The sequence below is a fragment of the Cricetulus griseus genome, chromosome 3 (genome assembly GCF_003668045.3).
Source record: "Cricetulus griseus strain 17A/GY chromosome 3, alternate assembly CriGri-PICRH-1.0, whole genome shotgun sequence".
Taxonomy (NCBI): domain Eukaryota; kingdom Metazoa; phylum Chordata; class Mammalia; order Rodentia; family Cricetidae; genus Cricetulus; species Cricetulus griseus.
In genome coordinates, this window is record NC_048596.1 from 37,753,485 (window position 1) to 38,330,200 (window position 576,716).

At 41.7% G+C, this 576,716-nt stretch overlaps 5 protein-coding genes, 5 long non-coding RNA genes and 1 pseudogene across 40 annotated transcripts in view; 6 read left to right on the forward strand and 5 right to left on the reverse strand.

Moving 5' to 3' along the window:
• Positions 1-34,404: 34,404 nt before the first annotated feature.
• On the reverse strand, positions 34,405-44,841 carry LOC118237990. The gene is made up of 3 exons (XR_004769015.1): positions 43,238-44,841; positions 35,301-35,578; positions 34,405-34,667 (listed from the first exon to the last, which is right to left on the reverse strand). It is a non-coding gene; the product is annotated as an uncharacterized LOC118237990 (long non-coding RNA).
• Positions 44,842-48,117: 3,276 nt separating this feature from the next.
• LOC118237989 lies at positions 48,118-60,783 on the reverse strand. Its single transcript, XR_004769016.1, has 3 exons — positions 60,090-60,783; positions 51,567-51,660; positions 48,118-48,371 (listed from the first exon to the last, which is right to left on the reverse strand). It is a non-coding gene; the product is annotated as an uncharacterized LOC118237989 (long non-coding RNA).
• On the forward strand, positions 54,555-58,395 carry LOC118238534. The gene is made up of 2 exons (XR_004769017.1): positions 54,555-55,435; positions 55,547-58,395. It is a non-coding gene; the product is annotated as an uncharacterized LOC118238534 (long non-coding RNA).
• Positions 60,784-66,418: 5,635 nt separating the features above from the next.
• LOC107977412 lies at positions 66,419-84,955 on the forward strand. 2 transcript variants are annotated; one of them, XR_004769019.1, is made up of 4 exons: positions 66,419-66,766; positions 71,488-71,581; positions 79,980-80,174; positions 84,846-84,955. It is a non-coding gene; the product is annotated as an uncharacterized LOC107977412 (long non-coding RNA). The 2 variants fall into 2 exon arrangements; XR_004769018.1 differs by lacking the exons at positions 79,980-80,174; positions 84,846-84,955 and adding an exon at positions 73,911-74,342.
• A 4,181-nt stretch (positions 84,956-89,136) lies between these two features.
• Mamdc2 (MAM domain containing 2) lies at positions 89,137-258,978 on the forward strand. The gene is made up of 14 exons (XM_027406513.2): positions 89,137-89,528; positions 89,870-89,983; positions 155,128-155,399; positions 157,426-157,510; positions 160,828-160,965; positions 180,350-180,606; positions 185,524-185,617; positions 192,370-192,513; positions 195,251-195,516; positions 225,626-225,719; positions 228,148-228,300; positions 250,346-250,605; positions 257,747-257,831; positions 257,958-258,978. Exons 1-14 carry the CDS (start codon positions 89,495-89,497, stop codon positions 258,020-258,022), a joined length of 2,061 nt encoding a protein of 686 aa, XP_027262314.1. The 5' UTR covers positions 89,137-89,494; the 3' UTR covers positions 258,023-258,978.
• Positions 93,334-100,489, forward strand: LOC107977422 (annotated as a pseudogene).
• On the reverse strand, positions 205,632-268,117 carry LOC107977240. 2 transcript variants are annotated; one of them, XR_003483537.2, is made up of 3 exons: positions 268,056-268,117; positions 251,697-251,815; positions 205,632-206,793 (listed from the first exon to the last, which is right to left on the reverse strand). It is a non-coding gene; the product is annotated as an uncharacterized LOC107977240 (long non-coding RNA). The 2 variants fall into 2 exon arrangements; XR_003483538.2 differs by lacking the exon at positions 268,056-268,117 and adding an exon at positions 253,820-255,388.
• A 5,143-nt stretch (positions 268,118-273,260) lies between these two features.
• Smc5 (structural maintenance of chromosomes 5) lies at positions 273,261-338,443 on the forward strand. Of its 5 annotated transcripts, none has more exons than XM_027406514.2 (25): positions 273,261-273,508; positions 277,913-278,054; positions 281,197-281,249; positions 282,460-282,622; positions 284,917-285,051; positions 286,701-286,841; positions 289,329-289,490; positions 291,822-291,893; positions 303,037-303,292; positions 304,847-305,001; positions 307,872-307,985; positions 309,825-309,919; positions 311,652-311,784; positions 312,969-313,142; positions 313,235-313,404; positions 315,619-315,742; positions 316,146-316,268; positions 327,206-327,331; positions 329,907-329,990; positions 330,404-330,499; positions 331,006-331,110; positions 331,307-331,426; positions 334,941-335,120; positions 335,204-335,299; positions 336,322-338,443. In XM_027406514.2, the coding sequence occupies exons 1-25, from the start codon at positions 273,324-273,326 to the stop codon at positions 336,463-336,465; spliced, it is 3,348 nt and encodes a 1,115-aa protein (XP_027262315.1). In that variant the 5' UTR covers positions 273,261-273,323; the 3' UTR covers positions 336,466-338,443. The 5 variants fall into 5 exon arrangements, with proteins under 5 accessions (XP_027262315.1, XP_027262319.1, XP_027262316.1 ...); XM_027406515.2 differs by having other exon boundaries at positions 273,262-273,508; positions 329,916-329,990; XM_027406516.2 differs by having other exon boundaries at positions 273,262-273,508; positions 329,942-329,986.
• Positions 338,444-381,872: 43,429 nt separating this feature from the next.
• On the reverse strand, positions 381,873-408,620 carry Klf9 (Kruppel like factor 9). The gene is made up of 2 exons (XM_027406519.2): positions 408,090-408,620; positions 381,873-385,335 (listed from the first exon to the last, which is right to left on the reverse strand). The coding sequence occupies exons 1-2, from the start codon at positions 408,592-408,594 to the stop codon at positions 385,106-385,108; spliced, it is 735 nt and encodes a 244-aa protein (XP_027262320.1). The 5' UTR covers positions 408,595-408,620; the 3' UTR covers positions 381,873-385,105.
• On the forward strand, positions 408,556-412,087 carry LOC103164358 (serine/arginine repetitive matrix protein 3-like). Of its 3 annotated transcripts, none has more exons than XM_027406521.2 (2): positions 408,556-409,990; positions 410,094-412,087. In XM_027406521.2, exon 1 carries the CDS (start codon positions 408,593-408,595, stop codon positions 409,286-409,288), a length of 696 nt encoding a protein of 231 aa, XP_027262322.1. In that variant the 5' UTR covers positions 408,556-408,592; the 3' UTR covers positions 409,289-409,990; positions 410,094-412,087. The 3 variants fall into 3 exon arrangements, with proteins under 3 accessions (XP_027262322.1, XP_027262321.1, XP_027262323.1); XM_027406520.2 differs by having other exon boundaries at positions 408,556-409,604; positions 409,815-412,087; XM_027406522.2 differs by having other exon boundaries at positions 408,556-409,604.
• A 142,869-nt stretch (positions 412,088-554,956) lies between these two features.
• The window catches only part of LOC100770216 (transient receptor potential cation channel subfamily M member 3), an 809,714-nt gene continuing 787,954 nt past the window's right edge, over positions 554,957-576,716 (reverse strand). For 19 of the 23 annotated variants that reach the window (XM_027406525.2, XM_035441916.1, XM_035441910.1 and 16 more), the window contains 4 exons: positions 567,090-567,240; positions 566,777-566,976; positions 562,295-562,427; positions 557,160-558,612 (listed from right to left, as the gene is read on the reverse strand). In XM_027406525.2, coding sequence (XP_027262326.2) covers positions 557,160-558,612; positions 562,295-562,427; positions 566,777-566,976; positions 567,090-567,240 — 1,937 coding nt within the window. Of the gene's footprint in view, positions 558,613-562,294; positions 562,428-566,776; positions 566,977-567,089; positions 567,241-576,716 lie in introns of all 23 variants that reach the window. The other 4 variants (XM_035441905.1, XM_035441926.1, XM_035441928.1 and 1 more) reach the window with 2 other exon arrangements.

A 576,716-nucleotide genomic window follows, 5' to 3' on the forward strand; every position in this document is an offset into this window, starting at 1 on the left:
TTGCTTAAGCACAAATGTCTCTATGATATCTGCATATTCTGTCTTCACATGTCAGCTTTGCTTATTATTTCTGAAAAGCTGAATCATTTATCTTTCTTTAGAATAATTTTAATTACAACATCTTCTTTAACTGTAGCTTGAGGCTTTGTGTTCTGAGGAGTTCCCTACTACAGCTAATCTTGATCCTCATGGTTCCTAGTACTTTTCTATTCAGTCAAGATTTATTACATGTCAGTTGTTTTCAAGGAACTGTGCCAATCCTAAGGGTGTTAAATAATGATGGGCCCATCACAGCTAATGTTAGCGATCTTTTCTCTACTGTCAATGGGAAATTTGATATCTAGGGCCTATGCAAGATTCATATCTCTGGCAGCTAAGATTGTTTCATTCACATCCAACATCCTCAGAACCTTTCCAGTGGCTGGCAGATGAATATGTATAGCATGTTTGTTGAAAAATAAAAAAGTTGTTATCCAGTAACATTAATCAATTATATATGCAAATAGCATGCCATTGTAACTGATTGAATTACAGCTTAGAATATCTTTGGATTGCTAGAGATTGGTTCACCTTTTTCAGAACAATGGTAGCTTTATGGAGGTTGACCAGATGACCCATAGCTTGACAACAGCTCAGGAGCATGTTTTCCTATTCAGACATCAGTCAACAGGATGAGTTACAGCTGGGGAGAAATCCTTTCTTCCTCAGAAATGTTATTGCACCACTCGCTCACACACCCCCTCCCAGCTCTGTGAGCTGGTTCTTTATTTTGTATGCCTTGGTTAGAAACTCCTATTTCTTCTTTTTGTTGTCCTATTTCAAAAATAAACCAACATCAGGGTTTGTTACAACATCTCACACACAGAGTAATTTATTAGGCATGATATCAAGTTATCAGGTAATGATAAGTTCTTTGGCTGTTCATTTTCCCTCATTGTGGATGGAAAGAGAAAGTATGATGTGTCTTGTTGCCATGGATACCAGTCATTTTAGCTAGTAAGATCTAGTTTAGTTAGATGACTTTTCTCTTGAATGCTCTATCTACCCAGAAAACTTTTTAATAGAATAAATTATAAGTCACATTAGAAGTCATTATTTACATTCTCAACTTTTTCCTGCAGCTTTACATTACTTAAATCTCCTTCATCCATCTTACACCCAAAAGAGATGAAATGAAGAAATAAACCACGTCTGTTTTTCTTCCTATCAAAGTAGGAAACCAACACAGTTAATTCTACACAGTTTTATGTAAAGGTCACAACAGGTTTGGCCCAATTGTGATAATTGCCTTTTTTAAAAAAAACTTCAAAACCATACTTAATTATAAAAAGCCATATAACCACCTTTTCAGCATTCCATGGGCTCATTAGGAGCATCTTTAAAGTGTATGAAAAGGAACAAAGCACTAAGCAAATTGGTTGTTATATAGTGAAAGGAATCACAGAGGCTTCAAAAGGAAACCCAAAAGATGTACAAGGATAGAAGAAATATATGTCCCCATGTGTGAAAGCAGTTAAGTTCTTCCTAAAAAATACACATTTTCAAAGTTTAAAATTCTAGCTAATCTTTACCTATAGATTGTAGATGAATGATTTTAATGAATTTGTAACAACAGAACTGGACAATGGGTCAGTGAGATGGCTCAATAAGTTAGGTTGTAGCCTCCAAGCCTAACAAGCTGAGTTCAATCCCTGGAACCTACACAGTAGAAGGAGAAAATTGATTTGGGCAAAGTTTCTCTTGACTTCCACATGTACACAATGGCATGGACTTAACACACACACACACACACACACACACACACACACACACACACACACACACTATTTGAAACTCTTGCTTTGGTCCCTCAGTCCTATTCAAACTTATTAGTATTAAAAAAGGGATCAGGTTCACTGAACAAATTGGAAATTCTGCCCAATAAACATTTTCTGGTCAGTTTCTCTGGAGGCTGCCATGTTGGAGATGAAAGGGGCAGCTTATGTGTCACCATAACTGGATTTTAGCCACAGCTGTGCCTCCAGCTGTGTGGCTTCTGATGAATTGCTTAACCTCTGTGGTTTTCATTTCATCATCTGAAATTAGAGGTCAGACTATATTATTCTCTAAAGCTCCTGACATCTTCAAATATCTACACCGCTTTGAAATGTATACACATCTCCATTTTTATCCAGTTGATACCCAGCACCAAGGCTGGAAACTATTCTTAAATAGGCGTACTAAGTTCAAAACCAAATTCAAAAAAATAAGTTTCAGAAGTACAAGCCTGCCAGCAACTTTATTTCCATCTTGCACAGCATTTAAAATCCTTTTTAAATTTACAGTGGAAAATAGGAATTAGCCCACACTGAGGAGGATGGCTTCAAAACATCCAGTATCCATGATGCTTTCCCCAGCTGTGAAGTATGGCATCATAATCCTGGGTAATAATAGCCTTTATCATTTCTTAGGGCATGCCAGATCCTTACTAAGTGTTTCATGTGGTTCAGGTCACCAGCCCTCACAGTGAGCTTTGAATCGGGTTTTATCCTGTCGGTTTCACAGGTGAAAATGGGCACCATAAGAACAGAGGGTAGTCTCTGTCCTAAGGTATCCAGCTAGTGCATGGCAGAGTCAGAATTTGATTTCCTGCTGGTGCTTTTTTCCAAAGCATAGAAACACTACCCTGCATAGTTTCCAGTCTTCTGCGTTTAAGTGGAAACCCCTGTCTCTCATGTACTCTCCACCCCAGCAGCCCTCTTGTCTGTCTGACCTCATCCTCAGTGAAGGACATCAGAAAACTGGAAACTATGACTGTCAGTTCCCTTTCCCTCGTCACCCACCTTGCCAGCCCCTCTCACTAAGTTCCATCAACACAGTGCATTTAATAACTACAAATGGGTGTGTGGCCAGAGTCCCATGGCAAGCCTGGATGATTATCAGGTACTTAGATGAAGGTGTGAGAAAATCAAGATAGGCTGCAGAAACCACTGGAAGACTGAGGGACTAACAACAGTAAATGCTGATAACTTCTGCTTCTGTGATAGGTTAAAGTATCACACACACACACACACACACACACACACACACACACACACACACACACACACACACACACACATGCACGTGCACGTGCACATGTACACTGATATATTGTGGTCCTAACACCCAATGTCTTGCCATATAACCTTGTTTGGAGACAGCCTCTTTCCAGAGCTAACTAAGCTAAAATGAAATCTTGAATGCAAACCTAAGTCCATACTGACTGGTGTCTTTTTGAACAGGGAAAGTTTGACACACAAGATGGGGAGAAACCTGTGTGAACTCAGAGGCAGAGAGCTGAATGGTGCTGTAAGACAAGGAACTCCAGATGTCCAAGGGCATCCAGAAACTGGACCATTTGGAGCCGAATTTTTCTGAAAGCCTTGAGAACCAACCTGGCATGTTCATCTCAGCCTCTGATACCTTGAGACGCTATAGTTCTGGTATTAGAGCCACTCGGGATGCTTCAGTCTGAAAGTGCTGGGATTCCAGGAGGCAAGCAAGAGCTATGGCTGTGGCAGAGGGACCACATTCCATGAGGCTCGGACCAGGGAATATATTTCTGAGCCTTTTCATAGGCTGTTTGCTTACTTTGAATAATAGAATTTATATGGGAAAACTGCAATACATGCTTGATTGATTTTCTTTGCTGACTAGTTTCCAGAATAATGGGTGGTTTTACTAATAACTTGCTTTTTGATATGTGATCAAGCATGTTTTGATGTTTTAACATACTTAATGTATTACATCTATTGTATGCTATTTTGGTGGGTTTTTTTTATAACACTAATAACTACTAGAGACAAGATCAGCTTAGAAGAGGAAGTGTTTACTTGTGAGTTTTGATGGTTTTAGTCCATGTCAGTTGACCTGCTATTTTGGGAACTATGCAGAGACTGTGTCATGCAAGAACATGTGTTAGAGAACTCTCTCATCTCACAGGGGCCAGGAAGCAAAGATGATGAAGGTGCTGAGATCCTCACATCCCCTTTTAGGACACATACTCAGGGACCTAATGCCCTCCTGCTAGACACCACCTATTAACGTTTCTACCACTTTCCAAAAGTACTGGGACCAACCCTTGAACACATGGGTCTTTCTGGGACATTTATCCAAACCATGGCAAGGCATTGCCATGTTTTTACTTAAATTATCTCTGGCTTGGACCCAAAGTGTCTCTTCTGATTACATATATGTGTGTGTGTGTGTGTGTGTGTGTGTGTGTGTGTGTGTGTGTGTGTGTGTGTGTGATCTTCACATGACCTAGAGCAGCGGTTCTCAACCCGTGGGTTGTAACCTCTTTGTGGGGGTCACATATCAGATATTTACATTATAATTCATAACTAATAGAGTTATAGTGATGAAGTAGCAATAAAATAATTTTATGACTGGGATTCACCACAGCCTGAGGAACTGTATAAAGAGTCACAGCATTAGGAAGGTTTTCTGAAAACATTCTCTCACCAGGAGGGCAAAATGCCTAAGCTCATCTTGGACATTTCTCATCCTGGACCTGAGCCTCGTCAATTCCAAGGAGTTCTAGCTTGGTTTTGTTTTCTTGTTTCGGGTTTTTTTGTTTGTTTGTTTCTTCAGGAAATGACAGTGAATACAGAATGGGCATTGTCTTCATCCCTAGAAAGAGGATATTACCTTTTTAGATGACACCTGGTGGCAGGGTGATGGAGATGAGATTTTTCTCTGTGAATTTGAAGGATATGCTATCTTGCTTCTGCTATCAGGCACCTGGATTGTTGTCATAGCCATGCTTTTCCTTAATAGGACCACTGCGCTAAGTCAGAAAAAACAGAGGTCCCTTTGATTACTTCAGGTATGAATCTTTTAGTAAGGAAAGGCCCTGTGTAGAATTCCATAACCCCCATTCAAATATTAAAGCTCTCACTCTCCAGTGTGAAGCATTTGGGAGTCAAGGCCTTTGTAAGGTGGTTTGTTTTACATAAAGTCATAAAGAGGGTTCTCGTGGTAGAATTAGCACCTTAAGAAGAGACAAAAGCTCTGGATATCCTCCCTTGTCCCCCCACCAGCACACACTGAGAAAAAGTCACTTAATATTTTGAAGACATCTGTCTGAAAGAAAAGAGGATACCCTTGCCATAACAGAATTACCTAGTACTTTATATTAAGTGTGGCTCAGTTGGAGATATGTCTTGGAGGTGCAAAAGGTAAAAAGGGAGCAGCAGGAGATTTTACATGTTCAAGGACATATATTCTTTCATAGTGACATGAAGTGATACAAACTTTGTACATGTGAATGAAGCAAGTGTTCTATAGCGAAAATGGAAGAAGAAACAGCATGGGGTGTAATCTGTCGAATGGGATGGGTGGGGGCAAGGCCTTTGGAGAAGAAACTCCCCCTCTCTTCTCTTCCACCCAAATGTAACTCCAGAGATTCAGGAGTGGGATATGAGCTAGAGCTATCTTTTATTTAGAGTTTTTTTTTTTCATAAAATGACCCTTTTCATCTCAGATGATTTCTGTAATAACAGCTGTAACTGCAAACCAAAAATCTTTACATGTGGCTATCAAAAAGCTCTGTGTCAGTTTACTGCATAAGATATGGGTCTTACTCTGTAAAAATTCAGACTTGGATTCTGCTCTACCAGTGGACCAATGCTGCTGCCTCCAAGCAATGAGAAGGCCCTTGAGATAGGAGTAAACCTGGTGAGTTCAAATTGTAGAAGGAAGACTGAAGCATCATTGAGATGAACGAAAATGAGAGACAGAATCAGAGGCTTAGGTGGATGATAATAATACGGAAGCCATTTTAGGCCACTGTAAAAAGTGTGGATTTACTCTAGGTGCAGTGAACTCTCTGGTGAAGCAGGAGAGCCCTGGAACCTATTTTCCACTTAGCAAACACTTCTCTGGCTGTCATTTGGAGAAGAGGAAAAGAAAAACCTCTATTCAGGAGGTCATCACAGCTTGTCCAAGGAATTTTAGGGTTCCCAAGGATTCAGTGGGGTAGATGAAGAGAAACAGTTGGACAAGGGATGCCCTTTTGAAATAGTATAAGGTTTCCCAATGGGTCAGAAACGGGGTTGGGGAAAGGGAGAACATAAATGAAGATATCTTCCTAGCTCTGGAAGCAATGCAGAGATGGTGGTAGCTTTCAGATGGGGGAGGCTAAGGAAGTAACATCCGGTAGGGGAAAATGAAGAGTTTTCTTGATTTGTATGATATCCAAGTGGAAATATTTGTCATGGCTTTGCCTGGAATCTCTGTTCCAGTCCTGAATCCAACTACCTTCCCCCATTCTCTTCCACAAGTTTTCCTTGGTCCTACTAACCTTTCTAAAGCTTGGCTGAGGTCATGCAACCTAAAAATACTCAGCATATCCTTATTGTCTCCAGACCCACAAACAAATCTTAACTTGTTTTTCAATTATTACAACTGGGGTCCAGGCATTCCCTTTCTGCACTGCCTCATGTAACTGCCATGTGTCTACTATGTTTCCTGGTCAACTGGGTGACTTTCTAGGCACTAAACATACCTTTGGCCTTTGCTCAGGTTTCCCTCATTTGGGAATCTCTTTCCCATCAATTTGGATGATTGCTTATTTTTCAAAATATAATTTGATTGATGGCAGCTGTCACTAGATTTTAGGAACTCCAGTAGTCAAGTGAGATCACATTTTCTATCCTTTTACAATGTGTTGTTAAGATTATATGTGTGTACTAGGATTCCACTGGGCTCTAAAGCTACTAACATATTCATTTTTCACACAATTTAATAGAAAACTCCATGATATGTCTCAGTGTTTAGCTGTGGGTGCCTGTTTCTGCTTCAGTCAGCGACTGGATGAAGGCTCTAGGAATGGTAACCAAGGTCCAGTTGCAGAGAGGGAGAAGGGATGAGCAAAGGAGCCAAGATGGTGCTGGAGAAACCCACAGACACAGTGACCTTGTAAGAGCACGGAGACCCTAGTTGTAAAGCTGGGGAACTAGAATTGGACTGAACCAAGCCCTTGGAATGTAGGTGCCAGCTAGGAGGCCAAGACAGTCTATGGGACCTCTAAGAGTGGAGCTAGTATTTTTCCCTAGAGCACAAATGGTCTGTGGGAGCCCATTCCCTATGGAGGGATACTATTGCAGCCCAGATACAGGAAGGAGGGCCTGGGCCCTCCCCCAAATGATGTGATGGACTTTGATGGTCCCCCATGGAGGGCCTCACTATCCCTAGGGAGGGGGAGTGGGTTGGGAGGGAGCATGGGAGAATGCAAGGGAATGGTGGGATGGATATGTAAACAAGAGTGCTTCTAAAATAAAAAAAATAATAATAAAGAAAACTCCATGTTAAAAGCAAATGTGCTTTCTTTTTCCCTGTGAATTTTGACATGTCTTTGAGACTTATAAAATAAAATTCTAAATTAATATTCAGTGGTCAAGCGTAGTGCGCACACCTGCAGTTGTAGCACTTGGTAAGCTAAGGCAGAAGGATCACTGAAGTGAAGAGTTTGGGACCAGCCTGAGCAACATTGCAAGTCCCTCCTCAATGATAATAACATTTTAAAAAACTGAAAAATCAAATTATCTTTTGAGTCAATAATAGATGTGTATAGCAAGCAAATAGCTCTACCCAGAAGATCTACCAGTTACATAATTTTAGGCTTGTAAGATCAGAAAGACATTTACAGGCCAATGATAAGAAAATATTTTGAAATCTCCCAAGTTGAAGATTAATGTCATTAAAATGAGTCACACAGATGAAGACTTGGGATCAAAAAATCCAGCTGTCGCCTATCTGAAATGCCTATCCTAACTGCTCCCAATAGTTTTAGAATAGACTGTTCACTCCCCTGTGAATTCTGTTAGGCCTAACAATAAATAATTTTCTTTGCTAAGAAATGTTTTCCCCTTAAAAGTGAAAACCTGTGCCCTGATTACTTTTGATGGTAAGTCTGTTGCTCCTACTACTTAGCAATCATTCCCAACAGTTAATGATGAAAGGGGCTGTTATGGTATCTCTCACATTCTGTGGAGTGACCAGGGTAGCTTCCTCAGCTCCATGGTATCAGCTATAGCTGCTGTCATATGGAGCTTTGTCTGGACTCAGCCACCATATACTTAGAGGGTCAACACTGACTTAATGGGAGCTCTGGAGGGGATGTCAAACAGTGTTTCCTGAGGCTCTTTCCCACATTAGCTCTACTTGGTTCTAGAGGTTAAGGTGGCTATTTCACTCAATTTCCACTACCCTTGGAGCAGTTTGGATGGCATTTCATGTTATCATCAATGGTCAAAGATGCCTGAAGCCTTGATGTATTAACCAAAGGAACATATATCTAACTTTATATGGAATGAATGCCTCTTGATTAGAAAATAGAAAACAAATAGGAAAGATCCAACTGTACCCCCATTGTTCCAGAACAATGTTTCCGGAGCAGAGGTTATAAGGTAGTCCCAGGGCCATAGAGACTTGGTTAAAAATATATATAGCACAAACCTAGAGCAAATCACTTGAGTTTGAAAGACTGTGTTTTTATTAGAAACCAGGCTATAATGGTTGTTGGTTGCAGAAGAGTGACTGAGATAATAGATGCGATTGCACAACACAGAATGCCTGTTACATAACAAAATGCCTAAGACAATTTTAAAATCTTAATTTCATAGTCCTATTACTATTGTTACCATTAGTAGTGTAAAGAATTGTATTCTTTTTAAAAAGTTAATTTCACAACATTTTTCACTTGGGGCATCTAGAATTAATTTTATTAGTTATTTTATATCATATTATGTACCTGTGGTTGGGATAAACACAATATACCTCATACATCATTCGAAAACTAGTCATAATAAAGGCTAGATGTGGTGGCTTATGCCTATAATCTCAGCCCTTGGGAGGTTGAGGCAGGAGAATTTTATGAGTTTGAGGAGCCAACCTGAGCTATAAACTAAGTTCCAGGCCAGCCTGGGCTACTGTCTCAATAGAAAGTTGGTCTTAATGCATGCAAAGTGACTGGGAGCACCAGCATTCAACAGACAACAGTGTTGCTGTAACAGGGTAGTGAGCAAGAATTCAAACCCAGAACTTCTGATATATGTTCTATTGTTTCTTTTTCCATGACCTCATTCACAGAAAAATTTCCTCCACAATTTTGACCCCATTCCCCCTATGTACTCTAGTTACCCTTCTCAATGAATGTGCAAACTGGAAAATAAATTCTCCAATCCCTGAAACATTAAGGTTATTTTTTAATGATCATAATGATGAGACATTGTAAGATGGCATTTTTCAAAATATGTTAAGGTTCTGGTTTATAAATAAAGGAAAAATTTCAAGAGAATAAACAAAGATTAAATGGAACATTTGTAATCAATTAGGTCTTGGTGCAGTCAGAAATTCTGAGGGACTGATTCTGGGTCCTTATGGGTGCTGGAATAAGAGGGACACAAACTGAAGCTTTAGTGACTCTCCCTAAGTGCCCACAGTCTTTCTGGAATTTAAGATGTATTTATAGTTTCAAATGCTCATTAATAAATAAGCCATGCCAATGCTGTGGCCAATACAATCAAGAAAACTTATGAAGGTTCATAAATGCATAGAACAAGGAATCTATCTCATTAAACTTTAGGAATCACAAAAGCAGAACACACTACTTACAGGTTTTTTTTTTAGTTTTAAAATCACATCATTTATTTATTCATTCATTCATTTACTGTATTTGTATGAATGTATGTGTGTACATGCCTTGGCACACCTTGGTGGTCAGAGGACAAATTCTAAGACTCAGTTCTTTCTTTCCAGCAGGTGGTTTCTAGGGATGGAACTCAGGCAGTCAGGCTTAGAGGCAAGTGCCTTTACTACCTGAGCCTCCTCACCACCCTGACTACTCAGATATTTTAAAGAATGCCTTGTATATGAGTCTAGGGAATTCAAAGAGAGAGTGGGATTTTAATAGTAACATCATTGAATAATGACAGAGAAAAGGACATGTCAGGTATAACTCTGAGTTGTACAAGAACAAGTTTTTAATTTTTTTTGTGTGTTTCTGGAAGGTATAAAAGTTCCCCATTCGACGAACTCCTATCCCACTGTTACTATTTTAGAGATCCATGGGTTCACCTTCCCCACTTTATCATATTATCTGAATAGATGTGTGTGACATCTGCATGCCAACGCTCCCTGCAGAGTTCTTGGTAGAGGAGAACTGGTCTCCAACTTGGAAGCAGACCAACGCCCTGGATGAGCATAGTTTAAACCCTTATCCCTGCATCTGAGAAACCAGGGTTTGCTCATGTATCTAAAATGATCTGTGTTTTGTGTGCTCGGCAATTCAAGGAGTTGTCTTTTTCTTCCTTCATATATTCTACTTTTCTAGTTGAGGTTAGGCTCAGAGCTCCTTTAGTTCTGGGCCTGGGAGTCTGCCTGGCAATTGCAACCCCAGAGCCACTGTTTTCTCACAAAGGTGCCTTTGTAACAGGGCTCCTTGATGGCAGAGAAACCCACTGGAACTGTCTTTCATCAGCTCTTGGGAGCTGTGACAAGGCTTCTGGGAACTTACACCAGGCATTCTGATTGTCCAGTAAGGTTTCTATGGCTACATGGTCCACACTTTCCAATACTGACTTTGGAACACTTGGGGAAAGCTCCAAGAAATAATAACTGTTCTCATGAGAGAAATGTCATTTCAGAAATTACTGTAAATCACTTATATCTGAGAACTCAGTGAAATGTCTCATGTCACAGAGAGAGTTCCTGACTTAGATGGGAGGTGCCACATGGCCAGGGTTTACACTCGCTGATGAAATGGTCTGGGGATAGGTGATGCCCACCACATCAGAGTTTCCAAATAAAATCATCCCAATATAGTCAGAGGGCCAAAGGCAGGGGCCAAGCCTACCTGAAGTATAAGATCTAGTCCTTAAAAGTTTGAAAGGGGCTGCAGAGACAGCTTAGTGGTTAACATAACTTAGTGCTCTTCAAGATGATCCATGGTTGGTTTCAGGAACCCACATTTAGCAGCCAAAACCGCCTGTAACTTCAGCTCCAGGGGATCCAATGCCCTCTTCTGGCATCTGTGGGCATCTGCACATACATGGCAGAGAGAGAGGGAGAGAGAGAGAGAGAGAGAGAGAGAGAGAGAGAGAGAGAGAGAGAGAGAGAGAGAGAGAGAGAGACAAAAATGGTTTGAAGAGCTAGTAAGGGTTAAAGCACAGAAACTCAACAGTGTATGCTGGGTGTCGACACCTTAAGCTCAGAGTAATAAGCTCCTGCCTTGAGCACACAGGGAAGTAAACCTCTGGTTGGAACTTGGAGCTATTCCTTAAGACTGGGAAGTATAAACCTGTGAGCTTAGAAGCCCAGCTTATGAGCCTCAGGGCTATCAACACAAAGGAAGCTGCTCTGTGTCTACCAGGAACTTGTACCTGGATAGCTCAGAAGAGTCCTCAGCAAGCAGTTTGTTCACAACTTGAGTTGTACTTCTGGTGACATGGGATGATCTTTCTGTATGTTGTGAATATGTATTCCTCTCATTGGTTAGTAATAAAGGCTGATGACCAATGGCCAAGCAGGATAAGGTTAGGCAGAACAATCAAATTGAAATTTCAGATGAGAAGAGGGAGAGTTGAGAGAGATGCCAGCCAGCCAGCCACTGAACAAGCAGGACATGTTGAAAATGAGGTAAAAAGCCCTGAGACACATGGCAAAACATAGAAACATGGATTAATTTAAATGTAAGAGTTGGCTAGTAATAAGCCTGAGCTATTGGTTGAGCATTAATAATTAATGTAAGCCTCTGGGTGATTATTTGGAAGCAGCTATGGGATGGGCCAGGACAGAGAAACCTCCGTTTACACTCTTGTCTGCAGTTTCCATCCTCAGGTGCAAGGTAGGGAGTCTGTTTGCTGTCCCTGGTAATAGTGTCACATCAACCACTAGCTTTCTTCCACCTACATTTCTGTTTCACTCACTCTGGAAGTTAGACTAGAATAATTGACTTCTGGGCTATGGAGGACCCTGCCTTCAGCATTTAGTGACTCAATGTTCTAAAAGAGGTCAGGCCCTAGGAAGAATTCGGAAAAAGAAAACGTGACCTGACACACACTGATCTACCTTCCAGTCAGGTGACCACAAGAACATTTGTTTCACTTCCTGAGCCATAGATCAAGTCTCTGTGGGACCTCAGCCTCAACAGAACTGCAGTTCCTCACACTGGACTTGTTTCCTCAGAATGCCTCCTCTCTGGTTCACCTTCAGACAACCTTTGTCTTCCAGAAACAAGGGGATCGCATGCATTACCATTTCTAACCAGATAAGATATTGACCGTGCTTGTACCTCCTAGCAGGTTGGTGTCAATACTCCCATTTACTAAACCTCCCTTTTTCCAGATTGTTTGAATTGATTTTCGTGTTTCACTGGTTTGTACATTAATAAGTTATTGTTCCACACATGTTAGTCTTGCACTGTTTGAAAGAATTTAATACTTTAAACTTTTTGAATGATTATATTTAAGTTGAAGACTCTAGGGTTTTTTTGTGAAGGGGAATTGTGCCTGTGATGTTCCTGTTAAAGGGTTGTCAAGCTCACTGGGAACTAATCAAACCACTAGGGCTACACAGGCAACTTTCAAATGTTCCATCTTTGAGTAGAGTGGTTTTATCCCCTTCAGAACACACAAGAGTGCTGCGTGCTGCCGCTTTAGAGGTGAGACGAAACAGCAAATAGCTTTGAATGTGGAGAAAGGGCTTGGGGTTGTGCCAGAAACCTCAAATAATACAGTACAAACTCAATGAAATCTGTGTCCTCAATGGCCAGGCTTGGAAGAAGACCCCCTTTGCAGAGGCCAAGGGGTAGGACCTCATTACTCTGATCCTTGTCTTCCCCGCCATCTCTCTCCTTCAAGAATGTTCTATTATTTCCTGCCATGACCACCATTCTGCTGGAGTCCCTTTGATCTACTCAGATTTTAGTATTTCTTCTTGAGAACACATGATTTCCTGGACATTTTCACAGTTCTGGCTAGGTGTTAAAGCTGCTGAGATGGTACTAGATGTCAGAGAATAATGGAGTTCACAAAATATGGCCTCCCTCATGAGCCCTTGAGGGACCGGGCTTTCCATTCATCTTTGCTTTGTATTTCTTCTGTCCTTGGGTTCACAGTGCTGGAGATCATGATGGTCGTGTGTAAAAAAATCTCTGTGAACCTGCTGCAGATGCTGTCATTAGGCAATGTGGAGACAGCTTGTCGCCTGAAATGGCAGTATATAGATAGGACCCTACCCCTCCCACATGGATTCTGCCATCGAGTGTGCTGTTTCTTCAATTTTTCTGTGAACACCTCAGCTATGTCGTTAGCTGCTGTAATAAACACACAGACTTTGGCTTGAAGCAACACAGGTTTATTATCTCACTCTTCAGGAGGTCAGAATCCAGCATGGTTCTCCCTGGCAAAAACTCACAGATTCCCAAGGCTCTGGGAGAAAATACAAATTCAGTCCTTTTCTGAATCTTAAGGGCTGCCCACATTTCTTGTTTCTCTCTCTTGCATCCTCAAAGCTACTGATGCTGTTCCTTGTCCTCTTAACTGCAGTCACATCTCCCCCGACCATAGCTGGAAAATATTGTACTAATGTCAGTGAGTGGGGTTCACCTTGGGTGAACAGCTCATCCTGGATTCTTGAATCACATCTGAAATGTCCCTTTTGTCATATGAGGTAACATTGATAGGTTCTGGAGATCAGGGTATAGATATCTTTGGAAGGCCATTCTACTTACTATAGTCTGCTAATCCTGAGACTCAACAGAGAAAGACTAATTCCACCACTTTGAGTCAAATTTGAAGTGAGCTTTATTTAAATACTAAATACAGACCAAAATGAACTTTGGTCAGAACCACTCCTTGGAACTCCCAGCCTAGTGGACTGAGTGTTGTAAGAGCTTATAAACACAAACCCATAGGCCACTGTACATTTCTACAAGGCTTTGCTTTGTTTTAAGAACTACAACTCCCAGCATTCCAGGAAGTTACCTGGTCCTTGGGCAGATGGGGCTTACAGGTTAATTTTTGGTCTTAGGAGGCATGCAAACTGTATTTGAAAGGAAGAAAAATTCTACCTAAAATATGAAATGACTTCTGCCCTCCAGGGATATTATATAACTTTGTTTTCAGAGTGGGGCTTCTTGTTTTGTTTTAATTTTCTTAGGAAAACACTGTGTTGTTTTTATTCAGTCATTTGTTCTTACTATGGGTTTAAATATGATTGGAAAGTGTCAGAAAAGAAGAAAGGTGTTCCAGATAACTGTACCTAAGAACATACGTGAAATGTCTCTCACAATCCTTGGCAACTCATTTACACATTGAGGTTTTCTTCTCTCTCCTTGTTAACAGGGTCTCACTATGTACCCTTGCCTGGCCTGAAGCTCACTGTGTAGAACAGACTGGCTTCAAATTCAAAGGGATTCGCCTGCCTCTGCCTCAAGTACTCAAGCCACTACACCTAGCTTTACATGCTGAATATTTAAACCCTCTAATTTAAGCTTTCCAATGTGACTGAAATTCCACAATCATTCTTTCTTTGTGACTATTTAATGTGGGTGTACGTGCATGCTCGCACGTGCTCTCGTGTGTGTGTGTGTGTGTGTGTGTGTGTGTGTGTGTGTGTGTGTGTGTGTGTGTGTATTGTATTATTTCTTTTTGGTATGTTGCCATTAGTATATAAGAAAGCTCCTACATTTTTGGTTAATTTTCAGCCTGCCACATTGCTGAAAACATTTATCAGCTCTAAACCTTTAATGGTGGCGTCATTAGCGTTTCCTACACACCGAATCAAATCGTTTACAATTAAGGATATTTTGGCTTCTTTTCCTGTTTTTAGCCTTTTATTTTCTTCCCTTTTCTTACAACTAAGACTCCAAGCTCTCTATTGACTAGAAGTGGAGAGAGCAGATACCCTTTATCTGGTTTTGTATCCGTAAATACAATACTTCATAAGAATAGTTTAGCAGTTTTCCTCCTTTGTCTATTTTATGGAATAAATTGGGTATTTTCAGTGTTAATTCCTTGAAGGTCTGGTAGAATTCTAGAGTGAGTCCATCCGGTCTCCTACCCCTTTGAGGTAGGAGACTTTATTAAATACTTAGTGCTATTGCTGCTTATAAAACTATTTAAATTACTCATTTAATCATTTCGCCTTCTGTTAATTTTGGTATTTCATATGTATCTAGAAATTCATCCACTTCTTTTAAGTTTTCCAACATAGTGGAGTTTAAGTTTTCAAGGTATGTTCTTATTATTTTCTGGATTTTATTGTTACCTTTTGTAATGTCTTCCCTTTCTCCTATAATTTTATTAATGTGAGTCTTCTCTCTCTTTGTTTTGGTTAATTTGCCCAATGTTTATCAATCTTCTTTATTGTCATTGTTATTTAGCTTTTTCTATTGTGACCAAATGGAATACAAAATATTATTTCAATTTTCCTGTATAGTATGACACTTTATTTCTGTCCTCATATGTGACCAGTTTTGAAGAAAGTTCCATGGACTGCTGATAATATATATTCTGAACTGTTTGGGTGGAATAATATGTAAATATCCATGAGATATATTTAATTTATAGTATCATTTAACTTCAATGTTCCTATGTTTAATTTTGTCCAGCTGACCTGTCTATTGATGAGAGTGGGGCATTGAAGTTATCCACTATCGCTGATTTGGGATTAATCTGTGCCTTTACATATTGTAATATTTCTTTTATGAAGTTAATCATACCCATGTTTGATGGGAATATTTACTATACTCTCTTCTTGGTGTGTTGTTCTTGTAATCAGTATGGAGAGAACTTCCTTATCTCTTCTAACTAATTTTGGTTTGAAATACAATTTGTTAGACATTAGGATAGCTATGCTTGCTTGTTTCTTAGTTACATTTGCTTAGAATAACTTTTTCCAATACTCTTACTCTACCATGGTTTCTATCTTTGATGGTGAAATGTGTTTCTTGGTGGCAGCAAGAAGATTGACCCATTTTCTAATCCAAACTGTTCATCAGTCTTTTATTGGAGAACTGAGATCATCAATATTAAAATTTTTAGTTATCCTGTCATTTTGTTCCTCTTTTGATGTTTTCTTGGACCTCTTTTGATTAACTGATCTGCTATTGCTTATTAATCCCCCATGTTGTCTTTGGTATATTTATCTTTCTCTTTAGTCATATTTCTTTGATTCCTCTTTAGAGTATATAAATTCCTTTAGTCTGTTTCTATCATGTACATTTTAAATTTTCATTTAATTATAATAGATATAGTTTTGCTTGGTATAATAGTCTATGAGCTTGGAGTGATTTTTTTCCAAGTCCTTTTGGCTTTAAATGCTGTTCAATGTTTTCGGGTGGGCCTGTCTTTATAAGTGACTTGATACTTTTCTCATGCAGTTTTTGATACATTTCACTATTCTGTGTTTCTGTTATCTTAACTATAAAATGATATGGGGAGTGTCTTCTGTTGTCTTTTATAATTGGTGTTCTATAGATTTGTTGCTTCTGGATGGGCATCTCCTTCTTCAGGTTTGGTGACATTTTCTTCTATAATTTTATTGAAAATATTTTCTATGTCTTTAGTGTGATTCTCATTTCCCTCTCCTATGCCCAGAAGTAGAAGATTTGGTCCTTTCACACACATTACACACACTGTGTAATTCAATTTCTTTTTCTTGTTTTAAAGCTTTGATATTATTTTAAACATTCCCCCATTCTATTGGTGAAGCCTATACTAAGGTTAATTGAGTAATGCTGCTTCCAGCATCATTTTAGTTTGGCTTCTCTTCAATAAATCTATCTCTATATTGAGTTTTGTTTTCATATCTTAAATTGTCATCCTCCATTCATTCAGCTCTTTGATTTTGTTTTCTTGAGTACATTTATATCTTCTTTGAGTTGTCAAACATAGAATAATGCTTCTAAAGTCTTTGTCTGGTGTTGTGGAATTTTTTTTTAATAAGGAATACTTTATTTAATCTTTCAATGATGCATTCCCATTTTTTATTTTTTTATTAGTTCAAATTAGGAACAAGCTTGTTTCACATATCAATCCCTTCTCCCCATCCACCCTCCACTCCCCAGGCATGTAGGGCCCTCAACAGGGCCTCCCCAAAGTCCACCACATCATCCTAGTCTGGACCTAAGCCCTTCCCCATGTGTCCAGGCCAAGAGTGCATCCCTTCACATGGGATGGGCTCTTAAAGTCCCTTCTTACACCAGGGAAAAATACTAATGCACTACCAGAGGCCCCCTAGAGTGCAGAGGCCTCCTTATTGACATCCATGTTCAGGGATGTGGATCAGTCCTGTACTGGCCTCCCAGGCAGTATCTGGGGTCGATGTGTTCCCCCTTGTTCAGGCCAGCTATTTCTGTGGGTTTCACCAGCCTGGTACTGACCCCTTGGCTCTTCATTCCTCCCTCTCTGCAACTAAGTTCCAGAGTTCAGTTCAGTGTATATCTGTGGATGTCTGCCTCTGCTTCCATCAGTCACTGGATGAGGGCTCTAGGATGGCATAAAAAGTAGTCATCAATCTCATTTTAGGGGAAGGGCGTTTAGGTTATCCTCTCCACCATTGCCTGGATTGTCACTTCGTGTCATCCTTGAAGATCTCTGGAAATCTCCCTGGTTCCAGATCTCTCCTTGGACCTATAATGGCTCCCTCTAATATGGTATCTCTCATCCTGCTCTCCTCTATTCTTCCCTCAACTCAATATTTCTGCTCCTCCATTTCCTCCTCTCCTCTCCTCTCCTCCTCCTCTCATTCTGACAGCTTCCTCTCCCCTACCTTCATGCTCCCAATTAGCTCAGGAGTTCCTGCCCCTTCCCATTCCTGGGGTCCATGCATTTTTCCCTTAGAGTCCTTCATGTTTCCTGGTTTCTTTGGTGAAGAGGATTGTAGGCTGGTAATCCCTTGCTCTGTGGAATATTATTTTAACTAGGTAAAGATGTGTTACATTTGTTTATGCTGTAGAATATTATTTTAACTGTGTAAAGGTGTGTTACTTTTGTTTTTGATGCATTTGTTTAATCATGTAAGGATGTGTGTTTAATTACATAAAGATGTGTTGCATCTGTTTCACCTTGCCTGCCTAAGGTGTCTGATTAGTCTAATAAAAAGCTGAATGGCCAATAGCTAGGCAGAAGAGGGATAGTCAAGGATGCCACGCAGAAAGAATAAGTAGGAAGAAAAGCTCTACAGAAGGAAGAATGAGAGAGAAGAAGGAGAAGAGAGTGTGGGAGATGCGTAGGGCCAGAAGCCAAGCAGACATAGGGACAGCAAGAAAAAAGAAAAGGTTAAAAATCCCCAAGGCAAAAGTAAATTAAAAGAGCTAGCCAGAAATGTGCCTAATCTAGGCTGAGCATTCAAAACTAAAAAGTCTCTATGTTATGATTTTTGAGCTGGTTGGTGGCCCCAAAGAAAGAGCCTGCTACAGTCTGGAAGTTCTCCCAGGTCATTCTTCTTGGGAGCTATAGAATTAGTAACTCTTGGAGGAGTTGCATTGTTTGCTATTTTGCTATTTTCTATTTTGTTTCTGCACCAGAACTTGTGTGTTTAGAAGTGGCTTGTTAGTTGAGTCTTTCTTTTATTTTTCTTTCTTCATTTCAGTCATGTCAGCTTTCTTCTTTCAGTGAAAACATTTACAGTGTTCAAAAGAAGACTCAATGGTGGAACTGGTATGCTGGGCTTCAGGTTCTATCCCTAGTGGTCTCCTGAAAGTCAGCTGCTGACTGCACTAACAGTTGCTATCCAGGGGTCAGAACGCTCCTACATGGTTTCTGCTTCTGCTGCTGTCTGGGGTGGCTCTCCAAACCTGAATGCCCTGCTTTGCTTTAACTTTGACCCAATCCTCGTTTCCATAGCCACTACATGCAGTGTGTAATTCTGGGTACTATATGCTTTACTGGGCCATATCCTATATACCTCCCTGAGTCCACAGCTTCCAGTGTGAGTTGTGAAACTTGCCTGGACATGTATTGTTTTCCCTGGGTCTCCCCTTATATCTATAACTCCATTCACAAGGGCTCCATCCTTAGGACCTAATAGCTTCTCAAAGATCCTGCCTTTTTCTTTTCTTTTTTTCTTTTTTCTTTTTTTTTCTCTGTGTAGCTTTGGAGCCTATCCTGGCACTCGATCTGGAGACCAGGCTGACTTTGAACTCACAGAGATCCGCCTGCCTCTGCCTCCCGAGTGCTGGGATTAAAGGCCACCAACACCTGGCAGATCCTGCCTTTTTAATGTTGTCATATTGGGGATTAGGGTTCAACACATAGATCAGTGGCCATCAATTTTCAGTCTATAATGAAATGTTACTTATTCTCATCTCTGGGTTGTCATGTGATTTAATTAATGCTAGGCACATGCCCCTGAAAGCTTTGGAAAACAGAAGTTCATATCATGGGGCTGTTTCTGGGCAAACATGGTAGGCAGATGTCTGAGCTCTTTGTAGCAATTGCAGCTGTGGGCTCTGGTGGCTTTGTGGGTGACAAGAAGAAGGATGTAGAACACCACTTTCACAGACAGCAGCAGAGGTAGAGGGTGGATTTCTGATTGTAGCGAAGCTATGAAGTGTGGCTCTAGAAGCTGACCCTGAAAACTCAGCGTAGGGCCTAATTCTAAGAGAGAAGGAAGGATCATGGGTCACATGGCAAAACATACATACATATAATATATATATATCCACCCTCTGGAAATAGTCATAGCCAAAACTATAAGAATGTTCAATGATTTTGTTCCTTGCTACATGGGAATATTCACAAAGACAGCCTTATGTCAATACAGACAGCTACATAGATTGGAATTGATGCAGACAACGCAAGTCATACAATGATCCCTACTATCCATGAGGTCCTATGGCACATATTATTTTCCCTACTTTTAATAGACACCAGGCTTTTGATCTTGACCACGGACCCCCCCCCTTTTGCTTAGACACTTTGAATGCAAAGTGGATATTTGCCAGTAGCTGGTGGATGGTTTCTTTAAATCAGATTAGAACATGATCCTAGAGAAATAAATACTGAGGCATAAACTTTAAATAATTAGTTCATTTGGTATAGTTTCCCCTCTCACATAATCAATCTATAGTTACTGATTTTTGTCATGTATATCTTGGGGTAAGGTCAAACTTAAGGCTATATGGTAACTTCTGCTCTGACCCACAGCCACAACTTCCTTCTATCAATCTTTCAATACTGTGAAATCAACTTAAGCTAGCGGCCTGCAGTTGGCGGGTCAGAAATACATTAAAAGTAGCAGTTCTAGAGATGGGAACACTTGGTCTTTGCTGGTGAGGGTACAAACTGGTACAGCCACTGTAGAAATCAGTATGGAGGTTCCTCAAAAGCTGAAAATATATAGCAAAAATGCAGCTATAGTACTCCTGGGCATATATCCAAAGAACTCTATATCTCATAGAGTATGAAAAGGAGTATTTTCTCATCCATGTCCACTGATCCATAATAGCCAGAAATTCTAATAGTACCCCCAATGTCATTTTCATGTCCACCACTGGGTGGCAGCCAGCTGCCAGGTGTCAGGTTGACTCGGCTGGACAATTTTCTTGGGGCTGTAATTGGCTTCCCCATGCATCACTTTCTAGGAGTCAGCTTTCTCCATCACATTCTTGCTGAAAGCCCGACTTAGGGGCTCATGTTTGACCATGTGACCTCTTCTTTCTCAGGCACTTTTGCTCTTCAAATCCTTTCTTTTGTACTTTGAGGACTCAGTCGCTCACGAACCAGTGGCTTGCTAGATTTGTTCTCCAAAAAGTAAAGTGACAAAGAAACCACACAATTGGTCATGAGGACTGGAGTCCAAGTGGCCAAAGCACAAGTCACCAAAGGAGAAAAAGAGGGATTTGACTCCACTGAAACTAAAAATGTCTATCAAGGTACACTACCAAAAAAGTAAAAGACAACCTTAGAGTAGAAAGTAAATTTGCAAATCTCATATAAGGTGGGGTCAAGAGTAAGGGATTTTTATGGTGCAACAACAAATAGGCTTGAATGAATTAGAATATCTAATTTAAATATGAGGAGAGGGTCTAACAAGGCCTTTATCCATAAAAGTTGGCAGGGAGCATGAAGTCAGCATTGAGTAGTATCTGTAGCTGCGTATTTTGAATGAGTGTCTGCTGAAGGCTTGCTATGTGCGTCAGGCATTAAGGACACATAGAACTGTAGGACATAGCTCCTCCTTCACAGTGGGGCAAGAAACTGGCTTGGGTTACACAGGCAGAGAGAAATTTGAGAGGTAGAGATGTGGCTTGTGCCTGGAGAGGTGCATACTCTAGTGGGGAAAGGTTGTGAAATAAATAAACACAAACAGGACATTGTATGTAAACAGAAACTGAGTTGAAATAAAGGTGGGTTTTTATGCAAGTGATGACTATTGAGCCAAGTCTGTTTGATGGAAAAGCTGAGAACTGCACAGATGACGAAGCCCTCTGGATATAGCAGGACCAATTCTAGATGAGGGCTCGGGGCACTGCAGTTCTCACACCTGCCTAGTCTATAGCAATAGGCTGACTGCCTATTTATATTTCTCTAGGCCTCTGTTTCCCTAGTTTTAGAGATGAGGAGACCAATTGGATCATCTCTGAAGCTATTTAAGATTTTTTGCAAGTTGCTTTTCTTACTGTCATGGAAGATAGAATTTATTAAAGCAAGGTAGGAAAGTCATGGGGGAAAGAATACAAATTAAGTTTCTATCTGATTTGGAGCCATTATTAGCATCTGAAAAGGTGTGTCTCACAGACTTATCTTTAGGGGGGTTGTATGACTAACAGGATTTTATTGAGCAGTCGAGACAGAAGGAGGGAGATGCAACTCCACATATTACTGATCTGACTAACTAATTGCACTGTCTAACTCCTTGGTGTTCAGACAGCTGTGACTCAGTCTGAATAGCAGGAGTCACCTGAGGTCATACAACATATCCATTGTTTGTTTTGAGACAGGGTCTTATATGTAGCTTGGGAAGATCTCCATCCCCAAACTTTTTGCCTCAGCTTGAATGCTGAGAGAGACCACAGGCCCTACCATGCCTTGCTGACATACCCTGAAGAACACCAGCCAATTCTCCTTACTGTAGTACACACACAGGCAAGACACAGGGGAAGATGATAATGCCTTTAGATGGCCAAAGCTCTGTAGAGAGACACTGTAACCTCCTAAGGGCTGGCTACACGTGTGCTTGACCACCTGTGGGCGTGGTCAAGGGGAGGTCAGGATAGGTTCTTAAAGGGCTGCAGACACATGGGGGCCCCTTCTCTCTGGCCATGCTAGCTTGCGACCTGTGGGCACGCTCTGGCTTGCTCTTGGCTGGTATTTATCTGAATAAAGGTATCTTGAATCTACAAGCCTTCTCCGTCTCCAACAAAGCTTAGCATCCTCCAGTCATACACTGTCCTCTTTACCTCTTTAGTCCTTTTTCCTGCGCTCACTTTCTCACTGATAGCAAAAGATCAAAAACACAATGCATATATGAAGGTTCAACTGGAAGTAAGAAAAATGAGTTTTAAGACAAGAGACTGAAAAGCTTAAGGAAGGCATGGCTTTACAGCTGTTAGCAATGCCCTCAATAACCTGGGTTCTTTTTCTCCCCCTTCCACAATGTCAGATTGTCAAATGAGCTCTTCTTATGGTCTCAAGATGGCTGCAAGCCCTGATCTGTTGGCTCCCTGTCCACCTCTATAGCCTAGAGAAATTTCATCCCAATATCGCCCTTAGGAGTCCTGAGATTACTCTGCAAATCTCACTGGGGTCGAAAGCTCATTGTTAATCTTCTTGAAGCGACTGTGAGGTGAAAGCAAGCTCCACAGCCATGGCCACATGCTGCATGCCAACGGATGGAATGGATTTTTCATTTCTGAAATCATATAACTCTCCTAAATTAAATCAGAGGTCTGCCTTTCACTCATATATTTCTAAGAACAGCAAATTGTTTCAGGCACACCTTAGGTTTATCTCCGGCTGTTATACCAATTTTTCTAAGCCTAAGCACTCCTACTTATGTCAGAGTATTAGCTACAAAAAAAGAACCATGTGGAAGAGTCCGGAACTGTGTGGAAGCATGTGGTCAGAGATGCATGGACACAGAGAAGTGGGCAGTGGTAAAGACTGCTTTTTTCTGTAATAGTGATGAGGTGATGTCACAATTCCAACTTGCCAACCATCTGTTGGGAGGCTCCTGTTGCTAAAAGTGGAATAGCTGATTAGAGGACAAAGATCTCAGAGTCTCCACTCACTTCTAACCAAAAGGGAAAGCCAGTTGGTGCCACAGAAGGTATGGTGACCATGGGAGGAAGTGACTGAATCATCTCGGAATTCATAATGTCAGGGAAGAGGAACAAATGGGCATGTTGAGACACACCCACTGGCTTGTCTTTTTTTAATCTGAGAACAGCAAAATGAGCTGTAGTGTGTTTCTAAAAGGGACCCTCATTTAAGAAGAATGTATAGCTTAAAAAAAAAATTCTTACTTTGTAATCTTGGGTTATCCTAATGAGAAGGATACAGGGACTACCCACTTAGAACCATTCAAAGAAGATTTAGGAATTATAGAAACAGAAATTTGAAGGAGGGGAACACAGTCAAGGCTGAGCATGAGACCCTGGCCACAGATTTTGTACCAGTGAAACACACTAAAAGGTCAGCTGGGAATAAGTTGAAACTTGAAAAAATATTAAGATGAAAGAGGCTCCTTCCTACCTTTTTTTTTAAGTGAGAAGATGAACAAAGAGAAGAAAGGTTATCAGAACAGGCAGGGTCAAGTTAGAGGACATAAAGAAGTAGAACTATTTTGCTGCTGCTTTGCTTGTCTCAGTAAAGTAGATTAACACCAGAATCAAGCATATACAAAGCATTCGTTATCTCCAAACATGGTGATTCCGGTTTTAAAGTTATTAGGCTTATTCTGGAGGACATATCTGTATCAAGCAAATAAAAGACTCAAAAAGGCTTTTGATAAAATTCCCAATGATAGTAATTTTCAGACAAGACAAACAAATGTAGACCAAGTCATGAAAAATTTAGAGAGATTCATAGTTGACTGAACAGATGTACCATGGTATATTGATTACTGGATCAGAGCCATGTGGAAAAACAAAGGCAAAAGGCAGAGCAGTCTTCTCTGCTATCCTTCATCATAATATTCACGGCTCTGTAAAGTGTATCCTTACTACATGGGTGGCTCTGTAAATTACATCCCTTTTCCATTTTGTGGAGAAAAACAGTGTTAAAACTGTGACTGAAAAGAGTTTGTATTCAAAAGGTCTTCCTAGATTAGCAAAAGTGAACAGAAGCTAAACGTGGCATAGAAAGGGAATGAGTGTAAACCCTGGCATTGGATTTAAACGTTGGGAAAGTAGAGCACAGACAATGTAAGGAGACCTGGAATGGCAAGGACTCTTATCTCAGAGCCACAGATGGTGATCTGAGTTGATGAATGGAATTTAGGAAGAATATTATCAAATTACAGCTTCATCACAATGGCAGTTTGGGAAGCTATGCCCTGGACTCACTGCTACTGGAGGAAGTATCGGGTTTTGCTTGTCACATAAAGCAGAATGTAATGTGAAGAAGGTTCTGAAGAAATAAGTATGTAGAGTATGTGCTTGGGTTAAAGAGAACACCTTGGCCATTATGGAGGTCTGTCCGACTGCAGAAGTGAGAAGAACCACAGCTACAGTGACTAGGCTCCTCAAGCCTAAGCCTGAAGTGTGAGTCTCATCTTGATAACACAGGTATGTTATATTTGAATAGATAATGTTTTCAGATAGGCCCAAGATTATTCTCAATGTGTATTCGCCAGAAGATAGCAATATGGAGCGGCTGTAGAAATTGAGGCAGTAGGACTGAACTGAAGGAAGCAGGTCCCTGGCCAGTTCCTGTTATTCTCCTCCTGTTTGCTGTCCACTACAGTGTAAACAGCTGTTGTTGTAAAATATTACTTTAAGATGTCTTTCATTTATTTATGCTGTGGAACATTTGTTTTAATGAGGCAACAATGTGTTGCATTTGTTTAACTCTGTGAAGCTGTGTTACTTTGCCTGTCTAAAACACCTGATTGGTCTAAAAAAGAGCTGAACAGCCAAGAGTGAGGCAGGAAAAAGGATAGGTGGGGTTGGCAGGTAGATAGAATAAATAGAAGAAGAAATCTGGGAGGAGAGGGGAAAGAGCAAGAGAACAAGGAGCGGAGGATGCTGGGCGCTAGCCACTTAGCCACACAGCCAGCCAAGGACTAAGAGTGAAAGTAAGATTACAGAAGTTAGAAAAGGATAAAGCCCTAAAGGTAGATGGGATAAATTAAGAAAAGATGGCTAGAAACAAGCCAAGCAAAGGCCTGTCACTTATAAGAAAGAATATGACTCCATGTCTGTTTTATTTGGGAGCTGAGTGGCGAGAACCCCCCAAAAAGCCAAAAGACTGAAACAACCAACAACAAACTGTCCTCCATCACCCCAGCATACCTCTGTCATGTTCCTCCACAGCACATGGGACCAAGCAGCTAAGGCACGAACCCTATGAAACGATGAGCCCAAATATATCATTCTCCCTTCAAGCGGTTCTGGGTCACAGTGACAAAAAGTAAATAATCAAGAGTCTAAGTACTAAAAAGTAGAAGAGGGTAGGTGGAGTTCTATTTCTGAGGTCAGACCTGATTTATTAACACACTTGATGGACAGGTGCTCAGGGTCTACAATCGAGAACAGATGATAGAAGGCCGGTCTTCAATTTCCTTGTGTCTACCTATGGGCAGAATTCTGTACATCTCTGTCCTTTTCCTCATCTTTAAAATGTACCAAAGGACAGTATCTACATATACAATTATTAGAGGAATTAAGATATATGAAGTGCATACAGTTGTTCCTGGCCTGCAGCGGATCTGAGCAAACACTCGCAAGTAGCTATTGTTAGTCAAACTTTGTGTGAATGGGCTATAAGAAGTCAGAAAGGAAGAAAGAGTCACACAGAGCACAACAGAGGCAAAAAAAAAAAAAAAAAAAAATCTAGGGGCTGTGCATCTGAACTCTAACTGACTGCTGCTCTTGGTCATTCTGAAGCATGCCAACCTTTGCTCCTGCCATGGCAGCAGGATGGAGTCTACAAGGTCCTCATTGTCTGAAGCCTCCCCCCTTCACAAAGGCCCTGAGTGGTGCTCACAACATTTGGCTTTTACATTCCATTTTCTTAACTATTTTCTCATCTCACTGCATCAAGTTTAGGTGCTGTTTTATAGATGAATTTCTATCTCCTATAACATCTGGCAGAGATGCATAATACAGGTAGGCTATTCCAAGCTCAATACAGCTCTCCAGGATGCATAGAAGACTGTTTTCAGGGCTTCCCCTCCCCCATGGTGTCAAACTGCAGACGTTCAAGTCCCTTTTATATAATAGTATAGTGCTTGCAATTAACCCATACACACCCCTCCCCTAAACTTTAAATCATTTTGACGTTACTTACAAAACGTTTTACAATTAAAATAAATAGCCACTATTCTGTATTGTTTAAGAAACAAAAGAAACCTGTTCATTCAGGTTCAGTTCAGACACTAGTTTACCTCCCATATTTTTGATCTTCAGTTGGCTGAATCCTTAGAAAGTAAAGGCTACACAACTGAAAGAAGGCTAAGCTAATGATTTGGAGTTTTGTAGCTTGTCTTGGGGAAAGTGGTGGCACCTGTAATGATGGCAGATATATACATAAAGGGGAGGTTACTTTGACTCAGAAGTTTATGAGTTCCAATTTGGGGTACAGTGAGTTCATAACTTACTTTGGCTTAAGTTTTTAAAAGCATTAAGGCAGAACTCTATTCTTTGGTTACTTTTGTCAGTCTCTCTTACGTCAGGCACAGATGAAAGTATTCAATATATTACAAAAATATTCCCCATGAAGAAATTATGTTTTCTGACCATATGGGGAGGTAGTGGAGCCATTTGTAGTTTTCCAAAGAGAGTACTGTGAAATTATTAAAACCCTCAATGCTCATGGTTGGGTTGGCATATGACTATCTGGCATCTAGTCAGATATGTGCACTGAATTTCGACATGACATTTAATGCTTGTGGTTCCCTGCAGTGCTGTTTTTCTTTTCATGGTGATAACCTTGAAGTCACCTTTGGGAGACATGCCCATCAGTGGGCAATTATGAATACATGGAACTGTCTTTTATTACATCTGGTTTTGAAGACAGCTCAGGAGGAGAAGGCAGCGTGAGCTCTCATACTCTTCTCAATTCCCCCTTTGCCCATAATGATTTGTGTACCATCTCAAGCACCCACACAGGGAGAGAAAAAGAATATGATGGAGTGCTCTTTATTATTTCGGTAAATATGGACTACTCAACCAACCACCAGACTTGCAGACAGGGTGAAAAGAGGACCATCAGTCCCACACACAGTGTGCAATTATCGTAGCTACAAATCAGGAGACATTCTAAAAACATCAGTTTGCTTTGGGAGAGAAAGGTGGAAACCAAAATGCAGTGTTTCACTTTTCTAGACTTAAGAGATAGTTTTCATGACTCTGATGTGTGTAGAAGCCAGCAACTGAAGGAAATAACCAAGCAGGTAGAAAATGTAAGTCTCGTCACAGGAACAAACTGACCATGTGGAAACAGTCAACAGACTGATGGCTGATAGAAAGGAGCCATGAGCAGAGCTCAGAGAGGAATGCCATGGGGCCGTCACCTCAAATGCCTGAGCCAGGCCTCCTTGTTTTGTTGACACTGGTGTTGAGGAAAAAGGAGATCACGAATCTGATTATCATTCCTCCTAATATCAAACATCTGCCCAAATGTAACCTATTTAGTTCCTGGCTGACATTCAGCTTGTGTGGCTCTTTCCTTCATAGTGATTATGAAGCATCCCTACTGGTGACTGGGACTCACTAATGTCACAGAACAGTAGTTTGGAGGCTAGTTTCCAATTCTTTAATGACAGGTCCCCTTCACTGCCATGAGGATCTAGATATTGACACTCCAAGAGGGTGGCCAGGCAAGCCCATGTTCCTTGTGGAAGTCTCCCAAATGAGACCTGTTTTGAAAACTGTTTTTAGAATATTAGAATGAAGAGTTGAACAAAAGGGTACAAGGCTAAGGTTAAATACCTCTGGCTGAGAGGGAAAGGGGACTGAAGGTTGTTTTTTCAGGAATCATGGTCCCACTAATGCACCACAGCTGTTCAAACAGAGGTGCTAACCTCAACCAGCTTAACCAGAAGTGGGTGAAAAATAATGTTTTAAAGAAGTGACAAGGTGCTATCTTTAAATTTGAAGGAGTGTGTAATGAAGGCAGATTAGATTAGCAGGAGATCCTCAAAGACACTCCTTAAACCATAGCTATTTTGCTTAAAATTTGACTTTCCTTTGATTTGTTGCTCATAATGGGTTTTCCCCATCTGAGTCTGTGAGATCAATTGTGCATTGCATAGCTAGTTCTAGGGAGATTCTAAGAGATTTGGGGGCAAATCCACAATTAACCAGACTCTCGGTTTTATCTTTTGCCTAAAACTGGACTGATCCTTAAACCATTCAACAAAAGGGAAGCATTCACTCTGGTCAGCTCTGTTTCCACAACCACAAACAACGGCCCTGTGAAGGTTGGTTACAGTTATCTCTTAATTTGCATGTGTGCTTGTTCATGTGTGTAGATGTATGCTATATGTAATCACAAAGATAACCTTGGATGTGATTCTCAGGACTAACACCCACAGTCTTTGACACACGGTTTTGGCAACCCTGAGCTCACAAATTACACTAGACTGACTGGCCAGTGAGCCCTGAGGATCATCCTGTCTCTTCCTCTTCAGCACTGGGATTACAAGCTCATATCACACAACCACACTCAGCTTTGTTCATGGCTGCTGGGGATTGAGGTCCTCATGCATGTGAGACTAGCACTGTACTGACTGAATTATCTCCATAGTCCTTGGTGGGGTCGCTTGCTGCCCAGTCCTCAGGACAGGGATGCATTTGGTTTGCCTCTTTATCAGACAATATTTTCCTATCTTCCCTAACTTTTTTAAGGATCAGTGTTCTACTGGCAGCATCTTGAGGACTGAGTCTCTGGCATCTGTCTTAATGTTTTCTCCATCCTTACCTTTTCTGTTGTGGTATTCGGTTCACAAACATTTATAGGTTCTTAGCAGAAGTAAGAGGGCGTGGAGTGATGGGCTTCGGTCTCTCACTTACAAAATGAATGCTCTGCTATATTAGGGTTTACATTGCATCACTTTAAATGTTTTTTTTCTTTTCTACTTGATCTTGAGCAATGTATTTTTCCTTTTCACCTCTTCCTCCCTCAGATGCAAGATGTGTTACAAGCAGTTAAGAGTTTAGTGCCCCTGTAGCAGGCAGCAGTAGATCACAGTGAGCTACTTCTATACACAAAAGTCCAGTCATTCCCTTTGTCTGAGGTGGAAAACTGTGCTGTGGAGGTAAGGGAAGGACATCCATCTCAAGCTTGTTTGATTGGCAAGTTTGTTCTAGAAAGAACAGTTTCAGTGATGCAGCTAGACTCAGGGAAGTTTGTCATTCTCTCTTGCTTCACAGGGGCCACTAGAACACACTTAAGATCCAGGAAATAGAACAAAAGAGTCCCCCTGCTTGTATTTCTGGCTCCTTTAGAGCTTGTACCATGTTAAAGTAGCATTAATCATCTTAGGCTAATGATAATGTTGCTGGCAACTTACTATCAATGGAGGAGATGTTTGGGCAGGAACTTGAAGAGGGACTGTCACTGAGGGTTTGCAGAGCAAGTGTAGAAAGAAATGGGTAAATAAATGCACACAGATGTAAGATCAGTAATTACACACTCATCTCTCTGAGTCCAAGACCACCCTTAGCTACCAGAGAGTGAATCAGAGCTCACGCCTTTAATCCCAGGATTTGAGAGGTATAAAAGGTAGAGGCACTCATTCTCTAGAGATTGAGGATAGGGCAGCATTCTGAGAATTAGTCTCCATCCATGTTGAGGAAAGCATAGCAGTCTGAGGATCACCCCTTTGGTTTGAGCTGAGGTAGAGGTAAGAGCTAGTTGCTGTCTACTTTGCTTTTCTGATCTTCAGCTTGAAGCTTGTACCCCAATATCAAACTCTGAGTCTTTATTTTTTGTGTTACAAGCTCCTACTCTGGGAAGATCTAGTATTTACCTGCTCATGCTTGCATGTTCTAACATATGACATTTGTTTCCCAGTTGGGTTCATCTGGGAATAAACCAAAGTAAAAACTTTTAAACATCATCCCAGTCATCATCTTGTTGATCCTCAAACCTGGACCATCACTTTGTGGTTGAGCCTGCTTTATTGACTAAAGCCTGACACTGAATATCAAAGATGAGGAATCTCTTGAGAAAGAGGAAATACCAAAAAGCCAGATGTATAAACAGGGGCCTGATTTTAATTGATTTATTCTTGTTGGAGGCAATAATACATGAGCATTGTACTGAAAGTCCTGTGAATGGGACTGATGCTTTAATCATCACTCCTAACTTGGCCTCTTCACTTCAATATTCCCATCTAAATTACCAGGAGAAGAAATATGATTGGTCCACCATAGTTATGTGTCTAAGGTCCCACTTACTCCTCTTAATGAAGGAAAAGTGTTTTCTTCGGGGATAGAGAAGGGAAGCTGTGTGTCTATATGTCCTTTAGTTGGAACTTTTGGAAGAAGAGTTTGATCTCCTTGTGTTGGAGGCTCATGGTCTCTGGAGTGTGATGTCCTGGGATAGCACAGAGAGACAATGATCAACTGAAACCTGTCTGCTGCTGCACCTGACTCTCAAGCTCACAATGTTTATACAACTTCTATGGGGCACCACACAATTCAAATACTGCAGCCCTGGATTTTGGACAAGAATCTGTATTTAGACACGCAGATGGAAGCTAGCCTCCTGGATATGGGCATAAGAAGCTGGTTCAATTCTAGACCTGTTCCTGAGTGGCATCTATCTATGCAGCCAGAAGACAGAGAATGCTGGGGTCTCAGCATAAGTGATGGTTGGGTTGGTCTCTCAGCACTCTAGCTTTGGGGGCTGTGTTCTTCTGGCATGATGTTTTCCTTTACCCTAGTCAACTCATTCTGAAGCAGCTCTCCAGCCCCCAACCCACCTCTCTAGGCAGAGTAACTGTATTCCAAATCATGGGTCTCTATCAAATAAGCCTTCTTATTGTCTGTGATGTCAAGGACTCCCTCTTGTGCAACCCATTCACAGCCTGTTTCTAGAAAAGATTGTGAGATACTCATTTACACAAAGAATAAGGAGTAACTAATGTCTGTAAAAACATGTTCTAAGAGTTGGAATAATCACGTCCACTTCATCTCTGTGCAACTCACCATCTTCCTCTCTACTCCAGGAGAGTGAGTTCTCTGATCTGTATCAATGGGCTCCTTTGCCACTGGTTTCTACTTGACTTTCACTGATGGCAGGCACTGGCAGTACTAAGAGGAGGACATGCCCCCCATCCCTACTGCATGACCCTTTCTTCAATGATAGCTGCAGCTCTCTTTACAATTCCTCTCCTTTTCTGCAGATGTAAAACTGATAAAAAAAAGACAAGGCCCCCTGCCTTGTCCTGCCTCATTATGCTTCTGCATGTCTTGCTGGTGTCCCTTAACCCTGAGCACATCTTGGTAAATAGTTCCTAAATGAGCTCTTTCAATTGCATTTGAATGCAATATCCATTTGGTAAGCACCCTCCCTTGACAGCTTAGTGTTACTGATCCTACTTTATAGATGAGAAGGTACGGCCCAACAGCTCGATGAAATTCAGTGTTAACCCAGATACCCATTTACAGAACTCAGACTTTATGAACCTAGGCTATTCACTGTCTTGGTGTTGAACATCAGCCTCAGCTTTGTCCCCAGCTTCTCAGGCATTAAGTCATATGTAAGGATGTGGTATTGAAAGAGCAGCCTCTTCTGATCCCACAAAGTAAAGTTCCAACTTTGTCCTCCCAAACACAATCTGGGTCTTCATTATTGCTTCTTGAAGAACATTTTCTTCTATTGTTAAAAAGAATTGCCCCGAATCCCTTCTTCATTCAGGAATAGCTCCTGAGATTTCAATATCTGAGATCCTATTAGGCAGAGCTCTTAAATGTAATTATAGGAAAACAACTTTAATAAAATCTAACTCAAGGCAAGTCCTGAAATACCAGATAGTAGAGGAATCTAATTAGCTATTTCACTCTCTCCCCCATACCACAAAGCACGCTGGAGTGTGAATAGCCTCATAGATTATCCAGGCTCTTAACCTCATTTTGGGTAACACAGACCCTCTTAAAATGTAAGTCTTTGGATCTTTTCCAAAGACAATTTCAGAATTGTCTCCTTCTTTCTTTTTTAGGCACACACACAGACACACAGGCACACAGACACAGACACACAGACACACAGACACACACACACACACACACACACACACACACACACACACACACAATCTATAACTATTAACTATTTGTTTTCTATCACTGTCTTTCTAGGCCCCTAAGTTAATGTTCCTCATTTCCATTCTAAGCTAGTGTCTTAGGTTTGCTTGCAAAACAAATGACTTACCTAGAGTCACACAACTTATTTATTGGCAGATTGATCTGATTTGGCTAAATTTTTTTCTGTCGTAATGAGGTTTCTCTTTCCATGCATGTGGTCTCCACTGTGGGTTAGTTTAGGGCTCTACTCTATGCCATTTTATCCAGTAATGTAGGGTCTGACACCACCTATAACCATGAAAGGAGAGCTGGAAAACCCAGTGCTGGTTTTTTAAAGGTGACTCCTCAATGATGGTCATACTCCATTGGCTAGAGCAAATCATATGGCCATGCCTAACTCCCAAGCTGGAGGAGAAGCCATGGCAGAGTATAAGACATGATATCAGGGGTTGGAGGAAGAGGGATTTAAGCTTTTATCCCATGTGTTTCACTATTCCCTGGATACCATACCAAACTAATTCATCTGGATATAGCTCCCAAAATTTTTTGATTACGATGCCTAAATTTCCCCTACAAAATTGAGCACAATAATTGTCATATAGTGCCAGAAAGTGATGCTCAGTCTTCTGGGGGAGAAAATTTATCAACAAATTCAATCAGTTGTGAACCCTACAAGCTATAATCCCAACCCGCCAGGTAGGATGGGCCCACTGATGCAATAGTGGCATGACTGCTACGGGGACAACCAATCATTTTCTGATTGGATTTCAAGTCCTCTTCACAGGAAGCGTTGGTGCCTGGTGCTATAACCGTGGTTAAAAGCTCATGGCTGGGGAGTTCATCAACCCTGAAAGGGAAACCCACTACTGTTACTTTACCACTGTGGATATAGTATCAAACTTTCTTCTCAATACTTAGCTTATACCCACAGATTGACTCTGTTTTGAGCCTTTATCAGAGAAGCTTTCATTTGCAGTGGGCAGTGGTTAATGCAGTGACTCATAACTCATCAAAGTGCTAAGTGACAGCTAAGTGCTTAGCTCTAAACAGAGAGCTATATCATCCCTCAGGCTCAGAGAACATCATAGAAGAGGCAGCAGAAAGAATGTAAGAGCCAGAGCATGGGAAGAAGTATTGTGAAACACTGTCTTCTGGACATGACATGATTATTGCACACACGAATTCATATCTGTGTGGTTACCTCCATAAGATCTGCACAAGATCAGGCCTACCTACCCATATTCCATTCTGGATGGGGGAGGGGATATAGGAGATAAGAGGGTAGTGGTTGTGGGGCATATGATCAAAGTACTTTGTACATGTGCATGGCATTTTGAAAGAATAAATATTAATTGGAAAAACATAAAGCAACAATAAAAATTGAGCCTAGCTTGAGGCTTTAGTTTATCTTCCTTGCAATGCTGCTTTTCTGGCACATTTCTTTCCATGTATACCATAACAAAGAAGGCCTGTTTCATAAAAAAAAAAAAAAAAAAAAAAACACTGATTTTTATTGTTGCCTATGATCTGAACTGCCCTTATGTTTCTAGTACTCATTTATCGTTCCTATTCCTCTGTAGTTTTGAACCTAAGGTGTTAGCAAAGCAGGTACTAGGGTGTCTCTGGGCTTTTCTTATGATTGGTCATAATGACAGCTCTTGTTTTTCTCTCTGGTTGTTCATTCATTCCACAATTTACTGAATAGCTATTTTGTTCTGAGGGTTCTAATAAGGACTAAATTAGGATGTGTGTGTGTGTGTGTGTACGTGTTTATTTTTAAGTATTGAAATTAAAAACACAGGTTGGGTCAGCATCTTGATTCCACTACTTACTATAATATCATAAGCTCTGGGGCTATTTTAATATCCATGTACATCACTTTTCTCATCTGTTAGGTAGGGAATATGGATACTATAAAACTTTTTTTTCCATTATTAAAACTGAAACAATATATGCAAAAACATCTACCATAATACACGGCTTATGGAAAGTGTTTAATATAGTTACAATTCTTTTTGTTTCCAGAATGCTTATTGGAGAACAGCAGTGTTGTTTGCCTACTAGACAGTGTGGCGAAGAGGAACTAGCCCAGGCTTTGTAATCCAGTAGACTTGTGTTGAAATCTCAGCCCAGTCATGGTGAGAATTTGCACCAGTCACTGCTCTGGAGAGCTTTAGTTTCCCAGCATCCTTGTCTTGCAGGGTCCTTGGGGATGCCCCTGTAGGGATACAATACGGCAATGTCTCATGCATCGAGGTGTGCTGGAGACAAGGAATGAACAATGGTTCCTCTGGACACTGTGAGGCATATGAAGGCGAACAAAGGAAGTCGTCCTCTCCCTAGCCTTCCTAGAGATCTCATTGTGGAGATCAGACATGCTCACATACAATGACTGATAACGCTATTTGGTGACTGCCATGAAAGAGTTGTAGCACTCTTTCCACAGGTGTGGAAATTTGCATGAAGTAAGTAGTTTAAGCTGGGAAAAAAAGGGGAGGGGTGTTTTTTTACTAAAAAGAGATTGTAATTTACAAGCCAATTTCTGTCAGCTCTTTCTTCCATCAGTTCCTTCTTCGCTCCCAAACCCGAGGATACCCTATCAGGAAAAGCTTATGTAGAAAGCAGAGATCTACCACCCTCCCTCCCTCCCTCCCTCCCTCCCTCAAGAGTTTGCTGATGTGCGCTCTGTTTCTGCTCCTGGTATTCACAGCAGCTGAGTTATGATTCAGCTTTGCAGCCTTATTTTTCATTTGCTACCTGAGATTCAATGCCCTGGCATCCACCTGGAACCACTGCCATAAAGACTGACTTAACATTCAGAATCGATGAGCAAACCCGAGAAACATTTTACCTGAGGCAGGCGCAAGTGATGAGGGTCTGAGCTCTGATTCTTAGCAGGAGTTTAATCCACTCTGCTGAGCTTTCTGTGGCCCTCCTCCACCTCATTACCACATAAGATGCCTCAGAGGTATGGGGACCTGGGCTTCCTTTCCAGGATATGTTAGAGCCCAGGATCTCTGGGTGTCGTTATTATTTCCCTTTAATTGTGGCCTCTGGACTTAACTCGTTGTGGGAGCTCATTTGTTTTCTTTTCCATTTCCTTTCCATGGGTCTCTTCTGGGACTTGCCCTATGAAACAAAAGACTTGTCTAAAAGATCTCACAGCTAGCAGGTCTTTTCTTTGCCTCATTATCTGTAGATTCGAGCTGCTGATTAATGTATACTTGTACTCTTGAGTTTCCCATAAATCCTGCTTCTTAACTCCGTGAGATTGATCAGCACAGGTGCAGTGGTTGGGAGCTCCCCCATCCCGTTTGTTTTCAACTCTCTGGAGTGCCTTGCTGTTTACTGTGGGTCCAGGCAGACACCTTCTTACCCTTTCCTTTTCCAGTTCTTCTACTGAGTGGTAGAAGCCTTTGGTGGTTCTGACTGCTTCAGTTGCTGCCCCTCCCACCCCTTATCAAAATCACTGTGAAGTGAGCAGCCATTTTATAGATCTTCATACGCATTCCTGACTGCCTTTCATGGGTGCATTGCAATGTAACAGCCAAGTCCATGTGGATCTCTTCGCTGAGATTTGGAATTTGGGACTAAAAGATTTAGGCTAGACCACTCAGGGGTACTGGAGCTAGATAGGACGTTGGGGAGACTGGATGATAGTTTTCTTCTGTGTGATAACAGTGTGCAGTGAGAGAAAAAGGGAACAGCAGCATACAGAAAGGAGACAGAGAGGGGAAAAGGGGGTGGGTGTCTTAAAGGTACCCAGAACCTTTCTTCCTCTGGGGGTGAACTCTTCACTGAGTACCAGAGGTGCCCTCAAACCTTTTCCAATAAAGTGTTTTGGCTCAGAATAGTGCAAGTTGATTTCTGTTTCAGATAATCAAAAGCTGCTACTTAGTACAGTATTTTTACTGTTGTTGTTTGTTTCGTTTTGTTTTTAAGTGAGTTGCCAGTTTGTGGTTTTGAATAGCTTATAAGGAGAAAAGTTAGGTTATTAGTTGTCACCCTTCTAACAGTATAGGAAAATGCTAAAATTTTTTTTAATGTACTCAAGTTACCAATTAAATTCAAAAGAATTGAAAATATGGTCTTGACACCCATGTTCGTACACTGTTATAACCAAAAGAGAGAAGTAATCCAAGCGCCCACTGAAAGCTCAAAGTGTGGGGTGAATATTTGATGAAATACTACACAGCTTTAAAATGGAATATCCCAACAGAGGAGAGCAAGAAAGAGCCCAGAGCATGAGAAGCTTTCCCAGTACAAGTCTACATAATGAGTTCTGGGCCAGCCAGAGATTCAAAACCAAAACCAAAACCAAACAAGCCAAAAACAAAAGATGGGAAAAAAAAAAAAAAAAAAAAGGACTTTCTCAGGAGGAATTCAACTAAACTTTTATTTGCTGATGGCTACACCACATGGGTGATCTAATGTGGCCCTCACCCCAGACACTGGAAGGTCATGGAGGTCTACTGAACACAGAGAAAATATTCATATTGCCAGGATAATCCGAAGACAGCACAGCTATCAATGAACACTGAGGACATTATGCTAAGTAAAATAAGCCAGTCACAAAGATACAAACACTATGGGGATGTCTTTATGTGAGGTATCTGGGGCAAACACATCTAATGCACGCTGAGAGCGTGATGGTGGTTAGTGGGCAAAGGATGCTGTGAGAGAGGGTCATTATCCAATGAGTATGCAGCTTTAGTGTGGACATGGGGCGGGTCATTGTCCAATGAGTCCAATGAGTACACAGCTTTAGTGTGGACACGGGGCAGGTCATTGTCCAAAGAGTATGCAGCTTTAGTGTGGACACAGGGCGGGTCATTGTCCAATGAGTATGCAGCTTTAGTGTGGACACGGGGCGGGTCATTGTCCAATGAGTATGCAGCTTTAGTGTGGACACGGGGCGGGTCATTGTCCAATGAGTACACAGCTTTAGTGTGGACACGGGAAAGGGGTTCTCAAGATCAGCTGTACAACAGAGCAGATGTACTCCACACTACTGAACTGCATGTTTACGAATCATTCTGATGGCTAAGTTCATTCTGCATATTTTACCATAATTTTAAAACCATCAGCAAATGCCATGAATAACGGTCTGATGTATGGGATATAGTAAAAACAAACAAACAAACAAACAAACAAACAAACAAAAGACCACCTTTATTATGAGGGAATGAGGGAAAGGCCTAAATCATATTTGTGGCTTGGAACTCTTGTTTTTGTTCAGTTTCTGAACATATGCCTCCCAGGATGGCCTTAAATTCATGACATTCCCACCTGAGCTTCCCAAGTAGATAGAGGGGTTTGCTTTTGTGTTGTTTATTGGTTGCTTGGTGGCTACATGGAGGATCAAACCTAGAGCAATGATCAAGTGCTCTACCACTGAATTACTCCCCAAAACCTGACTTTGAATTCAAGGGAGTATGACTTGTCCCTGATCCTTTAACTTCTTTTAGCATTACTTCACTCCTGAGTTGCTTGCATTAACTCACACAACTACCTGCTGAGAGTTTCATGTCCCATGCAAGCATCTGGGATCACCAAGGGGAATAAGAGACGGGTTGTTGATAAGCCTGATCACAGCATCCATTGTTGTGGAATATTATTTTAACTGGGCAAAGCTGTGTTCCATTTGTTTAGACTGGGCAAACAAACCTTCTCTGGCTTTTTATTCCAGCTGTTGTGCTCACCAGTTGAGCTTGGCTTACTTGGGAGACATTATCCTGTGTGACACTAGTAGGCCGAACAAAAGACTCCTTTGGTGTGTTGTTTTCTTGTTTGTCTCTAGGTAGGACAGTAACTGGTAACTTGAAAGTAGCAATAGGTGTGGCTGGGTAGCACTGATGGCAGAGGCAGCAGAAAGTTGGTGGCAGCTGAGAGGCAAAGCCACAAGACTGTCGAGTGACGGTAGCTGCTCGTCCTCTATGGTGACAACTCTTACACCAGCCTTGGCAAGAGTCCATTGAGCAGTTCAAGTGACAGCCAAAGCACAAATTAGGGGGTAGTGAAGAAGAGATAGGATGGAGAGCTGAAATCAAAGATAGATCAGGAGCCATAAAGAGCTAGATAAGAGAAACTGAAGTTCCTGGTCACTGGAAGAGACTTGTCAAATCTGTGGGGCCAAGAGGCTCAGATCTCTCAGGCCTAGGAGCTCTAACACCGGTCTCTGGCATAGGCTCGGCAGAGGCTGTAACACTTGTAAAGCTAAGGTCTGCTACATAATACCTGCAGGAGCTGTTACAGTGGAGAGCTTCAGTGGGGCTGCTCACACCTGCCTGTTGCTACTGTTTGCTGCTGCCAAATGCCAAGGGATATGAAAGATGCTGTCTATATCTATATCGTTGATATCTGTTTTTATACCATCCAAATCTATATCATCCATACCATCTACATCTCTGCCATCTGTGTCTATACCATCTATATCTATCTTTATCTCTTTATATATACATATATATATGTATATATATGCATGTATAAGTGTGTATATATATATATATAGATAGATAGATAGAGAGAGAGAGAGAGAGAGAGAGAGAGAGAGAGAGAGAGAGAGATGGGGGGCTTATTAGATTGGCATATACAGGCTGAGGTCCAGTAGCTGAACGATGGCTTTCTGCAACAGAAAGGCCAAGAATCCAGAGCTGTTCAGTCCATGAAACTGAATATCTCAGTAGCCTCAATCTTTTGCTAAAGTACTGGGTGATTCCAGAGGAACTGTTGATATAGAGTATAACTTGGAATCACAAAGTTCTAATCCAATCAAAGGAATACTTCAGCAACAGGATACATAAACTAGTGAGAGTAAGGTCAAGCAGGCAGAAAGCAAAGGCTTCCTTCCTCCCTGTCCTTTTATGGGGGCTGCCACCAGAAGGTGTGGCCCAGTTTAGGGTCGTTCTTCTCATTTCAAATTACCAGATCAAGAAAATCCCTCATAGGCATACCCAGCAGTCTGGGTTTTAATTGACTACAGATGTAGTCAAATTGACAACCATGATAAGCCATCTCAGCTACCAAAGATCAGAACAGGAACTGGTTTTTACCTACTGATGATTTCTAGCTGGGAGAACAAAGGGACCCAGTTACTGATTGGCAACATTGAGGTGGAGGGGTGTGTGTGTGTGGGGGGGGGCGTGCTAAATGTCCAAAAGAATGGAAGAGTATTCCATGGGAGTCAGAAGGCCAGAGGCAGAACCCTAGCCTATCATGTGCAAGGCTCTGAGTTAAATCCTCAGCACTGAAAAACAAAGAAAAACAAAAGAAAACATAAGAATGAAGAAAGCATCATGGGAGTCAGAAGAACTTGGGGAAGGGTAGTGAGACTGAAAGGGATTTGATTGAACAGAGGGCACTTGGCCTGAGAAGACAGGATTAGAAGAAGCAGACTAAACAGCTAGGATATTGATGCGCTTGTAATTTTAATCATGTAATTATATAGTCACATAGTGTGAGCACAAATCTATTCTTGACTAACTTGCAGCAATGTCCACCTACTGTGCATCCAAACAATAGCTATTGACCCATTCAGGAAGATAGGTGTTCTACATGTTAGGAAGACAGCAATCAAGTCTCTGCATTCATCAAACTCAAATTCTAGAGGCTGCTTTTTGTAATTGTCAAGAACACAAAGAAATGGCTCAGTGGTTTAGAACACTAGGTCTTCCAGAAGTACTGAGTTCAATTGCCAGCAACCAATAATGAGATCTGGTGCCTCTTCTTCTTGTCTGTATGGATACATGCAGGCAGAACACTGGACACATAATAAATAAATCTTTTAAAAAATATGTGAGATAGGATCCTATCTTTAATGTGTGAATATGTAGTCCTACACATTATTAAAATGAGACTTGTGTACATAGTTATAAACGAAGGGAAAGTGAGAGAATTCCCCAGTAATTTTGAGAAAGTAGGTATAGTAGTATCAGCAGTGATTGGATGGCAGCAGTGGGTAAGCTTTACTTTGTCATCTGTATTTTCTGTACCATGGGGGGCTGTAAACTTGAGCTTTATTGTACCATTTAAAAGTTGTGTATAATGTACACAGCCAAGCTACTGCACACTAAAAGTAAAAAAAAAAAAAATGCTCTCACCTGTTTTCTCTCTTCCCATCTCCTAAAATAGTTTTCACGTTTCTAACTCAAAGCCTCTTGATGTTCCACACTCCCCACACAGCTGCTATCACCCCCTTGTTTGTGGTCCATAAATCCTTTATTTGATCAAATAATGTCTTCAGCTTGAGAGTAGTGCTTTTCCTAAATAACACTGTACCAGAAATCTGAGGCTTGGGGCTTTGATAAGGCACAATATGTTGCAACTGCAAATGCTCACTGTTTCTGTTTGCTATGTAGGCTGTTCTGAGTATAGAAAATGTTCAAATAAAGCGGGCTAGAAAGTAGCTCATTGATTTTTATAGTGGAAACAAAAGAACCACAGAATTTAGAATCCCTTCCTGTGACTACCTTCATTACAAGAATGGTCCAGCCTTAAGTGTTGTATCTTTCCCAGGCCCCAAAGTGCTACTGGCCATGATTTCCTAGTATGTTCTAGGCCTAGGAGGTTCAAGGCTAAGTTTGTTTGCCATGGCATCGCTTCTGTCAAACACAGATGTATCTTTTCCACCAAGGCCCCAGTTTGCTGGCAGGACCTGCCTTACCTGGCATGGCTTGTCAGCAGTGGTTGGCTTTCCAAAGTTGTGCCTGCTGTCAAAAGCCAGGGTGTGGTGATTTTAACAGCCAGGGTTTTGAATGTGATTTTGTCAATGACTTTCACTTATTTGCCTTTCTGTTTCCTAGTCTAACCATTGCTGTGCTTCCTCTAAATTTGAATTGGGAACGTTTTAATGGGAATTTTTCAGTGCATGCATTTTATTGACAACTCCCCTGCTTTTTGTGCCCCAGTGGGTAACTTGTAATTGTGGATCCTGCTGTCATTTTGAGTTAAAACTCAAACAATTTGCTTGTGACATGTTTTAAAAGGTGGAAGTAACTATAACTTGAAAAATGATTTACATAAATTGTGGACAAATGAGAGTAAGAAATTTAAATATAAAAATGAGAGTACATAGTTAACATTATGGCAATAGGGAGAATCCCAAGGTTTAAATAAAAACAGATTCCTCATCAAACATCCACTTATGTGATTGCTTTGTTGGTGGCTTAGAATTCCTTGAAGTTTTCTGTTGCTCTTAGGACTGAGTTCAAGTGCATAGGGTCAGCCTATAGTCATTCCATCCCTTGCCTCCTCTTCCATTCTAATTGCAGGATAACCTGTCCTCTTCATTTCCTCCCGTGCCTGAAGGGAGGCAAGAATTTGGAATTCTTGCCTATTCCCCTCCATCTGTATAGCTTTCACTTGTTTGTCAGGACCCAGCTCCTAAGCAGTTTTCTCTGAGGAGCCTTCCAAAATTTCAGTCTAGGCCAAGATCCTCTGTGTTATGTCATCATAAGCATCTCATGTTGTGTGCAGATTTCCTCCATTAGCCAGTCAAAGGAGGAGAGACTGTGTCTGTTACCATTGCAGCCTAGTAACTGAGAGTTACTTAGCTTGTACACAATAAATATTTCTCTCTTTTGGGTGATTTTTTTAATTGTGAGTGTGTGGATGTGTATGTGTGAGTGTGTGTGTGTGTGTGTGTGTGTGTGTGTGTGTGTGTGTGTGTGTGTTAGTGTGTGTTCACAGGAAGTCAGGAAAGGGTGTAGGATTTTTTAGAGCTGGAGTTAGAGGTGGTTGTGAACATCCAATGTGGATGCCTTGAACCCAAGTTGGGTCCTCTGCAAAAGCAACATTCACTCTTAACCTGGAGTCATCTCTTTAGCACTAAATACATATTTCTTAACTAAATGGGTACATGGGAACATTTGCCAAGAAAAAGGAATCACAATTAACTTTAAGGGTCCATGCTGTCAGTAGGTTGAGTACTTAGGTTATCCAATCAATGCAGATGGGCAAATGTTGAACACCAGAATGTGCCCATACCATCATTGCTCTTGATGTTCTCTTACACTGTTTCATAACTGGTGGCACTAGGGCTCAGTGAGCATGGACAAAACATACAGAACTCTGAGCTACAGCGGCCTCACTTATTGCTCTCCATTCTATAGCAAGGTGCAACTGCTTCTAATTTGATGCTGTTTTCACAACCATCTTCTAGACTCTCCTGTTGGAGCAGGTGAGCCCTTGGATTGCCTCTATAAGAAGGAAGTCAAAGGCAGACACTGGAGTGCATTCCTAGAAAGGAGAGAAGAGAGTAGGGAGAAAACTCTGATCTAGGAATCCAGACATCTGGGTTTGTCTCCCTTTTGTTACTACCTGGCTATTTTCACACTGGACAAGTCACCTAGACTCCCAGGACCTTAGCTTTCTCCGCAACTCACTGAATGAAAATGACTGGATAATTTCTTAGCACGGCTTCAGCTTTAAATTCTACAATGTTAATCTTAATTGGTATGTGGCTTTGGGATGGTGTAGTGATTATTGTTCTTCGGCCCAGAAGGACCACATGAGATAGCTCATCTCTCAGGGGCTCACCTGAAGTTGCATATTGGATGAAGACAACAAACATAATTTCATACCACCCACTTATTGACATTTGTGTGCATGCACAGGTAACTAAATTAGAACCATGAGCTGGGAAGGATTAAATAAGAATGGCACATAGGGAACATGCCACCTCTCCACGACATGTCTGCTGTTACCCTTTCGATGAGCCCCAAGGGAATATCCCCTCTCCTGCACACCCTTCTAGAGTCGCACGGCCCACTCTTTCTAATGGATACTTACTTTCAGAAAAATGTTTGTAGTTCTGCCTCTCTTGAAATTTCTTCATATATTTAAGCAATTAGCAATCAGCTCTAGCATCTTATTGCTGCACGTGCAAATCTGAAACATAAAAATGCAAATTGTGGGGAATGAAAATAGATTTGAGATTGTTTGCACATCACCGATCTTCATGAACAATTAAAACTTAGCAGATTTGTAATGATCTTTGAAGGTACTAAAGTAAATAAAATAATTATATTACCTATGTGAGAATTTAGTGAAAGGAGAGGAAAATTATCATTCTGAGTTTTTTAAAAAATAGCCAAGTTCAGCTTGGATGATGTGACTAAAGAAACACTACCAGGTAAAAGTTTAAATATGCATAGCTTTCAAACTTGGGCTTTCTAACAGATCTTATATTAGTGACTTCTTCAACATGCCCTGAAACACCCTAAATTGTGAAGGAAAAAACAGAAAAGAATTTAAAGTGAACAAGCAGTTTGAACTTGAGAGTTTGTTTGGAGCTAAAATGGCAGGCATTGCCAAATGATAGAAAATGACATAGAAATGAGAATATTTATTTTTACCCTGTTTACTTTCTGTGTGTGAACTTGAAACTGCATCACTAGTTAAGAAATTCATTTTTTTCTGTCACCATCTGCCTCTGCTGATTTAAGTAAGTCACTTTAAGCCCTCCAGAGAGAATCGTTGATATGCATGGCATTATTATTTTATAGAAGGGAGACTAAAAACTTTAGGGAAAACGGGAGAATATGCCGTCAAGGATGACACTGTAATTTACAGTCTTATTGCAAATTAAATAGATTCTGGAAGTGGGTATCCACATTTTATAGGAAAACAAATGATTTGGTTTCTTTCTGTATTGGATCAGCTTCCTGTATTGAAATGGGATATCTGTTCTGGAAAGGGCTTGATCACTGACCCTGAATGGTAGGTATAAGTTCCAGACCATGGGTGGGAAAATTCCTGAGGATGGTGGTCAGTGAAGTGTAGAAAGAACCTTTCTTTCTAAGTGCTGAGTCAAAGCTGCCAACGTAGTGGGTCACCTCCTGGAAATTTTCTCCCCCTCTTCCCAGAATGATGTACAACAGTTACATTTTAGAATTCTAAGTACCTTTCCCCAGAGAATTTAATTTCCCGGGAACAATTGTAATTTCTTTATCATAAAACCTTGTGTTTGATTTGTCTCCATAACAATATAAAAGTATGTGCCACCTGTTGACTAGAGAATTTACATCAGCTGTGAAACTCAGATTATTGCAAGGAATGTGGGAGTTTCCATGTTAATTAGAGAGAGGAATCTGACTTGGGTTTAAAAGCATCCCTACCACAGTTTAGGAAGTAGGGTTAGGCCTTGTTTGGAGACTGAGCACTGTTCTGGCCTGAATGACCTTGCTCCCCACCAATGAGTAGGTTGAGCCCCTAGTCCCCAAAGTGACAATCCTAGAAGAGATAGGGCTCTTGGAGAATTGATAAGTCACAGAGGTGTCATCCTTAAGAAGGACAAAAGCCAATACCAAACTGTTTTCATTACTGTAGCTCTATAGTAGAGCTTGAAGTCAGGGATAGTGATGCCTCTGGAAGTTCCTTTATTGTACAGGATTGTTTTGGCTATCCAGAATTTTTTTTCCACATAAAGTTGAATATTTTTCTTTCAAGTTCTGTGAAGAATTGTGCTGGGATTTTGATGGGGGTTGCATTGAATCTGTAGATTGCTTTTGGTAGATGGCCATTTTTACTATGTTGATCCTACCTATCCAAGAGCATGGGAGATCTTTCCTTCATCCAGTAACTGAAGGAAACAGAAGCAAGGATTCACAGCTAAGCACTGAGCCAAACTCCTGGAATCTAGTTGTAGAGAGGGAAGAGTGATGAGCAAAGGGGTCAAGACCATGCTGGGAAACCCACTGACCATGGTCAGAAACAGCTGATCATAACAAGTGGGAGCTCATGGACCATAGTCTGACAGCTGGGGAATCAGTGTAAGACCAAACCAGGCCCCCTGAACTTGGGTGTCAGTTGGGAGGCTTGGACAGTCTACAGGGCCTCTGGCAGCAGAATCAGTATTTATCCCTAATGCATGAATGGGCTTTGGGAGCCCATTACCTATAGAGAGATACTCTCTCTCTGCCTAGATACATGGGGGAGGGCCTAGGTCCTGCCACAAATAATGTGACAGACTTTAATGATCCCCCATGGGAGGCTTCACCCTGCCTGAGGAGTGGATGGGGGTGGGGAGGTTGGTGAGGGGAATGGAAGGATGGGAGGGGGAGGAAACTGGGATTGGTATGTAAAATAAGATTTTCTAATTTAAATAAAAAATAGTTTTAAAAGGGACATAGCACATAAGGAAGCCACATAGCACACTTGTCCCCCTGTCCACTAAATCTGCAGGTGCCCAGACTCTGAGCTTGCTGTCCCCCAGAACCAAGGAAGAGATTTTTTGTTTTTGGTATATTAGAAGCTTGCCCAGCCTGTGGTCTTTTTTTATAGCAACCAAAATTGGCTAATGCAAGCTAAGAATAGATAATCAAAGGTGAATTTTCTGGAACTCCAGGCCGAGCTAGAGGGAGCAACTGAAACCTAGGGAGGAGAGAGAGAGAAATAATCCATAAGGTGAAGGGTTTGTTAAATGCAGGAGGGGCTGGCACTGGGGGCTGATTGACAAGGCAGAAGGAGGAGTGTGTACCGGAAGTTGTGCATAGTATGAAGGTCACAAGGAAGGCTACTGTGGTGGGAAATGTGAGGGCAGAGTGGGAGGGGCCAACAAAAGTCAGGGTGCTGGCTATTAGTGGGTACACTCGATTGGATACCAGAAGGACATTCCTGAAATGCTGTGTGAAAACTGACTTGCCCCAAACTACAAGCATGTTTAGTGGTATGTCAAAGAAAGGGATGTCTCTCGGGGAAAGGGCACTCGGGTAACTCAAATTCTAGTTCTCTGAATTAGTTCTTTTGCTACTCCAGATTTATGTTTCTGTAGATTTTCTGAGGGCCATGGACAACTGAATAAAACTGTTGGAAGAAAACCATTTAATTGTTTTAGTTTGGGGTGTAGCAGCAGTGAAGTACAGACTGCTCCCAACTGAAGGAGGCCCTGGCCTTTACATCCAACTCCTCGTCTTCCAAATGGGAAAAACAGAGAAAGTGTTCAAGAGTAAGTGGCTCCTGACTGTTAACTGAAGGCCTCTGCTCTGCTCACCCCAGAACTGACTGGGCATCAAGAGGTGGGACCCTGCAGTCCTCCCTTCCACTCAAAGCTCTCTCTGCATGGGCTTCACACTGGCTGGTGTGTGGTGTGCGGAGACACAAGTACACCACACAGCTCCAAAGGCCTGTAATGGTGCATTGGCCCTGCAACTCCTGCTTCCTGAGACTTGCCTAAAAGAATTCACTGTAAGACTCCGAGACAGAGGGGGAAAAAAAGTAACTGTTATTGGCTCACCAATAGCCAGGGACTGCAGTCATATATCTTACAGAAGGAGACAGATAATGCTAAGAGAAAAAAATCCATCTTCCAGAAAGCAATAAAGCTTTAAAAGTGAGTGTAGGAAAAAACACCACAGTCCAGTTTCTCTGCCGTTCTTACAGAATTTGTCAAGAATGACACCTTAAACTGATCCAAGTTTCATAGACCCTGGGAAACCACAAGTATGATGTGTTTGAAGATGCTGCATTCTCTAACAACGTGTCACTTTGCTCTGGCTTTCTCTTCTCTGCACACCATCTAACTTTGCTACTTGTCATTTCTCTTCAGTGATCCCACATGTATCTCTTGTGTGCTAGAAATGAGCGATATAACTGCAGAAAATGCATCAGGGGGAGAACAGAGAAGAAGGCAGAGGCAGGTGGATCTATGTGAGTTCGAGGCCAGCCTGATCTACAGAGTGAGTGATAGGACAGGAAAAAAAAAACTGGTTTTATTTTTTTACAAGATAAATTTTCTTTCTTTTTTAATTGAAAATATATTTTTCATACTCTTAATTCTGACTACAGTTTCCCCTCCCCCTACTTCTCCCAGTCGCCACTTTTACCCCCTCATCTGGACCCACACTCTTTCTGTCTCTCTTTAGAAAACAAACAGGCATCTAAGGGATAATAATAAAATTAAATAAGATAAAACAAAAACAAACAAATTGGAATAGGAAGAACAAACAGAAGAGGCAAAGAAAAAGCACATGAAACAGAGATAGATAGATAGATAGATAGATAGATAGATAGATAGGCACACATTCACACACACAAGAATCCCACAAAAACACAAAACTGAAAAGCATATAGTTACATAGCAAGGAGAGAAAGAAAGAAGGGAAGAGAGGAAGGAAGGGAGGGAGGAAGAGAGAAAGAAAATATGAAAGAAAAAAGGAAGAGAGAAATAGAGAAAGAAAGAAAGAAAGAAAGAAAGAAAGAAAGAAAGAAAGAAAGAAAGAAAGAAAAAGAAAGAAAGATACCCTGACTCAACATTATGAGACAAAGACCCTACAAAGATTCCTTTGAATTTGTTTTCTGTTGGCCATCTTCTCCTGGGCATTTGGCCTACCTTGAAGAGTTGTTTGTTTCCCCAGTGAGATTCCCTTGAAGAAAACTGATTTTTGATTTGTAAATGGTTATCAATTGGAGATTGCTTCAGGGTTAGGTACTAGAACTTCTTTCAGTTCTAGTACCTCATCTGGTGCAGAACTATGCAGGCCCTGGGCAAGCTGCCTCAGTCTCTGCAAGTTCATATGTGTGTTGGTCCTCGTGATTTAAAGGTCCTTGTTTCCTTGGTGTTGTGGGAAATTACTAATACGGAGTCAGGTAGAAATATAAGGGTATTTAATAGGGAATAGCCTTACTTACAGAGTGACCCAGCCAGCTGGCGTGGTAGAGGTCTGTACAGCAAGAAGCAAAGAGAAACCAAAACCGAAAACGCAGTCCCACTACGTCACTCTGACCACGCCCTCACAAGCCTGGTCAGGCACACCTGTAGCCAGCCTCTAAGAAGGCATGGCTACAGCTTTCCCTACACCTTGGTGTTATCCATCTCTCCCCTCATCCATAGGCTACCCTATGAGAGGGAATCTGTCTGTCTGTCCGCCATCCATCCATTGGTCCATCCGTCCGTCCATCCATCCTTCCATCCATCCATTTGTGCCTGTGTGCCAAAATATAAGGATGGAGGTCAGAACACAATGAGTAGGTTATCTCCAACCTGTGGGTTCCAAGAATCAAACTCAGGTTGTCAGGCTTGGCAATAGGCATCCTTACCTTGCTTTTCAGCCCACTCTTTCCTATTTTTCCTTCTTTTCTGCTTTAAATAGGTTCTCACAAACTATCTCAAACTGGGCTCAAATGTAGCAACCCTCCTGCCTCAGCCTCCAGAGTGCTAAGATTATTGGAGAACATTACAACATCTAGTTTTGTTTTCTTTAAAAAAATGTTAAGACTCTAATTTGTTTTTGAATAATGAACTTAATCCTTCTAAGGCTTAGAGATATGTTTGGAGAGATTTGAGGTTCCAGTGGATGACCTGGAAGTACATCAACAGCTCTAGACTGTGAGAGCTACAGAAATTGTTCAGTTTACCCCCAAGTCATTCTTTGCTTGACCTAAAGAAATTTCACCTTGTTATAACAGTACAAGACCTTGCTCTGCTTGCTATGCAATGGAAGGAAATTATTTGAAAGGCAATGTTCTGGTTGGAAGATGGTGAACCACAGAGCTGATCTGTGGTGATATTGATTTAGGAGTGGATTCTATAGGAGATGATTGATTGCACTCTAGTGAGTGCTGTCTGGAAGGTAAAGACTTGTGTTCAAATGATGTGCATTTGATCTCAACCACTTAGTCACAAGATGTGGTTTCATGTTCTTCAAATATTGAGGAGGAGGGTCATTATTTCCTCAGTCTATTCTTGTCCTTGTTTACTTTGACCATGTGCAGTTTCTGATGTATCATTTTACAATGAACAGGCTAGGGTGGGTGGATGTCCAGAGGCCCTGTTGCTGCCCAACAAACTCATGATAAGGAAGCAAACAGACCACACCTGGAGATTGTGAAAGACAAAGGTCTCCTGAAATTCAGCCAGGAGCTAGGCAGAAGATGAGCTCTTAACACATTTCCTACCGCACATGACCTTTCTCATGTTTTAAGAGCCATCTGTTAAGGACCACTCATGAGTTTTCTTGTGTTTTGAACACCAAGATACACTTAAAGAATTGTTCAACATCCCCACCCATTAAGGAAATACAAATCAAAATGACTGAGATACCATCTTACATCTATCAGAACAGCTAAGAACAAAAACACTAATGACAGCTTAATGTTGGAGGGGATGTAGAGTAAGGGGAACACTCCTGCACTTCTGGTGGGAGTGCAAGCTTGTACAGCCATTTTGGAAATTGATATGGCAGTTTCTCAGAAAATTGGAATCAATCTACCTCAAGACCCAGCTATACCAGTCTTGGGCATACACCCAAAGGATGTTCAATCATACCACAAGGACACTTGCTCAACTATGTTCATACCAGTGTTGTTCATAATAGCCAGAACATGGAAACAACCTAGATGTCTTTAAACCAATGAGTGGATAAAGAAAATGTGGTACATTTACACAATGCAGTATTACTCAGTTTTTTTTTTTTAAATAACATCATGAAATTTGCAGACAAATGGATGGAACTAGATAAAAATCATTCTGAATGATGTAACCTAGAACCAGAAAGACAAACATGGTAGTACGTACTTACTCATAAGTGGATATTGGGTATAAAGTAAAGGATAACCATGCTATAATCCACAGCCCCTGAGAGGCTAGGTAAAAAAAGAAGGCCCAAAGAGGGACACATGGATTTCTCTGTGAAGGAAAAATAGAAGAGCTCTCCTGGGTAAACTGGGGACTGGGGGTTGGGGTAGGATAGAGGGAGAAAGAGAGTAATGAAAGATGTCTTGATGGCAGAAGAGGGAGCATTTCAGGGTTAGGGAGAAACTTGGTACCAGGGAAACTCCCAAGAATCCACAAGGATAGCACCATCTATATCTGCAATGTGGAGATATACATGCTGAAAGGAAGAAATTGCAAGAAACTGTTCTTTAGTCCTTGGACCCTGTCTTGACCTAAGGTACCATATTTACCAGGATAATTACAATGCTACTTCTACTGCTGAATTGTTGCTACAAAACACAACTAATGTCTGTGGGGCTATTAGGGAGAGTAGAGGTTTACCACCAAATTTGAAAATGAAAACATCAAGAATGAAGAAAGGTGACATAGTAATTGCCAGAAAAGGTGATATTCTTCTCTTAGCATGGAAAGACAAGTGGGTTGTCCAAATGATGTCAACGATCGATGACACTTCTGTCTTGACAACAGGGGAAAAATAGAAAAATGGGAGAGAATATTGTAAAACTACCTGCATCAAGGAATGCAATGCCCACATGAAAGGTGTTGTGGATCAATTTCTTTTCTGTTGTTCCATTCAAAGGAAAATGATGGCATGAACAAAAAAGGTAGTGCTGTACCTTATGAACTGTGGAGTTTTCAATTCATTTAGAGTGTACAACATCCTCAATCCACAAGCAAAAAATGGAGTGTAAACAGTTTCTGCTTTTGGTAACAAAAGACTAACAACAAATGACAATAATTAAGGCTCTCTGGAACCATAGACAAGTCTGTCCAGTCCTTCCCCTGGGAATGCAAGTAGAGCACTCTAAAGATCCACCCAAAATGTTGTCAGGTGATACAAAAGCAGCAAGAACCTACGTGTATTCCAGTGAGTGGAAAGAAAAACTTTGCTAGGAGAGCCTACAGAGTTTGTGCCACCCATGGATAAAGGAGTGAATCTAGATACTTATGTAATTTTTGGTCCCTCTTCCTAGAGAGGAAAATGTTTTAATCAGTGCCATACATTTTAAATGTACCAGGAACTTTAATTGTTTAATTAGTCATTTCATTGTTCAACTGTTTTTATAAGTAAAAAAGTTATTGAAAAACAAATTCAAAATGCATTATGATATGCAATTATGATGATTTAAATAACATTCAGTTTGCCCCAAAACATGTGATTCCTGGCATATGTCTTAGAGATTTCTACACAGTATGAAATGTGTTATCACTCGGCTTCACTATGAACTCCAGGCTTAGGATTAGCTGTGACTCAAAATGAACTTTGAACCAGTATCTGGAGTTCTGTTTCTTACTTATAGATTCCAGATACCTTTGTCTCCATGAATTTTCCTCCCTGTCTCTTTAGCTCAGGAATTCTCCTATAGTCTTCTAAGGAGTTTCTTCCCTACAGAACTTCCCACTAATGAACTCCACAGCTAGAGTCAATGCAGCCCTAACACTCACCTCCCTTGTCTCCTTTTCATCCAATAGCATCCCACTGACCAGTGTTTAGAATGAGGTACTGAGCATATCTCCCCCGCAGCAGCCCATGGGCCCCCTGTAAGACAGATCATAGTCTAGGTCTCAGAGAAAGACTTAATAAATACGAAACAATTGAAACAATTTCTTAGCTCTTATCAGATCACAGTTGAATAAAACTAGAAATCAATAATAAGAGAAATCACAAAAGCTACACAAACACTTGGCGTCTGAACAGTATGCTGCTGAAAGACTGGTTGTACATCAGTAAAGAAACTGGGAGGGAATTATAAAATTATAAACGAAAATGAATGCATAGCCTACCAGGACATATGAGATACATCTAAGGCAGCTCTAAGAGGAAAGTTTGTAACTGTGAGTGCTTGTGTTAAAATGTTAGTGATAGATCCAATAAATAACCCACTGTGCACCTCAAAGTCTAGGGGAAAAATACACAGAAGATAAACCCCAAAGCAGTTGATAGTAAGAAATAACAAAGATCAGATCAAATCACCACAGAAATCAATGAAATAAAAGCGAAAAGAACAATGCATAGATCCATCAAAGCATTAGTTCTTTGAAAAACTAAACAAGGCTTTCAAGCACCTGCCCAATATAACCAAAAAAAAGTAAAGTTTAATATGACAAGGGGAGGGTGTCACAACAGGTTGCCACAGAATTCAGAGGGTCACTAAGGAATACTTTGGAAACTCATACTTTAAAAACCTGGAGAATAAAGACAAAATGGAGGCATTCCAAGACACTTAAAACTTCCTTTACGATTCCACCTGGCCCCAGTCAGAATGGCTGGGAAAGCAAATACTGGCCAAAAGATGAAGAAAGAAATGTATAAACTGTCATCAGGGTGTCAACTAGTCTATCCAGTCTAGAAGTCAGTTTGGGGGTCCTCCCAAAGCTATAGACAGAGATAACCTGTGACCCAGTTACACCACTCCTAGCTTTATACTCCAAGGATTCTAAGTCAGCATCCCACAGAGACACGTGTGTGTGTGTGTGGGGGGGGTAAAAATAGAAAAGGGACCATAGAAAAGGAAGAAGAGTAAAGAAGGAGAGACAGGGGACCGAAGGGGAGGATGGAACATGAACGCACAAGGTGGGACTATGGAGGGTCAGGAAGGGACCAGGGAGACAGGAGAGGTGAATGGGAGAGGTGTAACAAGAACACAGCATAGTAATTTGAGTATGGCAATGTGACAGTGAAACACATGTCATTGCACGCTAACCAAAAACTTAATAAAATAAAACGAAAATAAGCCACGTAGTCAGAATATTTTGTCAAGCTAAAAGTCATGGTGAGAATATATGTTTATTATTATAACAGTCCAATCACTTGTTGCAGCAGGCAGCAGAATTTCCAACTTTAGATGTTTTACAATTGTGCAATCTTTCCCCAGTTGTGGTTGAGAGCTTATTTTAGCTATGAGCCACAGCCACCGATAAGTGCTGAGAAGTGTGGGCAGGCGAGGCCCTGTCTGGGTCCCTCACTATAGAGCAACAGAGCATGCAAACACATGAATTTATTGGGAGCACATGGGCAGGGGTGCCTCTTGGCTGAGAGCTGAAACTCAACACTGACTCAGCAGGACCCAGAACCAAAACACATGCTTGTGACTTCCACCGTCCAGCCCCAGTGGATGTGTCTCTTTATCTCTTGCCTTGTACTCGTGAGTCAGAATGCTGCAAACCATCTTAGTCTGAATGCTGGAAGATTTTGGGTGATGATTGCAGACAGATACTACTTTGAAGTGTTGGGAGTATTTGAACATTAGAAGTAGTGAGAAAATACAAGACAAATTAATTAGCTTGCCAAATTCTTCCTGTCAAGGGTCTGGGATATAAAAAACTTTTACTGATCATTAATCATTTATCAATAGCATAGAAAATTACTTTATTTTTAATTTAGTTTTTATGTGTATGCATTTTGCCTGCATTCGTGTATGTATGTGTGATGGGGAATGTACTGTGTATGTTTATCTTATTGATTGTTAAATAAAGTTCTGTTTGGCCAATGAAATAGCAAGTTAGACAGTACTAGGAGTCAAAGAGGATTCTGGGAAATGTAGATCAGTGATCCAGGCAGGAAGTGACATAGTAAGGAGACTCATATCTAAGCGAGGAAACAGGAAGTGTCCCCTTTTTCCCGTTTGCCTCCTCCAGCGGAAGAATGTGAGCCACCGACAAGGAGGGACGCCAATAAGGCATCCGATAAGATAAGTCTTATAACATATATAGATTTATGATAATTAAGACTGAGCTAGCAAATGAGAATCCTAGTCATTGGCCAAGCAGCATTATACCTAATATGTCTCTGTATTATGTTGTCCATCCACACGGCGGGCAGAACTCGGGCGGCTGGCAGAGACTGCCCACATGGCAGTGGGGCTCGGGCAGCCTTTGGTGGAAAGATTTATCATAACGTGTGTGTGTGTGTGTGTGTGTGTGTGTGTGTGTGTGTGTGTGTGGTAAAAAGAAGGCATTGAATCCCCTGGAACTGTAGTTACCAGTTGTGAGTCACCATATGTGTGCTTGGAACTGAACTAGGGTCCTCTGCAAGAGCAGCAAGTGCTCTTAACTGCCAACCCATCTCTCCAGCCCTAAATGTTTATTTTCTTGCTTCTCTTGTTTCAATTTGTTTTCCCTAAGGTACCTATAAAATTACTATAGTGTTTGCAATAGTCAGCATAGCAACTGAAGAATGCTTGGGGATATTTTAATAATTGTGTTTGTGTGCATGCAGAAGTAGCCATAGCATGAATATAAAGCCATGTTCCCTTTACCTCACCAGTAAGACAGATGCTGAGTCTTAGAGTTATAAGTAGGCTAGAGTTAAAAGTATTTGTCTATTTTATAAGACAATGAACTTATATAAAGGCAAATTGTTATAATTCCAGAATCATTTCAACACTTTAATATTTTATATTGATAAATTATATGTATACTTACTTAATTTCAATATATAATTTTAATATCTCTGAAAAATAAAATTTCAGAAACATGAAGAATAATTTAGTTTTAAAGTTTAATTTTACTAGATATATCCAGATCTGTATACACTGAATGTTGTTTTAATATTTTTTAATCATTTGTAACTGATACAGATTGAAACAATGATAAATATAGAAAATAAGAAAGTGTAGTCTGTGTGCATGTATGCATTTGTGTATGTGTATTGTGTATGTGTACCGTGAATGTGTATCTGTGTGTTTTGTGTAAATCTGTATGTGTGTGTACACATTTGTGTTTGTGTATCTGTGTGTGCACGTTTTGAGTACATGTATCTGAGTGTGTATATGTACATATTTGTGTGTGTGTGTGTGTGTGTGTTGCTGGGGGCTGAGCCCAGGGCCTCCTACATGCTGAGCAAGTTTTGTACTTCAAAGCTGGATCTCCAGCCATCATTTTACTGGTTTTTTTTGAGATAAGGTCACAGTAAGTTGCCCTGCCTACCTTTAAATTCACTGTGTAGCAAGTTGGCCTTGAATCTTTGATCCACTTGCCTTGACCTCCTGAATAAGTAAAATACAGCCCTACGAGCCTAGCAGTATCTCTGATGGGGAAAACATGAATATCATGATGAAGATGCAAATCTGTCAAGACAGGAATATTTGTCAAGGAGAATTGCCCTGATTTGTGACTGAAACTGAAACAATTTCAAAGGATCGACTTGGTTTTGGCTCACAGTTTCAGAGGCATCAGTCTATGGTCAGCTCAGCCATTTCTAGTGCCATGCTAAAGCAGAGCATCATCCCATGGTAGAGCTGCTCACATCAGGACAGCTAGGAAGGAGAGGGAGAAGAAAGGAAGGAGGGAGGAAGAGAAAGACAGAAGACAAGGTATGTTTTTTTTTTTTTTCCTAGCTGTGACCCAGTGTCTGGTTATGCACCTCCTCAGGCCCCAGCTCCCAATAATACTAAGATGATATATCATGTTATGTACCCACTCAGGTCGGAGTCCTCAGGAGCAAATCACTTGTCAATGATTGGATTTACCAGATAAGGACCAAGCTGCTAACATCGCCTTTGGAGATATACTTTATATACAAGCCATAACTGTTTCTATGCAACTGTCTCTATTGTAACTATGTGTTCTCATATTGGGCAAAGTGGGGACTATAGAAGGACTGATTGAGGTTGCTTATTTCCTGGCCTGCTAATTATTCTTCTGCAAGAGGGCTTCCTTTTATGCACCAACCATCCTGTGGCAGGGGCTGAAGGCAAGTAGGCTTGACTTTGAGACGGGACTCCAGCCAACAAAAGACTTAGCCCCAGCAGGGCCACTGAGACAGACATCTATCCCTACATGGATGCCAGAGTCTGTCATGAGGTGGGTTGGGTTATGAGTGTGGTGGGAGGAAAAACAGGTATGATTCACCTGTCCTATTTCCTGCCCAAGGGCCTCTGGGCTACACCCACAACAAGCTTGTATGCTGACTCCCCAGAGCTGCTTGTAGCCACTCTTAGCATATTTCCCACACAGGCTCAGATTGACCCAAGTTCAGAGCTAGTGGAAAACATCATTGACTCCTGCTTAACAGGGTAGGAGACAAAAAGTAATCGGGATATTTTTATCTGCCCCATGTGATTAAGAATAGTCTTCATCCGCAGTGATGTTTTGTAAACAGTTTAGTCATAAGCACCTCACTAGGCATGTCTGCCAGGGCAAAATTTATGGTCTGCCTATGATCGGTTTTGCTGTGTTACTTCGGCTGAACCAAGATTTATGTGGTGTTGTCTTCATGCCAATCGCCAAACTAGGCGCTGGGCAAAATTTAGGAAGGAGACTCTGGCTATGAGTTTTTAATGGACTGCTTTCAGCTGTGTGAGGAAATTGTGTATGTGAAGAACAGCTACAGAAACAAATCAGAGAAGCAGACAAGGAGCCGGGGTCATTCATTTAGCTAGCGGAGAGTGCCTCTCTCTTACCTAAGCAATCATCCCAGTGAACCTCAAGCTGATTACTGTCTGTTCCACAATGAAATGTTGATGCTGGGTACAAGTGATCGAAGGACCCTGGACTACAGGAAGGATGAACTGTGCTGCATGCTGCGTTCTTGTACCCTCCCCCAGCCTCTAGGCCAGTGATTGCACCTTGGCTGTCCAGCACCAACACTAGGACAGCTCTTAACAATATTGTTGCCCGAATCCACTGGAGCCCAGTAAGTGACATTGTCTTGGACACTGAATGCTGGCACATTCTCATTGTTAAAGCTTCCCAGATGATTGCAATGTGTAGCCAAGGCTGGCATTTGCTAAGCTGGCTAGCAAGCTATTGGTTGCATGGTAATTGCTCAGCAAACATTCAGTAAACTGAACTTGGGAACAATTAATTTTTTCGCAGGTGCCACTCCAAAAGAAAAACAATGAGGAGCGAGCTACCCCCCTTATAATTGTTGAGCTGCAGACAGAACCATTTGTCTAGCACTGCAGCCCCTCTGCTATGAAATGGTATGTGTTTGGAGCAGAGCAGTGGCCAGTATTCATCTCTGCTGGGAAGCAGTGAGGCTGCAGTGTGGCTAAGGCTTTTTTTTCCAGCTTTGAGTCCAGCTTTGAAATCACTGCTGTTTTAAAGTTGTACTGCATTATTGCCTTTTGCAGAACAAATAGCCCCAGTTCAGATTCTCCCATTTGTCTACGATAGAAGCAGCTTCCTTTGGTACCTGGGGGAAAGTTTGGCTGTTTGGCCCTGGCAAAGGAATAAGAAAGGTTGTTCTCGGTAGATAAATGCACTCTAGGTCACTCAGTTCTTGTACTTTACATTTTTGCCAAAATATGGGTCTAGAGTTAAGGTTAAAATATAAATGAGTTAGATAAGCTGCATTATCAAAATAATTACAGTGAGTAAAAAAACAGATGGATAGATAGGTGAATGACCAAGTAATAACTTAGACCCCTGTAGTTGCCCCATTGGCTCTGTAATGCCAAACTGATGCAAGGTGCAGCCTAGTATACAAGTGACAGGGTCAAAGACGCTAACACCAAGGTTCCAGGGAAAAGGCAAGAAGGCCAGACAGTGAGGGGTAGCATTGGAGTCACTGAAAGAGACCCGGAGGGGCTGAATTGTAAAGTGGTGATGGCGAAATCTAAGTTTCAGTAGAGACCCCAGGATTGAGGAAAGCTACAGGCCCTGAGTGGAACTGGTCCCACAGAAAGGCCACATGTGACACAAATGACTGACATATGGAAGCAGGTTACACAAATGTTGTAGAGCCAATGACGCCACTATGTTTGCCAGATGCTGGATGAGGAGTTAAAGGTTTGGTGTTCGCCTTGCTGAGTTTCAGCCTTGCTTTGGCACAGTTTTTCCTTCCTGTTTTTCTCTTCCTTCCTTTGGGAGTGAGAGTGTGTATGTCACTATGAATTGGAAGCTTGTAACTTAAAAAGGATTTCACAGGGGTTCACAGTGAAAAGGCTGAATTAAAACTTTGGTCTCTTGATCAATGTTGGGACTGTTAAAATTTTAGGGCTCTTAAATTGGAACTGAATGTATTTTCTTTATGAGGAACCTGTGAGACTATGAAGGCCACAGGTAGAATGTTATGGTTGGAGTGTAAAGTATCTCCCATGGGCTCATGTGTCTGAACATTTGGTTCCCAGCTAATGACCCTGCTTGAGAAGGTTACGAAACCTTTAGGACATGGTACACAACTGATAGATGTTGATATCAGTAGTGTTCCTTGGGGATTTTAGTGATGCCCAAGGACTCTTCTTCCTGATCAGTGCTATGTGAGAAGCCACCACTGCAAGTTTCCACCATGCAAATTCCCACCACTGCAGGCTCCCACCACTGCAAGCTCTCACCATATAAACTCCCTCCACTGCAAGCTCCTGCCATGCAAATTCCCACAACTGCAAGTTCCTACAAATCAACCCAATCTAGTTGCTATACGGTTCCAGGCATGGTTATCTGAATCCTCTGAAACTATAAATCAAAGTAAATACTACTCATTAAAGAGATTTGGGAGACCTGGGTGGGTGGGAATAAGAAGACAGGGAGAGGGAGAGTAACTGACTGTCTTTGTTAAGTGTGACATTCCCCGTTGCTGTTGAGAATATCATTCCCCAAATTTCTAGTCACCATCAGGATTTCCATAGATTGGGTTCCAGGTCATTGGGATTAATTAAGATCTGAGTTTACAGTAGGTAGTCCCACATTATGGATCACAGAGCCAGCTCAGGATGCCTAAAGCCTTAAATTTTTAAGACAAAATAGTCATGGTGCTAACATGTATTCCAAGAATGTCTCCTAGACCAGAATAGAAAGATCCCATGGTTCAGGAGTCAGGAAGCCAGTAGAAAGAGCTCTCCATCCCCTACCTGTGCTCTGAAATGTTCAAATCACTGGGTCAACAACAGGGAGGTCCCTTAGCTACCTATTTGCTCCTCTGGTAGTAACTTTGGTTTCTTTGTATGACATAAGCTTTCTGGTAACCACTTAGTTTATTATAGCACCTGCCATTCTCCACAGCCAATGGAGACTGTTTTCAGTGGGTGGGAGACTAAACATGTATTGAATAGGTTCGTGATGGATATAAGAATGGAGTGTTAGCGGATGACTTGGGAAAGCAGATGACACACTTGAGAATTAACTACAGCAGGAGAAGGGCATTGGGAACATAAAAATGGAAGAGCATTAGAAAGGACAGCGAACACTGTATTAAAACAACATAACAGGGCTGTGAAGGAAAAGAGAGACTTCCCTTCAGAGCTTGAGAAAGAATTTCATTAAAAGGGGCAGCTTAAAGAACGAAAGAGCTGCAGGATGGGATGGGGAAAAAGCAGGGGTCAGGTACCAGGATGGGCCATAGTTCCAGGCTATAAAACCACAGCACAGAACTTCCTAACTCTCTGTCCCAGGAAGGAAGTGAAGAGGACATGGCTTGATTTCTCCAAGCTGTGAAATACAACCTCTTAGAGTAACCAGCATTGAAAGGGGACAGGCCTATAATATATCCATTTGAATTTGGTGTCTTAGTCTGCTTTTTCAATTCATTTTTTTTTCAGAATTTCCCATTGGACAGTGTGCCAATTCTTAAATTGTGTATACTTGGGAAACCCATCAGCTGGTCTTAGCCTAGTAAGAACTAATCTCATTGAATTTCTTGCCCTTCTTCATCTGAGAGGAGAGGAGGAAAGAAGCCAGAGGGCAAGGAAGATATTAGCAAACCATGTTTATTTCATGGCTGTGTTTAAAGCTGTTGCCACCAGATTCCACTGGAAAGGAAACAGGTTCACTGTTAGCTACAGATAACTCATGAGCAAGTTTACTAGAAAATTTTACTAGTCCCCTGGTGGTGGCACATGCCTTTAATTCCAGTATTCAGCCAGCAGAAGCAGGTGGATCTCTGTGAGTTTGAAAGCCAGCCTGGTCTACCAAGTGAGTTACAGGACAGCCAGAGATACACACAGAGAAACCCCTGTCTTGAAAAACAAAACAAAACAAAAATTTTAGAACAAGCTGAAACCTCTATTTTGATAAAGGTTTCTTTACCTGAAAACATTTACCTCCTCCACTCTTCTCTCCCTCTATGGCTCATCATACTGCAAAGTTGCTCACTCACGATTATAGCCAGGCATCTTCAGCTACATGTCTTCATTTCCATGGTGCATCATTTCATGCACCATCAGGCCTTCAGGCAACATACCCAGTGCATGACCTTGCTTGTGGGAAATAGGAAGAAGAAGTGCTCTGAGTCATACTTTTCTAAGCTGTTTCTGACTACAAAATGGGGAAAATTCCTTTCCCAAGCTTCCAGGCAGAGTCTCCACACATCTTCAGCCAGAGGAAATGTGTGTCATCCTAGCAGCCAGGAGCCCTGGGGAAGGCAAGACCCTGAAGGCCGTGGAGCAAAGTCATGAACCACTTGGAACTGAGAAGATACAGGGCAAAGGATTCTTAGCCCTAAATGACCCTAAATCCCAGCTCCATTCATTCCAGGCTGATGTTCTTGGGGAAAGTCTCTCCCCTCCCCAGCTTCACTCTTGGCCTGTAGAACAGTCTCCACCAGCTGCTCCACATCTCAGTTAAAGGTGTTAGTTTCTGCATTACGGGCATAGTTCCGCATCCCGTAATTTTTCTGAAACTATGGCCCTGTGAGTGATTTAGACACCATTATCATGTGCACTTCTGTGATGATAAAACCACAGAGGCTAGCTATGGTCTGATACCAACTTTGCTTGCTGAGTCATTGGGAAGTCCAACTATTGTGGTGTATGTGGAAGGGCTTGGAAACTAGTGATTTAAAGATGACAACAGAGGAAATTGACAACCTCAGGATTTCAGAGTCAGACAGGACTGGCTGCGTGGCTGGTGGTGGAGAGCTTGGAAAGATGCTTCCCTGAGCTTCAGTTAACCTCCTTTGGGAGCAGACAAGATCATGGTATCTCCTTCCTGGTGTGGTAATACGAAGAAGGATCAATTCTTTTCTTGACACTCTCAGCATAGTAGCAGTATTTCATCTGCACGTATGTGGGCCATTCCTCATGACAGGAGCATGATTTTGAGGCAGGGTAAAAAGACAGGGAACATTGAGGCATGCCAGGAAAGGAAAATTGCCCATTGTTTCTGGGCCTAGCTTGCCTGTCCAACTGATGGTGTCAGGAAACTGATAAAGTCAACATTATCTACTGAGGAACCCATGTTTGTCTAGAGACATCTCCAAGAGTGATTCTGAATGTGGCAAGTAAAGTGTTGTCTGTGGGCTCCCCCCTCTCTTGGCTAAGTCTAAACAATGCCCTTCATAAGTCCACTTTACAAATTTATTTATTAAAGAAGATTCTTTAACTTTTTTCTTTCTTTTTTTAATTAATTCTTATTTTACATATCAATCCAAGTTCCTTCTCCCTCCCATCCTCCCATAAACTACATTTTGGGGCTGGTGTTAAAATAAAAGAGAGGCTTCTTAGCAACCTTTACAGATGTAACTTGAAGGCCACCAAACTCCTATCTGTATCTGTTGTAAAGAAGCCTAACTGTGACTCTCCCTGGAGAAACCCATCCCACCGTTGGGTGTGTCTACTATTCCTTCCCTGGTGTCTTTTTCTTTTTAACCTGCTTAGATTTACACTAAAACATCTCTCTCTAACTCTGCTGCATAATGGCTAAGCTTGCAATGCTAACCTCCTCCTCTTGACACCATGAATACTGGTTTTGACTGAGCAGAGAAAGGCCTCTAAAAAGGAAAAGTACTCTTTCAGAATATTGTGAGGGATGGGTTAAGGCTGCACCTCTCTCTGTGTCATGGCTGACAATTTTAAGGTATTGATCACAAAGTAGTTTCTTCTCAGGCATTTCCTTCCATGCCCTAGTCACTCCTTATTCCTGTTTATGTGTAAAATGCAGAACACTGATCACTACTGTTGAAAAACAAACAAACAAACATACAAACAAAACCACTGTGTACTGTGAATAACAAATGCTGAAGCCTCTCTCTGCCTTGCTGGAATGAATGAAGTTCTACTTACGCAAACACGGGGCAGAGTTCTTTCTAGCTACTCCTACTCCCTACCAGCCTCAAACCAAGGTTCCCTTGTTTGGGCTATGCTCTTCCACCCTACCTTCCACCCCCCATCTGCCTTGTGCCTTTTGTGCCTTGACTCTGAAGAGACAAGTCTCCCCACAGTCCCCTACTGCGCACGCGCGCGCGCACACACACACACACACACACACACACACACACACACACACACACCACTATGCTCATCATTGTGCCCCCAGCACTGCCTTGAGTGTCGCTTCCTGGTTCCACACTCTGAGCAGTTGAAGCCACCCATATGGTAATTGGTGGTGGGGAGCTCTGCTTTGCCCAGGCTTTCATTGTCTCCTTTTGCCACTCCATTTTTAGCTCACTTATGACTCACACGGGGATGTACACCAAGAAAAATATCAGTTGGGGCTCAGACTGTGTCTTTCAGAGTCAGCCCTCCAGATGTTTCCAGCAATCCAGGAGTTTTGGTCGTATAACTGAATTCCTGTCCACTTAGGTGAATCCTTAACTAGTCCTCACAATGTGGCCTCATTCAGACACAAACTGGCTTATACTAGTTAAGAAAAAGATTACTACCTGGGTGTCATGGCATATGCCTATAACCTAGGCACTGAAAATAGCAAGTGGAGGCTACAGGATAAGGGATCAGGAGTTCAAAGCGATCCTTAACTACCTGGTGTGTTTAAAGCCAGTCTGTGTTATGGGGAGATCATATCTCAAAAACAAACAAAGGAATGAACAGACAAGAAAAAAAAAAGGAAAGAAAATAAAGGTCTCATGACTCATAACACACTGACTGTGGAACTTTGGAATTGTCTCGGATGCAAATGCACCTTCCTTCCCTCCTTCCTTCCTTCCTTCCTTCCTTCCTTCCTTCCTTCCTTCCTTCCCTCCCTCCCTCCTTCCTTCCTCCTTTCCTTCCTTCCTTCCTTTCTTCCTTTATTTCTTTCTTAATAGCAGCCCTATGAGGCTTTGCAAGCTAGTGTCAAACTTCTGGCCTCTGACCTCTTCTGACCTCTTGAAGATTCTTCTGGCCTCATGCAAGCAAAATATATACACACATTTTTAAAAGATATAATTTGTATTCTTCAATGCACATTATGATTATTTGATTTAAAGATGATACAACATATGAACATACCAGAATGTCACATGGCATCCTATAACTATGTACACCTGTATGATGAAGCATTGTTCTAATTATTCTTTATCAATAAAAATTCAGAAGTCAGATATTGGGGTAAGAGCTTGAAAGATCAGAGAAGCCACCAGTCATCCCTACCTGCTCTGTCCCTTCCTCCAGACAGTGAGCCAGATCCCTTTCTGCCCACCTTACTACTTCCTGTCCTATCTATCCTCAGTCTTCCAAAACCTCTGTGTAGTTAATTTTGGTCAGCTAGTGGCTAACTCTGCCCTCTGACTCCAAGCAAGCTTTATTTATCAGAACACAATCAAAATATCACACAACAGTTTATCTTATGTGTAAATTAAACAATAAAATCTACAGACAAAAGTAAACACCATAGTGACCAGAAAGTGATACCATAATACAAATGTTGATGAATGCAATCAATAGGGACATTAGATGCTTAGGCAAACTACTTTCACAAACAAGAAACAAATGATTAAAAAGTAAATGTGCAGGCTATAAAAATAAAGGGTATTAATAAACCAGAACACTTTCTGTCCAAAATGCAGAGTTGTCATTTTTTAAAATTTTTTCCTAAAGAATGCCTTGTTTGGACACCACTGGGCAACTGGACTTGTTCTGACTGTGTGTGTGTGTGTGTGTGTGTGTGTGTGTGTGTGTGTCCAAATCTTCGCTCTTTTCATGGCCACAGTTTGCCTCCCAGAGCCTGCAGCTGCAGGCTGCTGTCTGTGGTTGGGCTGGTCGGTGAGCTGGCTCTAGCTATGCTTCAGAATTTCCGTTGGCCACTAACGGCCAAGCTCCTTCAGTGTGTCCTCAGCTGCTTTGGCCCCAGACAGGCTCTGTGCTCAGCAAAGGCCTCTCGGTGATTTCTTTTTTGCTAACAGTTTTAATAGTGTGATTTTTTCCCCTTCAAAAACTAATTCCATGATGTTTGGCCGTTGGAAACATCAGACTGGCTCTGTAGAGAAGACATTTCCCCAAAGTAAATCCAGTCCGGTGAGGAGACTATAAACATGCACTACCATGTTGCTCAGCCACACAAGAGTTCTAGGAGCATAAGCGTTTTCTTTAATCCCAGGAAGATTTGAATTTATTTTAAATGCATGGCATACAAACTCAATAAATTATCAGACACCGGTAAGAAAACAAGAGGAAAAAGCAGCACATTTGCTGAATGAAAGTATTGTCAGAGAACCCTTGAGTTTTAAAAATCTATTGCTTTTGGTGTGTGTGTGTGTGTGTGTGTGTGTGTGTGTGTGTGTGTGTGTGTGTGTGTATGCGTGGGCATTTCTGTGTACAGAGACCACAGGTCAATGCAGGGTCTTCCTCTACTGCTTTCTAAACTGTTTTTTGAGACAGGGTCTTTCCCTGAATATGTGCTCTGCCCTTGGCTACACTGACTGCCCAGTAAGCTCAGAGCATGACTTGTCTCTCCCCTCCACCCCACTGCTAGCACTGGATTACAGGCACATTAAATACTCCCTGACCCCCTTTTTTATTCTTATGTGGCTGCTGGGGATCTGAACCTGGGGCCTTGTGCTTGGATAGCAAGCATTTTACCTACTGAGCCATCTCCCTAGCACTGCCAGTGATTTAAAAGAAAAAATTCTATTAGCATATGTCATTTGTATGACATCATTGTGACATTTCCATCCAAGAACTGCAATCATATCCACTCGTCTTTTAACATTTTTTGCCTCCCTCCATGCCCCTATAAGCACCTCTGCCAACAAACATACATCCTTCTAGTCCCATTTATTTTTTAGAAAATTGATACTGTGTATGATAGAAATCATGTGGCGTTTGTTTCTCTGGATCTGCTTTGTTTCACTTAAGATAAGGCTCTTCAGCTCCATCTCTATTCCTGCAAATGCCATGACTTCATTCTTGTGTGCAGCTGAATAATACCCTGCTGTGTCTATATGCCACCTTCTCTCTTTTAAAAATGTTTATTACTCTTAGCAGTGGTAGTATTAATAGTATATCTGTGGTTTGTGGGGGGGGGTGTGAGTGCATACACACCCATTCATGTGTGCAAGCACACATACATGTACACCATGTGCATGCCATAGCCTGCATGTGGGGATCAGGGGACAACTTTTGGGAGTCTGTTCTCATCTTCCACCATCAGAGCATCAGACTCACACAGCAAGCCACCTCCCAAGCCCTAAGGCACATTTTCTATTCCCACTCATCCACAGATGGCGTCAGGATGACTCTGTAACCTAGTTATGTGACTAGTGCAGCAATGAACACCAGTACAATTCCACGTTTTCTAGGCCCCTTCCCACTCATTTTCAGAGCAATAGCATCATAATAGATACCCAAACTAACATCATTTTCCCCCTCATGTCAGGTGGGAACCCGTTTCCTCCATAAGGAGAGCCATTATCATAAGTCACAAGGAACTAGCTTGACCTGAACTGATGGGTGCCTCAGGACCTTAGGGACATGCTGTCAGTTGCCCTAGACCCGATGAGAACAGTGTGGGGCTGTTAATTTGCTTATAAACAGAATAAAACCATAATTTCCCTTCCCTGTTCTCAAGCATAGTGTGAGCAGCCCCACCCCACCGCCCGCTGTGCCTTAACAACTGTAGAGAACAAAGTGGAACCAAAGCCATGCTGACCACAGAATGGTGTGATATTAGATCATGTGGGAAAATTTTTACTCTGCAAAGGGCTGCTGAGGTGCCTGCATCCTGACTCCCTGAGGAATTCTGGAGCCCACAGTAGAAGTCCTCACAGATATTAGATGATACTTTACATCAGTTTGCCTTCCTGTCACCAACTAGGACATGGAGTCCCTCACAAAGGCTGATTACCCCTCCATCAAAACATCTGCAGCAGATGTAGAGCATTGAGGGTGAAGGTGGTACGAAGACCAAATTCTGAGGGCCATTGTGATTTTTCTCATACATTCCTTCAATGGTTCTGAGAGTTGAAGTTACTTTATCACCATGTCACAGATGAGAAAACAATGCCTCAAGGACTAACTTGCCTCTTCGATGGAAATCAGAGGTGGAGAGACTTCAAATCTATTGTAGAGCAGTGGTTCTCAGCCTTCCTAATGCTTTGACCCTTTAACACAGCTCCTCGTGTTGTGCTGACCCCCCAACCATAAAATCATCTTCATTGCTACTTCATAGCTGTCATTTTGCTACTGTTATGAATCTTAGTGTAAATATCTGCTATGCAGGATATATGATGTGCAACCCCCGTGAAAGGGTCATTCAACCCCCAAAGGCATCACGACCCACAGGTTGAAAACTGCTACTCTAGCGATTCCACTAGGATGACTGTTTCAAAGGGCTAGCTGACCTTGGGGTTGGGAGACACTAAATATTACAGAGTTATATTACAGAAAAGGTACTGCATTTGCTGCAATGCTTTGGTCTGCCTTCATTATAGTTCATCGTGCAGGCCTGAGGCCCCTCTGTGAGTTCAGCTGGACAAAGTAGCTGCGGTGCCCCATGGGAGTAAGCATGACTGAGCAGATCTTTATTTCTCAAGATCAGATGTCATTTGAAGAGTAAGTAACACCTCAAGCCAAAGTATGGATGGCACCCTATTAATTTATTAGGACCCACCAGATAGGAAATCGGAAGCAATCATCTTTGCTTCTAATTTCTTCTAAATGTTTATTCTTTCTCAAGGCAAAAGACATTGTACAACTTTGTGCTAATTTACTCCAAACTCAGCAGATTCTAAAGTGACTTGACATCTTTTTATAGTCCTCTGGGGAGGTAATGAAACCATTACACTCATCTAATGTTGGTCTTTGTTGTAAAGTTTTGTAAACAAGGCCCTGCTCCAAAAGAGCTATGTTCTTTTGATATTCTTCACATATTTCTTTTCCAAGGGCGTTCCAAATAGGTTGGCTACTAATATTTATGCTAATGAGATGGCCTGGAAATAGCACCATTGTGGTTCTAGGCAATATAGTCAATTTCATTGTATGTTTGAGCCCCACTTTTGCTGAAATAGTAAATCTCATAAGAGCCTTGGGTGGCAAATATATGGGGAAGTGTTTTTTTTTTAAATATAATTAACTTATTTGAATGTACCCACTAGCTATCTTAACATTGTAATTCTAACTTAGTCTTGGGCTACCTTAAGTACACAAGTTAATTTCAAGCTGTTAGAGGGGCTTTCGTGACCTCAGAGGACTAATAAACTAAAAGAAACCACAGCCTCTCCAGTTTGAAAAAAACATGACCATGACAGTATGATTAAATCCTCCCTCTGTATCTCTGTAATTTGGTTACAAATAAGCCTGAATTTGCAATGCCTAGAATAACTACTCATACTGTACTAACAAATGATTTCATGGAATCAAATTCTTCCTTATTATTTCTAAAGGCACAATGGTGTTTTGTTGTTTCTTGAACAATTCATTTTGAGCTATTCAACACCTATTGAGTTCATAGATTTTATTTACATTGCCTTTGGGAGTGGACAAGTTGTTTTCTAAGACAGGGCTATGCATATGTTCAAAGTAGCAAATACAATTAGACTAAGTGCACGAGAATGTTTGTTACCTCTTACCAAAGTGCTTTGGAAGAGAATAGGGCCTTGCAGATTGTCTGTATTCTCAATTTATCCAACTGTGCCTTCCTAGTAGAATCTAATTTGCTTGTCTACCATCTGCAGTTCCTGAAGCTAACTCTGGGACCAAAATGTTAAATCTCACTAAAACTGAGTTTATGTGTTACCCACTGACAGTTACACTGTGAGACTAACCTCAATAGAGGACTGGCCACCACACAACCAGGCATTCTGAGCAGAAAGAGCGTGTGACATGAGTGAGCTGATCTGCAACCATGCAATGTGTCATGAAGGTTACAGAATCCTCTAGGGACTGCTGGCAGCATTGTACTTGTTTTGAGCATATGGAGAGAGACATTCTATTACTCTTAGGTTCATGACAGTCAGACTCTCACTTCTTTAAATCCTTCAGATCAAGGGAACCCTGGGAAATTCTGTGGTTTCAGTTGGTGCATCCATCTTATTTCCTTCTCTTATGTTAGTGCTATAATAGTTTAGACTTCAAGTACTGTGTGGAATAGTCCTGAACTTAGTGGAACTGCTTTGAGATTTTCTCTGTTTTAACATAATGTTGACTATAGTTTGTTGTATATAGCCTTTTGGATTGAGATATGATCCTTCTCTTCCTAATCTCTTTGGAGTTTTACCATGAAGAGATATTGAATTTTGTCCAAGACCTGTTCCATATCTACTTAGATGATGCAATGGTTTCTATGCTTGAGTCCATTCAAGTAACTTTGCCATCTTTACCGATTTTCATATGTTGAACCGTTCCCACAGTTTTGGAACAAAGCTAACTGAATCATAGTTAATGGTCCTTTTGATACAGTCTTGAATTTAATTTTAATGTGCTATAGTAAGACTTTTTGTGTCTATGTTCATTGAGGATACAGTCTGTAACTTTCTTGGTTATCTGTCTGATTTTTGATATCACGGTAATACTAGCTCCATAAAAAAAGTTTGGTAATGTTTCTTCATTTCTACTTTGTGGAATGATGCTAAAGGGATCAGCATCACATCTCTAAAGCTCTTGTAGAATTCTGCAGCAAATTCATCTGCATATGATGTTCTTAGTTAAAAGATTTTTTTACAGGCCAGGTGATGGTTCAGTCCCAGCACTCAGGAGGCAGAGGCAGGAGGATCTCTGTGAGTTCTAGACCAGCCTAGTCTACAGAATGAGTTCCAACAGGCTCAAAAGCTACACAGAGAAACCCAGTCTCGAAAAACAAAAATAAAAAGTTATTATTATTTTTCTTGAAATTTAATTGTTTGTTGTAGATCTGGGAACTGAACCTGAATTCAGTAGAGCAGCCAGTGCTCTTTACCATCTCTCTAGCCCCGCCTACCCTGTTCTTAACTAATTCCTTTCATGAAAGACCCCTGAAGAGGTACTTTCGTAGAAGGAGACCCGCACCCAGGAATCAGCGAGACCACGGACTTGGATGCAAAAGCAAGAGGCTTTATTGGAGATACGGGTACCCGGGCGACTTAGCTTCTGTGAGGCCAAGTGCGCCGAGCCAAGGGAAAGGGGTCCTTATATAGGAAAAAGGCGCAAGCTAGAAGCAGGGATTCTATTGGATAATTCTAATGAGGCATTGTACAGAGCTATTCCCATTGGTCAATGTAAATGAGGCGCTACTCAGGGTTATTCAAATGAGGTGAAATACAGAGTCATTCAAATGAGGCAAAACACAGAATCATTTCTATTGGATGGTTCAAATGAGACACAGAGCCATTCCAGATCAGCATATTCTCAAGGTCTGGTGTTTGGTACAACAGACTCAATTCCCCCCCTCCGCGTCCAGATGGCTGACCTTGGGGGTGGAGACCTTGGGACGGAGTATTTCTCATCAGGTGGGGGTGTGGGGGCGGGGCCCCGGGCAGGCCTAACTGGTGCTCTCGCCCTCGGGCCAACGCACCTGGTGCTCGCCCTTGGGCCGGCCCACCTGGTGCTCGTTGCCCGGCCCCAGCCCCGAGGCGCGGTGCCAGGCGGGGCGGGCCGGGGGCGCGAGCCCTGCCAGGGTGAAGGCTTGGGAGGCCCCGGCAGCTCCGCAGCCCCCCCCGTGTCCTTGGCCTTGGAGGAGGCTCCCCGCTCGCAGCTCCTGGACAAGCAGCACCATCGCTGCTCTCCCACTCAATTTCCCCTTCCAGGCGCCGCCCGCACTGCATTCTCCAGCCCTGGCCGAACCCTGGCCCTGCTCAGTCCCCACCGCGCTGCTCTCAGTCATCTGCTCCTCCCGCCTGCTCCAGAGAGAACACCCAGCACCGGCACAGGCAGGGAAGACAGAGGGGCAGGGTCTTTCACAGACAGTGTTTTGTTTTCCTTCATTTCATTTTTAGAGTAACTGTTGAAAGATATGTAGAACTGTTGAAGGAGAGTACTTGGTACTTGAGGTGAGATTTTAGGAAAAAATCCAGTCAGGATATCTCCTTTCTGTTACCCACTGTTGTGGAGTTTCCTTGTGCATTCGTTGCTCAGAATGGATGCTTTGAATTTGTCAGCACATTATAATGGACATTTGCTCTTAAAATTAGGTGGTTTTTTTTTTCTCCCACTACAATGTCAAATTTTGTTTTAGCTATTTATTCGTTACTGTAAAACTAATTCCCTTCAAGGGGGTAGCATAATGAAGGTTCACACAACTGCAAAGAAGGAAACCCAGTCAGCCCCATAATTCTTCCTCTCTGAAAGGAGAATGAGAGATCATTAATATGACCCCTACATTCTAAATAAAATGTATTCTTTAGAATATATTAATTTGTCCATTTTAGGAGAATGGCTTAGTCACAGTGTTTTAACTACTTAAAATGATAACCACTGGTCTGCCAGTTTGTTATCTGCACTTAAATGCTGAACTGAACTACAGTTGTTCATTGTAGTCTCTCCTGTAATGAAATTCATTAATGATGGCATATTTAGAGCTTACATGGAAAAGGTCAACTTCTTTTGTATATTGTCCTCTTTTAATTAAGTTGAGGGTCCTTGAAAGCAATTTAAGCCCGAAAGTCTTGATGGATTTATCATTTTCCTCTTAGAGTAAACTAAATGCCATTTGTATGTAAAGGATCAAGCTTCTTCAACTCCAGCGCGATCTTTGAAAGTCGTACATTTGACAGGTTCTTGGAGAAGCATGTTTTGCAGCTTAATTGCATGAGGATGAACAAGATTAGGAAACAAAATGCAAGGGTTCTGGCAAGAAGGGAAGATTGGCCCTCTTGCTCATTTGCTGAGTTACTTCCCCTCCTCTGTATTCAATACCAATGGGTCACCAAGACAACAGGAGGCAGGATGCACTGGGTGGAGTTGCATTTGCAACTGGGAACCACTGTGTTTAGGCTTTTGAAAGTCATAACAGGGATGATGCTAACATTTATATATAAAGTTCTGTTTGATTATTTGGACTACCATTTGTGCGCAAAAGTGAACATTTGATGGTTCTTGCTGAATATGTTATTTTACAGACTCTCTATAAATTTGAAAGGAACAAAATGTCTTGCACTTCATTTTCACATGCAGCAGACAGTCCACAGAGTGAATTTAATAAACTTCCCAAACATGTGGCGGTAAGGCTGTGCTGAAATGACTTGTTCAAGGTCAATGGGAGATGAAGGAATTTCGGGTGTCAAAATATCCTATGCTAATTATCACTTGGTTATTCTCTTCATTTGCATTTTCGTTGACAGTGTGTTTTTTTTCCTCTAAAGTAGAAGAAAGTGATTCTGAAAACCTTTTTCCAAATAAAACAAGCTTGTGAGAATTTTGCTGCCAACAAATCTATTCCACTATTCTTGATTTCAGGTAAGATAAATTGCTAGCGGTTCAATTCTAAATGTACCTATTGCCACTGTTGAGTCTCACACAGACTACCAGTGACAATCAGCTCACACGATTCTCCTCTCAACTCTTCCATAGTTTGGGGATGGAAGGGAAAACGAGGCAGCAATGAAATGATGGGGAAGCCTTATAGAATCCTTCCTGCTATGCTCCTGGAAGAATTGCAAGGCCCAAATTGGTTTCAGTTCTTTCCAAAATCAACAGCGTTTCATAACCTTGTACCCACTGAGTATGCTTTTTCTGAGGAAAGACTCATTCATTACTCATGGTGACTCTGAATGTTTTCCAGAGGCTCTTCTACTGTCTCCATTGATTTAACCTTGTGGGTAGAAATTTTCATCCAGGGATGTTGATGAGCCCAGTAAGCAACTGCACCCCTGTACAACACGTGTGTGTGTGTGTGTGTGTGTGTGTGTGTGTGTGTGTGTGTGTGTGAGAGAGAGAGAGAGAGAGAGAGAGAGAGAGAGAGAGAGAACATGTTCATGTATATGTATATGCACACATAGTTGAGGCCACTTTATATTTTGAGACATGGTTTCTCACTGAACCTGGAACTCATCCTGTCTCTACTTCCCCTGTACTGAAATCAGAGGTACATGCTGATAAACCTGCTCTCTCTCTTTCTGTGTGTGTGTGGTGTGTGTGCGTGCGCTGGGGATTCCATTCCTCATTTTTATGTGGCAAGCACTTTACTGACAGTTCCATTTCCCCAACCCCACTATAAGGATTCTTAAAAGATCCTAAATCTTACTTAGCAAGGCCCTTTAGATCTTCACCATGACTTGAAAATTGGGGGAAACCACAGAAAGGTAATTGACACCAGCAAGTCTTTAAGACATTCAGATAATACAGATTCCATACAGAGGACCAACAACTAGACTTTCAATAACTTCTCATCAAAATCAGTAGAGGCCAGAGCATAACAAAATAAGTATTTCCATATCATAAGATGAAGATTTGGAAACAAACCTCTGTGGGAATCTGTAAGGGCACTTCTAGAGAAATTAGAGAACTAGAATTGGTGGCACAATTCCATAAGCTAGGCACTGAATTTTTTTTAAAAAAATCAGTGTTTGTATCTGTTTCTTGACTACAGGCGCAGTGTTACCAAGAGCCATCTTCTCTGCCATGATAGACCATTTCCTTTCTTAAACCTTGAACTCAAATAGACCCTTCCTAAGTTGCTGCGGTTGGGTGTTTTGACAAAACAGAAAGAAAAATAGCTGATAGGGAGTTCTCTCCTTTTGTTCCAACTATGTACATGTACATTTCCCAGACCCTCATATTTTAATAGTCATAATATAGTTTTATTTAGCTCAATCATCAATGTTTACATATTGTAAGTCTGTTTGGTTTTTTAGTGTCTATGACTTGAATTTGCCTTTTAAAGGGTTTTAAGATCTTCCTGCCCCGTGCTTGGAAGTTCTTAAAGCTATGCCTTTGTAGGAGTCTATTTCATGCATTGTTCTGAGAATTTTGTGAGCTATTCAATCTGGAAGCTCACAGACTTTTTCTTAAATCATTATTTTTTCCTCATTAATTTTCTTTATTCTCTTTTTCTGCTATTCCATGTAGATATTGACTTTCCTAGATTGCTTAATACAGTGTTGTTTTGTTTTGTTTTTTGAGACAGGACTGGCCTTGATGTCACAGAGACCTGCCTGCCTTTGCTTCCTCATAAAAATACAATGGTCTATAATATAGTGTACAATTTAATATGTTTTTATATAATAGCAAACATAAATACATAGTTATAGTTATATTCTATATAACCATTGGTTCTGTTTTTTCTATTGCCTTTTTGCTGTTTCCTAGGAGTTAGATTCAACACACCCTTCCAAGCTTTCTGTTGAGAGTTTCAATTCTGCCATGTTTTTAATCTCTGAGACTTTTATGTTTCCTGAATGTGGCTTTTGAAGTAACATTCCAACCTTGTTTCTGGGATTTCATATCATTGTTCATCTCTTTAAGGACATTAATAATAACTTTATTTTGAAGTTTTCTCTCCAAATATAATTTATTTTTCCTCCAAACTGTTTCATTTATTTATTTTCTCTGTTTGTAGTTTGCCTAGTTGATCTCTATCTTGCATGTTAGAGTCCTCCCTTGTCTGTCTTGGGTGTCTGATCATGTCTATTTGTGGAGAATTTAAAAAGTTGATGGGAGGTTCTGAGTAAATGTCAGGGCAGTGATCGGGCTGAGTCAAGTGCTTAGGAAACCTAGGTATCAGGATGGTTATTTTTTATTTATGGACCCATCACAGTCCTCAGAGATGGTTTTTCTATCTTTCCAGTTCTTTTACCAGGAAGGAAAGATTCTGGATGAAACCCCTCTGAAAGCTGAGTGAGCAGCATCATCTCCTTCCACTGGATCCTGTGGTGGACACATGTGTAACTCAGTCTGTACCATCTAGCCCAGTGGATTTTATCTTACTTTCTCTGGAAAGTAAATATCATTCTTTTGCTAGGATTGAGATACATCACCAGGAGCAAGAGGTGAGGAAGGCGTCTAGGGAAACAATTTTTCTCCTGGGTCCTGATCCTCCCTGTTTCAAGCCATGCTCTTCACTCCCATGTACAGCTCTGTCTGATGCTGCCACTGTCTGCATTCTTAATGATCCTTCAACAAAAAGCAAGACAGCTTTAAGTTTGACTTTCTTCAACTTGCTTGATACTTTTTCTTGGTCACGTTTTTTGGGGGCTTCCAAGGGTTTTATTTTTGTCTCCTTTATTATCCATGTATTTATGGGTTCATAAATTACAAAATAATTATTCATCAAAAACTTTTAGTTTTGTTTTATTTTTTGACACAAGGTTTCTCTATGTAATAGCCCTGTCTTTCCTGGAACTTGTTTTGTAGACCATTCTGGCCTGAAATTCACAGAGATCTGCCTGCTTCTGCCTCCCAAGTTCTGGGGCCAAGGACATGTGCTACCTTCTGGCCAAGAGCTTTAATGTAGAAGTCAAATCTCACAGACCTCACCCTTAGGGAAGACACTTCCAAAGACTAAGAGAACTGACTTCTAATGGGTCTTGGATGAAAGAGTCACTGAAGGATGTGTTTCCAAGATTTTAGGAAAAAAGGGTCCTTGAAGGAAGGAATATAACAACAAAATACCAGTAGGTACAGGAGCCTGGTGAAGCCAGTGTGAATAGCGCCTCTAGGGGAGCTCTCCCCTTCAGTGCAAACAGCACCTCTAGTGGAGGTCTCCCCTTCAGTGTGAATAGCGCCTCTAGGGGAGCTCTCCCCTTCAGTGCGAACAGCACCTCTAGTGGAGGTCTCCCCTTCAGTGTGAACACACCTCTGTGGAGCTCTCCCCTTCAGTGTGAACACACCTCTAGTAGAGCTCTCCCCTTCAGTGTGAACACACCTCTAGTGGAGTTCTTCCCTTCAGTGTGAACACACCTCTAGTGGAGCTCTCTCCTTCAGTGTGAACACACCTCTAGTGGAGCTCTCCCCTTCAGTGTGAACACACCTCTAGTGGAGCTCTCCCCTTCAGTGTGAACACACCTCTAGTGGAGCTCTCCCCTTCAGTGTGAACACACCTCTAGTGCACTCTCCCCTTCAGTGTGAGCACACCTCCAGTGGAGTTCTCACCTTCAGTGTGAACACACCTCTGTGGAGCTCTCCCCTTCAGTGTGAGCACACCTCTAGTGGAGCTCTCCACTTCAGTGTGAACACACCTCTAGTGGAGCTCTCCCCTTCAGTGTGAACACACCTCTAGTGGAGCTCTCCCCTTCAGTGTGAACACACCTCTAGTAGAGCTCTCCCCTTCAGTGTGAACACACCTCTAGTGGAGGTCTCCCCTTCAGTGTGAACACACCTCCAGTGGAGTTCTCACCTTCAGTATGAACACACCTCTAGTGGAGCTCTCCCCTTCAGTGTGAACACACCTCTAGTGGAGCTCTCCTTCCCTTCTAGAAGATTCTGATGATGCTCGGTATGAACACATCAGAAGTGTAGAAGGCAACCCTGACAAAATGCATTGACAGAGCTAGAAGCCATTCCAGACCCATTGCCTAGCTCTTCAGTGATGCTTACAGGTAAGGAGCCAGTGTCCCTCAGGAACATCCCATCCTCTGTGAGAATCACTCTAAATCATGAAGATAAATATTCAGATATCTAATTTGAACCTGTTGTAAGTTACCAAACAAATACAACATCCACTAACAAAATAAAAAGGTTAAGTGTGTATAAAATTGTTAAGTAATTTAAATTTAATTTAAAAACACCAACTTTTGGGGTCGTGGAGGAATTTATAGGGGCTTCTAGCTGTTTAAAAGTCAAGATAGCTCACCTAGCCTCTCTGTTCTTCTCATCTGCCTGCTCTCTCTCAGAAAGCATTTTTATTGCCCATCCCTTGAACTGTAATGAAGGCTCATGATAATTCCCTTTAGCCCCTAGAAATATAATTTTATAAGATGCAGATTCATAAACGCAATTCCATTTTGCTTGAAACACTCCACATCATAAAAAAAAAAGATTTTCATTTTAATCCTAGAGCCATTTTCCTCATGGCCATTTCTAATGTCCTAGGTGTTGGTTCCTAGAATGGCATCTGCTAGATAGTTGAGACCATTCATCTTTTCTGACATAACATCAAAGCTGTAGATTATTAATTGCCCAATGTGCATACATACATGCGTTTTTAATTTCTGCGCCCCTTGTTCCAAAGGCAGAATCCCGTATGAAAGCCTATTTATGAGACAGAAAACTGTCTCATAAATTTCAAGTATAAGCCTGGTTCTGTGAAAAGCTTGCCCTGTGAGAAAGTAATAACAACTGTTTGTACAGCACTTGAGCATCATGCCAAGTGTAGTTTGAGGCACTTGGACAATACAATTCAAGCTAGCACTCACAACTGCCTTGTGAGATGGTAGCTACTGTTTTCATTTGAAATATGAAGAAAACAAGAGACCAAGTAATGTCTTCTAGGTTCACAGAAAGTAAGTGACAGGCTACGAGTTGAACCCAGTGCACCTGATTCAGAGTCCTACCTCTGAAAAAAACATAGTCCTGTTCTTTAAATAGCTTTTTATTTCTCTCCTATGAATCATGCTATCACTTAATTTTGTTGACAATGAAAACATTAAGCTGTTGTGTTTTTGTCTTAGTCACTGTTGTATTGGTGTGAAGTGACACAAGGCAACTTATTAAAGAAAGCACTTCACTGGGGGGCTTGCTTACAGTTTCAGAGGATGAAAAAGGACATCATGGTGGAAATCATGACAGCAGGCAGTAGACATGGTGCTGGAGCAATAGCTGGGTGCTCACATCTGATGCACAAGCCCGAGGCAAAGAGGATTAATTGGCAATGGTGCAGGCTTTTTGAAACCTCATAGTCAACCCCAGTGACACACCTCCTTCAACAAGGCCATACTTTTCAAACATCCTTCCCAAACAGTTCTACCAACTAAAAACCAAGCATTCAAATATATGACCCGAGGGGGGTGTCCATTTTCATTCAAATCTCCACAAATCTTAACACAAATCAGCAGAATTATATAATACTTGGTTCTAGCCCAGGAATTCTGATTTAATTGATCTGGTGAGGGTAACCTTTATAAAAATGTTCTCGTTTATTTATTATTTCTCAGTGCTGAGACTCAAACACAGGGCCTTTAAAATGCTGGGCAAACATTCTGCTGTTGAATTACACCTCCAATCACAACCTTTGCGTTAAAAAAGAATCCCCCCATTGTACAGCTAAAGTCATAATTCACTGCCCTTGATCACTGAAGTCTCTTGCAATTGTGGAGTCTAAGTTTCTACCTTATGGTGACCTTAGAAACTTGGCAAATCTGCAAGAACCAGTGTCATTCAACATTATGAAAATGATTTTGGGCTCTTTGCACTGAGAGTTGGTATTAGTGATTATATTGTGACTTAGCTACTCAGTGGTGCTGTGTCTGCAACACACATGTACCCATCATGCACACCACCACCACCCCAAGTCAAATTCCAGGGTCCTCCACTCTTTCCTTGAGCCCGAGAGGTGACATAAAACCTTAGCTCCCAAGTTTTTAAGAAGACATTCTAGGATGAAAGTGACCTTGAAGCAGCTCATGATGTCAGCACAGCAGCCATGTTGCCCCTTCCCACAATGCCAACGGGGTGTGATCTGCAAGAGAACACGGCACTGTCTACCTGCTCTCCTCCTACCTCTGACATAGTGGGCATCAACACAGGCTAAGCTGCTGAGGGCCCAGAGTACCACATGGCTTTCAGGGAAGAGATTTGTCCAGCTTTTCTAATGGCTCAGTCTTTCTCCTCAATCCAGACAGGAGTCCATGGAACTGATCTGGGACTCAGGCAGCAGGCACCAGGCTGTGTTGTAATCTGTTTCCCTCTATACACAAGCCTAGACTTCGACTGGTCAAGCTCTCCTGTATCCCTGCCTCCTTCTCCTGCCTCTCATGACTGAACTTGTAGCCTCTCCCCTCTGGTTTGTGAAATGTTCTGCTCTCACCCCTGATAAAAAGCCTTTACGACCAGTTCAGATTTTTGCTTCTCTTTGGATTGGTTCTGTGAACCCAGGGCACATCTGGGAAGCTGATTCAACTCAAAGCTGTCTCTTTGGAGACCAGAATCTCAGCTCAGTCCTCTTTCTACTAATCAAAGAATTGCAGCCTAGGCAAACAGCCAGATTGGGTGTACCAACAAGAATATGCCATTCCTCAGTCTTCTTCTCAGCATGCATTTACTGAGCACAGAGAGAAAGGGGGCTGGCTTGCTCTTAAAACCTCAGCTTCTGTTGTAAACAGCAGAGACATAGAAAAAGTGATTATGCTACAGCATACTGTGGTGTGACTGTTTGTGTCACCACCTATCCCCAGCTGCCCACACATACAGGAAACCCTGTCATGTTCAAATGTTAAATTCTCACCCTAAGGTAATGGTATTAGGAAGAAGAGCCTTTGGGAGATGAGTAGATTGTGGAACAGAGCCCTTCTGGATGGGATTAAAAGTCTTATAAAAGGTCTCCAGAGAGACCCTTATCCCTTATGACATTTGGGGACCAAGTGAGAGGATGACTAACTGAAGACACAAACCCTCACTGGACAGCAGCCTTCAGAGCCGTTAGAGGTAAACTTAGTCTTCTGTTTGCATAAAACATGCCTGTGATATTTTGCTACAGCAGCCTGATCACCCTTAGAAATGGCTTAGGGAGTTAGAGGCGGAAACACTTGTACTGGGTCTTGCGAAATGGACTGGAATGTTAGCTAGGTTGTTAAAAATATTGCAAACTGGGTGGCTTAACGATATATTGTCCATCAGTACTAGAAGCTGGCAGTCTGAGATGAAGGGTCAGTGGTGTTGATTCCCTGAGGGCTGTCAGGAAGGATCTGCTGCTCCCAGCTCTGGGGGTGCTGGCAGTCTTGGGCATCCCTTGGCTCATGGAACCATCACCATGGTCCTTACCTTCATCTCTATTCTCTCTGTGTGTATTTGTGGCCAAATCTCTTTTTGTGTAAAGACAACATGCATGTTGCATTGAGATGTCTACCCTGCTTCATTGCAACTACAGTGACAACACTTCCAAATAAGGTCACATTGAGTTATTGGGGGTCAAGTCTTCCGACATGTGAGTTAGATATATGAACAGGGACACAATTCAACCCATAACCCAATCACAGAAGGCTAGGAATTTGAATTCTGAGTGGAGTGGAGTGGAATGGGCAAGAACTCAGAAGGGTAGAATGCGAAAGGGCGCATGGCCGGTGTGGAAATGGTGAGTGGACAGGTAGACATGAGACAAGGAAGTAGGCTCGAAGCACTCTGCATAAATATCTCTAGGGCAGATATTTATGGCATTTGCCAGATGGAATGGTAGAAAAAAGGACTGGGAAGTGTGAGAAGGTGGCATCTGAAAGTTCGTGTTTAAGCCTGTCTGGAATTAGAGAATGGCTTAGAGGTAGAGGGCTTTGGCAGTAGCTGCTGAGTTCACTCTGTGTCCTTAGGCAAGTCGTTCAACTCATGGAGCTGAGTTTCTGCCTCTATAAGTGGACTCTGGGATTGCCTGGCCTGCTATACACTCTGTAGAAATGGTAGCATTTTCACTTAGACCTATTAGACAGGAGTTAAGATTAAACAAACAAACAAAAAATGGCTTTATTCAAGTCATGGTGAAAGACATTGTCTAGTGCCGAGCTGGAATTTGGAGTAAGTTCATGCAGCAAAGATGAGTGACAGGGATGGAGCATCTGTTAAGGTTAGTTTCCTTCAAATGTTGCCTCTAGGAGAAACACCTATTTCATGGGTCCAGGTCATGCGAATGTGGCAGCTTGGATAGTGGGCTATATAGGTTTTGTAATCAGAAGAGATTTGTAAGAAGTGACTGGCCTGGCTTTTGTCCCTGCAGTGATGATTCAGATCTGTGGCAGGCACATGATTGCCCTTGGGGGTGAGAGACAGCTGGTGCTGGGCAGTCACCAAGAGACACCACTGGCCCCAGGGCAGAACCCACAGACGACACCTCCTCCTGGAATGCAACAAAGGTCACTGGCAGGACAAACCAGGAGCCTGGAATTGTTTTCAATTCATTTTCAACCTGATGGTGAGCGGAGGCTTGTTGGGTTCATATGTTTAGAGACAGATACACAGAAAAACAAGACAGAGCCAAACACTGCAAATGAGGTCTTCTTCTTACTTCTGAAGAAAATTAAAGACACTTGTAAAAGTCACATAAAGATAATGTTTTTAATGTTACTGGTGGGGGGGGTGGGTACAGCTGGAGAGATGGCTCCGTAGTTAAGAGTATGTAAGAACAGAAGACTCAAGTTGAATTTCCAGCACCCACATCAGGCAACTCACACCTGCCTATAACTCCAGCTCCAGAGGATGTGACATGCCTCTGACCAACTCAGGCACATACACATACACAGATAAACATGCATACATGTAAATGAATAATAAGAAGAATATTTTAAAAATACAAGAAGTTACTGGTAAAAATGAAAATGTACACTGGACCAAAGTGAATGAATCAATCCTTGTAAGTCAAGGTACACATTTCTTGGGATTCTAATGTGTCAATTTTTTTCTTACTGCCATTTATTTTATTTTTATTGAAAATAATTTTATACACTATATTCTGATCATAGTTTTCCTTACCCCATCTCCTTCCAGATCCTTTCCACCTCCCTATCCATCCAACTCTATTTCTTCTTTCTCTTTCTTTAGAAAACAAACAGGCAAATAAAAACAAACCAGATTTAAAAGAAAAGAAAAGCATGAGAATATGCACAAAGAGACACATATGAACACAAAAATAAAACCCATAAAAACATAAAATTGGTAGCTTGTTCCTCTTGTGGAACTCCTAACTGCAGGAACAGGAGCTGTCTCTGACTCTTTTACTGGCTTTTGGAACCCCACTTCTCATACTCAGTTGCCTTGCCAAGCCTTAATACACGGGAAGGTGCACAGTCTTACTATAATTTGATATGCCATGTTTTATTGATACTCATGGAAGATCTGACCTTTCTGGATGGAGATGGAGAGGATTGGGGGATGGGGATGGGGAGCAGGGACTGGAAGGGGAGGATGGAGGGAGGCTGCAGCCAGGATGTAAAATAAATAAATGAATAAAAACAAAACAAAACAAAAATACAAAATTGGGAACCATAATATTCAAACAAAAACCAGTAAGGTAAAAAAACAAACAAAACCCAAAATGCCAAAGTCATGTGAGAAAAAAAAAACATCTACAAAAATATCATTGAGTTCATTTAATGTTGGCTATCTGCTGCTAGGTATGGGCCCACTCACAAGCGTGGTTTGTATGCCCAGTGAGACTCCGTTGGAGAGAACTAATTTTTCCTTTGCAAGCAGTTATCATCAGAGATAATTTTTTAGTATAGAATGGGAGCTCACGTCCACTTCCCCCTCTCAGTGCTAAGACCCCATCTGGCCTGGACCTGTGCAGGCCTTGTACATCCTGCCAGTCCCTGTAGGTCAGTATGTGTGTCAGTCTTGCTGAATCTAGAAGATACTGTTTCTTTGGTGTCATCCATCCCCTCTGGCTCTTACAATCTTTCTGCCTCCTCTTCTGCAAGGTTTCCCCTACCCCACCTCCTGAGGGAAGGAGTGTGATAAAAATACCACATTTAGGAGTGAGTATCCTAAGGTCTCTCACTTTCTGAACTTTGTCCTGTTGTGAGCTTCTGTATTAGTTCCCATCTACAGCAAGAGGATAATGCTAAATGAAACACTGATCTATGAGTATCACAGAATGTCATTAGGAGTCATTGAATTGCTGTTCTAGTAGCATAACAATAGTATTTCACCTAGACCCACTGCCTGATTACCTAGTCTTGAGATCTTGGCCACCTAACCTGTATCAGTCATAGGTTCTGTCTAACGGAGTAGGCCTTAAATTGAATCAAATAGTGGTAGTCACTCCCACAATTTTTGTGCCACAGTTATACCAGTGCATCATGCATGTGGGTCACCATTGTAGATCGAAGGGTTTGTAGCTGCCTTGGTGATTATCATTATCCTATGGTAGTGTACCAAGTACCTTCCAGTTCTGTGAATACTAGTCAGCAGAAGTGAAGACTCTAAGTAGGCCCTACCTTTGCTTCTCTGGGTTCAATGAGGCACGTAAGAGCCGTCTTCAGCAATTGGGCCTTGCCATCAGTTTCTGGAAAGCAATCAATAGCCTTGGCAATAGCCCAAGTTGTTTGGGGAATTCCATGGTAGCCCATTTTTTTCCCAACAACTTAATTATATTTAACCTGTTTCTGACACTGGAGGTTTCACTTGGTGGCAAAAGATGTTACTCTTTGAATGTATGTAGTGTATAAACTGACCACATGACTGACTCCGTGGTATGGTTGTGGGAAAGGTTTTTTGTTGTAGATACGAGGGAGAAAACAGCTAGAGGCATCTGGAAGAGTTCAGAGCAGAGAAAGAAAGCAGTAAAGTGACCATGGCCAGCAAACTGGATCTGGCTATGAGGGAAACAGGAGTAGAGCAGAGCAGAGAGAGAGGTAGGGAAAGGGGGGTGGGGGAAGAAGACAAAGGAAGTATCCAGAGAATACATAGCTAAAATAACATGGTTATAAAAAGAAATGAGAAGCTGGGAGGAGGGGAGCCCATGAGTTCTAGAAGTTTAGGATGGAGGAAAAGGTGAGAATAGCTGAGATGCTAGCATAGACTCTGAAATGTGTAACAGGTACTTGTGATGCTGAGAGAGCCTGAAGGCCAGCATGCACTTGGATATGCTAATAGGCACCACAGATAGTCATTTGCCCCTTCTTCCAGTGCTAAGGGAAACAGCTCCTTTGGTAGAAGGAACCAGTTTCACAAGTTCATAAGGACTGCTAGCTTTTGGCTAACCATCAGGATTTGGGAAAATCCAGTTTCCTTTGGACTTGACACATAGCAGAGGAGGAGCAGGGGAAAAGAAGTAAGAAAATGAGAGATGAGCCGAAACAGGAACAATGAGAGATAAAACTCTATCTTAGTTAGGGTTTCTATTGTTGTGAAGAGACACCATGACCATGGCAATTCTTATGAAGGAAAACATTTAATTGGGTGGCTTACATTTTCAGATGATTAGTCCATTATCAATCATGGTAGCATGCAGCAGTCATGGTGCTGGAGACAGAGCTGAGAGTCCTACATCTTGACTTGTAGGCAACAGGAAGTGGTCTGAGACACTGAGCATGGCTTGCGCATATATGAAACCTCAAAGCCCTCCCCTACAGTAACACACTTCCTCCAACAAGGCCATACCTATCCAACAAAGCCACACCTCCTAAAAGTGCCACTCCCTACGAGATTATGGGGGCCAATTACATTCAAACTACCAATTTCCATCCCTGACCCCTATAAGCTTGCAACAATATCATAATGCAAAATACATTTAATCCAACTTCAAAAGTCCCCAACCACTGCAAACTCCAAACACAATGTTGTGACATTTATCAGAGGAGACCTAGATACTAAGAGAAGACAAAAGATTTATCAATGTTTTCCAAAAAATACCTAACCTGAGAGAATGCAATTAAAGCACAATGACTACTGAGAGTGTGATCACTGGGACTGTTGAAAGTGCTTTCTACCCATCCAATTACAGGCCAGCTAGGAGGTAGCCCAATTGTCTCTTGTCACACAGAGAAATGTGGTTGGGGGAAGTTGAAAGACTCTCTCTGCTTCAATTTTGTCTTCTATGGAGCAGGACTGGCCACATGTGCTGCCTACATTCTCTGGCAGGGTAGGCAGTGTCAGTTCCCACTCTATTTCCATGTTCTATCTTCATGCTGAAAAATACAGCTCAGAATAAAAATTTAAACTTCTGACAGGTTTTGTTCTGCCTTATTGGAAGATCCATTCTCCTTTGATTTAAGTTATCAAACAACACCTGTAAACCAGGAACTGTTCACAAAGACCTGCGTATCAATCTTCTTTTAAATAATGGCCAGAGCAAATATCCTCCAGCTGGCCTTGGTCTTGACAGTTCACCACAGTGCCTGATACTCCCACTGTCTCCCTGGTACCAGCTTACTTCATTAACTTATGCTACTTCCATGACCTCTTGTGTGGCGGTTTGAATAAGAATGGCCCCCATAGGCTCATATATTTGAATGATCAGTCATCAAAGAGTGGCAATACCTGAGAAGGATTAGCAGGTGTGGCCTTGTTGGAGGGAGAGTGTTACGATAAATATTTCTGCCAAAAGCTGCCTGAGCCCCACCGCCACATGTGTGCTTTACGCCTGCCACCCACCCGAGTTAGGCCCAAATGAATACACAGAGAGACTTGTATTAGTTACAAAGCTGCTTGGCCAATGACTAGGATTCTCATTTGTTAGCTCAGTCCCAATTACCATACATTTATATATTTTATAGGACTTATCTTATCGGACACCTTATTGGCGTCCCTCCTTGCTGGTGAAACACATCGTGCCGCTGGAGCAGGAGCCAAGGGGAAAAGAGAGAGGGTCCTTCCTGTTTCTCTTTCGCTTAAATATGAGTCTCCTTGCTATGTCACTTCCTGCCTGGATCAGCACTTCTCTACTACATTTCCCAGAATCCTCTTTGACTCCTAATTCCGTCTAACTTGCTGTCTCATTGGCCAAACAGTATTTTATTCAATAATCAATAAGATAAACATACACAGTAGTACATTCCCTATCAGGAGTGTGTCACTGGGGGTGGGCTTTGAGGTCTCAAAAGCCCATGTCAAGCACATTGTCTCTCTTTCTTCCTGCTGGCTCCAGATCCAGATGAAGAACTCCCAGGTCCATCTCCAGCACCATGTCTGCCTGTGTGCCACCATGCTTCCCACCACGAAAATAGACTACACCTCTGAAACTGTAATCGAGCTCCAATGAAACATTTTTCCTTATAAGAGTTGCTGTGGTCATTTGTTTCTCTTCACAGCAATAGAACATTAACTAAGGCACCTTGATTATTCTGTGTGACTTTCTTCCATCTCACCAACACATTCTCTTCAAACTGCTTTCTCCTTGGCTGTTTATCTCCATGTGAGAGGCTATGTCTTGTTCACCTGGATTTCTAGCCCCAAGCATGATATCTGGTTCATAGCAGGCACTCAGGAAACTTTTGCTGAACTTGCATTCCCATGATCTTGTGTGAGAAAGAAAGGAAGAAAGAGCCACCTACAGAAGAGAACGTGGGTGCTACAGACAAGCATCTATGCTGGGGCAGCAGAGTCCGTGTGGTGCAGCTGCAAACCCTGTCTTGCTTTCTTCTTCCCCTAGGTAAACTCCTTTCAGAGCTTTTTCCAGCTATGAGAGAAGACAGCAAACAGCGACAGGAACTCCTACAAGGAGCATCCATGTTTCACCTGCCTCTCTTAAGCAGCCTGAATTTGGAAATCTCCAGACCAGAGTGATACTAGAAAAAGCACAGAACCTGATAAATAACAATGGGTTTGGCCCAAGCCCAATGGGAGGCCAATATGGTGTGTGTTCTGACACAAGAGAGCAGGTCATTTCTCCAGTGTGTGCTGCAGGAAGCCTGTGTTAAAAGAAGCAGGCCTTAGAAGGTGCTACAGTGCACAACCATCAGAGTCAGAAATCTGGGATCAAATTCTGGTGACCTATTGACTAGAAGTGTTAACTTGAACAAGTCAATGGACCACTCTTGACCTGTTTCCTTGTTTGCAAAATGAGTATAATAACATCATCCACATTACAGAGATATTGCATGAATTAAATGAGAGAAGGCATACTAGCTGGCACATTTTTATGTCTCATACACAGAGACACACAGACACACACACACACAGACACACACACACACACACACACACACACACAGAGAGAGAGAAAGAGAGAGAGAGAGAGAGAGAGAGAGAGAGAGAGAGAGAGAGAGAGAGTCATCAGAACAAATAACCAAAACTTTTGCAGTTTTAGAGCCAGAAGTTCAACATCAAGAGATCTTCAAAGCTTACTCCTCCAGGGCTCTGGAGTTGGAAATCTATTTTTCACCCCTTCCAGCTTGAAAGTTCCATACATTCCTGGAGTTACATCAATCCAATTCCTCTTCCATGTTTCTGTGATTTTCTGCACATGTCTGCCTCTCAGGCCCATCTGGTTATCCAAGGTGATCTCATCTCAGCATCCCTAACTTGATTACTTAAGCATATAGCCTCTATTTCCAAATAAGGTCACATTCATGAGCTTAATGATATATACATAACTCATTGGGGACGACCCTATTAACCTAAATCTGAGTGCTTTTTTTCAGCCAGAAATTTAGGAGGCTCCTGTGCTGGCTGGGTTTGAGTCTGTCTCTACCACCTGCTGTCACTGGACTTTGTACCTGGTTTCCCCATCCATTAAGTGAGGCTCATTGTTCTAGTCAACTTGCTGTTATTGCAATGAATACCGAAGGTAATCAACTTAAGAAGAGGAAAGTTTTCTTTAGGCTCATGGCTTTGGAGGTTTCTGCTCAAACCATGGTGGGGAACATGTGCCAGAGTAAAGCTGTTGACTTTACGGTCAAGATTCTGAAGAGAGAAGAAAAAGCTGGGGTCTCACTGTTCCTCTAAGCGCCCTTCCCTCCTCTTAATCTTTCATTATGCCCTCATAGCACTGAGTTGGGAACCCACCTTTTAACACAAGGATATAGTTGTTTGTTTTACTCTTTATTCTTTGGCTCTTCGGGGGCATGACATCCAGCTCCCAAATAAACCACACAGAGTCTTATTCTTACTTATGAATGCCCAGCCCAAGCTTAGCTTGTTTCTAGCCAGCTTTTCTTAAATTATCTTCTTGCCTCTGGACTTTTACCTTTCTCTATTTCTATCTTTTCTTTCTTCTGATTCTGGCCCGGCTGTGTGGCAGGTGACTGGCCCCTTATTTTTTCACTCCTCGATCTCCTTTGTTTTGTAACTCAATCTTTCTTCCCCCAGATTTCTCCTCCTATTTGTTCTCTCTGCCTGCCAGTCCTGCCTATCTTTTCCCCTGCCTTGCTATTGGCTATTCAGATCTTTATTAGGCCAATCAGGTATTTTAGGCAGGTACAGTAACACAGCTTCGCAGAGTTAAACAAATGTTCCATAGCGTACATGTAACACGTCTTCATCAACATTCCACAACACAAGGGTCTTTCAGGAACATTCCAGATCTACACTGTAATAGCAACCATACCAACCTCCTACGAAGATCAAATGAGATTATTCCTGTTGAATATTTAAAATAGCATATAAAATAAATGTTCATTCCCTCCTACTACCCGAGGTAATTACAGTAAGTAGCATTAAGCGAATAAGTTTCTGATCCTTGGAGTCATAACTTACAGAAAATCATGAAAGTGTCTCAACTTCAAAATAGGATCCCAGACAGTTTCCCAAATTAAGGAGATGGCTATTAGGTTTTCCACTACTAAAGTGACACCAGCGTCAGACACCAGACCTAACTAGGCAGCAAAGCATCTCTGGGGAAGAGCATTTTCAACAGTGGGAATGGCTAGTGCAGAGACCTGAGCGGACACAGCTGGACTGTTTGGCAGGAGGGAAGCAAGCCAAGCTGTTGAGGGCTGAGGAGTAAAGGGATGAGAAGAGGTTTAGTAAGACTTGACAGGCCCTTGTGAAGAATTTGGATTTTGATAAATTATGTGGGAAACTGTTGGGTTTTAAGAAAAGATTGTCATGGCCCTATTTCTGTATTAGAGGGAGGCCCTAATGACTGTATTAGGAAGGAAATATGGTGGGCCAGGCAGAAGAAGTGGGACGATCAGGATCAGGAGGTCACTGTGGTGTCCCAGACTGATAAAAATGCCAGCATGGATCAATCAAGGCCTGACTGTGACCCTGGAGCAGGTCAGTACCTGGTGTGATGTCCATTCTGAACAGGCAAGATTTGGCATTGTCTTGGGAGGAAGAGAACAGTCAGACATGACTCTTGACTCTGAAGTTTTTCTGTCCCCTGCAATTGGAAAGTAGCTCTGTTAACTTAGATGTGTGAGAGGAAGTTAGAGAATGTGAATTGTTATCATTGTGACCTGTTAAGTTTACTAGACTACTCACAAGCATGGAAATGCAGGTGACAGTGAGAGTGGAACCTACAATACTGAGCTTCTGGGGCAAGGATATAGTTTGAGAGTCATCAGCAAATGGTCATATTTACCTCAGAGGCACTGTGTAAGACACTGAAGGAGTGATCAGAAAAGGAAGCCGGAGACTAAGGGAAGAGCTTTAGTTACTCTAGAGCCAAGGGTCAGGGGGAAAGAGCATCCAGACTAGTGGAAGGGAGGGAAAACAGGCTTGAGAAGTCAAACTAAAGGCAATGAGCAGAGACTGGACAGCTGAACAGGGGTGTTTTAAACCAGTGGCCCTCGGCGTTTCCAGGCCAGCCAAGGCTGGAAATTGATTAGAAAGGTACAGCGTCATGGAGTACTGGATGGGGGACTCAAGCGTGGAACTCTTCAGAGGATAAAAAACAAACAAACAAACAAACAAACAAAAAACCCTACTCTAGTCACAGAATCGCCTGCACAAATTTACACAGAAAATTAAGGAAACAAACAAACAAACAAACCAATTCACTGGGTGAGTACATTGTTAGAGACTTGTTCAGGCTCAAACTTGTAACAAATAGATCTCAAGGAAATGACCCCCCCCCAACCTTCCACTATGATGGCTGTTTGGAGAAGAGGAATGCCCCCCATTTCACTTGACCAGGGAATGCTGAGCACCAAACATGCCAGACATTCCTCTGGCTAAAAATGGGGGTGCTATTCCAGGGTTAGCAACACTGGGCCATTAATTCTGAACCTTCTGAGAATTGAAGCCTATCCCACCCCCCACCATATCCAAAATTTCCTCTAGAAAGCCCTAGCAGAATTCCATCCCCTTCCATTCTGAGGGAAAATGGTTAAAATTAGGATCAGTCCCGAGAGATTGACAAGCTAGATGTGGAGAAGGCTGGACCCTGAAATAAGCTGTTTCCCACCGCGAATGGGCGGGACAGAAGCCTCTGGTCACAACCCAGCGGAGGGACCGCCCCTTCCAAGTGTGTGCAAGAAGTCTGGTCCCCAGCTTTAAAATTCTGGACTACACCGCGTGCTGACCTCTCCTCTCCCCCCAGTGGTGGCTAGCCCTTCCCAAGTGGGCAGTTGTCTCCTCCCTGTCCAGCCCAGCAGCCCAGCAGCGGTCGTCCTGCGCCCAGCTGGGCTACAAGTGGCGAGTGCTGCAGCCTTGCGCAGCGTGCTCTGCACACTAGCGTCTTGGCTTGCGGCTCCGCGGGCTCTACGAAGTTGAAAAGCTAGCTGTTGCCTGTGGCATCTTCCGCGGGCCCCCAGCTCCCTGCCTCGCCTTCTCCCTTCCCTCCGGAGCAGAGGGTCCTAGTGAGCCAGCAGCCAGCAGCCCTCTCAGGGTCTTCCTGCCTGAAGTGCAACTATGCTGCTAGGGGGAATCCTGCTGGTAGTGCAAGGTAAGAACTAATAGGGAGACCCCTCCCCGCGCGCCCCAGGACGTCCTGGAAACTCAGCCCTACTCTGGTAGGGCTGGTAGGGTGGGGCTCCCGGTGTTGGCTCAGTCATCCAACGGCTCTTCTGGATCATTCGCAGTCACTAAACTCCCTGCCCTGGTCAAGCCTGGGATGGGGGTGGGCGTGGAGTTTCACAGAAGAGGGTCCCTGGAGTGTTGAGAGAGGTCATGCATCCTTCTCTGCCTCCTTCTCACATGCCTGCCCAACCTTCCCCAGGTAGTTCCCAGGGCTGGTGGGATGCTGCCAGGCAGAAACCCAAACTGAAAGTCTCTTTGTGCCCGCAGCCTTGCAGCTTTCCAATGCCCTGGACCTGCCCGCTGGCTCCTGTGCCTTTGAAGAGGGCACTTGTGGCTTTGAATCGGTGTTTGCATTTCTGCCTTGGATTCTAAATGAGGAAGGTAAGGGGGCTCCGTGGTGCCTCAGGTGAACTTTATTCATGGCTTGCCCCCATACCCCCCCCCGGAAGTAAAGTTATCTTGGATTAGTTCCCTTTAGGGGAAAAAAACTGTGAGTCATGAAGCCTCCTTCCAAACCCTCCTGCAGCAAGGAGCGGCCAGAAAAACTATGAGGAAGGGGACAGCTGTGTACCTGGCTCTGAGTAGGCCCTCCTACCCACCACAGCACACCCTATTGAAAGGGACTTAGGGGAAGGGGGTCCTGCTAATGATTGACGCCCTCTAGCCTGTGCTCCCTGCAGGCCATTAGCCTTGCTAGTCTTCAGCAGGCACGTGCCTGAGCTGAGAAAGTCGATGGTACTGTTCTCAGGAAGCTTTGCGGAAATGTTTCCACACTGCTGTAAGGGTCATCAGTTCTAAGACCTACCCCTTAGGTGCACCCCACCGCAGTTCTGCCTCTTATTAATCCTTTACCATCCTGGGTCACTGGACAAACGAGTTAACTCCAACAGGGAGTATATGAAGCCATGGGGCTGGGGCCAGTTGGTCATAGTCTCAGTACTCCACACTGCTTGGGTTCCTGGGACAAAATTTAAATGAAAAGAATTCTGATGTGTCTTTCTTACCCTTTGTTTACAGTAAAAAAAAAAAATCAATAGCAGACACTTGTGTCCCTCCTCCTTTCCTTTCTCTGATCCTGTGACCATCATTTTGAAGCTCGACTCTCTAGCTCATTATTTGGGCTTGGAGTGGATCCTACCAAAGCAATGCTGCCACAAGGGAAGCCAGGTGACCTTCCTCCCAACTCAGTAGTCCTCCAGTTCAAATCATCCAGCCTGGCTCCCTGGAATAGGACTCTTGCTTAGGATGTAGGAACTGACTTCACAGCTCTCCCTGCCCATGAGGCTTTGGGAGCCTTGCCTACATAAGTTTCCCTGACCCACATACGTGGCTGATAAGAGCACTGGCAAGAGAATCCGAGCCTTCAAATAGTCACATGGTTGACTCGGTGACCAACACTGAATTGTTCAGCTAGGGATATAAACCAGAAGGTACTAAGTCAGTAATCATCTTTGTCTCCTATACTTGCTAGGTCTTGTGTGCAGTTTACTTAGGGGTACATGAGAAAGGTCAACTTGCTGAAGAGGTTCCTGCCTTGCCGGTGGCTTTAGGAAAGACTTTAAGTTCATCACCCCCATTCTATTCTCTGCTCTGGTTGTGTTTAAAAGATGGCTCTACCTATGTTATGGCAGTGGATTTGGGAGCATTATTCTTTAGTTTGCAAGGCTTCGAAAAGTTTCTTTAAGAAAGCATCAGGAAGACCCGGCCGACATGTTCCTACAGTTTCCTTTCCCTTCTTGAGAGTGTGATTCAATGGTGTGGATTGAGGCCTGAGAATTTCTCACAAGTTCTAAGGTATTGGGACCACTGCTGCTTCTACTGATCTGGGAACCACGCTTTGGAAATCCCTGACTACCACTGCGTATGCACTCATGCACACACACACACACACACACACACACACACACACACACACACACACACACACACACCTATACCTATGCTGATAGCCCCAAGTAAGACCAGGATCAAAATAAACCACCCACACAGACCTGAGAGTGAACAGCTCTGAATCTTGTGTCCTAAGTTCACTTGTGTCAGGCTGCTGTAGCCCTAGGATGTCTTTCTTACCACCAGGAGTCAAAGTCCTTAGGTGCTCTCTCTGTGGCCTCCTGTAAGATCAAAACTGCCTCCCATCCAGAATCCTGAGTGAGCCTGCTGAGCACAGGACCCTCCCGGGCAGGCAGGAAGGGCTGCACGGAGCTGGCATCTTTGCACCAATGTGGCCATTAAACAACCACCTCCAGGGAAAACAGGAAGATGCCTTTAGGAAAAGGTGATTACAATTTAATCACATAATAAAGGCACTGTGGCTCTTCCACTTTCTTTCATGTAGTCACTGCTTTCTAGCTGGAGGCTAGGACCACTGGCTTGGCTGGATGACATTAATTCATCCCGTTCTGAGGACTCCAGGGCACAGTGAGCAAGTTAGGCTCCCATCCTACAGCTCCAAGTTTTAAAGGCTGGAAGTTGGACATACCTGCCCACTACAGACACTGGCAGCAAGGCAGATGTGTGCCAGCTGCTGTACTTGCCTGTAAGGAGTGATTGCTGTGAATTCCCCTTACTCTAGTTTGAGAAATTAAAGTAATAAAATTGTCCCGGGCTAAAATTTGGGAGGCTATTTGAAAACCTCCACTTTATTGCAGAAACCCTTTGAAAGAGATTCCATACATCTCTGTGTGCTGCGTCCCCAAGAAAGCTGTGAATGTCACAAACTTTACCCACCAGTCCTTGTAACACAAATAGCACTTCCTATATGTCCTTGGTCAGTAAATTAACCTATAGTGGAGAGAGCAATGGCAATACCCAGTGAAGAGTTAATTGCAGAAATCAATCTGCAAATTAGAATTTCCTAAAAGAGAGGCAGGTCTTGGAACAGCTGATGAGCAACCCAAGCCACATAGCCCCTATGAAACTATGCGAGGCCCAGTTCTTGAGTCATCTGAGTGTTAGATCTCTACACACTTCTTACTACCTGGTTCATAGCCATGTGTATATATATATATATATATATATATAATATATATATTATATATATAAAATTTCTACCTTGAAGTAAGTGATATTATGTCAGACTCAAATTGGAACTTGTTCTGAAGTCTTCCATTTGAATTCAATCTTAGGAAATAAGAGACCCATTTTATACTATAAAAACTTCTGCATTCATTTGTCTTTAACAAAATCCCCTCTATTCATTCCTCATTCAGGGAATACTAGATCCCTTTTGAGCAACAATCCTCAACTAAAATTGAGGGTGTCCCTTCCACTTTCCTCCTGGCAGCTGTAAGGGCAGAAGCCCTTTGGCTGACGATTCTTGGAGACCAGACAGTTGGCCTCACAATTAAGTTAGTACTTGAGCGGGCTTTGCTCTTGTTTTTGGCTTGGTATCATAGCCTCCACTCTCTAAGAAGCCATTAATTGAGTGTTGGGAAGAAGAACAAAACTAAGCATAGGTACTACGTTTTTACTTGGGCAAAGAAGGTAGATGATTCTGACTAGGAGAACGTAAACGGGACATTCAAAGCATTTATAAGGAAGATTTACTTTGTGTTTCCTTGATAGTATTCAAGGAGGGAGAAATTTCCTAATACAAGAAGCAGATGTGATGGCTTTTGTATCTCCGAGCGAACAACTATATGGAGCTGGGAAAGTATAACCACGGGGCAGAACGGGGGGGGGGGCACAGTAGAGTGTACTAATATCTCATTGTAGTGATAGGCATATCTCTCTCTCTCTCTCTCTCTCTCTCTCTCTCTCTCTCTCTCTCTCTGATACCTCTTTCCTACACCCAAACTCTTCCCTTGTTTTGTTTAACAAAACTTGCCATTGGCCATCTGAGTTTCAGTTCTGCACACAATCATGTGCCAGTTATTATTAATAGTGATAAATCCTGCCTGATTCTTCTTGAGGCCCAGCTGGACCCTAAGTCTGGCAAGAATCCCAATGGGACTTTATGGAAGAGGAAGCTATATTTTCCTTCACTGTGCTGACCTTGGAAGGCCACTGTAGCATCCCACCCAGATATCACCAAGTTGTCAAAGAAGATCTTGTCCCCATTGGTCCTGTGTTATCCCTGGTGGCCATTTTGTACAGCTTTCCCAGTAGAAGTTCCACTCACCTACAACCCAGCTGGGTAGAAGCTGGAAGCCAGAACAAATCTAGAATGTTCCTTGGGTGCCTCTCAAAAAGACATCGACAGCAGAAATTTCGCTCAATTGCTCCTGCTGCATCAGATGCAGCTCTTTGGAGTTTCCCTGGTGTTGCTGCTTCCAGTTTGAGCATGGGCCTGAGAAACTTGGGTCCCATTCAGGCTCTGCATATAGTGTAAGAGCTGGACTTCAGAGGTGGTCCAATGCAGGCTATCTGTTTTGTTGTTGTTTTTTACACTGTAGTCCAGATGGTTCAAGGTTCATGGCAACCCCAGGGCAGGACCCTGTCTCTTCTGCTATATAACATTCCTTTCCTCTGTATAGATGGTGAACAGTGAGCCCTGGATTTCAAGCCTTACAGCGTCTGTTAGTAACATTTCATCAGAGATCCAGTTAGATGTTTAACATGTGGAAGAACACAGATTCCCAAATGTTGTATTTGGAGCCTATCACACCCACAGAGAACTACATTCTATGTCATATAAAGATATATTTATTCTCTCCAATTTGTAACCCCTGCATGCAGTCTTACAGCATGTAGGAAAAATCTTGGCGCATAATTGGGACTTAATAGGTAGTTGAATGTAGGTATCCAGCATCTGACCATGAAAACACCCTGTGCCTTTTCCCATGTTCTACTGTTTTGTCCTTCACCTTCAAAGTCAGTTCCATGAGAAGAACAGGTGATTAGAAACTAAGAAGGCCAGCTTATATTAGAACCAGGTAGTTGCCTTAGTTAGGGTTTCTATTGCTGCCATGAAACATCATGACCAAAAGCAAGTTGTGGATAAAAAGGTTTGCTTGGCTTATACTTCTAGATCATTGGAGGAAGTCAGGCCAGGAGCTCAAGAGGAACAGGAACCTGGAGGCAGGGGCTGATGCAGAGGCCATGGAGGGTGCTGCTTACTGGCTTACTCACTCTGTTTTCTTATAGAACCCAGGACCATAAGCCTAGGGATAACACTACTCACAATGGGCTAGGCCCTCACCTATCAATCACTAATTAAGAAACTGCCCTACAGGCTTGCCTGCAGCCTGATCTTATGCAGGAATTTTCTTAATTGAGGTTCCTTCCTCTCAGATGACTTTAGCGTGTGTCAAGTTGACATTAAACTATCCAGCACAGGAATGTTCATTATTTCTCCTCTCTAGACCTCAAAAGAGAAATAAATAAAGGGGCTGGAGAGATGGCTTGGTGGCTAAGAGCATTGGCTGCTTTTCCGGAGTCCCTAGGTTCAATTCCCAGCACCCACATGACAGCTCTCAACCATCAATAACTGCAATTCTAGGCTATTGGATGCCCTCTTCTGGCCTCTATGAGCACTGCACACACGAGGTGCACAGATAAATGTGCAGGCAAAACACCCACATACATATACAATAAAATGACAAAAAGTAGGAATAATAAAAATGCCTGCATTTTAAGATTTTTGTGATTATTATTCACACTGAGACAGTAACACACTGTATGATACACATAACCTGATTCTTACACAATCACCAGATTTGTATCTTAGCAACATCACACACATACATACATAGATTTTCATTCTTCTAACTCAGCCTTCCAATACAGATTCTGGGGTATGAGGATGTGTCTTTTGCAGGTAGCTTTGTCACTTACTTTTCATTACAGCAGAGGGCAAACCTTCTTATCATTGTTCTGTGTTAAGCCCCTGTGAGCTTCATCTAATGTGCGTGTCTGGAAGATAAGTGTGTGTTAAGAGACCAGACTGCTTCTCACACCTAGTTTGACATCTCTTTCAGCAGCTCACATCATTTTTCTTTATAATTCATCATTTTCTCTCTGCCCCTTACTCTTCCTCTCACTCCAGCCCGTTCTCCATTTTATCTGTCTCACAGAGCTGGGGCCTCAACCTCAATTAGTTCTTGTTACTGTTGGTCCTGGTACCTTCACGAGATTCCCAGGGTGCTGATATTCACTCCTTGGATTCAGGCAGCCCTCTAACCTTGACCTTCCTGTCTGCCAGCCTGTTTGGGAGATATCCTTCCTAACCACTCCTCTTTGGATTTAGCCTGGACAGCTTCTGCTTGGCTGGCTGGCTTATGGAATAGATGCTGTCAATATGGTCAGCCTCTCTCTAGGCCAATGTTCAGGCTGAGTTCCTCCCCCTCAGATTGGAGTGTTGACTGGGAGCTATTCTCTGGATCCTGGACCTCTCCTCCAGAGATGTCTGTGGATTTTTAGGATGTTTTCTTTCTCTTAATCACAGAAGTCAGCCAAGGTCACATAGGGTGATGTCATGGGACTTTATGTTTGCTTTGCCATCCTCAAATTTCTTAACCTACAATAACCTTGTTTTGTAATGTGTGTGCTGCAATATTCAACAAAAGTTCTGGCTCTTTCTGAGTGTCTTGGTTTATCTCAGCACTCAGAAACGTGCAGACTGAGAGTTCAAGGCCCACCTGGGCTATAGCTCAAGTTCCAGGAGTGTGTGTCTCAATAAAAGCAAAAAGGAGATGGGGGAAGAGAAGGAAGAGGTTCTTTTAAAAATATATTTATTTATTTATTTTAATTTTCTGTGCATGGATGCCTTGTCTGCATGTATATCTGTGCATGATATGGTTGCAGATCCCGTGGCCAGAAGAGAGTATCAGATCCCCTAGCATTGGAGTTACAGGTGGTTATGTGCCACCATGTGGGTGCTGGGAAACAAACCCAGGTGCTCTGGAAGAGCAGCCAGTGCTCTAAACCTCTGAGACACCTCTCCAGCCCAAACATCCTGATTTTTAAGTCCTTATCCTTAAAATGTCAGTGTTTCTTTTTATTAGGTTACATAAAGCCTGGTCCTATTTCTATCTTATGTCACAAAATTGATGTTCAAGCATTTGAGTGAAATCTAGCTATGCTAATAGAGGTTTTGGCATTTCAATAAGTAGAGCTAGCTGGTAATGAACTCTTCTTGGGCATTCCAGATGATTTTCATACCTGTCATGTTTTTAATACTCTTCTTCAATTTTTTATATGCTTACCCAATCAAATATATCCCAAAGATGCATTCACTCTGATCTGGAGTCTTGATGTGTTTGACTGTCTATCAACTAGAAGACATAGTACTGTTGCATACTGAAGTATATGTTGCTAGTGAAATGTGAACAAGTTATTTAAGAGCAAGAAAATTTAGTGTGTCTGAGATTTCTGTCCCAAATGCCTCCCCACCCCATTCCACCTGGAGATTCATTTTCAACCCTGGTTGGACAGCACCTGAACATTTCTTTTCAAGTAATCATGTTCAGCTCCTAATCCAAGGGATTCTGATTTATTGGGCCAGAAACAGGACCAAATTTCACACTGTTAGATAAACTTACTGGCTGACTGACAGACTGACTGATTGACAGACTGACATGCATCCGTGGTTGAGAACTGAGTGTGGGGAAAGCTGCCATTCCATAGCCCCTTCAGGTACAGTAAAGAAGAGACACCGTCTTATTAGAAACCCTTTAATGATTATCATCTGTCCCCAAAGTTCCTGTCTCAGCATTCACAGTCTCAGCATTAACAGCATTCATGATCTGCTTCAAATTATAGTTCTATCTTTCTCATAAACTGATCCCTAGTACACTCTTAACACATACGTTTTCTCTTGTCTCTGGCTCTGATTACACTGTTCTCTGCAGCCGCCTTTCTATTCTCTTGTCCTACTCTTGCCTATTTTAAATGCTGCTGTGCCTGAGTATAATTTAATTGTTTAATGTAGTTGGACTTTCTTTGGGACCACCAACTCCTCAATAATGACACAAAGACTTATTACTAATTATAAAAGCTTGACCTTTAGCTTAAGCTTGTTCCCAGCTAGCCTTTATACTTAAATTAACCTATTTCTACTAACCTACATTCCACCACATGGCTTTTTATCTTTCCTTCCTAATATATGTCCAGCTTCCTCGGTCTCACTGGCATCTCTTGCAGCTCCAGATTCTTACCCTCAGTTCCTCTTTCTACCTGGAAGTCCTGCCTAACCTCTTCTGCCTAGATATTGGTCAATCAGCTTTTTATTAAACCAATCATAGTCATACATCTTCACAGTGTACAAAAAGATTATCCACAACTATTTAATTAAGCCAACTCAAGGATCTGTATGTTAAAGGCTTGGCCCCTAGTGTATAGAACTGGGAGAGTGTGTTGGAATATGGGAAGCCCTTAGGTGCTGAGGACATGTCCTTGGAAGGACTTTAGGACCCTGCTTGTCCTTTCTCTGACTGTGTCGATTCCAGATATGATGGTTTTGCTCTTCTGTGCCCTCCCATCATGATATGTTGCCATCAAGAGGTCACACGAATGGCGCTACCTAACCTTGGTCTTGAACCTTCAGGAACTGCAAACTGCATGATTCTTTTTTACATGTGAAACTAACTGCCTCTAGTATTTTCTTGAAGTACTACAAAGCTGACTAATGCAAATGCTATAAATGTTTTAAAACCCAGTAACTCAAGACATTCCACAATCATCCCAGATGAATGAGGCATTTCCCTTCCCTCCCTTTACACAGAGCTCTCCACTTTCCATCTTGTCAATAGTGTCTCCTATTGGAGTCTCCACCCCTTTACCTCATCAGAGGCTTGGTGGAGAGTATATGGCAATAGTCAACACCCTGCACCTAATGACTGCCTCATGTCCTTTTGAAAGTAGATGAAAAACCCTCAACAATTCCCCTTGTAATGAAAGAGTTTGTGTTTAGTAGTCCCTTCCTACTGGATGAATTCAAAGACTTCAGAGGCTCGCGTTGTAATTTACAGATGTATCAGTGAAGCCGAATCCACCCATGACTGGTCTGTGACATGTCAGTGGCCAAATAGCTCTTGCGTTATTCTCCATCAAGGCTCCTGAATGTCTTGAGCCTCCACCACTGTAAACAACCACAGTGCAGGCTTGAGAGCTCTTCTTCTGGCTCTGAGAAGCAGTTTTTGGCCAACGATTATTAGAATTTGAACTAACTCTTAGACATAGTGTTTTTAAGGAATTCGTGTGTGAGGTGTCTATAGTACCCATTTTGAAGGGGAGAAGCAGAGATGAATATTTGTCTGCTCCAGGCAAGAAGTTTCTTATGTAGGGATGTGGCAGCTAAGGAAACAAAAGGATAGAGTGTGTGGTCAGTAAAATCTGCTGGAATGACTGATTTCCCTGCTTTATGTCCTTGAGGGATTCTGAGGCTAAGAAGGAAATAAGGAAATAATCAAGCAGTGTAATTCCAGAGACCCATAGGATCATGAATGAATCCTATGTTCCATAGGAAAGGGCTGTTAAAGAATATTTATTCCATCAGCAAGCTTTGCAGTGCCCATGGGAGCTATGTTAGTAGGTGGGGGATACATTACATGGGGTACATGTGTGTGAAGTTCATAGACACAGGCCGTCCTTGATGGCAGTCATAGACCAATGGAACTAAACAAGTATCTATAATTTATGGGAGAGATCAGAAGGAACTATGGTAGTCATGGGTTATTATTGTAAATAACAGAAATGGTGATTTAAGTAAAGCAGAAGGGAACCATTTTGAAGGGAAATCAGTCAGCTCCCAGCACCAATAAGCTAGAGGGCTGTATTTGAGTGGGAATGGTGAGATTCTAGATCTTTCTAGAAGAACTATTTATATAAACTTTCCACAAGACATTGGTTACTCCACTGCTGGACCTGTCCATCCAGTAGCTCTGAGGCTACTCTGTGTAGAGGGACCTTAAAACAGGGGCACAAGCTAAGGACTTGTTTAGTAGTCTGAGAGGTGATATGGGGAGCAGGGAAGAAATGAGTAAAATACTACAAAATAGATTCAATTGGCTATGCTGGGTGAGTCCTTGGGTGCCCTTAATGAGTCAAGGAAAGTGACCCTCAGATTTCTAGTTTGGGAAGGTGGTACTAAGATTTGGAACAAATTGAAGAGGAACCTCAGATTCAGGATAAGAAAGGACATCGTATCTTCTAAACTGCTTGGGAAAGATCCAAGTGAGAGTCTCTAGCGGATGTTTGATGTAATGATCTATAGTCACTCCACTCTGGTTTGCCTGCAGGGAGTTTCTCGAGAAACTTTTTCAGAGCCAGTGTAAGGAGAGACAAATCACTCCTGGATGCCGGATAATCAAGTTTTGACCTGACCTTTGAGTACTTATTGGGATAATGAGGAGCCAGGCAAAAGCACAGACTATGGTGCTGAAACAGATTAATAACTAACTTAGTTATTTGTCTAGAGACTCTCCAGCACAATTCTACATGTCCAGCTGGGGATGATATGTTACATTGACAAGCCACAAGTACAGTACTTAATGACAGCCCATATCCAAGGTGGTGTATTCTTTTTGAGAATTTATTTTCCTACAGACTAGTACTTCAAACCAGCTAAGGCTGCACTTACAACAAGAATTTGTCATCCAAATATTTACAGTAATGGCATCATTTGTCTTGATATTCTAAGATCACAAGGGTCTCCTGTCTTAACTTTTCTAAAGTTATTTTATCTGTTTGTCCTCTGCCATGTGATCCAAACCCAGATGACCCCCTAGTGCCTGAGATTACATAGATCTATAAAACAGCAGAGAGAAGTACAGCAGAATTTCTCAGGAATGAACTCAGAAGTGCGTCATGTGAGGCTATCTTAAAACCAGAAGAATCTACATTATAGCTGCAATAAACTTTAAATTACTGCTCCGTTTTTTATTTTCTTATCCAGCTGATCCCCATCACACCTCATCTCTTTTTCATTTTACATTTTGTTTACCTCCTTCCTTTCAGTTACATGCTCCTCAGAGAAGACTCGAGTTCTTTGTACAATAGCCGCTTCAAGGAACTATAAGTAGTTAACAAGAGAACAGTTGTCCAAGATTAAGAACTTTAAAAAAAAGTGGAACATTTGTATTATATGGCCAACATCTTCACTCTAACCTGGTTATGGTACTAAAATTATTACTCTAACATGCTGAAGAAACCATCTAAGGGTGATGAAGATGAATGGGTACTCAGCCATCAAAGGAAGCAGCATCCATTCTTGTTTAAGCCCTCCACTGTTAGAGATTTGAGGTTACATGATATAAGTGATGAGGCTGGAGTATTGGTATTAATTATAGCATCAGCAGAACCCAAAGGGTGATGAATTTGATGCCTGTCAATAAAGGAATGACCTACTCTTGTTCTACAGAGAATGGCGATGGGATGTCAAACACCCTTTGTATTCCAAAATAGGGTCTTAAAATAATTTGTAATTTTCATTTAAATTATTAGGAGGCTTGAAGCTATTACTTGATCTGTCTTCTAGTGTTGTCAAATATAGCACTTAATAAATGATGCAAGTTGTCAATAGATGAGTGATCAACTAATAGTTCTTCTAGTAATTGATTTATTTTTCTTCTATGAAACTGAAGAAACCAATGGTGGGGAGAAGAATCCGAAAGTCATTTGCAGTCTGGGGCAGAGAGTGGCTACAGAGTCTCCAAGTACACAAATAATAGCCAAAATCTTGATCACAGATGACAGAGCCACCTAGGGAGACTGGATTAGATGATAACAGCAGGAGGCCTAGAAAGCTGATGGATGCTGAGGGCATATGCAGAACATATTGAATGGAACCTATTGCTGTTTGGTGAAAAATTCTCAGCAAAAAAGATTTGCATTTTAGAAGACAGATTCAGTTGTGTTTTGTTTAGGAAGTGGGGACCAGAGCTTGCTTGTAGATTAGTGGGAAGGACGTAGCAAAGAAAGAGGATTCATCAGACAGAGTTCAAATCAAGAGGATGCCAGAGGATGATTTGGTTTTAAGGGAACTTCAGTGACAGAAGATATTCTACTTGCCAGTGGGAAGTGGAAGGGGAACCCTGTGACATAGTCACATGGTAGTTAGGGTCTGTGACATATAGCTAGCAGCACTGAATAGTGCCTGCCAAGCACAGGCGTCACCCTGATCTCTGACTGTCATAACAATCTTGAAGGTGATGTAACCAATTAGTAAGTTTACAGAAATTAAAATAAAACCAACACAGAGAGTGTTGCCAGCCACAAGCTTGAGCTTCTGTGGTCCCTGGACCATCTCCTCTGGTATGTAGGATGGCACTTGTATGCTTGCAGAGGCCAGCACCAGGAAAGACAGACTGGAAGACTTCATGCCACTCCAGAGATCATGGAGAGCCTCTAAAAAATGTTGGTGAGGCTACAAATCCTAACTCTCCCCACAGTTTCTCAGTTACAGCTAATATACATCCCATGCGGTCATGAGCCCTTGGGAAGAAAACAGCAGAGGCAGGAAAATATACTTGATTTTTCTCCATAACAGATTGGAGTTTGTTCTTAGAACCATTTGGAGGATTCACTTCTGAGGCCTGTGCGTAATCTTGGAAGAAAACTCCAGGGAACTTCATGGCCTGACCTATCACACTTTGGCAGTTTTATGGGATACTCCTGAACCTCATCTTGTCTTACTGCAGAAGAATTGAGAATACACTCAGCTCAGCATGCTTGCAAGCTGGCTGTCCTACCAGACGCACAAGCCAGTGCTTATTTTCTGTTCCTCGCAGAATGGCAATGCTGCTGTGCGGCAGTGTGATCTACAGCTTAGCAAGATGCTCGGAGAAATTTCCATGCCTTATTTGAGAACATTCTGCCTCACTGCCAAAGAGAGCTGAAGTGTTGTTTGGGGCTGTGCTTATGAAGAGATGGCTTTAATATGCTGTGCTTCCCAAGAAACCACTCCATGTGCTTGCCAGTGTCTTAGGACTGAGGCTATCTAACTCAAAATTACAGGAACTGAGGAGCTTTTCTTCCTTTAGCCTCTAGAACATTCTATTTCTGAAACTTTGTAAATCACACACATACATATCAAAGTCCAAAGGATTTGCTTTTGCAAATGTGTTTTGATCCTTCAACAAGCAGTTTTAAAGCTTAAAGTTTACTGAAAGAAATATTTTGTGTTCTATTACAAAGCCTTAAAAAATGGGAGTAAGTGTTGGAAATCATGTCTTTGTTTCTGAAACATTTTCCTTTTTTCACAACTGTTGATGGGAAATACATAAATGGTGTGTGTGTGTGTGTGTGAGAGAGAGAGAGAGAGAGAGAGAGAGAGAGAGAGAGAGAGAGAGAGAGAATCAACACTGACAATGTCCTCTTGAATTCATATTTGCTACACAGAAAAAAATGAAAAACATGAATACATCCTGAGTTCTGTAGAGCAGGTCAGCTTTTCATCTTTGTTGTCGACATAAACTATAGTTTATCTGTCCTGATATTGAATAGCACATGAGAAATGCTGCTGGAGATGCAGCCAAAGAGGCCCTGTGCTGCCATGCGATATGATTCACTCCAAGCCTGGCCTCATAAACCAGGTCTTATCTGCTTCATTAGCATGTGCTTTAAAGGGTATTAAATTGAAAAGGAAATTATGATAGCATTAAGGCATAAATCCCAAGTTTTGGGCCATTGCAGTTGAAGACCATGTCAATAATTATCAATGATGCCTTGATTTCTGTCATGCTCAAATGGCTCTCTTGTCTGTCGAGTATGCTGTGAAGCCTGCTCCTAACATCTCTCCAGCTTTCCACAGAGGCAGCTATTCACAATAAAATGTTATCAAAAGGGGGGCAAAAATAATTTACATTTTTAGTTAACCTTTCTCATTTGTCATTTTGGTAGTGTGGAAGTCCTCTGTACTCTTGAGAATGTATTCCTATCATAAAATAATTTTTGTCACATTTGTGAGCCATAATATAAGCCTGGTTATTGAAGAAAATTTAAAAAAAGGAATAGACAGTATTCTCCATCACTCCATCACAAGTACTGTTAACTGCAGCCATGTCCAAGACATCCTGAGTTTGAGATTCATCATGATTTAAGTACCTCCCCTTGGAGACATTTGATTACTGAGCAAGGCTGGAGTGTGAGCAGTAGGGATTCAGAGGATCAGTCTCCTTTTGATCTCTGCTACTAGTCAGCAAACGTGTTGCAGCATGTTTGCCATCAAAATGCCCTTGAATGCAATCAGAGCATGCCATCTTTTAATTTTGCCCTTACGTCTCATTTCAGATTTTCTAAACAAACTCTAACACCAAAGGGCCATTTCCTGAGCATATCACTATTGATGAAGACCCAATAGGAATGATGTCAATTATCTTCTAAAACACTTATTAAGGCCTTATCATATGTTAGACACTACAGCAAAGCTTCAGCTCACTAAGTTCTTGCAGTGACCCACAAGGAAGATGGTCCTTATAGATGGAGAAGTTGGAGACTAGAGATATTTTAACATGTACAGAATCACAAAGCAAGGAACTAATGGGTCCTGAATTTTACCCTGGATTTGTCTCCAAAGATGAGGAATCACTGTGTTAATTGTCTCTCTGCTCTCCTTGTATGGGCTCTTAACAAGCGTAGTGATAGAAACAATGGTACTTACAGAAACAGCTACTACTTATGTGAGTGATTTCTCCTATCTGAGTCTTAGTCTGTGTGTTTTATTTTAAGCCATTTGAACTTGAGAGCAACTCAAAGAGCTGGGTCTTATGTTAGGGTTGTAGAAAATGAAGTATGCTAAAACAGGTCACAGAGACCCAAGGCAACACACACACACACACACACACACACACACACACACACACACACACACACACACACACACATATATATATATATATATATATATATATATATATATATATATAATATGATAGAAAATCATCCAATCTTGATTCTGTGAAGAAAGTAACATTTTATTTTATTCTCATCACCATCATCATCATCATCATCATCATCATCATCATCATCATTATTTAATTCTGGGGATTGACTCCAGAACCCTGAATGCACTAGCAAGTGTTCTAACTCTAAACTACACTCCAGCCCAGGAAATAGAAATTTTAATATTTACTTGTGAGATTGGAAACTTGTCCATAAGTTCTGGTATAACTAAGACAACCATGTAAGAGCTTTATTTCTTCTATATTTTTCTGTGCATAGAGCCTCCCCCACCAAATAAAGTCTAATTTAAGAAAATTTTATGCCAGTCTTTTTTTTTTTAGAAATAGCATAGGGACCTGGGATAACGGAAGAATTTTATGTTTGGTTCCAAGTAAAATGAGATTAAGTTGAAAACTCATGTGAGAGTCTCCCATGCAGAGTCCCCACGACTGCCTTGTGTTCCCTGGACAAAGTCCAGAGTCACTTATGCTTTTGATAAACTTAATAGTCTTGTTTGGAAAATGGGTCAGGAATCTTTTATGCAAAAAAATGTAGAGATGTAGTATTTGCTTGCCTTAGGGATATGAGCAGGACACACCATATAACCCTAAGAACAACAAATCTTTTTGATCTCAGAATAAAGGGAGAGGTGGAGTTAGTCTATCTTTCTGTCTTTTCAGTCTATGTACTGAGCATGTCTTTTGATTCAGGGATTTCTCTCTAATCCTTACAGCTCTCTGTAGAAGATCTTCTTTTTTTAAGAAACTGGGATTCATAGAGAATTAAATATTTACAAAGCTTTTTCATAAGATATGATTATATATGCATATATATATTAGGAAATGATAATAAGGATTATGATCTATTAAAATGGATGTCTTTAGCTTATTTTTATTTCATTCTATTTCACTGCCTTCCTGTGGTAGGTAATGGGAGTGACAATACTGGGTAATAAGGATTCCTGCCCTTTGAAGACTCAATACATCTCAGAGATATGTGTGCATCCGTGTTTACTTCTGCCTTATTAATGATAGCCAATAAATGACTAGCCTAGACACCCATCAACAGATGAATCAATAAAGTAAATGTGGTGCATACACAAAGTGGGATTTTTTCAAACACAAAGAAAAATGAAATCATGACACTTGGAACATGGTTGGACATAAAAATCATCATGTTAAATGAAATAAGCCATATTCAGAAAGACATTTGTAGAAATCAGAGTTGGTGCACCTTTGGCTTTGTTGTTTTGCTGGGTTGTCCTGGTGATCTGGGGTCTTTGCTACCACACGACTTCATTTTATGTATATGGGGTATGCATGACTGGCCTCAGAAGATGGTGTTGGATCTCCCAGAACTGGAATTCCAGATGGCTAAGAACCGCCATGTGGGTTGTGGTCACTGAACACCAGTCCTCTGGAAGAGCAGTCCATGCTCTTAACCACTGAGATACCCCTCTAGCATTCCATATAACTTTTAAGACTGTTTTTCTATTTCTGTGAAGAATGGCGTTGGAATTTTGTTGAGGATTGCAGAGAATCTGTAGACTGCTTTTGGTACTATAACCATCTCCATAATATTAATTCTTCTAGTCTATGATCATGGAAGGTCCTTGATACTGCACCCTGCTGCCACCCAGCCAGAAGTGGCACAGCCAGGGAATGGAGGTTTGTTATGGTACATCTCCTGCCTCATCAGTTCCAAAGCATTATCATTATTTCTTTTTTATCACTCTTTAAAACACTTGTTAAAAGACAAAGTTATAATTCCATTTAAAGATTTCTTGGTTTTATTTTACAATCCTAGAATCCAGCCACACTTCATTCCATAAACTAGAATAAGCTTTCCATGGAATGAGTAAAAGAAAATAGTTTTGAAAATATAATGAAAAACAAACAAATAACAAAGCAACCAGAAACTAAGGATTAAAAAAAAAGTGGACCTGTCATTTCAAAGTTACTTCCCTGGTGAAAAGGAGAGACAATAAGAAAATTGACCAGTTAACTTCAGGTCCAGTTTTCATAGGATTAAATCAGGGAACTTGGGGATGGCGAGATGGCTCAGTGTTTAAGGCACTGGCTGCTCTCCCAGATGGGGGTTTTATCACCAGCATCCACATGGTGGCTCACAGCCATTTTTGACTCTACTTCCAAGTGACCCAATTCCCTCTTCTGTACTCTGTAGACACCAGCCATTTACATGGTGTATAGTCATACATGAAGGAATACACACACACACACACTCACACACACACACACACATTTTAGATCAGAAAATTTCATTATTGGCCTTGTTTGGACATGTATTTATTCCTCCATCTGATAGAAAAGGTCATGTGACATGCTAATTTGGGTTTAGTGACACGGAATTCGAGTGAATCCATGTTGAGTTTTAGCCCGGTCCATCAGATTCTAGTTCAAGAGCCTAGTCCAAACCCTGACCTGTAGTTTTTGCTCAACAAGTCTTATGGACACAGCATTTTTTCCCCTATCAGGCTTGGATTCTAGAAGCCAGCATCCATATTGCTTCTTTATTGTCCTCTTGGGTGTGATGTTTAAAGTGCTATAAAAATTTTTTCAATACTCAAGATAATGTTTTAATGCACTTATTTAAAAAATTCAAATTTTAATGCAAAATTAGATCGACAAGATATCCAGATCTTAAATGATGACACATTCTAACCCAATACTTGTTGCACACCCCTACCTCGCCCTTTCTCTCACCCTAGTCCTAACCCTGTGAAGAGGATTTACAGCCAATTGAATGAATGGATATAAAATCTGCATTTGGCTCATGTGAGCCGAATGCAGGATTAACGATCTAGTGAAATGTTCTTAGAACTGAACTCGATAATGAATCCTGTGGTTGGATTCTTTCCTGCTGTCAGTCTGTCCATGGCTGTTGACTCAGCTGTAACAGTCGTGTGGAAGCCTGGAAGAGCGGCCAACGGCCAGCTTTCCTACCAGCCTGTGCTGCACACAAGGGCTTTTCTCAGCAGCTGCTTAATAAGGAAAAGCTTGCCTTTGGCTGGTTCTATTCTGAAGCTTCTACAGTTTCTTTTCCCTTTTCTTATTTTTTTCCATCCATTTTATGCTTTTGGATTTTCCCCCCTAAACAATTGTAATACAGCATCCTTTGGTGTTTTCAGGAGTTTGGATTTAGGTCCCCCTAAGGATATCAAAATCCAGTGACAAGGTATTTTCTTGTAACTTCTGCATGTACTGCTGGGTGCATGTCTAGATGGCTCATAGCACTTAACATGGTGTGAGTGCTGCTGACCTGCTGTTGTACTGCATTGCTTAGGGGAGGATGGCAAAACAGGTTCCAACATGTTTGGTCCAGTCACAGTTTGGTTCTGGTGTATATTTACAACCCACAGTTGGTTGGATCTGCAGATTTGGAGCTGGCAGATGGGAAGACTGGCCACATTTATTTAGAAATTCAGGACAATAATATATAGAAATATGTATGTACATCTTCATAGGGTATGTCTTTCTACCTCTCCCTACCTATACACCCTTCCACCAGGGGCAGTAAGTACAAGCTTAATAAAATGTGATTTTAATAGATCGTAGGGGATGAAAGAAGGTAGGGAAAAACAATGGTTTAAGTTTTAGAATTAAATACAAAGTCACCATTATGTTTTATAGTCAACTTTTTATGGGCCTTTTGTTTTATAGTAAAACAGAAAGATGGCATGCCTAATTTGCTTTCACTTAAGTTAGGCCCACTTTCGCCTGCTGTTCTCATTGCTAATGTTGGGTATACTAAAGACTTAGACAAATGTGGGAACATAGTTTCAGGTGTTGTTCACAGTTACATGGAATAAAACAAAAATCCAGGGTCCAGATGTATAGTGGGCAGCTTTTCCTATCATCAAACAAGCTCAGTTCCAGACCGGATCACTGTCACCAATATCCACCTGGTTCTGCCTCCCACAAGCTAGGGTTAAAGTGTGCACCCCCACACTCAGCATAAAGGGGGTAGTTTTCATAAGAATGCCTATTTACCTAGACAGGGAAATTTTCAAAATGAAATGAGCTGTTTTCAGCATGACTAGATAACTCATTCACTCAGCAAGTATCTACAGGATGTCTATGTGCCCATTGCTGGAGAGTTAACAGTGAAGAAAATACCCAAATAGCCATCTGGTTCACATGGAACAGGGGACATGGTGGGTGCAGTTTAAGGTGAACAACTAAGCAATCAACATGAGGGGACTGCAAGTTAAGTGTGGTCTGTGAATAAACAGACTAGCTAGTGAGATCAGAAAAGAAAGATGGAGGGATAGAGAGGTGAAATTTAAAGGGGATTTAAAACGTAGTCATGGCATTAAGTGAGCCAACAGCATCACTTACACAGTGTATATGGGAAGCAAGGAAAACAGAGAATGATTTCTAAGCTTGGTATGCTAACACAGGCCTGTAATCCCGGCATTCAGAAGGCAGGGACAGAGGGATGACTCCAATTTCCAGGCCACTGTGTATTACATAGTGGTTTCCAGGCAATTGGGGATACATTACAAGACCTTGTCTTAGAAAAACAAAATATATCAAAAAAAAAAAGATGATTTCCAAGTGATTGTTGGAGCAACTGGATAGATAATGGTACCACTAACGGAGATGGATAGCAATGGATGGGGAAGATAGCTGGGGAAAGGCCAAAATAGGGACCAGAAAATTCAATAGTTCTAATGTGGATGGGTACCATTTGAACCCCTCGTTAGAGAGTAAAATAAGAAAATTCAGTATACCCTGCATATGGGCTTCTGAAATTCAGATAGAGGTCCAACAAAAAGTCATAAATTGGAGATTATCAGCAGGCAAATGGTGTTAGCTGCCCAAGTCTGGATGTGATAAGCTATAAAAAATGGTACAGACAGGAAAGAGAGAGAGGGTGGACAATCAAGCCGAAATTTGGAATAGAGATGAAGAGATGTCAGCTAGGATACTGAGAAGTGGTGGCCTGGTAGAGAGAAGGCCACTTGAGAGCAACAGACTGACTTCAAAGGAGAAGAGAGAATTTCCAGATGGGAGAGCTGCAGATTTCAGATAAGCCCAGACAGCACAAAGAAATTTAAAATGAGCACACAGAAAAAAACTGGGGGATTGAGCAGCACACAGGCTTGGTGATCTTGAATTGAGTGGAGGAGAGCAGCTTTGAGACTGATCTTTGGCCAAGAGAGCCATGTTGCATAACCCCTCTATGAGGCCATTTGAGAACTTTTCTCTCTTGGACACAGAAAGACCTATTTCCTAAACTTTTGAACAGCTAGAAATGCTGGCATTCCCTGGGATGAACTTAACCAATGTGTTTGGTTACTTATGCTTTTTCTAAAGCCAAGGAGTCCAGATTCACTTGTGGGTATTACTTTCAATGTGTTGAGAATCATGGAATGGTCAGATGACCTTGGTGATCATGTAGACGACCTCTTCGATCTGTTTGTAAGGAAACAAAATCCTATAAAAAGAAGAGGGTTTCTTAAAACTTCTTTTCTGTGCTTTCAGTTGAACCCAGAAATTTGTACACACCAGTATACACTTTACCACTGAACTAGACACCTAGTGTCTAGACAAGTTGAATTATAAGAGCATAGTAGAACCCAGGAATCTTCTGACTGCATCACGTGTTCAAGTTTCATGATCCATAGAAATCTTTTCTAATATCATATCAAACTGAATAAGCTTGGAAGGTTTGGGGTTAGTTAGTTTGTTTGTTTGCTTGTTTGTTTTTGGTAAAGGCATTGTATCTCTCAAGACAGATCTGTCAATAAGCTGATTATTTAGGATATAGAAAGTGCTGTTGATGAAGAGCAAAGACAAATGACCGAATAGCCAAAATGTTCTTCCTCCTCATCAGAAGGCATTTCTGTCCATCCCCTTGTCCATTTTTAGTGACAGGGATGGGTTTTACCCAATGTTGAATTTCACCATTCTAGTTGACTTGGTGGAAGGCACTGGTTATAAATAGGTCATATAAGGACCAAAGACACAGTCTTGGCCAAAACAACTCAAGGCTTGATATGCTTATTCCATTAATTTTGTTCAAGTTTTACACAGTGTCTGTTTACCTGACTCATATGACACACAGAAAATCTAGCTTGAACTCCACTGTAATCCTGAGAGAGGACTTGGTTGAGAATGGATGAGTATGTGGGGACCACATGTTTGAAGTCAGTGTAGTAGAGAACTACAGCACTAAAAAGGATTACAGATGTTGTGGGACACTTTCCTTTCAGATAATAATCACTACTATCTTAATCAAAGCAGCTGCCGGGATCACAAGAAAACCTCAGGATTGGGCCTGTTAAATTTACCTCATAGAAGTAGAAGGTGAGGGATGTTCTATGCTCACCTGAGAGTCTATCTTCTATTGTCTGTGTCCCTTTTGTAGCTCTGTGTAAATGTGCCCCAGCTGCACATGATTTCTGGGGGTGCCAGATTAGAGCAGGAAAAGTCATCACCATGATCATGTGAGTCATTTCAGTAATACAGCTGCTTAGGGGTCACCCATGCTCCTTTAAGTAACCGGATGAACTCATGGTTCACCAAACTGACATGAGTGGACTCAGTCCTTTCATTGTCATCAGTACCCATATGAGGTGAAATAGATGTTTGCTTCTACCTCCCCAGGAAAGTTTATACAATGCCAGGCTGTACTTAATGACTGAATGCAACCGGGACATATGCAAAACTTAGAATTTCTCTAACAAGTATCAGGGTCTAGGTTTGAGCTGGGATCAGGGGGAGAGGTCTTTGGTGTTCCAAACTCCTGGTTTGCCCGGTTATAAAGCATTTAGGGGTGGGTGGCTCCTGACCCTTTGATTTGCCCATTTCTCTGAATTGGGTATGAGCTTAGAATGGCAAACCTTTGAAGCCTACTGAAAAACTTCATGTATAAACTGATTAAATGTGAAAGCTGATTGAACTTTTATACAGATCCACTAGGAAATTATTTCTCTGCTACTTGCCTAGCTCTAGTTTCTATTCAAATTATTTTTCTTCTCTAACTCCTCTCCTGTAGATCAGGAAAACCTTAAATTTAGGTTCATCTTTCTTTTTTGTCTATGTAGGTAGCATCTTACTCAACACTTGGGACAATGTACACATTTGAGAAATAGTTATTATATAAAATGTTTTTTTTTCAAATACAAGAAAGGTCTAGAATATGATGTTTCCGGACTAAATATTTAGACTTTTTTTCCCCTTGATTCTTTGAAAGAGGGTTTCTTTATATAGTGCTGGCTGTCTTGGAACTTACTATGTAGACCAAGCTGGCCTTGAACCCAGAGATTTGCCTGCCTCTGCCACCCAAGTGCTGGGATTAAGGGCCTGGGCCATCACCATCTTCACTCCCCCACACACATACACAATCCCTACCCCCCAGATAGGCAGCTATTTTTGAAACTAATGTTACTTGATCATCATTATCTTTTAAAAGTGAAAATGAGAAAGTTACAATAATATGAATGGCTGCTTCTGGAATGTACTTTTTGCTCAGCACTTTTTAAAAATGACTTCGTGTCTGTCCAATGTGTGTGTGTGTGTGTGTGTGTGTGTGTGTGTGTGTGTGTGTGTGTGTGTGTGCTGTATACATACTGTAAACATATATATGTATATATAACAATACATATATGTATGTATTGTCATATTTTTTGTCTGTTTGTCTCTCTGTCTATGTAATTATGTACACATGAGGTACCCGAGAATGCCAGGCGAGGACATTGCATCTCCTGGAGTTGGAGTCACAGGTAAAGCTGAGAATAGTCTATAGTCTTCTGCAAAAGAAGCTAAAGCTCTGAACTGTTGAGCTGCTTTTGAGATAAGAAAACTGAGGCTCAGGCAAACTGTCTAAAATTCAAACTTTCAAATATTACATCTGGGGTCTCTACCCAGTTGCTTTCATTCCAAAGCCTGTGGTCCTTGCAACATGCTAGTGACTAAATAGAAACCAACAGAATAATAGTATTTTACTAAAAAGGTCTTCATTGTTTTGCTGAGCTATTTTGGAATAAGTATTATTTATCTTAAAAATAAAGTATTTTAAATACAAATAAAATGTACCCCTCACATCATTGTTAACATGAAAAACTATTGTTAATAAAAGTGACTATACATAGGACATTTAAAATATTTTAAGGTTATATACATTAAGTTAAAAGTCTTTTTTCTCCCCTACCTGCTTCTGTAAGTAGCCACTACAACTAATTTCTTATGTATGTTCTGAAATTGTACTTGAATTTATAAGAGAGAGAGAAAGAGAGAGAGAGAGAGAGAGAGAGAGAGAGAGGAGGGAGGGAGGGAGGGAGGGGTATGTCTGATGTGTCTATGCCTGTGGATAATCCATTTTTGAGAAGAGCTTTTAAAAATATTTTTTTCTTTCTTTCCACCCCAGGTGTCTTCCTAAGTAACAAGCATTTCATTACATAACTCCTCTAAATTGAAGAAGCATAAACTGTTTATGTGGGGGGAGGGTTGAGCTTCCAGAGAGAGGCCACTTCTGGGCAGATCCCTACAGATGACAAATGACTTGTATAATGGTCAGTAGAGGAAAGCCAGCCTCTATCCAGGAAGAAACTCAGTCCGGTACTTTGTCTATATAACCCATGCTATAAAACAAAAAACAAAAGGCAAGAGAATACTAAGCTTCTATAACAAAACTAAAAACAACTCATGAAGAGTTATTGGGAAATAATACTATATGGGAATTAATTAACTAAACTGTATGGGAATTAATACTGAGGCAAATAACCAACTCTATTTATGTGAAATATAATTAGAATAAATTAAGAAAGCCTCCCTTCATCAAATCACAGAGAAGACATACCTGAGAAATGACCAACAGTGAATACAAGCTGCTCTAGCAAAGTTTGTGTATATCAGCTTTCCAAATGGACGTTGGGTTTGACATAAAATACACTAGCTGAAAACTCATTTGTATCTCTGAAACGGTGTGTCATGGTGAGCATTCTAATACAGTGAGTAGCTTTACTCTCATTGATGGGTTTTCTCTTTTTTGCTGTCCCAGATGTCTGGGATTGAAAACAAATGTCTTTCAACCTAAGACTCCTAGCATCTGTGCAAAAGATAAAGACTTTTGATGACCACTGATCTATCCATATGTTAATATCCGTAGTTTAGGGTACTGTTGGATCTATTTTACACCACTGTACTTTAAGGAGCTGGCAATTCAAAGCACATCTATTTTCTGGTCTTTTAAAAATCCTAACAGGAAAAGCAATTCAATCTTAATCAAAGAGAAGAGACTGAGACTCATCCAAGCTCAAGTCAGAGCCTTTCCTGGTATTCATGTTTAAAGGCCCTGCAAAAAAAGAAAGTCACACAGAGTTATGATGTCCCATTTTGCTAAAAAGCATGTATTCTTCACCCTTGCCTAGTTAGTGCTCTTAGACACAGAGTGGGGCATGTTGTTTCTTACCAGAGTCACTTCCAAGTCTGGCAGGACTTTGTAGGACCCAGAATTCTGACAGTACAGAGTTTAGGAAGCCTGGCTTAGTTAGGGTTTCTATTGCTGCAACAAAATGCCATGACCAAAAAGCAAGATGGGAAGGAAAGGGATTGTTTGGCTTAGATTTCAGCATTGCTGTACATCACTGAAAGAAGTCAGAACAGGAACTCAAACAGGGCAGGAACCTGGAGCCAGGAGCTGATGCAGAGGCCATGGAGGTTTGCTGCTTACTGGCTTGCTTCCCATGGCTTGTTCAGCCCACCTTCTTATTGAACCAAGGACCAAGAGCTCAGGGATGGCACCACCCACCATGGACTAGGCCCTCCCCGATTGTTCACTAATTTAGAAAATTCCTTACAGCTGCATCTCAAGGAGGCATTTCCTCAGCTGAGGCTCCTTCTTCTCTGATGGCTCTAGCTTGTGTCAAGCTGACACATGAAACAAGCCAGTACACAGCTCCTTTCCACATCTCCTCACCATCTTATTCCTATCTGTTTTCATCGATTTTAGCTGGAGTCAAACATTTTTGTTTTTCCAATCTAATCCATGAAATGTTCAAGTGGTAACATAGGACCTGGGTGTATAACAGTGAACAAGACAAACTCCTACACTCAAGGAACTTACAGCCGAATACAGGGGAGACAAAAATAAGCAAACATGAGTATATAGGTTGAGTATTCTTTCTCCAAAATGCATAGTGTGGCAGCTAATGCTCAGTTTCAAATTGACTGGGTCTAGAATCATAGGGGAGATGGGCTGCAGGCATGTCTGGGGGTGGGGAGAATACCTTGATTACATTAACTAATACAGGAAGATTTATCTTAATTGGGGATGGTACTATTCTTTGGGCAAGGAGGGAGGGAGCTGAAAGCTAGCTTGCATCATTGTTCTCAGTTCCTGTTTATAGATGCAATGTGATTGGCTGCTTCAAGCCTTGATGCCTTGGCTTCTCCACCATCATGGCTGGTACCCTGACCTGCCAGCTAGAATCAACTCTTTCTCCTTTAAATTGTCAGAGTGTTTTGTCACAACAAGAAAAGAAACTAAGACATTTGAGGAGAGAAATGTTTCATCAAGTATTTTCATACACATAATGAGAAAGCTGGGAGATAGGATCAAAGGCTAAACATGAAATCCATTTATGTTCCTTGGTACATTTTATACATATAGCCTGAAGGTAATGCCATAATATGTCTTTAGCATGCCCGTGACTATTTTTTAAACACATACCTCTCACTGTAACTGTCCATCCAGGCCTTGAAATCATGGATGCATGTGATCTTTTGCCTCTACTTCCTGAGTAGCTGGGACTGTGTGCATGTTTCACCATACCTGACCCATACCTATGCTTTGACTATGACTCATCCTGAGGCCAGGTATGGAATTTTCCACTTGTGGCAACATGTAATTATTCATAAGTTTTGGATTTGATACCATATTGGATTTCATATTGGGGATGCTTAACCTGCATCAAAGATATCACCGTAGGAGAGTAGGTAAGGAGGTAGGGAGGGGCAATCTTGGAAGGCCTCTGTCACCGCTGAGCAGATACCCTGTGAAGTAAGGGAGGCTGTGTGTCTCTTTCTGGGGTCTAAGTGCTAATAGCAGAGTATGAAAGAAACTCAAAATCCCTGAGGGTGGAGTATGCTTGGGGTGTGTGAAGCATATCTAGAAGATCGTGAGAATATGGGGTGAAGGCAACCAGCTCACAGCATTTAAACACTGACAAGGTGATCTTGAACAGAGGAAGGATGGCCTGATTTCCTTTGAAAGGGTATGGTGACTAGTACTGCACACTGTAAGTGAGCCAGCGGACAACCAGAGGATATAATTGCACAAGAGGTCATGGTGGCTTAGGAAGAACTGGCTACACAATTTTACGTTTGATTGTTAAGTTCTTCACGCTCAAGAGCACCTGGCTTTGCTCATCGAGCCTGGAAGTTGATGAAGAGCTTTTCTACAAGTCACATGTTGGTGCCTAAATTGTTTGCTGTGCTGAAAGTCAATACTAGCAATGGCTTGGGGGAGCAGCAGAGGTGGGAAGGTAATAGTCTACTTGGGGGTATATTTGAAGGATAAAGCCAGAAAAATTGCTAGTACAATATTGAAAATTAATAACTCCAGTAAGTCTCTGCTGTCAAGGGTCATGCAGACCCTAGGAGGATTACTGGGTAGGAAACTTAGAAGAGCGTGCTTGAGGGTCAATCCACAAAGGATGGGTGTTGGAGGACAGGACTGGGTAAGGGGACACTGGGCTGAGATGTGACCTCAATGAAGGCTACTGTCTGCTTCATAGACATTGTGGCACTGGGAGAATCCTTAACCTTGTTCCTTAGTTGAGACAAGGGAGCCAAGCCTCTCAATTCCTTCATTTCATATCCCCCCACCTCCAGGTAAAGCATGTGACCTCAGTCATGCCAGCCCCATTCACCAATGACAGTCTCCATCAAACTATCGGGAGGAGGGGGTCCTACCTTCCAGCAACCATCTGAGCATCTGGCAGGGTGGGGGAGAGTCTCTCATTCTAAAGGACATGTGGTGATGTCTTACAGTATTCCGTGTCCCAATCTATAGCACACATACACGTTCCTTTCTCCTGATTATCCAGATACAATCACCAGTGACTTTCTAGTCAGTTTTCAGTGAGACGGAATATATTCTCCTTACAGGGTTTACAACAATAATAAAAGTATCCATGGCCCCACCCTCAATAAGTTTTCAGTGTTCAAGAGCAAAAACTACGCATACAGCAAAAAAGTACTAGACTCATATATTGATCTGGCATGGACCTTCCCGTCTGTCATTGGCTGGTACAGTCTTTAAAGGAGTTTTGCACCCGAGGCTAAGTTTTGGATTCTCCAACACAGGTGGAAGAATAAAGTAGGATGTGCAGCTCTTCAGGATAACTTAAGAAAATCACTTCAGACTCCCATTGTTTGACAATAGCACCACAGTATGATGTTGCCATGGTTACAGTTCCTCATTGGGATGCTAGGTCAGAGAATCAGATTCACACAGCAGCTATGTATGTTCCATCCAGACCTACATGTGCTGAATGGGATGCTACTGCATGGGGCACTTGTCCAGTGTCTGTAAACTGAGGGGAGCCCTGCTCTGTGTACCCCCATGAAGAACGCTCTACGGCGCATGGCACAATTAAACTGGCAGGAGCAAGTGCAGGTTATAAACTGTAAAGCACAATGCTATTTGAGGCGCTCATAAGACTTACAGAGGGAATCCATAGCTGAGTTAAGCTTGACAGCTTTGGCGTCTTAGAGTATGAGCGACTATAAAAGTAAGGGAAATATTTATTTTACTTAAGTTGTGAATTAAGGCAAAGGCTATATTTGTGCTTATTCTTTACACACACACACTATTTAAAAGGCAGAATAATAGATAACAACTGTGGATTTAGGGCAGCCTGTGCTTAGAGACCACAGCCTGGAACTGGCATTAAGTGAAACCGCTTTTATTGGACATCTTTTCTCTAGGGTTAGGGAGCATTGGTTGGGCAGCATAATGTGACAAAGGAGGCAGAGTCCTTCCCTCCAGAGATAAAAAGTCAGGATGGCACAAGAGGCAGACCTGCAAATCTCTGGACCAAGTGTGATAGTATAACACAGGAAAATACAAAGGTCCCATGTGATCCAAAGAATGCAAGACTTTTGCTAGGAGAGGGAGGGCAGCAGAAAAGAGCTTTTAAAGAGACAGAATTGACAGTGTGCACAAATGATAGGACTCCATCTCTTTTAAGTAAGCAAGCCGGTATGAGGCAGAGGCATATGGATGGCTACAAAACTCATTTTGGTGGAATGGTTCCCTGGGACTGGAGCAAAGGTTAACAGTAGAAGAGTTATTGTAGCTAATATTAAAAACTGACCTAAGAGCAGTAAGGGTGTTTCTTCAGAGAACTGTCACAGCAGTCAGGTGCATTACATAGCATTGTCCTTGTTGGATGAGCAACTGGGGACAGACAGAGGCTGAGTAAGTGACCTTATCAGCTAGCATTTTTTGACTGAGATGAAACCTAAAACAAATGTCATTCAAGAGTGCAAACTTTAAAGCACTGTGCTGTGCTGTACCTCAGGGACCTCTGAGAAGAAACACTAAGGTGAGTCTTCTCTTTTGGACTTACTGTAAAGGTGTTAGGGGAAAGGTGTAAGTGTGTCCTTAATTCATTAGACACCAGAGTTCCTGAAAATTGGTATGAGGGCTAGCGGTGGAACAATAGTTATTCCAGGAAGTACATTTCAAAGTTATATGTTTAGTTGAACATGTATTAATGAAACTGTATTTAGTAAATTGAAACCTGGATCTGCTGGAAATGATTGCTTAGAATGTTACTGTAGATTTTTTAAGTGTGTCAAAGACTTTATTAAAGTTGCTCATGAAAGAAAAAGGAAGTTTTAGTACAGTTGGTTCTTAACATGGTAATCCATGTAGCTAATAGAGTCATGGGGCCTCCAAAGGAGGCATTGGTTGCCAATAGAGCTGTGAAAGCCATAACGGATCCATAGAAACACAATGGTGTCATAAAATCACAACAGAGTCAGAATCTCAATAGAGCCATGCAAATGCTGATAACATGGTGTAACCATGACGGCTTCAGAATCATGGGACCCTGGTGTAGTCCGTGTATCATGTCAGCTCCATGAAACTCCAATGCATCTGAGGAACCCCAATGGAACCATGACAGAGCAATGGTGATGCTACAGAAGGAGATACAGGTTTAAAAAAATACCCAAAGTTCTCCTTCCATTCCACTCTCCCAACTTTGCCCTGGAGTGCCTCTCATTGGTTGAGTCCTGCCTCTGGAATGCAGCCCTATAGTGCAGAGCAGAAAATGGGAAACAACAAAACCAGCACTGGAGTCCAGCACTGATCTACTTGGGAAGTAACTACACGGGAGCCAGTTGAGTAAGGGTGTAGGAAGTGCATTCTAGAGGCATTTGCAGAAGTGGGGTAGGGTTGCCTATTGCCTGAGGGACAGAACCTGCATGAAGAATTGTGCATGAAACAGAAAGAAGCTGAACTGAACCCATGATTGATAGCTGCAGCTCATCTATGGCTGTTCCAGCTCATATGTGGCATCCCATTTCCATTGGCTCCCTCCCATGCCATCTCACTTCCAACCACACCAGAAGGTTTTATTCTTCTGGTCCCTGTTTTGTTTACTTGTAGCTATTGTTTTATGGGTCCATTTAACGAGACATATATTCATGGTGATTACATTTATGATAACTCTGGATGGTTTTTTTTTTTCTGTTTTTTTCAATTGTAGCAAAATCTATGTGGTTATTACCTCCATATGCTTTCTCTGATCTTGAAGCTGGGACTCGTCATTATAAACATCACATAGGCAGTAGGGTCAGCAGTGAAATGTGACTATACAGTCTTCTATCATCTGATATTTATTTCAAAGATGGTACTTGACAAGTCTTTAAATGAAAAACTACCTTAAGCCATGTATGGTGGCTTATACCTTTAATCTCAACCCTCAAGAGGCTGAGGCAAGAAGACTTCTAGGAGTTTAAGTCTTGCCTGGGCTACGTAGAGAGAGTTCCAAGCCAGGCTGGGCTATAGACTATCTCAAAACAACAACAACAACAAACCACAACCATACTTTATTCCTTAGTGAATAGCACAGGCTAAACAACACTCCAAGGTATTTTTGTTTTTTTTTAATCAATTTTATTTAAATAAAAAGCAATCCCATTTTACATCCCAGTTCCCTCTCCCTCCCAACCTCCCACTCTCCTTACCATCTCCCCATCCACTCCTCAGAGATAGTGAGGCCACCCATGGGGGTTCATCAAAGTGTGTCACATCATTTGGGGCAGGACTCAAGGTATTGTTTTAAGAGAGAAAATTGCAAACATTTTCAACTCCTAAAATGTCAAATAATGAGTATGATACTGAATATTTGGCACTGGCCTTGAGCCACCTTGGTGTACCTGGAGAGACAGTGAGTGCTTTGATTTCTGGAACCTCATGACCTTGAAGAGTTCCAGGGAAATCTGTAAACAAATTTCAACCAGAAACATTTGTTCTTTTGGTTGCACTCCCCTTGGTTCCTGGGACACCACTTTCATGTCAGCATGATCTTGGCTAACTAAGAATTTATCCTTCTTGACATTTTCCTCCACTCAGAATAGCTGCTTTAATTGCCTTTTTGCAACCCTGCCCAATTGCTCTGACATCCCTGTCTCAGGAAGAGATGATTGCAAAAGTCTCAAGCAGGACTTTGGAAATTGTGCGGGGTACATGAGGACTGGTTGGCAGAGCACATTTCCATTATGCATTATTAAAACCTAGCACACAGCATGGGAGATTACCAATAGCTAAATCCTTCCCTGGCCAGTGATACCTGGATTTATTGCACTTTCTGAGAAACACTCACACACAAAATGAGCATATGCCTGGCTGCTAGTGGAAGGACAAATAGCAAGGTCCAACCCCACACCCTGGAAGAGTGTCCCTGAACATTTACCACCTAGATCAGATTAAACGACAACAAATCCCTTACAAGATTATGGACTTGGATATATGTAACAGTAATTGCCACCCAGGTATTGCTTTATGGTGGAGCATGATTTTTTTTCTTTTTGAGATTATAATATAATTACATCATTTATCTCTTCCCTTTCCTCACTCCAAACCCTCATATATACCCTTCTTTTTTCTCTATCAAATTCCTGGTCTCCTTTTTTCATTAATTGTCATTATGTGCATGTATGAGTATACATATATATTCCTAAATATAACCTGCTCAATACATATAATGTAACTTGTATGTATGTTTTCAGGGAGGACCATTTGGTATTGGATAACCAGTTAGTGTGATCTTCCTTAGAAAGACTATTTCTCCTGCTCTCAGCAGCCTTAGTTGCCTGTAGTTCTTTGTGTAGAGTTGAAGTCTCCTGGCCTTTCCACTCATCCACTCTGGCTTGTCTATTGTTGTTGGCCTTGTCCAGCTCATGTTTAAGCAGTCATGTTGGTGAGACTTTTTGGTTGTAGCTTCTGCCATTACCAGGGGACACAGTTTTACAGCAAACTTCCTGATCCTCTGGCTCTTAAGGTCTTTCTAACTCCTCTTCCACAGTGTTCCCTAAACTTTGGTGCCAGAGTTGGTTTTAGATGTATTCATTGGAACTGAGCTTTACAGTTCTGAATTTTGATCGGTTGTGGTTTTCTGTAATGATCTCCATCTGTTGCAAGGAGAAGTTTCCTTGATGAGGGGCAAGGACTACACTTATCTGTGAGCATAAAGACAAATATTTAGAATGTAGTTAGAATTGTGCTGGTTTAATAAACTGGATGTTGTATGCTCTTCTCCAAAATCTATGACTTCTCGAGCTCTAGGTTTCCAGCACCAGGTGTGATTTCCCTCTTGTTGAGCAAATCTTAAGTTCTCTTTGGAAGATGAATGGTAAGAGGCATGAAGTTGAGACATCAGTTCTTTAAAAAAGTAAAACATTGAAAGTTTGGTATAACTTTTGAGTGTTAAGAGACATCCAAAGACTTGAGTTTCTGGAACTAGAAAGCTGAGCATATAAACTGTTTAATAACCTCCTACTGAGTGATTGAATAATTTGAGGTCTTATTATAACATAATTCATCTACAGTGTGATCTGTGACTTCTAACTTAAATAGTAAATTATATTCAAGCTCCAGAAGATTTCTTGGCCGTGTGTGTGTGTGTGTGTGTGTGTGTGTGTGTGTGTGTGTGTGTGTGTTACAGATCCTTGACTAATAAATTTATCCTATTCTTCATTTTCCTGTTTTAAAATACTACATTTTGTCTTTTTTTGTTGAGAGTTTTTTGTTTGTTTGATTGATTAATTGATTGATTTTTTTGTTTTTGTTTGGGTTGTCTATACCCAGTTGCCCCCTTCTTAAGTAAATATTCTGAGGCTTACGTATATAAGGTTTATTAAGATCATTTCAATAAATAGTGATGTTATGTGGATGGCTTTCAAAAAAACATATGACCAATCAAATAACTTAAAATTAATAGCCTCTTAATTGTAGTAAAAATCCAAAATATAGAACTCTATAAGGGAATTTTAAAAGACCTAATATAATTGCTCAACAAACAGTGCTTTCTGTAAGGTCTGGAGGAGAGTACTAGTATACCTGAAGTCTCTTATTAGAGTTGCTTTGTTAGAAATAGGTTGGGTAATGCTGGGTTATACATGCTGACTTCAGTAACAGCAAGCCACTGTGAGATGTGGGAGAACCAGCACTCGATTGAACTAAGCTGTCCTGATTTCCATTCCTGAGCCATACAACTCCCTATTGGCACCATCCTACATTCAAGGGGTCCTAGAACAAACTAACTACTCTATTTTTCTCCATTCAAGTAGAAATGATTAACCAAGCAACAATGAGTTATAAGTCCACAGCTTTTCTTTTTCAGGTCCTTAAATGCTGTAACATCAGAATGACTGTTGGATAATATCCACTTCTCTGAGCTGAGTGCTGTTTACCTCACTCTATTGTCTCCCAGGATGTTTGTGCAATTAACAAAGATTGTGAAGCTAGAACACGTTTTTGTAAACTTAGTGGTCCTTATAGAAGTGAGCGATACTTTCTACTATAACTTACCAATAAAATAAAACCATAGAAAGAACTTTTACTATGTAGCCGTCAGGTAAATTATTTTTGGTCAGCTCTGGTGGTAAGCATTTCCATATAAGAATTTGGGTATGAGCAAGAAGAATCAAATAATATGGAATCAGCAATTCTAGAAAATAAACCAAAGTGATAATTTAAAAACTAAGAAGAAGATGGGGGCTGAGGGAGAGTTCCTGGAGTTAGTCGGGATCTGTTATCATAGACAGAGAGGCTGAGGGAAGGAACAAACATGAAATTGACAATTCTCTTTAATTTACCAAAAAGTTCCTTTGAGTACATTTCAGAGTAAATGTGTCCTTTGTAAAGCAGGGCAGCTAAATTTGGAAATACAAATTTTACATGATCTTAAGAGCCCTCATTTCAACTATTTTAGGGGCTACTCAAGATTAAAACCTAGATAGAACATATTGAAGATCAGCTGCCCATATAGTGGGTGCCATCAATACTATCAATAATAAAAAGACAAATATTGAATGTTTCTCTGTATGGTGGAGTCCCAGAACCTGAGTGTCTGATGGAAGGAGTTAAAGCCTAGTCTGGTTTACTGAGTCCCTGTCTTGGAACAAAAACCAGGAGAGGAAAATAAAGTATCTTTTCTTTTGGTTGGGAACTAATAGGAGGGGAAGGGATGAGAAAGATGAGGATAGCTGTATATACAGAAAATATACTCACAGATCACTGTGTATTTGCATGCTCTCAGTTAGCCAAGCATAATAAGATTAAATTTAAAAGAGAATTTGGTTCTCAATGATCACAGTCCCATCATTATATGAGCTTTCTTCTGACTAGACCTAACTTTCCAAGGATCAGATTTCTGGTTCTAGCTAGGGCCTCTTCAAGATTTATGGTCATCCTCAATTCTAGTCCCTTGCTGAGTTGTCTTTATGATTCTGCTTACACTAGACTATTAGTGGCAGCTTCATGCTTCTCAAACATGTTCTAAAAGCAGCTAGGGTTCATTTGGTCCTCACTGCAAACATATAAGCTGTAGCAGCTATCTCTACTTTTCTCTGAGATACTTGAAGGATGAAGGCATGTGCAGGACCCACTGTCCTTGCTCTGGTAAGTCTACCTTGGGTTTGCACCTAGCCAATGAGAGTTTTTCCCCATCAGGCCATGTTGTCTTTCTAATCTCAATAGCGACATCCCCAAAGTCTTGATTCCGCCGCAGATTACCACACATTTGTTTCCATCTCTGCCGTAATAAAACATAAGCCTAAGGAAGGCATAGACCAAAATGAAAACATGTTTAGCTCCCATTTAAGATGCAACCAAGACTGTGTGAGGAAATGAGAAATGGATTGTCAGTGAGTTAAGCTCTCATTTCCTAGGTTAAGCATTTACAAATATGTGTCTTTAAAGGAGAAGGTTTTTACTTCTGACCAGCCAAGTGTGTTTAAATCTGTGGTGCTTGTACATCTTGTACCTGAGAAGCACTGGATATTTGCAATAAAGTGTCGCACAAAATGAAACAGTAACAAGAAACCCACAAAATAAAGCAAAGCCCGAGGGGAAGCCTCCCTATCTAGGCAAGATGAAATTCTCTCCAGAATGGACCAACTCCTCCAGGTGTTGACAGGGTACTTTGCCACCAGTGTGATATTTGCAGCTGGAAAGCATCTTTTAGGACTATTGAAGGGGGTCATTGAACTTTGGCCTTTCTCCAAAGGTTTGGAAAGACCAATTGGAAAAAGCCACACTATTCTGCAATGATTTATAGACAGTAAGTTAGCAGCTCTCAAATGATGTGAATTATATGAAGGATGCTAGCAGATTTCAAAGACTGACTATCCCATTTTATGCTACTTTGCTCAAGTGCATTTTACTTTGACATTATTTTTTAAGGTTCCTGGCAGCTTTGTGGCCAGCAAGTAAGTTGATGTTATAGTTCCAGAAACTCAGATGATGGCCACTTGTATTTTTTTAGCAAGTAAATTGTCATTGTCGTCTTCTTCTTCTTCTTCTTCTTCTTCTTCTTCTTCTTCTTCTTCTTCTTCTTCTTCTTCTTCTTCTTCTTCTTCTTCTTCCTCCTCCTCCTCCTCCTCCTCCTCCTCCTCCTCCTCCTCATCCTCCTCTTTCTGCTCCTCCTCCTTCTATTTCTTCTTCATTTTCTTCTCCTCCTTCCTTCTTCTGTATCTCCTCCTCCTCTTCTTCCTCCTCCTTTTCCTTCTCTGTTCTGAGGATGGAACTCAGGACCTTAGGCCTTGCATGTGGCAGAGGAGTATTCTGTCACCAAGATTCAGTCCCAGTGCAGTAAATATGTTTTAATAAATTTGTATGTGTTTGCTTTTTAGCCAATGTTATTGTACAGTTGAGAGACTCCGGTTCTACAAACATAACTCTCATAAGCACTAGAAACAAAGGAATCATGTAACTTATACTATTATGCTGTTCCCTTTACTGTAGTAGTCTTCAAGGGCACTGTGGTTGCTCTGTGCTGAGCCTGTATGGAACAGGAGGGGTTCATTTATGATTCCAGTATAACTGTGAATCCCATCTCACGAAGATGGTACTGAGAATAGAGAGGTTTGGCTTTCCCTGGTCTGCCCACGGTCTCCATCTTCCAATCCAGTCCTGTGGTATGTTGCTCTGCTCTGTCCTGCACTCATCTGCCAATGACTGTTATCAGTTCAATGTGAATGGAAAAAACTCTGAGCAGATGCTGAAAGCTCAGTCATTACAGTTATGTTTACTAAACTCAGATGATCATGGGTCTTTTGGAGAATCTGATAAAGACAAAACAAAACAAAAAACAACAACAAACAAGCTGTTCTTCCCTGTAAAGTATTCAGGTGTATCTTAGCTTGTCATGAACATCTAAAATCAATACCTGGGCTCAAGAATAATAAGCCCAAGCTTATTACCTTTGTATCAGTAAGGTTATCTATGATGGATACTATCTCTTGTATAAACCGAAGGCATGACTGCTCCAAGGTGTGGCTAAGTAGGAGGATTTGTTGTAGATACGGTCTACAGCAGGAACAGAAAGTAGTAGACTGAGCATGGCCAGAAGACTGGTCTTGACCATAAGAGGAGAGATGGGGAGAGAAAGAGATGAAGAAAAAGAAAGTGGAGGCAAGGAGACCAAGAGAAAGGGGCAAAAAGAGAACATAGAAAGAGGGCTAAGGGAAGAAGATGAAAGAGAGACAGCATGGTTAACATAGCTGGGAGAGGAAAGCCCACAAGCTGGAGAAGTTTAGGGTAAGGGGCAGGGAGGGTGAGGAGAGCGAGAATGTTAGCATGAACTCTGAAATGTATAACAGGTATTTTTGATACTGAGTGAGCCTAGAGACCAGCATATGCTTGGGTATGCTAATAAACATCACAGAGAGCCATTTGTCCCTTTGGCCAGTGATAAGAGAATTGGCTCCTTCATTAGAACTGGCTCCATTGGAATGGGTGCCAAACTTTGGGGAGTGGAGTTTCCTTTGAATCTGATACTTCTAACTCACTTGCCATTTGTATTAGAACATATTGTTTTTATGTAATAAAATACCCAAGGCTGGATCCAGCTCACAGTTTTAGAGGTTGAAAAATCCAATAGTATCCATCCATACAACTTCAGTAGGGAATTTCTGGTTACATCACAACATGGTAGATAGTATGATGGTAAGAGCACATAACAGGGAGAGAGCAGTCGCATGGTAAAAAGGGAAATACAGGATATTAGAAGCCAGGTTAACTCTATAACAACCCTCACATGAGAACCAACCCAGATCCCATGAGAACTATTTCAATGCTGATATGCAAGGCTGACCCCTGAGCACATGACAATGCAGTTAAACAGGTCATCACCATCTGGAAATTATTAATAAATCCATTTTAGTATGTTTTATAACTAAAGCCTAAGGGGTCATGGAACACATGTCAGAGGATTGCAGCCTCGGCCCATGAAAGGGTCTGTGTCCTTTCTTTTTCACCTCCCTAGAGCCTGTTCTTCACTATTGGCTAGTGGCCCTCAACCTCATGGATGGACCTTCCCATTTTCCTCTTCTTCATCCCTATCATTGCCCTGAGCACATGGTCTCAGGAAGGGCCAGTGTCAGACAAGCATATCCCATAGCATCTTAGAGCAGGGTGTAGTGATGATGGTACCCATCCTGAGATGCCAGCGGCACCAACAAGCAAAGTGGACAACTTACTAGGATGAGCAGATTACTCAGCTTCGTCGTAGCTGCCTAGCATGTTTCTATTCACAGACATTTCAGTAGCCTCAAATGTCACTGGACTGCAGGGAGTTTGGGAAGCCTGACTACAGGGTGAGTTGGTGCCTAGCTTGACTTCCAGTCACCCCTAGGTCATCAAACAAAGGCCAGGTATTTGTCAGCAAAATGACCCAACAGTTCTGTAGACAGTTGCCCTGATTTACACCAACATAAGGGAACTTTATTTGCCTGATGCACAAGTGTATATAGAGCACAGACAGAGGGGAACCATCATGACAACTCAAGAGAGGGACCCCAGAAGAAATGCAAATGCTTTATAATTAGTAACTGGAATAACATCTTTTTCCAGCTCTTTCAAAAGAGGAACTCTGCATTTTCCTTTGGACAGTGTCCCTCAAATTATACAGCCCATCCTTCTGTGTCTTACAGGCCAGCCACACAATGTAACAAAGGAAGCTGAGAAAAGTAGTCCTTATGTTAGGTGCTAATGGCCAGACAAAAGTCGGGAGTTCTGTTGCTATGAAAGATGGAGATAGGATTGCCATAGAAGATGAAGACAGTGTTGCCATGGAAGATGGAGAAAGTGGGATACTGAAGTAGACAGCTAGTAGTTTATTCCATATAAGAAAGTGTTTATAAAATAATTACCACAGACCAGGCATTATTGACAGTGTTTATTTTTTTATTTTTTATTTGAATTAGAAACAAGATTGTTTTACATGACAATCCCAGTTCCCTTCTCCCTCCCATCCTCCCCTACCCCCCCCCAACTAAAACCCTATCTATCATATTATCCTTTCTGCTCCCCCTGGATGGTGAGGCCTTCCATAGGGTATCATCAGAGTCTATCGTATCCTTTGGGATAGGGCCTAGGCCCACCCCCGTGTATTGACATTTATTATTGTCATTATTATTATTATTATTATTATTATTATTATTATTATTATTGTCATTTATTTAATTCTAAAATCAACAGTCTTGCTATCTCCACTTACTCAGGAAGCTGAGGCCAGAGAATTACAATTTCAAGGTGTGACTAAGATGTTGAGTAAATTCAAAGCCAACTTAGGAAGACCTTGTTTCAAAACTAAATGTAAAAAGAGGTCAAGGTATATAGTTCAATGACAGAGCATCTGCCCAGCACTGTGAGACCCTGGGTTCAACTCGTAGGACTGCCACCACAGAGAAAAACAAAAACCAAAAAACAAAAAAACAAAAAAACCAACACACCAAAATGACAATGATGGGTTAAATTGCACAAGAGCACATCTAGTCAGGGTTGGAGTCAAGTGCAGCATGGACTTCAATTCCAGGACTCCAAACCCAGAGAAACCACCATCTGTGCCTCAGCAGGATGTCCTCGCTCTCAAAATAACAGAGAAACATTGATCTTGGGATCACCTTTACCAGAGTTGCTGCAGTATTTGTTTAAAGTGGAACTTCCTGGGCTCTAAGCCAGACACTGAGTTGAAAAGTCTGAGGACAAATCACCAGTCACTGGAATTCTCATTTGAAACAAATCCCTCAAGGTGATTTTTATAAACTTTGGGAAATACTGCTGTTGAATTTTAGGATACAGTAAACTTCCGGGGATGAGTGTTGTATTAGAGGCTGTGAAGAAGCAAGCCTTCCTATGAATGTATTGGAGTTGAGACAGTAACACATGTTCATAACATGTTCACTGCAAAAAAGCAATAAAATAAAAAAGAACATATAAATAGTGACAGGAAAGCCAAAGATTTCAACACAGTGGTGGAAAATTTAACAGTTTCCACCGCAATTCGAGATCTGTTGGCCATATGACCACCTAAGGTCAACATGCTGCCCAAGATACCCCATGAGTTGGGACTGGATAACATCTGTGGGCAGCACAGGCAGCTCTGGCCCCACTTTGTAAACCCCTTGCTGGGGTAGGCTGTGATCCTGTTCACCAATTCCATCTTTCCCTCACCTGTAAGGCTTAGGAATTGACCTGACTGGGAAAACAAGGAATAAAGAAACAATAGACCTGGATGTAGAAAAGCTAAGAGCAGGTGGGCAGTGTACTCCAATGGAGATGCACCAGTTGCATGGAGACGTGGCCCGTTTATTATATATTCTGGCCTGAGCTGAAAGAGGAGGCAGGCTAGCTAATCCTGGTAGGAGGTCTCTGTAGAGAAGCAGGCTCAGGCTGCAGTCATCTTGGAGCGGGAAGCTGTGGTTGGTACTCTGCACACACTGTGAACATCTGTATTCAGAGCAGAGCTATCCCCATAAATCTGAGGCATTGCAGTTCTTGACATGGCCATGCTCATGTCAACAGTACACATTCACTCAGGACTTCATCTTCTCCACATGTTGAGGGGAACACCTCAATGTGTCACTTTGGAGTGTGATATGTTTGTGAAATTGTATTAGCTTTTTCATCCTTCCTGACTAGAAAAGTTCTGTCTGAGTCCTGGCCAGGAGACAGGCTTTTCATTCTTTCGTGCACTGGGATACCGGAGTCTCTTTTCCTGATCTGCACGAGATTCCTATCCTCTTGGATTCAGATGGCTCACACCTGGCATACTCATCCTGACAGGGTATTTTCTGTGCTTGGAAGACCGCTGACTTACGACCTTTAGTGGGCACATGCCAGAGTTCCAATAACAGATTGTTCTCTTAAAATAGCCCTCCCAGCCTTTCATGTTAAGTCAGGTCTCAAGGCTCAGAGTCCGTTGCTAAAGCAGAATGGGCATTTTCCATTGCAGATTGTCATATATGGCTGTGAAGGCCCAGGAGGGCAGACCTCAACAGTCACCGGTTAAGAGAGGAACACAGAGTTTAGGTCAAGTTTTCTTTACTTAAAAAGCAAGACCTAAGAACTAAATGGCCTGCTAGCATAATAAAAGACTGTCATCCTGTTTGGAGGACCTGGGTTAATTCTAGATGTCTTCTGTCTACAGTGGCTCCAGAAATGAGCTAGGGAGGCCTTGAAGCTATGTTTTCACAATCCTCTCGTAGGAGCAAAGAAATGTTGGCTGTGTCAACAAAGTTAAAGAATAGGGCTGGAAAAGCAACTCATTTGCTAGAGTGCTTCCTTAGCAGGTACAAAGCCCTGGGTTTGATCCCCAGCACCCCATAGAACTAGGCATGATGGCCTGAGTCTGTAATTCAAGCCTCAGGAGGTGGAAGCAGGACTGCCACACCACAATCTTGAGGCTTGCCTGGTTTACACAGTGAATTCTAGACTAGCCATGGCTACATAATGGGAACTTGACTCCATAAACAAAGCAAATTAAAAAAAACCACAGATGTGGTACTAATGTGTATCACATTAAAAATAGTCTGACACTCTGGTACATGCCTGTAATCCCAGCACTCAGGAGGATGAAGCTGCAGGATCAGAAGTTCAAGGTCATTATTGGCTAATAGGAAGGTAAAGACACCTGGGTTATATGAGACTCTCTCTCAAAAAAAAAGAAAGTAAAAGAAAAAGAAGGAAGGAAGGGAGGGAGGAGGGAGGAGGGAGGGAAGGAGGGAGGGAGGGAGGAAGGAAAGAAAGAAAGAAAGAAAGAAAGAAAGAAAGAAAGAAAGAAAGAAAGAAAAAGCTAATGGACTGTAGAGTTTAAAGTCTCCTTCTCAGTTCCCCAGGCCCCACACTGGTACTTTAACTCTTCTGACTTCACAAAGGCTCCGTTATGTCTAAGATTTCTCTACATCAGAGAACTCTTCTGCAATGGTGGAAAGGTATATATACTTGGCTGTCCAGTACAGTAACCACTGACTATCACAACTCCACCATTGAAATGTGGCAAGCATGGCTGGGGAAGAAAATGTTTAATCATGTCATTTCAAATAGTTTGAGTAGCCACATGTAGATGGCCAGTGGCTGTAAAGCTCTCCAGCGCTTAGAATGGGTGCCAGGAATTACAATTTCTGAATTCTGTCTTCATGTCCAATTAAGATGCTAGTGATGTGTATGCTATATGACTATATTTTATTATTTCATAATAAAAGACTGTCATCCTGTTTGGGGAACCTGAGTTAATTCTGGGTTTTCTCTGTCTACAGTGGCTCCAGAATGAGAGAAAGGGAGGCCTTGAAGATGTATTTTTGCTATGACTGGCCACTCATATGACTGGCCCTCACTCCCCTTTGGACACACTGAGAGGTGTGGGTCACTTAGACATCCTCGATCCTTAGTGGACTCCAGGAAACAGAGATGTGGCTATCAAGCATTCCTAGCCTGTGCTGACTTTTCATCAAAAAAAAAAAAAAGTGTTGATGAAAAAACAGCAAACAAACAAACAAAAAAAAACAAAAACAACAAAACCTCAGCTTTCACCTTAAAGGGAATAAGTGATAGTTTATTCTGAAGCTATTTTGAGTGACTGTGGCCTAGAAACACATATATGAGATACCCAAATACCATGTTCTAGCATGGGAGGAAGACGTTTAATAATTTTACAGACGGAAGAAAATCATAAATCAAGGCAATTTTAAAATACATTGACAGGTATATAAGAGAGCTGGTTACAGCAAGATAGGGAAAGCTTTTCTATAGGCCTAAGTGACAATCTTTAGCTTTTGGGTTGGTGGAAGCTAGTAGTAGATTCCAAAAGATTTTTATCTATAGTTACAGGATGTTAGTTCTGACTCAGAAGAGGGCAAGAAAGGGCTGACTGTTCCAGGTAGGCTAACACTAGCCTGAGATGAGATAATTAGCCTCTGGACCTGCAACATTCCAAGCCCTCCACAGTACTGCGATTCTAATCAGTCAACCAATCTCTGCAGGCACAATTTCTTTCCAGAGTTCTCACAAATGACAGAGAGGCAGTTCTGGAGGGGGAGGCTAACATGAAAATAAACCCATCAAAGAAGAGCTATAAAATCACAACCCACCCCAAAGCCCCACCCCACAGGTGAGACTCAGCTCTTTAATTCAATTTGATGTTAATTCTACTCATTCCTCCTCAGAATTTTTATTTGAACACAGAAAGGAATTTATTGCTGCAGTGAGGTTTGTGTGACTGTGGTATCATTGTAAAACAAACAAACAAACAAAAAGAAAGCCTCAGTCTTATTACAAAACAGAGTTGTACAGATAATCATGGTAGTGTCTTAAGGTCAAATGTTATTTTATATGGTGCCCTTGGTAGCCCTAAATTAGACTGATAACTCTCTCCTACATCCAGTTTCTTCTCTTGGGAATGTTCTCCTCCATATTAGTTGTAAAGGCCTTGTGTATTTTCTTATACTGCTGATTAATAGACCTTTGGTAGTTGGAGTCCCTTCTTCTGGGTCCTACCATGTCAACAAAAGTCTCCATTCTTAGGCTACTAGGTCTCATCTCTCTATACCCACCCAGAATCTTCTTTTGTTAGAATCTCTACTTTGGGAGAGGGGTGGAAGTAAGTTGAATGGCCCATAGCCAACCTACCCTGCCTTGAGTCCAGTAATCTCTGCTCTGAAAATTGCCTATCTAATACCTTCAGAGTTGAAACCCAAGTCACCATCTTGCAGAATTAGACTTCACTGCATCTACCGATTTAGCTGGTATGTTTTGTGGTCACAGTACAAAGTGGATCACTACCTCCTCGTTTCTGACATCCACGCATGGGTAATAAAACCTTGCTTTATTTCACTGCCCCCAAAGCAGAAGGCTTGAGATGCCACAGAGAGGTGCCCATTGGCCTACTCACCCACCCGAACAAGCAGAGCTACTGAAAACACAAATCCTGCTGGCACAGTTAGTTAGTTACTCAGGACACATGGATGTGATGTGGAGACACAGAAGCTCTCAAAGGCTTCATTCAAAGAACAAACTCATAACACATTCCAAGATGCTATAAGAATGACATTAAGTATTCCTCTCTCCCGCTGTGTGAGCACCCAGCAGAGTGCCATGAATATAAACAGCCCTAGAGTTGCAGATCTTATTGTGTTGTTGATGAGCACACATGGTTCTTAAGCACGCAGTGTGGGTGGTCTACTGGGGGGTTATGGATCAAAGCCACAGGGTTTTCTTCTTTGCTCAGCCTCGGCCAGTTATTTCTGAGCACTTGACTAATTGCTCACGCACTGCACAGTTAATGGCCCTTTCTGAGTTTTTGACAAGAAAATGGCTACTTGTTTACTCTCAGATGTCATAATAAATCTGCCCTTTACAAACCAGAGAGCCAGCATGGCCACATGGATGGGTAAGTTAAGAGTTCTTCCTTGGAACCCTCACTATATAACCTTGAGGGAGTTGTGAGGCAGGTGTGTCTCCAGTCTTTGCCCAACACAAGCTAAGTGCACCTGCCCTTGATCTTGCTGAGTGGGAAGCTGTGCAGCTGCAGAAGATTAAAACTGAAGCAAACTTTGTCCACAAACAGAGCTCCTTCGTGCTTTGTGTTTTGTAATTTGGAGCCCATAGCACTTTGTATATGCAGAAACACTTTAAACTTCACATTCACTGCAAAGCAGGGTGTATTTCCTCAGTTCCCTGTTTCGGGCTTGAATATCCTGTAGTGTTTTGGGGGGTTTTCTGTTTGTTTGGGATTTGGTGTCCTGTTTTTTTTTTCCTGCAGGGATAAGGATTAAACTGAGCGCCTCACACATGCTAGGTCAGTACTACACCATAAATAAGTTAGGCTTTTAGCAGCCTCACTATTTATTATAGTATTTACTTTCAGGAGAGAGAGAATGTGTGTGTGTGTGTGTGTGTGTGTGTGTGTGTGTGTGTGTGTGGTACCGCTGGTTATTTTAAATGGCCAAACTTGTTTTTCATAAAATATCAAAGTGTGAGGAAGGCACAGATGATGAGTTGATAGCCTTCTTTGTCCTGTTTCACCTCCTTGAAATGACCAGTGTTTTCCACAAGTACTCAATGTTCATAGACACATAGACTCTTATTTTTATAATTTGTAAACATGTGGCTATATCCCTTATATGCAGTAGTGATAAATACCCATCCACACTCATGGGTATGGCATACTTCTAAGTTCTATATATGATCAACTCATTCTTTTTAGTAGTTCCCCAAAATCCATAATATAGTAATAACCTATTTAATAATTTCCCTATTACTAGGGTCTCTTTCTCCACTTCTCGCCACAGCCTCTATCCCTTCCTCTCTCCTGCTCCTCTTATTTTATTAAGTGTCCTCCTCTGTAGCAGTGGAGATTTCACACAGCCAGTTGAGTTGCGAGAGCATTTGGGAGGATTGTTTGTTTACACAGTCCGTTCCCTGGGTTTCCATGTATCATTGCCAATCTGTGACCTGGCGGCCAAAAGCTAAACTGTAGCTTGTGGCCAAATGCAAACTTAACATCGAGGAATGGAAAATCTTGCAAAGTTTCTTAATGGTCAGGAAGGTTTTTCAATTCCAAAACAGGTCCAGTTCCTATTTTATAAAATAAAAAATAGTGTGGCGGCATCTAAATTTTAAAACTCATCTTAAGTATGTACACCACACACAAATAAAAATATGGTTTTTACATGACATGAAACAAAGAGAGGGTAGGGTTTCTGGTGTGGTAAATATCCTGATGCAAGTATTCTTCCAGCATGCTGTTCCTGTGGTGAACCCGCATCTCATGGAGGTGGACCTCTGCCTGTATTTTTTCTTTCTTTCTCTTTTTAAATGCCTGGCATAAAGTTGACAATGGATGTTAGTTTAGCCAAAGGGAGATATGTTTTTTGTCTTGTTTTGCTTTAAGGGCATGCCCAAGGTCTGTTTGATGTGGAGAAGAGGTTTATAAGGCAGAGAAAGGCAAGGATGAGCCAGGCCTAGAGCAAACCTGTGAGTAGCAAAGGGCAGAAAAACTAGGCAATGCAGCCTGGCCTGTTGATGGATACTAATCAGATCTTGAGGATGTTTATCTTGTGTTAAGAGCAATGGAAAGCCACAAGAGCACTGCTAGAAAGGAAGGAACAGCCAACTCGTTGAGTAGAGAATTGCCTGAAGTTTTTTGATTGTGTGGCACTGTGATTGATGACCAAGAAGGGACTGTCCTGTCTTGGCCCTTTCACTGGATAAGTTTGTTAAGATTTTGTGTTTATGTTTGTGGATGTGTGCTCATGTGTGGAGAGGCCAATAGTTGACACTGGTATCTTCCTTAATCATGCTTCATGGTATATTTTGAGACATGATCTGTGCTGACTGATTTTATGTCAACCTGACATAAGCTAGAATCATCAGAGAGGGAGCCTCAGCTTCTGCCTCTAGGTTCCTACCCTCATGGTTTTTTGTTCTGTTGTTGTTTTGTTTTGTTTTTATAATTAATTTTATTTAGAAACAATCGTATTTTACATATCAATCCCCCATTCCCTCTCCCTCCCATCCTCCCATGCCCCTCACCCACTCTCCAAGGATAGTGGAGCCTTCCATGAGGGATCATAAAAGTCTGTCACATCATTTGGGGGAGGGCCTAGACCCTCCTCCGTGTGTCTGGACTGCAATAGTATCCCTCCATAGGGAATGGGCTCCCAAAGTTCATTTTTTCACTAGGGATAAACACTGGCTCCACAGTTAGAAGTCCCATAGACTGCCCAGCCCTCCTAACTGGCACCTACATTCAGAGGAATGTTTCGGTCCAATGCTGGTTCCTCAGCTTATGACCAGGGTCCGTGTGCTCCCACTAGGTCAGGTCAGCTGTTTCCATAGGTTTCTCCAGCACGGTCTTGACTCCTTTGCTCATCCCCCCTCCCTCTCAGCAACTGGATTCTAGGAATATCTGCCCTCATGTTTTTAATGATGAACTGTTATATGGAAGTGTGAGCAAAATAAACCCTTTCTTCCCTAAGTTACTTTTAATCATGATGCTTCATCAAAGCAATAACCTAATTAGGACAAGGGCTCTTCCCGATGAATGTTGGGATAACTGATTTAACTAGAATGGCTGGCTGTCAAGTCCCAGGGATACTCCTGTCTCCACTCCCCGACTCCAAACTTGAATTACATGGATGCTGGGATCTGAATTCAGATTCTGGTGGTTAAACATCTTTCTCCCCAGATCCCTTGATCTTATTCCCATTTTCCTATATACCAAAGCGCGTTCATGGCATTAGAAAATCCCTTGTTTTCTACCTTGAAGATTTGTCCATAATATAGGTGTGAGAGGGCTGTGCATGCACCTAAATTTCCAACAGATCAACAAAGTCCAAACACCTTTATAAACTATGAATCTTCTGTGTTCATCCTCCCGAGTCTCTTGGTGCCCTCAAGATAACATGTTCAAAGGATATCGAAATTTGTGGATAGACTGAGCAAATTGGAAGTGTCATACTGATCCCAGGAGCTAGTCTGTCCCAATTCAGAAAGACATTTCAATATTTCAATATTTCTTTGAAGATTTGTTATGACTGAGATTCCAGGAGAGAATATCCAAGGACTCATCCCCTCCTTATCCATCACTCACTCCTCCTGTGCTAGGTGATTTTACCTGGTCCAATCTCACATCCAGTCACACTTCCTAGCTCTGGGGAAGTACAGGAGACAGGCAGGGCTGAGGCCCAAAGGACTGGCTAAATGCAAAGGGCACAAAGTTTACAGAGCCCTCTGTCTTCCCTCTTGATTCAGACAATGAAGCACCGGGATATAAAGAGCCAGAGGAGTAATGGCCACTTTAAATAGCTGTAGTTTTGTTCACAAAGGCTAGGGTTGGCAGTAGCCTTACTGCAGAAATCTCTAAGAATTACAAGACTTTTTAATGAAGAAAAAGAAAAAGGAGACAAAAAAAAAAAACTATTTTCAAAATCCCAGTTTAAGTCTACTTGAGTTTCCTAGGAAAATCTATAATTCACATATTTAAATGCTCTCCCATCTAATGGCCCATGCTTTCTTGCTTTGGCCCCAGTCATTTCTGATTTGGAGCATTACTGACTCATCCCTACAAAGTTATCGGGCATTTTTTTTTCCTCCGTCCACAAATCCCAACTTTTGATCTAAGAATTCAGAGAAGCGTCTTGGCTTCTCCACAGCTGAAAGGAAAATCGAGAGCTCTTGCAGCCTTAAATCTAGAGAGGTGTATGAGTCACTTAGTCCAGCTCTGGGACTACTCCTGGCAGGACTGCTGTTGAAGGACCAGTGAGGAAACAGGGCCAATCATGGAAGTTATTTTTCTTTGAAGAGGCCATTCCCTGCTCATCCAGACCTGCAAGCTTAAAAAGCAATTTCCTCGCCCTGGTCCACTTTCAGCTCTCACAACACAATGCCACCTGCAAATCAGAACTTTCTAATAAATGTGTGTCCTCCTTTCTCCCCAAGAAGGAATGTTGAAAATGTTAACAAAAAAGGGAAGGAGGAAAACCAGGAGAAGGAGAAAGGAGAAGAGGAAGAGGAAGAAGAAAAGGAGAAGGGGGAGACAAAGGCACAATATTCTAGGAGACACTATATTCACTAATGTTCAATTTCAACATTTCTTTTAGCTCCTAACTTCTTCAAAAGATTGTTTACTTGGGCTGGGCTGTGACTCAGTGGCCAAGCATTTATCTAGCATAGATGAGGCCCTGAGCATCATACACCCACTAAAATTCTTTAGATTTACCAAAGGAATCATAGGCCATTTATTCCTGTGAGTGAAATCAGAAGGACTTCAGGATAGCCATTACAACAACTTTGGAAAATGGAGAGAGAAGTGTTGTTTTCATGTATGAGCACTCGCTTTCCATCTGGGCAGCTCCTCTGTATGTTCATTTTGTATCCTGGGCCATTTAGCAGTATCTCAGCATTCTTATTTCAAAGTATTTATCTGTGGGATTTTCTCATTTAGTTTCATTAGATGTTATCTGTTTTGGAATGGTTTTTCTAGAAAGTAGTTCCCATCTCAGGTTTTCCTTCTTAACTGTTTCTTACTCTACAATCAAAACAGCAAAGGAAAGGACTGTCAAGGGACACAGTCTGTCCCCTGAGCTCAAACAAGTACTGCTTGCTCAGATCCATCTGTCCTATCAAAGGGCTCTAGTAGTCACATGACAGAAGAGAATAGCAACTGAAGACAAGGCTGACTGTTGCCCCTACAACTGGATTCCTTTCTCCATCCTTCTCCACGTTTTCCCTTTTCCTATACCTTTGGCACCAGCCAAAGCCCTACCTATCAGACCCATGGAGGAAAATCAAAGCAATTGCTCTGAGGCACCTCAGGTCTTCCTTCATTGATGTGGGCCAGTTCAATGACGTTACTGAGGGGATGCCTCACTCAGCCAGACACACATACATGTGAAAGTCACAATGAGAAGCATCTTGTATCCATTCCAGTGCAGATGAGCAGGCTCTGTCTAGCTCTACCATGCTGTAGTTTACCAGCTTCAAGAAGTCTAGGAAAGGACTTGGACCAAATGGCTTCTCGGGTTTTGTCTAATGTTAATATTTCATGATCTTAAATATGTCCAACTGGGTACCGCTTGTGTTACAGACTCCAATTTGGCTCCCACATACCATGGAAACCATGTGTTGGTGATTCTCAGCTTCTTTGCTGGCATGTGGTTTTTGTAAAGTGGGACATTTGTGCTCTTCTGTACCTGTCCCACACTGTCAGGCTGGACAGCTCCACTTACAATTTTGCCTCCTCCTAATGAGTATATCCTGCCCAATGACCCAGCAGGCTCTATGAAAAGTGACCTGACTTCAGATTGCCAGAAAAGCATATATAAATCTTTAAACAACTGTTTTGTTTACAGCCATGTGTCTAAGGTCTGAAACAGTCCCTGGCACAGAGTACTTGCTCAATGAGTAGTGCTGTTCAATGAGTAAATGATCACAACCCTCATTCTGCATGCTGGTGGCTGCATCCTGTGCTGGCCACATCACATGCTGCAAAGTTACCACCACTGATTCTTGCCTCTGGTGCCACGTTGTCCCATCTGCCCTATTCTTTCCCCACACTGATCCCATTCAAAGGTCTTCTTTGAGTAATGACCATGCACTCAGTTCGGTTAATAAGCCATTTGAAATGAGTCTGATTTTCATGATTTTGCTATAATCCACTGACACCATCAGCAAATGCAGCCAAAGGACTTGGTGAGTAGAATATTTTCTTGAGCTCAGGAGTCTATGGGCACCTCTAATGACAAGCAGCAGATGGGAGCTCTCTCCTCTGTGACAGTGTCTGACCAGTTCTAGGGAAAGCCTGATGGTCACATGAAAAGTGTATACAGGGACTTTTGTAAAATGAACTTCACTATATTTGAAGTGGCAATAATGAAAACAAAACCTGTTCTCTGATTCTGTGTTGCACATTTTTAATCCCAGTGCTTGGAAGGAAGATGAACTGCAAGGCTTGAGCCTCAAACCAAAGCAATATATTAAATTTGTTTCATGATAGAAACTTTCAACATCTACAAATATGTATTGTTCCATAGCATACTTCTTCCCATCACCACCCAGCACCAAAGATCCAGGAACCATGGAGGATGACCTGCTTTACAGAGTGGAGTCAGGTCCTACCATGGAACACTGAAGGTTCTGAAGGTTCCAGGGACCATGTTATTCCATACAAGGGTGGTGGTAGCTGAGAAGGCCAGGACTCAGAAGATGAAAACCTTCTTTCTTACTGTGTTGGCTTTGTCAAAGAACCCATTGCCTGGGGAGCTATCCAAGGTGCTGTCCAAAACTGGTCTTCCCTGAATCTCTTGTCCTAGCATTGACCTGTCAGTCTATCTTAAGCTTCTCTCTACTGTTCATTTTAATTCTAAAGCTATCTGTGTCCCCCATTTTGGATTGTCTCAGGCTTCTACTGGATTCTAAATCATGAGATATCTTCTGGGGCATTCATAAATTTCTATCAACCAGCTTTTGATTTCCTCTTATTTCAGGGTCTCACTATGTAGTCTTAGTTGGCCCTGAACTTACTATGTAGACCAGGCTGGCCTGTAGAGGTCTATCTGCTTCTTTATCTCAAGTATTGGAATGAAATGCATGTGCCTGGCCTATCTGTACCTCATCTTGACTCTGCTCCATCTGCCTGGCAATTGTCCCCTCTTAAAATTGATCATATGTCTTTAATGCAAGGTTTCTGTACCTATGCCACGTATCAGCAAAATGGTAGAAAGCAGAGGCAGACCAGCAAGAGAAGTTAAATTTCAAAAATATGATGCTCTTATTTTGTATTATTATAAACTGCCTGAATTACATATTGTCACTAAGGTAGTTTTCTAGTGAAAAAATACCTAAATATGCAGAGACTAAAAGGAAAAAAGAAAAACAGTTTTCATACTTGCATTAATATCTTTTGGCATGTTTGTTAGAGTGAGTTAAGTAGTCAGCTATTGTTGGCAAGGTGAATATTAAAACATATGTTTGATATATAGACATCGGTCCTTTTGCAATTTTTACCCAAAATTAAACTATGAAAATTATTAACTATAGCAGTTGATGCCACAGACTGGCAATTGGTGCTATTTTTTATTTTAAGATACCTCTTTTTCTTTTAAGATTTGGAACACTAAATTGATATTCAGTATAATATTTGCTTGAAGGTTTGTTTTATGTAATTATAATGCTTTATATTACAATAAAATCTTTTATGTACATTCATAAAAATTACCACTATAATATGTGCATTGTCCACGAGGAAAAGTAAATGTACATTAACTTAAAGGACAGTTCATAAGTATGCGTGCCTATCTCCCGGGCTTCATTTATAATGATCATTCTATCTGGAGAAAGGGGAAAACAGCTGGGAGTGTCATGCCCATTATCTCAGCACTGGGGAGACAAAGATTGAAGGCTAGCAACTTCTAAGCCAATCTGGGATAGTCTGTGTTAGGAGTTATCAGAAGACCCTTTCTCAAATGAAGGAGAGAAGAGGGGAAGAGAGGAGGCAGGAAAAAGATAGGGGAGAGGAGGAGAGGTAAGAGGAAAGGGGAAGGAAGCCTTCGTGAGGAATGCACTCTGTTTCCAGTCTACTGAACACTGCCAGAGGTGTTTGTGTTGGCACCTAAGGCGGATTTAATGGCTCTGTGGAATGGTTTTTACTCTGTCCCCAGCCCTCGTGTGACCAATGACCTGCATCTCTAAGACAGTTCTCAAGATTAGTGACACATATCATAGCCATTAACATTTTTTTCTGGCTGTGGAAAGTTAATAAACCCTCCTGGGACTACATTCTTGACCTTGTCTTCTGATAAGCTCCTAACATAGAGTACAAAATGTTAACCAGGCACGACATTCCTACTGGACTCCAGCTGAGATTGGCTTCAACTTAGACTCAGTAACAACAGAACTGGAATGGTTAGCTAACCCATTTTAACAGCAGGATGCTGTTACTCCATCAGAACTCTCTAGACAGCATGGAATAGGATACAGATCAGAGGAGAGCCAATCACACAGAATGGAGGTCTATGAACCTGATGTCCCTTGCTGTCATACCACTTGGGGCTCATTCTCTGTCCAAGAACTACTGATTGCCCAGTTCCTTTATTTTCCAAAAAGGTAAAACAAGGCTTGAAGATGTTAACCCACTGCTCAAACTCACACAGTAAGTGTGGGCAAAAGAAAGACAGGAGTCTGGGCTCAGAATCACCTTCCACAGCCCAGTCCACAGCAGTTGTCTATTCTCTTCCTGTTTCCTGTAGTTGAAGCCTGCATCATGCAGACTTCCTTATTAACAAAACTCTGTTTTCCTTCAAATAGAAACATCTCTAACTCAGACTGGTGTAAATTAAATGAAAACTTTATAATTTAACGTAAATCAAAAGCTTGGTGGGATCCGGCTTTGAGTTCATGTAGGGGATTAAAGATGCTATCTGGTTTGAGTTCCCTCTCTTTGTGTCTCTCATCCCTGTCTTCTGTTTTGCTATCTCTATCCTTGGGGGACCTTCCTCATGGACTCTAGCAGGTAGAGGCATCCAACCTTCACATAACTGATAGTTATAGAAAGAAATCTGCTTTCTCCTAGAAACTTAAAACATTCTTCCCACAGGCCACACTTACCTGAGTTGGTCATATGATTTTATTGCAATTCCAGTCACTATAGCAAAATCGTTTGATAATTTGACAGCCCAGCTTGGTTCACATAACCATCCTTGGATGAGTACAATTAGGAGACATGAAGTTGTAACAGCACCATGGCATTGAGAGATGGTAAGACCCTGAAGTTAGTGTAGACATGCAGGAAACTCAATAAAATAGGTTGGTAGAATAGTATTATAATGACTTGGCAGACATTCATCATACTAAATATTCATGTACATTCCTATGAGGTCATGTTATAATCCAAGTAGTAACACCAGGAACATGAAACTTCCTACTTGATTCAGTACTGCAAGCAAGCACCCCCATCATATTAATTCATTAAAAGAGTTCAGATTTTATATGTGTTTGGACTTTTGCATCTTACAAAAGTATCTTTGTATTTTAAAAGCTGGATAACCATTTGGTTTACATACTTATGGGGATTGGCAAGAGAATTCAAAAAATTAAAAATAACATTGATCTTGGACAAATGATGAACTAAAGACCATTATAATGCCCACAAGAAAATTAGATTAACTGCTTTAATAAGAATTTTGGTAATTAATACTAAAGGACTTACTACCCAATGGCAAAATAGATCAGGAATACCACATAATTGAGAATATCAATTATCAGTGGCTTTTATACCTGTAAAAACTGTTCTGCTCCACATAGCAAGGAGAAGTCACATGATACCTTCTGTAAAATGCCATTTTGATCTATTGGAAGATCCCCATCAGTCTGATGAATGCTAAAATTGATTTGGATAGTAGAAAAATGTTCCTATGTTTTACCACTAGTTAAAAAAAAAGGTGATACAATTTCAAGAAGGAACATTTGGTACCACTTAACCAAAGTTTAAAAAAAAAACTCTATTTCCTTTCATTCTGTAATGCCAGTTCTAGAGCTTTCTCCCATAGCTGTACATACTTTGAAGTCTGTGCTTAGTCATAAATAGAGGATTATCACCATATTGCTTTTAAAAGCAAATGATATGGGGATATGTTCAACACTATGACAACAATTAGTTGAATATGATGCTTCTAATTAGAGGGAAGGCTATGCAAGAGTTATATATATATATATATATATATATATTATATATATATATATATATATATATATAATATAGGATAGAACTCCATGGTAGAGCTACACATATCATACCTCAATTCTGGGACAATTTTTTCTGTGAAGTTTTAGATTCTAGAGTCACTGTAGGTGAGTGAACTGAACCTATGATCCTTTCTCCTCTCCTTTCTAGCTCTCCGTGATGAAGCCTTAGGGTGTGAGTCTTCTGGCACAGCCTTGAACCAAGTCAAGGCAGGTCCAGGAGATAGAATGTGTCTGGATTTGATCTTCAGCAAAGACAGTAAATAGATGTATTTATAAATGATAGATGGAGGACAGATAAATAGAATCTCTAAAGTATATTCAAAGAAAAAGGGTATTTTAACCACTTATATGAAAATTTAAGATCTATATCTTAACTATATCTTAACTAAATATATAGTTGTATTAGCTACTTCTCTATTGCTATTTAAAAAACCCACTTGCTTGGGCATGCTAGCAGGAGTAGTAATCTCAGGGCTTATATCTTGATCTGAAATCAGAGAGAATGACTAGAAATGGTGGAAACCTTTTAGACACCCAAAGCCCACCTCCAGGGACATACTTCCTCCAACAAGACCATGTCTTCGAAAACTACCCAAACAACCCCATCAGATGGGGAGCAAGTATTCAAACTTCTGAGCCTGTGGGAGGGGGGATAGACTCATTCACTACAGAGGTTCCATGTATTTGTGTATATAAATAAAGCACCTCTGACATAATAACCTAGGATTTCAGGATATCAGGCCTAGTTGGTTGTCTTATGTTTTTTAAATTTTGTATTAATTTTAAAAAAATAATAAGTCATCAAATCCATATATAGTGTGGTTCAGGAGCCCTGGGAGATACCACTCCTGTCATTCTTTACACACAGGCATGATGCGCATATGTGCACACATACACACACACACACACACACACACACACACACACACACACACACACACACACACGGCCTTGGCTTTTTCCAGAAAAAGAATCAGGCTAGGACCAAAGGTTGCAGGATGCCCTGTTAAATTTGAATTGTAAATAAGCAACAAACAGTTTTCTAAGGTCAGTATGTGCCGTACAATATTTAGAACACGCGTCAGTAGTTCCAACTGCTCTGTCTGGCCATCTGAAGGAATCTGGAGCCCACTGCTCATTAGGCAGAGTTCAGTGTCCAAGCCAGGCTTCTGCAATCTGTCAAATGAAGAACAAAAGTGTCCAGCTTTTTCATGGGGTTGATGGGAGGTTCAGGCCAGCTTCAGTGATTTGTAAATAGTTAAGTCTCTAAGACTGAGGAAGAATTTTTTCCGTCAGTGTTTTGGCCTTGAAATTCAAACCACTTACTGAAACCTGATTTCTTCTACTTCTATTTTGGTTTCTTAGAAGACTTAGATACAGATACCCACATATTTCTCTCCATAAAAAGCAAGCATTTGCTTCTAAAATATGTAATAGGCCATATAAAATATAGCAAGACCTTCATTTTTCATGGTCAGTTTCCCTTGTACTGAAATATATAAAGGGATCTACTATTTAATGAATTTGTCACATGCTTATCAAACACCTATCATGTGCCACACCTTGAAGCTAGAGATGACTAAAACAGATACAGTTGACCATATCAAAATGCATAGTGTGGTTGAGATCTGGCTGGGGAAACAAAGGGTTAAAAAGAACACTTCTCCCACTGTGCTCCGTCAGAGTGTCAGAATCACCTTCCCAATATACTTGCCAAACTGGCAGTGACTCCAGTTACCCATTGTGCTTGGCATCATCGTTGTTCACATGTGTTTTGTTTTTCTTTATTTCATTGTTTTCTTTTTGAGGCAGGGTCCCTCTAGAGAGCTCAGGTTGACCTTGAATTCATGATCTCCCTGACTCAGTCTCCCCACTGCTGGGATTAGAGGGACATGACACCAGGCCCAGCTCTTTTATGTCAATATTTCCATGGAGTATCTTCTAGAAACTATTCCAAGAGCTGGTGTCTAAGAATGCAAACATTCTTATTCAGTGGAGGCCTTTTTTACTTGCTCAAGCTTTGTAAAGCTGTGTTCCCTTTCCAACAGCCTCATGACCTTTCCCTGTGGGTTCATCACTTGGTTTCCTGTTGGTAGTTGCTAAGGTAAACTTCTCTTCCAGAACTGCCACTGAGGTCAGCGGGGTTTAAACCACACCCTGCATAGCCCTAAAGAAAAGTGCAGACAGACATCTGGGTGGCAGTTTCCAGCACTGGCCACTGTTTACATTGGAGATTGCTGCTGGTGATCTCCTTAAGCACTCATAACATTCTGTAATCTTTTGATACAGCTTTTGCAGGGTTAGCTACGATGAGAAGTTTCCCTGATGTCAGGGGGGAATGACAATGTCCTTGGAGACAGCTGTGCAGTCCTGCTCTGTCATTGCTCCATGGAGTCCTGATATCTGTGTATTGTAATGCCTCCAAACTGGGAGTTTGATAAAAAAAACCATTGCTCTCTTTAATCTGGAATGTCACATGCTGGAAAGCTTTCTGAATGCTTCCCACAAGCTCTACGTTCCGGCAAGGCAAAGAATTGCTCAGTTTTACACTTCTTTGCATATCTCAATGTAGCAGGGTTAATGTTTCAAAAAATATTAACAGTAAGGACATATGTTAAAGTAGTTTAGTGTGGCATGAGTCACTAGTGAAGATACTAGCTGCCACCAAATGTCATATTTCCTGAAGTGAAATTTAGAAATAAAGGTTAGTGAGAAATTATTAAGAAATTTGAAACTAATGAGAAATCCCCATAGTGAAAGGAATTTTAACATGTCCATATAAAACCAATAATGGGGAAAACCTACTGTCAGAAGGGAGTTTACTCATTTATTTAAAAGTAGAGAATACAAACCTGCTAATAGCCAAGCAGATATGCTGCATGCCCTAAAATGTGGAAAGTCCTAATAAGGATGGTAGATGAGGAAATAGGCAAATATAAATGGAGCTAATGGATGCTAAAAGAACTTAGAAGAGACATCCAATAATGTAGGCGGAGGTTAGCAAAGACTGTCTGGAAACCGAAGTATACAACAAGATCATGATGCACAGTTAAAGCTGTACATTGCATGGCTATCCCCAATGCTGCTGTCAAAAATGGAGTTCAGTGAAGTGTCCATGACCACTGCGAAGTCCTTTCCGTATAGAGAGAGGGTACACCCTGCTGTAGCCCTGTGGGCAGGGTTAAAAAGGAAATGTGTACACTGTCATTTTGTTTTGCTCTTTAAACACAGGTTCCCCTTTTCTCCTGATGCAAAACTGCACTTGAAATTCCCCACATGAGAGCACTTTGCTATGCTAGACTTTGTTCTGGGAGGAGTTTCTTAGCAATGGGGGCCCAAACAGAGCTGCAAAGTGTGGTGACGCCTTCTCAATTACAGACCACTTTGCCCATCACACTTTAGATGTGGGCTGCCTGTAAAGAGGCAGTACAAACCAACATCCTCAGAATGTTGATTTCTCTAGAGAGTTGGGTCTAAGTTAATACCTCTTAAATCACATTCTCGGCACAAAAATAAACCTAGAGCCAAAGGGTTTGTGTACTTTCACTGACTCCGAATAAGAGTCTCTGGGACACATATCATTATTAAGGGACCTCGGATGGCAGCAATAGAGCAGAGAAGCCATTCTTATTGAAAACATTCCAGGAAGAAGTGGTAAAGCAATGAAAGCCCTATGGAGTGACCCCTGCTGTTTAACAGGGGCCGGGAGGCCTAGTGGGCTGATTTTTATCACATAGCATGAAGTAATACATTGTCTAGCTGCTGAGTCCAAATCCTTTGTGGAAATGAACTCCTCCGAAGACTTATCCTGATACCTTCTCCTTGATGTCAGGGAGTAAATACAGCATCCTTGTACAACAGGCTGAAATCTGGGGATGCTGCCAGGGATGGCCTTTTGTAGAGTGGCTCTGTAACCCCTCATGCCCTTGCTGCCACAACTCCAGCACTATTTACAGGGATATTTGGGGTGAGGAGAGCTTCAGAACCAGAGACTTAGGAGTGTCTCTGACAACCAAAATGCAGCTGGAAATATCATTGGTTGTATCCAGTGAGTTAATGATTTGTCAACATCTTTCCATTGTGAGGAAGTTACTCTACTATCTATCGGTCAACTCTAAGACATAGCAAAATACCGTATAGATCAACTATAAAGCACAGTACACTACTGTAGATCAGCTGTAAGACTTGTAAATGTTAGAAACATTAATGTGTTGAGAACCTTCAGTATTAGAGGCAATGTGGTAAAATATAGTGATTGTATCATGAACAGAAATTACACTTACAGAAAGATCTAAAAAGCTCCCACATAGAAGCATCTGCTCCCCGAGAATACAACTAAAAGAAAAAGAATAAAATTTTACTCACAACAGAAACATCTACTTCTTGCTGAGGATATAAGTCACTGTGATAAAAGATACATTTTTCTTCTTGGAGGAAGATAAACACAACTATGAAAACATGGGTTAACAAATGTGGCAGAAAAGAAGGTATTTGGAGACAGCATGGTACAAGGGAGGGGCATGCACTGTGGGCCATGTCTTGTGTTTCTAGCTGTGATCTTGAGCTGGTAGGTTGACCTTTGTGATGATCTGACCAGAATAAGATATGGGTTTAAATATGAAGAATCTTCTGAATAACAAGTATCGGTGCCCTGTCTCCTTTCTCATTGGGGATTGAGCACAGGCCCTGTGCATGTTGTGCAATCATTTTACCATAGACTTCCTATGTCTGTCCTTGAACTTGTGTTCCCTTGCTTCTGTCTCCCTGGCAGCTGAGTCTGCCACATACTCAGTTGAATCTGTTTCTCAACAGATAATTTAGGAATTCTTAAAAGCTATGTTTATTTTCCCATGATTATTTTAAAGTAATAACAGTATCCAGAACCACTGGGAACCTCAAACAGGAAAGAATATCAAAGTGAGAGGGGTTTGTGCTAGATATTTTCAAACAATATTTTTACTAGAAGTCATCAGTAGATTTATTGATGATTATGGATCTGATTGAGAAAATTGAGTATTAATAATCTCAACTGTTTACTAGAGTGCATAGTGCTATCCCAATTATTTTCTTTTTTTGGTTTTTTTTCCAGACAGGGTTTCTCTCTGTAGCTTTAGAGCCTATCCTGGTACTCACTCTGGAGACCAGGCTGGCCTCAAACTCACAGAGATCCAACTGCCTCTGCCTCCCAAGTGCTGGGATTAAAGGCATGCACCACCAACGCCCGGCTCCCCAATTATTTTCAAATAACAAAATCAACTGGTTTTAGTTATGTGTACTGGGGTATGTGCAAATGATTGCAGGTGCCCAAGGAGGCCAGAGGCATCAGATCTCCTGAAACTGGACTTTTGAGCTTTTCCCAACATGAGTGCTAGGAACAGAACTCAGGTTCACCAAAAGAGCAGTACATGATCTTAACTACTTTTAACCATCACTTCCATATGCCCAACTATTTTTGAGAGCCCTTACCTACTAAATTTTCTATACATACTCAGAAATTTGTCTTTTTAATGAGCCATTGATATACCAAAATAATCACGTGTCTTTCATATGTAAGTTTATGGCTTGTGCAGAATTAGGATACAGGTCTGTGAAAGAGCCCATCTCCACAATAAGAATCTGCTTCTTTGCAAAGATTAATGTTTGCTACATTGTTTGAATGCATTGCTGTCCAGAATGGTTTGATCATCTGGTGGCTCCACTGGTGACTGTTTGGTACAGAACACAATTGGGCAATGGAATAGATAGATCGGGAGAAGTTAGGATGAGAAAGGCTGGGTACAAAGTAGCAGAGAATCACTAGGCCGAATGGATCTAGCTGTGAAGGGCAGAGTCTTCTGTGCAGTGGCAGAAGTTGGTATCAGATTAGAAGGGTAGGGCCATTGAAGCAGCAGAATAAAGAGTAGCTATATAGGAGAATTCTGGTATAAGGTGACAATGTGGTTGCTGATCATCCAAAACATCATACTGACTGGGAATATAAGCACTAACACTTATTAAGATCTTGGCAATATGCTAATTACCATACGATATGGTCTTATGTAAACTTCTTTAAAAATGCTACTGAATCAGTGATTTAGCATTCCCATTTTACCAATGGAGAAAGTGAATCTCAAACACTATAATTAACTTTCCCAAAATGACAAAGTTTCTAAATAGTGTGGCTAGAATCTAAACCAACATCTGGCTAGCATGCCAGATCCATTTGATCACTCTACACCTTTCCTTAGGCAGGGTGTGATCCAGGGGAAAAAGGCAGCAAGCAATCAGGGAAGAATATCCTAGTCTGAATTCAGGAGCTAGATTACAGCCCGGTGAAGGAAGCTGACAAAAACAACAACAACAACAAAAAAAACTATACACCCAAACAACAAAAACGGACTCTTCAGGTTGCATTCGTATGTTCATGAATGTGTATATGCAATGATAATAATCAGAGAAAATGAGGCTATCATTTGAGAGTGGAGGGAAATAAGAAAGGTGGAGAGAGAGGATGTGGGAGGGGATGAATGCAGTAAAGAGGAGAGAAGTGATGTGATTATATTTTAATTTAAAATATATTTTTAAAAAATAAATACAAGGAAATGTTTTTGTCTTATATATGAAGAATCCTAAGAGCACAGCAAGAGAGAAGTGTGAGTGTTGCTGGCTTACAAGATCTGAGGCAGAGTCTCCCAGGAGTAAGCTGAGCTTGTGTTTGGATGACACTAGGTAGGAACAAGCTGGGAGGTGAGAAGCTTCTGAGGATGGACAAGAAGAAGGAGACTCCCACTGTAGAGGGCATCGATGTTGGATTTAAGATCAAAGGAATAGTTGTTATTTTTGAAGAGGAAATGAGAGAAGGCTATTCTCACAGCAGCCCTGAACATTTGCAGCTGATCTGCAACCTGAATAAAACACTTTTCCATGCTCAGAACCTAAAGAAAGTAAGAATGCAGTACAAACTTCCCACTCTCTGGAACAACTAAAGGACTTACAACTCAATAACAAATGAAAAATAACCCCAAATTTTAATAGAAAAAAAGGATTTTAATATATTTGTTTGCAAAGAAGGCATACAAATAACCAATAAACACAGGAAAGGTGTTCTACGCCATAAATCATTAGATAAACACAACACAAAAGCATACCTAGACACCACTTTATATATTCAGGATGTCTAATAAAAAAGATACACAATTCTACCTACATTGTAATTGTCAAGAAAATAAATATATACAAATTGTTGAGAAAAATAAAGATGCACAATAGCAGGCATAGATAGTTCTATCCATAGACAAAAAAAGTAGGACCCACACATTGTGGATGGGATGCAAACACTTCAGCCACACAAGAATTTCTGCCAGTTCCTCCAAAAGCTAAACATAGAGTTACCATATGAGCTAATGAGCAGTGAATAATGGTCTCATCAGTGAGAAAGATTCGAATGATCATCTACTGAAAACTCACATGCATGCTCATAATAGCAGCCCTGCTCATCATAGCCAAAAGATAGAGTAACCCAAACATCAGTCAGCTGATGACTGCAGGATGCAAAATGGACTTCATGTTAAGAAGGAATGAAATTTTAATACAGGTGAACTTCGAAGACATCTAAGGGAAGAAGCTAGCCATACACCAGAATGGGCAAATCATATAGATTGTGGTCTCCACAGGCTGGTGAAACAAGGGTGAAAACCCTGTGAATGAGTTTAGAAAAAAAAATGTTGGGGGGGGTTGAGGCAGGGTCTCTCTGTGGCTTTGGAGGCTGTTGTGGAAACTAGCTCTTGTTGACTAGGTTGGTCTTGAACTCACAGAGATCCGCCTGCCTCTGCCTCCAGAGTGCTGGGATTAAAGGCGTGCACCACCACTGTTTTGAACGGCACAAATGTTCTAGAATCACATAACAATGAGATGGCTGTGCAACTTTGGGAATACACTGAATTGTATTAGAAGGGTAGATTCTATGATGGGTGAATTCTTTGTAATGTTCTATTGCTGATGTCAATCTAGCCAGTATGGAATAAATCGTGTATATTGTCCCCCTCTCCCCCTGCAGTATGTTCTCTTTAATAAAGTAGACTTTACAGGGATTTTACTAGTTATAGTCTGGAGATTTCACTTTACAACTATCTCTTGCTCATTCTATATTTGATTTCACAAATTTCCTCTAAATATACCATGTTCCTTCTAGTTTAATTTAGCTGTAACATGACCACAAAATACAGTGTTTCTTTGAAACCCCAAGTAGGGATTACAAGAAGCTTCAATCCCAGTGCAGACTCAGACTGCCTGGCAATGGTTCCATGGGGCTTTGTGTTTAGAAAGATTCTGAGGCTGGATCCAGGCTAGCTATGAAAAGTGGACTCAGTGATTCAGAGTGATGATCTTGGACTAGGAGGTGCTGATTAAGGCAGAAATATTGAGTTAGTTAATTAAACTAAGAAAGTTCATTGCTCTACTGGGTAGGTAAACCTGAGAATAACTAGTATACATATTCATACAGAGTGACCCAGAGCTGAACTTGAGGTCTGTAATGCAAATGTGGAATCTCAACATTTTGAAATAGTCAATATTTGTGGATGAGATGTCAAAAATCACTCAATAAATAGTACCAACTTTTATCAGACAGGAAAATATCAAAGTATTTTGAATAATGCATTTTTGGTAGAGCATGCTTCAAAGGCTCTTAGCAAGCAATCATTAGCATATGCCTACTGGGAATTACAAAGTGAGAAAGAATGTCAAGACAGATGTGAGGAGCATGACTGTCTTCCACTGGGAGAATGATAGACTTTCCAAGGGCTATACTCTTGGAATAAACTGTCTCTCCATCTCCCTGCAGCTAACCTAATTGCTGACCACTCCATGTCTAGGAGTAGGATTGTGTATTCAACTTCCAGCTCCATACAGGAATTTAGTCTAGCTTAGACTTGCACCAGTCTTGGGCATGCTATTGCAACCACTGGGAGTTCATATGTAGAGCAGTTCTGCTGTGTCCAGAAGATAATGTTTCCTTATAGTCAACCACCTCCTCTGGCTGGCCCTTATACTCTTTGTACTCCTTCTACTACAATGCTCCCTGAGCCTTGTGATGGAGAAGAGTTTGGTATATATGTTCTCTCTAGGACTGAGCATTTTGCAGGCTCTTATTCCCTGCATCCCAGCCAGTTATGGGTCACTCTATTAACCACCACCCTCTACAACACTTCCCTTTTGTCGATAAAGTCTCACTGGTCTCAAATTTGTCATCCTCCTGCCTGATTCTTCACGTGCCAGGAATTAAGAGGTGTGTATCACCATACCCAGTCTAACACAGCCCTCACCAAAAAGTACAGATATCCCCAATTGATAGGCGCTATGTAATAACACATTCACTCAAGTTTGAGTTCTCCTTTGAACCATCTCCTCCCTCCCAAATGTGCTATAGGAACCTTTGCTGCACTTTCTGTGATAGACCGAAGATGACCACCTCACCTGGGCAGAGCAGTAGAGCTGGCCCTGGTGGTGTAAATGCAGGTGAACCAGATCTGAGGACCTGAGAGCAGGAGAACTGGCCCTGCTCCTTGCTGTAGGCTGCCCTGGCTGAGCTAGCTGAGGCAGTGCTGGAGAGCTCACCTGGTTGGTGACAATGAAGGAAAGCTAGTGAGCTGACCAACCCAGCTACCACCCAGGCCCAGAACCAGGGCTACAAGCTGGCCCACCCCAACATTCATTTCATCTATGATCTGCTGGAGCAGGTGAAGGGGATGAACCTTCAGCCCCAAGAATGCAGGATCTCCACAACACAGGACAAGAACAGGATATACAAGCGGAGCCCCATTGAGAGTCATTATCTGTGATATAGCAGAAACCAGAGGCCTAGAGCCAGACCAATGACCCGTGGCAATGAACACTTACAAGTAAAGATGAATGGACTAAAGAGTAAACTGTGTGACTCAATGGGCCACAGCTTCCTCAATGAGCTATTCTCTCTCTCTCTCTCTCTCTTTCTCTCTCTCTCTCTCTCTCTCTCTCTCTCTCTCTCCCTCCCTCTCTCCCTCCCTCCCTCCCCCCCCTCTCTCTCTCTCTCTCTCTGTCTCTCTCTCTGTCTCTCTATTTTGTTTGTTTGGCTTGGTTTCTCTTTTAAATTGTTTTGTTTTGAGGAGGGATGTTGCAAGGGCTGAGGATGGCAGCCAGGGAACAGGGTGATAAGTAGGATCAGGATGCATAATGTGAAATCCACAAAGAATCAAGAAAAGTTAAAAGAATTTTTTTAGAAGGAAATGTCTTGAATCCGTAGCAGGTGCTCTAATGTTACTCTGGAACAGCTTCTTATTAAATTTAGTAGTACCTGGTGATAAGAGTATGTCTAGCCCAATAGTAGTTTTGTGTCTTTATAAAATGTAATTATAGAAGTATAATTAAGACTACTGTCAAAAGGTAGAGCTTACTATTGCTGGAATGATCCTGAATACTAAAATGGACATTTGATTAAATATTTAAAAAAGAAAAAAGATGCCTAGGGAATGAGCTCCGTTTCTTTAGAGGGGAAATGGCCCACTAGATGACACCAGATACAAGTTTGAAAACTTCAGATTCAAGTTTGAGCTTTCTTTTCTAGAATGTGGAAAGGAAAGAGGGAAGGGAGCTGAGGCAGGAGAAACTGGGAAATGCCCAGGAGAAGTGGGCATCTACAGCAGCAGCTTTGGGATTTGTCAGGGATGCTGGCAGCACACAGTGCAGAAGTTCTTTTCTCTCTTAGGTCCCATTTCCCACCTTTTTACTTCTACAGGAAAAGTAGCACTCTCCACGCCTCCCCATCTGTCTTAGTTATGGTTTCTACTGGTGTCATAAAGATCAGGGCCAAAAGCTGTGCACAAAACACTTGGTGGTGACAATAGCTTTAAGGATCAGACTTACCATACTGGGAGGCGGGATCTGAGATGCTTCTAAAAGCTATTGTCACTGCTGAGTGACTGCCACATGAAGATTGCCTCCTGGAGATAAGCTTGATCATGGAATCCTCCAACTAGCAAGATGGCATTCTGGGTCCTAGATGGAGGGTGATCATTGGCTGAGCTGCTTCTTGCCTGCCAGAACCGGCCACTGGGGATGGCTATTTGGAGCAATGCGTGTGGGAGGATAGGCTGAAGGAAATCAAGGAAAACATAGATGTATTTCAGAGCTGTCTGGTAAGAGTTCAGCGTTAGGGACCCAAACTACCAGGGGGGAGTCAGCAGCCACATGATAGAAGGCAACAGGTTAATGTGGACACAAATATGTGAACTTGCGGGCATTTGCAGTCTTCAACTTCCACTTCCAAAGACGAATAAGCAAGTGAATCACTAGGCTAGGAGTCCAGGTTGCCAGATTAGTGTAGAAGGCTTCCATTGGTGTTCTGGGCTGCATTTGTTCCCCCATCCTCCATAGGAAAGTGATTGCATATCCTGGTCCAGCCTGCAGAATACCACTCATCCATATTAAGTAGGTTAAAGGCAGAGATAGGAGAGGGTGGTGGGAAAATAGAGAAAAGAGAATTGGGAAAGGAGAAAGAAGGACGATGGGAGATATAAGAGGGGGAAAGGAGAGAAAACAAGGAATTGAGAAAGAGGAAGAGATGCTAGAGGAAGACAAAACACAGGAGATCCGGCTGTGCCCACTGCTTTCCAAGTCCTGCACAATACCTTCCACATTTAGTTATATTTGGTTAGGAAAGAGTCTAGGCAAAGGCAATCTGATTCTTAATTAAAAAAACTCACACTTTGTCTGGCTAGGCCCCAAGAGCCAGGCTGAGTAACTAAATCAATTTAATCAATTCTGATGATACAAGCTAAATGCAAATTAAATCATTTGTTCTGGGGAGAACTGTGTAACGAGATGGTTGAGTGAGTGTATCTAGTCACTATATTTTGAGGCTTTGGGGTCCAGCCTGCTCATATTGCTCCCTATAATCCTTGTCCTGAGCCTGCACCCTCACCCACATGAGGGCCAGGGTGCCTTGTGCAATGGGCTAAGTGGTCCTGGTGTGGGATGAGGAAAAGCACCAGATACTTGGCCTTGGTGTCCAGAGTTCAGAGGAGTTAAAGAGAAGGAAAACTGGACAGGACACTCCACTCTCTTGAGAGGCCCACTAATCTCCAGCCTGATGTCATGTGGGAAAGTGGCTGCAGTATGACCAAACCATGTAAGGGTGTCCAGCCTTTCACATTGTCATATAATAGCCTTTACGACTGTGTTCGGATGCATTAACACTTATCCTGGGGTGTATGTGGCCCATGTGATTCAGGGTAGTCATGCCCATTTCACAGGAGACCAGAGACCCGTGTTCAGGCAATTCCCTTGGGCTGAGACAATGCATTTGCAGGATCTGTCTTCCCACTGGTTTAATGGACCAAACAGTTGTCTTTTGTCCAAGTTATATGCAGAAGACTAATTCCTCATCTGTGTTCCTCTCTCAGGCCATTATGTGTATGTGGATACCTCTTTTGCCAAGCAAGGGGAGAAAGCTGTGCTGCTGAGCTCTGATTTGCAGGCTGAGGAATGGAATTGCCTTCGCCTGGTCTACCAGATAACCGCACCCCTGGGCTCTGTATCACATCCCAGCCAGCTGAACCTCTACTTGAGATTTGAGGATGAAAGTTTTGATCGATTGCTTTGGTCTACTAAGGAGCCATCAGACAGCTGGCTCATAGCCAGTCTGGATCTTCAGAACAGCTCCAAGAAATTCAAGGTAGGTGGGGTTAATGAGGAAGATATGAGGTGTGTGATGTACTCTACGGTACATGATGTATTCTAACAGTGGTTCTCAACCTTCCTAAAGCTGAGACCCTTTAATACAGTTCTTCATGTTCTGGTAACTACCCAAACATAAAAATTTATTGTTGCTACTTGTTAACTAATTTTGCTACTGTTGTGAATCATAATGTAAAGATCTGGTATGCAGGATATCTGATATGCAACCCCTGTGAAATGGTCATTCAACTTCTCAAAGGGGTCTCGACCCTCAGGTTGAGAACCATTATCTTATAAAAAGTAAGTCAGTAAGGTTAGTTGCATTATAGAAAGTTAATGTAAATTAATACTTGTTTATTCCTAAGGCTAAATGGTGCTTAAGTTTATCTCTGCAGTGAAAAGGTGCTTTCAGGAGCATTTTTGTTGCCAACCGTTTTTGCTTCATCCTTCTAAATTGTTCATGAGCTATGTTGTGTTGTCTTCCTAATGGTTTGATTGCTCCAAAGTTTGAACAAAGCATTATAAAATGAGATGTTAAAATACTTTGAAAGAGAAAAGTTATTTCCCAGGCATGTTTCCTTTCCTTTTCAGAGAGGCTAATTGTTCTGTCAGCTCTGAGAGGAAGACAGAGGATATAAGAGGTGGGGTGTGGAGGGGAGCAGGGAATGAAGGCAGAGTGTGGCATGTAACAATAAGTCTTTCCTCCAAGCCACCCGAGCCCTGCAGCCACGTGGGTGCTTTCTGCCAGGCCACCCAAGTTCCGCACACTGCCACGTTATGGTCCCAAGTAACACAGAGAGACTTATATTAAGTACAAATGCTGCTTGGCCAATTACTAGGATTTCTCATCTGCTAGCTCAGCCTTAATTATCATAAATCTATATGTTTTATAAGACTTATCTTATTGGATGCCAGCAGAAGCATCCTGTCTTCCCTGGCTCACATGGTGACTCCAGAGCAGAGACCAGGAGGAAGAGAGAAGGGAAAAGAGACCACTTCCTGCTTGTCCTTGTTTAAATATGAATCAGCCTGCTATGTCACTTCCTTCCTGTATCACAATACTTCTTTTTACTACATTTCCCAGAATCCTCCTTGACTCCTAGTCCCATCTAACTTGCCGCCTCATTGGCCAAACAGTACTTTATTTAACAATCAATAAGATAAACATACACAGAAGTACATGCCCCATCAATGGCACATATGAGAGTTTGTGTCATTGAGGACACAACAGAGCCACCAGGAGAATCCCATTCCTAATGTACTCCATTCCTAGGCTCAACCCTCTCCTTTGAAATGCTGTAAAACAGAGCATCTCAGGCTAGCCCAGCCTGTTGGGAGTCTCTTCCCACCAAGCAGCCACTAGAGCAAGAACGTCGAGTCTGAGTTCCTATTTCACCCCATCCTCCAATGGTTATCAGACCCCAAATCTACCCACACAGTTGCAAAATATCCTGCAAAAGCCACAGAAGAAAAAGTTGTTTGAGAAACGGGGCCAGATGCGAATATTCCTTGAAATCAACCGCATGGATTGTCATGCATTTATCTGTTCTTTGTATAAAATTCTCAATTTCTCATCAAAGTAGAAACTATGGATTGACTGATCCTTCCCATCTCCTGTGGAGATTTCTGACTGACAGATCTGGGCTCCCTGATTTCTCATCCAAGGATTTCCCCACACATTGCCTTTTTTTTCAACCCCTTCATCATCTGCCCTCAGTTCCTCAGCACATGCTTCCTCAGGAACACTGCTCTCCTCTCCATCCACCAATGACTGCCTCCGTGAACACAGGAGGATGTGGAAGTCAGGGTAGCATTGGAAGACTCTGAGCTCCTGTTGGACACTTTGTTCATGTCAAAGTCCTCAGTGTACATGTATATGTTCATGTATGCATGGGTACAATTACAAAAGAATCACATTCAGCAGCCATGAATCACACTGAATGACATCTCCTAAGAACTGACATATTGGACAGGAAACATGGTGTTTGATGCCTGACTCCTCCCCCCCCCCATATGCTCCACAGATTTTGATAGAAGGTGTCCTGGGACAAGGAGACATGGCCAGCATTGCCCTCTTTGAAATCAAGATGACAGCCGGCTACTGTATTGGTGAGTGAATTTTGTGATCACGGTGGTGGAATGCAAATCTCTTTCCACAATCCACTGCCAGAAAGCACTAAATTGATCCTAAAGGCCAAGGATGTCATAGAGCATGCTGCAAACTGCATAGCAGCTTCTGTTCTTTGATAGGGTCACCTGAAGATGGGACATTGATCCTCAGTCTTTGGTGTGGAAAAGCTCATTAGCATCTAATCTGAACTGGTTGGATTAACAAGGAGAAGCAGTCACTTTTACTCCCAGCAAGGCTCTCTAACCTTCCCCAGTTCTAATAAAAACAATTGCTGGCTTGCTGTGAACTCTATTTTTGGTAGTCTTTGCCAGAAGAGCAAACATCCATCATCTCACCTACTTTCCTGACACATGCTACTGCTGTCTTCTCAATCATTAAAATTGCCACTTAGATGCTACCTTGTGTGGGCAGGATTGATTGTCTGCATGACAGCTTTGAGAAGGCAAGAAAGGGACAGCCTCTGCCCCATGGTACCTGACTATCCCTCATTGCCCCTGACCATAACTCTACACAATGAACACTACACAGAGGAGCTAGTATCTGTGCAGGTGCACATAGAAGAAAAGGGTTGTCTGGGGGCAAAGCTTGTAGGAGAAAGGTCCTTAACATACAGGTACAAAGGCCAGAGACAAACAGTCAGTAACCCAGAGGGAGCTTCTCTTACAGAGACTGGTCTCAGGACATGGAGCCTGGGTTTACCAGAATTATGAGGTTGGTAGGTGCTAGACTTAGACTTCAGGGGACAGGTCTGTAACTGTGGCTTTTGGATGATTCCACTGGTTTCCATGAGCTGGAGACAAGGAAAATACAAACACATAGGAGCTAGCAAACTCCCAGAAGAGACTCTGACTTTACGGGGATTACAGGATGAGGACCTTAAACCGGGGATGCGGGAGAAAGTGGAATAGTAACTTACAAAGAGCCTATGCTAATGCCCTGTGGTGCAGCTTCTCTGCTTTGATCTTTCACTGGTACCTCTAAGGCAAAGAAGGAAAGCAGATACAGCCTCCATCCAGGCTTCTCCCATGAGTAGTCTAGGTGCTGCCCCTCCATGCACAGGAACAGTCAGACACACCTGTGTAGCTCTACCGGCTGGCTCGGTCCCTCACTGCACCTCCCCAAACCCGCCCTGCTCTTGTCATCAGCAAAGGGAGCTGGTTCCTGTGAGGGTTGAGAAAAAGTGGATTTAAGGGTGGGTACTCAAGAAATGTTTGTTTCTTTCCCATAGATGATTCAGTGGCTTCTGGTTTGTTTGAAACAAAAAGGATGCCACTTAAGTGTATCTTGCCACGCCATCGCCCCTCCTTGCTCTGTGCTCACTTCTCTTGGTTCCTTGTCTGTGCAATTGGGGTAATAACAGTACCTGTTACAATAAATCTTTCTGCCAAAAATCGCAGAGCCCTACCACCACGTATGCACTTTACACCAGTCACCTGCCCGAGTTAGGGCCCAAATTAATACACAGAAACTTGTATTAGGTACAAAGCTGCTTGGCCAGTGACTAGGATTCTCATCTGTTAGCTCAGTCTTAATTATCATAAATCTATACTTACACATAAATCTTATACTTATACATAAATCTATACTTATACTATACAGTCTTAATTATCATAAATCTATCACCACTCTTGCCGGTGGCTCACATCCCGCCGCTGGAGGAGGTGAAGGGGAAAAAGACACTTCCTGTTTCTCCTTGCTTAAATATGAGTCTCCTTGCTATGTTACTTCCTGCCTGGATCACCACTTCTCTACTACATTTCCCAGAGTCCTCTTTGACTCCTAGTCCTGTCTAACTTGCTGTCTCATTGGCCAAACAGAACTTTATTTAACAATCAATAAGATGAACATACACAGTACATTCCCCATCAAGTACCTTTCTCAAGGAGCTCTGTGGGGGATTAAGTGAATTCATAGAAAAGGCTTAGACTAGTGCCTGGAATGCTGAGAAGGATTTTATTACACACTGTGGCAGCCCTTGGCACTAGATGCTGAGCATCAGTTGGCAGATACTGCAGTGGAAATTTGAAAAGAAATCTTGAGATCTGTCAGTGCTTGCTGACAACTGTACCAGCTAGGATCCTGGCAGGAAGGTGAGAACTGGATGTGGAGGTTGGGGGGGTTGGGGGGATACAGCCTTGCCTCTGTAATGTGAGGAAAGCCCATCAACATCAATGAGAACACAAAGTTGTGCAGGGTAAAGACACCAGCAGGCAATGGCACTGTGGCCAGATTAGGACCAGCCATGACTCATAAGCTGTTGTCTGGCCAGCCAATGGGACAAGAGAAGAAGAATTACTAACAGCTGGAAACAGTGGCTGCATGGTCAAGACTGCTTCTGGCCAGGCTGTTTCTTCTATAAAGGGACATAGCTCACCATGGCAACCTGGCAGTGATGGAGCTGGCCACTGGCACTGATGTCACCTTCCTTCACCTCCCTTTGGCTCCATCCACCAGTAAGAAGGTGGATGGAGCAATAGAGTCGAACAGGAAGGACATCATCCTTCATTCTGTAATTGCAGGATTATGGTGTCATCGGCTGGACTGGGCTTATAAACTCCCTGTTCCCAATGAAAGATTTTGTTAATGGGGAACAATTTATAGCAAACTTGTCAATGCACCCAAGTGCAAAGGTTCTACTTCTGTATTTCTCATCTCTAGTCAGGAGATGCAGGAGGGCTATGGGCCAGGTGTGTGCCTGTCCCAACTATTCTGACTAGATTCTTATTTAGAAAGTATGGGGGGGTTAGCATCTTAGAAACATGAGTTCTGGGAATCTTGTTCATCATAAAGAGATGGAGGACAGGGTCAGCAGGCAACAGAAAGGGTGCTTCAGAAAATATTTAGAGCTGAGGGAATAACCCTAAAATGGCACACTAAAATATAGTGGAGCTGGGAACATAGGTCAGTGGCAAAGTGCTTAACATGTGCAAGACAAAAATCATCAGCTTATATCAAACATGGGCCATATGCCTGGTGCTCTGGTGCTGCCTGCCCATGCCTACAGTATGTTGTCTCCAATTCACACAACAAGAAACAGACTCCGAGATGGCGGGTCCCACAACATGGCTAATGGGAGAAAAAGGCTGTGGTTCAGAGGGGCAATGATGATGCAGGGCATCGACTCATTGCTGCACCTCTCTTCTTGACCAATATTGTTCAGAATTTCTGGTCCACAGGCCCCCATGATTGAGGAAGAGAGCCCTCAGATGGCTATGGGCAGACTCTGCAGAGAATGTGGGTGTTCCCAGGTGTGGCTGCAGGCCCATGAAATATTTATCTATTCCTCTTCCTCCAGAATGTGACTTTGAAGAAAATCATCTCTGTGGCTTTGTGAACCGATGGAATCCCAACGTGAACTGGTTTGTTGGAGGAGGAACTATGAAGAACACCCACTCCATCCTCCCACAGGATCACACGTTCAGGAGTGAGCAGGGTGAGCTGGCCACAAATGCAGCCTTCTTCCTGAGCTAACCTTGCCTTCAATTCCCACATCCTGGCTTTTGACAACAGAAGAAGGGGTGGGGAATCACACTGGGAGACCCAGTGAAAGAGAAAGAAAGGAATGAAAGGAGGGAAGGAGGGAGAGAGGGAGGAAGGAAGGAAGGAAGGAAGGAAGGAAGGAAGGAAGGAAGGAAGGAAGGAAGGATAATCTGGGAGACAGAGACAACTGCAGACATGAGCTCATAGTTAAGAAAGCCATAAACGCAAAGATTTTAGCTCATCTCTAACCTTGGATGTTTTTACATGTCAGTGGAATGTTACACTTCTTATCTATTGGTTGTATTCTTATTTCTAAAGACAAGGCTGGGATAATCCCGATCTTCATTAGAAATTGCAGGTTGGCAAGTCCTTAAGAATTTCCCAGGAGACCATCAATGCTAATGATTTTATGTATGAAGGGTGCAACAGGGCCCCCTGGTGGTCAAGTACGCTCTGCAAGGAAAATGCAGAGAGGAGACTCTTGGTGATGGAGCAAGAGAAAGCCTCTGGAAGGGAAACTAGGGCAACTGTGAGCTTCCTTGTGTCTTACTGGTCACACCTGGTCCCTGGTTTCTCCTTAACTACAAGACATCCAGCCCTCAACTCTATGACCTTTTCTAAGTATTGAGAAAATTCTGACTTTCCCTCAAGAGCAAAAGTAAGAAATTTGGATCTTTTCCTTTTCACTATTGACACATCCTAGTAGATAGTGAAGGGTCCATTTGGTCTGGTTAAATCTCTCATGATGACAGCATGGACTCTTGCCTCGACACATGACAACTGTTTGTGGTTCCTTACTGTCCTTCATTGACCTCAGATTCTTGTCATCTAAATGCTTAAAAGTATGTCTTTAACTTTGCTTCCAGTGTGTCCATTCTGCAGGTCACCTGGGCTCTGGAGTCCACATCTTGACATCATCTTGACATCACTGTTCTCTTTGTTCATACTCTGCCTCCTCCACTGTATCCAGAGTCTCAGACTTTGTTTCCCATAAGGGCCGAGCAGACTGTGGCTAGCTAGACAGTTGAGACATACAGAGTAGATAGATCTGATTGTGTTCTATCAGGATGTGAGCCCACTTCACAAGATCTTCTTTTTCCCTTAAAATAAGCAGGAATAAAGGGGTTGTTTTTGAAATTTCTCTAATAGGTGAAAATTGGTGGATATTTTCTAAACAAAATAAAGAAAAATACTACATGGGCTGGCAAAAGGTTAGCTAGCTCCTATATTTCAGCCTCTACTTTACAGGGTTTTTTTTTCCTTTTCAACATGTCCAGGCTACTTAGAAGAAAATACTTCTAAGTAGCCAGCTATGCATGCACATGGATGGGGCTTGTCTCCTTAAGATAAATCCAACTTTGCATCTAGCATTTTCATTCATTTGATCTTGAATTGGGTACAATGAAGAAAAGGACAACTGAAATGACAAGCCACCAGGCTGCTTCCAAACCTCAAGGAGTATGTCCAGGAAAGAGAACCCCATTCTCTCACAAGATCACATATGTCAAATATTACCAAAATTATCCTCTTCCCCTAAAAAAAAAAAAGAAAGGAGATAAATATTCAGAGATAAAAGGACACTTGTCCAGGTGACTGTCCAGCAGATGTCTCTGTCAGATCTAGCATGCATATATATATATATATATATATATATATATATATATATTATTCCTTCTGTGGTCTTTGTTGGAGTTGAAGACAGATAGTTATGGTTATAGTTTTCTTTAGTTATTATAAAAGATAAGCTACATATAAGACTTTAGACTCACAAAGATAGGATAGATGATAAAATATTTTCTTTAAAATCTTGCTAAATGTTAATAAACTAAATATTGTAACTATAGTTCTTACTTGATAACTGTTTTGTTATTTTACTATGTTAATGTTTAAACCTTTCTTTTATTTAGACAGAAAAGAGGAGATGATGGGGGAGGTCCTTCTGTGTATATGTTTGTTTTATTGGTTGATAAAGCACTGTTGGCCAATAGGGAAGCAAGTTAGGCGGGACCAGGACAGGAGGAGAATTCTGGGAAATGTAGGAAAAGGAGAGAGTCGCCATGTGATCCCCGGAAGAGAGGATGCATAAGGCCAGCATCCTCAGTAAGATAAGTCCTTATAAAAATATATAGATTAGTAGTTATAGTTGATAATTAAGACTAAACTAACAAATGAGAAATCCTAGTCATTGGCCAGCAGCACTGTAACTAATATAAGACTCTGTGTGTTATTTGGGGGCCCTAAAGCCATGGCAGAACCAAGGCAGCTGGCAGAAAAAGTTATCGTTACACACTTGTAAGTACTCAGAGTTAAAAGCAAAGTGCTAGATATCCAGAGATAAAGGAACCATTGTAAGTCATGACAAATGTAGGGGAGGTGTGGATTTACAGTGAGAGGAGAGAGAAGCAATGATGCTGTAAATAGCTGCGCCAACTACAAGAAGTTAAGGAGAGAGGGGTGGGATGGGGTGAAAAAGCAATGTATAGGCAAATTCGAAAAAGCTTGAATGCAAGAGGTGAATTCAACTTCACTGACAATGGGAAGCCAACAGAGGTCTTTGAACCCGGGGTGAGACAATGTCGTACAATGGCTATATCACCCTAAAGCTGATTGTCCTGCTAGATAGAGGACAAAAACGCAGAATAAGAGAATAAATTAATACCCCAGTAGCTCTTTAGATAGAATTAGGGTCAGTCATATAAGGAACTATGACAGGAAAAACGTTTTCACTTCCTAATTTTAAAAGAAAGAATTAGTGCTTTTGGTAGTATTGAGAGCTGAAATTCTATGCCTGACCTATATTTGAACCAGAATCAACTAGTGAGGCCACAGAATCCACACTAGTAATGAGGGTTATATGCAGAGTGAATGGTGGCCAGTGGTAGCATGGCCATGAATCTGCACGAGTATTATAAAAGAGAGGTTAACTTCGAACAATAAAATGTCAGCACCACTCAAAACCTGTGTTTAAATGAATAAAAAAATGCTAACAATCTCTTGGAGTTTCATAAGAGAAAATCCAGGTGACTTTCTCCTTACCCGTGGAGCCAGGCTAGCTTGGTGACTGTTCTTCTGTTGTATCTTATAAATCAAGTGCAGAGAATGGTAGGGAGTTGAAGCTGTAGTCATCATGGGTCTCTGTTTCACAGTTACACAGAGGTTCAACTGTGGGCAAGCACTAGGGAGATTTCCCAAGCCACTCAAAAATTAGTTCATGGTCTTCTGATGGCATATTCACAGTACCCCTGTCATCCTCATTGCTGCTGAGAGTCAACTGGCTGGAGGGATCGGGGAATTCTCAGGAGAGGCAAGACCAGCCTATGGACTAGTATCAGACTGTTCATGTGTCTGTATTTCCTGAATGCTGTCTCTCCTTAAAAGGGTATAATCTACAGTGCTTCCTCGGTGGCCACAGACCACTCTGGCCATATTGGGTCAGTGAAGGGTAGAGAATGAGGCAGATCAGGAGTCCCAGTGCTTGTTTTCAGTTATCAAAGAGCTGGTTTCCTGGAGCAACCCCTCAGCTTCTCAGAGTCACCATTAACCTATTTGCAGGTGAGGAAGGGATTTGCATTTAGTAACCTTTAAGATAACTTTTGCATTGCGATATTTTATGCCTGGTGCTGCACATTAAAATCCCTGATTTCAGCACCCATTGAGATCTATTTCCGAACTGTGTGGGAGCCTCCTGAATACTTACAAGCACACTGTAGTTGGCACCAGAGAAATAAAGAAAGAAAGAGAGAGAGAGAGAGAAGAAAAGAAAAAAAGAAAAGGAGGATGAAAGGTACCAAGGGCCTGGTTTTAGTGGTGTCTTGACCATAAGGTAAAGAGAAAAGGACTACAGTGTAGTCATTCTTGAAGGCCACCATGCCCTGCTGATGGGGAGGTCATCGTGGCGACTGCACTCGCCTCTGCCCTCTGTTCACTCTGCCCCATTTCCTCCTCTCTATTTTCTAACCCTTTCCACTTCCTCTGGCTGTTTCTAAAATATTCCCTAAAGGCAAGCAGCTTTGCCCGCTAGCGTTGCTGGGTACCCCTCAAATCAATATGGAAAGTTAAAAAGGCATCAGACCCTATGTCTGAAGGTGGAAAGTCTACAGAAAGCTTACACCTTGCTGCCAGCGAACCACCAGCTGACCACCAGGAAGCGGCTTCTTCATTGACCTCTCCTGTCATATAGTCACCCGTGTGCTCATTATATATACATTGTAAACAACACACACATGCACATATATATAAAGCATTCTTGCATGCTGTGGTGATATGAAAAGTCATGAACTTTAAAGAGATCTTGTCTAAAAATGTCCTTCCCCAGAACAGTAGTTTGGGGACATATTTCCTTAGTTTCTTTCCTGTTGATGTGAAATACTCTGACAAAGCAACTTAAGATACAAAGGGTTTATTTAGTTCATAGTTCATCGTTTAGTCCATTATCAAAGGGGAAGTCACACTGGCAGGAGCTTGATGTAGTCATTGACAGTGCTTCCTCAGTAAAGAAACAGAGAACAAGGGGTGAATGTGACCTTTGGTGAGAGGGTCTCCCCACTTTAATTAATATCATCAAGCTAAAGCCCCCACAGACCCATCCAAACGCTCATCTTCAAGATGTTTCTAAAATCTGCCAAGATAACAATTCACACTTACCAGTTCAATTCCACTGCTTGGCAACTTGACACCCAAACATTCATCCTTTGTCCCTATAGACTCAAGACTACATTATGCTATAAAATGCATTCAGTCCAACTTTAAACAACCCCAAACCTCTCAATAGTTCCACCACTGTCAAAAAATGTTCCTTAACTGTGAGCCCCTATAAAATTAAAAAAAAAAAAACAGTTACACACTTGCAACATATCATGGCACAGAGAAAGCATTCCCATTCCAAATGGAAAACAAGGCATAACCAGAAACAATCAAATTAAAACAAACCCAAAATCCATTAGGCAGCCCCACTCCTCTAACTCTGCTACATCAGCATATGTAAAGCCTCTCTTAGATGGACTGTACTCGTTTATAAACTCCCGTAAAGCCACTCCTTATACTTAGGATAGGGCATTAAAAAAGAAATGAGTTCTAAAGAATCTAAAATATTTACCTAAAGACTTCTGCCCACATGATGCAAAGGTTTTCCCAGTGTGACTCTTGCAGAAAAATAAAACTACCAACACTCTAAAGAAAATAGAGATTGTCTTTCTTATTTCATTTGCCTTCTATTGGATATATTGATTTTCTCTGCACTCTATCAATTTGGGTGGCAAAGGGAAGATTAAATGGTCCAGATGTCTGCCTGCAGCAGCAGATTTTCCTCTCTGTGGACTCATCTCATGTTCAATCATATACTGGAAGCAACTTAAGCTTTTCCTTTGGTAAGAAGTGGAGAATCACATAGCAGAGACCAGGGTGTGGAAGGACACTTTCCCAGATCTTTGTGTTGCTGAAAAGGGAACAGTGAATACAGCATCTGTAGAATGTAATATAAGCTTCAGTTTTTTTCATTTGATTGTATGTTTTTAACAGTTGCCCCCAAACAATGAGCTCTGACCTTTCAAATGTACACTGTCCCCAACTTCCTGTTGAATGACAGAAACAGATACTGCACTAAGAATTGAGGGATTTCTTTGAGATATGGAAGGAGGTGTGCTTTTTATCTTGTTTTCTTTTCTTGCCCAAATCTGATTCACTACATAGTGGTTTCTTCTTTGTTAATATTTTATGGAGGGGGGGGGACATTCAGGAGGTAACTTGCTGACAGCTCAGATTGGATCAGTACTGTTTTCTATGCATCTTGGCAAAGAGAAGAAAATTGATGGAAAAGTAATGAGGAGAATTCATTATTTTGCAGAGGCTTGAGGTTTTTAAAATCAAGCTGCTCAGAGTGCCACTCTGCAAGGAACTGGACAAAATTTCCAAACTCAAAATAAGATCAGGATTATTTTATTCCTCCAAAGCTCATGAGATGGATGAATCAGCTCTCCATAAGTCATGCCATTTTTCTCACTTTGATTTGGATGGAGCCCCAAGTGTCAGCTCAATGGCACCTACTCATTCTCTCTGCATCCCACTGCCTGGGTCGTGTGGCATTAGCACCCAGTGGGATTGTGGCTTTGTTCATTTCCTCAGTATTGCCTTCATACAATCTTTTGGATCTCCCTCTGATATTCCATCTTTGAATATCAGCCTCCTTTCTAAGGGTTAAGTCAGCCAGGGCAAAACTCCCAGGTCTTATCTGATGCCCATCTCTCAGGCTCTTCCACAGAGTAGCAGCATCGGGGACAAGTTTGTACTTTGTCTCTTTCTAGGTCTTCACTTTTCTCTTCTTTGACTTCCCCCCATTCCCTGTACCACAGTTATGTTTTGGGAATTTGGGAAAGAACAATGGGGCTCGGAACATAAAAGAAGGGCAATGGACAAACACTTCCTGCCTGGTGCTGTTTAATCTTAGCATGATGCCCTTAAACTGCAAATGGTCAAAGGCCACTTCTCCCATGGCCAATGAGAATTGCTCTCTAAGTCTCAAGAAATGAATGATGCTATTTCTGGTTGACTATATGAACCTCTTTCAGATTTTAGGAATAATGGGACCAGCCAGATTTTCTCAATGGGTGATACCATACACACAGGCAGTCCTCTTGAGAGGATTTCTCTGAAGTGCTGTAGCCCACTCAGGCCAAGGAAAAAGCCAGTGTCTTTATTCCATCAAACTCTAGAAAGTCGTTGGCAACAAAAATTGTCTTCTCAGCACTATCCCCACAGCTCTACAGTCAGATTCTTGCCATTTCCTACATCCAGGAAAGGCCAGACATTTCCCTTTGTGCTACACACTTATCTTTCACTGATCAAATTCTCTCTAGAACTCTGATTCAATTAGGGCTGGGAAGATGGCTCACTGGGTAAAGTGCTTATCATGCAAGCATGAGGACAAGAGTTCAGATCCCTAGAATCGAAGTAAGTGGGGAGACCCACCTCTAGTTCCAGAACTCTGAAGGCAGACTAGCCAGAGCAAGCTGGTGAGCCAGGCCAGCATTGTCACCAAGCTCTGGATTCAACTGAGAGACCCTGTTTCAATAAACAAGGAGGAGACTATTGAGGAAGACTCCTAAACGTCAATGTTATAACTTTACATACAAATGTACCCACACATATACAAGAATACACACACACACACACACACACACACACACACACACACACACACACACGCACACACACACGCTCACGCACACACACACTAAAAAGTTAAAAACAATAACTCTGATCGCCTTTCTGTCAAGGTCCAAGGCAATTGCAGAACCTGGAACTGTCTGCCTATATGATAGTAAGGTTAAATGGCAACTTCCATCTTTCATTCCCTGCTTTATCTGCTCCCCTTGGATTAAGGTAAGAAAGAGAAAAAAAACATGCTGTAAGAAAATACAGCAGGGACTGGAGAGATGGCTCAAAGGTTAATAGCACTGACTTCTCTTCCAGAGGTCCTGAGTTCAATTCCCAGCAACCACATGTTGGCTCTCAACCATCTACAATGGGATCTGATGCCCTCTTCTGGCCTGCAGGAATACATGCAGACAGAGCACCATATACATAAAATAATTAAAAGATTTTTTAAAAAAAGGAAAGAAACTACAACAATGACAGTTCCCTTCCACAAAAAAAAAGGCTGTCTCTAGCCTTCTCATATATCCTTATTAGAAGGAAGATATGGAATAAAGTTGTCAGAATCACCTAAGTGACAGGTGTTGTCACTTGCTATATTAACAATCCATCTCTATACTCTTTAGAATATAGAATCTCTCAGCTATATGTGATGACACACATCTATAACCCCACACTCGGAAGGGAAAGACAGAGGACCAAGAAGTCAAGGTCATCATGGGCTACAGAGCAAGACCTTGTTTGAAGAAAAGAAAGGGAGGAAGAGAGAGGGAGGCTGAGGGAGGGAGGGAGGAATAGAGGAAGGGGAGGAAAGAAGGAGGGAGGGAGGGAGGGAGAGAGGGAGGGAGGGAGAACAGGAAATAGAGACAGACTCATATTGCCCATGTTCTTGGCCTTGAGATCTTAGCAGAGCGTAGAAGTCTGTAAGACAGTATAAGTCTGTCATACAGAGTAGAAATCTGTTATTCTGAGAAAAAACCTGGGGGCAAATAGCCTAAAAGTAGGAAAGATTTATTTTGGCTCAGGATTTCAGAGGTTTCCATCTCTGTGGTCTGTTGGTCCCATTGCTTTGGACCTGAGACAAAGCAAAGCACTGCAGTGGTTTGAACATGTGCAGAGACTGCTCTCTTTACGAACAGAAGTGTAAAGAACAGAAGGGATCAAAAACAGTCATACATCCAGTGACCTTTGGATTCCAACTAGGCACCACCTCCTAGTTTCTACAGCCTCCCAATAATGCTATCAAATTATGAATCCATTAATTCCTTAATCGTTGATTAGGTCAGAGACCTCATGATCCACTATTTCCCCAAAGCCTCACTCCTGAACACTGTATTAGAGCCAAGGCTTCAACATATGAATTCTGAGGGGATATTTCATATCCAAGTTATAACAATGTACCACCCGACATTCATGTATATTTCTTTTTTGTAATTAATTTTTTTGTTAGTTCATATTAGGAACAAGGTTGCTTCACATGTCAATCCCTTCTCCCTCTCCCTCACCTCCCCCCAACCCTCCCTCCAACCCCCCACCTGCCCCCACCCCATCTACCCTCCACTCCCCAGGGAGGGTAGGGCCCTCAAGCTGTCTCCCCAAAGTCCACCACATCATCCAGGCCTAGTCCCTCCCGGATGTGTCCAGGCCGAGAGTGTATTCCTTCACATGGGATGGGCTCTCAAAGTCCCTTCTTACACAAGGGAAAAATACTAATCCACCACCAGGGTCCCCCTAGAGTGCTGAGGCCTCCTCATTGACATCCATGTTCAGGGGTCTGGATCAGTCCTGAGCTGGCCTCCCAGACAGCAGTCTGGGGTCCATGTGCTCCCCCTTGTTCAGGTCAGCTGTTTCTGTGGGTTTCACCAGCCTGGTACCCACCCCTTTGATCTTCATTCCTTCCTCTCTGCAACAGGGTTCCAGAGTTCAGTTCAGTGTATATCTGTGGATGTCTGCCTCTGCTTCCATCAGCCACTAGATTAGGGCTCTAGGATGGCATAAAAAGTAATCATCAGTCTCATTATAGGGGAAGGACGTTTAGGTTATCCTCTCCACCATTGTCTATATTGTCAGTTCATGTCATTCTTGTAGATCTCTGGAAATCTCTCTAGTGCCAGATCTCTCCTCGGACCTATAATGGCTCCTTCTGATATGGTATCTCTCATCCTGCTCTCCTCTATTCTTCCCCCAACTCAACGTTTCTACTCCTCCATTTCCTCCTCTCCCCACCTCTTCTCCACCTCTCATTCTGGCAGCTCCCTCTCCCCTACCCTTATGCTCCCAATTAGCTCATGAGATCCTGCCCCTTCCCATTCCTGGGATCCATGCATTTTTCCCTTAGAGTCCTCCTTGTTTCCTAATTTCTTTGGTGAAGAGGATTGTAGGCTGGTAATCCTTTGCTCTAAGTCAAAAATTCATACATGGGTGAGTACATACCATGTTTGTCTTTTTGTGACTGGATTACCTCACTCAGGATGGGTTCTTCTAGTTCCATCCATATGCCTGCGGATTTCAAGATTCCATTGTTTTTTTTCTGCTGAGTAGTACTCCATTGTATAAATGTACCACATTTTCTCTATCCATTCATCAGTTGAGGGGCATCTAGGTTGCTTTGAGTTTCTGGCTATTACAAACAATGCTGCTATGAACATGGTTGAACATATGTCCTTGTTGTATGGATGTGCATTATTTGGGTATATTCCCAAGAGAGGAGTTTCTGGATCTTGAGGTAGACAGATTCCCATTTTTCTCAGCAACCACCATACTGATTTCCAAAGTGGTCTTACAAGTTTGCACTCCCACCAGCAATGGGGGAGTGTTCCTTTTTCTCCACATCCTCTCCAGCATAGATTGTCATTGATGTTTTTAATTTTAGCCATTCTGGCCGGTGTAAAATGGTATCTCAGAGTTGTTTTGAGTTGCATTTCTCTGATGGCCAAGGATTTTGAGCACTTTCTTAAGTGTCTTTCAGCCATGTCAGATTCCTCTGTTGAGAATTATCTATTTAGTTCTGCACCCCACTTTTTAATTTCATTGTTGGTGTTTTGGTGGCTAGCTTCTTGAGTTCATTGTATATTTTGGAAATTAGCCATCTGTCAGATGTGGGGTTGGTGAAGATCTTTTCCCATTCTGTGGCTGTCGTTTTGTCTTACTGACTGTGTCCTTTGCCTTACAGAAGCTTCTCAGTTTCAGGAGGTCCCATTTATTAATTGCAGATCTCAATGTCTGTGCTACTGGTGTAATGTTCAGGAAGTGGTCTCCTGTGCCAATTCGTCAAGGGTATCTCCCACTTTCTCTTCTAGAAGATTCAGTGTGGCTGGATTTATGTTGAGATCTTTGATCCATTTGCACTTAAGTTTTGTGCATGGTGACAGGTATGGATCTATCTGCAATCTTCTGCATGTCCGAATCCAGTTGTGCCAGCACCATTTGTTGAAGATGCTATCTTTTTTCCATTGTATAGATTTAGCATCTTTGTCAAAAATAAGGTGTTTGTAGGTGTGTGAGTTAATATCAGGCTTTTCAATTCGATTCCATTGGTCTATCTGTCTATTTTTGTGCCAATACCAAGCTGTTTTCAGAACTATGGCTCTATAATGGAGCTTGAAGTCAGGGATGGTGATGCCTCTGGAAGATCCTTTACTGCACAGAGTTGTTTTGGCTATCCTGGGTTTTTTGTTTTTCCATATAAAGTTGAGTATTGTTCTTTCAAGGTCTGTGAAGAACTGTGTTGGAATTTGATGGGGATTGCATTGACTCTGTAGATTACTTTTGGCAAGATTGCCATTTTTACTATGTTGATTCTACCTATCCAAGAGCATGGGAGATCTTTCCATTTTTTGGTATCTTCTTTAATTTCTTTCTTTAAAGACTCAAAGTTCTTACTGTACAGATCTTTCACTGTTTTGGTTAGTGTTACCCCAAGATATTTTATGGTGCTTGTGGATATTGTGAAGGGTGATATTTCTCTGATTTCTTTCTCATTGCATTTATCATCTGTATATAGTAGGGCTACTGATTTTTTGAGTTAATTTTGTATCCTGCTACTTTGCTGAAGGTGTTTATCAGCTGTAGGAATTCCCTGGTAGAGTTTTTCAGGTCACTTATGTAGACTATCATATCATCTGCAAATAGTGAAAGTTTGACTTCTTCCTTTCCAATTTGTATCCCTTTGATCTCCTTTTCTTGTCTTATTGCTCTAGCTGTAACTTCAAGTACAATATTGAAGAGATATGGAGAGAGTAGACTGCCTTGTCTTGTTCCTGATTTTAGAGGAATCGCTTTGAGTTTCTCTCCATTTAGTTTGATGTTGGCTATTGGTTTGGTGTATAATGCTTTTATCATGTTTAGATATGTTCCTGTTATTCCTGTTCTCTCCAAGATCTTTATCATGAAGGGATGTTGGATTTTGTCAAAGGCTTTTTCAGCATCTAGTGAGATGATCATGTGGTTTTTCTTTTTCAGTTTGTTTATATGGTGGATTACATTGATGGATTTTCATATGTTGAACCATCCTTGCATCCCTCGGATGAAGCCTACTTGATCATAGTGGATGATTTTTCTGATGTGTTCTTGGATTCAATTCGCCAATATTTTGTTGAGTATTTTTGCATCGATGTTCATGAGGGATATTGGTCTGTAGTTCTCTTTTTTAGTTGTATCTTTGTGTGGCTTGGGTATCAAAGTGATGGTAGCCTCGTAAAAAGAGTTTGGCAATGTCCCTTCTGCTTCTATTGTGTGGAACAATTTGAGGAGTACTGGTATTAGCTCTTTTTTGAATTTCTGGTAGAATTCTGGAGTAAAGCCATCTGGCCCTGGGATTTTTTTTTTAGTTGGGAGGCTTTTGATGACTGCTTCTATTTCATTAGGGGTTATAGGTCAATTTAAACTGCATATTTATTCTTGGTTTAATTTTGGTAAGTGATATCTATCCAGAAAATTGTCCATTTCCTTTAGATTTTTTATTTTTTTTGGAGTACAAGTTTTCAAAGTATGACCTGATGATTCTTTCGATTTCCTCAGTGTCCATTGTTATACCCCCCTTTTTGTTTCTGATTTTGTTAATTAGCATGCTCTCTCTCTGCCTTTTGGTTAGTTTGGATAGAGGTTTGTCTATCTTGTTGATCTTCTCAAAGAACCAACTCTTTGTTTCATTGATTCTTTGTAATGTTTTCCTAGTTTCTACTTTATTAATTTCAGCCCTCAGTTTGATTATTTCCTGACATCTACTCCTCCGTGGTAAGTTTGCTTCTTTTTGTTCTAAAGCTTTCAGTTGTTCCATCAATTCTCTAATGTGACTATTCTCCAGTTTCTTCATATGGGCACTTAGTGCTATGAACTTTCCTCTTAGCACTGATTTCAGAGTGTCCCATAAGTTCGGGTATGTTGTGTCTACATTCTCATTAAATTCTAGGAAGTCTTTAATTTCACTTTTTACTTCTTTTTTTACTTCTTCCTTGACCCAGGAATGGTGCAATTGAGTAATATTCAATTTCCATGAGTTTGTAGGTTTTCTGCAATTTGTATTGCTGTTGAATTCTAATCTTAAAGCATGGTGTTTTGATAAGATACAGGGGTTATTTCAGTTTTTTGTATCTGTGGAGGTTTTGTTATGTTGCCAAGTATGTGGTCAATTTTAGAGAAGGTTCCATGTGGTGCTGAGAAGAAGGTATATTCTTTTGTGTTTGGATGGAATGTTCTATAGGTATCTGTTAATCCCAATTGGGTCATAATTTCTGTTAGATCCTTTATTTCTTTGTTAAGTTTCTGTATGGTGGTCCTGTCTAGTGGTGAAAGAGGGGTGTTGAAGTCTCCTACTATAAGTGTGTGTGGTTTGAGCTTTAGTAATGTTTCTTTTACAAATGTGGGTGCCTTCGTATTTGGGGCATAGATGTTTAGGATTGAGACTTCATCTTGATGGACTTTTCCTGTGATGAGTATGAAATGCCCTTCTTTTGATCGATTTTAGTTTAAAGTCTAACTTGTTAGATATTAGGATTGTTACACCAGCTTGTTTCTTGGGTCCATTTGATGAAAAATCTTTCTCCAACCCTTTACTCTGAGGTAACGCCTGTCTTTGAAATTGAGGTCTGTTTCTTGTATACAGCAGAAGGATGGATTCTGTCTTCGTATTCATTCTGTTAACCTGTATCTTTTTATAGACAGGTTAAGACCATTGACATTGAGTGATATTAATGTCCATTGATTGTTGGTTCTTGTTTGTTTTGGATTTATTGTTGGTGCTGTCATTGTGTGTGGATTTCGCCCTCCTGTTTCTTTTCCTGTTTGGTAAAGTTGGATTATCTATTACCTATGTTTTTGTGAGTGTAGTTATTTTCATTGGGTTGGAGTTTTCCCTCTAGGACTTTCTATAGTGCTGGATTTGTGGATATGTATTGTTTAAATCTGTTTTTGTCATGGAATATCTTGTTTTCTCCATCTATAGTGATTGAAAGCTTTGCTGGGTACAGTAGTCTTGGTTGGCATCCATGTTCCCTTAGTGTTTGTAGGACATCTATCCAGGACCTTCTGGCTTTCAAAGTTCCCATTGAGAAGTCAGGTGTGATTCTGATAGGTCTGCCTTTATATGTTACTTGACCTTTTTCCTTTGCTGTTCTTAATATTTTCTCTTTATTCTGTAAGTTTGGTGTTTTATTATGTGGCGAGGGGAGTTCTTTTTGTGGTCCAGTCTATTTGGTGTTCTGTAAGCTTCTTGTATTTTCATAGGCATATACTTGTGTAGGTTGGGGAAGTTTTCTTCTATGATTCTGTTGAATATGTTTTCTGTACCTTTGAGCTGTATTTCTTCACCTTCTTCTATACCTATTATTCTTAGATTCGGCCTTTTCACGGTGTCCCATATTTCCTGGATATTTGTGTTAGAGATTTGTTGGACTTGAGATTTTCTTTGGTTGATGACCATATATCCTCTAGCGAGTCTTCCACAACTGAGATTCTCTCTTCCATCTCTTGTATTCTATTGGTTATACTCACATCCTTAGATCCTAATCGTTTATCCAGCCTTTGTATTTCCAGCATCCCCTCATTCTGTGTTTTCTTTATTGTTTCTATTTCAACTTTCATGCCTTGAATTGTTTCCAGTGCTTCCTTCACTTGTTTGGTTATTTTGCTTTAGATTCTTTAAGAGAATTACTTATTTCTTGAATTTTTTGCTTGCTTTTTCTTCTATTTCTTTAAGAAATTTCCTTGTTTCCTCTTTAAGGGTCTCGACATCTTCATGAAGTAGATTTTTAGGTCTGTCTCTTCTTCTTCCTCTGTGTTGTGCTTTTCAGATCTTGCTGGTGTGGAGTCCCTGGATTCTGGTGGTGTCATATTGGTCTTTCTGTTGAGTGTGGTCTTACTCTGCCTTCTTCCCATCCCTTTTTTCAGTGAGTGCAGGTGGGGTCTCTCTATCTCCTCCTGTCACCCGGTGGTTCAATGTCTACAGATATGGATGGTCTTGCTTCTCCTGATAGTCTCCTCACTCAGGAGAGGTTGGGGCTGCAGATGGGGAAAGAAGAGTGAGGTATTTCCAGACTCAAGGAGGTCCTTCCTGTCTGGGCAAGTTCACTCTATGCAGGCATGTTCACTCTCTGCAGCTGCAGGCCCAGAGAGATCCTGGGGTGATGGGAACCTTGGGCAGAAGTAGGGCTCAGGAAAGGTCAGGGAGCCCCTATATTTTTTTCATCTTTGAATGCTGTAAAAAAAAAGAATGGAGTCGGCTCTATTAAAGACCTGCTCCCACCCTTGAACTAAGGGTTCCTGAAAATAGCTACCAGATATGCAATGTGGGAAAGTAGGTGGATTGACTCACTGTCTTTGAGTGTTGTCTACTCATCATGGCAGCAGTCAAGTGGGTATTTCCATCTGGAACATGTTTCTTCAGCCCAAGTTGTACCAGGAGGCAGCCTGTCTGGGTAGCTAGCAAGATGGAAGCAGACAAAGCAACTACAGCAAAAAATGTGGCCAACGTGGGATGAATCCTAGCTGAGTCCCAGGCTGTGTTTGGCACCATGGTTAAGCTGTGGGCAATCTTTAAGGGAATTCTGGGTAGCCAGGCTGTTTGAAGATACATGCTCAGGAACTGTCCTCTGAGTTCTTCTCCTAAACCTTGGGAAAGTGGACAGGGGTAAAGAGCTGCTAAGGCTGTCTGAAAGGTTTCACTAACACAGAGAGCTGCTGTAAGGAAGAAGGGAGGCTCTCTTCAGAAGAAAGTTCGAGGACTACACTCAGGCATTACACAGGAGGCCTAAGTGTCAGCTGGTATTGTCACAGATTATTATCTTTCTGGTGAATTAGACAGTATTTTACCCTGCAGAAGCCTCGGGTTTTTAAGTATAAGTAAGCATCGGGTACTAACAGACTTCCTGAGTGTGACAAAGCAACAGAGCCCAGAGGAGTGCCAATGAACATCCTGATTCTTAGCCTTGTGAGGAACCCATTGTATCTATTTACACTTTTTCATTTTTAGTTAAATTGGTTTTCCTGGTTGGTTGGTTGGTTTTGAGAAAGCATTTCTCATGGTAAGCTATGTAGCACAGGCTGGCCTCAAATTTGTGATCTTCCTACCTAAGCCTCCATGGAGTTGGGATGTACACCATGCCTGGCCTAAAGTTTTAACTCTGGGCCTTCAGGCTCTGCAATGATTTGGTTGTTTATAAAATCCTGTTAAGCTAGAATACACCTGTAGCAGGTTCATATCTGAGTTTTCTTGTACTTAGATCCTAATGATCTGATAAAAATAGTCCTTCCCCAAGGTACTAGAAACCCAACAACCCTAAGCCACATCAGACTGATCTGAGCTGAGTAAAAAAAATCCCATAATGCCAGGTAGACATGCTTTCTTAGAATGCCAAGCTACCTTCTTCCTTCCTATTGACAGAGCACAAGGACACACCCCTTCCTCCTTCTAATCCCCAGCTGCCTCTCTCAGCAGATTTCACCAGAGGTGCACTCAGCCAGGGCTTTGTCATCCCTCCAGCCTGGGTTCCAGGATCAGACACCTGGTTTCTGAATCATCTTAATCCCTTTAAATCAGATGATAAACTTGTGGTGAGCTGTCTTCTTTTTTGTTTTTGTTTTTGTTTTTTCTGGTAAGAAACTTCATGTTACTCAGGTTGTCTATAAATAACACCCAACTGTGTCAACAAAGAGTCCTAGAGAAGAAAAGAAGGGCAGCTGACTGTGGGCTAGGCTAGTGGTTCCATGTGAGACTTGGTGTCAGCAATCTTGGTAGCACTCTTGGCAACCTCTCTGACTCACTTTGGGCAAGTCACATTCTGTTTTCTGGATGCTCTTTGGACCAGAAATGTAACTGTGGTTTGCTTGGCTCAGCACCATAAGCATGAGTTGTTGACGAGGCACTTCAACGGCTAACGAGGGGATGAAAACAGTATTCCCACAGCAGGTGAAGAAAACCATCCTTGACCATCTGATGGCTGTCAGCTGAAAAGATGTGTTTGTAACCGGGATGTAGCTAAGAAATTTCTCTAGTTCAGCACAATAACAGCACAACCCTGGAGTGGAACAGGCTGTTTCCAGGAGATCTGTTAGGAACTTTCTTTTGGAGATAGATCACCTTACCATGGAAAGAATGGTTTCCCTCCTCATGGCTGAGGCAGTTTGAGTTCCATTAGAAACAGACACTAAGCTAGAACTGGGGGGAAATGCTTGGGAAGAACTAAGGCAGAAATTGTCGGTGTAGCTCATTAGAACAGTGGGTGCACGCATCTTAAAACCATGGCGGCTTTAAGGTTCCCTCACTGAGCTTTAACCTTGGTTATTTTAAAAGCAAAGTGAATAGCAAAACAAAAATAACAAGTCCAGCCCAAACGACTTTACCTTTATGTACCAACGCGTTCATATACTAGACAATTTCAGATCCTGAGAAAGAGGAGAGGCCCAGGCCTCCAGCAGAATAGCCCAGCTGTAGTGTCCCTGATTGCGCGTTCCCTGGCTCGGAGCATCCTGAGATGGTGTGTCTTTGGTAGGAATGCCATGACAATCCACATGTGGGGCATCTGAGACTGACAAGCCAATTTCAGTGCCTGCAAGTTCTGTTGCAGAAATCTGACCCGCTTCTGCCCCCATAGTGAGGTAGGAGGAAACAAAATCTTACAGCTCTCTCTTCATGGCAGTCCCCTTGTAAATACTGTTTCACTCTTACGACATATAACAGAAGGCAGCACGCAATCATTTATGGTCACATGTGTTCTCCATTATTAGGATGTTCTGTGGAGGCAGGCTGGACCCTAGGATTATATTAGAGGGAGGGGCATGTGACTATAAGAAGTGGTATTCCTTATATATCAGAAGTTCTTTGTGTCCATCTTGTGATATATTGATTTGATGCACACAATATTTCGAAAATTACAGTAAGGAGTATTTATTATATATCAAATTGTGCTGCCCCTCGATTAATATATTAAGTCCTAAATCCTCGTGCTTCAGAGTGTGTCCTTCTTTGGAAATAAAGTGTATTACTTTTCTCGTCATTACGATCAGATACCTGACAGAGGCAACTTAAAGGAAGAAGGATTCACCTTGGCTTAGAGGTGAAGGGATGCAGTCCTTATTAATGGGGAAGGGGTCAGAGTTAACAGCAGTTGTCAACTTGACACACCTGGGAAGAGGGAACTTCAGCTGAGGGATTGTCTTCACTGCATTGACCTGTGGCCATGTATGTGAGACATTTTCTTACTCATTAGCTGATGGGGGGGGGGGAAAGCTCACTATGGGAGGTACCATCCCTGCAGGAAGGCCTGGGCTGCGTAAGGAAGGCAACTGAGCAAGCTAGTAAGTAGCATTCCTTCATTCATCTCTGCTTCAGTTGCCACCTTGAGCTCCTGTCCTGACTTCCCTCCGTGATGGGAAGTAACCTTGGAGTTGTGAGATGAAATAAACCTTTCCTTCCCAAGCAACTTTGGTCATAGTGTTTATCACAGCAAGAAAAGCAATCTAGAACAGAAGCCAAGGCAGCCAATGGCTTCATGTTGGTGGGACCATGGGACTAGGATCTTCTAGCATACTGATATAAGAGTAAACAGAAAGGGGACCACAGGTAGAGGTATGTTATAAACCGGCCAGGACCCACATCCCAAAGGATCCATAACCTCTCCAAAAAGGATCCCTAACCTCTCCAAACAGTACCACTATTTGAACACCAACTGTTCAAACACATACATCTGTGGGAGACATTTACAGTTCAAGCATAATATGTAGGCTTGTGCATGCAACTAAGAAGATGCAGAAGAGGGTAGACTCCCAATCAAATATGAAGCGTGGCCTTGAGAAAAGGGAACTTTTAATGTAGAGAGAAACACAATTGAGAGAATGATGTGTAAACATAAAGACTGAGAGCTACAAAGCCAAGGGATGCTAGAGACCATCAGCAGACCAACAGAAGTTAGGAGGTAGGTGTGGGACACGTCCTTCCTTCAAGGGAGCCAACTCTGTTGACATGATTTGAGACTCAGAGCCTCCAGCACTGAGACAATAAATTCCTGTTGCTTAAATCACCTCAAATGTGATATTTTGTTGTCAGCATAGTCACAACACCTCACCAAGGACATGGGATTCAAAGTCAGTTCTCTTCAATGGAGAATCAAAGCTCTTCCTTTTCTCCATATTGTTTGCTCCAGCCTTTAGTGGAGGTTAGTGGCTCTGGGTCTGCCAAGTGCTGTTGTCACCAGGGTCCATCAACAGTGGCATCACAAATTCAGACTCCCAAACCCTAGCCTGTGAGCACTCTTGTATCACTCAACCACATGGTATGCACTTGATGTAAGACGTGAAAATATGCGGGGGGGGGGGGTCTCGCCATGCCTTTAAAATACAAGACAGTACAGTCTTGACATCTCACAACTCAAAAAGGCTTAGGAAAGGATCACGTCTGATATAGTGGTGTATTCATCTGTGAAAATCCAAACACTTCAAAGATGACACATCCTTCCTGTGTGAATAATTTACTTCAATCCAAAGTAAAGGAAAATTTAAACGGCTTCTCATCAGGCATTTGCAGTGCGCAATAAGCTGATGCGTCCATCTCCTAGCTGTGACATTTATATACTCATGACCACCTTCCTCCTCTCCCCTTCCAAGGGATTACATTGAAGTGAGTCCCAGAATGGCACCGTTTCATCTGCAACTTACCAGCCTGTCTGACCCTGTATCCTTTTTTGTGTGATTTCCAGGCCACTATATGTACGTGGACTCTGTCTATGTGAAGCACTTCCAGGAGGTGGCCCAGCTCATTTCCCCAGTGACCACAGCCCCCATGTCTGGCTGCCTCTCGTTCTATTATCAGCTTCAGCAGGGGAATGACAATGTCTTCTCCCTTTACACTCGGGATATGACTGGCCTATACGAGGAGATCTGGAAAGTGGACAGTCCAGGCAGTGCTGCCTGGAAACTTGCAGAGGTGGAGTTCAGTGCTCCTTACCCCATGGAGGTAGGTGAGCCCTGGCCTGGTGGCAGGCAGAGAAGCTACACAAACAGGCATGGAGGTCACTCCACTGTACTTTCGTATTTGCCTCAATCATACTTTTGAAGATAGGTACACATGACTTTATTTTTTATTTTTAAGTTAGTAAAAAAAAAAAGAGAAGGTATATCAATTTATGTAGTGAAATGTGGTGTTTTGATTCATATATAAGTGTGGCAATCAAGTCATGATAGCTATCACCTCAAACATTTATTATTGTTGGTAGCAGCAACATTTAAAATATCTCTTCCTGGTTTTGAAGTGTACTGTGTATCATTATTAACTATAGCTGGCCTACTATGCAATAAGGACCAAACTATAAGCTTTTAATCTAATTGTAATTTTGTATCCACAGACCAACATTCCCCTTTCCCTTCTACTCCTGATGTACCTGCCTCTATTGTAATCTTTTAGAGGGAGGGAGCTAGAGCTAAAGCATAGCTCAGTGGTTAAGAACGCTGGGATCCAAGCCCTGTCCTCTTGATTATGCAGCAAGCACTCTTAGCTCCTGAGGCATCTCTCCAGCCCTTTAATCTTTTTCTTCCCTCTCTTTTCCCTTCTCAACCTCCTTACTTCTCTCCCTTCTCCTGTATCCCCTTCTTCCTCTCTTATTATCTTCATTGTCCATTAGAAGAAGTTTTCTAAGGACAAGTGTGGAAGCCAGTCTACCAGCTGAATTCCTGCTGCATGTTACCTCTGATCTTGTGCTACGACCATGAAGACTTCAAAGTGTGGTGTGGGGGCACTAAGGACCTGAGTATAACTCCTTCCTGAACCTCCACCCTAGAGTTACCAGTCATCTGGGGTCCTAAGCCAAAAAGAGAGTCTTCAGCTGCTGGGTTTGGGCAGCTTCAGTTTCCCTCTGGTTTGTGCAGCAGTGATGGGCAGCAGAAGGTGGCTGGAGTGACAGCAATGGCAGCAGGAAGGGTCCTGTAATGTTACAACTCTAGTATCCAGACCCTGAGCCCTACAAATGCTGCCCTGGCCTGACTGCCTAGAAAGTCACGTTTCTCAGTCCTTCATACCAGCCAATGCTGTAGCTGAAACCCAGCACCGAGACCCGTGGCCTCAAATGCTTGGCTCTTCTAGTGACCAAGTCCTACATGTCCTCTTCTGTGGCCCCCTGTGACTTTTTATCACTCTTCAGTGTCTGTCTGTGACCCTCTCTCACCATCTGTTCTTGTGGCCCTTTTCTTGCTGCTGGCCACTCCGAGCTGCCTAGGTGCTGCTTCTCCAGCTGTCAGGAACCAGCTGTGGTCCTTACAGCTCAGGCTCCACACTGCTTAGCAGTCTGCTCCACCTGCCATCACCACCACTCTGCAGTCTGTTGCTTCTTTCTTCATGTTGCTCACCCAGAAAAAGGAAAGGTGACTGAAGAGAAGCTTTTGGGGGGATCTGGAGCAGCAGCGAAGGTCTCACAGCTTAAAGTCTCCAGACCGATTCACTAAGTGAGCCTGAGCAGCCTGCTTATCTAGAGAACCAATCGCAGTTTTGTTTCCTGGCACCAACCACAGCCGTGGAGGCTTTTATACTTAAATCAATCATAGCCTTGCCTCTTTAGCACCAGTCACAGAAGCCCCTCTGTTAAGCACCAAGGGAAGTGCAGCACCTAGGTAGAAATGTAGTAAGGTCATCTAGAGTTCACTGAGACCTGTGATAGCAAAACATTTGGTACAAACTGTCCAACAGCTCTGGATGAAGCTGCACCTTCAGAAGCCAGGGCAATCTCTGTGATCACTGTGTAGCTTTCTCCAGGCGTTCAAGCCCACTGGAGCTGGCACAAGAGTAGTCTGGCTGGTTGTTCAACTGATAGTCCTTTGATTCAAAGAATCCAGGCAGCGAGAGAAAAGTCCCATAGCTGCTAATTGGAAGGTTGGATTTCCCACGTCCAGCCTTTGCTTAGCTACAGGAAAATGCACATCAGAAAGCATGCTTGCTGTACAGTGTTTCTGAACACTAACAGCGATCCTTTAACAATGTTTGAACAGTGCTTACCACCTGCCCAGTGCCCCAAGGGGAGATGGGTCCTCATTTGTTTCATTAAAATCAATTTTGAAGGTTTCCTTTGTCTTTCTAGAAAAAAAATTGACTTTCTTCTTTGCAACCAAAACAGGTTTATAAAACCAGAAGCAAACATATCATTAGAGCTTTAATTTGAGACAAATCTTGTTCTATGTTACAACTCTTCACAATTATATACATGATAAATGTCCAAATCAAAAGAATTAGAAAATTCAAAGAAACAAAAATAAGTTAAACAACTTCACGAGGACAAAGACAACTGATGTCATAGTGTTTATTGCTGTAGATCTTTCTTTAAGCACATATCTGAATCTGTTTCTATAGCTGTGTGTCTTTCGGAACTCCCAAGTCCTGACAGTGTTTCCTGCCCTCTAAAGTGCATACAAACAATCAGGCCCCTAGTTGCAGAGGACAAAGGAGACAACAGAACTGTCCAAGAAGTCTGACATCTTTTTTTTTTTCTAGGTCACACAGCTGGTAGATGCCAGTGAGCTTAGGAGACTTCCTAGACCAAAATCTAATGCACAACTGAAGGAAGTGCTTCAGTCTGTCTGAGGCCCTAAACAGGCCGCAAAGATCTGGGGGTGCAGCAGCATGGTTGCTGAGCATTTGCAGCTAGCTATAAGTAGAGTCTTCACTGCCAAAGTTATTAATACCCCCCAGCTTTTCACTTCATACTTTCTGCAGTGTCTTCTCCAGTTCCCTTTACAGAACAGAAGTGGCTTGTTCCCCTGGCTGCTTTTCAGTGGCGCCATCTGCTAGCCTGCTGCGGAACTGGAGAAGGTTGGGCTTGCTCTCCTTTCCAATGTGCTCTGCTGCTGGTGTGCCCGACACTCCTCTGTCCCCTCCCGATTCCTCTCAGATCCCTCACTCCAAACAGCTCCAGAGACAGCACAGTGCCTTTGTAAAATGCATGCTATTTCCTGTCACAAAGTCTGATCAGGGTTTGATTTGAGCTAGCAGCCCAGTGGAAATTTTCTGTGAGTTTGGGCTCCAGAAGGAAAAGAAATGCTGCCCCAGAACATTTTTCTCTGTTAAAGTCAAATGAGTCACACATTAATGCACATTCAGGAAGTTTGTGTATATGCATATGCATGTGTGTGTGTCACACACACACACACACACACACACACACACACACACACACACTGATAGAGTTTCCTTTGCCAACTTCTTTTGTCCAACGGAAGCTCTTAGGGCAACATTTGCATGAATGAAGCATTGCTGGATTTTTTTTTTTTTAATCAGCACTTGAAAAGTCAAAATGCTAGGCACTACTAGCCCTTAACATTCATCTTTGGACCCACATGTATGTGGCTTGGCTCCACTGCCTGAGTCTGTCATTTGTGGTGTTTGCTCTTACTAATTGCCAAGAAAAGGAATTGGCACTGGAGAAATCAAGGAACTTGATGTCATCACATTCTCAAGTGCATTTCCAAAGGAAAGTAAACATGGGCAACTTTTCTGAGCCGAGAACACTGGCATACGGCTGTGATTGGCAGACCCTTGTCAGAAAGAGCTTCTTAATCTCTCTGCTCAATATGAGCAGTCTTTTCCCTCTTTCTATCAGTGCCCCAGTGTCATTGGTCTGTGGTGGGGTGGGGGGGGCATGCACACATCACAATTTCCCCTTTTATAAAGACTGTAAGGACATCAGTCATTTGGAATAGAAACCCACCCTTCTGCAGTTATAACCTTACCTTAATTACATTTGTAAAACCTCACTCTCCAATAGGGAAACAAACTGCGATCCTAGGGATTAGGACTCGGGGTAGCCGCTGCCTCCTTTAGATAGGTTTGCCTTCTCCACACTTGAGAATCTGCATCACAGAGAGCCAACTTCATGTAGTTAGACCTTCCTGGGCCTGCCGTGCTCAAGTCATGATCCACAACGTGACTTAGTTAGCCACTCACACAGCATAGACTGCACACCTGCATTGTTTTCCTAAAACGACATGGGCCTGTGCTGATCACACCTGATACCTTATGGTCGGTCACACACAGAGAGTTCAAAGTTAGTAGGTGGAAGATAAGGAAGAAAAAGTAAAGTGATTGACATCATTGACCCATAGTTTTTGTGAATCCATTGGAACATGGCTGGAAAGGCCTAGGCACAGTGCTCATCTCTGACTACTCTCAGCTGGAGTGTCATATGGGGCAAGGGTTACAGAAAGGTTAGTTTCCTGTAGATAATGGAAGAACCTAATCTGTCTTCTTTGCTGACTGTTTCTTATAGATGAAGCCCATGGTGCTAATGATTTCTGGAATTCTGTCAGAAATATCTTGGGCATGCCAACTGATAGTCCAGGAGTGAGGAATGCAGCCACCAGTAAATACAAACTTCAGATATGTTGGTCAATTATGGGTTGCTACAACAAACTGCTGAAACCTCAGTGACTTACAAACATCAGAAATTTATCTCTCAGTCTAGAAACTGAGAAACCCAAGACCAAAGAGGGCTAGCAAATCCATTGTAGCAATGTACTTTTCCCAGTACATTGATGGCATCTTCCACTCTGTGTCCACAGAAGAAAGCTTGGAACTAAACTCAGGAACAGAGGGCTCCACCCTCTTGAGCTAACGGCCTCCTCAAAGGATTCACTTCCTAATACCATCACATTGAGGATTAGACCTCAATATATAACATTTCTGCAACCCAAACCCCTCGGAATGTAGCAACTTCCTTTTCTCTGAAAGGGGCTGTGGGTTGAGGAGGGTGATAACCAAATAGTTACATTTTGGGAAATGATTACATGAGTCCTTGTAACTTGGTCTCAATTGATGTGACTGATGAGTCATTTTCAATCGTCTAAGAGCAAGAATGTATGTAAATATATGCTAACCGGTCCTTTTCCTTCCTAGGTTATTTTTGAAGTTGCTTTCAATGGTCCCAAAGGAGGCTATGTGGCCCTGGATGATATTTCTTTCTCTCCTGTTCATTGCCAAAATCAGACAGGTGAGTCCCACTCCTTCTCCCTCATTTGGAATGTTCCTGCCTTGCCAGATGCCCAGAGTTGGCATGTGAGTTTGACTTTAATTACCTCACCCTTTGTCCTACCCTATCTTTGAAAGGTCATCAACTGAATAATCATTTTTTCTGGGGGTATTACTCCTCTTTCATCTCTCATATTGCGGACTTAATTTCTTTGATACTATACATACGTTTTCACGAGGCACTTGAAAAGTATAGTCTTCCCTCCCTATTAGAAAAAATTAAATATTAATTTATCCAAATTATTTCTTTAAATGATACCTTGGGTCCATACAATGAATAGATGGATGAATTTAGAGGAAAAACAAAGACAAAACAAAAAACTCACAACCTAATGGATGGAATTACAAAAAAACTCTAATTTTTAAGTCTCCAAGATTCATAATGTCCTTATTCTTACAGATATTAGCATTCAGTAGACAAGTCTGAGATGGTTTTACCTAAACAGTATGTGCTTTTCACTACCTTCTTTTTCAAAGTGAACCCTCACATAATGTTAGCCAGGCCAAAATTATAATTCTATAACTTTGATGTCTGAAAAGAAAGGGAATTCTCTACTTTCTTAGAAAATGGATAAACAAAGTATTTGACAATAAGGATGACAGTAGTTAAACAATGACACAGTTATTAAATGCAATTGTCCTTACTGTTCAGTAAATTCATTTCCTTGAAACACAAAGGGTGGCACTGTGCCCATCCCATCTTACTAACAAGCACTCTTTCTGTGTCTGGAGCATGGGAAATCCATTAGTGAAGCTGACATTTGTGGCCTGACTTTCTGTTAAGACAGATCTGGTCTCTAATATGCTTTCAGCTATATCCTATCAAGTAGACTAAGTTAATTTTTTTCCACTTGAGCTACACTGTTATCTGCAAATTAGAGAGAAACTTAATTTGATAGCAAGAAAACTAAGTGTTCTTTGTTGTAGTGATTTGAACAAAAATGGCCCCCATAAGCTCATAAGGGGTGACACTATTAGGAGGTGTGGCCTTGTTGGAGTAGGTGTGGTATTGTTAGAGAAAGTGTTACTGTGGGTGAGCTTTGAGGTCTCAAATGCTCAAGCCAGGCCCAGTGTCTCTCTCTCTTCCTGGTGCCTGTGGATCCAGATGTAGAATTCTAATCTACTTCTCCAGCAACATGTCTGCCTGCATGCCACCATGCTTCCTGCCATGACGCTAATGAACTAAACCTCTGAACTGTAAACCAGGCCCCAATTATATGTTTTTCTTTATAAGCATTTCCATGGCCATGGTGTATCTTCATAGCAAAAGAAATCCTAACTAAGACATGTTGTTGTTGTTTCACTGATTCTAATTTAAAAGGAGTTAAATGAGACCATCTCAATCCAGAGCCTCAGGCATGGGAGGCAAGTTCTCTACCTCCCTAGCTACCACTTAACTATTATGTGCTTATATTTTTTTTAAATAATTTAGCTCAAAGATTAAAATTGTCCCTAAATTTGATAGAACACAGAAAAAAAATGTTTTACTTCTTAGAAATTTGATTGCTGCCTGCTACCACCAGTTAATGTCTCAATTATGATAGTGGTAATTTCACAATTTCCTTGTTAATTTTTTGAAGTTTTTCTTCTATGTTACTGGGCACTTACATTGAACTTTTCCATCTCTAAGCTAGGCATGTGGGAGAAGAAGTATTTGTTCAATGTCTGTGCTGGATGGAGGGTGGGATGAAGAGGTAGCCAGGATGTAACAATGCCAACCTAACAGATGCTTCTGGAAGAGAAGTGGAATGTGCATGAGCACTTTACTTTCCTACAACACCGGTCTGACTGGAAAACAGGAAAAAATGATTCCAGCAAACCGAGGCTACATGAGAGGGCCAGCAGTTCCTCAGTGGGTAATATGCTCGCTCAAGGCCCCTTTCCCTGCAGGAACACACGTGTGTTTTTTCATACAGCAGATCAGTCAAGGCTCTTCTACTGGTCTTTAGAACTCAGTGTGCGTGCCAGTCTTGCTTTTAAAAATCACTTAATTGCATCATTTTAGTATTATCCCCAAGAACCAGGAAACGGATTCTGATCCCTTTACTCACACTTATAAGCTGTGTGATCTTGTCATGGTAATTTTTAAAAAGATTTATTTATTTGTATGTGTTTTGCCTGCACGCATGTATGTGCATGCAATGCCCACTGTGGACAGAAGAGGGTGTCAGAACTATAGGTTCCAGGTGGTTGTGAGCCTTCATGGAGGTGCTGGGATGACAACATTGTATCACAATGTCAAAAAGTTAGGACACTTCTGGGAGTCTGCACTACTGCATTTTGCTCTATAAATCCTAGAACACCCAACAGGCCTTCCTGTCTACTTGTAGAAGGCCTAATTTTAATGCCCAACTCCAAAATGCTGTGTCATATACAGGCCCGGGCTTCTTTCTATCCATTCCCATCCAGGTCAGATACTGCAAGAGTCCTGGCACTCGTGGTTACTCATCCATACTCCTCAGAAGGCCACATGAGCCAACACCAACCATTCACCAACACCAGAACACAGCTCAGAGTTCTTGACATGGCCCAGAGTTCATGTCTAATTTGAACACAACTCCAATTGCTGACTAAACCGTACATGAAGTTGCTGACATTTTCCTGTCTCTGTTTCCTAAAGTGTATCTGCTAGCTATTGAGAGGCCCAGTCCCTCTTTCCTCATGGTTCTCTAGCCTAGGACCAGGTCCTAGCCACACTCACTCTTCCCACAGCCAGCTTTGAATTTTCTCAGCTCCCTTTAAACTGCTAACCATGCTCCAAGGTTAGCTTCCTTCACCATATACTGTGTCTGGTGCTTATCTCTTACTGCAGGGCCTGAGGAGTCTTTTAGATTTCAGCACTGGTTCTTAGCTTGTCTCCAGGAGCTCCATGGAGCAGAGGAAAGAGGGACAAACACTCCAACTGCTCTTCCCAGGCTGCAGTGCACTCCAACTATTAGGTCATCTAAAATGCCTCCATTTCTAAGAAATTCAAATGTCAGAAAGCAAGTATTTACCTAATGCTTACAGGATGACACTTTCTGATAACTTGGTTTAAGGGGTTTGCTTTCCTTTCTTTTTCCTATCAACTGATGCTCAGAGGCTTGTGTCTGCCTCCAGTTCCCCCCATGCAGCCAACATGTCATTAATGTGCTCCAGAAGCTTGGTTTATGATCTTCACTTAGCCCAAACTTCTGAAACAAGCTGTGAGCAAGGGCTTTGCCTCCACCTCAAATGCTGGACAGTGTACTGGGGGTCCCTATCTTTAGCTTTCAGTTACTGTCTCAATATTCTGCATAAAAAAAGACCTGGTCTATGATTTCCAATTTTGAAATTTTCTCTTTATCAGACCATAGATAAATCACTTCTAAGACCAAGTCTTTATCAAGTGAAGAAAATAACATGACCAAAAAACTCTGTGTTACCGTGGAGAAAAGTGATCCTTGCTTTAAGTTGCATTTTATTAGTGTATATGGAGGTTCAGCCAAGTGAGGAGAAGTCACAGCAATCACACATTTATCCCTCTCCCCATATATATTACTGTCACCCAGACTCCATACTTTACATTAAGGGTCACTGTTGGTATTGCATGTTCCATGGGTGTGGACAAATTTGTAATGACATATGTCCATCATTACAGTGTCACACAGGCTCTCTCTCTTCTTCCTCCCACAACCACCGATCTTTCCCTGTCTCCTGATTTTGCCTTTTCCGGTATGCCTTGCAGTTGTGGAGTCACACGGTGTACAGCCATTTCACACTGTTCTCCTTCACTTAATAATATACATCTATGTTTCCTGCAGGTCTCCTCACAGCTCCACAGATAATTTCTTTCTAGAATCTTACATTGTCTTAATGTACCACAGCTCATGTGCCCATTCACCATCTGAAGACCATCAGGGCTAAGTCCACATTCTGGCAGCTATGAATCAATCTGCTTCAAACTTTTGACTTTCAGCATTACCTCTGCCCTCTCTTACAGACCCAATAAAGGAGTTCAGATTCTCTTGCAGCAACCCAGAAGCACTATTGTGAGGTTCATTGCTGATGAGTAATTTCAATGACCTGATGATGTCTTTTTGCCAGGCATTTAGAAGTGTCTCGCCATTTCCAGAGCTAAATGGATGGCTGTACATTTTGAATTTTCATCTGTTTTCCATTCCCAGGTAGAGAGAAGTTGACTAAAAATTGAGACAGCAGGGTTTCCTCTGGTCTCCACTCTCCATGGGAGAATGCTGAAGGCATGTTGAGAGATCCTCCTGTGTGCTTGTGTGTGTTTGTGTGTGTGTGTGTGTGTGTGTGTGTGTGTGTGTGTGTGTGTGTGTATTCATTTTGTTGCAGGTTTTCTCTCCAGTTCTGGCAGAAATAGGCAGAGCAGCATGTGGGTGAATCACCAGGCCTAGAGCATTACAGCTCTCATTTCCTTTTCCACTATCAGGCTCAGGCATGTGACCTGAAATCCCCATGTTCCAGTTCTATGAGGACAGTTTCTTCTTATTCTTTTTTGGTAATACATTGTTAGTAGTCATTACCAAAAAGGAGAGAGAGAGATATGGAACTACATTTGTAGCATTTCAAACTCAGATAAAATTTACAGGGATACGGTGATGAACTCCCACAGACTCTTATTTCAGATCTAAAAACTGATAGCATTAGGCAGGGCAAACATTTGTCTTAACAGGCCTTTAAGAACACTGTACTTCTGGGTTTCAGTGAGGAAACCTTGGAAATCTACAGAACCTCCTGTAGTAGTTCAGTACTTATCCCTAGCATAGGTGTAGACTTTGGGAGCCCATTCCACATAGAGGAATACTCCCTGAGCCAAGACACACGGGGGTGGGCCTAGGCCCTATTCCAAAGGATCTTATAAACTCTGATGACACCCTATGGAAGGCCTCACCTCCAGGGGGGAGCAGAAAGGATATGTGATAAGTAGGGTTTTAATTGGAGTGGAGTGGTAGGGGAGGAGGGGAAGGAGAAGGGAACTGGGATTGTCATGTAAAACAATCTTGTTTCTAATTCAAATAAAAAAAATCTGCAAAGAAAAAAACACTTTATCCATTGAACTGTTTCAATGTATATCTGCAGTGTAATGATGAAATAACTAGGAAGGTCAGGAAACTTAATATTGACACAATGTTACCAATTAATTCCCAAAGAATATAACTGTTCCAACAGTGGTTTTTTTAAATATCTATATGTTCTTTCTGGGTCAAAACTGAATCTTGAGTTTTTTGCAGCATTTGGTTGAATGATTCTTTTGACCATTTACTCTGACCAAGTTCTTCCACCCACATGAGTGCTTTCTTGGTTTGAAAATTAACTGAGACCATAGTCTTGTCCTAAACAGCCCTGCGTAGCCAGCTGGCTGTCCCCAGAATGAAAGTTTCTCTGCAGATTACTTTTCAGTTAAACACAACAACATCCTTTGTCTCTCTGGCCCTAAGTTATCCCAACAGTGTATCTCAGACTAGGCTCATACCGAGCATCCCAAACTACTATGGTCACAGTCCCTCTGACCCCAGAGAGCAACCTAAGCTGTGAGGCTTCCAAGTCTCATGTTAATAGGACCAACTGTTATTCCCAAAGGAGCAGGATTCTTCCATATTCCACTCCATCCAGGCAGTCTGGGCCAAAGTGATACTTTTGACTCTGATAAATGATAGTAAAACTCAACAGAGCCAAACAAGAGCAGCCTGATTGACATGGTGTGACCTCTGAACTGTGAGGTTTGGGCTAAGGGCTGCTTTTCCTCCTCTACTGCTAATGCCAATTACCACCAGTCCAATGCAGAGACTAGCCAACAGGGGGAATTGCCTCTGGAAAATGCTGTTTCTAAAGCATGTCTTAGAACTTAGGCATCTCTTCATCCAGTAGTTGATGGAAGCAGAAGCAGACACCCACAACTAAACACTGAACTGAACTCTGGAATCCAGTTGCAGAGAGGGAGGAGTGATGAGCAAAGGGGTCAAGACCAGACTGAAGAAACCCACAGAGATAGCTGACCTGAACAAGAGGTTGCTCATGGACCTCAGGCTGATAGCTGGGAAACCAGCATAGGACTGTTCCAGACCCCCCAGTGAGGATGTCAGTTTGGAGGTCTAGACAATCTATGGGGCCTCTGGTAGTGGATCAGTATTTATCCCGAGTATATGAATGGACTTTGGGAGCCCTCTTCACATGGAGGGATACTCTCTCAGCCTAGACACAAGGGGTCTAGGCCTTGCTCCAAATGATACGACAGACTTTGAAGATCCCCCATGGAAGACCTTGCCCTTCCTGGAGAGCAGAAAGGGATTGGGTTGTGGGGTAGGGAGAAAGGGAGGAGGGGAGGGAGAGGGAACTGGGATTGACATGTAAAAGAAGCTTGTTTGTAATTTTAAAAAAAAAAGAACTTAGGCATCTCTTAAAATGTAGATGGTTTGAAAGGTTTGAGTAAACGCTCAGTCTTCACATTCTCAAAGGAAATCCCTTCTGAAGCCTGGCACGTTTTTATTTTTGTGGACAACGTCATCAGAGCTCCTTCTTGCCCTCCTTTTAGAAAGGAGAAAAGAACAATTCCCCTGTCGTGTGGAAACACTGTTTTGATGATAACCTGTCAGCCTGCCACTTCAATGAAAATATTTTGTGTCTCTTCCTCGCTCTCCTAGCACAGATGTAGCCATATCTGTCGACTGTTTAATAGAGCCTCTGAGAGTCCCAGGCTGACTGCAACTTTGTTTCCCATTTGCCCAGGGCTTCCTTTCAGTGCTGTGGAAACCAGCTGTGACTTTGAGGAAGACCTCTGCAACTTTTATCAAGATAAAGACGGTCCCGGTTGGACCAGAGTGAGAGTGAAACCCAACATGTATCGGATTGGGGATCACACAACAGGAGCAGGTGAGTCAGAGGTCCGTCAGGCCACACATCCTGGGCTTGTTTTTACACACCACTTGCTATTCTGATTCCATTTATTCAAAGGCAAGGGGGGGAGGTAGGAAGATAAGAATGAGAATGAAGAAGCAACACTCGGTGATACAAGTGGACACTTTTAAAAGTTGTCATTCAAGATGCTACACTACACAAAGTATTTGCCATTCCATTCATTAGATATTTGGAAACGGTTGTGCCCTTCATTTCAGATAAAATACTTTACAAAAAAAAAAGAAGAGGAAGAAGAAGAAAAACCACTGGATTCCATCTGCATAAAATCTACAGAGGAATCCATAGCGACACAAGGCAGATTAGTGGTTGCGGGAGCTGAGGTGGCAGGGACGTAGTGGCTGTGGGAAGCCATTTGGGGATGATGAAAATGTTAGAGAACCAGGGTGATGACTGCACTTGCTCGAAAGTTAATGAAATGAAAGCATAGTGACTAGCAAAGGGATAGCACTATTAACGTTGTTGAAATGGGGATTTTATATCATATATTCTGCCACACACAATAATAAATGCCATCATGAGGAAAAGGCTACTAGGGAAAAAAATGAGTGAACACCTCATGGGCATAGCTGTCCCAGACCCAGGGTCTGAGGGCTGCTTGAGTATTGAAAATACTTTAATGATGTCCTTGGGAATCTCTCTCAAGGGGCACAGGACAGACAGGGGACTAAGTAATTCTGTGTTTCATTTATTTATCTGAATCCTGGTTACTATGATGAATTTGCCACAAGGTTGAGATTGCTAAATGTGCTTACTTACATAGGCCCCAAAATGGCCTTGGAAAGGGTCTTGCAATTTTATACCTAAAATTGTACATTGTTTTCTTACAGGTTGTCTAATTTGAGATGGAAATACGGGCCCTACAAAGCCTTTTCTGAATTTTGGCAAATTAACCCAGAGAGGATAAAATAGTGATATGAACCTCACTCTCCTGGCTGATAGCCATTTCAAGGAACAAAGAAATTGATAGATAAACATACACACAAATGAACACAATTCCAAGCATAGCAAAGGGATGAAAATTTGTCCCCTTCTCTTTTAGTTTCTGCAGCTGAGCCTGACAATTAAACAGACATGAATCAGGTTAGCAAGAGAAAAATTTAACATTCTAGTAAAGTATTTTTAATATGCACATGGGCACCATCACAGAATGAATGAAGACTAGAAAACTACATAGGTCTGGAAGCTTCTGTATTGCTTTTAATAAAGAATGACACAGTTGTAGAAAGTAGCAAGATAGGGGAAAGGGAAGGATAGTAAATTGTGAGAAACTGACTAGGAAATCTATGGAGGAAACTAATAAAAGACAATGGTGACTTTAGATAAAAAGTGAAGGGCAGAGAGCCCTTCCTGCCTCTACTGTTCTCAAGTGCCTATAGCTCAAAATAACCAATGTGCCAGAGTGGCATATTTTGGGGGCTATGTTCTGATGGCCTTCAGTGCTCTGAGAGAGAATAGAGAAAGGAACTGATTTTGGTTGGGGATTTAGGAGGGGTCTCTTCAAGGGAAGCTGCAGAGGACAAGGTTCTGTGAGGTCTCTCGGTGTGGAGAGAACTGACCACACCAGCTGTGTCATAGGAGGGGCAACATGGCTGCCTGTGGAAAGAGGTAGGAGTGGAGAAGCTAGAGCAATGGATGGCAGGTTGCCAGACCAGAGTAAGCACTGGGGGTTAATTATAAAGGAAATAAGAAGCCACTGAAAGGTTTTGAGTGGAGAAGAGAAGGATGAAATTTAGGTTACAAAAGGGTCTGGCTGTTGTTGTGGCCATTGAAAGGCAAAGTACCACAGATGGGACTTTTGTCACATTGGTGAGGCTGGAAGTCTGGAATCTGGGAGGCTTTTCTTCCTGGCCTGCAGACAGCAGTCCTATCACTGTTCCACACATGCCCCACCTGTGTGAGGGAGAGAACAAGCCCCCGACTCTTCTTATAAGGATGAGATTTTAAAATATTTTGGGGAAACTACGCTGGAGAGCAAACGCTGAGGTGCCATGAGAAGTCACAGAAAGGGGGAAAACTGTTCTGTTCTGCCTGCCATTGCATACATGGATCCGATTTAAGTTGATTATGTGGGTAGTTGGATTGATGGAAAGGGAACCTTTGCTGCTAGAAATTCCCATATGTTATTTAGAAGAAACAAGGAAACTGAACACAGCCTCAGTACCTGGGAGGGCCCATCAGTTAGAAACATGGTAAAAACATGTTTAATATGTGGGCAAGAGAACAGTGGGTTCTTCCAAGACACAGAAATCTCAATGCCAGGCCAACCTGCCTTCCCACCACCCGACAGGCCACTCCAGATAATAGCCTGGGAATGAGCTCTTGACTGCCACCGAATGTGACCCAGCACCAGATATCCAGAGAGCCAGACAGCCAGTGGTCCCAATCTCATTCATTCTTTTTTGTTATAAAAACGTATATTTCTTAATTAATGTCATGAATCTGAGTCTGTGTACTGCTTTATGACATTTACTTGAATTTCTAAGAGGTTTTGTTTGCAATGGAGGTATAAGAACATTTTATTAGATGTTTTTGTCATTTAAATCACAAACATTAGAAAAAGCATCTTCATAGTTTAAAGCCTATGGATGTAGTCTTGGCTGGCAAACTCCATTGCTTTGGCCAGTTTCCCCCTGACAGTCTGCACTACTCACTCTGCATTGCTGTCAAACTGAGTGCTTTGTTTCCTTTACAGGGCATTACCTGTTGGCCAACACTAAATTTACGTCTCAACCTGGCTACATTGGAAGGCTTTACGGTCCCTCCTTACCAGGAAACATGCAGTACTGTGTGCGTTTTCATTATGCCATCTTTGGGTTTTTGAAAATGAGTGACACCCTAGCGGTTTATATCTTTGAAGAAAACCATGTGGTTCAAGAGAAGATCTGGTCTGTGCTCGAGTCCCCGAGGGCTGTTTGGATGCAAGCTGAAATCAGCTTTAAGAAGCCCATGCCCACAAAGGTACAGTAGAACCTTCACAACCTGTGTCCATTTTTACTTGTAAGATATTTTGGTGATTTCTGTTTAGTTACTGTCCACTGATGGTGTTATTATCATCTTCTGTCCAGATTAACAATTGCATTAATACATTTCACACACATAACCTGCCCCCAGACAGCTGTATGTTAAGTTTTCAATTCCTTTGCATTTTCTGAATTATGTCCACCTAAGAAACACACACCTCCACCCCCCCCCCACCACCCCCCACCCCCCCACACACACACAAAGAACAATGCTGAAAATTAAAAGATGAGATCACTGTGCCTGGGTTTTCACTTTGGCTTTAACTCAACACTTAAGGGCCTTAGAAGAGCACAGGATAAAGACAGGGGAGATCACTAGAGCCACTGACCCCACTCAGAGACTGACACCACAAGTGACCAGCTGCTTTTGATAGCAATGAGAATACAAAAACAGACCAACAACTCAAGGAGAATACAAAAGAATAGCAGTAATCTCCCAAGCTTAACAATTCATAAATTTGAGGAAGTTTCACAGATGCAATAAATTCTGTGAACTAAGATAGGCAACCAGTGCAGGAAAATTCATTTTGCTTTGGCCTGTCAGCCAACTAACAGATTTTCCTCTCTGTGTAAGAAAGAGACCCAAAGATCGTGAACAAAGGTCCTTTCCTTCAACTGCATCTCATACAATGGGAGCTCCATATGTATTGTTGAGTAGATGGGCAAATAAGCTAGTCATCACACTGTCTAGGAGGTACCCCAACTCTGAGCCCCCCAAGGTTAAAACCATGGGAGGGCAAGACAATCCTTTAGCTTGTTGCCCAGGCAATTCCAAATGTGTTCTCAATGAGTCTCTCTCATTGTAATGTCATTCGACACTTACACTTACACTTCCCGTTTGATCCATCGGTTCAGGAGCAGCCCAGGCCTCTCTATACGTACATTTAAGTATCCTCCAAGAACTAAGGTGTTTACCCATCACCAGTCATTTAACTTTCACAAACAGTTATCACAACAGGCACACACACAACACACATACATGCCAGTTTCACATAATCAGGGTGCACCAGAAAGTAGAATTTATGTTATGCTTTAAATTAAATTTTATTGATTTTTAAAGGAAAATATAACAAGCATCTTGTTTATTTGTTTGACTTACATGTTTTTATTCACTCATCCATGTGTCTGTTTCTTACTTCAACCATCATTTATTCTGTATATGTTTGATGCAAGGAATATAAAGATAAGTGAATCTCAGATCCTATTCATGAGATGGTGATCACATTTGAGATAAACTCACTGAATGCCCCTATCCCACAGGAAGATTGTTCAGAAAGCTATAAAAATGGCTATACTGATTGTTAGTAAAAACAATGTCATCTGGACTTGGCAGACCTAATGTTTGGAGGGTAAAAGTTCAAGCCATGATGGCTTCTAAGTTCTGCTGCTCCTCTCCTCGGTAACTTCTACTGGCAAATGCTGGGCTGTTTAGGAATCTGCTGGATCCTTTCCAGAGAATCCTTGTTGTCACCTGACTCCCATGAAGCTGGAACAGCCTCCTAGCAGATAAGGATGCCCCAGAGGCTCTGCCCAGCCACCGTGCAGTTCCTTGGCCACAGCAGGGAAAATGGAGGCAGACCCAGTCAGGGCAGGGGAGCTCTTACAGCTCTTGGAAGGAACCGCTCATGCACTCAGATGGAAGTTCAGCACAGGAACCTCCAGGTGCATGTCTGAAGCTGGCTTAATTCTAAAAGATTTCTGCTGAGCAGAACTAGCTCCTCAGAGTTGGAGAGGTGCAGCAAGTGGAGAGGAATTGAAGCTTTCTTATTTATGGCATACACACATGTGGACTTTGTGTTTATATGCTATGTTTCCATCTGTTTATACATATGAAAGCTACTTAAGAAAGGGATACAGTGAAGAGCCAGTGTTTCCATCACTGCCCTCTAACCCTGAACGCAAACTTCAATTCTGCTTCTGTTTTTTTTTTTTAAAGGCGTTTCTTTCCAGATCTGCAATGTTTTCCTCCATTAACTTTATCTGTTTGCTGATTCTCTGCTATGAAAAGTTAAGGACTTCTCAGTTTTGTTTTAGTTGCTTTTATTTTGCCTCTTAGAACATAACTTTACACTTCAATGTCAAACTTTAGATACTGTTTATTTACACCTACTTTGTCAGATGAACAAATTCTCACTCTTATAATTGTCCTTTGCTTTCTTTGTCCATCTCAAATATATAGTTGTTTTGATGTTGTTATGACTTAAACATACATTTATATTCCTACTAAGCCCTTGAACAGATATCCTAGCACAGATCCTGTTGACATTATAAGGCAGACAATTCTGACTTTGTATAGAGCCGTCCCTCAGATTACTGGATTTTAAATTTCTACGGTTACTGCAACAACCGAAATTATTTGCATATTTATAAATGACCCCAGATGTGCCATACCAGTCTTAGATGAGAACCATTGATCTATAATAATTCTATCTCTAATTGCAAGCCATGTTTGCTTCCTTGCCCTCTGTTTTGTAGCAGGGTTACAATGAACTTTTCTCTTGCCACAACCCCTTGGCTTCTTCTTGTTTTTTGTACCTATGTGCTTTCTTTTACTTTCTAGTACTGGAAGTTGAACTACACTGAACTCAGGATTGGTAGACTAGCAGATTTTCAGTGGGTAAAAATCTAGGCAAGTGCATGTTTGTGTGAATTGCCTGCCCAGTTCTCCCACTCTGAGATGCTGGGAGATATCCCTGCATGTTCACAGACTTGGATGGGACTCTTCATAGCCCCCAAGGAAGCTAGAGTTACATGTGTAGTCCTTGTGTGAGCACTCTTCAATGCCTCTGAGAAAAAGATTTCAGAGGTACGACACCAAACCTGTGAGGTTGTTCCCTACCTATGGTTCCTGTCCACAGAAGGTATGTTTCTCCAAATCACATTTAGAAAAGAGTGTTAAGTCATAAAGCACGAAAATAGACACAGGGTGAAAGCTTGTCAGCTGTTACATGTTGTCTAGAAGCTTCTATTGGCTGCTTTCTACAATTTAATCATTCAATATTTATTTTAGCTTATTCTAAACTGGTGGAAGCTTAAGAAAGTTTTCTGAGCATATTGAGCTTTGCATACATTTTTATAATAGCTGGAATTTATAATGACTAAGATTCTGAAATGAACCTGCTGGGACTTCTAGAAAGTTCCAGATCAACCCAGGTCAAAACCAGAAGCAACGTGGCTGTTCATCATGTACACACTTTGTGCTCACTCCCAATCCTTAGCATCCTCCAACCATCCATTGAAGCCTCAGCATGTTAGAATGGCTTGATTTGTCTTAGTTTCTTGGTGCTCTCCTTCAAGCTGCAGGCAAGATCATTACCCTGGGGTTCTAAGGTGCATCTCAGCCTTGTTCTCTCTGTGTCACTTGCCACCCCTCACACAAAATCACCACCACATTCACCTCAATGATGAGGATACCTTGTTATTTTCCGTGACTTGGGCTTGCATTTTTCTCTGCTCTGAACCATCAGCCACATCAAACAGAAGTCAGATGGTACCATTCCCTCCACGAAACACTCCCACAGCCGGCAGGACAGAGCTGCCTCCCTGACTATGGCTTGTAAAGCCCCATGTGATCTGGTGTTCACCCACATTGATGACTTCCACTCCCTCTGCTCTGCTCATAGGCACACGGTCTCATGGGACTCCTCTCTGTCCCTGAGTGTGAAGGCCATTCCTTCATCAAGGCCTTTGCACTTGCAGGCCCCTCTCCACTGGATGCCCTTCCCCATCAATTCCCGTAACCCCCTGCTTCACACGCCTCTGTCCCTCATGAAGGGCTTCCTCTCTCACAGGAACTTTCCAGATTGTTTCCCCCAACATATTGTCTTATTTTGTGTACCAAAGCTCTCCAAATCCAAAAACAATATTTGGTTTACTTTTTATTACTCATCTCCATTCTTATTAAAGCCTTCATTTAGACAAGTACTTTATCAGGTTTTATAATCTCTGTGTCCACAGCAAAATTCTGCTCAATTATATTTTGTTTGGGGCTATGTGGTGGATGGATGGATGGATGGATGGATGGATGGATGAATGAATGAATGAATGAGTGAATAGCCATTCTAAGGGTGTTAAGGAGCAGCACTGGGGAGTGAAATGTGATCTTGCTAGCCCTAAGGCTTGCCCCTTTGTGCAGAAGAACTTTGTGAGGTGAAGGCAGAGGTCTGGTCTTAAGGAAGGCCTCTTTTTGTGCAGTAGAGGAAGTGAAGCTTCCAACCTTTGTTCGGGTCTAAGTACCATTTATTATTTTATTTCATTCCAATAATGAACATATTTAAAAAACAAACAAACAAAAACTGGATGTCATGGCTCTTCCAGAGGTCCTGAGTTCAATTCCCAGCAATACATAGTGGCTCACAAAAAAATGGATCTCTTCATAGTGCCAATTCCATCCTAGAATGATAGTAGATCATCCCAATGACTAACCCAGATACACTACTAGAAACTGATGATGACCTGAGAGTATCCTCATATGTCACTGCTGAAGGAAGAGCCTGCACTATGTCCTTGATACTTCAGGCTCAAAGCCAATAACTATGACTTGTCAGGGTCCACGCCACAGCAGGACCTGCTTTCATGAGCGTTATTTTCTTCTCTCCATGGTTTGTTATCCCAAGTAACAAAATGCAACACAATGATGGGCTTCTTGGCCAGAACTGTAAAGTCCAACCTTTCATCCTGTCCCCCAGTTTCTCCCAAAAGGACTCCCCTCATGGCCTTCCTCTCAGCCTGTTTCTTTTCCTTTCTTACCCCTGTTAGTACTTATCCAGCCCACTTTAAAGAAAATGGGCTAGTAAGTTAATAATTTCTTGCTAGCTCTCTTAACTAATCATGAACTGATACTGTTATCTATAGTCCTATTTAAGGAAAGGCAGGGAAAAGTAAGAATTTCCTTTATATCACTCTAGAAAAAAAAAAGCTATGTAGTGTATTCTGTGCAATACTATTATATCTGCCAAGAGTGAGGGCTTCTAATAAACTCTATGGGACAGCCCTCTAGCTGCCACAGTTCCCTAAGAAAGGAAAATATTATGATTGCCTTTAATAGAAAAGTTTTGCAAAAAGTAAGGATACTGAGCCAGGTGATGGTGGCACATGCCTTTAGTCCTAGCACTTGGGAGGCAGAAGCAGATGAATGTCTGAGTTCAAGGCCAACCTGGTCCAGTTCCAGGATAGCCAGGGCTACATAGAGAAGCCCTATCTTGAAAAACAAAAACAAACAAACAAAACAAAAGGTAAGAAGACACTGTTCAAATACACATGGCTGTTAAATGGCAGGTCTGAGAGTGGATCTAGGACACCCAGCCCTCTCTTGGTTGATGTCAAATGACATCAACCTTCCAGAAGGGAAGAAAGTCCAGCCCTAAGACTCAGATCATGTAAATAATCAAATCCAGGGCTTTATTAGACTGAGTCTCCATTGATCTATTTCGGAAATGTTAGGCTCCTGGAGGGGATCAGAATTCAAGCTGGTGCATCACAGATAAAGCAGACCAGTGTGTTAGAGGGGAGAGGAAGCATACTGTCTATGGTGCTCGGCTGTGGGTCCTCTGTCACTTACGCATCATATTCTGGACTAGTTCTATGGCCCTCTTATCTATGTAACCTTCACTGTTACAGAATTTCCCACCCAGTTCTGCAACCACCTTGCCCCAGATGAACACACCAGACGCTACATTAATTATGAAACTGTTGGCCAATGGCTTGGGCTTCTTATTGGCTAGCTCTGTCTTAATTATTAACCCATAACTACTAATCTATGTATTTCCACATGGTCTTGGCTTACTGGAGAATGCCAGACCTGCAACTCCTTTGCCTACTACATCTCGACTGTACTGGCAGGCTCTCCTGCCTACCTTTCCCAGACTTCTCCTCCTCTCCTAGTCCCTCCTATCTTCCTGACTCATTGGCCATTGGCCCAACAGTGTTTTATTCATCAGTCAATAAGAGAAACATATACAGAAGGACATCCTTATCACTTCACTTTTCTCCCATGTGTAAAATGGGTTTCTGATAGTACGTGCTGCATAAAGTCATTCTGTGTATCACATGAAATTAGGTGAAGTATATAGTATGTCTCCTGGCATATAATTAACATGATTAAGTTCAGCACAACACAGACAGAGAAAGAAAGAACAAAGGCTGGTTTTTCTAGGTCACAACATTGATTTAGTGCATGGGGTAATACTGCATCTTGATTTTGACTGTGAAGGGTTAAAATGACATCAGAGTTAAATCATTATTATTAGCAATATCATAATTTCTTAAATAAATGGAAGATGTATACAACCATGAGCCCTACAACAAGATTTTGCATGTGTATGTTTGTATGTGTATGTTCATATATATGAGGTGCAGAGGCACGTGAGAGAGAGAGAGAGAGAGAGAGAGAGAGAGAGAGAGAGAGAGGGAGGGAGGGAGAGAGAGAGAGAGAGAGAGAGAGAGAGAGAGAGTGTGTGTTTGTTCGAGCTCTCATGTGCATAGGCAAGCAAGAGATCAATGATCAGGAGTCTTTCTCAATTGTTCATCACATTTATTTATTTAATTTTAGATAGGGTTTCCTTGTGTAGCCTTGGCTGTCCTGAAACTTACTCTATAGACCAGGCTAGCCTTGAACTCACAGAGATCTGCCTTCCTCTGCCTTCCAAGTGCTGGGACTAAACGTATACACCACCACTGCCTAGCCACCACCTTATTTTTTTAAAACAAAGCCTCTCATTAAACCTGAAGTTCCCCAATTTAATTAGACTGTCTGACCAGCAAGCCCCCCAGCTCTGCTTCCCCACCACCACAACTAGCTTTTTATGTTGGTACTGAGGTCAGTTCCTCAGGCATTCGTGGCAAGTATTTTATTGGTTGATCCATTTCCTCAGCCCCCTCTCCTTTAAAAAAATATTTTCAATGTTTCAGAAACATTTCCCAAAGTTCAAGAACCATAAAGCTATATCTTCCCTTCCCCCATCTCTACCACCACAGTGTTCTGCAGAGTAAGAGCAGCTGGAAAGATTATTTGGGGACTATGTGTGTGTGGTAACACACACCGATAATTCCAACATTTTGGAAAGGTGGGGGCTGAGGCAGAAGGAATACTGAGCATTTGTATTTACAAAGCAAGATCCCATCTCAAACAAACCAATAAACAAAAGCAAAGTTACCAGGGAAAGAGAACAATTTGTGAGGGTGTGTTATAGCTTAATGAGAGAGCACTTGCCAGGGAGAGGGGCAAAAAGGAGAGAAAAACAGAAACACAGAGAGACACACAGAGAGACACTCAGGGAGGGAGGGAGGGAAGGGGGGGAGGAGGAAGGGAGGGAGGGAGGGAGGGAGAGAGAGAGGGAGGGAGAGAGGGAGGGAGGGAGGAGGGAGGAGGGAGGAGGGAGGAGGGAGGGAGGGAGGGGGAAGGAGGGAGGGAGGGAGGGGGGAAGGAGGGAACACTTTGCTCCAAAATGGTTTTACTAAAAGCAAACTGTGAGGAAAGACTCCAGAATGAGACCAGAAATTTCATAATGATGGTACCCAAACATTAGCCTTCCAGCCTTCAAATTCTACAGTTAACATATGTTTGGTCACTGTCACACCATGGAGGGTAGATTCTGAGTAAATTCTTGCCGGCAACTACTTTTAGCAAAGATGCTTCAATAGCCTTTTAATTAAAATCACTGGCTGTAGGGAGACTCACTACTTTGTTAATTAAGTATTTATTGGAGGGGGAAGTAATGAGTCTAATAAATGAGAGGATGGCAAAACACTATTTCTTCCAGGACTGGGTTAATGATCAGCTTAGCAATCATCAAAATAAGCAAACCATTCTAAATCTACATCCTTACTCTGCTGTAAGACTAAAAGTCAAACATTGAAAGCCACATGCTTTTACGAGGAAGGCCCCATCCAACCAAATATAGTTTCCCCAGTGGGTTAAAAAGACAAAAACAAAAGCTAAACGCTATGTCAGTCCTTAGCTATGCACCATGAAGTGCACACAACTCATTAGATGTTCCAATGAACAAGGGCTCTGTGGTCAAACGATTCAGTAAATTCCTGCCAATGTCATACTAAAGAATCCTGTTTAACTGTGTTTAAGGTGCCAACTTCCTCAAAGCATGTGACTTGGAGCCTTTTTATTATATAGTTTCTATTAGTACTATACCATTCTAAGAACATGTAACCTACTTACTGAAATTGTCAACTTAGCTGCCCACATGCTTCAACAAGGCTACGAGCTTCTAGAGATCAGGGAGCTGTTTATCATGTATCTCATTGGTTTTTTACCTCTAATGCTGACACAATTTCTGGAACAGAATAGGTACTCAGTAGACAGGGGGGGGTACTGCCAATGAATGTGTATTAACAGCAAGGAAGAAACACCCTTCTGTGAAAAGAAGAGGGGAGACTAATTACCCCCTATTGAACCTGACCAGACTGGTTTGGCTCAGTTTCAGAGGTCATAACTGGTCAACTGGCTCCATTGTTTCTGTGTCTGTGGTGAGACAGAACATCGTGGTAAAGAGCATGTAGGAGTCTGCTCACCTCATGGAAGCCAGAAAGCAGTTACAAGGAATTGGAGCCAAGAGGTGCACTTCAAAGACACATCCCTGGTGGTAAAGCTCCTCATCTCCCCTAGTTCTATAACCTCCCAACAGACTGTCTGAACTTTCGTTAACAGATCAACCCATTTGTGGAGCCAACTCCTCACAACCCTGTCCCTTCACAAAAGCTCCACCTCTACATGCTGCTTTTATCACAGACCAAGGCTGCATTTCAGGAGAACTACAGAGTGAATTGTTAAAACTCCAAAGACCCTGAGAGAGTGAATATAATGACAATATTGTACACACACACACACACACACACACACACACACACACACACACACTGTGCAGAATTTCACTTTTTTAAAATGGTTTTTAATTACTGAAACCAAGAGCTATGAATCCTCCCTTTGAAACAAATCTATTCTAACATTGTTCCATTTTGCTCTTCTCAAGAACCTCTGTTGGGCTTCACCAGCGATCCCAATTCTGACCCCTCCTTTGCCCCCAGTGTTGCCTCCATTCTGCACTATGATCAGTAATCTGCTTGCTTCTACATTATACTCTCGCCAGCCCAACTCGCCCCATGGCTTTATCATCTGGGTATTTCTAATCTATGAGGACCCTCGGCTGCTGCTTTCTTTACTGTAGGCTTCTCAGTTCAGCTGGAGGAAACAGACTGCTCTGTCATCCCTTCTGTGATGCTGGAAAAGCCTCTGTGCACCTATCTCAGTGAATTACTTTCTTGTCCCACTGTAGCTGTTCCCATCCATTTCCCATCTTCATTAACAGACTTGCAACTTGAGCCTCCCTGTTTCCTTCTTAGGATGTGATCTCATGGCTTCCTTTCCTAAAATGATGAAGGTATCTGGCCATTTTGGTTCTGTTCCTCTCTGAATCCTTTCCTGTCATCTTCATCTCCTGGTCAGTCTGGTCAAGGAAGTATTGTCCTTGTTTTTAATGTAAATGAGCCCATACATCTCGACTTCTGATGTCACTCCCGCATCTTCCGAGGTTGGATTTCGTAAACCCTCCCATCTCCGTTTGTATACACACTGGCGAAGAATGCTGACTCCTGCATTCTACACAGAGGAACAAGCCATCATCTCAGTGCATTTAAGCTACCCTGTAATTGTTTGTTTTGTTTTTACCTTTTGCTCTTTGGGGCTTGAGGAGGGGGACACACAGCTCCCAAATAAATCACATGGAATCTTACTCTTTCTTATGAATGTGTGGCCTTAGCTTGGCTTGTTTCTAGCCAGTTTTTCTTAAATTGTCCAGTCTATCTTTTGCCTCTGGGATTTTATCTTTCTCTATTTCTGCATATCTTTCTGTACTTCTTTCTCCATGGCTTGCTGTGTAGCTGGGTGGCTGGCCCCTGGATCCTTTCCTCCCAGAGTTTTCCTCCAGCCCCCCCATCCTTTCTCCTGCCTTGCTATTGGTCATTCAGCTCTTTATTAGACCAATCAGGTGTTTTAGACAGGCAAAGTAACACAGCTTCACAGAGTTAAACAAATGCAACATAAAAGAATGCAACACATCTTTGCATCATTAAAGCAAATGTTCCACAGCATAAACAAATGTAACACATCTTAAATAATATTCTGAAACACCACCCCTCATCCTCTTGCTTCAGAATCCACACTTCATGAAGGAAGCATTTGTTGCCAGTCACTGTCAATGCCGAAGCCCATTTCTCACTCCACACACCTTCACCCTCTGTCTTCTTTCTCCGGTGTTCCTTCAAAGGGTCTCAGCAGCAGACAGTATGACTCATTGATGCTTCTGCAGGGATCTTTACACTTGGGGGGAAATCCTATCCTTCTCCCAAATGCCTCTCCCTCTGAAGCTTGTGCTCACTTGTTGGAGTGAAATTTGTATAGTGAAAGAGCAGTGGGTCAAGGATTTGAAGACCTTGTCTTCAGAGCTCGTCTCTTGCATTAACTATGTAGCTCAGAATGCCACGTCTTCTCTATTTGAAATGAGCACATGCACTCAGATGACCTTTAAGTCTCTGCTTATTATATTTTTAGGTATCTTAGTGGCAGGAACTGTTTTATTCTTGTGCAAAATGTATTTTTTGCAGATGCTTTCCTCTACTTATTTCCCCTTACAAGAATCTCTTTCCTTCAGAGGGGAAAAAAAAATGCTGAAATTCAAGTGATTCGGATTTCCACCTTAAATTCCTCATCTTAATTGTGCCCTTAAATAATACCAAAGTAAACAACTGTAAACTGTCTAGCGCTCTGAAATTTTTCAACTGTTTATTTTATTTTGTGTAAGTGTTCTGTTTGCATGTGTGTGCAACATGTATATTCCTAATATATTTAATATAAATTTATTCTAATAAACTGGTAAATGTAAGCTAAGCAATATTAAAGGGGATATCTACAATGAAATCAGAAAAAATACAATTGAAAATATACATCTAACCTTATTTGTCATTAAAGACATTTTAAAATAATAACATTCACTATCAACTGAATATATGTTTTAAAATATAGTACCCTAAAGTGTGATGTGTGTCTTAGTAGCTCTGTTTATATTTTATTCTGTTTGTAGTATTTGGTTTTTTAATTAGAATAAACAAACCTTTGCTTTAGAAAAAGATATAGAGGGCAGGATGTAATTCAATGGTTAGGATGCTTTCTTGACAGGCATAGAACCCCGAGTTTGAGCTTCAGCACCTCAAAAAAAAGAAAAGAAGTGAAATGTCTATGAATTTATTCATGTATTAAAAAGTAAATCTTTTACTTTAGATCCCCAAATATATTAACATGTATATATAAACATGATTTATTTTAATTAATATATGCATTATATGATATACATTCATGCATATGTAAATTTTGTATGTGCGTACATATGCATATTAATTGTGTGTATATAAACATATGTGTATGCATCTGTGTATAAACATGATCCTGGAAAGGTGACTGTCTTAGGATTACTATCACTGTGATGAAACACCATGACGGGGAAAAAAAAAGTTGGGGCGGAAAGAGTTTATTTGCCTTATCACAATTCATCGTCACAGGAAGTCAGGGCAGGAACTTAAACAGCACAGGAACCTGAAAGCAGGGACTGATGCAGAGGCTGTGGAGGGGTGCTGCTTACTGGCTTGCTCCCCAAGGCTTGTTCAGCCTTGTTTTCTTATAAAAAACCCAGGACCACCAGCTCATGGGTGGGCCCCACCCATAATGGGCAGGGATCTCCCCTATCAATCACTAAGAAAACAATATGGCTTGCCTGCAGCCACAGCTTAGGGAGACATTTTCTCAATTGAGATTCTCTCTTCTCAGATGACTGCAGCTTATATCACATTGACATAGAACTGCCCAGTACAGTAAGGATGCAAGGAAATCATTCTCATGTGCTTTTTTAAAAATAGTTTTATTTACTTTATTATTATTATTATTGAGGAGCATATGGTATATGTATTCATGCATGTACCATGAAGGATATGTGGAGGCCTGAGAACAGCCTTGTAGAACCAGTGCTCTTCCTCAACTTTATGTGTATAGAATGCAGATCATCAAGCCTGCATTGTCAGGTAGGTAGCACTGCTACCATTGAGACAAACCGGGGATAAATGAGTACAATTTTGCAATCACTATTTAACTATATTTATAAAAAGGAAAAACATCAAAACATGTATACCTTTGGTACAATGACTATATTTCTAGGGATTTATCACAAAGAGATAATTATTGAGTCAAGCAAGATAGTACATGCCTGTAATACCAGATGCCTATGTTTGAGTTCAGGTTCAGCAACTTAGTAAAAACCTATAGTGGAAGCCAAGTGGAAATATAAGGGTATTTAACAGGGAAAAGCCTTAATTACAGAGCAACCTGGCAGTGGTCTGGACGCAAGCCCAAAAGTGAAACCGAAAGAGAGACGCAGTCCCCTTCAAGTCTCACTCTACCTCATTCTGACCACGCCCTAAGTAGGTGTGGCTATAGCTTCCCCTACAAAAACCTATCCTAAAAAATTAAAAATAAAGCCAAGTGGTGGTGGCATACGCCTCTAATTCCCAGCATTTAGGTGGCAGAGACAGGCAGATCTCTGTGAGGTTGAGGCCAGCCTGGTCTACAGAGCTAGTTCCAGGACAGGCAGGCCTACACAAAGAAACCCTGTCTCGAAAAACAAAACAAAACAAAACAAAACAAAAAAGTGTAGCCCTGTGGTAGAGCATGTACCTAGCATTAGCAAAGTGTGCCCTGAGTTAGATTTCAGTGTTCCCTCAAAAGAATGGAAGAGATGGGGAGATGGGTGGAAAGGGGACGGAAGAGGGAAAGAGTCAGAGAGAGAGGGGAGGAAGGGAGGGAGGAAGAGAGAGAATAGATTTATCTCCAGACGTTTGTTCCAGTAGTCTTGTAAAACTGAGAAATGGAAAGTACCTGGCTAAATAAATTGTGGCATAGATACAGAGGAGTCAGTATTATGTGAGCTATAGCCCTGGCTGTTATCAAAAATCTTTACGCCAAAAGCCCTACCACCACATGTGCATTTTACGCCAGCCACCCGCCCGAGTTAGAGCCCAAATGAATACATAGAAAGATTTGTATTAGGTTCAAAGCTGTTTGGCCAATGACTAGGATTCTCATCTGCTAGCTCAGTCTTAATTATCATAAATCTGTATATTTTATAAGGCTTATCTTATCGGATGCCTTATTGGCGTCATTCCTTGCCAGTGGATCACATTGCTCTGCTGGAGGAAGAGCGGAGGGGGAAAAGGGAACACTTCCTGTTTCCTTTGCTTAAATATGAGTCTCCTTGCCATGTCACTTCCTGCCTGGATCACCACTTCTCTACTACATTTCCTCGAATCCTCTTTGACTCCTAGTCCTGTCTAACTTGCTGTCTCATTGGCCAAACAAGTACTTTATTTAATAATCAACAAGATAAACATACAAAGAAGTACATTCCCCATCACATGGCTCTCTAGTCAACTTGAATATATTTGCCTTGGGAATCCCTGCTCCTCTGGATAACATTGCCTCTGTGTCTCAGGTCTGAGTTGAGCAAAGCGAGTATTACTATTTGTGTACCTGCAGGGGACTCCCTAAGTGTTCGCTGTCTTATCCCGACCATGAGCTACTCCTTTGGAACAGAGTGAACCCTTGAGAATCAGGAGAGCCTGGAAAGTCTTCCTTTTTCTGCTCTTTAGTGATTGCATTCTGAATGTCTTCTAGTAGGTCAGACATTTTTATGTCTCTTTTTGAGTGAGCTGCAACAATAACTCCATGTTAAGGTGTCTGCTCGTGAACATGACACAGCAACCATTGCACTACATTTCATCAGTCAGGAAAGTGTTTGGACAAGGACCTTTGAGGGAAGTGGGCCGAAAATAAGTCATATTATATGTCCACAGAAACAGTGTGTTTTTATTTTATTGTAATGTTAGACCCCCGGAAAACTCAGGTATCCGGGGTCCCAGGCCACGTTCGCGGTCACCCCAATCACCAGGCGGATTCGAGAGCTTGATGCAAACTGCACGAGGCTTTATTGTAATTTAATGAGCTAACCCCATGTTAGCTCGGGTCTTTCACCCACCCGCCATGGCAGATGGCTCGCAAAAGACGGCTCCTAGGGCCTCCCAAGAGATCTTATAGGACAGCGTAAGGGGAGTGTCTAGGGGTACAAACAGGCTCAGGATTGGTGTGCCTCCAGGCTTGGAGGGCTTGCCCTGTGTTGATTGGTCAACTGGTTGTTATGGCCCATAGGCCCTCCCAGGGTGGTTGCTATACTTTGTGCGTCATTGCTGTGCGCTTGTCCGTAAAGCACACCCAGGGTCGTAAAGCATAGCGCCACCAGCTAACTTCTGATTGGTTCCTTGTCATGAGGCAGGCATCTGACTTTCTAGTGTCTAGGACAAGGTCATAGAAGTTTTTGGCCGTTATGGCTGCAAAAAGGGAAGCTGGTCCCTTCAGTAATTACTAGTGTGTAGTAATTAATGTGTATTTCCACATAGACACAATTGTTTTTCACACAAAATCACGAATAACACAGAAGCGGAGCTATACTGGGCTTCCAGTCTCACAGTTTTATGCAGGTCATGTTGCAGAGACGCTGTGGCAGTCGGACTTGAACACAGCATGGTGGTTTCCCGCCTCTGTACACAGAGGCCACTTCTCTAAGTCACAGAGCATGCTGCATGACAGATTTAGCTTTTACTCACTCAGGCAAAAAAGGTTTATGGACAGTGTGCTACAAGCTACTTTATGGTGGCCTAGATAAGAGCTAAAGTGATGAGCACAGCTCCCAGAGCTGGCAGTAAACATACCACCGCCATTTTAGAAAGCTGAACTGATGTAGCCAGGCAGCCAGCTGTTTCTGTCATTTCTCAGTTTTTGGAAGTCGCTTGCTTGCACTTCCTGCTTACTCAGTTAATATTATTTTCTTCTTGAGTCTCTGAGGGAGCTGAAGACTAGATAGTATAGTTATAGTTTTCTTATTTACCAGAATCAGCAAAGAAACTTACTAAAGATGTGTTAAATGTAATAGGTTTGAAAGATATTAAAAGGTAATTTGATAATGCCAATTAGAATAGAAAGTAAATTAGATACAAGACTTTGGACTCATCAAGAAAGAATAGATAATGGAGAATTTTCCCTGAATTTGTCTAAAGCTAATGAACTAGACATTATTAATGTACTTACTGCCTATATATATTATATATACTTATTGTATTTATTGTATATAGTTTATCCTATATTAGTTACAACCTTTTTAAATTTTAGACAAAAAAAGGGGTGGGGGTTGTGGTGATATACGGCTTGTACAAATAAAGCCCGTCTGAAGGTCAGAGAATGGAGCTTGCCACTAGCTAACCATAGAGGTCTGGAGGTCTGTACGGATAGATGGGAAGTGAGCTAGTTGGGTGGAAACAGGATATAAGCAGAGCGAAGCAGGAGATCACTGTCCTGTTTGCTGAGATGCTAAGGAGGTAAGGTATGGCTGTGGCTTGCTCTTTCTCTCTGATCTCTCAGCATTTTCCTCAATATCTGACTTCAGGTTTTTATTACTTAGACCAATTAGGAACTCCATTACAGATAACCTGGAGGTCCCTAAAAAGTCACCAAGTGACTAGCTGTCCCCCTGAGGGGTATATAAAGCAGGAAAGCCAAGGATGAGGGCATGGCTCAGTAAAGTCCTTGCCATGAAAACATAATGACCTGAGTTGAGATCTCCAACACCCACAGAAAAGCTGGGCATGGTATCACATCTCTGGAAGACAAGCACTTGAGGAGGTAGAGACAGGAAGATCCCCAGAGCTCACTGGACAGCCAGTCTAGCCAATTGTTGAGCTCCAGGTTCGGTGAGAGACCATGTCATGAAGAGCAACAGAGAAAGATATTATTATATTAACCTCTGGCCGCTAGGTGCACACACATACACAAACATGTATATGCACACATATACACATGCATGTATATACACACAAAGCAGGATAAATCCACACCTATCTTCCATCAGTGACAAAGGGGTTATGATATCATTATAGATAACATCCTCATTATTAGGATATGAAATTAGATTCTGAAATACCTAACCCTAACTTTTCTTTGTCTAATATACTTTGAGAGATCTCACATTCATTTTCTCACATTAGGGTATTGTGTAAAACTGGCCATCTGTGTCCCCAGTGAAAAGGATATAACGTTGGTTTCAGGCTTTGCTCTCAACATAGAGGAAGTATAAAGGGGATATGATGGCGGGGTTGTAGGATGATGGAGCAGAGATTTGGGAATTCTTTCCTAAAGCCGTAATGGAAAGATAGAGTGGAAAGGTAATGGTACCAAGTGAGGGAGAAAAGAGCATCCTGGTGAGGAGGAGCTGCTATGAAGCCAGAAGAGGTTACAGCTGGATCCCCATTCTGTATCAGCCATCAGTGCACTCCAGTGCTCAGTGACAGGGCAAGCATGGAAACATGTTACCTCTACTTTCTTTCCCTATTACAACCTCCTGTTAGAGAGTTAAGGTCAGCAAGAGAGTGGTAAAGCAAATGTAAGCTCCAATCCAAGTTTTGTGTGGCACGGGCACCTTCAGAAACAAAGACTCTGGGATCCAGGAATATGCTCTCTGTGCTGTATGAAAATACTATTGGCTAAAAAGAATGTACTAATGACAACAGGTAGGGGGCAGGAAGAGAATCTTGACACTTGCAGTCCCCTCTTTGGGTCCCAAGCACAGTCAGGACCTCTTCTGAAGTGTGTGTGTGGGGGGGGGGGGGTTATATAACTTATAAGGTAGGTCAGAGAAGTTCTGCATGGCCATCTACAGCAGCAAAACAGTAAAGATTAGGGTAATGTTTCTATGTTTTATGATGAGATTTACAGGGAAGGGGGATTCTAGCTTTTATCACTTCCCTTAGAGAAAATAAATTCTAGTCTCTACAGACTGTTTTTGGGAGGACCTGGAGACAAAGGTATAAAGGGGGCACCAGCAGCTGTCTAGAGGGTTGCTGAGTTCATTCCCTAAAAGAAACAAAGAACTGAGCCCACAGGAAAGAGAGAAGACCAAGCTGCAGGGAAAGGGAAAGTAACAGCTACATCCATTCCTGAAGCTGGAAGTCCTTTAAATGGTAGATGGCTCAGGTACTTTGTTTATGAGACCTCTGGGTCCTCCCTTTCCACTTCTGATCCTGTTTAAATGTCAGCCCCATGCCTTCCCATCTTTCTCCTTATAAGGTTTTCTGGGAACAATAAACAGCTGTATTAGGAAGCCCGTTTTCCTTTCCTAGTCTACCTACTTCACTCTAATTCTCCTTCAGAGGAGCAAGAAAGTTTGCTTCCGAAGCCCTGCCAATGTCCTTGAGTTCAAGGTAGCTGGGACAGTAAAGCAGGGTACTTTCAGAGCCCCGACTCTGAAGACTCTTAGATGTAAGACGGAAGTACCTGGTATAAAGTCAGGTCTAGCATTCTTTAAATTCTAAGATCAAGTATTTCAGAACCATAGTTTTCATTTTATTTCCCTTTTATTAAAAATAGATATTTTTTCTCAAATCATTTATCCTGATTACGGTTTCCCCTCCCTCTACTCCTCCCAGTTCTTCCTCACTTCCTCTCCTGTGTGGATCCACTCCCTTTCTGTCTCTCATTAGAAACAAACAGGTTTCTAAGGGATAATAATTACTATAGTATAATATGATAAAACAAAAAACTAGCACATTGTAATTAAATAAAACAAATAATCAGAAGGAAAGGAGCCCAAGAAAAGACACAGAATCAGAGACCCACTTGTTCACACTGAGGAATCCCATAGAAACACTAAACTGGACACCATGACACATATGCAAAGGGCCTGGTGCAGACCGTGCTGGCCCTGTGCATACTGCCTCAGTCTCTGTGAGCTCATATTGATTTAGAAGGTCTTGTTTTCTTAGTATTCTTCATCCCCTCTGTCTCTTACACTCTTTCTGCCTCTGCTTCTGCGGTGTGGTGTGGGGTGGGTGTGTGGGGAAGGGGTTGTCCTTGAGCCCTGGTGAGAGAGATTTGATGGAAACATCCTGTTTAGGGCTGAATGAGTAGCAGTATTTTTAAGTACTAAAGGCAGGAAGGACAAGATGAGCAGGGTGATATAGTTTTCCCCATCATGGACCAGGCAAGAATCTGGTGTTTTGTGCTTGAATATGCAGCTTGCAGTTGTGTGGATTCAGACCGGTGCTGCCCTTGTCTTGCTCTAAAACTGATAGATTCTGAGGTCTCTTCTGTCCTTCCCCTACTTTCCAGTGGCAGGAAGATCCAAAATTGATGCAGGGTTTTTAAGTCAGTGAATTTTGAGATTTGAATGTTCACCACCCAAAGAGCAATGAAAAAAAAAATTGGCCATGGCCTGTATTCTATCCTAGCATGTCCTCTACCTCAAACGGAAGGCATGTATAAACAAAGAGCATTTTGCACTGGGAAAATCTGGAAGCTGATCAAACTTTGTTGCTTGTCAAAGCTAGAAGTTGAATTAAATCATATGAGTCTTTACAAAAAGAAAAAAACAGATGGGTCTTTTTGGGTCTTTAAAGAAGAAAGCATTGGTCAGCAAAAGACTTATTTAAAAACACATGGTCCTTTTGTGGTTTGTGAGACATGCAAACCAAATATAGCATCTGCAAGAGGCATGCTGTTATGGTTAGCAACAATTTCCTAAAATATAGCCAGGAGCTAAGAATGCTTAAATCTCACACTTTTCCAGGTACTACTCCTCTTAGCTTGTCCTTAGAAACTTGCAGAAATTCCTTCATTTCTGCCAAGTATCTCCATTTTGAAATTCGTGTTGTTTTGTGTGTGTGTGTGTGTGTGTGTGTGTGTGTGTGTGTGTGTGTGTGTGTGTGTGTGTGTGCTTTTGGAGTTTTAAGACTCAAACACACTAGGTGACTGTCAATCATTTAAATGAGTGAAATGACGTTAGATGTCCATACTATGCTTGTGTCCACAGCATCTTAATGAAGGGTTCTAGAATATCACTAAGTATATTATAGTAATTTTGTGAATAATTCCACCAACTCTGTAGCCACCACTCCCAAGTATATCTGTGCAAATGGTCTCAAAGGGTTTTAACATCACAAGAAGAAATGTTCAGTTTAACTTGGGAGCTGAGGTTGAGGCCCATTATTGATAACTAGAAATAACTGGGGTCCTTTGATGGACATGGTTTATTTATGGTTTTACTGGCAGAGGATTGAGATGTTTTGATCTGAAGATCATTTATGGAGGCTGTCCTTCACATTCTAAATATAGGCCTAACTGGGGCTTTCCATTGCTAAAGTCAGTGTTTCCTCCACCACTCAACAACTCACCAGGCCACAACTCAAACAGGCCACAGAAATGTCTTTAGAAATGACCATGCAGTTTGGCCAGGTTAGCCCTTTAGTACAGACAATCCTTGTTAATGGTTCAGCAAAGACCATATTTTATTATGTTCTACAGCTTTTTACAAAGCCTGAGCTCCTTCACCTTGCAGATCCTTTCATTGTGTTGACTAGCATTTTCATTTTGGCACCTCTAAAGTGAAAATTGGTAAATTTTTCTGAAACAACCTGATGTGGTTTGGCTAAATGAATTCCTGATAAACTATTTCTCTAGGTTGTCCCCATACCCGCCCCCAGCTACTCTTACCAAGAACTTACCAAGACTTCCACTCTCTTAGGGACAGTCTGGCTCCTTTGACTAACAGAGCATGAGCAGGTTTTCACACAGACCCTCTCTTCATCCTCCCCTCTAAAATCAGCCACATGCCTTGCTTGCTCAATTCCCCCCTAAGTTCTTCTGCTCACTATTAGTATCTTGTTTCTAGAGAGCAGAACATTGTTTTTTTTTTTTTCAAAATGAGAAAAAGATGAAAACATAGAGGTAATGCCCTCACTGAGCATCCATGTAAATATAGATTAGTGCTCAGAAGGCTGAATGACTGGTGGTGATTTTGATTCTTTTCCTTTACTCTCTGGAGAAGACCAGTTTCATCAGCTAATTCTTTGGGAAATGAGGCAAAAGAGAAACAGTAAAAAGCAGACTGGCTACTGCCAGGGCAGATGACCTCTCCATGAGCTGTAGAAGCCAAGGATTCTGTGAGCCATGATACAGGACCCAGAGCACCTGCAACCAAGAGTCATCTGGCTTTAAAACATCAGTAGCACTAAGACTGAAACACCCTATTGTGTGAAGGAGGAGGTCAGTTTGGAGGTCTGGACAATTTATGGGGCCACTGGTAGTGGATCAGTATTTACCCTAGATACAAATGGACTTTGGGAGACCTCTCCACATAGAAGGATACTCTCTTAGCCTAGACACACTGGGGAAGGTCTAGGCCCTGCTCCAAATGATATGACAGACTTTTAAGACTCCCCCATGGAAGGCTTCACCCTCCCTGGGGAGCAGAAAGGGGTTGAAATAGATGGGGGGCAGGGGAGGAGGGGAGGTAGAGGGAACTGAGATTGACATGTAAAAGAAGCTTGTTTCTAATTTAAATAAAAAATAAAAATAAGCTAAATTGCTAAAGAGTTGTTCATAAACTTTTATTTAAATGATAAAAAAGAAACACCCTGTTGTGAATAAAAGAATAAATGTGGTATTTTTTTCCTTAGCACAATGAAGACTAAGTTAAATGGTAATATCTGTTGCTACTTAACTATATTGTTTGCAAGAATTGTGTAGCTCTCTATTTGCTATGTATTTGTTTCCAAAGTTGGTCTAGAGAAGTTTCCTCAATGATGACTATTCTCCGTCAAGACAAACACTCTCAAGCATTAGTGAAAGCCAAGAGCAGAAACCATAAGGCACTGAAGCACACTGATTTAATGAGTATAACTAGTCCCGACTTCTGAGCTCTACTGCAGAGCCCAGAATGCCTGTTAAGAGATACCATCCAACTTCATGCCTAGGAAACACCGTTCTTTATCTTTCTCCTTCTTCAATACATTTTAATATACACTTGAGGTAAGGTTTATTTCCCACTTTTTAGAGATAGTTCACTGTCTTTGAAATATTACCAAAATTGATATAAACATTGGGATTTTAAATCTATAAATAAGAGACTAATTCTCTCATGAACTTAGATTATGCCTGCTCCTTTGACAGTCTCATCTCAACCCATATGGAAAGGGTTTTTAGTGTCTATTCATTGTACAAAATCATGGGTTATGTTTTTGTTTTGTTTTGTTGTTTTTCAAGACAGGGTTTCTCTGTGTAACAGCCGTAACTATCCTGGAACTTGGTCTGTAGATCACTGGCCTCAAACTCACAAAGATCCACCTTCCAAGTGAGGATATTGTACTTTTATTCATATATAAAATGTACTTTGATCATAAGCCCCGATTATCCTCTCTTCTCATTCCTACTCATCCCCTTTCCTCTTTCCAGGTAGTCCCCCTTTTATTTTCATGGCTCACAAATGTATTTTTTGTATGTAAGAGGAAATGTGTGGTATTTATCTCTCTGAGTCTGACATGTTTCACTTACATGACAGTCTCCAGTTCCACCCATTTTCCAGCAAATATCACAGTTACATTCTTCTTTATAGCTAAATAAATTCCATTGTGTATATATTCATTATTTATTGTGAGTTGGACACTTAGGCTGAGTCTATAAATTTGGTTATTGTAAATAATACTGTAAGAAACATGGGCTCATCCCTATGCACAGATAGAGTTCTTAAGAGGCAGTAGCAGTTTAACTTTTCTTTTGTCCTTGACAAAGTCAATACAGGGTAAGTCAGCCACTCCTAAAGTCACTAACTGCCTGAAAATAAATTCTCTATATTAAGTAGCCTACAAGAGCCATAGTGCTTAGTGTTATCAATGCTTAGGTGGAGAATGCCAGCTGCTAGACTGAACAAGATGATCTTGTTATACTTCTTTCATTTTTTTGGAATGCTAACAGAGAACTGTCAAACAAATGTGAGGTTTGAGGACTTAACTTGAATCTAGTCAGGAGATGATGTGTTTGGGAGGCTGTGGTCAGACAGAATGACATGAGGGCTGGCTAGTATTCTACATGTGGAAGAGTCTGAAGTAGAGACAGCCTGGTGCTGTTCCAAACACCTTTAGCATTTTGTTCAACATAATTGGTATGGCAAAAAGGAGCCAAGAAGTCCATTCAATGTTACTTTTTGCAATTAAGAAATTCTATGTATCTGTTGGTTCAATTCAGTTATGCACTTGGCTTCATTTCGCTACAGTATTGAGTACTTTGGCATGTGGTTAATGAGATGGAATAGCTTTAATTTGGATAGATGTTGTGCCTATGGGCTGTCATAATAAATAACATAATATTCTAGAATAAACATTTACTCATTATTCTACTTTTGTCTCTATCTTTTGCTGGGAATTGAACCCAGGGTCCTGCACATGCTAGACAAGCCCTTGGCCATTGAGCTACATCAAAAACATTACTCTACATTTCTGTTATAGATATCCTGATTCTTTTTTCAACAGTAAACTGTGAAATAACCATAGTTTTATGAGTCTAACATAATAATTATATAGTAAGTTTTTTAGGCCTCTTCTATTATTTTAGAAGAATTGGAGATTGTTTTCTCTTTTAATCAGCTTTTTAAGTTAACACTGTAAATCTGTATCTATGGCTCTGAATAATTTTCACAACACTCAGATTTAATGATCACCTATTTCTCCAACTATTGTATTCTAGTTTATTTCTTTCTTTTTGAAATTTTAGGCTATTTCATATGTTGCTTGGTGCATGCTTCTTTGGCTTAATGGTCATTATAATATAGTGCTATAGTAAACATGTAAAAGCATGCTAATACTTCTCGTCTTTAGAATGTATTGCTATTTCCAAAGTGTTTGCACTTTCCACAGGGACAGATTTAGAGGGTGGATCCATTTTACTTCTTCATATTCATTGTGCAAAAGTATTCTTCCAGGGTAATTGTGAAAAACAGACTTTAGAGCTGACAAAAGAAAAGAAAGCCACTTTTCTTCTCTGTAGCACAATTAATTTGATAAATCATGAGACATAGCAATGCATTCCTTCTAATATAAATAAAATGCTAATAGAATGTGACACTGGCTGGGATTGATGACAGAGATCTTTGCTTCTCAAATGCACAATAAGTTCCCAGGCATGAGCCTAGAAAGACAAATATTTTATATACTATTTAGATAACCTCTACAATCTCTCCAGAAGAAAGATTAACAGAAGCTTAAAAAAAAACCCTAAAAGTCACCCTGTTTTGTTTTGCTCTGTGTAAATCCATAGAGATAAACATTTATATCTCTTAGCTATCCTATTTATAAAAGAATATGAACACAGAGCCAGGAAACATTCACATGCCAGACAAACAGAGATTCCTCTGGGGAGATTAGCTTAGGATATTTTATAGTTTGCATAGTGACAAAACATCACACGATCTAAGATTTTCTCTTAAAATAAATTCTGTATTTTAATAAATCTGATCATCATGAGCAAAAGGACTAACAATAACACTAATAATAAAACCACTAATTATACACACAAATAAAATTAAACCACAACATTTGGCATAGCAGAACTTAGAAAGTCAAGTTTTCTTGTTATTCCTAAGTAGAATTTTGCTTCTGTTATGTCATCCTTTATCTTTTTCACTTGAGTGAAGATTTGCAGTTAGTTAAGAGACAGGATATGGCCCATAATAGCCCACACTAATTAAACATTAAGCTACAAATTTGAAGCAGCTCAATCAACTACAGTGAGATGCAACATAAATATTTTAGAAAGCACTGTTTGGGCAGTATATATCTATAACATATCTTTTTAAACTGGTCCAATAATAAGAAATCAAAATCTCTCCCTCTATGTCTGTCTGTCTGTCTGTCTGTCTGTCTGTCTGTCTCTTTCTCTCCCTCTCTCCCTCCCTCCCTCCCTCCCTCCCTCCCCCCTCCCTCCCTCCCTCCCTCCCTCCCTCCCTCCATGTCTCCGTGTGTGTGTGTGTGTGTGTGTGTGTGTGTGTGTGTGTGTGTGTGTGTGTGTATGATACATTCACATACACACACATACACACACTGAATTAAATAATTTATGGTCTGGATCTTTTCCTTCACACACAACAATAAAACTACCAAGATTGATAAAATAATCATGTTAGGGATTTTATTCATCTTTGTCTTGGAGCAGAAGTTTCTGCATGGGTAGTCAATGGGACTTTGTCCATAGTGTAAATAAAGCACACTGCTAAACACTTCTTTCCAAAACAATCAATAATGTTTGTACTGGAAATACGTGAAAGATGCTTGGGAACCAACTACCACTTTGTGTGGCATGAAAAATATAAGACCCAGAGACAGCTATCAGGGTTCAAGCTTCAAGCTGAAGATCAGAGAAGCAAAGCAGCCAAGCCAGTAGATCTTTCCTCTACCCACCAGAAATGACAATCTTGTCTCCACGAATCCTCAGAGGCAAAATCTCTGAATTCCTGTTTCCTCCTCCTTTTATTCCTTTCTCTTCTCAGCAATATCCTTCTGTCTCCACCTCCCTAGTGTAGGGATTAAAGGCCTGTGATCCCAAGTGCTGGGATCAAGGCATGAGCTCTATTACTCTTCATTCTTGTGTCGACCAGGGTGGCCTTGAACTCAGAGAGATCCATCAGCCTATCTCCTGAGTCCTGGGATTAAAGCTGTGTGCCACCACTGTCTAGCTAGCTAGTATGGCTACTGGTATTAAAAGTGTGTATCACTACTGCCTGATCTCTATAGCTTGTGGCTGGCTTTGCTTTCTGAACCCTCAGGCAAGCTTTAATAAATCACAAATAATATATCACCACAATTCCCTTTTTGTATAATACAAAAAGCATAAGGTTACAACTAACACAAGAAAAACTATACAATAAGTACATTACTTATATATAATATATACAGGTAATAAGTTCATCAACAAATTCAGAGAAAATACTCCATTATCTATGCTATCTTGGTGAGTCCAAAGTCTTGCACCTAATTTGTTTTCTACTATAATTTGCATTATCAAATTATCTTTTTATGTCTCTCAACCTTATATACTATACATTTCTTGAATTTCTTTTCTGAATCTGATAAACAAGGAAAGCTATAACTATAGCTATCTAATCTTCAACTCCCTCAGAGACCCAAGATGGCAATGATATTAACTAAGCAAGCAGGAAGTGCAAGCAAGCAACTTCCAAAAACTGTGAGAAATGACAAAAACAGCTGGCTGCCTGGACAGCCACCCAAGGTTCCTCTGCAATGATGAGGCATCTATATTCAGCCTATAGGCCTAGAATCTCTGACAGACTTTTCTATGAAGCAGGATTATTGAATGTCTGTCCCACCTTATCCTGGCAAGGTTTTATAGTCACTGTCTTTTGTGTCCTCCTAGTCTAATTTGGACAGCATACTGTCAGCAGTCAAGAAAAGGGCACTTTCTTGCCCAGTGATTACTTTTGCCATGAAGAATGTAAACTCCGGGTGGAGTTTCTTCAATGCCCGTCATCTTCTCTGTAGTAGATTGGTGTCTCATTGTCAAAAAGAAAAATACCTATGTTATTAAAACATTTCAAATGCAGCATTTTGTAGATCTCTGAAGTGTTTGAAGACAACCTGTCTTTCTAAAATATACTTCTGTTTGACCTTGAAAAATACCTAATGTGACTACAAGTTCGACAGTAATAGTTGACTAATTACTAACCTACATTTCCTTATTATTCTATAGAGCTGGTAAAAATAATTTTCAAGGGCTAGAAATTTGCATTACATTGTTAAATGAGCTGTATAAATATAATACCTTAGACAATACTAGAAATATATGTGCAGTATGTTTTAATCAATTAATTTCAAATTTGTATCAATATATAGTATTTGTATACAATATACAAAATTCCTATCCAATGCAAAATATTTAAAACTAGCAGTTTCTTTTTACAAGTAGATTCAATAATCTACCTTTTTATCTCATCATAGCTATATCCTCCCTTTTTTTCTTTTCAGAGTAGATTCATTAATCTACCACAGGATAAAGTATTCCTTTTTTTTTTCTTTTTTTTCAAAACAAGAACCTTGTATCTAATGCCCTTCATTCAATTTTCTTCCTGGCCATACCAACAACATTTTGTAACCAATCACCCTAAACAATGACAAATATCCATAACCCAATAAGTTTTCAAAAGCTACCACCCCACCTCTTGGGAATGAGGACATAGTGTTCTTAAAGTTACTTCCTGCTGTCTGGGATCCTGAAAAGAAAAATTTGGGTTAATTGTCAAGTCCTGGGAGAGGTAGCTGTATCATTTATTGTCCAGTCTCTGCATAATGGGAATGTGCTGAGCTTGTCTCAGGTCCTGGCTAGAGTAGTGTATGAGGCTGAATCATCTCAGCTGGCCTCCTAAAAATTGTTCTGAGCAGTTTGTAATCCAAAGCTGATCTTTAGTTGGTGTTATTCAGCTTAATGGTATTATCATAGTCCTGGTGAAATTGTTATTGCAGTGTTTCTTCTTCTTCTTCTTCTTCTTCTTCTTCTTCTTCTTCTTCTTCTTCTTCTTCTTCTTCTTCTTCTTCTTCTTCTCCTCCTCCTCCTCCTCCTCCTCCTCCTCCTCCTCCTTCCTCCTTCCTCCTCCTTTGTTTTCTTCTTTGTTTGGTTGGTTGGTTTGGTTTGGTTTTTTTGAGACAGGGTTTCTCTGTGTTAACAGTTCTGGCTGTCCTGAAACACAATTTGTAGATCAGGTTGTCCTCAAATTCACTGAGATCTACATTCTTCTGCCTCCCAAGTGATAGGATTAAAGGTATGTATGACCTCCACTTTGGCTTAGATTCAATCTTCTTTTAGAGACTTCACAGATTGCATTAGGTCAGATTATTTCTTTTCTTGGTAATTTTTTCCAGGTAGTTTCCCCTTCTTCTTTGGATGTTTATGTCCAAAAGTCTTAAGTTCCTCAAGATGTTTGTTTTTATTTTCCTGAAAATTAAGAAATTTAACCCTTGCCTAACCCTAACTTTGAGGAGGTTCCTAATGTAATCTTTATCAATGTTGATTTATGGTTTCTCCTGAATTTTTTGTTTTAATCTTCTAAAGCTCTTCTTCCAGAACCTTATGGCTTCTTACTATAGGTATTAGGTTCTTTAATTGCTCTGGGAAGAAATTTCCTCCAAGGTTACAGGAAACGACTGAACAGAATTTGGGACAGGAATCTTCAAGAGGCCCCTCAAGGCATTTCTCAAAGGCAAAGTATTGCCTTGATAATTTCTTGTTGATCTACATTCCATAGTCAGTGCTTGCCTTTGCCACACATTCTGCATAATCCAAAAGGGAGGAACATTCTATTTAGATTATATTTATAAAAAAGAATTGTTTCTAGAAACACGCTGTTTATTATCCCTTTTCAGGTGACCTTTTCTGGCACAATGAAAACATTTGACATTTCAATTTTTCTTTAAACCTCTTGAAATCACCTCTCTTATCCACGTATCATCATCATGGTCATGACCTTCAATATTGATTTTATCTTGGATCCAATCTTCCAAAGGTGTTGACTTTGCTTTTAAAGGCCTAATTATCCTTTTGCATTGGGCATTAGCATTTTCAAAAGCCATAGTTTCAATTATTATTTTTCTAGTTTCTGAATCTGATGTCATTCTATTTACTGCTGATGATAGGGTACTGTGAATTTTCTGGCCTGGCAGGTTCCCTGGCCCTTGAGCTCCGACTTAATTATTAACCCATACCTACTAATCCATGTATTTCCATGTGGTCTTCAAGAGAAAGGTCCGGGTCTCTTACTCCATTAGGGTCAGAACTAGCCTATAAGAAACCATAGCCAAAGACCAATAGTTTCATAACTAATATAGCATCCGTGTGTTTCATTGGGGCAGAGAAGGGCGGCAGGACCTACAGACCAGAAAGCTCACATAACATGATAGTCTTTGTAAGAAATCTGTGTGTGCTTCTTTTGGGCCCTGCATGACTTTTGTAAATGATTCAATTGTCTTTCCTGCTTCTCCAATTCTGTCCCAAGCATTCAAAGCTGCTGTAAAGCATAAACTGAAGAGATGATCATCATAGAGACATTGCTTTTCTAAAGTAGCATAATCTCCTCCAAGAATTTGATCTTGGGGAATACCGCTTGCTTTTAGCCTTTTGATCAATATCCATAGCCTCTTTTCTGAACCAGGAAACCCACTGTAATTGGGTTCCAGACTATCAGACAGCTTTAATCAAATCTATGCAACCTATAGGGATAACCCTATTACAAATGGCCACATGCTTATTGTCCACTTCATAAATGGTGAATAGATGACATATAAGACTACTGCTTCTGAGAAGGATGAGTGATGAGCAAAGGGGTCCAGACCAGGCTGGTGAAACCCACAGAAACAACTGACATGAACAACGGGGAGCTCTTGGTCCCCAGACTGATATCTGGGATACCAGCATGGGACTGATCCAGACCCCAGGAACATGGGTTTCAGTGAGGAAACCTTGGAAATCTATGGGACCTCCTGTAGAAGTTCAGTACTTAACCCTAGCATAGGTGTGGACTTTGAGAGACCATTCCACATAAAGGGATACTCCCTGAGCCAAGACACACGGGGGTGGGCCTAGGCCCTATTCCAAAGGATCTGATAAACTATGATGACACCCTATGGAAGGCCTCACCTCCAGGGGAAGCAGAAAGGACATATGATAGGTAGTGCTTTAGTTGGGGGGGGGGGTTGTAGGGGAGGAGGAGAGGGAGGGGGAACTGGGATTGATATGTAAAACAATCTTTTCTCTAATTCAAAAAAAAAAAAAACAAGACTACTGCTTCCTTGAACTTTCCTAAATCTAACATTGTCACAGGCTTCCAAGTAGCTCTTATAGAACCTCTTTCACTTGGCACTTCCTGTAACGTTACTGGATATATTAAAGTTGTTTCTCTTAAGACCTTAGAGTGTTCCTTTTTAACCTGAAAATGCAATGCTGAACTTGTTTTTCCATGTAATTCCTCAGTCTGGGTTTGAATAGCTCTATAATCTGCTTTAGTAAGGTTTTCTAAGGCCTGCATCTTAACTCTCATATCAACCAACTTTTTTCGAGATAAACCAAAAATTATCAAACTGACAACAAGGATTATCAAAATGACAATTAACAGTGTGTCAATCCCAGTTAAGTTGATTACCCCTTCATTTAATTGTCCCATTTTAAAATCACCCATTATGTAATCATACGGAGACCTAATTCTCTGCATTTTAATAGTGTTTTCCATTTTTTAGTATGGGGAAAAAACCTCTCTTTTTTTTAACTAATCCCTTCCTTTAAGAATTCCCAAATCTGTGGACAATGTCAGTGGACTATGAGGCATAGCATGTCTGAATCAGAGAACTAGCTTGTGGCCATGAACTGAGAGTTTCAGCCCAAGGAAGGGGGCTCTGAGAAAAGCCTGAAAGCCTCCTAAGTTTTGTTGGCAGCTAAAGACTGTTTAGAAAAGTGCAACCAAAAAATCCCATGCTTGCTCAAAGATTTCAGAAGAAAACCTAGCTGGTCAGGCAAGGGACTCAGGCAGGAGGGACTCAGGTCAAAGACCAGCCTACAGCTCAGGCTTGGGCCTGGGCTAGTGGCTGGTGGCCTCTTTTCTGTGAATTCGTACTTTAACATTGGGCACCAATTATAGCATAAAAAATAAAAGACCCAGAGAAAGATATTGAAGTTCAAGCTTCGAGCTGAAGATCAGAGAAGCAAAACAGCCAAGTCAGTAACTTTGAGAATTATCGAGGGAAGAAACTTAAAACCTTATAGGCTTTTCTCTATCACCTAGCTTATTGCTTGCTTTCCTCATAGCAGCTGCCAATCTTTAAAGATCACCTCTAGTTTTTATATGCATATACACAGTATATTTATTATTAAGTCAACTCTGCTTAAAAGAATGCAAATCCAGTGGCATATACCAATTCTTCATTACACTGCATCCTGTTACTCTTATAGGTGGTGAGAGGGTGTTTCAAATTGCTTGTGCAGATCTGTTGTGTTGAGTAAATCTCAAGGTTGAAGGGTTTCTGTTTCCAGATAACAGAATACATAATTTTATTTTTATGGATTACAGGTGGTTTTTATGAGCCTATGCAAAAGCTTTTGGGATTGTGGACTTGTAGCCTTGGATGACATTACCATACAACTGGGAAACTGCCGGTCTCCAGGTAAGAGGACTATTAGTCATTCTAGCTGTTTGTCTCTCCACCCTATGACGGACATTTCCAGTTCCTCTAAGAACCTCATACATTTAATCCATGCTATTCTGTCCCTTGTTTTCCTTAATGCACACATTCTCACAGAACTTTGTAGTAGATTCTACAAGTTGGAAAGGAAGACTCTGGTGTTCTGTGTGGCTTTTTATGTATGGCTTGGTTTCCTTTCTTCATTGTAAGGAAAGTTAGCAATGCCTCCCTGAATGTTGGGGACAATGTACATACATTCCCCAGCTTATGAACTGCTTCCAAGTAATGCTTAAAAACAAGTGCCCTCTATCTTAACTAGTATTATAATTATCATTGTACTTTTTAGAGAAGGCACATTTTCAAGTAATATTGATGGCATTGCTATTTCAAAATACTTGTGAGACCATTAAATTTTTAATAAAGCTGATACGTTCTAAGTCTAAGTGGCAGTAATAGACCCTACAGCAGCAACAGGGGACATAGGTTTTTGCTGCTGCTTATAACATCCTAATGGTTATTTGTTGTTTTATTTTTCAGTTCCTTTAAAGTTTTGTGCAATATTGTTTTGATCATATTTATCTCTCCAACTCTTCCCAGAATGAATCTCTTTCCCCTATCACCTAACTTTGTGTTTTCAAACCCTTCAAGACCAATTTGTGCTGCCTAAAATATTCTTAGATGTATGTTCTTCCACTGAAACATGGTCAACTTGTGAAGGGCTACATTCTTAGATAAATCTGATCCTTCCTTTTCCAGCAGCTATCAATTGTGAGGGGGTAGGACTGTGTACCTACCACCCCTCTGCATGCTGGGATTTTGTCTTGCTTGAACTTGCACAAGTTTTTTGCATGCTGTCATAATTGTTGTGAGTTCATTTGTGCAGCTGTCCTGCTGTGTCCAGAATACATTTTGTTGCAGTCATCTACAGACACTGGCTCTTTGCACCCATACTTCCATAATGATCCCTGGGCCTTGGGATGAGGGTGCAGTGGTTCTTTCAAAGACCTCAGCTCAGGCTTCTATACCTCAGGAAAGAATTTCTAAATGAATGAGAATCGAAGTTGGAACTTATTAAGAAAAGATTTTAACACAGATTTATGTTCTAGTGTCAACACAAGATGCTTAGGAAAAGGACAGTAAACACCCAAGATATGACTGTAGAGCTTCCCAAGAGAGAGTTTTCATAGTCATATATATAATTTTGGTGGCTTCTTGAGTTACATTGGTCAAAGTGTTTCTAAGGACTTTTCCTTTTTATGGTGAAAGAGATAATAAGGTGGCTTCTGCTGTATCCTGATAAACGTAAGGGCTATAAAGAAGACAAAACTATAGGCCACACGTTGATGGATTCCTTACTATATTACTTGCAAGGGGGTTGAGACATATTTTGTCTGCAAACCAAGTTCATAATCTTGTTTGTGAGATTCTCAGAACATAGCATATTTGCATCTAAACATGGAGTAAGGTTAAATTTAAGTTACATACAAGGCTCACTGCTATTTTCACAGTATTATTCAAAATGGTTCTAGACTTGTGTCAAATCCTGTACTCTTGGCTGGCTTGAGACCAGCCAGACTCCAAAATGAGCTTCCCCATCCATTTCTTCATAATTTCCCCTTTATTTCTATCTTACTTCAGACTAAGCATTGATAATTGAGAAACTAAAGTCATGGTATCTAGTAGCATACTAGACATGGTGGGCAATGAGTAAATAGTGCATACCTCAATAATTCTCAGTATTCATCTGTTTAACAAATAGCCAAAGTATAGTAACAGTCTATTTGTGGAGACTAGTTGAAAACTGAATTAGGGCTGGTGGCCTAGCTCAGCAGCAGACACTTACACAGCTTACACAGGTTCTGTGTTTACTCCTCCTGATATAAAATCAATTTAAAGGAAGACACCTTGCTTTCAGGCCCTTGGATTCTGAGTCCTTGGAAGGACAATACCAATAAGAGTATCTACACTCAAGCCAAAGAACCGGGAATGGGGCCTCATTAATTAGCACTGTATATAAAACAAAACACACACAAAAAAAACCAGAATATCATTGAAATTTTTACTAAAAACTATGGATGTGGGGAGGTGTTAGAAGCAATGCATCTCCAGTTTTCAGAGCTTTGTAATTCCACTCACACAAATTCCCAAGTTGGGGAGGGGGTGTCTTGTTCAAAGCAACCCAATATTTCAGATCTAGATTTCTGATTCTGTGTCATGATAGGACCCACAATGGAGCACAGATTAGCTGGAGGTAAGGCTTGGTAGGCCACCTGTGAGGGTCTGCCTCTCCATAGGCTTGACATATGGCCAGACACCTCTCAGACATGCAAAGTGGGCTTGCTAGGAGCCATGAGAATATACATATTCATTAACTGTCTCACCAATTACAACACCTGCTGTTTCCTTGCAGAGAGACTTCCACCTCCACCTGGAGAGTGCACTTTCGATCAAGATGAATGTGCCTTTACACAGGAGAAAAGAAACCGGAGCAGCTGGCACAGGGGGAGAGGAGAAACACCCACCTCTTACACAGGACCCAAGGGAGATCACACTACTGGGGTAGGTGAGTTACGCCACATGGTGCTGTTTCCTAAGAATCTACCTTAGCATACTAGAGGTCATTTACCACATTTTATGTGTGCAGCTTCATGTCTTGTGACTAGAATGAGCTACACATGAGATTTTTAATAGGTTTATTGGAAAATCATATTTTATGTTTATAATACTGATTAATGTATATTGTTGCAAAGATAATTTAGAACTGGGTTTAAAAAACTAAAGGGAACAAAAGTTGGGGGAAAGAAATTAATCAAAATTGGAGCTGAGGTTTAGTATATAAATGTACGAGCAGATTGGGAGCAGGCAGATAAGGCCAACTCTGTGCTTTCTATAGCTGAAACAAGGACAGAAAATTCTTCTGTGAATTGTGATTCACTGTGTTGTTGTGATAACACATCAGGAGCTGATAGGTGGAGGTATAGATAATCAGGTGACACATTATCTATCCACTCCACCAGACAAGGTCTTGTTCAGGATGGCCTAGAACTCAGGATCTTCCTGCCTCAGCCTCCTGTGAGCTCAGGGATGCAGACAGATATATGCCACTATGCCTGGCTAAGGAGTATGTTTTCAACACAGAATGTGTAAACTATAATAGGACAAACTCAAGGTTGCTCATCCTGTTACTACTGTATATCAGCAAGTGAAAACAGTCAGTGGTAAAATATGCTCTCGTTATCAGTTAAGGCACAACCTTAAATTCAAAGAAGGAAAATGTCCCTGAACTAAATTCTCAGAGATCCTTGACACTAAGCTTCAGTGTCCATAAAGAAAAGTCAGGAGGATGTGGTAGGTTATAATGTGCTTACCTTATGACCAACCTCAAGATAAATCTATGAGCCAGTACCATGGATCAATATACGATGTATGTAACCTTTCTACTGAATTAGACAAACTCAGTAGAATTCAACCACGAATAGCTTTATTTTTCTTTCCATCATTCACTTCAGTTATATCCTAAAGACTTCTCTCCCCATTCCTTGGCAAATCCCTTAACTCCCAGTTCTGCTGAGGTATTAGAACAGTCATAATTCAGGCATTTTAAAAAGTATAGTCCTAATTTAAAAAAACCACTTCCATTTCTCATTCAATCAAAATGCTTCTGATCTCTTTAGCTTGGCCTTGACTCCTTGTCTCAGGAGGATAAAGGAGACAACTGTATAGTCTTTAGTCTTTATCTTATACCCTTTCCTGCCTTCCCTGTTTGTCAGGGAAGGTAGAGGAAGAATTAAAAGCCAATAACTTTAAAATAGTTAGTGCTCTTTTAAATTCTCTCTTGGCTATTGACTGTTCCCTCGTTGTGACAGATGTCAATAATGGCCAACTGGAACTTCTGCAGCACACCATGCCTGGCAGTGTCCACTCTGCCTAACCCTCTGTAATCAGCCATTTGCACTTGTTGCCTCCACATTAAGGTACACACCTCTATACTGCCACCCAAGTTTTTCTGAAAGTTTCTGCTTTGTTTGAAGAGCAATATTTCATCCACCTTCCCAGAGTGTCCACTGGCCTCAGAAACTAATGCACTCTCACCTAAAATGTGTCACCCAGTGCTACTGCTGCCCTTTTTCTATGGTGCTTTGGTAGACTCAGGAAGATTATTTCCTCAGAGAAGAATATTGCTAAAGAGATTCAGCACTGGCCAAAGGTAGACCAGATATCCACTTTTGGTATTGAATAGTGATTCTAGAGAATTATGAGACCCTTTAGGCTTCATCTGGAAATGCATCAGAAAGTCACAATAACTAGAAACCATATATATGATGACACTCTGGCAACATAAAACAGAAACAGAATCGAAATTGATGTTAAATGGACAGGGAATCCTTTGCTGAACTTTGAAACAGGAAATGATCAGTTCAGGTGCATTCTGATGCAAGGGATAAACTATATAATCAGGGGTCTCTTTTCTCCTTCCACTTCTCTGTGCTGAGTTTTCTGGATTGGTTCCAGTATCATCCAGAATATCCTATCATGGTAAAAAATTGGCTAAGCAAAGACAGAACACTGAATTTTGCAGAAAGGGATAACACTGATGAAAATCTCCAAACTGAGCCCCCCCTTTTTTTTGAAAAATATGTATTACTATAGAGCCCTGCTTGGCCTGACACTTGCTATTAGACAAGGCTGGCCTTAAATTTACAGAGATCTACCTTCCTCTGTCTGCCTCATAAGTGCTAGAATTAAAGGCCTGTGACACTATGCCCAGCCAAACTAAGCTTTATTGGCTCTGAATAGCAATGTCATAAGGGCTATTATAAGTACTATATAACCATTGAATTCCCACAGTACTTAGTATTATGACTTATTCAAGATAGATATGCAAAAATCTTTATGGTTTGAGTGAACAAATGCATAAATGAGTGAATGAATGAATAAATGAAATCCTTTACTGAAACATATAAGAATGCTCATTATTTAGCAATACCCATCACAGTAATATACACCTATAATCCCAGCACTCAGGAAGCTGAGGCAGGAGTATTACAAATTTAAGGCCAGCCTGGGTCACATAATGAGATCCAGGCCACAATGGGCTATATTCCAAGTCCTGTCTCAAAACAAAAACAAAAACAGCAAAACCCTCTTTAGAAAAAAATAAGATTGTGGGAAGATACTATTTTTAATATTCACTGCAGTATAGAGGAGCCAATCAATTTAGCTCATCTGTTATGAGATTCCCCCCCCCACCCCGCAAAAGGTTTAGAGTTTTTATTCCTTTTATGCAGGCATAAAGAAGGCTTTAGTTAGAGGAATGAAAAGACACTATGGAAAATAAGCATAAGATGACTTTACAGGGAGGTATTCTGGATAATAAAGATCATGGAATGAAGACAGGACTGGATCAAAGTACTAAATAGTGAAGGAGCCATTCCTGAAGAGAGCAAAGGGAAGCATCCAGGCCAGGGTAGAAGAGACCCATAGGCTTTGGAGTTGGGAAAACCCAACATATTTCATTCATTGGGTATGGCCTTAAGAAAGCTACTTAGTTCCCAGTTTCAGCTTTGACATCTAGAAAACAAGAATACCTACAACTACCTACTCATTTACATAATTTCAAGAAGTGGTCCAAGATCAAGATGTCCTCATGGTTGCTTTCCTCTGGCCTCTCTGGCTTGCAATTGGCCATCTTCTTGCTATGTCTACATATGGTCTTCTCTCTGTGCCAAAGAGACACACATCCCTGGTGTCTCTTTGGTTATGACACTTGTATTGAATCAGGATCCACCCAAGCAATCCTCTTTAAATTCAATTACATTTTTAAAGGCTCAGTCTCTAAATGTAACCACACTCTGATATACTGAGGTTAGGTCCTCATTGTGTGTGTTTTGGAGAGATGCAACTTAACCCATAGCAGACTTTTTTCCAGGAATCAGTGTCATGGGCTGAATATCAAAGGAGAAGGAAAATTCTTTCAAGTTAAATGAGTGGCAATCCAGGCCTGCTCCTGCTCCTCGTGGCTTTATGCTACAGTCTGGGTTTGTCTGACTCATAGAACATGTTCTACCTCCTCCTCACACATTCAAAACTATGAAAATCTATTAAAAACATGTGCAATATACATTAAATAATATATTCCAGTCCTTTACTGGCCATCATTACCGAGCTATGGGGACATATGTTAATTAACTTGGGATGGCTTTGTTTGAAGATGGTGTGGTTGTATTTTCTTTGTCTCTTTGAAAACTTTAAAAAAAATGTTTCAACTGGCTAGGGTGAAATTTCACAGCAAAAGAATGAATGCAAATGTTTCTTAGTGAATTCCATATTTATTCTGAATGAATACTAGATATATTAAATGAAAGTCTCTGGTGCACAGTGTAGCGAATGCTGATTTTAAAAAACAAATTTTTGTTTTGTTTTGTTTTGAGACAGGGTTTCTCTGTGGCTTTGGAAGCTGCCCTGGAACTAGCTCTTGTAGACCAGGCTGGTCTCAAACTCACAGAGATCCACCTGCCTCTGCCTCCCAAGTGCTGGGATTAAAGGTGTGAGCCACCAATGCCTGGCTTAGGAACTTTAAGTTACAATACTGGCCATAGGATACTGTCAACCAGGAGTCCCATGAAAATGGAGCCTCAGATGTGACCTGATATGGAGGTAGTACACTTAAGGCCATGAGTCCCCATACCAGGAATGGGAACAGGCCATATAACAAGGAAATTATCCATCCATACAACGATACATCCTTGGCTTGGCCACTGCTATGTCCAATTGATTGCTTGAGATAGTGGGGACATCTAATAAACCATGTTGAATTATGTGTCATGGCCATCAACTAGAGAGCAAAAGAGAAAAGTATGTTTTCATACACTCCCACCCTCACTGGCCTAGACAACTGACTCCCCACTTCTACCTCATTCACATGCATGCAGAGAAATTCTGCAAAGGCTTAAGCTAAGAGTGACTGATGACATCTCTACATTGAAGACCAAAAGCCATTGGTATCTGCCTTGGGCCCAAGATAAGGTGTCTACCAAAGTGCTTTTGAATCAGTCCTATCTCTTCACTTTCCCTGCTTAAAGCCTACCAGTTTACAGTTGACAGAACTCAAACAAAGGAGGAAAAAAGAAAGATGGGTGGGGAAGGGGGGATGCAAACCTGTTTTATAGACAGCTGCATGATAAACAGTCAATACATGTCCACTAAATGAAAAGAAAAGCTCAGCAAAGTCACACTATTATTATGTCAAGCTGCTGTGTGTGTGTGTGTGTGTCAGAATCAATATATCATCTCAGGTTAAATAAAGACAAGCCCTGTGAATGATCTTCAATTTAGCTGCCAAATGGGTCAAATAATGTTGATTTCCCAGGAATGGAGTGTTTGAGAAGTAGACCACCTGTTCTGACTCAGTCTCTATCCATCCTGTCCTTGCACGTGCCTTAGTCATAAAGCTCTTAGTTTATAGTTCTGTCACAGGAGAGGTGCAGATGGGATGAGGCTGAGTAAAAAAAAAGTTACTGTTCTTAGAAAGAATCAAGCATTTCTCTTGAGCAAGTATTCTTGAACTGTTAGGGCCATTGGTTAATTGCCAGAATACTGATAAAGTTAGTTTTGATCATTTAGTTTTTGCCAGTGTTCTTGCTTTTATGGTGATTTTTAGATCTTCAGAGGTGCTTATTCTGCTTCTCTGGAACCCTTCTGACCACCTGCTTGCTTTTTAATTGATTCAAGTACATTGGTGAAATTCTCTACCCACATATTTATGTATACATATAAACGTGTGTGTGTGTGTGTGTGTGTGTGTGTGTGTGTGTGTGTGTGTGTGTGTGTGTTATAGTGCTGAGGATTGAACCCAGGGCCCTATACATACAGAGAAGAGTGACATTATTAGTCTATATCCCAACCCTTCATTAAACTACAGTCTCTTATATGATAACTCCATGTTATGGGTTACCTGTTTCCCCAGGTGGAATTTCTCTGTGTATACACACATATACCTTAAAATCTATAATAAATTTGACTGAAATCTAGATGTTGTAAATGAAAAATCACAGAACACTTCTGCGATGGTGTTTTTCCTCTCAGACGATAAGAACTGAGGCAATGTGAGGTGGCCGTGGCTGTGCTTTCTTGGGCACCCATCTGGTTCTGCCTACAGACCAGGAATATTTTCCAAGAATGGAGTCTGGAGTTTATTTAGAAATTATCATCTCTAGGATGTACTAAACTTAAACTTTGTCTCTAGCTGGTGAGATGGCAGAAAACACTACTTTGTTTTGCATTTAACTTTATGTCTCTTGGTCTTTTCAAGTTAAGAATTTGATGAATGCCTCAAAAGAAGATGGCCTAGCCATATGTCTTCTTTCTGTCCCTCTTTCCTCATAAAACGTGTCCCTACCAACTCAACTGCTTGAGCAACTTTGAACGCTAGTTACCTTCTGCTCACATCAGTAGGTCTGTTGGTGTCTCTGCCACAATGTCTAAAGAGGGAAGCAGTTTGGAGAATCTTGAGTTCGTTCTGTGGACCTTCCATTTTCTCTGGAATCTGTTAGTTCCTCAATGCCTTGGAGCTTGGAACAGTTTCTGATATCTCTGAGACAGGTGCCATCCCTATTAGATCAGGATTGATCAAGCCGATTTGAAAATAAAAGAAAAAGGAGAGCTATGTTGACAGAAGTGGGTTCTTCTTTAAGCGGAACAATGAAGAGAGGCAGGAGTGAAGACAGTGCACAGAGATGCAGGGGGACTGAGGGTTTTATAAGGCAGAAAAGAAACTCTTCCAGTGGAGAATTCAATCCACAGATGGAATTTTCCACTGTGGATCGAATCCTTTGCAGTCTCATAGTTGCAAATGTGAACAGAGGTTGAAATGCTGACCTTGTCAGGAGCTTGCCAGTTCCTAATTCCCTGAAGATGTCAAGAGCCTGCAACTTTCCTGTCAGTTTCTCAGCTCACCTGAGGCTTTTAAGTCATTATCCCTTCAAGACCCTGAATATTTTTTTCTGTTTGTCTATCCTAAGTTTCCTCTAGGCATACTAGAACAGTTTCAGTCACACACTAGAGCCAGAAGAGGCTGCTCTGATATCAGGCATCTTCTGGAACATCATTTATTTACAACAGATTTTTTAATAATTTATTTTTATTTTATGTTCATTGGTGTTTTGCCTGCATATATGTCTGTGTGATGGTGCTGGACCTACCGGAACTGGTGTTACAGACAGCTGTGAGCCGCCATGTGGGTGCTGGGAATTGAACTCAGGTCCTCTAGAAGAGCAGCTAGTGCTCTTAACCACTGAGGCATCTCTCCAGGCCCCACAACAGATTGTTTTGCTCAGAGGTTAGGAGCATTGTTGTGTTCTAGGCTACAAACAAACCAATCATATTTTAAAAATATTTTATTTATTATTTGACAACCTCAAACATGTATATAATGTATCTTGATCATATCCAACCTAAATCCCTTTTCCTACCATCCTCAGACTCTCCCCTAAGGCATCCCCTTCCCACCTTCATGTCCTTTTCCTTTTCTTTTTTTTTTTTTTTTGAAATAACCCATTGAGTCTGCATTTGCATGGGTTTGGGGTCACCTAGCACAGCATGGGCTTATTAGTGGCCACATCCCCAAAGAAAAATGGCTCCCTCTCCCAATAACCATCAATTGTCAATAGCTCCTCAATTAGGAATGGAATATAATGAATCTCTCCAGAGTGTTGATTGGCTTGATCTAATGCAGATCTTGTGCAGATGACTGTAGGGGAAATGCTAGCCATGCCCTCTTAGGGGCTGGCACAGGTAGCATTTCCCCTACAATTCCCCTTTTAGTCTAAAAGAGGATTAAAATTTAACATTGTAAATTATCTATCATTAACAATCCTAATGGTGAATTACATGAAGTTATAATAATAATGTCGCATCTTAACTATAACTATTCCAACTAAACATTAAGGTCCAAGCTTGAACACCTTTTTATTTAGACAGAAAAGAGGAGAGGATGGGGGAAGTGCTTCTGTGTATGTGTTTGTCTTATTGGATGATAAATAAAGTACTGTTTGGCCAATGAGGCAGCAAGTTAGGCAGGACTAGGAGTCAAGGAGGATCCTGAGAAATGTAGTAAAGAAGTGGTGATCCAGGCAGGAAGTGACATAGCAGAGAGACTCATACATAAGCAAAGACAAGAAGGAAGTCGTCTTTTTCCCCTCTTCCTCCTGCTCTCTGCTCTAAGCTGCCATGTGATCCCGGGATGAGGATGCCAGTGAAAGGTGTCCTACATAAGATAGGTCATATAAAACATATAGATTTATGATAATTAAGACTGAGCTAGCAGATGAGAAATCCTAGCCATTGCCCAAGCTGCATTTGTACCTAATATAAATCTCTGTGCGTTACTTGGGACCTTAATGTGGCAGTGGGTGGAACTTGGGCAGTCTGGCAGAAAGCACCCACGTGGTGGGAGGGTTCAGGTGGCCACTGGCAGAAAGACTTATTGTAACAGATGACTATGGATGATATAAGTTCATGAGTACAGTGGCCATGTGATGCCTAGAAGACAGCATTTCACAGCACCCCTCACATCCTTGATTTTTTATATTGATTCTGCCATATCCCCAGTGTGTCCTGACTCTTAGGAGGTTGATTCAGATGACCCATTTGGAGCTGAGCATTCAACAGTTACTTATTCTCAGTATTTGGATCAGTTATGAGTCTCTGCATTACCCACTGTCCTATACAAAAAGAAGCCTTTTGACTAAGTTTGAGAGCAGCACTAATTTATGGGTAAAAACACAAATACATAGAAAGCAGTTTGACATCATGTACATTTACAAAACAACAGTAGTAGGTTCTTCCCTAGGACTTATGACATCCCCAATCATGGGTTTTTGACCAAGTTTAAAATACCAGGCATAAAATCCCTCATATGGAGCAGATCTCAAATTTAATCAGAAAGCAATTGCTTACCCTTCTAACAGCCATGCCACTATTGCACAAGTAGGTATACCTTGCCTAGCAGGTCAGTGTTGCAGCATGTAGGATCCAGCTCTGGTAAGTCTGTTGATGAATTTTCTCCCCAAGCAGCCTGCATAAAGCGCATTTCAGCACTGTAAAAGCTATCACATATGTGCTACTACTCCCTACTCCCATTAAGGGCCTTTCTGCTCCCCTCTCTCATGTGCCCTTCTAGCCTTTTGACCTCTAAAGAAACCCCAAATTAAACACACAAACATAAACATTTGAAGGTAGGATCTATGTATGAGAGAGAACATGAAGCATGTTTTTCGGAGCCTGAATTACCTCACCAGTTCCACACATTTTTCTTTACAATTGAATAAAATTCCATTGTGTAGATATAACATATTTTATTATCTATTCAATTGATGAACAGCCAGGCTGATTCCATTTTCTAGCTATTATGAATAGAGTGGCAATAGACATGGTTGGGCAAATATCTCAGTAATACAATGTGGAGACCCTGGAGTATATGCCCCAGAAACGGTATTGCTGGGCTGGGTTATATAGTAATCCTAGTTTTATTTATTAATTTATTTACTTGTGTGTTTTACACTTTGTATTTTCTTCCCCTAATTTCTTCAGGGGTCAAATCATGGGCATAAGAAAAGTGTACACAGTTCAAAATGTTCATTAGTAGTGGTCATTATTGCATATGTGTATACACACACATATGTATGTGCCACCAAGAACATGTGGAGGTGTTCATTTTGCTCAGGAATGTTTAGACTGCAGGATTCTTTTGTGCTTACATGTGAATTTTAATTGTTTTTCTATTTCTGTGAATAATGTCATTAGAATTTTATGTGTATTGCATTGAATTGTAGACTGCTTTTCAAAAAATAAATTTATTTTTACATGTATGGGTATTTTTCCTGCATGTATGTCTGAGCACCATGTTGTGCAATATCCACAAAGGCCCGAAGACAGTGCATTGAATCCTCTGGGATGAGTTTCTTATCTACCATCTTACCCATAAGTCCCCCCTGATCAGAGTATTTAGAACGAGATCTTTGTATCTCTGGGCTCTTCAGACTATAAGCATTTGTGGGTATTTTATGCCTCTGGCCAAAGGTCTTGTTATATCTGAGATGATATTGCATAGTGTACTATTCTTTGACAAAAGGTAATAGGGGAATAATAAAATTTACACAGACACCGGCTATAAACAGTGGCCCAACAGAGGATGCCACTATTTGTGTCTTCCCTTTTGTATCTCCCCATCCTGAGGAATAAATACCAGGGACATTATCTTAAGAAAAATACCTCAACTGTATTTGTTAAAGCACAGTAAGGAAGACTTTATTCAAAACCATTGTGGTAAGAACCAGCATAGTATGATTTTTCGGTGGAGGGGAAAGACAAGGCTCAACCTGAATACAACATGGCCAAGGAGGAATAGAGAAACAAGGAGCTGCATGAGATTAGGGCATGGAAAATTATCAGGAAGAAATGTCAGGGGCAGGAAGGATTCTGGATGAACTGACCTACCAGGATTCTTGCTGAAGGCAGCCCAAGGTTATCATGCATCACCTCTGGGATGGTGGAAGGTGAAAGAAACAATCACATAGCTCCTTGATTAGATATCAGGGGTGGAAAGCTCCTGACTTGGAAAGCCTCTTATGAGATAGGACTTTGTGAGGAAACGGTAGGCCTAGGGAAATATTTAAGAGCTAAATTTGGGTCAAACAAGGATCATTGCAAACTGTGAGTATTAAAGTACTGCAAATGGCTTCTTTTTATTCAATTGTCAAAGAAAACACTTAGAAAACCATATCATATTATTTAAAGTGACTTGTATAGTTAATAGAGTTTTGCTTAGATAGACAGCACTGAAAATTTTCTTTAATGGGGAATATATCCTAAAATAATGTATTTTGAAATTTTTCATTTACTCAACAAATTAACAGCAATTCATAGATTTTTAGGATACTGGAGGTAGGCAGCCTATTAAAGATCAGTTAATGCAACATATACATTAAAGATTATGGAAATCCTTTTAGTTTAGTTTTTAATAATTATTTGCTGTTATCCTTAGGTAGAAACATTAAGCTTTCTTGTTACTAAGTATACACTGTAAACAATAATGAATTGCATTGGGGGAAAAAAGAGAGAGCTAGTGCCTGCATGGGTGACTATGGCTCCTTTAAAAATATAGATAATAAGATAATGGTAGGAACAACTTTAAAAGGTGGGACTTCCTATTTTATACATTGGAAAGTGTTCCACTGAGACTTGGGGCCAGTAGCATAATGTGTTTCTCCTTGATGTCTACCATGTATGATGGCCACAGGGCCCTTTTTAAATTTTTTTATTAGAAAAAAACCTTCTTCTACATGTCAATCCTAGTTCCCTCTCCCTCCCCTCTTCCCCTGCCTCCCCCATCCCCCATCCCAACCCCTTTCTGCTCCCCAGGGAGGGCAAGGCCTTCCATGTGGGATCTTTAAAGTCTGCCATATCATTTGGAGCAGGTCCTAGACCCTCCCACAGGGCCCTTTTTAAATTAACATAATGCATTCTGGGAATTTTGAAGGGCATGCCTCTATATGTAGACTGCATTCTACCTTTTCACTTCCCATCCTTAAAGCCTGTCAATTTATAGTTGGAAGCGCATACACAGGGAAAAAGAAGAAAGGAGAGGGGCATCAAAGCTGGTTTATAGATAACTGTATTAAATGGTAAGTCAATATAAATTCATCAAATAAAAAAATCTCAAAAAAAAAGAAAAGAAAACTCCATAAACCTGCCAGGTAATTTTGTGCCTGTCAGGATCAATATATCAGCAGCAGCAGTTCTAAAGGAGATATAGTTTCTGCCTTCCTAAAGGACAACGCAGAAAGACCTTTCCATATTCTGAGGTTAGCATGTATAGCCTAGTAGAATGACAAAGCATCCAGCAGTGAACTGTCCCTGCTCTTTGCTAGCTGCTGAGCCTTGGGCTTGATTACATGGCCTCTGAGTTTCCTCATATATAAACCAGCAATAATGGTTAATGCCTATTAGCCTCTTAGGGTTGCTGTGGTAATTAACTGATAATACATAAAAGCCACTGAAACATGTGGTGTTGTTATTTCTACAATTCGTGAATCTTTTATTGAATCTGATGTCTGGCTCTGTAATACTTTCCAAGAGTCGATGTTTAATGCCATGTGTGCCTCTATAAAGTACAAAGCCATTGCCTGCAACCACTAATAAACTTCCTTGGTTAAAAAAAAAAAAAAAAAGACTTGGTAGAGTTATTAAACCAAAATTCTCCCTAATCACATTCTAACTACCTCCAGTATATCAAGTTATAAGAATATGGCTATTTTTAGGTTTGCCAGTAATACCCATGCAAATAAAAAAAAAACAAAAAAACATAGCCAGCATGCCAGAACCATTATTCCATAGATGTATAACTCGTTTTCTGTTTCTATGCTAACATGAAGCTGCTTGTTTGAATAGATACATATGAGTAATAAAACTACTAAAAGAAAACTATTACAAGTAAACTATTAAAAGGAAAATATTAAATGCAAGTAGCATATGATAGACAAAAAGTATAGAATATAGAATCTGAATGATGAAAGCTTGGGGAATCCTTATCAATGAATGATTGTACTAAAATAACAACAAAGACACGCTCCAAAAAACTTTAGCCCCACCATTTCACTGCTGTTAAAAGAAAGCATTCTGTGACAGATGGAATGTCACTGGCATCAAGGTGGCATGGACTCTGCAGTATTTATTTCTGGTTCCTGCACCATCTGCATGAGTAGCTCTGTTCTACAGAAACAGAAAGTTTCCCAGCACAGATGCCACTGTGTTTCTTATTTACAAGACAGTGACAGCCAGTCATAACAAACTTTCCAGGGTTTTATTGCCATTTATATGATACAAGGCTATCAGAATTCTTTGTAAGCATTTGTTTTAGAAGGGTTTTTTAATAGAGATTTGTGGCCAAATGATAATGAATAAATAAACCAAAAGATAACTATCCAACTTATGAGAAATCTCCCCCTCCCCCCACCCCACCACCCCCATTGTCTCAGCTCCTGGCCCACTGAGTCTAATAGGTGGACTGCCATGGGTCTTTCTACCCCATCCCTCCTCCTCCCAGAAAAAGCAGCTTCATTTGGAGTTCTAACAATTCCAAAGAAGGACACCATCACTCTCTTTCAAGATGCCCTTTGATGTTTGTTCTGGAAATTAAATTCTCTTCCAACATACTAATAAGTAAAAGTAGGAGTCTTCTTTACTTCTAAGAACACATATCAAAGAATAATTTATTTATAGAAATGTCCTCTTAAATGAAAACTATGAATTTGAAATGTGGGTTTGGTTTCTTTGTTTCTTTTATTTTGTTTGTTGAGGCAAGATCTTAGCAGCCAGGTGGCCTCAAACTTCTGATCTGGCAGGAGTATGAGCATGTATGTGTGTGTGTGTGCCTGTGTGTGCATGTGTGGGTGTATCTAATTAAGGGCCAGTCCTTGTCCTTAAGAATCTGGATACCTGACACCCAGGTATGTAACCTAGCTGTTCCAGTGGTCTACATTGTCTATGAACTCTGCAGGGTGCTGCAGTGTTCCCACAGTGAGGTTTCCACGACAGTGTCTGATATCATCAGATCCCACTTTCCCAGAGAAGGTTTTTGCGAAAAGCCTTTAAAGATGTGGTAAGATGCTTGAAAATACCACAATGAAACCCATTATTACTCCATATTCTGACCTGAAGAATTGATTGATAAAAACTGCTAAAATGCTGGACATCTGGTGGGGTTAACTGGAATGCCCCTGCCCTATTAATACCTCACCCTCATTTCTTCCAAAAGTCCTTTTAAAGACCCCAAGAGTAGCAGCTTGATGGTGCCTGTTGCCTGGGCCCTTTCTCCCTCTTAAGCTCTCACCTGTGACTTTATAGTAAATGTCTCTCTGAAACTCACCTTAGTGGTAAGAGCTTGGAGCCATTAAGCACATGCACGTGTCTGTGCAGACACCATCCCCATCCACCTCCATAAAATTTCCACCTTCTTAAACAGAAACTATACTCATTAAGTACTAACTCTTTGTGACAGGCTTTTTATATTATTATTGTTAATTAAGTTTATTCATTTATCTTTTATCCCAACTGCAGCTTCCTCTCCTCCCATTCCCTCCCCCACCTCTTCCCACCCCACTCCCCCAAACTCGATCCACTCCTCTGTTTCTGTTCAGAAAGGGGCAGGCCTCCTATGGGTGTCAACAAAGCATGGCATATCAAGTTGAGGTCAGACTAAGCTCCTCCCCTTGTGTTAAGGCTGAGCAAGGCAACCCAGTATGAGGGATAGGTTCCTAGAAGCCAGCCAAAGTATTAGGGACAGGCCCTGGTCTCACCACTAAGCATCCAACAAGCAGATCTAGCTACACAATTATCACACATATGTAGATGACCTAGGTCAGTCCCATGCATGCTCCTTAGCTGTTGGTTCAGCGTACATTAGCTCATGTGAGCTGGGGTTAGTTGGTTCTATTGGTTCCCTTGTGATGACCTTGACACCCCCCACAATCCCTCCCTTTCTTCAAAAGGATTCCCCAAGTTCCACCCAGTGCTTGGCTGTGGGTTTCTGCATCTATTTCCATCAGTCACTGGATGAAGGCTCTCAGATAGATAATAGTTGGGGTAGTTAGTTACCAATCTGATTACAGGAGATGGCCAGTTCAGGCTACCTATCCACTATTGCTAGGTGTCTTATCTGGAGTCATCCTTGTAGATGTGTAAAAGTTGCCCTTGCAGCCGGGCATTGGTGGTGCATGCCTTTAATCCCAGCACTCGGGAGGCACAGGCAGGTGGATCTCTGTGAGTTCGAGGCCACCCTGGTCTCCAGAGTGAGTGCCAGGATAGGCTCCAAAGCTACACAGAGAAATCCTGTCTCAAAAAAACCAAAAAAAAAAAAAAAAAAAAAAAAAAAAAAAAAGTTGCCCTTGCACTAGATTTCTACCTGATTCCCAAAATGCTGCCCCCATCAAGATATCTCTTTCATCCATTCTCCTCCATCCACTCCTCCAACCCAATCCCTCATGTTCCCATCCCCACAGGCCCCCAGTCTGCCCAGGAGATCTCTTCTACTTCCCCTTCCCAGGGAAATCCAGGCATCCCTGTCCCCCTTTGGACCTTCCTTGTTACCTAGCCTCTCTGGGGCTGTGGATTGTAGCATTGTTATCCTTTACAGCTAACATCTGCTTATGAGTGAGCACATACCATGTTTGTCTTTCTGGGTCTGGGTTACCTCACTGAGGATAATTTTTTTCTAGGCCCATCCATTTGCCTTCAAATCTCCTGATGACACTGCTTTTAACAGCTGAGTAATACTCCTTGCGTAAATTACCATATTTTCTTTATCCATTCTTCAGTTGAGGAGCATCTAGGTTGTTTCCAGGTTTTGACTCTTGCTGCTATGAACATAATTGAGCAAGTGTCCTGGTGGTATGATTGAGCATCCTTTGGGTATACGCCCAAGATTGGTATAGTTGGGTCTTGAGGGAGATTGATTCTAGTTTTCTGATAAACCTCCATATTGATTCCCAAAGTGGCTGAGTAAGTTTGTACTCCCACCAGCAGCAGAGAGTATTCCCTTGCTTAACATCCTCTCCAGCATATGCTGTCGTTAGAGACTTTGATCTTAGCCATGCTGGCTGGTGTAGGATGGAATCTCAAAGTAGTTTTGATGTGCATTTTCTCTGATGGCTAAGGATATTGAACAATTCTTTTAGTGTCTCTCAGCTATTTGAAATTCTTCTGTCGAGAATTCTCTGTTGATAGCTGTTTACCCCATTTTTAAATTGGATTATTTGGTTTTTCTTTTTTTTTTTGATGGCTAGTTTCTTGAGTTCTTTATATATTTTAGAGATCAGTCCTCTGTCAGATATGGGCTTGGTGAAGATGTTTTCCCATTCTGTAAGGTGCCATTTTGTCCTATTGACAGTGTCCTTTGCCTTATAGAAGCTTTTCAGTTTCATGAGGTTCCATTTATTAATTGTTGATCTCAGTGTCTGTGCTGCTGGTGTTCTATTTAGGAAGTTGTCTTCTGTGCCAATGAGTTCAAGGCTCTTTCCCACTTCCTCTTCTATCAGGTTCAGTATAGCTAGATTTACATTGAGGTCTTTGATCCACTTGGACTTAAATTTTGTTCATGGAAATAGATATGGATATATTTGCATTCTTCTGCATGCCACCATCCAGTTATGCCAGCACCACTTTTTGAAGATGCTTTCTTTTTTCCATTGTATATTTTCAGCTTCTTTGTCAAAAATCAGGTGTACATAGGTGTGTGGATTTATGTCAGGGTCTTCAATTCTATTTCAGTGATCCACCTTGTGGCAGGTTTTTTTTTTTTTTTAAACATGGCTAAAGGAAATAATTGGCACAGCAAACTCAAAAGTCATGAATTTGGAAAAGGGACAGGTAGGGAGTCAGGGGTGGTAGGAAGGTATTAACAGATAGAAGGAAGATAAGAAAGGGTTGGGAGAGTCACTAGACTTCATTGTGTATGTATAAATCACCAAAGAACTAGCCTGATAATAATAATAATATAGTGATTTGGAGGGAGACTTTTTAGCAGTTGTTTTTCCCAAGCTTTGATGTTTCCCCCTCTTCCAGTCTAGTGAAAATAGCTCACTGCTCCTTCCACAGGGCCTCATCACACAGGCTGCCAAAGCCCCTTCCCAACCCTTTAAAAGAGAGCCAAGAGCCTAGAGGAGCAGCTGTCTACCAGTTAAGGATTATGAGAACAGTGTGAGTCTGCTTCTCGGGGCATCACAGTTGCCTCACAAACAACAGATGGGGCCCTGAGCAACTAGTAAATTTGTGGGACTCCTGCATCCTAGATGTCAGACAGTAGCCTACAGAAAGAAAGAATTTTATCTCCACTCTCCTCCCCTGGCCCCCGAAACAATTGTTCATAGGAAGGAACCCATGATCTAGGCCTCAAGCATCAGTTCTGTGATATCCTGCTCCACCCTAAGCTTTCGTTGCTGAGACAGACAGAGCTTGAAGCTGTGACATGGAAATGTCAGCACACTCAGCTTTTCCCTGCTCTCCAAACACATGTGAGGCCGACTGGCCTCTGTGAAGTTCTCTGCTGGTTTAAGGAAAAGGAAGTGCCATGAGCAAGTCAAGAAGGGAGAAGTTATTTGTAATTGAGAGGAATAACTAGTTCATGCATGGAGTGGGGGTTCTGATCAGCTAGCAAAGATGTTAAAATCATTATTTAGGAATATAAGTTGGTCTAGATTCCTTTAAATCCTTTAAATCCTTTAAATCCTTAATTCCTTTCTATATACATGTGTCCTTAATACAAATTCTATCCTGACGTGATTTGCAAAGGCTAAAATTATTGAAGAAAGGGAGACTGAAGTTAGTATCCTAGAAAGTCACTCTCCTTCCAGGCAGGACCCACTTCCAAAAGGAGCACAGTCACATGGGTCAAACAGTATGGGTTTCCTTTCATATTCTTCAGCACTGTGTAGCATGATAAATAAAAGACCCAGAGACTGATATTGAGGTTCAAGCTTCAAACTGAGGATCAGAAAAGCAAAGCAGTTAGTCACTAGCTCTTACCTCTACCTCAGCTCAGACCAAAGGGGCGATTCTCAAACTGCTCCCAAATTCACTGCTCCTCAGATTCACTCAGACTGCTATGCTCTCCTCAGAGTGGCTAGAGACTAACTCTCAGACTTAATGCCTACCTTTTATACCTCTCAAATCCTGGCATTAAAGGTGTGAGCTCTGATTCACTCTCCAGTAGCCCAGGATGGTCTTGGACTCAGAGATCCATCTGTCTCTTAATTCTGAGTCCTGGGAGTAAAGGTGTGTACCACCACCACCTGATCTCTAAAGCTTGAGGCTGGCATTGCTTTCTGAGTCCTCAGGCAAGCTTTAATAAATCATAAATAATTTATCACCACAGCACTAAGCCCAAAGCTCTCTGGAACTGGTAGTCTTAAATAAGAGCTTTCACCTGACACCCAAGCGATACAGGAACAGAAAGCAGAGCAGGCTGTAGACGTTGCACCTATAAGATTGTGTGGTGCAGAGCAAAGGAGATGAGGCGTAGGAGGCTGCACTGACGACAGCCCTGATTTAGTTAAAGCCCACCTGGCCCTCTGGGAAGAGCCTGGAACAGAGTAATAGTTTCCCTTTCAATGCTGAAGAACTAGTATCTTGTACCCAAGAAGGAAAAAAGTTGAACCAATACTCAGGGAGTGACTGAGAGTTTGTTGATCTTGTAGGACCTCAGAATGGCCATGGCCAAGAATTATCATCACTATATGAACGATAACCCTAGGCCATCTGTCACTCATGATGAATCCATTGCTTCCTCTCTTATCTCTCAGCCCCTCAAAGTTTTTTATTTGTACTTGCTCAGTGAATGTATTTCAAGGACAATGTCTTTCCTACTGGAGTTTCATCCCTAACAAGGATCTTTTATGTGGGATTTCAAGTGCCTTTGGAGAATTCCAAAGCAAAGAACAAAAATTATTTTCAGTGTGCCTGTCTGTATGTATGTCTCTCTGTGTGCGTATGTGTTTTATTATTGCCTTTAAAATTATTTCTTGAGATATTTTTTCTTGTTATACAGCTCAGGCTGGCATCAAACTCACAATCCTCCTGCCTCAGTTTCACAAGTACTAGGATTGCAGGTGTTTACTACCACACACACCTAACTCACGATGCTTAATTGAGTACGCTGTATGGTATTATTGAAATCTATGCCACTAATTTGCACATAGGAAGCACAGAACTCCTTGGTATATGGTTTGATGACATACCACATCCATTTTCATTTCTTATCCTTGTTTTTCTTTTTTTTCAGATTTTTTATTTGAATTAGAAACAAGATTGTTTTACATGCCAATCCCAGTTCCCTCTCCCTCCCGCTCTCTCCTACCACCACCCCAAACTAAAACCCTACCTATCACATATCCTTTCTTCTATTCTTCCCCTGACTCAACCTTTCTGCTCCCTCATTATCTCTGCATCTTAACCTTGTTTTTCGTGGAACTAAATTAAACATACTTTTCCATTAGGATTGTGTGTGTGTATTTGTTTACATTGATACCAGCTTAAGTGGCACAGTGTTGTAGAAAATAAAATACAATAAAGTTTTCCTGGATTGCTCAATGTGAAAACACACCCAATGTAGCAATTTTTGTGCCAATGAACAACGAAAGTAAGATTATCATACATACAGAGTATTTTTTGAAACAAGGTCTCAGGTTGTTTTTTTTTTTTTTAAATATGATTTCAAGAATTTTTTGAGACTAGGTCTCAAGTAACCCAGGCTAGTCTCAAACTCACTGTGTAGTCAAGTATGACCCTCAACACCAGTTTCTTCTGCCTCTGCCTCCAAAAAGCTGAAATCATAGGCGTGCATCACTACTCCAGGCTTTATGCATGTTCATTTTTAAAAATACCTCAGATGATTTGGAACTTATTTGAGAATATTTGCTTTACTAAGACTGTGATTTTATTACTTCTGGGGTTTGCCTTAGAGCATCTGAATCCAGATGCCTTTCTGATTGCCAAGAGCCTCATACATTCTATGTGAACGTGGTGGAGCCATGTGCTCTAGAAATGATCAGACTTGTTTGTGGCTTAGTGCTATGAGAGAAAATACGCTCATCTATCCCCTCACAAATACTTTTGAGTGCTGCTCTAGGAGCTGGGGATGTGGTGTTGAACTAAACAAGGAAACTCTGTGCAATAGAGAAGAGGGAAACAAAGATTAAAGAGGAGAAAATTACATTACCCGTTAAAAGAAAATTAAATGTTACAGAAGCATAATAAATTAACGTATAAGGGACAAGGTGTGCTGAAGAAGCAAGCTAGAAGGGGGAAGAGCAACTTGAAATTAGAATAGGTCCAAGGAAAGGTAGCATCTAAGCAGACACTTAAAGGGGGAAAGAGAGTGAGACCTGAGAATATCTCCAGAAGAGCCAGGGTTAGCATATGCAAATGCCTGAGGTGACATCCAGGAACAGTAAAATACACCTAATGAGGAATAACAAAAATAGCACTGAAAGAGTGGTGAGGGGCAGGTTGTTCAGGGCCCTGAAGCAATCCTGGGCTGTCAACCTAGACTCTGAGCTAAACTAATGGAAACTTTAAACAAAACCATGGTACAATTTAGCTTTTAGGGTTTGGAATGATGCCCAGTAGATGAAAGCCCTTGTGAAATCATGAGGACCTGAGTTTGGATCTCCAGGAGCCATGGCTGTATCAGCATCAGCATCTGCAATCCCAACACTCCTATAGGGAGAAGCAGAGACAGGATGATCCCCAGAAGCTCACATGACCTGACATGTGCTACAGAAAAACAGCAAATAAACCCTGTCTCAAACAAGATGGAATATGGACCAACATCCAAAGCTGTTCTCTGACCTTCACACAGGCATAGTGGCAGACGCAGACTCACATTGATACACACAACTGGGTGTGAACACACACATACACATATATATCAAGCATTTAGAAAGACCGCTATAAGCATTATTTGTAATAACCAGAACCTGGAAGCATCCTAGATGCCCCTCAACTGAAGAATGGATAGAGAAAATGTACGTTTACACAATGGAATACTACTCAGAGGGGAAAAAAATGGAATCTTGAAATTCTCAGGCAAATGGATGGAACTAGAAGAAACCATTCTGAGGGAGGTAACCCAATCACAAAAAGAAAAACCGGGTATGTACTCACTCATATATGGATCTTAGACATAGAGCAAAAGATTACCAGCCCAAAATCCACACCACCAGAGAATCTAGGTAACAAGGAGGACTCTAAGAGAGACATACATGGTCCCCCAGAGAAGGGGAAAGGGACAAGATCTCCTGAGCAAATTGGGAGCATGGGGGGAGGGGAGAGGGAGCTAGGAGAATGAGAAGGGGAGAAGAGGAGGGGTGAGGAGGACATGAGGGAGCAAAAGGTTGAGTCAGGGGAAGAATAGATGAAAACAAGATAAGAGATACCATAATAGAGGGAGACATTTTAGGTTTACAGAGAAATCAGGCACTAGGGAAATGTCTGGAGATCTACAAAGATGACACCAACTAACAATCTAAGCAACAGAGGAGAGGCTACCTTAAATGCCCTCCCCTGATAATGAGATTGATGACTGACTTATATGCCATCCTATGGCCTTCATCCAGCAGCTGGTGGAAGTAGAAGCAGACACCCACAGCTAATCACTGAACTGAACTGGAATCCAGTTGCAGAGGAGGAGGAGTGATGAGCAAAGGGGTCAAGACCAGGCTTGTGAAACCCACAGAAACAGGGGACCTGAACAAGGGGGAGTTCTGGGTCGCCATACTGATAGCTGGGAAACCAGCATGGGACTGATCCAGACCCCATGAATGTGGGTGTCAGGGAGGAGACCTCAGAAATCCATGGGGCCTCCTGTCGTAGATCAGTACTTATTTATCCCTAGCATAGGTGTGGACTTTGGGAACCCATTCCACATAGAGGGATACTCCCTGAGCCAAGACACATGGGGGTGGGGGGTGGGGGAGGACCTAGGTGCTATTCCAAAGGATATGACAGATTCTTAAGATCCCCAATGGAAGGCCTCACACTCCCTGGGGAGCAGAAAGGGGATGGGATAGGTAGGGTTTTAGTTGAGGTGGGTGGTAGGGGAGGAGGGGAGGGAGAGGGAACTGGAATTGTCATGTAAAGCAATCTTGTTTCTAATTCAAATAAAAATGTACTGATGTTAAACTATAGGGGCTAAGGTAGGAGCAAACGCATGAGCCAGGAATCTGTCACATTAGTTCAAGGTGACATGACTGGAGCATTACAGTAGCAGTAGAAGGAGTGGGACAGGGCTCTGGATTTACTTTGAAGGTAGAGCTACCAGGACTTCCTGATACCTGGAGAGAAAGGGGAGGGAGTATGCCATATGACTTACAGGTTCAGGACCTCACCAACTGGAAGAGCTAGAATAGACTGGGAGAGGCTATGCTTTAGTTCTGTTGGACTGCTGGACAGCTTATAAACAACATGCATTTGTTCATCATAGTTGTAGAAGGTGGGAAATTCAAGATCAAGGCACCAGCAGATTTGTCAGGGGTGGGGGTAGGGGCTTCTTCTTCGGCTGGGGCCATCTGCTCACACTCCTCTCTCACGGCATAAAAGATGAGTTAGTTTCAGGAGTTCTTGATGAAGATGCTGATCTCATTTTTGGGTCACTGCCCTTGTAGTCACCTCTCTAATATGGACACCCTAGGCACTAGGATTTTAATGTATGAAGCTGAGGGGAATACAAAAACATATGGAAGATTCATTGTATTATCTGTGAAGTGGTGAGATAAATTCTGATGTGATAGTTATAGTTATACTAGTGACATAATGCTGGTGCAGTAATTCCCTTCTTTCTATTAAACTGAATTATAAACCATTAAATGAAAAAATCAATTTGTGGCCTAATCCTTATAGCATGTCTATTTTTCTTGGATCATAATACTCTCCAGGATTATAAAAAAACCTTTTTCTCAGTACTACAGCCAAAGTGTCTATGTTTCCAAGAATACTACAAAAGAAGAATATGGATTGGGTCCTTTTTTTAACCATGCCTGCTTTGTATTCCTCTCAAGGCTACTACATGTATATCGAGGCCTCTCACATGGTGGTCGGACAAAAAGCACACCTCTTGTCCTGGCCACTGAGAGGTGTCCCTGGGAAACACTGCCTGACTTTTTTCTACCACATGTATGGAGCAAGAACTGGCCTGCTGAGCGTTTTTTTGAAAATAGAAGAAGAGAGTAAAGAGTCCCTGTTGTGGAGAAGACGAGGAGAGCAGAGCATCTCCTGGCTACGGGCACGGGTTGAATACAGCTGCAGGACGCAACACCAGGTAAGCCAGGAGGGATGAGAGTCCACCAGGGAAACATTAACTGAAGCGCCTGGGGCTCTCCTGCTTCTTGCTACAAAAGAAAATACTTTGTCCTTTTTCAGAGTCAGAGATAAAGGCAGGATTAGTTGAAGAGTAAACATAATTAGTCTGTTATTGATTAACTCTAAGAAGTGAATGGAAAATTAGACAGGGAGCTGAAGCTTTGGACATTCATGCATAAAGTGATTGTTTTTTACAACTCAAGAGATAAAAGGGTTCCAATCCTGTCTTGTCATGTTGTGAATGTCAAGTACTTTTCTTCCAAAAGGAAGTCTCCTTTCTTCTAAATATACTAGTACTGCACCTATTACCCACGATCCACTTGCCTGTAAGGGCTTTTGTTCTAAGCCTCCACTTAAGAGTGTGTATAGCCTATGGTAAGTTTTTTAAGTCTTTGTATGCATTACTATATTGCATTAGAAGAAACTGGGGTCTTAATACCAAGTCCATGGTCATCTCCAACCCAGACCTCCAACTAATCATGTGCTATAGAAAGCCCCTGTCCTAGATGTATTCAATTATTCTAGTTAGGTGGGCCTAAGCAACTACTCTAATGGAGAAAGCCTAGGCTTGCCTTCCTATAGCCACAGACTTCACACAGCCACCAAAGCTAAAGTTCAGGGACGACAACCTTCAGACTCCCAACTGTTCTTGAATTCACTCTGTGGGAGTCTGGCATGAGCATGCTCTCCAGCTTTCCTCTGCAACCTTGCTCCTGGGTGGAAAACCTCCTTGGCCAAATTTAACCTCTGGCTAGCTGCCTGGCCTAAGCTCAGGTTTTCCTGAGAAGAGGTATCCAAAATATGGATATTCTTTTTTCACCACTCTACAACACAAGATGATTTTTCTAAAGATCTAAACTGAAGAAATTACCACTCAAACTATGGTGCTGATAAGCCACACATGACAGGAAGAAGATGTTCTACTGTCTAGGAAGGATCCATCAGCTAAGCATGAATAACTGTTTGGAGATCTATTAGAGAATGTCAGATTGCTCTATGAAGATTTTTTATGACTGTTATGGAAGGTAGATGGGCCAGATGAAAACTTACTAATGTAATTGATCATCATTCAGAGATGGTGGTACAATCTTGTTAGGCTCCCAGGAAGTCAGACCCTTTATCAAATGGTTCTCAAGGCATGGTCTATATACCAGCAGCATCAAAAATACCTGAAATATAAGTTCATCCAAAATGTTAATTCTCAGGCTCCACCTCAGAATACTAAATCAGAAACTCTGAAGGGCTTTGGAGTCCTAGATATTTACTTTAATAAGACCTCCAAGTGATTCTGATGCAAGCTAAAGTTAGAAAATCTCCAAACTTAAATGAATATGACTCTTTGGGGATGGTATTCAAACACACACACACACACACACACACACACACACACACACACACACACACACACACACACACACCCTACCTCCATTTTGCAATGTAGAAGATAAGTCTATTACCTCACATATACCAGGCAAGTTTCCCTCCCTGAGTTATACTCTCAGGCTAGCATTGATATTATTTTTTAATCTCAAATGACACTGATACACAAATGCTCTAAAACTTGAGTTCTGGGAATCAGCACACAGGGTCTTGCTTTCTGGGTAGGTGGTCTTTGAAATTGGTTTTGCTTCTGTTTTGAGTGGTCTGCTTATATAGGCCAGACTGGTCTCCAACTCAGGATTCTCCTTCCTTAAATTCCCATTGCTGGGATTCTGGGCATGTACCACTAAACTTGCAGTACTATTTAAATGTAGATTGACAAAGCATCAGAGGAGTCGATTTAGAATGTTTCAGTTCAAAGGGTGCAGAATAGTTAGATTTTCAGTTCACAATCTAGAAGGAAGACTCTAAAGTAAACTGACCCCTTTGGTTAGTAATGGGACAGGAAATCAATTTCTTCCTCTGCACTTAATGCTCACTTCAGGAATCCCAAATGACTCTAGGTGGTCTAGGATGCACTCTACTGTCTATAAAATACAGACACATTGTACACATGGCCTGGCCATCTGTTACACTGTGGGTACTTACAGTGCTAAGAGCTCTACATAAGTTGTTCCAATTGATCACATAGCTCCATTTTATAGGTAGAGAAAAGCAAATGGCTGGTAGAGAACTTACACTCAGACCTACCTAGTGCCAAAGTCTGTTTCCATAACCACAGTTCTACACTGCTACCTGCCCTGTAGAACTTCCAAATTGTCCTCATTCCTTTGGGGTCACAAGCACCAAGTGGCCTTGGACAAACCTTATCTGCTCTGGGATTGTTTCTACATATTCAAAATGGGTAAATAATTCTCATCATACTGACACCAGCATCAAATGGAATTATGTGTGTGAAAGGGTTTTAGAAACTTCAATGTACCAAATTATTAAAACGCATTTCACTGTTTCTAAAAACTACATTTTCCTCCCAGACTTCCCTGGTCTTTGGTTTTCATCACCATGGCAGAACTGGTAGTCTCATTAGCTGTATCAGACATACAGACTGAGTTCTTATAGTTTAATATAAAAGATCTCATTTTCATAAATATTAACCACATACATGTAATATATGCTAAATTTCTGCAATAAATATAACACATGAAGTTCTTAATTCCTTTGGAGTTTATATTCTTGTAGGAGCGTAATTTACAAAAACACTAAACTATAAGCTAGGGACTGGAGAGATAGCAAGATTGCTCAATGGTTAAGAGCACTTACTCTCTTCCAGAGAACCTGAGTTTGCTTCCAGCACCCATGCTGTGTGGTTCACAACCTCCAGGAACTCCAATTCTAGCTTCCATGGGCACCTATGCACATGGCATAGACACATACATACATACATACATACATACATACATACATACATACATACACACACATAAATGAAAAACTTTTAAACCATAAGCTAAAAATAGATAATATAATGTCAGTAATAATAAGTCAATTTGAACTCACAGAAACAGAGTTGAATAAAGGATAATTGAGGTGAGGAAAGTGATAGAATGATAAGTTGTAATGGAATGATTGTAGGAGGACCTTTCTGTCCTGCCTGCCAGCTCCCAAATAACCACACAGAGACTTCTTATTAATTATGAAAGCTTGGCTGATAGCTTAGGCTTGTTTCTAACTAGCTCTATAGCTTAAATAAACCCATTTCTTTTCATCTGTGTGCTTCCCCAAGGCTCATTTACCTCATCTATGTACTGTTCATGCTGCTTGTTCTTCATTTGGCTATTGACTCCACCCTTTTTCCCAGCATTCTCTGTGCTTCAAAAAATCCTGTAGCTATTGGCCATTAAGCTCTTTATTACACCAATAACAGCAATACATTTTCACACAGTGCACAGGAATATTCTGCAACAAATGATAAGTTGCTGGTCAAAGGCTATAACGTTTGAGGTAGGCAAAAGGAATGAGGTTTGAAATCCAATTGCACAACAAGGTGACCACAGTCAATAATAATGCATTACATATTTCAAAATGACTAGGCTACTAAATTTTAAATGTCTCATTACCAGAAAATGATGAACCATGAATAATCTGCCTGATTTAATCTTTGTGTATTATTAATGTATATTCACATATCATGTTGAACCTTATAAATATATGGAAGTATGGTTTGCCCATTAAAAAGAATATTAATTGGAGAGAGAGAAGAGGAAATGAAGATGATTAGGTGATAAAGCCAAAGGAATACTGGGTTAATTTTGCAAAACTTCACAGGACATGGTCAATATTTTGAAATTATTCCAAAAGCAGTAAGAATCCAGAAGATGGTTTTAAAGAAATGATCTGATTTTAAACAGTAGCTCCAGCAACTACTGGGAAAGCACAGCATAACGAGGACTGGATATTTGGGTCCTACAGTATTAGCCCTGGCAAGAAGTTGGCCAGGAAGCATCAGTAAAGAGAGAAGCCTACAGAGTCTTGCTAGTATTTCCTTCTAAGATGCAGTCAAGGCTGGTTTTGAATTTATAATCCTTCTTTCTTAGCCTCCCAAATGCTGTGATTATGGACATGAACCACTACACCCACCTCCACTTTTGTTGTTTTAGAGCTGCCTTGCTTGGTAACTTTGACCTGGTTTTCTTTTTCTGGATCTTCAAGACAGGGTTTCTCTGTGCAGCCCTGGCTGTCCTGGAACTTTCTCTGACCAGGCTGGCCTTGAACTCATAGTTCTGACTGCCTCTACCTCCCTAGTGCTGGGGCTAAAGGTGTGCACCACAACACCCAGCTTTTGGCCTGGTTTTCTAGACCAAAAGATATACCTATCAGTTCCATTTATTGAGTATTTAGGTCCAAACAACTTAAGAAAATTATCTTCTAATGGCCTAGTAGTCATTTTACATTTATGCATATATAATGTATATACATAATTTTATTCACCTGTTGGGTATTGAACAACTTCTCAAAACAGCCAAGGCTTCAGAGCTTGTGAAAGTTAGACCAGTTTAGATATACCAACTTCATTTAAAGTTCTGCATAGAGTTTTATATGGTGCTTGCTTTTAATTACAGCTGTTACCAAAACCCCAACTGTATAATGATATTATCAAAAGGAATATAGTATAGGCACATCTAATGTTGAATCTTTGAATGATTTTCAACTAGTAGTTCCCACAGTATTGCCAAATGTTGACTATTTCTGTCTGTGGTGATACCTTGTTTATACTCTAACAAATAAAGCTTGTCTGAAGATTAGAGGGCAGAGCTAGCCACTAGTGAACCATAGAGGTCTGGGTGTTGTACAGACAGACAGGAAGTGAGATGGCTGGGTGGAAACAGAAATATAGTCAGGAGACAGGATCTCAGTCTCTTTTCAATCTGAGGATTTCATAGAGGTAAGAGCTCTGGTGCCTGGCTGCTTTGCTTCTTTGATCTTTCAGCTTTCACCCCCTAATGTCTGACCCTGGGTTTTTATTATTAAGGCCTATTAGAACTTACGCTACATTTGTCTGAAATTTCAAGCTATCCTACAGCACCCTTGGGAATATACTTGGCTATCTCAGCCTACAATTTGGGAATCAATAGGAAACCTAATTTAGTCCTATATTTATTATAGGTGTTCTATAAATAAATATTCGTTTATTAGTTGCTACAAGATAGTGTTGGTTAGGCTTAAAGCCCAAGGATAAGCAAAAATAATCTTGTAAATGAAGGAAAGAAGAGTTGCTACCACATATCTAAAATTATAACAGGAAAGTCACGGGGCTATAACATGGTTGTTACTTAAGTATTAAGGAAATTCACAAAAGGTTTATAAAGTCCATAGTTTGGCAAATCACATATTATTTAGAATGTCATTCAGTCAGAATTTGTCTATTATAGTAATTTGAATCCCAAAACCAGATGTTGTTACTGTTGAGAAAACCAAAGTGTTTATTAATTGCATTCATATATTCTCCTATGCAGAGCATTAGAACATCTTACCCCCCTTTTCTTACCACTTATTTGGATTCTTGTTTAGGGTTGTATATGCTAAAGAAATAGAATCCTAGATGGATGGACAGGCAGATGGACAGATGGATCGAAGAGAAGAGAAGGATTTATTATACTAATTGGTTAAGAATTTCCATAATGTGTCATCTATTGAGTATTGCGTGCTGTGTGCGCTCAAAGATGATCCGTAGTCCATAAGGCTAAGATGTCTTTATTCAGATAAACACCAGCCCAAACACAAGCCAGAGTGGCCGCTAGCGTGGCCAGAAAGAAGGGCTTTCCACGTGTGCTCGGTCCCTTAAGAGGTCATCTTTGACCTCCCCTGACCACGCCCTCATGGGCGTGGCCAGGCACACCTGTAGGGGCTGCTAGGAGGCGGGGCTACAGTGTCTCCCTACAGTCATCTGCAATTTGGGAACCAGGAAAGGTATAGCACAGCTTAGTCTTTATCTGAGAACATGGGAAACAATGGTCTAACCTTCACAAGACCTGAAGCCTTGCCTGATATAAGTCTTTGAATCCAGCATTCAGATGCCCAGCACCAGAAGATAGGTGCCCCGTTCCAAAAGAGAGAGAACTCTCTCTTCCTCTGCTTCCCACACTGAATAAAGCCCACACACTCTAACTTGGGCCACTGCTACAAAGACCAATCTTTTCCAGAAAGTGTTCCTCCACACACATGCTCAGAAATAATGCCTTACAACCACCTTGATGCCCCTTAGCCCAGAAAAATTCATGTTTAAAATTAACCATTACATGTTATGTCCTTAGAAAGTTTTTTGACTTTATTTTGTTATGTGTTTGCCATTAAAGTTTCCTTGAATCATTAAATTCAAAATAATGACATGAACTTATTCATTATCCTATTTATTATTTTTAAGTTTATTTTTATTTAATGTGCATTGGTGTTTTGCCTGCATTTAAGTCTGTGTAAGGGTGTTCGATTCTGGAGTTACAGACAGTTGTAAGCTGCCATGTGGATGCTGGAATTGAACCCAGGTCCTCTGAAAGAGCAGTCACTGCTCATAACTGCTGAGCCATTTCTCCAGTATTCTATTTATATTCTTAATTTGGGGTGGCTTTAATAAGATTTAATAAGATTAGCTCAGGGAACTTACACGGAAACAAGTGACTGTCGCGGTGCTCCTGCTCCAAGGATGCAGACCTTGCCACCAGCATGCTCTCCATAACCCGAAGGGGTCTTCCAACTCCAATCCTTTTCCTTTTAACCAGTCATGTCCGCACCTGTGACCACTCCCAAAAGGCGTGGTCAGTGATTACAGGTGCGGAAGCGAATATATCACTACACTGTGAAATATTTCAACTCCAAATAATATAATTTGAATTTGTAATTTTATTTTAGTTTTGTTTGGTTATTTTATTTTGAGACTGGGTCTTATGTTTTCCTGGCTGGCCTCCAGCTTGCAATGTAGACCAGGCTGTCCTAGAACTCACTATGTAGTCTAGTCTGGCTTGAATTTGCAACCATCCTTCCACTTTAGCTTCTTGATTGATGGGATTATAAGGCCAGGCTTGAATTTGTAATTTTGTGTCCTTTTCCTTACAGTCATCCCCACCAGTTATCAAAGTTTTTAGAACCACAAAGGCTAGCTCTTCCCTGACCAACACAGTTTTATCAGCTTGACTCTATTTCTAAATAAAAATATCATTCTTTTTCAGATAATTTTTGAAGCCATTCGAGGAGGGTCAATAAGAAGTGATATTGCCATTGATGATGTTAAATTTCAGGCAGGACCATGTACAGGTAATATTTTCCCCAATTACATAAACTAGATTGGAAAATGGATTTTTATAATATAGTCTCAAATTTTAAGAATTCAAAATTACCTTTTCTATAGAGAGAATAAATATTGTCTGTCTTTCCTGACAGAAATGGAAGAGACAACTCAACAATCATCAGGATATTCTGAAGACTTAAATGAAATTGAGTATTAAGAAATTATATACATTGGATTAAGTAGACAAAATTTGTACCTCTCTTCAATCAAAGTGAAAACAGAAGAAATGGATACTGGATGTTCTTAACTATTGAATAAGTTGAAATGACTTTGGAACACCCCCTTTTGTTACTTTTGAAAATATATATGTATATTGACTCAGGGCTTACCTTTTTTATTCCCCAGCACATTTGACAACTGTTACTAGAAGTACAGGCTACTGGTTTTACATAGACCATTTCATCTTAATTTTGGTGCCAGTTAAAAATGCAACCGTGCTATGTTAAAGTCATTTCAAAGTGCACATATAAAGGGCATAATCAAGATGAATGTGCTTATTTAAGTCTGCATTCAGTGAATGTATTGGAAGACTAGGTATTGATGGTTTTCCTTTTGAGTTTCAAGTACAAAAATTTTTCTTAAATAATGCAAGGTGTCGGTAATATCTGCAAAATGAATGCAGTTTTTTTATGGTGACACATTACTCTGGAAATAAAGCCTCATTTGTGTATTTTATTCATAGAAAAAAGCTATAAATCTTTAGTATTTCACCATAGGTATAGGAAAGGAGCTTTCATGGAGCCCCAAGGTAAGTCCATACTAATTAACGCTGTAGTACAAGGCGAGCTACCTTTATTGCTCTCCCTTTGAACTACCTTGGACAGTCACTATGAGCACATGGACAGAAATGTACCTTTTCAATAAGACAAGCTTGAATTTTTCATGTATACATAACCAACAATTTTTATAAACTTGTTTAACAATTTGACTGATTTTTATAATAAATGTTTTGGTGAAGTTTTGAGTAATATGAGTTCAACTATATTTACTAAACTATTGTTTTCTATTTACTAAGAGAATTGTATATATGTGTGCAGTTTAGTGGCCAAGTAGCTGTTGTGAAACTTCAAAATTACCTAATAAAAGATAATTTGAAACTCCTTTCATTAACAATTAACTCGTTTCTACATTATTTGTCTTTACCAGAACATATTCATCATATAATTGCAAATTCTAAATGGAATCTCTATTCTGCCATAATTAAATGTCTTAAGTCACCTTATTAGTGATATCAACACTGCATATGTTCACATAGTGATTAATATTTAAAGAGTATTTTATTTCCCATAGGCAATCTCAGTTTTCCCTAAATTTTATCAATAGAATTAAACTATAATGACACAAATTCTTTTCTTTTATCTTTAAAATTTAAATTTACTTATTGGGGAGGGGCACATGAATGCCATAGTGCACGTGGTAAGATTCTGACCTTCACTTGAGAGATTCACTTCTCTTCTTTTATCACATATGTCCTGGGGACTGAACTCAAGCTGTCAGGTTTATCAGCAAGTACTTCTACACACTGAGCCATATAACCAACCCAGGACACAGAATCTATTGTTTACTTTTATGTTCTTGGTGCCCAGAAACAAAATTGAATGAGCAAATGGGTTTATTCTGTCCCTCATCCCCTGAAATGGAAATAAAATTAGCATTTTCACCAATACGAAAGCAGAGTATCAGTACTGGGGACATAGCTCAATGATGCAGCACTTGCTAAACATAAGCAATGCCTGGTTTGATCCCAAGTACCACAAAGATAAAACAAAATGAAATGACTGAGTTTCAGAAGGTGGAAAGCATTAAAGTGGTGGCGTGCAATAGTTGACTTCCTAGCTTTGCATGACTATAAATCCAATGGCCTCATCTGTGAAGAATAACACGCCTCTCTGCATGCCACATTACTTAGAAAATAAAAATACCCATCTGCACAAAATCAACATCCTAACGTTTATAGGGAAAACTAAATTTATTTTGTAATAAAACAATTTTATTAGTGAAATTTGTCCTATTATGATTTTTTTTTTTTTTGGTTTTTTGAGACAGGGTTTCTCTGTGGCTTTGGAGGCTGTCCTGGACTAGCTCTTGTAGACCAGGCTGGTCTCAAACTCACAGAGATCTGCCTGCCTCTGCCTCCCAAGTGCTGGGATTAAAGGCATGCACCACCAACGCCCCAGAGGTACAATTTGAGTTTGACATATATTAGACAGCATAAATCCTTCACAGCATTATTCCCACCTATAATTATTGTCACATTTGCTGAATAAGGTTCACTGGCATCCTCAATGGTGACATAAACTCTCACGTAATCAATCATTCCATCTAACATTTATTGAATACCTACTATTTTCAGAGACAGGGCAAATATGTTTTTACACACATTTACTTACTGAATCCTAACAACCCATGAAGTAGATCCAAACAGAAGTTCCATTTTATAAATAAGAAAGCTAAATCTGTTCAAGATCAGTAGTTAGTGCAAGACCTAGCTTTGAAACCACGCCTGTTACAATGGCCTCTTAAACCTGCCAGAACTCCCCTAAACTCCAACAGCAATAAAGATTACAGACTATCCAAAGGTTCCTAGTTTCCCTTTTCTAGGGTTTATTAGCTATACAAATAACTCCAATATGGAACTTAGGGGATAGCTCAGTCAGTAAAATGCCTGCCATGCCACCATAAGGACCTCAGTTAAGATCCCCAGGCACCCTTGCCAGAAGCTTGACATGGTGCCAACTAGATGAGCTCCAGGTTCAGTGAGGGAACCTGTCTGGGAAAAACATGAGCTTAGCAGGTTGGAGAGATGCCTCAGCGGCTTAGAAAATTATTTGTGGGCAGCAAAGAAAGAAGTAATTACTAACGGCAGTTGCTAAGGAACAACCTGCCGTTTTTAGAGGCAAGGAGGTGGAGAGCTGAGTGACTCACCTTCCCTCACGTATACTCCTTTCAAGGATCCCACTGTTTCATGCCTCAGTTCTCTTTCCAAATGGCTCTCAGCATTCCTTTTGACTATATTTCACATGGATGAAGATATAGGCAGATAGTAAGCACAACATAGTTTTCCCAGGTTCAAAAATGCCCAAGAGGAAGCACACTAGTTACTAAGTGCTACTTAACAATTTAACCCTAGTCTTTGCATTTTTCCAACTCTCAGCAGCACCTAAACACCCGAGCTCTTTAAATAGAAACAGCTTTCTATGCAGATTGCCTTCACTCTTACAATTCACCATCTGCAGTGGAGGTTATTTATGTATAGAAAGGAGGAATAGTGTAGAAAGCAAGGAAAGAGTACCTCTCGTGCAGGGTCTAGCTTAATATGGAAGAACAGTGTTCAGAGATGATTTCTTAAGTTATCTGTGTTCTGGGCATCTTACCAAGCATGGAGGTTTACAAAGATGCTCACAGATTAGTGGAGAAGGTGAGATACAAGACATTCAGCAAGCACAATTTTAAGAAACACAATGTGATCATATGCTCAGAGTTTATGGGAAAGCCTAGGAGGGGCATCTGACAGCAGAGATTCATAATATAGCATTCCATAGGCCTGGACGCTTTCTTGTCTTACTCTTGAGGGGATAAAACATGGGCTCCTTGACTTCTCATCCCTATATTTCCCCCATACAACCAAAGGGGAAAAAATGAGTTTTCATAACTAGTAAGTTTCCTAGTACTACTAAATTTCTGATATGTGGATCACTGTAAAGATGTAGCATAACTCAGAAATTAGGTACCCTGGTCCTAGATTCTGGCTGCCTCCATTCAAATCCTGGTTCTACCGCTTACAAACTATAATTGGCAGCAAGTCGTTTACCCTCCCTCTTTGGTTCCTTTTCCTACTTTGCAAAATGAGGTAAGGCAGTTACTATGAAGAAAAACTGAAAATAATAGGTGGCAGGATGTGGTAGCACATGCCTTTAATCCAAGCACTTGGGGGGGGGTGGGCTGCAGGAAGGAGAACAGGGAATTCCAAGTCATGGTTAATTCTATAAGGAATTCATGGCCAGCCTGGGCTATATAAAACTTGGTCCCAAAACAAAGTAAAGCCAATAAAATATCCAACAACAGCCAATATAAAACTACAAGAACGTAGACATATTTAGTTTCTAACACAAATGTCTTCCCAGTTCATATGATAAGGAATTGGTGAGATTTCAGATAAATCTCAGTTATTTTTGTGTCTCTTTCTGTATAGAGAAACTGTGAGCTTATAGTGCCATCTTAAGGATAAAGCAACCACATAATCTTGTCATGCTGCCATCTTCTTAGCACTAGGTGCTTTTCTCAAGACTCACTTTAAGCAGCAGTTAGGTAATGTCTTCCCCTTGTTCCCATAGCAGTCAATGACCCAGCGGTCGCTGGCCATGGTTTTTCTGAACTGTACATGAATTTCTCGGAAACCATATGCTAAATTAGACTTCTTGTTTATAGGTCCATCTTTTCAAAAAGTGTCACCTAACTTAGCTTTCATGAGGTATTTATGGATTAACTAAGTGTTCAAGAAAAGCACTTGGTTTCCCACTAACATGCACATGGGTTCCTAATACCAGAAGGGGTATAAAAGGTCCTCTTGGGGTCTATAATAATTTCACTGGTCTTTTTTTATGTATTTATCTGGATATTTCTGTCCAAATTTAGCCATCTTCTAACACTTCATAAGTTAGTGAATGGTTGCATATTGTAAAATATGCAATAGATTCAAACCCAACCACACGTCTCCTAAAACCAGCTTTTAAATAAGGTAAAAGAGGCAGTTAGATGTCTCATCAGATAAAGGTGCTCGCCATTAAGCCTGATAGACCTAGCTGGATTCCCACCCCCATAGGGTGAAGGAGAGAACAACTCCTGTAAGTTGTCATCTGAGCTCCACATGTGTGCAACCATGTGTGCATGCACAAAAGCACCTACACACTAGACAGATGGATAGAGGGATGGGGGATAGATGGATAGATGAATAGGCAGGCAGACAGAGAGTTAAAACATTTTTAGGAAAACATATCGAGAAATGAAGGCAGAAATGAGGTAGAATGGAAAAGAATATCAAAACATATTTTACAATGTATATCTATTGACATATACATGTGTTACTGTTTAAATATTAAATTACAAATATGGTAAGAAATAAATGCTGGGGGAATGCTGACATGGCCCAGTAGTTAAGACCATAGAGAAACTCACACATCCTTGCTGATTGTTGCACTCTTCACAAGAGCCAAGATAAGGGATCAACATTTATTGTCATTTATTTACTTCAGGAGAGTCATTATGACTACAATGAGATATAATCTCCAGGCAGTTTTAATTTGCATTTCCCTAGTGGCAAAAGGTGTTGAATGCTTTCTTAAAATATGTATTGACCATTTACATTGTTTTAGAGATCACTTTCTGAGAATTATTTGCTCAATCTACATCCAGTGTTTTTGTTCAGATGATTTGGGGGTTTAGTTTGAAGTGTTCCTAGCCATCGGTATAGTTGGGAAAGCTTCCCTCCCATTCCACAGATGATCTCTCGACTCTGCTGATTGTTTCTTTTGCTGTGCAGAAACTTCTTAACCTATTTGCAATTCCATTTATCAATTCTTGGAATTATTTCCTTAGCTAATAGAGTCCTTTTCAAAGCCCCTTGATGATGCCTGCATCTTAAAGCACTTTCCTTAGCAGTTTTAGGGTTTCAGGTGTTAACTAAAGTTTTTGGTGCATTTTGAATTGATCTTTGCACGTAGTAAGAGGTAGATAGAGTTTATTCTTGGACTGGTGGATAGCTAGTTTACGTTGCACCATTTGTTGACAAAGCAATCTTTTCTCCAACATTATGTTTTTTTTATATATCTTTGTCAGAAATTGGCTGGCTGTAGCTGAGTAGATTTCTTTGAGTCTTCTACTTTATTCCATTGATTGTGTCTGTTTTAGGGTCAGTGCTGTGCTGCTTGCTATTTTTGGCTCTGTAGGACAATTTGAAATCAGGTTTATTCCACCTCCAGAACTGCCTTTTGGCTTAGCGTTGCTTTGACTATTTTGGTCTTCTGTGTTTCCACGTGAAATTTAGTGATGGTTTTGATTTTGTTGTTGTTAATGTTTCCTAGTTTTGTGAAAGATGTCATTAGAATTTTGATGGGGATTGCATGTAATCTATAGTTCATTTTTGGTAATAAATAATTCCATAATATTCTGTTAATATTTGATTTTGGAGACCTTTCCATCTTTTAGCATCCTCTTCAGATTTTTTTCTTCAGTGTCTTCAAGTTTTGTTTCCTGGATATTTTATCATTTTGAATGGGTTCCCCACCCCTCAATTTCTTTCTAATGTATGTGCTTTTCTAAAGCATCACTTAAGTGGTTTTTATATCCTGCTACATTGTTAAAAGTGTTTAGCAGTCCTAAAGGCTTTCCAAATAATTCTTTCTGGGTAAGTGAACATCACTTACATAAATACAGATTATTTGAATTCGTTCTTTCCTGGTTATAACTCCTTTATTTCTTTCTCTCTTCTTATTGCTCTAGTTAAGACTTGCAGTAAATGAGAGTGGAACAAGTGGAAATTCTGTCTCATTACAGCAGAAATGCCCTTAGGTCTTCCCATTTAGTGGATATAGGATTGTCACGTATGATCTTTTCTTCTTTTTTTTTTTTTTTTTCTAGACAGGGGTTCTCTGTGAAGCCTTAGCTGACCTGAAACTCACTCTGTAGACCAGGCATCGAACTCACAGAGATCTACCTACCTCTGCCTCCCTAGTGCTGGGATTAAAGGTGTGTGTCACCATGCCTGGCTCAGATATGTTTCTTATATTCCTGGTTTCTTCAGGACTTTTATCATAAGGATATGTTGAACTTTGTCAAAATAATTTTGTATCCATTTACGTAATTGGGCGTTTTCTGTCCTTAAGTTTATTTATGTGGTAGAATAATTTACATTTAGTTATTTGCATATTTTGAACAAATCTTGCATCCCTGAAATTAAATCAATTTGGTCATGGTGTAAGACTGATTACTTTGTTCCAGAATTTAGTAAATCTTTTGATTTTTGTAGTGTTTTTTTTCCTTCTTCCTCTCTTGTTTACTGTTATTCTAATGTGGTTTATTCTTTCCTGTGACCTGCCTCATGGGTATATTTGTTTGTCTCATCATTCTGAAAGATTCCTTCAATTATCTTCTATAGAGCAAGCTTAGTGTTCACAGATTCCAAATTTTTTCCCCAATGGGAAGGAAGTTTTATTGGGGGAAGAGAATGGAGTGTGGGAAGGAAGAGAGGAGAGAGAAGAGTGAAAGAGGGAGAGAGAGACAGAGAGAGAAAGAAGAGAGACAGACTGAGATCTGTCTGCCCTCTCAGAGAAATGGCTCCTTTATTATTTCTTTAAACTATGGCCACTTTTTATTTTTCCTTCAATTATAATAAACAGCTTTGCTGGTCTCCAATAGCATATATCTTCCAGATCTTAAACCACATCTGTCCAGGCTCTTCTGTCTTTTACAGTTGCAGTTAAATAATCTGCTTGTCTTTAATTGTGACTTCATGTTTCTCTCTTGCCACTTTCAATATATTTCCTTTGTTCTACATATTTTGTGTTTAATTATAACATAATGAAAGGAGGTTCTTTTCTAGTCTTGGCATCCTAAATTCCTCTTGTATTTTTATTATCAACTTCCCCCATAAATCTTAGAAACTGGTTGCTATGATTCTTTTTTAAATGCTTTATTTTATTTGTATGTCCTATATGTATGTCCATTCACCAAGTGGAATTCATGCCCTCAGAAGCCAGAGGAGGTCATTGGCTCCTTTATATCATGCTGGGAATTGAACCTGGTCCTCTGGAAGAGCCATGAGTAGTTTTAATCACTGAGCCATCTCTCCAGTCCCTCTTTTTTTTTTTTTTTTTTTACATTTTTTATGCTTTTAGAAGGAAATTCTTCTCTTCCTTCTATATACCTATGACTTAGTCTTTACAGTGTCACATGTATCTTGAAATTCCAAGTATTAGTTTATATGTGTTCTTCTTTGATTGTTCAAGTTACTCCACCTTGTCTTCAAGCTCAGGTATTTTGTCCCTTCTTTGTCCATTTTAGTGCTGAGATTTTCCACCAAGCTTTTTACTTGACTTAATGTGTTTTTCAACTCCAGCATTTGAGTGTAGGGAGCCGTTCCTGCATTCTCCATTACAATGATGGTGCCTGCAGGCACCAAATGTAAATTATTTCACAGGCGCTGGGTAATTTCCATTCCTTTGATCTCTGCCTATCCCGTGGCTCATTTGGCCTGAGGAGCTGAAGCCATTCATAGGGTAACACGTCCCAGGCGACTGCTGCCAGCCTTTATTAAGGAACGGGATTCTTGGGCCGGGGTCTCCGCTCTGGTAAGTTTATGCTCTCCCACTCTCAAGATGCATTAAAGCTTTCCTGCAGAAGGATCCGAGTGTCCTGCGTGTTTCTTGCCGGCGAGAACATATAGCGCGCGCGGGACATTTGAGATTGGTTTTTCTTCAGTGTTTCTATCTCTTTGTAGAATTTGTCTTTCTATCTTGCATTACTTTCCTTATTTCATTCAGTTGTTTGTATCTTGAACATATTTACATTCTTTTCAGTTTTCTGTCTGAGATTTCATCTATGTAGTTCAAAATAAATAATCTCTCATGCTAGAAGTTCAAATGCCAAGTATAAGTGCTATATTACTCTAAGTAGGTTATTAATGAGAGAGCAACCACAAGTGTTTGGTTTTATCATTATGCAATTGCCATAGTAGACAACTAAGAGTGGCCCTGGGAGATGAAGAGATGGCTCAGCAGTTAAGAGACTACTGCTCTTCCAGAGGACCAGAGTTAGCTTCCTACCACCCACATCAGACACTAAGGATACATTTTCACCAAAGTCTTTTCCTGGCCTTTCACAGAGCCAAGCCTCAGCTGCTCTCCATGGCCCCTTTATGCCTTCAAAACTTATACACAAGGACTCTTGCATGTTACCTATTTTGATTGCCAGCACAAGATACAGTCTTGGCTCCCATTCCAGAACACAGCTTCTGTGTGCTGACCCTGAAGAAACACTTCCCCAAATAGTTCACTCAATGATACTTGTCTCTTCTTAATATTTATTGTGGCTCCAAAGAACTAGCATCAATTGTCCCAACAAAGTGGTTCTGGCCTCTTATTAATCACAGCAGATTCTTCAACCCCAGCTGACTAGAACCACTGATTTTTGATTGAAAATATCAAATGGACTTGATCAGAGTCTTTAAGGAACTCACCAACTTCCCTCTACACTTCACAACACAGGCCTCCCATCAGCTGCATTTCTCTCAACACTCTTATCTTCCAAACTCCCACAGAACAACCCACTGAGCTCTGAGCACTTAATGGCTTTCCTGGCCCAAAGTCCAAATGCTACCACAATCCTCCCTGAAACACAAAGCCAGGTCTGTCACAGCAGCACACCATATAATCTAATACCAATTTCTGTCTTAGTTTGGGTTTCCATTGCTGTGATAAAGCACCATAACCAAAAGCAACTTGAGGAGGAAAGGGTTTATTTCTACTTACACTTCACATTAACAGTCATTCACCAAAGGAAGTTAGAGCAGAAACTCAAGACAGGAACTTTGAGGCAGGATCTGAAGTAGGGGCCGTGGAGGAATGCTACTACTGGCTTTCTCAGCCCACTTTTTTTTTTTAATCACTCAGGACCACCTACCCACGGGTGGAATCACATCCCATGAGATCAGCCTACCTACATCAGTCTTTAATCAAGAGAATGCACAACAGACTTGTCTACTGGCCAATCTTATGAAGGCATTTTCTCAATTACGATTCCCTCTTCCAAGACATGTCTAAGTTTGTGTCAAGTTGACAAAAAACCCAACCAGTCCAGTCATAGAAATCAGACTCTCTGGAGACACAGCAGAGTGAAGAGGGACAATGAATGCAGAGTTGGAAGCAGAGAAAATCCAAAACCTTTACATGTCTCAATGTTTTGTTTTGTTTTGTTTTTTTTCTCATCTTAGAACATGAGCAATGATCTTCAAAGTAGGGATTATGGAATCTTTTTTGATCGTAATGAGAATGAATCAGAAACACTTCCAGGTGTTTTTTGTTACGATAAATCTTTCTGCCAAAAGCCGCCTGAGCCCCACTGCCACGTGTGAGCTTTACGACAGCTGCCTACCCGAGTTAGGCCAAAATGAATACACAGAAACTTGTATTAGTTACCTTGCTGCTTGGCCAATGACTAGGATTCTCATCTGTTAGCTCTGTCTCAATTATCATACATATATATATATTTTATAAGACTTATCTTATGGGACGCCTTATTGGCGTCCCTCCTAGCTGGTGGATCACATCGTGCCACTGGAGCAGGAGCCGAGAGGAAAAGAGAGCGACACTTCCTTTTTCCTCTTCTTAAATATGAGTCTCCTTGTTATGTCACTTCCTGTCTGGAACACCACTTCTCTACTACATTTCCCAGAATCCTCTTTGACTCCTAGTCCAGCCTAACCTGCTGTCTCATTGGCCAAGCAAGTACTTTATTTATAAACATACACAGAAGTATTTCCCCCATCAGTTTTTATACACAGCATTCCTCAAATTAAGAAACATCAGTGTCATTCCTGGTTTCTTAAGAGCATATTACAAATAGACATTGAACTTTACTCCTTTCGTGTTGAGATGATTCCTTTCCCTTTATTAGTACATGAGCCACATTGACACATTATTGATTTCTTTTTCCTCATTTAAAGAAGCCTTTTATGTAAAGCATAACTGAAAAGTACATAAACAGTAAAGGACAAGCACAAGCAAGCAGGAGACAGGTGGGAACAGAAGTATGGAGTGGGGTGAATAAGAATACAGTGTGATGACATGTAGTTATTAAAATGCTATAATGAAACTCATTATTCTTTGTGCTAACTTTAAGGTGCACTTAAAAACCAAAAAAAAGGGAAAAATATGTAAATGTTAAGGAATAATAAGAAGCACTCATGTACTATTGACAATGCAGGGGAAGTAAAACATTACCAGCAGTTTGGAAGAACTTATATGTACACTCTATATGTAAAGCATTACCAGCAGTTTGGAAGAACTCTATATGTACACTCTATATGTAAAACATTACCAGCAGTTTGGAAGAACTCTATATGCACACTCTATATGTAAAACATTACCAGCAGTTTGGAAGAACTCTATATGTCACAATCCCTTCCCTTTCACAAAGAGTTAAGCATTTTTCCATCTCAAAAAACAAACAACCAGGCCAGTGAGGTCCCATAGACACCCAAACATTACAGCCATTGCCATTGCTGTGAGTTAACCTCCATAGCCTGATGGTAAGATACTGATACTGAAGACAGCACATAATTGAATCCTGGGATATGTAGAAATCGAGTAGGTACTCTCCTGGAAGCTTTATGCCTAACTAGCCAGCTTTCATAGTGCCAAAAGGTGCTACAAATGATGCAGGAGGAGAAAAGTAATCATCAGTCTTACACAGCTGTGAACCCTGTATGCTACAATAACAACTGGCCTAGCAAGACATGTCCACTGGTGCAATAGTGGCACAAAATATCATAGGCGTAACCATTTTCTGATTGACTTTAAAGCCTGCTCTACCATATGGAATCCATACCAAGCACCATTATCAGGGCCACAACCTGTGGCTGGATGAACGGCCTTAGGGGAGGATTTACTACTACAAACTTCTAATGACTTACTATTATACTCATAGATTAGTACATCTCTCAACTCCCATCAAAGAAGCTTATTTCTTCAGTAGGTGGCAATTCACACAGAGACCCACAATTGTCTGAGGTGCAGTAAATAGGAAACTGTGGAACATCATAACTGCTCCTTCCCAAGAGTGGGGACCATGATCCAAATTTTGTTTTTATAATTTTGTGTATTTTAAAGGAAACTTACAAAAACTAAACAAGCTTCAGGCCCCACAGAACCTGGATCCGGAAGAACAGTGACACTATAGAAAAGTTAGTTGTGTAGGGGGGTGTGGGGGTGTGGGGGTGGGGTGGGTGTGTAAGCTGGTAGCCCAAAAAAAAAATCCACCTTCATTTGAATGCTTGAAATGGGTGTTGGGAACCAAACTCTCATCCTCTGCAATAGCAGTTTATACTATACTCTTGACTACTGAGCCACCTCTCCAGCCCTCAAAATAGTTATCAATGTAATTAAAGACTGATACAGCAAGACAAAAGTATGTACTTTCATATTTGAGTGAAAATTTTAAGGCATATTAAAAGGTATGTGTTACTAATGGTCTGCCAAAGTGTCTTTGGCTCATGTTAATTTTCAATCACCCAGAATCCAACAAAAGCTAACCACGTAAATCAGACTGCCATGAACTCCTGTCTCTTCTTGCCATATATTCCTCTCTCTGACCAGCCAAAGCATTCCTGTCTCTATTTCCTTAGTGCTGGGATTAAAGATGTGCCACTCCACATGCTGGGATCACCTTTGTGTGAGCTCTGTTTCTCTTTTAGACTGGATCAATTTCGTGTAGCCAATGGTGGTCTTGAACAAACAGAGATCTGTCTGCCTCTGTCTCCTGTGTGCTGGGATTAAAGATGTGTGTCACCTCTACCTGGCCTCTATGGCTAATTAGTGTGGCTAGCTTTGTACTCTGATCTTTAGGCAAGCTTTATTTGTTAGATTATAAACTAAATATCACCATAGTATATGTATTCAATGAAATACTAATTTCTTAAAACCAAGTTATGAAAACTATTTAATGGCATGAAAAGTAATATATTAAGGGGGATAAATACAGTATAAATAATGCAATGTGTGTATTATATTATTGCCTTCTTTGAGGAACAAAAGGAATACACCACACACATACAAGGAAACAGACACCAAAACTTCACTAAAATCTTAATGATTAGTTGGAATAAAGGAATTAAAAGTTTTTCCCTTTGTAATTGTTTTTCTGTGTTCTTCCCCAAATTCTTGGGCTTATTGTTTTTATAATTAGAGGTAAAACCAGTGACATTTTCCTTTAAAAAAAAACTCAGCCTTTAATTTTTTTTTTTTTTTTTTTTTTTTTTTTTAGTGTATGTGTGTGGTGTTGTGTGAGTGAAGGAACATATGTAAGGGTCAGAGGACAATTTTCAAGAGTTGGTTGTCTCTACTATGGGATCCCAGGATTGTAGCAGATGCAGTTATGTGCTAATAATCTTGTTGATCCAACCTTTTCCTTTTTAAAGGATGGTATCTATTAGGTCCCAGGCAGGCAATATATGTAGAAATGAGGTCAAATGACTATAGAAGGATTTCTGACAGTTAGATAAAAGCCAGCATTCCTCGGGAACTTATAAAATGGTTTTCTGTCCCCAAAAGGAGTCATTTCCCTTGCCACAAGCAGAAGGGACATATGGCTCCACTGACATGCATGTGTGGTTGCATATCAAAGTATCCATGCTACTCTAAGCTCGAGGCCAGCCTGGTCTACAGAGTAAGTTCCAAGGCAGCCAGGCCTTCACAGAGAAAACCTGTCTCAAAACAAAACAAAAGCCCATGCTAGCCTGCAGGCTCCCTTGGCCCCATTCAGTAGTACCCATTATGCATTCCAAAGCCCCTACACCAACATCTTGGTCCTTCTTACCTCCTACCCATTCTCTTTAAGACCCTCAAGATTCTTCCCCACTCTCTCTTCTTTCTGCTTTCCCTTACAGACAACCTTGGCAGTTTGGAATGAACGTTTCCTCTTTCCACCCCATGGAGTGGCCATTTCTGTGGTTTCTTTACTGCATCCTCAAGTACAGTGTCAATTATGACTAGCTGGTTAAAACACATAGCGTGGCTGTATTTCTGAAGTGATCTAACTTTGGGGATTTACTCTCAACTTTCAAGTTTAGAAACACAATTTTAATAGCACTCTAAAAGCCTAATCCTGGCATGAAAATGGTGAACCTGGTCCCCTACCCTTAATCCCTACGTTGATGCCTATATTCTTATTTGTCCATAGAATAGATTTCCTCATAACTAATTACTTCTTCAGAGTTTGACTCTCCTCCTCTTCCTCCTGGATAGAATTTGTGATCCTCCTGGCCAAGTACCCAAATTTTGAGACTGCCAACACATGTCATCAAGTTTGGCAGCATTTAAACTTTTGAAGCTACTTTTCAACAAGCATATACCAGCAATGTGTGGAAGAACAAACTGTAAGGTCTCCTAAGCACTAGGTCTTTTCATTTCTTCCTGTCTATTGAATATTTTACAAGTTATTCCTTAATTAGCACTAAAATAAATAGATCTAGTACCCATGAGAAGTTTACATGTTTCCTACAATGATTTTATTGTCTTTGGTTATTACTGTTAGTGATAAGATTCCACTTGTGTAAGAGGAAGAAGGAGAGACCTGCAGAAGGAGTTTTGGTCTAGCTGTCAAGAAAGGACTCTACTGCAATGAATTTCTAAATGGTTTCCCCACTTCCATATTTGACACCCTTCAAATAATTTCCATACAGCAAGCAGAATGACTTAAAAACTTTAATTAGATCACAGCCCTCTCCTACTTAAAACCGTGCAATGGCTCCCCTTGACCTGCACTCCCCATTTCCTATTTATTCTCTGGTCGGTTTTGCACTCACTATTGGTTGGGTGAATCGCATCTGTGGGGCTTGGTGGCATCATCTTTGAAAGGGCTATTGAGCGGAATCTGAGCACAGTGAGCAGAGCTACTCCTAAAGAAACTAGCTTGTTCTGGTTCAAGGATTTCTGGAAAACAAGGAGTTTAAGCAGGGATTAAGGAACCTCCGCAAGAGGAGGCCATCCGGTGGCCTGCATTGAAACCCCCTCGCACCAAGGAAGAAGATGCAGATGAGTTCAAGACCAGCCTGAGGTGTACAGTGAGTAGTAGACCATGCAGAGATATATATAGAGTGCGTTTCAAAACATAAAAGGGCAAGGAAGTGTGCGTGGGCGGGTAACCATTGCGGTGCATTCTTCACAATTTTGAGAGCGCCAGAGGGTTGCTAGCGCCATGCTTCAAACAACCAGCACAGAGCCAATGGGGACCGGTATCTTTTATGTTCTTTGGAGTATGGAGGTTGATTTGAGACCGGAGAAGGAAACCGCAACGTAGAACCCAAAGACAGGTGTGGCCAGGGAGGGACAGTCGCAAATTCGCACGCGACCCAAGCACGGGAAGCGCCGAGGCAGGTTTCAAAACAGTAAGTGCAATTCACATATTGCTCTAAAGTTAAAACTCTCTGAGAAGAAAACCCCGAAACGTACGGAAAGCTGTCCTCCAGCCTCAGCCCTTCCAGTCGCAAAGCCAGTCAGCAACTCCGAGCCTCTCGGAGCTGCGGCGGCCGCCGGGGCGGGGCGGGGCGGGGCCTCGGCTTCCCCAACCAAATCTGCGCAGGCGCCGCGCGGTCGCGGGGCGGGGTCAGGAGGGGGTCAGTTAGCGCGGGAGTCTGGGCTGCGGCTCGCCGGGAACGGAAGCCGCTGCGGAACGCGGAGGAAGCCAGGATGGCGACTCCGACTGGCAAGGCTGCGACCCTGAACCCCCAGGCTTCCAAGAGGGTTCTCCCCAGAGATGCCTCCTCTGAGGTCCCGGGCAAGAGAAAGAACCCGAACCCGACGTCGACCCTGCCGCGGCCATCCGGGCCATTCGTGGAGGGCTCAATCGTCCGCATCGCCATGGAGAACTTCTTGTGAGTGGCCGCAGGCCGCGCCTGGGCGGGAGCAAGCGGCCCGCAGGCCCCGGGGCGGTGCGCTGTGCTCGCTGTGGGGTACTCGTACCTGGCTTCCCCTCCCTCAGGCTGCCCCTACCTAGGCCGTGGAGACTGGCGGGGTTGGCTGTAGTAGACGTGTGGACTGAGGGTTTTCGTTTTTGTTTTTTTATCCACCCGCCAATGGTTTTGGAAGGCGTTGGATGCAGTCAGCGGATATGCAAAAGGGCCAGGTCTTCTAGTATAGCTGCTAGTCGTGGTCTCCCGAGGACTTGTGCAATTCACAAAACTCAGGAGGCAACAGTTAGAGGCAGATTTTGAAAGTGTACACCTTTTCCGAGTGGGCAGATGAGATGGTAATGGTTGCTGATTGGAGGTTAGAGTGTACAAAAAAATTAAATCGTGTTCCCAGATTTTGTACCTCCTTGGAGACTCTTGGCCCTTCAGATCCCCATTTCTTCCCTGCACCCACCCCAACTAGTTAAGTAGATTCTAAATGTTACCAAAAATATCTTAGCGTCTTATTAGAGTTTTTCTTTTGGAGCATTTTTTTTAAATGTAGATTTGAATAAGTTACAGAACTCTAGTAGCAGTACTACCTTTTTTTTCCCCAAGCACTTACGTACCAGGTACACATCTGTCGTTTACACATCGCTGTTTCTTCCTTTCTTTATTGATTATATAAACAGAAAGATGCTGTTTTTACCCGGCTTTATATCGATTCTAATAGCTGAATTTCTGTCTGAATAGAGATGAGGAAAGGGAAACGTATTCAATTGAGGTATCTGCTGTAACTTATCCACCCAGGGTTTCGGGCGAGGCATAAAGTCTAAAAGGGCTAGTTTCATGCACAACTGTGAGAGCTTTGAGAAGAATATATTAAAATCTGAAAAGAAGGGAAGATGATGCACAAAGAAGGAACTTCCTGAAAGCCAGTTTGTAAGTTAACATGTGTGGATAGAGGTCAGAAACCCTTGTCTCTGGTCTGTTACTATGCTGAGAAACTCCAGTTTCCTCCTTCAGGTAGTCAGCAACCTGGAGGCAGTCTGCAGGATGATTTTGAGAGGATACCAGACAGAAAGCAAGAAGACTTAAAATAAGAAAGGGAGAGCCGGGCATTGGTGGCACACGCCTTTAATCCCAGCATTCGGGAAGCAGAGGCAGGCAGATCTCTGTGAGTTCGAGGCCAGCCTGGTCTACAGAGCGAGTGCCAGGATAGGCTCCAAAACTACACAGAGAAACCCTGTCTCGAAAAACCAAAAAAAAGAAAAAGAAAGGAAGAAATAGAGATGGACTGTGGTGGTGCACACCTTTAATCCCAGTGCTTGGGAGGCAGAGGCAGGCAGGTTTCAGTGAGTTCGATGCCAGCCTGGTCTACAAAGTGAGTTCCAGGACAGCCAGGGCTGTTACACAAAGAAACCCTGTCTCGAAAAAAAAAAAGAAAGAAAGCAAGAAATACAGGGTGAAACTATTACCAGGTGAAAGGAGGGGTTTGACAAGATCTTCCCACAGATTGTGAGGTGTGAGGACAAAGCGATTAGTAGTTCTTCCCAAGCCTCCATTTCAGCTAACTGGTCCTGTGTTACCCAGGAGAGAGTGGAGTGGAGAGTAAATGATGAATGCAGTTGAATGTCTGTGTCTTGAACTTCCTAAGAGAAGCAAATAAACGTTCTATAGGTGTAGTTTATAACTGCTTGTAGCTCAGAGGCAACGTGAAAAGTCACAGACTTGGGAGTCCTCAGGTGATTGTTGATGTTGCAGAAGTTGTTGAAACTAAGCAAAAGGAAGTGTAAGTTGGAAGAATAAAAAGTCTGTTTATTGTAAGAGTGAGAGGATGCACTTAGAGATCCTGAGTCTCATGAGGACTGTTGTCAGGGAAACTAAGTTAAAGTACTACTTCAAAAGTACCTGCTTCATTGAATTGTATTGAGACCGAAGCCCCCCTACACTTAGCAGTTGGAAAAATGCTGCCCCTTTGATAAAGCTGTACAAAAGAAAATTTTGCAGACCAAGGGAGAACAAGGAAAGAAAGTGTCGACAAAAACAGCAAAGAAAAAAGTAGTTGAAAAATGCAGAGTTGGGTATGGTTTGGGGAGTATATTAGGATTTTTTTTTTTTTAGAAGAATGGAACTTACAGAATAAATCTATATGTGTATATAGAAAGGCCAATTATTAGAATGGCTAACAGTCTAACAATTGCTGTCTATCAGTGGAAAGTCCAAGAATCCAGTAGTTGTTTAGTTCATGAGGCTGAATGTCTCAGTATGTGCCAGAATCCCAAAGATGAAAGTTCTAATGCTAGTGAAGGAATGGACTCCCTAGTGAGAGTAAAGGCAAGCAAGCAAGCAAAGATAGCAAACTTTCTTCCATGTCCTTTATAGAGTCTGCCAGCGGAAAGTGTGGCCCAAATTAAAGGTCGATCTTCACACCTCAAATTATCTGGATTAAAAGTGGGTCTTCACACTTCAAATAATTTAAAAAATCCCTCAAAAGTATACAGAGCTGCTTGAGTTTTAGTAAATTCCAGATGTAGTCAATTTTACTACCAAGAATAGTCATCACAGAGAGTAAGTCCAAGAAGAAGTAAGTAACAAGCAAGTAGGGAGGCTAGGTTTAGAGAACTCAGATGGCCTAGAAATAGTACATGAGTTTGCTATGAATGAACTAAGTTGAGTGGGCTTGAGAGTAAAGGGAAAGAGTTCTAGGCAATTGCACAAATTAGTCAAGAAACTAAGAGAAATATATAATAGAACGTAAAATTCTGAGCAGAGATAGAAAAACTGAAACTAGGGTGAAGTTACAAAAGATCACTTTCCCCCTCTTTTAAAGTAAGATGTATGTGTCTGTGTGTCTTTGTATTATGTCACAGGTTCCTTTGGAGGCCAGAAGAGGGCATCTTGCTCCTTGGAACTCAAGTTACAGGTGGTTGTGAGCTGTCCTATGTAGGTGCTAGGAACCAAACTTGGGGCCTCTGGAAGAGGATGACCTTTCATGACAGTGGAACTGTCTCTTCAGACCAGCCCTTTAGCTTTTCTTTCTTTCTTTTTTTAAACAGGTGATACTAGGATTCATGTGTATCCATGTATTTTTTTTTTGTCACTTATTTATTTTTGCTACCACCTGGCTGTTTTAAAAGTGTTAAGTATTAAAGTTGGTGTGTGTTATTTAATTATTTATATATTTAGCATGTTAGTAGCGCTCTGGCAACTATCTTGGGGAATTACTTAGGTGTACCTGAGCCTACGCACTAAAGACCTAGAGAGGGAATATTACTTATGAATTCCAATTAAAGATTTTGAAAGGCAAGGTAGTTTGCTTCATATTTTGCCAAAGCTATCCCCAACAAATAATGAGGATTAAACACAGATAAAAAATTAATAAAATAGATCTGAAAAAGTATGTAGGAGAAAATCACTTATTGAAGAGCTCACAGAAGCAGCAGATTTAGAAGCAGACATCTAAAACTATAGGTACTGGATATAAGTTAAATCCGTTTAACTCATTTAAGTATGGCGTCAGAGTTACTGGACAGCACAGTGTGTATGTGCAGACTTGATCATTATAGATCTCTGGTCATGCCTCCTTGCCTTCTCTCAGAGAAATAAGGACTATTGGAGCATAGCCTGTTGTGGATTCTTGGAATCTTCTTGCAGCATATTAAAGGAAATGAAGGGCCTTTTTAAAATTAATGAAATGAAACTGTTGATTTGATAACATCATTTTGTGATTTGAATAACTTTGTTTTAAATATTAATATATAAATGTAAATAAAGTATAGTAAAAGTACTAAAATATGTAAAATATAGTAGCTACTGATAAGACATTAGGGAAAAACTGTGGCTTCTTGTATAAATTTGCTTTAAAATTATTTTACTTGTGAGGTAAGTTTGCTATAGTCTCCCAAAAGAGGATAAATTGTTTGAAACTTGGGTATTGTGTTTGTTTAACAACAGGATTTTACTATGTAACCCTGACTGGCCTCAAACTCAGAAATATCTGCCTGCCCCTGCCTCATAAATGCTGGAATTAAAGACATGTGCCACCATACTCAGTCCCTGGGTTCTTATTTTACCTATGCATTATTATTTTTTCCATTGGTAGAAATGTCCCTTTGTAAGTTGATTATTTAAAACTTAGAGGGCTAAGGATATAGCTGGATGATAAAGCATTTACGAAGCATATAAAAGGCCCTGGTTTGAATCCTTAGTACCTCACCCCTACCTCTCAAATATATGAATAGTATTACATTCATAAGGTTAGCTAGCTTTTAAATGAATTATAAAGGGGTTGTGGGCAGTGATAATGCAAAGCAACAGAAAATGCTCTTGCAAAGAAAAGTGTTTTCTCTCAGTTCTGTTTAATGATTTTACCTCTTTACAATTCAGAACATATGATATCTGTGAAGTGTCTCCTGGGCCCCATCTGAATATGATTATTGGAGCTAATGGAACAGGGAAGTCAAGCATAGTGTGTGCCATTTGCCTTGGACTAGCAGGCAAACCTGCGTTCATGGGACGTGCAGATAAGGTGAGTTAACATAGTTAAGTTTTTAAGAAAATGCAGAACCATCTGTTTTTAGAAAACAAGTCAGTTTCTACATTTTGGATTCTTGAAATAAGCTTTCTTTCTACCTGGAACTTCTAGAGCTACATTAATAGTTAACCTCTCAGGAGGTTACAATTAATACTGCTCTAGAAGTTGTATGTAGAACAGTATATTAGACAAAGAAAGATCTTTCATCAGTTTCCAGATAAGCCTGATGCCTTAATAGGAAAACTTCTCAGGATTGTCGGATACCAAGTTAGATAAAACTTAGTTGAGTTTCTGGACATTAACAGTGAACAAAAAAAATGCAGTTAAAAATGTTGGGTTTTGTCTTTTTTAAGAGAGAGAGAGAGAGAGATTGCATGCATGCATGTCTGTGTAGGGTGAAAAGGGTGTCTTATTCCCCTGGAGCTGGAGTTACAGGAAGTTGTGAGTCATACATTTTGTTTGCTGGGAATCAAACTCTGGCCATCTGCAATAGTACTAAGTGCTCCTAACTAATGAATTCTCTCTCCAGGCCCAGATGTTGTTAATAATAACAATGCAAGTATAAATTATTTAAGAATAAATTAACAAAGATTATACAAAAAAATATAAAATTGTATTTTAAAAGAACAGTTTGTGAGCAAGTTGAGATAGTTGAGTGGGTAAAAGCACTTGCTTCCAAACTGACAACCTGAGTTCTATCCCTCCCACAGGTTGGGAGGAGAGAACTGACACATACATGAGACATGTCGTGCACTCTCCCTGCAAATAAATATAGTACAAAACAACAAAAACACAGTATTTTGTTAAAGCTTAAAATGTAGTACTGAAAAAACTGCTGCATTAGTCAAGTGATACTATCAGATGTTTAGCTGTACTTAAAATGTAGTGCTACAAAATTGAACCAAATACTCCCTAGTTGTAGATAAGCCTATTCAAATGTTAATAAATTAGCCTGATGACCTTGGCCAGTGGTCTGAACATCAAACGTTCATTTCAAAGATAAGGGGATTAAAGTAGTTAATTTGCAAGGACCAGCTCATATTTTTGTGAATATTTATATGTACTTTGTTAAGTCATGAATTCATTCCTGCTGCACTTGGTTATATTCTCAGTCTGTACAGGTTGTGCTATAGCAGTTTTTACTAGCCTTGCTGGTTTTATTTTAAAGAAACCACATCTCCTCTTGGAGTGGTAGGGTTTTTTAAGGGAGGTCCTGGAGTGCAGTGGTTCCTAAATACAGACTGTTGGCCTTCTGTGTCTACATATTTAATATTTAATTGAGATCTAAGTTCTCAGCAAGAATAATATATTTCTGTTTAAATGTTAGTATACAATTTTACTACAAGCACGAACTAAATCATCTGTATGAATACTTTATAATAAATAAAAACTGCTTTCTATTTTTATCCTTCATTAGTACCAGATATTTTAATTGTTGCAAGCCAGTGCACAATTAGCTCCTTGAGAGAGGTCCTTGTTTTCTATGAGTAAACAATGTTAAGTCACCTCTCCAGCCAAGGCCAGGTAACTTACTTGTACATGACAACGTTCTGATTTGAATGCCCCCCTCCATCTTTCTGATCCTTAATTCCTTAATTTCATCATCTATAAAGTGGTTATAGTATATGCTTCAGGGTTGGTATACTGCCAATTGAATTTTCCAGTTGGTCTTAACAGCATATAATAAATGGTAGTTTATTTACAGTCATTATCACAAATCATTAGCATTATTAAAATAATTATTGCAAGGCCTTATTTCTTTTTTGTTTTGTGTTTTTTAAAGAGTTATATGTGGCTGGGTAGTGGTGGCGCATGCCTTTAATCCCAGCATTAATCCCAGCACTCGGGAGGAAGAGGTAGGCAGATCTCAGTGAGTTCGAGGCCAGCCTGGTCTACAAAGTGAGTTCCAGAACAGGCTCCAAAGCTACACAGAGAAACCCTGTCTTATAAAACAAAACAAAAGTTGTGTGCAGGGTGTGTGTGTGTGTGTGTGTGTTTGTTTGTATGTGTTTGTGCACTTATGGAGGCCACAGGAGGGTATCAGATTTACAGATAGTTGTGAACTACCCAGCATAGGTAATGGAAACAGATCTCAGGTCCTCTGGGAAAGCACCAAGTGCTGTTGACTCTCTAGCCCTTGTTCTTTATATATTTTGTAATGTTTTGCTGGTCACTATATTCTGATTAAATTTTTTTCTGTTGTTGGTGATTTTCTTAAATTTACCTTTCAGTATATTTTATAGTACTTTAAAATATAAATTTTATAATGCTGTATCCACGTTAGTTTGTATTGGTACTACTTTTCCTTGTTTTTTTTTAATGTATTCTTTAATAATAACATACAATATATTTTCATCATATTCATACACACACACGCGCACACTTACTTGTTTTGTAGTTTTGAGACAGGTTCTTGTGTAGCAATGGCAGGCTAGTACTGGTATGTAGTTGAGGGTAACCTTGAATTTTCCTTTCTACCAAATACTAAGGGGTGAAGCCATGACATTTCTATCATTTTAGTATTTATTTCTTATGGAGCTCAAACTTAAGATCTGGTTTGATGTTTTAGTCCTTCAGTCTCTGTTGTATTTAAGCTCATAGTCATTAGAACTAGTTCAGATGTCTATTTTACTATGTAAATTATAATTTTATTAATCATATTTAAAAGGTACTTACTTGGTGGCAGGTCTATCTTTAAAACAGGATGGGCACTATTAGAGTGGTGTTAATGTTTATCTGTACACCTTTATGGGTGTCTGCCACTGGAGTAGATTTGATGTAGTGCTCTGTGGTTGTAGTATAGAACTTGTTCTGTCTGAAGTTTAAACTCTTCTGAGAGTACATAGTACTCTGAAGCCTGATTGCCCAGATTTGTATCACTTCCACTTAGCACCCTGAAACCAGCTTTGTAAGTCTTAACTGCCTGGCACAAAAGTGATCTGTAATTTAACTATTGTGATTTCTGTAGTATGAGAAGAGTACAGGGACCTAGCCTTTCTGAAAAGTGGTCAGGATGGACATTCATGTAGTTACGGAAAAAAAATCTTGATTTGAAGAACAGCAATGACTTTTCTAGATCTCTGATTGTTATCCTGGGAATACTGTTGCTGCAGCTCTTATTCTTTTTACGCTGTAGGTTGGGTTTTTCGTGAAGAGAGGATGTTCCAAGGGTTTGGTTGAAATTGAACTGTAAGTGTGAAATCTTCTAAAACATCCCTTTTCTGTATTATTTTTCAACTTGTATTTATACTTTCTTGATAACGTTGGGAAAGAATATAAATGTAATATTGTGGCAAATATAGACAATGCTTTTTAAAGGATATATAAATCAAGTAAATATTTTTACTGTGTCTTTTAAAAAAAATTTTTAAAACATTTTTGAAAAGTTCTTTAAATTTTATAGTTTAGTGGGAATAATGGAACAAAAGTATATGGCTGAAAATATATGCTAAGAAGTTATAGTCAGGTCTGATTATATACTTCATAATTTTAGCACTTAGGAAATAGAGGCAGGAGAGTAAGGAGTTGCATGCTATTCAGGAGAATTAGGAGTTTAAGGTCATCCTCAAGTAGATAACAAGTTCAAGTCCAGCCTAGACTACTTGTGACCTTGTCTCAGACAAATACTCACACCAGAGAGGGGGAAAGAAAAACTGTGGTTTTTCACAAATTTAAGACTTTTTGCCAGTTTTGAAATATTTGGGCTAGAGTGTAGCGTAGTGGTGGAGAGCTTACCTGATATGCTTAAAGTCTTGGCTTTGATCCCCTTATGAAGAAGATGGGTGAACAGATGGGCAGTTGAAGCAAGTACTTCTGAAAGCAAGACATGAGTAAATATTCTTCTTTCAGATTCTGTTTTACTTAATGGTTCTTTATAGGCATATACTATAGTTCTCTCTGGATTCAGAATGGAGAACATGATGAGTAACCCATGATTTCACCATTTTGGGCAGAGGGTTTTGATTAGAGAAATTTCTACGTGGAAGTCAGTTTTCATTCATACATTTTCCAAGTAGAGAAAGTTTCCTCTGACTGTTATGTTATATTAGCTTTTAATGTACTAATCACTTTTGAATTGCAGTCAGTGTATGTGACTGAATAGTGTAATGCTTAAAGGATAAATAAACTTGGTGTGTTTGGGGATTAGTATTGGCACTTGTTTTAATTTCAACAATATAGGTAGTTTTGAACGTTAACTAAATAGTAACTGATATGGCCAATTGTGGAATAATTACAAACAAAAAGCCATGCTTTCTAACTTGGAAGGGTTCTAAAAATACCAGAAAGAATAAAAATTATAGTAATATTTCTTAGACCTTGGGTATAAGAAAAGTAATAGAAATGTTATTCTTAATCAATGTGTGTTTTGAATATAAAAGCTCTTCAATTCTTTAATTAGGTTCAGGACTTCGGGAAATCTTGTAATCACCCGTGAGATTGATGTGATAAAAAATCAGTCCTTTTGGTTCATCAACAAAAAACCTGTAACCCAGAAAATAGTGGAAGAACAAGTTGCAGCCTTAAACATCCAAGTGGGAAACCTATGCCAGTTCCTGCCTCAGGTCTGAGAAAATACATGAGAACATGGGAAAATTTGGGGTGAATGTTTTGGCTTTATGCCACAGAAAACATAAATACCATTCAAGAAATAATGCAGTGGTATTTGTATCAAATGCAGCACTCTTAACATTTGTAATTCTTTCTAAAAGGAAGCATCCCGTTAATGTTATAAAAATATTACTCTTTACATTGAGCACAGCACGCAGAACTTACTGTTTTTATGGGCATGGTGACACATATCTGTAATTGTAGTACTCCAGGCTAAGTGAACCTCAGTCGTCCATATATTGTGTTAATAATTTTAAGTTCCAAAATGTTTTTAAAACTATGTATTTTTTTCATGTGTATATATGTGTTGTGCATTGGTATTTGAGTACACATGTGTGCACATATTTTTAGAGGCAGAGGTTGATGTATGTTTTCCTCACTCTCCGCTTCATTTAATAGGATGCGGTCGGCACCAAGATCTTTTCAGTTTGACTAGAAGATTCCATGTCTCTGTCATAATAGTGGGATTACAGGCAGGTTGCCATGCTGGATACTAGAGATCCAAACTCCTGTCTGTCCTCACACTTGAAAGCACTTTCTCCACTGAGCTATCTCCCCAGCCCGTAAGAAAGGTACTTTAAGTACAGAGTAGATGCAGTAATTCATTTGCAAACTTTGACATTTTTCAAGGAACAACTTCTTTAAAATATTTTTATTAATCCTTTGAAGCTTCATATAGTGTGTTTTGATCATAACTACTCCCTATTTCTTCCCCTTAACTCCTTCAAGATCACTCCAACTCCACCTCCCCATCTACTCCTAGTTTTGGGTCATTTTTAATTTTTTTGTAATACCCCATGGACTCCATTTTGTACTGTCCAGATACTCTGTGATTTGGGCCATGCGCTGGTTAATGTACCAGGAGCCACACCAATAACGAAAGTTGATTCTCCCTCTCCCAGAAGCCAGCAGCTTAACTATTCTTGCTCTTCAACTAGGGTATGGGATTTATAAACCTCAGTCATCCTTATATTGTGCTAATAATTTTAAGTTCCAAAATGAACCACTTCTAGAATGTTAACTGACTCAGAGGTTAAGAGCACTGACTGCTTTTCCAGAAGACCTGGGTTCAGTTCCCAGCACCCACTTGACAACTTAACAACTGTCTGTAACTCTAAGATCTGACATCCTCACATAGACATACATGCAGGCAAAACACTGATACACATAAAATAAAAATATATAAATAATTTAAGTAATATATATTAATTGGCTTGTTCTGGCAGCCATAATTGCCGTGCATTAAGTGTGGTGATCCTGAGAAGCCACAGTTAATGAACAACTTTTTGTTGTTGTTCTGTTTTGTTTTGCCTTTGAAGACAGGATTTTCCTGTAGCCCTGCTTGTCCTGGAATTTGCTCTAGCTGGCCTTGAATTCAGAGATCTATTTGTCTCTGCCTTCTAAGTCCTGGGTTTAAAGGCATGAACCATCATGCCTAGCTTAATGAACAACTTTTAATACATTTGCATGAAATATTTGGCTAAGATGAAATTCTTTTATATGTAAGTGTACTTTCTAAAGTCTAGTATTATTTTTTTAAATATTAATATTTATCAATAATAAAATATCCTGGTCTGAAGAGATGGCTCAGTTGTTAAGTGCATATACTAGTCTTTCAAAAGACCCAAATTTGGTTCCCAGCACCCACATATGGCAGTTTACAACTGCCTGTAACTGCAGCTCTAGTGGATCTGATGCTGCCACCTTGATTCCCTGGACATTGTACTCACAAGCACAAATCCACACATAGATACGCACATATAAAAGAAAAATTTTTAAAGAATTTTTTTAAGTCCTGATAATCTACATTTAAAATTATAGTCACATATCTTGTTTTAATGTTGCTTTGTGACTATTTTCTTCACAAACATAATGATTTGATTTAATAAGTCCAAATTAAATGCCGATTTAAAATTTGAAAGTTATATTTATCAAACTACCTCCAGAAAGAAGTATTTTTACTGTTCCTCGTTACTGTAGGTATTAATGATCATTTCAGTCTGGAAGACTGTTTCCTTTTATTTCCAACTTGCTTGTTTGTATAAACATTTCTACCTAGGAATAGTGACATGTTCTTTTAACATTATAAAAAAACATGCCGTCATTTTCGAAACACAGTATATAGTAAAGATTTTAAGAAGATTCATATCTCAGGAATTTTTTTAAATGAGACCCGTTTTGTTAAACTTAATATATTTTAAAGGTATTTATGGATGATAGTTGCTAATACTTAATTTTGGTGCTGTAGGACAAAGTCGGGGAATTTGCTAAACTCAGCAAAATTGAACTACTTGAAGCCACTGAGAAGTCAATTGGTCCTCCCGAGATGCACAGATACCACTGTGAACTTAAAAACTTCAGAGAGAAGGAGAAACAGCTAGAGGTATTTAAAATAGACAACTGATTTCTGTTGTCTTTTACTGATTCTGCTTCGAAATATTTAGAGAATGGGTAATATTTCTGTATATGGAGTAAATTCATAATTGTTGATTTTTTTTCACCCAAGCTTATATTTCTAACATCAATTGATGGCAGAAAGTGAGAATGATTTTGATTTTATGAAATTTGAAATATTTGATTGTTTCAGTAAATACATGTCACCAGTTGAGTTTTTAAGGAACTTTTTCATAGGAAAGTACATTTTTCTTTCATTTGGTACCCATGAAATAGCTGTCATGTGCTAGGCACTGTGTAAGGTTTTGAGTATTACAGAAGATAAGGATGTGGTGTTGATGTCACTTGGGGTATTATTTTCTTAAGTCAAAAGAAGGTAGACTGTATAAGCTAAATTATAGAATTATCTGTTATGTAGAATTAGCTGAAGAGTTCATTTTTAATTTTTACCTTTGATAAATTGATACATAGAAATGTTGTATTACCTATCATTTTTAAAGATGGTTTAGTTAATGGTTCTAGTTCTAGATCCTTAGATCTTAAGACAGTATGTTTTTAGAATTAAAAATCAAGATATGTCTTCTCTTTAAGTATAACTATCTATGGCAAGTATTTTATTAGTAAAGCATTAGTTTTGTTGGCTTTATTCAAAAGGAATTGGTCCAAGATTTTTGTGATTACTTAGTTCTGTGTCTGGTACTCCTTTAATTCTTTTGTCTTATTTTGCACTAGTCTAATATTTCCATCTGAAATAGATTTCTAAGTTACCTCCCATCCACTGAAGGTGACAAGTATGTATTCCCCCCCCCAAGGCTCTTCAGTGCATCTTTGTATTTGTTAATATGCAATAGAAAGATTTAATTTTAGCTTTTTGTCGTCTCAAAGTCCTTAAGTCCTAAGCATTCATGAATGCTAATCCTGATACTACTTTGCATTTATATGCCATTTTTACAGCCTTTATTAAGCTTTCATCTGGGCAGATAGGACTAAAATCTAAACTGTTTCATATTCCAATCATGGGTGTCTACAGAGCTTCACTTTACGAGTATTTTGGAGCTTCAGATTGCAGATGCTTAACTGGTAGTTACATCCATGCACATACTCCACAATCTGATACATTTCAAAAGTAGAAGCACTTTTAGCATTATGCATTTTGAATAGAGGATACTTAACCTGTATTAAGTGAATTGCTTCTTTTATCTTTAGACAAAGCCATGGGCTTAGAGGTGTTGACAAGGCTTCCTCACAGTTCCTCAACCAGAACCTTTCTGCATGAGTGTTACTTTCACTTGAGGTTATTTTTACCCCCTTGCTTTTAGATAGGTCTTCTGTAGCCTAGACTGGCCTTTAACTCTGTGTAGCTGACAATGGCATTTAACATGTGATGTTCTTGCCTCTTCCTCCTCAGCACTAAGGTTACAGGTGTGTATCACTAGGCTAGTTTTAAGCAGTGCTGTGGATCAGATCCAGAACCACATGCCTTCCAGGCCAGTATTCTTCCTAGCCTCACTTATTTTAATTCCTACAGGATTCTTTTTGTGAAGTTTTGATTATATTGTGTTTCATTGTTAAAAAATTTGACTTCCCATGTTTTTTTTTTTTTAATTTAAACTAATTGTTAACAAATGCTTATTTTAGACCTCCTGCAAAGAGAAAACTGAATATCTAGAGAAAATGGTTCAGAGAAATGAAAGATACAAACAAGATGTGGAAAGATTCTATGAACGAAAGCGACATTTAGATTTAATTGAGATGCTTGAGGCAAAGAGACCATGGGTGGTAAGTGTTAATTATCTGAGGTAAAAATAGGTGACTCTTCAATGTCTTAGGTTGTTGCTTTCTATTGCTGTGGTAAACACTGTGACCAAAAGGAATGTGGAGAAGGGTTTATTTCAGCTTATAACCATGCTCTATTCTGAAGGGGTATCAGGGCAAGAACTCTAAGCAGGAACCAGAAGACAGAAACTCAATCAGAAGCCATGGAGGACTGCTGCTTCCTGGCTTGTTTCCCATGTCTTTCTTAGCTGCTTTCTTATATCCCCCAGAGCTACCTGCCCCAGGGATGGCACCACCCACAGTTGGCTAGACCCTCCACAGCAATCATAATTTAAAAAACTGTAGGTCAGTCTGATGGAGGCAGTTTTTCAATTGAGGTTCCTTCTCAGGTGACACTAGGTTGTGTGAAGTTGACAAAAACCAAACTAAACAAAACAAAATCAATGAATGCAGTGACTGAGCACTTATAAAGCCCATCTTTATAAGTAGGCACTCACTTTGTATTCAGGTTAACTACTGCTTTTAAAGTTACATTACATGTCATACATAAGTATTTTTCTAATTCTTTGATACATGCTAATTACCACATAGCAAATAGTTGATTGAGTCGCTGTTGTTAATTCTTCAGTTTTTAGTCCTTAGCAGGTCTTTGCTTTTTTCCTTAATGTTAATGAGCTAAAGTGTTTATTTATTCATATTAAAAATAAAGTTGCAGGGGAGGGGGCATTGCTCATTGCCAGAGTGCTTATCTAGCATGCTTGATGTCCTGGGATCAGTCCTCAGTGCCACTGAAAATATTTGTGTGTGTGTCCCCAGTAAGGTCATTAAGAATTCAGTTGAGGTATGCCACATGTAACTAAAGTATCTTAACTGTCTTCTCATACTTCATGATTTTCCTAAAACTCTGTTATACTTCTGTTACAATATGACACAAATTTATTGCCTATGGCTAGTTGGAATGAATAGTGCATTTCGTTGATAACATTACTTAATGGGTAGAAAAATTAATTTTCCTAGTGTTTGTTCCATGTTTTCAGTGGAAACAGTTATTAGAATGAAAGTAATGTCTGACCATATGTATATACCAATGTATACATATATTGTTTTGTTTTGGTTTCTTTTGGGGGAGATGGTTTTTAGAGGCAGGGTATCTCTGTTTAACAACCCTGGCTGTTCTGGAACTCACTCTGTAGACCAGGCTGACCTCGAACTCACAGAGATTTGCCTGTCTCTGCCTCCTGAGTTCTGGGATTAAAGGCAAGGGCTACCACTTCATAGCATGACCATATATTTATGGCACTTTTACTTCCTTCAACCACGTTTTACAGTTTTGTTATTCTTTTTTTTTTTTTTTTTAAGATTTATTTATTATGTATAAAATTCTGCCTGCATGTATGCATACACACCAGAAGAGGGCACCAGATCTCATTATAGATGGCTGTGAGCCACCATGTGGTTGCTGGGAATTGAACTCAGGACCTCTGATCCATCTCTCCAGCTCCCAGTTTCATTATTCTTAAACTTTTTCCATTCTGTACCTTCTTACTGCATTTTTCCTACTTACTATTTTTCACTCTGTCATTTAAAGTGTTTTAATTTCTTCTCTTGTTTTTAAGATTTATTTATTTTTGTGTGCATTGGTGTTTTACCAGCATGTATGTCTGGGGGGGGGGTCAGATCCCCTGGAACTGGAGTTACAGACAGTTGTGAGCTGCCATATGTTTGCTGGGAATTGAACACAGGTCATCTAGAAGAGCGGCGAGTTAAATCCTGAGCTCTCTATCCAGCCCCCAATTCCTTCTTTTTTAGGAGATTGATTTTAATCTTTTTAATTTAAAATCTGTAGAGCTTTTTTTCTCCTTTGCTTTATTTCATTCACTTTTGCAAAAGTTTTGTTACTTTTAATTGAGGTTAGGCTGTGTACATAAGTACCTTAGGATGTCAGAAGACATATGATCATTTAGAACTGTAGTGGTGGGTTTGAACTGTCCCTTGTGTATACTGGGTCTTCTGAGCAGGAAGCACTCAACTGCTGAGCCATCTCTCCAGCCTTCCCAAGCCCTATTCACTTGTATTATAATATCTACTTTAGCATTCTCTTTTCTTGTTACTCAGCAAATATTTAGCTAATACCTCTGGAGTGACATCTCTTTTTGTGAGAGGTTATTCTCGATTTCACTCATTTGGGTCCCAGGAATTTAACTCATGTCAACAGGCCTGATAGCGGTGCCTTTACCTGCTAAGCATGTCTCTGGCCCAGACATTGTTTTTGTTAAGCTAGTATCTACATATTTCTTTTTGGTTGTTTGTTTTGTTTTTTTCTGAGCTATTTTTTACCTTTGAAAATTGATAGTTTTGTTTGTTTACCTATTCTTTAATCTTGCCTTTATTAGTAAATTAAAAGAAAATCGCTGCTTACACTTTGGCTTTAGTAGGTGTTAATTTAAATTACTTAATGTATTAATTTCTGTTCCTTGAATTATTTGTAAGGAGTATGAGAATGTACGGCAGGAATATGAAGGTGTAAAGCTAGTTCGTGACCGAGTGAAAGAAGAGGTCAGAAAGCTTAAAGAAGGGCAAATCCCTATGACTCGCCGAATTGAGGAGATTGAAAGGCAGCGTCGTACTCTGGAAACTCGAATCAAAGAAAAGGTACTTTGTTGTTCATCTTTGGGTTGTCTGAATTTTATTTAACTTAGACAAAATAAATGCTTTTCATGTCTTTGAAAGTATTTTCTAAGGTTCACTTTCAGCTTTTATTCCTCAGGTTCTTTAGGAATTAATTTACGATTTTTTAGAGCGTGTTATGATTAGGGAGAATTTCTACCTTAAAGAAACTTCAAGATGATTGTTGCTGGGTAGATTGGCTCAGGTTAGCACTTAGGACACTGAGCCATTGAAGCTAGCATGGGCTACAGAATGAGAACTAGCTTCAAGAGAAAAAGTGTTTGTTTTCATTAAAAACTGAACATTTTTCTTAGAAACACTGAGCTCCTTTTCTGAGAGTATTGTATGTCTTTTATAACTTTAAATGTTTATGTTAGTGAATTCTAGCTTCCCAGAGATACCTAGGGGTCAAAGGTGTCTTAGCGTTTCTATTGTGGTAAAACACCATGACCAAAAGCAATTTGGGGCAGAGACGGTTTATTTCATATGACTGACAGATTACATCCATCACTGAGGGAAGTCGGCAGGACCTTGGTTAGAGAAACTGAAGCAGAAACCGTGGAGGGGTGCGCTTACTGGCTTACCTGAATGCTTTCTCACACAACTCAGGTCCACTTGCCCAGAGGTCACACAGCGCATGACCCCTGTGGGCTGAGCTTGCCCACCTCAGCTATTAATCAAGAAAATGCCCGATAGTTGTATCCACAGGCAATATGAATAGAAGCATTTTTCTCAATTTAGGTTCCTCTTCCCAGGTAACTCTTGCTTGTGTCAAGTTGACCAAAAAAAGTAGCCAGCACAAGAGGCTATTTTGAAAATGGTTAAATGTCTGCTTGTAGAATATGGTAATTTTCTCCTCTGTGGGCACTATATTTCAGTGGATACCTAAAACTGAAGATAACACCAAGCCCTATGTAGTTTGAATATCCTTGTGCAAAATGCTTACCACAAAATTATTTTAAAATTATTATTCACTGTTTCTGGAATTTGCATAGACTTTACCAACTGATAATCCCGTAGTGTGAAAATCCAAAATTTGAACCTTTTTAACAAACAAAAAAAAAGTTTTAAATTTTGAAGTAGTGTAGATTCCACATTTTCTGATTTGGGGTGGTCAACCTGTATTTTCTCCCTCCTACTTATACATATGAGTGTATTATAAATGGGGACATTTTGTTCTAAAGGAAGCATATTATATCTTTTCTTGTCATGTCTAGTTGCCAGTGTGACCACTTTCTTTTGTTGGGACCATTACTAACCTAATAAGGCGTATTGAATAAAAGCAGTGCGGTCCCTCAGCAGTCAGACTGCTAAAACTGAGAACTGCTAAATGGTAAGCTTATTGTGGGCGTGCCTCACCCAGCCTGATGTTAGGGATAGTACAGTAGTGCAGCTTGACATTTCATAACGCAGTTTAGAATGGCACACAGTCAAAAAGTGACACACTAAAACTACGGATAGTTTATTCTTGGAAATTCCTACTTAATATTTATGGGTTGTGGTTGATTACAGACTTGACAATGCAAAACCATAGATTGGGAGAGGGAATGGGGTTGACTTACTATAATACGATATAAGCAGATCCAGAATTTTTTGTGCCATTTTGGAGATTTGAGTAAGTGCAGTTAAAGTCAAAGTATTGGCATCTCCTCAGGTACTTCCATTGTACATTGGATAACTCAAATAATTCATCATTACTATGAGCATTCAAAAATTTAAAGCAAAGATTGTAGATTCACTTTTTGGACAGGTCTTTTCACTTTATAGTTGGCAGTCATGTTAATAGTAATTGGTTATAATTAAATTGTGGATTTATAGGTTCTTTGTATCACCTGAAGTTACTGCTAAATTACTTTTTTGTTTGTTTGTTTTGTTTTGTTTTGTTTTGCTTCTCTGTTCCTAAAAGAAGCCAGCTATTGAGGCAGTCTCAAAAAACTCCATGAGCCCATGCTTATGTATAAATGTACATGGTCCATAATATTTTAGAATTCTTCTCCTGAAGGGGTGCCTTTGGCTTCTGGGGTGGCACATCGTATCAGTCTATGTATCTGTATTTTACTATCATAGGGAAACAAATCTGTAGAAACAAATGTATGCACATGTATTATTATTACTACACCCACTCTTTAGTATTGGTAGGAATAACCTTTATAGATTTCCTATACCATTAGTAATTTGGTATAATTATGAACTTGTTTTGAATTCAGATGTGGCAAAGTTTTGTTATGGGTTGATTCACCTAATATTTGGGTGGATGGGACTGTGTAATTGGCTTGAGTTTTTAATTAATCTTTCCTTTCTGGTTCAATCTTGCAGGCAACTGAGATTAAGGAAGCCTCTCAGAAATGCAAACAAAGGCAAGACATTATAGAGCGGAAGGATAGACATGTAAGACTCTCTACCAAAAAGTTGATTACCTTAATTTACCATAACTTGTTTTCAGGTGGGGACAAGTAGTTATTATAATTATTTGGAAACTATTCAAAAATCCTCATTCTGATAGCTTCTCTGTGAGGGAAACTAAGATTTGTAAGTAAGTATAGTAGATGTGCAAAAGATAATTGGAGGAAATTCCTCCAAGTTACTCATGTGGCTACATCTCATATGTTTTATGGTTTTCTAATTTTGGTTTAAAATGCTGTAATTTTTATAGTCTTTCTGTCTGTCCATCTGTCTGTCTATCTATTTTTTACTTGACAGGATTTTTCTGTGTAGCCTTGGCTATCCTGTAAATCATCCTGCTTTTGCCTCCTGAGTGCAGGGATTAAAGGTGTGAACCACCACACCTAGCTTCAAATGTTACAAATTTTAGTGTTATCATTTGACTAAGATTGCTTAGAGGATCTTACTATTTTAATTCCATAGATAGGAGGTTTTTTTTAGGGACAGGAGTGGTAGGGAGTGAAATCAGGGTTCTGCTCTACTCCAGCTTCCCATATACAGAATTTAAGATGTGGGTTGTGGTGGTGGTTTTGTACACCTTGCAGAATGCTAGTTATATTGCTGTAAGGTCACTAAATGTAGCCTTTATGACTAGAATGGTTCTTTAATTTTAAAATTACATTTATTTATTTATTTAATATTTATGTGCATGTACCACAGCATATGTATATAGGTCAGAAAAAAGCTTGTAGGAGTTGGTTGTCACCCACCGTATGGGTTTTTAGCATGGCATCTTTACCCATTGAATCCTTGGCAATCCTTGAATCTTGGTTTTCAATCGAGTCTACTTGTCTCTGGTCTTTTGATTGAGGAATTGACATCATTATATTCAGTTTTTATTGGAAGGCCTGTATTGACATTATGTTGATTTTGTGTGTTTGTTGTTCCTTGTTTACTTCACTGCTGTTTGTGGTAGCTTCTTCTTTTTTTGTAGCAGTGTGCCCGTACTGTCTTTTTCTTTAGTCTGAAGGATTCCTTCAGGTATCTTCTCTGGAGCCTGTGTAGTCATAAATTCCTTTAGCTTTTTATTTTTTTGTTTGTTTTGTGGAAAGCTTGTGTTTTTTTTTTTTTTGTTCTTAAAATAGGACAGATTGTTTAGCTGTGTGTAGTAGAGTGCATTGGCACATATTATCTTTCAAAGTTAGAAATATATCATTCCAAGCCTCCCAGCCTGTTGGAAAATATGTTGTTTTTCTAGTGGGCCTGCCACTCCATGTGATTGGTATTTTTCTCTTGCAGCTTTCAATGTACTTTCTTTGTTCTGTACATTAAGTGTTTTAATTATAATCTGTTTGGTGTTCTAAATGCCTTCTATACCTGGATCAGTATCTGTATCTAGATTTGGGAAATTTTCTCTTATGGTTTTGCTGAAAATGTTTTCCATAGATGGGAGGTTTCTGTCCCACCAGGTCCTGCAGCCCTTTAGTCCCAAATAAACACTCAGAGACTTATATTACTTATAAACTGTTTGGCCGATAGCTTAGGCTTCTTACTGACTAGCTCCCTTAATTATTAGCTCATAACTATTAATCTCTGTATTTCCACGTGGCCTTATCTTGCTGGAGAATACCCTGGTATTCTACCTTCCCAGTAGCTACATGATAATGTCTCTCGGGCGGCTCCTCTCTGCTTTCCTCTTCCTAGCTTTGTCCTAGTGTAGTAGCCCTACCTATACTTTTTGCCTGGCTACATCCTGCCTATCCATTGACTAAAACAGCTTTATTCATCAACCAATAAGAGAAACATATTCACAGCATACAGAAGGACATCCCCCATCAGTTTTCTATGCTTTTGACATGAAGTTATTCTTTTTTGATCATGATTTGTTATTTTGTCATAATACCCTATAGCTCTTGAATGTTGTTTGTACCTTCTGTTTTCGTCTCTTAATTGTCTGAGTATTCTAATTTCTTCTACCCTGTGTTCAGGTCATGATATTCTGTCCTTCCCTTGATCCATTATGTTGATAAGGGTTTTTGTGAAGCTTTTTATTTTACTTAATGAATTTCCTATTTCTGTCATTTCACATTTATGTATTTATTTACTTATTCGGGGTGTGTGTGTGTGTGTGTGTGTGTGTGTGTGTGTGTGTGTGTGTGTGTATTATGTGCCATGATAGGTGTGTAAAGGTCAGAGAACAACTTGTGGAAGTCAGTTCTGTCCTTCTACCATGTGGGACTTTGGGATTGTCTTAGTTTGGGTTTTATAACTGTAAAAAGACACCCTGACCATGGCAACTCTTATAAAGGAAACTATTTAATCAGAGGTTTAATCCATTATCACAACATGGGGAGCATGATGCTGGAGACATGGTGACATGCAGACATGGTGCTGGAGAAAGAGCTGAGAGTTCTACATCTTGATCTGCAGGTAGCAGAAGCAACTGTGTATCACTCTGCGTGTAGCTTGAGCATATATATATGAGACCTCAGAGCCTGCCTCCACAGTGACATACTTCCTCCAAGGCTGCACTTACCCCAACAAGGCACACCTCCTAATAGTGCCACTCCCTGTCAGCCAAGCACTCAAACCCATGAGTCTATGGGAACCATACCTATTCAGACCACCACAGGGTTCAAAATCAGGTCTTCACAATTGCTGGCATGCACTTTTACTTACCTTTGAGGAGGCTCTTAATGAGAATTTGGATATGATAAGTCTTTATCTTGAACTTACTATGTACCTAACCCAAGATAATCATGAACTTTGGAGTCTACTGTCTCTGTCGTGAACCATCATCTGGGTTTATGCAGTGTTTAGGATAGAACATGGGACTTTACTAATTTAGGTACATCCCCATCCTCCATCCTGTCTTCAGTTTTCACCTTTGTCTGCTTCTATATGAGAATTGCCCTGAGTTTGTCCTGCTTAGAATACGTGAGTTTCTTAGTTCTGTTTAATGGTTTTCTGTGAAGTTGGAAAATTTGGGCTATTTGTTTCTTCCTGTATTCTTTGTACCTCTTTCTTATCTTCTGAAATACTGTTTTGTATGTTTGATATACCACGGGTCTGTACAGATACGTTCATTTTTCTTTTTTGTTCTTAAACGGAATAATCTCAATTGACTTTGTTTAGTTTATTTATTCTCTGTTAGGCTTTTTTAGATCTTTGTTTGTTTTAGGGGACAGGGTTTCTCTGTGTAACAGCCCTGGCTGTCCTAGAATTCACTTTGTAGAACAGGCTGGCCTCGAGCTCATAGACATCCACCTGCCTCTGCCTCCCAAGTGCTGGGATTAAAGGTGTACACCACCAACGCCCAGCTAGATCTGTTTTTGAGTCCCTCTAACTAAACCTTGTTTTGATTAGAACATTTTCAGTTCCAGAATTTCTTATTGGCTAGTTTTTTAGTGTCTACATCTATTGATACTGTCTCTTCAGTGAAACTGTTGTTGATTTTTTTCCCTCCATTTTTTTATTTAAGTTAGACACAAGATTGTTTTACATGTCAATTCCAATTCCCACTCCCTCCCCTCCTCCCCTGCCCCCCACTAACACTCTACCTATTCCATACCCTTTTTGCTCCCCAGGGAGGGTGAGCCCTTCCATGGGGGATCTTCAGAGTCTGTCATATCCTTTGGGATAGGGCCTAGCCCCTCCCCAGTGTGTCTAGGCTCAGGGAGTAGTCCTCTATGTGGAATGGGCTCTCAAAGTCCATTGCTATGCTAGGGATAAGTACTGATCTACAAGAGGCCCCATAGATTTCTGACGCCTCCTCACTGGCACCCACATTCTTGAGGTCTGGATCAGTTCCATGCTGGTTAATATCGGGGTTTTCAATTCAATTCCATTGGTCTACCTTTCTATTTTTATGCCAATACCAACCTGTTTTCAGGATTATAGCTCTATTATAGAGCTTGAAGTCAGGAATGGTGATGCCTCCGGAAGTTCCTTTTTTGTACAGGGTTGTTTTGGCTTTCCTGGGTCTTTTGTTTCTCCATATAAAGTTGAGTGTTATTCCTTCAAGGTCTGTGAAGGATTGTGCTGGTATTTTGATGGGGTTTCTTTTAGATTCAGTTTTCTTACATTTGTAAAATATAAATAGATGTTTTAAATAAAATCTTTAGTCCATTTCTGGGCTTATTTGGATATTTTCTCCATTGACTTTTTTTTTTTTTCCCTGTGTGGATGCCAAACTTTCTTATTTCTTAGACTGTATTAAACATTCTTGGGTTTTGGTCAAAAGTGCATAGTTTATATAACAAAATGTGGCAAGTCTAAAACTCAGTTCTCTTCCTTTCACAAAAACATGATGTTCTTACTCATCAATGATGAGTATCTGCTTGTTTGTAAATACTAAGGCTTGAACCTAGGTTCCCTCTCCAGGCAAGTCTCTACCACTGAGTTATATCTTTAACCTCATTAATGATGTTAATGATTGTATAGTGGCTTTCCTCAGTCTTTATTGGCTTTTAAATCACCGTTGGGTTAGTCTTCTTACAACTGGACAGACTTCTTTACATGCCTGGAACCATTATGTGTGCCAGAGTTTGGAGAGTGAGTATGTTGGTCTATGTCTTCCCCACTTAGTCTTGTCATGTTCTGTTTGTTGATTTCTAGTCATTTTTTTAAATAAGTGTTGCCTAGATTATAATAAATAAATAATATATAATAAATATATATAATACATAAATCTATAATAAATGACTTGCGGTCATTTCCATTGCAAATACACACATCTGTTCCAGTCTTTACTTCCTGTTTTTATAGACTTCAAGGGGAAACAGATGAGAGCTCAGGTCATCCTGGATATGCACAGTCCTGTTTACGTAGGTACCACCTGGCTGCCAGAATCTTCCAGAGGCCTAATTGAACAACACAGTCCCAGCTTCTCTATTTAAGATATTTGCTTTGCTTGTTTCCTACAAATGTTATTGTTACCCCTCTTCAAGCAGCTATGATATTCAGTAATTCTGCTGGTTGTTTATGACAAGTGTGTTCAGGAACAAAGTTGTTTTGTGCTAGGTAAGCTGTGAGTTAGACTGGATAAAGAATACTGTTTTCTAGGAAACTGCCATACAGAACAGATAATGACAGTTCTCCAAAAGTTGTTGGGTTCCTGGCTTTTACTATCATTGTGGGTTATTATCGAAGATATGGCAGAAGTGGGGAGATAAGATAGGTTTAGGAATGGGGCATGTTTAGAACTTTACAAAGCTTATTACTTTTACCAAGATTCAGCATGCATTTGGTTTGGCTAGTTAATGTTTCCAAGTTTGCTACAAACATTTGGTTAAAGTAATTTTGACCGTTTTTGTCATTGTTCATTGGTTTTACAGAGAAGAAGGTTATAGAGTTTCTTATTTCACTATCCCTGATGAAATCTAAATCTTTTCTATGTCTACAGAAAAGTGTTGCTGGGAATTTAATAAGAATTGTGTTAAACCTTGGGGGAGAATTGAAATTTTTACTGTTTTGAGTCTTCCACTCTTGGAACACGGTATGTGTCCATTTATTTAGATTTTTAGCATTGCCTGTTTAAGTACACATTTCATCTATGCTTTGTTAGGTTTAAAACTTAATCTGCCTATTCCCCCTCTCTCCCCTCTCCAACAAGATTCTATGGATATTTTTGAATATGTAAATAGGGATAGCCTTAGTTTTTCTTTTCTGATTTGTTTGTGGTAGTTCCTTTTTTTGTCTTACTCTACTGGTCAGTCCTTCTAGCACTGTTGAATAACAGTGATGAAAAGGCTATCTCATGATCTTAGGAAGCATTGATTTCTACCACTAAGTATGTATATAGTAGACAGTAGACTTTTTATAAATAGTATGCACTTTATAAGATTCTGGAAGTCTCGCTACAGGTTGTTTCTGAGAATTTTTATTTGGAACAAACTTAAATTTTGTCAAGTTCCCTTCTGTCTATTGATATGTTTGTATTATTTTCTTCTTTACACTATTGATATGGTGGATTTGCATTAATTACATTTTGAATAGTGAATCAACCTTACTTCCCAAACATGAACCCCACTTAATTGTGGTGTATAAATGTGCACCTTTCTTTTCATATATGAGCAATATTGCTAACATTTTGTTAACAGATTTTATTTTTTTTATTTTTTTTACGGTGTTCATGGAGGATAGTGTTCTTTAGTAGTTTTCTTTCTTCACTGTCTGGGTGTTGGATAGTAACTAGTTTCCTAAAGTAAACTGGGAAGTGACTTTCTGAAATGGATTGTGTATGGGACTAATAATTCTTTAAACATTTTACATAATTTTGAAGTGAAACTACTTGGTTCTAAAGGTTTGTTGTTGTTGTTGTTTTTCTAATGAATGTATTTAGATGGGGATGGGGATAAATACTTCATACTTATAAAGTCAAAGAACAATTCGTAGGAGTTGGTTCTTTCCTTCCACTATGTGGGTTCCGGGGATCAAATCAGCTCAGGTTATCAGGCTTGGTGGTGGACACCAGCTGAGCCATTTTGCAGGCTCCCTTGAAATTTATTTTAAAAGTATTTAAAATTGTGAATTCAGTTTCCTAAACATGAATTCAGATTGTTCAAATAGCCACTATTTCATAGTCTTATAAGTTTTGGTAATTTGTGTAGAAAGCAAATTGGTTTGCTTTGTTCAAATTATCAAATTTATGTGTGTCTTTGTATCCTTCAGTACATATCTAGAGACTGTAGTGTGATAACATGTGTTATTTCATGAACAAGTTATATTTCTTCCTCCTAGTTCTCTTTTTAGTATCTTGCCAGAAGTTTGTTAATTTTACTGATTTACCCCTCTTCCTTTAGCTTCATTGCTTTTTTTTTTTTTTTTTTTTTGCTTTCCTATTTTATTTTTCCTTTCTTTTTATTCTTGTCTTTTTCTTCTGCTGCTTGCTGTAGTTTTATTTTGCTCTTTTTCGGGGTTCTTGAGCTGTAATTTGCTGATGTGAGACATTTGTGAGCACTCTTGGTGATATACATTCCTTTCACCACAGCTTGAGCTCTGCCCTATACACTTTGATACGCTATATTTTTATTTTCATTCAATTTAGTGTTTTCTCTAGTTTTCTTAGGATTATAACTTACTTTCCATTTAATAAACTTTTAAAAATAGTTCCTAGCTTGAGACTGTTAACTTCTCTATAAGTATTCTTGTGTATCTTTGTGTTTGCGCATGTTAATGTTGGCATGCGTACATGTGCCACAGTGTACATGTAGAGAGGTCAGTAAACATCAGCAGCCAGCCCTCACCTTTTATCTTGTTTGAGACAAGATCTCTTTTGTTGTTGGCCACTGTACCAGCTAAGCTTGCTGGCCCATGGACTTCTGAGGGTTCTCATATCTCTTCCTCTGTAGGAGCGCTGGGATGACAGAAGTACAGATTTTACATAGGGTCTGGGCTTCTTAGGTAGATTTCTATTGCTGTGATAAAGACTATGACCAAAAGCAACTTGGGAAATAAAAGATTAATTTCACTTATAACTCTCAGGTCACACACAGTTCATCATTGAGGCAAGTCAGGGCAGAACTGGAGGCAAGAACCTAGAGATAGGAACTAAAGCAAAACCCATGAGAAACTGCTTACTGGCTAGCTCCTCATGGTTTTCTCGGCCTGCTTTCCTAGAAATCCCAGGGCCATCTGCCCCCACTGGACTAGACCTTCCCACATCAGTCATTAATCAAGAAAATAAAAAGACTATAGACTTGTCTACAGGCCGTCTCATGCAAGCATTTTCTCAGTTGAGGTTCCTATTCCCAGACAATTCTAGCTTGTGACAAGTTGACAAAAACCAACCCACACAGGTTCTAAACTCAGGTCCTCACACTTGCTTAGCAAGTGTTTTACCTTCTGAGCCATCTTCCAGCCATTTGTATGCCTTTTTGTTTTCAAAGGCCTTATGCTTTTATTTCTCTGGGGAAATTCCTAAAAGTGCATTTATCTTTGGTTGTGTGTTTCTGAGACATCTGTTGATAATTTATCATAATAGTAATTGATAAAACTAGGCTTGCAGTGTCTTTGGATTATTTCCAAAGGTCTTTCGTTACAAATAATTTGAAAAACTCATTTGAAGTAGTCTCGGAAGGGATAGAGTTAGGTATTTATAGGAACTGTTCTTACACTGTGGACGATGAAAACTGCAGATGTGGTGAGTTTAAAATAAGACAAGAAGAGGAACTCTGATTTTAAACTATTCTCTTAATGGAGTGTGCTGCAAGGACATAAGCTGACTTAATAGTGGAAGACAGCAGGAAGGCTAGGAATGTCAGTGTGTCCATAGTAGTTTTGACTGCCATTTTTGTGGCTGTAAATGCAAAATTAGACCAGTTTTCCAGGATACATTATTTCAGTTGCTTAGATATAGCAGAAACATGTAGTTAGATAGAATTAAGCTTATTCTTTTCCAGTGTAACATGTGAGTTGAGGATCAATGGGTCTTAGCAAGGGAATGATTGAATGGCATGTTATGGAGCCCAGTTGACTAAAGAAGTAAAGGAGATGATGGATTGAGATGGTAGTAAATGGGTCAGTAAATTACAGGACCATGTGGATTTAAGAAGGAGGTAGACTGGGGATACTAGGCTGAATATAGTGCAAAAAAGGAAGGTTTTCAGAAATACAGCTTTCAGAAGCTGTGTGGGTTTTGGTGATTTACATTGTCTACAATATAAGGAAAATATCATTGAAGTTAAAGAAGTAAAGAAACACAGAGACCAAAAAAGATTGACTTTCTGTGTTTAGGTTGAAGTCACATGACCCACAGGCATAATGATGGATTAAAGAAGACAGTGAATCAGGTGCCAGAGTCATCAGTCTGTAAGTAGTGAGGGAGAACTTTGAGGGAAGTAGTTAATTCACAACAAGGATGATGGGTAGCAAAGTCTGAGACAACGGTTTTAAGAGAAACTGAAGTAGGGTGCAATGAAAAGAGGAAGGAGAGTGATTGCCATGAGGGGACCTCTACCCATGGCCTTAAACCTAAAATAAAGGTTTATGGTCAGTCACTCCTTGAGTTTAGTAGAGAAATATCTTCCAGAAATACCCAAGTTTCAGCTAGAATAAGAAAGTACATTCAGAGAGATTGAGCGATACTAAAGGAGGATCTAACAAAACATGAAGATATGAGATTTAAACTTGCTGTGTCCTCAAGTTCAACAACAGTACCAGTCGTAGTGGGACTGATGAGATTATTGATGGTATTTATAGTCTGCTGCAAGAAGGTAGCAAGTGTGCGACAGTTGAGAAAACGGCCAAAAAGTAAGGAGCCATTGAGATGTATTTCTGTTTTTTAAGGTCTTAAGTTTAAAGACCTTCTTTTGGCAAACATTTTGCCCAATCTACTGGATTTTTATTATTATTATTATTTATTTTAATAGCATGGTGCTGAGAGTATTAAATTTATATATGTTCAGTTTCTTGTTTGTGGGGTTTTTTTTGATTTTTTGGTTTTTTTTTTTTTTTTTTTTGCTTCGACATTTTAAAATGTTTATGTCATTTCTTGTTCTTATCCTCTGACATGCTCACTTATTCTCCTGAATGATTTAGATTCTGTGAGTTTTGTGACTTGACACTGTGATTTCTTGTCTGTTTCTTTAATTTTCTGTGTGTGTGTGTGTGTGTGTGTGTGTGTGTGTGTGTGTGTGTGTGTAAACGTTCTATTATTTTCATTTCTTTCTCTGTGTTTGATATACAAGACAGGATTTGGCATGTGTTTATTTTCTTGATAGCCCCAAATTTGAATTTTCAGGAATAAATTCCTAATGACAGGTAATAAAGTGTGGTGCTTTCATATGACAAGACATGATAACTGAGACTAAAATTTTATTTTGCAACAATATGTGGGGAAGATAGTAAAAATGCTGCCAGTAAAACTTGTGTGATCCTATTTAATACAAATACTTTATAAATAAGATACAAGTAGACATTGAAGAAATATAAAATCTTAAAGACATTTCCATTATAAATTATTTTTATTTGCTCTAAGTCTGCATTTTCTGTATTTTTATAATTAATTTATTATAGCTTATATTGGAGAAAAGAAATAAATGTGAGTTAGAAATAAAACTGATCTATCTTAACACAACATCCTAGTTATAAAAGTAAATTAAATGTAGAAGTATACATTTGTGTATATGTTTTTGGTTTGTTTGGGATTTTTAGATTTTTTTTTTTCTTTTTTTAATGTGTATGGTGTTTTGCCTCCTTGTATGTCTGTGCACCATGTGTGTTCTTAATGCTCTCAGAGGCTACAGGAGGGAAATGGACCTTGAACCTGGAGTTACAGATGTTGTGAACTGCCATGAGTGCTAGGATTTACCCAGGACCTTTGAAAGAGCTCTTAATCACTAGCCATCTTCCAGTCCCCCATTTGTGTATGTCTTAAAGAAAATGGTATTTTTTATTTTTGGTAAACTATTTATTTTGATTAAATTCTGTTGACAAGTGACAACCAATACATCTGATTTTAAAAAATAATTTATACTGATTATAAGTCAAAAGTTTAAATATCAAAGTTGATGATTAAAATTTCAATGTTAAGTTGAACTTGGCAGAACATAGTTTTGTTAAAAGAAGATTCTTTTGGCTTAAAAGTAAGAAGTTACAATTAGTATCATTTCTTTTTTAATTTTGGTCATATGTGTGGTTTATATTTACTTTCTGTAAATATTTAGGCAGCTGGTTTTACATGTTTTTATTTGCCAACTATTTTAATGACCACTAACTATATGTTGTTCTTAAGTACTTTTGATATACTTATCTGCTAGTATACTTCTCTCTTGTTCTTGTTGTTTTTTGTTGATTTTTGAGGCAGGGTTTCTCTGTATAGCTTTGGAGTCTGTTCTAGAACTCACTCGGTAGACCAGGCTGGCCTTGAAATCACAGAGATCCGCCTGCCTCTGACTCCTGACCCTATACTTCTCTCTTAATGAGAGGAGTGCCCACAGAGTGAGTGAGTGAGTGAGTGAGTGTGTGTGTGTGTGTGTGTGTGTGTGTGTGTGTTGAGCCAACTCTAGGTCTTCTGTGTGTTAGACAAGTCAGCTCTTCCTATGAGCACCATACCACTGCCCTAGGCAATTTAAAACTATATTATTGCAAAAACCGAATAAAGCAAAAGAAAACAATGTCAGACACTAACCTACTTTTGTTTTGTTAGATTAAGGAACTTCAGCAGGCCTTAACAGTCAAACAGAATGAAGAGCATGACCGGCAGAAGAGAATAAGCAACACCCGCAGGATGATAGAGGACTTGCAGAATGAGCTCAGGACTGCAGAGAACTGTGAGAACCTTCAGCCTCAGATTGATGCCATCACAAATGATCTGAGGCGAGTTCAGGAGGAAAAGGGATTATGTGAAGGCGAGATCATTGATAAACAAAGAGAAAAGGAGATGCTAGAGAAGCAGAAACGGAGTAAGTTTCCCAGGGGCAATGAATAGTTTATAAAATGGAGACTTGCTTATTTCCCCTAATCTCATGCTCTCATACTGATTTCTTAGATCAAACTTGAGATCTTTGATCCATTTTAATCTGTTTATCTGAATGGGTGGTGCTCCCCATCAGACCCATTATTATTGTGACACTCCTGCTTCTGCTATCACATCATATTTCAGTGTTGCTTAATTAACTTTACATATCTTAGTTTTCTCTGAGTATAGATTTTAGCTCAAATTGTCCTCTCTCTCATCTCTCTGTTTTTCGAGGCAGGGTTTCTCTGTGTAGCCCAATCTGCCCTGGAACTCACTCAGTAGACTATGCTGGCCTTGAACTCACAAAGATCCACCAGCCTCTGCTTCCCAAGTGCTGGAATTAAAGGTGTGTGCCAGTACCACCTAACCTCCTTTTTATTATTATTTCCAAAATTACTGTATTAGTAATACTGACATTTGTTATCTTAATAGTTGTCAGTATCGAGTGAACATTTTGTATGATCAGGTACGCTGCAGTAATACCATCCTTGCTTTTCATATTCATGCCTCTCCTCTCTGTCTCTCTCTGCTTTCTGTTTACAAAGTGAAGTTTTATTTGGGACCGTAATTGTATGTGCTTTCCTGACAGACTTCTAAACTCATTTACAGCCAGGTATATTATAATTGAATTGCATTTTATTGATAAGATTTTTAAGGGTTTTAACTAGCCTTTTTTAGAAAACAGCATTTGTTGCTTATCTACAAATTAAAAACAAGTTGTTATTATTTGTGTAGCTGAACATTCAGTTGCCACTGAGAACATATGCAAGTCAGAAGATAGTCTTCTGGAGTTTCGTAACAAGCACTTTTATTCATTAAGTAACAAGCATCTCACCAGCCCAGCATTTCCTTAAATTTGGAAAGAGAAAAACCTAACTATTTTTCATATTGTTTTTTTTTTCAATTCTGCATCTTGCTGTCCTGCTTCCATCTAACCAGGTTGTTTCCAAGGCCTTCCCTGTGGTCCTCATCTGGGATTTGTCTCATACAACACCTGCACTGAGTAAATCTATTCCTAAATTCTGTCATCTCCTCCCAACCCCCTCCTCCTCCTCTTCTGTTTATTTTCTTACGTTGTTAGGTAACTTTCTCAGAAGAGATACTGAAAATTACACATGAAAACCATATGTGTTTTTTTGGATTACCTAAGAACATTTTAAATTTAGTATTCTCCTTTCTTGATTATGTATTCAGTTCTACACTAAAGGTGGAACTGAATATCCATTTTTTTTTCCTCTCAGAAAAAAAGAAATTCTCATGGCCCTTGCTACTCTCTCTTGTGCTAAAAAAAAAACAACAAAAGAAAACAACAACAACAAAAAAACCAGCTGCCCTACTTTTCAGTAGCTTCAGGGTCATCTTAGGTGTTATTTAGAAAGATTTTGGAAGATTTGTCCTAGGTAGTATTTATAACCTCTAGATTGAAGATACTCTGTATTGTTTATAGGTTGATATACTAATGTTTTCAGAGAAATGATACTTTTCCTTCCAATTTTAGGTGTGAGTGATCATATCATACGTTTTGACAATCTTATGAATCAAAAGGAAGATAAGCTGAGACAGCGGTACCGGGACACATACGATGCAGTATTGTGGCTGAGAAATAACAGAGATAGGTTTAAGCAAAGAGTCTGTGAGCCCATAATGCTCACGGTAAGAAATTTTACTTATTTTGTGGTATCAGTTAGCTTTACTATTAGGGTAAATGCAGATTTTGTTGATATAAGAAGTCTTATTTTTGTTAAGACCCTGAGGTTTTTTTTCTTTTTTGTTTTGAGACAGGGTTTCTCTGTGTAGCCTTAGCTGTCCAGAACTCCCTCTAAAGCCTAGGCTGGTCTTGAACTCATGAGATCCGTCTGCCTCTACCTCCCTCCTGAGTGCTGGTATTAAAGGTGGACACCACCACCCACCTAAGACCCTGGTTTTTCCTCATTGGACTTGTAGTTGCAGGACTAAGTCCACACATGAGCTTTTTAAAGTGCCCTTGAACCATAATAGTATATAAAGCCAATGGATTTTTTTTTTTTTTTTTTCTGGGACGAGGTTTAAAACCAAAGGGGCTGGAGAGATGGTTCAATCTATGAAGTACTGATCATGCAAACATGAAAACCATAGTTTGAGCTCCAAAAAATATATAAAAAGAAGGTAGACGCTGGCAGTGGCATGCCTATAATCCCAGCACTGAGGAAGCAGACAGTAGGATCTCTGGCCATCTAGTCTAGCTAGATTTACAACTCCAGGTTCAGTGAAAGACGCCATCTCAAAACCAGATAAATTGAAGCAAAACTGAGGAAAACACCCTACATCAGCCTCTGGCATCTATGTGTATGAACATACACGGGCACACACACCCCATAAAAAGATAGGAAATTTGGGATTTTCTAACCTAAAATCATGCCTAAAATAAGCTTGCTTGACTAGTTTTTAGATTATAGTATTATATTAAAAACTGCTTAAGAGGCAGAAAACTGCTATAAAAAAAATGTTGATAAGTGATGCTCGATAAGATAACCAAGAAAATATCTCTTACAAAAGCATTCTGAGGATTTTGTGAATGAAGCAAGTGATTGATAGTGTTGATGACTGGATCATTGGGAATAGAAAAGCTGTGGCAAATAATGTAGTGAAATTTGGTCATGAATTTAATAGAGTGAGTTCCATCAGACTATTAAGTGATTAGTTTGGCTTTATAAAATAGGTTGAATAGAGTATATAGAAATTTTTCATTTAAAAAATGTGAAATAGGAGGCTGCATCAACCAGATGATCTCAAGAGTGATATCTGCTATACTTGCTGGTCTGCATCTTACTCCTTTGTGAAGGTGTAACTAAAATTCTCTTAAAAGTTTATTTTCCACTGAATACCAGAAAGAAAGGAGCAGGATTCTAAGAAACAGAAAGTTGAAGAACCAATGTGTTATATAAAGTTTACTTAAGGATATGCATTTACCTGGAGGAAAAAGACAAATTATCCATTGATAGAATTACACAAACTGGCTGTTGACCAAAATGACTACTTTTGAGATTTTAAAGAATTGGCCATGGAATGAACTGCTTACCAAGATGAGGGCTTTTGGTTCTCAAGTGGAAAGATATTTCTAATAATTATAACCTGGAAAAACTTAGGAACCAAATCCTATGCTGGCTCATCCAGAACAATTATTTTTGTTCATTCTAGAAGTTAAAGTGAGCATCAGCTTACGTTTGCATTCATTTGTACTTCTTCCCATAATGAATTGAATATGAAAAAACATGCAAAATGACAAGCCCCAGATGTTTATAGAGGGTGTGCTTAAATGATTGTATCTTACATAGATGTTGTCTGTCTGCATTCCCATTTTCTACACTTACTGATGTTTTCTGGAGAATAGTATGCCAATGTTTTATAACAAACCTTTTTTTTTTTAACCATACTATCTTTTTTAAAAAAAAAAAAAAAAAAACCACTATTAGGGCCTATTACATAGTAGGCAAGTGCTTTCCCACTAAGCTATATCCCCAGACCAAAGCCCTGTTTAAAAATAGCTTGTTTCATGATATAGCATCTTTTGTGAATACCTTGTCTTTGATCTAGCTCTCCTGTAAAATCTAATAGCACTTTCTAGTATATCTTTGTAATGAGAACTGTGTGGTGCTTTCCTTTGTATTTTGCTCATCCGTTTGTAATAAAGATTTAATATTATTGAGACAGTCCTCCCCTCACCTGTCTTAATATCGTCCATAGAAGTGAGCCACTTGTGCTGAAATGCCTAATTAGTAAATATTTTTAACATGTTAGTAGAAGTTGTGTGTGGTGGTATATGCCTATGATACCAGCACCTATGAGATTGACGTGAGAGGATCACAAGTTTGAGGTTTGCAGCACAAGCCACGTAATGAATTGCAGGTAGAATCACATAGTAGTAAAAAAAAATTATGTTGTAGTGATGCAAACTTTTACTTCTCCAAGGCTCAAATAGGTGATTGACATAACAAGTTTTTTCTATGTATTTTATGAAGGGTTTTTTTTTTTTTTTAATGGTTTTGTACCCATTAAACTATTGCCAAGTATAATAAGAAGTTTTTGTCAAGATTAAGAAAATCTTGGCCAGGTGGTGGTAGGACACTTCTTTTATCCCAGCATTTGGGAAGCAGAGACAGGCAGATCTCTGTGAGTTCAAGGCCAGCCTGGTCTACAGAGCTAGTTCCAGGACAGGCTCCAAAGCTATAGAGAAACCCTGTCTTGGGGGGAAAAAAAGAGGAGGAGGAGGAAAGTAATAAGTTTAGGGAAAGATGATGAGAACTGTTTATATTCGTAGGTAACAGTCTCCAACTTCAGTGAGTTAACCAGAAGAAAACTAAAGCTCTTTCTAAGATAATTTAAAACTCCTTGTGCATCAGATCTTCATGTGTTTTTCTGAGTAACAAATAAAATGTTTTGAAATTACTTAGCAGTAAATTTAATCTGATTAAATAAATCCAAGATATATTGCATACACTCTAATATCAGTGGATTTCAGAAAAACTAATTTTCCCCTTTTTTAGATTAATATGAAAGATAATAAAAATGCAAAATATGTTGAAAATCATATTTCATCAAATGACTTAAGAGCCTTTGTGTTTGAAAGTCAAGAAGACATGGAGGTTTTCCTCAAAGAGGTAGGTACTAACCAATAATATGTTCTCATTGACATGGCCCCTTCTTATTTTCTCCTTTATGGGTTTGAATTCTCCTTGTGTATTCTCTGGAAAAATATCCCCTTCCTTATCCTCAGTATACTTACTCATTTTTTTAATGTAAAATGACCTGAAAGAGGTTTTAGAATGTTAATATGTGCATCACAAGTGAAACCCCTTCATTCTACTGCCTCAGCATTCATTGTTTTATGTTTTGCAGGATGTAAAACGTATGTGGTTCAGGTTTGGGGTTTTTTTGTTTGTTTGGTTTGGTTTAGCTTGGGTTTTTATTCCCTTTGAAGTAGAGATTTGTTGTGTTGTTTTGTTTTGTTTTGTTTTTGTTTTGTGGGTTTGTTTTTTTTTTTTTTTTTTTTTTTTGGTTTGATTTGGGTTTCTTTGAAACCAAGTATCTTACTCACCTAAAACTCACCAGTTACAGTAGGCTGGTTGGCCAGCAAAGTCCAAGAGATCTTCCTGTCTCCACCAACCCATACCTCCCTAAGGCAGTACAATAGAGCCAACCCTGTTAGTGCAGGTGTAGATGAACCAGCCCCAAAACTGTAAGCAAAAGAGAGCTGCCCCCATTTCTCATCTGTCTTATGGAGGCATGGATGTGGGAAGTAGCCCTTCCCACACCCATCAATGCCTCGGACAAATGGGAGGTCTCTGTACCTGTCCAATGCTTTGGTTATAGATACATGCTGCCCTAGCCAGCTTTTATGTGAGTTAATGTTAAGAGTTATGAACTCATGAGAAGTACTTTATGCACTCCCTAGCCTCTCCCGTCCAGCCCCCCTCCCACTTCTGACTGTTGCTTTCTCATGGTCCACTGGAAGTTTTCCATGTATTTATGGTTGAAGGATCAGCCAAATATTAAAACAGGTTTGAGTATTCTGAGGTCTCTCACTTGGCAGAATCCTGCCAAGAATTTACCCTTTCATTTACATAGCCATTCTGGTCACCACAGATGCCATCCTCTGATTTCTTCAAGCCACAGACTACATCTTTGTACATAAATTTCCATTCCTATAACTCTCCTGCTTGATTAGGGAATGTTCTCAAGTCACATAAACTCAGATTGTAGTTAGTTCCATCTCTCTAGTTTGTTTTCCCCGTGCTTTAATAGTTATTATTTGAAATTTTGCCTAGAGTTTATAATCATTTTTGGCAGATAGGTAAGTGAAATAATCTGTTTTGTTGTTGTTGTTATTGTTGTTGTTTTTAAGATAATTTATTATGTATAGTGTTCTGTCTGCATGTATCACTGAAAGCCAGAATATGGCATCAGATCTCATTACAGATGGTTGTGAGCCATCGTGTGGTTGCTGGGAATTGAACTCAGAATCTCTGGAAAACCAGCTAGTGTTCTTAACCACTGAGCCATCTCTCCAGCTCAAGATAATCTGTTATTCATGGAAGTATAGCTACCATCTATATATTTTGAAGCCAAGTCCAGACATCCTGTTTCATCTGAAAATTCAGTACATATTTCTGAAAGAAATGGACTCTCAGATTGGTGTAGGGGCACATACCAGTAATCCCAGCCCCTGAGAAGCTGAGGCAAAAGATAGGGAGTTTGAGGCTATCCTGGAGTACATAGTGAGTTTCTGTCCACAGAATAAGTAAGACCCTGTCTTGAGCAGGGAAATCAAAAGCAGAATAACCCGTAAAGTAGAAAAGCTCATAATGAATTTAGGGGGGTAAAGTTAAAGGGAAATTATAAAAGATAATGCTTTGCTTAAATTTCTGATCATCCTAGCAATGCCAGTGGGAATATGGTTAAGCACGTGGTAATTAATACTGTCTTTTTCCTGAATTTAGGTTCGTGACAATAAGAAGTTAAGAGTAAATGCTGTTATTGCTCCCAAGATTTCATATGCAGACAAAGCACCCTCAAGATCTCTGAATGAGTTAAAGTAAGTTGAAGGTATTATTAGAAATAATTTGAACACTGAATAATTTTAAATGACATTTAATTCTTAATGTAATATGTTTGTTATAAGCTGTATTAGATCTGCTGAAGTGTCAGGTTGGGAAAAGTTCAGGCTTAAGAATATGCCAAATCTCATGTTCCATAAAGGTGATTTTTCAAATTAGTAGAGAACGGTATTGGATTAGTTAAAGAAACATACTAAATGTCTTTTACTAAAGTTAAAAGATATAAGCTAGCCATTGGAAATAAGCAGTAATGAATCATTTTCTAATGCAAAAATAATTTCTGTGACAAGTGGTGGTGGCACACACCTTTAGTCCCAGCATTTGGTGAGGGAAGCAGACAGAAAACACAAGCTTCCTTCTTCCATGTCCTTTTATGTGGGCTGCCACCAGAAGGTATGGCCCAGATTTAGGGTGGGTCTTCTGACCTCAAATGATCCAACCAAGAAAAGGTCCTCACAGGTGAGTCCATCTGTTAGTTCAAGGCCAGAGCCAGGGCTTTTAAATAGAAAAGCCCTGAGTTAATAAAACCAAAAATTATAATATTAATAATTTCTGTAAGGACTAAATGTAAAGAAACAGTTTTATACAATTATATGTAAATATCTGATCTCTGGATATAACTAGACATTCTTAATATAAAAAAGGTAAGAACAGGAACAGGAAAAATAGTCTATAAAAAATAGATTGTAATCATAAAAGGCTTAAACTTAGCAGCAAAGAAGAAAATAGAACAAGTGATTTTAAAATCCTCTACCATTGTTAAAATGTCTTAGTTACTTTTCCTTTTTTCCTTATTTTTTGGATTTGTTTGTTTTGTTGTTGTTGTTTTGAGACAGGGTAGCTTTGTCTGTTCTGGAACTCACTGTGTAACAGGCTGGCTTCCAAGTGCTGAAATTAAAGGCATGTGCCACCACTTCCAGCTTTAGTTACTTTTCCATTGTTATGAAGAGACACCATGACAAAGACAACTTATAAAAAAAAGAATGTGATTAGGGGCTTGCTTACAGTTCCAGAGGATTAATAGAATCCATGACCACCATGGTGAGGTGTGTGGCACCTGGCAGGCAGGCATGGCACAGGAGCAGTAGCTGATCCACTGGCACAAGGCAAAGCGAGAAACTGGGCCTGGTATGGACTTTTGGAACCTCAAAACCCACCCCCAATGACAACTCCTCCTCCAATAAGGCCACACTTCCTAATCCTTCCCAAACAGTTCTACCAGCTGGGATCAAATATTCAAGCATGAGCCTATGGGGGCCTTTCTCACTCAAACCATGGCACAGTAGTTACTTACTGCTTATTGACTGCTTGTCAGAAATCAGGTTGTATGTCTGAGGATACATGCGTGTACCTCTGGTGACAACCTCTGGTTTGATTTCTCATACTTTTCCATTCTCAAATGGTTTTTGGTGTGGGGGAAAGGACAAAATCTCATACTGTCCTGGAATGTATCCAGTAGGGTAGACCGTGTTGCTTGAAGCCCCAGTGATCCAATGTCTCCACCTCCCCATTGGCATAATAAGCCAATGCCATTTGCCTGGAGATTTTGTATGGGTAGTGGGACCTGAACTTCAGTCCATTGCACCCAGACTTTCTTGTTGTACTTGCAAGGCAAGCATTTCATCTGCTGAGCCATCTCCTTAGCCTACTAATCAGGTTTTTAAAGTAATATTTTAAGAAGAAAAACCAAATCAGTCCTTTTCTTTTCAGACAGTATGGCTTTTTTTCATATTTGCGAGAGCTATTTGATGCACCTGATCCTGTGATGAGTTACCTTTGCTGCCAGTATCATATTCACGAAGTTCCTGTGGGAACTGAGCGGACCCGAGAAAAAATTGAACGGGTAAGAAAGTGAAGATGTAGAAACTCTTCGTATTTAACAGTTGTAATAGGACATAAAACTGTGGCTATTAATGACCATTTTAAATAACAGAAGTGAAACAAGTTACCTAGAACAAATTAATAAATACTTTTATTTTTAGAAGAATTGAGTAAAGTTAAAACCTGGAATGCCTGTATGCTCTTAGCTGTTTCTGCCTTGCTTGATATATATATGGTAATTTAATCTTTAAAAATCTTATACTCTGCCAGGCTGTGGTTCACACATTTAATCCCAGCACTCAGAAGCCAGAGTCAGGTGGATCTCTGTGAGTTCGAGGCCAGCCTGGTCTCCAAAGAAAGTTCTAGGACAGGCTCTAAAACTACAGTGAAACCCTGTTTTGAAAAACCAAGATGGATGGATGGATGGATGGATGGATGGATGGATGGATGGATGGATGGATGGAAACATGGATGGAAGGAAACATGGATGGAAACATGGATAGAAACCTTTCACTCTAGATTAGATTATCTTTCAAGTGTACTTAGAATGGTAGACTGGGATGTAGGTCTATTCTGGTAAGCTTTCATCTTCTTAAAGCTTTTATTTAAGACTCTCTCAATAAACAAATGGCCATTTTTCACAAGATCTTATTTTCTTAGCAGATATATCTATAAGCTTTTTTGTAAGCAGGGACAGAACAAATCTCTCTTAGAACAGGCTTTTCTTTTTTTTATTTGTAAGAGGTTTGTTGTTGTTAGTTTTGCTTTTGCTTTCTGAGACAGAATGTCATGTTCCCAGGCTCTCCTTAAAATTACTGTGTAGCTGAGTCTGATCTTGAATTCCTTTATCTTCTTTCTCAGCCTCCCAAATGCTGAAATTATAGTTGTGCACCATCATGACCAGCATGGGCTGTTTGTTTGTTTTTCATACTGCTAAGTTTATGTTTTGATACTTTTTGTGAACTGAGAATTAATTACAGACCTACCTTCAGTTCTCTTCATTACCCTCCTTTATGTTGTTTCCAAAACACTTACCTGAGATACATTAAACCACATTTCAGAGATGTTGGTTAGGTAATGTTATTTTATGTCTGGTATATTAGTCTTCTAGAATTCTCCTGGTTCATGTTTTTAATTCTTTAGTCCTTTAAAACATATATCATAGTTTTTATTAGAATGTTCATGAATTCCTACTTTACATTATAGGTAATACAAGAAACTCGGTTAAAACAAATTTATACAGCAGAAGAAAAGTATGTGTTAAAAACTTCTTTCTATTCAAATAAAGTTATTTCTAGTAACACATCCCTGAAAGTAGCCCAGTTCCTCACTGTCACGGTGGATCTAGAGCAAAGAAGACACTTGGAAGAACAGCTGAAGGTTGGTTCACTGCATAGTTATTAAGTTGTTGGATGGGTTTTTAATACTTTGGAACTTTAAAAGTTTTTGTTAACAATTTGCATATCCCATAGGAAATTAATAGAAAATTGGAAGCAGTAGAATCAGGATTGGTGGCCTTGCGTGATACAAACAAGCATCTCGAGCTCAAAGACAATGAGCTAAGACTGAAGAAAAAGGAACTTCTTGAAAGAAAAACCAAAAAAAGACAACTGGAGCAGAAAATCAGCTCCAAGCTGGGAAGGTATCTTGTAGCTTTGAATGGGGATCTCAGCAAAACACGGCCTGAGTGCCTACTAGTTAATTAATTAATTAATTAATCCTATAATTAATTAATCCTATAATGTCAACAACAGTTTAGAGTAATTTCTAAAGTTGTAGTATTAATGCTCAAATTTTGATACTAAAAGTACAATTGTGATGCCAAGGGCAATCAGACTAAACTGTTTTCTTTCTAGTCCTTTGACCCATTTAATGCCTATGTGTTTAGAAAACAGAAATTATATTGGCACAGGAAAATGGCAATTGTAGGTTCTTTCCTAAGGCCTGTGACCTTTCCAGCCATGGGTAATTGATTAGGTTTATAAAACCAGGCATGGAATACCTCCTATTAAGTGGACCTAAAGTCCAATTAGATAGTTATTGGTTACCGCCAAGATAAAAGTGCACTGTTAAGGATATTTTGCTTGTCTGGTAAACATGCCAACAAGGACTGGGGATATTTCACAAGGCCCACCTGTAGATAAAGAGCTACAAGTAGTCAATGGCTGCTGAGAGAGGGGGAATCAGTTTTCTCTGGGGAAGAGCTTCTTGATAGATTATCTAATCCCAGTGGTCAGCCCTAAATACATGAACATATGAAAAACGTTAATGGACACACACACGCACAGGCACACGCACACACACGGGTGTGGGGGTGGGGATAATAAGTAGTGAATTTGAGAGGGATGGGGCATAGAGTAGTTGGAGGATGGTAAGGGAGGGTGTGGAAATAATGTGATGCAGTAAGTGTACTAATTTCTTGGAAAATAAATTTAGCTTAAAAGAAATCAGAAAATAGTTTTTTTTTTTTGAGGAAGAAAACAAAAGTATGTTAGGAAACTTTTCTTTGTGTCTAATCTTTTTAAGCAAATAGCTGCTTCTCTAGGTTTTCTTTTTCAACTTTTGGCCTTGTTTATCACCTTCAACCCTTCACTTTAATCCTATCTTCAACTGTTGATAAACCACTTAAACTTTACTGTGTGACTCCACTTAAACTGTGGACATATTGCTTAAAACTTCATTTAAATCTGATTTTACTAACACAGTGACTTTTCCATGACCAGCCCACTAGTTTTACTCGTGTCCTTTGTATACTTTGTGCTCCTGTGGTGATGGTTGGTCTCTCCATGCAGTTCATCCAAAATACTATCGCAAAAGCCTTTTTTATTTGTACTTTAAAAAAATTTGCCAGCCTCCACCTCGTGCTTCATAAGACGGCTTCCATAGTTACTCAGAATCGTGTTTTCCTCTCCAGCACCTCTTCCTTGTACACCGTCTACTGCACTTGATGCTTCTTGTTTATTACTACTTCTGTCCTTTCTTTAGCCCCTTGGAGGGAGGCATCTTGGCTTAGTGGGAAAACCATGGACACCAAATTAGTGTTAAACTTATCCTACCACTTAATATCCATAAACTTAGGTGATTTACTTAACTTTTCAATCTTTGTTTCTTAATCTTTAAAATTATTTTAATGATAATTTTAGGACTCTTGTATGGGGGTCAGGCTTAGCTCCTGTGGGTCAGGCTGGCCTCACACTTGCTGTAGAGCTGAGAGCCCTTAAACTTGTGATATTCCTGCCTCTGCCTCATCACCACTCCTGATTAATGCTGCTGGGTGAGGGGGCGGGGCATTGAGTCCAGGTCTTCATGCTTTGTTAGGCAAGCACTCCACCACCTGAGCTACATTCCCAACCCTGTGTTGATTTTTCTTTTGTTTTTACCTATGATCAGCTCTACCTGCTTAAGGATTGTGTTTCATGAGCATTGTAGTAACAACTTATATTAATAAATAAATTCTGGGTCACGTATTATGCTATGTGTGTGTGTGTTTTCTCCAAAGTTCAGTGGGAAGAAGTTTTATGCTCTACAGTTTATAGATGAAAAGGCTAGAGCTGTAAGGTTTAACTTGTCAAGTTCTGCTTATTGGTGAATAACAAAGGGGAAATTCAAGCTCCTTTTCTGACTCCACATTCTGCATCAGCACCATTACTAACCCTAGACTGCACTGGTCATATAGCACCACAATATATTTTGATCCTGAGTGATTGCATTAAGAGATGCTTGATCTAGGAGCTAGCATTTTTTACTTCTGATTATCATTACTGTGTAACCAAAAAAGTTCAGGGGACCTAAGGCTTTTGGCTTGATCCTGTATTTAGTTCTGATCTCTCCATCATTATGTGTGTTTGTTGTACAGTATAAGGCTGATGGAACAGGATACTTGCAATCTGGAAGAGGAAGAACGAAAAGCAAGTACCAAAATCAAAGAAATAAATGTTCAGAAAGCAAAACTCGTTACTGAATTAACAGGTCTAGTAAAGGTAAGATATTTTCTTAATTTTTGACATTTTTTTAAAAAATACCTGCTACATACTAAAATTTAGTAATTTTTAGAGGATTTTGTGGGAAATAATCTCTTAAGTGTTTTTCTGTCTTAGTAATAATAAGCAAGAGATTTTTATAATTAGTTTAAGCTTATAGAGAATTTTAAACATTAACTCATTAGGCTAAATTATGTTTTTCAGATGACTTAAGTATATAGGAAATTACTTTTTTAAAAGTAGTTTTACACTGAACTATTTTGTGGAGATATCAGTCACAGAAGGAAGATGTTCATTTTTCTTGAGTCATAATTTTTTTTGAAAAAAACAACTATGGTGTTTTTCATAGTTGTAAAACATAGGCAACATAAAAATAAAATTCTTACGGGTTGTTTGTTTATAGATTTGCACCTCTTTGCATATACAAAAAGTCAATTTGATTCTTCAGAATACTACAGTGATCTCTGAGAAGAACAAATTAGAAGCAGATTACATGGCATCATCTTCACAGCTTCGTGTCACAGAGGTAATATATTTTTGCCCTTTTTTTAAAATTTTGGAATCCATCTTCAAACCAGTTTGAAAGTATATATTACATACTATCATTTGCAATGTGCAGTTGTTGTATACTATATAATTTAAATTTGAGTCCAGCAAAGTAGCCCATTGGTTAAAAGTGCTTGCCACATAATGGCGATGTCCAAAGTTTAATCTCCAGAACCCAGGGAAAGGTAGGAGAGAGCTGACTCCACAGAACTAGTGTATATACACCTGTGCTCTCATACATAATAATAATCATTATTAATAAAATAAAACAATACAGTTTGTTAATAAGGGAACAGTACTTGATGTGTAAGAGTGGGTTGATAATCACAACAGTATAACCTTAACTTTAATATTTTGCAGTAGAATGATAAAATTGTGCAGGCGAAAGAAGTGGGGAATAATACACAAACTTAATTCTAAAGATGTAGCATCAAGGTGGTAGTGACAGTTATTTTTCATTTTTGTTTTTGTTGTTATTTAGTTTTTAATCACCAAATTCCTTTCTCAAAAATAGAACACTTTTTCTTCTAAGCATTCATGGACAACCTGTGCAGTAACAGAATTGAACTTTAAGGAATCCCTGTCAGTTATCTACAGTCCTGTTCTGATGCTGACCACATGAATTTAGCACCAAATTGGACAGTTTATAAAGAATACCCCAGGCAGGGCGTTGGTGGCACACGCCTTTAGTCCCAGCACTCAGGAGGCAGAGGCAGGCGGATCTCTGTGAGTTTGAGGCCAGCCTGGTCTCCAGAGTGAGTGCCAGGATAGGCTCCAAAGCTACACAGAAACCCTGTGTCGAAAACAAGCAAGCAAAAAAGAATACGCCAGTAGACCACTCTTTCTTAATTCACTGGCTATAAGTTCAAGCATCCTAAACCATCTGTACTTCTGACCCCCTACTGCAAAACCCTGGTTGTCCATGGCACCTTCATGGTTGGTAATTTACTAGAAGAACACAGGACTCTGAACAACACTGATTTTTATCATAAAGAGACATATAGAACAACATCTAAGAGGGTCCTGAACTGACTCTCAATGCCCTTCATGAGTCATGCTGTGTCACTTTACTGATGATTCTTTGTGCTTGCCATCCAGGAAGCTGCATCACACTGCAGAGTTCCTATTGAGTTTATTTCATGAGCATAGTTGCACCATTAGCCATGTGGTTGTGCTCAGTCTCCAGACCTGTCTTAAGTTTGGGAAGTCATTTTAAGTGCTGATGTCATATGGTTCAAAACTCTCTAACTATAAGGTTAGTCTTTCTGGCATTGCCCATTAACATCCTAAGTGAGTTCACCCCTTAAAATAAATACACTCAGGTGTGAGCCAAGGAATTCTTGAATAAATAATAATCTCTCAGCACTCATTTTCAAAGACTAATCATATTCTTCATTTCCACTTGAGAACTCCAGAATGCATGGTGCAACGTAAGTCTATAGGAACATCAAAACTATCCTGAATGTTACTAAGAACCCTAAATCAAACTGCCAGCAAGTTCTCTCTCTTGAGATGAGGCCTCATTAACCATGGAAAGGTCAGCAGTCCAGTATGAAAAGAGCTGAAACTGAGAGAGGTATTCCAAACTAGAGAGCAGTCTAATAATGTTGGTATTGTCTAGACTTAAGAATCTCAAACTCCTTTGAAAACCTCACTGAAGAGTAAGAGCTACATTATGAAGGGACAGTGATACATGTACTAAATGCAGTTATAAATCAGATATATAGCTAAATTCTCTGAAGAGGAAAAGTATGAATAAAATGGCATATATTTACTGTTGGTTGTTTTAGATACCAGTATTATTATATCAATTGATGCTTTAGGATAGGGAAATAAGGAGTGTTTCAATATTTTTCATTGTGAGGAGCCAACAGGTAATTTCTCTCCCAAGAAGGAGGTATGAATAGTATGTAAAGTATCTGCACAAAGTTAGTGATATACAAAGAAGAGGTGTTAAGAGCAGGGACAGTAGAACTCAAGAGTAGATGTAAAAATTACTGCTGCAAAACACGGGTGGAATTAAAGCCAGGCAGATGCATGACTACAATCACAACACTTGGGAGGCTGTGAGTTTGAGTTTAAGAGATTGAGACCAGCATAGGCAACATGGAGCCCCATCTCAAATAAATAGCCAAATATACATCAGATTATTAAATTTAAATGCTACAATTTCTCTACCAAAACATTTTTTAGGCAAATTCTAACATCAACAGAATATGAAACACATAAAAGAAAAAATGTTTCAGAAAGGGAAAAAGTAGAAGAATCATGGCTACAGTTATCTTTTTAGAGTGGTAAAAATATAACATTGGATTTATAATATTTTTACAGATGTGTAGATTTACTAATAATCACTGACTAGTACACTTACACTTATGATTTTATATAAATTCATGAAGTCTGTTAAGGAGTAGGAAACTAAAGTCTTATCTCTTTATTGGGAAGGTACTGTCATCTTACATATATTACTAAGTGAAAAATAAAAAAAGGAGATGTATATAGTATTTCCACTTTGTAAGAAATGGTCAGGGGAGTGTGGTAAAGCCCCACGGGGACAGGCCAGTAACTTTCCTCCTTGTTCATGGGGTCGAAAATGAGCCTAATCTATATTCCTTTTAGTGGTTAGGGTTTTTTCCCTACGTTGAAATAACCTACAAATAAAATTAATTTTTCTTCAAAACAAAAGCAAAATGAAACAAATACATCTAAATTTGTGTTAAGTTAGCAGCATAGCCTCACAGAGAAACAGTATTCCAGAATAATTTGATTCTAAACAGAAAAGGAATTTCAAAAAGCATCTTAACCTGTTTTCAGTAATTAAGCTGCTAGTATCTGTAGTGTTGTACAAGTGAAGAAATAAATGATGCCATTGGAATACTTAGCCTAATAGAAAACAGTTTCAGTGTAAAATAAGGATGTTAAATAATAAAAGCTTTGAAGACTGAGTTAGGAATAACCAGGATAGCTTCACAATGTATTTTCTCTAAATGGGGCTGGGAGGAGTGGGTGGACAAGCCTGGCATGGTGGTATATGGCTTTAATGCCTGCACTTAGGGGACTGTGTCAAGTAAATTTGAGGACACCCTGTGCTACATAGTGGACTCTTATTTCAGAAAGAAAAGAAAAATCACCTGCCACCAAGAAAGTAATACATTTCCTCATTCCATTTGCATGGCCTCCTAAGTACTGTTTTGTACTGAAATGGCTCATTGGGAAAAAAAAAATTGTTGATTCCAAGTCTAGGAAAAAATATGTATGTGAATAATTTTAGGTAAACTTCTATGATTTTGTCATGCATGATAACAAAACAAAGAACCCCAGATGACTCTTATGATCTTGTTAGACTTTTTTTATTTTTTATATATTTGAATTACAAACAAGATTGAATTACATGGCAATCCCAGTTCCCTTCTCCCTCCCTTCCTCCTCTACCACCCCCCCAAACTAAAATCCTACCTTTCTTCTAATCTACACCTGACTTAAAATTTCTGCTTCCTCGTGACCTCTGCATCTTTCCTTTTCTTCCCTTCTCACTCTCTTTGCTCAGGGGATGGTGACCCTTTCCCCTGAGTTGACCCTTTCTTGGATCTCGTAAGACTCTTAAGTGGCCATAGGAATGTAAATTGACATTTAGAATGATTCTTTAAAAATCTTACTAGATTAGAGAATATTTAGAAAAGCCAGTTTACTATTTTGAATAATTCTGGAAAATTAAGCATTCATTTGTTTGTTTGTTTTTAAATAGTGGGGGTGGGATAAGTGAAGGGCTTGCTTTTTTTTTTTTTTTTTTTTTTTTTTTCCCTTGACTAGCCTAAAACTCACTATGTAGACCAGACTGGCCTTGAACCCATAGAAATTCACCTGCCTTTGCCTCCCAAGTGCTATGATTACAGAGGTTTAATTGTTTATGTGTGTGCATGCATGTCTGAGTGTGTCTGCAATGTTTGTGCAGATGCCTGCAGAGGCCACAAGAGGGTGTTGGCTCCCCAGGAGCTAGAGTCACAGAGTTGTAATCTTCTGCAAGAGCAGTGTATGCTCTTAATTGCTGAGTTATCTCTCCAGCCCCATTTCACACATTTCATATGTGAACTATTCATTATTAGAAATATAAAAATAAGTTTGATTTTATAAACATATTTTAACTGATAAATGAAGAAGAAATTACAGTATTAGAGATATGTGTCCTGATGACATATTATCACTTTTGAAATGACACTGGGAAATAATCAAATTTCTGTCTGTATAATATATAATGCCAAGCACAGCACCATGTCTGGAACCTAGTGCTGAGGGAGCAGACAGGTGAATCACTTAATAACTTTTTATGCAGTTTTATGTATCCCTCACCTGAAAAAGTTAGTTCTCAGAAGCATTTCTTTCCCTTATCTGATTCAGATTTTGTAGATTTGTATTATACATATTGAAATGCCTTTGGGATGGGATCAAAGGCAAAACACATCACATTATGTTTTATGTACACATCATACACATAACCTGATACCACTGTCTGCTACAACGGTTTTGACTTTGGCTTACCATGGGTAAAGAAAGTGAGGAACTTTCTACTTGCGGCATCATAACAGTGTTTCAGATTAGGAACTCAGATTTTCAGATAGGGATGCTCCAGCTATACTGCAGATTTCTTTAAACATAGATCATAACTTGCAAGCTTGTGTATTAAAAAGTCAGTTTAGGACTATGATTTTTAAATCCCAAATGGATAGGAAAATTTCAAGTTAACATTTAAGAAAAATATCTAATGATTTTCATATTTTCAGTTATGTGTTGTGTCTAGTATTGAAGACACGGTTAGCAGTCAATCAGATTGGAGCTGGAATGTAGGGACAGTCAATCCCATCACTGAAAGAAATGAAGAAATAATTTATAGCCAGTGTTTTACTAATGGCATGCACCTAGAACTTTAATTCTATTCATATAGGAAGTAGTTTTTATTTTGTTTGAATCTTATTTTATTTAATGAACTGTTAAGTCAAGCAAAAAAAAAAAAAAAATTCAGTGAATAATTCTTTCTTCCACAAGAGGGCCTTCCAGGAAAAGCTTCTCCTTGTTTAGTACTCGTCGCAGTATTTCTGCACAACTTTCATAACAACTCAACTTTGTATAGAAAGAATTTCAGAGGACAGATAATAATCATCTCTTCAAGATATATACTTAATTTTTTTCTCAACTATTAACTGAAGATGTTTTGTAAAGTTTGAAATTGTTTGGTTTTATGGTGAAAAGGTGTCTATTTGGAATTAGGCAGCTAGACTCAGCTTAGATGATCCCAGTTTTGTTGGTAACATCCAGAATCCAGATCATAATTAAGAGCCAACCAAACATATGCCTTCTTCTGTCTGTCAAGCCTTATGAGAGTGTCGATGTTGGCCACATCAATGTCAGAGTTTCTTGACAGCCTGTTTGATCTGGTGCTTGTTGGCCTTGACATCACAATGAACACAAGCGTGTTGTCTTCTTTCTTCACGACTGACTCAGTGATGAAGGAGAAATTTATGATGGTATAGTGGTTAACCATGTTTCTCCTGGGCTCGCTCTTTCAAGGGTATTTGGGCTGCCTCCAGAGCCATTGGGTCTTGGGCCACCTGAAGGTGATCTTCTTTTTGTGGCTGTGGGTGCCTTTCAGCACTGCTTTCTTGGCTCTCAAGGCCTTCCACTTTGGCTTCGGCTTTGGGAGGGGTAGGAGCTTCCTTCCTTGTCTTCGGCTCCATCTTGGCCAAAAGGTTTTGTGTTATTTTCTGTACTCAGTTGTCTATTTAAGACTAGAGTAGAAGCAGGAATCCAATTAAGTCTTTGATTAACTTGACTTTACAGCTCTATCTTATATAAATACATATTCTCTCTTTTTTTTTTTTTTTTCATCCCACCAACAAAGATGAACAAGAATTTGCTTTAAAGTGATGGGGCTCCTTTCTTATTTAACTGCCATGGGACTTAGGCTGTTTTTGGCCAATTCCTCGCTTCCCCATATCTTTTGTTATTTTTTAATAAGTTTTTTTTTGAAAATTTTGTACATGAATGTACTACATTTATATCAATTTTACTCCCTTTCCAATTCCTTTAGAGTTCCCCCAATTCCTTCCCAACTTCATGACCTCTTTTCATAATTATAATTGTTACATATATACATACACACATGTGTGTATGTTTGTGTATGTGTGAACATACAACCTATTTAGTCCATCTAGTAATGCTCATGTGTACATACATTTAGGTCTAATTACTTGAGACTGGACAATCTGTAAGAGGTCTCTTCCACTGGGCAGTGGTGGTACATGCCTTTAATCCCAGCACTCAGTGAGATCTCTGAGATTGAGGCCAGCCTGGTCTATAGAGTGAGTTCCCAGATAGGCTGCGAAACTACACAGAGAAACCCTGTCTTGAAAACAAAATAGAAAAAAGTGGTCTCTTCCTTCAGCAGCCACTGATTACCTATATATAGTTCTTCATCTAGGTGTGGGGCCTTATGCATTTTCCCTATCCCCTTTGGTGTATCCAGTGGTGTGGTCAGTGTGCAGATCTTGTATGGACAGCCATGTTCTTGAGATTTCATGGCTATAGTATCCTTCTTACATCTCAGTATCTTTCAGTAGGCATCCCAGTCCTCTGGCTCTTAAATATTTCCACTCATCTTCCACGATGTTCCTTGAGCCTTAGGTGTGGAGGGGAAGGCTGTATTATAGATGTACTGATTGTATCTGTGTACCCTTGATTCGCTTGTTCTTTACATTTTAACAAATTGTAGATCTCAATAGTAGAACAGTGTGGACAGAGTAAGTAGGAAATGGAATGTAAAAGGTCAGAGTGGCTGAACTGTGCCAACTGCACCGTTTTAATGGAAAAAATTACTAAGAAGCAGTTATAAGAGAAATTTCAAGGATAGAAGATTATGAATATATAATCACGGAAGCTTCAAAGATGTTCATGTTACTATGTAACCTAATATGGCTGGAGAAGAGGAATGTAGAAGTATATAAAAATTTAGTCTTATCAAGGTGGACAAAGGGCAGACTTTAAAGTTTCATGTGCGATGAGGAGGGCCACCTAATCTATCTAATGCCACTTCTAGGCCACTGTTCTACAGATTAGTCAATTCAGTACCCATTACAGACCTAGGAAATGTGTTATTGTTTAGATGTGGCTGAGAGGCCCTGAGGCTATAGAACTAGAGTTGAGGAGGTTTCTAATAAAACATGTTTGTCTTACTCTGTACTAAATTTCAAACTAGTTTCCCTATTTAAAAACAAAAACATAGAAGTAATGTTTTAATCTGTTTTGTTTTTAAGTAGAGAAACTAAAATAAAAGTAAGCCTTTATCTAAGTACTTATTACTATGGTTTCCTTGAATAAATTCTTTTAGCTTGAGAGAAATGAAAAAAAAAAAAAAATATATATATATATATATATATATTAAAGATTCCCAGTTGCCCTACTTTACTCTCTAAGGACCATTATACTTAAGCAATGCAAAGCAAAGGACAGCTGGGTAGAACTCAACATTCCTAAAGAATTCTATTCCTATTTCCTGTTCCTCTGGACTTTGCTAAAATGAAATATTAAGATATTGTAGGAATGAAATAATGAGCTGATTATCTGAAGGTCTAAACTGACTGAGAAGAGCCAAAATCTCATTTAATAGTTTCCTTCTGTTGGGTGGCATTTCCCTAACAAAGTTTTTATCTGGGAAAAACCTTACTATACATACTTGTTTGTGACATTATCTCTTGACAAAGCCCCTGTTCATTTTCTTTTCATTTTTATAATGTGCTTTCATTGTCATTATTTTGACAAGGAAGCACATAGTTAGGCATATGTACACAAATGTATAAAGTATATATGCAAATGTATTTTACAATACATTTTGGATACAGAAGGGAGCTGCTAAGAATGCATTTAATAGATTATAAACATGAAAGTTTCAGGTGGGGGTGGGCATGCCTTTAATCCCAGCACTCTGGAGGCGAGGCAGGCAGATCTCTGTGAGTTCGAGACCACCCTGGTCTACAAGTACTAGTTCCAGGACAGGCTCCAAAGCTAGAGAAACCCTGTCTTGAAATAAATAAATAAGCATGAAAGTCAATCTGAATTAGAATGATTTAATTAATCTTTTGGAGAAAGACACTACATAAAAACTAATCTGAATAAGTAACTTGAAATGTAGATTTTAAGTTTTTTTGGTAAAGCTAATTTAAAATCTGATCATCCCTCTGTTGCCCAGGGTCATAGAGATCCTGTATAGATTAAGCATGGTACCTTATGCCTATAATTACAGCACTTGGGAGGTAGAAGGTGAAAAATGAGGAATCTAACATTAGCCGGGGCTACATAGTAAGTTTGAGGTGAGCCTGGATTATATGAAACGGTAACTCCAGGGTAGCGGGTTCTTTTTTTTTCCCTTTTGGTTTTTAAAATTATTTATTTTGTTTGCTTGCTTGTTTTTAAGAGTATGCTATAATTACAACATTGCCCCTTTCCCTTTCCTCCTCTAAACTCTCCTACATACCCTCCCCACTCCCCTTCAGATTCATGCCATCTCTTTGTAATCTGTTGTTGTTACTGCATGTACATATATGTATTTTCATATATGTATATTTCATATATTTCCAAATATAACTCAATATAATTGAGTTCATACATTGTTACTTGTATATATGTTTTCCAGGTTGACCTTTTGGCACTGAAGAACCAATTTGTGTGCCCTTAAGTGTTTATTGCAAAGACCCATTGTTCTGGTTTGAGTCCTCTGCTTTCTGTTGCACTATCAATGCTGGGCCCTCACTGGGACTCCTCTTGGATATCCTGCTGTTGCCCTGTATTGTGGGAATCCTGCAGCTTTGGGTCTGCAGGATTGGTCCCTTAACATGTTCAAGCAGACATCAATGGGGTGGGCCAAGTCATAGCCCTGGTTCTGGGCATGGGTAGTTGCAGGGTTGGTCAGCCCACAAGCTCTCCCCTGTCTTTACCACCTAGGTGAGCTCTTTAGCATTGACCTTGCTAGTTCACCCCTTGCCGAGGGATGGAACCAGTTCTCCTGCTCTCACATCCACAGGGTCAGCTCTCCCACACCTATACCTCAGAACCAGCTTTATTGTGTTGCCCAGGCAAGATGTAGGGACCACTCTCCCATGTATTGCAGCTGGTGAGGGGCAGGGACAGCTTTTGATCTTAACAACCTCAGGGTCAGCTCTCCCACCCGACACAGGCAGTGGGGGGCAGGGGGCATCATCTCTCCCCTGAATATGCGGGACAGAACCAGATCTCCCATGCTCAAGTGTTACGATAAATCTTTCTGCTAAAAGCAGCCTGAGCCCCACCGCCACGTGGGCAGTCTCCGCCAGCCGCCTGAGTTCTGCCCGCTGCGTGGATGGACAAAATAATACAGAGACATATTAGGTATAAAGCTGCTTGGCCAATGACTAGGATTTCTCATCTGTTAGCTCAGTCTTAATTATCATAAATCTATATATTTTATAAGACTTATCTTATAGAGGATGCCTTGTGCTGGCTCCCTCTCTTACGGGTGGATCACATGACGCCGCTGGAGGAAGAGCGGAGGGGAAAAGAGGACACTTCCTTCCTGTTTCTCCTTGCTCAAATATGAGTCTCCTTGCTATGTCACTTCCGGCCTGGATCACTTCTCTACTACATTTCCCAGAATCCTCTTTGACTCCTAGTCCTGTCTAACTTGCTGTTTCATTGGCCAAACAGAACTTTATTAAACAATCAATAAAATAAACATACACAGAAGTACTTCCCCCATCACTCAAGTTCTTGGGCAGTTCACCTGCACCCAACTCTACTATGCTGCCCAGGTGAGGAGCAGGGCCCACGTTCCTGAGGGCTGCTTGGGGGGTGGTGAGGTCCCTTATCTGTCGAAGACAGTAAGGGGCAAGGGATAAGGTGGGGGACATCTCTTTCTGGCCCACACTGCTAAATGACAGACAATAATGGGGACAGCTTTCCCACGATCACAGCTTTGGGGCTGGCTCAACCACACCTCCGCCAACAGGCTTGGCTGTATCGTGCTGCCCAGGTGAGGTGCAGGGCCTGCTCTCCTGAAAACTGCAGCTGGTAATTTTATCTTTCTTAATATATGTATATAGGGGTTGGGGAATGTGCACATGGAGCCCAGAGAATTGGCTGGAGTTACAAGCTGTTGTGAGCCATCTCTCCCTTTTCAGCCTATTACTGTATAGTGTTGTTGTTGGAAATAAAAGATATAATGTCTAGGCAAGGGGCTGTGTGTCTATAATCTCCTTGCTTAGAAAGCAGGAGAATCAGGAGTTCAAGGCCAGTCATGGCAACATAACAAGTTTGAAACCAGCCTTACTCCACTAGCACCACCCCAAAATGGAAAAAAGAAAAGGAAAGAAAAGTTAGATGAGAAGCACCTATGCAAGGGCCTGACAAACAAGCACTCAGTGGGTAGTGCCTATTTCTGTTGTGATGTTAGTTCACCTTGCAGTATTTAATTCAGATTGTAATGTGTGTATCTCATAGATCTTGCAAATTATTTGGTGGAGAAATTAATAAGTCCATGAATAAATGATAAATAGATAAAACATACTTGGAAAGTTATCAAATATTTTTTAAAGTACATTTAATGCCGTGTTTTCTTATTGAAGTCAATGTATGACAATATTTCATTAAAACTAAACATTCAGAAAAGGGTAAACTTTAGAGTTCTTGTATATTAGAGAAATATTGGCTCTGATATATTTTAAAGTTTGCTTTAAAACTTTACTTTTATAATAAAAGGCTAATATACCTTTATAATAAAAAGTCATGATTCAGACAATGTGGTTATCATAATCAGAATTCAGCAATTTATTGGATTGTGATTGTTTATACAAGCCTCTGATTTAGTAGTAACATTTTGAAATATTATTTTCTTAACAGCAACAGTTCATTGAATTGGATGACAATAGACAGAGATTGTTACAGAAGTGCAAGGAACTTATGAGGAGAGCTAGGCAAGTATGTAACCTGAGTGCAGACCAAGCCGTTCCCCAGGAATTTCAGACAGTAAGTATAAAATATATAATGCTGCAGTTGCCATAACACAGTATTTTTAAGTTTAAGATATCCTACTCTAGACATAGTAACAGGACATGAAAAACATGAAGTGTTATTTAAAAATACACTTTTCCCCATTCTTATGCTGATTATCATATACATAAAGTAACTTTGTTTAACTTACTTCCTCTCATATTTAGTCACCAGTCTTTGCTTAGTATTAAAATTCTTAAAATATGAGAATTTTCTTAAAATTACAACATAGCCTTCATTTTTACTATTAAAGTAGATCTTTACCCCTTGACCATCTTTGAGAATATAGTTGGCAGTGTGAAATATTCGTGGAAACTGGTTAGTTTGTTCTTTTGACAAATGCGATATTTAGAAAAACAAAGGCAAAAATATTTTCCTTAGAAGTCCTGGTGTTTAATTAGGGCACATCAGGTACTCAGGCTTCAGAATTGATACTTTCTTTGGGTCATATGCTAATATGTCAAGAGTCCAACCAAGCAATGCTGCCTTTCAGTTCACACTCCACCATTGATGTTGCCCCCTGTGTTCCTAGGCTTTATCTGACATTGAAGCCTTTCTGTGTACCTACTCAAACTAATATCAAAATAGTTGCTAATGCATTTTCGGTAGTATATCTGCACTTTGTAAGATCTTAAATATATCACCTTTCATAGATAATGAAATGTCCACTAAGCATGGAGGAAGACTAATGTAGATTGTAGTTGTCAGACCCTGGGAGGGTGTATTTTATGCTCTCAGACATAGAAACCAAGCATGGGTTTGATTGGATACAGAGTCAGATCAACAGAAATTTATAAAACTAATTGAGTAGTTTGTATCTAAAGATAATTATAGAACACATCTAAAATGTGTTTTGTTTTAATAAAATTGGTGTGATATCTATACTATAAGTTACAGTTTTTGTGTGTTGGGCATGGTGGCAGTTGCCTGTAGTACCAGCTCTTGGGAGGTAGAGGCAGGATGAGCCTAAGTTCAAGGTCTGCCTGGACTACATATAGAACTAAACTCTTCTCCACCCTGCCTTCTCACAAGTTATACTGTTTTAAAAAAATAAAATTAGAAATAATGTATTTATTAAAATTGGTTATCTGCTATGACCAAATATTAAGTAGGACAGACATGCTTCTGTCCTCACTGAAACTTGAACTCTGGTCTGGAGAATAGAACAAACAACATCAAAACAAATAGGTAAGGTCAGGCAGCAAGAGAGACTAAGAAAAAAAAATAAAGGTGATAGATAAAGTAGCAGGGATAGGCAGTTGCTTACAGATGGTTCCTTTGAGACTACATGATGAGAAGTCAGTCAAGTGGGGCTATGAAGCAAAGTATACCAAGCAGAGAAAATAGCTCATACAAAGCCACTGAGGTGCAAATATATTTAGCTTGTGTTAAAACAGAAGGAATCTTGATGGGATTAAAAATTACATTCCTTGATGGGCATGATAGCACACTGGAATCCCAGCACTGGAAAGACAGAGGCAGGTGGATCTCTGTGAGTTCAAGGACAGCCAGGGCCTGCTACACAGGGGAGGGAGGGGGGAATGCATTCCCAAAATTTGAGAAGCAGAGTCAGGCAGATCTCTGAGTTTGAGGCCAGCCAGGGATACACAGAGAAACTCTGTTTCACAAAACAAAAACAAAATTACATTACAAGCAGAGAGGAAGGCACAAGCCAGATTAGCATGGCCTTATAGAGTATACAAGAAGTTTTCTTTCTCCCTATAGTGTTAGAGATTAGGCAGGTACACTGCTAGTCTATGTCCTCAGCCCTGGGTTCTGTTCTCTTTGAGATAGAACCCCACTGGGGGAATTTAAATGCAGGAGTGGTATTATGTTCAGTTTATAGGTGAATACTCTTAACTGTTCTTGAAGAATAGATCTATAAGAAAGGAAACAAGAAAACCACTTTGACCATTATTATTTTGACTATGGAAGAGATTACATTAGCACAAAGGGATAAAGAAAGAGGGACTTTTACTTTAGTGATGGGTATGAGAGAGGTAAGGGAGAACTCCTAAATGTTTGCCTGGACAAACTGTGAAGCTCTTTACTGATGAGAAGTTGATTTGCTCACAGGGTGGGGAAGGTGGATGAGGTAGAAATTATGTTTCACTATCATAAATTTAGTATGCCTGTTAGAGTCTGGTAAAGATGCCATCAAGTAAGTGTTGGAACATAAGCTCACACACACCTCAACAGACAAGTCAAAGATGTCCATAACAAATACCAAGAGGCTTTTGTAGAAACTGTTCTAAAAGGTTAAAAAAGATACAAATCAAAGTTACCCAATAATATATATAACTCATCAGAACCTTTTTTAGGGCTTCAGATTCATTGCATACCTTTTACTGTGTAGCTCTGCAGGTTGTGCTAGGCAAAACAGTGTACTGCATGCCTCTTCTTGTAGGAAAGTATCTATCCTAATGAGTCTGTGGCATAGATTCAGAAGATAGTCTTGATGAAATTCTGTCTCAGTGATTGAATTCTAAGGATGCTTTTGTAGGTCTTCATGAGTACAGTATAAAGTTCTAACTTCTTGCTCTCTTTCAATGCCCCACATATTCTGGACCCATTCTACCAATTCAGCAAGTACCCACCATTCCAAATGGACACAGCTCCACACCCCCCATGGTATGCAGTACTCATTCTTTTTTCCAAGTCGTTTTCTCCTTTTTGCATTGCTTTTCCCTAGCCATTGCTTTGAGACCTGGAGATAAATTATAGGCCTTTGAATTCTTTTAACTCTCATGTAGCATGAACTGACACTTCATTATTTTAAATTCCAAAGCCTATATAATATGTACTGCTTATTTTAGACTCAACATCAATACATTGCCTTAAGGTACTATCCAACATGTATACATTTTGTTTTCTTTTAAAGTGTAAGCTTGTTAAAGGCAAAATTCCGTTTTAAGATTCCTTTGTATTGCTGTGTGCTAGCATGCTATTAATCAGATAGTAGACATGTAGCAAATTACTTTCTTTTAACTATCCTAATAAAACTTTCAGTATTCCATTTTTAACGATAGACTTTTTTTCTCTCTTTAGGCTTTCCAAGATCTTCCAAACACATTGGATGAAATTGATGCATTATTAACTGAAGAAAGATCAAGAGCTTCCTGCTTCACAGGACTGAATCCTACAGTATGCCTCTTTCTCTGTTTCTATCCTGCATCTCTCATACTGTGCACTGTGTACCTTCCCCAGTGCACACATACACATGTGCATGCATGCTTGCGCGCGCGCGCGCACACACACACACACACACACACACACACACAGAGCTCTCTCCAGTACTTGCCTCCCACTCTGTACTGGAGCTCTGGGTAATAATAAGCTAGACAGCAGGAACAATGCCTTAAATGCCAGATTCTGAATCTATTAGAATTTTAAATAGAGTCTTCCTACGGAACACAGTGTTCTGTGCCTTTTCTTTATAAAAAGAATAGTTGAGTTAACTTGAAATACAGCAGTGTGTATTTTTTCCAAGGATTAAAAAGTAGCACTTTCAGAGTGCAATAGCATAAATTAATTGCATACAAACAATGCAATGCAATTGGCGTTTTTAGCTAACTGCTTAATTGATGCAAATTTTTATATAATTTTATTCTTTGATAGATTTTTCTTAAAGAACTTTTTTTTTTAACCAGGTGGTTGAGGAATACACAAAAAGAGAAATAGAAATACAACAGTTAACTGAAGAACTAAAGGGGAAGAGAGTTGAACTAGATGAATACAGGGAAAATATTTCACAAGTAAGTTTTCATCTTTTTTCTTCTATGTTGACCATTGATGGGATTAGCTTATAAATTATGCAAAATAAATTTTACACTCCTAAGAGAAAAAGTATTTTCAGACCAGACTGACTGTTAACTAATTTGTTTTATGTAAAGTTTGATGTCAGAATGGATAATACTGCTTTCACTTTGTGCTTTTGTCTTTTATTTGTAGGTGAAAGAAAGGTGGCTGAACCCGTTAAAGGAGCTAGTAGAAAAAATCAATGAGAAGTTCAGCAACTTTTTTAGTTCCATGCAGTGTGCTGGTGAAGTTGATCTTCATACAGAAAATGAGGTAATTGCATTGGGGTTGTATTTTATAACTACTAATTTTGTTGTTGTTTTGTTTGTTTGTTTGTTTGTTTTTCAAGACAGGGTTTCTCTGTGGCTTTGGAGGATGTCCTGGAACTAGCTCTTGTACAGCAGGCTGGTCTTGAACTCACAGAGATCCACCTGCCTCTGCCTCCTGAGTGCTGGGTTTAAAGGCGTGTGCTACCAACACCCAGCATAACTAGTAATTTTAATTATGTGCAAAGGGTGCATGTAAATTTATTTACTTTGAAATTATACATGCAAAATTTGCTTACTGAAAAATTGTGAAAAGGAAGGCAAAGACCACCTGTGGATTTCTAACATTAGGTTTGCCTGGTTTTAGGATGGCGATGGTTTTACTAAATGGCTAATGCCTATCCATCTATTTTTAGGCAGTCTGAATAATGATTATTCAGCTGTATTGAATGAGTACAATGCTTTATAAATCTACCACTGCTCAACTTAATTGCCATAAAAAATTAGGAAACAAAACTGAAATACGGTTTATATCAATGAGGTTGAGTTTGTTTTTTTGTTTTGGTGTGTGGATGTGTGTGGTTGGTAATGGTAGTGGTGTTTTCTAATTTTTTGAGTTAGGGTCTCATATAGCCTAGGCTGGCTTAGAACTTGCTATGTAACCAAAGATGACTGAACTCTCCTGAGCCTCTTGCCTCTACCTCCCAATTAAGATGATAGACTTCCACTACCATGCTCAGTTTTCTTGGTTTCTTTTTTACCACAGATTTAGAAGATAATAGGAAATGTGCTAATTTCTTGAACTACAACTTTATGCATTGCTATTTTGGATAAAACAAATTTCCCATTATGAAAATTGTGTGAAGAAGGGCAGGAGGTATAGTGAAATGAGGTATGCTCAGCTGCATGAGGCCCTGGGTTTATTCCCCAGCACTATAAGCAGGTGAGGAAAGGGAGAAGAAGTGACTGATTTCTTTGAAAATAATTGGGAAAGTAGAATGAATGGAAAGGAGTATAAATGATGAAAGACTGGCAATTTTTGATCTTAGTTAAAAGTTTTTGTCGGTGCACTAGGGTCATTTTTGTATTCTCATTTTGCATGCACCAAAATGTTTCCAAAGTAAAATTTCTTTTAAGTAAAAATCAACTTAATAAAGAATATTTTTATATCTTTAAAATTTTGCATTTTAGCAAGTGTGTATGTTTTCATTCTGTTACATATATAAATATAAAGCAAATTAGCACCATTTGCTCCTTTGGGGAGTCTTGCCTTACTCTAACTAAAAAATGTATGTACAATACTTAGTTCCTGATATGCTTCCTTTGTGCCAGGCACTTGTAAGTCTGTCCTGTTTAATCACTTATAACTATCCTAAGAAGCAGGATGTTATATCCACCCTACTTAGAAAACAAACTGATCTTAGCGTTATATTAGTGAAAGTCACATTGCTATCGAGTGGCAAAGACTCAAACTTCTTATCTAATCCCAGAAAGAGCCTTAGCTCTTAGATAAATTTGATTACTGCTTGCATTACCCTCCTCAAAGTAACAACAGGATCTTTATCATTTATCAGTAGCTTGACTGTGTGGGGTAGTTATAAATGTGATAGTAAGCAAGGTGAGGCCTTTGTTACAGAAATCCCATCCTTTATGTCCCTGGGCATGGTACTCCTCTTTTATCTACACTGCTTCTTCTCAACAGTCTTCCTGTTTTCAATGCAGTGCTATAGAAAGACTGCTCATGCCTTTCAGTGTTCTGGACCTTCCCTCTTCTCAACCTTTCCACGTTATCTCCTTTCTGTTCTGGCCTCCTTAGTATTGGGAAATGACTTCTTTAACTGAAACATTGAGTGAGTGAGATGGGAGAAGCTAGAAGGAGGCAGAGAAAAAGATGATCGATTTCAAGGGTCAAAAAAAAACGCCAGTAAATCAAAGCCCATGTAGTCAAAAAATGACATAAGTTAATAAAATCATTACAGATTATTACAGTTCTTTCTTTGTTGTTTTGTTTTTCGAGATAGGGTTTCTCTGTGTAACAGCCCTGGCTGTCCTGAAACTTGCTCTGTAGACCAGCCTGGCCTTGAACCCACTGAGATTCACCTGTCTCTGCCTCTGCCTCCCAAGAGCTGGAATTAAAGGCCTACATCACCATGCTCTGCTCAGTTCTGTCAGTTGTTTACTTGGGGGTTTGAATGGAAAGGTTATCAGGCTAAGAATACTATTTGTAAAAATTTTAAGGCCTCTTTGAATCCATTTGCATTTATGCTTAAAGAAGTTTATAATTTGTAAAAGGAAGCTCTTGCTTTCTCACATGTCGGAAACTAGAATGTAGAACTCTCCCTCCTTGTAGCAGCAGAGTCCAAACTGGTGGCAAGAATCTTGGCATCACTAGCTTTTAGAAAGTATCTTCTGCTGTTTGACAGAGTATTGTTAAAAGGAATGCAGGCAAAACTGTAACCAAAAGTGGCAGCATGCTTCCAAGAGGGTCTCAAGGAAAAGTATTGCCTGCAGAAGTGATAGCTATGGGATAAGAATCCATAGGATAGCCTGGTACTGGTAGCACATGCCTTTAATGCCAGCAGAGGCAGGAGGATCTCTGTGAGTTAGAGGCAAAAACAGGAGATGTGGAAGGATTCAGCCAATTATCGTTAGAGTTGACACACAGTTGTTCTCCCAGATTATGGAAGCACTACAACACTTAAAAACAACAGGGATTGTCTCTGTTATTAAAGGTGGTGCCATTCTTATAAAGAATGTGGACTGAAATATTGTTAAGGTGGTATTCTGTGAACCTGCCTGTTCCACTGACATTCTGAGCTACTTCATCCATAAAAAACTGCCACACCTCCTTTATAAGTAACTGATGACATCCAAACTAAAATAATAAATAAAACACTTTTTGTTACTCATAGACCTCTGCTGTGAATACGTGCTACATACATATAATTTCAAAGATTTAGTATGAAAAATATAAAATATTCACTGATAACATTTTATATTGTTTGAATATATTGTATTAAATAAAATACACCATTGTATATTTACCTATTTTCTTTTTATGTTTTAAAAAAGTGACTGTTGTTGGCCCGTGGTGGCGCATGCCTTTAATCCCAGAACTTGGGAGGCAGAGGCAGGCGGCTTTCTGAGTTCAAGACCAGCCTGGTTGGTCTATAAGAGCTTTTTCTAGGACAGTCTCCAAAGCCACAGAGAAACCCTGCCTCACAAACAAACAAACAAACAAAAATGTGACTGTTGAATTGCCTGTTTCTTGTACTCTTTCTCTCTTGATTAGACACTTATCTAGACCATTTAACTAGTTAACTTTTAGCTAGTTAATGCTTCCCTTTTAAGGTAAGTCTGACTATGAATGACCTAAAGTAGCTAATAGAAGTAAATAAACCTTAGGGTGGTCTCAGAGTTGGCAAAAGTTATATAGAACACTAAATACTCCCTTTTTATAAAATAATATTTACATTTGTGTGCCTGCACTGGAGGCTATTAAAATTTTTTGTGTTTTACAGGAAGACTATGATAAATATGGAATCCGAATTAGAGTAAAATTTCGCAGTAGTACTCAACTGCATGAATTAACTCCTCATCATCAAAGTGGAGGTGAAAGAAGTGTTTCTACCATGCTGTACTTGATGGCCCTTCAGGAGCTCAATAGATGTCCATTCAGAGTAGTGGATGAAATCAATCAGGTACTGCACTGTGACTCTTTGGGGGAGCATACTGCGTCCTCTAAAAGATACAGATACAATGAATATTGTCATTACGATTTTAGGGTATGGATCCAATCAATGAACGAAGAGTGTTTGAGATGGTTGTGAATACTGCCTGTAAAGAGAACACTTCCCAGTACTTCTTCATCACACCAAAGGTAAGTAAACTCACTGAAGTCATCTGCTCACATGTCCCCTTTGGCTTAATTGTGGAGCAGATTTGGGCTGAGATGTGAATGTGAGCAGGAATACTCCCTAAAAGGAGATAAAAAGATTAAAGCAATCTACATTCATAGAAGGGACAAGTTTCAGTGACATACTTAATGAGAGGCTTCATCTGAAGAAGTGGGAGAGGAGGCACTTCATTATGTTCTAGAACCTAGATCTCCTTGCTTTTGATACTCATTCCCATTCTAGAAAACTTCCTCTAAGCTGCTGAGAGATGACTGGGAATGCAAACCCCAAAACTCTAGCTCTCTCTGTCAATGTCACATATTGCCCCTATCTTTATTCCCACTGCTACCCTAACCCTAAAGAGTCTTAAGTACCCAAACCCAAGGTCTTGTACTGACAGATTTTTATAACAACATAGTTATATTCAATAGAGAGTTTTCCATAATCTAGAACTGTTGCAATGGGAAATACCCTTTTGTTAAATCTAGTGCTGTGGGTAAGTTCTCAAGTAAATGTTCTCAAAGATGTATTTATTACTAATTACTTTTTTCAAGTAAATATTCATATATATTTCATTAGAGAGCCCATCAAAATGTACTTTTTGTACTTAATCATCTTTTATATCAGTTCTGTGGACTAGTCAGATCTGCCCCAATTCTGTTTCTTACCAAACTCCTTGTCTTAGCGACCAAACCTCCCTCACACATTTCACACACAACAGTCTATCACAGTACTTAGCCATAGAAGTTGTTGAAGTGTTTTGTGTAGAAGTGAAAGTGCACACTCTTTTCCAAGGTGTACCTATGGTCCTTGTTGATTTGTGAATACAGAGGATTTCCAGGCAACTGGAATATTCCAGGTCAGTTATTAGGCCAGGCTTTAATTATGCTTATTCAGGAAGTTGTCATAGTTTGGCAAGTTGATGTATTTGAACATATGTAAGGCTGGAAAACTGTCTTTCTGAGTATACAATTTAATTATGTGGCAATTTGTTTCAATCCTTCAGCTTCTACAAAATCTTCCTTATTCTGAAAAAATGACAGTGTTATTTGTCTACAATGGTCCTCATATGTTGGAGCCAAACCGATGGAATTTAAAGGCTTTTCAGAGGCGGCGGCGAAGGATTACCTTCACTCAACCTTCTCAGTGAAAGAAAAGGGAGGGGACTTCAGAGGTTTTCTTTTAACTGTTTATACGTGTGGCTCAAGTGAATAAAAGTTAGCAGATTTATTGAAAGAGAAAGATTGGTTATTTTTGAAAACCTGCTTTTAAAAACAAATAGGTTGATGAAATGGAGACTGCAGTGACTCTAGAACATTTTCTAGTGACAATTAAGTCTTCGGTTTGGTTGAACTTGACTCCTTAGTCCTCTGTGAGCACTGGATGGTGTGTAAAGATGTGTACTGCCCCACAGTGTAGTGGCTCCCGAATCCAGCACTTGAGAAGGAGAGGCAGGAGATCATGAGTATGAGGCTAGTCTGGACTGCAAAGCCTGATCCAAACTGTGTAGGCTGCACGTAGAGTGGGATCATGTGTCATAACAAAAAGGTATTTCCTGTTGGAAATCAAAGGTATGGAAAAATGCGGATTGCATTCACAAAGCATTTACTAAGTGCAGTAGCTCTGAGTATTGATTGCAGGAGAACTTTCTGACTTTCAAACCTTAAAGGCAACTCAGAATTAGAAAAATCCCACTTTCTTCCAGTATTATATTTTTTAAAAACTGATATGGGAATGTCTATTTCATGGATACTGGTTTGTGGCAGTTCTGTTCATTTCTTTGTGTTAAAGATTACCTTATTTTCATGGAAAGCATGTTTATGGGCCTTTAACACTTCTACAAAACTTGATGCTACAATTTTATTGGTATTTCAAAGAATTGGGAAAACATATACACAAGGGGCTTTAAAATGGCAGCAGGATTATAAGAGGTCACAAGGTAAAGATGACAGATACAGCCCAAACATTAACAGAATGAAATGAGGTGTTAAAAACTCAAAGAACAAGTTTTGTGGTGGTGTTCCTTGTTCTGTTTTGGGCTTTTGTTTGTTGCTTTTTTTTTTTTTTAATTTAAAATCAAATGTATTTTACATCTTAAATTTCTAAAAGCATTTTTATAATTTAATAAGCTTTTTCTTAAGATTTCATATACGAGTTTTTACAATTTGTATTTGAAATTTCTCAGTGCTATGTAAAGAGTAATAGCAAAGTATTGATTATTTAAAATCATGTTTACAAGATTAATCAGACCCTATATTTTAGAAAAATCTCATCTAAATTCTCCCAGCTTAAAAAAAAATAAAATGAGAAAACCAATTATTTTTCATTGAGGATGCTAATTAACAGTGCCAAACTAAGTCTTGCAAGAAAATAGAAATGTCTTTGAATAGTAGACTGGCCCATATCTCTGCTGGTACTGACAAAATTATTTTTTGACATGCTAGCCTGAATAAACCAAAGTTTTGGTTTTGTATACTATTGTAATTGCCAATGAAGTTTACATTCTACTAGGTTAAAAAATAATGGAACATGAGCCTATGTCGTAGCACTTAGACATTTTCTCTTTTAAAAGTTGTGCTTCTTTATAAAACATGTAGGAGAGCCCTCCCCTTCTAAACTAAGCCTCATACATGTAGTACAATGATATTTTTAATAACATTTTTACCAGCATGAACAAGTCAAAATATTTTAAAACTTGGTAACATATTAGTGAAGAATATTTTCTAAATGTTGTATTGCTGCTTGGTTTTCTGATATAGTATCTTCACTAATATGTGCTTGATGTAGTTTGGTTTTATCATGTCAGTGTAAAAACTGACTCAAGGTTAAAAACTGAAAAAAAAAAGATTGAAGATTAATCATACTTAAAACTCACATCAGCAATTCCATTTTCAGTTTACATATGCCAAAACTTATTCCATATCATATTTATAAGCATTCAGTGAGCAAAATTAATGTTCTGTTTTATATTGAACTTTGGGCTGGAAGGATAAATTGTGTCATTTATCATATTTAAAATAGTCAAACATAGTATAATGTCATATTTTCTGAAACTGTTGATTTTTTAATTACATGTAAAAATTCCAAGTAAAAGCTTGATTTGATAAATAAAATACTTAAAACCTGAAGGTTACAGATATTTTTGATGACTAAATCCTTATATTGATTTGCCAAAGGACAGTCTCTGTTAAAAGGTCTCTCATTTAAAAAAAAAAAAGAGGGGGGACTGGTGTTTTAGTTTTGATTTATTTGTCTTGGTATGTTTTGGGTGTTTGTTTTTGTAAGATTTATTTTTATGTGAATGGTGATTTTGTCTGCAGGATGTCTGTACAGTACATGAGTGCCTTGTGCTTGCTAAGGCCAGAAGAGGGCATCAGATCTCTGGGAGTGGAGAAAAAAAAGTTGTGAGCTATTATGTGGGTGTTGGGAATAGAAACTGGGTCCTCTGGAAGACTGGCTGGTTGTCTTAACTATGTCTCTCCAGAGAGATTTCTTGCTACCTTCCAATAGCTGTGGACATAAGCCTGTAGCCTGTGAGGGGTATCTTTTCATCCTGGTTTGTGTAAATGTAAGTGATTAAAACTATGTTGTATATACTACTTTGTTGGTAATAAATACATATTTTTCCATATTTTGGTATAGGTTATTTAAAATGAGAGATTTTTAAGTACTTTAAATTTTCTTAAAAGTCATTTTTGTTTTCAGGATTACAAAAAAACTTTTCAGTGTCTGTTCAAGTGTCTGCCATTTAAGATGCAGTGTTTAATAGTCTATTTGTGTTCCAAAAGATAAAAATTTAGACTTCTGTCCATTTGCAGTGGAATTAGAATCCAATAGCAGTAAATACGGCAAAGGCTTGAAAACATGAAAGAAGCCAAGCTAGAAGCCAAGGATAACTGTGTTGAGACAGTAACTTTTCTAAAAACATGCTCAATCGTCATTGTTACCTTAGGATTTCGTACATTGAACCTTTTATTTTTTTTTTTAAGATTTTATTTATTATGTATACAACATTCTGCTTCCGTGAATATCTGCACACCAGAAGAGGGCACCAGATCTCATAATGGATGGTTATGAGCCACCGTGTGGTTGCTGGGAATTGAACTTAAGACCTCTGGAAGAGCAGTCAGTGCTCTTAACCTCTGAGACATCTCTCCAGCCCCCCCCCTTTTTTTAAAGATTTTATTTATTTCATTGAACCTTTTAAAATGTATCTTGAATCAAATTCTTTACCACTTACATTCAGCTATTTCCATGCTAGCAATATGAGGACATAGCTAATTCATAGTTTTAGATGAGAGTCATGTCTGTGAGTGAACCCTAGCATCATTGTTGGCACTATAAATCTTTCCTTCTGCTGCGTATGAAGTATTTTGTCTGAATTGAAGGCAGGATTAGCATAGAGACTTTTCCATGTTAGTGATAATATTAGTTGTTCACAGGATCCAGATAGTGATGGACCTTGTGTAACAGATACAAGTATTTCGTATGCCATATTACTTTGATGAAATCTGAATGTGAGTAAGGTGACTGAACCTATTTATAATAGTTTGTCGTATTACTTTATAGCCAGCCATATATTTTAGGATAGCACATTACTAATAGAGTGTATATACTTGGGAGATTTGACTGTTGACAGTTTGAACTTTTTTGTTTTCTCTTATTTTTGTTTGTTTTTTTGTTTTTCGAGACTGGGTTTCTCTGTGTAATTTAGCCTGTCCTGAAACTTACTCTGTAGACCATGGTGGCTTGGAACTCAGAGATCCACCTGTCTCTGCTTACTAAGTGCTGGGATAAAAGGTGTGGGCCACCACTGCCCAGCAACAATTGAACTTTTTATTCCCAGTGCAACAATTGAAGGTGTGGAATTTTATTTTTTTCATTTTTCTCCTCCTTTTATTGTACAAATGTACATAATGTAAATTTTACTATTTTAAAATATATAATTCAGTGGCATGAAATACATCTACAATGTTGCACAATGATCATTCTTATTTATTACCCATTCGCTATAATCCTAGCATGTCACCTTGTATCTATTCAGACAGATTTAACATTTCCCTCTTTACCCCAGCCCTGGAAAATTCTTCTCATTTGTCTGATTTTTCATGGTAGCATTAAAAACCAGAATAACTGGTTTCATTATGATATTTTCATACATATGTGTCCTGTGCTGTGTTCCTATTCATTCCCCTCCCATGGCTTCATCCCCCCACACCCCACTTCCCTCTTCCTCGAAATAGTGCCCCTTTGCTTTCAAGTCGTATATGTTTTCCTTACCATCTTTTCCCCTGCCTCCTTTCAGAGCTCATGTTCTCCTTCCTAGTTTCATGAGCTACATACATGTATATGTCCACACACTAACATGTCAGCAGGAGAGGAAATGTAAATGTAAATGGGAGTTCTTTTTTCTTTTTTTTTTTTTTTTTTCCTTTTTTTTAGAGGAAGTCAAGGTTTATTTCTTGGAACAGGATTGATACACTGGACATACAGCACATTTGATACAAATCAACTGAAAACAGTAGCAGTGGGACTGAGAAGGCTTAGTGGTTAACAGCACTTGCTGCGTTTACACAGGACAAAGGTTCAATTCCATGCAGCCACAGGGCCAGATACAGAGGATCTGACACCATCTTCTGGCCCTGGCACTTCGTGCATGTCATGTGGTACCCAGACATACATGCAGGCAAAACACTCATACATATAAACTTTAAAAATAGCATTGTTATGACTGGAAAATACATGCACATGATTGAAGTAACCTTTGGCTGAGTGAATCTGTAGACATGGAAGATAGGGTGAGTAATCCTTTGATTCCCAACTTCCATTTCTTCGTGTTCTTCTTACTCTTCTATGCTTACTGTGATGTGCTCCCCCTCCAACTAATAACCTTTTTGAGTTTATTTTCTCTTTCTTTGATTTGAACTCTTGTTTCTAGGTCAGAGACTTGACAGTTCATGAAATCTTAGTGACCTGTAAATTTTTGTTCTCATGATTTTAAAACTATACCTGTGTCTATAGAGAGTGTTCTGACAGATGGTATAGTTGAGAGCCTCTTTTATTATTTATTTATTCGTAAATGGAGTTCTTAATTGGTCCAAATAATAAAAACCCGGAGTCAGATATAGAGGAAAATGCTGAGAGATCAGAGAGAAGAAGGAACAAGCCAAAGCCACCTTTAATTTATTCCCAGTGGAAAAGAGATTGAGTTCCTGTTTCTGCCCATGTATATCCTCTCTCTGCCCCCAGCCATCTCACTTCCTGTCTGTCTTTACAGACCTCCAGACCTCTATGGTTAGCTAGTGGCAAGCTCCATCTTCTGATCTTCAAACAAGCTTTATTTGTACAAGCAAGATATCACCACATCTTTCTACTTACTTTGCTTAGTGGGTGGGTTACAAAAGCCCAGGCTAGGCCTAATGTCTATGTCCTTGTCTGTCTTGTCTATCTCCTTCCCCTTCCTACCTGCCTCTTTTCCTGGATCAGGATGTAAAGATCTCAGCTACTATTGTAGCAGATTGCCTGTCTACTTCCTGCCTTGCAAAAAGTGCTTTTATTTACTAAGCCTTTTCTATAGCCCCTGTTGGGTGTTTTTTGTTTGTTTTTTTTAGCTCAGACTGCCCTGGAATTTGCTGTGTAGACCAGGTTAGTCTTCAAATCACAGATAAGCCTGCCTCTCCTCCCAAGTGCAGAAACTAAAGGTACACGGTACCATAACCTGTTCTTGATGAATTTGTTCCCTTTATTAAAATCTGGTGACCTTCTTGACCTCTTCCAATTAGGGTCTGAAGTCTACTTTTATCCGAATGGCTATGCCAATTTGTATTGGGCTTCCATTTTGTATGATAGGTTGACTTTGATCATTTGATTTTCAGTCTTTGTATATCTTTGCCAGTGAGTTGTAATACTTGGACACAGTAGATAATTGATACTTTAGTTTTTATATTTTGTTTTTAATGTTTGTTTATACTTATGATCATGAATGTATGCCTGTGTGAGTTTATGTGCACCAGTGTATGCACAGGCCCACAGAAGCCAGAAGGCATTGGATGCCCAGGAGCTGGGGGTTGTAAGCTGCCATGTTTGGGTGCTGGCAACCAAACCTGGGTCCTTTGCCAGAACACTGTCTGCTCTTAACATCTGATCCACCTTGCTAACCGGGTAGTAGATCTTTTAATTCATTAAGCTAATTTAAGTCTTTTTTAATGCTGAGTTGAGGTTAATACTTAAAGGGATTTGGTAATTTCTGTGGTCTTTTGGTTGTTTTCTCTTTGTATTGTTGCTTGTTCTTTTCTACTCTTTCTAGGAGTTTGTGTTGAACATGAGCGATTCCTTCTCATTTCTTTTTTTGTCTTTTTATCTCACAAAATGTATACATTCTTATGGTCTTGCGATTGAAACTGTCTTTGCGCCTGCCCTGTGCTGGCTTCCTTTTCATTAGCTGTCTAAGTTGTGTCTGTTTTGAAATATCTTTATTTCTCTGTCAATTTTAAATGATATCTTTGCTAGGTGTAACAGTTGTCTTGGTTCTTTTTAACTTTCAGAACTTGAAATATATCCTTCCATGGCTTCTTGACTTTTAGAATTGTTGATTACACTGGTGGTGTTCTGATGTTTGTCTTAACAGGTGCATTGGAATTTTCCCCTTGCAACTTTTGGCTTGGGGGGGCATTATTTTTATTTTTTAAATATTTTATGCCCGTATATACACACACACATATGCATGCATGTTTGTGTGTCAGAAGTGCATGTGTTCAGGAGTTCATTTATGTGTTTGAAGAGTGTACATATATGTACATGCATGTCTACGAGAGGCTAGAGTTCAACCTCAGATGTTCCTTGGGACTCATCCACCTTGTTTTTTTTTTTTTTTTTGCATATCTTACTAGAGCCTAGAACTCATTGATTAGACTAGACCTACTGGCTAGCCAGGCCCAGGAGTCTGCTTATCTCTTCCTCTACCTGGAATATAAGTACACTCTTCCATACCTGGCTTTTTACACAGGTGCTCGAGATTGAACTCAGGTCCTTCTGATTGTGTGGTAAACATTTAACCTACTGAGCTATCCCCAGCCCTCATGTGCAGTTCTGACATCTTGACCTCTATGTCAGAGACTTTCATCTCTGGTCATGTGTATTTGGAGTTAATCTTTGTTACTTTTCTATTATTCTGACAAAACACCATAACCAAGGCTGCTTATAAAAGAACGCATCTAATTGGGCTTATGATTTCAAAGGATTAGAGTCCATTATGGTAAAGCAAAAGCATGGTGGCAAGAACATCTGAAAGCTCATATCTATATGCAAGCAAGAGACAGAAAGCACACTAGGAATGGCTCAAGTCTTGAAACCTCAAAATTTACCTCCCCCCCCCCAGTGGCCTATCTCCTTCACCAAGACCATACCTCCTAATCTTTCCCAAACAGTTCCACCAATTGTGAACCAAGTATTCAAATATATGGGACTATGGAGTCCCATCTCATTGGCCATCCCTTGGCCCCCATAGGCCCGTGGCCATATCTTAATGTAAAATGCATCCAGTCCAACTTCAAAATTACTTGTGATGTTTTTACAGTCTCTACACTGTTTAAAAAAGATCTTTTGGGACTTAAGGCTATATCTTAACTGTATTCCCCTGTAAAATCAAAAAGCAAATCACATACTTCTAGCATATAATGATACAGAATATAGCTTGTTATGCCAAAAGGAAAGAATAAGGATATAGTGAGGAAATACTGGACCAAAACAAGATCTAAATGCAGCAGGGCGTTCTCTAAATCCTATAACTCGTGTCTGATGCCAAAGGGCTTAGATGCCTCCTCCCTTCCAGCTTCACTGACTGCAGCACATTTCTCTCTCCTAGGCTGGTTCCACTCCCTTTGTTCCACCTATAATATCTTGGGGTCTCCAGAGCAATCCAGGCTTCACTTAGGCAGCTTCACAAAATGGTCTCTTAGAGCCTCTATGCAGGGACACCACCACCCCCATACACACACAAGTTCCGATGGCCTCCCATTCTGCTTAACCTCAGAAAGATTCCAAGATTCCTTTACTTGTGTATCATTCTTGACCAAAGCCAGAACTACATGGACAACACTGCCACATTCAGCTGCCTGCTTGGGGTGAAGCCTGGTCCCCTTGGCCATATTTGTAGCAGTTTTCACAAATTTAAAGCTTAGCTGGTTGAAATATTGCCTCCCTTTATTCCAGTGCAGATCAGGCCTCTCCTTATCTCTTACAGCACACGTGGCAACGATAATTTTCTGGCGCTTTTTCTCTTCAAACTGTATTTTGTTTCCCTTTATGCTACACATGCTCTTTTTCATTGTAGACTTGTATAAGAGCAATTACTAATAACCACATCATAGAGTCAATATTAAGCTGTCTTGAAATCTCCTCTGTCAAAGAAATTAGTCTGTTACTTTCCAATTTAGCCTCAGGCAAATTATTAAGACAGGGGCAGAAAACAGCCATAATCTGCAAACATGAAAAATAAAAACCTGCTGGGCGTTGGTGGCGCACGCCTTTAATCCCAGCACTCGGGAGGCAGAGGCAGAGGATCTCTGTGAGTTCGAGACCAGCCTGGTCTACAAGAGCTAGTTCCAGGACAGTATCCAAAGCCACAGAGAAACCCTGTCTCAAAAAAAAAAAACAAAAAAAATAAAAAATAAAAAAATAAAAACCCAGAGGCAGATATTGGAATTCAAGCTAAATACCAGAGAATCAAAGCAGCCAAGCCAGTAGATCTTACCTCTACTAAACTGAAGTGATAATCCTGTCTCCACAAATCCTCAGGGGCAAAAGCTCTCAGTTCTTGTCTCCTCCTGCCTTATATTCCTTTCTCCACCCAGCCATATCACACCTGTCTCTGCCTCCCTAGTCCTGGGATTAAAGGCATGAGCTCTGTTACTCTTCACTCTTGTGTAGGCCAGGGTGGCCTTGAACTCACAGAGATCCATCTGCCTGATCTCTGTGTCTGGTGGCTGGCTTTGCTTTCTGAATCCTCAGGCTAGCTTTAATAAATCATAAATAATATATCACCATAATGTCCATTGCCAAAACATTACAGAAATAGTCTCTAGTTCAGTTGCTAATAGTTTTCTCATCTGAAACCTCTTGAGTTGAGCCTCCACAATCTACACAGCTCATAGCACTACTGTCTTCCAAGCTCCTGCTAGGATGGCTATTGAGCTTTGCTTATAACATTCGGCAGCTTCCAAAATCCAGAGTCTTCCACTTTCCTCCAAAACAAAACAAAAAACAAACAGACAAAACACTTAGGTCTGCTGCAACGATAGCCCAAATTCCCTGATTTGGTTGCTGTGACAGAACACCATGACCAAGACAACTGATTAAAGCATTGATTGGACTTAGGGTTCCAGGAAGTTAGCATACATGATGGCAGAGCAAAGACACAGGGACAGGAACAGCTGAGAATTTGCACCTGCATTCCAGGAGCGGGAGACAGAAAGCACACACCCTGGGAATGGCACAGGTAGGTCTTTCGAAACCTCAAAGCCCAGCCCACCCCTAGTGATACCTCTTTTTCAATACCACACCTCCTAAAACTTCCCAAACAGTTCTCCCAACTAGGGACCAAGTGTTCAATCTTTTTATCAGCCTTTGGGGGTTCTTTCTTATTCAAATCACCACAGGGTTCTTAAATGCTTCTTGTGTATAGATGTCTAGTTTTTTTCCCTCTAGATTTGAAATATTTTGTACTAGTTCTCATTTTTTGTTATATGGATATCAATGTGTGTGTGTGCCTGTGTGCAGATGTGCAAAGGCCGGAGGGTTAACCTCAGTTGCCATCTTCATGTGCCCTTCACGTACCCTGTTTTGGAGACAGGGTCTCTCAGATCTGGTAAATTCAAGCTTCTCTTACTCAAAGAGGAGAATAAGTGTTTGGGTTACAATCAGTACTATCAGTACATCCCCAAGAAATAACCTCACCCTATGGCTTACTGAGAGGGCCCTCGCATTAAAAAAAAGGCTTGGTAGATAGCCCTTTTTGCTCTTAAAAATTGGTTATCTCAGGCTGGAGAGATGGCTCAGGGGTTTAGAGCACTGACTGCTCTTCCAGAGGTCCTGAGTTCAATTCCCAGCAACCACATGGTGGTTCACAACCATCGTTATGAGATCTGGTGCCCTCTTCTGGTGTGCAGATATACATGGAAGCAGAATGCTGTATAGAATGCTGTATACATAATAAATAAATAAAATCTTTTAAAAAAAACAAACAAAAACAAAAAAAATGGTTATCTCAGCCGGGCATTGGTGGCGCTCACCTTTAATCCCAGCACTCGGGAGGCAGAGGCAGGCGGATCTCTGTGAGTTCAAGGCCAGCCTAGTCTCCAGAGTAAGTGCCAGAATAGGCTCCAAAGCTACACAGAGAAACCCTGTTTCGAAAAAAACAAAACAAACAAACAAAAAATTGGTTATCTCAGTCTTTAAGGTTACTTACTTGTTTGTGGTTTGGTTGGTTGTCTTGGTTTGTTTTGTTTTTTGTCTTTTCTAGTAGAGTATGAAAGTTTTTGAGGAAAATGACTTCAATGTGTTGGTTGCTACTTCCCCAGAGCCTAGGAAAATACTTACTTTGTAGTAAGCACTCAATTACTGAAGCATAAAGGGCCATTATTTCTAGCTGGGTGTAGTTTTGCCTGCCTGTCATACCATCCCTTCAAGGACAGATCACTGCCATAAATCTGAGACCATATTGAGCTACATAGTGGGTTCTCAACCAGCCATAGTTTTATAGCAAGACTACATCTCAAAAGAAAAATGCTCTCTCAATACTGATGATTTTAATGTGGGTCACTTAATTCTTTTGTGTACAGTGAGCAGTGCTTTGAACTCTCTAGTTTGAGGAATAAAAAGTTGTGTATGCCTGTGGTTCCTTCTTAAGCCATCTAGTGAGTTCTGTACAGCCTAATATGTGACCTATCATAATTTGTACACTGCTGGATCAGACAGCGCCTGAGGGCTATGGGGATCTACAAGCCTTCCTAGAGTTACAGAGCTTAAGTACTTACAGTGAGCCTTTGGAAAAGAAGAAATAGAACTTGTAGGATGGTAGACAAAGTGTGTTATAGGAAGTTAAAAGGTGTTGGTTAACAATAGATATCAAACTGATCAAAGACTTTGTACACTTTTATTATGAAAAATAGAATAGACAGTCTTTGAATACATACCTCTTTTTGTTTTGTTTTTTTGGAACAGGGTTACTCTGTGTAGCCTTGATGTCCTGGAACTTGCTGTGTAGACCAGGTTGGCCTTAAATTCACAGAGATTTGCCTGTCCCTACCTCCTAAGTGCTAGGAGCAAAGGTGTGTGCCACCACCACCTGGCTTTAATACATATCTTGAATATCTTATTTCTCAGTGAAAACCCATTTCTCATATTCATCATGTTTATTATGAGCCATTAGTTTACTTTAAAAAAAAACAAAGCAAATACACTGGCCTTTGTGCTAACAATGCTAATGTTAATGAATGGATAGTAGCACCTGTGACAGCTGCCGTAGTCTTTACTTTGTGATTAGAGCACTTAGGTATGAGTTATCAGAACCAACTGACTATCCTTGTAATTTACCCTAGCATGTAATTCCTGCTTATGCTAGAGGATTTAAAGAGAATAGCAAATATAACAATGGCTAAAGGCATTAGTAAAAATCATTTAAGAAGGTAAAGTAGGTTAGTGGAGCTCAATAGTTAGTTCAGGATACAAGACTGGAGAGATAGCTCCAGGGTGTGTGTGTATATATATATTGTTTGTTTTTTAAGACAGTGTTTTTTCTGTGTAATAACCCTAGCTTTCCAGGAACTTGCTTTGTAGACCCTGCTGGCCTTAAACTCACAGAGGTCCACCTGCTGAGTGCTGGGATTAAAGACATGCACTATCACTGACTGGCTTAAATACATATTTTTCGGATCTGGGATAAGGTTCAGAATTTCATTTTTGCTTTGGATGGGTGGGAGTTGAGATGCCCTCATACAGCCCAGGCTGGCCTCACACTTTAGTATGCAGCCAAGGCAGCCTTGAATTCTAATCTTCCTATATCTCCCAAATACTGGGAGATTGGATTCAGGAAGATCATTTGACTGGGCTGATTGGATGGTGGGCAAAGTATATGAGAAAGGCAATGAAAAGAGGAGAATAAATAATAACACCAAGATGCTTGCTGTATCAAGAACAGAAGTGGTGGAAAAAGTCTAAGAGTTATTTGTTTATAAAATAATCAGCTTTGTTTATTAATATCATTTCCTTAATAGTATTTTAGCATCTCATTTCATTTTCATAGAGGTTCAGAAGTGGGTATTTTCAAGGAGGAAGAAGGCTTGGAAAGATCATAATGACTTTTGCAAAGTTGAAACTGGTAAATGTTGGTATTGAGATTCAGAGACAGGTGGTGTCCAGGAAAGAGTACAGACAATGACCGCAATACTTTGTGTCCAAAAAAAAAAGTGGAGGGGAGCAGGACAGTAGTGCCACCTGCCTTTGGGAAGCAGAGGCAGGTGGATCACTGAATTCAAGGCCAGCCTCTTCTACAGAGTGAGTTCCAGGACAGGCTCCAAAGTTACACAGAAAAACCCTGTCTTGAAAAATCCAAAAAAAAAAAAAAAAAAAAAAAAAAGGAAGGGGAAAAAATCCATCTTATAAAACCAACACTGTATGACATAATTTCTGTAAAACTTTGTAATTCTGCCTGATTTTTTCAAAAGGCTCTTTTGGCTATAAAGCATTTTAAACTTATTACAGAATTAATAATCCCTTGTGAAGTACACACAGTGACTTATTCATGAAGGATAAAGGAAGTACCTACATATGTACATATTGTTCAATAAGTTTACCATAATTCCCTGCTCAAGTATGGTAATCCTCTCTTACAAATACATCCTTCCTTTATTAATATATTCCCACTCTGAGGGGGGGAAGGGAGCAATATTTACTAATTTAAATGCTAGAGCCCTGACTTTGTGCTAAAACAATATAGGTTATCTTTCATAAGCAATTCCCTAGTACCATTTATTTATTGCTAGATACATTATTATGTGACAGTACATCATCCATTGATTTCTAGTACTGTCAGAAGATTCTTACTATGCTTCATTGATTATGAGGACAAATGCAGGGTTTACCCAGATTATACAGAAAAATATGCGCCATAACTCATTTTCTGATCATGTTAAGTTTATCATTGAAAATTTTATAGCATAAATGTAAAACCAAGTATTATGTAACAATGCCTTCACATAAGCTTTAAGCCATAATCACTTTCCTCCACAGCCCTGCCTTCCATATATGTCCAGGAAAAGAAAGGTATTAGAGTCCCTGTTTACACAAGAAGTATCTATGTGTCTCATTAACATGATTAAAGACCAGCCTAAAATGTCATGTTGTTGCTACCTGAACTGGAGACAAAACTGAACACCAGTGTAAGGGACCCACTGGCATAATGCTATAAAAGGTTCAGAAGGTACCAGGCCACCCCTGGAGAACTGTAAAGGCAGAGCTTGTGAAGAGGGGAAAGAGTTGAATCATGGGACCTAGAGCAAGGTATCTGCTTGTAAAGCTATCCGGATTGATCTAGACCTTTCATACCCAAAATATTATAAACAGAGGAAAAATCTTTGAAAATGTTTAAGTGTACTAAATATGCACAGAATTTTTTTTTATCATTCTCTAAGTAATATAACAACTCTATAATTGTTTTTCTGTCCTGCCTGGTCCCCCTGGGTCACCTCTAGCCCACTGCTCCCTGCAACTGTTTATCAAATGGTCATTCTGAGGCTTAAAATTAATTACAATTGTTTGGCCAATGGCTCAGGTATATTACTGACTAGCTCTCACAATTAAATTAACCCATATTTACTAATCTGTGTATCACCACATGGCTATGGCTTACCATAATGTTCTAGCATCTTACCTCTACAGTGGCTCCATGGTGTCTCCTTGACTGTGCCTTCATTCTCTCCATAACTGTTTGGATTTCCCACCTACCTATATTCTGCCATTGGTCAAAACAGCTTCATTTATCGACCAATAAAAGCAACACATTAGCAGCATACAAAAGGACATCCCATATCACTTTGGACATTCTGTTTGCATTGTATTAGCTATTATAGGTAATGTAAAGATGATTTAAAGTATATGGGTGGAAGTGCAGTGGTTACAGGCAAATGTTACACTATTTCATATGAGAGACTTCAGTGGCCCTATTTTTGTTATTTATTGGGGGGACCTCAGAGACCCCGAGGAACAAATGTATTTTACTTTGGGCTTTTTTTTTTTTTTTTTTTTTTTAGAGGTAGATGTGATAGTTAACATTGATTGTTAACCTCACAGTATCTAGATTCATCTAGAAGACAAACTTGGGCACACCTGTGAGAGGTTATCTAGACTGAGTTAATTGAGGTGGGAAGACTGACTTTAATTACAGGTAGCACCATTCCATGAGCTGGAGTCTGGGTTGTTTGGTTGATTGGTTGATTGGTTTGATTTTTGCAGCAGATCTCTTCTATATGTAGTGCTGGTTGTACTGCTCTGGAGCTCACTGTGTAGACCAGGCTGACCTCTATCTAACTCACAGAGATCCTCCTACCTCTTCTTCCAGAAGACTGGGATTAAAGACACAACCACCACGCCCAGCTTGGAGTCTTAAACTAAAGAAAGAAAGCAGTACCAACCATTGTTCTTCCCAATTGAAGATGCAGCATGACCAGCTGCCTCCTGCCCCTGCTACCATGCCTTCTCCACCGTAATCAAATGTATGCCCATGAACTCTATGCCAAATAAACCCTTCCTTATATTTTTGTCAGGATATATTATCACAGCCATAAGAGTAATTAATTCAGGAGGACAAGTTTATATGTGGCTCTTAGTTTAACAGGAATATAGTACCATCATGGGGGAAAGGCACCGTGTACCATCCATGATAGGAGAATATTACAGTGCAACTTGTTACAGCTCATCACATTATGAAACACAGAAAGCCTGGGCTGTAAGCAAGGCTGGCTATAACTCTCAAGACCTACCATCTGGCAATCTCTTCCTCTAACAAGGCCCTACCCCTCCCCACCACACACACATTTCTACAACCTCCCAAAATAGCTCTACCAGCTGGCTACCAAAGTGTTCAAACATATGAGCCTGTGTAGGACATTTCACATCCAAACCATAAAGTCCACAGTCTCTTCTGAGACTCAAGGAAACATCTTAACTGTGAGCCCTTATAAAATAAAAGCAAACTAACTTATATAATAGCAAAGTGAACATTTTTTAAATTAAGGCTTGCTTTGCAGCCTGTATAATGCAATCAATTTTAGAGAAAGTCTCACACACCGCTGAGAAGAATTTGTATTCCCTATCTATTGAGTAGAAAGGCTCTGTAGATATCTGTTACAGTTGGGAGCCAGGCAGTGGCGGCACACGCCTTTAATCCCAGAATTTGGGAGGCAGGTGGATCTCTGAGTTTGAGGCCAGCATGGTCTACAGAGTGAGTTCCAGAACATCTAGAGTTACACGGAGAAACCAACCCTGTCTTGAAAAAAGAAATGTTCAGTTGGTCTGGATTTATTTAGCTCTGAGATTTCTTTACTGGTTTTTAATTTAGAATACCTATTTAGATGGGAGAGTGGAGTATTGAAATCTCCCATTACCACTATATGGTCTTTAGTGACCTTTTAGCATTTGTTTTATGAAATTGGGGGCCCCAGAATTCATTGCATACATATTTATATTAGTTTTACCCTCTTGATGAATTGTCCCCATGAACAATGTGTGGTGGCTTTTGTATCTCTTCTGACTTATTTTTATTTGAAACTTACTTTATTGCCACAACTTACTTGAAGCTCCTGCCCAGTAGTTTGGTGTCCCACCTTTGCCTCTCAACCTGTTTTGTTTTGTTTTGTTTTGTTTTTATATTTCAAGACGGGGTTTCTTTGTGTAGCTTTGGAACCTGTCCTGGCACTTGCTCTGTAGACCAGGCTGGCCTTGAATTCACAGAGATCTGCCTGCCTCTGCCTCCAGAGTACTGGAATTAAAGGCATGCGCCACCACCACCCAGCTGCCTCTAGGTTTTTAGAAGTCTTTCATAAATAGAGACAAAAAATAGTTGGGTTGTGGTTTTAATCCAGTCAGTTGATCAATGTCTTTTAATTAGTTATAGCCATTTACATTCAAGGTTACAATTGAGAAAGGTTTGCTATTTCTGATTTTGTTGCTTGCTTTTCTGGTAGGTTGGTTGGTAGTTCTTTTCTCCCTCTCTTGGTAGTGCTGGGTGTTTGTTGGTTTGCTGTGTTGGATGTAATTGATTCCTTCCCTGGTCTCATTGTTAACATCTCTTCATGGACTACATTCTGTCTTGCTTTCTTGTGTGTTAAAGTATCCTCTTATATGTTTCATTCCTTCAAGAAATGCTTTGGGGACCAGAGAGATGACCCAGTGGTAAAGAACATTTACTACACTTGCAGAGGACCAACAGTGCTGTTCTCGGAACTCACATAGCAGTTTACTGTCACCTGTCACTGCAGTCCCAGGGAATCCAAAGGCTTCTTCTGACCATCTGACCTTCTCCAGTTTATGTATATAAATGGTGCTATTCATATATAGATTCAGGCACACGCATGCACACACACACACACTAAAATTAATTTAAAATTTTTTTCTGCAGTGCTGGCTTAGTTGCCTTAACTTGTGTTTATCTTGAAGGTTTTTTTTTCCATTTTAATAGATAAATTTACTGGGTATGGCAATCTTGATTAATACTTTCAAACCTTGGGCTTTATTATTCCTTGCTTTTCTAGCTTTTAGGGTTGCTGACAATAGATCTGTTCTTATTCTGCTGTTCCTGTTTTTGTATGTTAGTTGGTATTTCCCTTGCAATTTTTGTTATTGTTTCTTTGCTTTGTATTTTTGACATCTTGACTACATGTCACAGAGAAGTTCTTCTGTGATCATGTCTCTTTGGGAATCTAAATGTTTCCTGTGTTTGAATGCCTGTTCTTTTCTCTAGGTTTAGGAAATTCTTGGCTATAATTTCACTAAAAACACTTGGCTTTTATATCAACTCTTCCTTCTACCCCATGAGTCTTAGGTTTGGTCTCTTCAGTGTATCCAAGATTTTTTGGAAATTTGATCGTGCATATTGATATACACATTTCCTTAAAGAATTTTTCCTCCATAATTTTATTTTGCCTCAAGTGCTGATTCTTTCATTCACTTTGAGAACTTTGTGTCTTGAGTTGATTTCTTAAGTTCTTTTTCCATGTCTTAAGTTAAATTCCTTACCTGTGTTTGAATCCTCTGCTTGGTCCCCGAACCTTTTTAAAAATGAAGTCTGCAATCTTTTCCCAGAGATTTACCTGGTTCATCGTCTCTGAGAGGCCACCGTCTATGGGCTGTCCTGATAATGGATCCTGTTTCCAATGTTGAGGAGCTCAAATAAGAGCAGAGGCAGACAGTTTGTCCTGCCTGAAGAGTATTCTGGGAACTTAGCAGAATTGTCGTCATCAAAGAGACCCAAGAGACTTTATCCAGCTACTAATGGGAGCAGATGCAGAGTCTCATAGCAAATATTAGGCAGAGCTCAGGGAGTCCTTCGGAGGACATGGAGGAAGGATCAGAAGAACCAGATAGGTCAGGGACACCATGAGAACACTGGCCCACAGAATCAAATGACTGTGACTCATGGAGCATCACAAACACCAGGAAGCCTGTTGGGGTCTGATCTAGGCTCTTTGCCTAAATGTTATGACTGAGTAGCTTGGTCTTCTTGTGGGATTCCTAATGGTGGGAAACGGGGACTGTCTCTAACTCTTACCTACTTGTGGGACCCTTTTCCTTTCTACTGGATTACCTTGTCCAGCCTCGATGTAATGGTATGTGGGTATGTGCCTGGTCTTATTGTAGGTTGTTATACCGTGTTTGGTTGATGTCCCTGGGAGGCCTGTTCTTGTATGAGGGGAAGCCGGGGGTGGGGGTAGGGATCTGGGAGAGAGGAAATAATGGGGGTTTTGGGGAGGGAAGGGAGAGGAATTGCAGTTGGGGTGTAATAAATGAGAAAAGAATTAGAATCATGGAAGATCTCTGCTTACTGGCTTCCTCTCCATGGGTGGCTCAGCTTGCTTGCTTATACAACTCAGGACCACCTGCCAAAAGGTGGCACCATCCACAATGGGCTGAGCCCTTCCACGTCAATCATTGATCAAATAAATGCCTCCATAGCTTTGCCTATGAGCCATCTGATAGAGTATATTCTCTGCTGAGGTTCCTTCCCCCTCCCCAGATGATTCTAGTTTGTATCAAGTTAACAAAAGACTTAAGCAACTGAGGGTGCATGTGTCCTGGTTTTTTAAGTTTTCTTCCCTCTTACTCTGTTTCTGTTTGTTTTATGTAGGTGTTTCTGGTGGCTTTTCACTACAATTTATGCTCAGGGTTAGGCAAGGTTGACTGCAGTAGCTGCCATGATGGTTTGACAGAAGGAAGTGTCAGAGTCTGCTGCAAGGAAACTGCTCTTTACTTGTCTCCTGTAAGGTCTGAAACACAAGTGCTGGGCCCTGGTTGGGGAAAGTGTCTATTTTAAGTAATGATAAAAGTGGGTCAAGTAGGAGTGTGGGGAGCATATGAGATAGGGGTATGAAAAGCAATAGAGAAAATACTGTATATTAAATCTCAAGAAAGTGGCGGATACAATAGCTTTTCCCAGCAAACAAAATACAACGTATAACTTAGCTTTTATATCTGAAAATACGGAAATGTACATATTAAGAAAAAAATTAACTTCAAAAATAACAAAAATTAAACAAGATTGCATGAGCAATAAACTGAAATTTATCTTTTCAAAAGATTGAAACAGGTGTGTTCTCAGTCAGCATTTCCTCCTGGTTGCAGGAGAGCTGGCTCCCCAGGTTTATTTCAGCTTTCTGTCTGGACACTGCAGCAAGTTCCATCCCAAACTCGCTGAGTTGAGTTTTGCCCCTTCCTGCTGTGGCTAGGCAGAATTCCTTACTCCACTTCCACAGTCACCACATTCTGTGTATCTTGGAGCCTGTAGTTTCCATGTAGATGCAATTCCCCAAACTGCTCACATACTTCCTGTGGTTCCAAAAGCTTTCCTGTTCCATGTGTATGCAAGTTTCTCAACTTTAGGGTCCATTACTCATTCTCAGGCTGTGTTGGAGGATTGCAGACTTCTTCACTGAGTACCAGCCAACTGAGGATAGCCTCTGCAGTGTTGAGATCTCGTGTTTGTTCCTGGCATATTCAGACCTCTTCTCTGGAGATTGTGTTTGTCTCTGTTTCTCCAAGGAGGTGGGTGCACAGCTAAGGAGTGACGAGGTAGTTGTAGAGTTAGGGTGCTGTTTCTCTGCTAGGCTGGTGTTGGAATACCAATTTGAACCCCAGTATGCTTGACCAGCCTTGCCTGCGTGCTGTTGTCTGTGGTCAAAGACTGCAGGGTAGCTGGGATGGCCCTGTCAGGGGGGTCTCTACAAAGCTCTTTTTAGTTTTGATGCCCTCCCCCAGTCACTCTGTCATCAGAGAACACTGGTCAGTCATATGTTGAGTCCTACTTCACATAATATTTTGCTTCTAATAGCTTTTACTCCTTTTCTCATTGTATGTAAGATTTCCCTTTTTATTACATGTGATCTTCCTTAATAATGCATAGACTATTCTGCTTTGTCCTTTTTGTGTTATTTCTAATACGGTCTTCACTTCTGTAAACTCTTTTCTTTCGCTTAAATTTGACCTGTTTTTGGTTGGTTGCTTGGGTGGGTGGGTGGATGGATGGTTTGGATTTTTTCATTGTTATCATCTCCTTTGTTTTCATTCTATCTTTTACTTTATAGTTAAGTATTTTATACTTGAAATGTTTCTGCAGTAATTTTTTCTTTCAAAATACTCCGTTCTGCTGATACTTGTTTTCTTTCCTGATTTGGGATTTGTTTGTTTCTTTGTTTTGGTAGGGGAGAGTTGTTTTTGTTTGGGGTAGATTTTTTTTCTATTTATTGACTTGAACTTTTTTCTCTATTATGTATTTTGATCATATTATTTCCTCTCCCCCAACTCCATTCAGATCCTTCCTACTACCCAACTTCATGTTCCTTCTCTCTCTCAAAATATAAAAACAAGGGCTGGAGGGATGGCTCAAAGGTTAAGAGCACTGACTGCTCTTCCAGAGGTGCTGAGTTCAATTCCTAGTAACCATATGGTGGCCCACAACCAACTGTAATGAGATTTTGTGCCCTCTTCTGGCAGGCAGGCATACATGCAGACAGAACACTGTACATAGTAAATAAGTCTTTTTAAAAAATACAAAAATAACAGAACAAGAGCATGCCAAAAATGGAGGTTTTGTATTGGCCAGCTACGGAGCATGGTACCTGCCTTGGAGTATGGATGATACACCCAGTGTCATTGGAAAAAAAACTGATTAGCAGGTATGAATTGTACATAGCTTTTGGTTAGGGATGGGAGTTTGTGCCCACTTCCCCTCTCTGCTAGGATTTGTCTGGCTTGAATTTGTGCAGGTTTTGTGAGTGCTGTCCCAGTCTCTGTGTTCCTGTTGTGTCTGGAATGTGTCATTTCCTTGAAGTTTTCTACTATCTCTGGCTCATACAGTCTTTCCAACTCTTCTTCTTTATATATCTCTGAGCCTTGAAGGGAGGGGCTTGATAAAGACATCCCATTAAAGACTCAGTACTCCAAAACCTCTCACTCTGCACATTGTGCAGTTGTGGGCCTCTGTGTTAATTCCCATCTGCTGCTAGAAGAAGCTTCTCTGACAAGGGTTGAGGAATGCTCTGATCTATGGGTGTAGCAATATGTCATTAGGAGCCTTTTTTTTAATGTTCCTTTGGCAGAATAATAGTAATTTTGTCCGTAAGCCCATGACCTATCTAGTCTCCTGTTCTTGTCACTTTAGCAGTGTTGGGTATAAATTTCATCTCATACAATATGCCTAAAATCCAATTAGGTAGTGGTTAACTATTCCCATAGCGCTTCCGCCACTGTTTTCCCTTTATGTCTTGCAGGCAGGTCTCTGGGGAGATCACAGTTTTGTAGCTGGGTGAGACTGATGATTACTTCTCTCCTCCAGTAGTGTGCAGAGTACCTTCCAGCACTATGCATGCTAGTCAGTATAAGTGAAAAGGCTGGTCAGGCACCAGCTCAATACCTCCATATTTGATGGCATAAGTGATGTCTTCAGCAATCTTCACCTTATTGTCAAGTTGCAGAGAGCCACCAGTAGCCTGGGCAATATGTGATACTTGCAGGAGTAGTGTTCTAGTTTCTCCTTTATCCCTTTGTAACACTTTATTCTGTTTCCCCTCCCTTGGTTTCTAATTTTGCTTTTTACTTTGTAAGTTTAGTAGTTAGGTTGTTTGTTTGTTTGTTTTTATCTGAAATGCTTTTTAATTTTTTTTTCTCTCAAAACACCCTTTTCTTCTAATACTTGGTAGTTTCTTGACTGGCTTGGGTTTTGGGGGAGAGACTGTGTTATCTGTTTGTCTTTGCAGTTGTTTGTTGTATTTTTTCATTTCATTCTCTTTCGCTTGTTGCTTTGCTCCTATATATTACCCCCTCTACTTAATTCCTATTTGAATAGAGTGAGGTGGAGTCTGGTTAATACTTGCCCTGGACACTGACTTTCTCTTCACCCTGTTTACCCAGGAATATTGAAAACATTGCCTAGAACTTGGTGCCTAAAGCTGGGATATTGGTTGTACAGAGGTTTACCTGGTTTGCTGCAGGTTGGTTAGAGAGTTGGGGTTCTTAGTAAGCAGGGCCAGCTAGTAGTTTCAGCTTAAATTATTTTGATCTCTTTCATCCATTTTAGCAGCCATTTTCAGTGTAGCTATATCCCGCTATTCCCATAGCTTTGTCTTTGTGACTACAAGAAGGATTTAATAAGGCCCTTCTGTAGTGGCTTGAGGTCTGCACTCTGAGCTGGTAGCAACAATAGCAAATGCTGCCATCAGGCATCATTTTTCAGTTCCATCTAGAAGACATTGTTCCTAACATACTCTTCCTATATCTCTGTGAGGCCATAATTAGTTCCTAGTTTCAGTATCTCCAGGTTTGCTATATTTTATTCACTTTATTATAGTGAGTTTCAGGGAAAATGAATACAAGGAGGGCACTTTTCTGGGAGCTCCCTTATATACAAAATATATGTATTTTCATTTATTCATTATTTATTGCAATAATGGGTAGTGAACTCAGGGCCTAGGTGAGTGCCCTATTACTGAACTATATTGCCAAGCTCCACTCTTTATTTTATTTTATTTTTGAGATAGGGTCTCTAGTAACCCAGGCTGGCTTTATGCTACTGTGTAGGCATAGAATGACTTACACTTTTGGTCTTTTTTACATCTGCCTCCCATGTGCTGGAATTACAGGTATGCACCAACATGCTCAGTTTATCTGGTCTGAGGAGTTGAACCCAGTGCTTCATGCATGCTAGACAGGTACTCAGTATACCAACTGGGCTACATCTCAGGTCTCTGAGCTCTCCTTTTAAAAATGGTCTATTTCAAAACTGTGTCTCGTTTAAGTTGCCCAGAATGACCTTGAACTCACTTGATAACCCAGACAGGTCTTGAGCTTGTGGTTTTCCTGCCTCAGCCTCCTTAGTAGTTGTAATTGTAGGTCTTTGCCACCTGGATTGTCTGTATATTTTAAACACATCTGTAATCATTCCACATAATTCATAACATTGCTTTTCAGTATTTTTGTATAACATACTAATCTTTCTGACCTTTTTCACTCAGTTATGGATAACTACATGTGCCTTGAAGAATTGTTAAGGACTAAATAACATTGTACCTCTAAATTACAGTGGCCACCAAGGGCTTGTTTGTTTATTTGTTTGTTAATATTTCTTTACTTCAAACCAAGACAGTAGAGTGGCTTTCACTGGTCAACATCACTAATCTATAAGCAAGTTGGTATCTGAACTTGTCTGACCATTGGTACCAGTTAAATATTTTGCAGGGTCCCATGCAAAGTAAAAACACAGAGAGCCTGCTCAAGGTGAATTTCAGGGCCAAAAGGATAGTTCAGCTGGTGGAGGCACTTGCCTCCTAGTCTGTGACCTAGGTTCATTTCCCAGGATTCACATGGCACCGTTGTCTTCTGGATTCTACATTGTGTTTTTCACACACACAAATAAACATTTTTGGTTTGGATTTGCTTTTTTTGAGACAGGGTTTCTCTGTGTAGCCTTGGCTATTCTGAAACTAACTCTGTAGACCAGGCTGGCGCCTTATGTGGTACCGTATTTGTCAGAGTAGAAAGCTAGTTCAACCTTATGTGGTACTGTATTTGTTCGAGTTTGGTGTAAAGTATTCAGTGAGGGGAGTCATAGAAGCTGACATGTCACAAAGGAAAGGAAGCCAATAAAAGGATGAAGGCTTGCTCACCTGGGCTGGAACTGTGATACACAATCCCTGTTTTCATTCTGTGCTGGTCTTTCACATTCTGGTCTCAGTTCCCAATGGGTAGCTTTTCAGAAGCTAGGAGTCTAAAAAGAAAGCATTTTAGCAAACTTGAGACACATGGAATATCAAATGTTTTCCCCACTGAGGTTTGAATTGGCTGCTAGATACATAATAAATATGTGTATAGCCAATGAATAACACATGAAAATGACAAATAGTCAATAAAAAACTGTAAAAAGAGGCACTAAGTGACTTTTTTTTTTTTTGAGACTGGGTTTCTTTGTGTAATAGCTTTGGCTGTCCTGGAATTCTGTAGACCAGGCTGGCTTAGAACTCAAGAGATCAACCTGCCTCTGCCTCCCAAGTGCTGGGATTAAAGGTGTGCACCACTGTCAGGTGAGTGACTCTTAAGTGGAGCTATTTGTATAGATACTTTCTTTGTATTTATTGTACATCTTGCCCCTTAAAAAAGCACCATAGCAGGCAGATTTCTGTGAGTTCAATGCCAGCATGGTCTACAGAGAGAGTCCTAGGACAGCCAAGGCTACAAAAAGAAATCATGTCTCAGAAAAAAAAAAAAAAATACCATAGCCACAAAAACTGCTTCCTAAAGTTGCCCATATGCACCAAGGGCTCCTGTTTCCACAACTTTCTGGTTGGAAAGTTATTTTGCCAGATCTATTCATTTCTCTTCTTCACAGGTTTTAGTTATAAGAGCCATCTTCATATTTACATACACTTTCCCCAAGCACTTTCCCATAAACTGCGTATTTTCTGATATAGCATATATACAGCCATTATTTTTCTGTCTACTGCTTTTGTTTACTTTTTATCTTTACATCTGCCCATTGGTTCCATTCTTCAGTCTCCTGCTTGTTGGCTTCCATGTTTCTTTGTTCCTAAGATTTCATTATCCTTCCACTCTTCTCTCATGCATCCATCAGTGAGTAGCAGAGAAAAGCAAACTTGGGGTAGCATAGTCTGAGATTCTAAAGACCTTTATTTTCTTGCTATTCTGGACCAGTGCCTATCCTGGACCAATAATACTGAATATGTATTTCTACTTCTATAAAATGGGTATATTAGAGATATGTGCCCTATAGAGTTGCTGGGGGGCATTAAGTGAAATAATAGACAGTCTACAAAGAGAGAAGCTCCCTTCCCACCTTTTTTGTTTTTACCAAATAGTCTCAAAATCTTCACATCAATCTGTTAATATTGCATTAGCTGAATTACCAGGCCTCATCCTCACCAAAGCCTGCATGTGTGTGCCTGTGTGCATGTAATTTAATCATAACCACTTTGTTAGTCTTGACACTAGTCCTGTTTTACAACCATAAAGAGGGCTTACAGAAGCAGTTTCACTTACTCAACATCACTGTGTGTGTGGCAGGAACATTTGAACCCAGCTGCTGTGTGCTTGGAGCCTGAGCCTAGAGGCTGGCCTGCCTCCTTGGCTTTCTGTATGACCTCCATATCCTTCTTTTCAGTGTATAACATCCTATTTTTTATAAGATACATTGATCTTATCACTCTAAATGCTTTTCTAAGCAAAATGTGTATGAATAGAAGTTGGATATTGATATTAAAAGCCTGTTATGAGCAAGCAATTTCCTGTGATTCTCATTTTTATTGTATTACTTTTGAGCCTACAGCCACATTCTAGCACTCTAGCGACCATGCCTGCAAATACTCTTGACTTTTTATCATCTTTGAGATTTCTGGCATCTTACTTACTTACATTTTTTCCTTATTGTTTTGTCCTTATTCATTCCCATTAGCCTCTTTCCCTCTCCTACTCCCTGTCATCCCCTTCCCTCCTCAACTAGTCTGTCTGTTTGAGGGGGTTATTTTTTTTCTTTCTTTCCTTCTTCCTCCTTCCCTTCCTTTGTTACTCACTGGTTGGAGTTACTTAAAGGAACAAGAGTAAATAGTCATGAGAAAATTACCAACAAAAGTGGCTCTTCACCCCCCAGCAACCATAGCTGCCTGTAGATCCTCAGGTAGAGGCGGAACCTTGTGAGTCCCTCCACACTCCAGAAATGTTGCTCCAGATAATCAAGGCTGCTCTCAGCTCAAGAGTGCATGCCTAGAAGTTGGTATTCCACAGCACCCCACCCCTTCCCCTGGCTCTCACCATCTTTGAGCTCCTGCCTCCATAATGTTCCCTGAACTATAAAGGAGTCATTTATTCTCAGCACTTGACCAGTTATGACTTTCTGCCAGATTTCTGGTCATTTAGAATCCATTCTGTCCTCCTCTTTATGCCTTTTTCACATTTGTTATGGCCTTGTTTGTGATTTGTCATCCAGCAGTACATGGGCTGGGAGCTCGGTGCCCAGTGTCACGGTATTAGAAGGAGGAGTGTGACCCTCAGAAGGGAGGAATGGCCTTCTCTGGGGAATCTATTGCACCTCCTCCTGCTCTCTCCCTTCTCCCCTCTTGCACCAGAAGCCAGTGCTGGCACTGTCCATTTAGACATCCCAGACTGCGCACACACCCATCTCTCCCTTTCCCTTCCCTCCCTGCCTCGCTAATTTCCTTCCTTTCAAATGTTTTGAAGCAAATCTCACACTGTAATCTAGGCTTGCCACAACTCTGTGGCAATCCTCCTGCCTCAGTCTCCCAAGTGCAAGCCACCACACCAGCATTCTTTGTAAAGTTTTCAGGTGGACGAAGACATTGTTTCTGTGAGGCAGCTCGTCTTAGTACTCTGAAAGGAGAAGGCGGCAGCATTCGGGGTTTCCTCCAACCTCCGCATCATAATGAAATGAACTAATGGGAAATGATTTTACATTGACGAAGCCTCCTTTTAGCTGTGGTGAAGAGTCTGTTCCTTTTGCTGGGATAAAGCACTGTGGCAAAAGCAACTTAAGAGAGAGTCATTCTGGCTCCCAGTCCAGCTGTAATGGAGGTGGCAACGGCAGCAGGAACTTGAAGCAGTTGGTCATGTTGGGACTGCAGTCAAGAAACACCAATGAATGCGTGCATGCTCAGCTCCCTCCCTCCGTGTTACACAATTGGGGAATTCCCTATCTCTGACTGGGACCCCAGGGAATGGTCTCATCTACAATTAAGATGAGTCTTCCCGCATCAATGAGTGCAATCCAGACAGACAGTCCTCTTCAGACTTCGAAGAGGTCTAGCTCCCATAATTCCAGATCCTGTCACATTGACAGTGAATACCACCACACAAGGCTATCTCATGGACCAGCATCCACAATCACACTTCATGTTTGCGGAGGGGATGCGGTTTGGTTGCTGATGATTTCACCTCATTTCCTCCTCCATTTTCCTTCGCTTCAGCAGAAGATTGAAACCTTGCAAGCACCTGACTACCTAAAGCAAGCCTCATCCTGTTCCTCCTCAAATCCACGTGAAATCCCCATGTTGGCCTCTCAAGCCATTTGGACAAATTTAGGAGGCCTGGCTCACTTCGGGCCTATTCATGTTTTCTGGGCTTGTGTGTGTGTATCACATGACTTTTGCTTCAGTGTCTGATGTCACCTCTGAATTTCTCATAAGTTCAGTAGATTACCTAATCTTTGTTTTTCGTTGTTGTTTTACTATAGGCACAGTTTTCACTATCCCATGTTTTATTTGTAGTTCTTTTAGTATTAATATTTTAGATTTTAAAAATTACATTTGTGTGTGTGCATGTGAGTATGTGCACGTGTTTGTAGGTTCCTACAGAGGCCAGAGGCATTAGATTCCCTGGCTGGAGTTAAGGTTGTGAGCCAATCAGCTGGGAACTGAACTTGAGTCCTCTGAAGAGCATTAATTACTTTTGGCTGCTGAGCAAAAGCCCTTAATAATTTAATAGTCTCCTTTTTTATGATTTATGCTTTCCTGGTTTTGCTTGCCCCTTACGCCAGTTTGTCTAATATACTTTTTATTCATTTCAACACAGAGAAGCAGACAGACTGAGTAATAAATGGGTAATTCTGGTCATAGGTTTGCAGTTTTCTTTCAGCAAGCTATGATTCTTTGGCCTTAACAAATGATGCTACTTAAAGGGGAGTTATAGTTAACTGCATGCAATTTTACATTTTAACAGTAATGTGTTTGCTTCATGCCAAGCATGGTGGGACATCCACCCTAGTGATCTCATACGTCTGGATGATTACCATGAATTTAAAGCCAGGTTGCCTACTTAGTTATTTAGGCCAGCTAGGGCTAAAAAACAAGAACCTTGGGATATATATAACTTGGGCTATAACTCAGTTGGTTGAGTGCTTGCCTAGCATGCACGAAGTCCTGGATCCATGCCTAGCACTGCATACAACTAGCTGCAGTAGCACACACCTGTAACATCAAGGTTTTGGAAATGGACAGATGAGGAAGCTCAAGGTCATCCGTTACCATAGCAAGTTCTGACTAGCCCAGACTGTCTCAAAAGGGGTGGGGGTTGGCAATGCTGTGTTTTCCTTGCAGGCATTGTGCTACTCATCTATAATCGTACCACTTGGGAGGCTGAGGCAGGATTGTTGGGAAGGCCACTTTGGGCTACATAACAACCCCTCCCCCCATCTCAACCAAAAAGAAAAAGGAAAAATACTAGTGTTACTAATTGGAAAGGTCATACAACAAGTGGATAAAATATTCAGTTACTACACTAAAGCTAAATGGGGAAGTTTCCCTCTTACCTCAAATACCCCCTTCACATACTTCCCAGAGAAAATCACATCATCACTTTATTAGGTAATCTTCCAGAAATTTGCAAAGCAAACATGGATAGATAAATGGAATAATTTAGGGCCCATAGACAGGGCCTTCCAGATGGTTCAGCAGATAGAGGCACTTACTACCAACCTTTACAACCTGAATTGAATCCAAAGAACCCACATGGTAGAAGAAAGACCAACTCCCAAAATTATCCTGTGACTCCCCACATGCATACTGAGGCAGGAATTTCCCAACCAAATAAATAAATAAATAAATAAATAAATAAATAAATAAATGGGACAAAAAATAACCCAACCCCATAAATAAATGACAAAAATAAAACCCATGGCCATCTTTTAAACTACACTTTCATATGTTATGCATTTGCCTGTTTGTTTGTTTTTTTAAACAGACTATCTTTGTTGTGTGTGTGGTCTGTACTTGAGAGGCAGAAGGAGCAAGAGTTCAAGATGCTGGTTGTGGTGGCACACACCTTTAATCCCAGCACTTGGGAGGCAAAGGTCTGGGGTCTCCCTCTTCTTTGTGGTCCATTGGCCACCAGTCGTCTAGGACAAAGGAAACAGAGGCAGCATGCAAGGCTTTTTAAGGCCTTCGAGTACCACAATAATAGCCTTCCAAAAGTCTGCCTCAGTTAGACAAGTCAACTTTAGTTCAGAGTAGGGGAATATATAGGGTTCGGACAGTGGCTGCCCAGGGCATCACCTAATTTGCATTTGGCAACAAGGTCCTACCATACAGGGGAGCACAATGCCTAATTATAATACGGAGAGCAGAGGGGGAGCATTTGCAGGGAACTATGTCAAAGGTCACACTTAAGTCAGCGGTCCAAGCTCAGGAACAGTTTCCAAATAAGGTCAAGTATCCGGGCCTAGAGACACTATCCAAATCGGGTAGGGAGTCCTGCAAAGGGAGGCCTCCATGTTATGCCAAGCTCAGAGAGCTATCCGGACATGGTGAGCTGCAACCTTAAATGCAGGGGACTCTAACACAGAGTCAGGCAGATCTCTGTGAGTTTGAGGCCAGCTTGGTCTACATAGTAAGTTCCAGGACAGTCAGGGCTAATATCAAGACCCATTCTCAAAAAGAAAAGGTTATTCTACTATATAGCAAGCTCAAGGCCAGTCTTGGATACATGAGTCCCTGGTCTTAAAAAAGCAGAAACTGGGGCTGGAGAGATGGCTCAGAGGTTAAGAGCACTGGCTGTTCTTCCAAACATCCTGAGTTCAATTCCCAGCAACCACATGGTGGCTCACAACCATCCATTATGAGATCTGGTGCCCTCTTCTGGTGTGCAGATATACATGGAAGCTTAATGTTGTATACATAATAAATAAAATCTTAAAAAAAAGCAGAAACTATGTATATACTGTCACATATATGTATATGAATATGAATTGTGTATCAGTACAATAGTATCTGTACTACATATAATAACCAAAAACAATATACATACTGATATATATATATATATATATATATATATATATATTATAATAGCATACATAGACAATATATAATAACAAAAAACTTATAGCAAGCTTTCTTGTCAGACTTTCTTTTGGGACTGCCAGCCCCCCAATAATGACATGGAGACTTGTTAATTATGAAAGCTTGGCTTTTAGGTTAGGCTTGTTTCCAACTAGCTCTTTTAACTTAAATTAGCCTGCTTCTATTCATCTACCTGCTGTCACCTGACTTTTTACATCTTTTTCATTCTTTTTCATACATCCAACTTCCTCTGTGTTTCTCTAGCATCTCCCCGCCTCTCTTCTCCCAGAGTTCCTCTCTCTCCCCAGAAGTCCCACCTATTCTCTCCTGCCTAGCTATTGGCCATTCAGTTTTTTATTAAGCCAATCACAACAATACATCTTCACACAGTATAAACAAATTGCAACCCTGTATATCACATCTGCACACTATATGTAATAGTATATAACATGCTTTCTGTAAAACTCCACAAATAGCCAGGTGGTGGTAGCACATACCTTTAATCCCAGCACTCAGGAAGCAGGGGTGGTGATGGGGAATCTGTGAGTTCAAGGCCAGCCTGGTCTACAAAGCAAGTTCCAGGACAACCAGTACTACACAGAGAAGACCTGTCCCCAAAAGGAAATTAATGTAGTCATGAGAGTCAGAGATCTTGTCTGTCCTAACTTCTATTTCCCTATTGCTTGTGCCAGTATCTGGCATTCGGAAGGTGTTCAATAAATAGCTGTTGATTAAATTATCTGTTCACAAAATGCACCTTGAAAATTGCTCCCTGTCACACATACTGTATCTCATTTTTCAAAACTGCCTGAATGTAAAAAAAAAAAAAAATCACCTTAGAGCAAATGTATGGTTTTCTCTGAAAAGATAAAATAATTAACTTTGCAATGGTGTTGAACACTTTTAATTCCAGCACACAGGAGGCAGAGGCAGGCAGATCTCTGTGAGTTCAAAGCCAGCCTGGTCTACAAAGTGAGTTCCAGGACAGCCAGAGCTATTACACAGAGAAACCCTGTCTTGAAACACCCCCCTCAAATAAATAAATAAATAAAATGATTAACATATCAGGTTAAGGTGGAGACTTTTAAAATATGCTTCTTAGGGGCTGGAGAGATGGCTTGGTGGTTATGAGCACTGACTGCTCTTCCAGAGGACCCAGACTCAGTTCCTAGCACCCACATAGCAGCTCACAACTGTCTGTAACTTTGGTTCCAGGGGACCCAGTACTCTCACATAGGCAAAATGCCAATGCACATGAAATAAAAAAGAATAAAACATTTTACAAATGCTTCTTAATCAAGGCATGGTGGTGCATGCTAGGGTCTAGCACTAGGGAGAGGGAGGCATGAGTAACAGGAATTCAAGGTTATCATATACTACGTAGTGAGTTCAAGACCAACCTGGGCTACATGAAGCCCTGTCTCAAAAACAACAGCAGAGTGTCTCTGCTTTGTAAATTTCTCTGGAATGAACTAATATCAATATGTGAATTAATTGTAGAAAATAATGATTTTTTTAAAGAGGCAATTTGCTCATAGGCAACTTACTTGAAGACAGAAAATTTTCTAATGATAACACTACTGCTTAAGCAGCAGAATAAGTCTAAATAATTTATAACTTAGATATATCCAGAGGAACTTGAAAGCTTGGCATGGGTTGAAGTCAGTAGCTCATTAAAATTACTACCTGCCCTCACTCCACATTCACTTCTGGGGGAAAAAAATGGTTAAAAACTGACTATTGCCGAGTGTTGGTGGTGCATGCCTTTAATCCCAGCACTCGGGAGGCAGAGGCAGGAGGAGCTCTGTGAGTTCGAGGCCAGCCTGGTCTACAGAGCTAGTACCAGGACAGCCTCCAAAGCCACAGAGAAACCCTGTCTCAAAAATACAAAAAACAAACAAAAAAACAAACAAAACTGACTATTGTTCAATGAAACATCATGATCCTGTTTGGCCTATAACAAATTAACTAGCCTAAAAATCATAAAAGATTTGAAATAATCCTTTGTTATTTTTACATTTTTCCACCAACTTGTAGAAAGTATATTCGTGCAGAGTCCTTGGCGGAGAGTTAACAGAAGTCTCACTTAAATAAAAGCAGGAAGAGGAAGTAAGGGGAGAGCTCCATTGATAGGGTGGCCACACAAGCATGAGGGCCTGAGTCTGACCCCCAGAACCCACAGAAAAAGCCGGGCGTGATGCTGCATGCCTGTGGCCTCATTTCTGGGAGATCCTGGTGATCCTGGGGCTCATTGTGCGGCCAGGAGTCTAGGAGTCTCAAATCCCAACAAGGACCCTGCCTCAAAAATACAACTGAAAGTAGATGGCTTTCAAGGTTGATTCTGGTCCCTGCATGCACAGCCCCTTCTACCCCCCCCACAACACACACACACACACACACACACACACACACACACACACCAGGAAGCCCAAGGCTGAAGCTGAGGTTCAAGTACAGCTAGCTGTACAGAGATTTCCCATCACATCTACAGGCTCCCTTGGTCTTCATGCCTGCACCTGGCCCTAAGTTTTCTCCTCCTGGGGGAGCCCTTTTATGCAGCCAGGAAAGATAAATTGGTAGTTTCAGAGCAAATGTAGACGGCAAAACCAGTTCTCTTTCCCATTGAGGACTAGGTCAATCTGAATGGCTGGAGGAAGACTAGATGTTGGAGTGCCCAAGAGGAAGGGTGGTAGGCACACAACGCTAAAATAAACTACAGTCGAATCCCAGTCCTCGGGAGGCAGAGGCAGGTGGATCTCTATGAGTCAGAGGCCAGCCTAAGCTGCAAGAGTAAGTTCCAGGACAGCTAGAGCTACCCAGAGAAACCCTGTCTTGGAAAAAACCAAAACAAACCAAAAAGGATAACCCACAGCCTGGAAGCTAAGAACCTAGGGAGAGGGAACAGGGAACAAACGGCTAGAATTGTGAATTTGTCATGTCACTGGAGCCCAAGAGTGAGTGACCAGATACTTGTTTTAATTTTTTTCTTAGATTTATGTTTATGAGTATTGCCTTCTTGTATGTGTGTGATCTGCCATATGGGTGCTGAGAAGCAAACGTGGGTCCTCTGTAAGAGCAACAAGTACACTTAACCACCAAGCCTCTCAAATACTTGTTTTAAAATGGATTGCTTTCATCTTTCCACGGTGTTATATACAGATTTTTAAAGTGTCTTGTTGTGTTCTATTTGTAAGTATTTGATGGGTGGGAGGGAATACATTTAGTCTGGAGATCAGAGAACAACACACCGGAGTTGGTTCTTTCCTTCTACCATGTGAGTCCTGGGGATTGAACTCATGTCGTCAGGTTTGACAACAAATATCTTTACCCTCTGAGTCATCTCAACAGCTCCTGTATTCTATTAATAACTTTTGCTGTTGTTGTTGTTTATTTAGTTCATAATGCAGTCTGAAGTGGTAGCATGCGCCTGCACTCACAGCACCTAGCAGGCACAGATAGATCATGAGTTTCAAGCTAGCCAAGACTACATAGAGAAGTGGTTCTCAACCTGTGGATCGTGACCCCTTGGAAGGTCAAACAATCCTCTCACAGGGATCATCTAGGACCATCCTGCATATTGAATATTTAAATTATAATTCACAATGGTAGCAAAACTACAGTTATGAAGTAACGATGAAAATAATTTTATGGTTAGGGTTCACCACAACATGAGGAACTACATTAAAGGGTTGAAGCATTAGGCGTATCGAGTTCTAGGCCTGACCAAGCCACATAGTGGGACCCTGACCTTTATATTTCTTTCTATCTTGTAACATTTTCTCATGCAAAGTGCTGTCACTGACTGAGTCGTCCACTGCTTCCTGTCTACCCCCAATCCCTGTATAGAAGAGAGCTGCAGATCACCTCCGAGTTTCTTTTTAATTTCAGATCTTTTGTGGGATGCTAGGAGAGGTGAGACAGGGTCTCCTCTGTAGACCAGGCTGTCCTCCAACTCAGCGATCTGCCTGCCTCTGCCTCCCAAATGCTGGAATTAAAGCCATGCACCACCACTGCCTGGTTAGTTTCAGATCATTTTTAATGAGCAGTATTTAAAAATAAAATGAATAGTATTTTCTAGTTCACATTGAAACTTTGTATTTGTGTGTTGTATGTTTGCACTTGTGTTCATGTCACTGTGTGTGTGTGTTGGGAGGAGGTGTCAAAGGGCAGTTTGAAGGAGTTGATTCTTTTCCTTTCACAATGTGAATCCCAGGGATAAGAACAAAATCAGGCTTGACCAACAGCTTTCCCCACTAAGCCTCCAGCCCAGTCTTGTTCTTGTTTTGAGGCTAGTCTGGTTTTGTTTGGGAATTCAGGGTCTCACTTGTAGTCCTGGCTAGCCTAGAACTTGGTAGGCTGGCCTCAGACAGAAATCTGCCTGCCTCTGCCTCCCGAGTACTAGGATTCGAGGTGAGCACCACATACCCAGAAGCTGGTTCCTCTACACTCGTTCTCATCTGGATTCAGATTGTCCTTTAGTGGAGTCAGGAAGAAGGTGGCTGAACTCTGGGAAAAGGAAAACTTAAACTGCAGGTAGTCTCTTTGGGAGTACACGCAAAGCCTCAGATATTTCCATCACAGAACTCCTAAAATGGAGGTAGAGGCATTCCCTCAGAAGATTCTGAAGACAAAAAAAAAAAAAAAAAAAATGACGATAGTTTCCATAGTAAAAGAAAACATAACTGAAGTAATATGTGAAAGTTGATTTGTTTGGGGGAAATCTCATAGAGATTAACTGGTGTTTTGTTGAAAGACCCCTGCCCCTTAGCTCTTAAGTTTGCCTCCTCCGGTCGGCAGCTGATGGGGCGCACGGCGGATGCCTCGCTCCTGTGCCTCCCCGATCTCCACCCCCGCCAGCCTCCACTTCCCCCGCCGCCGCACGTCCGGCCGCCGGTTCCCTCCAAAGCTGGTCCACCCCGGCGGGGGCCCCGTACCCCCTGCCCGCCCGCCTGGCACCGCGCCCCGGGGCTGGGGCCGAGCAAGGAGCCCGAGAGGAGGCCCGAGGGCGAGCACCAGGTGGGCCGGCACGAGGGCGAACACCAAGTGAGCCGGCCTAGGGCCCTGCCCCCGAGCCCCCGCCCGATGGGGAACACTCGGTCTCCACCCCCAAGGTCAGCCATCTGGACGCGGAGGGGGGAATTGAGTCTGTTGTACCAGACACCAGACCTTGAGAATATGCTGGTCTGGAATGGCTCTGTGCCTCATTTGAACCATCCAATAGAAATGACTCTGTACTTTGCCTCATTTGAATGACTCTGTATTTCACCTCATTTGAATGACTCTGTATTTCGCCTCATTTGAATAACCCTGAGTAGCGCCTCATTTACATTGACCAATGGGAATAGCTCTGTACTGCGCCTCATTTGAATTATCCAATAGAATCCCTGCTTCTCGCTTGCGCTTTTTGCTATATAAGGACCCCTCTCCCTTGGCTCGGCGCGCTTGGCCTCACAGAAGCTAAGTCGCCCCGGGTACCCGTGTATCCAATAAAGCCTCTTGCTATTTGCATCCAAGTTCGTGGTCTCGCTGATTCTTGGGTACGGGTCTCCTTCTACGAAAGTACCTCTTCGGGGGGTCTTTCATTGGTGGGTGGTGATAACAGAAAATGATTTTTTTTTTTTTTTTAGCATGCCCAAACCTGATTTACCTAGGACTAACACAGAAACACAGAGGGTGTCTATGCAGGCTTTAAAACCATTCTCTATTATTTCTGTAGAAAAGGAAACATGCTGACCATTGATTGTCAGAGGCTCTTTGGGACAGTGGGTTGTGCATCAGTGTTGCGCTCAGGTCAGAGTCTGAGAAATGACTCATTTCACATGCATTGCCTTCAACTTCCATGAAAATGGGGAGGGTAGCTGGACTCTTGGGACCACGGAACATGACATAATGAATACTAAATCCATTTCTTTTAAAACTGTTCTTATTTGTCAGATGTGTATTAATCATGCAAACATCAGAGAATATGCCTGACGTAAGCAAAGCTATAAGACCTATGGACACAGTGGAGAAAGAGTCTGGCAGAGATGAGGCTCCAAAACCAGAGGAGCTGAGATGGACTGGGGATGATGGGTTTAGTGGCAGGGTGCTTACCTTGCATTTGTAAGGCCCTGGGTCTGATCCCCAGGGCTGTAAAGTAAATAAAGCCCAATTGATGTTTCAATTATCTCATTGCTTTACTGACATATGTTTGTCTTAGCAAATAGAGCATAAAGGTGAAGTAAGTACATTCAGAAAGAAGGGGCTGCATGGCTACAGGGATGCTCTGTGGTGAAGCTCCTGAAAAAGGACTTGAGTGCAATTCCCAACACCCACATCAACATTAGTAGGATACACTTTGCTTGAAACAACTCCAGGGAATTAAGACCCAATGCCCTCTTTTGGTTCCCAAAGGCACCTGCACTCTCGTGTGAGCATGCACACACACACACACACACACACACACACACACACACACACACACACACGAAAAAACAAAGAGAAAAGAAAGGAAACAGGGCTGGAATCTTGCTGCTTTGGGAAAACAGAAAAGCTGTAAGATTGAATGGTTCACTGCAGTACATGGGCAGCTGGAAGACCTTAAGGCTTTCCCTATAATTAACTGAAAGCAAGCTTGCTTTGCTCTGATGCTAGGTAAATGGGGTTGTCAACAGGTAGCCTCGGAAGAAAATCTGCATGCTGCCTTCAGAGAAATGTGCAACTTCTGCCTGGGACAGCCTGAGAACATCTCTTAGAGTAAGCTGATGACTTTAGTGTGGCCCTGACTCATCAATCAAACATTTAAGGAAGGACCGCTCATGCTTATGCACCCATGGCTGTGACCTTGCATAGCCTGATCTCATGTGTTAAATGCATTTAATGAGGCTGGAGACTTAGGTCTGAGATTGCCTGCCTTGTCCACATGAAGACCTGGGTTCAATCCCCATCACTGCATAAACTGGCCCATGTATGTAATCCCAGCACTTTGGAGATGGAAACAGGCATCCTTAACTATATAGAAAGATGGGCCAGCCTGGGACACATGAATCTCTGTCTCAGAAAAAGATACCTCACCTACTAGTGACAAGTATACACTGACAAGTATGAAAATGGTCATACTTGTCAGAGGAGCACAGATCCCTTAATCTTAGTGATGGGGAATGCCTTTCTGTATGCTATGAAAATATGTTTCTCTTGTTGGTTGATGAATAAAGCTTTTTTGGCCAATGGACAGGCAGGATGTAGCCAGGCAAGAAGTATAGGTGGGGCTATCAGACTAAGAGAAAGCTGGGAAGAGAAAGGCAGAGAGTGATTCTCCAGAGATGCCAGGTAGCTGCCAAGGAAGAAAGAAATCCAGGCATCACCAGTAAGCCAAGACCACGTGGATGTACAGAGAGTAATAGAAATGGGTTAATAATTAAGAGAGGGCTAGCCAATAAGAAGCCTGAGCCATTGGCTAAACGGTTTATAATTAATATAAGCCTCTGAGTGTTTATTTGGGACTAAATGACTGTAGAACCATCTTAGTACCTTCAAGGATGTTTACATATCAAGTAACAGGGGGTAGGTGTCCAACAAAAGCATTCTCAGGTGCGGCTGACCAATGTGGATTTGCATTTACAATAAAAATGACTCTGAAATATCTTAAATGGAGATGTACAGCCTGAAAGCTGTTAACCCTAAATGCTAATCTTGACCAGTAACCTGGCAGCTCCCAGCCAACAGACAAGCAGAGAAACTAGAAAGAAAACTGCAACCTTACAGTAACACTTGTGAACACGGACCTTTTTGTGGATTCAGTGTGATTAGGTGGCAGAAATGGAGAGGACAAAAAGCAAGCATTCAAAAAATACTTAATTCATTTACATTTTTTAAAATGCTATTCAGGCTAGGTATGGTAGCATGTGCTTTTAATTCCAGCACTCAGTAGATAGAGGCAGGTGGTTCCTGTCTTAGTTAGGGTTTCTATTGCTGTGAAGAGCCACCATGACGTTGACAGCTGTTATAAAGTAAACATTTATATTTAATTTAATTTATATGTATTAAATTTATATTTAATTGGGGTGGCTTACAGTTCAGAAGTTCAGTACATTATCATCATAGTGGGACATGGCGGCATTCAGGGAGACATGGTGCTGGAGAAGGAGCTGAGAGTTCTACATCTTCATCTGCAGACAATAGGAAGTGAACTGTCTCACTGGTGTAGTTTGAGTATAGGAGACCTCAAAGCCCACCCCCACAGTGACACATCCTTCAATAAGGCCACAAGCACTCCAACAATGTCCCACTGATAGTGTTTAATAGTGCCACTCCCTTTGGGGGCCATTTTCTTTCAAACCACCACAATTCCTGTGAGGCCACCCTGGTTTACATAACCAGTTCCAGGCCAGCCAAGGCTACATAATGAGAGCCTGTCTCAAAAAACAAAACAAAATAAAAAGGAATTCAATAAACAGCACCTTTCTTGTTTTTAAACTGGCCTTTGAAAGCATACAGATGGTGTTAGAAGCAGCCTCAGCAGTTAAAATCACTGTTGCTCTTACAGAAGACCTAGGTTCGATTCGCAGCACCCAAATGGTGACTCAATACCATCCTTAATTCCAGTTCCAGGGAATTTGATGCCCTCTTCTGACCTCTTCAGTCACCAGGCATGCACATGTTGCGCATATATACATGCAGGCAAAACATTCATACACATGAAATAACAAATCTAATCACTCTTCTGTTGCTGTGGGGGAGGCAACGTGACCAAGGCAACTTTTAGAAGAAAGCATTTAACTGGGGAATTGCTTACACTTTCAGAGTGTTAGTCCATGACCATCATGGTGGAGAGCATAGTAGCAGGCAGGCAAGCAAGCATAGTATTGAAGCAGTAGCTAGCAGCTCATATCTGATCCCCAGGTTGCAGAGAGACAGTGAGACAGACAGAGAACAAAACTGGGCATAGCATATGTTTTTGAGACCTCAAAGCCTACCCCTAGTGAAACACTTTCTAACTTCCCAAGCATTTTCCACTCACTGGGGGCCCAGCATTCACACATGTGAACTGATGGGGCCCATTCTAATTTAAACACCATAAACTTAGATAGTATAAGAAAAAAAATGACAGAGGCTTGGAATGTAGCTGTTGGTAGTGTTTTCTTAGGATTCAGAAAGCCCTGGGTTTGATCCTCAAAAACCTTCTAAACTGAGTGTGGTACAAACCTGTAATTCCAGCACTAGGCAGGTAGAGACAGGAGGATCAAAGTTATGCTGGGCTATACATCTCTCCCAGTTTTCGGCCAGCCTGGCTACCTAACACCTTGTCAAAAAAGAAAAAGAAATAACAGCAAAAAACGACTGCACTAGGTCTAGTGGTAAAGGCTTATCATCAAGAAATTGAGAATTATAAATTCCCCTTATAGAAGGCCATCCTGAGCAATTCAGTAAGACCCTGTCTCAAAAGTAAGAAGAGATCCAGGGATAGAACACATATCTAGTACCCATGAGGTTTTAGATTTGATCCCCAATATAATCTTCACCTCCAAAAGAAGACATAATAGCCAAGAGCTGGGGTTGAGGTTGCAAATTTGTCCTGTAAAGTCACTGTGGACTCTTTAGTCTCTGTTGCAACCATTCAGGTGCCTTGTGGTCACAGGCAATATATAAATGCATAGGAATAGTTGCATTCCAATAGCATTTTATTATAAGCACTTCCATTTGAATTGCATTTATTCTTCTTGTGCTTGGGAATACAACTCCCTTTTATGCTTTCAACCATTTAAAGAGATAAAGACCATTTTCTCAGCTTACTAGCTGCACAAAACTGACCATGGGTCATGATTTTGCAAACACCAAAACCCCTCTTCCAGGTCATTTTCATAAACAAAGCTAATGTGAGAACAATGAACTCAGAGGGGAGAATGGATTTTAACTCTTATTGAACAAGGGCATGTGTACTCTGAGAAAGAAAAGTTGAAAGAAAGGAAAGTTGAAACCCTTGAGCCTGCTTGGTGCAACTCTAGACATTTCCACAGCCTACTTTCCACAGTGAAGTTACAGGATCTTACATTTGAACTTGGCTTTTCGTAAGAGGACACAGAGCCTCAAAGAAATTCATTAGACCCAGCTCAGAATGGAAGATGGGTTCGTTTTCTCGGCAAACTTCAGATGTGGCGTCTTGACCTAGGAAGAACTGAATTAATGGTGGCAGGAGAGAGCAGAACAGACTGAACTCAGCTCCTGCACTTGAGAGGAAACACAAGAAGCAAGTGCTTCACTGCCAAGGTCAACAGAGGCTATTTGAAGTAGAGAACTGATGAGAGTACTTAAGAATTCAGAGCTCGGCCCGTAGCTGTCCTAGCAGTCAGACACCACCCTGTGTCAACCCAAGTGGACTTCCAGGGGTGACCCTGGGGTATGCTCCCTCTCGGGTGGGTGGGGCAGGCAGTACTTCAGTAAACAACAAACCTCACTCAGGTAAGAGCATACAGAAGGTGCTCATAAAGAGCAAGGGCTTGGGCTGCTGTCCTGAGATGATGACATTCAAGTGATTTCTGAACATGTTTCATCTCCCCCCTCCTTTTTTCTATTTTTTGTTTTTTTGTTGTTGTTTTTAATTCTTTAATTACTCATATTTACATATCCATCCCCCCATTCCCTCACCCTCCCATCCTCCTGTGTTCCCCACCAACCCCCCCCAACCCATTCCCCAACTCCTCCCCTGGGATAGTGAGGCCTTCCACAGGGGACCTTCAAAGTCTGTCATATCATTTGGGGGAGGGTCTAGGCCCTCCTTGCTGTATCTAGGCTGCAATAGTATCCCTCCATAGGGAATGGGCTCCCAAAGTCCATTTGTGCTCTAGGGTTAAAGACTGGTTCCACTGTTAGAGGTCCCATGGACTGTCTTGGCCTCCTAGCTGGCATCCACATTCAGAGGGCTTCGTTCGGTCCAATGCATTTTCCTCAGCTTTATGCCTAGGGTTTCCATGCTCTCACTAGGTCAGGTCAACTGTTTCTTTGGGTTTCTGCAGCACTATCTTGGCTCCTTTGCTCATCCTTCCTCCCTCTCCACAACTTGATTCCAGGAGTATGGTTCAGTGCTTAGCTGTGGGTGCCTGTTTCTGCTTCAAACAGCTACTGGATAAAGGCTCTAGGAATGGTAACCAAAGTAGACACCAATCCATTATAGGGAAAGGGCATCAATGGCATCTTCTCTACCACTGCCTGGATTCTTAGTTGGGGTCATCCCTGTGGATCCCCTAACATTTCCCCTGGAGTCAAGAGGATCAGAAATTCAAGGCCCTCCTCAGCTACACATCAAGCTAAAGGCCATCTAGGACTACATAGCAAACCCTTGTCTCTAAAGAAATGAATCCAGACTCCTGTCCTGCTGATCCTTCTAACTTTATTCTTCTAAACACATCTCTTGTGTGTTTTAAATTAAATAATAAATAAAAATATTTAAAAATAAGTTTATGGGGGGGCCGTAGGGGAGGACGGGTGGGAGAAGGGAACTGGGATTGTCATGTAAAACAATCCTGTTTCTAATTCAAATTTAAAAAGTTGGAAAAAATAAATAAATTTATGAAAATAAAATAAGGGGCCCAGAGGTTAAGAGCACTGGCTGCTCTTCCAGAGGTCCTGAGTTCAATTCCCAGCAACCACATGGTGGCTCATACCATCTGTAATGAAAATTGGTTTCCTCTTCTGGCCTGCAGTCATTGACAGAACACTGTATACATAATAAATAAATAAATCTTCAAAAAAGATAATAAATAATAAAGTAGGTTGTGTATACTTCTTACAGTAAATATATCATAAACATGTGTAACTGTTAATCTGTCAACTGGAGTTAGAATCACTCCAGCTCTAGGCATGTCTAAAGAGGGCATTTCTAGAGAGGTTTAACTGGAGTGGATGTTAACCCTGAATATGGGTAGTGCCATTCGATGGGCTAGGTTCTCAGACCGAAAAAAAAGGAGAAAGGGAGGCACCACAGTATTCAGCCTCTGCTTCCTATGGACTGTAACTAGCCTCCTCATGCCCTTCTGCCAACATATGGGGCTGCTTCCCCACTACACCTCTCGTGCCATGACTAATGTCCTTCAACTCTAAGCCAAAAGCAAACCTTTACCGTCTTTGTCTTTGTTAACTGCCTAAGCAAATTACGCTTCGTTATTGTACAATAAAACTAATAAAATTGTTAAATGTTTATAAAGTCTCATTTTATAATACTTGTCAGATTTTTCTCAGTGTGTATCCATCTTCTCATGTGCATTTGTGAATTATGTACTAAACATATTAATCCCAATGTTGTAATGGAGCCCATGATTTTATGTGCCAACTAAAAATAGTTAATTTTAAAATGATGTTTCTGCTTACTATTTAAAGTACAACAGGGGCCAGTGAGTAGACACATGGTTCGCTGGGTAGAGGCACTGCCATGCATGTCCTGTGGCACATGTCTGCCCCGCCCCCATACACACACACTAACAATGCATATGCCTGTTTAAAACAAGTACTTTTTACATTTTTAAAAATATTTTAGGCTGGGGCTGGAGGGATGGCTCAGAGGTTAAAAGCACTGGCTGCTCTTCCAGAGGTTCTGAGTTCAATTCCCAGCAACCAGATGGTGGCTCACAACCATCTGTTATGAGATCTGGCACCCTCTCCTGGCCTGTAAGTATACATGTAGACAGAATACTGTATACACAATAAATTAATCTTGTTTGTTTGTTTTTTTTAAAAAAGTTCTCTTTAAAAAAATATTTTAAGCTATTCATGTTTCACCCACCAGAATTTTCTTTCTTAGAAAACCAATGGGTTTCCATTAAAGTGTCCAAAATTATTAGCATATTGTATCTACAGCTATGTGTTCTTCATTTACAATAGGTAGTTTGTTGTTGCTGTTTCTTGTTTGGCTTACCACAGTGTACCTAATTTACCGGTCTCTTCAGAACTCGACTTTTTGGATTTAAATTTAAATCCCATTTTTAAAATTTTCTCGTGTCTTTCTTAGTTATTTTCATTTTATAGTTTCTTGAATTCACTGCCTATTTTATTTGTACACACTCATGAAATATAACAAGACAACTTATAAGAGAAAATGTTTAAACTGGGAGGTGGTGGCCCACGCCCAGCACTTGAGAGGCAGAGGAGAGCGACAGAGAAAGAGAGAGAGAGAGAGAGAGAGAGAGAGGGAGAGAGAGAGAGAGAGAGCGCATTTAATTTGGTGCTCACAGTTTCAGAGGATTAGACTCCATGATCATCATGACGGTAGTCAGGCAGGCATGGTGCTGAGCTCACATAGTAATCCACAAGCATGAGGCAGAGTGAGTGAGCTAACTCGGGGTGATGTAGGCTTTTGAAACTGCATACGACCTCTGACAAAGCCACCCATCTTTCATCCTTCTCAAACTGTTCTACCAACTGGGGACCAAGTATTCAAATACATGAGCCTATGAGTCCATTCTCATTCAAACCATCACAGTGAGACTGAGTTTTTCTCTATTTAGGCTATATTTTGAATATTTTAATTTTTTCTATTTCTATAGCCTCAGACTCTATATATTGATTTTTCTTTGACCTCATTTTAAAAAAGATTTACTATTATTTTTAATTACGTGTGCCTGGGTTGCAGTATGTGCACGACACCCCTGGAAGCCAGAGTTGTTGGACCCTCTGGCTGAAGCTGGTGCTGGCTGTGGGTGTTGGGAACTGCACTTGAGTACAGTGAAAGCAGAATATGCTCTTAACTACTGAACCATCCCTGCAGTCCTTAAAACAGACAAATGAACAACAAACAAAAGAAACCAGAGTCTCAATATGTATACCTGTCTGGACTGAAACTTGTTACATAGACCATGCTGGCCTTGAACTCAGAGATCTGCCTGCCCCCGCCTCCCAAGTTGGCCACTACACCTGGTTTGACCTAAGAGTTTTTAAGAAAGTCAGTCATCTTGTCTTCTCCACTCCTCCTTTTCCCCCTACCCACCTTCCCATGTCCCCCCACACTGGCATTGAACTCATAACCTTCCTGCCTTTTAGCCCGAAAATCTTTGTTAATTACTCCCTTTATTGTCTGGTGATCAGAGAATGTAGTCTGGTGGTTTGAATGAAAATGGACCCGGATAGGCTCATTGATGGAACGTTTGGGAAGTATTAAGGGGTGTGGCCTTGTTGGAGGTGTGTCACCGTGTGGCTCTGAGGTTTCAAAAGCCCATACCCATCCCAATTAGCTCTCTGTGCCTGCTTGTGAATGGAGATCTGCGCTCTCAGCGACTGCTTCAGCACCATGCCTGCCTGCCTGCTGCCATGCTCCCTGCCAGGACAGTCATGGATTAACCCTCTGAAACTGTAAGCTCCCAACTTTCTTCCACAGGTCACCTTGATCATAGTGTTATCACAGCAATAGAAAAATATCTAAGACATAATCTATGTGTTATTTATAGTCTTATGTTAACATAGTTTCATGGATACTTAAAAATAATATGTAAATCTGGAATGATATCTTTCACCACTCAGGAGGCTGGGGTGAAGGGACTGCTATGAGTTTGAGGCTAACCTGGGCTACTTCCAGAGCAGCATGAGCTATTTTGTGAAATACACATTATTCATACTTTTTTGGGTTACATTTTATCAATTCTTCCTGCTTTATCATTTTACTTTATATTTTGATAGAAAGTTATTAATAGGTTTTTCTGCCCCACCCTACCATAATAAGTTCATCCAGTGATGCAGAAAGCCAAATCAAGCCAAACTGAAAAAGTGTAACAACAGGTTTATTTGAGCAGAGAAACTCCCAGGTGGGTTCTCTGTTCCCAGAGACCAAGGTGGGGGAGACTTCCCAGACTGTGTAGGGGTGAGCTTGAGGTTCTAAAGAACAATCAGATACTGTTATGTCTTCACATAATAGACGATGACATAAAATTATTTCTGCAACCCAATTATTTCTATCTTAAATTCTATTAGTTTCATGTTTTTTTAAAAGATTTTATTTATTTATTATGCATACAACATTCTGTTTCCATGTATATCTGCACCCCAGAAGAGGGCAGCAGATCTCATAATGGATGGTTGTGAGCCACCATGTGGTTGCTGGGAATTGAACTCATGACCTCTGGAAGAGCAGTCAGTGCTCTTAACCTCTGAGCCATCTCTCCAGCCCAGTTTCATCTGTTTTGATATTAGTGACTGAACTATGTTCTTTGGCCTTTGTGTTTTAACAGCTTTGCTTTTAGCCTTTGCTTTTCAAGTGAGTTGCTAAGATGACAAGCCTCTCAAATCCAAAAGCCTCCTGGTCCTAAGCATCTTAGAGAAGGGACACTCAGCCTGGGTTGTCTATGCTACTTACGTTTTTCCTGCCAAGTCGCTCGTTCCTCAGTTTCCTCACCTAAAACAGAGAGAGAACAGAAAAACCACAGAGCTGCTGCAGGGATTAAACACTTGGTACCATGGTTGGCACACAGTTAAGAGGTTAATAAACAACAGCTAGTGTTACAGAAATCATATGCACATACACATGCATACAGACATACAGACACACACACACACACACACACTCCCATGCATACAGACAGACACATACACACACTCTCCCATGCATACCAACATATACAATTTGGTATTCTTTGCTCCCCATGACTTCTCCTGACTCTGGAAAATGGTCTGTGATCCTAACTCACCACAGCAGGAGCTCAGGCCAAGCCATTAAGATTTTCTGATCTGTATCTAGCATGTACATGCATTACATCAAAACATAAATATTCCCCTCCAGCATAATGCAGTGGTTTCCAGTGTGGCCTCCATCCCATGTACCCCACAGAGGTCTGTGAAGAGCAGATCCCAATATGGCACATGCTGAAAAGCACAGGGTTAAATCATCCTGGCACTTGTCATGGGAATCTGTGAACACAGTGACAAAAACGACTTTCTACAGAGCGAAATGTGACCCCACAGAAGAACAGAATGGCAGCAACAATTTAATCTTTATCATTTATTATTTTTATTTGGACAACTTATATACATATGTACAAAATACCTACGGTCAGAATCCTCTTTTATAATTTCATTTGATTTACAAAAACGGGACAGCAAAATAACTTAGGTCACTAATACTGTACAAAAATAAAACTGATTAAACAGTTGTAAAGATCAGTATCTTACAGTGTTACAGACCATTCATCCGCTGTGAAAGAACATCTTATCTACCCAGAGTGATGAGTACTGTGCTAAATCTATCTGCAAACTGACAAACTAATTGGTTTCTGTAATTGTAACTACCAAATATAATTCTCAAAAGAAGCGTGATGTGGAGCTTAAAGCCAGGGTGTCATTCCACAATGGTGAAGGGCTTTCTTCTTCCCTAACCAAGGAGAGGAGATATCTTAACTCTAAAACTAGTATATTTTCCATGAATGACAACTACTTACAGTATTAGATAAAACGGCTTCTCTTTCTTTTTAAACACCTGCGATCGTCTTTCAAAAAATTCAGTTTGGTTAAAAAAGTAAACAAAAATTACTATCCTGCATTTGGATTTTTATACGTTAAATCCATGGTCTTTTTAATATAAAAAGTAATTGTCTCATAGTTTTAGTGTTCAATGAACTCTAGTAGTCCTATTTGAACCATATTTCCGTGTAGTAAATCTAATTAGAATGCTGCTTCCTGTTCTGTGACGCAAAACAGGACTTATCACAAAGAATAAAAAGCCTTGAGTGTATACGTTACGTTACTAGAACATAGAAGAGAATATCAAATGTGTGTCTGTCAACAACTTGAAAAGGCAAGTAGCAACTCTTCCGGGAAGTAAATTGTGCATTTTTTTTTTTAAACAAGTTGCTGCGTTTATATCCATCTAAGTGTTTGACAAGAGCCACATACAGATTTACTCCTGAAACAATAAAGATTGTCTTTCACTGACTTGGTTTTCCTTCATTTCTTTCTGTGAGGGAAAGCTGAGTTTATACAAGTTAGCAAGTTGCTAGGCAACCTCAAACTCCTCACTCACTAAAAGGCAGCGCGCAGAGTACCCTATGCATAGCCTTTCCATGAGCTCAGGAAGAAATAGGCAGCCTAACCTATTTCATATGGAAGAACAGATGTCCTTAAAACTTATTTTGGACACAGAAATTAAAATTTGGTTTAAAATAAGCGTTTCAAAAATCTGAAACAGAGGTAGAAAGTGTTCTTTATTTTTCCTGACATGTTTTCTCGTGAGAAAACACTTTCCTTTTTTAGCTCATGGACTGCTCCCAGTCCCTAATGTTAAAAGCAGTTCTCTTGCTAGAACTACTGATACAACTCCATTGGTTAAACAGAAAACACTGTGCTAGTGATGGCTGTTGTATTGGAAGTCGGAGTCAGCTGTGCCCCACGCGCTGCAGGAGCACCCGCTGCTGAGATGGGAGTGAGCATGCGCTGGGTGAAATGTGGAGCTCGCTGCAGGTGAGAACCCCGAGTTTACACACCATGTGCAGCACATGGCTAAACTAGAGTGCACCGTAGCTCCCTGTTTTAAATATCAGATAAAATCATCAGAAAGTGGTATTTCTGAAGGAAAAAAAAAAATGTAAACATTTCCCCATGATCACTGCTGACTCCCCTCAATTGAGGTTTTTTGTTTTGTTTTCATTTTTTTTTTTTTAACTATGAAAACTAGTTTGTTTTTCTGGCCATGTAAAAGCCAAAATTAAGTTTTCAGTAAATGGCATAGGATGGATATAGTGGTTCAGGCCATTGTAGACACCTAAATAACAAGCTAAGTAGTGGTAGGGCCACTGATGCAGACAGCTGGTGATGTGATGTCACTCATGTAGGTTTCTTTGACCTGTGTTCACCAGAAGGGGCTGTTCTGCAGAGTCGCCTTTGAAATTATTGTGGTGTCTTCCCTTGGTACTACTTATAGGGGCAAACGGTTTGTTTTTGTTTTTTTTTTTTGTGTGTGTGTGTGGGTTTTTTTGCTTGTTTTTCATATTTCAGCTCCCTTTCCTTTGCTATCTCTTGCACCTTGTAGTGGGAGTCTCATAGGAACACAAGAAAGCGACCAAGAAATACCCCTCCCCACCCCAAAAGAAAACCCCAAAAGAAAACAGGCATTTCCAGGCCTGGTGACAGTTATGCACCCATTGATCAACTAACCCTAGACAGAGCCGAATGCTCTTGCTCTGTGTCCTGGTGCCATGAGTGTAATAAGATGACGTTATCAGAAAGGACGGGGAAATTCGAATTCATGAAGTTAAAATTGTTCACTTTCGCATTTTTGAAATACTACCTTCCTCCCCCTCCTCCTCCTCAGCATGTGTTTTATACATTCTGCCCTCACTCACATCTCTGCCGTGGGTTCTCAGGGAAACGTGTATACTGTAAAATAAGCAGATTATAACGTGGTGCCAAACAGAACGTCTGCTTCTACCCTCAAAGCACCCTCGGTATCAGAAAGTAAAAGTGCAGTTTATGTTCAGATAGTACGATTCATACAAAGCAGGGTTTGAAAGTTCCGGACTTAACATGACCTCTCGAAGGTTTGTCTTGATTAGTGTGAATTCGGACTCTGCTTATCCATAGACTATAAGTAACTTTTGTTTGTTTGTTTGTTTTCAAGTCTTTAGATGACAGATCATGCTGGAGTAGGTGTGCTCTTGCTTGCATAAAAGACAGCTGTGCTATGGAGGGATTTTTTTTTTTTTTTTTTAAATCTCAAAAGTTAAAGTGATTCAAGAGAGTGGTTCTGCTAAACAAACTGAAGCACACTGGTCGTTACATTAAAGAGAAGAAAACAATTCCGAGAGTCAACAAGCATCAAGGACCCAGAGTCACTGTGGGAGGCCAGGGGTCAACTCACCCAGTCAGACATATGTACACCAGTGTGAATCTTCAAAATCCTACCCCGAGTCTTGGCCTTGCCCCCTTCCTCCCACCCCCCCACCCCCAAAACAAAGGAGAAAATACCAAAAGCATTTGCCTGCCCTCCAACAGTCAAGAGACGGTTCCAAGTTGCCTCTGCAAGGGGACCAAATGTTGACTTTGATCTTAGGCTACCATGTGCTTTTTGGAAACAGTACAGGGAAAGTATCAGACTAATTGACCAAAGAGCAGTGACCTCCTGTGGCCAGCGCACCTCTGCTGGGGCGGGTTTCCACGTGTCCGTCTGTTTCCTGGGAGCTTTGTCCTTCCGGGGACCATCTCTGCCTGGCTGCCACGGGGAGCACCTCACAAGGGGCTGGCAAGAGCCTTTTTTGATCGCTTGATCATGCTGGGGTGGAACTCGGTGTGACGCCGGGCGTGCTTGGTGAGGTGGTCACTCCTCATGAATCTCTTCTCACACAGCGGACAGCGGAACTGCTTTTCGCCAGTGTGGGTCCGGTAGTGGCGGGTGAGCTCATCCGAGCGCGAGAACTTTTTAAGGCAGTCTGGCCACGTGCAGGGAAAGGGCCGTTCACCTAAGAGAAGGGAATCAAGAAAGAACACTGTTGAGAGGTCATGTCAAAAACATTCTGAAGGCCATCTATGGATGACAAACCCTATGACACAATCCCCTTGTCAGGAGTTTTATGAGCTCTATTGTGTTTCTCTCAAGACCTCAAGTCCTGAACGCTCACAAACACGTCTCAGAATGTGGCTGTATAGTTGTTCCCCGGATCCATGGGCTCCATATCTAGATTCAACCAATAATGGATGTAAAAATATTTGGAAAGGAAAAACTGTCTCATGTTTACTGACGTTTTACTGTCATTTTTCTTCATGATAGAATACACGGTGTTTACATTGTATTAGATACTGTAAGCAAATGCACTATCTAAGCAAATAAAAACTTGCATTTTAAATTTTAAAGATTCTGTATGTGTGTGTACATGGGCATGTGTGTTATGACACTCACATGGAGGTCAGAGGACAAGTTGTGGTGTCAGGTTTCTTCTTCCATTTTTACTGGGGCACTGGGATTGGATTCCGGTCACCAGACTTGCACGGACGTGCTACCTGCTCAACCATCCCACCATCCGAAATGCTCACATTTTTGTTCAGGGCTTTGCACCTGAGGATCCTGGCATGGAAGGGGGTGGGGGCTTGGTCCCTACACCAAGTCCTTAAAGAGGTAATGGGGACTAAATGAGCTCACTGGGTGTGGACCTTCACCCCATGACTGGTGTCCATGTAAGGGGAACAGGCAGGGCCATGAGAACAGTGAGAAAGCAGTCACCCTCAGACAGACCTCTGTGAACATCCAGACTCCAGAGACAAATGTTGACTCAACCATCCGTCTGTGGTTCCTTCTTCTGGCAGCCCTGGCAAGCTAGGCTATGGGGAAATCACTGAGAACCCTCTAAGCAAATAAGCTCAGTACCTGTACCCAGTGATCACTCACTCACAAGTCTTTTTATACCCCTTCTAATTTTATCCTGTGCAATTGTTGGTTTCATGAGATCTTCAGATCAGGCCAAAGACCGAGCCCTTTGCTCCATTTCCTGGCATTGTAGAGATGAAAGTAAGGAACTGAGAGGCCACCTTCCCTCCCACAACAGGCACTTCCCTTAGACCTCCCCAGGACTGTAGCCACCTAGCATCTCCCAGCAAGTCTGATGATAGGAAGCCACTACCTGGGGTGGCAGCCTGGCAGCGCTTGAAGATAAGCTGCACAGAGTCTTCATTGTTGTGAACTGTGCCCTCCTGCAAAGCTGTCTTCTATGTCACAATGTCTCAGCACCCAGCTGTCACTGTTTTACCAGCCATCTCTTCCTCAGATTAAACAGCCCCAGTCCCTCCATCTTCCTCCCATTAAGTGAAGACAGAGGGCTAGGGCTACCCATTCAGTTTCACTGGCTTCTCATGGGGTTGTCGTCCCCCCCAACCCCGCCCCACACATGGCGGCCATCATACAGATGAGAAAATGGAGATTTGGAGGGTTAAGTTACTTGCTCGGAAGCCAGGAGCTCACTGTCTGCCTGATGTCAAGCTCTGGGCTTCTAGCTACTCACTCGGCTGTCCAGTGCTCACGGGTCATGAGGACTTGGCACTTTTCTATATCCCTCTAGGTTCTGACTGCTTTCTTAATGTTGGAGTCACACCAAATCATGCCACACCTAGAATGCAGTCAAATACATGTTCATGGTAGCATCAAGAGATAGCCATCCCTTACACAACCACCAAGATACTAGCAAGGGGCATGGGACGGTGTCATCGCACCAGAAGGATACATACCAGCACAAAAGCAGTCTCTGCTGGTTAAGACAAGGACCTTAGTTGCTCTTCCAAGTACCTGTCATCACCCTGTTCTGAGACCACCTGCCTGCCCTTCACACTGTTCCAAGCACAGTCCAAACCAGCTGCTTTGTACACACAGGCTCCTGTTTCCATACAGCTCTCCAGACAAGCCTTTGGTAGGCGTGAGGAGCGATCATTTTCACTCCTGTCCCAGGCATGCTGGAAGCTGGAAAGACACTGCAGAGTCTGGGAGCTGTCCAGCACGACGCATCTGAGTCATCAGGACGTCACTCTCTCCCTTCTTCACCTGCACCGATGAGATGCAGAAATAATGAAGCCGAGCTAGCCAACTATACCTGCTACCTGCAGTGTTTTCTACACTCCAAGCAGAGCCCAGGTCTAATACTGCACAGCCTAGTCATTCTTAGGGGAACTCAACTGGGCAAAGCACAACTACATGCAAGCTTAGGCTAAATCCTTACAGCAAGAATGCTGGAGCCAACCACAGGTGAGAGCAGAGAACCAGGAGCGATATTGCACAGATTTCCTAAGGGGGTCAAGAAAAAAAAGGCAGCCAGAAAGCTTACACTGAACAGTCCAAAGCAAATCCAAAACAAGCAAAAACAGGGGCTGCAAACTCTTGCTGAACAAAAAGCATTGCACCAACTTCAGCAGATCTTGGAGCATAAGTTGAAATTCAGATTGTAACAACTCTATGACTGAGCTTCTTGTGGCAAGAAAAATATTCTATGCAACTTTTGTATTACCTATTTGCCCAGAATTTATGGAATGTCCAATACCAGTGTGTGTGTGTGGGGGGGGGTGGGCTCCAAGACCCCTACCCCAACATAGATACCACAATCTTAAGACTTATTAAGTCCCTTATAAGATTATATATTTTATATTTCCATAAACACATCTTATATATTTTCAATGATCCCTGGGCTACTTATTTAAATAGTTGTTATATTTCATTGTTTAGGGACTAATGACAAGGAAAAAGATCAATACATGTTTAGTAGAAATACATTTTTCACGATTTTTTTTTTTTAAGACAGGTTTTCTCTGTGTAACAGCCCTAGCTGTTCTGGAACTCACTCTGTAGACCAGGCTTTCCTGAATATTTTTTATCTGTATTTGATTGAGTCAACTGATATGGAACCCACAGATTTGGGACCAGGGAGAGGTAGGGGTGTGTGTGTGTGTGTGTGTGTGTGTGTGTGTGTGTGTGTGTTGGGGATGGAGGGGGCGTAATTTATTTCCAGACCACTAATATTGACCAAAAACCTTCTCAGAAGCAGACTTCAGAACTAGTCTAGAACTAGGTTGCAGCAAAGTCCTAACTGCAAAAAAGCATCTATAGGGAAATGTTTTTGTAAACAATGGTATGTTAAAAATATAATAACAGTCAGATGGTGGTGGTGCGAGCCTTTAATTCCAGTACTTTGGGAGGCAGAGGCAGGCAGATCTCTGAATTTGAGGCCAGCATGGTCTACAGAGCTAGTGCCAGGACAGCCAGTGTTATGCAGAGAAACCTTGTCTCAAAAAATATAAACAAACAAAAAGATGAGTAAGTAAAATAACAGAAAATAAGAAAGCAAGCTGAGCTTGGGATCTCAGCATCCAGGATATTGAAGGAGAATTTTGCATTCATAGTAGCCTGGGCTACATAGTGTGACTCCTATCTTTCAAAATTACACACACACACACACACACACACACACACAATTCATATTATATAATGGTGAAGATATAACATAGAATTCATAGAATAAGCTTCAAGCAAAAGAAAGACAAAAGCTCTTGCCTTTATCCTTGTGACCTCTATCTACTGCTCTATGAGGCTCAGGAAAAGCATCGAGAAAGCCTAAAATAAAGCTTTTGTCTTCCCAGAGCTTGTTAGTGAAGTGGCTTTCTTGGCAGCAGATCACATGGTTTAGCTCTCTCGCTGACACCTGTAGTTATAAGTCAACTGAGTCAGGAAAAGGAGGGGTTAATCCCATGATCTGTGCCTCGATCCAGGGAAAAATGTTGGCAAAGCTGCCAAGAAAGGGACTTCCCTCATTTAGAAGATGGCTGCATGCTGGGCGTGTTAGTGCACGCCTTTAATCCCAGTACTCCTGAGGTTGAGGCAGGCGGAACTCTGTGCGTTCCCAGTTAGCCTGGTCAACAGAGTGAGTTTCAGCACAGCCAAGGTTATCACACAAGGAAACCCTGTCTCCAAAAGCCAGTAAGAAAAAAGAAGATGGCTAAGAGAAGTGTCACAGTGGAAAGTGTCTCCAATCAGGAACAGTGTTCATGCTCACACTTACATAGAGAGGATTTAAAGGGTACATAGGATTTATTCTCATGAGACTCACTTCCAATATGGCTAATCACCATTTGTCAATCTTCCCATTGCACCTAATACAGGTGCTGTCCTTGAGGGGCCTCCTCGTCCCTGAGTGTTTCAGAGAGAAGAGACTAGTCCAGACTTCAGAGCAAGGCCAGAGCCAAGAGCAGCCTTTGCTGAACTCATTTCACCTGTACACCAAAGCTGGCAGCTTACAAGCAGTTAACAACTCGAGCCACAGCTGTAGGCTTGGGTCTTCTTATGGAGTACGTTTAAAAAAAAAAAAAAAATCAGTATTTTGGAAAAGCATCCAACAGGGCTGGCTTAGCAACCTACAGCCCACAGACCAGAATTGGCTTGCCAAAAGCCAGGACCAAATGGTAAGAAAAAGAGAAGGGTGCCCCGTGTCAGAGAAAGTGGCATGAAATCCGCATTCATGTCTTATCTGGATCCTGGGTTGTGGTAGGGTCCACAGTCATTTCAAGAGTAATATCCTCTTGACAAACATGTAAACGAAACACGATAAAATCAGCCAGTGGTGTATGTGTAGGCCTGCCTCTGTATGGAAACCTACTTACTGTTTTCTCCTCTTCACCAAAGTGAAAAATGTGCACAGAATCTATTATGGGATACATGATGATTATTTGTGAATGGCAGAGACAAGATGCCATTGACCAAGTGATCCGAGGTGTAAAACAGAAGCCAGGCATGGTGGGCACACTTCTAAACCTGACTTTCAGGAGGCTGAGTCAGGAGGCTTGCCACAAGTTTCAGAAAAGCCTGTGCTGTATAGCAAAAGTTCAACTCAAAGAAAAAGAGAAGGAAAGGGAGAATGGAAAATCATTATGCAGAGAGGAGCACATGAGGCTGAAGAGAACAGAGACCTTGCTGAGAAGGGAAAGCAGGCCTAGGAACTGTGACCTGTCATATCCCAGTTACACTCTAAGGCGGAACCAAGTCAGGCTCACTCCACTTCCTGCTAAGGTCAAAGGGCAATGGCCAGCCTTCTCCATGGTACTCACAGCAAGGCAAGCATCAGTCAGTGGGTCCTTAAGCCAGTCTGTTAATGAGAGTTACCATTCTCCTGGGGGAAAAGCAGGCTTGTGCTGGAGTTTGTTCCTGGTCTTCTCAAGAAAACACACCCAGAGGCAATAACGCAATAAACTCTGCCTTCCTGGAGCAGAGCTGCTGCTAAGAGCCCAAGTTGCCGAATTCTCGTTATTTATATCACACTCCCCGCCCCTCTCAGCACAAGCTACCACCCGACTGACAGACTCTTCAGAGTATAAAATAAACTTGACCATAAAAGTGACTGAACTTGGCACAACATGAGCAACAGACTTGCTCTGTGGAGACAATCAGGTCTCTGGAATGCTCTCAGGCCCACAGTGGCAAGAGACAGGCCAAGGAGGGCCTTCCAGTTACGCTCACAAAGGGTCCACACTGCTTCTCAGAAGGAACTTTCTGGTTACTAGCAATCAGTCAGTCCTAATGGACTGGATCTCGAATGTGTCTCAGAGGTTCCGGTGTTGGAGGCTTGGTCCCCTGCTGATGATCTATTAAGAGGTGATGGGTCGGCTTTGAAATGGAGCCTCATGGGAAAGTTAGGTCATTGAGGGTATGTCCTCAAAGGACATATTGAGGCCCTGGTCCCTCTTCTCACCCAGTTTTTCAGCTACCATGAGGTGAACATTACTATCCCCCACACTTCCACTATGATGCACTGCCCTGCAGGCTCAAAGAAACTCAGGCAACCAACCATGGGCTGAATCCTCTGAGACCATAAGCCAACTGATACAGCCAATGGCAAATATAGCTCATTCTTATCGGGGAAAGTCCTGAAGTGAATGGAGCTGAGACTCCATATATGAGAAAGGGGCAGGGTGCTTGGCGGTACACAGCCTGTCCGCCAGCCCTTCCCAGCCCCATGCTGGCTCCCCTGTGTTCTCAGTCAAGGCTGCCACTGAGGTCCGAACCAGAAGTCACAGAGGCCTCTGCCTTCAATCCCTGGTTTTTCTCACCTTCTCTTCCTTAGCCAGAGAGGGCTCAAAGGGGGTCAAGGTTACAAAACCAAAATCAAATGCTCTCACTGCTTCTTTCCGGCCAAAGCCAACCAACCTGGTAAGAAATCTAAGAGAAGGAAGCTTCCTTTGCAGAACAGAACTCTACCAGTGTCAATCAAGAATCCTAGCTTCCTCCAAGTGCATAAAACCAAGCCTGCTTCTTCAAGAAAAACAGGTTTGTTTTTTAACAGCAAAAAACACACTAACAGTCTATGGAAAAAAGGATAATTTGGCATTGGAAAAGACATTACTGCTATGCACTTACAGATGCACACCTTGATACATGCAAAACACTTGATAAAACTTAATGTTCCTCGCTAATGAAAGCTTTCGGGAAAACAGAAAAAAAATTACTTAACAAGTTTAAAGAACAAGAATCTGAAACCTTCCTTCAGCATACACCAGTAATAAAATAAAAGTCCACAGCCATCAGGGAACACCTGCCCTGTCATTACAATGGATCTCTGTTTGGGAAATGGGAGTGGATGCAGTTAGGTGAGGAAATAAGAGTGAATGAAGTCTATGATTTGCAGTTGATACTCTTTTTGACTGAAAAGTCAAGATAACTGGGGGGGGGGGGGTTCCCCATCTATGTTGCAAGAGCAGGAGCTACTGCTCTGTGATGAGCTGCTCAGGAGCAGTCAGGATAGACCTAAAAATGAAGGCTCAGGACCTTCACAACTATACCATAAGAATCAAAGAAAACACATAATGGAATAGCTCTCATGTCCTCAAAGGGTGAAGATTGGTGGTGGGACACCACAGTTCTGCACAAACTCATCCACGACATTCACACACATTGTACGAATTTCTTTTTCTTAAACTTGACAAATTTCTGAAGTTCACTTTTTCAGAATAAGAATAAATATGCCTGGCTTGCCAGGAAAATTCTGCAGAACAATAGTACTTGCAAGACTACTTATTAAAATATATTATTAAAGCTATAATAATTAAGATTGCTAGACACCAGCTCAGCAATAGAGCAGAACTGAAAACAAACCCAAGAATCCATCGGGATTGAGTGTATGATTTAGCACATGGTTAAACCTAAGACTCTATAGGGATTTTGTATATGGTAATGGAGTATTTCAAGTCAGTGACTATATATATTGTTTTCATTATAACTGGAACATCAGACAAAAAATTAAATCTGTACTCCTATCTTATATCTTTTACTTAAAGGAATTGTAATGGCTTATAAGGGTAAAACTAAACAAAATACAGATCAATGTTTTGAATCATGGTGGACTAAAGGCTTTCTAAACCTAAAGCCAAAACAAAATTTAAGGATATTTTTTCTTAGATTTTGTTTTTGAGACAGGGTCTTTCTCTATGTAGTCTAGTCTGACCTCAAATTCACCATGCCCCCTGCCTCAGATTCTTATGGCAACATATATGTATGAAACTTTATACACATTATAAAACCTTATGAAACAAAACGTGAGCCATGAATTCATGAAATTATAGCACATAACAAAGAGTAAAATCTATAATACAATTAGGAACACTTGCAAATCAAATAGCAGGGGGCCGGCAAGATGGCTCAGGCAGTAAAAATGCTTGCTATGCAAGACTGGCCACCAGAGTTTGATCTCCAGAAGCAGTAAAAGATAGATGCAGCAGTTCACATCTGTAATGGCAGCATCCCCAGAATGATGGGCAGTAAAGACAAAAGAATCACTTAGAAGGCGGAAGGCCAGCTTGCCTGTAGTATGCAGCAAGTAGAAACAAGATACTCCACCCTCAACATGCTGAAAGAAGGAAACCAATCCCTAAAAAAACCTACACACACACACACACACACACACACACACACACACACACACACACACACACTTTACAAAAAAAATTTTTTTAATAGGGCTAGAAAGACAGCTCAGCGGTTAAGAGCACTGGCTGCTCTTCCAGAGGACATGGGTTCAATTGGAAGCACCCGCATGGCAGCTCACACCTGTCTGAAAACTCCAGGTCCAGGGGATCTGATGCCTTCACACCAATGCACATAAGATAAAGTTAAATAAATTATTAAAAACATTTTAATAAATTAACAAGACTCTACACAAAGTACTACCGGAAACTATGGAAAGCTGCAAGGGGGAGAGATGATATTCCCCAAGGAAGAGCACATCAATTGGTTTTCCAGGGTCAAAGGGTCAGCCCTGAAAACATATATATAAGTAGCTTTATACAGACTAAACAGGTTTTATTTAGGCATATATATATATATATATATATATATATATATATATATGTAATAACAGCTAGTGAAAAAAAGAGGCCACGAATTTGATGGAAAGAAGTGAGGGACATATGGGAGGGCTTAAAGGGAAAAAAGGAAGGGAGAAATGTAATTACATTATAATATCAAAAATTAAAATATATATGTAACAATATCCTGATGGCTGGAGATACAGCTCAGTGACACAACACTTGCCTACTATGTGCAAGACCGTGGGTTTGATCAGTAGCACATATAAACACACACACACACACACACCTGGGCTAGGAAGATAGTTCCATCTCTGGCACATGCTTAAAAAAAAAAAAATAAAAGCTGGGTATAGCAATGTGGATGTATAATCCCAGCATTGGGAAGGAAGACACAAGAAAGCCTAAAGTTTGGTAGTCTAGCTGAATTGGTGAACTCCAGGTTCAGTAAGACACAAGCAGATGTCTGTGAGTTCAAGGCCAGCCTGGTCTACATAGTGAGCTCCAGGACAGCCAAAGAGAGACACCACCTCAAAATTAATTAAACAAGGGAGGGAAAACTGGTCGGGATGTATTGTATGAAAGAATAAAATTTTAAAAAGTGAAGACTAAGAAGGACATGAGGTCAACCTCTGGCCTTCACTCTAGTGTGCACACATGTACTTGCACAGACATGAACACATACATACATTCTCATACAAAATAATAGCCTAATGTAATAAAAGTGGACAAAGATGTAAATAGGAAATTTACAAGAGGTACTAATGATCAAGCAATACTATATAACTAGGCATGGTGGGGGCACACCTGTAACCCTAACACTCTGAAGGTTGATGTGGGGGATATAGCCATAAACATAAGGCCTGATTAGACTACACAAGCGAGACCTTATCTCAAAAATAAAAATAAATAAATTCAACCTTACAAAGTCATCAAAACATGTTGACCAAGGCACCAATGAGCCAGGGATGGTAGCTCACATCCCAGTACTTGGGATACTGAGGCAGGAAGATTGCCATGGGTTTGAGGCCAGTTTGAGCTACTTAGTAAGACTATCTCCAAATTATAAAAAGGGGGAGAGAAAAAGAGGTTGGGGTATGGCTCCTAGCATGCATGAAGCCTAAGGTTTGATCTCCAGAACCACAGAAACCAGTCATGGTGGTTGCAGCACTGGGAAATAGAGACAGGAAGGTCAGAAACTCAAGCTCATCTTTACAGTGAGATCTAGTGAGCTTGAGGTCAGCAGAGGAAGAAAAGGAGCAGCCATGCCCATTCTCCTGTGCTTTCATGTGCAGATAAAGACAGACAGACAGACAGATATCAAATATTTAAAAGAGCATGGTGACATATTACCTGCAACCCTAGCATTTAGTAGTAGGCTACCACAGGAGACTTACAAATCCAAATCCAGCCTGGTTTGCACAGTAAATTCTAGGCTAACTGAGTTATGTAAAGACATTGTTTCAAAAACAAATAAATGTTTTCTATGTGAACATATACATTTACTGAAAACGATGATGCATTTGAGCTTAAGCTATTCTACAGATTATCAAGCAGTATTCCAAGATTGTTTGTTGTGGCACATGCTTATAACTCAGCATTTGGGTAGCTGAGACTACAGTATAGAGTTTGAGACCAGTTTAAGTAACATAGTGAGACTCTGTCTCAAGAAAAAAAAAAAAAAAAAGCCAAGTGCATCTCAGAGTCTAAGGCCAGCCTATACAGTGAACTCCAGGCCAGTCAGGGCTATGTGTTGAGACCTTGCCCTAAAACAAAACAAAAAACCCACCCCAAACAAACCAACCAATGTGTTCTGTGGGAGCATAGATGTGTACTTCCTATGAAGAAGTTAGTGAGTACTCTAGGTGTCTTAAGACATGAAGGGAGAAGTCACTGTTTCCTACTGAGACAACTCATTAGAACCTTTTGGGATATACGGCTGCTGTCTGCTGTCTCACACTTCCCACACCTCCTTTCCTCCCCTTTCCATATATATGACCTAGAAATGGCCCTAAACAAGAACAAACAAAAGACACCCCTCCACCTGAGTGGCATGTTATGTCCCCCAATCGGCAAGGCTGTCCAAGAACACGGCCTCACTCATGGTGGCTGACGTGACCGGGTTCCACACAGACCTGCCCACTTCTCTGGATGTCCACTGACACCTTCCTCCACCCATGGAACATCTGCAGGACACAAACACAGCTACCTCCAGGCTCCAGTGCTCTCATGTGCAAACCCAACCCAACCCAACAGTTTGGGAACTTCTCAGACAGAATCCCATCATCTTCTACATAAATCACTTTCATGAACACTGGACTCAAATATCAAGGCACCAACTGTCTCCTCACCAGAAGTACTGTCACACCCAGGGATGTTCTGAATGAGCAAGGATGCCTGGCAGCCTCTGAAGGAACAACCCTGTCCCCACGGTTACTGATCTCAGTACCAGCTGCTCCACCTCCCTCCTGCAGCCTTTGTGGTTTTATGCCTTTTATGTTTTTTTTTTTTCCCTTTGATGTGAGATATTAGTGCTCACTCTGTGGGTACCACCCATACTGCGGGTATCTGTGGGAAGGAAAACAGCTTGTGCTCCAGTGTAGACTCTTTAAAGGAAGTGGGTGTGTCCCAAGGCACACTGCATGACAGTCACTTGCTATCTGTGGAGTAAACCTGCTTGCTATTGTTTGCATGAACCCCACACTCAATAGATCCGTGAGAAACAAGATTCGAGTCTGCAGGTACTTAGCACACCAGGAACTGAGTCTCGTGGCCTCATCTTGGAAATCCTAAAACCCATGCAGAGGCAAAATAGGAACCTGAAACATATTTTTTAGCACAAGAAAGATCTGCATCTTGGTAGGCTTCACTAGAAGGCATTATTTAAGTCAGTCACAGAATTTAGAGCTGGAAGCTCCCAGCTATGCTCCAAAGGCCCCACGAACACACAGCTGGTTCCTCAGAAAGCAGATCCCAGCTTCCAAGTGCTGGTTCTCAGGTCAGCCTGACTCCTCCTACCTCCGCCCAGTCTACTGTAGATGTGAGAAATGAATGGCTGAGTGGGCCTCAATATCAAACAAGAAGCGAATGCTCAATAACGATCTCAGACACGTGGATTCTCTTCCTCTCACTGATTTCTAACGGTCAGGTTTCAAACAGCCAGCTCAAGGGGCAGGTGATTTGCTCACGGACACTGCAGAGAAGTGCATGACCAGTTTAAAACCCAGTTCAAATGCTTGCTTCAGTTTTGTGACTACCAAAGAGATACAAGAAACCAGCTGAGGCTTGAACTGAATAGAAAGAAACTTTCATGGCGGATTTTGCTTACTATCTTCCTGTTTCTTCTTTCCACATGCATTATCAGGGGACAGGTAGCATTGTTAGGGCAATTAAGTGGCTATCCTGCCAGCTTCATGTTTCAAAGTAACATATTAAAAATGTAGAACACCAAGCCTGGAGCTGTGGGTCACATCTGAAATTCCAACGTGAGCTGAGGCAGGAAGAGGGATCAGGAGTTCAAGGTCATCATTGGCAGCCTAAGGAATTAAGACTAGGCTAGGCTACACAAAGCTCTGTCTTAATGTTAACAAAAACCTATACACCCTAAGCTTACTTTCCCTGGATTTGCCAGCACTTCCAAGACCTTGGAGTACACATGCTCCCTGACCTACGATGGCTCTGCCTAGAATCTAAGATCTATGCCTTAGATAGTTCATTTTGTTGTAGTGCAGAAGCAACAGGCCTCAGCAGAGACTGTACTTGGAATGTGATCTTTTCCTGGGCATGATACCCTCTGCTGATGCTGGGCAGCAGTAAACTACAGTCCCCAGCCAGCCACAATCAGGAAGGAAGCCCTATGGTCCATAGTGGGCTAAGCTAAGTTATATTTGAGGCTTACATGCATCTTTTTCTACCTTCTATGTTATTTCCAACCTACAATAGGCTTGTGATCAGCACAGGGATTCAAAGAACAGCCAGCATCCACGCAGACAATAGAGGTCTCTAGGGAGCGCCAGAGGTCTTCACTTCCTTTTACAAACAGACCAGGAAGTGCTCAAGAAAAGCTGTCCTTGCCTAAACAAGCCATTTCTATAATTCCAGCAGTTAGGAGGCTGAGGCAGAAGGATCCCCTTGTGTTTGAGGCCTCTCCAGAATGCAAGCAAAGCTTGTGGAAGCTCAGGCTAGGCAGCCCCCACTAATGTCACCTGAGGGGCTGGACTCCTGTGGCCAGGTGGGTCATTCCTCTATGCAGACCCAGGTTTCCTCTTTTCCAAATGGGTAAAGAAGGACTAGATGCCTTTGGAAGAAGACAGAGTCACAGATATCACTCCTGTAGCTGCTGTGCAGAAGCCCTCTTCAACACAGGGTATCAGTGAGGATAGGACACACAGTGGGTGTGTGTGACAGTCAGTGGAGACCACCAAGCTTCAGGAAGGCTTATCACATGGATAACCTGTCACGATGCCAGAGCAAAAGGTGAGCCAGCACATTCCACATGAGATATCACTCGAGGGAAGAAAGGCAAAGGACCCCCAAATTAGAGCAGCTGTTTTGAACTTTAACCTAGAAAGACAATACAGTGCAATACATTAACAAACCATTTCTAGAATTCCAGCACTTGGGAGGCTGAGGCAGAAGGATCAACTTGAGTTTGAGGCCAGTGTGGGCTACAGAAGATTGTCTTTTTTTTTTAAGATTTTATTTATTTAATATGTATACAACATTCTGTTTCCAGGTATATTTGCACACCAGAAGAGGGTACCAGATCTCATAATGGATGGGTTGTAAGCCACCATGTGGTTGCTGGGAATTGAACTCAGGACCTCTAGAAGAATAGCCAGTGCTCTTAACCTCTGAGCCATCTCTCCAGCCCCCAGAAGATTGTCTTTAAAACAAACCAACAAACAAACAAACTCACTGACCCTAAATAGAAAAGTGACCAAGAACTCCTAAGCTAGAGTTATTTTCCAACAACAGAAATGGGAAGGCTAGGGCCTGATTAGCTATACCCACCCTACCAGCTAGCTAGGCTATGACAGATGAAGCCTGAAAGTGAGAGCTGATGCTCTACCATCACTTGTCTCCAGCTTCCCCTCTGGGGCCTGAACAGTGCTGGTACCAGGGCATGGCTGTGGAGACAGTCTTACTCCACACAGGTCCCCATGAAACAGCCTGAGCCACTAATTCTTCCCCAAAAAAAAAAAAAAAAAAAAAGAGTCACAGATTACACTGGCTTAGTGTTTATCACCAAAGACTATGAAGTATAGGTCTGAGCTCTCCAAACACGAAGCAGTACCATGTCCCCACAGGAGCTGGCCAAGTGACCCAAGCTGGCCTTGGATGCTCTCAGAAGCTGTTCCTTCTGTCTAACCCTTTCCAAGTGCTCAGACTAGAGGCATACCCTTCACACCCAGCTTCATTCTGCTATTGTCTTTGAAACTGTAGTGTTATAAAACTACAATGGAATATGGCAGCCCAGGAATTGAAGTTATGTATGTACATTTGAATGTGTGTGTGTGTGTGTGTGTGTGTGTGTGTGTGTGTGTGTGTGCGCGCGCGCGCGCGCGTGTGTGCGTGTGTGTTTAAGCTCTATGTTCTGTTTCTTGTATTTATCGTGCTATTTCTGTTGCGTACTGTGCACACTGAAAGGATTTGGGGATCTCAATGGGAACCACTACATCAATGGCTCATCTTTACCCAGACCTTATCTATTAGCACCGTGGATAGTAAATGTTCATGTGAATATGATTCACTCCTCCAAGCACTGAAATGGACAATCTGGAGTGAAGATCTTGTAAATACCCTTGAGATTACACTGCTGCTGATAAACCTGGCTCATGTGAATCTTTTGGTCTTAGTCTCCTGAGCATCTATCTCCTCAGGAGGGCCTGTGGGTGGTGTGTGAGCAGGTGCAACACATGTTGAAATCACCTGTTCTCTGCAAAGTCCTTCCTGTCTGTTCACTCATGGACCATCTTTTCCACTAAGCTCCAGAGAGCAGAGAAAACAAATGATGCTCTTTGGTGCATCCTGCTTGCAAGCTAAGTGGACATAGGTATTTGATTTGCCTTGTCTGGCCTGTATTACCTCTTCTTGTAAGGAACAGAGAGCACCATTTTCCTCCTGCAACCAATCCTTCCTCTGAGTCCTTGTAGTTCAGGAGCTGAGCCCACACCTTCAGACTTGAGAGGCTTGGACGTGATGGAACCCAGTCCTGCCACACTGACAGTTATTCATAAGGGACACACAATTTAGGCTCAGCCGTGGTTAAATGCCTGGGTCATTTGCTGGAATCATTAGGAATGGGAAGTAGTCTTTCCGTGTGTGTGGCTCTGCTGAATTGGCAGGAAGTGAGTCTGGTGTTGCTTGGCAGCCATTTTAGCACCATTCAGAGAGAACCAGCTCATGAATGAAGCCAGAGCCAGCAACAGGGTGGCAAAGCCATACAGAGAAGGGACAGAGAGAAAAACACTGAATGTCTGGATCCAGCAATGCCTGAACCTAGAGCTCTATTTTCAATTTAAAAAAATAAATTAATTAAGCTTTGCTACGTAGCCTAGGTTGGCCTCTAACACAAGGCAGTCTAATGCCCCAGCCTAGCAAGTGTTGGGATTACAGGTGTGAGACACCACTTGTAAAGCACTGTTTCTACTAAGCAAGTCTATGCACTTTCTTGCTTGCAAACTGTGTATGGATCCAAAACCCAAACCCTGCACATGTGGCTCTGGCCTATAATCTCCATTCTGAAAGCTGAAGCAAGAAGACCAAGAACTTGAAGACATCCTAGATCACATAGTTTCAGTCTGGCCCGAGCTATATGGCTAGACCCTGTCTCAAAAAAAAAAAAAAAAAAAAAAAAGCAAACAAAATAAAAGCAAATTGAAACAATAATGACAAAATAGATTTTTTTTTTTTCTGGTTGGAAGTAAACAATTTTGGATGACACAGTCGTTGTCAGTAGTTCTGTTGACTTTCCTAACCAAGGCTCATGAAAACCATCTTCACATCAGAGCTGGGACACAAAAGAAGACAGCTCACGATGGCTTTAGAACCACCAAACACAAAAGGGCCACAAAAACCACAGAATCTCTTCTCACTGGGAGAAAGCCATGGGTTTAAGGTCAACAGCCCTCACAATACAACTCTTCAAAACTAGAAATTTAGTTGGAATTCCCAGCATAACTTGGACTAGGTTAACTAACTAGTCTGATTCCTCCTAGTAAATAAGAAAAACAGTACACTTCTATCTCGTGGGATTGCTGTTTAGCCCTAGAGCTGACATACTACACACTCAACATGGCACTTGCGAAGTCACAATGGCTATCAACTTTTAACACACCTTTCACTTGCGTCACTCAGTATCATCTAATGCTACTAGTTCCACCTAGAATTTTAAACAAGAAGTTCTAAGACTCTCAAAGGTTTCTGGGATCTATATGTAAAGCATTTACTTTAATTGTAATAATTCTCAGACAAGATTAGCATGCTAAATCTTTTAAATGCCTCCCCTCCTCATCTGAACTTGGCCTCATAACTTCATGAACATGTAATTAGGGAACTCCATCTCACAGGTGAGAAACCTGAAGTTCAGGGACATAAAAGCTTGGCCTGAGTCTTTGTGATAAGAGTAAGGGAGTCAGGGATAGGTCCATGATAGGTCTCCATGCTGAAGGTAAAGGCTCTTCTGAAAGCCCCTTACCTTCTAGCTCCTCAGAGGAGACTACTCTGATGGGCCAGGGCCTCCTCATCACTGACTGAAAGTTAGCAGAGCTGGTCCCCTGGAAAGGGCAGATAGGGATGTCCCCCACCTTTCTCCCAATTTTTTTTTTTTTTTTCTGAGCAACACTGCTCTGTATAATTCTTTCCATTCTAAATTGTCTAAGGTCTGGGCTGAAGAAATAGCTCAGTAGTTAAGAGCACCTACTGCTCTTGCAGGGTACCTTGGTTCAGTTTCCAGCACCCACACCAAGTGGCTCACAAACATCTGTATAACTAACTCCCTTTTCCAAGAGATTAGACACATCTGGCTCCTGTTGGTACCTGAAGTCAAGTGCACATACCCACAGGCAGACACACACCTAAACATAAATAAAAAACAAAATGTCTATCACCCCAGGTTAGCCTCTGGGCCATTTGTCCCGTGCCTATCCAGCAGCTCCCACTTGTCACAGACTCCTAGAAACATTCAGTCACTTCCACAAAGAGGGAGGCTCCAAAACATGTCTAAACTTCACTGAAGACAAAACACAGCACTGTCTGCATTTCAAAGCCTCATCATTAATTTTGTATGGTATAAGCTCCCACGGTTTTGTTTTAATCTATTTAAATAATGTCTTTACTTTTTCAAAGGACTCAATCTGGTCTCAGGGATGAATCCCACTCTCCAGTTCATTGTAGTGATCATTCTCAATCTCATTTTAACAATAAATTCAGGGTGGGTGGTGGCAGCACATGCCTTTGAGCCGAGCACTATGGAGGAAGAAGCAGGCAAACCCCTTAGTTGAGACCAGCCTGGTCTACAGAGTGAGTTCCAGGACAGCCAGGGTTACACAGAGAAACCCTGTCTCCAACAACTAGTAATAAATAATAAAAATAAATGCAGGGGCCTGACCTCACTAACGCAGGTGTTTAGGCACAAATAGAAATGAATGTCCAGTGAGACCCTAGGGGAAAAACTGTTTTGGACCCCATTCTCTTCAATATTAATGTTAATCTAACACTTGCCAGAGGCTGCTTGAGGCCAAGACAAGACAAATACTCACACTTGGCCTTAATGCACCAAAACTAGTATTGAAATTCTAGGAGCCTTCCAGGGAAAGCGAGGACCGTCCCAGGCCTCTGCCTGGGACTGCTTCAGTAGTGGAGTTGGCGGCTAAGAAAAGAACAGAGGCCGGGCCGCTCCACCAAGCCCCTCTACCCTTTAATTCCTATGAGCGGCATCTTAGGCATAGATTTAAAACAATAAAAATAAAACACTGTAAATTACACAGCCAAAACCTCAGGAACTCAAATGGACGGAGAACGGAACGCTCACAGAAAGATAGCTGCAAGCCACAGGCTTTAACATTTCCCACTGAAAACTGCAGTCACTAGAAGATTCCAGGATAAGCTGAGTGTCACATGCTAGTGAAGGCAGCAGGCCTTTTGTTTCCTGGCAATGTGCCTCCAAATCTCCCAATTTCCTCCAAAGGCTTTGGTCAAACAAGCCCATCTCAGAGGGTGGGCACATGCTCTTTTATAGACAAAATGATGGATGAGATGACCTTTCAAGGTCATTTCCAAACTCCAAGGTCTATTCTTTTCGAACCAACAACTACTGCCACCCAGTGCTCTGAGTTTAGGCCTAGGCCTATGACTAACTTCCAACAAAGTGGGGCGGCCTCGGAGCCAGGATTACCCAAGACCACTGCTGGAAGGATCACTCTTTCCCTTTATAACATCAGTGGAGTCCCCCCCCCCCTTCCTTTTTGCCTCTCCTTTTTTGTGTGTGTTGCATAGAAACAGAAAGTGCCTTTGTACCAATTACTAGGCATTAATTTACGCTCCTCCGTGGGCGCTGGGCTTGCTGGAGAAATACTAGGGAAGAGTGGGAGGGTGATGTGGGGGAGGTTTCTAGCTGTAAGCTTTCCCCCCAACCCTGAGAATAGATAAGGCAAGAGAGAAAATAAAAACCAGACTGAGAAACACAACAGGCCCGGGTGTTGTTTTTCAATACCAACAATGCTAATGATCAGAAGACATGCAGAAACCAGGCTGAAAGCAGGTTCCAAGCAGAGCCAGCCCTGTGGTTTTAGGGGCTGCTGAAAGAGCGCTCGGGACTCATCTGCCCACTTTCCCTCTCAATGAACTTATTAGGGAAGATCGCTGCCAGCCACTTTCCCAATATGTCCTATGATGTTTCTCCCTGGGAAGTTCACTTTGGGAGTTTCCCACAGACCTGCAGAATGACTGGTTCTTGGGGTAAGCATCAACAATTGTAACAGGAATGGAGTCCTTAGAGAGTCCACTTGCCTCCTGTTAGAGCATTGTGTCTGAAGGCAATGGGGTGCTACCATCCAGAGGGCCCTGTTTCCTCTGGTGCCTCCCTCCTCCAACCCTGGGGGCACTCACACTCCTCTGAGAGGGAAACCAAGGAAACACCCACGTGCTTTGTAATTGTGCCCCATTAGCATTTCATGCTGTGAAGCAGCGAGCCTTGCCAGCTTCAGAAGAAGCTTGGGAGGCCACCCTGCTTTTGTCAGTGCTAGGGCAAAGAGACGGGCAAGTAAGAGATGGAGGAGGATTCCTTCATTTAACTGATCCTTGAAGAAGTCTTCCAGACTAGAAACAAGAGTCTCCATGGTGGGTCTCCATCTTAAGGGGAGATTTCAACTAGGCCACATAACCAAAGGCCACCCTGTCCTGGACTCAAGAGAAGAGCACCTTTTCTGGAATTCACTAGTAAACCTACAAGAACCCAACAAAGTCAGGAATCCATCTTCCCAGGGGAAAGCTACCGGTGGCCCTGCAATCGCTTCTCTACAGTTCATTGCTATTTCTCCACACAGGGCACTTGAAACTGGGTCTAGACATTCTCACTGGGGTGGGTGGGTGAATGTCATTCTCAGGTGGGTAAAAATTGGCTCTTTGATGGAAACAATCTTAGGTATCCGAATGTTTTGTGGTCTTCTAAAGGGGCACAGTCTCTAGGTAGCTCTATAATTAATCCTCTCAGTGTTAAGACACCACTGGATACAGGTGGGCATTTGCAGAATAATATCGTCTGGAGTCTTCTTAGGGGATATACAATGGGAAAACAGTAGAGAAATATTCTCATAGGCAAGTCACCTCCTCACCACTCAGTCGGGGTTAGTTTTAAATACATCCAGGAAGGATGAAGTTTATGAAATACTATCCGTATCACTGTGAGTAGATGCCTAGAAAGAACAGGGACAGAGAGCACACCTCCTTAAGGACCAAAGCACAGGGTTTCCTTGTCCTCATACAAAGAGGAGAAAATGGAGCCGGGCGTTGGTGGCTTTTAATCCCAGCACTCGGGGAGGCAGAGGCAGGTGGATCTCTGTTAGTTTAAGGCCAGCCATGGACAGAGCAAGTTCCAGGATAGACTCCAAAGCTATACAGAGAAACCCTGTCTCAAAAAGCCAAAAAAGAGGAGAAAGTGATAAGGACCAGGTGACAACACTTCAGCCACTAAGGCCTCACAGTCTAGGGTGTGGTGCCACAGCCAGAGCTGACTCCGGCCCTGAAATCCAGACTCCCTGGGCTTTTCTTTGGGTGCTAAGAACTGAACCCGTGGCCTTGAACATGCTAAGCCTGCACTCTGCCAGTGAGCACCTCCAGCCCCTGTAAATGACTTCACATTTGTTTGTTTGAGACAGGGTGACACTATGTAGCCCTGGCTGGCCTGGAACTTCTATGCCGACCAGGCTGGCCTCGAACTTATCTGCCTCTGTCTCCTAAGAGCTAGAATTAAAGGCGTGTGCTACCACACCCAGCCATATCACACTTAGAACAACACTAGACTCAAACAGGTAACTCCAAAGCTGCAGAAGAGTGAAAGAGCCACTGAGTACAAACTTTTCCACCTGAGTTAGAACTGGCCAGAAAAGGCATTCCTAAGGAGACCAAACATTCTATTCCAAAATTGGAGGTAGGCTTCTGTTATGGATGCCATGCCAGTTCCTTCTGCCAGACACCGAGCATCCAAGGAAAAAGTGTAAGTCTGGTGGTGTACATGCCTGTAACCTCAACATGTGGGAGGTGAAGGGCGGAGGTGGTCAGGAACATATCAAATTCAAATCCAGCTTAGCTATTTCAGCAAGACCTTATCTCCAAAAACCCAAAATAAAAATAAACGAGGTCCACCCGATATAAAGCAGTTCCAACCAACTGTTGCTAGGCAAGGATCCGGGCCCACTCACTATTTGCCAGATCTTCTGATTTTTCCAGAGAACTAGAAATCTGGCCTTATGCCAGAATCTTGATTTTTAGATGCTGATAAGTAATGAAATTTTTATAAACTCTGTGCCGTCCACAGCAAACAAATCTGCAAAGCAAAATCTGCAGCAGCCTACTCCGGTTTTCAAACCTTAAATTACGAAGATCTGCCTAGGGTCTCGGAATATCCGAGCCTAGTTCAGCCACCTCAACTGTGTCCTTCCTCGGGACACCATGGAAGGAGCCCCGCTGAATTAAATTTTTGAAATGATTCATCTTCCAAAGATGTTGGCGTATGGCAGCAGAGCTGTTCCAGGGCTCTATAAGGAAGTGAGCAAGCAGGGGGGATTCTCCGGGGAATGAGTGGAGGGAGCCGTACTGAACACGGGGGTGTGGCAGGGACTTCAGCTCTTAAGATTTTCACAGAACACTGACGGCCCAAGGCTGTCTCTCCATGCACCTTCAGGATTTAAGAACCAGCAGAAAGAAAACCAGGAAGCTCCTTGCCCCACCCAACCGTGATCTAACCTGAAGCTGCCTGAGAATCCAAGCGCCTGAAACTCAACTTGGCATGTGTGCCCTCGTCAGTACACTCTAGGCAGGATCTGTGGAGGCTAGAGTTTTCATCCACACTAGCAGGACAGGGAGTCCTTCACCTCTACCCCACACCCCCAACCCCCCAAAACATAAATAAGACCCCTGCAATCACCACACCACTAGAACCAAAAGAACACTGTAGCATTTAAAACGGAAAGAGTATTTGCTTCACTTCCTTTTCCACTGTGATCTGTGTAAAAGCTTCTCCTGAAACAGCTGAGCTGACGTGCCTTATGGAGAATTAAGGAGCAGCATGCATGCCCGCACACATGAGCATCCATTTCTATAAATGCCCGAGAAAAGCACTCAGCCGAAATGGCCCAGAATGCTGGGTATCTACTGCTGAGCTGGGAGGCACTGCCGGCCTCCCCACTTACACCACTGGGCAGCCTTCCTGAAGGAGAAAATGCCTTTGCTCAAGGTGGCAGTGGGTGTCCATGTGAGCCACTGAACCCTGGGAACATGGCTGACATGGCCAGGCCCGCCCAACAGCTGTGGTGAGTAACACGCTGAGTTAATATACCACTCTTCGCCTCCCAGAGCCCTACTAAAGGTCACACCCCTCACTGAGGGTACAGGCCTAACTGCCTTACAGATTCAAACTTTCAAAGGTGCTGCTTCATATGGCAACCTGGATGTGGATCCCCAAAAGCACCTGTTTTTTCATTAGCACTAGGAAATTTAGATTTATATGGGTGCTGGAAGCCACCTCCAAGAGACTTCACTTTCCAAAGGAAATAAAAAGGGAGGTGGTTACATACTCCTTCTTTTAAAAGGCAAACAAAGCCGAAAAACCCCAGCGAGAGTACCATTTTGAAACCAAAGGTTCAGGATTTCTTCTACAAAGTTCCCACACCAAAACGCCTCTACGCCTTTCCATACAAATGCCAACAATTTCGAAAACATGCTGTCTCAGGGCAGAAGGGACAGGCCTGCTGCCTGATCATAGCAGCAGTCACAAGCGACCCTTCCCAAGCCGATCAGACAGCAAGCCCATATGTGAACGCTTTCCAACGTTTCCCGTACATGTTTAATTAGAACAACCAGAGCCAGTTGACCAAGGTCCTTAGTCCCTAAAGCCCATTCCACACAGCAGATGTCTTTACAGCCACGTTGGTGTGTGCTGCTTGGCCTACAGCTAGCAGAAGCGCCTCACATTCATCCCCCAAGGCCTTGAATTCCAGCAAGGACCACACCTCTCTACTTAGGGTTCAGGCGTGCTACCTAATAAGTTACACGGGAACAGATCAGCACTAAATCACCTCCCTTAGGAAGGCTAACTTAGTCAAGAAGTTAATCCACCAACCACTCCTCCCTTCATCAGTCTCCCCTGCAGCCTGAAGCAGTTTTATTTTAAACCTCTCAGGGGACTCTTGGCCAAATTTAAAACCACCTTGGCAAGCCCTGAAAAGTAGCCGCCATCCAGCTAAATGAGTCCTTAGTCATCCCTAAAAGGATTCACGCATGTGGCTTTCCCCCATGCCGCGACCCCTCCGCTGCAACCCCACCAGGGAAATTGAATAAAAGCTGCGCCATCTGACTGCCCGCCGCCAGCGTCTCCCCAGGTGGGGCGGCCCCGCAGCAGCCGGGTGCGGAGTCCCGGGGGCGGGGCGGGGAAGGGAGGGGCGGGCCCGTTCCCCACCAAGCCACGCAAACCACTCTTTCAACCCGGTAGTTTGGGGCTCCGGGTGGCTCCTAAAGGTTGGGGCCAAGTAAGGAGAGAGTGCAAGAGTTAAACAGCATCGTCTCCGAAATATTTGCAGCCTCTAGGCCGAGTGCGGAGTCCTGGGCACCCAGGAATGCTGGCCGGCCAAAGGTTAGCTAAGCCCGGAGAGGGGGGAGAGGCGACGCCGCTAACCTGTATGCACTCTGTAATGGGCTTTAAGATGGGAGGATTTTCCATAGACTTTCCCACAGCCACTGTAGGGGCACTTGTGCCTCTTTTCGGAGGCGTGTTTCCCCTTCGCAGCCACTCCAGAGTGGAGGAGGGAGAGCGGGCTGGGCGTGTTGCCAGAATCCTGTCTCTCCTCCGGGCTGTGGGAAGGACTCGACCCAGATTCGGTGGTCACGTCGCTGTCGGATCCTATATCCTCATCGGGACTCTCCAGACTGTCGCTGCACACCGAGGGGGTCTGGATGGGTCGGTACTTGTTCAGGTCCAACAAGCTCTTGGCGATGGTGACCAGCGTGCAATAATCCTTCCAGGTGTCCCCCGGGTCACCGTGCTCCTTGGTCACCTCGCGCTCAGGTAGTCGCAGCCGCTCGGCGTCCGGAGCGCCCCCATGCTCCGGCACCGCGGTGCGGTTGGAGATGGAAACCAGACACTGGGCAGCCACGAAGTCCATGTAGGCGGCCGCGGACATGGTGCGGGCGACGGCCCCCCGGGCGGTGCGGCCAAACTTGACGGTGGCTGCGGAGCTTCGGCTCGCCCTGCCCTGGCCTCGGACGACGAGCGCGGTGCGGCGAGGCCGAGGGGGCGGGGGCGCGGGAGCTTGCGACTCGCGGGAGCGCCGAGGCGACCTCAGCCCCTCATCTTTACGTAACCGGCTGCGCCTCCGCACGCAGCAGCCGCGGCCGGCTCCGCCGCTGTCGCCGCCGCCCTGCCCGGCGCCCCGCGCGATCCCCCGACGGGCGCGCCCTCCTCCTGAGCCGCCTCCTTGGAGAGATGCCACACGTGGCGGTCGCAAGTTTATTCGACTGCAAACGCGTCCGAGTCGAGGGGACAGGCAACTGCGAGCCAGGCGCACGCCCTCGGCCGCCTCTCCGCCGAGCTCACGCCCTGGGGCATCAGCCGAGTACACGGACGCGGGGGGCGGGGGCCGAGCGGGGCGCCGCGCCTACAAGACACTTCTTCCCGCGTCCGCCGACGGCCACCGAGCCCCTGGTCCTGCCGCGCCGCGCCGCTCCGGCATTCTCCAGCTCAGTAACAATTTCGCAGAATCCCATCACGTCACAATCCAGGCCCCCTCCAATTGGCCAGTGGGGAGGGTGATTCAACTCTGTTTACTTTCTCCCCCTGCCAGTCAGAAGGGCCCTTCGGTGGAGAGGTGCGTCTAGAACTACAGCGCGCGGCCAATCCGACCGTTCCGTTCCGCCGCCGCGTGCTGCCCCTCCAGCCCCGAACGCTGACATTTAAAAGGGAAACTGTTCGGAGCCGGGTGGCGCATCCCCGCCGATGCCGCCCGGTCCGCGCGCGCGCCCACGCCTCCCGGCCCACGTGCCAGCTGGCGTGGCTTGGAGACGTATCTCCCCCAGGCGGTTACACCCGTCCCTAGGGCCGAAACAGAACTTCAGCTTCGGGTTTCCAGCCTTCAAATAGTTAAGTGACTTCCTGCAAACGCTACAGTCCCAGCAACCAGCCTTCCAATCAAAAGTAAGTTGGTTGATGTCACTGGCATTGCCTCAGCCAATCAGAAGGGCGTTCCGAAAGCAAGCGCTCGACACTTGTAAACCTGCGGAGCTGTAGTGAAACCGGACAGATCTTTACATTTTGTGTTGCTGGTGGTAACCCTGAAATATAGGTGGGAGGACGGGGTGATTAATAAATGCAGTGTGAATTTTAAACAAACCCTCAATATGGCAGGTCACACTATCCAAGGACAAACTCTGAGGAGACAGCATCGATTGGTTCTTGTTTGGATTGCAGCACTTTGGTTTAAAGTTCTTCCACCCCACATATACTATGAGAAATTCATCGCAAAAATTCACAGCTAACAAAACATCTGGTTCCAGAATCTTGCACAGATCCACTATATCTTGGTATTTGCTATAGGTGTTCCTACTGCCCCAAGTGCTACCTTAAACCAAGAAAAACCAGCACAAACCCTCATTTGCATAACTTTAAAAACTCTTTTCTTTTCAGGGACTCCTGCGGGGCACATTTCCTCCCCTTTGCTTTGCAAATGTTGGAGAACAAGACTTTTCTACCTTATCAGGTAGATAATAGGACTCAATAGAAACCACAGGGTTCCTGATTCCCAAGTCTGCTTTAGAGAAACAAGCCCCTGTGAAATATTAACTAATTAAAAAGATTCTTAAAAACTGGAATCAACCAGAAATCCTTACCAAGTGACTCTTGTGGTATTACTTGATCAACAATTAGTGTGGGTTTCTCATGAATGCTAGGGTTGTTTTCCATCTTGATAGCTGAGCAAAGAATCTAGGGCCAATAACCCTAGCAGGGGCATATGGTCAAGGGCACTGCTGATTCAAAATCCATAAAAAATCCATCCACTTATCCTGAGTATGAAAGGCTCTTGTTTCCATGAGATGCTAATTTCACAATATCTAACCCTGCCACCCACTAGTGATTAACCTTTAATGTTTGGGATGCTTCCACAGGGTTCTTCTGGCTCTCAGATGGATCCTTCTAGTTTGAAGGGTAGAATAGATCATTTTGACCTTGAAAGTTATACAGGATAGACACCACACAAGGTCATTCCCTGGGAAAGGAACTTGTAGAAAGTAGGGCTGACCTGTGGAGAATTACCGCCATGAGCCATGATCAATCATATCCGTATCCAACGCCAGAGAGCATGGAGACCTGCTCTGTGCCAAGCCTAGGCCCAAACACCCTCATGGACCCTTGTAGTAATTATGTGAGGTAAGTACAAGTATAGCACACTATGTAACAGGGAAGCCATCTTGCAATTTTTTTTTTTATTCTAAAAACCTTAATTTCAGGAAGGAATTCACAGAAGTTGGCCATGGTGGTATATACTAAGTTCCAGACTTAGGAGGATGGAGCATCTGAGGAGGCCAGCCTGGGTATAGCCTGGGCTACAGAGTGAGAGCCTGTCTCAAAAAGAAAGAGGGAAAGGAAAAGAAGGAAGGAAGGGAAGGAGGGATTGATTCTGCCCAATTCATGATCATTTTTTCTAGACTCAACTCTGTCCCTAGGATACATGGTTAGAATTTGCATGTCTGCCTGCCCCCTGAGGCACAGCACAGATAACCAGTGGATCTCTCCAGGAGCCCCTGTGATCAAGGCCTCCCAGACCTGTGTTTCCACTAGCATGAGTTTCTGACCTAGGTCTGACAGGTTACCAAAACTTTAAGGTTAAAATCAGTATTGTCCTCAGAAAGAAAAAAAAATAAAATAAAGCCTTCGTCTTTCCTTAAAGATTGATTCTGAATTTGAATACAGTAACCTTGGGTTTTTTTTTTTTTTTTTTTTTCTATATGTAAACTTAACTTCCCTTACTTCTTGTGGCCTTCTCTTTGGTGCTCTTTAATTTCATGTGGTTTGGACTGAGTTCTTTGATACCCTTGATTCCGTTACAAAGAAGATCAAGAAGGCAGATTCCATTGTGTGAATTTCTCTTACAGATTTGCAAACAAATTGCCACTTGATTTAGAGAATGGTCTCAAATCCAGCAATTCTAGCAGTGTGCACCGTCCTCTCCTTTCCCAACCATTCATTCTCAGACAGTTTTGTTCTTAGCAGCAAGATAGACATGAGGACAGAAATGCAAAGGGAGTCTGTCCTAGATGAGCGCTACATGTTAAAAAACATACATGTGAGCCGGGCATTGGTGGCACACGCCTTTAATCCCAGCACTGGGCAAGCAGAGGCAGGCGGATCTCTGAGTTCGAGGCCAGCCTGGTCTCCAGAGCGAGTGCCAGGATAGGCTCCAAAGCTACACAGAGAAACCCTGTCTCGAAAAACCAAAATAATAATAATAATAATAATAATAATAATAATAAAAATAAAAATACATGTGTTTGATGACATACAGCACAAGAGATAGTAATTCCTACATCATGATTTCCCCTTGTATTTTTCAACAATATTTTCCTTGATGTGTTGGAATGTACTATAATAGTTTTATGAATAAAACCAGCTCATATTATTTAGCCAGCATGTGGTTGTCTCAATTAAATTTTGGGAATTACACCATTAATATTATGCCACAAAAATAAAAGAGGTCTCCTTTCCCAAGTTAGTCTTTATTACATTTCTACTCCAAATACCCCCACCCAGAGGAACACTAGAATTCGAAGATTGTAATTGCTTTTAGTTTATATTGTTTACCTCTCCACATTCTCCCTAAGTGTATGTTTTATTATCTAAGTTTTCAAGGCTATGGCACATGATCAGGTGGCCAGAACAATAAGCCTGGTTTGCCAATGGCTTCCTAAAATAATTATCATTATGTTATCTAGTATAAGGTAGTGCTTGAAGGCTATAGGCCTCTTGGGCCTAAGATGGGATCTGTGACCTCACCCAACCTCCCTGAGCCATTTTCTTATCTGCAGACTGATAGGATTAGATTAATACAGTTGCACAGACTCTTTCAAACTCATTCGATGCAGGAGTCTTTAAAAATTCCAAAAGGACAGGTTGGAGTGTGGAAGGACACACCTGTGGGTTGCAGGCCTGACTAGGCTGCAGGAAACTCAAAAATCCTGGGGCAGGGGCCACTAGAGTAAGATGTGCTCTCTCAGAACATTACCTCGTCTGCTTACAGCACATGTCATGGCAGTGTGGGTTGGAGAAACTTAAGTCCGGTATTTAATGAGAAGACTTTTTTTTTTTTCAAAATTATTCTTTTTAAAAGCAGGTTCTAGGCTAGCCTCCAGCTCTAGCACCTCCCCAAAGCAAGAGATAACATACCTTTTTTCCTAATTTCATAACCTCCTCTCCACCCACTTCTCTCATTGGTCTGTAAGAAGTGGCCTGGAGGCTTAGAATCTGTTCTTTTTCTTAGGTAAGCCCCAGTAAGGTATTTCCAGGCTAATGCTGCTGATTCCTCCCTGGAGATTTATTTAGATCCGAAGCCGGGCTTCCCCATCTTGGTGGGTGGGGCTAATCGCTTGGCACTCAGTTTAAATCACAGATGGCCAGGTATCGTCCCTGTTCTAGGACCGAAGTTCAGCCTAAAGTCACACGCTGTAGATGCAGGGTTCTGCCGATTCTGGCTTTTAGCAGTCTTTTCCTGCTGAGAGGCGTGGACTGTGCCTGGACAGGGTTTGCCAGCCTCCCGGCGGGAAGGAAGAAGAACAGATGGCCCGCTGGGGGTAGGGGATCACGTGTCAGACCTCACATTGGGCAGGATCCACACCCCTCCCTTTCCCGGCCTGGGCTCTTCTGCTTTGGCGATCCCACCCAGTGCACATAAAGGGCCTACTGGGAAAAGCTGTGTTCGTTTTAGTGAAAAGGGAATTGGGGAAGGTGGTGGGCTTAGGGGGTACATACATAGGACTGAAGGGGTGGGCTCTCCACTACAGTGATGTGCCTGGAACTGAAACCCAATCCGATAAAGCCGGATCTGGCGAAACGACTGTGGCCAGGTTAACACCCAGTGTCTAGAGGGGGCGGGGAGCTCCGGCAAGCGCGAAAACTTACACGACGCCCTACTTTACTCTCGCTCCACTAAGCAGCCTACCGCAAACTCCAGGCCTCTCCATTGCAGAGCGGAAAGGCCATCCGTTCATGCATATGCAGGAGGATAAGTTTAGCCCGCAGCCCCCAGTGCTCAGAGCGGCCTGGCGTGGCGCTCGGAGGCGGGTGCTCTGCTCGGGCCGCAGAGTGGCGGGTGGTTCAGCCACTTGCGCGCCGAGCGTCTGGGACTGGCATCGCCCTTTTAAAAAGTCTTCCGCAGGCAGCCGCCGCAGCAGCAGCCGGAGGAGGCAGGTTCATCTGAGGACAGTCCCAGTTCTCAGAAATCCCTTCCCTGCTGGAACATCAAGCTCCCTTTGCTGCAGTTGAACAAACTGCCCTAGATTGGGGGACGAGGAACCCGCCCCAAACTCGTGCAAGGAGCTTCGGGCGCCCGCGCCCACGTGAGCTAACCTTGAAATTAGCCCCCACACCTGAGCTGGGGGTGGAGCGACTCGGGAGGGTTGCTAGCCCCTCGGGGCTCTAGCCACTGGGTTTGCACCCTCCACGTGCGCGCACCGCCCTGTTTCGTAACTCTAGAGATTTTTTTTTTTTTTTAAATCTCTGGGGTACCATGGGTGTGAGGTGTGCTGAGAAGGCAGGCCACCTTCCACCCCCACGTCCTCGAAGATCAGGAAAACCTGCCCTGCGGTACCCCTGGGAACACTGCAGAGTAGGGTGTCACAATGACATCAGCCTCTAAACATAGTCCGCACCGCACCCCAACTCTGGGCGCCGCGAGCAGGGGATGGGGGTGGGGTGGCTGGTGCTGCTGTCCCCGAGCGGGGCGGGGCGGGCTAACCGACCGGCCGGCCGGCCTGGCTGTGCGGTGAAGATGACTTTGCAGGAATCGTGCTCTCGGCGACTGCAGGCACAATCTCTCCCGCGATGACCCGGCCATGCGGCTAAAAATCAGTAATGTCTTTCCGCTCCCTCCTCTGCCCCACAAAAGGTACGCACACACGCGTGAGACCTTTCGACCCAGTGTGCCTTTTATTTATCAGACATTCTCAGCAGGGGTCCTCGGTTTCGGTCCGGCACCCCAACCTCCCCCCCCCCCGCTCCGGCCCCCGCCCGGGGCTCCGGTACTGCCTCAGGGCTAGGCTTGCTCTGGGGTCGGCGCGGCCCTCAGGGTGAGTCAGAAGGGCTGTGTTTCCTGTGGTTGTTGTGGAACAGTTTGTCCTTTTTACCCCCCTCCCACCCGTCTCCACCCCCTTGGTAAATATAGCGCTCACGTTTCATCATCTCTTTGTCCAACAAGCGCCAGACACCCCGGCCCGCGGCCCACGCCGCCTCCCTCCTCCTCCAGGCTCGGTTACCTCGCTTAACCCCGCGCACTGGCGGCAGCAGCAGCCGCCCCTCAGTACGGCGCCGCTCCCCGGCGCTTCCCACCACAGGACACTCCCGCCCCTCTCTCATCACCTCCCCTGCTTCCAAGTCCGGTCCCCCCCTCTAGACCCTGGTCCCACCCATTCTCCCGGATGACCCATAGATGTTGGGAGGTAGACATCCCACGCCCTGGCCGCTGGGTCCTCCATCCCCTCCCGTCGCAAGTCCCGTGTCCCAAGGATGATGCCATGCTCCCCTCCCGAGTAAGCGCAGATGACAGGCGGCTGAGACAGTTCTGATTCACCGACAGTTGCTCGTACTTAGGGGGTGGGTGCTTGGCGAACTGTCTTCCTCCCACTTCCTACCACCCCTACCCCAGTAGGGACGTGGGCTGCAGGGTCGGGAAGGCGAGGTGAGTGGATGACAGGCAAAAAGTGTGTGCTTGTTCTTCGCTCTGCCTCCCACTCCCTGTTTCATTTCCACACATACAGCCACCCACCGGGACCGGAGGCGGCTGGTGTTCTCTGAACACCGGGAACTGGCTCTCTCCGTGGTCTCCTGTTTACTTCCCTCCTCCTCTCTCCCCTTCCCTTCCCCCATCACCGGGGCTGCCTCCCTCCTGCCTAGAGCAGCTGGGAAACCTGCCGCAAAACACTGCAGTCATGGGACTTTCTTTGCCATGTGCCCCTAGTTTGCCCTGTCCTGCCCTGCGACTGCTGGGGGCGCGTCTTGGAAAGGATGGCACTTGAGGCTCCTTATCCAGCCGCTCTCTCCTTCCCTCCTGTCTCCTCTACCCTCCTCTGCCCCACCCCATACCTTCCTGCAAAGGCAGGGCCTGGCAGCCTTTTTGGCTGGGATTCTGGGCCACCCCCATGAGCGGCCACCTGTCTGGGGAGAGGTGGTGAGACAGCTGACAGATCCTCAGAACTGTACACCCAGGAGGCAAGAGAGCTGGCTTCTTGGCCACCGCAGACTGTCCTGTTTATGCCAGCTGCCCCAACTTTCCCCAGTGTCCCCCAAAATCTATTCCCAGGACACACCTAGAGAGAGGCAAACCCTCCCCTTTCAGACTTGCTTCCCTGCAGGAAGGAATTCAGCCTTTCCTAATAGTTAAGCTGAATGAACAAAGGGCCCCAAGGAGGACAAGAGGTCCCAGCTCTGTATGCTGCCTGCCTGAGGTTCACCCCATTTTAAAAACCACCTCTTCGCCACCCTCTCCTTACTGCCATGGTTACCAACCGCCCTGTCCTTGAGCAGCACTGGTTGTATAAAGGCAGAAGCAAACAAGGGCATTTTAAGTGTTCTTTTAAATATCCAAAACACTGGGTTGGTATTTGGGAAGCAGAGAAAAGGAAATAAAAGGTTTGGCTGTTGCCTGTTTCCTTCTGACTCCAGGACCCTGAATAAATCTTTTACCCTGGATGGCCTCTTAGCCTCAAAGAGAGGATGAGGTTTACTAAGCCTCCAGAGTGGAATTCAGAACCTATGTCAGCATCACATCAGCGCCTCAGTGTTGTTCCCCAGGTTGGTCTGTCTCTCCACACCGCCTGCAGCTTTTTACCTTGTCCCCAGACTATGCTAGCCCTGCCTTGTGCCTTTCTGCTGACTTTATTCTCCTTCATGCTCCAAGAGTCCCACACACTTGACTCACAGCTCTCCACCCCCACCCCACCACTGTGAACACTGCTAATGAACTTAGCATTCTGGTAGGTAGATGGTCCCATCTGAGACCCTAGTGCCTGAACCACCCCATTGTGTGGGTACCCTAGACCTTTGCAACACCAGATATCATAGTCATTTCAGAATTCTTGTCCTGCACCCTACTTCCCAACCAACACTTCTTTCTCTCCTAGTTTATTTGCTCCAATAACCATATTTGAACAATTCTTTGGCTCAGTTTTGGCCTCCAATCTCCTTTTCCGTTGTTCAACCTTGTCCTTACAGCCATGGTTTGTATGCATGCCCCCCTCACCTGGTTCCTGGGACCTCTTGGCAAACACAGTTTCCCTCCAACTTGCCATGCTGAATTAACATACCAACAGCTACACTGTTGCTACTCTAAATTTATGGTCATGAGTCTCTAGTGGGCTCTTAACACTGTCCTTTTGCATATCCCTAGGGACTTTCCCACGCTCTGAAATCACTATATTGCACTTTCTGTCCTCAGACACCCTCCTCATTCCACACTCTGAGCCAAAAGCCCTGCTGTTTATTTCACTGAGGAAATAAAGGCAATTTGACAAAAGGCTTCACCTTCCGCCTAGTGCACCCTCCATGTTCTTTGTCTTTCTGTGCAGGTGCTGCCCACACTTCTGTCCCTTGGATACCCATTCATACCTCACCCACAGCGCCAGGGTGCCTCCCCAGGATGCCTCCCTGTTGTCTAGTGCTATGGGGAGGATGTTGTTTGAATGGCCCCACGGCTTCACGTGTTGAAATTTAATCCCTATTGTGAGATTGGAAACGAATAGGCCAGGATAGCTAAACCGGTAGATCACGAGAGTATCATTTAATCTGGGAGTCCAAGGTTCATGTCCCTGTTCAGTGATTCTTTGTGCTTGTACCTGCTGTACAAGCAAGAAGACAATAGTTTAGATTCCCAGAAGCCATGTAAATGCATGGTGGGCGGGGCAAGCTGCTCATAATTTCTGACATCCACCTCAGGCTTCCACATGCATGTACACTTATGTGCCCCCCCACACACATACACACGTGAACATGTATACACACAAAAGCACACATGAAGAAAGAAAAACTGTTGCTACCAGGGAGCCCCCTGTTGCTCATTTGTCCCTCCCAAGAGGAAATGTAAACAATGTCTAACTCTTCTAATAAGATCCCAGCAAAAATGCAAGGTGGATTCCTACCTAAATTCACTCTGGATAAACAATGATTGTACTAGGCTTCCTTACAGAGCACAAGTAAGTGGATACTTACAGGGTTGTGGGCTCTCATCCCCCTCCAATAGGCCACCCCAGGAAAGCCTTTACTCCCCAGTGATGAGAGCTTCCCAGTAGTCTTATAGATTGAGCTTCTCTCTACAAGTTTTCTCTGGTCTATATACTTGACCCCCTCCCCTTCCTTACATGTGAATAAAAAGTGCTAGATCCTCATGTGAGGGTCTCCCAGTCCTCCCTGCCTCTCTGTGTCAGGCTGTAAGCAGTCAATAAAGCACGGTGGAATAATCCTTTTGGCAGGGGGAATATAGCTGAGCTCCCCAGGAGGGCAGTTGCTAGGCTCAAAGGATAGTCAGGCAACCCTCCCAGGAGTGAATCCTGGAGCTTTACAAGCAGGTGAGAGGCATCCTTGTCTCTTGCCAGCTGATGTTCTATGCCTTCAAGACTATCTTTACCCTCCTAGGCCTTGTATCTCCAGAACCCTGAGCCAAACTATACCTTTCTTTTTTTTTCTTTTTTTTTTTTTCCTTTTTGGTTTTTCGAGACAGGGTTTCTCTGTGGCTTTGGAGGTTGTCCTGGAACTAGCTCTTGTAGACCAGGCTACAGAGATCCACCTGGCTCTGCCTCCAGAGTGCTGGGATTAAAACGTGCGCCATTACTGCCTGGCTATACCTTTCTTTGTGAAGCAGTCTGCCTTGTTTTGTTATAGTAGTAAAAAACAGATTAAAAAAAAAAACAACTTTTAGCGTTATTATTATTATTGTGTATATGTATATTGTGTATAGATGAGTGTGGGTTCATTCGATCCGTGTGTGTGTGTGTGTGTGTGTGTGTGTGAGAGAGAGAGAGAGAGAGAGAGAGACAGAGACAGAGACAGAGACAGAGAGACAGAGAGGAGAGGACTTTCCCAAGAAGGGTTTATAGGCAAGCACTCATACCAGAGCCATCTATTAATAGCTTCTGGACTTAGCCCCACCTCCTGCTCATCATCAGAATCATTCACTTTAGTGTAAAAATGTGTTTTCTTTGAGCACACAGACTCTTAAAACCAATAGAAAGTCTTTATTTGCCTGCCAGTGGGCTACACGGGAACTTGCCCAAATTATGTAGCTACTTGCTTACCGTTCTTGGCTTTTTAATGCACAAAAATCATATCCTGGTTGACACACTTCAATTAGAAAGAACAGTTAGCAATAAGCAGAGCTATAGAAGTCAAAAAGCAAGGTTAGTACCCTTACGGACTTTTCCAGAACCGTGGCATTAGGTCTGTGTTCTTGTTTTTTGGCAGGTGTTGGGGTCTATGTGCTGGGCTTTAAGTCAGAATTTTGCCTCAGTGCATATAATATGGTATCAGTTTGCTAAGGACTAAAGACTTGTTACATATTCTCCTGTCTCTGTACATGAATGTACATACATGTGCATGAGTGTTCTTCAAGGACTCCATACTCCTCTGTAATCTTTACTTACTGTTTTTACCTGGCTGCACATACCCTGAGTTGGTTGCACACTCCTCCTATTCTCTCTCCATCTGACACCAGTCACACTTTAACCTTGTCACTAGACCGGAACTACTCTTGTCGAGATCACAAATGACTTTCATCCTGAAAAATCTCAGGAAGTTATTTCAAAGCACAGAAGACATGGAAGAGGCAGTGAAAAAAAAAAAAAAAAAAAAAAAAAAAAAAAAAAAAAAAAAAAACAGACTACTAGAAGCCAAGGCAAAGAGAGGCCAGTTCCTCAGCTGTCTCCTCCAGTACCCTCCATTGGCCTCTGTTTTTAAAACGTTTATTTAGAAGAGACTAGAGAGATGGCTGTGCAGGTAAGAACACTTGCTGTTCTTCCAGAGGACCTTTGATTCCCAGCACACATGGTATCTCACAACTGTAAATCCAGTTTCAGCCATCTTGGGGCACCTGGTGCAAATTTGATGCACAGACATCCATGCAGCAAAACACCCATACACATAACATTGAAACAAACAAACAAAAAACAAAAACAAAATAAAACAAAAAAAAAAAACAAGAGGCCAGGCATGCCTTTAATCCTAGCACAGGGGGAGGCAGAGGCAGGTGAATCTCTGAGATTGAGGCCAGTCTGGTCTATGTAGCAGTAGGCCAGCTACGTAGTAGGCCAGCCAGGGATATATAGTGAGATCCTGTCTCATAGGGATGGATGGGTGGATGAATGGATGGATGGAGGGATGGATGGATGGATGGATGGATGGATGGATTGATGAGTAAATATTTCACATCACAGTGTCTGTGGAGATAAGAGTTCCCTCCTTCCATTTTGTGGGTTCTAGGAATCGAACTCAGTTTGGCAGGCTTGTATGCAAATGATTTTACCTGCTTAGTCATTTCTCCAGCTCTCTTCTCTCTTACAGCCGAGTGACTCCAGAGCTTTGTCCTCATCTTTCCTACCCCATTGGAGACTTCATAGGCCCTTAAGACTTCACACCTTCTGTTCAGTGTTCCCTGTATTATTTGGTGGCTTGCATCAAAAGCTGATGTGACAGATGTTCATTTAGAGACAGCCTCACTGTGTAGCTCTGGCTGGGGTAGAACTCACAGTAACTTCCCTGTCTCAGCTTCTGGAATGCTGGAGTTACATGTGTGCATCATGATGCCTGGCTATCCCTGCCTTTATGCCCCACAGAAACTTCTATTAGTCAAATCCCCCCCCCCCATGTCTCCACAACCTGACCCTTCCCATCACCTCTACCATGCCACCTTATCTCTTGATGCAATCACTGTGCTGGGCTCCCAGCAGGCCTCCTTGACTCCACCTGGTCCTGATCTCTCTTCTCACACAACTCCCAGAGACTCCTTAAAATACAACAGGTTACAGGACATCTCTTTGTAAATCCCATCCTGTCCTACAGAGCACCTGCTGCAGTCTGCACAGTGAGAACAACCCCCTACAGTGTAGGGCCTGGACTTTCTGAGCCCTTCTTCTACTCTGTTGCTCTTCCTTACACCACTCCAGCCACTCTGTCCACTTTACATGGGAGCTAACCAACTGCTCTCCTGCCTTGGAAACCTTCACAGAGGCGTGGTCCATTTTCCTGGAACCCCATTCTCTAAGATCCTACATGGCTTCCCTCTCGCTGACCCCTACCCCCACCCTGCAACTCCATGTTCTTTTTGATATTCGTTCATTCAGTCATTTGTTCATTGATTGATTTGTTCATTCATTATTGGCTAGTTTGAGACAGGGTCTCAGGTTGGCCTCAAATTCTCTATATGGCCAAGGCTAGCCCTGAACTTATGATTTCCCTGCCTCTGCCTCCCAAATGCTGTGATTATAGACATGCAAACCATGCCCAGCTTTCCTTCACTCTTTTCAAATGGCTCTTCTGAGAGAAAACTGCACTGGCCAGCTTTGCAAACCCTGCCGCTTCCCATTGCCCCTGGCTCCGTTTTACATTTTCTTTTCCAAAGAAAACATTTGTTGTCTTTTTTTTTTTTTTTCCTCCTTGGCTTTGTTTACTCATTCCATATTAATTGTTAATTCTGGGTCTCTCTCTTGCTGGAATACAAGCTATTTTGTTCATTGATATATTCTTCATTCCTACAACAATGCCTGGAAGATAATACATTCCCAGTGAACATTGCCAAAGCCAAATACAGAGGATAAAGCCCTGTAACATTTGAACTCTTATATTTCCCAGACACTGATAAAATATGCACTCTGTGATTTGGACACTCCATGTTTTTTGATGAGGAAATTAAGGTACAAAACCAAGGTCACACGGGGCAAAGCTGGGATCTGCTCTCAGGACCCTGCTTCAAGAACTATGTTTTTAAGCACTGCTGCCTGTGAGTAAGGCAAAGAACTGTAAACAAGTTCTTCCTGCTGTGGCTGTAGTCAGCTGCTGAAACACACAATGGCATTTCCAGATGTCATCTGTATGTGTGTGGGAGCAGGGTGTGTCATATGGGCCATTTCTCCTACTCCAGACAGAAACGCTGAAGAAAGAGTGCCCGCCACGCAGAGTGAGGACACAGCTGTGTGTTTGTCTTGGCTGGAGTACTTGATTCCTCATGACGCTGAGCAGATTTGTGTACAGGCGTCATAGCATAGTGGGAAAAGCTCCTGGCCTAAAAGGGCCCACAGACACAGCACGATCATAACACAATGTCTCTTTTCATCTGCATACTGCACTATTCTAGCCTCAATGTCACCTATTCCCCTCCCCCTCTTTCCACCCTGCCATTACAGTATTGTTTTCCTCCTGGGCCAGTTCCTGACACTGGGAAATGCCGACCAGGGACAGTGGTATAATGTGCCTTCGTGTTCATTCTTGTCATGATAAAGAGGAAGACACCTATGGCTTATGCAAGTCTTTCCTTTGGCTAACTTAAGTTACTTTCATGAACCTGTAACATGGCCAGGGGATATTTGGTGAAGATAGCCTTGGCATTCTAGAAATTCAGCAGCCCTTTCTAGAAGGATTTGGAAAATGTATAAAAAAAAAAAAAGTTAATGAGTAGCAACGTGGCAAACCTTTCATTGGCTGGGAATTGCATAGCAAGGAAAGAAGACACAATGACTACAATGCTCAAAACTGTTTCGCTGGCCCCTTTGAGAAGCACTGCAAAGTAGGACATATTGGCTCATACCTGTTGCCCCAGTGATTGGGAGGCAGAAGCAGGAGGATTGCCAATTCAAGAGCAACCTGGGCTGCTGCCCAAGACCCTGTCTTAAAAAAAAAAATGGAAGGAAGGAACAAAGGAAGGAAGGAAGGAAGGAAGGAAGGAAGGAAGGAAGGAAGGAAGAAAAAAGAAGGGGGTAGGGCGAGAGGGAAGAACAGGAGAGAAAAAGTGGGTGGAACCTTGGACTTATTAGATTATACTTTTGGATTTAGAAGTGGATTTCTTCACTATGATCACAATGAGGTGTGTGGCATTTGGAAGGAAGGATAAAGCAGGAGTTGGACAGACATCTAGTGTTCCCTCTGCAGGGTACCTCCGCCTGCTTTATCCACCCCTCTTCTGCTGGCCTTCAGAGATGAACTTGAGTCAGAGTTTCTCACCAAATATGGAGCTCACTGTTTTGGCTAGACCGACTTTCCAGTTAGCTTCTGGGATCCGGGAGTCTTCTCATCCCCTCCCTCAGCACCTGGGTTACAGGTGCATACCGCCACACCTGGCTTCTGGCTGTTTACTGGATGCTGATGATTTGAACAGGAGTCCTCATACTCCCCAGAAAGTAGTTCTCTGTTTGAGTTCTTGTCCCATGCCCACAGCAGTCCTCTTCTTGTGCTGAGATAGCTCTCACTAAGTAGAGCAGGCTGGCTTGGACTTTGCTGTGTAGTCCATGCAGACCTTGAACTCTCAAGCCTCCTCCCTTCAGCCTGCTTAGTAGCTGAGATCCTAGGCCCACCTGCCAGGCCCTGATCTTTCTCAGTTTTAACTATTTAATTCTTTTTTTATTTATTACTGTTGTGTGTCTACATGATGGGCACATTTGGAGGTCAGAAGGCAACTGTGTGGAGTTGGTTCTTTCTTTCCACCTTTATGTGAGTGCCAAGGATGGAGCTAAGATCAGCAGACAAGTGTCTTTATCTGCTAAGCAATCTTGCTGGCCTCCCTGTTGAGACAGGGTTTCCTTATATAGCTATTATATTTAATACAATAGGCCTCAGACTTGTGGCAGTCCTCCTATTTTAGCCTGCCTAGTATTTGGTTAAGGTGTGTGTACCAGGCCCTGTTTCTTTCCAGTCATTTTTGGTTTGGGGGGCAGGGTTTCTTTGTGTAGCCCTGGCTGTCATGGAACTCACTCTGTAGACCAGGCTGGCCTCAAACTCAGAGATCCACCTGCCTCTGCCTCCTGAGTGCTAAGACTAAAGGTGTGCACCACCATGTCTTGCCTTTCCAGTCTTAATATGAGAAATTCTATGCATTGGAAGCTACTGTATGTTCTTTCTGGAGAGGTGCAATACACTGCGTGGACATGTTCTAAGGTCAAGCCAGTTAGCCCTTATCAGTTGGGTTCTACCACTCATTTCTTTGACGTTAGGAAAATTATATCCTTTTAGAATTTCATGGATTTGGGGGTTGTTTTTTGAGATGGGGCCTCATACAGTCCAGGCTAGCCTAGAACTAACTATATAGCTAAGAATGACCTTGACTTTCAGACCTTCTTGCCTCCACCTCCTGAACGCTGGGATTCCTGCCATACAACACCACACTGGTTTTATTCGTATGCATTTTTTTTTAAAGACAGTCTCACTGTATAGACTGAGCTGGCCTTGTATTTTTGGAATTTCTTCTGTATCATGATGACAGGGTTTATAGACATTAGTCGCTACACATGGTTCTTAAAAGTTCATCTACAAAGGGGTAAAAATAGTACCTCTTCACAGAATTGATACAAGTACACAACATGCTATAAATGACATGGGATTCAGCAGAGGACATGGTGTTGGGCAAGTTCCACCTTGGTGTTTGCAATAGAAACCAACCTGGAGACAGATAGGTAGCTTCTCCGCAGAAGACCCGATCCCGGGGAAGGGAGGAGAGCAAGTATTGGGGAGCACAGTTGAGATCCCTTTTATAGGAAAGCCTCTTACAATGATCCATTCCAAGAATGGGAAGCAGAGATTCTTATCCCCCAACACTACATTCTCACTGAAGAGAGAGTCTCCTCCAGGAAGATTAACCTCTCCATTTCTGGGCTCCTCAACTTTGAGAAAAGCTCTGGGGCAGAGAGTATTCAGGAATCAGCCAGAAATTTGCCCTCCGCAGAAATGTTTGGTGCAGCTGAGGTTAGAGGTGGGTCATGAGTACGTGAGGAAGAGCACTGGAAGCACCTATTGAAAGGGCTCAATCTGTGTTAGCCATTGTTATTAGATTAGATGACTCACCCCAGTACACCTCATCCTTCCTGAATGAGAGGCTCACCTGGGGAGCTTGTTAAAATGAAAATTTTGGTTCAGTAGGTTTGGGGTGGGCCAGAGTGCTACATTTTAATGAGCTCCCGAGTGGTGCTAATGCTAATAGCAAGATTTTATTTAATTGATACATACTTATCAAGCCCCTCCTCTGTCTGAATTACTGTGGTAAAGACTGCAGCATTTTGTTTCTGGTATGCTGCATAGTAGTCTCCCTAAAATGTCCACGTCTGGATCCTCAGCCTTTGAATATGTGACCATAGCAAAAGGAGTTTTCAGATGTTGGCTCAGTTGAGAACCTTGAGATAGAACGCTTATCTTGGCTTAACGGAGTAGGCGTGATATGCTTTCAGGCTTCTAGGAGAAGGAGAGCAGAGGTTGGGGTGATGATGCCACACCTAGCTCTCAAGACAGAGGAGAGGAACACAGGCAGCTTCCAGATGCTGGAAAGTTAAGGGGACATTTTCCTGAAGAGCCTCTGATGGACACACCTCTACATCAGATGCTGAGATATTTTTTGATTTTTAGTTCACTAAAGCTTTGTCCCAGCAGCCACAGAAACTAATATACAAATGAGAACAACCTGAGACCTGGATTAGTCAGGATATGTTAGGTGAAGAAGCTGTAATAATGTATGAGTCCCTAATGTTAGTTGCTTAAGTTTAAAAAAAATTATGTGTTTATTGTTTAGAATACATTCTAAACAAAGATGGGTTGATGTGTCTGTCGATTCAGAGCCTGGGTCGATGGAAGAGCCACCATCTGGAACATTGAAAGCAGAACTTCCATTCACATCTCATATGTTGCCATCCCACCCTTAAGGGGAATAGAAAGCACGATTCATCCACATACGCAGAAGGCAGAAAGATGGAAATAGCTGTTGGCCCTATATCTAGTATAGCTGACTAAGCTCCTGCTATATATTCATCTAGATACAAGAACAGAATAAACTATGTACTCAGTATGAAAAATAAAAATAAACTTGCCGTGTGGTACATGTCTGTAGTCTTAGCACTAAGGAGGCTGAGGCAGGAGGATTACCAGTTTGAAGCCAGCCACAAGCAAAACAAAGAAATTTATATAGCTCTATGAAACAAAACTCTAAGCTGGGCGTTGGTGGCGCACACCTTTAATCCCAGCCCTTGGGAGGTAGAGGCAGGCATATCTCTGTGAGTTCAAGGCCAGCCTGGTCTACAGAAAGAGTGCCAGGATTGTAGTATGTATAGATGATATTTTACTTTGTAGCCCCTCCTTGGAAGTTAGCCGGACTGACACTTCCACCCTCCTAAATTTCCTGTCTAGCAGGGGTTACAGAGTCTCACCTTCTAAGGTTCAATTGTCTACCACTCAGGTTACCTATTTGGGACTAACCATTACCCCAACCCACAAAGCTATTACTGTAGACAGAAAAAACTTAATCGGGTCTCTTGCAGTTCCTTCTACTAAAGAGGAGATTTTATCATTTCTGGGAATAGCTGGCTTCTTACGTACCTGGATCCCCTCTTACTCCCTCCTTGCCCGCCCCCTTTATGAGGCAGCTCTCGGACCTCCCCATGAACCCCTCCTTAACCCTGTTACTAAGCCCTTTCAGAGACTTAAACAGGCTCTCCTAAAAGCCCCTGCTCTTCACCTACCAGATTTAACTCGTCCTTTCTCCCTCTATGTAACAGAAAAAGAAGGATTTGCCCTTGGAGTTCTAGGTCACCAGCTAGGACCTTCCTTTGCACCTGTAGCTTATCTGTCGAAGAAGCTAGACCTAACCACCCAAGGATGGGCATCCTGCATACGTGCTTTAGCAGCTGCTGAGCTTCTTATCCGTGAGTCAAAGAAACTAACCTTTGGGTCACCCATCACTGTCTTCTCTCATCACAACCTGTCCCTTCTCCTAACCTACAGAGGCTTACAAACTCTACCTCCTTCCCGAGTTCTTTCCCTCCAGGTGGCATTAATAGAAGATGCCACACTTACTTTCCAATCTTGCCCACCCCTTAATATCTCAAATCTTCTACCTCAACCTAATGCTAACTATTCTCCAACTCATTCCTGCATTGAAACCTTAGAGGAACTATTGCCCCACGTTGGGCGCCAAATGTTGTTCTTTTGTTTAAGCTGCAGCTGCTAATAAGGAAAGGAACAACGAATAATCAACCCACGTGGAGTTTATTTATCAGGGAGGGGGGAAAGAGGGGATGGGCAGTCAGCCAACCCTAGGGAAGCCGAGAGAAAAGGGAAGAGGGGTGTGGGGCAGGACCTTTTAAAGGGAAGATTGCATATGCGCAGTAGGGCAAAGGTCGAAAGGCATGGCGGGTGAGTGAGTACCCGCTTGTTAGGGGGCGGGGTTAGGGTCATCCAGGTGTTTTGTTCTTACAAGGATAGGCTCCAAAGCTACACAGAGAAACCCTGTCTGGAGGGGGGGGGAAGCAAAAACAAACAAAAAAATCCAAAACTCTAGATGAAATAGAAAGCAAAACAACTACTTTGGCCTTGGGAAGACAGTAGAACAGGCAGTAGAAGGCAGTTGATCTTTTGAAGAAGGCAATGACAATGAAGAAGCTCACATTGGTAGAGAGAAAGAGGGTTTTGATTTTAAAGGTCACACCTTCATTTGTAAGTCCAATAAGTTCTGATATCAAGGTAGTGACAGGTGTGTTAATTCACTTGATTGGTGTAGTCAGCCATTGCTATCATGTTGCATATATAATATTTATTTATTTATTTATTTATTTTTGTTTTTTCTAGACAGGGTTTCTCTGTGTAGCTTTGGAGCCTGTCCTGGAACTTGCTCTGTAGACCAGGTTGGCCTTGAACTCACAGAGATCTGCTTGCCTCTGCCTCCTGAGTGCTGAGTTAAAGGTGTGCACCACTGCAAATTTTGACAAATCTTTATTTGTCGAACAAATATTTAAAAATTTAGGGATTCAGGGTGTAGCTTCTTTCTTATAGCAGCTTTGAGGGTGATAGTAGATTCCTGTGATGGTTAGTCATTTGTCAACTTGATACAAACTGGGGCCATCTGGGAAGAGGGATCCTCAGTTGGAAAGAAAAAAATGCCTCCATCACATTGTCCAGTAAGGAATTACAGGGGGCATTTTCTTGATTAATGACTGATGTAGGAGGGCTCAGCCCACTGTGGGCAGTGCCACCACTGGGCAGATGTTTCTTTGAAGCATAAGAAGAAAGAGCAGGCTGGTAAGCATCATTTCTCCATGCCTCTGCTCAACTCAAGGTTCCTGCCTTGAGTTCCTGCTCTGACCTCCCTCAGTGATAGTGACCTGGGAGTTGTAATAAGAAATAAATTCTCCATCTTCAAGTTGCTTTTGGCCATGGCATATATCAGAGCAATAGAAAGCAAATGAGGGCAGTACCAATCTATGCCACTTAAAGTGGCTACAATGTAAACAGGATGTGTGCACACAAATAGTCTCATCTTTCTTCTTTGCTTTTTTCTTCTTCTTCTTCTTCTTCTTCTTCTTCTTCTTCTTCTTCTTCTTCTTCTTCTTCTTCTTCTTTCTTCTTCTTCTTCTTCTTCTTGCCTCCCAAGTGCTGGGATTATAGATCCAAGTCACCACATCTGCCCTTATTGTCTTGAGAGTCAGAGGACAAAGTTTGGGCACCCTTAGCTGATGAAAATCTAAGAAAGAAATTCCAGAAGAGTGAGAACTAGAGAAGAGAAACTAGGCTGTGGTGGATACATTACTTACAATACCCAGAATAGATTTTAAACTCAGCATGTAGCGAAAGAGAGAATCACAACTCGCTACCACCAGAAAGGACAGTCATGGATAGAGGTTGACCAGATGGTGGACACTAGAGCTAGGACTTCTAAAGCAGCTATTATATGTAAAAATGGAAAGAAAGAATCTATTCATGATGATTGCATAGGAAACCTCAGCAGAGAAATACAAATTCAAATGGCAATTCTAGAATTTGAAAACATATGTGAAGGGCCTAGAGATGTAGATCAGTGGCAGAGTACTTTCAGAGAAGGCACAAGGTGCTGGGTTCAATCTCCAGCACCACACAGACAGAAAGAAGAAAAGAAAGGAAGGAGGGAGGGAGGGAGGAGGGAGGAGGGAGGAGGGAGGAGGGAGGGAGGGAGGGAGGGAAGAGGGAGAGAGACATGAGGCCACCATTGTAAGGGTTAACAACAGACAGCGATGATTAACCAAGAGTCAATGAACCTGATGATAGATGAGTTAAAATTATGCCCTTAGAGGCACACAGAGAAAAAACATGTTGAAAGAAGAAACAAAACAAAAGAAAGAGCAAGCCTTGGGGACTTGGTGGGCAACATTAGAAAACTTAACAATTGTGCTGTGTAGTATCAGAAAGAGAGAGGGGGGGAGACAGGTTGTGTTTGAAGACATATGCCAAGCCTTGATACCTACTGTCAGCTGCAGGTAAGAAATATTAACACAATACCTCCTCTTTTCTGTCTAAATAAAAAGAAGGATAACTTATCTTTTATAATAATTGAAGAAAACTATAACCATAACTATCTGTCTTTAACTCTATCAAAGACCATAGAAAGAAAATATATAAACTCTAGAATTGACAGAGACATCTGGCTACCTGGATAGTCACCCAAGTTCCTCTGTAACGTTGGGGCATCCATCTTCAGCCCATAGGCCACAGTGTGTCTAGCACACTTCTCCATTTCAACAGGAACCCTTCAGTACTGTCTTGTTTTGTAAGTTTAGCAGTCACTTTCTTGTGGGTCCTGCATGTCCAGTTTATACAGCAACAAACAGTCTAGGCAAGAGCAGTTTCTTACCCAAATGGCTAATCTTGTCGTTGAAAGCAAACTCCGTAACGAGTTTCTTCGATATCCATCCTCCTTTCTGATGTAATTGGTGTGCCAGGAGCAGTTGTGTCTCACTGCCAAGAAAACCCTAAACCATTTAAATGCCATATTTCTGTAGGTCTTTGAAAGGTTTGAAGAATACCTAACCATCTCAAATACATCTCTGTAAATCTAGAAAACCTAACTAACCTAATTATAAGTTCTGACTATTATAGGTGACTATATCACCTGTATTTAATTATGTATATCATTTTAAAAGATCTGTATAAACACAAAACCTAAACGAGAGGAGACATATATATATCACAAAATTGACCTTAAAGTTGTATCAATAAATGAAAATCCATACCAATGGAAAGTATTCATTCCTATATCCTATTCCCCTTTTTTTTTCTTTAAAAAGAGATTGACTATGCTCATTATCATTTATAACTAACCCCATTTAAATGAAAACAAACATTTATAAAGAATATTTGGGGATGTGGGCGTCGTTCCTTCTAAACTGCTTCCTGCTGATTAGGGGTGATGTTCATATACCATGGGGATCATGATAAAACATAGAAATCTGACCAAGTCGTTTGTAGTCTGTAAGGCTGTATCGTCTCAGCTTCAGGGGGTCTTGCTTGATCAAACCATATTAGTCTGGAAGGAATCAACAGCTTTTTCATTTTCTGTGGAAGCATATGTAAAAACTTTTTTTCCAAGTAGCCTGTCCTTAGACTTAAATTTTGAAGTCAAAGCATTTTCAAAATGTATAAGTTGGATTAATTTAGCAGTATTTATAATCAAATGTATTTTAGCAGCAGTAAGTCTTTCCTCAGCAATCAAACAATTTAAAGACAACAATATGGCATATAGTATCCAGATTCTCTGTGTGTTTTCCATCTTTATGTGGCTTTTTTATTACTTTATTTTTACTTTCTTTTGTTTCTTTTTTACCGAGACAGGGTTTCTCTGTGGAAATCGGCCTGCCTCTGCTTCCTTTAGCAAATTCTATCTGCATGTGCCACTACAACCGTCTACTCTATTTCCTCCTATTATTTTTTTCTCTCACAAGCCTACATATATTTTTAAATGCAGTGTAAACCTTTAGAGGTTTTTCTTTATCTGGATCTGCCTTTACTGTAAATCTTTACCTTTTTCTGGCCACCAGTCTTTTAACTGTTAAACAACACTGCCAAGATTAAAGTGGCGGCATTAAAGTGGCGGCTTTCTTAGCCGCTGTCTTCAGTTTTTTCCACTTTTGCTGAGTCAGGAAATCTCTCTTAAAGCAACCATTTAAGTCTCTGCTTGTCTCTAGCAAAACAGAGACCACCCAAGAAAACACTGTTAACAAGAAGTCATGCTTGTCTCTGATCTTTTGCTGCTAAAATACCTTTTTAAGCTTTTGTAAAGTTTACATGGAAGTTCGTAACACTACCTCCAGCTGCCCAGGTTCTGCCACTGTTTGACTAGTCTCCGGGAGGCAGGAAGGCAACTTGCAGCGGTGAGAGCTCAGAACCCTAACCCTAGGACCCTCAAGGGCTGCAGGCCATCTCGGGAGTGCCAGAGTCCAAATCCCAAGAGTGCTGGGAAGGTGCAAGCATATGGGAGCTGCTCTGATGCCTCTCAGCAGCCCGACAGAGCAGGCTGTGGCAGCAGGTTTCCCTCTTTCTCTGGGAACCTTGGGGCATGGGGTCATCCCACTTCTGACACCATTCTGTTGCGATAAATCTTTCCGCCAAAGCCACCAAGCTCCGCCACCACATGGGCGGTCTCCGCCAGCCGCCCAAGTTCTGCCCGCCACATGGATGGACAAAATAATACAGAGACATATTAGGTACAAAGCTGCTTGGCCAATGACTAGGATTCTTATCTGTTAGCTCAGTCTTAATTATGATACATCTATATATTTTATAAGCCTTCTCTTATAGAGGATGCCTTTCGCTGGCACCCTCTCTTGCCGGTGGCTCACATCCCACTGCTGGAGGAAGTGAAGGGGAAAAGGGACATTTCCTGTTTCTCCTTTCTTAAATATGAGTCTCCTTGCTATGTCACTTCCTGCCTGGAATACCACTTCTCTACTACATTTCCCAGAATCCTCTTTGACTCCTAGTCCTGCCTAACTTGCTGCCTCATTGGCCAAATAGTATTTTATTTATCATCCAGTAAGACAAACACACAGAAGCACTTCCCCCATCACAATACAGTAAGATTTTACTTATAGATTTTTATGACATTTATTTATTCATTGATTGATTGGGGAACATGCATTCTATGGCACCTCTGTAGAGGTTAGAGAACAGTGTGCAGGGATCAGTTCTGTCCTTCTGCAATGTGGGTACTGGGGATAGAACTCAAGTTGTCAGACTTGGCAGCCAGTGCCCTTACCCACTGAGCCATCTTGCCAGCCCTATATATTTGTTTTGAGACAGAGTCTTGCTATGTACCCTAGACTGACCTCACACTCATGATCTTCTTGCTTTGGCCTTCCAAGTACTTGGATGACAGTTGTGCAATACCGCACCTGGCTCAGCACAAGATATTTTGAGAGTGGCAGGAGAGGGAAAGAGACAGTGAGGAATCGTATAATTTTTATTACAGTTATATTGTTATAATTTTCTGAGGTCCAGAGGACCAAACCCATAATTATCTAGGCAAGTTCTCTATCACTGAGCTACATCTATGGCCCATTACTATTCTATTTTATCATTAGTTATTATTAAGCAAGTACTCTGTCTCTCAGCTCCACCCTTAGCCTTTAGTTAGTGCTGTTAATCTCTTATTTTGCTGAATTTATGAATTAATCTTTATTCTTGACATATATATATATATATATATATATATATATTTTATAATATATCTGTATTATATATCTGACTTGGTGTTGTCTGACGTTTCAGCATCTCCTGGGAGTCCTGTAACACATCCCCCAAAGATAAGGGAGGAATGGCATAATAAGACATACATTGACAGATGCAAAAGCCTCAGTGCAATTTAAGCAGGATTAATACAAAGAAAATAATAAGTAGGCATATCACAGCCCAACTCTGGAAATGTGAAGATAAAGGGAGAATTTTAAAGCTGTCAGAGGAGTAGTCATCCAGTAACCACAGGAACAGAATCTGAGTAGCACAGATTTCCCATCAGAAGCAACAGTGGCATCTTACAGGACTGAAAGAAAAACTTCCTGTCAGCCAGATTTCTGTGTCTACTGGAAATACTCTTCAGGGATGAAGGTGGAATAAAATACTTTCCCGTTAAAGGAGAATGAGATCTGCCACCAGCTGACCCATATAAGAAGTTTTTGAGGATGAAAAAAGTGAGTTCTAATGTATAATGGGGGAGAGTTCTTGTTTCATTTGGCTTTTAATTTGTTTCTCCCCACCCCACCTCTTTTGTTTCCATAGGGTCTCACTCTCTAGCCTAGGCTGGCCTAGAACTCATGGCGATCTCCCTAATCTTGGTGGGGCTAGGATTATAGGCATGAGCCATCAGGCTCTTTAGGAAAGAGTACAGAGCCTTGGCAGTGAAAAATATGTGGGTAAATTCAAGCAACATTTAAAACATTTTATTTAAAATACATATTAAGAGGCTGGGCACTGTGGCACATGTCTTTAATCCCAGAACTGAGGAGGCAGAGGCAGGAGGATTTCTGAGTTTGAGGCCAGCCTGGTCTACAGAGAGAGTACCAGGACTGCCAGGGCTACACAGGGAAACCATGTCTTGAAAAACAAACAAGCAAGCACATGTTAAGTATTTAAGTCCAAAATTATAGCTTTATGGGGTTTATAATAATATAAGTTCACTATATGCAGCAATTCTAGCATAAAGGATAAGGTAAACCCATATTGTTATAAGTTTTCTAAGTTGTATAATTTAAAATGTGAATTGATATAGTTGATGTACAAATGACTGCAACAGTATATCTTCCCAAAGATGTCACAGTATGGTGAAGGAAGATGTTTTTTCAGATCATCATAACATAGATCTTTCTTCTTGGGAAGCTTTTCCTGGAAATTTTCTTAGTGCTGGACTATGAGGGGTGATAGAAGATGTGAAAAAGCCATCTTGTAAGTGGCCAACAGCAGGAGTGAGGCTGCAAGAGCAGACAGTGCCATGCACATTTAATGTACACAATAGTCACTGGGCTTGACTTCTGAGAGTGGAAGGGCCTTTTATTGGTCCATGCACTGCTATGGCAAAGTGTCATAGTTTGGATATTTTTAAAGGAACTTACATATTAGTTCTTGAGGATGGGAAGTAGATGACTAAAGTGTAGGTAGGTCCAGTATCGAGTGAGGGCTCACATCTCTTCTTCCAAGATGATACCTCAGACGTTGTGATCTTACACAGTTGAAGGAATGGAAGAAAATAACATACAGAGTGTACTCCCTCCCTCAAGCCCTTTTGTAAGGACCCCAATCCAGTCCACAAAGCTGCATCCTTCTAATGGGGACTCACCAAAAGTCTTATCTCTTAATGATACTGTGTGTGAATTTTGAGGACAAGTAGTCCATAGCCTCACAGGAGAGAATGTCTGGGGAATAAGATGGAGGATAAATTGAGACAGACAGAGCTAGGAAGCCAGAATCAAATTGCAAGGTAATTATAAAAATCTTGATTAAAAGCCTGGTAGTGGTGGCACATGCCTTTAATCCTAGCATTCAGAAGGCAGGGCAGGCGGATCTCTGTGAGTTCGAGGCCAGCCTGGTCTACAAAGCAAATTCCAGGGCAGGCAGGGCAACACAGAGAAACCCTGTCTCAAAAAACCAAACCAAACTAAACCAACCAACCAAACAAAGCAACACTAGGCGGTGGTGCTGCACATCTTAATTGCAGCACTCAGGAGGCAGAGACAGTCGAATCTCTGTGAGTTCCAGGACAGCAAAGACTACACAGAGAAGCCCTGTCTCAAAAAACCAAAACCAAACCAAACAAACAAAAACAAAACAAAACAAAACAAAAGCCTGAACCAGGGATTGGGCAGTGAAGCAGGGATGAGGACATGCTAGGAAGATGGTCAAGAAGTAACAATAAAGGCTCAGGAAAGGTTGCATACGGAAGGAATCTATGCAAAGCTGAGGTTCCTGACTCTGGGGCCTGCTATCAACTAAGACAAAGGAAAGGCAATGGAAGAAATTGAAGATAGAGACATAAAGGAGATAACTGATTGAAGTACATAGGGAACAAAATTCAAATGCTTGAGAAGGAAAGGGAAGGCCGACCACATTGTTCTCTGAAGCAGAAAGAGGAAGCTGAGCCTGTCTAGAAACAGGAGAAGTCTGGAGATGGAGAAGATTATGGAAAAAAAAAGGGGGGGGAGGGGTTTGGCCTTCACTGCTGGTGGTGTTTGTTTTCTCTATTAAACAGGAGGAGGTAGTTGGTGTAGTGTGTGTGTGTGTGTGTGTGTGTGTGTGTGTGTGTGTGTGTGTGTGTGTGTGAAAGGTATGACAGGGGGAAGAGCTTCCAGCACTTCCTGACTGACCTGTGACCTGTGCTCAGGATCTGTCTGCTGAAACAGTGAGTTGGCTCTATGAGATCCATGGGGGACTGGTTCCAGAACCCTCTACTAATACCAAAGTCTAGATAGATATTCAAGTCTCTTGCATGAAGTGGCATAGTATATGCATATGACCTTTGCATATCATTTAAAATCATCTATAGTCACTTATAATACCAAATGGCATGTAAATCTGTACAAATAATCATTGAACTGTGTTAATGAATTAATGACACAAAGATGTGTATATGTCTAGTACATACATAACCCCTAATATACCTTTTTTTTTTGATTTTATGTTTTTTAGATAGAGTTTTTGTAACCCTGGCTGCACTGGAATTCACTCTGTAGAACAGGCTGGCTTTGAACCCACAGAGATCTGCCTGCCTCTTACCTCCCAAGTGCTGGGATTAGAGGCATGCACCACTATTACACAGCTATATACTTACTTTTGATCCAAACTTGGAACCTATAAATACAGAAGACTGTGTCATCAAATACAAGGATAGTTTAGCTGTAGCAGCTGTCTCCTTCAGAAAGAAAACTTAATTTAAAAATGAGTTTATTTTTTAAGCTGGGCATTGGTGGCACATGCCTTTAATCCCAGCACTTGGGAGGCAGAGGCAGGTGGATTTCTGTGAGTTCCAGGACAGCCTGGTCTCCAGAACGAGTGCCAGGATAGGCTCCAAAGCTACACAGAGAAACCCTGTCTTGGAAAAACCAAAAAAAAAAAAAAAAAGAGTTTATTTTGTATATTGTGTGTGTGCACACTTGTAGGCAGTAGGCACAAGTGTGTGTATGTACATGGCACAAGGATGGTCTGAGAGGGTCCATGCCACTATGGGTGGTGCTACCCCTAGGCAGGCAGTGCTGGGTGGTATAAGAAAGCAAGCTGAGCAAGCCAGGGAAAGCCAGCCAGTAAGTACCATTCCTCCATGGTTCCTGCTTCTGCTCCTGCCTGACTTCTCTCAATGATGGGCATGCAAGTCAAATAAACCCTTTCCTCTCCAAGTTGGTCACAATATTTGCCACAGCATTAGAAAACAAACCAGGACACTGTTTGCAAAAGAAAGCTTTCTTATTCTTTAATTAACACCCAAAATCATGAGGTCATAATGGCATTTTCATACAAGCTTTGTTTTTGCTGCACCTCCCCTCCCACACACCCCTGCCTTCCCACACTTGGCTCTCTTCTTCCCAGTAGACCTTTTCTCCTCTTCATGTCCCATGTGTTTTACCACTTTCCTCATTCCTTCCTTAAAGTCCTTTTCCCTTCTCATGTTCACCTTTAATCCTGCTCAGGATTTTTGATGTATATCTAAGCCAATATATATCTATCCTCCCCATTTGTACACAGATGGGTACTATTATTAAGTACTGCTTCTTACCTTCCTAACTATAGTAAATCTTGAAGGTTACTATATGAAGGTCAACTATATATTGATCTTCAATATATAGTTTGCCCAGGTTTAAGGGCTGCCATAGAATCCCAATAGGAATGTACATTATGTTATTTAACAAATTCTCTCTTGCTCAGCATTTAAGCTACACCGAATCTCTTGGAATTTCAAAGACTATCATATTATAACAAACAACCTTTTCCATTGGGGCAATATACCTGTAACATAAGAGTTCTAGAAGCCTAGCTGCTGAGTTAAAGGGAACATACATTGTTATTGTTTTGAGACAAACCCTATGTAAGCCAAGTTGGCTTCAAACTAGCAATCCTCCTGCCTCAGTTTCCAGAGTGCTGGAATTGTTGGCATATCACCATGCTCAGATCACATTTGTCATTTAAGTAAATGTTAAATTGCCTTCCTTAGGGTTTATATCAGCTCATATCACTTTTACATTTTAAGATGCTCTTTTCCTTTTTTTGTGTGCATGAATTTTCCAAACTAATGGGTTTCATTGTGGTGTTTTCATACATGCATATAACATACTTTGATCACATCGTCCACCATTACCCTTCTTATCCCCTCTTCTAAGTTTGTTTCCTCTTCAGTGGGTATGTTAAAACTGTGTTTGAGCTGGATGGTGGCAGGAGGTAGATCTCTGTGAGTTCTAGGCCAGCCAGGGCTATACTGAGAAATCCTGTCTTGGAAAACAAACAACAAACAAACAAACAAAACAAAACAAAACAGTGTTTGACTTTTGCTAGTCTGATTGATGAAAAATGATGTTATTGAGGTGCTTTTGATATTCATCTTCTCACTATGGGAAGGTAGAGGAATATGCTTGAAGGCTCTTATTTCTTCTAATCTCTTTCTTTCCCATTGACTTCAGATTGTACAGACTTTTCCTCTCTAGAGTCTGTCTGTGACAGGAATCACAAATTCTTTTTTAACTTATTTGCCTTTTAACTTTGTTTTTGAATCCTCACCATCCAGAAGTTATAAGATCTTTGTTACAGGGGCTGAAGAGATGGCTCAGCAGTTAAGAGCACTTGTTCTTGTAGAGGACCTAGGTTTGGTTCCTAGCACCCATATGTAGTTTACAATAATCTGTAACTCCAGTTCTATGAGATCTGACCTCCCTAGGCAACAGGAATACATGTGGTCACAGACATGCACGCAGACATGCACCCCCCACCGAAACAAAACTCCAAAAAAGTTTTATAAAAAAATTGTTATAGCTGGGTGTTGGTGGCACACGCCTTTAATCCCAGCACTCGGGAGGCAGAGGCAGGTGGATCTCTATGAGTTCGAGGTCAGCCTGGTCTCCAGAGTGAGTACCAGGATAGGCTCCAAAGCTACACAGAGAAACCCTGTCTCGAAAACACCAAAAAAAAAAAAAAATTGTTACAATATTTGTACTCACTAGTCTCTTATACTTATAGGAGTTATTTCCTAATTAGAATACCTTCCACATTAGATGGAAGCTGTTGCATGATGCTCCTAGTTCCTCTGGCTTCATCCACTAATTAAAAACATCTTTCTGGTGTAATGCATGAGGTGTGTACCTTACTTACTTTTCTCCAGTTCATCTCTGATTGTTCCCATGTTTGATTCTTACTTTGCTGTTACATGCTCACATCAGCCCTGAGTAAGGACATCTCTTCTTTCGTGATCTTCATGACTTTTATGCCTTGTTGTTGTTGTTGTTGTTTTTGTTGACTTTGCTACAACTCTAGTAAAATGTTGACTAATGCAGAGGTAGTAGCTTGTTTTCGACCTATCTGAGATTAGGCAGGTAAAATGACTAAATGGTTTTTCCTTATCTATCTATCTATCTATCTATCTATCTATCTATCTATCTATCCATCCATCTTGTATATGTGTTTTCTCCTGTGTACATATGGAGGTCAGAGGACAATTCGCAGGAGTCTGTTCTTTCCTTCCACTAGCCAGTGAATAGCAGGGATCAGCCTCAGGTCATCCAGTTTGGTAGCAAGCACTTTTACTGGCTGAGTCATCTCCCTAATCCTGGCTATGTGTTTTCAGAATATTATCCACATGTTTGCTTTTCCTTTTTGCCAACCTGAACCATTCTTCAGAATATGTGTTGCCTAGGAAACCCTAAATAGCAAGTATGGGCTTAGCTGTATTTTTTTTTTCTGCCCTTTATCAATCATATAAAGTTCTCTCTTATTAGCTTGTTGAGAGTGTTTGTCATGGATTTTGACAAGTGCTTTTCCCTTGTTGGTGGAAATCATCTTGCTTGACCTTTATACTTTTAATGTGGTATTTATTTATTTATTTTCAAAACAAGGTTTTGCTACACAGCTTAGGTTGGCCTGGAACTCACTATTTGGCCATATTGTCCTTCCACTCAAGAGTTTCTTATCTTGGCCTCTTGTGTGATGGAATTATAAGTGTGTATCACTGCACTCAGTGGGCTTTTTTTTTTTTTTTTTCTGTTTTGGTTTTTCAAGATAGGATTTCTGTGTGTGACCTTGACTGTCCAGAACTTGCTCTGTAGACCAGACTAGCCTCAAACTTAAAAATCTACCTACCTCTCCCTCCCAAATGCTGGGACTTAAGTTACGTGCCACTACACCCAGTAGTGTTTATTTCTTTTTGACTATTAATTAGTTTGGGGAAGAAAGTCCAACTATTATTGCCAAGACCTTCAAGGTTTAAGGATGGATCTAACTGCGACAACAGAGAATGAAGAAACGACAGACAAACATAGCAAAGGTGGGATCAAGTGGCCTGTGACCTCCAATGGAGATGCAGCAGCAGCAGCAGCCTGAAGTCTCAGCCAGTTTATTGTAAGCATCATGAACAAGGAGGATGTAGGCTAGCTAATCTCTGTAGAGCAATAGTTCCAGGTTGCCATCATCCAGGAGGAGAAAGCTGTGGCTAACGGTTTCTGCATATGCTTGTTTTAGCTAAAGGTCAATAGTTCATAAATGTCTATACTGGGACCAGAGGAAGGCTTTGACATTCCTCTGAGCCTAACCTGGGGAAGGCTTTGTTTTTCTTATGGATATGAGGCACTGGGATCCTTCACATGGCTGTGCTCATGTCAGCTACACACTATCACTTAGGACTTAATCCATTCCCCACAGATCATTTATCATGATCATTATCCTTTTAATGTATTTACTGAGTCTATTTACCAATTCTTTGATAATTAATTTTATATTTTGTTCATAAGAGATACTTGGTTTGTTGTTGTTGTTTGTTTTGTTTTATTTTGAGATAGCCTAGCTGTCCTGGAACTTGCTCGATAGATCAGGCTGGCTTCGAACTCACAGAGATCCTCCTACTTCTGCCTCTGAGTGCTGGGATTAAAGGTGTAAGCCACCACCACCTGGCTCATAAGAGATATTTTGGTCTGTAATTTTCTTCTCCTGCCTTTACCATATATTGACTTGAAAGACCACCTGAGTTGAATACTAAATTCCCGTTTCTGGATTTCATGTTACACTTTGTCTCATTGGCATTTGTCTTCCCTATCTTATAGCAGATGCCTTGTTAGATATTAGGAGTTAGGCTGTTCCCTGGCTCTGCTCTTCCAGCAAGGCACAGGAGACAAAATGCAGTATCAGTTTTATTATGTCTCTTCCTACTCCACAGTATTATCCATAGGATGTATGCTTCCAAGTTGAACAGCTGGGTCAGTGGGGAAACATCATTTTAAGGACCTAGCCATTTTTGTCAGCCAGTGTCTCATCAGCAAATTAGAAATGATACTAATTGTTTTAACCAGGGGCCTTAATTTAAGGAATAATTGCTATTGTTGGAAGAACTGAAGGAGCAGAATGGGAAGGTAGAATAAGCCTGAGGGCAGTGACTTCAGGAAACTATTATTATCCCTAGGATTATGGGAATAGGGAGGAGTCGGTTTTACTAGAGCCCTAAAAGCACTCATTGCTGTCCCTGAGGAAGATAGTGCCTGCTGATGGAACTAGTGTACACTCCATGCTGGCATGCTGCATAAGGGCCTTACTATCAACAATGGACTGCACACATGCCAAGGTCCCAAAAATTATAATGAAGATGAAAAACCTTGGTGCCTCTGTAAGCATACGAACATCATCACAAGACAATGAATTTCTGCCTGGGGTGATTCTGATGTAAGCACACATACTGTGTGGCCAGTGCTATAAAAGAATAACATGTACTATTATTTATGCTGTATACCGTTTGATCGTGATAGCAAATGAAGATACTGGTGGTTTTATGTATCCATTACACAGTAGTCTAGCCATTATTTTAGAGTGGGCTTTTATTATAAAATTAATGTTTACTATTTGGTTGGGGAGATGGTTCAGCAGCTAAGAGCATTTGCCTTTCTTACAGAGGACCTGGGTTTCCTTCCCAGCACCACTTGGCAGCTACAACCATCTGTAACTCCAGTTCTAGGGGAGCTGATGCCCTCTTAAGTACACAGACACATGCAGACAAAACATTCATACACATAAAATAATTTTGAAAAATGTTTACTGTAGCTGGCTATGGTAGTATATGCCTGTATTAATCCCAGCACTGCTGAGGTGACAGGAATATCATGAGATTAGTGTAGCCTTGGATACACAGTTTATTTGGACCAAAGATCTTCTCACCCCAGATCAGGCACCAATGTCCAAAGAAACGATTGCACCTAAGTCCTGCTTGGTAAACCATTAGATTTATTGGACTTGCTTACGGAAGCATGGGTGACCCCAGCAGCAGTGAAAGTCCCAGCCTAGCATGCATGATGACTTCTCATAGCTGCACCATGAGGGTCCCCCTTCAGTTAGCCTTCCACTGTCTACTTACCCTAGGACAGAGGCAGAGTCACTTACAGCTAGACGGGAGGCTCAGGAGACAGTGGGAAGAATCTCAAGGGACAGTGTGATGGCCCTCTGAAATCTCTTCTATTATGAGCAGCCTGCCCTTGTTAAGCAGTTCTTGGGGGAGGGGGAGCAGTCATAGCTGCTGTGATCACACTGTTGTGCTCACGATATAGTGTTCTGCAATACAGGGATACGTAAGGGAACTGTCTTAACTAAGTCGAAAAATATTTATGGTAAACCAGTTTGATGCAAGTCAGGCATTGGTGGCGCATGCCTTTAATCCCAGCACTCGGGGAGGCAGAGGCAGGCGGATCTCTGTGAGTTTGAGGCCAGCCTGGTCTCCAGAGTGAGTGCCAGGATAGGCTCCAAGGCTACACAGAGAAACCCTGTCTCGAAAAACCAAAAAACCCCCAAAGAAACAAAAAACAAAAACAACAAAAAAACAAACCAACAACAAAAACAGTTTGATGCAACGGCTTCATATATCTTGAGTTTCTTGTATCCTGGTTACATCACCTTCTCTTCTGCTTGACTTAATTTAGGGCTTTGTTCACTGTAGCCTTAGGAACAATAGACTATGCCATAGATGTGCCCCATGTGGTCTAGGTATGTGATAGGCTACACTGTCTAGGTTTGTGTAAGAACATTGTATGATGTTTGCACAAAGACAAAATCAGCTAAAGAGATGTGAAAACATGTCTCCTTTGCAAAACTACAGAAGCCTAGTTAGAATCCCTGCAGGATGCTGGAACCAGAGTCATCGGTTGCTGCAGCTGGGAAAAAAAAAAAAATCTTCCCTGTTGTGGGAAGCTTCAGAGACAGCTGCAGCAGCAGAGGAATAAAATTTTTCCTTCCTTTCTGCTCTCTAGTCAGCTGTCAGTGTCTCCTATCCAATGAACTAGCCAGAAGCAAACAACAAAGGAGTTTGCAGGGTTCCACTTCCCAAGATACAGAGATAACTGCCGCTGGCTCCATGGGCATTCTACTGGTACAGTCACTCAGGGCCCCACCCTTAAAAGAACCCTGTGCTTGGTTTAATGTTCCTTGTCACTGCCTGGGAATTTTAATTTAAAAACAAGAGTTTCACAATTTTATTTTGCACCCACCCTGCAAATTATGCGGCTGGTCTCATAGACCAGAGCATGGAGGGGCATGAATGAAGCAGACAGCCAAGAGGGAAATGCCAGAGCTGCCGTATGCCAAATTGCTATCCTCAAAGTTTATAACAACTTGAATGTCTTAGCAATGTAGAGAGTTGCCTGGGAAACCATAAATGGATTTTTGGTGCTGATAGACAAGTTTCTAAGATTTTTCCTCACACTACATGTAATAGTTCCAAAAGCGGCAGTGGAGAAGTCAACGAACTGGCTCTTAGGTCTTCAACCTAGAGCGTCATGTTATAAGGCTGTCATATGTCATTTTCCAGGGTCACTCCTTTAGGAAGAGACCTGGCTGGGAGGTTCTCAAGAAATCTCTCTATTATTGCCTTGCTTTTGTATGTCTGGTGGTCTTTAAGTTCATCCTATTTATCTGCTAGTGTCTCTCTTCTAGCATGTTGGTGTAGAGAACATAGGGGGTCAGACTCTCTAGCACTTGGAGTCTGTGAGATTCAGCAGATGCTAATTCCAGCGCATCTCCTGGAAGAAGATGGCTCTTGATTGGCTCCAAATTATCCAGCAATAGCAAAGGTAGGGAAGAAGCAGAGGCATTTCAAAGTATTGGTAGAGTGGGTAAGCTATTGCAGGGACCAGAGCACAGTCATAGAGGAGAGTGGGGAGGGGACCAGGAGAAGTAGAAGAATCTCATAAGGGAGCCCAGAACCACTGCTTTCGCCCTTTAAGAACCAAGAAAAGCTTGCTTTGAGATATGGAACTTTCGGATACACCTGCTGGTTAACTAAAATGTGCTTCTGGACATCTGTTTCTTTGAATTAAATCACAGAGCCCATAGGCAGTTTTCTTTAACTTTTTGTACAAGATGAGATTGATTTTTGTTTTTTAATCCCAGCTATCTGCCAGTGTGTATCTAGCTAGAATTGGATATGCTAGCTTCAGTTCCCAAGGATAGAATGAATGGTGGACGGAACAGGAACAATCCGGACCTCCGAAGACCTACAGCCTGAAAAGGGAGGACAATAATAACCAGTAGCAATATGGCATGACTACTGCTGTGGCAGGAGAGTTGAAGAGTGCTTAAAGAAAACATAACACCTCATTAAAACATCAGCGAGCCCCTGGAGTCCAGCCGAGCAGCATCAAACCAAGCAAGAAGGGGAAGATGGATGAATGGAGGGCGGCCATTCCAGAAAAAGGGGGCAGCCAGCACAAGGTTCCTGAGGTGACATCTTACTTTGCATGTAAGAACGGACGGAAATGCAATGTGGACAAGTAGCAATGGAGCTGGGGAGGCTGAGAGGCAGGGGCAGCTAGATCCTAAAGGACCCGCCTTCTCACTACACACAAACCTAGGCTGATCTCTAATACAGCAAGGAACAAAGGAAAAAGAAAAGGCTGAGCTCAGTTCCAGATAGATCTTTGAATACTCATGCCCTTTACCCAAGGGCAATGGCAAATGATTCAGGGATTCAGTCTCAGGAAAGAGACATAAGGTACAAGTCATCATTAGTGCTGTGATCCTAGCACTCAGGAAGCTGAGACACGAAGATTGGGAATTGCAAGCCAGGCCAGAACATGTCTCAAAAAAATGTAGCGAGAGAGGTTTTTAGGCAAGCATAAAGACTCGCCTTTTGAATAAGTTGAGTTTGTGGTCTCTGTGGGTTGATCAAGTGGAGTTGTCTAGTAGATGGATGTTAATTATTAGTCACTAACTGAGAACCTTAAATTACATGAGGGGAGCTTAGCAAGCTAGTTGCTGTGCAACTCTTAAAGGAACCAAGCACAGATTCTTTTGTTTGGCTTCAGGAGACACTAAGCAAAGGCTAAGCAAAGAATCTTACACCACCAAAAATTCATGGCTCCTCCCAGCTAGCTGCAGGGAAGGTCCCCTATGTTTTTAGCATTTGTCTCACTGCTTTCCTAGTAGTCTGTTTCCCCCGTTTAAAAATTAGAGTAGATTAGGTTATGAGCTGGAGGCAGGATCTGAGCTGAATTCATCTTTAGGTTCCCAGTGTTTCATAAGATCCCCTGAACACAATAGACTCATCTTTACCAAATGACTCTAATTTGTATCTTAAAATTCATCTGCTGAGTCTAAAGGAAATTAAAACAACTATGTATTTTAAAGATAGTCAGCATTTTTTGCATAAACAAAAATATGTAACTTAAACAATGAAAACAAATTTAATATCTAAATTTCTAATTTTGTCTTTTTTCTCTTTCTTTTCCTTCTTTCTTTCTTTCTTTCTCTCTTTCTCTCTCTCTTTCTCTCTCTCTTTCTTTCTTTCTTTCTTTCTTTCTTTCTTTCTTTCTTTCTTTCTTTCTTTCTTTCTAAGACAGAGTCTTAATACGAAGCCTGGCTGGCCTCAAACTGGACATATAGCTTAGACTACCCACAAATCATATAGATCTTCCTGCCTCTGCCTCTCAAGTGTTGGACATGCCAGGCTTTGAAAAAAAAAATTAAATAATGAACAGCAACTTGAAAGTTAAATGCAGTTTTTTTAAAAATATAAACTGTAACATTAAAAATCTGTACTTTCTCCCCTTTTCAGTTTTTTAACCTTTTGATGACTTTTACACTCACGCTGAACTAAAAATAAAGCAGAGCAGAGAAAAATACCTCTAGGTCAACATAAAAGCTAAACATGGGAGTGCTTTGAAATGCATGGGGGCTGGGGCTGGGATTGGGGCTCCGTGAGAGAGTGCTTGCTTAGCAGACAGGTGCAGTCCCCACTGCTACAAAACAAGCAGATAAGTAAACCATAATCTCATTACTCAGAGGTTAGGCCTTACATTTAAAAAATCAAAACAGAAGATAGGGGTCAGGGGAGAAGGGAGGAGGGCAGGGGCAGGGAGACAAAGAAATAGTACTATATGGAGACAGAGCATGTTGTTTGGAAAATGCAAGACACTGGGCTAGGCAAGGGGATGTGTGTCTGGAGTCTCAAGCTACTTCACAGGCTGATGGAAGATGTCTTGAGAGCCATCCTGTGTGACAAAGAACTTGTGTCAATGACATAAAAGCCATGGGTGATGTTCATTGCCTTTCAGTCCTCTCACTGGCATGTATATACATGGCAGAAAGTGTTTGGTTTAACCAAACACGGTTCACAATTTACATTGTTTCTAACAATGTTCCCTGTAGTTAGCTGTTGAGGAAACTGATGATGGGTTTTTTGGTTTAGATTTTATTTATTTTTGTTTTATGGGTATGAGTGGTTTGCCTGCATGTATGTCTGCATATCATGTGCATGTGATACCTGTGGAGTGAGAAGAGGGTGTTAGATACCCCAAGACCAGATGGGAATTAAACCTAGGTCCTCTGGGAGATCGGCCAGTGCTCCTAACTGCTGAGCCATTTCTCTAGTCCCACTTGGTGAGATTTTTTATTTTTGCTGGAAACTTCAGTGAAAGACATATTTCTTCTTCTCCTTCTCCTTCTCCTTCTCCTTCTCTTTCTCCTCCTTCTTCTTCTTTTTGGTTTTTAGAGGAAAAAGTTTCTTTGTGTAGTCCTTGATGTCCTGGAACTAGCTCTGTAGACCAGGCTGACCTTGAACTCACAGAGATCCACCTGCTTCTGCCTCCAGAGTGCTGGGATTAAAGGCATGTGCTACCACTGCTTGGTGACATACGACTTCTTATTCACTACTTCACTGAACATTTGAGTGGAAACATCATCATGCCAAAATCAACACAATGAAAGGAAGAAAAGGAAAAGAAATGGCAAATAAGGTGGCATAGATTGAATATTTGAGAGGAAAGATTATTGTGCCAAAATCAACACATGATGAAAAAAAGACAAGGAAAAAAACTGCAAATAAGGAAGCATAGATTTTCACGGGCTATTAAACTGAAAAGTTGCCAACATGTACAAGAAAATACAAAAGAAAGCTGAATGAGGAGAGATGGATACATGAATGGGTGACTGAACAAGTGAATGATTAATAAGGCTGTCAGTAGGAAACCTTGTTCTATGAAAGATGACCAGGAGTCAAGGAAGCATGTCATGATGGAGGAGATGATGGAATACCCCAAAAGAAGACAAGTTCTGAGAATGCCAGTATGAAAACGTTCCAGCTGCCCCGCTGGGGTTACTGATCGAGTTGGCTCCTTTGGGACTTCAATCTTCTGCTTTGTTAGGAGGAAAACCCCTTGTCTAAGACTAGACACAGTTCTGTCTCTCCATCATAAGCCTTCCAGCAGCAAAATTCTATGGAATATGCATCATGCATTTTACAGGACAGTCAATTTTCCAGATTCAGTTTCATCATGAGGTCCAATATGTGTTTAGTTTGGCAAGAATGGTGGTCACAGAGAGACTATGAAGACTTGGGCTAGGATAGAAAGAACGGTTAATGGTTGGAGTTATTGTACTTGAGCAGAATATTCAGTAATGAGGTATACTTATGGCTTTGCACAGCTTTTCTAAAAGAATGTCCAAGGGGAAGACTAAACTTTCATTGCCATACCAAGGGCTCACTCTGACACCAGCCTCCCTGTTATAAAGTAGGAAATCAGAAATTGAAGAGAGTTAGCGAATGAATAGGTAGTGAACATTTTCATTCCGTCTCTTTGCTTTGTATTTTATCTGGTTCATTCATGATGACTCTTGCTTATTGTTTACTATAATATGTGGGCAATCAGAAGAGTGAAACTTCTTAGTGTCTAAGGACTGGATTTAAAGGATGTAGTAGTTTCTTTGAAGGCCTGTGTTAGTGTTATACACACACACACACACACACACACACACACACACACACACACATAATATTTAATGTAAAAATAATTTTATCATCCCAAATTATTAATCATATTATCACTCCAGGAAAACTTGCTGATATGATGTATTTTGTGTCTTTCCAGGTAGCTCTCATCTCCATTATTGCTATATTACCACAAACTCATAATCTGAGATGTACACCATGACAAGTTCAAAGGTAAATTGACCAATGAATTTGTCTTAACATTTAAGCATGCATTTTCTTGCCAGCAGCTCTTTCTTTAACTGCAAACAACAGAGGAGGCTGAGTCCACCAAACAAAGGATCATCAAGCAATGGGCCACCCTGCTGTGATGATGGGTGGCAGCTTGCCACTACCACTTCCTTTGGTCAGGCGCATAATTAGAAACAAGGCCAACAAAAAAAGTCTCATCAGATGATGGTGCACACCTTTACTCCCAGCACTTGAGAGGAAGAAGCAGGCAGAACTGGCCAATCTAGTCTAAAAGTGAGTTCCAGGACAGCTAAAGCAACACACAGAGAAATCCTGTCTCAAAAAACAAAACAAAACCAAAGAATTAGCATAAGTCTACCATCAAGATTGCATTGTAATTTAATCCTAGCATTTGGTAGACAGAGGCAGGCAGATCTTTGAGTTTGAGGCCAGCCTGGTCTACAGATCAATGAGTTCCAGAACAGCAAAGGCTACACAGAGAGACCTTGTCTCGAAAAACAAAAACAAAACAAAACATAAAAAAGGTTGTACTGTGGGGCTGGAGAGATGGTTCAGCGGTTAAGGGCACTGGCTGCTCTTCCAGATGACTTGGGTTCAATTCCCAGCACAAACATGGCAGCTCACAACTTCCTGTAACTTCAGTTTCAGGTGATCTGACACCTTCACACTTTCATATATGCAGGCAAAACATGAAACCACATGAAATAAAGATAAATAAAATTTAAAAAATGGTTGCCCTGTGAGTTTATGTCCTAATTATTATCTTTGCTCCAAGGTACCAATGATAGACAAAATAAAAAGTGAGGAAACAAAATACATATAGTCGTGCGCAAAAATAAGATAAGCATTTGCCATTCAGAGATGAAACAGCAGGGCAAGTAGAGAGAGAACTGAAGCATCTGGCCAAGCAAGTGCAATCGTCAGACACAAGCAGGAATCCTCTCTTGCTTGAAACAGAGCCTGGAGGAGTGTGGGCACAGCAAAGGATGAAAGCTGGCTTCTCTGCTGAAAGCCAGGGTCTGGGAGGCATCAGTCACTCTACATCTTTGGAAGATGGGGGGGAGGTATCAGGAAGAAATGAAACTGGCCATTGTCTAGGTCACATAGGGCAGAGAAAATAGGAAGGCAGAAAAAAGCAGATCGACTCTTGGTCAGGATCTAAATCAAGCTACTTATAGCAAAAATGCAGCTATTATCCTAGGTTATCTCCTCCAAACTGTAAATTATAAACTCTAATTGTAGTTCAGAAGTCCTGCAGGTCTTGCTTGAAAACTGGTGGTTGAATCATTTTTTTAGACTAGGAATAATGAGGGGAAAGTGTAAGAGAAACTCTCACAGAGGACGAACCTGAAACTAAAACACTGAAGAAAATAAACTGAGAAGCAGTCCAACAAAATCAACAATGATCAATTGATTAATCTGAAAGCAACTTAGATATGTTTAAGACACTCAAGAAGCTGCAATGGCTCACACCAATAATCCTAGAACTCAAGAGGCTGAGTCGGGAGGATTACTGCAAGTTTGGGCTACATAGAACAAGATCCTGCTTCAAAAATATAAGTTGATTGATTAATTAATTAAAGAAGCTACAAAGTATGAAAGTGCAATAGAAGGGAATTCAGATCAGATACTATAAGCCTGGTCAAAAACTGTGACTGAGAAAATTACAAGACCTAGTTGAGAAAATTCATGTTGTTGCTGTTATGCCTGCATCATGAGCCCCCCCCTCCCCCCCCCCCCCCCGCGACCACCAGGAGTCTGAGTTCATATGCAAAAGCCAAGAGTCTTGGGTTCTCTACCTGGTCCGACAAAGCAGTTGTACCTGGGAGTCAAATTGCCTTTTAAATATTTATGCTTATGCCCATGTATTAGTGTAGCCATCAGCTTTGGCTAGAAACCCTGCTTTTTCCAGTGGGTGGTGGTTGTTAGATTTCTGCTTAAATTAGAAAGACAAGAGAGATGAGACTCGAACTATAGAGAGCACATTAACCGATTTATTATAGGGCAGAAGAGTGAGAGGGTGAGAGAGAGAGAAATGAAAGAACAGAGCAGAGCAGAGCAGAGCAGAGCAGAGGAGAGAGGGGGTTTGACCGCTGAAAACAGAGAAAGGGGAGACTAACGCTTTGGGCTTATAAAGGGGAGCTCATGCATATGCTCTGAGTCTCTACGCAGCCCCGTAATGAGTTACGTAGCCATGACATGGCCACGCAACACAGGACCCTTTAAGCTGCCTAGGTATCTGCCTGAACCTGTCAGTGGTTACTTCAAAGACTTAGAACTAACCAAAATGCCAAGAATAAATGATTGTCGAACGCTCAGTCCTAAATGGGACTTGTATATCACTTTTTCCAAGATGCAGGGAACATAATGGAAAATGGGGCAGAAAGAATGTATGAGTTGGAAGAAGAGTGGGATATTATGGAATGCTGTCTCCTGAGCACGAGGTAGCCATTATGCAGCCATGTCTGCCTGCACAAGATCTGAACAATATTGGACCAGTCAATGTTCCATCAAGATGGGAAGAATGGTGTCACAAGGCCCCACCCCTGATTGAGGATCTTTAGGAAGTTACTGGTTGCTGGGAAAGGGAGAAACATTTTCTCTAGTATGTAGTCCTTGGTTATCTGCCCATATTCCTGTAACTAACTCATTACCCATATTCCTCTAAGTTACCCCAACGAAGTCACCTATTTATGAAACAAACAAACAAACAAACAAAACAGCCATGAAAGTAGAGGGGGACTAGCTGAGAGGAGGAAGGAGATCAGAAAGAGTGGGAAGAGGACAAGAGAGGGTAGTGGGGAATGATTATGTTTAGATACGTTACATATGTATAAAATGATACGATGAAACCCATTGTATGTGAGCTAATACATACTAATGAAAAACTCTAAAAAAAATACTAAAAGGGAAATACATACTAATGAAAAACTCTAAAAAAATACTAAAAGGGAAAATGGAAATATTGATTTGATAAAAGAAATTATGAAATAGAAGCAGAAGTATAGCCATTGAAATTACCATATTCACCTCACTTACTAGATATTGAGAAAATTTGAAAATAAATTAGTATTATATTAACGGGGTAATTAAAATGATGGTATAAATCTAAAAGGGTATAATCAGGAAAATAGCAATAATGATACTAAAATGAAGTAAAATAGAAACTGTAAAACTGTGGCAAACAAAAGCTGACTTCTTGGAAAATCTCATAAAATAGTCAATCTCTGGCAAGCTCATTCCAAAAATAAAAGGGGAAAGCTGTAAGCAATATTGAAATCATTCTGCATGTAATTAGGGATTAAAAATATTGCAAATGATGAATACAAACAAGCTCATGTCTCTAAATTTCTAAACTGATAGAATGGGCAGTATTTTAGAAAATATGCCATCCTAAAATTGAATTAAGAAAGAGAGCTGACTGTGCGGTGGTGGTACAAACCTTTAATCATAGCATTAGGGAGGCAGAGGCAGACTGATCTTTGTGAGTTTGAGGCCAGCCTGATCTACAGAGTGAGTTCCTGGACAGCCAGGGCTACACAGAGAAACCCTGTCTTCAAAAACAAAACAAAACAAAAAGAAGAAAGAAAGAACTGGCTAGCACTTGAAGGTCAAGGAACAGAAATTACAAGTTCAAATCAACCTGGGCTACATAGTGAGACCTAGTGTCAGAAAAACAAATAAGGAAGCAAGCAAACTAACAATAACCAACAATAACTATTAGCTATTGACTTGACAATTTAAACAGCATTACCTTAATGATGTCAGAATCAGATTCTTTTTTAGGAAAGCTTTACTAACTCTTAAGAAAGAGACAGCGTCTTTGCCAAGAGATAGCACCTAACGTGAAAACAGAAGCACCTGCCCCTCACAAGGCTGAAGCCAACACAAAGGCTTTAAAAGCCAAGATAGTGCTGATAATCATCCAGAGTCACAAAAAGAAGACAGGCAGGTCATGTAGCTTTAGTTGACCAGGAAGTAGTCCTTTGTATCTTTACAGGAACACCCCCAAGAGAAACAAGTGTGTCCACTGTGCCAGCATCAAGCTCTCCCTGGTTGCTGAGAACATCATGAAGAGGACAGACAACAACAGCACACATGTGATCACTGTGGATATCAAGGCCAACAACAAGTACCAGATCAAACAGGCTGTGAAGAAACTCTATGACATTGATGTGGCCTGATCAGGCATGATGGAGAGAAGAAGGTGTATGTTGAACTGGCTCGAGATTGTGATGCTCTGGGTGGTTATTAACAAAACTGGGATCATCTAAACTTAGTTCAGAAAACAGAGTGGGGTTGCTAGGGAGATGACTCAGTGGTTTAGAGCCCTGGCTGCTCTTCGGGAGGATCCAGGCTTGATTGTCAGCCCCCACATGGCAGTTCACAATCATTTGTAAATTGAGTTCCAGATGATCCAGATCCAACACCCGCTTCTGGTTTCCACAGGCATTCCACATGTGGTGCACAGACATATATGCAGGCCAAAAAACAAAGACAAAAACAAACAAACAAACAAACAAAAAAACCAAACAACAAAACCCCCAAAAGCCAAAACCCAAAACAACAAAACAATATAAAAACCCCATACATATAAAATAATTTTAAAACACAGAAAGAATTCTTTTTGTACAAACTACGTACAGAACAGCAAAAGGCAGGAAGCAATTCATTTTATAATCAAGAAAAATCCCTTGAACACAGTCAGAAATTACATACTATTTTGCTACATTATTAATAGATATGAGGCTTAGGTACAGCACAACAAATCGAAAAACATGACAGAAAAGTGTGACTGTCCAGGGGCAGTGATTATGAAGGCTGCTTCAGAGGCAGGCAATCGATATTCAAGGAAGAGCACACAATCATTTTAATCAATTAGCTGAAAACTAATCGATTGTTGTTTTGTTTTTTTGAGACAGGTTTTCTCTGTGCAGCCCTGGCTGTCCTAGAACTCACTCTGCAGACCAGTTTAGGCTCAAACTCATAGATTTGCCTGGCTCTGAGTTCCAAGTGCTAGGACTAAAGGCATGTGTCACACTGCCCAACAGGAAAACATTTTATGCTAATCTAAAACTTCCAAGAAGCGTGGCATTCATGATAAAATTCCAGCTTTCCATTAGCCAGAAACAAGCTAGATCATCTCCATAACTTCCTCAAGTCAAGATTATAGAAGTCCTAGTGTTGTAGTTACTTTTCTGTTGTGGTAAAACACCATGACCAGAAGCAACTTATGGAAGAGTTTATTTTGGCTTATGGTTCCAGAGAAAAAGAGTCTATCTCAGCAGGGAGGCATAGCAATTAGCAGCAGGCATGATGGCAGGAACAGGAAGCTGTGAGTTCACACCTTCAAATGCAAGCACAGAGAAGGAACAGGAAGTGGGGTGAGGCAACGAAATCTCAAAATTTAGCCCTCAGTAATTTACTTCCTCTGGCAAGGCTTCACCACCTAAACCTTTCCAGAAGGAACCAACAGCTGGAACTGAGTGGTCACATGTGTGAGTCTGTAAGGAACATTCTTATTCAAGCCACTATACCTAGCTAAAGCAATAAGAAAAGGAAAAGAAACAAAGACATAGGTGTTGTGGGTATTTATACACTGTGTGAAAATATGTTGTTGTGATTGGTTAAATGAAGAGCTGGATGACCAATAGCTAGGTAGGAGGTAAAGGCAGAACTTCTGGGCAGAAAGAAGTAGAGAGGGTTAATCAAGGTGTGTGAAAGGTACTACGGAGATGTGGAATGAGTTGGACACACAGAATGGGAGAGAGGTAAAAGCCATGGGGTAGGATGTAGATTAATAAAAAAAAAAATGGGTTATTTTAAATCATAAGAGCTAATGGGCCTAGTGGTGATGCACACCTTTAATCCCAGCACTTGGGAGGCAGAGGCAGGTGGATCTCTGTGAGTTCAAGGCCAGCTTGGTCTACAGAACCAGTTCTGTTACAGGCTCTAAAGCTTCACAGAGAAACCCTGTCTAGAAAAACCAAAGAGAGAGAGAGAGAGAGAGAGAGAGAGAGAGAGAGAGAGACAGAGAGAGACAGAGAGAGAGAGACAGAGCTAATGGGACAAGACTAAGCTAAGGCTGAGCTTTCATAATTAAGAATAAGTCTCTGTGTCATTATTTGTGGCTGGCGGTCCCCCCCCCAAAAAAAAATAAAAAAGTACTGCTACATGTGGTACCCAACATGGGGCTTGAATATCTAAACGTAGGGCCTGAGAAAGTTAAGACAAGTTCTGGAAAAGGAGCCAGATATGGATTCCTAGACCTGTAGTCACTCAGGTAGGCTGGTGCTCAGAAGTATACAGAGACATGGGTCCTGGCCACTGCCTGTGGGCTGGAACCAGCTACCAGCACCATGCGCTAAGGTGAATGTAGAACGAGACTTTTCTCCATCTAGCATGATAGGCTTGCCTACAGCCAGATCTTATAGAGGAGGGAACCTCAATTGAGAAAATATCTCTATAAGATCTGGCTGCAGGCAAGCCTGCCATGCATTTTCCTGACTACTGACTAATGGGGGAGGACTTAAATAACTGTGGGTGGTGGCATCCCTGGGCTGGTGGTCCTGGGTTCTAGAAAGCAGGCTGAGCAAGCCATGAGGAGCAAGCCAGGAAGTAGCATCCCTCTATGGCTTCTGCATCAGCTCCTGCCTCCAGGGCCCTCCCTTTTTTGAGTTCCTGTCCTGACTTCCTTCAATGATGAACAGTGATTGGAAATATAAGCCAAGTAAACCCTTTCCTCCCCAAATGGCTTTTGTCATTGTGTTTCATCACAGCAATAGAAACCCTGACTAAGACACTGGGAGAGCCATTATATGGGCAACTTGTTATCTACCCTCTGTGGGAGCTGAAGATATATGTGTCTTTTCACAGGTCATTATGTCCTAGAAAAGTTCTTGTAAGGTTGTCATTGAAGCCTTAAAATGGCAATAATGAATGTTTTGACAAACAAATGTTTGTCAAAAGAAGAATGGATAAATAAATCAAGAGCTATTCATCTAAGAGCAAAATAAACAATAATTAAGTGAATGGATTGTATCTACATGTAGAATAAGGATAAACTAAAAAACCAGAAAATTTAAAATTTAAAAAGCAAGTTTCAGGATATGTATTTCTTTTAATCAAATTATAAAATTAACTGCAGATAATGATAGTTACTGCTTATGGACACACACACACACACACACACACACACACACACTGTGTAGCATGAATAATAAAAACCCAGAAACACCCATTGGGGTTCAAGTTAAAGATCAGATAAGCAAAGCAGCCAGCCACTAGAGAGCTCTCACCAGTACCAATGCTCAGACCGAAGGAGCGATCCACTGAACCTCAGACCGCATCTCCAGACTGCACTGTTCTCCACGAAGCTTCAGAATCCTAGACTGCTTTGAGACTGCACTGAGCTCCTCGTATGCTCTCTAGTGCTGGGATTAACGGTGTAAATTCTGTTAATTTTTTAGACTGATTCACTCTCTTTTAGCCTGGGGTGGCCAAGAACTCTGAGAGATCCATCTCCTGAGTCCTGGGATTAAAGGTGTGTGCCACCTCTGCCCGGCATCTATGACTGTGGCTAGCTTTACATTCTGATCTTCAGTGACTTTATTAGATCATAAACAATATATCACCACATATATGTATTAAAATAGAAAAAAGAAATAACTTGAAGGCTAAACACAAATTTCATGGTTGCGATTACTTCTTAGGAACTCAGAGTAGGGCTGACAAAAGGTTCAAGTGTAGATGTAACATTTAGGATAAAGATCTAAGCCTAGATTGGAGCAGCTGTCAGACATTATCAGGGAAATTTCTTTGTGTAGTGGCTGGTGGCTAGTGCGGAAACTTACATTTGGTCAATATGCAAAGAAAAAGCATCAGTGGAGTGCTCAGCCACAAAGGGGGAAATCTATGTAATTGTCCCTATCCTCAGGACCACTGCAGAAGAAGGGGTAGGAAGATTGTAAAAGCACAGGAGCAATCAATCAGTGTCTTTAAGACACAATGGACAGCTGAACTCATGAACTAGTGGCAGCTATGGCTGCCTGCATAATTTCAAAACAATTAACATTGTAGCATAGAGAGGGAAGTGACTGACCTGCCCTCATGCTTAGATGAGGAGCTATTGACTTCTCGGGAGTGAGAGTTCTCTTTAAGGATATGGCTCCTGGCAGGTTGAACAGTGAGTGCATGGTCCCGCACCCAGGAATGTAGATGGTACAAATTGGACTTGATGGGTTATTTTTAAAAATGAGTTGAGGTGTCCAGGAGGTAGAGATGGGAGTAGATCTTGGAGGAGTTGGGGGGAGGAGTGGGAGTGAAAAGATCAAAATATATGAAATTCTTAAAGAATGAATTTTAAAAAGGTACAAGCCTATTATAGCTAAACATTCACATTTGTAAGTTGACTTTTTTTTTTTCTTTTACTATTTTGTTATGTAGCTTAGACTGGCCTAAAACAAAAAATCCCTATAGTTAGGATTATAGCCATAAGTCACTACCACTGTAATCAACAGGTTTTCAGAATAAGATAAAGAGAGAGAGAGAATCTGGGTATCATAACATGTGCCTGAAATCCCGTTGCTGGAAAGGCAGGAGATTTTGAGTGGAGGCCAACTGGGCTGCATAATGGAGAAAGAGGGAGGAATGTGTTTGGAGGGGCGCGGGACCATTTGTGCCAATTTACAGTCCTTATCTGTTGAAACCCTAATCCCCAATGTGAGGATATTTGGATGGGGAATTTAGGAGTAGACTGGATCACCAGGGTGGAGCCTCGAAGAACTGGGTTAGTGCCTTTATGAAAAGATCCACAAAAGCAATTATCTTTCCCTCTCAGCTACGGGGTCACAACTTCCTGTAAACCAGGAAGAGGGACTTCAGTAGGGATGGATTCAGCTGTACCTTGATCTTGGATTTCCACCCACTAGAACTGAGCACAGTAAGTTTCTGTTTAAACTACCCAGCCTGTCATTTGCTATTGTAGGCTGAAGAAAGGCTAGTGGGCTCCTATGACTTCCCCAGTCATAGCGTCCTTGCAGAAACTTTGAAGAGCTTCATAGAGTAAGGCACACAGCCTAGTATTACCACTTTAGCAGTGTACTTTGCACGCCAACCTTTCTTTCAAGTTTCCAGAGAATCCTCCATATTCTTCTAAGCCTGACCTAGGGCAGGCTGTGCTTAGCATTGTTAGAAACCAGAAGGACACATTGCCATATAACTTCAGTCTGTCAGGCCAGACTGCCCACACCTGGGTCTTGGATAACCAACTTTCTGCTCCAGTTCTGCTCACAAATGGTCTTAGCTACTTTCTCACTGCTGTGATAAAGTATCCTGATAAAAGCAACTCAAGGGGGGAAATATTTATTTTGATCCACAGTTCCAGAAAGATATAGTCAATCATATCAAGGAACACTTGGCAGCCGGAGCAAGGAAGCTGGTTGGTCACATTGTGTATCCATTTAGGAAACAGCAAACAGGAAGTGGGGTCAGGCTGTAAAGCTCTTCCACAGTGACATATTTCTTCCTTCCAGACTCTACTTCCTGAAAGTTCCAAGCCTTCCTAAACAGCACCACCAGCTGAAAACCAAGTGTTCAAATGTAAGAGCCGATGGGAGACATTCTACATTTAAACCACAACATAAGCATGAATTCCATCCCTCTCCTACTGCCTCATGAACAGTCTGGAACAATCTACGCTATAAGGTAAATATATGCCGCTTTCTCCCCCACCTTTCCTTTTAAAAATTTAATTACTGGGGGTGCAGCATATGCCCCATGTACACATGTGATGGTCAAAGGATAACTTTCTTTTCTTCTATCATTATGTGGGTTCTAGGGATGGAACTCAGGCTATCAGGTTTGCACAGGAGTGGTTTACCCTCTGTGCTCTCTGTCTGACCCATCACTTCTTACTTTTTCCACTTGCTTCTCTGGTTTGTGTTCTGGGATTACTGTTCATCCTGTGAGTCTGTTTCTCTCTGTCTCTGGTCTGTTGCAACTCTCCCTTTTCTGCTGTCTCTTTCACTTGTATTTCTGCCCACTTTTCCACTCTCTGGAGTGCCATATGGATGTGTGTGAGAACCAGTGAGAGTCTCCCATCCTGTAGGCCAGCAGGAAATTACAGAGAATGCTGAGCATTGTGTGGATGAAGGTAGAACAGGATCTGAAATCCTAGATGATGGGAGCTATTTAAATTCCATATAGCTTGAGTGGAATGTTATTTTAGACTTCTTTTATTTTGTTGTTTGAGACAGTATCTTTCTAGGTTGGGCTTAAATTTACTGTGTAGCCTAGGGTAGCCTCCAGCTTGCAATTCTCTGCTCCTGCTCCAGAGGGCTGGGATTGCAACTGGGCACTGTCACCACACCTGGTTTATTTCAGTCACTCTGAAGCTTCTAGTCCTATCTACAGCATTCTCACCAATAGATTATTGGGGTTGGGATATGATGGTAGAAGAGTCTTCAGGGGTCTATGATAATCCTAGGAATATTTTTCAGTGTTTTTCAGCCAACTCTTCAACTTCCAGTCCCTGGAGCCCAGTGTGTTTGCAATATAAGAGTATTAGAACTTTCCCTATGGGAGCCCCCTCCTTATCCCAAAATCTGTGCTGCATTTTCGATTTGGTAGAGACTAAGAGAATTGAATGATCCGAGGAAGTTGTGTGTTGGTGTCAGGCTAATTTCAATGAATTATAAATTGAATTAGCTATACTGAAGGAGGCCTTTCATCCAGCCCAAGTTAAATGAACTGGGGTTTAGGATGTCAGTGCTCTTGTATTTCATATGACCATGCTGGATGTAAATGGGAATTTTACACTTAAGGGGAAGTATCATGGGTGAGTTATTTTAGAACGACAGCTCTATCTTTGCATCACACTTCCATCATTTCAGTGTTTTATGTGTCTTCATCCCTGAGATGGAGGCAAGCTTTATCAGGGGCACGTCATGGTTGGAGAGATGGTACATGGATATTAACTGACTTTCACCTTGTAGAGATGAGTCATTCAGGGTCACAGGTCTCCCTTTTTACTGCTTATTCTACAGGGCAGCAGCGCCTTGTGGCCTTTGAGTTAAACATCTCTGGGTGGCTCTGCTGATGAAGGCAGTCTGCTGGTGACCTTGAATGACTCCGCACTCTTTCTGGATGCCTGCTTGCTTGATTTAACTCTGGATGGCAAGCCCATACTTCTGGTTATATCCTGCTTTCATTTTCTTTTTAAAATTGCCAATGATGAATCACCAATGAGTCAGAAGTAAGGAATTCCACGTTATGTAGAAGCATAGACTCTCTAGGTTAGAAAACTGGGGGTGGTGGTGGCGCTTGCCTCCTATATACTAGCACTCAGGAAGCTAAGACAGGGCAGTTGAGAATTTGAAGCTAGTCTGACCTACATATGAGTTAGAGGTCAGCCTGGGCTATATAATGAGAGACTATCTCAAAAGATCAAACGAGGGAAACCAAGCCAAATAAACAAACAGGTCTCTGAAAAAAAAAGTCAGCTGGCTTACTCTTGCTTCAAAGAGTGAAATTAGTGAAGGAATTAAAAGAATTAAGATTCTAGATCTCCAACCCTGGACCTACAGAAATGAAAAACACCAAAATGAAGACAGGAGTCTGTTTTTAAGAGTCCCTTTGTGTGCCCCATGTAGATTTAGAAACCATGGCTTCTATGAAACTCTTGCAAGTGTGAGAGAGGAAATGTTCACTCCAGCTGATGGGGAGGTCAGAGGTACAGTGTCCCTTTAAAACAATGAGCAGTTGGTGGGGGTTGCTGTTGAGAACCCCTGTACCTTGTTTTGGTGTATGGGGGAATCTTAGATCCTAAGAATGGAAACTAAAAAGAACCCCGAGCAGAATGAAGCTCAGTGCCACGAGCTGTGCAATCCTCAGCCAACCATTCCCCCATATCTGGGTCTCATTGTACACATATGTAAGATGACAACATAGACTTTCTTTTTGATACAGGGTCTCACTGTGTAGCTTTGGCTGTCCTGGAACTCACTCTATAGACAGAGCTGGCCTCAAACCCAGAGATCCTCCTGCCTCTGCTGGGATTAAAAGTATATGCCACCATGCCCACCACAAGGTAGACTTGGTCTCTGAGTTGCTTCTATGTCATTTTGATACAAACATGATATACTCAGAAAGGCTTTTTGGTTGTTGTTTTATTTTTTTCTTTCTTTTGATTTTCTTTCTTTCTTTCTTTCTTTCTTTCTTTCTTTCTTTCTTTCTTCCTTATCATGCCTTGTAGGACCTAGCACTTTTCCTGCTGAGTCTGTTTTCAGTCTTAGGCCACCCTGAGCAACAAGGATGCCATGCCTGTTCTCCAGGTCAGTGTAGTTGCCCGGGAAACTCCAGTCATCCCAAGATGATTCCGTTCTATCTCAGTCTAGAAAAGAGGTCCAGAAGGGAAAGGAGCCTCCAAAAGGACAAGCTCCAAGGAAGAGGGGGTAGAATTCTGGAATGAAAAAAGATTTGGAAGCAAAGCTAGTTCTGGTCTGGTCTGGAGAGAGTTAAGTGTCCCGCCAGGCATGTCTGCTCTGGGTGAGGGTAATTCTATCTGTGGCTTGCCATTTCCAAAGGTGACCAGAGAAGGCTCCAGCAATTGGCAGGGATTAAATGTTTTGCAGTTACTGTGCTCACCTTGCTCCTGGGTCATGGCAGGAGAAGTGTGAAGTGGTTAATGTTACTGGCATCAGCACTGTCTCGTCAGACCCAAGCCTGGCCAGTGGGAAGAAGAAAAGGGCCTGAAACAGCAACTCTATGGCCAGGGAGGACCAAGTGCTCGGATCACTGGTAGGGACCAGCAGACAACAGTCTTGCTAGGAGAGCCTATGGCCAGAAGTCAAGCAATGAATGTTCCTTTTTTTTTTTTTTTTTTTTTTTTGTTTACTTTTTACTTTTTCTAGAGTCAGGGTCAAAAGAGGACATATTATCCAGCATTTTTCAGTGAGAAGCTACACAGACAGGAACTCAGAAAAACACATTGTTTCAGTTTGTTTTCTTTAGTGTTGGCAGTCTAACATGGCAGTCTCCCTAAGAAGAGACTTGGGAGCCAGGTGTAGTGGAGCATGCCTTTAATCCCAGCACTCGGGAGGCAGAGGCAGGTGGATCTCTGTGAAATCAAGGCCAGCATGGTCTACAGAGTGTGTTTTACAACAGCCAAAGCTATTATACAGAAAAACCCTGTCCTGAAACAAACAAACAAATGAACAAGAACAGACTTGGGTGCTGGAGAGATGGCTCAGCAATTAAGAGTGCTTGCTGCGGGCTGGAGAGATGGCTCAAAGGTTAAGAGCACTGGATGCTCTTCCACAAAATCCTGAGTTCAATTCCCAGCATCTACACGGTGGCTCACAACCATCTATAATGAGTTCTGGTATCCTCCTCTGGTGTTCAGACATACATGCAGGCAGAATACTGTATACACAATAAATAAATACATTTAAAAAGAAAAATAAAAAAAAAGAGTGCTTGCTGTTCTTGCAGAGGACTGGAGTTTGGTTCCCATCATCCATGTCAGACAGTTCAAACCATCAGTAACTCCAGCTCCAGGGGAATCTCACATCCTCTTTTGACCTCCATCATCACCTTTGAGTACATCCACAAACACAAATAAGTAATAAATCTTAAAAAACAAAAGCAAAATCTAGACTCAGTATGTTCATTCTACTGAGGAAAGTATGGCAAGAAAGAGTCTGTATCCAGAAAGGGAGGCAAATGAGAGACCCTTTGGGGTGGGTTTACTTGGGAGTTGGATCAGGACTTTGCCAGAAGGAAAAGGGAGTGGACAAGCATTCTAAGCCAAGGAGATGACAGAGAAATGTGCAAAAGACAAAGACAGTTAAGTATGCAGTGTGTCTGAGTGACAGAAGCAGGAGAAGCTGTCCCAAGGACAGAGAGATGCTCCCAAGGCCAGGGAAACTTCTAGACCTTGCTGAAGAATATGTAGGTGAAGCAGGGTGCTGAAGGAGGCTCTTGTTAAACAGTAGCATTCAGAGTTTAGCCTAGAAGCACAGTGGAGGGCATAGGGGCAAAGAGCAAGAACAGAACCGTGACAAATATTAGATCTGAGAAGACAATCCTTGGCTGAGAGAACAAGGCTATGTTTTCCACTGGCCTTCCCAGAATGGATCTGATGGCTGTCCGGAGACAGGCACTATAAGAGGAAGCAAGGAGCATTCTTATTGTTCTGGTCTGAGTAAGATCCATGAATCAGCACCCCTCATCTTTCCCCATTTTCTCTTGCTTGGTTGACTGAGGTAGGACCCACCCATCAGCTTTTGTAAGTCACATGGTATGGTTTGAATGGTATGGTGAAATGTCCTTCACAAGGTCATGTGTTTTGACTACCTGGTCACCACCTGGTGGCACTGTTTTGAGATATTCTGGAACAAAAGGGAGTTAGAGGTCTTTATGAATACTTAAGAATAACATCCTTCAAAACTTCTTTAGGAATTGTACATTATTTAGAGACTGACTGTCAAGTTTGGAGGAAATATGCATGTGTATAAAATTGTTAAGCATTGCCCACATGGTGAAAAATGTACAAAACAGAATATACAGCTCAGGGACTGAACATAAAGCAAACTTCCACATAGCTCTGGATGTCCTCATATGTCCTCGCTGACATTTCCATCCTGTCTGATCCTCCCCTACCCCTGTAAAAACAACTATCCAAATGAAAGTACTTTAAAATTTTCCAGGACCAAAGAGATGGTTCAATGGGCAAAACCACTTCCTCCAAGCCTATCAATGTGAGCTCTATCTCCTATGGGAGAAAGAGAGACCTGACTCCCACAAGTTGTCTTATGACCTCCTGTTAGCATTCAGGCATCTCTACTGACCTGCCCTTGGGGTTCTCACAGGGTATGTCCTCAGCTGCAGCCACTAAGAACACCACCTGTGCATTCACTATGTTCCCTTTTAAAAGAGTTCTGCCCCCTCTGCTTCTCAGCCTCCCCACTGGCCACCTGTTTGCCTCTTCTGCTGCTCCTGTTCCCAGGGGCCAGTCTCACCCTTCCCCTCCTCCTTTTCCATTCCCTTTCCCCTAATAAAAAATCCCTCCATGTGAGCTCTGTCACAAGGTGTTTCTCTCTCTCATGTCGCTTTTTAAATTACAACACCTCTACTCATACAGACACACACAACTAAATAAGTAAATGTAAAAAAATAAATCTAAAAAAATTTTAAGTGACTATGAAAGAAGAACAAATCTTGTATTTTCCTCTTCTAATTTCAGATACACCCTCCACACCTTCCTGGACCAGTTTTGCCTCCGGTTCAACATATGCAGTAGTGATCTATTTTTGCTTATGTGTATGTGTAAGTGTATGCAAAGTTCAGGTACCCTTAGAAGTCAAAAAAGGATGTTAGATTTCCTGGAGCTAGAATTACAGTTATGAGCCACCCAACATGGATTGTGGGACCTGAACTTAGCTACGAGAAGAACAGCGCACACTTTAAGCCACTGAGCCATCTCTCCAGCCCCTCAAAGTGCCCTGCAGTAAAATTGTGATGGAGCTTTGTAAGTTAAGCTGTGACCATTCATTAATTAATCACCTCTGTGACTTTCCGTAGCTTACTTTCTATGTTATGAGAGGCCTGTTTTATATATATATATATATATATATATATATATATATATATATAGGAACAAGTGCTCTTGGAACCATTTAAAGAGCAGGCAGAGAGAAGAAAGGGGTGAACTGTTGAGTTTGGTAACTTCAAATTGACTTATATGGTATCTGGGCATCTTTAAATGGCTTAAAAATTTGTTTGGTGATCCTTCTTTGAAAGCTACTGAGTTTAAATCTGTGGCTAGACTTGCTGGCTCCAGCACACTCTGATACTTATGGAAGAAGTGAGTTGTGTAGGTTTGTTTAGATTAATGATTATGTGACATTGATGAGCAAGCGCAGTGGGCCACATGAGGAGGTTGACTGGGCTGTGGAACAAGGTCTGAAGAAGTCTTTGGAAAGACGGGATCACCGGCAAGAAGGCAGTAGTCACTGGCTTCGGCCGTTGCTGAAGGCAGGCTGGGCCTACCCTCCTCAAGTTCATGGAGAGGTTTACGAGGCCCAGTGTGTTTGTGCTGCACTTGACATTTCCACAAATTGCTCTGTAGTTGTTTTTATTAGTTTTATTCCAGCTGTTGCTCAGGGGATTTTCTGGCAGCCAGGTTCTTCAGGCCAGCTTGGAATCTCTCATTAATTGACTCCAATCATGAAAAAGAGACATCAAGCCTGCTTTGGTCTCCTTCCCATTGAGAGCCAGATAAATCCCAGGCAGGCACCATAAGAAAAGCAGTAATGAGGTTCACACCTCCAGTTTCCAGTGCAGAACCAGCCTGGCCAAGTGTTAAGCGCAGGGTAAGGTGTGAGCCCAGAGGAACCGGGCCTGAGGAAGAAGCAGACCCTGAGAATGTCATTCCTCCTGGGTCCTGGGTGGGAGGAGGTTTCTCAGTAGTTTCAGCATCTCAGCGACCCAAATAAATTCACAGGTATAGGTGACTCCTGTGTTTTCACTTCACACCAAGTCCAAAGATGCACCTAGCTTGAGAGAAGCTTGACCTGAAGTCTCAGTAAGATTTTTTTTTTTTTTCTAGGAAGCTATTAGTTACAGAGTGAATAGGAAAGTAACTTGAAGTCTAGAAGAAGACTGCTATCAACAGGGTATAACTGATGTGTATCGCTGTTGCTGTAAAGGACATTTTGTTTTGTGTTTATTATTAAAAGGTCATAGTGAAGGCAGCATTAGCAGAAAAAGTTCTTACTGCCTGTCATTGAACATTCCCCAGTGGTAGAGTTTTTAAACAATGGTGTGGTATCAACTGTTGTGTGAAATTAACTCTCATCTCTTTTGTACAAGATATCATCACATGGTCTCTCTCTCTCTCTCTCTCTCTCTCTCTCTCTCTCTCTCTCTCTCTCAATGGATCCAAATCAAATCATAAAAGATATTTAAAAACAGAGGTCTAGTTGGGTAGTGGTGGCACATGCCTTTAATCCCAGCACTCCAGAGACAGAGAGAGGCAAATCTCTGAGTTTGAGGCCAGCCTGGTCTACAGAGCAAGTTCTAGGACAGCCAGGGCTACACAAAGAAATCCTATCTCAAAACAAAACAAAGCAAAACAAATAACAAAAAGCAAAAACCAAACAAACAAAGACAAAAAACCAAACCAAACAAAAACACACACAAAAACACTAGGGGTCTAGGTCTTACCTTGGGTCTCTCAGACTATGGCTCTTTCATTTTAGTCAGAAAGGAATTAAGGTAAATGAAATCAGGCTTCTTATGTCCTATTTATAGGGAAGTTGAGACATTACTGGAAATCAGAAAACAGCATGTTCACAAGGCTTGGAAACACTGTCTTAAAAACAATCCCAAACTGGGCGGTTGGTGATACATGCAGGCAGATAGATATCCGTGAGTTCAAGGCTGGCCTGGATTACAAAGTGAGTTCCAGGACAGCCAAGACTGTTACATAGAGACTTTGTCTCGAAAAACCAAACCAAACAAACAAAACAAACAAAATCAACCATAACCCCAGTGTAGGGTGTGGTTGTGGGAATGATAGAAGATGAAGGGGGAGCAGCCACAAATTAGAGTTTTGTCTTCATTTTGTGTGTGCATGTGTGTATGTTCCTGGATCTGGTGGAATCCAGAGGGTGTCTCAATTACTTTCCACCTCCATTCTTGAGATAGGATTTTTTCTTTTTTTTCTTTTTTTCTTTTTTCTTTTTTGTCTACCTGGAGCTCACTCCCTGGGCTAGTCTGGCTGCTCAGCAAACCCCAGGGATCCTCTCATCTTTGCTTCCCCAGCTCTTGGATTACAGACATACACCACCTTGCTTGGATTTTTACATGGTTTCTGAGGCACTGAATTTATGTCGTCATGCTTGCATGGCAAGCACAGTACTGAGCTCTCTCCCATTGCCTGTTTGTTTTTAATTTTTTAAAAAATATACTATTTTAATTAATTATTTGAGAATGTCATACATGTGTGCAACGTATCTTGATTATCTTCACCTCCCACATTTCCCGTCTCCTCTCAGATCAACCCCTACCTCACTAGCTCCTCCCAATTTAATATTCTTTTTTTATTTTTTTAATAACCTACTGAGTTCATTTAGTGCAGCCCATGTCCTTGGGTGTGTGTGCCCATCCACTGGAGCATGGGCAACCTACCAGGGTAGATACCTTAACAGAAACTGACTATTCCTCCCTTAGCAGCCATCAATTGTCACTGGCTCCTCAGCGAGAGACCTCAGCTCCGGAGTCCCTCCCTCCCTCCCTCCCCGTTCCAGGCTGGGATTGACTTGGTCTTGGGCAGGCAACCACAGCTGCTTCAAGTTCATGAGTGAAGTAGTCCATTATGAACAGAAAACAGTTTTGCTCCAGTCTCCCCAGCCTTAGGCTCTTACAATCTTGCTGTCTCCTTTTCCACTCACTATCTTCCCTGAATCTTGGGGGGGATGTGATGTGATGTTGAAATCCTATTTGTGGCCGAGCACGACACAGACACTCATTCTCTACACTTGATCAGTTGTGAGTTTCTGTGTTTAACCACTGTCCACTGCACAAACAGCTTCTCTGATGGAGTCTGAGAGCTGCACCAACCTACGGATTTAGGTTATGGCTGTAGCCAACCAGTTTCTAATTGGATTTAAGACTCGCTCCACAGGAGGAAAAGCATGTTAAGTATTGTAAATCTGACCAAGAACCCATATTTGGAGAGCTCATAAGCCCAGAGTTGAAACTAATACTATTCCTTTGCTAATGAAAATAGCATTATATTGTCCTCTAAATTTTTATATTTGTTTTTCACTTTTAAAATGATTTAAAATTTTTCTTAGTTAGCAAACAAAATAATAGATTCATTCAGACTTTTTAAAGACTCATTTAAAAAGATTTTTTGTTTTGATTGTTGTTTATTTATACATGTGTCTCTGTAAATGTATGCCATATGTCTGGGTGCCTACAGAAGAAGGTGTTGGATTGTCCAGAGTTGGCACTGAAATAATGGGCTGTTGTGAGCCACCCAGTATGGATGCTGGGAACTTAGCTGGTGTCCTCTAGAAGAGCAGGGAGCTCTCTTTACCATTAAGCCATCCCTCCTGCCCTTTTAAAAATGTTTTTTTATACATGAATCTCATTGCCCTTTGCTCAGACTCACTACCTACTCTTTTCTGCCTTCCCTTTCTGATCTTCTAGGATCTGGAGAGATGACTCAATGGTTAACAGCACTGGCTGTTCTCCCGGAGGACACAGGTTTGATTCCTAGCACCCACATGGTGGTTCATTCATAAACATTTGTAACCCCATGCCCCTTTTCTGGCTTCCACAGGACCCAGGCAATACTTGGTATATGGACAGACATGCAGACAAAATACCCACACACATAAAATAAAAAGTAAAAATAAAATTTAAAAAGAGATATATCAATCCCGTGGCAAGTTAACTGTAAAACTAAGCAAACAAAATATGGGATAATTGAGGAAATAAGCATACTGGATATTTGCTGACAAAAGAATAATAATTATTGTTATTATTATTATATTTTGGTTTGGTGTTTCAAGGCAGGGTTTCTCCATGTAGTCCTGGCTGTCCTGGAACTCACTCTGTAGACCATGCTGGCCTCAGACTCAGAGATCTGCCTGCCTCTGCCTCCTGAGTGCTGGGACTGAAGGCATGCACCACTGCTGTCTGGCTCTAATTATTGTTATGTTTAACTTAGACAATATGATAGTATTATGGGCACAAATAGACCCTGTATCAGCCACAGAACTGCTATGGTCCCACCAGGACTCTGATGTACACTGAGAAAGCACAGGCTTAGAGCCAGGATTGAAGCTCTAAAATGGCTGAGCAGGATCAGGATACTGAGGGCATTAGAGCCCTTCAAGTAGGAGTGGCTTAGGGGCTGGGCCATTTCCTTCTTCATTATTCCACTGGATATGGTGAAGGTCTGTCTACCTGAGGTCTCAAAGGCCCCAGTAGCTAGAAAGCTGACACCTGCCAGATTTGGGAATCTCTCCTGCACAAAACACCCCAAAAGAAGTCTGTAATCTCTCCTACACAAAATCTCTTCAAAGGAAACACTGCCTATGTTGCAATGGTGCTCCAGAACAGTATAATAAGGAAGGCCTTTTGGTGGGCATCTGGAAGACCAGAATGCTGTTGGAGACACAGACAAGATTATGCTTGAGAGATTTCACAAGAACAAAACAAGTAGTCTATCAGAAACCAGTCTAAAGTCATTCATGTTGTCATACTCTGGCCAAGAACCTGGCTGCTTCCGTGGCCTAGAAACCTGATCAAGGCTGATTCAAAAGGAATGATTAAGTTGTTTGCAGAAAATCTCAGTGCTCAGGCTGTGTTGTGATCATGGCTCACATAATGCTGGTGCAGAGAAAGTGTCTGAGATTCTTAGAGGGATAAGTGTCATTAACTAGCAGACACCCTGGGACAATAAGAAGTAGGTCTTGAGGCAAAGATCCCACCCATGGAGAGCTGCTAAGTGTAGCGATGCAAATTCACTTGAAAGGAGAGTTCCTGAAAAGTTAGAGCTTAAAGATAGCCTGCTGGAGTGATTCCCCAGGGTAAATCTTCAAAGCCTCCTGAGGACCTGCCACAGAGGGGTCGAGGTTATAGCTCAAGTGGAGGGCTGAACTTGGCTTCATCCTTGTGCTGCTGATTCTGTGAGAATGCAGGATTCAAGAAGGAGGGACGCTGGAGGCCTGCACGGAAGATTCAAGAAAGCCACTGAAGCCGAGCATTGTGTGTCTGGATTGGATTCCCTACAATGAGGTCCTCAGAGGTTAGTGCTCAAAGCTATGAAGATGAAGCCTAAGTTGCAGTGGAGACCCTAGGTTATTGGAGATGTCAGAAACAGGGGGCATTTCATGTCCAAAAGGGAGTCTACAGAGCTTGAGGGCAGGGCCATGAATGGCTCTTAGAGTCCCTGTGATGCCACCAAGAGCTCAGGTGCGATGTGGAGCTGTATGATCTGCGTGGCTCTGTTTTAGGTCTTACCTTCATATAGCCCCATTTTTTCTTTTAGGATGAGAATGTTTACTCTGAGTTATTGTGCTGGCTAGTTTTATGTCAGCTTGATACAAGCTATGTCATCTGAGAAAAGGGAGTCTCAATTGAAAAAAAAAAATGCCCGCATAAGATCAGGCTGCAGCCAAGCCTGCAGGGCATTTTCTTAATTAATAATTGATGTGGGAGGGCCCAGTCTGTTGTGGGAGGAGCCACCCCTGGCCTGGTGGTCCTTGGTTCAATAAGAAAGCAGGTTGAACAAGTCATGAGGAGCAGCCCCCATCCACAGCCTCTGCATCAGCTCTTACATCCAGGTTCCTGTCCTGCTTGAGTTCCTGTCCTGACTTTTTTCAGTGTTGGAGATGTGGAATGTGGAAGTGTAACCCAAATAAACTGCTTCTTCCTCAACTTGTTGTTGGTCATAGTGTTTCATCACAGCAATAAAAACCCTAGCTAAGACAGGTACTGTATGTTGGACGTGTTAGTTGATTTTTGATTTTACAGGAGCTCACAGTTGCGAGTCTGTTTTGAGTCTCAGAAGAAACTTTGGACTTTTGAGCAGTGTTCAAACTGTTGATATTATGGGGACCTTTCAATAAGGTCGGGATGCAATATGCATTATAAGGTGAACATAAGGCTTTATAGGTCATGGGTAGAAAGGTATGGTTTAAAGTGATTTGTTTGAGTGTTGAGCCAAGAAAGGGTGGGCTTTTATTTAGTTTTATTTTGAAATAAGGTCTCATTCTATAGCCCAGGAACCTGCTGTGTAGATCAGGCTGGCTTAAATCTCACAGAGATCCACCTGCTTCTGCTTCCAGAGTACTGGGACTAAAGGCGTGCACCACCATGGTTGTCTTAAAGGTGAACTGGTAGAGGCTAATTTTTATTGTCAACTTGATGGGATTGGGATATACCTAGAGTTTCAGTGAGGCACAGTCTTGGGTTTCTCTGTGGGGACATATTCAGAGAGGATTAACCCAGGGGGAAAGGCTTATCCTTAAATGGGTGGCATCATCCCATGGGCAAAAGGCTAAGAATGAATGAAAAGGGAGAGAACATCAGAAAAGCATAACCCAGTGGTTCTCAACCTTCCTAATGCTGCGACCCTTTAACACAGTTCCTCATGTTGTGTGACCCCCCAAACCATAAAATCATTTTCCTTGCTACTTCATAACGGTAATTTTGCTATTGTTATGAATCATAATGTAAATATCTGATATGCAGGATATCTGGTATCCAATCCCTAAAGGGGTTGTGACCCACAGATTGAGAACCACTTAACTAGAACTTGTTAAACCCCATGGCTTCAGGCATAGCCCTAATAAACTCCATAAGCACCCATTTCTCCCTGCTTCTTGATTTACATTGGTGTGAACAATCAATCTCATGGACTCGCTCAAACCATAAGTAACAAGAATTAGTTTCTGCAAAAATAATGAATGAGCATCAAGAATCTGGCTTATGGGGGATCTTCTGGTCAAATATCTCACAAAGCTTCAGTCAAAGGGTAGTCTAAAGCTATGATTATCTGAAGGCTTAAACTGGGAGAAGGTGTAGTTCAGAGTTTATTCATGTGGCCATTGGCAGGCATCAAATCTGCTTCTAGATTCACTCGTGTGAGCCTCTTCATGCTGCTGTTCATGGCCCAAGGCTTCTTCCAGAGCAGAAGCCCAGCTGAGAGCATCACACAGTCATGACTTTGGAAGTGAATATTCCTCTTTTCTGTCTATTCCATTGTTGAGAAGGGAGTCATTAAATCTTCCTTGGTGATCATCTCATAGCCTTTTCTCTAGAACTTTACAGCTGTTAGCATGGACATCTCACATCTTGGGACCCTCCTCAGGGCTGGGCAAACCAGTTTGATTGGTTATCCCCAATTCAGTGTATCCTCAAAGGGAAGTCCACAAGGATGTAGGAGGTGGAGTCACCAGAGGCCACTTACAAAAATCACATCTTAATATTCAGTTCTCTTTATTCTTGTTTTGTCTGTCTGTCTGTTTTTTGTTTCCTAGTTTATCTTTATTATATATGCATATTTCCCTAGCTTGTCATTATCTCAAAGAATGTATCAATGGCCGGGTGGTGGTGGCTCATGCCTTTAATCTCAGCACTCAGGAGGCAGAGGCAGGCAGAGACCAGCCTGCTCTACAAGAGCTAGTTCCAGGACAGCCTCTAAAGCCACAGAGAAATCCTCTTTCGAAAACCCTGAAAAAAAAAAAAGAAAGAAAGAAAAAAGAAAAAAAGAATGTACCAATGTTGGATGCTAGTTTTCTTTGTTTTGATTTCTAGAATTCTTGGCCATAATAAAAATCTTCCCACAAAGGAAAGCTTAGGACCAGATGGATTCACTGCTGAATTCTGTCAAATGTTCAGTGAAGATCTCCTACCAATCTTTAATTTGTTCCACAAAATAGAAAGAGAAGAGACACTGCCAAATTCATTCCACAAAGCACAAAGCCAGTACTATCCTGGTACCAAAACCAGGTAAAGAAACAACAAAAACTGCAGATCGCCAGGCATTGGTGGTGTATGCCTTCAATCCCAGCACTTGGGAGGCAAAGGCAGGTGGATTTCTGTGAGTTCGAGGCCAGCCTGGTCTACAGAGCGAGTGCCAGGATAGGCTCCAAAGCTACACAGAGAAACCCTGTCTCAAAAAACAAAACAAAACAAAACAAAAACAAAAAACAAACAAAACAAAAAACCCAAAAAACAAAAACCTACAGACCAATTTCTCTGATGAGCATGGATGCAGAAATTCTTGGCAAAATACTTACAATTCAAATTAAGGAACACATTATGGGTACCATACATCAAGACCAACTGAGCTTCATCCCATAGGTGGAAGGTTAATGCAAAATATGTAAATCAATGTAAGACAGCGTGTAAATAAACCAAAGGACAGTGAACTCTAAAAGAAAGAAGTAGGAAAAGTATTTCATTCATAAAAGAGTTCTTGGCCAGATTTATAACTGGCCAAGTTTCTATTTTGAAAATATTTACTGTTGTTGACTCTAAATACAAACTTCATTTTACACTTCTTGTACTATGGAAAAGTAAAGAGAATGTAAAAACAGTCTTTTGCCTAATTCTGTTTTTATCTTTCACGCTTTGTATTTGACATTACACAGCTTGCACCATAATACAACTTTGGATCCTGCTTCCTGCTTCTTTCTGTTGCTATTATGAGCATTTTCCATCTTAGTACAATTTGTCCATTGATGTATTTATTCACAAATTCAAGTAATAGCTCTTCATGAAAGCACCAATTTCTATTCAAGTTTCTTCTACTAAAAGTAGACAAAGCAGCTTCATAACCTGTAGTTGGCTTTTTCTTTGAGTTGCCACTCAGCTCCCAAATAAAGACACAGAGACTTATTATTAGTTATGAATGCTGGGCCCTATCTTATGCTTGTCCCATTATCTCTTACAACTTATTTTAACCTGTTTCTCTTCATTTACATTTTTCCTTTGGGCTTTTTATGATTCTTTCATTCTAGATGTCTTACTCTATATCTGACTGGCTGTTTGGCCCTGTGCATGCATGCATCTCCCTCCTTTTCTCCCTTATTTTCTCTCTCTCTCTCTCTCTCTCTCTCTCTCTCTCTCTCTCTCTCTCTCTCTCTCTCTCTCTCTCTCTCTCTCTCATTCCTCCTTATCTGATTCCCTCTGGCTACCAGCCCCACCTAATCCCTCTACTGCCTAGCTATTGTGGTTCAGCAGCTTTTTATTAGACTAATCAGATACCTTAGGCAGGCAAGGTGAAATAATAACACATCTTTAACATACTTAAATTATGTTAATTAAATAAATGCAGCATAAATAAATGTAGCCATCTTTGCCTAATTAAAGTAATATTTCCAACAACAACCAGAGAAAACCAGAAGGTGAAGCCAAGTGTAGCATGAATTCTTTTTGGTCTTAATAACAAAAATCCGGAGTCAGATATTAGACAGGGAAACCTGAAAGATCAGGGAAGCAAAGAAGCCAGTCACTAGCACTTACCTCTACCTCAGACCAAATGGGTGATCCTGTCTCCATGAATCCTTAGACTGAATCCTCAGACTGTCTGCCTCAGACTGACTGCTGCTCAGACTGCCTAGACTGCCTACCTAGACTGCATCTCTCTGTCTCCTGTCTTACATTCCTCTCTCTGCCCAGCCATATTACTCCTGTTCCCATTTCCCTACTGCTGGGATTGTGTGAGCTGTTTCTCGTCAGACAGATTCAGTGTCATGTAGACAAGGGTGGTTTTCAACTCACAGAGATCTGTCTGCCTCTGTCTCCTGAGTGCTGGGATTAAAGGTGAGTACTGCCATGGCCTGGCCTTTATGGCTAACTAGTGTGGCTGTTGGGATTAAAGGTGTGTATCACCGCTGCCTGACCTCTGTGGCTGATTAGTGTGGCTAACTTTGAACTCAGATCTTCAGGCAAGCTGTATTTGTTAGATCATAAACAAAGTATCACCACAGCTAAGTTCTGAATTCTGGTGGTTGAAAGTGAGACCACTGAATTCTGGCAAGGGTAGGGACATAGGGCTGCAGTCCAGTGAGGTGTTAACAGTCCCTCTTGTTTTTTTCAGTGAGTAAACCAGAAGCAGGAAAACATAAAAAAAGGGAGACCAGCTCACACACAATTTCAGTGGTCCAGGTGAGAGACAGTAGACTTGGACAAGGAGGTGACTGATGGAGATGAAGAGGGCTCTTTAGACTTATGTTGAAATAACATTTTTACCTTGGTGATGGTTTGAACATGGGGCACAAGAGAGAAGGGAAACTTGGGTGATGTTTTTTTAAAGTGTCTTCGGTGATAGTGGTGCCATTACTGGTATGTGAAAAGTAGGAGAACCTTAGGTTTGGATCATGTATTATAAATGGCATCAGTTGCCTCACCTATGTGATTTTCCCCCCCTGTGTTACTGAAGTGGAACTGAGCATGTGGGTCTTAGGTTCCACTCCCAGGTGAAGTCTGAAGGATGTGTGTAACGAGATAACAAGCAAAGGCTGTAGCCATTTTCTAGGGCATGGCTACCATCATGTTGGACTATGGTTATAAACTCAGAGACAGAGAAGTGAAGGAGGAGTGGGCAGCTGGGCAGAGACCAGATACTGAGTCCACAGTGAGGATCAGAGAGAGTCAGCTGGATGAATTGGAGGGTGTACTCTGATTCACTCGGCACCTACAGCTTAGGGTACACAGCAAAAGCTTAGTGAGGATTTTCGATTAGTTAGGTGATTGCTGTGATCTGGGTAAGTCTAAGAAACTAAGGACCTCTCTCTAGTACCGTTTGTTGATTTGAGTAGGGTTTTTTTTGTTGTTGTTTTTTCTTCTTTCTTCCCTCCCCCCCTCCCCCTGTCCTTTTTTTTTTGTTTGTTTGTTTTTGTTTTTGTTTTTCGAGACAGGGTTTCTCTGTGTAGCTTTGCAGCCTATACTGGCACTTGCTCTGGAGACCAGGCTGGCCTCGAACTCACAGAGATCCACCTGCCTCTGCCTCCCAAGTGCTGGTATTAAAGGCGTGTGCCACCAACGCCCGGCTTCTCCCATTTCTATGTAGCATAGGCTGGTCTCTAAAAACAATTTATTATCTTATGTATATTTATCTGTGAGTGGGTATGTGCATTTGAATGTGGATGCCAGAGATATTGGACCCCCCTGAAGCTGGAATTGAGCTGCCCAACGTGGGTACTGGGTATGGAGGGCAGTAGTGCTCTTAGCCTGGCCATGGAGCCAGCTTTCCGGCCCCCTTCTCTAACTCATGCTCCTCCTGTCTTCACCCACCAAGGGGTGGGATTACAGGTGTGCACTGACACACTTGCTTGAGTCATCTTTTTTTAATGTTTCTACCCTATTTTCTCCACTTTCTTCCCCATGGGGGTCAGGGTTTATGAGCTTCCCTGCCTCTAGTGACTGGTGGAAAGTGCTCGAGGTTGTTACCGATGACAAATCCTGCAGTCACACTAGGATAGGCCCTCAGGAAGCTGGGTGGATGGATCATGGGCTGATCTAGACATTTCATTCATTAGCTTTATTCATTTACTTATCCATCTCTTCAACAAAACCTTGCTGCACACCTACTATGTGCCACTCTCAGGTTCTTGGGGTTGTTAGATACCAAGATGAATGGAGAGGTAAATGTCCATAAAAGCTTGGCTCATTAAGCTGCTACAAATAGCACCCGAGTCGCTGGTCATGAACTTTTTGGCTCTCTGCCCTTCATACACAGTTATATAGAGATGAAAGGAAAGGAAAACCTTTATTCTTTTGCCTGCTGTGTTGTTTTAAAATTTTATAAAAATGTACAATGCTCTGAAGAGGCCCAGGCAGAAATAAATCTTTCTATGGTGTCTAAAAATGGACAGCCTCATCTCTCTAGAAGCTGCTGGGGGGTCAGCAGCCATGCCCCACAAAGGCAGCAGGCAGAGTCTCCCCGTTAACATTTTTAAGGCCACTGTAAGTTATTTATTTATTTATTTATTTATTTATTTATTTATTTATTTTTTTAGTTTGGTTGTGCTCACTGCCAAACCTTCAGAAACTGTGTATTTGCGATTTCCCATGAGAGACAGGGAATTTTGGTGAACCATGTCAGCCATCTATTTTACCTTCCTACATGGTCCTCCCCACTCCAGGCAATGTGTGAAGTCAAGTTGAGGCAACAGGATTGCAGATGGTCATGGTACCCTGCCCTTTCCTCTGCAGTATTCAGGAGGTTGGAGGGGCCAGTCTCATGGGTGTTAATGAGCAGTGGTATGTGGCGTGCATAGCTGAAGTGCAACCTATTCTTGTTTGGCTAATGGATTCTTATAAACCCCATCAAGGCTGAGATTGTATTTCGGCACCTGCTATAGACCCTTGTAGGTACTCAATAAAGATATATGTTGGATGACTACTTGAGTAAATGTTCCTGGAGAGGACTGAGCTTTGCAAATTCTTACAGGGTTGACTCCTTTAATTTCTCTAAAGATAAACAGTAACACCTCCCCTCCCCATTCACACTCAACACAGCACGATTCTGTGACAAGCTATGTATGTGTGTATGGTTTTCTTACTCACCATCCAGGTCTCCAGCATAGCTCAGCTGGGTGTCCTCTAGATCCCTCAGGTTGAGAGCTTTCATAAGACAGAGTCCCCGACTTCAGATACCCCTTGCAAGTAGCAAGTTGCCTCCTATACTTTGACCAGCTTACTTTATATTAGAGTTCTTACTGTCCTTCTTTGGACTTGATTAATTTGCTAGGGTGGCTCACAGAACTAAGGAAAACACATTCACTGGCTTTATATTTATCATATATTTATAAAAATAAAGGAAGCTATAAAAAAAGATATGGCAGAAGGGACATGAAGCTTCCATGCCTTCTGAAAGGTGTTGTCACCTGGGATGTCCACAAGTTGAGTCATCCACATGCCCACTGAATCTTATTGTTGAAGAGTAAAGTTTATGGAACCCGATTCCTATACCCTTGTCCTCTCCCTAGAGGTCAGTGGTTAGAGCCGAAAGTTGAACACATATAACATGTATAATTATTTGCTGGGCCCTGTGAGAAGCACAAAAGTCGACCAGTCAAACACCCTTCCTAGGTATTTGATCTCTTTGGCAAGGATCTTAGCTGTAGACTCTAAAGAAACTGCTCCAAAAAACTGGATCGGTCAAACATGATAGACTTCTGATAAATGTTCTAGTTTATCAGAACAGCCTGTTCATGTCATGAAACATTTACCAAGTTGCTTCAGGAAGAGGAGGGAAATGCAATAATTAGGTTGGTTTTCTACCTTACCTATCCTAGTAAAGACATGATTAAATATTTATTGACTGTATTGACACCCATTGCAGTGTTTGCAAAACAGTGTCCTGGAACTGTGGCCAGGGAGGGACGTGTTTAGAGAAGCTGTTGTATTGGCCACAACCACAAGCTAGGAAGATGGGACCCGAGACTTTCCAGTTGTGCTTAATGTGTATTTACCTTAACTGTGTATTTTCTTTATATCCAGTACCTACTTGGGATTTTTTCTCTTTCTCTCAAGTCAGTCTGATGGCTTGGCCTGATGGGAGTATAGCAGTTTACCAAGTTTGCCTTCTATAATATTCCCTTTACCGTAGTACATTTGGGGGTATAGGCATGAGGACAGTCACATTTACAGTGGCCATTAGGCTGGAAAGAACATTGCAAATGAACAGCTGTGCTCTGTCCCAGATGTGGTTGGACATTCTCGAAGGAGAAAGCAAAATGACTATCGGTCTCTGGTGTGTATATGAGATTCTGCACAACAGCTGTTACTATTTTCACTGCCAATAATTAAAAGTACTCACTGATGGTAGGTGTGGTGGCCTTTGATCCCAGCACTGGGAAGGCAGAAACGAGGAGTTCTCTGTGAGTTTGAGGACAGCCTGGTCTCCATAGTGGGTTCTAGTACAGTCAGGGCTACATAGACAGACTCTCTCTCTTTCTCTCTCTGACACACACACACACACACACACACACACACACACACACACACACACACACAATGCTCATTTTCCCATTTGTGAATGTTATCTAGAAAGGAAAGGGTATGCAATTTGACTAGTTATGTCTGTAGTAAAAGGAAGAAGGATTCAAAGAAGATTCCAGAGTTCTTGCCCTTTGGTTGAAAAAATATCTAAGAAATGAGTTACTGCTGATATCATGATGGTGGATACACATGGAGGTGATGTGAGAGATGGCATTCTAACATGTTTGTGTATTGTCAGGATTCATTATTTAAATTCAAGATAGGTGATTTGTTTGATACAGATGGCAGGAATATTAAATTCACCAGATTGCTTCTTTGTTTTTTCAGATAGACTTTCGTTTATTATTATTATTTATTGTGATGGTGGTGTTGGGAATCTAACCAAGAGCCTTACATATGTTAGGCAGGGATTCTATCACTGAGCTATACCGTAGGCCCCAGATCACTTCTTAATTAAGTGTTCTAGTGAAGGAAAGGCATTGTTATTCAACTCACCGGTGTCAGGTCTAGGTGCATCATTAATCAACTAACCAGTGTCAGGTCTTGGTATATTAATAACCAGAACATCAGCAAGGAGGATCATGGGAAGTGGATGTAGAGACTCCTACCTGATCGTTTTAGCCAGGTATTTCCCAATTTGAGGATTGCTAATGTGGCAACACCAAGTTGACTTAAACTCTCTTTGCTTTCTCTTCACTAACCACTGGGCATGTGGGTCAAAGGTGAATGAATACCCAGGAGGTCATGGAAGAAAGGAGGGACAGGGGTTATTCTTTTCTTGGAAGCCATTGTTTGTGCCGTTAATGATCAGTGAGTGATGGTTACCATTCAGAATTGCCTTGTTCTTCCCTCTCTTATGCTGTTGATTTAAGGTTCTAAGTGCATTTTTGTTGTTGTTGCTTTTTTGTTTTGTTTTGTTTTTTGAGACAGGGTTTCCCTGTGTAGCTTTGGAGCCTGTCCTGGAACTAGCTCTTATAGACCAGCCTGGTCTTGAACTCACAGAGATCTGCCTACCTCTGCCTCTCAAGTGCTGGGATTAAAGGTGTGTGCCACCACTGCCAGATGTAAATGTATTTTGTTACATTGTTCTTTTTTTTTTTTTTTTGGTTTTTCGAGACAGGGTTTCTCTGTGTAGCTTTGGATCCTATCCTGGCACTCGCTCCGGAGACCAGGCCGGCCTAGAACTCACAGGGATACACCTGCCTCTGCCTCCTGAGTGCTGGGAGTAAAGGCGTGCGCCACCAACGCGGCCCATTGTTCTTAATATTATAGGCAACTAAGGTGTCATTGCCTTCAAGAATGTGCATGGATAATCTTAGCTATAGAGGAGGCCACAGCAGGAGAATAGCAAGTCAAGGCAGGCTAGGACAACTTAGAGCTCTGTCTCAAAATAAAGAAAAAAAAAAGGAAAACAAGGGTTGGGGACAATTTTCCTGGTAGAGCATGTACCTGGCACATGCAAGTGAGGTGAATTCAAACCCTTGTATAGAAAAAACAAAAAACAAAACAAAACAAAAAACAAAACAAATAAGAATGAGGAAGACAGCCGGGCGTTGATGGCGCACGCCTTTAATCCCAGCACTCCAGAGGCAGAGGCAGGCAGATCTTTGTGAGTTCCAGACCAGCCTGGTCTACAAGAGCTAGTTCCAGGACAGCCTCCAAAGCCACAGAGAAACCCTGTCTCGAAAAACCAAAATAAAATAAAATAAAATAAAAAGAACGCGGAAGACAGAGAATGTTCTCATGGAATTTTGAACCATCCTCTAAGGAGACCTTGTCATTGTCATTTGCAGAGATTCTGATAGTTCAGGTAACCAGGTCTAGCCTTCATTGAGAAGGCATTCAGTGGTGATCTACTTAGCACATGGTATTAGATACAAATTCAGTGGTGTGCTATATTAGGCTAGCCTGGATGACTCCTTTTTCTGCTGTATTCACACATACAATTACCTGCCTTGGAGGAGAATGCTGATGGCCTGTTCTTAAACCCTTGGATTTTTCAAGACGATTCCATGGCCTCTTGGAGATCAGCTCCAGAGAACTGGCCTGGAAACACATGCCCTGTGCTTTCTGTGCTAGATCTGACTTTTTGGTATTTCCTGCTGGAACACTGCTTGGGTGGAGTTCCCTTTGGAAGCACCAGGGTTTTCCTGTTTGTGCAGTTGATTTCCAAAACCTTAAATAAACTCTGTTGTGTGTCCAGAACAGTAACAACTCCACAGTTCTTGATTAAGTACCTACTAGGGGCCTGCCTTTGTTCTAGGAGCTAGATACCATAGTGACCTCCATAGCCCCTTCTCTCAAAGGGCTTTCAGTCTGGTCCAGGACTGAGATTAGTAAACAGGCATTTGCCTTCCACGTGGGAAGTGCCATGCAGGACAAAGTACAGAGTTGGAGATGGGAGGGAGGGTGAATGAAACCTCAGAAATGTCAGGTCTTGAGGACGGGTACAGTGTGCCCGGCGATACTTGCCAGAACATGAGACAACTCAATTGCATGCTAAATATAAGGATTTGATTTTTCTAAAAACTTTTCTCAATTAAACGCAAGTAGGATATTCTAGTTAATTTTCAGAAAAACTCATTCCCCAACAAGTCATTTTGTAATGGCTTAGGCATCTCCACAACTTCCAACTTCACTGCAAGTGAATGCAAAGTAATAAACTATGAAGTAAATAAATCATGAAGGCAACAGCAACACACTCAATAGCCTGCTTGAAGGAAGGCTCACATCTGGGTGAGAGGCAAGCAGAGACGGAAATAGGCAAGGAAAGTGAGGTGCTTGCTGAATCCCAACAAATAGGTCCTTCATTATTTCATTAGAAATGCATTTGGACATATCAAGTAGATAAGTTATTAGTTATATATAGGTGACAAAACATGTCCTGGTGTCACTTGATATAAATTACTTGTGCTTTACTTTGTCTTTTTCTGGACACCCCCTTTCCCATTATTGCAGACTAACCTCTTGCCAGAATAAAAACTAGAGGGCAGTAATAGATGTAAAGGCTTCTGTATGTTTATCTAGTTGGGGTTTCTTTTTTGTTTTCCTTTTTTTATTTGAATTACAAATAAGATTGAATTACATAACAATACCAGTTCCCTTCTCCCTCCCTTCCTCCCCTACCACCCCCCCAACTAAAAACCTTACCTATCACATATCCTTTCAACTAAGGGCATTTTTTTTTTTAAATCTTTTTACTTATTCAATACACAGATCACTAGTCACTGCATTCTTTAACTTGGTATGAGGCATTTTGTGTGCATATTTATTTATTTATTATTTATTTATTTATTAGTTCTAGTTAGGGAACAAGCTTGTTTCCCATGTAAGTCCCTTCCTTCTCCCTCTCCCTCCCCTCACTCCCTCTTCTCCCCCACCCCCAGCCTATCCCCACCCCATCCACCCACCACTCCCCAGGCAGGGTAGGGCCCTCAATGGGGGCTCTGCAACGTCCACCAAATCTTCCTGTGCTGGTCCTGGGCCCTTCCCCATGTGTCCAGGGCCAGAGTGTAACCCTTCACGTGGGATGGGCTCTCAAAGTCCCTTTTTGCACCAGGGAAAAATACTAATCCACCACCAGAGGCTCCCTGGAGTGCAGAGGCCTCCTTGTTGACATCCATGCTCAGGGGTCTGGATCAGTCCTGTACTGGCCTCCCAGGCAGTATCTGGGGTCGATGTGCTCTCCCTTGTTCAGGCCAACTGTTCCTGTGGGTTTCTCCAACCTGGTACAGACCCCTTCATTCTTCATTCCTCCCTCTCTTCAACTAAATTCCCGATTTCAGCTCAGTGTATATCTGTGGATGTCTGTCTCTGCTTCCATCAGCCACTGGGTGAGGTCTCTAGTTCCTGGGTCGGTTGGCGGAAAAGCCTAGTTGGGGTTTCTTATGATTATTCTTGTATATACTGTGTGTGTCTGTGTGCGCATGCACATGTGTTCGTGCATGCATGCATGTGTAGGTGCACATGTATGTGTTTGCATGTGGGTGTGGAGACCAAAGGTCAACCTCCCCTTGTGTGTAGTTCCTCAGCCATCTACCTTGCTTTCTGAGACAAAGTCTCTCACTGGGGCCTGGAGCTCATCATTGAGGATGGCTGGCCAGTGAGACCTAGGGATCTTATTGTCTTTGCCTCCCCAGTACTGGGATGGCATGGTGTACTCCACCATATCTGACATCTTGGGTGGGTGCTGGGGATTGAACTCAGGTCCTCAGGTTTTCATGGCATACACTTTACTGACTGCACTATTTCTCTTTTTGATTTCGGATCAGATAACAAAGTGCACTGTTACTCATTTTCAAACATCACTTTATTGTCAGGTGTGGTGGTGTACCCCTGTGATTCTGAACATGGGAGGCTGAAATCAGGAGGATTACTATGAGTTTGAGCCTATCTGGGGTAGCAGATTGTGAAACCCTGTCTCCCCCAAATCGCTCTATAGGCCTACGAATTTTGACACAGTATAACCATCACTACAGTAGAGGCTTGAATGCTGTCGTTTTTTGAAGTTGCCTTAGTCCTGGCTGGAAACACCTACTGACCTGCTTCCTGCCTCTGCAGATTGACTTTTTTTTCTCCCTTAGGATAAAATACTTGAGATTCTTGTTCTGGTTCAGCTTTGATAAAACCTTTCGACCAAAGGTAACTTAGGGGAAGAAAGGATTTATTTCAGCTTACACTTCCAGTTCATAGTCCAATGCTGAGGAAAGTCAGGGGTTTGGGGCGGGGGCGGGGGGGGGCAGACTTGAAGTAGAAACCATGGAGGATGTTGCTTGCTGTCTTACTCACTGAATGCTCAGCTTGCTTTCTTGTACAGCCCAGCTCACCCTGACTAGGAATGGTGCTGCCCACAGTGGGGGCTTGATTCTCCCACATCAATCATCACTCAAGACAATCTCTTATAGACAGTACCTCAGTTCAGGTTCCTTCTTCCCAGGTGACTCTAGATTGTGTCAAGCTGACAATCACACTAACTAGTACAATCGTTTTATATGTAGTTTTTTTAAAAAAAATTAATTCAAAACACTGATTTTTCTCAAGTAGAAAGTAATTGCTGAACTGCTTAGAAAGATAAACAGTTGAAGGAAGTCCCTCTAGCCCAAGAATTCTACAATGTTGTCTAGGAAAGGGAGGCCTAAAAATTATACCATGTTAGTCCACATGTAATTTAAGAGAAGAACATGCACATTCATTTCTGAGCTCTGGGAGCCTGGGAAGACAGGAGATGAAGCTACTGTGAGTGATAGAATGTATTACAGAGGCTGACAGCACTATTTGCTCAGTTCTGTTATGAGCTCAGCAGAATGTGACAGTTCTGAGAAATATAAATATATATTGCTCTATTTATATGTGTGTTTGTCTCAGGAGACTTGGCATGGAGTGGTGGGAAGGGTTTCCTGAAGACAGAGTGGGCAGAGCTAACTGGGCAAAGTGAAGCCTGTTGATGCCTAGTGATAAGCACACATGACAAGAACTAATATTGATTGAACACTTAAGTACTATGTCAGGTCCCGCTCAGCTCTTTACGAGCAAGCACACTTTAATTTAACATGAATTCACATGCTAGGTAGCAAATAGTTCTTTTGCTTAACTTTGCATCCTTTTGCAATCTTCCTGCACGCCATGGCTACCTGCTGTTGAGCTCCCTGCAATGCATAGGTCTCTGATGGAGCAGTCTTCAGGCTACTGGAGCATTCTGCATCTTAGCCAGGACAGGAAAAAAAAATGTTTGGGACTTCAGCTGTTAGAAATGGATACAGGAAAACAAATGCTCCCAGCTTCCTCCTGTGTGATTCAAGTTATCTTCTGCTCCCCTCTCCAGGAGGCTTTCTTTGATTCTCAACATTGAATAACCCTTTCCCCTTTCTAGTCCCTCTCCCCAGCTTTTTATCCACCTTCCCTGGAGGACATGTCCATCCTTCCCGTGTCCTTCACTTAGAGTTGCATCTGGAGAACCCTGTTAGCCGAGTCACTTTACCGGTGGGGGAACGAGGAAGGTTTATTCCTATCTAACTCCTGCTCATCCTTCATCTGAGCTTTACTCTTAGGCTGACTTTCCACTATTCCCCACAGCCTAGGCCAAGTGTCTGGCTTATTCTCTCAATCATCCTTTGTTATATATCACAGTATTGAGTTTGAAATCGTCCCCAAACCAGATGGCTGGCTCCAGGATATCAAGGGCCATGTCTACTTTGTTCTTAGCTGTATGTTTAGGATCCTGCCATGGCTTTGTGAACATAGTAATTGCTCAGTAAATATTTACCAGTTGAGCAAGTGAGTTGAGCTTCCTTCTGTTTTCTCACCCACCTCTTGAGTAATCTTTCACCTCTGTAAGGACTGGGCCAGAAATGCATAGAGAATAGCTCTTGTGATTGACATTAGTCTGTTGCCCACTGCCATTCTTCAGGGTGTATAGAGAAGAACAATATCGAGGTCAAGATGACAGAATTGCTCCAGGGGACCAAAGTTTTAGTGCCAAGTGGAGAAAAGTGGGGAGAGTCTGAGTGAATTATTAGGAAAAAATCTGAACATTTGGGTAGCATTCCCACTTCATACACATTCCGAATAAAGTGTTCACTCTTAGATCTCACTACTTTCCCACCAAAGTGCATTTAGTCTGATGTTCTCATCGGGAGTTGTTAAGTATCTACATCACCTTCCTGCCATGGTAATTTCCCACCTATATAAATTCACAAACTGCGTTGGAAGCATTTGTGGAGAAAGTTACCCCGGCTTTTTTTGAGGTTGTTCATTGACTGAGAGACTTCCCAGGCACACACACACTCTCCACACGAGGATGTTTTGGCTCTGATCAACATGGAAGAATCTTCCTACCTGACAGTTGCCTGTAAAGTCAAGAAGTATGTGTTAACAGTCACCAGCTTTCGACTGCTGTTCAGTGCTGTCACTGGCAATCCTTCGTCTGCCAGGATGCAGGCCCTGAAGGATCTTGGCACATGGAGATGTTAGTGCTTAGCAGTGAAGTAAATACTGCCATGTTATATGGGCCAGGTGGCTATAAGTAAGTCATGACATCCTCAGGGGAAGTTTGCCTCTAGAGATCCACCACTTTCTATTTTACTTTTGTTTACTGATGGGCTGATAAGAAATCAATGACTTCACATCTTTTGAGACAAGTCAAAACAAAAGATCTTTGTAAATATGAAAACTTAGAAGTATTTGGAGGTTAGTGTCCTGGATAGTTTTATGTCACATGACATAAACTGGTGTCATTTGGGAAGAAGGACTCTCAATTGAGAAAATGCCTCATAAAATTTGCCTGCAGGCAAATCTGTAGGGCATTTTCTTAGTTGGTGATTAATGTGAGAAGGCCCAGCCCACTGTAGGTAGAGATATCCCTAGGATGGTGGTCCTGGGGTGTATAAGAAAGCAGATTGAGCAGGACACGGGGAACAAGCACCCTAGTAAGCAGCCCTCCTCTGTGGCCTCTGCTTCAGATTCCAACTCTGGGATTTTGCTTTGAGTTCCTGCCCTGACTTCCCCTCATTCTGGACTATAAGCTGTAAAATGAAATAAACCATTTCCTCTTCAAGTTGCTTTTGGTCATGGTGTTTATCACAATAATAGAACCCTTTAATGATGAAGGGAGTATACTTGTTCCCACAGAACTTGATTGTTGGGTTAGGTTACTGAACTTGTTCCTTCTGACTTTATCCCTTGTATTTCTGTGCATCAGTATTTGTTTGGAGGTGTCAATCAAACCAATGTCTTTGTATGTGTAGCTCTTAGAGCCTGGATAGGGATGTGTTACACTCACCTAATTGTGATGGAGTTGTTTTCTGGCCTTTCATCCCCTTATGAAGGGCTGTTGGGGATTATTATGTTAAGGTGTGCTACTTTTGTTTATACTGCATTTGTTTAACTCTGTGAAGCTGTGATTCTTTGCCCATCTAAAACACCTGATGGTCCTAATAAAGAGCTGAACAGCCAATAGCGAGGCAGGAGCAAGAATAGGCAGGGCTGGCAGGCAGAGAGTTTAAATAGAAGGAGAACCGAGGTCAAGACGAGAAGAAGCAAAAGAACAGGAAGGAAGAGGACTTCAGGGGCCAGCTGGCCAGCCACTCAGCCACCCAGTCACCCAGCCACCCAGCCACCCTGCCACTCAGTGACACAGCCACCCAGCCACCTAGCTACCCAGTGACACAGCCACCCAGTGACACAGCCAGACAGGGAACAAGAAAGAGAGAAAAGGGATACAGAAGTAAGAAAGATAAAAGCCCAGAGGGAAAAGGTAGGTGGGATGATTTTAAAAATAAGAAAAGCTGGCTAGAAACAAACCAAGTGTAAGGTCAGGCATTCATAACTAAGAATAAGCCTCCATGTATTTATTTGGGAGCTGGGTAGCAGACCCTCAAAAAGTAACAAGAGTAAAACTTCGCATAACAAAGGCATCTCGACTAACTCTTGTTCTGCTGAGATGAGGCACTTTTTCCTATATAAACTTGAGTGCTTGCATCTGTTTAACAAAATAAGACTGTTCTTTAGGGAGTCACTCCTAATTCCCTGTGTCCATGCTGAAGCCAGAGTCAATACTTCACTGCAACCCACTTGCCCACTTGTGACCTCTTGTTACCTCCCAAAGCATCTTAGGAATGAAGGCTTTGTTGAAATGTCCACAAGGGAGAAAAGTTGCGGGCTTCTACCAAACACCATGTAACCAAATTTAAATCCCCACTAAAAGTGTCCGTTCATTTCAAGAGCACCATCTCCTCTTGCCTGCTGTTGCCCTGTTTCCTCCAAATTTCCACTAGCCACTGGATACAGCCTCCTTCTCTCTGGATTCCTCACCATCATTTAGCATTTTAGTTCCCTCAGCCCTCCTTCATTATCTTGCTTCCACTGAAGTTTTAGTTTCTGTTCACCAAAGTATCACTTGTTATCAATCCCTCTTAAAAGGCAAGGTCATTATACATTTATACTCTCTTGCCAGAGACTGGAGGTAAAACTTAAGGGCAGTTTTACCAGGTTTGTGCCTTATATACCATTAAAAAAATAAAGTCTTTTCCTTGTCATATACTCTGGCTAGTCTGGTACTTGTTATATAGCCCAGGTTGGTCCCAAACCAACGGCAGTGGTCCTTCTTCTGGTACTGGAATAACACGTGCATTTTCATTTTCTTGTTTAAGGTTCTTCTACATCATTCTAGCTTCTGCTTTGGTCTGCAGCCATTTCTGCCTGTCTCCATCACTCTGCTCAGATATATCAGTTCACTTTCTATCAAACCCACAGTGTACAGCCTAAGGCTCTGGCTCTTCATTCGGGCTGTGTCTCAGACCTGTAGTGATTTAGGTCATTCCTGAGTATGAGTGGTGGTGGAATACTATCATTCTTTAAAGATTAAGGTCAACACAGCTGCTTTTGTAGACCCATTCAGGTTCTCCCCTCTCTCCCAGACTCAGCATTGATTTCTCTTGCTCAGCATACTTCACTAGGTTTTCCAGCATAGACATAATAATTCATTCTTTGTTGTTCTTCATAAGCCTTAATGTATCCACTCTGAGGGAACTTCATCTTTTGGCTTTGCACTGTTGTGGTTATAAGCCTTCCAACTGGAAGCCAGACTATTGTTGTTATTAAGGCTACTCACCATAGTTTTTTGTTTTGCTACACTACTTGGCTTGTGGTGTGTTTGGACTTCTCTTATCCCTTCATGTTCTGTGTGTTTGATTTGTTTTGGACATAAGTGGAAGCAGGACCATCATGAGCTCTTCTCGGGAAGAAGCTATTGGGAGAAGATGGGTTCGGAGATGGTGAGTGACTGACTGTGCTTTCCTTCTCAAATGATCATTGACAGTGCTTAAAAGGTCTGACAAACAGGTTCAGGAGGCCTTGAAGGGTGCATGCCACTATAGGCAGGTTTTGAGAGTTTAAATACCCAAGGCAATTCTCGTTCTCTCTGTTTCGTGCTTGTGGCTCAAGCTGTGAGTTCTCAGCTAGCTGTTCCAGAGCCAGGCTTGCTTCTTACTTGCTTCTCACCATGAGGGACTTTTCTCTCTCTAGAATACTCAATCTGTCTTCTTAGAGTTGTCTTGGTTTTATCACAGCAACAAACAAATAACTAGTACAGTATCCCTGACTGGATTGGAAGTCACTATGTCGCCCAGGTTGCCTTGAATTGTCTTGCAAGTGTTGGGGTTACAGGTGTGAGTCGCCACACCCAGGCTTGAGCTTTACTGGTCTTCTGGCCCAGTGAGCATTGGCCTACAGATGGACACACTGTCCCCAGCTGAGTCCCAGAGGCCATCTTTCACCTCCCCCCCACACCCGTGTAGTAGCTGTATGATATGGTGGTGTTTGTCGATGCCCTAAAAGTGCTTATGTAACTAGTTTCTTCAGTCTTGGCAGGAGCTCTGGGCCTGAGGCGAGAAAGGGTGTTTACATTCTACAAGTATAATCCCAAGAATGCCAAGTCTCAGGGCTGCTCCAGCTCAGTGTCGTGCCCCCACCACCCCCATCAAGCACCTACTTTGTCTCTGGAACCGGCTGCCACTGCCTTAAAAATCAGTATTGGACATATGAGAAACTAGGCTAAGTATAATAAGGCCCACTTTGAGGAAGCATTTGATTCCTGCCTCAGGTACTGCCTGGATCACTAGGGAAGGAGAGGATGCTTCCTATCCTGAGGCTGCCCCGGAGCCTTGTGCCTGGCACAAAGCGTGGAGGCAAGTGAAGCTATTCGACAGCCACTCACTGAGTCAATAAACTGTGAAAATATGTGGGCGAGAGAACAGTTTAGAGTACATGTTAGTAGATGTTCTTAATCAACACCTAAGAGACAGCTTGCACTGACCCACACTTGCGTTCATAATAACAATGGTTACTATTTACTCAATGGGGCACATTCTGTTTCCTTGAACCCCATAAGAGAGGCCAATTCTGCAAACAGGTGGCCTTTTCCCAGTTAATAACTGAGCATTCTCAGTCATCAGCACAAAGTCTGAGGCACTTGCCTGATGTCCTAGGGACAGTAAAACAGGATGCGAAAGCCACCCTGCATAGAGTACTCTTTGTTCTTCTCGCTGTCCTTGATGCCTGCTGCTCTCTTTTTCCTGCAATGGGGCAGGACTGGGTTCCCTTGGAAGGAGGCATAGAGAGGCCTGCAGGGAGGGAGGCTTGGGCAGTTCGTGTCACCCATTTCTTTTGCAGCAGGCATGAATTCAACTGGGAAGATACAGCTGCCTGCTGGGCTTTATTTCAGCACTCCCACCTGAGTTCAGGCCCTTCCACCGCTCAGTCTTCTGCCCCCTCCTCCTAGCCACCCCAGCTGTGGTCACACAGCTCTCCTCTTTTCTTTCTGTTCCCTTCAGTCCTCTGGTTTGGAGGCCGTGTTTCCATTTTGCAAGACAAAATTCTTGCTTCAGGTACTATTTTACGAACAGACGCTTGCACAAAATCAGTATTGGATTGATGCATTGGATCGTTTGCTAAATTCTAGACAGAAGATGAAAAAGCTTTGGATCCAGGAAATGGAAAAGTTGGGGGCGGGGGCAGTGTGTGGGGCTGGGGCAATGATCTTGACTGTTCCCTTAAGTCTTCTGTCCTCTTTCCCTGCCCCCACTCCCACCGGCACCTCTTAGCGCAGGCGCGGTCTCTGCAGCTTAGTTAGTATTATCGCTGTCATCCGATCACAGAAACATTCAAACAGACTGAAAAGCTCCAATCGAAGCCAAAGCAGAAGTATGCACACAGGGGCCTGTTTCCTTGGAAGTGCTTCAGTTGTGATTAAACTCCAAAGAAATATGCCAACAACCCCCTTGACCCTCCAGCGAGAAACAGCGAACTGAACTCCAAGGACCAGAAAGGCATCTCTGGAGTGCCGGGTGCACACGCCTGTTCCCTGCTTTTGCGGCCACTGTCCGCAGATGGCTTCTGCGCCCGCTCGGGTTGGCGGCTGTGCCTGCTGCTGCCGGGCTGCGGCTGAGATCATTCTGTTGATCTTGTTTTACACAGCGCAGCCCGGCACAGGCTGAGTACAGAATGTTCTCTTCTGTGAACCGAGCTTGAACTCTTCCAGCCCACTTTGTTTGAGGAGCCACACAGACACAGAGGGAAAAGAGCGGGCAGATAACCCCAAATCGTGGAAATCGTGGTGTTCTTTGGGATTTGGGCTTAGGCCATTTGCTTTTCACTGCCTGAAGTGAAAAATAATCCCCCCACCCCCCAAGCCTTGCTTCTTGCTTTCCCGGAAGAGTGAAACGCCCGTGATGTCCTTCCTCTTAAGACTTGGCACCAACTTTGGAAATTAACAAGTCTGTCACTGTCTCTCTTCAATTTCTTTTTCTCCTCTTAGGCATTCACGGAACAACAACAATATAGTTGGTTTCCTATAAAGGAAAGATGAGGTCCCTGGTGCTTGTGACTTCTCCCTGGGTTGTGGAAGCTATCACAGTATTGTAAATTGTGTTCTGTGACTTATTGCTATGGCTGGAGGGATGTGATGGGGAAGGCTTCTGGCCAGCGGCCTTTATACAAATGAGCCATGAAAAAAAAGCTGTGAAATGTTTAGGAGGGTGGCACGCTCTCCCTCACTCTCTCCCTCTCTCCCTCTCTCCCTCTCTCCCTCTCTCCCTCTCTCCCTCTCTCTCTCTCTCTCTCTCTCTGTGAGTGTGTGTGTGTGTGTGTGTGTGTGTGTGTGTGTGTGTGTACACTAGCCCTGGCTGTCCTGGAACTCACTCTGTAGACTAGGCTGGACTTGAACTCACAGAGATCTGCCTGCCTAAAGGCGTGTGCCACCACCGCCTGGTTTCTCTTGATTCAGGGGTAAGTGTGTAGTTTGAGAACACAAATGGTTTGGGGGCTGAAAGATCTCAGAGTGAGATTTCTGTAGGTTAGACAGTGAGGTTCAGTGTAGTGGTTTTCCAGCTCGTTAATGATAATAATAATAATCTTTAGATAGTAACAGTACTAACAATAAATTCAAAGAGATGAGATTCTGCTGTTACCTAAGCTGCTTAAACTTCCAGACTCACATATAGTCTTCCCATCTCATCCTACCAGGTAGCTGGGATGATGGGTGCATAGTGACATACTAGGCCCCTGCTGCTGCTGAAAATAACAATAGCAATTCATATTATTTTTTTGTTTACTAAGATAGAGTCTTACTACATAGCCCAGGCTAGCCTTTTGGTCTGAGATTCTCCTGACCCAGACTCCTTAGTATGAGGATTACAAACACACACCACTATACCTGGCTGCAATAATGAATAGTTTTGATATCAATAGATTCTTTCTTTGCACTCAAATTTGCAAAACATTGGGTGAATCACACAGCTTAGTGTGAGATGTAGGTTTGGATTTTCCTTTTAGGTTGGCTCCTGGCACATATTATAGTGGACAAGTCATGTCTTAGGCTCATTAGTGAAAGGGTCATAGATTTGTCATAAATACAGGAGTCATTTATGACCATCTTGCTGCTGTACTAGTGACACAAATTCTTCTCTTGAATTCACAGTTCTGTCACCTCCTGGTTTGGGCTTTCTATACATCTGGCTTTTGTTCATGGTTTCCAAAGATACTCTGCTGGTTTTAAGATATTTATTTACTTATTTATTTTTGTGTGTGAATCATCTAGCTAGCCCTTATTTTGTTATTTATTTATTTTGATTGATACAGGGTTTCACTGCATAGCCCTGGCTGGCCTAGAACTGGATGTGTAGACCAAGCTGGCCTTGAACTCACAGAAATCAACTGCCTCTGTTTCCCAAGTGCTGGGAATAAAGGTGTGTGCCATCATGACTGGCCTATTTATTTATTTCCTATTAACACTATACAAAGCTTGCCTCTCTTCTCCAGGCTTCAAGAGCTGAGATAATAGGTATTTGCTATCACCCCACTGTCAAGGAGATTTCCATGTGAATATTGTTGCTTCTGACACGGTTTTAGTTCCAAGAGATTCTCTGATAATATTTTGTTTGAAAAGTCACATGTCACAGTGCTCTCAGAGTATTAGCTAACTAGTTCATTGATTTTATAATCCTTTCTTGAACACCGGCTATGTCTAAATTAGTGATGCGGGTTTAAGATCTGTGAGATGAGCTAGGCATGTTCACTGTCTCCGAAGACCTTATTGTCCAGTGGGAGAAGCACACATGATATGGAATATGCACACAAATGTCTATACAGCTGAGGACGCTGGCATGTGCTCAGAAGAAGTAATGAACTGTGGTGGAAGAAGACATCGGGTACCAGGTGAAGATTCCCATGTGAGGAAGCTGAGGCCAGAGCTGACAATGAAAGGAAGGCATTATGAAAACCGCAGATATTTGTGGTGATGAGACTTGCATGGATCATCCAGCAGTTGGTAAGCGTTCTCGTGCTGAGTGGTGGATGCTGGTGTGTGTAGGAAGAAGTGTAAAAATTTTTTTCCATGTAGATCAGGAATTTCCACTTGTCCTTCTTGTGCCTTTATTAAGTTTTTCTGCTAAGTTTGTATAAAACCTCAGGCTCCCTAACAGTGTTCCAGGCATTCATGATGACTCTATTGAGACTGGCACTTGAGGTGACTCATTTGTCAGTCCTGAGTTGAGTCTGTGGTCCCATGCTTTGTTGTTGTTGTTTTCCTTTTCCCGCTGCCAAGGTCTCATGAGCTCTAGTCTGGCCTTGAACACAATATGCATCCGAGGATGAACTTGAACTTCTGACCACCCTGCCTCCAACTCCAACTCCCAACCCCTGAGATTGCAGTCACACATTACCACATGTGGTTTATACAGTGCTTCAGCTTGATCCAGGGCTTCATGCCTGCTAGGTGAGCACACATATTTCCCTCCCTCCCTCCCTTCCTCCCCCTCTCTCCCCTTTTCCCCTCCCCTCCCCTCTCCTCTCTCTTTCTACAGTGTCTCTCTATATAGCCTATCCTAACCCCCACCACCCTTCTTTCTTTCTACAGATTCTCCCTATGTAGCCCTGACTGGCTTGAAACTTGATATGCAGACCAGATTGGCTTTGTACTCATGGGGATCCACCTGCTCAGCTTCCCAAGTGCCTGGATTAAAGACTTGTGCCAGCATGCCCAATACCATCTTATTTATGAGAAGATCTTGAAGGATTCTTGAGTCAATGAGGTGACTCAGTGTGTGCCTTGGTGAGGTAGCCCATGGTTTAGGGAAAAGTGAAAGCCTGGAAACAAGATGTGAAAAAAGGCAATGTTAACCACCTGGGAGAGTTGAAGACGGAGTTTCTATCCCACCTGGTCCTGCAGCTGTTTAGTCCCAAATAAATACCCTGGCTGATGGCTCAGGCTTCTTATTGGCTAGCTCTCTCTTAATTATTAACCCATTTCTATTAAACTATGTATTGTCACAAGGCTGAGGCTTACCCATAATGCTCCAGCATGTTACTCCTCTGGCAGCTCCATGGCATCTCCCTGGTGACTCACTGAGTTCCTCTTCCCAGCCTTCTCCTAGTCTGGTAGTCCCGCTTACACTTCCTGCCTGGCCAATCAGCATTTTTTTCACCAACCAATAAGAAAAACGTATTATTCACAGCATTCAGAAAGACACTCCCCATCAGAGAGTGGATCACACTGGACTGATCAGGTGCTAAGAGCTGGCAATGGCAGAACCAGAAAGAAGATGACAATGGGCAGGTTTTCTCACTGAAGTCACTGAATCACTCCTGGCCTGGGTGCTGCTGGCTGGCTTCTGGAGTTTGCTCACAGATGGCAACAGAGAGAGGTTTTGTTTGTTTGTTTGTTTGTTTGGAGACAGGGTTTCTCTGTGTAACATTACTGGCTATCCTTGAACTTGCTCTGTAGATCAGGCTGGCCTCAAACACAAAGAGATCCACCTGCCTCTGCCTTCCAAGTGCTGGGATTAAAGGTATGCACCGCCATGTCTGGCCCAGGGAGAGTTTTTAATTTGTTTTTGTTATTTGGCACATAGTCTTACTCTGTATGTGGCCCAGGCTGGCCTCTGGCTTGAGATCTTTTTGCTTCAGGTTCCAGAATGCTGAGTTTACCAGTATTTGCCATTAACCTGGCCATTAATTAAGGAGATTTTGCTAAGAATAGCCTTGTCTGAGATGGTTTCAGTTCTAAGAGATTTTTCTATGATAATATTATTTCTGAAAAGTCACATGTCAATGCACTATTAGAATATTGGGAATGAGACAAGGAACACAGGATGAGGACTTTGACCTTTCTTTTTATGAAGAACAGATGATGAGCTTTACAGAGGCTGAAATGGAGGAGTCCAAGGGACCCCCACAGAGAGAACTTCACTTTTGAGTTCAAAATATGTACCTGGAGTCAAGAGTTACAGAAACTTGGAATTCAGCCACACAGAGAAACCAACAAAAGGTTGAATCATAAATCCTGGAAGGAGAGCCATGTGCACTATGTATAAGAGGGAAAACAAGAACAGTGTATGACCTTATGAGGCTCTGGTATTTAATCAACACCCAAGGAAGAGAAGCTAAGAAATAACACATTTCCCTTTTAACATTTTGGTTTTTGAAACAGGATTTCTCTGTGTAGCTCTGGAACCTGTCCTGGCACTCTGTAGACCAGGCTGGCTTCAAACTCACAGAGAACTGCCTGCCTCTGCCTCCCAAGTGCTGGGATTAAAGGTGTATACCACCACTGCCTGACTCCCCTTTAAATTTGTATTTTTTTTTTTTTTATTCTGTGTGTATGGGTGTTATGCCTGAATGAATGTGCACTACATGGAAACTGACGCTGGGCCCTCTAGAAGAGCAGATGACAGTACTCTTAATTGCTAATACATCTCAACAGCTTCTCCCTCATTCATGTAGCCCAGGCTAGCCTTACACTCATTATTTAGCCAAGGATGACCAGCTACTGATTGCTGATTCTCTTACTCACAACTCCTGAGATATAGGTTTTTATCAACATATATGGCTAGAATCCAATTCCATCAGTGTGGGAATGTCATATCAGTCCTCTGTCTTGTCTGTTTCTTTTTTCTTTTCTTTCTTTCTTTCTTTTTTTTTTAACCAGCCTCACTTGGCTAGGACCTGGTGGTTGGTGTCTTGTGGTGATATTTTATGATCTAACAAATAAAGCTTGCCTGAAGATCAGAGTGCAAAGCTAGCCACACAAATTAGCTATAGAAGCCAGGCAGTGGTGGCACACACCTTTAAACCCAGCATTCGGGAGACAGAGGCAGATGGATCTCTGTGAGTTCAAGGCCACCCTGGGCTACAAGAGATTGAATCTGTCTAAAAGAGAAACAGAGCTCACACAAAGGTGATCCCAGCACTTGGGATCACACACCTTTAATCCCAGTACTAGGGAGGTGGAGACAGGTGTGATATGGCTGGGCAGAGAGGAGTATAAAGTGGGAGGAGAGAAGAGAGAGAGGCAGTCTGAGGAGGCAGTCTAGGCAGGCAGTCTGAGCATTCAGTCTGATGATTCCTATAGACAGGAGCATCCATTTGGTCTGAGGTAGAGGTAAGAGCTAGTGGCTGACTGCTTTGTTCCTCTGATCTTCCAGCTCCCCGCTCCCCCTAATGTCTGACTCCGGGTTTTCATTATCAATACCAATTAGAATTCGGGCTACAGTGTCTGTCTGAGAAGTCAAGGAAATTGTTTTCTCCCACACATCCACGAAGGCTACATTTGTCAGCCTCTTCTGTTAGTTGACTATGAACCACAGTGGGAGATGTTTTATATTCAGGCCCAGGACACACATACACCAGGACTTGTGTAATGAAAACAAAAGGCTTCGTGAAACAGGAACTACCTGATTCTTCTGCAATAATGATGCTTTTCTACTATATTTTATTTCAGTAAACAAAGAGGATGCTAATTGGGTTCCATGAAGTTGCTATCATAACCACTGATGTTTTTCAAAGCTACAGCTTGAAAGAGACAGGGTACAGGGGCTATGTTTTCTGGTAGTCCATTCTCCCTCTAGTGGTTAGAATTGCTCAGAAGAGACCGGAATCCTATAATGTGAGCATAACTTGAGGCGCACTGTGGGAGAGTTTAACCATTCCCTAGGCTTTTCTTGCATGGAGGCACTTTTAGCTTTTGGAGGGAGTCTGTATGGACCCTATCAGCAAGGGTCTTAGTGATGTGCCTATATAAAAATGATAGTAATAATGCAGGTTATGCAGCTTTATATGATAAGGCTCAATAAATGCTAGATGTTGGAACAGATGGGATTTTCCAGTTGGAGTCACTCAACCTAGAAAGCCTATGCAAATATCCCCAGATCTGAAAAACTCCAAAATCTGCAACACATCTGGTCCTTAGCCTTGCAGGGAGGGCCACTCAGGCTATAGTGGGCATTTACTGAGTCTGGCACATCATATACATTATTAACACAATCTTTATAATCAAGCTCTAGGGGAGAGTTTAATTATTACCTTCTTTTTACAGGTGAGAACTACCAAAGCTAGGAGAGAAAACTCACCCATGAGCGCTCAACCAGTAAATGCTAATTCAGTCAGCTGGTCAGCTGGTTTATAGACTGAAGGCACTCAACTGACATTCTAGGAAAGATGTCTTCAGCAATTGCACCGGTAAGGTAGATTGACCGTTGACCTTGGTCCACTTGGGGCCCTGGCCCATCCCTGTCACTGTGTCTTTCAGCAAGCCTGGTCTTGGCCGATGGACCTCTTCCCAGCTCCTGTCACTAGAACCTCCTTCAGTTTACATGTTCCTTGGATGCAAGCAAGTATCTGACATGCTTTCAAGAAGTAGGACAGAAAACAAAGCAGGAAAGGAAAGAACAGTGGGAGTACACCAGTGAATGGGTCCCGGGGCTGGATGGAGGAGGCTGTCTGCAGTCACAGAGTCTCGGCCTTGGTTTCACCTGACAGCAGCTTTCTCATGGACTCCCTTCAGCCCGTCTGTCCAGCCACACTCCTGAAGGTTTATCTTTCCAAAGCAGCATTGGTGTTATCACTCGCTACTTTACCCTTGCTGCTGATACAGTGGTCTCATCATGGCTTTCACCCTCCCCTCCCCTCCCCTCCCCTCCCCTCCCCTTCCCTCCCCTCCCCCTCTCCTCCCTTCCCCACTCCAGGGCCTTCAGGATTCAATTCTAGCTCTTCAGATCACAGTTGTCCCATCTCTGCTTCACCTCTCCCACTATTCCCCTACATGAAGCTCTGCCTGGATTGTTTTTACTCTGTGTCTGGATGGGTGGAACCTGTCTGATCTCAGTGCTGGGCCTATGTCATGTCCCTGCCCATAATGCATTTCTTCCTTCTCCCTCTCCATTCCTGCCCAGTCTTAAAGTCAAAGGTCAGATCTGACTTTCCTGCTATGCTCCCCCAGCAACTCTTTCTAGTTTCATGTATTTTTATAAATATGTTGTTCATTTAGAAATAGCACCCAATGATGTAGAATATCTAAATGCTTCATGTTTTAGGCCCTCAAATCCATTCAACCATCCATTTGAAATGATTTTTTCAGATTGTCTATTAAATTTCTGACATAGAAAATTATTCAATGTCAACAAGACTAAGAATTGGTCTTATAACTCCAGAATCTACAGAGAGGGCTGTGGAAGTTTGAATGATAAATTTCCCCTACAGTGTTGGGTATTTAAATGCTTGGTGCTCACTTGGTGGTGCCGATTAGGGAAACTTAGGAGGCTTGGCCTTGCAAGAGAAGGTATATTACTGGGGGTGGGCTTTGAGAATTAAAACTCATGACATTTCTAATCACTCTCTACTTCATGCTTGCAATTCAAGATATGAGCTGCAGTTAGGTAACCATGTCTGCCACTTGCTGCCATGATGGACTCTTAGCCCTCTGCAACTGTAAGCACAAATAAACTATTTATTCTAGAAGTTGTCTTGGCAGGGCATTTTATCACAGTAATAGAAAAGTAACTAATACAGAAATTGGTATCAGAGCATGGGCTATTGCTGGGACACTCCTGACTATGCTGCTTTCAGGAGGAACTTGGAAGACTTTGCACAATAAATTGGGTTAAATGTTGTAAGCAGAGTTTAATGGGTTATCCTAGCAGGAGCTTAGAATACAGTTCTGAGAGCAATGTGGACTGGGAGGCCCAGCTCAAGAGGTTTTAGAGGATAAGAATATTAGCACCCGGGCAAGAGACCATTTCTGTGGTATTTTTGGCCAAGAATCTGGTTGCCTTCTGCCCTTGTCTTAAGAACATTTTGCCTGAGGCTGAATTGAGCTAATTTATTTAGCAGAGGCAATTTCAAGACAGTGTAATATTTACTCTGCCCCATGGTTATAGGTAATCACTCTAAAGCAGGTCTACAATGAAAAAGAGCAAGTGGGGCAGGAAAAAAAAATGCACAGTGTGAAGAGAAAAAGAGCACCAAGAAATGAAATGTTGCAGCCAAGGTCTGTGCTGAAAGAGATAAGGAGATTAAGGAAATGTCTGGTCTGCATTGGAATAAAGGGAAGGGTGCCCTTAGGTCAAGACCCTACCCATCTAGCTTCCAATTTGTAAAACAGAGCTTAAGGATTTGTTGCTATAAAGCAACAACAAACAAAAGCTGATACTAATGTGGTTCATGGGGCCTAGGGTCCATCCCAAGCTGGCAGCCAAACTTGTCAGTGTTGTCCACATGGTGCTTGTCTTAATTACTTTTTTATTGCTGTGAAGATAACGTGCCTAAGGCAACCTAGAGAAGAAAGAATTTATTGGGAGCTTATAGTTTCAGAGGGTGAATCCATGACCCCCATCATATCAGGGGACATGACAGCAGGCAGGTATAGTATTGGAATAGTAAATAGTTGAGAGCTCACACTTTGAATCAACAACCATAAGGCAGAGAGAGAGAGAGAGAGAGAGAGAGAGAGAGAGAGAGAGAGAGAGAGAGAGAGCTAACTAGTTGGAGTTTGAAACCCCAAAGCCCACCCTCAGTGACAAACCTCTTCCAAGGCCACACCCCCTAATCCTTCCCAAACAGTCCAACCTAAAGGGGAGCAAGTATTCAAACATATGAGCCTATGGGGCCATTGCCATTCTAATCACTGCAGTGTTGTGCCCAAGTCACAAGGATCCCCAAAGAGACCAGAGAGACAAACCACTGATGCGAATGCACAAGGTTTATTAAATTGTTTATCCTACCTGGGGAGGAACCCCGTCTAGCAAGCTGCTGATGAAGCAGCCTCCAGAGGGGGTGAAGTTTCCTGTCTACTGCTAGGTTTTATTTATTTATTTATTTATTTATTTATTTATTTATTTATTTATCCTGAGAAATTCTCTGATCCTTTTATAGTTCACCATTACAGAATATACCAGTTTCCTATAATAGATTCAGTTTATCAAAATAGCTTAAGCTTAACAAAGTAGCAAAGATAAGGAGCTAGACATACATTATAAAGCATGCATAGACCTTAGGTAAAGGGACATTCACTAAGCCAGTGGTTCAACTGTCCCAACAGGTTTTAAAGACAAAAGTTACAGGATTACATAAGTAGGTACGGCTGGTTTCTGATTGGATCTGACATTTGGGAACAATCAGGAAAATTTTTCAAAGTCATATTTTGGCATGAAATACCTGTGAACCAGGTATTCTCATTGGTCGGTACTGAGAAGGAACATTCTGTGGTTTCTATGGCTTTCTCTTGTTACTTGCAGGTGGCCTGTTATACATAGATACCAATAGTTTTTAGAACTGTATCCTGGAGTCTATAAGGGAGGTTTTGGTCTCCCCTGGAGTTTCTTTTGTGGCCAAACAGTTCCCAGGAACCAAGTACCTAGGAGGCTGGGGCGGGGGTGGGGGGGGGTGGTGCAGTTTCTTTGTGTTCAGTTTTGGCTCTAGGCTCTGGGAGGCCAGAGGATCTGTAGTTTCCTTGGGCCAGAGGCCTACGTGTCTTTTCTGTAGCCTGTCATGGCTGCTAAAGCAGGGGCCGAGTGAGGGTCTGTTCCCTTCATTCCTGGAAGTGAAGCCTTTGAGTTTAGTTTACCCCTTTTATGCAGTACTGCATTTAAAGTCATGAAGGATAGATTCATGAGTAAAGGGGTTGTGGAACCTTCCTCTGTGGTTAAAGAAAACGGCTGAGGCTAGCCAACATGTAGCAAGGGAGTCTCTGCATGAAGCCTCTGAAAGGGAAAGAGGCTCTGTGAGGCCATTGCATGAAGCTATGAAAACGAACCTGGGCTGCACTGGAGATTCCAAGATGTTAGTGATGCCAGAGCTGTGAGAGATCTGTCAAGGAGAGCTACATCTGAATAGAGGAGGGGCAGGGTGGCAGTTGCATACAGTAGGCAGCAAAGCTGGAGGGGCAGATCCATCTACGCCCTTTGAAATTAAAGTCCTAGACATGAGACACAGTTTTGATGTTTGCTCTCCTGGTTTTTGGTTTTGCTTTGGTCCAGTATTTCCTCACTATGCCCCAATTCCCTTTGGGACTGGTAATGTATATTCTTTGCCATTATGTGTTGTACATATGTAATTTGCATTTTGATTTCACAGGGGGTTACAATTAAGAAGCTTTGAGTTTCAGAAGGGATTTTGGACTTTGGACTTTTAGAATAGTATCAAGATGATAAAAGACTATGGGTACCTTTGAAGTCAGACTAAATGCATTTTGCATTATGATATGGCCACGAGACTATGGGGGCCAGGGAATGTGATGTGGTGATTTGAATAATAAATGTTCTCCATAGTCTCAGGCATTTGAATGCTTGTTGTCCAATTGGTAGTACCGTTTGGAGAGGCTTGGGAGTTGTGGTCTTTCTGGAGGAGGATTTGAGAGTTCGAGAGTTAAAAAACTTATGCCTTGGGGCTGGAGAGATGGGTTCAGTGGTTAGGAGCACTTGATGCTCATCTAGAGGATCTACAATTGATTCCCAGTACCCACATAGTGGCTGTCAACTGTCTATTATTCCAGTCCTAGGGTAGGGTTCCAATGCCCTCTTCTGGCCCTCCTTGGGCACCAAAAGCCTGTGGTACACAGATGCACATGCAGGCAAAACCCCCACACACATTAAAAGAAAAAAAAAACAACAACCAAATATCCTCAAACTCTTTCTAGTTCACTCTCTCTGCTTCATGCTTGCTGTTGAAGATATGAGCTTTCTGCTTCCTGTTCCTACCATCATGGCTGGCTTGCCGTCATGTCTCCTTGTCGTGATGGATTCTTATCTCTTTGGAATCATAAGCTCAAATAAACCTTTCTTTCTATTATAAGTTGCCCAGATCATAGTGTTTTGTCATAATAATAGAAAAATACCAAATAGCAGAACCAACACAGTGAGTAGAAAGCTGTTGTTTTTGACACCCAGTTCCCATTGGCCATGCGGAAATAATACCATTATACTTTTTCTTTTCCATGGTACTAGTGACCAACTCCAACACCTTGGCCAATGAGTCAAGTGCAATACTGCTGACCTATTATATCCCAAGCCCTCCAATTTTCTTTTGGGAACATCTTCCTCTAAGTCTTAATCCTTGTGTCGTGACCAGGGTTAGCTTCTATACATGAGAGCTGTCATTCCCTGGCCACTTCTTCTGGTTGAAAGCTGAGGGTATAATTGCAGCCAGACCAGTGGGAAACAGCCCTGAGTTCTTGCTGGAACTGTCTGGAGCTGTAGAGGAGTTTCAGGGGAGCTCTCCCACATTCAACTGCAGGAGACTTGGTGAAAAGGCAGCCACATGAAGGAAATTCAAGTTGAGGGACAGACAGCAACGAATTCTGTGTAACAGCTTTGACGACTTGCATCCAGCCAGCACTGTACCTTGTAGACCATCAATTCTCTTTGGTTTAGGTCAATTTTTCTGGGCCTCTAGCTCATAACTCAGAGTCCTAACTATCAGAGGACTCCTTCACGATCTATACTGTGCTTATGCTTAACTGCAAGCAAATAATAGCTCGAAGCACATTTTGCTGGCACCTGAAACAGGTCCCCCTGATCTGATTGGCCTGGATGGATTCCCAGTCTAGCCCTTGTTGCATTGAAAGTCAAGATTAAACTGAGTTGATGCCTTACTGAGGTCCTGGGTATTGATGAGTGGATGATTTCTGCTTATTCCTGCTTGGAAACCATGATACTTTTGCCTGGTGCTGATGTCCAGAAGTGTTGAATCTTAGCAGAACCTGATGCTTCCTATCTGGCTGTGTCGGCCTCTTGGTACATGAAGTTTGCTTTACATCTCTCATGAAAGGAGGTGGGATCCTTATTCTGATCATTGTTTATGATAATGTGTCTCTAAGCCTATAGTGGACTTATAAACCACAGTGCTGGGTAGTGATTAGGTAACAATAGGCTAAGGGAAAGTGTAACCTTTATTTTAATAATGCTCCTGTTTGAGTGGTGGCCCCAAGTGTGTGTTTTGTCCTGTGATAAATTCTTACAAATGTACCAGTCTATCAATCAATGGCATCTCTTTAATAAGGAGCTAGAGACCCAAACCTTTTATTAATATTGCATATCCCTAAGCCAGTAGTTGGCTTAAAAAATACTTTCAGAGATTAATAAAGTGTCATAGCTTTGAAGTCATTTGGAGGTAAAAAATCAAACCAAATAGAGTACACATTCTTGTCTCCCAACATGGGATTCATCTTCACATCTGATTCAAAAAATGACCAAATCTTTCTCAGCTAGGGCAGTAATGTTTTCCCTCCCTCTGGCATTTAGTCTTGGCTTATTGTAATATTGTCAATAGTCAGGGGACATCTTAGTTTTTTTTTTTTTTTTTTTTTTTTCTATCGAAACAGGTCTACCTTGAACAAAATCATTGCCTCACTTTAAGTGTCTCCAGGCTGTTTATGACTTCCTGTGCCTGCATTTAGTTCCTGGCTCAGGCCTTACATGGGCAGTCCTTGGGCTAGCCCTAGGCTGGACTTTCTCCAGCAAAAGTAACCTTCTTGCTCAACTCTTTCTGCCTGGGGAATCTTTGGAAAGTTTCATATCCTCACTGACCCCCTTTAAAATAATCACGCAGTGAAACCTTAGTAAAATGACTTCAGCAACCTATTAAGGTAGTTTTCAACTTATGGGTCATAATCCCTGGGGGTGGTGTGCATCTAATGACCCTTTCACAAGGGTTCCCTAAGATCATCAGAAAACACAGATATTTACATTACAGTTCGTAACAGTAGCAAAATTACAATTATGAAGTAGAAATGAAATGATTTTATGTTAGGGGTCTCCATAACACTAGGAACTGCACTAAAGGTTTGTAGGTTGAGAAACTTTGAACAAAGTAGAGTTATAAGAAGCCCTGCCTAGAGCCCCTCATCTGTGTGAGAGATGACTGGGTAACTGGCCTTTTTCCTGGGGAGGGGTTGTAATTCTAACTTGCTTGGAATACAATCTTTTATTCATATTCTTATCAATAAAGTGTAGTTCTTTTCTGAGGCAGGACAACACTCTCTCTTGTGCATATATCCCAGGAATCATTAGACTTCAAAGATCTGCCAAGAGTTCCATTTCTTCCAGTTGGGAGCTGGGAAATATAGAGCATGTCTCCCTATCCTAGTAGCCCTAGCAGCTACTGGTTTCAGGGCAAGCTCCCAGGCAGGACCCTCTACCTAGAAGATACATTAGAACTGCCTGGGGTTTTAAACATGCCTAACACCTGGGGCTTACCCCTAGTGATTCTGAATTGTGTGGTATGGGCTATATCCTGATATCACATGTTAAAAATATTCCTGAAATTTATAATGGGTTATAGTTGTATGATCTGATCATGTTACTACAAGAAAATAAGTATATTTTAAAAATCCAGATTTTGAAGAACAGGCCACCATGACATAGATTTGACTTTATATGCCACCAGACATTCTTCTTCTCCAATTTCTTTTGCTGTGATTTGGCCAGAACCCAGGATCTTGTGCATGAGAGGCAAATTCTCTGCCACTGAGCTTTACCCTGAACCCCTGGAATACTAGTAAACCAAGGCGGGGAACTCTTTTGTTTATTTTGTTTAGTATTGGGAAAAATCAAGGTCTACATCCTGCTTGGACCATGGGGATTGCTGTAATTGGAATAAGACTCTGTGGACTCGACTGGTAATCTAAAGAAGAGTTTTCTAAATAGGCCTTGCAACCACACCCACCCTGTTAGGGACAGCAGGGACATGCAGGAGGAGATGGCAGGCAATGTGACTGGTGGATGAGGGAGAGACTCTGTTTCCCCATCGCAGGAATCTTATTTCAGTGAGTGAATTGACCCAGGGCTGGCTGCTTGTTGCCAATTGAATAGTTCCTAATGTTGCTAAAAGTTTTCTTTTTTGGGGGGTGGGGGTGAGAGGAGGAGATACACATTAGGATTTATATGCAGAACCTCTCAATTTACAGAATTTGGGGCTGGATGTGGGGGAGGGGCGCACAACTACAACTCCGGTAGAGTCTGAAGGATTCGGAGTTCAAGGCCAGCCTTGGGGCCATGTAGAGAGGTCAAGGCAAGCCTGGCTTACACGAGACCCCAAACAACCATAGAAATGGAAGCATATGTGAACATTAGGCCCATGAACCCTGTTTTGGTGAGTTCTAAAGCTTATGGAGGGACTTTTCTTCAATAAGTCTCTGCCTTTCTTCCTCCTTTCTCACTGCTTGGATCATGCTCTATCCTTTTTTTTCCTGCTTTCTTCTTAAAAACTAGAAACCATGTTAGCCTATTCTGATGGAATTCAATGCTTGTGGGAAGATGGACTAGGAAAACGTGCTAAGCTTGAGGGAGGTTTGTGTTTTTTGAGTCTTTACTCAAAATCTTTACTCACCCGAAGGTCCTGGGTTGGGTCCTGGGGTCTGGAGGGAGGCAGTATCTGAGGCATTTGGATGTTGACAAAATACTTTAACACAACATCACTGATAAGGTGTAGCAAGAATGCCAAGGCACATGGGAGGCAGGAGGGTTCCTGACAGGAGTCTGGTGCTGAGTCAGGCTGCATGTCACAGAGGCTCTTAGAAGCTGCCAGAGTCTTCAGAGCCAGCTGAGATGTTGGCTATAGGGGCTCCTCATTCTTATGACATTAGACTATCTCCAAAAGGAAGAACAAATATCAGAGGAAATAGAGAAAAGCCTTTGTTTGGACACCAGTCTCCTTAATAAAGCCAGAAGCGATAAGGGGACTATTAAATCACACAGGATGCTAAATTGATTTATGCTGAAAACTGCTGCACCAGAAGTTTGTTTTCCCACACTTTCTTGGAAAGAATTCTTAGTTCCTCCCCCTCCTGGTTGCACAAGATGGTGTATAATGGCCTCTCAGAAGTGGGGACAAAGTTCCTCAAACAAAACCCCAAAGCAAGTCAAAAGGTCACAGAGCGATTTCTTCAGATTTGTGACACCATGGCATCTTGGTATCTGGAAGTAAATAGAAAACAGAAAAGAGAACCGTGTAAACCAATGTAGCATCTGTGCCCCACCTAAATGGATACATTTTGTGGATCTATTTTTTTTTTTTTAAGTCGAGTACATCTGTGTCCTATCAAGAGTTCACCCCCAGAGTGAAACAAAGTTGGAGTGAGCATGACCACTCTTCTCTGATTTCCCTTGGCTTCCCTGCTTCATGTTGGAAGTTAGTCTAAATGTTAGAGGGGAGGAGGGCCATTTGTAGCTTTAATTCTGTCCTCAATTTGCAAACAAGAAACTAAAGGATCCCAAAAGATGATGCTCAAATGGTGGCTGTAAGGACACTCTCACCCAATAGCTAACCCCTGTTATGGTGAAACCTTTGATTTAGGCATCATGCTGCTCTGCCCCTGTCACCTGGCAGTATGTCTCAGGCAGTACCCTGGTCAGCACAGGGTTCCCTGGTTGCACACAGGTGCAAAGGACCCCTTTAAAAGAAAGACACTCCCCACACTTATGTTCTTTTCCCCTCTCTCTCTTTCCTGCTGTTCCCCTGGGGCAGACAGGACTTTTCCTGTCTCCCTCTTCTGTCTTCTCCTGTCTCTGTGTCTCTTTACCTCTTTTCTCCCCCTCCCCTTGCCTTTCTAATAAAACTTTTCACTTAAGCTATGTCTGGCATGTTTGTCCCCTGGTTAGGTCACCCTTGCCTGCCATGGAATCTGCCAAGGTTCACTATGAGCTTTATCATAACATAGGGTAACACTGCAGGTAATGGGTAAGTCCATTACTTTTCTTCTGGACACAGGAGCTACTCTGTTTTAACCTCTCACTCAGGTCCCACAGTTCCCTCTCCAATTCCTGTCACAGAGATGGATGGGACCCCTTCCTTCCCATTTCAGAAAAACCTGGGACTGCTTTATCTGAAAAAGCTGTCTCACTTCTGCTCATCCCTCTCTGATCTTATGGCATGGTATTTGATGACTAGGGTCCCTGTAGCTCATTAGTTTATTAGTTAACTTCCTGCTAAAAGTACAGACAGGTTTTTACAGGCTTCATAGTCAGGGATTAACTCAGATGTAACTTCAAAGGTTTAGAGTTTTAAATTTCCTCTGATGTCATTCTTTTTAACCTAAAGCCATAGCCTTTTGCTATGACACCAAGACGTAAGTCTGTTCCAGCTGTCTTACCTAAAGGTTCCTGGGAGAAGTTCTGCTTCTGTATCAAGAAATCTGGTTTGGTGAAAGTTAACAGTCTCCAGAACTCATTTTTGACGCTACATATCTTCAAGAATATCATGCAGGTTCACTCCTATTGTCTGAGCTAAGATGAACCCATAGACTGTCCTCCAGATAAAGCCAGCACCTGCGACATCACCATTGGTACTACCTCTCCAGGCTCTCCTACCCAACAACTGGAATCTGGTTTTCTAAGATGTCCCAATAAAGGACACATCTGCTGTCCTGTCTCTCTCATCCACCCTTGCCCCTTCTATACTACCAGGACACTTCTCCATTGCCTTCATTCTGGCAATTATCACCCTTTCCATGGCTGGCCCCATTCATAGGACCAATGGTAACAATCTATTTTTCTCCTAGCGACCTGCCTTCTCCGCCTCCTCAAGGAACAGGTGCCTGAGATCTATAGGATGGCAGCTAACTGAATGCTTCTTCACTCATACCACTCCCTGAGTGTGATACTGCTGACTCCTGACTCTCCCCCTCCTCCCCCACGTTATCCCTTGTCAGCAGGAAAAAGCCAGACATGAATGGGCATCCATATGCCCAAAGAGTCTGGGATGTTATGGTGAAAGCTTCACCCCAGCCCCTGGCATCCATATACCCAAAGAGTCTGGGATGTTATGGGGGAAATTTCACTCAATTCCTCCTCCTCTATCTCTCTCCAAACCCTGATGCATCTCAGAAAGCCCACCTAATGATAGCCCCTCCCCCAGAGATATTCAAGACCACTCCCACAGGGTATTTAAATTGCCTCCCAGAAAATAGACATGTGGTTTTCCAGTCTCTCTTTCCTGTCTCCTCTCTGGGGGGCTGGAAGGCCACCAGGGAGCTTTGTATCCACTAAACGTGGGCTTTTTCTAATTCGGTTTGATTTGGTCTGATTTGGATTGCTCCATCAGATTTGGAGATGCTTTTCAATCCCTACTACTACTTTTTTTCTCCAGAGAATTCCAGTTTGGACTCTTGACTCTCCCAATAGTGACTTAATGGGGCTTCTTGAGCTTGAGCCAGTGGTGAATGTTGTGCCCAAATTCTGAACCTCAATATCACCAAGAGATCCATTCTGATGCAAAAGCAAAGTATCTTTTATTAACGAGTTAACTGTATTAACTCAGGCCCTTTGTCCATTCATCACGGGGTGGGGGTGGAGTGGGGATGGGGGGGTGAAATGAGAAGGACCCGGAGAAACTTCAAGGCAGGGAATTTATTGGCCAGAGCAAGGGGAGTGTCTAAGGGTATGCAACAGTCTCAGGATTGGTGCACTTCTGGGCCTGGGCAACCTGTTCTGTGTTGCTTGGTCTATTGGTTGTTATGGCCTATAGACCCTCCCAGTGCTGTTGCTATGCTCTGCATATCACTGTTAACCCCACTTTTACTGTAAAACATGCCCTGAGCCCTCCAGCTAACTTCTGACTGGTTCCTTGCCACATGGAGAGTATCTGACTTCCTAGTGACTAGGAGATCGGGCAAGTTTAGGCAAGCACATGTTGCTGCTGAGTTAGGGGCCTTTTCTGCAGTCTGTCATGGCTGCTAAAGCAGGGTACTGGGGGAGGGTCTGGTCCCTTCAGTGAGTACATGACCTATTCAGGCCCACTCAGGTAGAAGTGGGGAACTATGTTCAGAGAAGAAATTTTTTTATTCTACTACTATGGGAACCAGCCTTTCACTGTGTGTGTGTGTGTGTGTATGTAGTGTGTGTAGTATATGTGTGGGGTGTCTGATATTGTCACATACTCTGCTCCTTTGATGTGAAATGTAGTTCTCATCATATCCAGTGTTCTCCCAGCACCCACTAGGCAAGGCTGTTCCATGGGAGATTGGTGCACAAGAAAGTTACCTGACTTCTCCAGGCTGCTGAGTAGAGCTGGTGACTAGCCACATAATGGCACTAGTTGGTTCTCTGCCTCTGTCTTTGGCCATGGTATCTTCTGTTGGTCCCCAGTGCTGTACATGACATGGCTGCCATTAGCATATGACTAATGAGACAGAAGAAATGAGAAGAAATTACCTGCACCAGCCAAGATATTTTAGATGTAAGGGATAGATGGTACAATACACTACCTAAGTAATAAAACTATATAGGCCCGGGTTAACAGTGTGGATCAGTGGCAAGATATATGACTTAAGAGTGTAGCAGGTCCTGGACTTAATCTCCAGCACTGGGATGGAGAGAGGGGTAAGAAATATATAATGAAGGAAATAAGAAGTACTTGGGCATGTGACTCGGTACAGAGGTTCTAATAAAGTCATCAGGGTCTTATTAAGTCACTTGAGCTCCCTGTCAGCCACATTGCCTTCATTCTCACATTCCACACGAGGGCAATATAGGGTGTCACTAACTCCAGACATACCTTTCTCTGTGCTTCAGATCAATGGGAAAGAGAGGGTCTCTTCCCATCCCAGTCCCCAAGGCTGCACAAGTCTCTTGCCCTTCATTGGCTCGGGTGTGGTCATGTGCTCATTCCTGGCCCAGCAGTAGGGCAGGGCAGTATTCAGAATGGCCAGTAATAGCTAAAGAAAGTAACTAGAGACTGAATGGAAGACTAGAGAACCTCTCTTCTGGATCCCACGATGCCTGTGGAGTTTCTGTACCTGGGAGTTTTTCCAAGTGAGCAGACTTTTTTTTTTTTTTTTTAATATATTTATCTCTTTGTATTGTGAAAAGGGCAGAGAATTGAGGTCACAGTGGCAGTGCTGAGAGTCCAAGCTCCAGTTACATGGGAAAGAATAGATTTACATAGATGGCTCTGAGGCTTCACCGAGATTTCCTACTGGAAGTGACCTTTGAAAATGGGAAGGGCTTATCACAAATGCATTGTCGCTCTTACTGTGATTATTACTTCTATCTCCTCTAAATTGTGCCCACTCTGGTGGAAGGCTTGTTGTCGTTGCTTTTTTTTTGTTTTCTCAAGACATGAAGTGTGAATGTACCATTAACAAGAAATCCAAGCAAGACTGCTGTTGTAAGACCCCCGGAAAGCTCAGGCCTCCAGGATCTCAGTCCAGGACCGTGGCCACCCCATGCGGAGTCGAAAGCTTGATGCAAACTGCACGAGGCTTTATTGTTGTCTAATGAGCTAACCCCATGTTAGCTCGGGTCTTTTATCCACCCGCCATGGCGGATGGCTAGAAAAGACAGCTCAAACCAGCTGCATAGAGATCTTATAGGGCAGCGTAAGGGGAGTGTCTAGGGGTACGCACAGGCTCAGGTACGTACAGTTGGCCAATCAATACAGGATTGGAGGGCTTGCCCTGTATTGATTGGCCAACTGGTTGTTATGGACCATAGGCCCTCCCAGGGTGGTTGCTATGCTCTGTAAAGCACACCCAGAGCCGTAAAGCATAGCACCACCAGCTAACTTCTGATTGGTTCCTTGCCATGAGGCAGGCATCTGACCTCTTAGTGACCAAGGCAAGGTCAGACAAGCATGTGTTCGGCTGTTATGGCTGCTGAAAGGGGCAGGTATCTGATCTTAGTGACTAAGACAAGGTCAGACAAGCATATGGCTGCCGAAATGGGGAGCTGGTCCCTTCACTGTAAGCCCATATAGCATCTTTGGTAGAATCAGCAACAGAGCTCTTGCACCTCAGGACAAGACAGTCTCCTGGAACAATGCGTCCCTGTAGCAAGTGGATAGCATTTTTGTATAATGAAAAGCCACCTTGCCCTTTAGGTATGTATGCTCAGGTCTGTTGCATTGTGGGGTTTTTTTGTTTTGTTTTGTTTTGTTTTGTTTTTTACTGTAGCCACATCCTTAGCAAGAGGGGCAGTTTGGGGAGGGAGTGCTATAAAGTTTACAATATGCACTGCTGCTGTACCCTGTTATATTTGAGGGAGAAACTACTGAGCAAGTTGAAGTCTTCAAGGCTTACTCTCCATTTTCTTGGCAAAATTCATCTACCTGACTAGGACCACTTACCACCGTCCGCTTTTCTGAGCCTTTTCACTTCAGGCTGCCGAATATAGCAGTGCAAGTTCTTTCCTTTAGTTAACTACACAGTAGGGAGTGATCCAGATTCTGGATTCCACTGCCCTTTGCTTGTGCTTACCTGCATTGCATTCCAGCTAAAGGAGTTGACCCTCCCTTTTGAACTGTGTTGATGAACGTTTTTCCAGAAGGCATCCCATCCTTTAAGACACAGAGCATTGGTTGGCCATAATTTAGTGTTGGAATGTCAGGGCCTAAGTTCTTCCAAAGGTCAGGGGCAGGGAGTGGGAGTGGTGGCAGGCGCGCACGCGCGCACGCGCGCGCGCACACACACACACACACACACACACCCCATACACACACACCACACATATCCCCCACACCATACACACACACAACACACACCACACCACACACGCGTCGCGCGCACGCACGCACGCACACACACACACACACACACACACCACACACACACACACACACACCACACACACACACACCACACACACACACACACACACACACACACACACACACACACACACACACACACACACATACACACCATACACACACACACACACACACACACACACACACACACACACACACACACACACACACACACACACACACACACACATACACCATACACATCACACATACACACCATGAAATGAACAATGTAGCAGGCTTACCTAGACTAACCACCACTATTGCCAGCCACAGTACCTCTGGAAAGAAAAGATTTGAACCAGATCTAACCAGCTTTGAGGATCCAGGGACCGTGTTAGCCTTTGTGCTACTAAGGCAGGCTATTTTCTTGTTTTGGAAAGATATTCTTGCTCTAGGTAGAGGCAAATGCCATGTTGTGGTATTGCTCTGTAACAATTTATATCTTTTACTTTAGCCTTGGGGTCTTTGGAGTCCTTAGAGATGCCTGCTTCTAACAGAAAAATTTCAGAACAGTCATTGCCAGGATTATCCTGTCACCATGACATCATGGGTGGCTTGGCTGAATCTGGTGTCAGTTTAGAGCATAATCTGTTTGTCTCTTTCTGTTTCTAGCTCTCTCCTACTCCCTCCACTCAAAAAAAGTGCCACATTGAGACCAGAGCCCCCTATATGGCATAAATATTTTACCTCTGAGTCACATCCCTACCTATCTCTCTTCTTTTTAAATTACTTATTTGTTTTACATATATGGGCGATTTACATGCAATGCTCATGGAGGCTGGGATATGGTATGTAGTTACCTATAACTGTAGTTTCAGTTGGTTATATAAGCAGCTATGTGGGTGCTGAAAATTGAACCTGAGTCTTCTGGAAAAGCAGCCAGTGTTCTTAATGGCAGAGCCACCTCCTCATTTTCCTCTCTTTTTATTATACATGCAAACAACAACAACAACAATAAAAACCAACCAAACAAAAGCAATCTGCTGCCCTGACTTTCATTTCCTGTGCTCCATTCTTGCTTTCACATTATGCAAATTTGTTAGTTTTTATGTTGGGTTCCCAATAGATATAATCTCTTTTTTTCCCACAAATTCCTTGGAGTTCACAATGGAAGGCACTAGAAGCCTGGAAATTTAGGCAGTAGTTAATAGGGCAAAGCTTCCTCATGGGGAGGTTTGGGTGCTAGCCTATGTCCTCCACAGCCATTCCCAGAGGAGTGTTGTGGCCATCTGTAGAAGCCCCACATTGCAGAGCCAATCTGTTATAGTCTTTGTGGGACTTCAGTGGGATCCAGCCAACTTGCCTGGTTTGTACCTGAGACAGAGTATGGATTGAGAAAGGGCAGGTAAAGATACTAAGAAAAAGACAGACACAGGACAGAGTTGGGAGAGCAATCCAGTGAATACTGGACGCCCCAAGTTTATTTATTCTTCAACATTCTTAAATACCCCAACCAAAAAAGTGGAACATGGCAAAAGACTTCTTTATCATGTACAAGGAACAAATAGACTTTCCCTTAACTCTTCAAACATTTGGTAACCACACCTTAGACCCAGTTTCTCATTATCTTGAGGGTCAAGAGTAACCACACCTCAGACCAAGTCTGTTGTTATTTAGATAGGACACCCACTACCAAGATCAACCATCCTATAGTAGCCAAACCTTAGACATTTAGGTCTTATGACTTTAACCTTGGAAGACTAAGGACAGTTTTGAACTCTCTGACCTTAAGTCAAGATGAAATAGAACCATCTCTGTGGGCCTTGACAATTCCCTGACAGAACTATTTTCCCAATCTGCTTTCCCTTGCAACCAGCCTCATTTAAAAGATCAGCCATAAAGAAACCTTCCTAAAACATGATGGAAATCATAGGCACTCTCAACTCCTTGTAGGTAGGCACCTAGTCATGTCCATTTGGGCCTCTGTGTGGATTCTTCATTTTTCCTTATAATGTGATCTATGGGAGTGAGAACCCCCTGGATGCACCAAAGTCTCCCCTGACATCTAGATTACTGGGGGTTCCATCAGTTCTGGAACCCTGGTTGCAAACCATAGACAGGGGAAGAAGTTATAGTGCTGCCCAGCCAGGTGGGTGCAAAATGGCTTATTAGCTACTGTTGTATACTTGGGGTCAAAAGACCTGCAAACGAACAAATTAAAGATTTTGCCTCATAGTTTATGAGAGTTTGTGTTGGTCACTTGGCCCTGTGGTTGCATGAGGCAGGACATTATGTCAGTGGAGCAGGAGCATGGAGAGAACTATTTATCTCATTGAAGATGGAGGGTGAGGTGTGAGTTGGGAGGACAGGAACCAGGTATAACCTTCAGAGGAGCTGACAGTGACCTGTTTAACACTTGAGTCTGTGGAGCTAGGAGTTATTTTACATTACAACTATAACCATTAGACATTCTTCTGGAGAGTATGGACTTGGTTCTCCCACTACAGCATCTGTCTCCTTCTGGGTCTACCAATGTCAGTCTTCCCTCCTGCTGCTGGCTCTGTGGGATTTCCTAACTTGACTATCCTTCTGGAAATAGTCCTGTCCTATTTACCTCACCACCCCTCTGTGAAGGTGCCATCTTCTCCTTGCTAGTCCCACATGGAGCCCCAATTACTGCTTTTGATAAAGACTTGTGGACTTTCCCTTTCTTGGTGCTTGGGATATCAAAGCTCTCCTTGATTTCTTTGCATTCCCATTTACGATAGCTTTGCTTGGTGGGGTTCCAGATGAAATCCTATCTGATTTAATACACATCTCTTTTCTGTTTAAGAATAGGAGCCTGAGGAGGAAAATGGGGTGTGCTCCTTCACTGCCTGCCTTCTCTCCCAGGCTTTCTATTTTGCCAGAGGAGCAGGAGGACAGAGGAAAGAACATGCCCCTGTCTTATGAGCAGGTACTGAAGTGTTGTTGGTTTTTAACCACTAATGTCTCTGGTTCACACTGAGACCTCAACAAAGTCACAGGGGGTGGGCAGTGCTGATCCCTCCAGGATGAGGAAGATGCTGCTGGAGGGAGGAACAAACCACCTGGGACTTAAGCAGCTCACTCTCTTTACACCCTATGTCCACTGCAGGTCAGCAAAGGCTCAGCTGATGCTCGCTTGCATTCAAGCTCATAGGACAGAGTTTGTATCACAGGGAATAGAGTTCCCAGAAGACCTTGTATCACGACTTATATGATCAATCCTTGTATTTCCTTGGTCAGAGCTAAGTAGTCACATGGTCCCACCACACAGAAGAAATTACAATCTTACTATGTGCCCAGAACAGGACACTTTGTGCTTTGGAAATATTTGGGGATGTATCAATGATTCAATGATTACTACTAGTGTGTGTGTGTATATGTGTGTGTGTGCTCATCATGAAGGGACCAGCTCCCCATTTTGGCAGCCATAACAGCCTAACATGTGCTTGCCTATCCTTGCCTTGGTCACTAGGAGGTCAGATGCCTGCCTCGTGGCAAGGAAGCAATCAGAAGTTAGCTGGTGGTGCTATGCTTTACAGCTCTGGGTGTGCTTTACGGACAAGTGCACAGCAATGACGTGCAGAGCATAGTAACTGCCCTGGGAGGGCCTATGGGCCATAACAGCCAGTTGACCAATCAACACAGGACAAGTCCTCCAAGCCTGGAGGCACACCAATCCTCAGCCTGTGCATACCCCTAGACACTCCCCTTATGCTGCCCTACAATACCTTTGTCCTGTGGTTTCTTGGAGTCTTTTCCCAGTCATCTGCCTCCACCTAGTGATTGGGGTCACCATGGTCCTGGGTCAACATCCTGGGGGCCTGAGCCTCCGGGGGTCTTTCAGTCAGAGTATTCAGCCTGGCCATTGAAAGGTTCAGGCTTTAATGCTGATCAGCTCTACCTCTTTAAGAGACAGACCCTGCCCCTGACAACAGTCAGGGCACGCACAGGAAAACGTGCTACGTCACCACCACATCACCTGCCACGCATTACGGCCTGTGTGAAGACTCTGGGCATGCATGGAATCTCAGTGCGCATGTGCAGCCTTCCCTTTAAAAGTTCCAACTTTCCTGCTTCACTCTCTCTCTGCCTCTTCTTCGCTCTCTCTCACTTACGTGCTCTCTCTGCCTCTCTATGGCGACCGGCCATGGCGGTCAGCCATTACCCCTATTTTTCTTTTTCTTTAGTCTCCCTGCTCTGTAGGGTCTTATAATAAACTGGTTAATATGTCTCTTAGTCTGATGTCTCATCCGCCTCTTTTTCTTCAAAAACATAACAGCCATATTCTTTGTTTGTTTGAGACAGGGTTTCTCTCTTTGGCTTTGGAGGCTGTCCTGGAACTTGCTCTGTAGACTAGGCTGGTCTCGAACTCACAGAGATCTGCCTGCCTCTGTCACGGCCTGGCCCTGGCCTTGTTCTTGAGTGAGGCTCTGATACCAGTCTGATGGCCTCTGGCCCACTCCTTCACATTGTTGGAGTCCCTGCCATCTGGTTCCTAAACCTCCACTCCTTGTTGGCCTCTCTTGGATGGCCACGAACAATGGCCAAAGCCCAGCCACTTTTAAAACAAGGGTGAATCGCTTAGGGTTTCTATTGCTGACTCCATTACTAAAAGTGATTTGGTGAGGAGTTTATTTCCGCTTACAACGTTCACATCACACTTGACCACTGAGGAAAAGCAAGGAAGGTACTCAAGGCAGGAGCCTGGAAATATGAGCTGAAGCAGAAGTCACTGAAGAACACTGCTCATGCTGCTTTGTTGTCCATTTCAGGACCACCTGCCTATGGCTGCTGCCACCTACAGTGGCCTGGGACCTCTCACCTCAATCATTAAGACAATAACCCCAGACTTGCTTATAGGTCAGTCTTATAAAGGCATCTTCTCAATCAGGATTCCCTCTTCTCAGTGCCAAGTTGACAAAACAAAACAAACAAACAAACAAACAAACAAAAAACCAAAACAACAACAACAACAACAACAACAACAACAAAACAGGAGAAAGGGAAATATTAATGGTAAATATCTGTCACATGAACTCGATCAGTCATATATTTGAAGGGCACAGTTGAGTTGAATTCTGTGTGTTTACAGTGTTTTGCAGCCATTACCACTCTCTAGTTTCTGAACATCACCCATGGAGCAGCCTTCCCCCTCCTCCCCTGCTTCCACTCCCCCTGGCAACCACCATTCTGTGTTCTCTCTCTCCGGATTTGCCCGTTTTGGATACTTCCTATCAGCAGAGCCATACAGTGTGTGGTCTTTTGTGCCTTTGAGCCCAGTTCCTGTGTGAGTTGTCCTTGTGCCCCACAGACAGCCTACGTGATGTTATACTAAAGAATGATGTGCAGGGGCTCCCTAGAACCCTTTTCTCCACCTGTGCACTCCTGATTTTCTTTCTCCCTTCTCAGGAGCTCAGCACCCTACTGCCTGGGCAGCAGGGGACTTCCTGCTTTCCCTTCTTCAGATCCTGAGTCCCTCCTTGGCCTCTCTTGGAGTCCTTCCCTGACTCTTCTGAGACTGGCCTTTGAGAGCAGGGGTCACACCCATGGGTGTGGGAGGTGGGAAGACAAGGTGTGGCCCTGGGCCACTTTCAGAGGAGGGAAACACTGCACTTCCCTGGGCTAATCAGTTCTTTGCAGCTTAGGTGGTTACCAGTACAGTCAAAACCACAGTTACCAATGAGAGGGTAGTGTGTATCGACTCCCTCCCTTCCTTGGCCTGTGTTCATTGAAATAGAAATTATTAATTTTTTTTTTTGCCAGGTATTGGTGGCACACACCTTTAATTCCAGCACTCAGGAGGCAGAGACAGGCGAATCTCTGTGAGTTCGAGTCCAGCCTGATCTACAGAGAGAGTTCCAGGACAGCCTCCAAAGCAATACAGAGAAACTCTGTCTCAAAAACCAAAAAAAAAATTTTTTTTTTAGATTTATTTATTATTTTATTAGTATGGGTGTTTTGCTTGCTTTGCTCATGGTGTGCATACCACGTGTGCCTGGTATAGCCTCTGGGACTGGAGTTAGAGATAGTTGTGAGCTGCCATGTGATTGCTAGGGATTGAACCCAGGTCCTTTGGAAGAGCATCAGGTGTTGGGAGATGTTGGCCCCCCAGCCCCCACGGGGTCTCCATGAGTTGCTTAGCAGCCAATAACCACAGGTGCATCCAGTTCTCTAGTCCTCTCTTACAGCTCTGGCCTTCCCCACTGGCATCGACATCTAGTAGGAGGAAAACACGAGCTCTTACACCTGGGGTTTTTCCACTGTGCTGTACGTGTATATAAGGCTGCTCTCTCCCTGCAATAAAGAGACTGAGAGATGGAGACAGGCAGAGACACACACTCTCCTAGCACAAACAACTGAACATCTCTGCGTTTAACTAAATCTCCAGGCTTTCACCCCATACTCGACTTAGTCATCGTGCAGACGCCACAAGTGGAGGTTCCATTAGACTTAGTTGTGGTGCGGACGCCACAATCAGGTGCTCTTAACTACAGAGACAACTCTTTGGTCCATGGCCCATTGAAGTTCTTTTGCACTGCTGTTTGCAGCTGTGGCCCCGAGTGCCCATAGTGCCCCAACAAGAAGGGCCCTGCTTCATATTTTCTTACCTAAGCATCATCACTTTATACTGTTGTTTGCCTGCTCCGTGCCTTTCCATGATTCCTTATTATGAGTGGAATAAATTCCTGGCATTGAAGGCCCTCTACAAACTGACTCCAGGTGAGCTCTCTAGCTTTCTCTCTCTTACCACCCCCAGCAGATTCTGTCCCTCCAGCTGAATTACACAGTTGCAGTTTGCCCTGCTCAGTTTGCTTTGGGGACCTCTACTCAGCCTCTCCCACCTGGAAGGTGTCTCAGTTTCTGCTTGTGAAGTTTTTCCCATAATTCCTCTTGGCCTTCAGTATTCCTGTGCTCTCCTCATAGCACTCTGGTCTGGTATTAGTTCTTGGACAACATCCTGCGGCCTTCTGTGGTTGGTGACCTCCTCATGTCTTGTTCTGTGCTAGGAGCAAAGTAAGTTGGGAAGGACAGACTAACTGCTCACCTGCTCTTCCCACCCCTCATGTACTTAACAAAGGAAACCAGTAGAGCCAGGCACAGGGAGCCCAGCCAGGGCTGAGGAATGCTCTGCTTTTCCTGATTGTTGAATGGAGTTTTAGGAATGTGCAAAAGAAGACTGGAAAGGCTCAGTCATCGCCCCATGCCTGCTGGGCTCTTGCTGAGACTGGAGATCTGGAAGATATAGTTGATTATGAACTGTTATTTCAGGATGTCCTAAGTACATTTTGTTGATTCCATGTCTGTATGAAGGAATGAGAAGAGAGCATGTTGGGAGGAAGAGCAAGGCATGCTGGGGAAGGAAGATGAGTTAGAAATACAGACAAAAGAATGAGTCAGTGTGGTAGGAGAGAGGAAGGGGGATGGATTCGGGAACCCAAACCTTGGCTGAGAAGCAGGGTCTCAGTTTTTTAAAGGGGTGAGCCCTGTTGACCAGCCCCACTGCTTCTGTGCCACCCGAACCAGGTTACACAGCAGCCTAGTCCTTCTGAGCTCGCCTGGCCACGCCAAAAACATCTTCGAGTGTGACCTCACTGACATGGGAGGTACTGTGTTGGCCTTGCTTTGGCTTTAACCTACTGATTAGGCCTTGGAATTATCCCAGGCCTTGGAGGAATGCCCAGAAGGATAGAGCCACTGCCACATCTGCAGTGCAGGCTGACCTTTCTCACAGTGCCCCAGAGCCACCCTTGCATCAGAAAGTCCCCTGGGCCATGTGGGAAGAGGGCATGTCCCCTGTTAAGGACTCTACTGGCAGGTTTCTGTTTGGGGATCTTCTGACTTTGATACTCTAGGTAACTCTTGTGCTTCTCCATGGCTGCTCTGGCCTCGTGTTTCCATGTTATCTCTATATTCATTCCTGTTCAGGAGCACCTCATCTGGACTTTGCCAGAAGGAGGCTGGGCTCCATCATTCCCCTGCAGTCTACCCACAGCTATTGCACTGATTTTGCTAAAAGCCCTATCCTGTCTTTCTAGTCATCGACTTAGAAGTCATCGATGGAGTGGGAGCTGGGGAGTGAGTACTAAGCTCAGTAGTAGAGAGCTTGCACAGCATTAGTGAGTCCCTGGGTCCTCTCTTCAGCCTCGCGGAGCAGAACCAAATACACCAGCTGTAGCTCCTATTGTCTATGGAACAGTTAGTGCAAACACTGCCTCTCCTGAGGGAAGGCACAAAACCACAAACTCTCACTCACTTCTCTGAGGACAGGCTTAGGTGCTAGGAGAAGGGAAGGACAGTGTGGAGGGGACTCTGCTCTTTGCAGAGGGTACAATGTGGATTCTGGCTCCCGGGTGAACCTGCTTCTGAGTGTCTTTTATATACAGAGTTTTCTTTTTTCGTCAGGTCCTGTTGTATAGGACTATCCCCTGGGCCAAATTGCCACATCTTTATCAGCTCAGGTGTGCAGGCTTGCAAAAGATCATCACAGCTGGGTTTGTTGACAGTTGACCCCTTGTTTCTGTCCACCCACACCTTCCAACCAGCTGATGCAATTCTGCCCCAATAGCAATTGGCCCCTGGGAGGACTGAGGGAGGGGCTCCATCTTCACAGCCATGTGGTGTCACCATTCATGCTAGGTGCAGACCTTCCAACATGGCCACTTTAAGGCCATCTCTGTTTCTCCCAGTAACCTGTCACCCATTGCTCTACAAGTAAGCCTAATAAATTCACTGGTTTCCCAGGGTGAACTTTGGCAAAATCACACCTCTGCTTGTTGGGACTGTGGGAGGAAGGGCTTACCTTATGTTGCTTACATTGCCAGGAAGCAGTTTTAATAACAGGCCCTCTGGCAATATTGACTTGAGTGATTGGGGGAAGGACTTCAGATAACAGCTCTTCCCAGGGCCTGTACTGTCACCTCTCAGCCCACACTCACTACTAGTCCAGTTTTGCCCTCTGAGCCCGGCTGAAATCACACATCATCTTTCAACCGAGTGCAAGAAGTGCCACCAAATGGCCACCGGGATGTAACCTATGCCTGGCTCAGGAGTAAATGGTATACTCATTGAGATTGGATACACAACATGGACAGATGAGTGAAGTAGACTCAAAAGTGGCAGGAGAGCCACTAAAGTATTGTGAGATAAGCCCATTGGGGGCATTTAACCCCTTTCCTCATTTCCCTTCTACACTGTTCCTTGCCTACAGAGTAGGGGCATTCCCTCCCCTCCCCTCCCCTCCCTTCTTCCCCCCCCCTTTCCCTCCCCTCCCCTCTCTCCTTTCCTTTCCTTCCTTTCTTTCCCTTACTCCCCACCCCCTCTCTCCCTCTCTCCTCCCTTCCCTTCCTTTCTCCTCCCTGTTTTCCCTTTTTCTTCTTAGAGCTAGGATTTCACTTGTGACCCAGGATGACTTTGAACATAACTCCCCTTCCCCCAGCCTTCCCAGTGCCAAGGCTATAGGACTGTGCCACCACGCCTGGCTGTTGCTTTTATCATATGGTGAATAAATAACTCAGCAACAGTCTGAGTAGACTTTCAGAATTGCTGGCTGAGATGGTGATTTTAGGGAAGGTGTGTGTGTGTGTGTGTGTGTGTGTGTGTGTGTGTGTGTGAGAGAGAGAGAGAGAGAGAGAGAGAGAGAGAGAGAGAGAGAGAGGAGAGAGAGAAAGATTATGTGTGTGAGTGTGTGAAAAAGAATATGCATGAGTGTAAGAGTGTGATGTGTGCTCGTGCAAGAGAAAGAATGTGTGTGAGAGACATAAAAAGTGTGTGAGAGTGTGTGTAACAGAATAGCATGAGAGTGTGTATATGTGAGAGTGTGTATATGTGAGAGTGTGTGTGTGAGAGAATGTTTGAGTTTAAGAGAGTGTGTGTAAGACAGAAAGAGTGTGTATGTGTGTGAGAGAGAGTGTGTGAGAGAGTGTGTGAGTATGTGGGAGAGTGTGTGGGTGTGTGAGTATGTGTGTGTGAGAGAAAGTGTGTGTGTGTGTGTGTGTGAGAGAGAGAGAGAGAGAGAGAGACAGAGAGACAGAGAGACAGAGAGACAGAGAGACACAGAGAGAAAGACTATGTGTGAGAGAAAGTTTGAATGTGAGAGAGTATGGTGTGTATGAGAGAGAAAAAGTGTGTCAGAGTATATGTGAGAGTCTGAGTGTGTGAGAGTGTGTGTGTGTGTGTGTGTGTGAAAGAGAGAGAGCAGAGAGAGAGAGAGAGAGAGAGAGAGAGAGAGAGAGAGTTTTAATAGCTGAACTTTGGAGTTTCAAAAGCATATCTCCTAAGGGGACTCTGGCAGATAGAGTCTTTAACACTAAAAAATAAAACCAGGAGACATGGAAGAGTTGTCCTGGTAGAAACTAGCAGTAGGTTCTTTTATCTTTCATGGGGCTCTAAGGACATAGGTATATGCAGGGACCATTATCTCCTAGGTTGTATTTCTGACAGCGAGAAGAGTAGCTGTATTAGATATTTTCTCACTGCTGTAATGAAATACCAAAAAAAAAAAAAAAAAAAAAAGCAACTTAAAGGGGTGAGAGGAGGGTTTATCGTGGCTTACAGTTTGAGGGAGTACAGCCCATCATGGCAGAAAAGGTAGTGGGGGCATCATAAGGCTGCTTGTTCACATCTAAGTGGATCTAGGAGCACAAAGGGACTTATTCTAGTACTCACCTGGCTTTCTCCTTCCCAACCTTTAGTTTGATCTGGGCCCTGAGCACATGGGATGGATGGTACCTCCCATTCTGGGTAATCTTCCCTCCTCAGTTAATCCTTTCTCCAAATGCCAGAAGTTGGGCCTCACTAATTGTTTAGGTGTTATTAATTCTATCAAGTTGACAATCAAATTTAACTATCACATGAACTGAAAGGGAAATTGGGTATAACTGTGAAAAAGCAATGAAAAAAAAATCCCACTGGGTGGTATATGTCTTTAATCCCAGCACTCGGGAGGCAGAGGCAGGTGGATCTCAATGAGTTCGAGGACAGCCTGGTCTACAAAGTGAGTTCCAGGATACCTGGTACTGTTACATAGAGAAACCTTGTCTCATTGCCCTACTCCCACTCCCCAAAAAATAAAGGAAAAAAAATCCCATAAAATATGGCTATATAGCCCAAGCTGGCCTTGAATTTATGATTCCTCTGTCTAAGTCTCCCTGGTGCTGGGACATGCCACACCTGGTTAGTGAGCGGTTCATTTGAGGCATGTTTTAGATGATATTTGCATGTATTTCATGTAGATACCATCTAAACTGTGCTTATGTGCTGGAGCTCTTTGTCCCAGCCTGGGAGGTAAGCTGAGTGTTTTGCTTAGGAAGTACACAGTTCATTGCAAGAGCACACCCTGTCTGGGACATAGGATGAAGACCTTGCTGCTGTCCTTCCTGAAAAAACTACTGTCTTTGGAGAAGATTCAACACCAACAGTCCCGGGAGTCAGGCATGTTGTGGGGTATCGATGACAGACCTTACAGCTGTGAGACTAGGAGGCGGCTTAGTCAGCATGGGTAAGTTGATTTAGAAAAACAAAGCAGCATCCTCCCTGCCCCCCCCCCCAAATCCCTGAAGTATGGTGACTGAATTAAGCAAACAACCTTTACCATGTTTCTTCAATTTGCTCATAATAGTTCTGTCTCTTAATCCCTTTCTCTTCCAAAGTGCAAGGGGGAGGCTTCTCAGGTGGAAAGCAATTATGATGAAACCTCATTAATGAGGAAAGATTAACTACCCAGGAAGAAGAGACCAAAGGTTTCCAAGTGCAGGACAGCTGCCCAGACAGCTTTCTTCTCTCTCTCTCTCTCTCTCTCTCTCTCTCTCTCTCTCTCTCTCTCTCTCTCTGTGTGTGTGTGTGTGTGTGTGTGTGTGTATGTGAACAGAGTCTCTATATGTATTCTAGGCTAGGCTGTCCTCAACTTCCCCCTTTGCTCCCTCGGCCCCATTACTGGGATTACAGGTGTGTGCCACTATACACACCCAGCTCCTCTGCTGCTTTGAAGGTAGCTCCTGGGAGATTATCTGACAGACTATCCACACATAAAGCCATCATCTTTTGGGCTCTACCATGGGCCCATCAGGGAGGCTCATACTTTGTAAATGAACCTGTGCTGTGAAAGTCCCCCTGTGCACACTGCTGTGTGTAGCTTTCCCTCTGTTTAACCTGTCAGTTCATATTGAGAACTTTCAGAGAACCAAGGGGAAGGCTTCTTCCACCCATACATTGGCAAAATAAGAGCTGACATGGTAGGTTGCTCATTAGCTCTAGGTACATGATATATGTATACTATAAGCCAATTCTTAGCAGGTTCACAGAAGACAATGTATTTGGTAATATATTTTCTGGAGGCAATTTTTTTTTGTCTTCATTTTTGAAACAAAGGCTCAGTGTGTAGCCCAGGCTAGACTCCAGATTCCCAGATTAGAGGCATGAACCACCATGCCTTAGCTTCTGTATGACAATTAACCCTCTCCAAACTCTTATGCTGGAAGAGTTATGACAAAGATCCCTCATGACAGAGATCAAACCCAGAGCTCTGGATTACGCTACATAATCACTTTCCTACCTACCTATGCCTCAGTCCTGGGAATTTTAAAGGTTAGTTTAGGGTTCCCTATTTGTAATATTATTGACCTTCGGGTTAGCTCTTTCTGACTTTGGGTATGCATTATAATATTCAGCAGGAGCCCTGGCTTCAATTCATTCAATAGCTTGACGGGGGATGTCCTTCTGTATATATGTTTCTCTTATTGGTTGATGAATAAAACACTGTTGGCCACTAAGGCATGAAGATAGGTGGGACTAGGAGAAGATGGGAATTCTGGGAAATGTAGGCAGACACAGTCACCATGTAGGCCGCCAAAAGAGTAACAGGTCCGGACCCTTCTCTGGTATGATAAGGCCACATGGAAATACTTAGATTAGTAGTTGTGGGTTAATAATTAAGACAGAGTTAGCCAATAAGAAACTCTAGCCACTGACTAACAGTTTTATAACTAATAAAGCATCTATGTGTTCATTTGGGGCTGAAGGGTGGTGGGACCAGCAGGGACAAAGAACCTTTGGTTACAATAGCTAGAGCATTTCTTCCAGACTGGGACCCGGACAACTATCCAGATATTGATGTTTTTCCTTGGTGTAGAGAGAGGGTAAAAAATCAGTCTGGGAGAACCACTAGGATTGCTTGATGTTCCCAAAGCACAGGTCATAGAACAGTGTCATGAAAATAGAAGGTGGGGTCTATGGTCAAACAAGCCTAGGGATGCTGTTAAAACAGGCTGGATGCAGATCTGAATGCTCGCCCCCTTCCAAGTTTGTATATTGAAATCCTGGACCTAGGGTGATGGCCTTTGGGAGATGATGAAGTCAAGAGAGTAGAATCCTCACAGCTGGGATTAACACTGTCATGATGAAAAAGGGACCTAGAAAGTGACCAGTTTGGAGCAGGGGCCTCGGAAGCAGCCCTTCTGAGTTTTTTCTTCTTTTTATTTAAATTCTTTAATTACTACTTATATTTACATATCCATCCCCCCCATTTCCTCACACTTCCATCCTCCCATGTTCCCCACCAATCCCCCCAACCTTTCCCCCAACTCCTCCACATGGATGGTGAGACCCTCCACCAGGGACCTTCAAAGTCTGTCATATCATTTGGGGGAGGGCCTAGGCCCTCCTTGCTGTATCTAGGCTGCAATAGTATCCCTCCATAGGGAATGGGCTCCCAAAGTCTATTTGTGCTCTAGGGATAAAGACTGGCTCCACTGTTAGAGGTCCCATGGACTGTCTTGGCCTCCAAGCTGGCACCCACATTCAGAGGGCTTGGTTTGGTCCAATGCTGTTTCCCCAGCTTTATGACTAGGGTCTCCATGCTCTTACTAGCTCAGGTCAACTGTTTCTTCGGGTTTCTCCAGCACTGTCTTGGCTCCTTTGCTCATCCCTCCTCCCTCTCCACAATTGGATTCCAGGGTTCAATGCTTAGCTGTGGGTGCCTTGTTTCTTCTTCGAACAGCTACTGGATGAAGGCTCTAGGAATGGTAACCAAGGTAGACACCAATCTCATTATAGGGGAAGGACATTGATGTCATTTTCTCCACCACTGTTTGGATTCTTAGTTGGGGTCATCCCTATGGATCCCCTAACATTTCCCCTGTGCCAGACCTCTCTCCATACCTGTACTGTTTCCCTCTATCAAGTCATCTCCTTTCTTGCCCTCCTCTATTCCTCCCCTGTCTCAGTCCTCTTGTTCTCCTCCCCCTCCCCTTCTTCCCTTTCTACCTCCTTCCTCTCCACCCATGCTCCATGCTCCCACTTTGTTCAGGGGTTCTTGTCCCCCTCCCCTTCTTTGAGGGAACATGCAATCTTCTCTTAGGGTCCTCCTTGTTTCCTAGCTCCTCTGGCAGTGTGGATTGTAGACTGGTGATCCTTTGCTCTATGTCTAAAATCCATATATGAGTGAGTACATACCATGTTTGTCTTTTTGTGACTGGGTTTCCTCACTCAGGATGGTTTCTTCTAGTTCTATCCATTTGCCTGTGAATTTCAAGATTCCATTTTTTTTTTCTGCTGAGTAATACTCCATTGTGTAAATGTACCACATTTTCTCTATCCATTCTTCAGTTGAGGGGCATCTAGGTTGCTTCCATGTTTTTACCCTTGGCCAGAAACTAGGAAATATCCTTGATTCTCTTGCAAAGAATGCCAGCAGGAGGCTCCCATTCCTCTTCCAGTTTCTTGCTGTCTTTCTTGTTCTAACTAAGCATCCCTGCCTGCAAATTATACATGAGGATGTGAATGGAACCGAGACACACCTGGACACCTTGTGGACGGACAGCTTGTCTCTCCATGCCTCATCCCAGTTTCTGCCATAAGTCCCGTGGAAAGCCTAGACCAGCAACTCAATGGTACTCCATTTTTTAAGACTCACCTGTGCTATGTAAGAGTTCTGCCTTCTTTCTTTCCCTTAAGCTCCCACCTAGAATCCTACAGTGCCACTTCTTTCTAAAACTTGATCTTTTGCGGTCTGTGAATTTCACTCTTCCAATTCATGACACAGGAACCTGAGCCATGGACTCAGTGAAAGTTTTCTGTGACCAGGAACTTCTGTGACCCCTTAAATCATGAGTTAAAGCCAATTTGAGGCGAGGAGGACCCTGTCACTCTCAAAGATGTCCACTTTTCCTACACCACTCATATGAGATGCCTGGGAGTTCACTTCTTTGTTTTCATCATGTGAAAACCCAGAAAAGATGGCTATCTATTAGGGAGCAAGCTGGCTCTCCCTCAATTTGGACTTCCCAGACCCTAAGCTGAGAGAAAGGCATTTTTTGATGCTTATGAGTGTGGGAAGCCTATGGCACTAAAACTGCTGTCAAAGGCTAAGATTACAACTTGAAGATCTTAAGATTTGATTCAGAAATTGGGCAACACTTCATTCCATAAAATTGAATGAGTGTTCTAATAGCCAGAACTGAAGAGGTTGTTTTTTTTCAGATAGAAAAGGACTGACAATAGCATAAACAGAACCCAAAGTGGATGGGTCATTCCAAAGTTACTTCCATTCTAAGGCAGTGCAGGGAAACTGGGCAATAGGAAAGCAATGGTTGATTAACATCAGGCTATTTCAGGTCACTTCTTTTGTGTGAAGGAAAGCCCAGGGAATTTCATTATTATGCAGAGATTGTCCTGTTTGGGATATTTGGATTCTATCTCTTTAATATTGATTGCTCTGAAGTTCAGATAGGCAGCTTAGTGTCAGCTTGGCCTCATGGGATTTTAACATGTGTGACTTCATCACCATTACCATCTCTACCTCTCATTTCTGTTTGACACAGTTAATGTACACTTTAACTTTTAGTTTTTGGCATTAAGTTTTAAACCCAAGGTCTCATACATGCTAAATGTTTGTTCTCTCTCTAGCCCCCAAAATTTGTTTATTGGTTCTGTTCTCTCTCCTTTCTTCCTTCCATTGCAAGGTGTGTGTGTGTGTGTGTGTGTGTGTGTGTGTGTGTGTGTGTGTGTGTGTGATGAAGCTGGAGGAGGACTTTAGGGTTCCTGTTCCATTGCTTTCAGTCTTCTTCCCTCAAGACACTGTCTCACTGAACTAAACTGATGGCCAACAAATCCCAGTAGTCCCCCTTCTTCCACCCTGGCCCCAGTACCGAGATTACAGTCACATGCAGCCTCATTCAGCTTTTTGTGAGGGTGTTGGGGACTCAAATTCAGATCCTTACATTTGCATAGCTAGTGCTCTTACCGATCAAGCCATCTCTCCAGCCCCCTTAGAGCTCAAAGAGAAAATGTGGGATTAACACTTGGTGAATATATGCTGGGTATTGCTGTTAGTGACTTCTGTGTACTATAAGATAATAATGAATATGAGTTGATAATAATGAATATGTCCTCAGTACACCACTGTTCTAGTGTCTGCCAAATAGATTTGTTTTTCCTTATTACGATTCTTCAGAGTACATAAACATTACTTCTCCTCAAGAAGAGAGGTGGGACTCATAGAGTAAGGTTATTTTCTGCTGGCCATGCAGACTGCAAATAGGCAGAGTGGACTGTCACTGATTTTGGCTTTGAGGTTACCTATTCTCAGTGAGGTTCTCTGCTGCCTTGGGGTGTGGCTCTGAGGATTTGAAATCAAGCCAGAAGCCAAGTGGATCATCATTCTGAGTGGCACTCGCTCTTCCATATTCAGAGTTTCTTGGAGAGGTACTGTCAGCTGGGCCCCCATTTTCCTGGGCAAGTGCAAGACTCCATGGATGGATGGATGTTGGCTACCCTCAGTGTGATGGAGAAATTACTACTGCTCTTACCTAAACCTTGTTTGTCTTTTCTAAAAGTGAGAATTGCACAACTGTGTTACTTATGTTTTCCCTCTGGTTTTCAGGAAGCTCTGGTCCAAAATTTCCATCTTCTGTAATTGTACCATTTCATGCTTCGTTCTATTTATTACATTTTGTCACATCACAGATTTCATCATTTTTCTTCAACCACTCCTTCCTCCTAACTTCCTGACACAAGGTCTCATTAAATATTCCAGGTCAGAAGTTGTAATGCCCCTGCTTCTGTCTCCCAAGCGCTATAATTACAGGTAACATCTTAACATGGGATGCCATGAAGTGACAGTAGGTACACACAGCTGTCAAAGGAAGAACTGTCCTCACTATACCTGCTTTATTGTTTGTATGTACCGTGTGCTTATGTGTATGCATGTTCATATGTGTGTGGGCCATGTGCACAAGAGGCCCAAGGATGATGTCAGACATCATTCTCAATTTCTCCCCACTGTAGTGTTTTGAGGCAGTGTCTCAAAAAACAGGAACAAAACCAAAAACTAGAATGTCTCCAGTACTGCCACAGTGATTCCATCTGGTTTTAATTTCCTCATCTTGTTGGAGAAATCTTTACATGGGTTATAGCTAGAAGTGGTTTTATTTAGATGGAGCATAAGGAGCCATTTCTGTAGATCATTTATTACTTTTTAATTAATCAACTTACACCAATATTGATGTAGTGCTTTGGGTTCCTGAAGTTTGTGTCTAAGCATTCTCTTCCACAGTTCAGTCAATTGCCCTCTTGAAATGCAGGTACAGACATCACTAATCACTATGTGCCTTGGACTATAGATGAGTAAAACCGAACTCCAATATTCTAGGTGACTTAGTTTTGTTTTCTAGAGTGGTGAATAGGAATAGCTCTGAATATCTCCAGGCAAGAAATCATGTGAGGAGGGGGCAAATCTGTGGCCACTGCTCCTTCCTCACTTCTGCCTCCTTGGTCCAATACACACATCAGGGACATGGGGTGGTAGGAGCCACCTGGATTTATGGATTTAGCCCCCCCCCTCTCTTCCTCTCTCCTCTCTCTCTGCCTACCTCCCCCTCTCTTGTTTTCCCCCTCTCTCTATCTCCCCTCCATTTACTCCCTTTCTACCATTTCTATAGCCATCATCTCCATCTCTATCATCCCCATTCTCCCCTCTACCTTATTTCTGTTGGCAGTACTGGGAATTGAACTCAGGACCTTGCACATGCCTGGCAAGTGTCTCACTACTGTGCCCATACCCCAAGTCACCTACTTTCTCCTTTTCAGTGGAATCCAATGAGAGTCAGAGCCCTCAGTATAGTGTCTAGACACACACATGCTCCACTGACAAGGCATAAAACAGTTCAAGACTGCATGGCGTTTTTAAACTTCAGCAGTTTTACAACTGAATGCTAGATCAGAAACTGAAGATCCGTGAACATGATGGATTTTGTCGGCAGTATCTGCCTGGCAATTTTAAAAGCAGATAGGTCAATTGGGGACAGTCTTCATTCTCAAGATTCATTCGACTTTGGATGATACTAATTTTAAATCAGCCATTACTAATGGGTACTAAAAATAGACTACACAAAACACCTAGTGCAGGTATTACAGCTTGACACAAATCTGATTACTTTTCTGCAGCACTCCTCAGTTGATATTTTGAGCCCTGCCCCCAATACCTTTGGCAGCTTCAAGTGTTGCTTTAGATTCAGGTTTTTTTTTTTTTTTTTTTTTTTTTTTTTTTTTTTTTTTTTTTTTTTTCAAGACAGGGTTTCTCTGTAGCTTTGGAGGCTGTCCTAGAATTAGCTCTTGTAGACCAGGCTGGTCTTGAACTCACAGAGATCTGCCTGCCTTTGCCTCCCTAGTGCTGGGATTAAAGGCATGTGCCACCACCGCCCAGCCACTGATTTAAAACCAGGGTTTTAAAATCAGCCACTGAGATGGAGTGTAGGCCCACAAAGCTGCTGGGGAAGGAGAAATACTGTTTTCTTTTAGCTCTAGAGAATGGCTGGAGCAGCTAGGTGACTTCCTGCATGCTATAATCTCAGAGTTTCGGGTTAAAAAAAAAATCATTCCTTTCTTGGAGCTTTGCCTTTTGTCTGCCTTACAGTGCAAATTAAGAGCAATTAAAATCAATGTCCTGCTTTCTGAATGGTATTGTTTATCATACTCTGCTTCCTTTGATGTCTGGTCATAGATAATAAACTGGTCCACTGTCACTATCAGTACATGGGATGGTGTAACCACACAACTTGGGACTTGTCCTCTAAGGACTATTTGTTATTTAAATCCAAGGTCCTATTCTTTTTGATCCCTTTCCTTAATAAAAAATAACTAATTGTTCATGCATGTGTGCGTGTACGTGTACGTATACGTGTGTGTGTGTGTGTGTACGTGTGTTTGTGTGTGTACATTCGCATGTGCGTGCGTGCGTGCGTGCATGTGTGTGTGTGTGTGTGTGTGTGTGTGTGTGTGTGTAAGAGAGAGAGAGAGAGAGAGAGAGAGAGAGAGAGAGAGAGAGAGAGAGAGATGAGAGCGTACACGTGTTGACAGTATGCGAGTACACATTCATGGACTAGAGCAGTTACTGACTCTCCACACTGTGCCCTTGAGACAGTGTCTCACTGAACCAGAAACTCACCTTTTCAGCTAGGTTGGCTGATAGTGAACTTCTAGGATCTGCCTGTTTTTGCCAGGCAGCATTGGTGTCCCAGGCTCATGTAGCCATGTCCAGCATTTACTCTAGTGTTGGGGATTCAAACTTGGGTCTTCATGTTTGTTCAGCAAGCACTCTTATCCACTGAGCCATCTCTCTGGCTTCTCAATTCTGTTTCTTAATTTCCTATGAATCTGCTACCAAATGGTCAAAGGATAAAGGACTATTGTTTGGCTGTCGGTTTGACAGTCGTGCCTTGAGTTGCTCTCATTTTCAAGTAAAAGGGATCATGAGTCTTGCATGATGCAGCCACAAATGGGACTAAATTATGCTAAGCAAAAATAAATTCTCGTACTGAGAATTTCCCAGGAGTTTTGATATTTTTGACTCTTACTCACTAAATATGGAAAAGATTGAGACACTGAGAAGCAGGGGAGCTGTTCTGCCTTTTTTAGACCTTTGAAGAAGCCGTTTCATCCTATTCAATGCTATATTAGCAATATACTAAAAATCTCTCTCTGTCGAAAAGACACAGTTCTCTGCATGTCAATGTTCAGGAAATGTTCTTTTAGCTTCCATTTTTATATAGGTAGCAATTAATTGTATAATTAATATATTCTAGTGGTCTGGGTGTTATTCATATATGGAAATGATAGAAATAGACATTTCACTGATTTTTCTTTTAATTTTCTAAACAAGACCTTACTATGTAGCTAGGTTGGCTTGTAACTTTTGATCCTCCTGCCTCAGCATCCCAGCTATTGAGGTTACAGGCCTATGCCACCATACCTGGCTGAAATTCCATCATAACCCTCTCTGTGTTCCTCATTTAGTGCAGGTTTCTGGTGTTCAAAGTCTACAGCTGTTGGTGGAAAATACTTACAAAGGCTAGGGAGGGGATATTGTCCTCATTGCGGCTGGGAAGGCTAAATCTCAAGAAATATTGATGGAGTCAGATGGTGGTGGTGGTGCACATCCCAGCACTTGGGAGGCAGAGGCAGGTGGATCTCTGTGAGTTCGAGGCCATCCTGGTCTACAGAGTGAGTTCCAGAACAGCCAAGCCTACACAGAGAAACCCTGTCTGGAAAAAAAAAAAAGAAGTATTGATGGAAGCAGTCAGCAACTTCAGCTGATGGCCTTTAAGGATGTGGTGGTAGTAGGCAGGAAGAGATGAACTGAGCTAGCCAGCTCAGCAGCACTCAAAATGTGTGACTTGTTCAGTAGCAGGCACTGCTCACTGAGGGTCCTAGGAGTTTGGTAGCTATGGTACCAAAGGTTATCAGACAGATTGGTAACCTTTCCGCTCTTCCACAGCTTCCCCTGGTAGCATAAAACATGTTTTTCTGTCCCTTGTGGCACACACAGAACTGATAGAGCCAGATGTTAGATCAGCTCTGCCCCCTTCTTTAACTCCCTTCTCTGTCCCCCTCTATCCCTTTTCTTTTTTCTGAGAACTCAGCCTTGTACACAAAGGCCCAAAGGTCTTTCCCTTAGGGTTGTGAGCAGCCATTGATCCTCATTGCTGAGATCCACTAATTCATTAGGACAACACAATGATACAATTCTGCATTTACCATGTTAGCTTCACTCTGGAATGCGGAAGTGAAGAGAACTTTCTCCTAGAAACTATTTGACCATCTTGACACAGTTACTTTGGAAAGTCAAAACAATCGATTCATTCCTTCTGTTCAGTTACCTTTTATGATAATGCTTGTCTTTAGCATTTTCCAAGTTAATGAGGGCTGTTTTCTGTTTTGTTTTATGAGATAGGCTCTCATTATGTAGCCCTGGAAATCAGACTGGCCTCATGCTTTAATAACCAGCCCTTTTCCCACCGAACCATCTCCCTCACCCATGATGATGTTTTAAACAAACGACTATAAACATATAGGTATTTTCAATCACTTACAGTCTTGGTCTTTATTGATTGCTCAAACATTCCACCTTTATACCAACATCTTTGTTGTTTAGATCATCCTCATGACCTTTGTTGCTGCTTTGCTTTTCAGTCTGAAGAGATGTTCCATTTAGTCATTCATTTTTGGCTTCAGACCTAGAACCAGTTATCTCTTTGAGTAGATACACTTCATGTAATAGAAAGCAATCTTCAGATGTTGAAGGGACCAGCTCCCTGTTTTGGCAGCCATAACAGCCTAACATGTGCTTGCCTGACCTTGCCTTGGTCACTAGGAGGTCAAATGCCAGCCTCATGGCAAGGAACCAATCAGAAGTTAGCTGGTGGTGCTATGCTTTACGGCTCTGGGTGTGCTTTACAGACAAGTGCACAGCAATGACGCATAGAGCATAGCAATCACCCTGGGAGGGCCTATGGGCCATAACAACCAGTTGACCAATCAACACAGGGCAAGTCCTCCAAGCCTGGAGGCACACCAATCCTGAGCCTGTGTGTATGCCTAGACACTCCCCTTATGCTGGCCTATAAGATCTCTATCCTGTGGCTTCTAGGCGTCTTTTCCCAGCCATCCACCATGGTGGATGGATGAAAGGCCCAAGCTAACATGGGGTTAACTCATTAAACAACTGCAATAAAAGACTCATTGCTTTTGCATCGAAATGGGCCTGTTGGTGATTTGGGGATTCAGAATTTGGGCACAACAATGTCACCATCTGGGTGCCCGAGGAGCTCCCTCGGGTTCGTCATTATTTTAGCAGACAGAGCTGGAAAATTTCATTTCCAGTTCTGAGGACTCAGCCTGAGGCCCCGGGATGCTAAGCACGCACTCTACTACCCAGCCACACCCTGATCATGCCCTCGGTTACTAAGCCACACCTCCAGCCCCTGAGTTTTGACTTACGTTATTTCTCTCTGTTTCCTACTTCTTTTGAGATATGGTCTTAAACTGTAGTCCTCCTGCCTCAGCGTCCTACACACTAGGATTCACACCTGGCTAAATTACATTTTAAAAATAGCAGAATGAGCATAGATTTATTAGAGAAAAGCTAGAAAAGAACTTGAGTGGGAGAGGCTCCAAGGGAGGATGACTCCTACTTTACTTTTTTTTTTTTTTTAAGTAACCAGAGATAGTACATTTATGGCAATATGTTACAAGGGGAATTTGATCATAGAACTAATTATTCTGTAAAATATTAAAAGATTAAAATGGAAACTGTGGGACTGAAAAGTGAAGTTTCAGACATAAAGAACCCCACTTTACTTTTTAAAGGTAAAAAATATTACTGGACTCTGCATTGATGTCCAAGGCTTCAGTAACCACCTTGGCAGCTTGCATAACACCTTTGTAGACTACGAGAACAAGTCCTCAGGGAGGAAGCTTCTAGTTGAGTTCTGGCTGGAATCCTCTAAGTCCTGTGTCTAAAGTGTGTGATGTCTTGAGCAATATGGTCTTAACTTTCAAGTCCTGAGAGGCTTCAAGGGCAATGACAATAGCCTCTGTTATTTTGGGAGTCCCTTGGACACCCCTGACAGACAACTTGAAGGGAGCTTTTCCAACCTTTAACCAGTATCTGTAGGTGCTGCCCCCTTCAGGTGAGCTGAGTACCCTTCATAGGGCCAGCCTGACAGTATGTATATCCCTTGCTTGCTGGAGCCATCAGCCTGATTCCCACATGGTTAATGCCCTGCTGAAGGAGGAAGGTAATGAATAGCACTTGTGTTTCTTGTCATCAGCAGCTTTTCCTCTCCCCAAACATTTCAGTCATGTGTCTCCAACTGGGTTCAAATTGAATTTCAAGTGTTTGGGAGGCAGGGCTGCTATTCCCTGATGCTCTTTCTCAGGGGTGTGTTTTAAATGGAAGCTGGGTTGTATGAGTCGGTTAAAATTATCACCAAAAGTTCCTTGAGTCCTTGCTGTGTTGGTAGTAGGGATGCAGTGTTGGCGCTTGTTATTGGTCTTATGTAGCTATAAAAGATGGCTGGGGAGGAGACACAGAGTGTTCCAGATAGCCAAACTCATTTTCACAACCCTCAATGCAGACCACACTCCATTATTTATAACATCCTCAGCAACAATTCCCCAAGAACTAACTCTAATTAAGAATTCCTGCTCATTATCTAGCTTGGAAATAGATCAGAATGAGTCCCAGATCCCATCCATTCCTACAGCATGAGGTGTGGCTAGGAGGGGGAGCACGCCTCCCTCCCCAGTCTCCCCAGAATGTTGGAGCAAAAGAGCCTCAACAGCAGATCCAAATGGGATGTTCAACCAAGGAACTCTTGTCTTCAGGGTAATGTTTTTTTTGGGGGGGAGGGGGCGGGGAAGGGACCTCCCATTTAATGTTGTGGGTCAAAGGTAATTCAAATGAGCCCGTTGGGGGTGAGAGGCTCAGATGCAACAGATGATGCTGAAGTTGTGGCACAAGTAGGATTCCTGCTTCCATAGCTGGGATTTTCCCAGAGGTAGCCCCATGCATGCTGTGATCCGAGGAATGATAGGTAGGGATAGACCAAGGGATGTCTTTCACTACCAAATGCTTACTTACACAATTTACTTTCAGTTTTCACTTCCCTATCTTTCTGATACTCTATCACTGAACAAAATTTCTTCGTATCCAGGCACTGTCCTTAAAGATACCCCCCCCCCCCCCACCTAACACCCTTTTCATAAGTATATTTGGGAGAAGCTCTGAAAAAGCCTTTTGGGACTAGAGATGTGACTCAGTTGGTAGAGTGCTTGTTTAGCTCGTAGAAGTCCTGGATTCAACCGCCAGCTCCATACATCTGGGCATGGTGGCACATGCCTGTTATCCACATCCCTCAGAGGTGGACCTAGGAGGACTAAGAGTTCAAGACCATGGTTGTCTGCATAGTGACTTTGAGGCCAGCCTGGAATACACGAAACTCTCTCTCTCTCTCTCTCTCTCAAAAAAAAAAAAAAAGGGGATGGGGGAGCCTGCCTGTCTGTACCAGGCTCTCTCTTAGTCACACACTAACGCCCAGATCACATGACTAGTAAGTGATGACCAGTATTTGAGATCTTTTGACCATGCATTCATTCATGTACCGGTAGTTTTCAATGTATGATCGTGGAACACCCCCTGGGGAGAGGCTAGTGAGAGTCCTTTCAGTGAGTCTGTGAACTTAGAGCCGTTCTCAGAGCAAGCCTTTTACTCTCGGTCTCCTATGAATGTGCAGGGACTTCTCCCAACTGAGTCTGCATAACAGGTGATGGAAAAGGAGAGGCACAGAAGCAGACATGAGGATCCAGATGTCTTCTGTTATGCCAAACACCACAGAGGTTTGCAAATACAGAGAACAATGCTGTTCTTCTCACTAATTTTTGTGTGTGTGGTTTTTGAGCTCTCTGGGAATTCTCCATAATTTCAAAGAGGAAAAAAAAAACCCAGCAAAAAACAAGCAAACAAACAACAACACAAAACCCACCACTGGATCAAATACTGGAAAATTACTGCTTTGTAACACAGCTAGCAGCTTTCCTAGCCATTCTTGTCTGGGTGTCTCTTTGTCTCTTCGATGGCTGGTGTGTTGGCTAGATTTATGTCAACTTGACACAAACTATAGTCATCTGAAAGGAGAAAAACCTCAACTGGGAAAATTACTCCTAAAGATCCAGCTGTGGGCCAGCCTCTAGAGCATTTTCTTAGTGATTGATGGGGGAGGGCCCAGCCTAATGTGAGTAGGGCCACCCCTGAACTGCTGGCCCTGGGTTCTATAAGATAACAGGTTGAGCGAGCAATGTGGAGCAAGCCAGTAAGCAGCGTCCTTCCATGACCTCTGCATCAGCTCCTGCCTTCAGGTTACTGCCCTGTTAGAGTTCCTGTCCTGACTTCCTTCAGTGATAGACTACAATGTGGAAGTGTAAGCCAAATAAAGCCTTTCCTCTCCATCTTGTTTTTTGGTCATGGTGTTTCATTGAAGCAATAGAAACCTTGACTAAGACAACTGTGAATAGAGGCACTTGGTGGTGTGGAGGTGGGGTAGATCTTCTAAGGGAGAGTGAAGCACCAAGGAGCCTCTGGTGGGAGGGAGGGCAATAAGAGGAGAAGCCAGGAGACCCTAGGCACAAGACTGTATATTTGCCCTGGACTGGTAATTATTATGACATAGAGGCAAGGGCAAAGATGTGATTTAGAAGAGGGCAGCAAAACCACTTAGCAGCTCATGGCCCAGACAAATCACTCAACCTTGCTGGACTTGACTTTCCTTGGCTGTGAAGTATGAAGGCTGGATTAGCCCAGAGTTTTCAAAGTAACACTATGGGGGGAAAAAAAAAACAAATATAATACTTATAGCAGCACTTTGAGATAAAATGATAGGTAAGTCAGCAGTCTGGAAATGTTTAGTTTAAATTAGGCAGATTTAGGGTCGTCTCCTATCATAACAACACTCTACCTGATCCAGGGTTTGTTTGTTTGTTTGTTGAGAGAAGCTCTCATTATGTTCTCAGGTTGTTTTAAGTTACTGGACTCAAGTGATCCTTTTGAGTTAGCCTCTTGAGGCTTGGCATTACGGATCTATAAAACTGAGTGGCTCCATCTTTGTTTGGGGTTTTATCCTCCTTGTAATGCTGGGGAGTGAACCTTGGGTCTTGCACATTCTAGGTGGGTATGCTACCATTAGGCTACATCCCCAGCTATACTCAAGGTGCTGTGTGTATGAGAGGGAGAGGGAGAGAAAGAGAGGGAGGGAGGGAGGAAGGGAGGGAGAGAGAGAGAGAGAGAGGGAGAGAGAGAGAGTCAGAGATACAGAGACACAGAGATACATTGAGAAAGAGACAGACAGACAGACAGACAGACAGACAGACAGACACTTTATGCAGCCCCGGTCGTCCTGGAAGTTGCTATGTAGTTTTGTTGTTTTTTTTTCTAGACAGGTTTTTCTGTGTAATAGCTCTAAGTTTTCCTGGAACTTGATTCGTAGACCAGTCTGGCCTCCTGCTTCTGCCTCCCGAGTGCTGGGATTAAAGGTGTGTGCCACCACGCCCTGCTACGGAAGTTGCTATTCAGACCACAGAGATCCATTTGCCTCAGCCTCCTGAGTACTGGGATTAATAATATGCAAAACAGTGCCCGGCATTTACTGAGTTTTGATATGCTTCCTTAAGTCAGAGTACTGCAACCACACAATGGCTTGGCCTAGGGAGAAAATAAGACAGGGGAGATGAGAAGACTTTGGAAGTAGACAATTTGATCAGGCTTTTACTAGCTCAAAATCTTAGAAGTTGAAATTGTTTGGTTCCAAGCTGGTACACAGAAGCCTTCACAGAACTGAGGAGGGACAGTTTCAGAAAAGGAGGGTCAAAAGTCTTCAGGCTTTCTGACTGCAGACATGAGGTTACGTCTCAATGCTGCCTCCTGACTCTGTGTTCCCAAGCAGGAGATACCATTCCATTAAAAGGGGGCACTGATGCCTACCTGGTGGGGTTGTTGTAGCTATTTAATGAGAAAACACATATTGAACTAGATGGCTCAGAGCCAGGCCCCAGGAAACATGGGCTGTCTTTTCTCCAGTAGAGAAAGTAGACAGTCGAAGACACGTGAACAGACTCGATGGGAGGGAAAGGTGAGGCTGTAGCACTAACATGCTAAATAGGAAGAAAAGTGGATTGTGATTCTGTAGTCTGAAGCTCTAAGAGGCCTGGGAAGCCATTTTGGTAGTCTGTTTCCCTCTTGTCTGCCACATGGAATATATCAGCTCCCCTGGGTCTGACTTCCTGGGAGACATGATGAATGAGCTGCAGTCAGGAGCCCTTCATTCCCCATTTATCATCTCTTGGCTTACTCAAAGGAGCCCTGGCTTTCCAACAGGTGAGTTGGATTAGATGGATTGTGTGTTGTCAAAACAGTAAGTAATGGGATGTTGTGGTCATCCTTTTGTGATGTAGAAACAGGAGACATTTATGCATTTCAAGTTAGATTAACAGCAAGCTCAGGAAATGGACATTTATGGTTCCTGATCCCTCTCCCCCTACCTGTCATACCTGTTTGTAAATTACCACCCTATAGTACCTTGTTCAAGTTTTAGATCTATATTCTTCTTACAAAGGTATTTGGAGGAAATAGACACAAAATCAGGCATTAGTTTTGCCTAAATAGATATGGTGGGCAGAAATCTGTGATGATGATACTTGGTTCTGTCTCAGATGCTTTTCAATTGCTATGATAAATCACCATGACCAATTCATAGAAGAAAGAGTTTATTTTTGGTTTACAGCTCCAGAGGGACAAGAGACATTCACCACCACAGCAGGGAAGTGTGGAGTCAGTCAGGCATGGCAGAGGGAGCAGCTGAGAATGTCTGTCTTGAAAGGCAAGCAAGAGGCAGAGAGAGACAACCAGAAATGGCAAGAGCCTTTAAGTTCTCAAAGCCCACCTTGATGACATACTTCCTCTGACAAGGCCACACCTTCTAAGCCTGCCAAAAAAAGCACCATCTATTGGGGACCAAGTATTCAAATGCCTAAGAATGTGAGGCATATCTATTCAAACCAACACAAGTGCTTTGGTTAGTTCTATGAAATGAAGCCCATTGAAGAGTGACTCTTTGACAAATAGTTAGAGAACACAAACCCAGGTTTTGTACTTGGACATAGACTTTGGCACTCAAGAGAGTTCGGTTTGAACTTGGGTTCTACTTTTTGCTATACTTGTGATATTGCACTTTTTGGTTATTTTGAGCAAGTGTGTGTGTGTGTGTGTGTGTGTGTGTGTGTGTGTGTGTGTGTGTGTGTATGTGTGTGTGTGTGTGTGTGTTACACATATATGTACATGGAGGCCTGGCATTGATGCCAGGTATCTTCCTTAATCAGTCTCCATATTATACATTGAGGCAAGGTCTCTTTGGAAACCTGGAATTCACTGTTTCAGCTAGTCCGGCTAGCTGATTTGTGCTAGAAATTTCCTGTCTCTGCCTTTGGTGGATTGGGATTACAGGCAGGCTGTGACACCCACCTTGCTTTTATGTCAGTTCTGGGGCTCTGAACTCTGATGTTTAGATCCTTACCCTTGCTTTATTTACTGAGCTAGCACAGTACTTCTGAGCCTTCATTTTCATGAAGTTGGTATTGATAGAAGCTGCCTGGTAGAACTTCTTGGAATGTTAGGCATGATGTATGTAAAGTATCTTCCAATTACAGATGCCTAATGGATGCTAGCTCCCAGAAGGGCAGTGATGTCTGTGCAGGTAATCCAGTGTGCCTGATTTGCTTAGAGTCACCTTACTCTGTTGAATTGCTTCAAAGTACTGCTATCCATATCACAGTACGCATGTTTGTGGGAAGTTGTTATTATAATACGTAGAGTCATAAGAGTCACAAATAACTTTATGAAGTAATAGCTATAAAGCACTTGAACACATGCGTATATGCAGGTACCAGATAAGGGAATTATAAGAGGGTCCAATGGAGATTAAGCTGAGCTTGCAGTTTTCTCTGTCCAGAGGACCAGCAATAATTTTGGGTCCTGGGAGGTGGAACTCTTGAATGGGACAGGTTGTAGTTGTCACCTACAGAGATAGTCTTGGAAGAGCACATTGCATTTTAATAACTGGCTTCTCTTAGAAGGGTGCATGAGGCTCTGTATAAGGTGGGTCATTTCTTAACACGAGTAGTAGTTTCCAGTTTCTACTTTGAATTTTGCTATTTTTATTGGGAATAGAAATTTTTAGAGGAGAATACAAAAAGCTCTAAACATAAAGGGGAAGTTAAGAATGCATATTCATAAAGGGACACAACATTTGAAAAGAGAAGCCGTGGAGAAGAGAGATAACTGGCAACTCCTATAGTTGGCAAAGGGCTTCCGTGTGAGTATGTGAAAACACCCCCTACAAACCCAGGCATGAGAAAAACAGGCAGTTGAAATGCAGGGGAAATTCAAATGACCAAAAACAATAGACAATATGCTAATTAGCAATCAGAAAAATAAACTGTAAAGCACAATGAAACATCATTATGCATTTTCTACAAAGGCTAACACTAAATAGACTGACAATAACTGACAACATGGAACAGAGCAAAGTTTCAGACACAGTGGGAGGGAAGATGATTTGGTAAACTATTCACTGGAAGTTTATGTAATCCACTAAAGTTGAAGCTATACTTACAAGACTAACCATTGACTTTAATCTGAAGAGTAGATTCAACAGAATATTCATTACTATTTTTAATAGCCCTGAGCTGGAATCAGTCCAAATGCCCAAGTGAATAGTGATCTAATTCCATACTGGTGCCCTGGGCCTCCATGAAAATCATCATACTGTAGCTACTTTGAGCATCATTGATGCCATTCATATTCAAAATATTACCAAAAAGCTCAATATTATCCTAATTACCTAAAGAAGAGAGTGTTTTAACCTCAGGTTTTTAAAGATGAACATTTAAGCAGCAAAATCATGAAAAAAGGAGGCAATTACCGTAAACACTGCCATCTGCTAGAGCTCTGTTTCGCTGTCGGGACAGCTGATTATGGTGTCAGGACATACCTGGTTAACAGTCTAAAATCAGCAAGAGATGGAATATTCACACGACAGAAACTAACAAAGTCTGTAAATTTAGGCGCTTTCTACTCGATACAGAGTCCTTAAACACATCCTAGCACATCACTGTCTGAGAGGCATGGTACTGTTCTCTTTCATGGCCAGCAGAAGATAGTTATTAGGAACTGCTATATTTGGATCTTTTTAGCTGCTGGAAATCATTGAGCTTATTAGCTGAAACTTTAGGTGTATGTAGACTTTCTGGTATGAGTTATATGACAGAGTTGTCTGGTTTTTCAGAAACTAAAAGACATTCAGTAAGACAAGGAAAAAAATGACAGGAAAGGTAGAATCATCAGACCCACTATGTGCTCGCTGCCCTGTAGCAGGGTTTTTTTTTTTGTGGGGATAGAATGGAATCAGTTCTGTCAGGGGATTTGTGAAGTGCAAGATGCTGAACCAACTGTCAAGTGGTGTGGTATTCCAGGGGTGAGCTGTGTGTTGAGAAGGGTCTGTGTGAATTGGGGGAGATAGGGGAAGGACATGCATACATAGTTCCACCTAGCACTGAGGGAGGGACTTGGCCCTTTGTAGACTACAGCAGCCTGTTCAGGGGTATGGACAAAAGTGGCAGGACCCCAAGATGGACCAGAATCCTAGGACTGTGTAGGAGTAGTCTTCAATGGTGGTAACAGGAAGCAATGATGATAATAACAAACAAGCAGATCTGACCTACTTTTTTTTTTTTTTTTTTTTCTTTTTTGGTTTTTCAAGACAGGGTTTCTGTGTGTAGTCCTGGATGCCCTGGAACTCACTCCAAGGACCAGACTGGCCTTAAACTCACAGAGACCCTCCTGCCTCTACTTGGATTAAAGATGTGTGCCACCACCATCAGGGCTGACCTATTCCTTGTCTCACATAGATGTGCGAGTAAGACTGCCCTTTTGTATTGGGTACCCAAAAGGGGAGTTTCAGAATAACTGACCGGGACAGAAGTACCTAGTTTTCTTTCTTTCTTTCTTTCTTTCTTTCTTTCTTTCTTTCTTTCTTTCTTTCTTTCTTTCTTTCTGTACATCCTAGTTTTCATATGAATTACCAAGGTAAAATGTATCTTTACACTGTAGAATACCTGGTGGTGACCACATTAACCATGTGATCAAGGACAGCATCCCTTCTAATGGGAATAGTTAACTTGGTGACCTCTTGGTGTGAAAGATATTTGTAAAGTATTCTCAAGCAAGCCTACTTTCCCCCTCCCTCCCTCCCTCCCTCCCTCCCTTCTTTCTTTTTTGTGCCACCAGGCTTTGAACACAAGGTTTTGTGTATACTACACACACACTCTACCACTGAGTAACAGCCCCATCTTTATCAAATTTGTTTAATCAGAGTATGATCTAACTATCAGTTTAGCGGCCATACAGAGGCTAGGGGAACATGACAAAGACAATGGGAAACAACTACACGGGTTCAGAATGTGGGACAGTCAACAAGACAGTTGGGCTGCAGTCTTTGGAAACTCAATTTCATGAGAATTAAGAGTGTGCTGTGGGAGCAGCTGTTGTCTGAAAGGCTAAAGAGCTGTGACAATCAAATGTACTGGCTCAGAAAATACAAATAGTCACAAGAGTCAATTTGGAAACAATTATGGAATTCGACTTGGACTAAATGTTAGGTAACATTAGGATCGCTGTTGCTGTCTTGTGCATGATAACACCATAGCAACCACAGAGGGGAGGTTTCATTCTTGGGAGATATGTTCAAGTCTACAGAAGTGCAGTGTTTGATTAATATGGCTTTAGAAGGAAATTTATAAAGAGATGGAAGAAGCAAGCAGCAAAACGTTGATGATTGTTGTAAATATGGAGAATGTGTAGATGTTCACTCTCTTATTCTTTCTGTAATTCTGTATGCTCAACAATAATTAGGAAATAGAGGAGCTGGAGAGAGATAGCTCAGAGGTCCTAAGGACCTGGGTTTGATTCTTAGCACTCCCATGGCAGTTTACAACTATCTGTGACTCCAGTTTCAGGAGATCTAACATGTTCTTCTGTACTCCCTGGACACCCTGTGTGAATGTGGTATGCAGACATATATGCAGGGAAAATACACATACCCATACAAGTAAATAAAAGAAATAGAGGAAGCAAGATAACTTTGGGGGAATCAAAGAATCCCCTGGAACAACCAAGAGATGTGACAATTGTGCACATGGATCAGCAGCTTATGATCACATGAATTTTGTTCACTAAGAGCACCCTTTGTGACAGAGAGCAATGCATCAAACCCACGGGGCTGTGATAGGCAAGGCTGCTTGCTTTCAAAGGGTGGTGCTCCTATTAGCAGCCAGTGGAGCAGGAGACAGATTTCTAGACAATCTGAGGTGACTACCACGTTCTCATTTGCAGGCACAGCTTACTCTTGCAGTCACTATTTTCCAGCAGACTTAGAAGGTGCAGACTGTCCCTCTGTCTGCATCAGGAATAGCTTGACTTGCTTACTTTGTTTGGTGTGTTTGTTAGCAGCTGTGGAGAGCAGAGAGCGATGAGTGTGTGCCTGCTGCCTGCAGTATTGCTGCAGACAGCTGTCAGCTGGGTCTCCTCTGCAAACAGAGGCTCCAGCTGACTGTACTTTCCATTTGACAGCCTGCATGGGGTCCTGTTGGGTCTTAACCTGGGCTTCCAAGAGGTCTTCCCTTGGTGACAGTGGATGAGCTTTAGCTATTCTGTGATCCTCTTTAAATAATTGTACATACCTTAGGTCTCTCCCACCCCCTAAGTGTTCCAAGCTTTCAGCACATCACAGTAAATGATTATAAATCAAGAACTTAAGGAATCACAGACCCAGTCCAACCTGTAAATCTCTGTAGCAGACAGAGGAATTGTGAGAATGTGTTAGGAAAGAGATCAGATAGGATTTTGGAATTTTTGAAGTGCCCATGTAACACGATAGAGATGACCTGCTTTTCGTCCACTGCAGACTGAGCTAATGGCCCAGCAAAATTGATTGAATAAAACTGAACCACAGGAGCTTTTATTCTCAGCCTAGAAGCCCAGAAAGCAGAGACAAGTCTGATTGAAAGCCTACAACAGGAAACCGAGCTCTTCTAGTCTCCAGAAGTCAGTGACAACAGCCATAGTGGCTCATGTCTGTAATCTCAGCACTTAGAGAACATGGGAAGAACAATTACTGTAAGCTTGGGGGGCAGCCAGAGTTACAGAGTGAGACCTCTGACTCCAAAACAATGAAAAAGAAACAAAACTGTGTGTGCACGAGTGAGTGCCTGTGTGTGTTAACATACTCCATTTCTTCATCCACTCTCCTCTCTACCTAGTCTATATTTGTCCTGTTTAGCAAAATGAGACCTTTGGTAGAACTGACACAAGGGGTACCAGAGATCAGTTTTATTTGTGAAACAGGGAAAACACTTTAGGGAAAGAGACATAGTTGTGTTCAGTAAATAAACAAGGTAAGCAGGTGTGGTGGCATATATGGTTAATACTGGCAGAGATAGGTGGATCTCTGTGAGTTTGAGACCAGCCTGGGCTACATAGGGAGTTCCAGGACAGCCAGGGCTATGTAGAGAGATTCTTGTCTTAAAAAGAAAAAAAAAAAAGAAAAAAAAAAGAAAAAAAAGAAAACAAAATAAGCAAGATAAGAGAGACCAGAGATTTTTAAAGTAAACTTGAGTTTGACAGGATGAGGGTGTGGGCAGAGAGAACAGAACCATAAGCAAGAACAATGTAATTTAGATCATGTTGGGAAGGCATCTGGGTGTTGTAGGGAAGGACCCTTTGGGTCCCTAGGCTGCCTCTCCTACAAGGTGGGATGGTTCTGGGTTGTGTGGCTTGCTGCTCTCGTTTGCCAGTCTCTCAGTCAGCATATCTTTCTGTCAGCTGCTCATGAGCATTGTGACATGGAGGCCTTCCATTGAAACCCTCCTACAGCTTCTTCCATGGCCAAGTTAGCTTTCACAGCATGCCTGAGATGCCACAGAGGGACAACTGTTGCATATTTTCTGCCGATATTAGATTAAAGGCTCACAGAGAGCTTGCTCAAACCTATCTCACAGGGAAGAATACTGTTGGCCACAGTCCCCAAATACTTTTGAGCTCAGGCGTATTTCAAGTGAAAGGTCTCATGTATCTTTGATTTTAGTCTTGTGTTGTCTTGTCATTCTTTGGGTTAAGGACTGTTAGCATTTCTTCATTCAATTCACTCATTTGACTTTGTTTCATAGTTTATTTGCATATTCACTTATCTATGGAGGGGTGTTGGCTCACAGTGACAACACACAATTTCCCTCTCTGTATTTCTAGGATCACATTTGAGACTTAAGACCTTGGTGTCATCTTCAGTTTTCCCCTTTTTATTGGTGAGTGTCTCTTCTTGCTCTGTTATGTCTATCCAGGAGATTCTTCCACATTTAGCATTCTCTGCAGCCCTTTTATCTCACTGGTGAGTCTTGCCTGTTTCCCACATTAGCTCTTCTATTGTTTGCCCTTTTGAGTCATCTTTAGTTCTAGCCCAGATCAGATTTTTCTGCACTTGTCTTTCTTTGCTTACCACACATTGGAGTGTACTCCAGCCCCAATGAGTCCCTTACCACCTTCCAGAGTCTGCAGCATCTTCACGCTGCTAGGATTTTCGAAAAACTATGCCATGCCCTTTTCATCAAATCTTCCCCTTACCTTGGCATTTCACCCATTCTTCACAATTGAGATATTCTAATTCAAATCTCACCCTTCCTGAGAAACGCCCCCTGGTTCCTCCAACTTGGCTCTGTATTCATTGCAAATGTGAATGTACATTAAAAGCATACCTACACCCAAAGGAAATTTGTTTATATTATTTATTTATGGTGCTTAGCAAAATCAGGTTCATATGGTGACATGAGTTAATGCTACTCAGTAGGGAATTTGCCAAGGGCCTGAGATGAAACATGCATTTATTTCTTTATTCATTCAGTATCAGGCCCTCATTTGGGCCCTAAGAATGTGCCAAGGATCTGTCTCTAAGGACTGTCTTGAGAAAGATGGGGGCCAAAGAGCAGAGGATAGAAGTAAGGCCTGAAGGCTGGGAAGCAAGGAAAGATCATTGGGGTAGGTTAGACAATGCTCCACAGAAGGATCGATGGTGAAGCTGAAGGACATAGAGCATTGTTAATTTTAACTGGAACTTTTTTTCCCCCACATCTCGAAGCCAGAATTTTTTTGACCAATGTATACACTTCATATGCCAATGTTTCTCTCCAAGCACCAAGCTTGGAAGTATAGGTACCACCACACCCAGCTCAATACCCTATGTCTTATCGGTACTCATGAGGCTGAGGCAAGAGGGTCATGAGTTTTAAGCCAGCCTGGGCTACAACGTATCACAAAGATAAAGAAAAATGTGCAATAGTAAGATTCCTGAGGCTACACAATATAGCTTCACTTTAAAAAATGCTGGGTGTGGGGTTGGTTGCAGTGTGTCTATTCCCAACTGCTGCCCTGAGAAGTCATTGTGATGCTCTCACAGTTCTGCAGGCCATCAATTCAGATGCGTTTTAAGGACCTTTAACCAAGATGGCAGCAGGTCTGATTCTTTCTAGGGACTCTAGGGGAGGAGTCTAGTCCTCATCTTTTCCAGCTTCTAGAAGGCCTCCTGCATTCCCGGGCTTCCGGCCTCTTCTTCCAATTTACTTCTGTTGTCCCTGGACTTCTGACTCTGACCCCTCTCCTTCCAATCAGATCCACATGAATAATACAGGGTCATTTCCCTATATCAGGACACTCACCCTGACAAAACAAGCTAATAGCCACAGGTTTTGGGGATTAGAACAAAGGTATCTTCAGGGACATAATTCAATGTATGACAGAAGTATTTATTTTAAGGCTACTGCTATGTTTTTAGAGCCTAAGTGTGGGATTATAGCTACATCTCAGGAAGAATCTAGAATCTTTTTGGTTCCTACATCTGCTCCTGTCTTCGTGACTATATTCCTCTCTCTTGTTCTTGGCAGACTGATTCACTCTGCAACTTAGCCAACTTGTAGGAGCATGACTGCTGACAACCCAAGGGTCTAGGCTGCACTTTTATTATCCAGCTGCCCCTTTGTACAGTCTCTAGTCCCAATTTCCAAGAGAACTAATTGTTCCGTTTATTACTACTACTATCATCCTTGTTATTATCTTTTGATCTCACAATGTAACCCAAACTGAACTTGATCAGTCTACTTCCCAAGTGCTGGGATTACAGGCATGCACCACCAGGGCTAGTTGATTGGCACTCTTAGATGAAGCCCATCAAGCCAAGAATGTGGCAGCTTAAGACAGAGCTTCAGCCGGAGCATAGAGCTGTTCTCTATGGCACAAACACTACTGGAAAGCAAGCATTTGAGGCATAGGCCTTGGGCATGTACTCAGGCATAGTTCTTTACTGAGAAAGACTTAGCTCACCAGATGTTGAGTGAGAGGGTGCTGTTTCCGATAAAGGGCAGTGGCATCTGGTCAGTGTTTGTCAAATGGTAGGCATTCAAGGGGCATTTATGAAATTGCATTGTGCAGCTTCCTTTCACTTCTGCCTGGAAGGGAGTCCTTCAGCAGGTCCCACTGTGCCTCCTCCTCTACCTGCCACATTGTCATGTGCCACATGCTCTGTCTAGAATTCTTCAGCCATTTCCTTCCTGGCACAGGAAGAAACTAGCCTGACACTGTTGTATGGAATGATGAATCTCCTTTTCTCTACCCAGGACAGAATAACAATGCCAACATCATAGAAATGTTGAAAGGATTGAGTGAATTGAAGAGGCCACTGTACTTAACAGCACCTCTCGGTGGTAAGTTCTCCACACAGAGCAGGATGGCTTCCTACTTCTCCACTAGGAACTGGTTTCATTTTTTTTCTCATGGTGGAGTCTTGTTTTACCTGGGACTCTAGCCTTGGAAATACCTGACCCTAATCTTGTCTTTAGTCTTCCTTATTCCTTTAGGTTCTGCCAGGCTGGAGGCTTCGTTCTTTCCTCTTAATTCTGAAGATTTTCCAGTCCTGTTCTACAGTCTCAGAATAGGTTATGTAGTCCAATTTCCCACCTAAATGTGGGAAACCATCCACGCACTGTCTTCCCCGAGGCCATTAGCTTCTACTTGAGCGCTTTGAATGCTGATGAACCATACTCAGGCTGCTTGTTCCCATTTTTTTTCAACAGCTCTAATTAAATAATGAAAACATGCAATTATCTTTTTAGTCATGACTGTCTTGCCTTTTTAATAAAAATTTCAGTTCTTTCACAGGAACAAAGTAACTGCTCAAAAGGCATTGATTATATTTATGCCTTAAATGATAATTCCCTGACATTAGTAGTTAAACCATTTCTCCCACTTTCTTCTAACTAACACCATTTGTTGGAGGAGATGGCTTGCATCCGAAGCCTTGTGATTATTGGATGATGCCTGCAATGGAGTTTAACACAAAGACAGTAAGGAAAACCTTCCAACTGAGGTGGATGCCTCTTATATGACACCCAACTTTGCTTAGGCACTTTCTGTTCCTCCCTCCCTTCCCCCCCCCCTCTGAGGGAGTCTCTCTACATAGCCCTGGCTCCCATGAACTATATAGAGCAGCCTGGCCTTGAATTCACAGAGATCCGCCTGCCTCTACTTTCTGAGTGCTAGAATTAAAGCTGTGGACCCCCCAGCTTCAGGTCACTTTTGATTCCTCTCACACTTTTGAATTTTCAAAAGGGAAAACTATATTATAACAACTTTACTATGTCTTGAGACATATCTGCAGTCTTTTCATGACTTATATGGAAATATATCCACATCTTTATATCTGGTTTGGATTTTTACAGAAATTGGGATCAAACCATATATTCTCCTCTGTATTGATTTGTGTGTGTGTATGGGGGTGGGGGTAATTTGGGGATGAACACAGAGCCTTGTAATACTAGTCAAGGGTCTACCACTGAGCTATCATTACCATATAACCAGCACCTATTGTTGTTATTATTATCATCATCACTAGGGTGGGTTTGTGTTACCTATTTATTTTTTTAAGATTAGGCATCTCTGTATGTCTCTGGCTGCCAGGAACACTCTATGAAGACCCATTTGTCCTCAAACTCACAGAGATCTGCCTGGTTCTTTCTTCTGAGTGCTGGGATAAAGGTGTGGACTACCATGACTGGCATCATTTCTTAAGACAGTTGCCCAAGCTGGCCTCACATTTGTGGCACTCCTGCCTCAGCCTCCTAAGTTCTGGGATTATTAGTATGAGCCACCATACTGGAATGTATTTTTAGTTTTGAAACAGGGTCTTACTATATTAGGTTGGCCTCAAACTCACTATGTAGTTCCTTTAAAAAATTTTTATTTCTTATTTTTTGTGTGTATGGCATGTGTGAATATGTGGGTTTTATGTGTCCTGGCATATGTGTGGAGGTCAGGGGCACACTTTCAGGGGTTGGGTCTCTCCCTCTGCCTGTATGGGGTTCTTGGGATTGAACTGAGGTTATCAAGCTTGTGTGGTAAGCCTACTGAGCCATCTCAATGTCCCCTGTATTGTCTTTCAAAAAGAAAATAGAACAATAATGAATTTTCATGTGAAGACATAAAAATTTAAAAGTTTAATAGCTTCATGTTTGGCATAACTACTTTATCATTTTTTTTTCCTTTTGGTTAACCCATTTATTGTTTTAGATTGATTCTTCGATTCTGTTTTTTTTTTTTTTCCCCTTGGAAGGCATGAGAAAGAACAATGACTTCTGTAAACTTATGTACAAATTCACTCACCATTGCAATTTGAATTTGTTCCTTCCCCAAATCCATATGTAAATGTCCTAGCACTGAGTACTTCAGATATGACCTTATTAGGGAAAAAAGATCATTGTAGGTGGAATTAGTCAGGGTGCAGGGAGGTGGTGGGCTAATATAACAGGATTTGGACTCTTGTAAAAAGGAGACATTTGGAGACAAAACATGGGGAGAATATCATGTGGCATAAAGACAGAGCCCAGTGTCAGAAAACACCACAAAGCAGGCAAGACCATGGAGAAGAGTCTCTCTTAGGTCCTTTGAAGGGAACAAACTTACTGCCATCTTTACTTTGGACTCAAAAATCTCCGGGAATTTGAGACGATGAATTTCTATTGTTTTAAGTTTCCAAGTTTATGCTACTTTGTTAAGAAAGTTGTAGAAAACTAATATATATAACTTTAGAAAATGAGCGCTTAATATTTGAGACAGAGCATGATAGAACACTATTCTGATTTCAAGTGACACCCTTTCTAAGATAACTGAGTACCATTAGTCTCTATCTCAACAATATATTGAAATATTATGACACGATACAGCCCACAGCTTCAAGGAAATGGCTTGAGCTTTAACATTTGGGTAAAAGTCAACTAACCAGTGATTTAGGAAGGTAAAAAAATAACTACTAAAAAATCCAGTGATAAGATTGTGGTTCTCAAATACTTTCCTTATATGGCAGACCAGGTTTTCTGGCTTTCAATTAAGTGAGGTAACATGTACAAAAAATAATGATAACTATCTCTACAGAATTTATTCTTTCCATTTGCATCAGTATCTCATTCAAGGAAGACCCATACTGGTCTATATTTGAGATTTTCCAGGGTTCTTTATTGAATGCTATGTGTGTGTTATGGTATCTATGTGAGTTCAAGAGCTCAACAAGTTGCTTTAGAAAATGGTGTTAACCATTCCATTACAAAGGAATTAGCTCAGTCCAATGTAGCACTGCCCCCACCAGGAGAACATTTCTTCTCCCGAGCCATAAAACATTCACTCCTCCAAATCCCTAGACTTGTTTTTTCATACTTTATTGCTTGGGCAACTAAATGATAATGATATGATCCCCCTCTCAGGACAGTTGTATGTAAAGCCTCACAAGAACACAGACCTAGTTTACTTATTCATATTGGTATCTTTGGGGGCACAAAGTAATTTTCAAAATGGAATAACTAGGCAAAATAGTATGCACTTGTAGTCTTAGCTAACTAGAATGGGGAGGCAGGAGGATCTCAAGTCCAGGAGTTCTGTGCCAGCCTGTGTAACAAAGTGAGGCCCTGTTGAATGAATGAATGAATGAATGTGTATATAATTTGTAATGTATTTCCTATGCTTTTTAAAAAAGTAAAACATTTATAAAGGCAAGGGCCTTAGATGTGATATCTTTCAATTTGAAAATGTTTCAAATTTAAAAAGCACACCACATTGGCCTATAATATCCATTCTTTGCTGGTGAACACACCCCATAGTTGAACAGTTTGTAACTTCTATTTTTCCAGAATGAGTAATTCATGGAGCTCCGGGAAATGATTCCCTAGGAACCAACAGGGGCTTTAGCATGAGAACGGTGGGGACCAGATAGAGACACATAAATGCACAAGGAACTCTGAGTCATGTTTTAAACTATTCGTATTTTTTTTTATTGAAAACATTTGTTACAGAAATTCCAGAAAGTTCTTTGCCTGTAGTATCTGCCAACTTCTGCTTCAAATTATATATCTAAACAGACAAGCTCAAAGTGCATTGTGAATCCAGTAACAGACTGTTAAAAAAGAACAATGCCTATATATATATATATATATATATATATTATATATATATATATATTCATAGTGTCAGTAGATATGCAAACCTCTTTCTATCTTACATGAAAGAAGGAAAAGATGTATGTATATTTAGTAAACCCAATTTCAAAATCATTGTATTTATAGGAATTCATTTAAAAATGGTATCTGAATAATTTCCCCCATTATAAACTATGGTTAGAGCATTTACAAGTGACAGTCTAAGTGCTAGATTAGGAAATGGCTATGAGTATAGTGTACTGACTACACGGACTGTCTTACACAGTGGTAGCAGCAATATAAACTCAGGGCAGATGCCCCAGTGACAGGAAGCAAGTCTTCACATGCTACAACATCCTTCCTCATAGCCTTCCTCACACTGATCCTATGTTTGGATACAGTAAAACATGCTAATCAACACACATGGAAGTCATCCAGGAGTCACCCCAAATAGGTTGAGCTGCTTCTCCCAACTCGAAGTCCTTCAGTGTATTTGATGTGTTCCAGAATCATGAATCAGACCCTGCCTTGGCTCCACATCAGAGACCCCCAAACATGGCCATTGAAATACTGCTGGCAGACATGTATGTGGCTAATACAGGGGTTGAAAATCCCAATTTTTAATCTTTCTGTGCGATGTATATGTTTTCATGCTCAACAAATCTTGCTGGCATTGTCTTCTCTAGGCCCATTCCTTTGCATTCTAGCTCTGGGTCTTGGATTGAGTTTGTAACCCCTTCATGGAGAGGCAGATGACTAGGTGAAGATGTAGAGAGCCTTTCGGGATTCAGATAGGCAATTCAGAATCAGATGTGACAGGTGCCACAGCAGCCACGTTAGGAAGTGGTTAGAGGGAGGAGGTAAAGTCAGCTGGAAGGCCAAATTCAGAAAATCTGGCTTTTTCCATGTAGTTGATGTTTGGGGGTACTGTTTTGGGGTCCACAGGGATATGAGGTAATGAATGAGTCTGTTGGTCTCACACACTCGGAAAAAAAAAAAAAAAGGAGCTAGCTTTAGACTAAGAAAAAAGAAAGAAAACGAAAAAGGCTGTGCCCCCAAGCCTTTCCATCACATTCTTCAGCAATCTGCCTCCCCAGGGGCTGGCGTCATGGCTGGCACTGATGCCCCTCAGAGTCTATGGGCATCAGACATCCATCCTTTCACATTTCATGAAGGGGATCATGTGCTGCCAGCAGAAGGCAGCCAGTTATTCCAGGAAAGTTAGGAAAGGTACACACCTCTTCTGATTAATCTGGATGATCTGGTCACCTACACCTCTGTACAGATGACACACAGACATCCGTACATCTTGATTTCTACTAGGGGTAACCAGTGCAAAGAAGTCAGGAGAGCAAAGGTGACACTAACGCTCAGAAGTGGATTTGGAAAAGAAAAGAAAAAGTTGTTCTTCTTTTATCAGAGCCAACCCCTCTTTTGTTGACTCCAATCTGAGAGACAGGATGCTTGACTCGTAGACACAAGAGACAGCACAGGGCAGAGCTGGTGGAGAGAAAGGTTTCCCTGCTCATCTTGGAAGCATTTAGACTGTGCAAGTTGGATCCATCCCTTTCCAGACGTTGAAGGGCTTATAACAATGGAACAGCGTCTTGTTTAAAGAATAAACTCTTTGGAGTCACCTGGTGCTTCATTAGACAATCACTCCATTCCCACCTTTGGGCCCAGTCACCCACAGGCTGTGAAAGCCACAGGACGAGAAGGGAGGTCTCAGCCATTACCGTTGAGACCATTCTCTCATAGTGATCTGTGCATTTCTGTCCTGTCACGATGGACCTTTGGCTTTCATCTCTGGTTTAGCAATTTTCACCCAGGAAGCCCTAAAGAATCCAAGATGTGTCTTTCATATATCACAGATGTCCCCACACCTAGACCTTGGGACTCCAGAGTGGTGCTGGCTTGCCATCTTTGGGTCCCCTAGCTATTGCAACTTGCAGTTGATACTTTATTTCATATTATTTGTTCAGAGCTTTACAAAATTGAAAAAAAAAAACCTTGATTACTTGTTTTTTCATTTTGAAAACTGAAAGTAGCCCCAGTTTAAGAAGCCCAACAATCTGAGTGGGTCCCTAACTGGCTTAAGCATTGCAGCAGACAAGAGTATAATGTAAGTGCATTAAAGAGTCAAAAGAAAGCCATACAGCACAGCGTGCATTGTGCCGACACAAAATTAAGACTGGGTTCAGAGAAGGATTACTTCAGTCAAGTCACATTATTACTGTAAAGCTTAGTGAGTTGAATGCAGTATCTAGGCCAAGTATACAGCCGCCTAAACGTGAGCATCATTTTATCTAGAACAGACAGCGTTACTGAATGAACGTATTTATAAAATACTGTACACTGCTTCCACATGGGGCCAGCAGATGTAAACAACACAGCTAATTCAACTGGACTTTAAAATATTTAAGTTCATTTGTTTGATAGTGTTTTGCATAACATGCCAGCTTGCCTCTCACAGAGCCATGCCCTGCCTCGCACAGCTGGTGGGACCTGGTAGAAGATGCACATCAGCATATACAAATATTTGACAGTAGTCTGAGGCATGTGAACTACATAATGAAGACCAGGAACAAAAATGCCCATTACCGGAGCTGCTAAATAACATGGAAATGGGAGCGGAGTTAATCCTTGCCATATGTGCTTCTTTATTGAATGTTACAGATTTATAAATGATTATAAAGCTGTCCTGTAACGTTCATTAACACAACCACATGCTACAACTATGCTGGGTTAAACACAGGTTACAGATAGGTTTACATGTGTTTTATAATACAGCATTGCCCAACATGTCACATGGCATAGCCTATAGATATAGCATGATGGATAACTGGATAATATTATCTTTAAAGAAATCAAACAGCCCAAATATCCAGGAAGATTAGATTGTACAGCTGCAGAAAGGAGAAAGAAACGTACTATCCAGTGATCTACCATAATGTTATCTATAGAAATCAGATTTTAAAGTACATTTGTAACATTCAGAAGAAACACATTTTGTGTTTTCACAAGTATACCCCCCTCCCATTTCATTATTCTGGTATATGTATATATATATATATATTTTTTTCTTTTAAAGGGGAAACTTTCAAAGTGCTAAATAATAACTGGTCCTGGAAGCTTCAACTTTAAAGAAACACCCAGTTCTATAAAGTGCCGCACTCTGACTGTCCTCCTTTTGGCTTGCAGAAACACAAACTGGCCATGACAATTATCCTCTTGCTTTCTAGCACTCCATTCAAACCCATCAGTTTCTAACCATAAATATAAAATATGGCCATTTTTATAAAACATCCTTCATTTCTTTCCTCAAAGGAACAAGCAAGCAATTTAGAACAAATCATTACACATCGCAGTATATAAAAATTGGCACCTATGAAGCAGACGATTAAATAAGCTATCTCTTTCTTGAGCCCTCTATGACTTTATTTATGTATGGTCCTCAATGATTGGCTGCTCATGAGCTTCGTAGTTCACAAAGTGGGGAATTAAGGTCTCCTCTGTCAGGGACATGGTAGAACAAATGAACACAAGCTGTCTGTACAAGGCCACAGAATCAATGCCACACTGGTGCTCGGAGAACCCAGAAATGGAAGAAGATGGGATTGAAAATAACACACACGCATGTGCACAGGAAAGAGATGGCTTATGAGGCCTACACAGTTTGTGTCTAAAGTTGTTTACATTTGGCTTAGAGATTTCACACACTTCACCAAGGAGGTTAGCACTTAATTTTCATGCAGAATGAAAGCTCAGGACTGTTAAGTGTTTCCTTTCCCAGGTCACGTTCTTTCTCTCAGGTGATCACAACAAACAGAAACACTCAGGCTTGTCCTTTCTTTCTCTCCCTTGAGGTCCCAAGCCAGGCCCCATGGTGCTTGGTACCCTGCTCTATGGTCACAGATGATGACTTCATTTCCTTGGGCTCCTCTATGGATTCCAGGCAAAGACTCTGAGGATGCTTGCTACTCAGTCATGAAAATGTTAGGGCGCAATGATATCCAGCTAACCATATCTATTCTAAGGAACAGAAGGGCTGAGACTCAGCCTTCCAGAGAATCACAGGGAAGTGGTGTACAAGTGTATCGTGCCTATTCCAGCTTGACTGATGGTGAACAAGGTGTCTATCCTCATCAGTCACTGTGGAACCAGGGGAGTCATGAATCCCTTAAAGTTACCTTGTGCCTTAACATGGATGCAAATTTGGGGTATGTGTGTGTGTGTGTGTTGGGGGGGGGGGTAGAGGGTTCAGAGTTTCCATGAGGTTTTCGCAGGGATTCATGGCTCAAGGAAGCTTAGTGTCAAATGATTTACTTTTTAGGTTCAACACATGTCTGCTGGGAGGGAGATCACCAATTAGGAAGTGTCTCTAGTGTAGTTATCAATGAAGAGGTTGGGCATTACCTAAAGTCAAGGATGAAACAGGATTCTTCACATATGTGAGCTTGCCACTTTTTTTTTTCAGCTGAAAAGCTTGTTTCTTAAATTTTTTTTTTTTTTTTTTTTTTTTTTTTTAAAGCTCAGAGGTTTTGTGAGGGATTGAGTTGACTTCACCAAATGAGATACACCTTGGTGTTTACAGCTACAGTTAAAAGAACCAGGGGGCATCTGGGGCCAGGGGCATGAAAACATGTTCTGTTTTCTCTTTCCCTCTCTTCCTCCTCCTGGGGATGGAACATAGGGCCTTGAGTATGCTAAGTGAGTGCTGGGCCACTGAGCCCAATCCCTAGTTCAAAATACTTTTCTTTTACAATGTTTTTTTTTCTTTCTTTCCTTTTTTTTTTTTTTTTTTTTTTTTTTTTTTTGTGTGTGTGTGTGTGTGTGTGTGTGTGTGTGACAGGGTCTCATGTAGCCTTGGATGTGGTATGTAGCAGAGGCTGACTCTGAATTCCTCATCCTCCTGCCTCTTCCCTCCCAGTGCTGGGTCACAGGTGTGCATCACCACTACGCCTGGCTCCAAATAATTTTTCTTAAAGACTTTATCTTAAAATGTTCAATGATCCAAATAGGAATCCAAAGTTTTGTGGTCAAGATTTCTTCATCCTATTTCAAATCTGAATTCTAATCTAGAAACTTACGCCTCCATTCCAGACTGTGTAATACAAACAGGCTTGCAATCACACATCTATTCAGATTGTATTTTGTGGGAATAACTTCATGTCCGAGAAACCAGAGTGAAAGAGATGTCATGACATTGGATGCCTCCAAACCAGAGGAGGGAGAGGGAAGGGGTGAGCCATTTTGACAGTTCTTGTTCAGTGTAAGGGAAGATTAAAGAGACAGAGATTTTCTGGAAAGTATTATTTCAACAGTGGGGCCAATAGCACAATGAACTATTTTTCCAACAAAACTCCTTGGATACTAAAAAATAATCTTGGTTATACCTCCAGATGACAGGAAGTCAAGGCCACTTAAGAAATCTCTGTGTCTATTACTCTATATAAACATGTGTCTGTGTATGTGGATGTATACATAAGCAACATAAACTATAGAACTGTATATGGTATATTTGCTTTCTATTTTGGCCTACTGTATCTTCTTTAGAGCTCCGTAAATAAGAAATATATTCATGGTCTGCCTGCAGCTGATGATGGCTTTGGGTTGATGTCAAGCCCCTAGTCAAGTCTATGGTTATTTATGTTTTTTAAATTTCTTTAAAAAGTACTTTGGAGTTGGGTTGTGATGGCACAAGCCTTTAATCCCAGCACTAGGGAGGCAGAAGCAGGCAGATCTCTGTGAGTTGAAGGCCAGCCTGGTCTACAAAGTGAGTTTCAGGACAGCCAGAGCTGTTACACAGAGAAACCCTGTCTCAAAAACAAAAACAAGAGTACTTTGGAACATTTCCATAAAAAAGATACCAGCCCTTGAAAAACTCCGATTAAATTTATGCTGAGCCCAAGATTAGATGGCTAAATTCTACGTATGAAAATATCCACATATAACCATGTGTTCAAATACAAAATGGTCACATGATGAGTGGTGTGAAAATTTGGCAGTTACATCTTGGAGGTGTTCGGAGGACATAGTGGAGACATGCAAATGATGAAGGCCACACAGCAGCATCACACACGATGAATGGCGAGACGCTAACAATAATCCCACGTGGCAATTTAATGTCAGTTCTTTCCACTTTTTTTTTTAGTTCAATATTACATATTTGATAGTGAATTCACTGATGACAGGTGAGATACAAAATAACTTAAAAATATAAAATTATCTAATTACATTCATCCTGAGCTTGCTTGACTATATACTTGATTGCCCATGGTATATTATAAATCATAAGACTTTTGCTTTCAACATTAATTCTTCTTTCATTTTGATTGCAAAACCAAAAGAGAAAAAAAAAAGGCATTTCTGTTCCCTTATTTTCTTCTACAGAGATAAACAATTGTGGCACCAGAAGTGAATATATAAGAGACAGGTGAACTGTATATATGACTGTTACCTTGTTTTTCTTTATAATGACCAATTACAGAAGTGTTGGCATGAGAAGGATGTGGGACGTTAGGTAGAACTGCTTGCTGCCGGCTTACACTGAATAAAAAGGATGCTCTTCATCAGTCACCAGTGATGGAACCAATGTGAAAAGAAAACAGAATTGAAGTTTAGAATATCTCATCTTGTATGCTGGCTACTTTATCTCATTTTGCAATTTAGCCCTGTCTCCTCAACTCTTGATAACAGGGCAGAAGTCCCAAGAGGCCTGCCGGCATGGAGAATGCTTGAGCCCATTTGTTCCCCAGAGCTCATGGCCTTCTGTGGTGCCTGATGATGACACACATTCCTCTCTAACCCCTTTCTGTCCCCTCCCTTCCCAGCAAGTGTGAACATGCCTTCAAACCCTGAATTTGGCACTGGGCCAGATGGAAAGCTTGCTTGACCTGTGGCCCGAGGTTACCTTTGAGTTAACATCTCCCAAGGCATTGTTTTGCTCAGCTAAGAGTAAAGCAGGTATAACTCAAGGAAGGGGGAACAAGGTGGGCATGGGGAGAATTTTAGTGCTGGATTCTTGAGCCTCCTGCAACACATGGTAAGAAGGTTTAGTTGTGCTTGCTTTCAAAGCTATGAAAAGCCGATGTTCTAGACAGTCTCCTCATGGATAAGCTATCCCCTCGGCCCTCCGGCTTGGAGGACTTACTTCTCTGGAAGGGATTTCGTAGGCTTGAGGTGTTCCTCTGTCTATCAAGCTTGTCACTGATGGAGAAGCTCTTCCTGGTATGTGCATATGGCGCGTTTGGCTCCTCTGCCGAGTAGCTGTTGGCGCGCTCTATCTTGGGAACTGTGATGTTGTTGGATAGGGTTCTGTCTGCATTTTCAGCCTCCTGAGACGAGATTGGATTGGCAGCTCTCCGGCCTCTGGCCTCATTTTCCTCACTGTCAGAGCTAGGATGGCTCAGCTCTGCTTCTCGCTCAGGGTGGCAACTAGATAAGTCCTCTACTTTGTCTCCGAGACCCCCAGGGAAGGTGGCTCTGTCAGCAATTGCTTGAGGGGCATTGACACACCTTGTGTCGATACAGTCTGTAATACTTGTGTATTCTGCTGTTTTCACGGGCACCCCAAAGTTGGCATAGTAACTCCTTGAAGGAGAAAACATAAAGCTATGGGATTTTACAATGGGGGCCTCTTCCAGAAGAAATGGTGTGGTTGCTAGGTAGCGGCTACTCTTGGAACGCTCGATGGTATGGTACATTGGAGGGTCTGTGTCCCAGGGGTTTTGGCATTCTGGGAGGTGGGTATAGTCTGAAGAAAAAGATCTAGTGTCCATGGAGGTGAGGTCTTCAAAATCAATGCTCCTGCTTGGAGGTCGGTCTGTAGGTGCAAGGGTTGCATAGGCACTACTTGAAGGGGCTGTGGATGGGGCTAGAGCTGAAAAGCTTGGCTCGCCCAGCCCAAGGATGTTCATGGAATTATCCAGAGGGTCTATATCACTGTGGAGCTCATCCATGGCAGAGACATAGATGTCTATGCATGACGATGGTCTTCTGGAATCAGGAACAATGGCCAAGGTGTTTGCAGGGGCTGCAGGAGCTTTGGGTTCTTTTGCTACTGAGTGGGAGCTAGTAGCTCGGTGTAAGCTCAGGGACCTTTCTTTGAAAATGCTTTCCAACTTTTCTATACCACCTTTGTCTTTCACATTGACTGAATAGAAAGAATGGCTTCGCATACGGGGCATTAAGGTTGGAGAAGTTGGGGACATGGTCTCCTCACCTGCAGGGTCTATACTCTCTTGAAGTTTGAAGGTGTTCCCCTCCTGGCTGTTGAAGCTGCTCTGGCGGACAATGTAGGCCGCATCTGTGCAATCTGAGGAGGTCCTTGAGCGGATCTTGTTGGACTCTGCCCGCTCCAGACCCGTTAGGCGCTCCAGGGCCGTGGCCATGCGCCCGATTAGGTCCTCCAGCTGTGCCAGCCGGATGTCCACAGTCTGGAGTGAAGCCTTCATAGAGTGTTCTCTCTCATTAACTTCCTCCAGCCTCATGGACATGTTCTCCACCCTGTGCCGAGAAGCAGAGAGTAAGAGTCATTTGGGTCAGGGCCCTCTGCTGGGGGAGGTAGAGGATAAAGCTAGAAGACGGAAAAGCTTTGCTCTTCTCCAAGAGGAAATCAGCAAGGGGTTATGGGTAAAGGGAGGGGCTGATGGGGAGAGATCGCAGGGATTATGGGTAAAGAGAGGGGCTGACAGGGAGAGATCGCAGGGATTATAGGTAAAGGGAGGGGCTGGAGGGGAAAGAGTATGCTATGTAGATCAGGCTGACCTTGAACTCACAAAGATCTTCCTGCTTCTGCCTCCTGAGTACTGGGATTAAAGGCTCATGAACTATTTTTAACCAATTCTCACTACTTCTCTGCACTCCTATGTAGTTGGTATGTTAAGTCTTATAGAAAACAGGGAGGGCCAGTGTTAATCCATTTTTAATGATGGGAGGAGCATGGACCTAATGGCAAGGAACTTAATGTAGAGTCAAATTTACTTTATGTTTATTCTAGACAGCTTCTTTTATTTTTTCCTTTTGTAAATTTAAATTAGAAACAATCTTATTTTATATATCAATCCCAGTTCCCTCTTCCTCCCATTCTCCCATGCCCTCCACCAACCCCCATCCCATCCTTCTTCTGCTCCTTAGAAAGGACGAGGCCTTCTATGGGGATCATCAAAGTCTGTCACATCATTTGGGGCAGGGCATAGTAGGCCCTCCCCAATGTGTCTAGGCTGAGAGAGTATCCCTCCATGAGGAATGGGCTCCCAATGTCCATTTGCACACTAGGTATAAATGCTTAGATAGTTTCTTTTAAACTTACTCTTTTTTTCCTTGAAAAGTTTGGGACCAGTGAGATAGCTCAGCAGGTAAAGTCTGATGATCTGAATTTGATCCCTGGATGTACATGATGGGAGAAAGAAGCTACCCCTGCAAGTTGTCCTCTGACCTCCACATCCACACGCACACACAGAACCCACCAAGAATTCTTAGTCATGGCTGCAGCCAGCCAGTGCTGATTATGGTCAAATAGCTTAAGTGAAGAATGCAGACACAGGAGATAAGAATTTACACATCAATAGGAATCCCCAAGAGATAGACACATACAGTGACTAAGAAAGAAGGTCATTGTGAAAAAAATCACAATGTTATATGGAAAGAAACCTGTCTTTAGCTTTCCTTCTGTCCCTCACATCTCTAGATGGAAATTGGTTCATTTCAGATTAACTCAGAAGGTGATGACGACAGGGTACAGAGAAGATGAGAGGTAGCACATGCCCATGAGAAAGGAATAAGCTCTTAGCTCTTCTGATTTCAAATCCCTGCACTCAGGTTGTATAACACAAAGGTACAGTTACATAATATTCTCTCTGTCAAAAGGACTGTGTACAATCAGTAGTGAAATGCAACCATAAGCATTCCTACCGATGTAGCTACACACAGGCACACATGTGTGCAGATCTCTTTTCCCAACTGCCTTTGTCTCTGTTAAGAGGCTGTGGATAAGGCAGGTGATGTGAGCTGCTACTCCACTCAGAACAGACATATCCTGGAGGATACTGAGGCAGCCAATATGGATGCCTTGGTCTCTTGGTGGGTTCCCAATGCACCCGAGCCATTCCATTGTTGGAAGATGCTAGTTTTTGGTTTTCTTAGAAATGCAAAGAACCCAACAATAGCCACAGTATAGCTCCAAAACCAGGAAGAAGCCTCAGAAGTAGAGGCTTCTTGTGGCCCAGGGCTTGCTCAGGAGGCCATGCTGGTTCTTGAGGCCTGGTCTTCCTATTGCCCCTGAACCAGAAGGGCAGGCTTCTGCTTCATTTGCATTCCTGGTACCTTCTCACTTCACTCACACTCTGAGAAACTACCCTGGCAGGTCAGGGTAGGGAGCAGTCCTTCAGGGTTTGCTGACATGGAAAGACTCTGGCTCCTTCCTGGGTTTCCCAGAAGGAGAGGCTGATATGGTCATAGTATATTTATGTGTGCTAGCATCTGGGCCTCTTCATCCTAGTTCCTCAGAGAGGCAAAGCCTTCCTGGCATCTTAATATGCCTTTCCCATCCTGCCTTTCTTGCCTCCTAGGCCTACAGTTTTTCTGAATTCAAAAAGCATTTCAAAGGCCCAAAGACATATGCTGAGGAAATGTGTCTCAGCTATGGTAATATTCCCACATGGCACTATTTTCTGGAAGCACACGGATATATGTCCATTCATAAACAGCTTTCCAAGGCCTCGGAATGATCAAGCGCTTCAGAATTTCAGCACCTTCCTCTGTTTGCCAGAGAACTGCTTTACAGCATATCATAAATCTCTCTATTTTTTGGTGGCAGATGTGTGTAAAATCTGTGCACAGCTTTAACTCTTATTAATGTTGGCTTGGTACCTATGGATACAATCATTCATTGGCATATGTGATTATACCTATGTATGTAGTCTGAGTTCTTTAAAGAAAGAGCAAGGGACCAAAAAATTGCAATTTATGTGATTTCTACACAGTTAATAAAGAATCTTTGATGTAGACACACAAAGTGCCGTTTCATGGAGGTTAGTAATAAGTCGCTTTAAATCTTTGACGTCCCATGCACACTGACTGCAGCTACCAGTCTATGTTGTCCTCTAAAGTATTTACCATTTGCTCTTTCTGTCTTCATAGCACAAACAGTTAAAGTGTAGTTACACTAGTTCTTTGTGACACTCTCTGAGTGTTCTTTTGGAAGCTAGTCCCAGATTCTAGGTTATGAATATACCAGCTTGGAATGATGGTTTTATTAGTCTATAGTAACATAAGAGACACAAGAAAATGTAAGAGCAGTTGCCTAGATTTAGAAGTGTTCCATATCAAAGTTTCTGTCATGAGTGTGTGCATGTGCGTGCGTGCGTGCGTGCGTGCGTGTGTGTGCGTGTGTGTATGTGTGTGTGTGTGTGTTGCACATTTTTTGGGAGGGGTGGGCAGGGTCTCTCCATGAACCTTGCATTTTTTAAGTCAAGCAAGACCCAGTGATCCTACTGTCTCTATCCCTGACAACACCATGGCCACTGGTGTGCATGAGGCCATACCTGTCTTGTGATGGGGCTGAGCCCAGGTACTCGTGTTTGTGCAGAGTTTTCATACAGATCTCTTGGCTCTCAAAGCCAGTTGGTAAGTGATAAGTGAATATGGATAGAAAACTTTGTACTAATTTCTTTGTTTTTAATCTTGTTCTATAAAAAGAAAAACAACAAAAATACTTCTTGGAAAAATACCAATCATTGTTCTCACTGATTGATAGAACCCTTGCTCTTGCTTATCTAGAAGGCATGGAACACCACATAAGCTAAGCATGGGGCTTTTCTCTTCTGGATAAGAGCACTCAATAATCTATATTATGGAACATAAACCTGTTGAAGAGACTAAGTTGGGGCTGGGTCTTCTTTGCTTTATGTCTGGGACAGAACTTTCCAGTTTCTGGTCCATGTCAGATCTGTCCTAGACTCACCAATGCCCCTGTCCAGGCAGAAGCTTTCACTGTCTCCTGGAAAAGTCTGGGACTTTGATCTGTGGACTGATCAGACAATGACCTGTTCTTTCAGAAGGTCTGTGTTTTCTTGGACAGTAAAAATACAGATAAGAGGTCTGTGTTTTGAAGATGTAACAACTAATTCATATGGTAACATGGACAGTGTTAGGAAGCATCTGTGTGAGGCAGGGTCAGGGAACACACCTTTCTGATGTCACCCGTATCCTCTCATCATTGGATGAGTTGAAGCGATCATCCTTCTCTCTGAAATACTCTTCTATGCACTGCTCTTCAAAATCGTGTACTTTCTTGAGCTCATCATCAGTTATGAAGAGTTCTGAGAGGGAGAACAAAAAGAACCATGAGACAGAGCAGGGACCGCCATGGCATCTGGTCTGTGGCCTAATGACAATTTTTAAAGAAATCCAGGCTGGGAAAGGTCTATCAGATTCTATTGTGAGTTCATACAGAATCCAAATCTAATTAGGCCTCTTGAAACACCAGCTCCTTCCTGAGCTGCAGTTGTTGTGGTTTCTGGAGCCCACTTGGGTATACCTGGGTACCACAGGAGCTGGGCTTAATTAAGGAAGTGACAGGACTGAGAGCATGAGGAAAACGAGGGAAAGAAAGCCACTGGGAGCATGATAGTTCTTAAAGGCTCCAAATTTTCTGGGCTGTGTAGTGTGACATGCCAATATGATTGATTAATAATCTTTGTGCAACCCAATTCTCCCCATCTCTTTTTCCCCCTACTATAGAGGTAGGAAAGCCAAATAGACACATTTCTAGTCACCCTTGAAATTATTTCCAGCCACAAGACTCAGTTTAGAGCAAGAAACAGAAGAAGTGTACTGCAGGGAAGGATGGTATGTTGGGAAGAGATTTTGCTAGTGACAAAAAAAAAAAAAAAAAAAGATATGGTTACTCTTTCTATACTTTTTTTCAGCTTCCTTTCTTTCTCCTGACTTCAACATAAACATTTGATGATGAGGGGCTCAGCAACTATTCTGTGATCTTGAAAACAAACTCACACAAAAGGGAAAGCTGAGCTGAAAACTAGAAGGAGTTTGGGTTTTTGACCTCAGAGAGCCATGGCTGAGTTTTGGACCATCTCCTTGCTCTCTGTTACATAAGAAAAAGAAGCCTTCTTTATTTGTGCTAATGTTATTCTAGGTTTCTAATAGAAGGTAAACGTCTCCATCAAACAGGGTTAGGGCAAGAGAGTTGCTGTGGATATTCCCCAAATCAGGAAGTCTTTCTCATCCTGGGCCCCCGAGATGCTGTAGGGATTGGCTCAAATATTAGGAGGGCTGAATCTCAGCTCTGTGGGCCTTTGTGGCCATAGATCTCTCTTGTTTGTCTAGAAACCTCTGTTGGAACTTGCCAGGGGCTGTAAAACATGGTTGATAAGGCGGCTGGGACTGTAGAAAATACCAGAAGTCAGACTGTGTTTCTCAAATATGACAGGCTCCTAAGGTGAGGGACAGCTGTGCCAGGTAGGGACACCTGAGATGTGGTCATACAGCTACACAGACTATGAACATCAGGGTGAAGAAGGAGAGAGGCCATGTATAGACTCCCTCCCTGATCCCAAAGACCCATGATGTTTCTAAGATCCAAAGGCATAGACCCAGTACTTACTTGACACCTTACAACAAGTGCCTTGTTTGACTTCTTGACTCTATTTGTAGCATGAGTTCTAATAGGTCTTAATAATAAAAACCCGGAGTCAGAGATCTGGTTATATGCTGAAAGATCAGAGAAGTAAAGGAGCCAGCCACTAGAGAGAATTCTTACCTCTACCGAATCCTCAAACCAAATGGGTGATCCTGTCTCCAGGAATCCTCAGACTGAATGCTATGAGCGTCTATCTCCTCTTGTCTTATATTCCTCTCTCTGCCCAGCCATACCACTCCCATCTCCACTTCCCTACTACTGGGATTAAAGGCATGTGATCCTAAGTGCTGGGATCAAAGGTGTGAGATCTGTTTCTCTTTTAGACTGGATCAAACTCTTGTAGTCCAGGGTGGCCTTGAACTCACAGAGATCCACCTGCTTCTGCCTCCCAAGTGCTGGGATAAAAGGTGTGTACCACCACTGCTTGGCCTCTATGGTTAACTAGTGGCTAGCTCCACACTCTGATTTTCAGGTAAGCTTTCTTTGTTAAAACAAATCTCTCTCTCTCTCTCTCTCTCTCTCTCTCTCTCTCTCTCTCTCTCTCTCCTCTCTCTCTCTCCTCTCTCTCTCTCTCTCTCTCTCTCTCTCTCTCTCTCTCTCTCTCTCTCTCTCTCTCTCTGTGTGTGTGTGTGTGTGTAGGACTGCTGCTGTTTCTGGGCCTGCCATTTATGTGCATGCTCTCAGATTCAGTGTCTCATGCTTGTATAAAAAGCACTTTACTGACTGAGCCAAACCCCAAGCCCCATGCTGCTCTTTTTTAAAAAAATAAAATATTCTTTAAAAAACCCTATTACCATGTCAGATTTTACCCTATAACTCTAAGTTTACTCTTTCTGAGGCTCAGCAAGAACTTGGCAGTGCTCTAGGATCTTTTAATGACAGCTACAGACTGATGGGGAGGACTTCTTTCTTCCCTGATGGGTAGAAACATGCAGGGCCTGCCTCTCTGCTCTTCACTCCTCTCCTCCTGTCACAGTTTCAAGATCTTCCTTCTGGGAAGGAAGTCTCTGGGAAGTCTGTCACCTGCTCCTCTCTGCCACATGTCCAGAGACCTGGTGATACATCCAATGCTACTCTGGCTGAAAATAAGAAAGCCACGTATATGGCTGGGGGTGGTGGTGCCCACCTTTAGTACCAGAACTTGGGAGGATAGAGTGACTTACTACCAGGATGGTGGTAGCCTGATTTATATAGTGAGTTACAAGGTAGCCAGGGTTTGGTCTATACTGTGAGACAGGGTCTCAAAACATAAAACAAAACACAAAAACAAATCACATGTATTCTAGAGTTTGGTGGAGCTTCTCGGTATCATTGGACCTATGAAATGTGCTTTGAAGTAGAAATAGGTCTCTGCAGTGTCCCAACTATGGTTTGTACAAGAAATATCCCTCTTAGAATCATGTGCTTGCATAGCTTGTCTTTAGAGGGTCATGATTTTTAGGGTATGTATAGTCTATCTGGGTCATTTTGGATATATCTTTAAGATTCATAGCCTGGCCAGGGTGCCTATTTAGTTTTTTTCTGCTTTCTGATCTCCCAAGGTATGAGGAGCTGTGTGTCCCTCATACAGTTGCGGCTATGGAGACCCATCACCACTAGGTCTTCCTTGCCATAATAAACCATGTCTCTCTAAACTGTGAAATATGAAAAGTATCTCTCCTTTTAGCTTCTTCTGTTAGGCATTTGGTCACAATGATGATGAAAATAACTCACACAGGTCTCTGTCATGCACAGTATTTCCAGTTATTTTGTGCTTGATAGCTAAGCAAAGTTTTCTACCAGAAATGCTCATGCTTTATTGAAATTGACTTGGAGCCCTGAGTTGACCCCAGTGCAATATTATCTATTATTATTGTTAAATTTATTTTAATCCTGATTGCAGTTTCCCTTCCCTCCTCTCCTCTCATCCTATTCTCCCATAACACTCCACCCAAGTGGAATATTCTTACAACATTCCTTGCCTAGGATTTGACTATGCTGGTGTGATTTGAGTACAAAATATCAGGGCACCCAGCTTTCTATTTGCCTAACCTTTATTTCAGAAGGGAATGGTAATGGAATTGCCAGGTCTTTCCAATGGTCTGATCTGAATGTCTAGAAAGAAGATGGGCATTGCTTTGTTAGAGAGATGACTAAGAGCTTTAGGCTTGGAGAAGCAGTTGACTAAGGGACTCTCGTTTTAAACCATGGATATATTGGTATCTCAGGGATGGAGGTAGAATCCTGGACATTATCTCAGAGGCTTCTGCCTGTGGATTTAACATAGATGTAGACTTAACACATTTGGAAAAAACACAGTAGATTGCCTATATGTTATTGCATTTCCAGTGGCTCCTGAGACTGGGTGCCCAGGGGGCATTTAGGAGCCTGCAGGAGCACTGACTGGTACTTAATGTGTAGGGGTGGATATGGTAAGTCTTCTGCAATGAGTCATACATTCTTACACAGTGAGGAACTCTTCCAGCTCAATGCCATCCAAACTTCCCTTCAGAAACATCAGTCTAGAAGGAGGGTGATAGGTGGTAGGTAGTAGGTGGCGAAGAAGCTGTTGTTCTCTCCTTTGAAAACAAGGCTCGTTCTCCACAAAATCATATTGGTATAATGCTTAAGGTCTAGAAAACATTTAAGATCTGGACTAAGAGTTAGCCCCAGAAATGAGCATGGAAGAATAAAACTCAGGCCTCACTGTTTAAAAATGATATCTATTATAGCACTTGGTACATAGTAATGTCTGATTTGTGGGGGGACCCTTGGAAAGTAAGAAGTGTATGAAGGTGGCAAACTAGCTCTGTTGGAGAGTGCTTTTTCTCTTACTAAGAAGTGGCTAAGAATTCTGGCTTCAGCTCATGCTATGCTGTCTTCCTTCTATCATGTATCTCATTAAGCAGGTTCCTTTCCCATTCCCCTAAATACGCAGGAGGCAGGAGAACCAAGAAGGGCAAGGGTCCCCCTGACTGCCTATGGGAATTGCTGGGAACTTCCAGCTGCAGGTGCAGGCTTGTTGCTCACTCAGGCCGTAGTCTCTTTCATCTGGGTCACTCTCGTGCTTTCTCCACCGGCAACACACATGTTGGAATATCATGGTCATGTGGCTGAAGATGATGAGTGGTGGGGGTAGAACTGGCCTCTCGTGGAAAGTCATGATGAGTTGGTACCTCTGAAATTTCCATACTTGGTTGGATATCGACTTTACCTCAAAAAATGTATTGCTGAAACAGACCAGAGAGTCACATGACCAAAATCATTACTTTTTGAAATATCAGCTGCCTCCATCCATGCTGCCCATCCATCCACCCATAGGCCTGAAGAAGTGGCCACTTACTTGAAGACAGCAATAAGGAGGTTGACCAGAAGGATGTTTGCCACCAGGAGGTAGCAGGCCATGATGGCTGGCACAATCCATGCTCCAGTCTTACATGGGGGCAGCTGGATTGTCTTGCCATCTTCTCGGGTCTCATTCTGTCCACAGGGAGCTAGAGGAAGTGACACAGTTGAAAAAATGAGAAACCATGGAAATTCAATTGAAATTAGAGAGAGTTTTCAGATGAGGGGTTTAAATGGAAGAAAAATACAGCCACCTCAACACAGCAAAAGGTTTCAAAAAAGCCAAAATAGGAAAATGAGAGCTTCATGAATATTCAAAGGGCCACCACTCTTGAGGAGAGGCGGTTCCACCTGTGTCCCCAATCTGTCATCAGACTGTAAGAGGTATCTAGAGCCACCTGCCTGGTCCCTTAGTGCCTTGGCCCCTGGCAGTGGTAAGGGAGGCATTTGGTATTCCTAAAATGCTTGGTGAGGGCTTTTGGAGGAGCCAGGGCCAGAGTCCTACCTCCTGGCAAGTTACTTTCAAAATGTGCTATAGAGGCCTCCAGCGGACAGCTTGGAGCCAAGCATGGCAGGCTATTGATTGGAAATTAACACCAGGGCAACTGTTAATTGCTGTGAGAAACAATCCATGGCCTCAGCCAACAATTTGCTGTCTCGGTACAGAAGGAACAGTACAGGGCGGCACGCTGGGAAGCGCCTAGAGAGCTTGGCAATTGGTGCCCCTGATGGATGAGGAGGATAATAGCAAATGGGGTGACAGGGAAGGACCACAGAACCCCGCACTACTTGTCTTAAAAAAAAACAAACCAACCACATTTTCATTCCAAGTATGTGCATTTCAGGGACAAGACATAAAACCTAACTGTAGCAGTGACTAAAAGGCAAAGGCAGAGGTCCAGGGAGATGAGGAGGTGGGAATGAGGAGGAAGGCGATGCGTGTCATTGGGTGAGAAGAAGTAATGCACTAATGAGCCAGCGTGGAGTTTCCAGGAAAGGGGGGGGGCAATAAGGCTTTATAGCTCTTCGAACTGTGGCTTATAGAACCTGTCTTTGTGACTGTTCTGTTGTTGCTGTGAAGAGACACAGTGACCAAAACACCTTATAAAAGGAAGCATTTAGCCAAGGGGCCTGCTTACAGTTTCAGAGGGTTAGTCCATGACCATCATGGTGGGGAGCATGCCAACAGCCAGGCAGCCATAGCCTGGAGCAGTAGCTAAGAGCTCACATCTGATTCACAGACACAAGGCAGAGAGAGAGAGAGAGAGAGAGAGAGAGAGAGAGAGAGAGAGAGAGAGAGAGAGAGAGAGAGACTGGGCCTTTGAACCCAGGGACACATCTCCTCCCACAAGGCCACACTTCCTCCAACAGGGCCATACCTCCTAATTCTTTCTCAACAGTCTACCAGCAGGGAACCAAACATTCAAATATATGAGCCTTTGGGGGCCATTCTCATGCAAACCACCACAGAGCCAGACTTGCTTGTAGGGACTAAGGGTAGGTAGGTAGCCCTTGCTGTCCAGCTGCTTTACCTTGGCCTTTGAACAGGGTACCCTAATGCCTGTTAGCAGTGGGTAAGAGCACCCAGAAGGCTTCAGCAGCTCCTGTAGGCTTCTGCCTAGGATCTGGAAGGAGGGTTGGCATGGTGAATCTACAAGGCTTGAGCAGTACAGCAAGGGGGCCCTTTCTTCTCCAGAACTCCTTCTGCCAGGCATTGCACTCTGCAGGTTCTCAGCTCTGAATACCCAGGGGTCACCCAGCAGTTGGAAACACTACCAACACCCAGCTTTTACCCAGAATTGAACCAGAAGCCCCCTGGAGTCATAGGTATGCCATTTTTTCTTAACATTTCTTGTCACTTGCTACAGAGGTTGAGTAACTGAGTTTTTAGTTAGGCTGGAAAAGTCACATGATTTTTTATTTTTTAAATTAAAACATACCTTTGCAGCTGGAAAGGGTTTTATTAGCACCAGGCCACCAAGATCCTGATTTTATGGCCAGGATAAGATAGCCAAAGCACTCCCTTTGGCTCTATATGCCAGATAATTGGATGTAGGAATGGGTGTTATGTAGAAGGCAGAATATTGTTATTGACATTTGTAGTACTGACCACCTACGACAGCCCTGTAAGAGGGTCTTGGAAAGAAATCTACTGACAGGTGATGTCCAAAGTCTGCAGGCGGCTCTCCAGGCCTATCTCTTCTCACTTCTCCCTATGGGACAACCTGGATCAAGTTTCTTATAGTTCTTGGAAATCTAGTCTCCTCTGACTTCCTGATTTTGAGTCCCATTGTTTCTGTTGCTTCCACATGACCTTTTGACAACTTGGCCCTACTCCCAAGCTTCACCCAGGGTGTATCTCTTCCCTTTAGTGTGCGCCTACCCTCCCACTTTCTATCCCTGTAGCCAGGATTGGGCTGGTCATATCCTCAAGCTCCTAACACTCCTGCTGTTTGTCTTAGGACTCTCACATTGCTGCCACTGCCCAATTACTTGTCTGTCCCATACACGAGATTCCCATTGGGGCAATTGTTCTTCAAGGTTACCCTCTTCTTGGCTCAGCAATTCACATAGCATGTTCATATGCATCCTGGAATAGTCAGTGTTTGTTGACTGAGTAAAGAAACCTCTTTAGTAGCTGTGCATGAACTGCTGTAGTCCTACTAGGTTGGTTCAGTCTGGCAGGATAGATGTGAGGGCCAGTCTGAGGAATTAGATTCTACATTCTACATTCTACAGCAGGAAGTGCATCGTGAATGAGTTAGATGTTCCTTTTTGTGACAGTGATAATGATAATAAAAGTGAGTCATTAAGAGGCAGCCTTTATTTGGTAATATCAGCAAAGAAGCTGTAAGCGTGACAGGCAGCAGTTAATGCAAAGCATTGCTCCACGAGGGCTTCTAATGACAGCCTTGTTCTGGGTCTTTGTCGGCACTAGAAAGTGCAATAACTCAAATGCACAGATGTCCACCGCTAATGGAGATGAACAGGGTGCCTTCCAGACCTGACAAGCAGCAGTTATTAGGAAGGATGCTAAGTTACTTCGATGGTCCTATGACACCAGCAAGTTGCTGGGGATGCCCCCCAAGCATATGCACCAAGACAGCACATGGATGGAAGTTTAGGGGTATGTGGGCTGGCCACTATCCCTGTGTCTCCCCATTTCTTACTTTTCTCGCTTTGTACTTGGGTCCTTTCTCTTCCAATACTTTTGCAAACATGGATTAGTCAAGTTACTAAGTGGCATGTGGCCATATCCTTCTTTGTCAATGACAGTTAGTAGAGCCCCTGCAGTAGAAATAGACTCTCCCTCCTCCACTGTCCTTCCTTGAAAAAGTGCATTCTGTTGACTCCCGTGCACTCACTTCCTTCCCCCGACCCCCTCAATTCATAACAAAATGTAAGGCTATCAAGTAGAAAGGACCATCATAGAGACCAGAAATTAATGACCAACTAAGACATGTAGGAAACGAGCCCTCTCCAGTTATATGAACCACACAAGCCTGTTTTTCTAAAGTCAGTTTTAACTGGGTTGTTATCACTTGCAGTGAAGACTCCTGATAGCAGGTAGGTGTGGTGGTGCATAACTGCAATCCTAGCACTAACTAGGGAGGCTGACACAGGAGGAGGCTTGTGTGCTGGAGCCTCACATAGACACTAAAACATTGGGGGGATAGCTAGAGGAGGAACCAGCTGATACAGTTACCCTCAATCCCTCCCTGCTCACAGTCAGTAAAACAAGATGTTCATATTGAGAGCCTTGGAATAGCATAGAAAGATCAGGAGTGGTACCCACTGACACAGCATCTGACCTGAAGTTGAGGCTGAATCTAAGTTTTAGGAGCCAAAGCAGAGATTCAGCTGCTCTCCTCCTTCCCCAAAGGAAACCACTTAAAGGGTCTAGTCCAATAAAGTTGAGCTTTTGTCCAACTGTGGCCTCGGAAACTGGCAACATTGCAAAATCAGGAGGGCAGATACAGGTCTGAACAGGCCAAATACTTGGACGTAGCCACCAACCCTCAGGGCAAAGAAAGTGAGTTCTAGAAGCGGCACCATAGGGCAGGTGTGAGCCCAGAGGGGGGATTTGGCTGTAACTGTTGAATCTGCACAGTTACAGCCAAATTTGAAGGGATCCCTGTGCTTTATCTATGTGGGTCACACTGACATACCACAGGGAAGAAACGGGAAGTGCCAGTTCCCGCTAATGATGCATTCATAGGTAGAAATGGACAATTGGGCTTTGGAACACACTGATGGGCTAGTCACAATCTGGCAAGAGGATGTGGGTGATGAGAAAAACTACTCCCATATGTTGTGGAACAGCATTCCAGTGGTTGGAGCTGCCCCTCCCTCATAAGCCTTTATAGTAATTAAGGGGGCTGAGCATATAGCTTATGATAAGAGTACTTACCTATCGTGAATAGGACTTTGGGTTCAATTCCCATAACTGAAATAGGTAGAACCCAATCTGAAATAAGGGGCAACAGCATCTTTCCTAGAATATAAGCCCTGAGACCAGAGTTTTTGTGTCTCTTGTACACCAAGCTGAAGAACACAGCCTCATGAGTACCAGCTGCACATACAGGTGCTGAACAGAGAGATGCTGCTAAACATGGTGATACTAGACACCTGAATGCAGTGTCATGCGTTTCTCTAAGTGCAACCTGATCTCTATTACCAGGTCAGAGCCTGAGTATCTGTTCTATTTACTCCTAGGTCTTATCAAGCGCTACCATAACCTACTATCATAGAAAGCAAAACACTGATAGAGAAAAAAATAATAGGATTTTCCTTCCAAAGACTTTATCCAGAACAATGCAACTCTATATGCTGTTGTATAACCCTCCATAGCAAGCCAGCCTTCCTACCTCATCCAGTACTCATGACAGACATTGCTAATTAAACCTTACATTCTCTCCCTATCAGTGGAGATGCTACTTTGGAATCCTTGTCTAGATAAAGAGACTTCTCTTGGGAATATGGTCAATGAACTGTAATTCACACAAGGTGCAGGACCATCCTTAGCCCTTTGCAAAATGGGAATGCAAGGGTTGGGATGAAGGATAGCTCCTGTGTCTCTTAAGGCTCCCACTCAAGTCCTCAAGGTTTGGTTGACACTTGGCCTATATTCACTCTTTCTCATGTGGCCTTGCCAGTATGCTAACACTAACCACTGCATGCTCAAATGCAAGGGTTTGAGCTTGAGGTATGATCTTCATAAATTTTTGACATGATAGAAGGTCAGAAAGCTTCAAAACCTTTGCCAGTGTCTCAGGAGAATTTGTGAAGAACAATGGAAACATCCGTACAAGCCAGGTCAAGGAGAGTCTCTTTCCTTAGTGCCTCTGAAGAGGGAACAACACAAAGATGAGGGGAGCCTCTGGACTACACACAAACCAGGGGATTCTATAGTAGTTTTTTTCTTCTTTTTTTTGTTCTTATATAAGTAACTAGCCTGAGCTGTTTAGATGAAGGAAGAGGTCAATGGTGCTCTTTCAAGGTTAGAGAACAGGGGAGAGCAGGTTCAGAAGTAGGAGGAGAGACTGATGTCCCCCAAGTTTAGACACTTTCCTTTTGTTTTTCTCTCTTCCTATAATATGCATACCACATTGTTCCCTCAAAATCAGAAATATTCCAAAGTAAAGACTGGCCAACGTTTGAAATGACTGACAGTTCTCTTAAAGATGGGACAAAGAGAGCTATTTGTTAAGGGCCATCATTTCCTCTCACATCTGAAAAAAAGGCCTACAAGCTTAATCCTAAACCACAAGACAACGGAATAAAGAGTTAGCTGAATAGCTGATGTTTTGTTTGTTTGTTTTTGAGACAGGGTTTCTCTATAGCTTTGGTGCCTGTCCTGGAACTCACTCTATAGACCAGGCTAGCCTGGAACTCACAGAGATCTGCCTGTCTCTGCCTCCCGAGTGTACCACCACTGCCCAACAAATATCTGACTTTTAAAATTCTATTTACTTTTTAAGAAAATGATTTTAAACTAAAAATCTGTTTTGCAGGCTGGCAATATGACTCAGTGAGTAAAGGAGCCTGTATCAACCTGATGATTTAAGATCCATCCCTGGGTCCCACATGGTAGAAGAGAACTAACTTCTGTAAGTTGTCCTCTGACTTTCACATATGCACCATGACCCACTCATGCTCCCTGCAGTAAATAAATAAACAATATAATAAAAACTAAAAAGTTCCTTTTGAAAAGACAAGAAGACAAAGAAGACTACTTTATTAGCGAGGTGGTTTGAAAGAAAGTGCCCCCCCTCCCAGGAGTGGCACTATTAGGTGTGAGTTTGTTATAGTGGGTGTGGCCTTGTTGGAGGAAGTGTGTTTTGTGGGCATGGGCTCTGAGGTCTCCTTTGCTCAAGCTACACTACGTTTTTCTTTATGAGAGGTGCTGTGATGATGGTCTCTCTTCACAGCAATAGAAATCATAAGTAAGACGATCAATTTGCCTGAAAGCTCTGGACTGCTAAGGCCAGATGCTGGCACCTGCTCTGAAGGATAACTCTCAGAGGACTACCCTTTGTTCTTTTTCAGAACATAATAGTCTTCAGGATAAAATAATTGGAGATGCCTCTCTTTTGTGTTGCTACCTCTTTCCAGAATTTTCATTATTTAAAGGTCTTAAATTATGGTAGATCTATGTGGAAGCTAAGGACATTTTCTACTGCTTGTAGGGGATGACAGACTGCCCCATGTAGTTAAAGACAAGAGTTAGAAAGTAAATGTAAACCAGGTCAGCCTGGATTCTGCACAAAGGGAACATCAACCAGTTTCTGTCTTATTACTTCTTTTGTGGCTAACTTCTTTTCCTAGTCCCTAACTCAGCTGCTAGAGATGATACTGACTTCTTACAACATGGCACAACAACAGCCATTAGAGTTTGGCAGGATGCCTTGAGTCCTGCATCTGTGAATGAAGGGAGTTAGAGTATTGGTTTTCCCCAGAGGGTGGCACATTCACAGGTCAGGGAGTCCATGATGATTTTAGGGTATGAAAACACAGCATTAAATAGCATTGAGTCAGTGGTAAGAAAATGACATTTTCAAGACTCATTCAATCCTTCCTGACTTATCCCCCACTAACCCCATTTCCAGTAAAGTTGAGGCAGGCTTCAGCATCTGCCAAGAATTTCATAACAGCATGGTGTTTTCCTTTTGTTTCTTTTATGGTCATCTTCTATTTACATCAAATCATAGTCATTTTCAACTTATGGCCATGTTATAATTTTTTAAAGTAAATTGAGTTTTAAAAAGTGAAAAATTATAAGGAACAGGCCAGATTACAAAACAGAATATGGCTGATTAAATGTTGAGAAATACTAAATTAGATGATGTTCAAGCTTCATGTATTCCTAACATTGTATTGCTCCATGATTCCAAGAAAAGTCATGAAGTCCTTAAGTCTGTACCACTTGGGTATCAGTGACACATTCTTTAACTCTTTAGGGCCTTCCTGGTATGTAGTCACTGGCGAATAGCATAATCTATTCCAATTTAATGGCTTAGAAAGCATGATGTCCCAAACCTAGGTATATTGTGGGTGTGTTGAGGGGTGTTCTGGGGGTGGGGAAAAGGGAAGAGAATCCAATTCTTTCTAACATCTTAGTGCTATGTTCTCGATACTCTACATATAAACTGTCATTTATTTGCTATTTCTGGAAGGAGCTTCAATATTCCAGCCTTGGTAGTTCATTGTTTTGTTTTAGGAATTTCTATCAGGATAGTTGTATCCTAGTCTCCCTAGGGAAGGCTGAATATATACAGAAGGCTGTTGTTTAAGTCACTGAGTTAGAGTCATGGTATAGTGGATTGATTGCTTCAACAGCCCTAATTTCCCCCCTTTCCTTGTATCCATTGCCAAGTGACCATGGAGTTCTCAATGCATGCGTGAAATCTGCTTCCTTGGTTTGATTCTAGATTTGGCCATGTTGGTGAAGGGGATATTTCTCAATGCACCCCATTAAACTTCAAGAAAGCCCTAGTGTGTCTTCTGTTTCCACTTTTCTACCACAACTATCACCATGGCAGACATGCTTATACTAGCTGGTCTGAGGGGAGACACACATATATGGAGCCTCTGCTCTTACATGCTTTTGTTGTCTGAGTCCATATTGTTGTGGATCAGCTGATCATTGATCCCCTGGCAGCTGGGGCAAGAATAACCATTTAGTCAGCGCACAGGCTTGTGAACTCCGTAAGTGTTGTGGGTTAAAGCCATGGAGTGTAGGATGGTTTGTCCCCTGACACAATTGAGTCTACAGATACTTTCCCCTACTCATTGTGGGAAGTCCTTTGTTTACTTTTTTCTCTCTGATGAAAAGAGATTGAATTCTCTCTCCCCTCCCCCAACCCAAAACATCTCCAATATACCTACAACATACCTAGATTTGGGATATCTTGCTTTCTAAGTCATTAGATTTGAATAGTGAATGGATTTCTGAAAAGCTCAAAGCTACAACAGTCTGAACAGCTCAAAACTAAAGCTGTGCAAATAAGCCAAGATGGCCCTAAAGAGTTAAAGACTGTGTCACTGGTACCCGGGTGGGGCAGGGTTAAGAACCTTCCATCTCTAATTCAGGTTATAACTGATTGGAACACATCCCATTGCTGCCCAGTGACCAGTGGCTAGTCAGACTTGACCTTCATAAGTTAATTTGCAGGGCAGAGATTCTAGCTAGACAGTGGCAGATACTTAATTGAAAAGACAGGTAGAACTAGGCCATATTGGTCCCATAAGAGTGAAGCAAGATATCTAAAAGGAGGAAGGAGGAGGGAAGGGATGAAAAAGAGAGAGCCAGGGAGGATGAAACATATGACATGGACAGAGGCTGGAGAGTAGAGAGAAAAGTAGATGGTGGAGGTCACATGTTCAGATGCCGACTCTCTCAAACCACTTCCAGTTTCATTATCAACCTGCTTTAGGCTGCATTTCCTGTCTTCAAATGCCTCTGTGGTGTCCTCTATTGGGCTCATAGTCAATCGTCCTTTAACTTAGGTTGAGTGGTTTTGTTTTCTTGCAACCAGTGTTTTTTGTTTTTTTTTTTTTTTTCCGTGTGTGTGTGTGTGTGTGTGTGTGTGTGTGTGTGTGTGTGTGTGTGTGCCATTAGTGTCTTAGAGAGAAATAGCTTCCGACTAGTAGTTTGTGGAGCAGGAACATTGTCAGGGCATTTCCCCTCTGGATAGTGGGGACAGCAATGAGATGGGAGAAGGGGTCTTCAGAGGTTGGAAAGATGTAAATAAATATTGGTTAAGTCGCAGTTCTACTGAGGGCTCACCTTCGAATCACACACACACACACACACACACACACACACACACACACACACACACACGCTTTGATATGAACCTAAACAAAATAGAATCAGATGAGCAGCTTCTTCTTCAAACCAAAACAACCATAAAAACACAGAGACCAAGTATAAAGGTTAATATTAATTGTAAACTTGATTGGATTGAGACATGCCTATAAAATTAGTAAAGCTACATTTGGGGATATCTCTTGAGAGTACACTTAGAATGTGGAAATTCTGACTTAATGACTGTATGAATCCCTGATGGTTCATGATATGATGGTAGTGAGAGTGTGCCTGGAAGGTCAGAGGTAAGGACTC

Excerpts from the sequence above, each read along its gene's own strand:
- Mamdc2 (XM_027406513.2), top strand. The coding sequence starts at position 89,495 with ATGCTGCTAGGGGGAATCCTGCTGGTAGTGCAAG. Across the intron at positions 228,301-250,345 it reads AGATCACACTACTGGGGTAG|GCTACTACATGTATATCGAG; the intron begins GTGAGTTACGCC and ends ATTCCTCTCAAG. Across the intron at positions 257,832-257,957 it reads TCAGGCAGGACCATGTACAG|AAATGGAAGAGACAACTCAA; the intron begins GTAATATTTTCC and ends CTTTCCTGACAG.
- Smc5 (XM_027406514.2), top strand. The coding sequence starts at position 273,324 with ATGGCGACTCCGACTGGCAAGGCTGCGACCCTGAACCCCCAGGCTTCC. Across the intron at positions 285,052-286,700 it reads AGAAGGAGAAACAGCTAGAG|ACCTCCTGCAAAGAGAAAAC; the intron begins GTATTTAAAATA and ends TGCTTATTTTAG. Across the intron at positions 307,986-309,824 it reads TGGAGGTTTTCCTCAAAGAG|GTTCGTGACAATAAGAAGTT; the intron begins GTAGGTACTAAC and ends TCCTGAATTTAG.
- LOC103164358 (XM_027406521.2), top strand. The coding sequence starts at position 408,593 with ATGGTGCGGGCGACGGCCCCCCGGGCGGTGCGGCCAAACTTGACGGTG.
- Klf9 (XM_027406519.2), bottom strand. The coding sequence starts at position 408,594 with ATGTCCGCGGCCGCCTACATGGACTTCGTGGCTGCCCAGTGTCTGGTT. Across the intron at positions 385,336-408,089 it reads CCATTACAGAGTGCATACAG|GTGAACGGCCCTTTCCCTGC; the intron begins GTTAGCGGCGTC and ends CCCTTCTCTTAG.